Below are 525,128 nucleotides of genomic sequence, written 5' to 3' on the forward strand. Positions count from 1 at the left end.
CCTTTACACTTCTTGTCCAGGCAGGCTTTTCCCCAGCTGTGTATGGATAGGAGCAGACGTGGCCGTCCAAAGAGCCAAAGGGGATGGCACTCACCCATCACTGTAGGGACAGACACCGGTGCTTCAGCAGTTGACAATATGTTTGTAACAGATCACTGGGCAATTTTCCAGTCTGATACTTTCACTCTGTCTGTGTCCTCCAAAGCACAAGGTATCCAGCAAGTTGGCAGGCCAGTGTGATGAAGGCTTTGGAACAGAGGCCCCTGCTGCCAGCCACATGCTGGAATGGGTCCAACACACAACGCACCACTGGATTCATTTGCAAGTCTCTTAGTCCCAGGTTAATTGTGCCAAACAATGGCCCTGACCTATCTGTGTAAAAAGAAGGATGGCAGGTGTGCATTCATTTGCTCATTCAGTCTACCCATCCAGATCTGTAGATACCCTTCACATTTGCCTCTTGTGCTGGCAATGAATGTATGTGTACACAGGCAGTCTTTTCCACATACACATGCATGCATAACTATATATATATATGTAATGTTCATATATGGATAGACAGATAAACAAATATATATTATTGTACCCAGGTCAGACATTCTACTGATCCCACTCCTAAAAAAAGCCCAATGGGACCTTTCTCTTTCAGTTTATCCCCAGATTTACAACTCTGTCCTTCAAAGACTCAAAGAAAGAAAAATGTTGGGTACTAGAGTCAAGAGAGTTCATATTTTTCTCCTCAGCATAGCCTTGATACTTTTCTCTGAAAGCCAGATAAGTTGTATTCTAAGCCAGGGAACAGAAGGTCTCGTCAGCTCAGCCCAGCCATCTGACCTGTGTCCAAGCACCATGGGTAACTGGATGAGTCATTCTTCCTCTAAAGGAAAGGGACAGAGCTTAGTCTCTTAACTTTTCTAGCCCTGCCAGCATCCCTCCCTACCCAATCTCCATTGGCTTGGTTTTTGTAAGCCTGGGCACTGACCCCATTCCATGGTTGTGCCATAGTCCAGTTCCATATCACCTCCTGCCACTCCTGATCCAGGCCCAGACTGGCAGTACCTGCACAGATGGGCTTGCTGATGTTGCCAAATGTCTACTTAGCACACACCTGAGATCTCACACTCTGTAGTGGGTCACTTCAAGTTTGAGTCAGTGCCTGGGGGCTTCAGGAAAGCTCAGGGACCTGGATCCCTTACAAAGCTGGCCTACGTTTCCTGCTGCAATTCAGCAACATGAGAAGTTCCCACTGGGAGCTAAGGAATTCAATTCTGCTCATCTGAAGGAGGTTTGATGACTTACTTGTGATTGCCTTGTGTGCTTAGGACAGGCAGGAGCTTGTGTAAATATTTACGCATGAAACACAGGGTAGTTTTATATTTAAAGTGTATTCTCGTCTCCTCTGTTGACTTGTAATCAGTCTCAGAAGAAACTTCAAAATGAGTAACTAACCTGTACACCTAAGTCTCAGGACATTCTAGTTGAGAGTTTAAAAGATCACAGAATCCTCGATTTAGAGCTGGAAGAGACCATGGCAGAGTCATCGAGTTGAAGTCCTCATTTTACAGATGAGGAAATCGGTCCAGAAGAGGCAAGTTACATATTTATGTCACAAATATGTAATAGTAGCCAATCAAGGGTAAGAACCCACATCTTCTTGTTTGAGACCAAAAACTCTTTCCATAGACATACGCTGTCTCTAGGTTTTCACCAGAATTATACCATCTAGTAATATGGAGAGCAGCAAGCCTTTATTTTGGTCCACTTGAGCTCACATAAGGGAACATCAGAGGTCCATAGGTCCAGAGTTGAAAGGAACTTACGAGAGTCTCTAGTTCAATCCAGTTATTTTACATAAGAAGTTGCAAGCCCCAAAATGAGGTGTCTAAGAGCCAAGGAATGGGAAAATTTGCCAAGAGAAGAGGGGAATCAAGCAAAGGAAAAAAACAAGTCTCAGTCACTTCAGGATGAGTGAGAATTTGGGGTTTTGTTTTTGTTTTTGTTGTGATTTTTTTGATGGGGGGAGAAAGTATTGCAGGAATTTTGAATGTGATAGTCTTCAGGCTAAAGGGAGGAAAATGGATGGAAGTCAGTGACAGTCTTTCAGAGAAACTGCCCTTGGTCTTGGCATACTCCAACAAGCTCTCTGCCTCCCTCTTTAGTCGATGTATGGCATGCCTAGATCCTTTATCTCTCCCACATCAAGGCACCTTGATGACGTAGGTAAGGATCATGACTTTTAAAAAGGGGTGAGTTCACAACTATACCCATTTATTTGGTTTCCCACTTTTTTGTGTGTGTTCTTATTTATTTATTTTTAATATTTTTTTATTATTTTATTTGTTTTCAGTGTTCTACAATCACTTCCATATATCTTAGATTTTTCTCCTCCCTCCCCCACTTTACCTCTCCACTCCTTCCCTGAGACTCCATACAGTTTTATATAGGTTCTACACATACATTCCTATTAAATACATTTTCACCTTAGTCATGTTGCATAGAAGAATTAAAATGAATGAGAGAAATCATAAAACAAATCAAAACATAATACACAAGAAAATGATCTGCTTCATTCTCTGATCGAATTTCATAGTTCTTTCCCTAGATGTGGAAGACATTTTGCCTTAAGAGACCACTGGGAATTATTTAAGTCCTTGCATTGCAATGAAGTACTAAGTCTACCAGAAAAATTCCTTGCACTGTGGTTGTTGCTGTGCACCAAGTTCTCCTAGTTCTGTTCCTTTCATTCAGCATCAGTTCATATAAGTCTTTCTAGGCCTTTCTGAAGTCTTCCTGCTCATCATTTCTTATAGCACAATGGTATTCCATTACATTCATATACCACAATTTATTCAGCCATTCCCCAACTGATGGGAATCTGTTTAATTTTCAGTTTTTGGCTACCACAAAAAGTGCTGTTAAAAATATTTTTGTACATGTGGGACCCTTCCCCATTTTTATGATCTCTTGGGTATATAGTCCTAGAAGCAATATTGCTGGGTCAAAGGGTATGTACATTTTTGTAGCCCTTTGGACATAGTTTCAAATTGCTCTCCAGAGTGGTTGGATCAGTTCTCTGCTCCACCAACAATGAATTAGTGTTCCAACTCTCCCACACCTTCTCCAACATTTATCATCTTCTGTTTTGTCATGTTAGCCAATCTGATAGGTGTGATGTGGTATCTCTGAGTTGTTATGATTTGCATCTCTCTAATCAATAGTGATTTAGAGCATTTTTTCATATGACTATAGATAACTTTAATTTTTTCCTCTGAAAACTACCTGTTCATATCCTTTGACCATTGGGGACTTTGGGAAATTGGGGAATTCTTCTACATCTGACTTGTTTGGTTTTCCACTTTTGATGTCAAGCCAGGGAGAAGCTAAGGACAAGCGGGTGCTTCAAATAGGGAAAACATGGAACATGATTGTAGTATTAGTTAGTTCCTCGAGTCAGGAAAATCTAGATTCAGATCCCTCTTCTGATAGGTTGTGAGACTTTTTGTGTATCCTTTTCCCCCTTCCCTCAAGATGACTCTTTAAGACTGTAAATTGCAGAGATGGTGCTGATTCACGTGGTTAGGGAAAATTCTTCACTGGTAGCTCCCTACATCAAATCAATCACAGACCTGATTTTTTAAAAAAAGCCATTCAGAGAAAGAACCATAGAGTCTGAATGAAGAGCAAAGCAAACTGTTTTGTTTTGTTTTGTTTCTTTCTCATGGTTCCTCCCATTCATTCTAATTCTTTTATACAACAGGACTAATGTTAGAATATGTTTAATAGGAATGTATATCTAGAGCCTATATCAGATTGCATGCTGTCTTGGGGAAGGGAGAGGGAAGGGAGGAGAAGAAAATTTAAAACATGGAAGTGAATATTGAAAACTAAAATTAAACAAATTAACCTTAAAAAAGAGCATGAGGTATGGAATACACAGAAAAGATAAAAAAGAAAGGTGATTTTCATAAAATAGGCAGCCTATCATAAGTAATCCTCATAGGTCACTGAGGTAGTCTCCCGCTCACCACCCCCAAGACAAAAACCCCAAGACACCAAAGAGGTTTCTTGGATTTTCACAATACATCTCTGTAGACACTACATTTTGCCAAATGAAGCATCATAGGAATTTCATGACAGGAGTCACTGATAGTTCAAATCTACCTACAGTTTTATGAACACAATGCAGGAATAATCTCCCTAGTGTCATTAATTGATTCTGTAAAAACATGACATTAGGTGAAACATCTTCACAGGGGGCAGTTAGTTCCATAAAATTTATGTCACAAATGGAATGGAATAAATTATATTTCAGTAACATCAAAGATCTATAATTTTGTCAGCATGAGTACCCAATTCCTTGACTGGCAGAGGTTACAGTCGTTCTGTTATTTAATAGTACTAATGATAAATGGCCTTTATATAGTGTTTTAAAGTTTTCAAAGTACTTTACAAATATTATATCATTTGACCTTGTACTGATTTTGGGGGATGAGTACTACATTAATCCCATTTACAAATAAGGAAGCTGGAAGAGACAGAAATATTCCAGGGTCACACAACTAAGAAAAACCTGAAGAAATATTTGAACTCAGATTTCTCCTGACTATGTGAAGCTCTCTAATCACTACCCAACCTAGCTACCTCTTTGTTATCTCATTTGATCCTTACAGCATCCCTGGGAAGTAGGTTCTTTTATTATCCCCATTTCATAGATGAAGAAACTGTGGCAGATAGAAATTAAGTGACTTGGGGTCACATGGCTAATAAGTGTCTGAAGCCTCTTTTGAATTCAGGTCTTCCTGACTCTGTGCCCAGTGGTCTATCCACTGCATCACCTAAATACCTCTATGATCTCTGAGAATTCCTGTGGCCAAAGTATTCAGCACCCTTTGTCCAATATATAGGACCTTAGAATTTGTGAACTTTATGAGACCTCTTGATCCCTTCTAAGCTTAACTATACTGGTGCTCAGATGACAGACATGTATAGTAGAGCACCATATTATTGAGTACCATACTTGAAGTCTTTCCAGAGTGAGACGACCTGCCAGAACTTGTGTGCCATTGGTGTACCCTTCCACAATGTAAGATTACCTGTGTGTTATGATGGGAGAGTAGAAGGGAAATTTAGGGAAAAATTATCAAATGTATCTTATTATATAAAAATTAAAAGCTTTTATATCACAACAAAGACATGAATATAAATAAACACTGAAGAAAAGTTGTTGGGGAAATTCTTTTCAGTAACTATATCTGATTTAAAAAATAAAAACCTGACATGCAAAATCGATGAAGCATTGACACAAAATTTAGAAGAATAATATCCGTTCCCCAGCAAATAAATGATCAAAATCAACATATTCAACAAACACTTATTAAGCACTATCTGCATGAGAATCATATGCAAATAGGAAGAAATAGCATAAATATGAGATGTTACTTTGTAACCAATGAATTGCCAAAGATAGTGTAAAATGATAATATTCAGTGATGGTGGTATTGTGGAGAGACTGCATACTTTTCCACTGAGCTTTGAACATGTACAATCTTTTGAGAAAGCAATATTCTGTGAAACAGAAAAATCTACAAAACTATTCATACTTTTTGATCCTACTCATCTTACTAATAATATTGGGGTTCTTAACCTTTTGTGTATCATGGACCCCTTTGGCACAATAGTGAAGTTCATGAACTCATTCTCAGAATAATGTTTTTAAATGGATAATATAAAATTCATAGAATTGCAAAAGAAACCCATTAAATTGAACTATAGTTATCAATTCTTTTTAGAAAATAAGTTCATAGACCCTTGGTTAAGAATCTCCATGTACAAATGCAAAGATAATACTAAAAAGGAAGAAATGATCTGTTATTCATAAAGAGCCCCCCAAGAAAACTAGGAACAACCTACATATCTAGTAATTTGGGTGATGGATAAACAAAGTGGTATTGAAAGTAACAGAATTTTATTGTGCCATACATTAACTCCATTCTGGAATCTGGGATGCTATCAACTGTATATTCCATTCATTGTTACATGTCACAACTCATCTATACCTTTGCATCCTGTGTTATACTTATTCATGTTTTTCCATAAGTTCTCCATAAGGGATGCATTCATATCTTGTCAAATGACGATCTCACCTCCTCTTCCAATCATATATTTCCTTGATCATCTCTTTTGCCACATCTTATACATAGGTCACCACTAATAATTCATTGTAGTCTATATGGGATTATTATGCACCTCTCCATTGACTAATGGGTATTCCACCATTTGGAGATTGTGGGGTTCCAAGGTTCCCAATCATATGTCATTATGGAGAAAACATTTGTTTTTTAAAGATCAGTTTTTGTAACAAGAGGAATGATGCAGATAATAATATGGGAATACAGAATAATGATAAAGAATGAAGAAATCAGAATGAAAAAAAGAATAAATATACTGATTATGTCTGTGCAAAATTATAACAAAACCAGAAAGCAAATGCATATGGTCAGAAACAAAAAACTCAGAAGAGATCATGAAAAAAATAAGATGTTTTTGAAATTTTTTGTTAAAATGAGTATACATATTTTGCCAGTTATAAATAACTTGGAATATGTGATTTCATGAAATTTTTAACTTTTTTAACCAAACCTGTAACTTTTTTAGTGTGGGGAGTTCTTGGTGAGGAACATTCTCTGCAAAGGAATTTCAGCACCACCATGGCAATTTATAGTTTTAAAGAGTTGCCTGGGGTACTGAGACACTAGGTGATACCCAGGCTCTCACAAATATGGGAGAGGCAGGTCTTAAACCAAGGTCTTCTTGATTCTAAAGACATCTCTCTACACAGTACACCACATAGCTTCTCATGCTCCTTCAATTTATTTAGGTGTTAATTTTGGTCACTGATTTTTTATTTTGGAATTTAATAGCATTTTAATTTAAAGTGGGCGATGTATCAAAAGGCCTTAAAATCAGGATATTATAGTTGGGAGGGAGCTTGTTTATAATTTAGGAACACCATTTTTGCAGATGATCATAGGATGTTGGTCAAGACAAGACTAAATGGGGTATTCCTATAGATAAAATACTGAAAAGCTGCATGTAAGTTGAATTGCACTTTTCACCTAACACTTTATAATTTGAGAAATATGCCATCTTCATCATGACTTTTTATTTGCTGAGATTTATTACTTCCATAGTTTCTCTACCCTCCAATTCTTCCATCAAGGTGCTTGCCATCTATGATGATAATTTTTAAAAAAATTGTAATAGGGGGTGGAGCCAAGATGGTGGAGTAGAAAGATGCATATACACTAGCTCTTCCCCCACAGCCCATAAAATACCTGTAAAGAAAGACTCTCAACAAATTCTAGAGCAGCAGAAGCCACAGAAAGATGGAGTGGAAGAGATTTCCAGCCCAGGGTGACCTGAAAGACTTATGGGAAAGGTCTGTCACACAGAATGGAGCAGAGTGCATCCCAACCTTGGCCAAGTGCAGGGAGGAGCAGGGCCAGAGCAGGCCTCGGGGCTGAATCCCCCAGAGCAGCAAAGGTTTGCAGATTCCTTGACCCACAGACAATGAAGACACTTCAAAGGTCGGTGAGTAGACTTTTTCACCTCCATGACAAGGGAGCAGGGTTCTCCCCTAGCCCCGGCCCCGGGCAGTGACTGTGGTGGCAGCAGCAGTGGGCATCAGCTTCTGAGGAGGTGGTCATGGAAGGCAGCAGCCAGATTCCATTTTTGGAGCCTCAGCTTAAAGCTCTTCGGGGAATTGAGAAGCTGATCTGATCTCAGCCGTGAGCCCAGTCAGTGAGTAAATTCCTTTCCCTTGATTGTGCCAACTTGGAGGAACTGAGATCTTACAGATCCCCAGAGTATACCCTACTCATGACAAAGGACCCAAAAGTCAAGCAACTGGTTGGGAAAATGCCCAGAAAAGGGAAAAAAATAAGCTATAGAAGGTTACTTTCTTAGTGAACAGGTATTCTCTCCCATCCTTTCAGAAGAGGAAGAACAATGTTCACCATCAGAGGAAGACATTAAAGTCAAGGCTTCTGCATCCAAAACCCCTAAAATAGATATACAATGGTCCCAGGTCATGGAAGAGCTCAAAAAAGATTTTGAAAATCAAGTAAGAGAGGTGGAAAAAAAATTGAGAAGAGAAATGAGAGAGATGCAAGAAAATCATGAAAAGTGAGTCAACAGCTTGTGAAAGGAGACCCAAAGAAATGCTAAAGAAAATAACACCTTTAAAAATAGTCTTACTCAACTGGCAAAAGAGGTCCAAAAAGCCAATGAGGAGAAGAATGCTTTAAAAAAGCAGAATTAGCCAAATGGAAAAGGATATTCAAAATCCCACTGAGGAAAATAGTTCTTTAAAAATTAGAATGAAACACATGGAAGCTAATGACTTTATGACAAACCAAGAAATTACAAAACAAAACCAAAAGAATGAAGAAGTGGAAGATAATGTGACATATCTCACTGGAAAAACAACTGACCTGGAAAATAGATCCAGGAGAAAAAAACTTTAAAATCATGGTACTACCTGAAAGCCATGATCAAAAAAAGAGCCTAGACATCATCTTTCATGAAATTATCAAAGAAAAATGCCTTAATATTCTAGAACCAGAGGGCAAAATAAATATTAAAAGAATCCTCCAATCACTTCCTGAAAGAGATCCAAAAAGAGAAACTCTCAGGAATATTGTAGCCAAATTCCAAAGTTCCCAGGTCAAGGAGAAAATATTGCAAGGAGTTAGAAAGAAACAATTTGAGTATTGTGGAAATACAATCAGGATGACACAAGATCTAGCAGCTTCTACATTAAGGGATCAAAGGCCTTGGAATATGATATTCCAGAAGTCAAAGGAACTAGGATTAAAACCAAGAATCACTTTCCCAGCAAAACTGAGTATAATACTTCAGGGGGAAAAATGGTCATTCAATGAAATAGAGGACTTTCAAGCATTCTTGATGAAAAGACCAGAGCTGACAAGAAAATTTGCCTTTCAAACACAAGAATCAAAAGAAGCATGAAAAGGTAAACAGCAAAATCATAAGGGACTTAATGAAGTTGAACTGTTTACATTCCTACATAGAAAGATAATATTTGTAACTCTTGAAACTTTTCTCAGTATCTGGGTAGTTGGGAGGATTATGGACACACACACACACACAGACACATTAGAGAAAGTGAGAGAGACAGACAGAGACAGAGAGACAGAGAGAACAGGATGTGTTGAATAGGAAGGGAACATATCTAAAAAAATAAAATTAAGGGATGAGAAAGGAATATATTGGGAGGAGAAAGGGAGAAATGGAATGGGGCAAATTATCCCTCATAGAAGGTGCAAGAAAAAGCTTTTCCAATGGAGGGGAAAAGGGGAGAGGTGAGAGGGAAAAAGTGAAGCTTACTCTCATCACATTTGGCTCAAGGAACGAATAACATGCACACTCTATTTGGTATAAAAATCTATCTTACACTACAGGAAAGTAGGGGAGAAGGGGATAAGCAGGGTTGGGGGGGATGATGGAAGGGAGGGCAAATAGGAGGAGGGAGCACTTAGAAGTAAACACTCTTGGGGAGGGACAAGGTCAAAAGAGAGAATAGGGTAAATGCGGGGGATAGGATGGAGGGAAATACAGTTACTCTTACACAACATGACTATTATGGAAGTCATTTGCAAAACTCCACGTATATAACCTATATTGAATTGTTTGCCTTCTCAGTGGGGATGGGTGGGGAGAGAAGAAGGAAGAGAAGTTGGAACTCAAAGTTTTAGGAACAAATGTTGAGAATTGTTTTTGCATACAACTGGGAAATAAGAAATACAGGTAATGGGGTATAGAAATTTATCTTGCCCTACAGGACAAGAGAAAAGATAGGGATGAGGAAAGAGAGAGGTGTTAGAAGGGAGGGCACATTGGTTGAAGGGACAATCCGAATGCAAGAAGTTTTGGGGGGAGAGAGATGGGGAGAAAGTTTGGAACTCAAACCTATTATAGACAAGGGCCTCATATTGTATTTTTGGGTAGCCTCCAGTCCAAGACACAAAATAATGTTTTAAAATTAGTTCAAGGTGATTTAAAAATAAATTGTCCTTAATCTAGATGAGATGAAATGAGAGATAAATCATGGTGCTGCTAATATTTGAAGAAGAAAAAGTTGAAGTGTGAGGTCTTTGAAAATCTTTACACAATGAAAACTGTAGACGTTACCTAATAATGAACCATAGCAAAATCGCTCTAAGAGTTCAAACAATTTTATAAAGGAGATGGGCACACTTACACAGGAATTCTATAAGGCTTTTCTGGAGTTTTGTCATATGAATTTTATTAGTGGTCCAATTATACAAAAACAAAAATTAAAAAAATGTTATGTGTTAGAAGGATCTTCAATGATTGCATTCTCTTAAAGTATTTGACAGTTCTTGCACAGCACACTATAAGTAGCCAATAAGTGTTGTGCTTCAGGTACCTCTAAATGTGCAAATCCTATATAACTGAGTCCTGCGTAGCCAGACAGATGCAGACAGGTTTCCCATGCCCCAAACATCTTATGTGGTCAAGTGGAAGGAGAGAGATAAGTCAGCTCTTGTCTTGCCCTCTTATCCTAAGATCCTGTGGTGTAGCAAACTGCAACAACTCTTACAAGCCACACTACCTTCAAACTTGTGTACTGTGTTGTGTAAATAACACTTTTCACAAGGGACTCAAGCTGTCCCTGTGAAATGGCACATTTGAAGTATCATGAATAAATGAAAGAATTATTACAGAAACAGTTCAGGAGGAAAACAATCACTATTTGTATACCCTCCCCAGGTCTACCCCCCTAATTTTCACTTGTATAATCAGCTTGGCTTAATATTCTAGGGCAACCTTAAGAGGATAATTTTCTAGAACTGTTGTCCAGTGTGTGTCCAATTAACATTAATCAGCCAGATTTAAATCAGTTTTTTAAAAATATTTTCTGAGTAGTTATAGCAATTAGTAAAAACTTTCTACCACCACTCTCACCCAGAAGCGTGCCACTCACATGTGCCGGACACTGTGCTGACTGCTTTGCAAATATTAACTCATTTCATCCTCACAACAACCTTGGGAAGTAGGTGCTTCTTCCTATTTTACAGCTGAGGAAACTGAGGCAGACAGAGGTTAAGTGACTTGCAGCTAGTAAATGTCTGAGGTCATATTTGAACTCAGGTGTTTCTGATCCCCAGGCCAGTGCTCAACCAACTGAGCCATCTAGCTACCTAGTGAGTAAGGCATTTTGGTATAATGGTATGGTAAAATGAAAATAAGCCCTAGAATAGGAATCAGAAAATTTGAGTTCTAGTCAAGTTCAGTTACATACTACATGTGTGATTGTGAGCAAACCATTTAATTACTATTAGATGTAATAATACATCAATTCTCTCATCTGAAAAATGGTAATCATAGTAATTCTTGTCCTGTATACTTCACAAGATTAATCTGAGGATCAAGTAAGATAATGATTTTTTTAAAACTATAAAATATTATGAAAATTAAGAGAGGAAGAGGAGAAAGAGGAAGAGAAGGAAGAGGAAAGAGAGTAATTAGCTCATGTGTCAGGTGGCTACAGAGACAGTAAGTCGATTTTAAGGTCATCAAAGTAAGGGAACAGTGAATGAGAGCCTTGGATTCAGACAGACTTGGATTCGAATCCCATCACAGACACTAACTGGTCATGTGACCTGGGTTGTCTCTTAATCTCTCTAAGCTTCATTTTCACCATCTGAAAAGTTAGAATAGGATTAGGATCTACCTCTCAGAATAACTACAAACATCAAATGAGATTATTTATATAAAGTGTTTTATAAATGTTAAAGTGTCTTTTAACCACCAATTATTATCTTACATGTTACCTAGTACAGTATTGGATATATACAAAGCAATAAATCAGTTAGTCAATGAACATTTACCTAGTGCCCACTATATGCCAGTCACTGTACTAAGCACACAATGCTATTTGATTAACTGTAAGCAGACTAGTACATAGGGTAGGAGACATTTTCCTTCTGGATGCCTCCATGTTGTCCATGCTCGTCTTTCATGGGTCCCCTTTGCGCAGTTGTACAAGGTTCCAACTTGGAAAGAGACAGTAGGAATTGTGTGGTGGCATCCAGTTCATTGGCTGGCCATGCAGGCATGCCAAATTATACATCAGGCAGGCATCAGGACACCTGTTTTGAACAAAGGATGCCTATTCAGGGATTTAAAGAGTGACTAACGCCAGAAGAAAGTAAGAGAGGGCTGAATTTCAGTGGTGACTACCTGTCCAATACTGTTTGGTATCATGCCCACCACTGAGACAGTATAGATTAGAGGAATAATTAATCACAGCAAATACTTTGCATTTATCCATAGGATTATAGGAATTAGAGTTGGAAGGGATATTGGGGTCATTTAATACAATCAACTCATATTATGGATGAAGAAAAGTCAGACTCAAAGTAGAGTAGCAAAGTATCCAAGGTCACACAGCTAATATACAGAAGAGCTGGTGGTCAAACCCACAGCTTCTGACTCCATATTCAATGCCTTTTATGTTCTGCCTATCTCCTCTAAATTGCATCCACTCTTAATATAACTTCATGCCTCTACTTTTTCCCCTCAAATCCAACCTGCACACCACTGCCAAACTCTCTTTACATATATATTTTTGTCCCTATCCGTCCTCTGCCCAAAAGTCTACACTGACTTCTTACTGTCTAGTAAATATTTATTTTGAATTCCTTTATCTGACATTCAAGGTATCGCTCAACTTGGCACTCTCCTAGTTTTCCGCGCTGGTTGCTAAGAGCCCTGCTTCTTCTGCAATATTAAGATCCACTCAAACTGGAACATTCACCATTCTTCACACTGACTCCAGAATGTCATCTCTCCCTTGGTTTTCTTATGTTATTCTTTAATTACTGAATATCCTCCATGCTCTCTAGCTATTCAATTTTACTCATCCTCACAGAATGGGACATCAAAAGTGATCCAGTTCAATCTGAACCTGAGCAGGAGTGCCCTCTATAACATTCTTGATAAGTGGTCATTCAGTCCTACCTGATGACATCTAGTAATAGAAAAACCACTCCTTTCAGAGGCAGACAATCTATTTTTTTATAAGGTTTGTTTCCCTCTTATGTCAAGTTAACTGATAAGCCATTATTAAGCATCTACTATGTGTCAGGTACTGTGCTATATACTAGGGACAGAAAAATAGGCAAAAGACATCCTCTGTCCTCAAAGAGTTTACAATCTAATGAATCGCAATATCAAGTCAAAATTGACTTCTCTACAATATCCATTCCTTGATCCTAGCTCTGCCCTTTGAGGTCAAGCAGAAGAAATCCAATACAATTTCCAAATTATGATCTTTCCAATGCTTGAAGATACCTGTGTGCACCCCAGCTCAAATTTTCTCTGAATTATACATTTCTAGTCCTTTAAACTTATTTTTATAAAGTGTGTTTTCCAGTCATCTCACCTTCCTGGTCTCCTTCCTCCAAATTTCCTCTAGCATAACAATAGTCTTCTTAAAATACATGACCCAGAATTGAACATAGTACTCCAGATGTAGTCTAACCAAACATACATGCATAATACATTCATGATAAGTGCACATACACATACATACATAAATACATACAATTTTACTCATTCTTAACACTTTATATATATGCATGTGTATATGTATATATACATACATACATATATATACACATAGACATACAGTTACATAAAGATTATATGAACTTTTTTGACTACTATGTCTTCTGTCAAATCTTCTTGAATGTGCAGTCTTCTAAAACTCTCAGATATTTTTGACATGGTTTTTGCCAGCTATAATTTCTCTAGACTGTTACAATCCATCTTTCCAACACAAATGCAGGATGGAGGGCAGAGCCAAGATGGTGGAGTAGAAAGATGCATATACTCTAGCGCTTCCCCCACGGCCCACAAAATACCTGTAAAAAATGACTCTCAACAAATTCTAGACCAACAGAAGCCACAGTATGACAGAGTGAAAGAGATTTCCAGCCAAAGGTAACCTGGAAGGCCAACAGAAAAGGTCTATCCCATGGGATGCTGAGTGGAGCAGAGCCCAGCCCTGGCCACGCTGCACAGGGAGGAATAGGAAATACAATCAGGATAACACAGGATCTGGTAGCTTCTACATTAAGGGATCGAAGGGCTTGGAATATGATGTTCCAGAAGTCAAAGGAACCAGGATTAAAACCAAGAATCACCTACTCAGCAAAACTGAGTATAATACTTCAGGGGAAAAAATAGTCATTCAGTAATATAGAGGACTTTCAAGCATTCATGTTGAAAAGACCAGAACTGAATAGAAAATTTGACTTTCAAACACAAGAATCAAGAGAAGCATGAAAAGATAAACAGGAAAGAGTTATCATAAAGGACTTTCTAAAGCTGAACTGTTTACATTCCTACATGGAAAGATAATATTTGTAACTCTTGAGACTTTTGTCAATATTTGGGTAGGTGGAGGTATTACACACACACACACACACACACACACACACAAACATACACATATAGAAAGAGAGTACAGGTTGAGTTGAATCAGAAAAGATGATATCCATAAAAAAATAAAATAAAATTAAGGGGTGAGAGAGGAAAATATTGGGAGGAGAAAGGAAGAAATAGAATGGGGCAGACTATGACTCATAAAAGAGATAAGAAAAATCTTTTTCAATGGAGAAGAAAAGGGAGGAGGTGAGAGGGAAAAGTGAAGCATACTCTCTTCACATATGGCTGAAGGAGAGAATAACATGCTCACTAAATTTGGTATGAAAATCTATCTTACACTATAGGAAAGTAGGGGAGAAGGGGACAAATGGGGTGAGGGGGATGATAGAAGGGAGGGCAAATGGCAGAAGGGAGTAACTAGAAGTAAACACTTTTGGGAAAGGATATAGTCAAATGAGAAAACAGAAAAAAAAGGTGGAAAGGGTAGGATGGAGGGCAATATAGTTAGTCTTACACAACATGAGTATTATGGAAGTCTTTTGCAAAATGTCACATATGTAGTCTGTATTGAATTGCTTGCCTTCTTAGTGGGGAGGGAGGGAGGGAGAGAAGTTGGAATTCAAACTACTAGAAACAAATGTTGAGACTTCTTATTGCATATAACTGGGAAATGAGAAATACAGGTAATGGGGTATAGAAATTTATCTTGCCCTACAAGAAAAGAGAGAAGATGGGGATAAGGGAAGGGTGCGGTGTGATATAAGGGAAGGCACATTGAGGGAAGGGGTAATCAGAATGCAAGATGTTATGGGTTGGGAGAAGGGGAGAGATGGGGAGAAAAATTGGAACTCAAAATTTTGTGAAAATAAATGTTGAAATCTAAAAATAAATAAATAAATAAAACTATTAAAAAAAACAAATGCAGGACTTCACACATATCCCTATTAAATTTCACATTAGGTTTACTTATAGAATGAGCCTGTTGAGATCTTCGTGGATTCTGATTCAGCTGGTCAATGCCACCTAATATTTATTATGCCATCTGCCAACTTGATAGACTTGCCCATTACCCCTCCACCAACTCATCAATAAAATGATTTAACAGTACATAGATAAGGATAGTTGCCTCCTTCCCCATAAAACCTATGGGTTGGTATAGATCCAGTAATCATTGTCTTTCAGTTTGTTCGTTAACCAGCTGGAAATCTACCCAGTTGCAATTATTTGCATCTTTCTATCTTAACTATGAGAATCTTAGTAGAGAATTAGTTAAATATTTTGCTGAAATCCTATGTCTATGGCATTCTCTTGATATAGTAACTTAGTAGCCCTAGTAGAAAATGAAATGACATAAGTCTGGCACCATTTACTCTTGTTGAAGGCATTTTGGCTCATGTTGATCTTTTTTTTTCCTTAAATGATCACAAACCATTCTGTCTATAACTTTTTCCAGAAATCAAAGTTTTTAGCCCTACCAACATATTGTCTGAGGATGTCAATTCCCCCCTTTTTTTATAAATCAGGAAATTTACCCCTTTCCTCTATGACCTCTCCCATTTTCCTTAATTTCTGAACTGCTCTACCATCACATTTGCCAGTTCTTATAGTATACTGAGATATAGTGCTTTTCCCCTCCACATATATGCATGTTTCTTTTTCATGATAAAATATAAGCTTCTTGAAAACAGGAACTGGGCTTTTTTTTCCAGTTTTTTGCCTTGTATTCTATATATCTATCATAGTGCCTAGTCTACAGTATGCTCATAATAAGTATTGCTAATTGATTGATTGATCATACAATCCAAGCTGAGGTATAGTTTTGTCCTTACTTTGTTCTTTCTTTTACTCCTTTATATATCTTTCAAAAGAAGCTAAAAAAGTCACTTAATTGTTTATAATCAACTGCCAGTCTCAAATTTTGCAGAAATTTTTAGCACTTTGATAGTATTCTTTCTCATAGGATCATGTTACTCATTTTCATTTTCAGTTACCTGCCCTGGTAACTTTTTTCTGTATATGTCTAAAAAAACCCATTCTCTTCATACTACCCCCTTTCTTCTGTCTCTTTAGAATTGTTTTTGTGCTTTCAGAATTTTATTCATGAGAAAAATCCATCTTTCTTGAGATAATTTACCCTATATAATATTGGGTCATGTGATCCTATCCATATAGTCTCTAAATTCTAAAATTCACTCTTCCTAAATCTAGGCTGTATCTCAGACATGTTCACCTATCCTTTCCTTATCAGTTGCCCACTCTAAGATGATATCATCTCTTCCTCTCAAAGTACCCATCACTTCCTTTTTCAAAGAATCATATACTTTATAGTAATAATCAGATAGAGAATAGAAACATCCTCTATCACTTCCTCAATATTTTAAATAATGAAGTTAGTGTTAAGGCAAGCAGTTCATGGAAAAGTACAAATCAGTGATGAAAAATACTGGAAATTATGTTTGTTCAACTGACAGAAATATTATCAACTTTTTCTCAATGCAAACTAAGTTTAGATCAAAGTCAACAAAAGCAAGATTAAAATAGCTAATTCATTATAACAGTGACTGTATCACAGAAATTATTTAATACAACATATGCAAATAAGGTCAAGTATGAGTCAATGCATGCCAAATCTTGACATAGGTATAACCTACCACTCTTGCCACAAGTTGACAGAGGCCATCACAGATGAATTTTTGTTCTTACTTCCTTTGGACATGAAATTCCTAAACTTGAAGGTAAATAGTGTCTCTTTGAAAGTTAAAAGTGCCATGATGTCTGTTATATTTCTTAAAATCATTCATTTTAGTAAAGAAAATGCACTAAACTGACCTCCCAAAATATCATGATCTTATTTTTAATGAAATAACTTGAGAATAGCTGTAGAGAAGCATTTGAGATTCTTAACAATAAAATTTAAATATAAAAATTATAAATTTTATTGGTTATAATTTTAAGTAAGGTTCTAACTCTACATGATTGATAAGTATATAATATGTTTTCATTTCTGAGTCTATGAGCAGCCATTTTCCTGATATAATTGCTGCTGCTATTGCTGCTTCAGGATCCAAACCAGATTTAAAAAAAAAAAAAAACCATGTCCAAGGGAAGCTAAGTCTGATCAATTAACTGGGAAACTAAAAATTTCCTATTTTACATTTCAAATGTATGAAGCAACGAATGTAGTTAGAGATGCTCGTTTGGTTGCACATGTATGAAAAGTTTTGAAAACTGATGTTACAAAAGATTTGTTACTTTGTAAATTTACTAATGGCAATGTCATATCATGAAATATTTTCAATATGTTTCAATATATTCAATGGAATTTTTAAGGAAACTAGCATAACAGGGGGGATGCATTACCCTCTACGATGTTGATATTTATTTGAAGCCAGAAAGAAACAAACACGAATTTAAAATATATTGTTTCATGAAAATTGCAAATATTGCATACTTCCAAGAGAATAATTTTCATCAAGAAATCTGAGTGAAGAGCTATCTACATTTTAAAAAATTTTTATAATGGTAATAAACTTTTATTAGCAGTCTATTCAAAGAAAGGGGTTTTTGTTTTTTTTTTTTCATTTATTTTTGCAAAATTGAGTGAGGATACTAGAGCAGTGCATAGAAAAATTCTATGTTATTGTGAAATACATTGGTCTTTTATTTTTCATGTCAAAGCACCTCAAAGAGTTTTTGAACTGAAAGAAGAAATTGCCTGTGATAACAATAAAGTTAATTTTGTAATAAAAAATATCTTCATTAAATTTATTTTAGGGGACTTTAAGAAAAGGACTCTAAATCAGAATAAAATGATTCACATTCTCATCTAGAAAGATAAATTTAAAGAATAAAGTATCCATAATATGTGGATACAAATTTCCAATCAATATTTGAATATTTTTCCCATTTGAAAACCCTAATTTAAAAATGAAATAAAATATAGTTTTTTAATCACTTGACTGGTTTAGAAAAGTTGTTTTCATTTTATTTAAAGGTCTATATATTTTCAATAAGAATAGAGGAGAAATCCAATTGCCATGAACAAACATGCTATTTTTGATCATACTCCAACTGAATAAGAATGATTGATAGATTTGATTTTTATACTTGCCTTGTGATAGTATATTTAAACAAGCATTTGCATCTAGAATTGTTTTGTTCTGGTGACAGGTGAAGAAATACTTGTTAGTGAAACAAAGTCACACAAACTTTCCTGCCATTTGTAATTTTTGTTTGTTTGTTTGGAAAGCAATATTCCGGTATGTTGATTATAAAGACAAAAATAACTTTCATGATTAGTGGGTGAGAAAGAACTATGAGTACAATGTCATAAATGACTGTGTTTTAAGAAACTTTGTGCCAAAAAATGAGTCTACCCATCCATCATATTGACAATATTATTGTTATTATTTATGGTATAAAAATAAAACTTATAAAAGATTGTATCAATGAATAAATACCTATATGCCAAGTTGTTTTCATTTTATGTTTAAGATTGCTTTGTTAATAGTAGTAGTAGTAGTAGTAGTAGTAGTAGTAGTAGTAGTAGTAATAGTAGTAGTAGTAGTAGTAGTAGTAGTAGCAGTAGTAGTAGTAGTAGTAGTAGTAATAGTAGTAGTAGTAGTAGCAGCAGGAGTAGTAGCAGTGGTAGTAAAAACTAACATTTATATAGTTCTTGCTATGCATCAGGTATCATGTTAAGAGTTCTATAGGTGTCATTTCATTTCATTCTCACACCATCCCTCATAAGCAGGTACTATTATTATCCCCATTCTAGACATAAAACTAAGACAAACAGACTTACCCGAGGCCATGTGGATAATGTGTCAGAGGCCAAATTTGAACTCAGTTCCTCCTGACTTCAGGTCCAGTGCACTATCCAGGGTAACAACCAGTTATCTCCCATATTGTTATAAGAATTATAACAAATTTTTAACTTGTTTGAATAGAATACAAATGAAGAAAACTATAGGTGTAGGTGGTTTTATGAAAGGTGTTCAAGATGACAATGTGCTATTTTGTTTTGTTTTAAAAGTAAGACTTTGCTATGTAAAGTTTGGAAATGACTGCTTTAAAGCATGGGGTAAGTATACATGACTCACTCAAAACCACTTAGTCATTTAAGGGATATTTTGTTAATGTCTACTTTGCCTAAGGTTTAGTGCCAGGCACTATAGTAAGGGGGATATAGAGATAATGGCAATGACAAATAATTGTCAGATATACTTCAAGATTTGCAAAGACACTTTCTTTACATTACTGCACTTGATCCTCATAAAAATACTTGTAAAATACGTATTCTGAGTATTTTTATACTCATGATGCTAACAAGGAACTAAGGTTCAGAGAAGCTGAATGATGGCTCCAAGAGCACTCTTCTGTTCATGAACTCAAAGATTTAATTGCTCTTCTGATGTCCAGTGCAAGGTTCTTTTCATTAGACTACACTGAATAAATGATTTCATGGAGGAAGCAGCATTGGACCAGACCAAGAAGAAGAAGAAGGAGTAGACTTTCAAAAAGCAGAGTTGGAGTGTGAAAGGATTTCACAAAGAAGGAATGACACATGCAAAGGCATAAGGGAAGGAGAACAAGAAGGATCTCCAGAGATTAGCTAATGGTCTCGTTGGACCCTAGAGTAGGCAGCCTGTGCTAGGCACTTAGGAACTAAAAATACCACTCTCTACCACTCTCTAAGACGAAAAACCGCAGAGAAGGCATTAACCTATATAGGCAAAGGAAGGTTCCTCAATGGGAATATGCATACACTAATTAAAACACAGGTCCAGCCTGTATCCTTATCCTTATAGTGCCTTGAAGAAGCCTACAATCTAATTGTGAGTGAGTTAGTCTGAGATTCTGAGATTATATCTTTCCTTTTATCAAAATATTTCAATGCTTCTGTGTTGCCTAATTCATAAAGTCTACGTTCCTTAGCCTTGCAATCATGGTGCTCTCCATTTGGTTCCAAACTAGGTTTTCCACTTCATTTCCTGATAGTCTTTCATGTAGTCTATACTCTCATATCCAATTCAATTGCAAGTTATGTCATCTTCTTGATGTCATGGTACTCTTCAAGATCGAAGGCAGAACCACAACAACTCCCTAGTAAGCTAAATTGTTGTCTGCAATCCAGTAATGCCAGCCTCTTTGTGGTTCCTCAAACAATTGACTCTTCCCTGCTCCTGGCATTTTCCCTGGCTGTCCCCTATGCCTAGATATCTTTCCTTCTTTATCTCTGCCTCCTCACTTTCCTACTTTCCTTCAAGTCCCAGCTAAAGACTTAACTTTTACCAGAAGGTTTTCCCAACCCTTTGGAATACTAGTGCCTTTCCTGCATTGATTATTTCTAATGTGTCCTGTACATATGTTATTTCTACATAGTAGCTTGCATGTTGTTTCCACCATGTGTGAGTTTTTTGAGAGTAAGGATTGTCTTTTTTCTTTCTTTCTTTATATCCCCAATACTTAGCCCAGTACCTAGCACATAGAAGGAATTTAATAAACGCCTGTTGACTGACTGGTCTTCAAACTCGTCATCAGTTATTGCTTTTATCTTTGCTCATGCCATTTCCTGTAGATGGAAGATGCTCTTGTCAAATTCTCAATCTCGTTGAGACTGAAATCCTTCTGTACACTGTTCAGGGCCATCACCTCTATGAATCTTTTTTAATCCTCCTCATATTCTTGAATCTTTCACAGCACACCTTTATTGTTGTATTTTTATGTGAAACTAACGTATTCTAATTGTACTGAAGTTATCTGTGTGTATATCTTCTCTCCATCATGAAACTGTAATACCCTGGAGGGCAGGAACTGTCTAATAAGTCACTACTGTAGGATCTGTGGAACCTAACACAAACATAGTATGGAATCAATAAATGTTCGCAGAATTGAATTTAATGAGGAACTTGAGGGTCTTTGAACTGGTAAACACATACACACATATGCAATATTATCTTATTCCTATTTGGTCAATGCATAACATTTTCATGTTTACAAAAGTAAATTTTATGTAAGTGAAACCTTAATGGATTCTCAGTTAAAATACTTTAGTATAGCGGTAATGTTATCAATGTAAGTATTGTCTCTGTGAATATCTGTGAATACCAATTGCAATTCATTCACTCCTGTCTATACAGGATGAACCTGTTCTATGTCCTCCCATATTTTTCCCACAGACATCCACCCAACATACTGGTTCTGTTCCTCATGTTTTCTTGCTATCACAAAGCTATTAATGGAATTCATAAGCTAGCAATCATCCCTCATTCTCACTACATGATTTCTTTTTGACCATACATGTCTTACATGGTGTCCTTTTCAATGATTCTCTATTATACCAACACTGATCTGAGGATACAAGTCCTTAGTCCAGAGGAGGAATGAGGGAAAGAATGTGAATGAATCAGCACAAGTTCAACACTACCTTAAGTAAAACAATGCAAATGCTCCTACTGTATGCCCTATTGATTGGGAGGGCAGTCATAACTGTGTGTGTATATATGATTTCTGAAAAGAAATAAGTGAAGGGGGCAAGAGAGGAAGAGAAGGATGAAGAGAGAGAGAGAGAGAAAGAGAGAGAGAGAGAGAGAGAGTGTGTGTGTGTGTGTGTGTGTGTGTGCGTGTGTGCCCCATCACTAGAGATATTTAAATGGATAGGCACTTTGAGGAGGGGGAGGGGAGTATCATAGAACAGATTCCTATTCAGAAATGGGTTGGGGTATATTGTCCCTAAGGTCCTTCAGATATGCTATGAACTGAGATAAAAATAGATATATAGGTACACATATGCATGCTTACATATGCTATATGCATACATATAATATATAACTAACGTATATATATATACACATACATATATATAGAATGCTATTTCCTTTGAAGAATTAAAATTGAGCATCACCCAAGGAGCACTGGAGAAGTACATGGTGGGTGTGAGCAAGATGCAACCTATTACAATCATGCAATTACAAGAGAGAAACAGAGCAAGGGATGTCACCAAAGAAATATTTGTGAAAAATAAGGGCTCAATCACATGGCAAGTGTGAGGCATACACAAGCAGTGGACAGACCATGTGCTCCATTGATATACACACAATATAAAGCTGCATTGCAAGAGGTCCACAGTACTTTGAATGGATTCCCTGTTGCAAGCTTATGGAACACCACAGACAAGGATCACACAAGATGGATATGAATGACTGGGTTGTGATTGGTGGAACTGGCAGGAATCCCTATATCAACTGATCACAAATTCACTGGGATGCTGTACTGTGTGCCTATATGCATGCATATTTATGTGTGTTATCTCTATACATCAATATACCCAATAATACAAAGGATTTTTCTTTTCTTTTCTTTTTAGTGTTTTGAATAAATACAAAACCATCTGATCCTCTTTCTTTCTCAAGTAAATACCACTCTAAGCAAAGCTAAGAAGGAGAAACAGTTTTTTTTTCTTCCTTTACAACCTCTCCACTAACTACCCTTGGAACCAAGTATACAACGATCTTATCTGTATCTTTTACTTCCTTCTCTTTCCCAGGAAGACAAAGGTAATGTGTGTCATGGAAATAAGTGCTGTAGTCTACCCACAAAAGGAGAGCATTTCATTGCTGCATAAAGAGCAATTTTTCAAGTGCAGGACTGAAGAGACTGTGTTCATCTAGCTCTTTCTAATTTTGAAGTGGAAGAGAACAGAGGTGATTGGTAAAGTGATTGATATCTGATAAGTGATTGTAACTAAATGATTTAAGCCTTATGATTCCATAAATGTGACACAGAACCAGAATGCTATGAGGATGAATGGCACTGGGAGCTAGGAATCCTGTGCTCTAGTTCTCGCTCTAACTAGTTGTGCGCATGACCTTGGCCAAGTCAATTGACTTCCTGCGCTTCAGTTCATCGGTGAAATAAAGTAGTTACACCAAGTGATTTCTAAAGGCCCTTCTAGCTTTAACATTCTCATCATTCTAATGCTTTTTGAATCACACTAGTCCATCATCTAATCTACCGACTTGATGGAGAAAGAATTAGAGAGGGGTGATAGAGAAAGAGGAAGGAAAAGTAAAGTTGAAGGTGACAGTGGGCACTGAATTCTCTGCAAGCCTTTTCATAGGATGCAGTACAAATAGATATCTGAGCCGGAATAAAAGATTGCATATTTTAATAAATAAAAAAGGCCACATGTTGAAGGTGAATTGTGTCTTCCTTCCTCCACCCCCCCTTTTATGCATGCAAATGAACTGAAAGCTTATTAACAAGATGAGAGGCTGGAGTCTAATTAGCAACAAGACTGGGGAAGCTTATATTAGCTGATTCAGCATACTCACTAGATAATTACTGTAGCTGGACTTTGGCAGCTTCTAGGAAACCTTATTAATTGAACTCTCAAAAAGTGCTACCATTACAGCTCCCCCATCTCAGAGCTCAATCCAGACTAGGCACAGCTTACAGTCATTCTGCACAAAGAACTGTGCTCTTCCATCAAGTAGTCTCATTTGGGAAAGCCTGCAACGGAAAGCATCTTCTGCTGGACTGGAAAAATAATGCTCCATTAACAGGGTGACCGGGGAGGGGAGAGGGCTGCTGCTGACCCAGCCTCTTCTTGAGCCAGGTCTCTGGGCTCTGGTGTGGAGAAGGGCACCCATGGGTACTTATCACCTCTAGTATTTATTCAGCTTAAGTGGGTTTGCTGGCTCCATCCAGAAACAATTAAAGGGAAAGGCACAAAGCTAAGGCACAAAAAACCAGAATATTGCTGAATGTTTTTATAAATGTTAAGTACTTTGAGTGGTTTTCCCTCTCCTATTCTGTATCTATGTATGTGTTCATACATTTGAGTAGGCTGGAAATGAAAACCATTCTTCACCAATATCACAGAATCACAGAAATTTAAAATTGGAATGGATTTCATCATCTTTAGAGTCCAACCCACACCTGAAAGGAATACTACTGTATAACACATCCCACTACAATAGGCAGTCAATCAGTAAACATTTAAGTGCTTACTATGTGTGAGGGCAGCTAGATGGTGTAGTGGGCAGGGCACTGGGATGGGAACCAGAAGGATTCTTCTTCATGAGTTCAAATCTAGCCTCAGACATTTGCTAGCTGTGTGACCCTGGGGAAGTCACTTAACCCTGTTTGCCTCAATTCCCTCAGCTATAGAATGAGGTGGAGAGCAAATGGCAAACCCCTCTAGTATCTCTGCCAAGAAAACCCCAAATGAGATCAAGGAGAGTTGGACATGGCTGAAAAAAATGACTAAAATTGTAAATACTCTTTGTTAAGCACTAGAGACACAAAGAAATGTAAAATACAGTCCCTGCTCTCAAAGATTCACAGTCTAATGGGAGAGACAACATGCCAAAAAACTGAACAAACAAACCTACAAACAAGGTGCTTATGGATTAAGTTGGAAACAATCATTCTGGTCTTGGCTTGAAGCCCTTCAATGAAGGGAGCTAAGTACTTCCCAGGACTGTTCATTACATATATATGTATAAATATATGCACTTGTATAAACATGCATGTAAATGTATACTAGAAACATGTATGTGCATACCAACATATACATAACACTTCACAATCATGTTGGTAGCTGTGTGACTCTGGACAAGTCACCTAACCCTGGTTGTCTCAACCAATAAAAAAATCATGCAAGGCTATAAGGGTAAAGTAAAACAAATTATAAGGGCTAGATGATATTGATTCAACCTGTACTGGGAGCCTTGACCTGTTTTTTGGGTATTTTTTTTTTTGGCCAGTCATAACTCCCCCTCTACGTTGGGAGATGAAGTATCTCTTTCTAGGCCTTGATTCCTTCATCTGCAAAATGGGAATCATAATACCTCATTCCCTAACTCCCTGGAAGCACTTTATTAAAGGCAAAGTATTGTAGGAAGAGTAGCCACCATTTCTCCACATATAAATGAAGAGGTTAGACTCCGAGTTCTCAGAGGTCACTTCCAGTCTAATATTCAATATTATGACTTTACATCCTAAACCTCTCTGCTTGCCTCCATAGCATGAGCCCCACTCCACTTAGCCAGCTTTCCTGCTCCCCATTGGTAGCCCTCTCCGCCTTGATCAGCCTTTCTCCTCGATGCCTCATCAGTGCTATTCACCTCCTGGTCTCAATCAGGTTGTTCCCCGATTTGAACTTCTTTTTCATGTCCATTATATTTATCAAGTCTGTAATTCAAAATCTACCTACCTCTTTTAAGAAGCCTTCCCCAATGCAATCCAATTCTCCAGCCCAGTGCAGTCTAATAGTCATTTATCAAGTATCTAACCTGTGCAAAACAAGATTTTGGGGATAAAAAAAGTGACAAATTGATCCCACATTAAAGGAGTTTATACCCTACTGAGTGAATAAAACGTGTAAACAGGCAAATACCTGGTAACGTGAGTAGCAGAGAAAATATCAGGGAAGGTTCCCCATAGTTGGTGACCACTGAGCTGAGCCTTGAAGGAAATTAGGGATGGTAAGAAAGAAAGATGAAGAGGGAACATAATCCAGGCTTAAGGGACAGGACATTCTATTACTCTGGCTCTGCTAAAGCTTCACTGATTTCACCCACCCTTTAGCACTTCATTCTATGTTCTCCTTTGTTATGACCACAACTGGAACACAAAGTAGGAATCGAATTCTAGTTCCTAGGAATTAGAGGTACAAAGTAGTAAAAACAGTTCACCAGAAGTTAAATTAATTCACCAGAGGTGGATCCAAGTATCAGGAAGAAGACTGTCTTGGGTTCAAAGGATTTTGGAAATCAAAACCTTTTACAAAATCAGTTCTTCCAAATAACTACTGAACCTCACATTTTACCTAACAGAAACAGTTGAAAGTGCTCGATTCATTTACAGAATAACTGGGATTGTTCCCCCATTGAATATGGGAAGAATGAGACAACCATGTGCTCATGTGGCGCTGATGGGCTTAGACACTTTGGAAAGATGAAATAATCTCCTATTGGTCCCTTTGCTCTGTGATGGGATGAGATGGGCAACATAAATTCAAACAGCAGAGAGAGTCTGGCTTTCTCTCTTCCTTCAACTCCTCAGCTAATCTGAGGGTTGGAAAAAAGTCAGTCAGCTCTTCTTCACCCTACTACCTTCCACATGGCTGCAAAAATAGGGAGTTCAGCTAAATGAATTTGAGCCTGAGTTTTTGGATCCCCTCTTTTGCTTTGTATTTCTTTGGTGATTTTAAGTGACCAAACAGCACTCTCCAGATAGATGCGTACAACCTTGGAGACAACCTAATGAGTCTGAAAGACCCAGACTTCCTAGGTTTCTTGTTTGGAGCTGACTGGTAGCAAGGGGAACATCTCCATCAGAGAAGCTGACTCTTAATGGAGTAGGAGCTTACCTCTTGGCCTGTCTTCCCAGAACAGCCAGAGAGGGTTTTTGGCTAGTACAAAGCTGAGGTGAAATATAAATTCCTATTCAGCAGTCTCACAGACTGTTTTACATTCAGATATTTAAGGCTTATTCTCTTGGGGGAGTATAACAGTAGTTAAATGCTACTGTATCTTGTTTTCAGTCTTTGTTAATGCTTGCTTGCCAGAGTCTTTTGTGTTTACCATTGAGTTTATATGGAAGAAATAAATCCTGGGCATATATCTGATTCCTATTGTACGGCGAGCACATTTCTACCCCTTTTAGAGGGAGAACCTAGATATGAACCAAATGTAAACTTTTAGCAATTTTCCCAGGGATGCAAGGTGAGGGTTTGAAGAGACAGAATGTGTTGTAACCAGGTCCAACTGAAGCTAGAGAGAACCTATTGTTAAATTCTCTGTGTAAGCAATTACACAGGATACTAGCAAATGTTATAAATCCAGGCTTGATTTTTTTAATTGTCTAGACTTAAGAAAGTGATGCAGAAAATGTTAAAAATACAGATTAAACTTAAAAGTGTGTCGGGGTGCATTTTTAAAACATTTACCCATATGCCCCTGCAAATAGCCAGGGAGACAAAAGAGTCTGGCACAACATTTAGGTGATCAAGTTCTGCCAAGCTGAAACCTTGGCACCATGAGGATGGGTCCAGTGCAAAGGTTCCCTCAGAGGAAAGGAAAAGAACATAGTGCCACAGTTGCTTGGCTCCAGCAGCAACTGCCCTTTAATACAAATACTTCTTGAATGCCCACTTTTGCTAAACGCTATACAAGGCTCCATCGAGGATACCAAAAACTCAGAATTCTGAAATAGTCTTTTCCTTTAAAGAGCTTACAATCTAAATGGGGAGACAAAAAGAAAAATTCACATGAAACAAGTACAGGACTTTTGCATGTCAGTTATTTAATAAGTAACAGTTGAATTAAATGTCAAATGGAAATGTTCGATCCATAAATTTCAACAAGACGTCAATGAATTTCTGCAGCAGAGACACGTTTCATTTTTAAAGTAGACTCATGAGCCCTTCATCTAAGGACCCCAAAAAGACCTTGAAGAAGACAGTTTCTGCCTTTGTCAATATATAACCTTGCTGTAGTTACTTCATTTTGATCCTGCATGTTACCTCTGAGAGAAATGGGTGCGATTATTTTGAGTCCCAAGGAGCTTTGAGGAAGACACTCGCTAAGCATTTCCAGTTCATTGGAACAAAGTTCCCATTAGAAAGCTAGACCGTGGATTCCTTTGTTCATTGTTACAATACACGTTTATTCATTTTTTCAGATACTTGTGCTACCTACTCTACACCAGTCAGATTGATCAACAAAACACCAGTAATTCTTGTGCTGATTACTAGAACAACAGTTTAATAGGAGCCTCCTAATACCATGACTTTCAATTATTCCAAAATTACTTTCTTTTTAATATCAATTATATTATTATTTCAATTAAGCTCAATTTATTTTCTCTCCCCTCCTAACTAATCCAGTTCCCCACTCTGGAAAAAACAAAAACAAACAAAAAACACCTTTGTAACAAATATGCATTTTAAAAGAATATTCACTGTCAGCCACATTCAAAATTATGCCTCATTCTCCACCCAGAATCCACCGCTTCTCTGTTGGGAGGTGAGTAGCATGAATTGTTAGGGCCACTAGAATTGTGATTCATCTTTGCATTGATCAAAGTTCTTACAGCTTTCAGAATTGTTTGTCTTCATAACATTATTGCTGTATACATTGTTCCCCTGGTTCTGCTTACTTCACTCTGCTTTATTTCATAGAAGTCTTTTAGGTTTCTCGGAAACTGTCCTTTTCATCCAATAGTATTACAATACATTTATATGTCATAATTCGCTCAGCCCCTTCCCAAACAATACTCCCTTAGGTTCCAAGTCTTTGCCATTACAAAAGAGCTGCTATTTCCTCGTGTTTCTATTTCTTTGGGGCTTAGACTTAGGAGTGGTATTGTTCCTCAAAAAGAATGTATACTTTAGTAATTGGTTGGGGCAGGGGAGGGAGGCTGTTCCTAATTGTTTTCAAGAATGACCAGCATTGCTGTCTAGGTGGTTGGAGGGTAATGAGGTGGTCACTGTGAATTTAGGGTAGAGCTTGCTTTTCAAAGGGTCTTATTTTACCTTTAACCCCCAGGGAGATCGGAAGAACAGACTATGAATAAACTAGCTACAGAAAGGCAATTATTGTTGGATCACTTTAATATGATCTAATTGTCTCATCTTTGCTCTTTACTACTCGTGTGACCTTAGACAGATGAACTCTGTGACTTCTTTTAGCTCCAATTCTATGATCCTAGACCCAAAATACTGCAAAAAAATATAAGGTCAATTCATTCAGGACTTGTCTTTTCTTCTTCTGGGAATCTTGTCAAGAGGCATCTTCTCAGTGACTTTTTTCTTCTTCACTAGGGACTTCAAGCCAGACAACTGTTTCCTTCTGCTTCAGAACTGAGAAGGAGCTGCCATCATGTAATAAATCTTATTTAATTTCAGAGAAGAATATCACTCTAAGAGCATTTGTATAAAAAATAGGTCTTTGTTCCAAAAAGAGGCTTGATGGTCATTTCTAAAAGTGTACAATTTCCCAAAGGTAATTAATTTGTCTCATTTCCCTTCTTCTTATTCAGTTCTGAATCTAGTTCATTTTTATGGTCTATCCAAAGTCTATGTACTGTGGGTGAGCTCCAGGAGACCCTCCACCTACATATTACACTCTGGATGGACATCCACTTCTGTTTTTCCCATGTGGATAGTTAAATCAAACTCTTTTGTATGATTTTAGATGTCATTTAGGAGGGCTTTTGAATCTTCTGGAGCACGATGTCACTCCTTATTAGAACAAACTCCTTGAGGAAAGGGATGATATTTTTGTTTTTCATTGTAACCTCAGTCCTTAGAAGAAAGTCTGACACATAGCCTACTAAAGTATTAAATGTTGATTGATTGATTGCTGCACTTTCCAAAATGTCAACCATGAATGAAAGCACCTAGAGGATCTGTCCACATAGAAGAAAACTCTCTTTGACTTAGACTCTGTACTTAACATCCTCTGTGACAGTGGAAAATACTGCTGGTGAATCATCTTATTTTATACCTTGCTTGATACGAATGATTAAATGGTCAAAGAGATTCATTTCTATTATATCTTTCAAGGACTTTTATATGATTTTGACATTAGTGTGGAAGACAACTTATTGGAGGAGGACTTTTAAGGTATCTTGGAGTCATGAAATATAATAGTCTCTGAAGGATGAAAGCTGATCACAAAAAAGTGAAGAGATGTACAGGGGGATGTAGTGCACTGTTAAGTGGGAGGTTATTTGAAAGAAGTGGAATAAATCAGATAAACATATGATGAAATGTTAATGAGAGTTAAAGATGTCCCCCACACATTAATAGACCTCAAGTGGAACCCATTAAGAGAAACTTGATTAGAGTTTTGTTAATTTCTAATTTCTTTTGTTAATTTCTAATGAAGTACTGGGTTACAAGGTTGTGTCCTCCAGCACTGAAAAGTGTGTATGTACTCTGAGGTTAGGTTTTGCTTTGGGGTTTGCTCTTTGGTTGAAGGTTTGTGTGCCAGATGAGACTCTGGGTAGCCATTAAGGAGCCCCCTGGCTTTGAAAACACAGATGTTGGTGCTTCTCTCTCTGATAACTATGTATGTATGGCCAAACAGTTGGATCTGTCTGTTGATCTGTGATGTTTCTATTGCTTATGGTTAGACAGAAGCCCTGTCTGTTAGTTATTTCTCTGCTTGTATTTTCTCTGTTGATATACTTGATTAAAGAAGATTGTTGACCGTTTTTCCTTTTAGAAAAGCAGATCTGAGAACCTGTACTAGCAGGCCATCCTGGATGTGTCAGGGTGCTTGCTGTTACGTGTGACTACAGGAAAAAAGCAAAAGATGTATAGGTCAGTTAGAAAGGGTAAAGGACAACTGATGGCCCATTGGGTGTTCTGTTGGTATCCAGACAACATGGATAGAATCAAAAGAAGGCTCCCAGTATGTTTTGTACTCTCCCATCTCCATATATGCACACAAAGCAAATTTATAGTAAGATATGATTGGCAGAGAGATGTGTTGGGCGGGTAAAGGTGACTGCAGTAGGCACTATTGGAGGGAATAGTCAGTTATCAGACACCTACTGAGTACCTACTATGTGCCAAGCAGATAGAAAGAAAAGCAAAAGATAACCCCTGCCTTCAAGGAGCTCACAGACTGATTGGAGAGATATCATGTGAACACCTATGTAAAAAAGGAAATATACAGGATCAGCTGGAGACAATCAATGGAGGGAAGGCACTAGAATTAAGGAAAAGACTTCCTGTAGCAGGTTAAGATTTTAGCTACAACTTGAAGGAACCCAGGGAGGCTTGGAGGTAGAGATGAAAAGAGAGAACATTCTAGGCATGAGGAAGAGTCAGTGAAGATGCTCATTCAGGAGATGGAGTGTCTTATTTAAGGAACAGCAAAGAAGTCAGTGTTATTATATTATGGGGAGAGATGGGGAAGAAGAAGGCACAAGATGCCTGGGATGGTGGGAGTGATGCCACCTAGGTGGGATTAACACCTAAGAATTTTATGTTTAATTCTGGAGGTGACAGGGAGCCATTGAAGCTAATATCCACACCAATGAGATAATAGCTTCAATGGATAATTGGACTTTTCCAAAATACTGTCCTCATAAGACTGCTGTGAGATAATGCCCTGAAATCAAAATATATACATTCAAGTCTCACCTCTGAAAATTACGAGCTATGTGACTGTGGGCAGCTCACTTGACCTCCCTGCACCTCAGTTTCCTTGTTTGTTAAGATAAGAAGTTGAATTAGCTGGTCTTTGAGATCCTTTCCAGCTCTGTATCTATGATCCTTTAAGTATGATCCCTTTTTTTCTTTTTTACAGATGAAAAAAACAAAGCTCTGTAATTTGCCTATGGTCACATAATTAATACATAGGGATCACACAGAAGTAGCATTTGAACCAAGTTCTCTTGATGTCGAAGGTGGTACTCTCTCTCCTTCACCCTACTGCCTCCCTTCCTGCAAGCTGCAGTTCTTTCACTTCTCTCCTGGTCTTTATTATAGTAGGCCTTCATTCTTAGTTTCCAGGAAAGCTTATTAATGACTTGCTTGCCTTCATATTTCCCTTCTCCTTTGGAACTGGCTCCATTTCATGATAGCGACTGAGATCCAGGAGCAATTAAAAGTCTACATCTCTTAAACCCAATGGGTCCTAGAGGAGGCCAAATTCCAAACTCTTTACAAAAAATAAGTGTGGATGGGTCTGTGCCTTTCTGGTTAGACTTATGCCATCAATTCATAGAAGCTTTTTTCAAAAAGATTTATATGTTTGTATTGGGTTAGAAATTGACCCAAGCTTGGTTATCTTGTGACTCATCAAATACACAATAAGCCGTATTTCACTGACCACATTGTACTGATCATGAGATTCTTGAGTGACTGGCTAGAGAAGTGGAAAAGAATCCTTGGAACTTGTGCTACTGGTAGCATGAGAGGAAATGCAACTTAAATTCATCTGCAGATGAATATGACTGCAGACAGTCAGAGTGACTTAGGTTGTGTCTAGGTCAAGAGTTAAGAGAGAATGAATTAAGTGATTTCTCTCTTTCTTTTTCCACTGCATGATGATGGCCAAGTTTTGTCAGTTTCTGTGTCTCCACTTTTTCATACATATAATAATCTGTATGAAGAACAGAATATAAGTTCCTCAAGAAGAGGAGTATTTCCTTTTCCGTCTGTGTATTCTCAGTGTTTGGAACACTGCTTTGAACTGATTAGATATGTCATCGAGGTTTGTTGGTTAATTGATTGAAGATTTGTTACTTTTGGATTTATTGAACAGAAAAATGTCAGAGCTGCAAACGACTTCTGAGATCATCTGGTCCAACACTATCATTTTACAGAGGAGGAAACTGAAGACTCAGATAAAGAAAATGGCTTGCCTCAAATTGCATAGCTGGTTCACAGAAGATTCAAGTTTTGGGATCATTTGTTCTGACTCTCAGTCCAGTGGTGGTTTCAGGGTACCAGGCTAACTTCTATCTCACAAGGAGTTGGGGAATTTATTAGATAATTCTTTCACTCATCTGAGCTACCATAGTCCTTTATTACATTCCTGGTACTCTTTAGAGTTCTACCTTGGCTTAGAGTTGACAAAAGTCATGTAATTTTTAAAATTTCTTATTCCTTTTGTAATTTTATTTTATTCTGAACTTAAGAAATAAAACAAGTATTTCTATAACATAGTAGAATAGAAAAAAAAAGATGATTGCTCATGCAACTTCAAATCTATTATGTATAATTTACTATTTTGTTTAAATATATATTTATTATTACAATATTATAATTATATAATTACACACATAATTATAACATTACATAAATTAATTATTTAATTATATATCTAATATAATAATATTATATAAATATAATAAATATTCTTTTTGCCCCCTTTTTTCTTTCTTCCTCCTTGCCCTGGAGATGGCTACCGTTAGACCCATATATCTTTGTGTCTATATGTGTGTGTATGTGTGTATGTGTTTGTGTGTGTGTGTGTGTGTCCTATTTATCAACTCTCTGAGTGAAGATAATATCTTCCTTTGCAGTTCCTTTGTAGTTAATCTGGGTATTTTATAATTGTCAAAATGACTTAGTCACTCAAAGGTATTCTTAAAACAATATTGCTGTTACCGTATGCAATGTTCTCTTGGTTCTTCTCATTTCATTCTCAATTATTTCATGCAAGTCTATCCATTTTTTTAAGATCATCAAGCTCAGCATTTCTTATAGTACAGTAATATTCCATTTCAATCACATACCACAACTAGTTTAGCTATTCCCCAATTGATGGGCATCCCCACAATTTCCAGGTCTTTGCTACCAAAAATAGAACTGCTATAAATATCTTAGAACATATGGATTCTTTTTATTTATCCTCTAATCATCTTTGTAAATAGACCTAGTAGTGGCAATTGCTGGGTTAAAGGGTATAGGCAGTTTAATAACTCTTTGGACATAATTCCAGATTGCTCTCCAAAATGGTTGGATAAGTTAACAATTCCACCAACAGTGAATTCATGTCTCAATTTTTCCACATCCCCTGCAACATTTGTCACTTACTCCTTCAAACATTTTAACCAATCTGATAGATGCAAAATATCTCAAGATTGCTCTAATTTGCATTTCTCTAGTCGATAATGATTTAGAGCATTTTTTCATATGACTTCCATTCTCCCTCTTCAGCCCTCCCTCTTTCTTTAGAGTAAACTCAGCTGATATAGTTCAAAGAGTTGGTGACAGACTAGATGTGGCTTCACAGAGCTTCCTCATTGCTTGCCTACCCCATTCTGACAAACAACGAACACAAGGATGGCATCAGCCCAAACTGACAGATACCCATGAAAACCCCCCCTTCTGAGTGGGAGAAACTGCAAGATGGACCTCAATTCTTGCCTCCCCTTCATCTACACTATGTCATCAAATAATGACCAGTCTCTATCAGCCACCACATCACACATACATCACAATCACCTTAGCACTCAACAGTCATTTATGGAGCATCTACTGTATGCCCCTGGCTATGCCCTCCGCTGGGGACAAGAAAGCCAAAGGGAAAGAATCACTACTTTTAGGGAGCTTACTTTCTCTCTGAAGAGACAGAATATCTCTTTGCATAAACAAATTAAATGTATGGTAATGGTAGGGGATGCCCTAGTAGATGGGGGAATCAGGAAAGATCTCATACAGCATGTGTCTCTGAGCTAATCTTTCAAGGAAACTGGGGATTGTAGATGAGGAGAGAATACATTCTGTACAGAAGACATCCATAACTACTCAGCACCCCTAAAGATTTTAGCAGAAAACCTAGTGTAATCAGTTGTTCCACATTTTGGCTGATCCCATGTGAAGAACTTTGGACAGAATTCTTCTCTGGTATCAGGCACACTGCATTTATTTTCCCCCTTCTTGCCTTGTGGCACCAATTGTCCAAATTGTAATAATTTATTTTGGTACATGTCAAAGGGTCACTGAGTTTGAGATTTATCAGGGACATCAGCAGCCAATCAATCCAATCCCTACACAAAGTAATCCCCATGACAACATCCAACAAGTGGTTATCCACAACTGCTTGAAGACTTGTCCTAGACTGCTTGTTAGACCATAAAAGCTTCTCAGAGGCAGGGACCGTGTCATTTATCTTGGTCATCCATATGGCATATTCTAGAGAACCATGACTATTTACAAAAGCCTAGTAGTTAACTACTTAGTAAATGGATATTCACAAATATCCAACAGATTTACTGACCATCAACATTTTAAGCATCTATTCTGGAATCTTTCCAGGCTACTCAGAATGCATCTTTTGCTTAGATTTGAGGTTTGCTTCCTGTATATTTTCCTTAGGTACAGAGCAAAGTTGGAGGAGGGGGAGGATAAGGAACTACTTTACTTGAATAAAAAAGGGCCACCCTAATCCTACCACATTCTTGCTTCTGATCATTCCTGTTCCACAACATGCCTGCCAACACCAAAAAGAAATCAAAAGCAAGCAATCCAAGATGCTTCTGGGTATTAAAAAATGATAAGATACATTTGCATCCTAAAGCAAGCAATGAAAATGACAGGTTCTTTCATCTCTTCCTCCTTCCATCCAATATATTCTCTACTTCAACAGTCTTGTTAAAAAAAAAATCATAGCAGTCCATTCCCCCTTCCAGGAGGGGTACTTTCAACCTGGGCTCAACTGACTGTAGATTTCAGGGAAGGGGTCTGTGAACTTCAATGGGAAAAATATTTATATCTTTATTTCCACCAAGTTCTAATTGAAATTTAGCATTTTCCTCAACCATTTTAAAGCATTATTTTGAGGAAAGCACACCCTTCATGAGATTGTCAAAGGAATCCATGACATGCAAAAAAGTGAAGGAACCCTGCACTAGGGTAAGGTTGTTGAGACTGATTGACAGGTGGATAATCCTTCATTACTCATGCTGTCTAGTCTTTTCATTAGTTTTTCTTAAGGGATGCCCCTTATCAGATATGGCTTAAAGAGTTAGTATATGGACATTGTGGTTGGAGGAATAGGGGACAGCATTGGGGGAGATAAAGGAAAAATAGCTAAAAGAGATCACAGAGTTCAGTGGAAATCAGTAATATATAATTTGATGAAATGATTCTCACCTTTAAGTGAGAAAAAAATGTGCCACTGTTTAGGGGAGATACAGGCCAGATTTGAAGATCAAAGGGGTTCCAGGGAGGAGAGGTTTGAAATGAATTCTTCAAAGAATTATTCAGTAGCAAACTTAATAGCCTCAGGCTTGATCTAATAAAAACTCATGAATAAAAAATGTACAGTCCTTAACAATGGTCATTGAAAAATTATCAGTAAGATGCCTACTCCAAAATCATGATTTTCTTCATTCCACGCACTGTGGCTAAGTCAGTTTGTGCATTTCATTGAGGAAGAAAGAGTGAATGATGTAGATGTCCCCAGGATAATGGTAGAAGAGTTCAGTAAGAAGGATCCCATGCTCTTTGGAACATGTGATTGTCTTTGTCCTGGACAAAGCTAAAAGGTAATAGTAGCAAATGACAGTGTATTAAAATGTAAAGCAGAAAACCCAAACAAACAACCTAGCTATTCATTATGTATACATCTGACATAAATGGTAGAAATGGCATCTGGATGCAGGAGAGAGGCTCGCCAGCTTATACCCTGGAGCATCACCAGGAAGCAGGGTATTAGCTTAGCCCATAACTGAACAAACCAGGCATTGCAAGAAACCACAGACCTCCTTCTCAGCACTGTAGATAGTGAGTCCTCCACAGTGGGGTGTGAGCATCCAGATTCTTGGATGCTCATCAAGACCAGATTGAGTCTTTGGGGTTTTACCCATCACCAAGCAGAAGGATGTTTTGTTATTTATTCCAGTCATGCAAGTCACTGAAGATTAAGATCTCCTAGTCAAAGTCTCACCCCTAGGTAATTGTTTGGGAGAACACTTTGTCTATTGATGCAGAAGAGTGGATTAGATTGAGGACTGCACCAAATTTCCTCTTCTAAGACTAGCTAACAATTCATGTGCTTCCTATTTTGTTGGGTCTCAGCACTTGCTGAAAATACAGCAGCCTCTGAAGAGTCCTGTAAGGTTTCATAACCTTCTCTGCGTCACTGGCCTCTATCTATGGAAATCTGGCAAAGCCTGTGGACTCTTCTCAGAATAATCGTTTCAAATACATAAAATAAGATATATAGGAGGACCAAGGAAGTCAATTATATTGGGAAAACAATTATCAAATTTTTAAAAATAAGTTCATGGAGTCCCCGTTAATAATCCAGATAATATTCTTCAACCTTAACTTCTTGATCAATATCCTTGCCTAAGTGAAGCTATAAAGGCAGATAGGTGGCACAGAGGATGCTGAGTCTGGAGTCAGCAAGGCTCATTTTCATTGAGCTTAAATCTGGCCTCAGACACTTAAAAGCTGTGTGACCCTGGATAAGTCACTTAACCCTATTTGCCTCAATTTCCTTATCAAATGAGCTGGAGAAGGAAATGGCAAACAATTCCAGAATCTTTGCCAAGAAAACCTCAAATGGGGTCACAAAGAATCAGATATGACTGAAAAACAACTGAACATGAGGCTATATACACACTAGCATTATGACCCTGATCAGGTCACTCACCCATTCACACTCATTTCCATCACCTGTAAAATGGAGATATTAATAATTATCCTACTTACTCAAATGAGACAATCTAAGTAAATGCTTCACAAAGCTTGATGACCCAAGGTTGTGCTGGAGCATACCTTGGAAACACAGTCACTACAAACTGGGACTTAATGTATGGTTTTGTTGGTGGTCTTGACTTAAGAAAGCGATGGACAAAATATTAACAATGCAGATTAAACTTAATGCTGTCATGGGTACTTTTAATGGAGAGCAGGTTGTTAAGCATTTACTAGCATACCCCTTCTTGAATCATTATATAAACATCAGGGCTTAGATACGCATAGATAAGTGGTCAAAAGATGCTGAGCTAGAGGGGATCCATAAAGTCACATAATCCAACTATCTCATTTTACAGATAGTGAAACTGAGACCCAGAGAGAGAACATGACTAAGGCCATGTCTGTAAGTGGCAATATTAATTGAGGAGTACCAAGAAAAATATAAGGATGGAAAGTCATTACCACAAGGGTGAATTAGGACAGGTTTCACAGAAGACATGCCATTTGAGTTGGTCTTTAAAGCATGAATAATAACTCAACATGCAAAGACAGAAAAAGGGAAGATATTCCAGAAAGAGGAGGGGAATTTTAGCAAAAGCACAGAAGTAGAAAAGTAGATGGAATGTCAGGGGGACAGAACATAAGCCAGTTTAGCTAGAGAATAGAATATGGGTGGGAGAAAGCAATATGAAAAAAAGTCTGGAAAGCTAGAGAAACAATAATGATCTTGGAGAGTACCAGTATGGGATAATAATAACAAACAATTAATATTTACATGGTACTTAGAATAGACTCCAGGCACTATGTTAAGCACTCTACAAATATTATCTTATTTGATCCTCACAATAACCCTGGGAGGTAGTTGGTACTATTATTATCCCCATTTTACAGATGAGGAAATTAAGGCAGAGTTTAAGTGACTTGTCCAGGGTCACACAGTTAGTAAGCGTCCGTGACCAAATTTGAATTCAAGTCTTCCTGACTCCAAGCCCAGTGCTCTATCTGCTGCACCACATTGCAACTGCTATCAAACTGTTTATCTGGAGGCTTTGTTATACAGGAGACTGGTTAGCTTTCCAATTGGTATCTGGGTGATGTAGTGGGTTGGGTTCTGAATTCAAATATGACCTGAATCATTTCGGAGTTGTGTGACTCTGGGACATTCACTTAACCTCTGTCTGCTTCAGTTTCCTTGACAATAAAATGGGGATAATAACAGCACCTACCTCACAGGGCTGTGGTAAGGATCAAATTAAATATCTGAGAAGTACTTACAACAGTGCCTGGCACATAGCAGGCATTTAATGACTTCTTTATCCTCTTTTCTGTTTGTATTCTCAATGCTTAGAACAGTACCTGACACGTATTAGGTACCTGATAAATACTTGGTCCTTCCTTCCTCCTCTTCTTGTACAAGAAAGTTCATTGCTTTGGGAGGTGGGAAGGGGGTAAGTTCTGAATGATCTTCTAATCCAACTTCTGTGTTTTACAGATAAGGAAACTGAGACCCACAGAGGAGTGACTAACCCAGTCACTGACCTAGACTGGGTTTTCTCAGTCCAAGCTCCCAATTCCATGCTTTTCAACAGAGATTCATTGTCTCTCAAAAAAAATTAATTATAATAACCCTATAAGATACGTGGGGTATAAATTACAATTCTGATTTTACAGATGAGGAAACCAAGGTACAGAAAGAGTAAATTACTTGCCCAGGATCATATAGTTTATAAGTAAATAATAGGGATTCAAATTCATATCTTTTAGTTCATGTTCAGCGTGTGTGTGTATATTCTTCCTTCGTTGCCGAAGAAGACCATGCCATCAGAGAAATGATGACATGACTTGCACTTGACTTTGTTTTGAGTGAGGGAGGGCTGTGCAGGTCACTAGCCTCACTTCTCCTCCAGAGCTATCTGAATCCAGTGACCAGATAGTCATCAGGATGACTGGAGATGATTCAGGATGAGGCAGCAATTGGGGTTATGTGACTTGCCCAAGGTCACACAGCTAGTGAGTGTCAAGTGTCTGAGGTGAGAGTTGAACTCAGGCCCTCCTGATTCCTGCACTGGTGCTGTATTCACTGCACCATCTAGCTGCCCCTAATTTATGAGTTTATGAGTGGCTTGACTTCAAAGAAAGTAACTCTCTTTAAAAAATGTAATATTTTATTTTTCCTCAATTGCATGTTCAGTATGCCTGTTCCCATACCATCAATGTACTCCTACAGTGTGAATTTCCAGGCTTGGATTTTAGGAGACCTGGATTCAAATCTTGTTTCTTCTGCTAATTAGCCATGGGCCTTGGGGAAAATCATTTATTCTCACTGGGCTTTGTTTCCTCTGCCATAAAAGGAAGAAGTTGAATAAGATGACCTTCAAGATCCTTCCAGCTCTAAGATTCTTTAATTCTATACTATGATTGGCATTGTTTTGGATGGGTTGCCAATAAGGGATCTCATATGGAAACTGTGAATCAATGCCAGGGAATGAAAGTGCTGTATAGACATCATTTTTGACATACAATATTGCAAGAGACCAGGCCAAGAACCATCTGGAGGGCCCTTAATGGTCCACCAACCACAGCCAGAGAACTATTGTATCCACGTCTTGCCCCCCTCCCCACCCCATTCTCACCCACTTCCCTTCCCAATTAACACTGAAAAAGGCTCCAGCAAGGAGGAGTTAGCTGTCTTGTTGTAATGCCTCACAAGACAGTTTTAGAGACCCAGCCACTATTCACCATCACCACATGGGGTAGGGAAGACCAAAGATGAGTTTGCCCATCATCAGAAAACAGATGGTTCTTGGGGCCTTGGCAAAAACGACAAGGAGTAATTGCCCACTAACGACTGTTAAAGTACTTTCAGTGTAATATAACAAGAATAAGGAGACTATGGATGCCAGAGGTGGCAGAGTTAATTGGACGACAGAGCTGGTAACCATTTTATCCCCCTCCCACTCTCGCCCCTTACCCAGCCTGTGGGAGGCAGCTAGGAAATTCATCTTGAAACCAAAGGCAGCTCCTCTGCCAACGAGTCCCTGGTAATTTGTGCCTTTGGAAAGATCGAACAGGACTTATGACTTGAGGTTTCATTCTTAATTTGCATTTTTAATTAGATGGGATCTCAAAGGGTCTTGAAGTCTCTTTTTTTCCTTTTTCCTCCTTTGCTTTGCCTTTTTTGGAGATGGTTTGTTGCTCTGCAATTAGAACATAGAAGGAATGGGTTGCCAAGAAGTAAATGTCAACTCTGAGGTAAAATATTGTCACCCCTGAAGAACTGAGCTGAGATCTGACCATTAATTTTCAAATGAAAGCACTTTCCAGAGGATAGCAAACTCCTCTGAAAAACTACTCCTATGAAGTAGTTGGACTGCAATAAGGAATGCTCATATCAAAAAAGTCTCTCTGAAAAGATGGGATTTTCTCTCCCTGGCATACATATCTATAGACTCTCTTGTTAAAGTTGTCCTATACACAGAGGTTCTTAACCTAGGGTCTGGGAAAAAAATCTATATTTATGTGTGTTATGTGTATTCATACACACACGCACATATATTTCCATGCAACTTATTTCCTTTGTAATCTAACATATCATTTTATGCATTTAAAAATTATTCTGATAAGAGGAACATAGGCTTCACCAAGTTTCCAAAGGGGTCAAGAACACACAGAAAAAATTTATAAATACCTGCCATAGATGTTTGCCTTTATATCTGTGCAAATTGTACCCCTAACATACTTAGCCTTCACTTTAAGGAAGGTTTAATTTTCACTTCAGTTTTTAATTGGAATTCCTACATGATTCAAAGACCAGTTCCCCAGCTTATAAAAAGAATCAAATGACTTCTTCAAAGATCTCTATAGGCCAGTAGTTCCTATGTAGCCAAATAGTTTATGCTCCTGCCATTATTTTCCTACACCAGAGGTGGGGAACCTGCAGCCTCAAGAACACTGCACTTGAGGACCTAGAGGGTCATGTGGCCTCAAGGCTGCAGGTTCCCCATCTCTATCCTAAACAATGGTTAAGAAGGAAGCTGTAACTTAAAACTGGCCTTGTGTCAGGAACACAGGGGTTCAGCCTTTCCTTTGATACATCCTGAGAGAACCTGGGCAAGTATCTTAACCTCCCAACATCCTTAGGAAAGCACGTGAAAGTCTGCAATGGAAAAGTTCCTTATACCAGTGAAATTACAAGACAAGCAGCCCTGCAAAACTGTAGGAAAATGACTAGTTGCAAGAGCATCTCTGTCCTCCTTCAAAGCACAATTCAGGTGCCATCTCCTATAGAAGGCATTTTAGAATTCTCCCCTGGTGAATTTACTCTCTTCTGGAAATTTTTTCTCTTTGTTGACCAGAAGGAATTTGGATTCCTGAGAACCAGGGCTTTCATTTTTTGCCTCTGGGAGCCTAATAGAGATGCTTCATAAGCATTAGTTAAATGGAAATTGGAGAATAAATTACTTGGTCAGTTCCCAGGAGAGGGCTTTAAGGAGTCATAAAGAAGTTATCTGGGACTTGCCTATAGGTAAGACCACCCCAAAGAGGCGAAAGCAGATAAGAAACTATGCTGTTTTTAAAGGTCCCTTGAGAAAGGGAGGTTTTACTCCTAGTTAAAGCTCCCTTCTTTTAGGGATCAACTGCACCTTTCAGGGAACTTCATCCTCATCTGTAACCCTACTTTCAACACAGTCTCTGGGTCTGTCTTTAGCTGAGATGGAGAACAGCTGGTCACCATTCTGTAGAGGTGAGCTTTTTATAGACTCCAAGAAGGTGCCTGTCTTCCATCTTCTTGTGACAGGAAAGAAACTAGGGCTGCCAACTAAGATAACAATAATAATTTTCACTTAGAGATGGAATTGTTATTGCCATAGTTACGGGTAGGGTGTTTTTTTTCCAAAGGAAAAAATCACCATTTATTCAGCACTCTTCTTCCAAGGAGAACAAAGTACTCATAAAAACCCTCCCTGGCTAGACTGCTCAAAAGTATCAAATGGAAACTGGTCAAATCATTCTGCTTTCCAACTGAACTCTAGGAGTTTGATGAAACCCAGTCCTTCCTTAAATTATTGAGCTGGAAATATTCAAGGATTGAGTCCAAGCTTTAAGCAGAGAGAATGATACAGGGTCTCAAATTTGAGTAATTCTTATCCTGGGCTCTGGAGAGTAAAGGATGGGAGGCTATAATTTAAAAAGCAGCCTTCTACTGTAATTTGAGGAAGAGAGAGATAATATTCTTTTTAACCCTATCAGAGTTAGGGTATATCTGGCTTTGAGGACAGAAAAACACCTGTGTGAGCTCTTCAAGGATATAGACTATATGTCTTTTGCCACTCTTTGTATTCTCACTGGTTAGCACAGGACCTGGCACACAGTGGGTGATTAATCAATGATTATTGTATGACTCATATGATTTTAAGGATTCTAGCAGACCCTCCTTATCCAAAGGTGTCTCTCCCACTGCCCTGGCAGTTCTAGGAAACTTCACTCCCCCAATTAGGCCTGAAACATTTAGACATTGAAGACCAGAGTTAAGTACAAGATGAGATAAGAAGATAAAATGCTTAGCCATTAGTAATCATTTACAGGCTAGCTTAAATTTCCTTATCAGACCAACTTCAGTTTTCTTTTCTGTAAAATGGAATTAGTAATAATTGCTATGCTTGCCTCTTGGGGTTGTGAGAATCGAACCAAGACAATTTATGTAAAATGCTTGATTAATGTAAAGTACTATATTTAAATCTGTTCAACCAGGGAAGGGCTAGCATAGTAGGCTGGATAACCAGGGGAACTCAGAGTCATGGAAAATCTGGGTTCAAATCTTGCCACTGATATATCCTAGATATGTGATAATGGGCAAGTTAGTCAAGCTGAGTCTTGGTTTCCTCCTCTGTAAAGTGGGGAGAATAGTTCAGTGGAAAGAGCAATGGATTTTGGATTCACAAAATATGAGTTCAAATCTCACTTCTGATGTTTAGTATCTTAGCACTTGCATGACTCTGGGCAAGTCATTTATTCACCCCTAAGCCTCTTTCTTCATCATTAAAAGGAGGGAGTTAGTATCAAATGGTTTGAGATCTTATCAATCTTCACAACCAAGACCTGTTGCTATAAGGTTCATGGACACAATGTTCTCTCTGTCTCTCTGCCACGATGAGGCTCCAGGGCAGAAATATAGTGGGGCATTATTATCCCAAATGCTAGCTGCTGCTATTAGTATCATTAGCCCAATCAGAGGTCTGACAGAATGGGCACAGGATCATTAAATTTTACTGGGGAGCAGGAAAGAAAGTAAAAAACATGGGGTACATCTTGACTGATAGACACTATTAAAGAGTAACCTGAAAACCCTGGGTGCCTTAAGGGAGGGCCTCACCACATGAAGAAGACACAGAAAGGAAGTTGTAGGGAGAATTGAAAACACCCTCTGCCTACTTCATGATTTTGCCCAGGGCTGTTCTTGAATATTAAGTTTTAAATGTACTCCTAAAAAGTGCTGGATAAATAGTTTTTGGTAACTTGCATTGTATAGAATTTGAAATGCATGTGAGGACCTCATTATTTAAGGGAATCTCAGTGGTAAATCTTTTGCCTTGTGAAAGATCAAGCTCAGACTTCTTTGGTTTGTAAGTCCAGGTCTTTTTTTGACACCTCTATAGCATTTTTAGAGGATAATATAGCTAAGATTCTCTCACATAAAAATTACATACAGAATAGTCATCTCACATCTTTATTGTAACCAGATATCGCTACTGGTTCTGCATGTTCATGAAGCTTCCATTGTCCCCTTTGCTCCTTCACAGCCATTATTAACATGTAGCGAATGCTGCCCAACACCATATGGTGCTATAGGTACCATCCACAACCATACTGTTCCTCTTATACATAGTACCAGGTTACAATCTATCTAGGTCTTTGAATTTTGGTGTTTCCACCAATCATATCATTAGGCTTGACCCCTCCCTGCTACCTACTCATCCATTCTCATTCACCCCTTTCATTGCCTCATTGAATCACCACAAACAGGGTCTTAACTTTTGAGAATATATGATCAAAGTTAAAAACAAACATATGCAACTTTTGGGTCAGGTAACCAATGAGATAGATGGCTAAACATTTTTTTTCCAATCCTCATGACCGCTGTAGCTACTCTAAAATAAGAATTATGCTCAAGAAGTGAAGCAATTTTAGTTATCTTCATGGAATGGGACATCAACAACCCAAACAAGGTAAAAGTCTGATGAACTAAGAGTGAAGAAGACTAACTCCAAAGGTACTTACTCAGAAACCCTTTCCCCACAGCCCACCATTTGGATAGGGCTGCCCAAGCTGACATGAGAATTTTCAATGGATCTCAAGGACTCCTGACTTCTCCTAACTCCTGGTAAAATGAAAAGGCAGAAGTTTGCCCTGGCTGTGACAGTAGCATGGAAGCACTCTGTGTTGCAACAGAGCTCAGCAAGAAAAAGGAGGATCAGAGAGCAATGAGAAAGGATTCCATCATGTGCGACTGTGTGGCACTTCAATAATACCTGAAGGGATGAGTCTAGCATCTGCTTGGGATCAATTTTGTCCCCATTAAAAGTCACTCAGAAGTAAAGAGTGAGACCAGAGAAATATGATTTTTCCAGGTGGGGAAGAGGTTAAGTTAACTTTCAGAGTCAAACATTAGAAACTTGCCATCAAAGAGGAAGGAGTCAGACTGTGAACAATAATGGAAAATTAAGGTATGAAGGCTAAAACTACCAAAGATTTTAAGAAGAAGAAAATTCAGGTAACAACCTAGAACATAAGTAGAAAAACCAGCAAGGAAGATATTAATAACAGGAAAAATGTCACTATGATACTATGAATTAGTATTATAGGAAAAAATAAAATGAATCAATACCTGATTAGGCAAGAAAACCTTGTGGATTCCCAAGAAAGCATGGAAACACACTGTGAGGTTCTTAAAAGAGAAATAAAGTTTGTGAAAGTAGAATTTATGACCTGTGCAATAGAGACAAGTGGCAGAATAGGAAAAAAAAAACCATCTTGAATCTATTGTCACAAAGTACACCAAAGAAACAAAAGAAAATCAATTCTGATTCAGAAATGCAAATAGAAGTAAGTGGAGGACAATCTGGAAGAAGAGAAATAAAAAAAGCAACAATTAAAAAAACACAATCTCTGCCCAAAGAAAACATAATGATTTTGAAGACAGAATGCATAGTTAAGGATTAAAGGTCTCCAAGAAACACATGACAATCCATAATATAAGAAACTTAAATTTCTGGAACCCTTCCCCCAAAAGATTACTATTTGAAAGAATCTACCTTTAAAAATCACCTTTAAAAAAAAACTCCTACAAACTCCCAGGCACATAATGGTTAAATCTGACAGTTTCCATGACAAACATCAAATTCCGCAGATGCCTAAGAAAAAGACCTTAAAGTACAAAGGGGAAAAAAAAAAAACCAATTCAAATACATAAGACTACTCATAAACCATAGGAGGAATAATGCAGTTCAAAGAGCAAAGGATCTCATCCCAAGGTTATTTATATCCTGCAAACATGAGTCCAACCTTTAATGAAAAATGATAACATTCAATAAAAACGGGCATTTGAAATATTCTTAGAAAGAATAAAATGACTAAACATGTTATTTACTTCTCAAAATACCCCAGATACCAAAAATACAAGATAAACAGATAAAGCAATCAAGAATAACAAACCATTTATTATGCAAGACAAAGGGGAAAGCAGGAATCAAACAGAAGTGATGACAGAGAACTAGATCTGTAATATTATAGACTTCACCTCACAATACCCACTTAAAGAAGAATTGATGATTTTATAGATTAAATTACAAAAATAAAAGGTATATATAAAAGATAAGAAAGAAGAAAAAAGATAGAGGAAAATATGTGAGGCACCTTAATCAAGTCAAAGCTTAACAATGAAGAAAAAATAATTCTTGAAATCTTGGAATAAGAAAATCTACAAGAGAATGAAAAAGGAAGCAAAAAAATGAGGAATTTAAAACAGTCAAATTAACAAGCATTTATTAAGTGCCTACTATGTGCCAGGCACCCTATGGAGGAGTTCACAGTTTGATAGGGAAGACCACATGAAAACAGGAACAAGCTATAGACATAAAAAATCAGAGGTAATCATAGAGAAAAATCACTAGAATTAAGAAGAGCCAGAGATGGTTTTCTATAGAAGGTGGTATTTTTGCTGGATATTAAAGTTAACCAGGGGATCTAAAAGATAGAGATGAGAAGGCAGAGAATTCCAGGCTTTGGGGTTAGCCAGTAAAAGTATCTGGAGTCAGGAGATGGAGTGTCTTGTTCAAAGAATGAGACTGGTATCACTGGATTGAAGTGTACATTGTGAAGGATAAGGTATAAGAAGACTGGAAAGTTAGAAGGGCAGGAAAATAATTTTGACAGCTTAGTGGAAGGTAGACAGTAGTGGGGACAGATTTGTATCAATGAGAGCAACCAAAAGGCTATTGCATTAGCCAAGACAAGAAGTGATGAGGGCTTGCACTAGAGGGGTGGCAATGTCAGAGGAGAGTGGGGTATAGGCTAGATATATTACACAAGTAAAATCAATAGAGCTAGAAAGGAGTCAGACATGGTGGGAAGGGGTGTGGTGAGTAAGAGTCAAAAGTTATGGGTGACAATTAAGTTTTGGATCTGGGTTACTAGGAGGATGGTAACAGGAAAATAAGGAATGGTTGGGGACAAGGGGATAATGAGTTGTTTTGAATATGTCAGGTTTAAGATGTCTATGGTGTATCCAGTTTGAGATGTCTAATAGACAGTTGGAGATGTAAACAAAGAGGCTGGATAAGTAGATTTAAGAATCATTGACATAGTGACAATTGAATCCATGGGAACTATGAGATCAACACATGAGTCGAAGAAGAGAGAGAGAGAGAGAGAGAGAGAGAGAGAGAGAGAGAGAGAGAGAGAAAGAGAGAGGGAGAGAGGTAGAAAAATTAATTTAACAGTGGGAGGAGGGACCACTGATGGATGGTCTCACAAAGGAAGAAAAATAATAAAGGGAGATGAGGGCCTTAAAATGGGTGTAATCTGTAGGGATTTGGTACATAAGAGACCATTCATCCTCCTGTAGGAAAAGTGAAATCAGAGATCCAGGGAAACAACTTATATTCAGAATAGGAGGACATGGACCAAGGGAGATTACATGTCAAATAGTGAAAAGAGTGACCATGAATAGGGTAAATATTAATAATGAATTGCACAGTCACAGGCATAAGAAAATACCTACCATGAGTAGTATCCTCTTTATTCCCTGCAGGATCTGGTATTTTTAAGAGTAAGGCACAAAAGAAAAAAAAAGATAGGAGACAAAAATCTAAAAGGCAATATTTTGGAAACTTGGGTACCTTAACAGAGGTGTCAATTTTGCAGCTGAACCCAAGTAAAACATAATTGGGAAATATATAACTAAATAAAAATACAACACAGATAATGGTTTTCTAAGTCAATTTGTGGCCAACCGAGATCTATTTCCATTTGAGCTTGCCATCCCTCACTTAGGAGCTTTAATTCCATGAGGCGTTTGAAGACAACAAAATAAATAAATAAATATAAATTAATATTCATTCAAAGAATGAATATCTAGAATGGATGAAAAGGAAAGATAAAGTGAAGAAGGAGAAAGTGATTTTTATGAAAGTACCAGAAAATGAAATATTTAAAAACTAATGAACAAAAAAGGAAGGGGGATTTTATATGATGAAGAGGGGGGAAACATATAATACATTAACTAATCTTATGAAAGAAAGAAAGGAAAAGAAATAGTATGTTAAGCAAAACAAAGGAAATGGTTAAGAGACAGGCAGTGGAAACGGCAAGGGAAAGAGAGGTGGTGGAAACAAGGTTGCATTAAGATAGATTAAGCTAAAATAATTGAAGCCAAAATATTGTGTTGGCAGAGGATGGGGGGGAATCCTTATTTGGAAAAAATAATAGCAATAAATGGAAGAAAGTATAAACTTCACTTTCATAGCCTAAATGTGAATGGTTTAGATAATCCAACAAAATGGAAAAGATCAAGGAAGCAAAACCCCACAAATGGTTGCTAGATAGATAGATAGATAGATGGATAGATAGATAGACAGATAGATAGACAGACAGATAGATATGGTATGGTATGCAAAGAATAAAAATAAGAGGCTGAAAAAGTTTACTAAGCACTGGTAGGTTGGTTTCCTGCCAAGAGACTGGGTAGTTATTTGTCTTCTCAGGGATCTAAAGGTAGCCCTGAAGTGTTGGAGCTGATTTCCTACAACTAAAACCCCTAGGCCTTCACTGGTATGCTTCCCCTATTGGCAATCAGATGACATCAATTTGCAAACCAGAATTAATTAAACTGTTAAAACCAATATTTACTATGGTGATATATTAAGGACAATTTGCACAAACATCCTCCCCGCCAACTTCTCCCACAAGTACCTACAGTCAAAGGAAAGTAAGTGCCCTCAAGCTTTGAAAACCTGTATTCAAAAAGAGACAAATCATAGCTTGTGAGGGCCAGAAGTTTTTTTTTTTCCTTTTGTAGGATTCCCCATGAAATTCCATTTAGGTCTGGTACTTGTTTCTCCTGAGCCCCTTATACTGCCTTTCCACTGTGTGTCCAATTTCTCCTTGGTTCTTGATGCCAATGCTATAGTCAGTCATTGCTGTCCCAGGTACACTACTAGGATGCCAATGGAGAATCCAAAGTCTTTCAACATTTTGAAGTTTTAAAGTTTGTCCTCTGTTCAAAGTAGGAGTGGGGGGGAAGGCAGAAAATTGTGGACATTGTTGACTATTGGAAAGAGCAGAGATTTGCAATTTAACTGATTTAGGTTGATATTTTAACTATAATAACTCTTACTGGCCATATTATAAGAAGCAAATCACATCACCTCCTTCGTATTCACTGACCGTTCCCCAGGGTTGGAAATGCTCCAATCTCTACTTTCTACCTCTTAGAAACAGAAATTGTTCTCTGCCTACTAAACCCTGTCCAGTGATTCCCTCCTGGGTGGTTGCCTGGACTGCTCTCTCCTTTAGGTTGATCTACCACTTGGATTCCCAGTTTTCATATTGCATTTTTCTTTCCTACAATCCCCTTAGGGCATGACTAAGTTTCCTCAACTAATGTCAATACATTTCCTGTGTAGCACCATTTAATTTCATCCAATGACTTTCACTCCACCTAAATTGATTAATAATTTTCATATTTAGTTTAATGTCCATGATGGATTGATACAAGAGTAATATCCTTTCTTGATTGAGGTAGTTAGTTTAAGTGCAGTGTGTTGATTGATTGATTCAATTGTCCCTCACCATTCCAATCCTAATGCCTATCCCTGGGTGACTATGCTGTCAATTAGTATCAGTTTAGCCAGCACAATATAGCAACCAATGAAAACTGTGGTTGGTTAGCCCGATCCTAATTGATCGCTCATCCTGCTAGTGACATATATTGAAAGAGAAAGAGAAATGTCATTTCCTTCCATTTTTATTCTTTCTTTTAGCTCTTCTGGACCTGTAATTTTATCACATGGAGAATACACATGGGAATTTCCTTCACTCTTGCAGATCACAAACTTGTATGTAATTTTGGTCTTAGAGAATTGCTTGGGAGGCACTGAGATTTAAGGGATTTGCATTAAGTGACTTACTCAGGGTCATACAGTATTTACATACTTATACATTATATACTTATATTTATATATACAGTATATTTATAAATAGTATAGTATTTGTCAGTGACAGGACTTGAACTCAGGTCTTCTTGACACTGGTAGAATCTAAAGCTCAGGGGTAGCAAAGTAGCTCCATAGTTCATAGAGCACCCAGTCTGGAGTCAGAAGGATATGAGTTCAAATCTGGCCTCAGATACTTAATAACCATGTGACCCTGGGCAAGTCATTTAACTCTGATCACCTCCAAAACAAAACAAAAAACAAAACTACACATACACACACACATAAGCCATACACACATATGTATGCACATATATGTATGTATATACGTGTGCATGCATATATGTATTCGATACACACACACACACACACATATATATATATATATATATATGTATATATATATATATATATATATACGTACATATACACATATATACACGTGGGGGGGCAAGAAGCATTTTCATTTATGTGTCTGAATCCCCAGTGTCTCAAATAGGGTGTAACACATAGTAGGCATTTTACAAATTCTTGCTATATTGAATTGAAAGGCTAGTCCTCTACATACTGTGCAATGCTGACTCTGTTGACGTCATCTAAATATCCTCTGTTTTTGTTTCTTTTTTCTCCAGTGGAAATAGATTGTCTTGTTCCTACCCAGAAAACAAGAACCATGAACTATGGACATTGTTGACTATTGGAAAAGAGCAGAGGTTTGCAATTCAGCTGATCTAGGTAAAATTTTGGCTCTAAATTTTGACATAAATTACTGGCTGTGTTATGAAAAGCAAATCACATCTCTTCCTTTGCATTCACCGACCCTTCCCTAAGACCTGAAATGCTCCAACCTCTACCTTCCACTTCTTGGTTTCATTTCCTTCAAGACTCAGCTCAAAGACCCCTCTCTATAGCAAGCCTTTCTGAATCTGCCCAGCTCCCAACACTTCCTCTTCCAGTTTACTTTCCATCTGCTCTTTACCATGTACCTAGATACTCACATGGTCTCATCTCCCCTAATTACTGTGCATGTTCTTGGAGATCAGAGATTGGTTCTTTGTTTGATTTCCCTTTCTTTTTATCTTCGATCCTTATTACAGTGTTTGGCACTTACTATGCTTCCTAGTGTTGGTTGACTGGCTATAGAAAGGTTAATTATTTCACCTTCTAGTACATCCTCCCTCCAAAACAAAAATTACTTTGGATTTAGCATGCATATATTTTGTATACATATTTCTCTGAGAAAATGGAAGTTCTCAGAGGGCAGAGACATTTCATTTTTGTCTTGATATTCTTATTAGCTAACAGTTCTTGACACGTAGTAAGCTCTTAATAGATGTTTTTCAGTTGTTGATTAAAAGAGAATTCCTGGAAGGATAATTTACATTTTAAGAAATTGCTTTATTCCTATAAATTAACCTGTACACAAATACCTTTTTTTCCTCCAGAGGAAAAAACCAGAGGCTTGTGCAGTGGCCTCAGAGTTCAATTGTAACCTAACCAGAAGCACAAAAGGGAATGTCCAAAGGGAATTACAGGAAGGTTAGAACAGAGATGGTGGGAGGGGTCAAGTTCTTTGGAGGGAATGCAGTATTTTCTTAATGTCAGTTCCATTGCCTGCAAACTGCCAGCAATAAAAAGGAAGAAGACACCAGCTCACCTTGGGACGTGTAGATACATCTGAATTTATGATAAAGGACATCTGTGGAGCATAAAAAAATACATTAAAAGACAGGCTGTGGGATCTGTTGTAGGTGCACTCTGGACTGCACATTGACACTTCAGCTAACTCACTACAGAATCAAGAGGCTCATGTTGCTGTTTCCAAGTTCTTCATCCTCCCCTCAGCCTCCAAAATCTGCCCCCACATCTTCAATTATAATCTTCAAAACTGGAAAGGGGAGGAAAGGGTTCAACTAGATGATTTCCCAAACCCCTTCCAGCTATGATCCTATCGTCATTGTTACATTCCTAGAACACAAGAGTTGGAAAGGATTTGAGATATTATCTACTTCAGTGCTCTAATTTCATAAGTGAGGAAACTGAAACCCAAAAGATGTGTGAACTCCCCAAGTTCATACAGCTTGTTAGTAATGGATCCAAGCCTAGAACATAGTTGTTCTAGCACCAAGTTCAAGGCTCTCCCTGCTAGGCCATGTGACCTACCCATGTGTCAATCACTTACATTATTGCTAGCCTGCTTCTTATACTGCTAGGAGAAGAAAAGGTGACTAATCTAAGAATCAGGAGATCTGAATCTTGGTTTTGTAACTAACCAGCTAAGAAGTAGTTAACCTCCAAGGTCCCTCCCAATTCTCTCATTCTCTTAATGTGAAAGTCCCTTCTCTTTTCATCCACCTATATTTCTCAGTAATTTCAAGATATTTCCACTAAAATGTTCTTCTAGAGCCTACAATTCATCGTGAAGAAGTTGGTATATCTCCTGCAAATCCTGTTCTCTTCATACTTTCATCATGTTGGCAATACCAACCTCTTCTTGGTACCCCAATCTAATCATCTGTTAGGCCCTTTTCAATGTAAACTACTATATTTTAAAATTACAATTTACAATTAAATTTATAGTAATAAAAATAAATGACAAACGTTTATATAGTGTTTTAATTTTGGTAACTAAATCTTGTAGCTCCCACCACGTAGCACTGCATCAGTTTGAACTTTCCTCTGTTCCAATTTGCAAATCCCAATCCAAACAAAGATGTCTTTTTATTACTGACTGCCATTCCTTCCATGGTATCCACTGCCACTGTAGCAAAGACCATGCTGTCTGAAAATCATTACTGGAATGTCTGGAATTTTTAGAAAGAAAGAAGTCAAGAATCTTGGAGTCTTGAAGGAAGCATTTAAGGGGAGATGTGATAATTCAAAATCTACCTTGTGAGAAAATCCCACATACTGAATTGACTTCTTATTGAGATGTCACAGGATGACTAGACTAAAGCAATGGTGTCAATCTCAAATAGAAATAAAGCCATTCATCCATATACAAAGATCCTATTGACTTAGTTTTAAAATGTAATATTATCTATGTTTTATTGTATTTTTATTTTAAATTTAAATAAAATTAAATTTTTATTTAAAAATATTTATTAAAATTAATTATAATTATAATAATTAAGTTAAATTAGAGAAAAATTAAAGTTAATTAAAATTTAAAAAATAAAATATTAAAAAAGAATAATTAATTTGTTAAAAATTTAAAACTAAAATAAAAATTTTAAAATAAAATTAAATTTAAAAATAAAATTATATAAATTTAAATAAAATTTCATTTTAATCTGGTTCAATCGCACTCTGGAGTGTTGCAGTGATACCTCCCAACTAGAGCATTCAGCAACATTTGCGTTTCTTTTTCCTCTTCCTTGGTTCTTTTCAAGGAGTCAACATTAACTGTGATCTTAAGGTATGAATTTTTGTACTAAGCAGATAAAAGTCCCTCTTCCCTGGTCAGATCACCTCTGAAGTGTTGCTTTCTGTTCTGGGCACTGACTTTTGGAAAGAATACTAATGAAATGGGAATTTCCAGAGGAAGTTAAGCAGAATAGCGAAAAACCTTGAGTGAAGTATCTGCCTCAGACATTTACTTAGCTATTTGACCCTAAGCAAATTGTTCAATCTCTGTCTCCTCACTTTCCTTGTTTGTAAAATCAGAAATAACAATAACACCCTTCTCACAGGGTTGTTGTGAACTTCACATTGAACAATATGTGAAGTACTTTGCAAACTGTAAAACATTATGTGAATCTTAGCTATTTTTTTGTCTCCCCAATTAAAACATTGGCTCTGTGAGAGCAGGAATTGATTTTATTTTCTGTAGTATCACTGGCCTGTTGCAAAGGGCCTAGTTGTGACTAACAGAAATACATGTCATATAAAGATTTTTTTGAAAGAACTAGGATATTTTTGTCCAGAAAGAAGACCCACAGAGAAACACGATGAACGTCTTCAAGTGTTCAACAGGCTGTTATTTTGAAGAAGTGCTAGAATTGTTCTTTTGGGCCCCAGTAAACCAAGAACAGTGCCTGAAAGTTGCAAAGAGGCCAATTTAGACTTGATAGTTAGGGAAAAAATATTCTAAAAATTAGAAGTCTAAAGTAGAACTGACTGGCTCATGGGATCATGGATTCCCCCTTCTTGGAGGAATATAACATTCTTCCCCTCTTCCTGAGATTTCTTCTCAGAGCCTGCTTCCTGTCCTCTCTGCTTATGCCAGGAAGCTCACCGGTTTTATTAAAATCCCAGAAGGTATGACCAAGTTCCTTGGCCAATCCAAATAGATGTCTCATAAAAGGAGGTGTCTGGGTCTTGTTCACAACAGTTGAGCTATTGCTGTGTGCTCTCACTTGAAGGGATGACATATTATCATTAACTTGACAGAGGGTGGAATAATTGTCTATTCTGACTCCCACTTTTAAAACTGATAGCTCGTTGTTTGATTTTTATTTTGTTCCTTTTTTCTCTACCAAAGAGAATGACTTTTGGACTGGGGAAAAACATAACAAAAATGGGTAATAGAGACTTAATACTCCAGATTAGTATGAAGACAATCAAAGAATACCCAACTGCTCTTGATGAGTTCATGTCACCTAGCAACAAATGTGAGATCATGTTAAATCATAGAAATCTCTTCACTCAGAAACCTCACTCTACCCCTGGATTATTTCTCACATTGGAAGAACCCTCCTCCTCCTGTTCTCATTCTTTCTCTCTCTCCCTCATTGATTGATTCCTCCAAGTATCTTATCTTAAGGAAGAACCCCAGGCCAACCATATTCCTCAGGCTGTGGCTGACTCATCTCCCAGAAGAATTTCTCTCCTATCTTCCCTTACTAACCCTACTTCCCTTTTCTGCCTAGTCCTCCCCCATTAGAATGTAAGCTCCTTGAGGGTAAGGATTTTCCTTTTTTCTGCCTGCATAGTATTCCCAACTTAGCATAATGCCTAATAGTGAACATTTAATAAAGGTTTGTTGACTTGATTCCAATATTCCTTCACCTAAGACAAGAAAAATACACATAATAGGGACAAAATCAATAGCAGGGACCTGTACTCATGACTTCATGATAACTCAGATGGAGAGAGTAGACCAATGACACTCTTCTCACCTGGAGATATACAGCAATTATTGCCTCCTCATTTGAAGCCAGGAGAGAAAGAGAACTTCAGTTCAGCATCAAATCAAAATGGCACAAAGTAATCAGATCAGAAATAATCAGAAGATTATCATGCATGCTCCAAAATCCAATTTTGGGATTGCATCACACCAGATATGCTACAAGTGCTTATAAGGGCTTGACTTTCATGGGCCAATCCCAGTTATCTTTCTTACCTATTAAACTTCATCTAAATAGATTCAGCCCAGAGTTCTAGCCTGTCAAGATCTTTTTTTAATTGTCCGTTGTATTAGGTATTCCTACCTGCTTGATATTATTGACAAATTTGGTAAACATTCCATCTATGAATATATCTACTATCCTCCAGTGAATGGAAGTGAATGTTTAGAAATAGTCTAAAAATTGCAGGATTCTTACCATTTTTTCTCTCCCTTTCCATTATTCTGCCATGGTTGTTTAAGGAGAAGGGAGCCCCAAGCTAAAGGACCTTTAGGTCTCTTCCTTGTTTCATAGCACATTATGACCAAAGAGTAATAATAGTATATCTAATAATAACTATCACTTATATGAAACTTAGAGGTTTGTAAGACACTTTGCAAATCTTATTCCATTTTATCGTCACAACAAACCTGGCATATCTAAGATCAGGGTGAAAACTTGGTTTCAACCAGCTTAAACCAGCCAGAGAGCTAGTTACTAATTTTCAGTGTGAGCATTTATACCCTGGAAATTGCCAAATTTTGTAAATTAAGGCTTGGTTTATTGTTTTATTGATTGCTTACACTTAAGTGGTAGAAAATGTTGATAACGAAGTATAAATAAGTAATCAGTTTAAAAGTGTGCCATGGGTGCTTTATCCCCAGAGAACCAGTTTTTAAATATTAATCAGCACACCCCTCGTTCTCGGTCAAATACCAAGCTCTCAGCTCCTATTCCCATGCCTCAGATTGTACAAGATGTTATGAGGAAAACAAGAAAAGAGCAGCCATAATCTCTAGCCTCATGACTGAGTTTCTCTTATCATGGTTGTGTTCTGGTATGTAAGAGGATTCTACACATTTTCTTTCCATGATCTGGGTCTCAGTTTCTACATCTATAGAATGGACAGAATGGCATTTGCCTCCTCCTTATAAAGATGCTGTGAAAATGCCCTAAAATGTCCCATCGCAGATCCTTAAGTCCCTTGAAGAAAACATGTAGTGTCGATGCTTCAAAATCCATTGCCTTCCTCCTTTTTCTCTTTCCTTTCCATAAGACTTCATGTCATGCCTTCCCAAGCCCTATAGAGCACAGGAGGGCTCATCAATTTCTACCTAAAGCTATTAAAATGTTACTTTGTTAGCAACAATTAAAATGTGCAGCCAGAACTCCTTGTAGATCACACTTTGAATCAGGGTCATTTTTTTTTCTCCTATAGCACCTCAGATGTCTTAAATATTCAGATAGGGAAGGAAAGAGAGGGAAGGGGGGTAAAAGGAAGAGGAGCGGGGAGGGGGAAAGGGAAAGAGGGGGAGATAGAAGTGAGGGGGGAAGACAGATAGGGAAAGACACAGGCAGAGTGAGCCTAAGTAATGGAGATGGAGAGAAGAAGTAGAGAAAGAGGGAGGGGGAAGGGAGAAAGAAAGGGGAAAGGAGGGACAGAGGGACAGAGAACAGAGAAGCAGAGAGAGAACATCAGGGGCTGGGGAAAGGACAGAAAGGTGACAGATAAATGCTAAAGAAAGGGAGAAAAAAAAGAAAAGCAAAATGAGCCTTGACCAAGAAACAAATCACCAATAAAAGTTAATCAATTTCCTTCCTGTTGGATTTGAACTTCTTGGAATTTCTGGGAGGGAAAAACGTTAAGGTCTGCCAGTAGGATTTTTTTAAAACTTTCTGAAATGCCTCTCCCAATGTGGTTGATAATATAGCTAAGAGTGTATGAACTATATAATCCAGCAGAGGGAAATGTCATTGTAATGTCCCCTATGCCATTTTCACTCTGAATTTTTTTCTCAAAGTGTAGACAAAGCTCCATAAAAACCCATCAGACTCTCTCTCATTGCTTCTTCTTCTTCAGTCCCCCTAAATCACTTCACCCAGCCATGATTCCCAAGGAATTTCCCCCAGAGGAAAACTCTTTGATGTAAAACTTTGAAACCTGCAGCATAGATATAACAGATCCCAATATGATAGGATTTGTGTCCATATGAAAATGTGACATATAAACAGAAAGAACTGGGACTTTTAAATATAACTAGACCCGTATGTCCGGTGTAAGAATATTTCATAGATCAGCAAGTTTGCTTTTCCTATTTGCTGTCAGAGTCCAACAGCTGTCTGGGGTACAAGATGCTTGGTGGGTATGAAAAGGATCAGCTAGTATTGTTTGCCTGAGCCCCATCCTCTCCTGAAGATTGCCGCCCTCTCCTGAAGATTGCCGCCCTCTCCCAGCTCCTTCCATTAAACATTACTTTCTTTCTGGTCAGCTCCCATAGCATCTTCACTGAGGGAATGGTTTCCCTTTCAAACATGCCTCAGGAAGAATAATGGGAATGGGAGGCACCTGCTGTGATTATCTCAGAAAGTCTAGATTGCTTACAAATCTCAACCTATCGGAAACTTTTTGCTCATTTTATTTCGAGGATGAATTCACTTCTTTTTTCTCTTCTTTTGAAAAGCTATAGCCAATATCAATTAATAATATTCTTATGCATAGCTTAAACCCCCAGCTTGGAAAGTCCCAGCAATAAAAAAAAAAATGATGATCTGACAAATATACATTTATGTTATCTATATATGCAACTCAAATCCCAAAGTCCATTGGTATAGGACTCTCTCCTCACTAATGTAGAGTCATACCTGAATCTGTGGGAGGGGCAATATGGAGTTGGTAAGAGCATAAGAGTGGAGAACTTGGCTCCTTTCAAATCTTTTTCAAGGCTATTCATGCTCATGGGGCTCTGCAATATCCTCTGGCTTCCAGGTTTGAGAGAGAAGATAGTCACTGCCAATCCTACTTCATGCAGCTAGATGGTACAGTGAATAGCGTGTTAGGTTTGGAGTCAGAAAGACCCGAGTTCAAATCTGGCCCCAGCTACTAAAAGCTGTGTGTCCCTGGGCAAGGTGCTTAATCCTGTTTGCCTCAGTTTCCTCATCTATAAAAAGAGAAGGAGAAGAAAATGGCAACCTTCTCTAGTATCTCTGCCAAGAAAACCCTAAATGGAATCATGAAGAGGTGAACACAATTGAAAAATGATTAAACTACAACATACTTTTTCTGATTTCCCTTTTGCTAGTGACTTACCTAAATGGGCCTCTTTGCTTTTTCCTATGTGTTTTCATCGTGGAACTAATATTTGGTTGGAAGGGAGTCAAGTCTTGGGTATAAAGTTTGGGTCCTCCTTGCCCCATTTAAGAAATAGTGATTAGAAGTTTAGCTTAAACCTGAAAACTACATTCCCTAGACTAAGAGGATTTAAGGGGGTAGATAAATATAATTCTAGCCCCTCTTGGAGGAGAACAAAGTTGCCAAGACTCTGATCCCAGCCCCCTGCCTCACCTTCTGACAGGATTTAAAGCCTCCTTGGAGAAAGGTGGCACTAGAGATGTCTATTCTGCCTTTCTTAAGCCACATAATAACCTCCCTTCCATGCTACAAATAGGAGGCAAGCTCACTACAAATTATATATAGATATACACATATATTCATATTTATATATACATGTATATTCATATATATACATGTATATATCTACATATTCATAATATACATATTGATATATAATTATATGTTCATACATATACATGTATGTGTGTGTGTACATATGTGCATACATACTTAAAATCAACATCTTTCTCTTGTGTGCATTTTCAGCTGTGACCTGTCCCTTAGCTTTACTGGAATAATAAAAAACATAGATCAATGATACAAAGGCCATTTACATTTTATCTTAGATAAAGCAATTTTAAAAGAAGAATGAAGCAGAAAACAAACTCTTAAGAAATCAACTGAGGGGAAAAGGAAGAGAGAGACAGACAGACAAATAGAAACAGAAATGGCAGCAGAGACAGAGACAGACCCAAACAAAAGATGAGAAAGTTGAGATTTTAAGTTCTGTTCTCGGCAGCATAAACAGTTCTACTAATTCTGCATATTTCATGTGGCTTCTGTATGTCATTATCTGTGTATCAGTATTCTCACTGATTTGCCCACAATGGTGGCAGCATTGCTTTTGCTGGACCACCCCTTTTCCTGCTGGGTTACCCTGCAGCCACAGCAGCCCTGGCTTCCCAGATTCATTATGCTGTCTCTTATCTTTCTTGCATGTTATGAGCTTTCACTTATGAGTATTTCCCTCTTCCTCCTCCTCTTTCTCACCTAGGAATGGGAGAAACAGTGTTATAGGGGCACAGTAGATAACCATTAGTGAATTCCTCTCCATCAGTGAACATAGGTCTGCATCAATGTCTGGTTATAATCAAATCAAAGAATTATAAATGGAAGGGATTTTAGAAGTCACCTGGGACAACTCTTTAATTTTACTAACAAAGAGAGCCCAGAAACACAGTGTCTTCCTCAAGTCACACTTTTAAGAAGTGGCAAGGTACGGCCATTTTTTATTTCCACTATGACAGAGTATCTATCCAATGAGATCTCACAGTAGCTGCTAAAGAGCCTTCAGGGATGTCTAACTATTGTCCATATTACCCTCTTCCAGACCCCATCATCATCACTACCATCACTGTCTGTTACCCTCCCAACCAGCTAACAAGGCATAGTCCTAACCCCCAATCCTGAATACCTTGGGAGTTCCATTCCATCTATCAAACATGTCTATGTGCTTAGCAGAGCTCTGTACCAGGACCCAGGGGAGACACAAGGACCGATGAGACTTAGTTCCTGCTTTCATGGAGCTTATAATCTAATTATACCAGGTGTAATTTACTAAATGCTAGCAAAATCCCTGAGAAACTACCATTTGGATCTTTCTCTTGCCAAAATCTCATTGCTTTTTTTCTCATTAATTCCTTCTTTCTTTTATCCCTTCCTTCCACCTTGCTCCTCTCACCCCCAAACACACAGAGACACTCTCTTCCCCTTGTTTCAGTTCCTTGTATTACCCCTCGCAATTCTGAGATCTGAAGGACACTCCCTGAATAAAGTGCTAAGTTTCTTTGGAGAGCACTTCATATACTTCCAGGAAAAGGCCCTGGAGAAGTCACATCCATAAATAACACTGCTGTGCATTGATCCAAGAGTCTTTCCAAATCCAAGGGGCCCTTTTACGATAACCAAGCATCGGGCCTGACCCCTGTGCTGGGCTGTTGGGGAGCCCCAAAACAGCAAAGTTGGTACCACTGGTCTTTAGGCTTTTGCCTGAAACCTGGTACCAAGAAAAGGGAAAATGGAGAGGGAAGGAGGAAGGAGAGGGAGGCCCCCCACCCCCACAACTGAGGCAAACATAGACAGAAGCGAGCACAGTAAAATATTTTACTACAAAACAGAATTACTCCAAAGACTGATGGACTCACTCGTGAGACCCACTCACATTTATGAAGGTCATAAGTTATAGGCTCTGGGCACACTCACAGGAGCACAGCGATCACCTTTTATGGGTGAAACTTCCTGCGATATATTAAACTCTCCAGAAAACAGACAAGGGGTTTATGGCAAACGATAACTTTAATGCCTGGAAACCATTCGGTGATTTTGGGAGGATTATTAGCAACAGGGGCAAGATGCCGAGTGGTTCCCAAGCACCTGGTTCTTTGCTGAGCACTCAAAAACCAATACTGCTTCTCTCCCTCCCTCCACTATTCTGTTGTAGTCATCCACCTGCAGCTACAGTCGCCGAACTTGGAGCCTGGCTGGAGGAGGAAGATGGCGGCTTGTGGAAGGGGCTTAAAGATGGGAGGATCATCCTGTCCCAGTAACTAGTGATTAAGGTCCAAGCAGAGACCACGCTCCTGGCAAGCACCTTTTAGGCTGCAGTAGTCAGTCTCAGGCAACACCGAAGGAACGAAAACTCTAGAGCAGTGGTTATTAATATTTGTGTGTGTGTGTGTCATGGACCCCTAGCAGCCAGGTAACACAGTGAATAGAGAGTACTGGATCTGGAATTAGATAGACCTGAGTTCAAACCCAGCCTCAGATATTTACTAGCTGTGTGACTGAGCTTTTCACCTAATCTCTATCTGCCTCAATTTCCTCAACTGTAAAAGGGAGAAAATAATAGCACCTACCATCCAGGGCTGTTGTTAGGATCAAATGAGATAGTATTTATAGAGAGCTTAGCATAGTAACTGGGACATAGTAGGGATTTAATAAATGCTGATTTCCTTCCCTTCTTTCCCTCCTTCCTTTCTTCCACAGTCAGATGAAGCCTAATATTACTTTGGTTCATTACCTACATTCATAACTGAAGGAAATACTAAATTTCAGTTAGATTAGTAAAAATAAAGATCTTTTCCAAGTTCACAGGCTCCCTGATCATTATTTGCAGTAGTCTCAAGGAGGAGAGCACTTCTATGATGGAACTGGTTTGCCCTGGATCACACAGCTCTTAAGTTACAGAAGCAGGACTCCATTTAACTAACATAGGGCTTTGACTCCTGGTGTCTCCAGGTTAAGAATGCCTGCCACAAAGTTATCTATTACCTCCTCAAACTTATACAAGCAAAAAGAGGCTGACCTTTTGGGATAGTTCTTTTCTACCCCTATTCTTTAAGGGAGTAAAAACAGCAACTCAGTCACATGGTCAAGATCATTTTTGGAAATGCTTTGCCCACACGATTTATAAGAAACCCTGGAGTGCTTCCAACTAGCATCTAATCATATCACCAGAAATGGAGTTCTTCTTATGGGTTCTTTCCTATCCCAGAGACTAAGCCATTCCCAGAAATGTGTAAGCAGCCTGGTAATCCAGGGCTGGCTTCTGATATTTATAGACTTCCAAGGAGAGGGTATAGGTGCTTTGTGGGTAAATATTTAACAAATGGCTCTCTGGGGCAAAAATATCCACACACCACACTGTTATAATTATCATTATTAACATTTTTTCCATTACTTTCTTAAGTTTAGACAATCAATAAAGCATAAATCAAGCCCTGAATTGCACTGTTTTTGCTGATTTCTGAGGTATAAATGCTCACAGTGAAAATTTAACAATTGTAAATTGAGGAGAGTTCTGGCTGTCTCTAGCACATCCCTGAAAGGGGTTCAGGGGAGCTTAGATGGAAGTGAAAGACTGTCATTTGACATCATTAAAACTCTCTGACACAGGTATTACAGCATCAGGGGATGTTTGGCTACAGGGTCTTACCTCAACGAGCTGCCTATGCACATAGGTACCTAGCCCATCAAGGTCATACAGGACAAATCTAGTCATGTGGCCAAGAGGTAATTTCAGGTAAAGTAAGATAAAGAAACAAAAGGGACCAGGGTCTTTGTCCCCTCTGCTACTAACAAACTGTGTATAACCCTTGTCCCAAAGGCCATTGACATGGGACTCTCTCCTTATTGGAGTAGATGAATGTGCTACCCTGTGAGAAGGGCTAGTTGCAAACTGAAGCCTCATGGTTCACCAAATATCACACAGAAAAGAGCCCCATACCAATGGCCTTTGGGACAGGGGTTACATGCGTAACCAGCAGAATTTGGGATCTAGAATAAACCTTAACAATCATCCAGTTAACTACTTATGTTGCAAATGAGGAAATTGGGCCTAAGAGAGATTAAACAACTTGCTGAGAATTACATAGTGAGGGCAGCTATGTGGTGCTAGAGAGAGCCCTGGCCTCAAATCAGGAAAATCTGAGTTCAAATCCAGCCTCAGACATTTACAAGCTATACAGCCTGTGTCTACCTCAGTTAACAAATGAGGATAATAATAGCACCTACATCCAAGATTGTTGTAAGGATAAACTGAAATAATAATTATAAAGGGCTTAGTATAATACATGGTACAAAGTAAATGCTATATAAGTATTATTAATGACTAGAACTGAATTTTCTTAACTACTAGGCCAGGACTCATTCTATTATGCCATGAGCGCCCACCCTTGGACAATTCACGAACTCTGGCCATGTCTTATAGACCTCAACTGGACAGTGAGGTAATTAGAGTAGAAGACTTCTAGTCATTTCCAATCTTACGTCTTGATCCTATGACATTAATAGTATCACCAATATCTCCTGTGAGGCAAGGTGACTTGCTTGTAATCTTGTAGCCAGTCTAGCACTAGCTATTCAAAGTCCTATCTACAACCTCTCTCAAATCATATTTGCTGGTTTAGTTATTTGTGTCCTTAAGCCTCTGAATTCCTTCAAAGTGGGGATTGACATCTTCAGTTTTCTCTTGGACAATCTATCCTTTGTCTTCCTTCAAAACTTATACTTGGCCTCTTCTCATAGAATATTAGCTCCTTCAGGGAGAGAATATTTCATTTTTATCTGCATTCCCAGTGCCTAATGTGGTGCTTGGGACATAACTAGTACCTAATAAATGTATGCTTGTTGAATGATTGATTGATGGAAGAATGGGCTCCCAGTTTCCATACGACCTTCTACAAAGATATCTAAATTTTTGGTTGCTTCCAAAGAATTCCACACATTATAGGACGAACATTTGGTTGTTGAATGCATTTTAAATATTATTATTGTTTTGTTGGTCCTTCATTCTCAAAGAGGACCATGATGTCAGGGAGGTGATGTCATGACATGCAAGTGAATTGGATTTAAGTGAGGGAGGGCTATGCAAAGTCTCACTTTCTCCTCTAAAGCCATCCAGGTCCAGTGGTGAGATATAGAAGAGGAAGAGTAGAGATGGCCCTGGATGCAGTGGGAGACCTTGACCTTCTCAAGCTAAAATCTTTAACAGTTCTCAGTTTGACTGAGGTAAAGTCCATTCAGTGATTAAGGGTAGGTAAGAAAATGAGGCATTCTTTACCTAGTCAAAAAAAAAATCAGTCTGGGAGGAGAAGACCTTTAGGATTTCTGGCCAGAATGGAACAATTACTATTTCACTTCACTTTAGTCAATCATTGCCCAAACAAGGACCAAGTAGGACTTGTCCTGGGACCTATTGTTGGCCAATCAATGAGAGTTAAAGTGATTTGAGTTTACAAAAGGTTTCAGTGCTCAAATTTACATACCCTTTGGGCAGAACACTCACAAGTAAGGATATTATATCCTATATAGACAGAGGGAAGGGAAAGAAAGAAGTATGTTACCCAACAGGCCAGTTCCAGTTGGGGCAGCTCTCTAACAGGGGTTACTGTTTGTCCTTGATTCTCAAAGAGTACCATGACTTTTAATGTATTCCAAATAAAATCACCTCATTTCTACACTCTGACTTTCCAGAATATCAGGTACCTACAACCTTTGCTGATCCCTCCAGGAATGAGTAGGCTTCAGTTTCTGCCTTGCTTGTATCAGCCTTTCTCAGCCAAATAGTCTGAGCAAGCCCCAGAACATTACTTTGAAGTCCCACAGATCCAGGATCATTGGCCTCAGGAGGGACTGGTTCCATCTCCCAGCAGTCACTTAAGTACAGGGTAGCAGTTACCTCCTCTCCCTACCCCCTTCTACCCCCCACCCCCCAGGGAGATCCTGTCTCAGCTTTGAACTTCCTTAGACTACTGCCATCATTAACCCCAGTGACTGAATCCTTTCACTATCTCTGATGTCCCAGTTCTTTAATTTAGACCACAAGGTCCTTCATTCTGTGTCACTTGAAACAGCTCATCTTTAAGTCCCAATGTACTTTATACTGTTATTTTATCACAAGGTACCCCCAAATAGTAAGTGACTTTGATCTCCTTGACTCCAATTTACCTTGAATTGTGGCTTCTTATTTTCCAGGTCTTGTGACCAGTTTTTTTCCAGTCCTGGAAGCTCACCTACATTTTCTACCAGGCAAGGATCTCTGAGGTGGTATGTGGACTGTCCTTTGAAAGAAAGTCAAGATTCCAAAAGGGTGAAGAGAAGACTAAGTGAAAGGTAACTTCATTTAGTCTTCAAAAGCACCGAGTTGGGAGATTGAATATATAATTTTTCATGGAAAACAGCTAGTTGGCCATTGTGAATAGAACACAGGCCAAGTAAAGGGGAGTAACTTTAAATAAGAATGAAAAGACAGGAGGGATCCAGATTGTGTGGAGCTTTAAAAACAAGACTGACAATCAGAGATCATTCATTTTGTTTGTTGTTTTGTTGCTTATTTTTGAAAACCCAAATTAAGAGAGAAGATAGTAATGGGAGAATAAATCCACCCAGCTCTAGACACGATTGTTTCACAAGAGTTCTTAGTTCTAGATGGCTACAAGTAAGTCTGTCATGAAATCATAAAATCTTAGAGTTAGAAATGCAATCTCTCTTTAAATAATGAGCTTGATATAACATTTCTAACAAGTGGTCATCCATTCTCTACTTGATAGTCTTTAATAAGGAAATTGCTACATTGGAAACACTGGGATGGGGGGCCCATTTATTTTGTATAACACTAAATGTTAGGGTACCCTTTCTTCTATTGAGCAGAAATCTGCCTGCCTATAAATCTTACCCGCTCAACTTAGTTCTGCTTCTGAGGATAATAAGAGTGTCTGGTACTTCATTCACAAGGATGTCCAGCTGAAAACAACTGTAATGTTTGCCTCAAGCCTTCTTTTCTTCAGTCTAATGTTGGAGAACAAGCAAGAGGAATGAGACCTCTTGGGAGAAGCATATTGGTCATCAAGAGTTCTATGACTCTGGATCAAAGACAAACTGAAAACAAAGAAATTTATTAGTGTGCTAAGGAATATAGCTCTCACTGTTAGCAGCTTCATCTTCCTAGGGTACAAATTTTGCTTTCATAACTCTTCAAACACACTTATAGTCAATTAGTTACATTCTATATCAATTTAGGATTGATAAGTAGAGTATTTCACAGGAGAGGGAGGGGTAGAGAAAGAGGCAGATCAACCAAGGAGAGAATGAGAGTATTTTGAATGCATTTGACAGAATGTATTGTTTTAAAATTACAAAAAATCAACCAACGCATCCACTGCATCTTATGGTACATGTCATATTCCACACTCATAGTCCCCCACCTCTGCAGGGAAAGAAAAAAAATACATTTTTTTCAACTCTTTTTTGACCCAAGCTTGGTCATAATTTTTTTTATCTTTTTGTTCATTACATTGACTTTGTCGTATTCATGGTGTGTATTGTTTGCCTGATTCTGCTCTCTTCACTTTGCAAAGGGTCATTTAGGTCAATCAATCAATTAACATAGATTAAGTTACTACCATGTGCCAGGTCTCCCCATTTTTCTCTGAATTTTCTGTATTTGTGATTTGCTACAGTGGAAATATTCATTACATACATTCATTTTATGTTCATTATATATATTATATATATTCATTATATTACATTCATCAAAGGTACCTTAAATAAATGTCACTATGTAATATTTAATTTTTCTGCAGTTGAGGCACAATCTTAGTTTTTGTGGGGGGGGGGGTTTATACCATGAAAAGTGCCACAATGAATATTTTTGGTACATATTGGATCTTTCTGTCTTTGTCTTCCTTGTGGGTATAAAGCCTATATGGTCATCCCATATACATATTTAAATCTTATAAAATTTCTCAAAATATTCAACAATGGAGTGAACTTTAATCAATGACCTTCTGATTATTTATAACAAGAAAACTATCAAACAGGGAGATATATTCTGCCAAAAGTATTCGGCACTATCAGGAAAGGTGTCCAGCACAGACAAATGTGGGAAGCATGCCCTTTAGAGGGGAAGGTGTTTCACATGCTCCTGTTTACGGATGACCTTGTGCTGATTTCATCAAGACCACATTGCTGAGTCTCCTAAAAAAGATTTATAATCACTCAAACAAGTTCAGCATAACTATCGACACATAAAAATGCAAGTGAAAGATAGATGTTGATTGTTCAGATTACAATTTGCAGTTAGATGGACAAGCACAAAATTTGGTCTATCAAGACATCCATCTTGGAGAGACAGAGCAGAGGGACAATGAGCTAGCCCAAAAATTGAATAGGAGGATGAGAGCAAGCTGAACTGCATTTGGAAAATTGCATCATGTTTTTAATGACCTAAAGCTTCTCACTGAAATAAAGGCCAATCTTTTAAACATGAGCTCTGGCAATGCTGGAAAGTATGCAATACTACAGTATCAAAAGAATTAAAATCAAAAGTCATCCAAAGGTCAATGACATAAAACCCATGGTTTTATTACTACCGCAGAAGAATTGTACAAGGGAAACAGTAGAAAAATATTAACAAGGAAATGCTTGATTTTGAAAGAGGCATGAAGGTCATATAGCAAGGGCAAGGAGGAAATGACCAATGGGTAGTGTTTGTTCTTTTAGAATCTATATAATATCAGGAGATCTAGAGGAAGGTCCACAGAATGTTAGGTGGACCTTTCTATGGAGGGTTTATGTGAGAACATGAATAATAGTTGCACAGAATGAGCAAGGATAGATGAGCTGTGATACATCAGAAGGAATATCCAGATTGATTATATCACAGAACTAACGAACTATTGAAGTTGGTTAATTCAGTAACTTAATCAATTACTGAGTGAATATGGAGTTCATTGAGGAATCAATGCATAGAACATGATGTCATTTATTAATCTCAAACACACCTCAACAGTGTCCATCTTATCATTGAAAGCCGCCCAGTACTAAGCTATATGTTGACTTAGTTTGGAGTATCTGGTCATGTTCTGCATGAAATTTCTCTACTTTTTTATCTTCGATAGTAGATGTTGGTCCATAGGTAGTATCTGTCATCATGGTGGTCACTTTGCACATGCTAGCTAAGCATATCAAAAAAATGGTATTCCTTTGGGCACACGGTAAAAATAGCATTGAACTTGGAGTCAGGAAAAATCTTGGTTTGAATCACACTTCAGATGCTTAGAGTTTCCACATTGGTAAAATGAGAAGGATGTGGGTAGACTAAATCTTTCAGATCTCTTCCAGATCTAAAGCTAGGGGCAGCTAGGTGGTGCAGTGGGTAGAACACCAGTGCAGGAGTCAGGAGGACCTGAGTTCAAATCTCACCTCAGACACTTGACACTCACTAGCTGTGTGACCTTGGGCAAGTCACTTAACCCCAATTGCCTCATCCTGGGTCATCTCCAGTCATTCTGATGACTATCTGGTCACTGGATTCAGATGGTTCTGGAGAAGAAGTGAGGCTGGTGACCTGCACAGCCTTCCCTCACTCAAAACAAAGTCAAGTGCAAAGTCATGTCATTATTTCTCTGACGGCATGGTCTTCTTTGTCAATGAAGGATGAACACACACACACACACACACACACACACACACACACACACATATGCACACACACAGATCTAAAGCTATGATCCAATGAACTTTTTTATTTGCTTCTCCAAGGATGATCTCTAAGGCATTTTATATTTAGGTAAAGCTTTAGTATGTCTTCTGGTTTCAACACTATGTAAAAACTCATTGGTCATTGAACAGAAATACTGCATCAAATGACAACAGTGAAATTGGTGTTCAGAAATGAGCTAATTGGAATCCATGGCTCAAAACTCTCCGTTCTCTAATACATAGACAAATTGATAACACTAAAGCACAGGTTTTATGACAAACTCCTGCTCAAGGAAATCTAATGGATCCCTCCTGTCCTTGGAGAAAACAAATTAAAACAAAAACTTCCCTACTTTGATATATAAATTATGTTCATAAATTGCATCAAACTGACTTTTACAAGTTTATTGAATGTCATTCATTTATTACATAGTCTACGATCTAGCCAAACTTACCTGCTTAGTCTTTTCCATACCTCATAGGTTTTGGCCAGACCTATACCCTAACAATGATGATGGTTTTATATATAGAATTTATATCAAACTTTAAGGTTTGAAAAATTCTTTACATGTCATCTAATTTCCCCCTCACAATTTTCCTCTTTTCTAACTAAAGGACATATCAACAGAAGTGTTTCATATCAAATGGAAAAACATGGAAAAATTTTACTTTGACTTATTTTTTGTGATTCTCCATGTTCTTCTTTCAGCACCTTGGTCATACCCACTTCATTGCTGTTAATTTAAGATTATGCTTTTCCTGTGTGAAGGCTCTCCTTTTCCCATGGGTGTTGTTTTTCGAGAATAGAAGCAAAAGAACTCTTAGATATATACTCCCAGGCATAAATTTAACCAATGAAATCTGAGCTGATGCTTCATCCACATCTTTTTCCTCCCTTACTCATCTCAGGATCTAAAGTTGATTCTCAGATTCTTTGTCCAAAGAAAAACATAGAAGAGATTCCTTCCCTAAGGTTCTCTGTTCTCCCTAGAATACTGATAGAATAAGCTTCTCTTAATTAGAATCTGACAGAGTGGAAGATCAGTGAGATACACCAAGTCACAACTCAGAAAGTAGGAATCAAATCATGAGACCAAAGATGGTGAGAAAAAAAAAATCTTTCTAAGATCCATGACTTTGCTCAAGTTTCATGCCTGTCATTTGCACAGTGATGCTTCCCATGTCTTTCCAAGGCAAGAAAATCAACATATTAGTAGGGCCAAGACTGTACTCACCACTGACTTTAACGTGCTTTTTGTTAATAGCTATGTTTTGTGTTTTATGCATCCCTGATACCTGGAATGGAATCTCTCCCTGTCACTATCTATTGAGTCCAACTCTTCCTTCAAGCCATAGTTCAGGTGCCATCTTCTTATTCATTCCCCAGCACCTCTCTTCTTCTACAGATAAAAGTGATCTTTCTCTTCAAATTTCCCATAGCACTTATCTGTGTATTTAATTCATTCAAAAATCATAGTTATACATGGATATGAATGAGCAGACAATCCACTGGTATTTATTTTCTAAAAACAACTCATATGGACATACACATGCATATGTGTGTACAAATATATGTGTGTACACATGTGTGTATCTATACATGTATGTGTTATTTGTGTGTGTGCAAATGTGTGTATGCTTCAATATTTCTAAAGTATTTTACTATCTGATTTGAGCATTACAACCCAAGTGAAGTACTTAATACAAGTATTCATGTCCCCATTTTACAGATGAGAAAACTGAATCTCAGAGAAGTTAAGTGACTTACACAGCTAATAAAAGTTAAACTCATTGAAAGAGATCTAAATCCATGTATGACTGACTGCAAGTCCAGGGCTATGTGCATTATTTCATGCAGAAGTTTTGTACCTTAAGCAGGTCCCACAAAGCAATGCCCAGGCAAATAGCACCATAGGCACCCTCAGTAGGGAAATGAAGGATGTCATTCCTTGGAAGAAAATGGAAATGCAAGAACCTTAAGTCTGAAAAGGTAACGCCTACCACCACTCCTACTCAGAGAAAGTGGGTAATTTCATAGCTTGCGATTTCAAGTAATTATTCTTGAAAACTAGATGATAAGATTGTTTCTTCACATTTGGCGTAAAAGAAGCCTCATTTAAGGTACACAAGGAATGAATTATAACAGTTACAGCAAATACATAGATTCTTTGGGTACAGAAGATCAAAGCGGTTTTTAAGACAACCACTACTAAATCCTCAAAATATCAATATTTAGAGTTGAAAGAGACCTTAGGAATCATCCACTCCATTTTATGGTGTAAGAAACTGTGGCCCCAAATAGAAGTGAGTTTTCTAGGATCATAGAAAAAGATTCATTCAATTCTGACTGCAATAAAGGCTGAATGAGTTTGAGTCAAATGAAGCCCAAATCTCAAAGACTAAGAGACTAATAGAATCAGAAGGGGGCTCCATTTCCTCTTCTGAAAAATAAAGGATTATATAAAGAAACAAGAACCCAAGGTTGAAATCAGAGCATGGACTGGAGTCCAGGTCTCCTCAGCCCTAGTCCAGAACCTTTTCAAACAGGCTGTTGAAATTTGGCTTCCCTTGGAGGTAATTGGGTACTAAACCTTCTAGAAGAATGGTTCTTATTCTCATGACTTGGGACAAGCAGATGTGTAGGGAGGATTCTTTCAGGTATGCTTTGATTCCAAAAAGCAAAGTCTGATTACTCTCTCTCTTCTTGGACAGAGCTCTGCAAGTTCTTGGTCAGGATTTAGGTGTGAGCAACACATCTATGGGGTTGCCCTGGTTGGAATTCCAGTGGACTGTTGCTGGACTTAGCCACAATCAACCATCTGGCAAGTTTTGTTGGTTCAGATTGACAGGACTATAGATTCCTATTTGGTATCTAGATTCATTCACTGACTATTCTACTACAGGCTTCAGACTGGGTTGGGTGATGGAACTGAGACCCCACTCAGATCCTAGGGAAAGTTCGTGATTGCGTCTGACTTTTCACTTCATTTAGTACCTTTCTTAGAGTCTGTGACTGCTCCCCACCCCTGGATATAGATCTGTATCCAATCTGCTTTAGATCTGTGTAACAGCAGGAAGGCCTGCTGTACAGATCTTAGATCTGCTTTTCTAAAAGGAAAGCAACTTTTGAAGAGTCAACAATCTACTTTAATTACATTCACCCACAGAGAAAATACAAGCAGAGAAATAAAGACCAATAGATAGGGCTTCTAACTGTCTGACCATAAGCAATACATATATCACAGATAAATAGACAGATCCAACTGTCTGACCATTACATACATACATAGTTACCAGAGAGAGAAGCACCAACATCTGGGTTTTCAAAGGGGGGGGGGAGGGCGTTCTTCGTAATGGCTACCCAGAGTCTCATCTGGCACATGAACCTTCTTCCAAAGAGTAAGCCCCAAAGTAAAACCTCACCTCAGAGTAAAAATACACTTTTCAGAGCTCCTGATTCAGTGCCTCATTTGACAAAAGGTGTGGGCCTTCCTGCAAAAACAAGCCTCCCCCAATCAAACTTCCCTTAAAGGACTCCATCTGAGTCTATTAATGGGTAGAGAAGATCTTTCATTAACATTACAATCTGAGACTCAGAACTTAAGAATGAGTGATAGAATTCCCATTTGGCACCTATTTCTTCAGCTTGAAGAAGATGGTCTGAAATTTTGGTTGGTCCTTGTGTTTATTAGACCCTAAGTCTCTCAAAGATGCTTGCTTTGACTTTGTGCTGTGGTGCACATGCAGACTTCATGTGAATGTTTCTAGCTACATCCCACTCCCAAACTCCAATTCTTTCTGACTCTCTATGATGTCCAGGGATGGAAAACTGACTCATGATTTTTACTTGAATTGCCTAATTAGAATTCAGTTTGGCTCATTTTTTAATGTCCTGTAAGGGAATGAGGAGTTGTGGGCAAGAGCTAGGCTGCAATTACTCCTGTTACAATGCCATCTTGGCTCTGCTTCATCCTGTCCAATTCTGATAAAAGCTCACTGTCTAACCTTGTTTCTTGTCCAAGTAACATGGATAGCTAAGTCAGAACAATAACTAGGGTATGGTTGTAGAATTTTGCCCTGGGGTAGGATATTTAAAGGACACATGACAGTGCTTGAATTCACCTAAGAAAAAAGTTTGTTTGTGTGTGGGAAGTCATTGGGAACAGGATGCTAAAAATATGGGTAGGCATAGTCTTTTGAAACAGGAATAGTTCAATTGTCTCTTAAGTTTCCTCAGGTAATGGTAGGAAGTAAGCAAGGAGGAGGGTGAGTAGAGAGAAGTTGTAGTTGGAGAAACCCAAGCTCTGATTGAGAGAAGGGGTGGAAAGAGAAGCTGGTTCTGTTCAGTCTAGCTGTTACCATTAGTGTCCAGTGTTGTAGTGCTGCAGATCACTTCTCACAACATATTTTGATGTTTGGAAAAGGAGGTAGCACAGATGCCCAGCTGCATAAGGGCCAGAAGCAGCTATAAAATGCCTCTCCTCCCAAATCCCTAACCATGATCCAACCATGGAGAGGAGAAAACTGAAGTGGAGTAAGTTGGGGGAAGAAAAACAGTACCTTAGCATGCTAATAACCATGTTGCAGATAACCATAATTTCCTGGGTATGTCCTTACCTCCCATTTCAACAGCAACCAAAACAAGGAGATAAAGGAAGAGAACAACTTTCTCTTTTGAAGTTTTGTTCTCCCAAGTTACTCAAACTTTTCAAAAAACAGAGCACTACAGAGAAAGGAATCAACATTTCTTTAATACTTATTGTGGGCCAGGAACAAAAGGACTAGACATTAAATACAAAACAAAAATGAACCAGTCCTTGCCCACAAGGAGTTTATTTTACTAGGAAGGAAGAAGGGAACCTATTTTCATTTTAGCCTAAACCAAACACTTATTGACTAATTGATAATGTCTGGTATTATTATCTTAACAGGGAAGTTAAGGAACAAACATTTTTTCATTGTCAAGCAACTAACTTGAGGGAAGATTTGAACCCAGATCTTCCTACTCCAAGCCCAAAATTCTACCCACTAATCCACCTTGTCTGTCCAACTTGTCCAACCTTATTTCATAGATGAAGAAACTGAGGCTCTGAGGGTTTAAGTGAACTGTTCAAGGTCTCATAAGTAGCTTATAGATTGCATCCTGGGCCATCTCCAGTCATCTTGATGAATATCTGACCGCTGCACCCAGATGGCTCAGAAGGAGAAAGTGAGGTTGTTAACCTTGCACAGTCTTCCCTCACTCAAATCAAAGTCAACTGCAAGTCATGTCATCATCTCCCTGATGTCATGGTCCTCTTCAAAAAGGAGCAAATACCAGCAAACCAAATGTGATTTATAAAGAAGAAAATCTTGAGTATTGAGAAAACAGTAAAATATAAAGCTCCTCCTCTCCAAAAAAAGGAATTATCTACTTTTTAATTTTTTTTTAATTTCAATAAAATTATCATACAATTGTACACCTCCATTAGCAAAGATGATAAAAAACTGACTTTATTAAAAATGATTTTCTGTAACAGACCACCAACATCAACTGCCTTCCCTGAGCATTTGTCTTTTGTAGATGTTCATTATTTGAATTGAAGAATCATCTGCAAGGTATCTTAACCACAGAGTGCCCTTCACCTTCAAGGCTAGGTCCTATACTTCTGCCATCTCCTCTGAGAGCCTGTGTATTTCATCCTCAGGTTCTGCAGCACTCGTTCCCAAAGCACCTGGACTGGTAAGATAACTCTCACCACAGGAAGCTCCCGATAATTCAGCTGGCAGAAATGAGAGGCTCAGAGGCTCCCTCCACAAATCTCTAAATCAACTGGCCATGCAGATGCAGGAGCAGCAGCAGCTGTTTGCAGTAGCAAAGGACATTCATCTTCTGGTTTTTATTTACTTGTTTCTGGGGAATGTAGTCAAACAAACACATCAAACCCAAATCTTCTCTTACTAGTTCTCTGACAAAGGCATCTCCAGGAATTTGGACCACGAGAAGTCTCTCAGTAAAAGTCATGCCATAATGAGCACAGTCTTCTTGGATAGAGGGGAAGGTGGAGAGGTGTAATACCTTTTTATAATAATAAAAAAAAGTGTTGATATTCTGTTACAAAAGCTGATGGAATTCCAGGTACCCTGTAGAATGTTATTCCCTTTTCTTTTTTTTGACCAGAATGCTGCAAGGAGTTCCCCTCAGGGAGCTTATTTTCTCATGCAAGTCAACACGATCTCTACCACCAAGAGTCTTAGAGAGATGCTGGAGACCTTGGAAAATTCAGTGAGTTGCCCAGGATGACACATATTGAAATATGTGGCAAAGTCAGGACTTGAACTTGGGTCTTCCTGATTTGGAGATATTTTGCAGATGAGGTAACTGAGTTCTATGATCACACAACTATAATGTGACTAAGGCATAATTTGCACTCATTTCCCCAGATTTAGAATTCAGAACTATATCGTATGGTACCTCTCCAAAATATAACACTAATGAATTAAAAATAATTCTCAGCATTGTCCTATGGCATTAGTTCTGGAAAATAGATACTGCAGGTATTATCATCTCTATCACATAGAAAAGAAAACTGAGGCTGAGAAGACTGAGGAATGATCTAACCAATAAGTGTTAGAGAGAAGAACCCATGTCCCTCCTGACACCAATCCCACACCCTGCCTCTTTTGCATCTCAGATGTCCATGTCACTTATTAAGTGTAAATTCCAAAAGAAAGAAAAGTGCGACCCCACATGTATATAATGCTGGAAATGTAACCCAAGGGAGGGAGGTGGTCTTCGGCTATCCCTAGGCCCTGGAACCCCCTGAAATCATGTACGCAAACACAAAGACTGAAGAGCTGCCAGTGAGAAGGCAGTGGGCCAGTGTGCTGGGTGCTGGGGCACTCCTTCATCTAGCAAGCCAGCTGCAGCAACATTCCTGCTAAGTACAGCAGTCTTGCCATCAGAGGTCCTCAGCACTTCATGAACTAAAGGCTCAGGGAAGAACGCACAGAATGGAAACAAACTTGGCTGTGGGGAGAGCATTAAAGTGCTGTTAAGGAGAGTTGAGCCACTCTCTTCACTTCCCTCTCCTCTTGCCTCCTCCCCTAACCTCTCTGCCCCTCTCCTTTTCTCTCCTGTGCCCTGTTCTGGGCTCCCTCCCTCTTCATACGTAGATATGAGAACAAGACATAGAGATAGAAATAAATGTGTGTGTATGTATCTGTGTGGATACACACACACACACACACACACACACACATATGTATTCCCCTATCTCTCTCTCCCTGTCTTTTTCTGTCTCTGTATCTCTAGACGTATAGGTACATATGTATGTATAAATACACACATATATATACATACAAGTGTGTGTGTTTTTGTGTGTGTGTGTGTGTGTGTGTGTGTGTGTAGCTAGGTGGCAGAGTGGCTAGAGTTCCAGGCCTGGAGTCAGGAAGATTTGTCTTCCTGAGTTCGAATCTGGCCTCAGATACTTACCAGATGTGTAACCCTGGGCAAGTCACTTAACTCTAGGCAAACTCTGTTTGCCTTAGTTTCCTTATCTGTCAAATGAGCTAGAGAAGGAAATGGCAAACTACTCTAGTGTCTTTGCCAAGAAAATCCCAAATTGGGTTACAGAGAGTAAGACATGAATGAAATGACAGAGCATACACACATACACACACACGTGTGTGTGTATATATATGTAAGTGTATGTATATGTGTGTGTATGTGTATATATATAACATATACACACTATATGTGTATATACACACAGTACATATATTATATAGATACATACATACTATACATACACACACACAATAATCTTTACACACACATATGTATACATACCCACACAAATGTGTGTGTATATTCCCTTCTCTCTCCCTGTCATCTCTTCATCTTTATTTATCTGTGTCTTTGTCTGTCTGTTATCTCTTTGTGTGTCTCTGTCTCTGCCTCCATCTCTCTCTATTTCCTCCCCTCCCATCTGTGTATTTCTACTCTCACCCCCTCCCCCTGCACAACATCAAAATGAATTATTCTAAAAACCTACAATAGAGCAAAGAGCAGTCAACAAACATCAATTACCAGGTGCCAGGAAACCCTGCTTTCTCGCATCAGCAAAGTCAAATCTTATACAATAATTGCTAAACCTAAGCTGAATTTGTGGTAGCAGAAAGGCCGCATGTCTGTCTTTTTAGTACCAACTAATCTGAATCCAGCCCAGGTCAGGAATGGAGTAGCAAATGTTGCTGTGTGATGTTTGCTCGCTGAAAACGGTTTAATTCAAGCCTCTGTTGAGTACCTACAGCATCATCCAAGCAGTCAGCACCAATTCAATTCAATTTAATTTAACTCATCGTGCTGAAGGTGTCCCAAAAGTCTTATTGCAGTTCTAAGCTTTATGCTTCAGTGACTCAAAGTTGACTGTTAGCTATGTGTGAGGCATGTATGCATAGAATTCAACTCTCCAACTCTATCGGACCCCTAAAACTTCAAATAGGCCCTGTGCATATATTTAAGTACCATGGGAAATGGGAAAGAATAAAACCTAAAAAAAATCCCCCAAAACTCTGGGCCTATGAGGTGAAAAAAAGGATAGATTAAACTGTCTATGTCTCTCCTATGGCAGGAACAGGGCAGCTGATGGCCCAGTGAACTGGAATCAGGAAGATCTGAGTTTAAATTTGGCCTCTGACCCTTATTAACTGTCTGATTTGGAGCAAGAAGTTACTTAACCTCTGTTATCCAATTTCATCAACCATAAGATAAGGGGGATAGTAGCCCCCACCTTTCAAGGTTATTGTCAGGACAGAATGAGACAACATTGTCAAGAATGCTTGGCACAGTGCTTGCCATATAGTAGGTCCTATATAAATGCTTATTACTTTCTCCCAAGGGGGAGAATGAGTTTTTCTAGCAACAGGAGAAGAAGTAGATCTGGAGAATTGTTTCATTTCTATTCTCCCTACGTCTAAATTTTCCAGTACTTAATGAGAAGGAGCTCCATTATTTGGTTCTCAGAATCACAGAGAGTTAAAGTTGGACCTTAGACATGATTGAGGCCAACCCTGTTATTTTAATAGATGAGGAAACTATGAGTCTGAGAGATTGTGACTTAAGGTGACATAGATAGTAAGTATCAGGGATAGGATTTGAACCCTAGCCCTTGGCACCAAATTCATGAATAACTCTTACTACCTCCATAACAGTTCCTTCTGCTTTGCCTTGACAGATAATTAAGTGCTCACTAATTAATGAGTATACTTTTCAAAGGATCACAGATAAGAAAATATAACGAGGATTAAATAGATAAACCTGAATTTTCACTTTTGGGTCCTGAATAAACTGGCATTGAACTCTCCCAGTACAACATTTAGAGGCTAAGTAGGGGAAGGAGGAAGGAGGGGAGGAAGACAGAAATTAAAAAGTCTCCCAAGTTCTCCTGAATAGCAAATAATTCTTAGGAAAGAATTCTGTGACAAGTTAAATGCAAATGAACCAGAAACATAGAGACTGAATTCCTCTTGAAATACCCCTGGGTAGGAAAATTAAGAGGAAAGCAACCAGCAAAATGTCTCTGGATTTGCCAGTCCTGAAACTGCTCTGCCTCACTGGCTGCTATTTCCCAGCTCCCAGGGGAAGCTCTCCAGGTCTCAGCTCAGCCCCAGGGGTAACCCTCCAGATAAGGGGTGTTTCTCTATCCAGGGTGGGACTGTGATTGAAAGAGCAAACTCACACCCTGAGTGATATGCCTGCAGAGCATGGGAGCTAATCTCCAGGGACCTTACCCTGGCAACTCTTAGCCTTGTTAAATTCACTTAAAATAAAAGGAGGCAACGTACACCAGGCAAATGACAAGGGAACAGACATTATGGGATGAGAGTGCGAACTGACTGACAGGACACATTCTGCTAAACACTCAGCTGCCAGCTGGATTCCTGAATTGGTGCAGAATTGCTCCTCCAAATGCATTCCCCAGTAAATGCTTGACAAATATGCTGCATCGAATTCTCTTAAGTGTATCCTGGCTCTTCTGCTCACAGAAGCCCCAACCAGTACTTTCTTGGCCCCATGCTCTTGCACCTCCCATAGCTATTTCTTGTCCTGGAACCAAGCGAAGTAGCCACATTGAATAAGGATGGACCATTTGGTGTTTGAAGGGGGGAGGCAGGGAAAGGAGGGACATCTTTTCCCTTTCCAAGAGGGGGAAAATATCAAATAAACCATATAAGAATTCTATGGGAGGAATGGATTCAAAGGAGACTATATTTGGTCTTGTTGAGCAGGATATAATGTATTAAAAATTAGAAATTTTACACCACAAAAACTGAATAAAAGACATCACCAGAGGACTATATAACTAGAAGAAGGGGGAAAAAAAGATGGGCCAGTTACACACAGAGAAGGAAAGACAATCCCTGGACCACTTAGATGCTCCACTGGGATTTACTTGATTTTAAGTGATCTAGATAAGGAGCCCCAGAACAATGATTCATAGGATCATTGATTTAGAGATTGAAGGGTCCTTAATGGTCCCCAAGTCCAACATCATCAATTTAAAGACAAAGAAACTGAGGCACACAGAGGATAAATGACTTTGCCAAGCTCAGCTAATATCTATAGTGGGAGATGAACTCAGGTCTTTATTCTAAATCCAGTGCCTTAACCACTTTACCATGATGCCCTAAAAAGACATGGACAAACACTAGACAGGATAAAAAAGCAGGGATGGGTTGTGACCTACACTCATATATATCTCAAAGACTCACCAAATATTGAAGTATATATAACTCTTTAGTTAGGAGAGATGAGATAAATTATCAGTTGACTAGTTATCAAATCAGCTAGAACATATCTCATATAGATAGTGTAAATGAATAGAATGCTGGGCTTGGACTCAAGAAGACCTCATTTCAAAACTGCTTTGTGATACTAACTCACTGTACAACTCTGTTCAAGTCACTAAGCCTACAGCCTGGTTTCCTCATATATAAAATGGTAATAATATTACTAGTGCCTAACTCACAGACTCAGATGAGATAAATAAAGGATATAACATACGCTACAAATTTCAAAGGGATCTATAGATATTAAATATTAAAGGGATATAATTTTCCCAGTATTTATGGACTGTAATAAGAGTGGGATTTTAAGGCACACAAGGCCATGAGCCCTCAAGTCATAAGGCACTAGAAGTCATCATCAACCCAGGTAACTGACAATTCCCTACTTGATGACTCTGCCTTATTCCCAGACAAATGACACCATCAAAATTCATGATTGCTATGGACGACAGCGGCTAAAAATGACCAGAATTCAGTAAACATTCCTTTAACCAAATGGTTGGATGATGGGGCATTCTCATGAATTGAATATTCTGATTGAGTGTTATCACATAGGATATACAAATTAGAAGCTTTTCAAAGAAGTACCATATATCTTGGATTGTTTTGTTTTCTTTTTGTTGGGTAAGATGTTGTTCAGATCTATGATTCAATTGGTGCAAGGAGTTTCCAAAGTGGAAAACACTCTCCACCAATTCAGATTGGTAACCCATCATCAAACTGTTGCCTTAGAGAATGACACAGAGTATTAAAAATTTAGAGTGATTTGCCTATGATCACACAATTAAAACAAATTTCTGAATTCTTTTGAAATAAGATTAAAAAAAACCACACCAACAACATAATTTCAAACTGCATGGGTATCAGAAATATACTGTTCTCAAACTTTCCCATGATTTACTTGGCCAGCACCTCTCACTTTCAGTGCCTTGTTTATTTTGAGGCATCTTCTTTCATTTTCTGAATTTTATTCTCACTTTTGGCCAACTTCTCTCCCCAGTTTGTAGGTACCTTTTAAACTTTGGATTATGGCTATGGAAGGATAGTTCTGCAGCTCCTCTATGTGGTTCACCCTTAATCTTGGTCTTGTCTCCCTCAGGATTGGCTCCTAAAGGCCAGAGGCAAGATTTTGAATGCAGAGCTTCCCAGGCTGTTCAAGCTGCTCCCTTCCTCCATGCTACCTTTTAACATTCAGATTAAACTGAAGACAATGTAGTATTTCTTCAGTAATCCTAAATATACTTCCAGTACTTCAGGTCACTGGACCGAAAATCAATTCTTAGAGTACAGTATTATAGCTATAGAAGATAGAGTTGAACTATACCAGTATTGATTCAGGAATGTCAAGAAATGATGTACAGTACTCTGGGAAAGGCAATAAGCGTTTATATGCCATCTACTGGGTGCCAGGTACTGTGCTAAGCACTTCTATTTATAATTTATCTCCTTTGATCCTTACAACTGTGTGAAGCAGTTGCTATTATCATCCCCATTTTTCTCTTGAGGGCAAAAAGAGATTAAGTGACTCACCCAGGGTCACACAGCTAATAAGTATCTGAGACTGAATTTGAACTCTGCTCTTACTGACTGCAGGCCCAGAGCTCTATGGACTGTACCAGCAGCTGTCTAATAGCTGCTTTGCTGAATAACCCCCTAAAGTTTTGTTGTTCATTTTTCAGTCATGTCCAATTCTTCATGATCCCATATGGGATTTTCTTGGCAAAGATACTGGAGTAGTTTGCCATTTCCTTCTCACTTTGCAGATGGGGAAACTGAGGCAACCAGAGGTAAATAATTTGTCCAGGGTCACATAGCTACTAAGCGTCTGAGATCAGATTTGAACTCGGAAAGACAAATATTCCTGACTCTAGGCCCAGCGTTCTATCCACTGTACCACCAAATTGCCATTTGGCATCTGCGGAAAGATTTTCCATACCAGCAGCTCCCTTCCTCAATGAAACCACAGCTCTGGACCCCAAAACATTCAGGAAATGAGAGAAGTGTTGATACTTAACCGCTATGCAAGAGACATATGGGGGTGGGGGGAGAGAGAATGGATATATCTTTTCTTTAATCAAACCAAATTTTAATTGGACTAAGTTCACTGTGTAAATGACCCATTCACCAAGTCTCCTGTAAATAATTATTTTGTACAGTGGATAATTAGTACTTATTTACTCATTTATTAAATCAAGAGTTTCCCATATCGGGGCCTCTTGAATTATTTTTCAGCTGTTGTGTCGATAGGAAAGGGAAATAATTCAATTTTTAACAAAAAAGCCCAAGAGAGTGATAACACAATTCCCCTTGAGTTTCCAATATCAGGCTCTCCCCTCCACAAAATTTCTTACCCTTTGAATAATCTCTTCTTTTGCAAATACCAGTTTATTATTGGGATGGAAACCTCAGTTTTCAAAGCAAAAGACTGGGTTTAGCAAAGGAAGGCCTACCAAGGGATAAAATAGAGCTGCTAATGTCACTTGGCAACACTTCCCTGGAGAATAATTTGCCCCTTGTGTCCTATTCTCTGCCACAACGTGTCAATCTTCCTCTCCTGTCACTCTTTCTTACTTAGCAATGTTGACAGAAATTCCATCTTTATTTCTAAAGGGTTTGCCAACATGGACCCTCTCTCTTCTCCATGGCCCCTCACTCCTTTCCTCTGTTCCTTCTCTCTACCTGAAGACGTTGTCCTTGGTCTACGAGATGAGGGAAGTGGAATAAGTGATCTCTAAGAGAGCACTGGGAGAGAAAGAACGTGCATTTATTAAGTCCCTAATGAGTGCCAGGCGCTTGGCAACTATTAACGAAGTTCCCTTCTAGTTTTAAAGTCTTAAGATCCGGCAATAGGAGATATCTCAGGGGAAAGCTTACCAGTGAACTTTTGGAGCAACGGCATTTGTAGATAACACATTTCAAACCTGATGGTGTTTGTACCACTTGGACAAATGGATTGAACACTGTGCACAGTATGATGTATGTGTGGAATGAAGGGATCACAAGGAATGACCTTTGAAGGAAAAGTCAAACACCAAGATCATCTCAGTGGTATAGGAAATAAAATGTCGAACTTAGACCTAGAAGACCCAAGTTAGAATTCTACCTCAAACATTTGCTGACTGTGTGGTCTTAGGCAAAGCACTTAAACTCTTAGCCTCAGTTTCCTCATCTGTCAGTGGGGGATCAGGTGGGCTAATAATTTGCTGACTGTGTGGTCTTGGGCAAAGCACTTAAACTCTTAGCCTCAGTTTCCTCATCTGCCAGTGGGGGATCAGGTGGGCTAATAATACTACCTTCCTCATAGGGTTTGAGCTCAGGAGATTATATATGTGCATATTTATATGGAGGACAGCTATGTGGCTCAGTGGATAGAATCCGGAAGAATAATTTTCCTAAGTTCAAATCTGTCCTCAGATACCAGCTGTGTGACCCTGGGCAAGTCACTTAACCCTGTTAGCCTAAGTTTCTTCATCTGTAAAATGAGCTGGAGAAAGAACAGCAAACCACTCCAATATCTTTGCCAAGAAAACCCTAAATGGGGTCATAAAGTAACATGACTGAAAACAATTAAGTAATCTATGTACATATATGTATGTATGTATGTATGTATGTATGTATGTATGTATGTATGTATATGACGTGGACGGTTTTAAAACATTATATAAATGTGAACCATTGTTATTATCTCTGCCTATCTAGGGTCATGAAACATTAATATTTCATCAGAGATTTTGATTCAATCATGTTTTTGGTGAAGGAGGCAAGAAGAGCCCCAGTGAACTTTCAACAAGCTATTTCATCTCTTCTGACCTTTCTACACCTGTAAAATACCAGGACGGGGCTGGATGAGCCTGATGGTCCCTCTAGTTTTAGTTATCGAGCTCTAGCAAAAGAGACTTCCCTCCTGCCCTGTGCTGAGTCAGGTAATTCCATTCAGCAATCATGAATTTAAGTCCTACTGGTCAGAAAACCCTTTTGGACACTAGAGGAAATACTAAATTTGGAAAAGATATTGCCTTCCTTGAATTTGGCAACTACATACGCACCACACACATATACTAACACACACACACATTCTGGTTACAGAAGCATTCTGATTAAAAAAAGAATATATAGATGAAGATGGATATGGAGAAAGGGAGAAAAAGAGAAATTGAAAACATTTCTAATGCAGGGCCTGGCAACAGCCTGTGTGTCCATCATCTGAGGCCTAGATGAGCTAAGTTTAGAAAGGTGCATCATCAAAATGTCAATTTTGGGGGCCCAGAAGTTCTGAAGACTATCTCCCAAGCCCCAGATGCCTGCAGTCTGCATTGATAGAAGAAGTCCAACTCAGTCAGAAATCTTTGAAATCATGGTGCTATGAAAAAGACATTGCCACTGGAGTCAAAAGACTTGGGTTCAGATCCTGCCTTTGAGATCTGTGATTGTCATGATTCTGGGCAAGGCACAGCATCCACTCCTTCCTTTTTTTTCATCTATAAAATGAGAGTTCTGCTGAATTGCTTCCAAGGTCCCTTCCCAGCTCTGCATCTTTTATGCTCTGATCCCAAATTTGAAGTGAAGCTAATTTGGGAACTGGATTCACTATTCAAGGGTATCTTCAGATCATCATTCTAGATATGAGCTATTGTCACTGATGTTTAGGAGACAGTTACTAGAAAGGTGCATTTGATATAATGGTGAGTGATATAACTGGATTGCCTGATACTGGCACCATGTATAGAGAACTGGCCTTGGTGTGAGGAAGACCTCTCCTCATGACTTCAAATTCAACTTCAGACACTTTCTAGCCATGTGACCCTGGGCAAGTCACTTACCCTGTTGGCCTCAGTTTCCTCATCTGTAAAATGAATTGGAGAAGGAAATGACAAACAATCCCAGTACCCTTGCTAAGAAAACACCAAATGGGGTTACGAAGTGTCAGACATGAGTGGAATGATTGAACAAAAATAATGAAAGGCTGTTTGCTAAGCTTCTCTATCCTTCTAGCCGTGCTTCAGCATGTTTCAGGATCATGAGTAGTTTCATTAATGTAAATCCCTCCACCAATATAAATAGCACTCTCTGCATCCTTTTAGAAAAAGCTCCTGCTGAATTACTGTGGTTGGAAAAGAAGAAAAAGGTCCCCTGGGAACCAACCTTCTGGTGACCCAAAGCTGTCCAAAATTTGCCAGGTTGGGCCTCACACACATATGACTATTTCCAAGCCTGTACTGTCTTTCCTTCCTGGAAAGCTCATACTCACTTGATAGAATAGTAGTTAAACCACCTTTCGTCTCTACGTCTGTCTATAGAAACATACGTACTTATGTCTGAGCTCCTAGCAAGATGGGCATTACATAAATCCACAACTCTATTCCTGCGATTATTTCTATTATTTGTAAAACAAGGTGCCCCATTGAGATGTTATAAAGAATAAGGAAATAAAGTACTGCACAACCCACACACTGAAAGGCACAGGATAAATAGTAAAAAGATGAAGCTGGCCTCATCCTTCCCCTCCACCCACTGGCCTTTTCATTGCTCTGCTCTATAGGTCTGACCATTTATCCCACAGTCATGAATATAAGGCTGACTGCTGCTTCTGTTCTGGATACAATGCTCCTTGTTTCACAAAGGCCCCTGGGATGGGGGAATCAAATATAGAATTTGCTGAACAGTACAAAATATCATCGGTATTCAAGCATCCAAATTCAACCTAACGATGCTGGGCTAAATCTGGGATGTCAAAGAGACCATTCACCCTTGATGGCAGCTGCTATAGCTATTTTCTCCATCCCTGCTCTTTGCAAAGGAATGGGGTGGGTGTGGGGACTTTTCCTGGGGTCCATTCTTCTAGACAGGAGAGAATATTAGTGACTTCTATTTTAGGAAGTATGGTCTAACAGAAAGAATAATGGTGCTGGGTTCAAATCTCAGTTCTACTTATCACTTTCTGTGTAGTCTACAAAGACACTTGGAATCTGAAAGGAACCCCTATAAACTCTACAGATAGATTGGATATTAGAGGTTGGTTTTTTTTTTTGGTCATGTCTGACTCTTCATAGCCCCGTTGGGTCTCTCCTTTCCCCTCTCTCTCCATTTTCTAAATCCTCTGATCTTCTGACCATGGTTCAGGTTCTGGATATCAATTATCTAGTTGTGTGACCTTGAACAAGTTGCTTCACTTCCTCATCTATTAACTATGGATAGTAACTATACTTCTTACTCCCACAGAGCTGTGAGGGAAATATTTTGTAAACTTTAAAACACTTTGTAAGTGTGAGTTTGAGTTATCATCACCATTGCAGTGCTTACACTACCCAAGGGCCCATATGTTTCGTATCCTTGCTACTACTGATAGGATCATTAAAAACTAGGGATTTTCATTTGTTCAGCAGGTAGAGGATTGGACCTGGAGTCTGGAAGAGCCAAGTTCAAATTCTCTCTCAAACATTTCTAGCTAGGTCTGCATCTGTAAAATGAGGTAGTTGAACTTGATGTCTTCCAAGAGCCTTTTCAGCTTTAAATTTATGATGTCACCATCTACTTAGCAGCTTAGTTGCTATGCTTGTCAATCATGATTAAAGAAAACTTTGGTCTTGATGAGGTTTCCCCCTTTCCCACCCTTGCCCATGGACTGCTGGTTGGTATTTTCTTTTGTGTCATTTTTAATTACAATAATGGAGCCAATGAGCAGAAGTCAATTTTTTTCCCTATTCTTTCCATGTGTAGAGAAACACAACTGTCTCAAGTTTTTATAATAGTCCAGGCAGGTGGTGATGAAAGATTGAAGGAGTGTGGTGGCTGGGAGAACAGAGACAAAAGGGTGGATTATAGAGTCAGCATTGATGGAACTTGACAACTGATTGGACATGGGGTGGGGGAGTGAAGGAGAGGGAAAGTAAAAGATAATAGTACCAAGGTTTCAAAAGTGAGTGATTGAGTGAATAGTGGTACCACTGACAAAAATAAGGAACTCAAAGGGGGCAGCTGATTTGAGGGGAAATCAAAGCTCCCATTTCTTTAATGTCTCCAAATTTCTAAAAAGGTTTCCCCTCAATAATCCTGTGGTGTCATTTCCACTTTACAGATGAGTGAACTGAGGCAGAGGGAGTTTAAAATAAATGACACAGGGTCATAAATGTAGATACAAAAAGGGAAACTGAGGCATGATGCATTTAAGTGACTTGCCCAGGGTCACAAAGGTAGACATAAAGTGGCAGATCCAGAATTCAGATGCAGGTCTTCAGACTTGAAAATCAATATACTTTCCATGAGATCACATTTCATTTTCTTAGTAAAGTTTATTAAGCTCAGTATCTAGAAGAAGCTGTACTAGCTGAGGAGCTGGAGTTGATGAGAAAAGTTGGAAAGTAGATATGCTGGTTTTATAAGCTAGGTGCTCAGTGGAGAGACAGATGAACCTTAAGTTAGTAAGGCCTAACTTCAAATTTAACCCCAGATACTTACTAACCATGAGATCCTGGGCAAGTCACTTTACCTGTCTGCCTCAGTTTCCTCAACTATAAAATGGAGATAATCTCTCTCCAAAGGTTGTTGTGAGAATCAAATGAGATGATATATTTAAAGCATTTAACAAATCTTAAAGCTTTATACAAATACTATTATTATCTTCATTACTGTTATTTTAGTGTTAAAGTTTAAATATTTAAAATTATGTTAAATAATAATTTTCTTTATTATTTTGCAAAGAGCAGGGATGGAGAAAATAGCATAGTGAATCCATAAAGGAATCTGAGATTGTCAAGGGAGAAAGAAATAGAATAAATCCAAAATCTTTGAAAATATCAGTATTCCTGAGTCAAGAAGAGAAAGAGGTACCTGAGCTTATCTGGAGTACGGAGTCTAATTGATTTTATGAAGGTCATTGACCAAGAGAAGAATATCTAAAGGATGATAAGAGGACTAGAAACCACATTTTCCAATGACCATTGGAAGAGTCCAGAATTTTTAGCTTAGAGAAAAAGACTTGGAGCGGGGAAGGAGATAAGTCACGACATTTATGTTTAATTATTTGACACTTGTGGAAGAAGGAGTAGATTTATTCAACATGATGGAACCAAAAACAATGGACTGATGTCACAGAAAAGTAGATTGTAGCTCATAATGTTAGGAGAAAGTATGGAAGACCTCCAGCATGGGGGCTCAAGGAACTTTTCATAGGACATAGACATGACTTCACAGAATGAGCAGGCATGGAAAGAGTTATGATCTGCATCATTAGAGGGAATGTCCAATTAATGAGATCACGGAACTATTTACATGTGTGTAAAGAAAAGCTTCCCAAAGATCAGATCTTTCCAAAAGTGCAAAGAATCAACTCAAGATGTTGCCATTTCCCCACATCTAGAAGTATTCACAGGTAGGCTGGATGACTACTTGTCAGGGAGGTTGTAAAAGGAATTTCTGTTCATATATGACCTGGATGAAATGATCATAGAATCATATTATCTTAGAACTGGTAGGAATCTCAGAGACCTTAAGAGATTCTTAATTTTTTCTCTGTCCTTTAGTGGTCTGGTAAAGCCTAGAAATCCCTTTACAAAATGATCCTTTTTAATGTATAAAAATAAAATATATAGGATTACAAAGGAAATCAGTTAAATTGAAATAAAAATTACTCTTTTGCCATTCAAGTTCATAGACCCCCTGAAATCTGCCCATGGAATCTTTGGGAGTCTGTAGTTCCCAGGTAAGAAAACTTTGCTTATTCAACCTGCATATAACCCCTGAGTTCCTTCCAAAACAGAAATTCTCTAAGTATTAGAATAAGAGTTTCATCTTATATAAGTTATCCACACTTGAAAATAAGTTTCATCACTTAGCCCACATTTTCTGAACCATGACACCGCCTGCTGACAGTTACCTTATGCCTAAGAGGAATGAACCTAGTCTCTAGGGTGTGTCCCTTGCAGTTTTTAATCTTATTTTAGTGATGGCAAATGTCCAAAGGAGAGACTTACCTTTTTGTTGTTGGATGGCAAAAAAGGAAAGAATTAATACTCCCCCCTTTTTCATGATTCTTTAGCCTTTCTGGAAATATAACTAACTCTTCGCCTAACTTGGGTAGGGCTAAGCAACTCTAAGATTCTGTGCTTCTTTTGTAACTTTGGGGCATTTTTGTTTCTAAACTTCATTTGACTCATATTGACTGCTGGAGACATCTTAAAGAGTAAATTGTGGTGATGTTTACAGGACAATATCTTATCATGCTGGGTGAATTATAATACAACAATAGATATGTGTTAAGTGTCTGTTGTATGTGGGGCACTCAGATAAGCTAATTAGAGGAGATACAAAGTTGACATAAAACATCATCCCTGCCCTCATGGATCTTACATGCTAATAAAGGATAAACAGAAATCACTAAAACAAAATATTGCTTGATGCATTCATTACAGAAGTGCTAGACAGCCCAATACTACACAAACCACAAGCACCATCACTGGTCCACATGATCTTCCTTTATTGATATACAGCTCCCACACAGTACCTTTTTATATCATAGATATTCAGTGCTTTTGGATGCCAATGATGATCCAATATCATGTATGTCAAGTATTTTATAAGAAGATGGTGATGATATCATTACCTTATCATAATTTCCACAGAAGAATCTCCCCCAAAACAACAAGTTCAGAGTTCTCCCCTTCCTACCTCATACTCTATTGGGTGAGTGGGTGGGGAGTTTTTAACAAATATGCCTTGCCAAGCAAAAGAAATTTCTCATTGGCTGTTAAAAATATATGTCATGTGCCACTTCCTAAATCAATGACTTCTCTGTAATGGATAGCAAATGTTTCAAGCTCCATACTCGGAACTCTTGAATAGTCATCTTACTGAGCATAATTCCAACAGTTTTCAAAGCTGTTTGTGTGTTTGTTTTGTTTTTTAAATAGTGCTGTTGGACAGCTCCTGGCTGCTTCGTTGCATTTATCAGTCTTTAAAACTGGTCATTTTTACAATATTGATGTAATAATATAAATTACTTCTCCATTCTGCTTACCTCACTCTGTATAAGTTCAAATAAGTCTTTCTAGGTCTCCTTGATATCATTTATTTGCTCATTTCTTTCTGCACAGTGGTAGTATTCCATTGTGTTTATTTACCAGAAAGTTTTTTTTTTGTTAATTATCTCAATGTGGATCTGGTTCACCCTGATCACTTAGCTCCCCAGTTTCAAAGGCTCCCTCTTGCCTTTAGGATAAAATGCAAACTCCTATTTAGAACCCTTCAAATCTTTCTGCTGCCCACCTTTCCTGCTTTATTATACCTCACTCTCCTTTCTAAAACTCCATGACCAGACACACCAGCCTCCTTTCTGTTCCCTAAAGTTAACCTTTCTGTGTCCTTGAGCAGGTTGTCACTCATGACTGTAATAGATTCCCTCCTCACCAACCCCTCTTAGAATCCTTGATTTCCTTCAAAGCTCACTCAGTTCAACAGTTACCTTCTGAGTGAGACCCATGTCCTCATCTCCCAATGGCTAGTGGCCTCCTCTCCTCCTTCCTTAACTTCCTCTGAATTTGTGTTGTATTTACTTACTGTGGATGTGTTGTTTCCTCCAAGTAGAATGAACCTCTCATTTTTAGCCTTCCTATCCCCAATGCCTAGAAAAGGGCCTGGTATCTGCTTAATAAATGCTTGCTATTCGATTAATTCCTAACTAAATAACGAATCTCTACTATAAGCCATGGTGGTGCCTTAGAAAGTACATCAGATCTGAAATGAGATAACCTGAGTCTTAATTATGGTTACTGGGAACTTCAATCAAGTCACTTACCTCCTTTGAACTTCAGTTTCCTCATTTGTAGACCAAAGATTTGAACAAGGTCAATTTACAACAAAGTTGTGAGCATTCCTTAGCACTCAGACTTTCCAAGGACTTGATATATGTATTATTTTCTCATTTGATCTTCACAGCAACCTTTGGAGGAAGGTATTGTCTCCATTTTGCAGATGAAGAAATTGACTGATAAAGGTTAAGTGACTTGCCCAGGGTCACACAGCTAGGAAGTGTCTGAGGCAAGATTTTGAATAAGATCTTGCTGACTTCAAATACAGCCTTCAGTCTACTGTGTATCAGCCACTTTACTGATGACAGGAATACAAAGACAAAAAATAATTAGTACCTGCTCTCAAAGAACTACCATTCTATCAAGGAAGATAATATTTGCATAGATAAGCACGTACAAAATAAATACAAGGTCATTTTTGGAAGGAAGCACCAATACCTGGGACATCAAAAATGAACTCCTGGAAAAGGTAGTGCTTGATTTGAATGAATCTCTAAGGAAACTAATAATTCTAAAAAGAAAAAAAAGAGAGGTGAGAGTCCATTCTAGGTATGGAGATTAAAGAGGGAGTGTTATGAGTAGGGAAGTACTACATGAAGGCCAACGTGCCCACATCTTAAACAAGGAAATAGAAATGGGATGGTTGTGGAATATTGTCACCCAATGGCCTTCAATCCATGTGTTTGATATCTCTGTCCTAGAGTATATATCAGAAAATAACGTATAATAAAGAGTGGAAATATACGTTAATAAAAGGGTGTGAAAAACTTTAGTGGTCTCAAGGTAACAAGGAGCCTCTAGAGGTTAGTGATCCTGGGAGTGACATGGTTGGACTGGCAGCAGTAGTGAGGAAGAGAGATGATCTCTCAAAACATCCCCAACAACTCTAAATCTGTGATTGCATGAACCTCCCCTTTACAACATACAGTGTTTACTTAAACACCCTATAATGAAGATGAACCCTCTACATCTCCCACTCCATGCCCCCAGTATGGCCTGCCCCACCTTTGGACAGTTCCAATTGCCAATATATTTTCCCTTATGTTAAACCAAAATCTACTTCCCTACAAATTATCGATTGATTCTAGTCTTCTGAGGCAAAGCAGGACAAATTAGACACACAAACACACACACACACACACACACACACACACACACACACACACACATACACATACATCCTACCCTAGAAGATCAAATATTCTGAGATAGTGCCTTTGTACGTAGTCAATGCTCAATAAAGATATGTCCATTGATAAGACGGGAGGGGGGGAGACATGGTCATGAAGTGACAGCAGATGAAAATATTAATATTCACATCAATATTAAGTACCCTTCTTCCCCAGCCATCCCTGCTGCAGCTTGAGTGACCAGGCTGGCTCTTACCATGATGCAAATAAGCCTGCATGCCAGTCAGTGGTTTCCACACATGTACAAGAATCAAAATAAAGGAAAACAAGAACATTTGCATAAGCAGAATCTGTTCAGATGTCAGCAAACACAAACCAGCAGCAAATTCAAGGACAAGGTGGCGAATGGGGAAGTGAGGAAGGAGGGAGAGAGACCAAGCCCCACTGCTTGCCCCCACCCACCCATGGTGGCCTCCCCAGCCAACAATGTGAGCTGCTGGGAAGCTTGTCCTGTCAGATAAGCCCCAGCCAGACAAACGTTGTCATTTGACTTCAGCTGTATCACTCTGATACAGATCAGCTCCAGGTCCAAGTGTGACACGGAATCATTAGTGGGATTTGGTTTGACATGTACCTGGCTGGGAAAGCCAAGGTCTCTCCCTACCAGCCAACCCCCCCAATCCCTCCCCTCCTGACACAGCCTCACATGTCAGAATGTGACATCCCAGGTGCCAACTGTAACATCCTGTGTATGGGGAGGGAGAGAGATTGGCACTGACAGCAGAGGTCGGCCCTGCCCCTGTGGCATGCTCCCTCACAATCTGGGTGAGATTTCTAGCAGCCAGTCCACCTTTATACATAAGGCAGAAGGGATGGCTGCCTATGGGGTGGGGAGACTCGAGGGGAACCAGGATTGGAAAACTCTTCCCCCTCCCCAATACAGGGGCTATAATGTCTGATATTCCACCACTCAAGATAACTTATGACCTCCTGATGGAGGGATGCATCAGTTCAATGATACCTCATTGTGAACCTCTTTGCTAATCCTCCTGGTTGAAAGGGGGCCCCCATAATGGCAAGAGAGCTTGGGGAGAAAGCATAGACTAGTAAGCTAAGACTGTATACAGTTTTACAGAGGATAGCTCCAGAGGGAATAGAGGTATCTACATTATGTAATGTAGGTTACAATATATGACATTATAAAATTACACATTACATTATTCATATTACAATAGATAGCATCTTAAGGTTTACAAACATGCATTATCTTCCCAACAGCCTTGGGAAGTAAGTACTATTATTAATCCTGTTTTACAGATGAGAAAACTGAGACTGAGAGTCAGCATTCATGGAAGAACCAAGCTTACCAACTCTTTGAAGGGAGGAAGAAGTTTTCTATTCACCAGCCCCCATTCCACATATTTGTGAGAACTCCTTAGTGTAAGAGAAGTTGAAAGAACAAAAACACACTCTAGGCAGACACATAGAAATAATCACTTGAGGGAGAAAGCAGCTTCAAGACGAGTACCATCTGGCAGCATAGAAGAGAACTGCCTGTGGAAAGCAGGAAACAGAGAAGTACTAACAAAAATACTATAAATACTACTACTACCAATAGTAATAACTAGTATTTATCTATCTCTTTAAGTTTGACAGAGCATTCTAGGTACTTTTCATTATTTGATCTTTACAATAATCTCTGTTAGTTATTTTATCACTCTCTCACACACACATTTTACAGATGAGGAAACTGAGGCAAACAGTGAAAAAGTGGCTTGTATCTGAGGCAGGACTTGAACTCAAGTCTTCCTGTCTCTAGGTCCAAAATTCTATCCACTTTACTATTTAGCTAAGCAACCTACCTAGCAAAGATGCTGGCTCAAAGGGCCATAAGAACTCTATGAAGACAGAAGGGACTTCCAGTTACCACAGAACCATGGGGGGTAAGTTGCTTTTGCCACAAGTGTATCCTATATGTGTGCCTAACTGTCACTGTGCTATAAGTTTGAGGCCACCCTTCCCATATGCATTGTGTATATTTGTGGGACAGTGTACCTTAAGTTTATGAGGGGAATATTTTATATATGCTCTTTGTATTATGCTATCATAAATAAGTGCCTTTATTTAGAGATATTTATGTCTAATGCCTATGTGTTAATGGGAAATACGATACTGATAGAGACCCATGAGCCATAGTGTTAGGAGTAAAAACTCATAGAATTACTCCTAGAATCTAGGGAAGCCACCTTTCTTGCTCCCCCCATGCTCTGTGACCTAACCTGTGAATTGGAAAACAAGTTAGAGAAATAGGTTAAAGGGGTTATTATTCTCGTATAGGTCATTTTCTTATACTACAATCACATTTCAAATACATTTCTGTGCCATAGATTGGTTGGCCATCAGCCAATCAATGGACATCCACTTTGTTTCTAAATTTGTTTGGTTTTAGTTATTTCCATAGAAAGTGAAACATATTGGTGCATAAAGGACCTTTCTTTTCGTCTTTGATTTCCTTGGGGCATATGCCTACAGTGGAAACACTGGGTGAAAGGGAATTAAAAACTTAGTGGTTTTCCCCACATAATTCCAAATTTTAGCCCCTTTGTTTTATGGATGAAGAAAGTCTAGGATTTACAGAACTTGTCCACAGGTAACTAATAGGTGGCAGAACCAGGCTCAAGCCCAGGACTCTTGACTCTGGGTTAGCTCTCCTTCCACTATATCACAATGCCTTCTCTTCCAAGATTGAAACTTAGGCCCCATAGTTGGCCTTATTCCTAATCTCTGTATGCTCTGCCCTCAGACCTGCCTTCACACTGTCACATTCCCCATTGGTCCAAATCAACTTTTTTGGTATCCGGATTTAGAGAGGATAAATAAGGAGTTGCTTAAGGATGGAGGGAGGCAGGACAATTTTTATGGGAGAGGGGAGAGAGAATAATATATTAAATAGGAAAATCTGATCCCCCCTCATTTATTTCTGCCTTGCCATTTCTTCCATCGGCTTCATCCATCTATGCAAAGACCTTTACTGGAGGGGCCTGACACTCCTAGAATTTGTGTAAGTGAGCATGCCAATGGCTTCCTTCCAGCCTGCTTTCCCCTACATGGGGAGAGATTGATAAGTTGGATACATGAGGCCAAAGACAGTTTGGGCATGAGACACATTCTCTGACATCTAAATAATAATTTATAAAGAGACACAGTCCAATGGCACCAAGGATGGGGCTGGATCAAGGTGCTCCAGAGACACCTGTTCTCACTGAACAGCCAACCCCAGCCTGTCCCTGTCCCATCCTCACTGAGCCTGGACCAGAGCCAACCACTTTTATGAAGATCACATTCCCAGACAGTTCCATAAGCAACAAGCAGTTCTAGGAGGAGATCAACCATGTAATGAGAGGGAGGATTTGGATGCATGAAAAGGAAGCTCAGATAAAGTCCATAATAGAAAAAAAGTATGCAGGAATCATCAAATTTATAACCTCTCATATTAATACAACACTTCTAAGGTGTATAAGAGTGCTTTCCTCACAACAACCCAGTGAGGTACAAGTATAGTTATTCCTATTTTAAAGGAAACTGAAGCTAAGAAAACTTAAGTAATTGTCCAACGACCTGTAACTCATGTGTCAGAGTCAAAATTTCTATCCACCATCCAATCAAGTTTTAAGTGCCTACTACATGCCAGGCACTGTACTGAGTAATGGTGATGCAATGGATTAAAAAAAAAGCACCTGCCCTGAAGGAGCTGATAATCTAATGAGTGGAAACAACACACAAATGGAGGTAGGAAAATGGTGGGAAAAGGTGGGGGAGGTTATAACAGGGGGTACATGGAGTGGGGACATCTTCTACTGTTGAGTTGAAACCAGACAGAGGAGTTGGTTGCTGTCCTTCATCTTCAAAGAGGACCCAAATGACATCACTATGATAAAGTGAAATTTCAGTGTGTCCAACTGTGGCTGATCAGACAAGCTCTACCACAGGTTGGGCACAGATAGTCTATGTGAGTTGTTAAGAACCCAGTTTCTGCCCCCTATAAAGGCAGGGGTTTGGGAGGAATTTGGTCCTCCAGCCTCCAATGAGAGGAGAGAGAAGGTTGAGACAGGTGGTATCAATTAAGACTTGAGTTAGCAACATGGTGATGGGATTAGAAGTGATGGGCCCCTTTTGAAAACTGGTAGAGCAGCAGATGAGAGGTTGGCCTCAGTCTCTGCTTCTCACTAAGTGAAAAAAAATGGGTTTGTTTCCTGGGCTTGAGCTAGGGGCAAGTCACTAACCCTCATTGAGTCTCAGTTTTCCATCTGTTAAAAAATTGGCATAATCATGCTTACAGTACCTACAGGATTATTATAAGAAAAGCTTTTTGCAAGTCTTCTAGCCTTATGCAAATGAGTTTCCATTATTACTCAGAACCACAAGGTGAGAAAACAAGCATAGTTGAAAGCCAGCTGGATTTGGTGTCAGAGAACCTGTGTTTGAATCTCAGCTCTGAACAGTTACTACCTTAAGGACCTTGGATAATTCCCCTGAGAGCTGAGCCTCAGTCTTCATCAGTAAAATTATAGGGTTGATCCAATAATAGTTAACTAGCACTTACATATCACTTTAAGGTTTTCAATGAACTTTTTGACCTTACAATAATTCTGGGAGGTAGGTGCTGTTGATGTCCCCATTTTATAAATGAGGAAAAGGAGGCAGGCAGAGGTGAAATGATTTGTCTAGGACCTCCCAGCTAACAAGTGTCTGAGGTAAAATTTGAATTCAGGTCTTCCCTACTTCAAGTTCAATGTTCTCTCTTATTGTTGGTCAGCTGTGTCTAGTACTTCATCACCCCATATTGGTTTGTTGTTGTTTTTTAGTTTTGGGTTTGTTTCCTTTTCTGGTTTGCCATTTCTATTTCCAGACCATTTTATAGAAGAAGAGCGGAGGCAAATAGGGTTAAGTGACTTGCCCAGGGTCATACAGCCAGTAAGTAGCTGAGGCCAGATTTGAACTCAGGAAAAGGACTCTGCCTGACTTCAGGCAGTGTGCCATCTACCTACTCCAATGTTTTATGTACTGGGTAACTAAATAACCTCTAATATCCACTAAATAGCATCTAAGCCTCCTTCCAGCTGAAAATCTATTCCCCTTCAGAAATGTAGCCTTTCCAAGCTATTACCCTAACTGTCTAGACATTCTCAGCCACATCTCCTCTTCTCCCTGGAAGCTCACTCTACCCTGGATTTCTTGTATCAGAAGTACCCCACTCCCAGCCTCTTTCTCTGATTGGCTGGTTCCTTTCAGAACCTCCATTTTAAGGAGAAAGCCCAGGCCAGGCTTGTCTTCATTCCACCCCAGTTTCCAATCCTAAATCTCAAGACTGTCTCTGGCCTGAGCAGGTTCCTCCCAACCTCACCCCTCAATTTTTTGGCTTTCTTTTGTGTGATATTTCCCCCATTAAAATGTAAGCCCAGTGAGGGTGGGGATTGTCTTTCTTTTTTGCTTGTATTTCTATTCTCAGTGTTTAGCATAGTGCCTAGCACTTAATCAGGGTATTCTAATGCCTTCATTTTATTGAAGAGGGAACAGAGGCCAGTGGAAAGGAAATGACTTGCCCAGGACCAAAGAAAAGAAAGCAGAAGAGCTCAGACTCAAACCTAAGCCCCTTGATACCTAATCAGGTAGTCCCGCTCTCTCCCTCACCACAACACCATGGGAGAAGATGCCAAAGTCATATTTGCCACTTCCAGCAATACCTGGAAATGTTCATTAAGTAGCCCACAGGTCGGGAGCTGGAGTGGGAGACTGTATTACAAAGCAGGTCTGAATAGTCTTAAAGCTGCCAATATCAGGTATCCCAGCTGCTCTTTTAAGGTCATGTTCAAACCACTTAACTGAGGAGGCAGAAGGCAGGTTTAGAAGATCCTCTCTGATTTGGGAGTCCCTCCTTTTATTATTTACACATGTTAACTAGAACCTTTCAAACAAAACCCAGCAAGTTATTGCCTTTTCCAAAGGACCGAGATATTTTCCATACAAGCCATTGTAATTAAAATGACATCCCACGAGACATCCGAAAAGCAATAAAATGAAATAATAATACTAAAAAGAACGGAATTCTCCCAGCGCATCCCAAACTGCCAGTCCTGGTTCCCTCCCCTCCCGGCGTCCCCAGAGAGCTTCCCAGGGAAGAAATGACTTTTAAAACCCCGCAGGTCTCAACAGCAAATCTGCTGACGAGGCAGGAGTGAAATTTAATAGGAGCCTCTCCGTGCTTGATCACCTTCCTGCCAGTGGGGACACCTACGGTGGGAAAGAATGACAGGCAGTGTAAGAAGAGAAGCTAACAGCCTGCGGGGTGAGCAGCGGCGGGGGCAGCCAGCGACCTGGGGAGAAATGGAACGTTGGACAGCGAGCGGCGGCGGCCGTGGCCGTGAACTTGAGGCTGGCCTGGCCCGGCTGCGGCGAAGCGGAACCATTGCACCCCTCACGGGAAAGGGACTCTGAGAGCTAGGTCACAGAGGAAACGTGGGCTGTAGGCTTTCCAAGAGATGTGAATCAGGGTGAGTTATGGCACGGTGGAGCGGAGGACAGACCCAGGGTACAGGACATGAGGCTAAGCTTTGGGCCCCCGAGGCCAGTCGGTGGGGTGTATTCTGGCCTTGGGGTCTGGAGAGATCTGCACACCATGCAGGCGCTGATGTTTACTAGCTGTGTGACCCTAGGCAAGTCACTTTTGCCTGCCATAAGCCCTTCTGCTGAAAATGGAGGGGACAATAATAAGGATAAAAATAATACTAATAAACGAGGTCATAAATGCATACGCATATGGAAACAGATGAGAGATAGAGACATGCAGAAGTAGAGGAGACAAGAGAAGAGATACAGAGAGGAGGAGAGACAAAAAGAAAATAGGGGAAAAGGAAAGAGGAAGAGAGGGTGGAGAGAAGGAAGAGGGAGTGAGAGGGGGAAGAGGAAGAGAGAGAGACAGAGACAGAGACAGAAACAGGCAGGCTGTGGTCTTTAAAGTTTTCAAATCCTTTACATTTGTCAGCTATGTGGCACAGTGGATAGGGCCCTGGGCCTGGAAGACTCAGCTTTATGAGTTCAAATATGACCTCAGACTCAGGTCCTCCTGACTCCAGCACTGGTGCTCTATCTACTGCACCACCTCAGACTCTTGACACTCACTAGTTGTGTGACCTTGGGCAAGTCATTTAACCCTAATTGCCTCATCCTGGGTCATCTCCACTCATCCTGATGAATACCTGGTCACTGGATTCAGATGGCTCTGGAGGAAAAGTGAGGCTGGTGACCTGCACAGCCTTCCCTCACTCAAAACAAAGTCAAGTGCAAGTCATGTCATTAGTTCTCTGAGGGCATGGTCTTCTTCAGCAACAAAGAACGAACGCAAACACATGACCTCAGATACTTACTAGCTGTGTGACCCTAGACAAGTCACTTAATCCTATTCTCCTCAGCAACTCATCTGTAAAATGAGCTGAAGAAGGAAATGGCAAACGATTACAGTGATTGAAAAAAAAACAACAAAAATAACAACAATCTTTTATGTACATTTGACAATAATTTTTGCCCCACCTACCTCAATGGATTATTGTTTTTTTAAGCACTCTGAAAACTTAGAAGTGCCTTATAAATGAGTCATTTTTACTCAAAAAATACCCAGATTGAGCTATGAACTCATCAATTAATCATTCAATTAAGAAGTGCTTTTTAAAAATAAATTGAACTGGGGAAAGATTTACTTAGTGTCTCCTCAGGCCATGGATCTTCAGGCTGTATCCCTGTCTTAAGTCCAAGCATCTCACTATCTGCCTGAGAGTACAGTCCACACTCCTAGAAATAGAATATCCCAGTCAGCTGAGGCTGAGAACTGGGAAGGCTGCAACCAAATTTTGTCCCTGCTTGATAGTTCCAAGATAGTTTTGTCTTCTAAAGTCAGCTCAGGGTGTCTCAATGGATATAACACTAGACCTAGAATCAGGAAGATCTGAATTCAAATTCAGCTTCAGACACTTACTTGGTATGTTCCCTGAGCAAAGTCACTTAACTGCTTCAGTTTCCTGGTTACACAAAGACTGTGGCCTTAAAAAAAAAAAACCCAAAAAACTGCTGCTATTCTATTACATGACTATTAATTTGATGACCTGGGACATTGTGGGCTCAGAGAGCTATATTCATGAGCTACCTCTAACACTGAAGCTACATTTTAATGATACATTTTGTTGTCAGAAGGCTTGCTAACAGGCGTAGGAATAACAGAATTAAAGAAATTAATTTAGAGATATTAAAGATGAATACACTTTTGTTTGCTTTTAAATTTATTTTTAGCATTCATGTTTTTAAATTTTGAGTTCCAAATTCTTTCCCTCCTACTCCTCCCTCAGTCATTGAAAAGGCAAGCAATATTATATTAAGTATACATATGAAGTCATGCAAAACATATTTCCATATTAGCCATGTTGAAAGAAAAAAAAACCCAAAGAGCAAGAAACAAAGAAAGTGAAAAAAATATACTTGAATTTTCACTCAGAAGTCATCAGTTCTCTCTGTGGAAGTGGACAGAATTTTTCATTATGGGTCTTTTGGAATTGTCTTGGATCAGAGTAGCTAAGTCTTTCTCATTTGCTCATTCTTATAATATTTTTGTTATTGTGTGCAGTATTCTCCTGGTTCTGCTCATTTGACTGCATCAGTTCATGTCTTCCCAAGTTTTTCTGAAATCATCTTCCTCAACATTTAACACAAGAACATCATAATCTTATATCATAACTTGTTCAGTCCTTTCCCAATTGATGAGCATCTCCTCAATTTCCAATTCTTTACCACCACAAAAAGAGATGCTATAAATATTATTGTACACATAGGTTCTTTTCCTTTTTTCTTTGATCTCTTTTGAATACAGTTCAAGTAGTGTTATTGCTGGGTCAAAGGGTATGCACAGTTTTAAAGACCTTTGGGTGTAGTTCCAATTGTTCTCCAGAATGGTTGGACCAATTCACAACTCCACCAAGAATGCGTTAATGTCCTTATTTTTCCTCATTCCTTCCAGCATTTGTCACTTTCCTTTGCTGTCATTGTAGTCAATTTGATAGGTGGTACCTCAAAGTTGTTTTAATTTGCATTTTTCTAATAATGATTTAGAACATTTTTTATGGGTCTATTGATAGCTTTGATTTCTTCTCCTGAAAACAGCCTGATCATATCTTTTGACCATTTATCAGTTGGGAAATGGCTTATATTTTTTATAAATTCGGCTCAATTCCCTTTATAGTGGAGAAATGAGGCCTTTATCAGAGAAACTTGCTGTAAAATATTTTTCCCAGTTAAGGATGAATACATTTTCAAGTTATAGATTAGAGAATAAAAATCTCATGACAAGCCTAGACTTTCATTCCTTAATCCATACCTTTGAAATGTATTCATCCTTGATATCTCTATAACGTGAACATTTTATAGTTTGTTCACATTCTGGCACTCGTTCTAGGCACTTATTAGCTACTTCTTTATCTGCCTTTCCTACCTTCCCTAGATACTCAGCTGAAGTCTCAGCTTCTCTAAGAATCTTTTCCTGATGCTCCTTAAGGCTAGAGCCTTCTTTCTGTTGATTACTCCCAATATATCCTGTCTATACCTTGTTTATGTATAGTTTGCATGAGACACCATTACGGAAGGGATGGTCTCTTGCCTTTCTCAAAATTTCCAATGCTCAGCACAGTGCCTGGCACATAATACAAACCTAATTAATACCAGCTGAATGACTGATTGAGTGACCACTACCAACTAACTTAATCTTTTCTTCCTCTTCTGTAAAATGAAACTAACAATATTTGTACTATTTCCCACAGAGGGTTGTGATAAAGAAATCACCTTGATATATATAACTGTGTATTATTGTTTGCTATTATTATTATTAATATGATTATTCATATCATCAATGGTATATTAAACTTAGTTGGTACATTTTAAGCTCCTAGTGTTCAGGGATTGTATCTGTCTAGCTACTAGACAGATGATTAGCACCTAACCCACCAACTTGCAATTAGATTCCAAATGTTTTGATGATCATGGTGATGAAAATTGATGGTGAAGATGACAACTTAAAGGCAGGCAGAATACATTTTAATCGAAGGGTGAGACTTTTCGCCAAGATGACTGCCTCAACAGGTGACAGACAACCAAATTTCCATATACCTACTCCAGCAAAACCCTGAAGTTCACATGAGACCAAATAATTACAAAGCGATCCAATGAGAAACTCACATAAGTGACTGCTTCCACCCCAGGATCACAGAAAAAGTCAGTTAGAAGCCCATGGGCAATAAAATAACAGAACCATTATCAAAACCAGTGCTGTTTCAGAGTCACCACCAAGCTGGACCATCAAGAGGACATGTGTAGCCTAAGCTTGATCCCCCTGTCCCCTGTAATCTATACGTACTCATGGGAAAGTATGTCACAGACTTTGGGGGGTTATTGGCACCAACTATTCTTACTCTACCACTTGAGTTAAATGGCCCTTGCAAAAAATCAGCCAAGTCTGACTGACTAATTGATATCACTGATAATCACTGTAGGAAGTACACCCAGTGTGGACTGGTTAACTGTAGCATTAGAAATCCAACCCACAATCCCTTAAGGCTAGTCCTAGAGGCCTGAGGACCTGACTCATTAATTCATGTGGGAGTTGGAATGGTACTTCTAGGGCTTACATATGCTTCACAAGGAAAAACCCAATACTTCAATGGGTCCTGAAAATGAAATCAGCTGTGTGCTTTGATCCTTACTGTGCTCAAACAGATCCTAGTTAACCATCTATTAGAGATACTCTAGATCAGTGATGTCATACCCAAATACACAGAGAACCCTACAGGCTGCATATTACCTTAGAAAAAGAGACATTAACATTATCTGTGATATAGTGTATTTTCATTTTTTTGCCTTTATTTACTTATTTTAAGTTTTCAACATTCATTTTCACAAAATTTTAAGTTCCAAATTTTCTCCCCATCTCTCCCCTCCCCCATCCAAAAACACCTTGCATTCTGATTGCCCCTTCCACCAATGTGCCCTCTCTTTTAACATCCCTCCCTTCTCTTATCCTCATCTTCTCTTTTGTCCTGTAGAGCAAGATAAATTTCTATACCCCATTATCTGTATTTCTTATTTCCCAGTTGTACGCAAAAACAATGTTCAACATTTGTTCCTAAAACTTTGAGTTCCAACTTCTCTTCCTTCCTCCCTCCCCGCCCATCCCCTCTGAGAAGGCAAGCAATTCAATATAGGCTATATACGTGGAGTTTTGCAAATGACTTCCATAATAATCATGTTGCATAAGACTAACTGTATTTCCCTCCATCCTATCCTGCCCTCCATTTATTCTATTCTCTCTTCTGACCTTGTCCCTCCCCACAAGTGTTTATTTCTAACTGCTCTCTCCTCCCATTTGCCCTCCCTTCCATCATCCCTCCCACCCTGCTTATCCCCTTCTCCCCTACTTTTATGTAGTGTAAGACAGATTTTCATACCAAATTGAGTGTGCATGTTATTTGTTCCTTGAGCCAAATGTGATGAGAGTAAGCTTCACTTTTTTTCTCTTACCTCTCCCCCTTTCCCCTCCATTGGAAAAGCTTTTTCTTGCCTCTTCTATGAGAGATAATTTGTCCCATTCCATTTCTCCCTTTCTCCTCCTAATATATTCTTCTCTCACCCCTTAATTTTATTTTTTTAGATACGATCCCTTCCTATTAAACTCACCCTGTGCTCTCTGTCTCTCTCTGTGTCTCTCTCTCTCTCCATATATATGTATATATATATATATGTATCTATATATATATATACACACACGTGTGTGTGTGTGTGTGTGTGTATAATTCTTCCAGCTACCCAGATACTGAGAAAAGTTTCAAGAGTTACAGATATTATCTTTCCATGTAGGAATGTAAACAGTTTGACTTTAGCAAGTCCCTTGTGACTTCTCTTTCCTGTTTACCTTTTCATGCTTCTCTTGGTTCTTGTATTTGAAAGTCAAATTTTCTTTTCAGCTATGGTCTTTTCATCAAGAATGCTTGAAAGTCCTTTATTTCACCGAATGACCATTTTTTCCCCTGAAGTATTATACTCAGTTTTATTGGGTAGGTGATTCTTGGCTTTAATTCTAGTTCCTTTGACTTCTGGAATATCATATTCCATGCCCTTCAATCCCTCAATGTAGAAGCTGCCAGATCCTGTGTTATCCTGATTGTATTTCCATAATACTCAAATTGTTTCTAGCTGCTTCCAATATTTTCTCCTTGACCTGGGAACTTTGGGATTTGGCTACAATATTCTTAGGAATTTCTCTTTTTGGATCTCTTTCAGGAGGTGATTGGTGGATTCTTTCAATATTCATTTTGCCCTCTTGTTCTAGAATAGAATATCAGGGCAGCTTTCCTTGATAATTTCATGAAAGACAATGTCTATGCTCTTGTTTTGATCATGGCTTTCAGGTAGCCCCATAATTTTTAAATTGTCTCTCCTGGATCTATTTTCCAGATTAGTTGTTTTTACAATGAGATATTTTACATTATCTTCCATTTTTTCATTCTTTTGGTTTTGTTTTGTGATTTCTTGGTTTCTCATAAAGTCATTAGCTTCCATCTGTTCCATTCTAATTTTTAAAGAACTATTTTCTTCAGTGAGCTTTTGAACTTCCTTTTCCATTTGGCTAATTCTGCTTTTAAAAGCATTCTTCTCCTCATTGACTTTTTGGACCTCTTTTGCCAATTGAGTTAGCTTATTTTTAAAGGTGTTATTTTCTTGAGCATTTTTTTTGGGTCCCCTTTTGCAAGATGTTGACTCACTTTTCATGATTTTCTTGCATCACTCTCATTTCTCTTCACAATTTTTCATCTATATCTCTTACTTGATTTTCAAAATCCTTTTTGAGCTCTTCCATGGCCTGGGACCATTGCACATTTATTTTGGAGGTTTTAGATGCAGAAGCCTTGACTTTTATGTTTTCTCCTGATGGTAAACATTGTTCTTCCTCATCTGAAAGGATGAGAGAGAATACCTGTTCACCAAGAAAGTAACCTTCTATAATCTTATTTCTTTTCCCTTTTGGGGGCATTTTCCCAACCAGTTACTTGACTTTTGGGTCTTTTGTCAAGAGTAGGATATACTCTGGGGACCTGTAAGGTCTCAGTTCCTCCAAGGTGGCACAATCAAGGGAGAGGGGTTTACTCCCTGACCTGGCTCATGACTGAGATTCAGATCAATTCCTCCAGGGGCTTTAAGTAGAGGCTTCAACAATGGAACCTGACTGCTGCCTTCAATGACCACCGTCACTGCAACCCCCACTGCCTCCGGCTGCTGCTGCCATTGCCACCTGGGACCAGGTCTAGGGGAGGACCCTGCTCCCTTGTCACAGAGGTGAAAAAGCTCTCTCACTGACCTTTGAAGTGTCTTTGATGCCTGTGGTTTGAGGGATCTGAGAACATCTGCTGCTGCTGGGAATTCTGCCCCCAAGGCTTGCTCCAGCCCTGCTCCTCCTGGTGCTGTGCAGCCAATGCTGGGTTGTGCTCTGCTCCACATCTGGTGCAACAGACTTTCCTGTCAGCCTTTCAGGTCACCCTGGGCTGGAAATTTCCACCACTCCATCTTTCTGTGGCTTCTGCTGCCCTAGAATTTGTTGAGAGTTATTCTTTACAGGTATTTTATGGGCTTTGGGGGAAGAGCTAGAGTATGTGCATCTTTCTACTCTGCCATCTTCTATTTTCATTTATATTTTAAGAATTTCACATTCTTCTTTAATCTGGTCCTGCAGCAGTAGGGATGGCCAACAGTCATAGTTTGACAACTATTCCAGATAGATGTTTCTTCTCTGAATGGGTGGTTGGTGTAGATGTACTCAACAGTACCTCACAATTTTAAAAGTCTATATGATATTTTTACTTGGGCTGGGTTTATATGTTCCTTGTAAATCCAACTGAGACCATGACATTTAGTCAACTCAGCTGGGTTTGTCAAACCTTATCTGTTGGGCAGCATCTCCATCACATTGGGTTTTGGGAATCAATGGATTGTTAATATAAAAATGCAAGACAGGACATAGAGAACCCAAACAAAGGCTGACACTGGAATATAGAACTATATCTAGAGGGTGATCTATACCAAGAAGTATGCAAAAACAGGAGGTCAGGACATAGTGATGAATCACAGGTAAGTAATGAGTTAATACCAGGTAAGTAGTCACCAATAAAATATTATTTAAGAAGCAGGAGCCAAGACAAGGCAAAGGGTCTAAGGTAGGTACTCAGACAGGAAACCAAAACCAGACAACATGAGAAGTTAAGGAAACTTTGAAACTGAAGTAAATGCTATCTCAGACTTCCTGTCTTTTACAGTCTTCCTTGTGAAACAGAATCCAGTGACTGACATCTCAAGGAGTAAATAGAACATGGCCAGGAGGCTTAGACTGGGATAGTTCAGAAGCTCACCACACCACAGATTCTGACAGTCACAATGTACTAGATAATCCAGAATGTGTGTACTAGACAACCCAACCTTACAAGACATTAAAGAACAACTACAGTTTCTCTAATGGCACCAATCAACTATTCAATCAACATTTAATGGCATGTAGAAATAGATTGAGCTTACCAATAAAGAGCTTTGCCCACTGATGAGTCAATAAACAAAAGAAGACCACATGGAATTCTAGAATAGTGATCTACACTGATTCACTTGTCCCTATCAAACTATTTATTTTTACTCTACTGTGCTCTGGCAGCTGCTGGATACCATATCTCTACTGGGCATTCTTCCCTGACATCAATTACTGGGTGCATCTCTCTAGGACCACCAAAGCCTCCTCAACACAAGTTTGCTAAAGTAGAGTGGTTAGAAGATCTCCCAGGTTATGGCAGGCTGACAATTCTTTAACAATAGCCACTCCATCCAATTAACAAAATCTGGACAGAGTACTTTTCTATTACAAAAGTTAGGCTAGACCTTCTTAAGCTCTTCTCTTCTTAAAATATTCTAATGTTGAGCTAGATATTCCCAAGATCTTAAGAAATAAAAAAGAGGTAATTCTGAGTGACACGATCTTTGGTCTTCATCTACCTAGCACAGTGCCCAGTACATAGTAACATGTTAATAAAAGTTAATAAGTGCTTATCTCCTTCCTTTTTTCTTAGTCTGCCCTTCTTCCTTTATTATACTTATATTTCAGAAGGATAATCTTGTATGCGTTGTTTGGGTGCTGTTTCTTCAGCAGTGAAAATATCAATTTTCCTACAAGACTATCAGTTATCTTGGTTTCTGATGGCTCAGAGTGAGTATAAATACCAATAATTTCTGGTTTGGCCAAAAACCCCAAGGATCTTTCCCTCCCAGATGGATTTTAATGTTTTGACCAGTTGAAAAAGGCCGTCCTTTGCCCTATTTTTAACCTAGCCTGAATCACTGAATGGGCATTGCCTTAGCCAGACAGACCTAGGAAAGACCTTAGCTCAAAAAGCCAAGGCCTTTCACTGCATCCAGGGCCTTCTATATCTTGCCACTGGACTCAGATGGTTCCAGAGCAGACAGTGAGGCTGGTGACCTTGCACAGCCCTGACTCACTTAAATCCAATTCCCTCACAAATCATGGCATCCCTCCCAGATGCCATGGTCCTCTTCAAGAACAAAGGGCAAACAAGTGATTGAGGCTTAATTTGAACTCAGATCTTCCTAACTCAAGCTCAACTCTCTATCCACTGGGCCACCTAGTTATCTCTAACTGGTGCCTTGGAGAGTCTTTCATAAACTATAAAATACTCTTAAAATGTAATTCATTATTTTAGAATTGCATTTTGAATTTCTTCATTTCGTTTTCTGATGTTTTCCCAAGGCAAACTGATCATCATGGTATGGACATAACTTCTTTGTTTCTAGGCTGTCCAGTGGCACAAGTCTCACAACAGTCAGACAAGGATCTTACCTGTACAATGTCACTGAAATTCTCCTCCACCTTTGAAATCACTGGAACTTTAATGACACCCAGAGGATCCCATCTCTCTCCTATTCTCCCCCATATTTCCAGGATGAATCATTTTTAAAATGTTGCATCATGTCTAGAATTTCCCAGGATTTTGAATTCTCTGCATGAAACTAGGTGATAAAAAGTTAGGAAAGGTGTAAGGAATGGATTTTTTACGAGAAAAACAAAGGTAATTTGAGATGAGAAGCTTTATTACTTACTAAGAGCACCTCTCTCCCAGGGTTGGTGTGAGAAACAAATGAGATATTGCTAAAAACAAAACAAAACAAAACAAAACACAGTGTCTGGCACATAGTATGCACTATATAAATGCTTATCTCCTTACCTTCCCCTCTGGTTACTTACTAGATGAGACTAAAAACAGTAACAATTTGCATAAATCAATCAAATTTCCCTACATTTGCTTCATTAATTACCAGAGGCTAGAAACTCTTTTTTTTTTCTGGTGCCTGTCCAATAATGGATGACAAAAATGGAGCTGGTCCCCAGGTAACTCCAGTCAATGTAGGGGCCTATATTTGTAAAGTCTGTTCTCCTGCTTCCCTCATTGTTTTAAGGTGGAAAGAAAGACACACATACACAGGGAGGAAGGAAGGAACAGAGGGAGGAAGGAAGGAAGGGAGGGAGGGAGGCATGTAGGAAAGAAGAAAAAAGAGAAGAAAGAGAAAGGAAGAAAGAGAGGAAGTAATGGGGAAGTTAAAGCAAAAGAGCGAGAAAGGAAGAGAGAAGAGAAGGGAGAAAGGTAGGGAGAAAGTCTTCCCTTATTTGGTTTAAACATCACCAGTTCCTTCAACCCATCCCTTGAAGATGGGTTAAAGGTCATTCCTCAGTTCAGTCATCTGCTAGCTATGAACTATTTCTGGAACCAATGAGTTAGTCTTCTACAACTGTGGCAAGTGGTATGTGGAATGACTGTGTCTTGACCAGTACAGTTTATGATGCTCCCTTGTGAGCTTCAAGTTAGCAGTGCTCTATACCACTCATTTGTCCCTTTTGCTATGCTTGTTGTCTTCCCTAACAAGGTCATGTTATAAGATAAGTATTTAAATCAAGTTGTGGCCATGCCACCACATTTTTTTGAGTAATATTCTTATTTTATTTTACTTAATTGCCCATAAAAAATTTTAACATTCATCTTTTTAAAAAAACAAATTCTGAGTTCCAAATTCTCTCTCTCCATCACCTGCTTCCCCCTTGAGAAGGCAAGAAATTTGATGTAGATTATTTATGTGAAGTCATGCAAAACATATTTCTCTATTAGCCATGTTGTGAAAGAAAATAGAACAAAAAAAAAACCTAAGAAAAATAAAGAAAGTGAAAAATTATGTGCTTTGATCTGCATTCAGACTCCAGTTCTTTCTCTGGAGGAGGATGGCATTTTTCATCATAAGTCATTCAGAATTGTCTTAGATCATTGTATTGCTGAGAAGAGCTAAATCACTCACAGTTGATCATTAAACTACAATATTGCTGTTACTGTGTACAATATTCTACTGGTTCTATTCACTTTTATATTTTATCAGTCTTTCTGGGTTTTTCTGAAAGCATCCTGCTCACCAATTTTTATAGTGCAGTAGTATTCTATCACAATTATATACCACCAGTTGTTCAGTCATTTCCCAAATAATGATCATCTCCTAAATTTCTAATTCTTTGCCACCACAAAAAGAACGGCTATCAATATTTTTTTTCTTTATCTTTGGTCTCTTTGGTGTAGCAATACTACTGTACTGTTGGATCAAAGAATATACGTGATTTTATAGCTCTTTGGGAATAGTTCCAAAGAGTTCTCCAAAATGGTTAGATCAGTTCACAATTCCACCAACAGTGTATTAGTGTTCCAATTTGTCCACATTCCCTCTAATATCTGTCATTTTTGTCATATTAGCTAATCTCAACAATTACTTCTTCTCAGATCCTGGTGGAGACACCCTGGAAGACTGAGCCTAAGAGCCCTGGGAAGAAGAGTGCCCCTCAAACCATCGGTCATGCTTCCAATCTAGCTCCCACAGTGATCATCCCAAGAAGCAACATTTTTGGAGATGTATTCTATCAACTAACTCAGCAGGTGCTGGCAACTCTACCCTCTAAACAGCACCAGCTACTGAAGACAAATAAGAGAAAATTCTCACCACCAAAGTCTTTGGTTCTGTCAACATCCAAAGCAAATATGGTTTTATTGATGGAAATGACATTGAGGAAGACACATTAACATCTGCTCTACTTCTATACTCCAAGGACCACAGGACCCTACTATGTGACTTTTAGCTGAAACTTCCTATCTATGTAATCATAATATATTAGAATGTGAGTTCTTTGGAAGCATGAAATATTATGCTTAGCACAAGACTCTGCATATGGCAAATAGTAAATTTTTTTCTTTCATTTATACATTTATACATGTGTCACATATTCCTTTATATTATGCTTGTTTATATTTGAAATTCTCATCCAGACTTTAAGCTCGAGTACACTATCTTTTGTAACATTTGTGTTTTAAGTGACATATAGGATACTGCTATTTGCATGGAGTAGTAACCTTCTCAGAACAGGAATCATTTCTAATGCATCTTTTACCCCTTCTCTCCACTTTCCTGTCCCAATAGTACTGGACACATAGGAACTCCATAAATACTACCTCAAAGGATCATAGATTTCTAGCTGAGAGGGAACCTAAAGGATATCTAGATCTAACCCTTGATTTTCCAGATGAGGAAACTGAGGTGCTAAGAGTCACATGATTTGCCTACTGTCTTTCATGCAGGTAGAAAAATGAGGATTTGAATTCAGCTTCTGACTCAGAATCTAGTATGCTTTTGCCACAAAATCATCTTCAGGAGGTTCCTGACTGCATCGGGGCTAGACTGCCATACAAATAACATGGTTGATGACAAGAGAGAGAGAATTAGAAATTGCTTTTATGCTTTTCAGTTCTTATAATTTTTTGATCAAGAATGCAAACCTCATTTCAGCTCCCGATTTTTATCTCCTCCCCCAATCAAACCATCCAGCATAGCTATGACTACCTCCAACAAAGCTGACTAATTCCAGTTTTTATTTTCTGAGACTACTCCATAAAAAAGGATCTGATGAGTAGCTAAAGGGTCCAGTAGGAAAATGAAAAAAAAAAAACAGAGGGACTATATGATACACCCAATGAATAATCAATCACTGAATAATTGAGAGTTGACTGTAATTCGTTTTCATTTGAATGCTGTCAAGCAAAGATGTCCTATTCTGAAAAATAAGGAAAGAGAAGACTATGGTTAAAAAATACAAAACAAAATACATCATACTTGAGGAGGGAGCGAATCGAAGTTCTTGCACAGATGTGTCAGAAATTTCTTAGAAAAAGAAGACAAAAGGGTTAATGATGGAAATTCTGTACTGCAGTCCTGTCATGGGGCAATGAGGGGTGAGAGACTATATTTTTCAGATTGTCTTGCCTTTCAGGGAAGCATATATATATAGCCCAGCCTTAATAAAAAGCAATTTTCAGAGAAATTACTTTTTCAAATGTTAATAATGGTGTCTCAGATTTATTTAGCACTTGTCTCTGAGAAGCTCAGGGGGCTGTCAGGACATGACTCCTCATCATACCCTCAGTCACAGAGGAAGGAGAAGGAGTGATAACTGTCCCCATTTGATATTTAGGGAATGTGAGAGAACCCATGACTAAGAGAATTGGGTTTCTTCACTCCCAGTCTCATGTATTTGCCAAATTTAGCTTAGCCTGGCAAATGACATTTTATTACTCAATAAAAATACATTTGTTGAGTACCTACTATGTGCCAGCCCCTGAACTGGGTACAATAAAAACATCCATATGACCAGTGAGGGACAACCTCTACCTTTCAGGATGAGTTTATTCCATGATTCCAGGTTGCAGAATATTTTCTAGGAGGACATGGTTAATGGAGAATTAGACCCTTGCAACATCCTGTAATTAATGTCACAGGAGGGTTGGCAAAAGGACGAAGAATAAAATGAATGTGAAACTTGAGAGCAAAACACTGTTGCCCTAGGATAACTCCTTAATGGAGGCGGCTTGTTGTTCTGTTTGTCCATCGTTGCTGAAGAAGACCATGCCATCAGAGAACTAATGACATGACTTGCACTTGACTTTGTTTTGAGTGAGGGAGGGCTGTGCAGGTCACCAGCCTCACTTCTCCTCCAGAGCCATCTGAATCCAGTGACCAGATATTCATCAGGATGACTGAAGATGACCCAGGATGCTCTGGGAGACCTTGGCCCCTTTAGGGCAAGGTCTATGCAGTTATTCACTTAGGATGAGATAACGCCCATTCATTGAATAGGCCTGTTTAAGAAGTAGCCAGGGCATGGCCCCTTTAATGAGGCAAAGAAAAGAAAGACTTCAGGCTGGGAGGGTAACAGCAACAGTTACTATTGATAATCACTCTCAAGCTAGGAGGGTCCAGAAGAGAACCTTTAGGTAGAGGACCTTGGTGTCTGAGCTTCACAGTTCAGTAGTCTCAGTGCTCGGGGAAGGGAAGGGAAAGGAACAGAAAGGAAGGGAAGGGAAGGGAGATTAGCCAGTAAAACCCAAGTCAACTGGGCATCCTTCCTTTGGAGAGGAGAAGGAACGGGAGGGGGAGACAGACAGAAGAGGAGGAGCTGAGTCTACTCACAGGGTTGCATCAAAACCTACATGACCAATGGAGGCAGCAGGATGCAACGGAAAAATCATTGACTAAAGTGGGTTCCCATCCCCTCCCCATGCTTACTATGATCATTGCCCAGTTACCCAGGCTCTCTGAACCTCAGTTCCCCTCTCTGAGAGATTGGACTAAATGTTCCCTAAGTTCTTTTCCAGGTTTGAATCTTTGATTGTGTTCCCTTGCACATATACTTTTGAATACTAAAAGTGTGTGGGAGACTTGTGTTTTCAGCCTAGCATTCTTTACTTGGTTTCTTCCTTTTCCCCCCTAGTTATTCAAGGAAATCTCCCAGGAGATTTCTTTATCCCGAAAGATTTTAAGTTCACTAAACATTCCCAGTTTGTTTAACCTACCAACACTAATCAAATAGTAATCAAAGGGAGCTATGATCTCACTGATTTGGGAATATTGAACAACAGCAGACCCAATATGTGGTTACCCATCCTGTGTGACTCTTGGACATTCCTCTCATAAGTTGCGATAGGGAATCCACCCAACATATTGAAAACTTTCTTCCATTTCTCATGACATTGAGAGGCTAGCAGTGGACCACTGACTCATGTGTCACCCAGCATCCTCACTGTGAGCAGCCTATTTTCTCTTCCTATCATACATTTCCTTTATTAAATCTTTCACAACTAAGACTTCAGATGCACAAAGGGCCTCATTTGATCCTGAAAGTAACCCTGTGTGATGGATGCTGTATTATCATCCCCACTTTACAGATGTGAGGTAACTGAAGCCCTGATTTGCCTATGGTAAGACAGTTGTGAAAAGCAGTCAGGATTCTAAATGAGGTCCTCTCTCCAAGTCCAGGGCCCTTTCTGTTATCTTCCCACTGCCTCTAAGAGGTAGAAATGCTACTTATATCTCATTCCCTTGATCTCTGGCCTTTTTTTTTAAATAGACAAAAATATATGGATTTATTTCCATTTATTAACAACTGGCAGGCTTGTAAAATTAGCAAGTGTGAATTGCTGGTAACCACAGGTTTAATGATAGCTCTGTACAGGAGAAAGGGGAAGCCTATTATAATATTAGTGGCAATGAGGACAAGAGATAAATCCTTATCACAGGCTTGCTATATTAGATACTGAGGGAGATTATAAAATAATGGAAATTCAAAATCATAAAATCTCAAAGTTTTAAGGAACTTCAGAGGTCAGCTAGTGCAACCCATACCTGAAACATCAATCCCTGCTGTAGCACCAGAGACAAGAGGTCGATGAACCTTTGCTCAAGCTCCTCTAGGAAAAAAAGACTGAATATGTTATAAGGTAGCCCACATAGTAAGTGCCCAATAAATGCTATTTTCAATCAATTATTCAGTAGGAAGCTCTTTCTTTTATTGAACTCAAATCTGTCTGCCTTTGATGTTCACCTCATTGTACCCTCTCTGGCCGAGAATAATAAATGCATTCCTCCTTCCTTATGACAACCTTTCAAATCACTGAGGAGCTTAAGCAGGTCTTCCTTGAGTCTTTTTTCCCTTGAGTTAAACAACCCCAGGTCCTGGCATTGATCGTCGGGTGACATGGTTTGAGTTCCATCACCAATCTTGTCTGCTGGTAACAAGATGCACAATACATCTGTTACATTTAGATGATTTGATTTATCCTTCATTATAAGCCAGCTCATCCTATAGTGAGGTATTTAAATAAGATTTTAATATTTTTATCTTCTCTAAGGTAGATCATATATGGCAGGCACTGCACTGGAAGAGAGGGAGCCAGTGCCTTGGTAGGCCATAATATTTGAGGTACATCAGCATCCAGTACGGAAAGAGGTATAAGTATGCATATATGTATAGAAATGTATGTGCATAGGTGTATGTGTATACACATATATAGGTACATATAGATATATGAGTAGAAGAATATATATACTCATGTGCATACATGTGTACATCTACACACGAATATTATATATTGTAGATACCTATAATTATTATTCCCAGTGAACTCATAGAAGGTTCAACAAACAGGAGACACTGTTTTCAAATCTGGAAAACTAGAGTTCAATGGAGTCCATTCATCTCTGTGCCAGGGAGCTGTTAAGTTTAGGGTCCACAGAATGAGTAAAGCCCACCAGAAAGTCCTAGGTTCATCTCAGCAGGCCCAAGGAGGCAGCTTTCTAAATATTCCTACTATCAGATTCCACTGAGAGAGATGTCATATCTAGTTTGGGCCTGGTGACTTTTTTCCCTTTTCCAAATTGTCCTTATGAGGAGTGTAACAATAGCTAATTTAATTAGCCAGTCCAAATAGCAACTAGTTTGAGCTAATTGAGTTTGGAAGTTAGGGTGCTGATGGAATACAGCGTTCCCTCAAGTCAGAGTTGGGGGAGACATCCTGAGTTGTGAGGAGCCCTGCAAAGTTATTTCCATGTGCCTTGGGATCTGCCATATGGCCAGAGACAGGCCAGTGTTTCCTAGTCCCCTGGAATCTGTCAAAAGTTGCTGATGAAATGAAACAGTCAACTAAGAAATTTCAAAGGTGGTTAGCTAGAATGTGAACACTTGGCAAAACTTCACCCTACACTGGAAAGAATGTTAAGGAGTCAAGAAATCAGGACTCTTTCTCTTATTCTGACATGGACACATGGCAACTGTGTGACCTTTTATGGAGTCATTTATTCTCTTTTGACCTCAGTTTTCTCATCTGAGAATGGACCTACTCGTTGGACAGTCGCAATGATCAAGTGAAATGTCAATGTAAAATTCTTTGAAAAAAGATAAAACTCTATCAATTTAATAATTATTAGATTAGTTTAAAGTGCTGAGCACTTTTATGAAAAGAGCAAAAAATTTAGAGTTTGGAAGACCTATGTTCAAATCCCAGCTCTGATAAACCCAAGATCTCTGTGACTTTTAGCAAGCCATATCATCTTTCTGGGCCTCAGTTTCCTCACCTGTAAAATAAGGAAATTAAATTAAAGATTTCCTAAGCATCCTTTTCAGTCTAAATCCCACAATCCTATAAAGCTGGGTTTAGAGCAAAACTGAGGGCTGGGTTTCCCCTTTCTGTTTGCCCTCCATTCTGTTCTCCTCACCCTTCCAGAAAGGACACAAGAAAGATTGACAATCATCCTCCCCATTCCTCCATGCACCCTTTTTATATTTTTTAAAATGATGGTGATTGTAATAAGCAAACAAAAAATAGAATTTCAGAGAAACATGAAACTATTAATCTTATTCCTCCTTAAGTGGCACCAGGTTTGACCTTGACTATTCTCCTGCCAGAGGTTGCAGCTCAGGTCAAGGTGACTTGAAGCCTTTTTGGGGTTTGTTTCCAAATTTTCTTGGTGCTGTAGTCCAAAGAAGCTCCAATATGCTTTGCATGAATGTTTAGACTCTATGGGGCTGAGCTAAGTCTTTACTATTCATTTGGAATAAACAGAGCATGTTTGAAACGGGCAAATTTGAAGAAGTTTGGAACAGGAAAGATCTATAAGGCAATCTCGTTCATCCCCAGGGTCCGGTGGATGGCTGCTCCTGACAATATATCTTTCACATTTGGTCCAGACTCCTTTTAACCATTACAAATGCTGATGTTCCCTCCATTTGCACAGGCATGAAACTGTACCATTTCATGGTCCAAGGATGGAGGAAGCCAGAGACCCTGAAGCTAAGACTGTGTATGTCTTGTGACTAAAGCAATTCAGAACTACAGATTCTGATTGCGATTATCTAGTCAGGGGTCCATCTAAATTCTGGTACAGTGAGAGAGACTAGCGCTGCCATGTAAAGTATAAAACATGACTGTTTACACTGACTGTGGCTGATAAATTTGACCCACATTTGCAAATAACTGAGCCACTAGGTAAGTATACTCAATCTCCCCCTGTTTCAAAGCTTAAAACAACTTAGTTACTAGATGGACACCAACATGAATGTCTCTGCCTCTGTTCCATCCTTGATGCTTCTCATCTGCATCCAAAATTTTCTAATATACATCAGTGGTACACTAATAAATGTTTCACAATCAGCTCTCAGGGTGGGAGGATGTATGTACAACATACTTTTTAAGTTTAATCCTCATTGTTAACATTTTTTTCTCAACTGTCTTAAGTTCAATCAATCAACAGGAAAATAAACTAAGCCCTGATCTGTAGCATCTGTCAGCTTCTGAGGCATAAAGGCTCAAACTGCAAATTTAACATTCAGCTCTCTAGCTGGTAAGGTTTGTCTCCAGCACAATACTACCCACCTTCCATGCCTGCTCCCATTTAAGAGTTCTGTGTGCCTCTGTTTCAAATTTTCATTTATCATAAAGCTGAGTACTCAGCAGGGGACTAAATCTCCTAATTATTAAACTTATAGGACAAAAGATTTAAAGCTTCAATCAATAAACAAACTGCTCTGTACTATACTGAGCTAGATGTCGGGCTACACAAACAGGAAATAGTTTCTGCCCTCAAGGAGCTCGCATACTACATAAGGGGACAACATGGGTCCATGTGGATCTACTATAGACACAACCACTTCACTGGGATTCACAGGTCTCATGTCCTAAACTGCTGTGTCTGGTTCATTGCTAGAGAAGGCTGACCTTTAGTAAGGGTGATTAGAATTCCTATTCTCACATTTATTGACTCAGGAACAAATTTGTGCCCCAGTATCCTAAGGACCACGCTAATTATAGTTTGAGAGACTCCTATTTGAGTATCTTTAAAGACAAAAGTAAAAAAGGAGCCAGATGCTCAATATAAATCAGGTATGGGACTGATAACTAATTCCTATTTGCAAAACAGGCATGGTAAGCATAAGAGAATCATAGCATGTATTGAAAGAATGATTGCATTTAGAATAGCATTTGGTAACACCTAGGTGGTACAGTGGATAGTTCACTATACTTGGAATCAGGAAGACTCCTTTTCATGAATTCAAATCTGGCCTCAGACACTTACTAGCTGCGTGACCTTAGGCATGTCACTTCACCCTGTTTGTCTCAGTTCTCCATCTGTAAAATGAACTGGAGAAGGAAACCACTCCACTATCTTTGTCAAGAAAATACTAACTGCAATCACAAAGAGTCAGACATGATTCAAATGATTCAGCAACAACACAAGGTGGTGCCTAAATAGCACACAGGGTGTAGAATTCGATGTGAGTTCAAGTACAGACTCAAAACCGTGCTAGCTATGTGACCCGAGGCAAGTCATTTCACCTGTCTGCCTTAGTTTCTTCACCTCAAGTATTGGGATAATAATAGTACATATCAAACACGGTTATTGTAAAATGAAATAAGATAATATTTGTAAAGCACATTGCCAACATTCAAAAATTGTGTAAATGGTAATTATCAGAAGCAGCATGACCGTTTCAAGTCAAATCAACAATTAAGCATCTACTATGCGTCAGGAGTTGTGTTAAAGTGTTGAGAATATAAAAAGGGGGCCAAAATGGCCCCTGCCCTCAAGGATCTCACATCTAAGAGGTGTAATAACATGCAAACATATATACAAGATGTATTCAGACTAAAATCAAGATAATTAATAGAAGGAAAGTTTTTGTCTCTTTCTCCTAAACTGATCAGAAAAAGAAGTCAGCTGAGGAGTTTGGTTTCAATGGGTATTGGTTAATGAATGTCTTGGTAAAATTCTGTCATCACCATTTTACAGATGTGGAAACTGAGGCTATGAGATAAAGTTACTTTCCCAGTGTTAGAGGCAGGATTTAAAACCTAGGCATTCCTGTCTCCGGTGCTCTACACGCTACCTTCTGGGGATAAAATGGCACTTGCCATGACTTCTACACCCTCTCAAAACCTGACTTTCAGGGTGCTATTCCCAGGCTTTTGAAACCTATAGTCTGGCTTCTTGATTTGTAAGGGAAATTTTAGAAAGTACTTTCTTCCCTAAAAGAATTAACATCTATAAAGTAAAAATTTTAAGTGGTATATAAATGTTATTATTATTAATCATTATTATTGCTTTCCCATACTCCTTGAAATGAGATTAGTTACAAATATTCCAGCTATCACTAAATGACTCTCATTATCTTCATTGTTGGTATCTGTTTACAGACTCAATGGTAGTGCCCCCTTTTCACAGATGGGCAGGTAGCTGTTTGGTCAGAAGACATCCTGATGGCCAGCAGTTTTCTTTGGATTTCTTAAAATGTGTGTATCTTCCATACGTGAGAGCTGCTTAGGTCAAGCACAGAATATTGCAGAATACATTGGTCTCACATCAGGAAAGAAAATTAGTGAGACTATTATTTCCATGTACTATGACAAGTCCATAAGCAACTCCAAAGAGATCTGGACATTTATAGTTTCCAAACCACATAAAATAACCATATGTCATTTGCTGCTGGCTTTCATCCCTAGATCTCTTTCAATATGACTGCGCTTTCCAGGTTTCTTATTCCAATCGAATATTTATGTACTGTGGGTACTCATGCTTCCCTTGATACATAAGACCACAGTCTCTTCTGTGCTATTGTGGTTGACCATCACCCATCTGTGAGAGTCAATGATCTAGTGACTGTGGTTTCTTCCCTGTGGTGACTAAGGAGATACAGCCCCTGATTCCTGTCTCCATCTAGAAAAAAAAGTGACTAGAGAGAAGATTTTGATACATTATATACCCCAAAGGTCTCAGGAAAAACTGAACCAGAGTCCAGAGATGTGTACCTGTTGATTGAGAGCAAAAGTTTTTCCAAGTTATGAATGGAGTTTTCTTTACCATTGGACCCAAATCCAAACAGGTGACAACTCTATGTCCCCAAGCTCTGGTGCTAGATTGCTGCAGTCTTCCTGTGTCTTTATCATGATTCAGCCAGTTTGTGATTGGGAAGAAAATGCTGCTGTCCCTGCTGATCTGAATTAATCTTGTGGATAGGACTTTGTGCAACTGAATCAGCCAACTTATTAAAATCTAAAAATCTGTCATCACCAATAACCTCATCACTCACTAATTCTGCTGTTCCTTCGAAAGGCAATCCGCTGTGGCTGGCACAATTTTTTGCTTTATAGACCCATGCACTTCCTTATCTTTGACATTCTCACCCTTCAGGGCAGAGCTCTGGGCTGAGCTGGATATACAACAATATTAATAATGGAGAGGCAGCCTAGCTTAGTGGATAGAGTGCTGCATCTGGAGCCAGGCAAACCCGGATTCTAATCCTGCTTCAGGCACCTATAGGAACCTGGCAACTTCTTCGAGTCTCAGTTTCTTCATCTATAAAATGGAGGTCAGTAGCACCTAAAGCGTAACCTGGATACAGGGATGAAATGAAATTTTGTATGTCAAGGGCCTGGCCAACCTTAGCCCCTTATTAATGTATTAATTATCATTTTGTTGTTGTAGTCGCATCTAACTCTTTGTGACCCCATTTGGGAGTTTTCTTGGCAAAGATACTGGAGTGCTTTGCCATTTTCTTGTCCAATTCATTTTTCAGATGAGGAAACTGAAGTAGAAAGGGAGGTGAGGAGAAAGGTGAGGGAAGGAAATAAGCATTTATTAAGTATCTACTATATGCTAGATACTATGCTAATTACTTTACAAATATAATCTCTTTTAATCCTGATTTGACAACAACTGTAGGATGTTTTATGTCTCATTAGAGTCCCCATTTCACAGTACAAGAAACAGAAGCAGATGAGTTAAATGACTCGTCCAGGATCATAATTTAAACTCGAGTATTCCTGACTCCAGGTCCAGCTCTATCCACTATAGCACCTGGTTGGGAGGAAGATAAAGGAGGAAGGTGGATATGAAAGGGAATGGATAGACCAGGAGACCATGTTACTCCTTTCCTGAGGGCTGAAATCCATGCCATACCATTTTAGCAGTCCTGATGACCCCAGCATGTTGGTTAGTTGTTTTTCAGTCATGTCTGATTGTCCATGATCTCATTTGGGGTTTTCTTGACAGAGATACTAGAGTGGTTTGCCATTTCATTCTCCAACTCATTTTAAAGATGAGGAAACTGAGGCAAACAAGATTAAGTGACTTGCCCAGGGCCACACAGCTAGTAAGTAAGTAAGGCCAGATTTGAATTCACGAACATGAGTTTTCCTAATTCCAGGATGGGCACTCTATCTAATGAGCCACCTAGTTCTATTGACAATACCATAAGATTAAGGTTGGAAAGGACCTTAGGAATCATGGAATTCAACCATATCACTTTGCAGTTAGGCGAACTGAGGCCCAGCGAGCTGATGTATCTTGCTCAAGATCTCATAGCTTCTTAGTATAACTGGCATTTGAACTACAAATTCACAGTCAGCCATGTTGCAATAGGTCACAATGTGACAAGGTGTATCATGGAAGTGCTGTCTGGCTCTGAATCAGCGGGTGAGACTTTCTTTGGTCCCCTTAGCACATGCTCCTTCCTTCCTTTCATCCCAAACCAATGATGCCCTGGGTAAAAATAAAATAAAAATCCAATCACACTGCACTATTGGTGTTCTCTCCCCTTATTAGAAAGCTTTGGAGGCAAAAACTGCTTCATTTTCTTATCAGCGGTTCTGAACCCAGTGCTTTGATTTCTATACTCCTGTACTTCCTTATCTTTCACTCTCTCACCTTTCAGCATACAGCTACGGACTGAACTGTTAAGTATTTTTTTTTATTTAGTATTTAGTGTAAATACTAAATAGTAACTGTTTCTCTTTTACTGAGGAATCCTGAGATAGTGCCCTTCCAGTGTGATTTTTTTTTTAATTAAAGAGGCCATCCCCTCAGTAACTAAAGCCTACTCATTTCTTTTGCTCATTAAAGGGGCCATTCCCTAATTACTTCTTAAACAGGCCTATTCACTGAATGGGCGTTACCTCACTCTAAGTGAGTACCTGAATAGGCCAAGGTCTCCCATTATAAAGTGAAGCTGGTGACCTTGCACATCCCTCTCTCACTCAAAACAAAGTCAAGTGCAAGTCGTGTCATCATTTCCCTGATGTTGTGGTCTTCTCTGAAAATGAAGGACAAGCACAGACAGTATCTCGCTCAAAATGAAATCTGAAAAGACCTTACCCTGAAAGGGGCAGGGTCTGCCACTGCATCTTGGGCCATCTCCACTCATGCTAATGAATATCAGGTCACTGGACTCAGATGGCTCTGGAGGAGAAAGTGAGGCTGGTGAGCTTACACAGCCCTCCCTCACTCAAATCAAAGTCAACTTCAAGTCATGTCATCATCTTGATATCATGGTCCTCTTCAAGAACGAAGGACAAACGCAATGGGCTGAATTGGATGAAGTAGTGTAGCTTAGTGAATGAAGTACTCACTAGGGACATTAGGCTTCCTGATCCTCAGAAAATGATGTGACAAATTGGCTTGAAGTCTGTCTGACTTTTCAGAAATAGATGCTTTTAGGGAATCTTTCAAAGTGATTTCTAAGAGGGAGCTAGTCTTTTTCCCCAAATATTTTTCCTTTATATTAGAGACAAAGTAAATGTTATAGTTGCATTCTAAGACTACTTAGCATAAGCCAAAGCCATTTCCCATTGGCAGTCACTGCCTCTAGTAACATGACCCATTCTGGTCAGTTTCTCATATTTTCTCTACAAGCCACAAATGGACAGGCACTAGTGGTCTCTCTTCTTCACACTCAGATGTAAGGGTAACAGTCTCCCAGGAAGAAAAAATATGAGACATTGAATCAAAGCCTGAGGCTCTTACCAATACCTCAACTCATGCAAAGCAACAACTGGGGAAAGGAATTCCAAATCCTTAGGGGAAGAATTCCTAAATGCTGTTTAGCACACTCACTATAGAATAACATAGATCTTCCACTCTTCAGTAAACTTCCCCAAAAGGCTGGAAAAGGAAGCTGAGGAGAACACTAGTGTCATGGCCTTGGCTGATACTAGCTAACATAGACGTTGCCTAACTGCTCTGATGCAGGAGTAATGACTGATGAGAAATGTGGGTCCAAGGGGGCTCTGTGAGAGGCTGTCTTCTGCCTTCTGTTTCCAGCTTCAGGGACCAGAACTTTGAATAGCTGCTAACTTAAGGTATGGTAGGGTTGGTTCATATCATAATTTGGAGCTCCAGGACATCCTGTTATGGCGCTGCTTCTGTTGTCAGGTATATCAGTCCTAAGGCGCTGAGAACTGTCAGTGAGGTGTAATAGGAAAGGCACTATGGTTGAAACTAGAAGACTAAAATTGGGATCCTCCCTCTACCTCTCTCTGCTTGTGTCTACTTACTGTGTCCAATTCTGTGCTAGGTGGTAGGGATACAAAGACAAAAGGGAAAGTTATTGCTCTCTCAGTCAAAAAGAGCTAGATTTAGAGTCACAAAGACCTGGGTTCAAATCCCATCTCAGATATTTGCCATCTGTGACTCACCTGGTCAAGTCACCCAACTTTGATGTTCTTCAGTTTCCTCATCTATACAATGAACAGGTTGTACTTGATGGATTGTAAGGTCCCAGTGGATAGAGTACTGGATTTGGAGTCAGGAAGTTCTGTGACCTTGGGCAAGTTATTTGCATTTGCTTCACTTTTCAAATTTATAAAATGGGGTGAGTAACAGCACCTACATTTCAAGATTGTTGTTCAAATCAAATGAGATGATATTTGTAAAGAGTTTAGTACAGTGCCTGGCACATAGTAGGTACTAATTGCTTCCTTATTTCCTGTAAGTCTATGATCCTCAAAGAAACAATGTGTACAATGTTATGTTGTCTCTCTCTCTCTCTCTGTCTCTCTCTCTGTGTATGTAAAATACATACAATTTATACAAGTTTGTACAAAATATACAAAGTGAAGAGAAATTTGGGGGATAGGACACTAGCATCTGGGAGATTTTGTGTTTTTCTTTTAAGAGTTGGTTCTTGAAGTGAGGTCTGACAGAAGCTAGGGATTCTGAGAGAGAGAGATAAAGTGATATTACCTTCTGGATTAGGAGGAGTTCAGTGCAAAGTCAGAAGGACCTGAATAGACTAATGTGCACCACAAAGAGCTACAAAAAACAGTATGTACTACAGTATATAAAGAGGGGTAATGGGCTAAGGTAGTTTGTGTTGTTGTTGTGTTTGTCTTTCATTTTTGAATAGGATCATTACATCAAGATGATCACATGACTTGCAGTTGACTTGAATTTCAGTGAGGGAGGACTGTGCAAGGTCACCAGCCTCACCTTCTCCTCTAGAGCCATATGGTCCAGTGACCTGATATTTATCAGCATAAGTAGAGATGGCCCAAGATGCAATGGCTGACCCTGACCCTTCTAGGGTAAGGTCTTTTCAGATTTTCACTTTGAGTGAGGTAACGCCCATTCAGTGAACAGAACTCTTTAAGAAGTGAATGAAAGGATAGCCCCTTTAATTAAAAAAAATAGTGGCACAGGAAGACACCTTCCTGAGTTCAAATCTGGCCTCAGATACTTACTCTCTGTGTGACCCTGGGCAAGTCCCTTAACTTCTCTTTGTCTTAATCTATTGGAGAAGAAAATGGCAAACCACTCTAGTATCTTTGCCAAGAAAATTTCACAGACAATATTGGTGTGCTATGGTCCACAGGGTCACAATGAGTCAGAGACAAGTGAACAACAAAAACAGCCTCTAACTCCTACTGACTATATGATGATGGGCAAGTCCCTTAACTTTCAATGTTTCCTTATATTTTAAGTGGCAGAGAAGGGGATGATCTATATTAGTATAAGAAGTCACTCATAAGGAGTTCCCTTTACTGAAGATATCACAGACACAATCCATTTATCATTTACATCATATTTGCACAGTTAGAAAGTCAGTTCACCCTTCTGGATCTCAGTTTCCTCATCTATAAAATGAAGGGATTAGACTAAATGACTCCCCAAGTCCCTTCTAGTTCTAAATCTATGACCCTACAGACATAGAGTTGTATATGGCTCCTTGGTTCACCAACAGCAGTATCTAGTCCCATGCTTACATTCTGTCCCACAGAGGAGGGAGGAGAGCATGGTCTTACTAGAGAGGCATGAGTTGTAAAATGGAAGAGACAGTGTGGTTATCGAGCTTTTGAATACAAAACTCATTTATCTTCACAAGTATTGCTGCACCATCCATTTAAATGACATGGGAGTCAACCCGTTCATCAAGAGCAGGAGACTACTATATCATTATGATTATTTAACATTTACATAATACTATATTTGCAAAGTGCTTAATAATAAATTATTTATTACTTCCTCTAACTACTCACTAATGGAATATCTAAAGGGCTGTCCTGAGCTCAGTGACCTCCACCCTGGAGACACCTCAGGACACTTTCAGTTGCTTCCCCAAGGACCAGTCTTTAAATATTCTGATGAAAAACAGTTCGGGTTTTTTTGTCTTCTCTAGCACACATCATGTGTCTACACAACCTTCCTTTTTACATCACAAATAATAAATGAGTATTAATATCACTATATGACCAAAATAATAATGTTGACATACTTCTTTCTGATAAATATTTAGTATCAACCTAGAATCTTTGACCCCGTTCATGTGGTTTTTGTCACTAAGTCCTAAGAAGACCAAATTGTAAAGAAATCTCAGGGAAAAAAGATGTCTAATAGTATGTATTCAAAAAATATTATTATAAAAAAGGCTCTAATGTATTGAATGCATCAATTATCAAGTATCCATTAGCACCCTGTGAGCCAGGAACTGTTCTAAGAACCATGGATACAAAGAAAGTCAAAAACAGTCCCTACTAGTGTATGAAGAAAGGTAAGTAGGACAGCTGAGAGAGGCCTAAACTATGTAGGATCACATATTTAGGGTTGATGGAGATCTTTGAGATTTTCTAGTCCAACAAACTGAAGGTTTAGACAAAAAACAGACTCCTTCATGAATTACTAAAGTAAACTAGACTATTTTTGAGATTCAGCTTAACCTTTAAGACTGATATCAAGGAGGATAATTGGGCCCTTCTATAACAGGCCTTTATCATTAGTTGGATGTCAATAAGCATAAAACTGGGCTGGATGAAATATGGATATAATTTCTCTAAGACCTAGGAGGGATTTGATTCCAGACCCAACACTGGACCTCCTAGTTGTTTCCATGGGCAACTAGAGGGTGCAGTGAATAGAGTGCTGCGCCTGGAGTGAGGAATTCTTGAGATCAAATCCAGCCTTGGAGTAGCTGTGTGACCCTGGGAAAGTCACTTAACCCTGTTTGCCTCAATTTCTTTATCCTTAAAATGATCTGGAGAAGCAAATGGTAAACCATTCCAGTATCTTTGCCAAGAAAACCCAAAATGGTGTTATAAAGAGTCAGAACCAATTAAACCACAAAGCTGATTCTATATAAAGCTAGTGACCTAATCTGCTCTGACCTTTCTGTCTATATGAGCATTGACAGTAGCAGCAGGGATAAGAGTATACAGTAGCTCACAACAAAACAATCACAAAATTCAGGATCGGAAAAGACCTCCATGACCATCTCATCTAACCTATTCACAAAATGAATCACCACTTTTAACATCCCAAAGAGGGAATCATTCAGTCTTAGTTTGAAGTCTTTCAGGAAGGAAGAACCCTCCACAAACCCATTCATCCCACTTGTGGCCAGCTTGAATTGTTCAGAAGTTTTTCCCTACATTAAGACCAAATTTGTCTCCTTAAGACTTCCTCCTATTGCTCTCAATACCGCCTTCCAAGGTCAAGGAGAACATATGGCAGCTCTTCAAATACCTGCACACAGCTATCATGTGCCCCTTAATTTGTCTTTTTCATGTTGAACATGCTCAGTGCCTTCAATCCATTCTTATATGACATGGACTCAAAGTCCTTCACCATACTGGTTATCTTCTATACGCTCACCAACTTACCAATTCAAACCCTCTAAAATTGAAAGAGTCAGAGCTATATGCACCATGCAGGTGAAGTATGGTAAAGATAGAGCTGGTGGAATGATTGCTTGCCTATGCCTGTAAACCCTACCTCTTAAAATACAAGCTAAGGTCATGGCAGCTTTTTTGACCATATCATACTGATGACTAATATTAAGCCAGCAGCTCTGTTTGCTTTGGACTCCAGGGAACATCATGCCCTGAGGAATAAGTCAGTCACCTGAAATCTCCTCATTATGGTAATTGGCTCTTTGGATAATCAACATCTCCTTGGTCTCCTCCTCCCTCTGATTGGAAGCTTGGGGATGGAGCACCAAACTCCATCTAAAGCTTTCCTTTTTAGAGGGCTGGTATCTGGACTTTCCAGCTGACTCTCCACTTTCCATTGGTAGCTTTACTTGGTTTGAATCCATTGAATGTCATGTCCCTGCATCAGGTACTGTCTGGTTCTACTCATCCGCCATGTTTTCTAGCTGCTTTTTGTGTTTTGCCTTCTCCTGTTAGATTGTAAGTTCCTTGAGGGCAGGGACTGTTTTTCTATTTCTTATTTGTATCCCCAGTTCTTGGCATGGTGCCTGACACTCAGTAAGTGCTTAATAAATGTTTATTCAATTGAATCATCTATTACAAAAACTCTTTTTTTTTCAAAACAACTTTGTTGGACTCACTCTTCCCCCTATTTTATTCTTAAGTCAACTCTTTTTTTTTGTAGCTAAATGTAAAGCTTTATCTCTAATGAATTTCTTCTTATTAGATTCAGCTCAGTTTTATACTCTATCAAGATCTTTTTGGATTCTGACTGCCATCTAGTGTGTTGGCCATTCCTCCCAGCTTTAGGTCATCTCTAACTCTGATGAGCACACCATCCATTCTTTTATTGGGTCATCTCTAACTCTGATGAGCATACCATCCATTGTTTTATCCAATTCATTGATAAGAATGTTAAATGGCCTAAGGCCAAGTACAGATCTTTGAGGTACTCCATGGAAGATCATGTTGACAATTGACAATGAACAATTATAACTCCTTTCTGATATTAGTACTAGGATTATATCTCAATGAGATCAAAGAAAGGTAAAGGGTTCAGGTGAACAAAAACATCTCTAGTAGTTATTTTTGTAGTGGCGAAGAACTAAAAATGAAGGTGTCCACCATTTGAGAGTAGCTAAACAAACTATGATATGAAATTTACATCAGACATGTATTTGATTGAACACTTTTAGGCTATAAGAAGTGAAGGGGATGATTTTATGCAAACCTGAGAAGACTTGTACGAACTGATGTAGAATGAAATGAGCAGAACCAGGAGAACAACTTTTAGAGAAATGGCATTGTAAAGGCAAATAAAATTGAAAGACTTAAGAATTCTGATCAATGCAATGACAAAGCATAACTCCAGAGCACTTATGATGAAATAAATATGTTAACCATGAGAGAGGTGATAGAGTCAGGGCACAGATTGCGACATTTTATTTTAAACAGGCCAATGCAAATATAACCTTTGCTAAGGGTACTCCATTTCTGGCCAGGAATTATCATCCCTATATTTTAAGCCATGGTTCTGAAATCCAAATCTCTTTTTCGGATGCCTCCTTCTTTATTAACTGCTCAATTCATAAATCAGTTCTTGTCTTCTACATCCCTTGGGAAAACTTAATCAGTATCCCCATGTCTTCAATTTTCTGCCCCAGACTTTATAAGTTTTAGTAATACAATAAAATCAAGTTTTTGTAACCTACTTTTGTAGAATCCTTCTTTTAGCCATTTTTGCCCACATGAATTAACAGAAGTGGATCATTGCCACCCATTTTGATAAATTGTCTGTAATATCTAGGATACATGCCATTGAAGACAATATGCCCCCTCTGTATTATTATTATTATCAATCAACAGATATCCCTGAACAGGGAATCCCCAGCTACAATTGTGAATGAAGGAAAGACTCTTCCATTCTTCTTCTGATCCTTCCTGTATGACCTCTCACCTAATACCTCTTGTAGTTCTACTATATCACTCTTAGGGAGCAAGCAACATCATCTTCTTCCACTGATCATCCATCGCTCTACTCTTCAAGAAGAGTCTTAAATCTGCTTTTACACTCTGATTATGCAGCTCTCCTTTTCTTTTCTTTTCTCATCTGTGTAACACTCTTCCACTCCAACAGGCTGGCAAAGGGAAGGTCTCTTCCTCCATTCCAGAACTCTTTTTCTCTCATTGCATTTTGACTTTTGTTTTCTATAAGAGTACCTCATTGTCCCTAATAATTTGAAACATGGTGAGTGAGTCTAACAACAAAAACCTTAAATAATGCTTTAAGGTTTGCAAAGTACTTCATAAATACTATCACTCTCCTCAATGAGAGAAAGAGGTAGAGACTATTACTCTCATTTTACAGAAGAAGAAACTCAGAGATATAGAGGTTAAATGACTTTCCCAAGAAAGTTAAACATTTTTCGTTAAGACACCAGTTGGGGCATTTCAGCAATACCAACTGAAGGGGCCCCATGTTGGAAACTCAACAACAAGGTTCTCTCTTACTAGAAATGGGACATGTAGTTTGTAAATGTCAGAAGCAGAATTAGAATTTAAGTCTTCCTGACTCTAGGCCTAGATATCTATCCACTGTGTGACACAGATGCCTCCACTTGAAACACAAATAACAGTCACTCAGCGGCAGCAGATATACAAATATCATATACTTAATCCAAATTACTACACAATTTCCCCTATTCTCCTAAATTTTCAGTCATTTTTTAAAAAGTTACTTCTAAGTATTTACACCTCCATCCTAAATAACTGGTTAAAACATTTACAGCCAATTATCATCTCTTAAAAATTTGACATTCCTATTCAAATTCCTTTTCTTAGCTTCAACAACTCCATGACCACAACCCATTCCCCTCTTCCACCTCAAATCAGCCTCCTGTAGTTTCAGGAATTTGCTCATCTTGCCAATCTATTTTGTCAATTTGCTTCACCTTCAAATTCTTCCATTCACCTTTTCTTATTTATCTTGCCTTGGTTTACCAAAGACTTTTTAGTTCTTGAGTCTTCCTTCAGTTGTTATTCCCTACTGATACATGTTCCTCTTTAATCTCTTTAATATCCTCCCTAACTAATCTTGATCCTGTTCTTCTTTCAACCTCAAAGTAGAATCTAGATTAGAATTAAGGTTTGGAAATTGTTCTTCTAGTTTCCTTCAGTTTCTCTCAAGTTTCTCTTCCTCAAATTCAACCTCTAACCTATGTCACTAGTCCAAAGCTTTCAGAAGAAAGAACACTTACTTCCACCACGTTGTTCTTCCATGGAAGCTGGAACTACCTAAATCTAGAAAAATTGTATTCCCCAGCATTCTTCTCATCCACTAGCTTAGTATTACCAAATATAGTAAGGGGTATAATAATTCTTCATATTACTCTGAGAAATCTGTCCTGATGGTCCTTAATTTACCTAGTCCAAATTGATCCTTCCACATAGGAGGAAACTGAAGCCAAGTGACTTACGCATGGTTACATAGGTAGCAAGCTCCAGGGTGTTTAAATGTTGGAGTTAGGATCCAAAAACACATTGACAGGCTAAGACTTTGAGCTTGGAAAAAAAGATGATATTTAATATGGTTAGAATTAAAGTTCTACCATTGATTCAACAAATCAGTCTCTCAAGTACAAGACAGGGGAAAAGTAGCTAAACACAAGTTGGTATGTGCTAAAACATTGGGGGAGTGGGTTGGTTAGTCAATGAGATCAGTACAAATCAAGAGAGTGATAAGCCAGTTGTAAAAGCTAATTTGATATTAGGCTGAATTAAAAGGAGGGAATGTCTTGGTCTATGGAGGCAATAGTTTCACCAAACATTGTCTTAGTCTGACCCATTCAGTGGTATCATCTTCAGACCTGGGCACTACACTTTAGGAATGATATTGATCATCATGAAGACATCCAGAGGAAGAAAACCAGGATAAACAAGGATCTCAAAATCATGTCATATGAGGATCAGTTGAAGGAATTGTGAATATTTTGCCTAAAGAAAAGGAGACTTAGAGGGAGCACGATAATTACTTTTTAGGTGTTTGAGATCCTGTGATTCTGTGAAATCCTTAGGGATAATGTCCCAGCTTGTCTGAAGAGAGTTCACTGAAGTACCAGAGCACCATTTTGAGTCATCAGTGCTTTCTCAGAGATGACCTTATACAGAGAATCATCTCCAGATGTTAGTCTGCCTTGAAATGTCTGCATTCACCTGAGTGTCTGCATGTGGGCCCAAGGTCAGATCCTGTGCTCCTCCAGAACCCGAAGAGAACACATCAGATACAGTATTAGAACAGTGGTGCTACATGTCATAGGTTTAGATTAAGGCTACACAAATGATCCTCCCAATAGTAAATTCAATATCCTATCTTTGTAAGATGCATGGTAGTGGCCTTTTAGGGACAGGATACAGGTTGGCCAAGACATCATATGTCCCCCAACCTGTTCCTATTCATCAACTCAAATAAGCCTTGAAAAATAAATAGGAATCTTGCTGCTCCTTTGAATGAGACCCTAATGAGTTGATTTATTTTAATCTATGTCAGAAGCACATCTGTTGACCTTTGTACTTATAAAACATCAGCCAATGGACTATCTGGACTATCCTTATTCAACATTAGTGTCCCCCCAGAGCACAGTTTGAAACATTATTATCTTAGTAGATGAAGAATCATTTACTTATCTGTTTGTTGAAACGGGTTCTACCAATCTCATTCATACCACATGCCACACCCACTGTTGACTGACATGGATGATGGTCTTCTATTTCCAGCCTAGGTCCATTCATCCCTTTTTTAGACACCATGGTCCTCCCTTCTCTTACCTTGCCAAAGGCTCACTAATTGGTGCTGACAATGGAAGCGCTAGCCGATAGCCTTCCTACATATCAGAACTCCCAAACTCAATCAATCTGCCAGTCTAAGACTCCACCTCCCTAGTACCAGGAATTATATGCATTCAGGGACAATTAAAGACAATAATTCAAGTAATCACAATATTCATGGTTCAATGGAAAAAAGTATTTGGAGCCAGAGGCCCCACATTCAAGTTCTAGCTTTACCACTTAACACCTGTGTGACTTTAGGCAAATTATGTAATCTCTCCTTGCCTAGTTTCCTTATCTATAAAATGAAGGGATTGGATCAGATGACTTCTTAGATATTTTAATCCCTAAAGCTGTGATTTAAGTCCAATGAAAATCTTCATCCTAGAACCATTTCTTCAGGTTAACAAAAGGTTGTCACTTGCTTTATCAAGGGCTTCATGAGATTACTCCAAGGATCAAAGATATTTTCAGACATCAAGGCTGAATAGGTGATGTCTCCAACTGAGATTCACTTGGTTAGTGCTAAAGACACCCATTGAGTTATGCAATGGCCACACCGGGCAAACAGACATTAATGGAAAGCTAATTATTATCTCTGAGGCTCTGTGTACCCAACCATTTATTCTCAATTATTGGTGAATGCTCACAAAGACAGATGGGACATAGGTCACAGAAATTCCATCAATGTTTGTGCCAAAAAATCCAGCACCCCCTTAGCAAAAATGTCATAAAATTTCCATCCCTTCCTTAATTCTTCAACACCAATCAACCTGTGTTAATGGCAAAGAAATATGACTCGAGGGAAAAGAGGGAACCCAAATTCTAGGTTCTGCTGCCACAGGGGTGTTTAGGGGCTATTGATTGATTGACTGATTGGGAGTTGATGAGGAAAATTCTCTAACCAAATTGATGTGTTTATAAGGTGACACCTAATCCCTTGGTGGACTCTAAAAGACCATCCCAAAGAACGGACACTTGGTGGTATCACATCTCAATCTCCAAGATATATGGAGCAGAAGGGAGGGCTGAACACAGGGAGCCAGAGCTGGCTCTCCAATGACATCAACAAGATGACTCTGACCAAAGGGGAACTGTCAGTTGTTTTCACAAACTGGCATTTTCCATGAATGAAAATCTAAAGCTAGCTGGGGGTCTTTCTTTTTACTTCCTTTTTTCCCCTTTCTTTTTGCCACACAAAAGGCATGGGGCCCACCTGAGACCTAACATTTGTCTGTTTTGAGAATAGATGAGTATTTATTAGAATTAAACAGCTGGGAGCTCTGTGATATTTAGATGGGTATTAGGAGGAAAGTATGGAAGGAAGATAATGCTGGATGTTTTTTGTTTTTTTTCCTCCAAACCAGCCTGGGCTCAGTTACTGAAGGGATTTCGTGGGTCTCCTGTGAGAGCCAGATACAGTTAATTTCCTGCAAAAGCTGCAGGCTGGGCCAGGCTGATATTGCAGTGTTATTTAGAATAGAAAGGTCAAGCTTGAGATTGAATAGTCATTGACAAGAAATCCATGGGGGATATGAGGCAGTCAGTGAGCAGTGACTGAAAGGAATGGGGTCTGGCTTTTTTTCTTCTTCTTCTGGGTGCCTGGTTCTTTGGTTTATAATTTTTCTCTGAAATGTTTAATGAAACCTCTGAGATAAGGGGAAAGGAGAGGGGAAGAGAAATGGGTGTGTGTAGAAGAAGAGGGAGAGATTTTAGGTCTGCTCTGGAGTTTGTATGTCAAGTCAGAAGACCTGAATTTAAATCCTGACTCCACCATACATATATTCTATATACTCTCAGGTAGATGACTTCCTTGTTTGGGGCCTCAATTTCTTCATCTGCAAAGGACATGAGGTAAACTAAAGGACATCTACAGTCCCTTCTAACTCCAAAGCCTATGTCACATTCAAGCCTATAAATTTTATAAGCCTACTACTGAGCTATTCACTCATCGCACACCAAGATTTAGTTACCTTCCCATCTGAGTTTTCAAACAGTTATGGTTTTTCCATCAGGACTTCAAGCAATTCTTCTATACCTACCTTGTAAATTCTCTCTGAATCCACAGAATACGATATATTAGTGGCAGATCCGATTAATCCCATTTTGTAGATTAAAACAATAAAGCACACGCAGGGGAGAGGTTTTGCCTTGAAAATGATAGAATGTAGGCTAGCTCTTCCCTACAATAGAGGTCTTTACTTGAGGTTTCCTTTTTTCCATATACCACACTTGGTGGCTTATTGGAAATCAATGACCCACAATGGATCCATATGACAATCGTAACACCAGTTGCTTTTGCACATGATTCAAGATGGCTCAGCTTAAAACTCTACTGAAAGATGGAGGCATGAGCCAGTCAGTAATAAGTGGGCTATTTCTCAGGCCTCAGATTCCATATATTTTTAAATTGGATTCCATTTCTATGAATTTGGTCATGAAATGATTGTCTAAGGTAAGGGAAAAATACACAGGAATTTGATATGACCTGAAACAATGTTATTATCATTTACAGTAATGCTTATGTACCACAGAGCCTAAAATTTCATCAGTTGGAGCTCTCCCTCTGCGATTGCGGATTGTAATCATTCCTTGCTTCCCCCAATTATTGCATAGGTTGCTATGAACAGAAATATTCTTCGCCTTCTAGAGATGAGTCAATAGAAATTTGTGTAGAACAGTGCTCTGGTGACGATCCAAGCTCTGACTCCAAGCCTTTCCAGCTAGGTTCTATCTCTCAGACCCTTTACTCCATTGGAAGAACTTCTAAAGAATCTAGGATTGTCTCTAAGTCACCATGAGGTGTTTGAGAATTAATTATAAATAATCAACAAATCATCCACTAACTTACCTATAGAGTAGCTTGAATTAGGGTTAATTAGGATGACAATCAGGTTTAAGGTCAGGGTCAGGGCTACAGCTAAGGATCCCATTTCCCAAAGCAGGTTGTCAGGCATGTGAACTTTGGACCATGGCTTGACAGCTGCTGCCCTTTCACTGTGACTGAAGCTGCCATATTTCAGGCACCTGATTTTCCTGCCCATATCCCTTCATGGATACAGGTCAATAAGTAGGACAGCTATGAAGGACATCTGCTCTACTGCTGCACTCACAAAATACCTTTCTGCTTAGGGAATGATAATCAAATCTGTTTTACCACTACTACCAGGAAAGGCATGACAATCTACTGCTCTACAGTCAGTCAACTTTCTCTTCTACTTAAAATTCCTATGATTGAGTCATAAAAAACCTGGGCAGATATTCTCCTTCCATGATACTGTTACCTGTGTCATCATAGCCATCCATGTCTGCTCTACCCTTCCAATAACCATATTCCTATTCTACCCTCAGTCTTTAATTTTGCCCTAGAGAAACCCCATTCTATTGGTAACAAACTGCCCTCATATTAGAACTTGCATTCTCATTCTCCTTCTACCTTCTTACAGTCATGGAAACAAAGTTCTCTCTAGAAGCATCACATCTCTGGTCACTGTCTCTAGAACTGGATATGGCTTTTTTCATGACTGTAGGTCTATTGGACTAAGATGAGGAATACACATTTTTCTTTCTCATTTCCAGTCCCATACATGCATCCTCCTACTCTCCCTCAGCAATTTATTCTTCTTAGAAGGTCATTCTATTCAGATATATCTAGATCCTTGTGCCAGTCATTTACCAGCCTCTATGTCATTCTCCCTTTTTTTCCCAAGAAGATTCATACCTGGCTTGTTGTTTTTGTCTCCAACCTACCAGCCTTAATACTTTGGTGCTTCAGTTAACATGTTGATATCCCTTCAAATTCCCTTAATCCTTGTTCATAAACCATCTCAACACCGATGGTCTTCACTTTTCCTCCCATTCAGTCACACACAGGAAGCACTTTACTCTTGATCTCATCATCAAAGTAGGTCATCTTTTGCTTTAATTCTTACTTACTTTTAATTATTAAATTGGTATTATTGTCTCAGACAAACTGAGATCTGGGAAAGACCTTAGCTTAAAAGGGCTATGGCCTCCCACTGCATCTGGGGCCATCGCCAGTCATCTTGCCATTATGTCTTGCTCCTGGGATCAAATGACTCTCAAGGAGAGAGCGCGACTGATAACTTTGCACAACCCTGCCTCACTTAAATCCAATTCACTTGAAAGTCAAGACATGACCCTTCTTATGTCATTGGAACTCTTTGACAATGAAGGACAAATAATACATAATCACCCACAAGTGTAATACTTCCACAATACATAATGTTGCCAATTTCTCTATGGAATCATAATCTCTTGTTTTTTTTCATTTTTCCTTGCATTCCACCACTCCTAAATTGATTTTCCATTTTAGGTATTCTATTATTTCCAGGATTTATTCTTTGATCCAATCAACACTTAGGTCAAAGGACTGACTCAAAGTAACATATCTATTTACCAGATACTAGTTAGACAACATTTATATCTTTTTCATTTACTCATATTTCCTTTATTTTTTTATTATTTTGTTTTTGTTTTTGTTTGTTGCATTGTGGTAGGCAAAAGGCATCTACAACTAGGTAGTACAATGTATAGAGCACCCAGACTGAACTCACGAAGACTTTTGTTCAAATCTATCTCCTGACACTAGCTGCGTGAGCCTGGGCAAGTCCCTCAATCCTGTTTGCCTCAGTTTCCTTATCTGGAAAATGAACTGGAGAAAGAAATGGCAAACCACTCCAGTACCTTTACCAAGAAAACCCCAAATGGGGTCACAGAGAGCTGGACATGACTAATTGACTAAACAACAACCTGGACAAGAAAGACTCAGCAACTTTCAATGACCATAGTTCTGCGTTCTAGTCATTTGGGTCACCATTTGCAAACTATTGTCTACAAAATCACTTAATAGATGAGGAAAATGAGATCTAGGGAGGAAAAGTGATTTACTCAAGGTCAAATTGTTAGTAGGAAACCTGGAATTTGAACCCAGATCCTATTGTAAAGAACAGTGGGTTTAATGTCAGAGGATCTGGGCCTAATCCAACCTGCATCATTTACTATCCAGATGACCTTGGACAATTCAACTAATCTATTTGTGCCTCAATTTCCTTATATGTCAAAAGAGTGGATGGGACTAAATGGCCTCTGTGGTACCTACTAATTCCCTACCTTTAATTCCATGACTGAATTTATCATTATTTCCACTCCATCATGCTACCCTTCTGCTATGCCATGTGCCTCTCTCAATTTACCTCCAAGGGTCACTGACCCACATGGTCACTGCCACTGTGGAGGTCCACTGAATGTGAAGCAACAATTTAAGCAAGAGAGGCTCCCTGGGCACCATCTGGTGCCCTTTTTACCTTTGATTTATCAACCCAGTTCTCTCCCTGGGCAGTAACATAAAGGCCCATCGTGTGACATTTTTACTATCATACTGCATGCAGAGCAGTATCCAGTTTATATGCATAGCAATGAGACACACAGAATCAGTCACTATTGACTCCAAGGCAGACTTTTTCCCAACGTGGAAGACAAGCCTAGCCAGTGTGGCCTTTCTCCTTAGCTCTAGTAGGGGGTGAGCCACATGGGTGCTAAACTTCCACCCTCCCAAAATAAAGTCAAGGTACGTGGGTCTGAGGGGGGTTTAGGTTCCATCCAAAATTTGCTTTCTAATCAGCTGATCCTGCTCACTTCTAGCTGTGTGTCAGTATCAATGTTTATAGGTATCATTACCCATGAAAAATCTGTTCCATCTGAGAATGGCCAGGGTAGGGGATGGGTGGCAGATTGCCGTTTAATGATCAGATTAAAATATGCTAAAGCAAACAAATAAATAAATAAACCCCCCAGCAGCCGGGGAGCCCTACAACTCATTCCATGGACATCAGAGACTTGGACTCCAGGGACTAACTCATAATTCACAGCACTGGCAGGTTTAGTGGCCTGTTACTGTGTGACCACAAGGAGAAACAGTGCTCTGCAGTAGATTTACACTGAATGGGGGGAGGAGAGAGGAGAAGGGAAGGGAGGAAGGAGGAGAAGGAATGTGAAAGCAGGCAGTATCAAGGAGCTGCTACTCTCTCTAAACAAGGTACTCGAGGCATTCACCTAGCTCACCAACAGAGCAACCTAGACTTGCAGTTGTCCTCCAAGAACAATGATCTCCTCTCTTTGGGGTATAATGTAATCCAATTCAATTTAGCAAACATTAATTAAGCACCCACTGTGTACCAGGCACTATTAGGTGCTGGGGATATTTTTGTTGTTTAGTTATTTCAATCATGTCTGACTCTTCTTAATCCCATTTGAGGGGTTTTCTATGTGTTTATTTTGCAAAAATACTGGAGTAGTTTGCCATTTCCCTCTCCAGCTTGTTTTACAGATGAGGAAACTGAGGCAAACAGGGCTAGCTACTAACTTACCCAGGGTCACTCAGCTAGTAAGTGTCTGAGACCTGATTTGAACTCAGAAAGATGAGTCTTCCTGATTCTAAGCCCAGTGCTCTACCCATTGCTCCATGATGACAAATAAAAAAATTGAGAAATTCACGTTGTAGTGGAAGGCAAACATATGCACAGATAAATAGATAATGAAATAAATGCAAAATACACACAAGGTAACTTTAAATGGGAGGAATGGGACAATGTGAGATGTAGGAAGGTCCTCTGGTAGGAGGTGGGATCTATGGATTCCAAGAAGTGAGAAGGTGGAGCATCCCTGGTATGGAGGACAACCTATGTAAAAGCCTGGAGATGGGAGGTGGAATATCAATATTCATCAACCAACAAATATTTATGGGATATCTGGTACATGCAAGATATGACTAACATTGGGTCCTTCCTCTCAGTTCAATTCAAATCCTCTTTTTAAAACAAAGTGTCCAGCTAGAGTGGAAAGAGCACAATATCTGTGGTCAGAGAACGCTGGCTTCATGGGACACCTCTGATGTTTATGGCAATTTGGGAAGTCTTGTTTTCTCATATTTCAGTGAAGGGACTTCACTCCATGGCATCTGAAATCTCTTGCAATGCTGCAGTTAGGATTTTGCCATCTCACTCTATAACACATACTATGTGGTCCTCAGTAGGTCACATAAGCAAATATCACCCTGCCTCCAGTGAGTTCAAAGTGTAGTAGGGGAGATAAAATGTACATTTCTCTATTGAAACACAGAAGAGAAAAATATCTATAAATGAGAGTATCCCCAACAAAGTCATATGAGAGGTTACTCCCTGTGGGAAGGCTTCATGAAGAAGCAGATTTGAGGTGGTCCTTAAAGAAAGTGGAGACTTCCCCAATTGATCAATGGTCAAAGGATATGAACAGGCAATTTTCAGAGGAAGAAATTAAAGTTATCTATAATCATATGAAAAAATGCTCTAAATCACTTTTGATTAGAGAGATGCAAATCAAAACAACTCTGAGGTACCACATCACACCTATTAGATTGGCAAACATTACAGAACAGGAAGATGATAAATGTTGGAGAGGATGTGGGAGAGTTGGAACACTAATTCATTGTTGGTGGAGCTGTGAGCTGATCCAACCATTCTGGAGAGTGGTTTGGAACTATGCCCAAAGGGCTACAAAAATGTGCATACCCTTTGACCCAGCAATATCACTTCTAGGACTGTATCCCCAAAAGATCACAAAAATGGGAAAGGGTCCCACATGTACAAAAATATTTATAGCAGCACTCTTTGTAGTTGCCAAAAACTGCAAATCAAGAGGATGCCCATCAATTGGGGAATGGCTGAATAAATTATGGTATATGAATGTAATGGAGTACTATTTTGCCATAAGAAATGATGAACAAGAAGACTTCAGAGAGGCCCGGAAGGTCTTATATGATCTGATACTGAGTGAAAGGAGCAGAACCAGGAGAACTTTGTGCACAGCAACAACCACAGTGTGCGAGAGTTTTTTTCTGGTAGACTTGAAACTTCGTAACAATGCAAGAACTTAAAAAAAAAAAATTCCCAATGATCTTCTAAGGCAAAATGCCTTCCACATTCAGAGAAAGAACTATGGAATTCAATCGCAGAATGTAGCAGATCATTTTTGCGTGTGTGTGTATGTGTATTATGTTTTGATTTGCTATATGATTTCTTCCATTTATTTTAGTCCATCGACACAGCATGACTATAGTGAAAATGTATTCAATAGGAAAGTATGTGCAGAACCTATATAGAATTGTATACTGTCTTGGGGAGGGAGGGAGGTTATATGAGGGTAGGTAGGGGGGAAAAAAATCTAAGTTTTATGGTAATGATTGTAGAACATTAAAAATAAAATAAAATTAAAAAAAAAGTGGAGACTGTGAGTGGGCAGTGATGATGGCAGAAGGAAGGATATCAGCCATGAAGAAAGAGCAAACTCACATGGGTGGGAAAGAGTAGAGATGCTAATGGAGACTATGAAGAGTCATAATACATTAGATACAGGAGGGAAAGTTGAGATCATCTCATGGGACTCCCTCATTTTACAGATAGAGAAACGGCAGCTCAGAGAAATGGTTTGCCCAATAACACAGTGGCTTCTATTAGCTTTCGCAGCTTCTGAGTGGCACTGGAAATGCCACCTTCTATCCCTAAGTTCAGTACTGCTCCTACTAAGCCAGAGCTGAAGGCATCAGCCTGAGCACCTCACCCTAAGCAACCCTATATTACCCCCTCTATTTACAGGCCCTACCCCTGAACTGTGTGTGAAACAGAAAATGAAAGACCAAGGCATCTCTCAGCTAGAGCCCAGCGTGGCTACAGGGAGCAGAATCTGAGGTGGGGGGAAAGGTGAAGGGATCTGAGCTAATCATTCATTTTTCCCCCTCAGGGGAAACTTTTTTTCCACATTCAGCAAATGATGCTCTTGTACCTCTAACAAATGTCAAATCCTCTGTGTGGGACTTGGGGGAAGACAGAGCATTAGCAAAGAAGGAGCATTTTCAGTGGGAAGGACAGAATTGCCATTTAGGTACCAAAAAGCCAAGTAACAAATGTCACCAAGAAACTCTGGGGAGTTAGCCGTGCATCCACAACCACCAGTGTAGGGGGGAAAAATAAACAAATCCCAGAATCCCTTTAATCTTTTTGTTCTTTGTGGTTCCTGGCTTCTTTCAAGGGACCTATCATTCTCTTTGAAATGGCCCTTGTCACTATAGCATTCAAAGAGATCTTTTGTGCCCAGGCTGACTGCTAAGAAACCATGCCAGGGAGGCTACCACTCCAGGGAGGAATACAGGCTCCTCCCACCTGGGTCAGGTCACCCCAACCGCTTCTGGGGATTGTTGGCTGCTCAGTGGACTGTGCTAGTGCTTCTGGACATCCTCCAATTAGCTTTCTTCCATGTAGCTAGCAGGTGTATGCATATACATGCTTAACTCATGCCTAACAGTATTGGGATCTACTAAGCAAAAGTAACCCTCATTTAAGGACTTGACCAAAAAAACTAAGAAGAATCTAAACACTAAATTATGACGTAAGTGGCATTTTTCTTTGAGGATGGCCACCTCTACTTTCTACGACCTATACCCTATGTTTAGTGCCCTCCACTTTGCTCCTCCATCTGTGTGTACCAGATTTAATTTAACTAAGAAAACTTAATAAGTTATTAATATATTAAGTAACTACAATGTATTGTCTCCTAGGAACATTTCTTTCTTTCATTCATTCCTTCCTTCATCCATCTGTCCATTTTTCCCCAGTCTTTCAACATACATTTATTAGGCTTAGCATTGTTTTAGCCCCTACAAGAAGCCACAATGAAGATAAATAGAAAACTTATAAAATATTGTGAATCATTTACTATACACCAGCCACTGTGCTAGGAAAATAAATACAAATAAGCAAGATGGTAAGTCCCTCAAGGAGTTTGCATTCTAAAGGGATGTTAATAATGGTAGTTTAGGTAGCATATTGTATCATAATGTAAAAGACACTGGAGTTGGAGGACCTGGGTTAAAATACATATAGGCAGTATGACCCTAACAAGTCATTAACTTCTCTTAACCTCAGTTTCTTCCATTTAAAAAATGCCTCAGTTACCTCTAAGTTCCCTGAAATTCCTGGATCTATCTTCTTTTAAAATATTTTTATGATATCTTTTTATGTTTCATATTTTCCAATGTATCTCCACCCAAAGACCCGTCCTTTATAAGATAGGAGAGAGAGAGAGAGAGAGAGAAAGAGAGAGAAAGAAAGAAAGGAGAGAGAGAAACAGATCAAACAAATCTGACATCCATACTGTTCCACACTCATAGTCCCTCACCTCTACAAAGTCAGAAAAGTAGATGATTTTCATACTCTTTCTTTGAGGCCAAGCTTAATCACTATCATTTTCACAGAATTCAGTTTCAGTTTTTGTGTTGTTGTTGGTCTTATCATGAACACTATTGTAGTCATTCTATAGATTGTTTTCCTGGTTCTGCTTGCTTTATGTTGCATCAGTTCATATAAGTCTCCCCATGATTCCCTGTATTCATCATACTCAAATCTCTTATGGTCCTCTATATTCACGTACCACAACTTGTTTAGTTATTTTCCAAAAGAAAGGTATCTTAGGATGGATACTATAACAGCAGGATTGCCAGATAGGCTAGAGCAGGGGTAGGAAACCTGAAGCCTTGAGGCCAAATGTGACCCTCTAGGTTCTCAAGTAGAGGCCCTTTGAATTCAAACTTCACAGAACACATCCTTCTATTAAAGGGCTACACTTGAGGCATCTGTCTTTGAGGCAACAAGTTCCCCACTCCTGGGCTAGAAGATGGAAAACCTGGAAGTAAGGTGAGTAGGAAGGAATCTATCATAACAAACTAAACATAACACAAAAAAACCAGAAGAAGGATGAGAGCTGTAGGAAAAGAGAGGACTGGGCTTCAAGTGAGATCTGGTTTCAAATTCTGTTTTACTACTCATTAATCAGTGTAGCCCTGAGCAAATCATTTAATTTATTTCGATCTAAGTTTCTTTGCATATCATATGATAGCTTTGGGCCATATATCTGAGACCCTATCCAGCTCCAAGTCTAAAGATCCTATATAGGAATAAAAAGAAAAATGTAACTTTTCGAGGTACATAAAAGGGAGAACTGATGATACTTGATTGTCAATTGCACATGGTGCAGCGAAGACAAAGAGGTAAATGATGACTCATGTTTCAACAATGGATATCATATAAATGTTGTACCTTGGATTTAATAGGAACTCAATCAATACTTGTCACTATTGTTGATCATTTTAAGAGGGAATCAGCACAGCTGAGTTAAATACCTAGTGCTTTGGGCATCTAAAGGCTTTGGACCAAATCTCCCCTTTATTATTTACTCCCTTTGAGATCTTGGGAGCTGTAGAGGTCTAAGAACTAACAGAGCACAGAACCTTGAGAAAAAGATCTATAATTAAGGGATGAAAGGATAAAGAGGAGTTGGCAATGAGTGATAGCAAAGGCAATGTCATGAAGCCAAGGGAAGAGATTTCATGAAGAAAGTGGTCAATCATGTCAAATAATGCAGAAAGGTCAAGGAAAATGAGGCGATTGGATTTGGTGATTAGATCATTGGGTGACTTTGGAGAGAGTTGTAGACTCAACACCGGTAGTAAAAGAAATGAAATTGCATTAAGGAGTGAATGAGTGGTGAGGAAATAGAGATAATTGGCTTAGTCATTTAGTTTGAGAAGAGTAATCCTGAAGGGAAAGAGAGAAATAATGAATCATTAGACGAATCAGTTGAGTTAGAGGGCAAGAGACAGGGTAGACCTGTGTACATTTGGGGGTTGAAGGGAAGAAACTGCTTTTAAAGGAATTATGGGAAAGGGAAGAAAAGGAATGATTCTTTAATGATAGACTTTCAGATGCCACTGAACCTGGATGGAGTAAATATTGAGGAGTAACAATATCTTCCAGGTTTCACTCAAATCACACCACAGGTCTGATAACCTCTTCTGCCATTACATAGGATTTTGCTTGAAAGGCATCTAATGAATCCCATAGTCCGTAGAAGTGATCATAGAGGAAATTGGTCTGTCAATCAAATGACAAATCAACCAAGAAACATTTAATATGCACCTCCTATATTCCAGGCACTGTGCTAATTTCTGGGAATGAAAAAAGAGGCAAAATAAAGTCCTTGCCCTCAAACAGCCTGTCTCCTCATCATCCATTTTATAATGAATATCTGAAGAGCCTGAGGATAAAAAAAGGTATAGTTAATTAAATCAAATCAGAGGAATTTTAGGGAACAGGGTAGCATCTAGGACAATCTTAGGAGGTAGTTTGGCCTGCTTGCTTTAGTCCAGATTCTCCCTGCCTCCTTGGGCATCTTTAACCAGAGAAGGACCTTTAATATCTGTTTAGAGAGAATTTGACCAGAACAGTATAAATTAAACCAAGTCAAACTATGCCTCTTTCTTAGTGGGCCTCTAGCTAACTCAAATGTCCTACTCATGAACTAGCCTTAAAAAATCAACTTGTCATTTTGTTCAGTTTCAGAAATAAATGGGAAACTTCAATGAAGAAGTTGTGACAGTTATATATGATCAGGGGTTCTTAACCTGAGATATATGAATTTTTCCTTTTAACTTTGGTAACTTTAATCAATTCCATTGGTTCCCTTTGTGGCTTTCTGTGTATTATTTTTAACACATTTAAGATTATTATTTTTAGGAGATCCACAGGGCTCTGTCCATGGTGCTGCCCCCGTTCAACATTTTAATAACTTATATGAAGGCAGAGAGGTTTGCAAAACAAATTTGAACATGTTGACCATGAAAGAAAGCTTGAAGGAGATCTAATTTTAAGGGATCTCTAATTTTAAGAGATCACAACAGTTGGAGACTATGGACTGAAAGTAACAAGATGACATTTAATAAAGTTTAATTCAAAACTCTTCATTTAGATCTGAAAAAGTCAACTGGGTGAGTATTGGATAAAGACGCCCGGCTTTTTCTTGTGAAAACAAAAATAAAAGACCAAAGGCTCAACCATGTGGTGATGTGGCTACTAAAAAAAGGAACTAAAATTTTATGTTTCATTAAGATAAATATTTTGGTGATCATTTCACCATCTGCTCTTGTCAGATCACCTCTAGAACATTATGTTCATTTCTGGGTGCTACAACTCAGCAGAAACACTGTCAATCTAGAGGGCACCCAAAATATAATGACCAAGTTGGTAATAGTCTGCCACATAGAGAGAGATGACATACTACCACTTCCACCACCCCGATCACCACTTCTCCTCAGACCTTGATGGAGACAGCCCAGGATCCTAAGCCCAAGATCCCTTGGAAAAGCAGTGCCCTCCCTGCCCCTAAACCACCAGCCATGCTCCTAGCCTGGATCTCAAAGCCATCACTCAGGGGACCAACTACTAATGACAGGAAAGGACCTGTCATCCCCACCAACTGCCAACCAACTATGATCAACAGAGCAGGCAAGCCAGTATATCTGAAGCAACAAGACACCCTGAAGGAGATATAAGAGGTAGCATGTGCCAGGCAAATCAAGCAACTTTTATATCATCTCCCCTCAGGCCCACATGGAGACAGATCAGGACCCTGAGCACTGGCAATAGCAACATCACCCAGAACACTAGCCTTCTTCAGCCCAGTCCCTGAAGCCATCATCCAGGAAAGTAACCTTTGTGGAGATGCAAACTGGCAACTCCTGCTGCGGGGGATGCAGCCCCCACCTTCTCATCAACCACAACTACTGATGAAAAGGAAAAGAAAGCTTATGCCAACCAAGTCCTTGTCTCTGTCAAACATTAGAAATGGACATGGTTTTATCAGTGAATATAACATTAAAGAAGATGCTTTACCATCTTTTCTGTGACTGTGCTATAAAGACCATCAGGACTTTCCCATCTGACTTACAGTTGAAACCTATTTGAAATTTCTCTCCTCATTAGAATGTGAGCTCTTTGAGAGCAGGGAATTGTGTTGATTTTCTTTTTAGTGCTTAGCATAGTGCTTTGTACACATAGTAAACTCCTTAATAGATATTCTTTCATTCATTAATTCAAATATCTGAAAGGCTGTTCTTCAAAAATAGGATTAGATTTATTTTATGTAACTCCAGAGAGAATTATAAGTTAAAACTCTAGGAGGAGTCAAATTTTGGCTTAAGATAAGGAAAAAAAGTCCAAATAATTTAATGTGAATGAAAACTGAATCAGTTGCTTTGTGAGAGAGTGAGAGAGCCTTATCTCCGTAAGTATTCAAGCAGAAGCTCTATTACCATTTATCTGTGATAGATACTATGCTATCATGAAATACCATATTTGACATGAGTTAGGACATTCAATTCTACCACTCTAGTGCCTTTCTTTATATCTATGCTTGTTATAGGTTGTTCACTCGTTAATTCATTCAATAATATTTATTTAACACCTACTGTGTGAAGAATGTTTGACTAGGCTCAAGGAAAGATATAAGCTTAGAAAATATATGATCTAATCTTCACCCCAGAGATCAAATGGTGAAAAACATTTCTGTCTTCTTGGTAGCAAGGTGGGGGGAACTATAGATTTGGAACTTTGCTTGTGTTGTCAAACCTGGTTTACTGTCAGGTGATTTTACTTAACTGTTTTTCATTGTTAGAAGAGAGGATTCTATTGATGTTGATGGTGAGAGATGTATAGGAACTGACTGTGGTGTTAGATGGCAAGTATTTAACAAGACTTGGCACCATATTGTATCTAGGAGAAGGATAAAGTTAGAAGAGTCAAGGATGACACCTAGACTGGTGTCTGGCTGATTGGATGACCAGTGCCACCCTCCACAGTGATAGAGAAGTTAGGACATTGGAAGGAAAGATAATGAGTTCAGTTTTAGACATGTTGAGTTTAAGATGTCTGTTGGACATCCTGTTTGAGATGTACAATAGGCAGTTAGAGATGTGACTCTGAAGGTCAACAGAGAGCTCAGAGCTGGATAAATAGATTTGTGAATCATCAGCATAATCATGATAATTGAATCCATGGGAGGTAATAAGATCAAGGAGTGAAATAGTATAAAGCAAGAAGTGAAGAGGGTCCAGGACAGAGCCTGGGAAGTTACCCATGGTTAGTGAGTATAAGCTTGATGAAGACCTAGCAAAGGATGCTGTGAAGGCAGCAGAAAACTAGGAGAAAGTAGTTTCACAAAAACCTAGAGAAATGAAAGTATCAAGAAGAACCGGGTGATTGATGGCTGCAGAGGTCAAGAAGGATGAGGACAGAAAGGCCACTGGATTTGGCTGATTATTTATAACTATGGACCCATCAGTTTTGGTTGAATGATGAAACCGGATTGTAGAGAATCAAAAAAGAGAATGAGAAGAAAGGAAGTAGAGGCAGCAATTGTAGATAGTTTTCTCAAAGTGTTTAGTCACAAGAGGGAGGAGAGATGAGGGGCAAAAGCTAGCAGGGATGGTAGATCAAATAAAGGTTTTAAAGATGGGGGAGACATGGGCATATAAGGAAAGACTGAAGATTGAGAGAGTGAGATTGAGAGGGGGGGCAACTACTGGAGAAAATGGAATGGAATGACATCACTTGTACATATAAAGGGATTTGTCTTGGCAAGGAGAAAGGTCACTTCATTACATGAAACAGAGGTAAAGGCAGAGATAGTGGCAAAAGGCACCTAAAAGATGTGAGTTAAGGTGGCATGGAGATTAGAAATCTCTTAGTGAATTGCCTTGATTTTTCAATGAAATATAAGGAAAGGTTCCTCTTCCCCTCACCTCTAAACATGAGAAAGTAGGGGAAGGGGAATCTATGGGAAATATGAGGAGGTCTAAGAGGATTGCCTTGTAGCAGTGAGGGCCTAGCTGAGAATAAGTAATATAAATTTACAGGAGATACAGTCTGCCTGGTTTCATGATTTTTTCTACCTTCATTTCATAGCACCTGAGGAGAAAAGGGAGCATATGGCAGAAACAATGCAGAAATGGGGTTTGGCAGGGCAAGATTGGTGATATGTAAGGGAGCAAATGATTCAAGAGAAGAGAACAACTTAGAGTTAAACTAGTTCACTAGGGGGTCAAGATGGGGAAGGAAGGAGATTGTAGTCAATGCAAGGGTGATGAGCTGGAGAAGACTAATGGATTGAGCAACTAAAGGTCAAAGTGGAGACAAAGAACATGGTGTGGGATTGCCAGGCAGGAGGAGAGATGAGAGACAACAGATTGTGATCAGATGAGGCAATTTCAGAGTTCATAAACATGAAAGTTGAGTATTTGTGGATGATAGTAATACTAAGAGTATAATGATCTGTTTGTAGCTGAGGTGAGGTAGAAAAATAGGTCATGGAAAATGGATAAGTTGAGGAACTGAGGTAATGGTGCTTGAGGGAAGATCAAAATGTGTTGAAGTCCTCTAGTTAGAGACCAAGACTTGGGGAGAGAAAAGGTGATGAACTCACTGAGAAAAGAAGGGAAAGTGTACTGGAAGTTAGTAGATAAGAGCTATCAGAATTTAGATTGGGTGGTAAGGTATGGATTAAATGACTCAAAGGAGGTGAGGTTACTTAGTGATAGAGGCAGAGGGAAAGCCTAGAAATGGCAATGGGGAACAAGGAATATTCCAACTCTCCCACATTAACCAGTGGGCTGGGGGAATGAGGGAAGTACAAGCACTGCTGGAGAGGCTGGCCAGGGAGGCTGTGGCATCAAGAAATAGTCAGGTCTTGGTGAGAGCCAGAAGATGAAAGGAGTGGGGAAGGAAAAGATTTAAGATGAAAGTAAGTGTGCTACTTATGGAGCAAGCATTCCAGAAAGCACAATAGAAGGAGTGGGTGGGTGTAGCTTTAGATGATGACATTAGGGAAGTTGAGGGGGAATAAGAAAGTGGGCAGTGGAGGATAGAGAACAGGAGTTCTGAATTGCTGGGATTATGGGGTCGGGGGAGTATGACCAGATGAGAATTTGTTAATAATTTTCAAATGATTTCAAGAAACTTATTAATATGAGTAGGATTTTGGTCTTAGAGTAGAGTTCTCTCAGGGTGTTAGGCAGCTCAGGTGAAAGGAATAGTGAGGGGAAACTGATGAAATCTCATTTCTTTCTTATCTATGTAGTCAGGCCAGGCCATAGAATAGACCTACAGAGCAGCAAGGAATTGCATGTCTTTGTTTCCTGCAGGTAGGAAGGATTCCTAGTTAGTGGGAAGAGGCTAGCCTTGAGGACAGCTTACTGATGGAATGATGTTTCTCTCTGATCCCCTTTTGGCAGGAAGAGATTGGATGAGAATAGTATATAATAGAAAGGCATATGAACTTAAAAATATCCTCAGATGGTATGAAATTGAGATTTTGCCCATTTTCAAAGCTAATCTAATAGAGTGGATGCTATCTAACTCAAATGAACTGACAATCTCATTTATGTATTAAGACTTTTCTTTACTTCTTTCTTCAGCAAACTTTTCTTTAATTGTAATAGAATTATGAGTAGAAAGGGTCCTAAGAAGCCATCTCATTCACTCTCCTCATTTTACAACGTCAAGGACAGTCAAGAGAAGTAGTGACAAACCTAATTCCATAAAGACAGCAAGAGGCATGTTTATTGGAGTGAAATGGCACAAAAAAGAACAGTGGTCAACTTGGCTGCTCCTTAGTTCCTCTGGGGAAGAGTTTGTTGGGGAAAATGTGGAAACTCATAGACAAAGGAGATTTGGGATAATCCGTTAATTTCATTTATTTGAGCTCTCTCTGGTGACTGTGGCTGAAGAACACAGAGCACAGATCACATTTTGAGGAACAGAATGAGCCCACACCTGGAGCAGAATGCTTGATTCTTGAACTTTCATATCATATAAGTTGAAATGGAACTGCAAAAGACTTGGGAAAATCCACATATGAAGATGGAGCCAAGAGAGCCTGGTAAAGGCAGGGACTAGCCCAAGCTCTCCCAAATTCCTCTCCAAAAATGTTAAAATAATGCCTCAAAGACAAACATGCACACATACAATATAGTTACATAGTCTTGTGCAATAAAATGCAGGCTTCTTTAGGACAAGGGGCTACTTTATTTTTGTGTTTGTATCTCCAGAGCTTTGGTCAGAACACTTAATACATTCTTGTGAATAATTGATCCTGCCTAGAATTGATATGGCCAAGGACACATAGAAGTAGTTTCAGATGAAACTATATGGATTCCTACTGTGGAGGATAAAATGAAGAATCTCATTGATTACCACTATCCAAAGGGAGGTTGGTCTTGAAAATTTCCCTGTCACTGTTGGTGCCAACCTGAGCAAGAAGACAGATAGTAAAACTGCTGCTTTCTGGTCACTTGGTCTGCTACTAGCTATAGTGAGAGGGAGATGATTTATGACTCCATTGATAAAGAATGCCCAATTGTGGAAGCACGTTCTACCAATGCAGGTTGACTCCTCTACAATATATAGTTGTAATTCTCATAACGGGGAAATTCTCTGCAATCTATAGTTTATTGTTAACTGACATGTTAAGTGATTTGCCTAGGGTCAGACAGATAATACGTATTAGAATCTGGATTTGAACCCAGTCCTTGGCTTTGAGGGTAATTCTCTATACCCCATATCACACTGAATCTCATTACTAGTTACATGACTTTTAAACTGTGTACCCACCAACTACTACTGAATTAAACCCCAACATACTAGACACTTGGACAGAGGATTACTGTCTATTTAGCAGGAATCAGTTCCTTTAAGTAAGTTGGCAATGAGTCCTTGAGAGACAATATGAAAAGTACAGTGGACTGGGAAGAAGGAGACTGAGTCCTAGCTCTAGCTACTCTGTCATGAGCTCTATGACTGGTAAAATTATGTCCTTTCTCTGGGCTTCAGTTACTATGCCTGCCAAAGAAGGGGACTGTAACACCTGATTTCAAAGGCTTCTTCCAGGCTTAATGTTATAGGATTCAATGATGTTGTCTTGACAGAGGTGATAGTGATGGAGTGAAGAAAGGTCCAGAATGGGTAAAATAGCAAAGCTGAGCCATAATAGCTAGGAAGGAGAGGAGTGGAAGAACTAGGGGGCTAGGAGCAGAGAAGTATCAGTTACAGTAAAACTAAATGTGTATTGAGACATTTGAGTGGGGCAAGTGGGTCATTAAAGAAGGATATAAAATCAAGGCATGTTGTAAGACTAGCCTGAGGCCACATAAATGTCCCAGTATCTTTGGGATATGCCTGGTTTCTCTTTTGAGGGGTATCTACTTTTAGGCATTGGTTCCTTAAGTAGAGATCTCCAGAGAGGGAATTTCTGCTCAGGCAGAAACTTTAGCACTTGGTTAAGTTTAATGGGCTAGATAGGAGATAATAGGCTCAAGGTCAGGAAAACAGAGGTTCAAATCCTGTTTCTGACACGTTCCAGCTTTGTAACCCTGGATAAATCCCAGCCAATCAGTGGCCCAGGCTACTCTGTAAGACTTAGGAAGCAGTTGTTGATCATCATTAACAGGCAGAGTTTCCTTACTAAAAGGTGCTTACATCAATAAAATCAAAACTCCTCTCATGCCCATCCTCCCTTTCAACTCTGATTCTGTAATTCTACCAAACGTGATCCATGTTGGATCTTCAGGAGGGTGAGCAGAAGCACAGAGGTTCCAGAAAGGCAGATCTGAAGACTGAAGCCATGAGCTCAACCCACTGAACTTACAGAATGGGACCAGACAGAAAGGAATGGCCAATATGCTTTAGCCTGGAGACCAGGGAGGAGATAATATTCTCTTGAAAGCCTGTCAAAAGCCATCGAAAGGAAAGAAATGGAAAGGGAAGTTCCTTTAAGGATATGAAGAAGGCCTAAAACAATTATTTTGATCTAGGACTGTACGGGGGAGAGAGGTTATAGTTGGATGGACTGGCTAAAATGAATGTAGTCCCAAATTGCAGGTTCTATCATAGAAAAGGACTGGTAAGGGCATCATGTTCAACCTGAAATAGTCTTTAAACCTCCCTTTAAACTTTAAACCTCCCCTATTATATGCTAGATATAGAACTTTAATATTGTTCAAAACTAATGAAATAAGATAATGTTTACTTGGAACATGCCACACTTAGCTTAGTTTCTTTTTCCTCCATCCTGTAATTTTCCCAAATTGTAGCAAAATTGAGTTAATCATCTAAATTGTTTCTGTGTGCTGGACTACAAATGGACATAGTCTGGAGGGAAAGCTAACTTGAAAAAAGTGAGCTTGGGGACAAATCTCCAATTGATTGATCTCTCATAGTAGTGATTTGTGTCTAAACACTGCTTTAGAGTTTAAAGACTATTTTGCTTGTAACAATGCTGCGAAAACATGGTATTACAAATATGAGACCCATTTTCCAATGAAGAAACTGATGCCTACAGAGTGACTTGCCAAGGTGTGAAGATAAGTGCCAGAGATAGGACTGGTACACCAAGCTCCATGTCTTGTCCTACTTCTACTTGAGATTGTAAAGTCTGGGAAGGCAGATGCCATACTTTAGTAATCATCTCTGTATGTGCCTCGGGCTTAGCACATTGTCCTGCATGTGGGAAGTACTCAGTAATTGTTTGTTAGATGGAACATAGAATCTTAGTTTTAGAACCTGAAGGAATCTTAAAGATCCCCTAATGCAACAATAACCCTTAAATTTCAAATGAGAATCCCAAGCCCTAAAGATAGTAAGTAGCTTGCCAAATGACACTCAAGTGTTAAGTACTAGGGTTGAGATTCCAACCCAGCTCCTCCAATTTCCATATTCAATGCTCTTTCCAGAAATGAATACATCTTTCCCCCTATAACTCAAAAATAGTGATAGCAAAGAAATCCAGCAGCCAACTAGCAGATGAAATAAGTGCATCACAATATTTGGAGCAGTACGGGAACTTAGAGGTAATGTGGTTTAACCTCACTTTTCAGATAAGGAAACCGAGGCTCCTAGACGTTAAGTGATTTGTCTAAGATCACATAGATAGGAAGTGGCAGAGCTGGGGTGTGAACCCATACCTTCTGTATCCAGAACCATGGATATGGTGGTAAGCTCTGTTTGATAATAGGTTCAGTGACTTATTTACCCAAGGGAAAATGTCATCAGATTACTATTATCCTTCTTGCAAATGAAAAGCAGGGACAGTCAGTGTCAGTCACTGGGATTGGGGGGGAGTGGGAAGGGGCTTTTGATCCCAGGGAGTAGTCCACAGACAGACGAGTTTGAGAAAGGCAGCCAGAATATCGGAGGACTTTTGGGTAGGGGAAGGGAAGAAATTGACAAGAACAACAAGGTGGTTGGTTGGGTTTTTTTTGCAACAAAAGAAACTATTTATTTGGAATATGCATTACCAGTACAAATTAGGAGACTGTAAAACCTACACCTTGTTAGTATCATTAGAGAACACAGAAGTTTCAGTTGGAAAGGACAGAGGCCTGTGCTCTCACAGAAGCAGAAAAGCTTAAACTTTCAAAATCAAAACCAAGCTGAGCTTTGCAGGTTTCATACTCTGAATTATAAGAAAAGGAGGCTTGGGGATGGGGGGAGGGGTGGGAAGAACAAAAACCAACAGCCAAAAGAATGCATTTCAAAACAACTTGAAAACTTTTATAAGGGAAAGGCAATAAAAGGGGTAGCAAGAGAGATAGGGAGGGGTTATTTCATTTATTTTAATAATAAGGGGTGGGAGAAGGCTTATGAAAACCAAAAGACTCCAGAAAGCTTTGAGCTAGAAATTGAAATTGAATGGTGATGTGAAAAGTTGGTCATTTTCTATAATCTAAAACCAGCAATACAAGTGTTTGGCCGGGGTGGTTTCCTGAAGGGTTGCTCTCGGAGTATACACTTTCTTCATGCTCTCCTTACTTGGGTTTCAAGGACTTCAGGAGCCCTTGGTCTGATATAGTTCCTTTCCAATCAATTTACTTCCATTACTTTTATCCACCAGTGAATAAAAATATTCCAATTCAGTCAGCCTTGCAAATAACTACGATTTACCAGCCCACTTTTATTGGCATTTTAGCCAACCTGCTTTATCCTACTGAGATATACAGGTAGTCAATCAAATTGAAGTCAAAACATCAACAAAAACTCACCAGGTATTAACTGATAGCCCCAGAGGAGCTGCTTTTATTTCTTAGGGCAGGCCAATGGTTAAGGGTTATGGGGGAAGAGAAAGGGGGACAAAAACGAGCAGATTCCAATTCTACCATGGCTAAACATGGAATCTCAAATTGAGTGAGATATATGTGCCCAATCTAATGCTCTTCAAGCCTTGCAGACCATGTCTACATTTGAGCTTTGGCTAAATAATACAATTATTGCCCTCTTTCACATCAAACTAACTCAAGTGAGCATTCAGGCTCAAATTTTCACATTTTGGCTGTTTTCTCTCTTCAAGTCAAACCAAAAGAACTAGATGGTTAAGATGGAAGCTACACCAAATTGCTCAATTTTAGCCCAATAATGCTTCCAACTATGCAGTCAGCCCCCAATTGTAGTAAATTGCACAGAAAGGGCAAGGTTAGGTAGCTAAGAGAAACTGTGGAATGTTATTATTAATCAGGTGGACAGGATAGAAAGTAAACCTTTATGGCATTCAGTATCAACCCAGGCAAAGACTATGTCCATAGCACCAAAAATATTTCATGGCTTCATCCCTGCCATTTTCCCATAGCCAACTGAAGAGCTCAGGTCATTAATTTTTCCCCAGCTACAAGCACCACATACTTTAAAAAATGTAGGTGAGCAAAGCAACATCTTTGATATATTTGTCTTAGCTTTTTGGGAATTCTGAAGTGCAGGAGAAAACCCAAAAAACAAACTAACAAATAAAACTAGTCTACTGATTTCATCTTTTCACATCACCTGGTATATATATATATATATTTAAAGTAATAAAAAAGGCAAGGTCATAGTCTGGACAATTAAAAAAAACACAATAACCAAATAGCCCCCAAAATAAGCAAACCAAAAATAACACAAACAAAAACCAAAAAAAAGGTAATGATTTTTTTTTGTATTTTTTAAGGAATAGGAAAATAAAAGAAAAGAATTTACTTCTGGGTCTCAAAGTTAATAAACATAATGTGTTAGGATGTACCTATTATGCTCACTATTCCAACTTCTCTTTTTAGTTTACAAAATGAATTACTGTCACTTTTAAACATTGTGAAACAGGAAATGGATGTGCACAACTCGACACTTTTCTAGCATTCTTGAACTAATTCACAAATGCAAGAAAATAAAAGAAAAATGGGGGAAATGATGAATGTAGGTAGTTCGGTGTTAGAAACAAATGCAGGAATGATGTGCATTGTCACAGAAAGAAGAGGGGCAATTCCCCAGCCTGTTTTGCGTGCTATGAGGGTCATTTTTAAAATTTTTATTATAAACACTATTAAATTCAGACCGCTTTTTTGGTTTTTTTCTTTATCTGAATATACAAGAACATTCATTATCAAATGTTCATAATCAATACTACAAAGAACGAGACACAAGTCGCAAGAAACAATGGAAAATGTTAATAAAGCTGAAAGAATCATCGAGAATTTTTTAAAGTTTTTTTAAGCTTTTTTTTTTAATTTGAGTTTCTGCAGTTTTTTTCTTTTTTGGTATCGAAGTCAGGTTTTTCTGGGCAGAAAAAGAAAAAAGCAGAAGCAAAAAAAAATAAGAGGGATGGGTGTGAGAAAAGGCAAGTAGGAAAGAATGATCATCATAGCCAAAAGAAAAAGCAAATTAAAAGATGTAAGTTGGCAAAAATACTTCAAGGGAGTCAATAACTACACAAGGGAAGGAAAAGGGAAATGAAAGGAGGACATTATGAACAGGGTAAGTAAACCAAAGCTCTGGAAAATCATGTTTCAGGGATAGTTTGCTGCCAGGAAAAATTAAGGGCACCTACTTTCCCTAGAAAATGAAGAATCTAGGGACAGAAATGGTGCCTGAGTGGCTATCTGACTATGGATTGGATGAGTGTTCCATTTCAGGAGGCACTGCCAAGCCCAAACCTATCCTTTTGCTGAGCTCCTACTTGACCCAACAGTGAAAGAGCTCTCTTGGCTGCCATGATGGTGGCATAGTGGTGTGTTGGTGGACTTGAAATCTTTCCAAAGGAGTGGGGCAGAGAGATGAGGAATTAGGTGAAGAGTGGAATATGGGAGATGCCTTGAGAATGAAACAAAGTACAAATGAAAGGTGTGGGAGAAATAGTATATGGGAATGAGGCTCTGCTCTGAGTTTTCCTTCCTATGTGCTTATGATCATCTTGTATCTGGGCTTGAAGGTCTAGGATGGATTGGGATCTTATTGTCCTCAAGAGATAGGAATCCTTTTGGTAGTAACCATAGCTTTTTATTCTGCCCAAAGCATAGACTTTGACTCTGATGTTCTTAAATTGGGTAGGGGTGGGGTGCTATTGCTGCTAAAATAGAACACCTCCCCCCATTGATCCTAACAACAAGAGTACTGTCCAAGAGAAGCCCCTCTCAGGACTATGACACAGTACAGGGAATCATGCTTCTACAGAGCTATTGAGTATCTTCCACCACAAATTTGAATCTTAAGATTCATCAGATTAATTTCTCTTCCCATTTCATTAAAACACTTCTATTGGTCCTCAAGGCATAACTCTACCTGCTAGCAAGTTCATTTTAAATTTTCTTAAAATTTAGATATTCTGAGTTTCTTATTTATGTAGTGGGAGGAAGGAGGGCATGAAATTCCCCCCTGGAGAGAAGAGATTTCATTCATTTTCACAGTGCCATAGTATGGTGATGACCAGATGCATTCTGAAAATGCATGTCCTTGCCCCAAGAACTTTGGCATCCAAATGGAAAGTGTCAGAACAAGAAGGTACTGGGTGTGGTGGGTGACTGTGGGCAGGCTATTTCCAAAAGTACTTAACAATGTCTTATACTGGACTTACGTTCAAGGCAGTAGAATCAGGCACACCCCATCAGTTAACTTAGAAAGAGTAGCTCAAGCTAGAAAATGGCCTTTCTTTCTAAATTACAATGATAGTAAGAATTAGAGCAATAAAGCCATGTATTTCACCTACACAGGATAGGCTAGTTCATGCCAAGAAACCATCACTTTACACATATAGCAAGATAGCAAGTAGAGACAACCAGAGGGCAAACAAGACTCAGTAGACCCAAGAGTTGCTTTGATCCAAGGATCTCAAAACTCTGTTCTAAAAATATGTATGTATATACATTGAAGTCTTGCAAAGTTCTTGGCAAGGTAGGCATAACTTTCCCATTTTCAGATAAAGAAGTTGAGGCACTAAGAGATTTAGCCACCTTTCAATTTGTCAGGGACAGAGTTGCAGCTTTATTGCTTGCATAGTTGGCTATGAAAATTATTAATGCCTGACTACTTAGGGGATGTTGGAGAATACCCTGCTAGGAACAAATACTTCTCTCTTAGATGTGCCCAGGGGATAGAAACTACTGTGATGAACTCAATAAGAAATTCCTACTCCTCCTTCCAGAATGTCCTCAGGTTTATAGTTCAAACTAGGCCAATGATTAGCAATGTGCTATGTTTTCTGTTCTCTTCTATAGCAAAAGGTTCAGTCAAGCATTGAGTGTTCTGTGAAACTTGGCAATTGGTATGATATGCCTAAAATAAAAGACAAGTCCACTACAGACATTGTAGGTACTGCATATGGCTTTCTGAGAACCCTAGTGGTGATGGGAATGGAAATAATCTCCACTAGAAATACTACCTCTTTTAATTGTTATTTCCCACTCATCCCATCAACTATGTGCCTGGTAGTCCTGACTCCCTACCCGTTGTCGCCTATTCCTTCTAACAGTGACCCTGCCTCAGAGCTCATGATTCTTCTCTCTTTGTCTCACCACATGCATAGTGTTAGGGTTACTTATGTTAAGTATCTCAATGTGATGTGTAAGCAGGTTTGGGGAGTGGGTGAATGGAGGAGGGGCTGGCTGGAGACCTTCTGGGCAAGGACCTTCTAGTTCCTACCCTTTTCCTTGCCTAACCTAGAGCTAGACATGCAGTGAGCAACTAATGAATACTTATGGATTCTTGAATGCTCTCCATGAACCGTGCCTCAGAAATCAAGAGCTGTTGTAGGGGGGAGAGAAGGCACACAGGAATTCTGTCTCTTCCCACTCTCTGCCTCCCCTACCCTGCTGCCCAATTCCCTAGTGTTTGGGCAGGCAGCACTGGGAATCTACCTGTCAGAATGGTAACTGGAAATAAGGGAGCATTATAAACCCATGTATGGTGGTTGGCCCAAGAGTCACTGGGATAGGGGAGAACAAAGGGGAAGCTGTTCTGATTCAGAACTGCTCCCAGAAATGGAAGACCAAGGGCAGTGGGCGGAGGGGCATGTGGAATGGGGAGGGCAATGTGGCGTCTTCCTGCTAAGAGGTAGTGTGAGTACAAGAAACACTGAAAGAGAAGGGTTGCCTGTTAGTCTAGGAGTGAGGTAAATTTGGCTCCTCAAACCACCAGCATGAAAATGTACAAACACGTTTATTAATGTTTTTTTTTTTGTAATTTGTCTTTTTTTTCTCCTCTTTAAATTCCTCTAACTGTTGAAAATATCCTTCAGTGATGTAGCAGAGGCCGTGGGGCGAGGGAAAGGTGCAGGGAGGATGGAGGAAACAGGGCTGACAGCTGGAGGCAGGGGGAAGGGGTGGCTTCTACCCAGAAAAGAAAGGGAAAAGAGTAGAAAGAAGTGTCCAGATTGGCTGAAATAGCATCCCGAAGAAGAGAAGAGAAGGAGACTCTTATTGTGTTTGCTGATTGCTTCGACCTCCAGTCTGACTGCTTCAGCGTTGGGGAGAGAAACCCTCCCTCCTGCCCCCACCCCCCATTTGGGGCAGGAGGTCAGTCAGGGATGCAATTGCTGGGAGATCAGTTGGAGGTATCAGAGTGAACACTGCCAGGGCCTTCTGTAGGGGAGGTCACTGATGAAGGGGTAGTAGCATCCTGCCAACCTCCATTAGCCTGGAAAAAAAGAATAAAAACAAGTCAGCCCTTCTGTGATTTGGGGTCTCCTTTTATCACCTCACCAATGGTTCAGCCATTAAGGCATCTTTCCCCCCTCTCCCAATCACTGTTCTTTCCTCTTAGATAAAATGTGAATTTTAACCCCCCAGAGTTTAGTCTTTGTATACAATCATAACAGCCTTCACTAAATGTGCTTTTCAAAGTGCTTCCACATATACGATCTCATTTTATCTTCCTATCAAGTTTGAGGTAGGTGGGTCAGAGACAATCTTCCTAAAGATGAGGCCTAAACAGGCAGTGCTCCTGCACAAGAAGCTTTCATGGCTCCCAAATCTAAGCAACAGAACTTCAGGGGGCTTTGTCAAACATTTTTTCATACTGCTCCCTGTCACAAACTTTGCATTCCTATCATACTTATCTATTTTTTGTTGCCCAAACTTGGCATTCCTTTTCTCATCTCCCATGCACAAAATGCACCTATTTAGAATCACTAGCTTTCTTCCTAGCTCAGCTCAGATGTCCACTCTTAGGAAAAGAAAGCCTTTGCTAACCCAGTCAGTTCTTAACAGATCAGCTTGTATTTAGAATATAAGGGATTTCTTCATCTTTATATCCTTAGTACCTAGGAGAGTGCCTGGTACAGAGCTGGTATTTAATAACTGCTTGCAGACTTACTGATTTATTTCTCTACACAAGATCACATATTTATAAGGGAAAAGGACCCTGGAGACTAAGTCCAAATCCTTCATTTTATAAATGAGGAAATTAATACCCAGACAAGTTAAGTGAATTATTCACTTAATAGGTGGCAGAATCGACCAGATCTTCTGCCTGAATCATACTGAATTCTCCCAGGACAATGTAAGATACCTAGGTGGGAACAGGAATTGTTCATTTTTGTATCCCCAGGACCTATCAAGATATCCTGTCCATAATTGGTCCCCACTAAATGAGTGTTAGATTGGATTCTATAGTAAAGAAAATGAGCTATGTATTAATTTCAGTAAGAAAAATGATATTTGCCTAAAAGACTTTCTCCTTTCCAACAACCTAAGTCAGCTGTCTCTAGAGCAACACACACTCAAACAACGGTCTACGAATAAGATCCTTTCCTTTAAAAGTCTAGTTTCAAGCCACAGTGAGGTAGGTGACTATGACAACTTTTAGTTGAGTACAGATCATAAGTAGCCAATGCAGGGATTCAATTGAAAGCAATTAGAAGAAGCATTTTTTGATTCTTTCAATGGAAAATGTAAAGATAAAATAATCAGGAAATATCATAAACACTGCCCCCCCATCACAATAATACATTCCAGAAATAGCTCTGAATCCCATGCCAATTCTGGACACTGTTGTCTGAAGCACTTCCTCCCAGTAAAGTGCTTTTAATACTAGGAAATATTGCCCAGTTCTCTTCTCTGGGGGTCTTTTAAAAGGAGTTAGATGCCTACATGTCACTGTTGATAAAAGCCCCACAAGATCACAAACCCCAAGAAAAAACGAGTTAACTAGATTTCTTATAAATCACAGAGGTTGTACTGGCTGTATCATCCCAGCTTTCATGTTAAGACTTGCAGATGATGCACAGTCTTGGGAAACAGCTGACCTTGCTTGCTGCCATGTTAACCCTAGGGAGCGATTCCTTTCCTTTTCCTGGACTGTGGGTGAATATTAAGTGGGGAGCTCAGCCTTTGTGCATTTATTTATCTTTGAATGCAATAGGAGCCAGAGATACTCCAGTGAACAATGGCATGGCGGGGGTTAGGAGTGCGGGGGGGAGAAGGGTCTAGGGTTTTTATTTTTTCTTCTCTACTCTGACCCCCTCACAACACCCACATTATTTTCAGATGCAAATCACACCCTCCCCCAGGGACATGAGAAGTTTTTAAAATGCTTGTGCCAAACACTACTTGGAGGGTGAGGAAAAGAGTTTGAAAGCTAATGTGCAGCCCAAGATGTGTCCAGTGTATCTTTCACATGATTCCCAAGGGGGAGTCACAACGCTTTTGGATTAAATTTGGTGATTCTGCCAGGGAAGAATGAATAGAAGCAGCTTGTACAGTAGTGGATAGTGTACTGGACCTGAAGCCACAAAGACATGAGTTCAAATCCAGCCTCAAACACAGTGTGACCCTGGGAAGTCACTTCAACTCTGCCTGCCTCAGTTTCCTCAGCTGTAAAATGATGGCGATAATAGCACCTACCTTCCAGGTACATTGTGAGGATCAAATGAGATGATATTTGTAAAAGCATTTAGCACAGCGCTTGGCATATAGTGCGTGCTTAACGAACATTTATCCCTCCTTCTCACATTAGGCCTTAGCAAACCTGTAGTTTAGATCAGTAGGTACAATGTGAAAGACATACATTGAGTGAAGGTAGAGAAAAATGAGGATAGAGTAGAGAGAAAACCCTGGGATTTAGAATCAGGAGACGTGGGTTGAAATCTTGTCTTGGGGGCTTAAACCACCTTTGGGACTTTAAAAGGTTCTTTAGCTTTCTGGGCCTCTGTTTCCTCATCTGGGAAAGGGAGAGATTGGATGACATGAGATCTTTAGATGAGAAGTCTTTTAATGATAAAATGCAACAATAATCGGGCATATGGAAGTTCTGGCTTACGAAAAAATATATGGATGACTCATCTGTCAGGCATTGAAAACTCCCAGGGTCTGTCTTCAACCTCTCCTCCCCAGCTAATTTCACCTTATGTCCTCTCACCCCTCAGCTACCCAACGTTCCAGTCAAACTGGCCTAGTAAAATCTGCTATCTCCTGCCTATGTGTCTTGTACAGGCTGTTTTCTATACCTAACATATTCTCTCCCTCCTCACCTTTGCCTTTGGGATTCTATAACTCCCTTCAACCTGTAAAACATGCAAAAGGCCTTTCCAGGTTCCCTAACCTTAGCACACTCCTTTGAGCTACCCACATTATTTCATTTTTGTATTGATTAATCTGTATCTATGTTGTTTCCCCTCATGGAGTTCTGTGTAGGCAGGGGCTGTTTTGTGTTTTTTTTTTGTCCTTTTGGTACCCCCAGTACCTTACACAGTTCTTGAATGCAATCGGCACTTAATAAATGCTTACTTAATTGAATTTACTTCATAAAGTAGTTATTTTTTAAATACTCATTATACCTATAAATAACAGGGTCTTTGATTATATTTAAAATATTAATTCATTTATATCCAACTTTAATCTATATAAAATACTTCTCAACTACTATAAGAATGGATCTGTCTGTGTTCGTCCTTGATTTTCAAAGAAGACCATGCCGTCAGAGAAATGATGACATGACTTGCACTTGACTTTGTTTTGAGAGAGGGAGGGCTGTGCAGATCACCAGCCTCACTTCTCCTCCAGAACCATCTGGATCCAGTGACCAGATATTCATCAGGATGACTGGAGATGACCCAGGATGCACTGGGAGACCTTGGGCCCTTTAGGCCAAGGTCTTTGCAGGTACTCACTTAGGGTGAGGTAACACCCATTCATTGAATAGGCCTGTTTAAGAAGTAGGCAGGCATGGCACCTTTAATGAGGCCAAGACAAGAAAGATATCAGGCTGGGAGGGAAACAGCAATGTGAAGGTAGGAGGGTCCAGAAGAGCCCTTGGGCAGGGGCCCATTGGTGTGTCAGCTTCACAGTGCAGTAGATTTAAGGTTTTGGGAGAGGGGAGGGGAAGAGAGGGGAGAGGAAGGAAGAGGAAGGGGAAGGGAGAGGAGAGAGAGGGAGGGGAGGGGAGGAGAAGGAACTAGCCAGCATCCTGGGTCATCTCCAGTCATCCTGATGAATATCTGGTCACTGGATCCAGATGGCTCTGGAGGAGAAGTGAGGCTGGTGACCTGCACAGCCATTCTTCACTCAAAACAAAGTCAAGTGCAAGTCATGTCATCATTTCTCTGACCACATGATCTTCTTCAGCAATGAAGAACAAACACAATCCTGTAGGTAGATGAAGCGGGCTAAATGGGGACCCAGCTACCTGGGTAACTCGGCTCTGCCTCTCCTATCTGCCTCCCCCTCCCCTTCTTTCTCCTCTCCAAAGGAAGGTAAATTTGGATGGCCAAAAGATGCCCAGTTGACTTAGAGTGAGGTAATGCCCATTCAGTGAATAGGCCTCTTTAAGAAGTAAACAGGGAATGGACTCTTTAATTAGCAAAAGGAAAAAAATAAGTAAATCCAGTTAAGAGGGAAAAAGCAACAGTTACTATTGATGATTCCTGTGAAGCCAGGAGTGTCCTGAAAACAGCCATCCAATGGAGTTTGTGCAGGGACCTATTGTGCAATGTAAGAGCTTCAAGGTGCATTGGGTTTAAGATTTTGGCAAAGACAAAGAAGGAAGGAAGGGAGGGAGGGAAAGAGGAAGGAAGGAATCTGACCCATAAACCCCAAGTTAACTGAGTGTCCTCTGGTCATCCAAATTTACTTTCCTTTGGAGAGGGGAAGGAAGTGGGGCGGGGGGACAAGCCTTCTCCAGTCACAAGAATGGATGACATAGAAGAAAAGACAAAGAAGTAAGGAAACTTGGCTGATTTCCTGAGCATAGTCTAGGCCCTTATCAACTCCTCCCTGAACTATTGTTAAGAGCCCGCTGATTGGTTGCCTGGTTTCAACTCATTTTTCTCAATTCTATCCCAATAGTCTTCCTTCATAAGGCTCAGACCCATCTGACCACGTGACTTGCTCACAAGACTTCAGTGCTTCCCTATTTCCAATAGTATAATATATGATTTCTGTTGTTGTTGAGACATTTTTCATTCATGTCCAACTCTACACATGACCCTATTTGTTTTTTTGTTTGTCTTTGGTTAGGGTACTAGAGTAATTCACCATTTCCTTTTCCAGCTCATTATACAGATGAGAAAACTGAGGCAAATAAGGTGAAGTAACTTGCCCAGGGTTGCAAGCGTCTAAGGCTGGATTTGAACCCACAAAGAGAAGTCTTCCTGACTCCAGGTCAGCACTCTATCCATTGTTCCTTAGCCTGGCACTTAATGTTCCTCTTTATCTGGCTTCGATCTCCTTTCCTACCTTTATTTGATATTAGTCTCTTTTGAATATCCAATATTCCAGCCCAGATTGGGCCGTCAGCTGTTCTCTGAATTCAACATGTTATCTCTTGCTTCCATGTTTTTCTGAAGACTGTTTCCTGATGCTTAGCAAGCACTCTCTCCTTATTTCTGACTTTAAAGTTCTTTCTCTCCCTTTAAAATTTAGCTCAGGAGTCAACTCTACCAGGAAGCCTTCCTTATATAGTTTCCCTCTCATCCCCCCCAAACTTAGAGTTTTTCTCAGTGTGCTACATATTTCTTAGAATGCTTTGTCTCTATTTTCTTCTGTCTTTTATTATATTTGTCAATGTACATGTCAAGATCCTCTTTCACACCCTCTCCCCATAATACAGTATAATCTTGAGGGCAAAGACACTGTTATTTCATAAATCTTTGTATCCCCATTGCTCAGTATAGGAGCTAGTAGGCATTTAAATATTTTGTTGAATTGGAGTGAATTGGCCCAATGCACAAGAGTTTTGTGGGTTTGGAAGACCACCATGTTCCCCTGGTCATTTTTTTCTTGAAAGAAGCAGGTGTTACTTGTTGAAACTTCCCTCTGAAGTTGATCCAAAACTGCTTCAATTTAATCTTGTACACTAAATAGGATTGGTTGAGGTTGAGATCTGTTAGTCGTCTCCTCCTCCCTTTCCCACTCTTCTCCTGTGCTTACCTTAGCAGCACACCGTTGATGCAGAGAATCCATCACTGGATGTGACAGCCTATGCTAGCCTGGCACTAAGAAGCTCTCATTTGCAACCCAGAAAGACGCTGAGGTGCCACAAACAGGCTGATGTCAGCACCAACTCAAGCTAGATCTGCATATGGGCCAGATGCCATTACCAGAGATGCCTTTGGTATGAATGAGGGGGTGTACATGCTCTAGGGCCCTAAATCACCCAGGTAATGGTGGGGCTGGTAAAAAATAATAACAACAGAAACACACTGAGTCGTTTGACAATGGGAGAGGCATCAGCAAAAATAGACAGGAAAGTGGAAAAAGAGTCCCAGAATCCATTTTTTTTCCAGCTTGGGGGAGATTTCAGTTCTGACACTCTTAAGACCTTTCTCTTTTGTGATACCCACTTCTTTTAGTAGTGCTTGCCCAGGACCTTTGTAAGACAAAGAATGTGGTTATTCCCCCTCTCCTCTGCCACCCTCCCCTACCCCAATAATGTTAAAGATTCTATAAAAGAAAGAAAAGTGGCAAAAAAAAAAATCAGTACTAAAGCATGAAAGCAAATCTGGAACATAGTCTGCCATGATGTGGGGCCACCAGTTTGAAGAGTATTATATGCACTAAGTAGGGAAAAAAGACAATACCCTAGTGCTATGGATGGGCTTCTAGGAGTCAACTGTAAGTGGCTTTTTGGTTTGGCCACCTGACTTTTCTCTCATTCCAAGAGTCATCAATGGAACCTGTCAATCTAGAGATTAGTTCACCTAAGTATGTACCATGTCTTTAGAGTGAAAATCACCAAAGATCATGTCAACACACCAGTTTTGGCCAGAGTAGTCCTGCTGAGATCCCTGTCCTGATAGGTTTTCATCTCCTTCAGTCCAATAGACTGAAGAGAAAAAAAAATTATCTGTTCCATGTCCCCAAGCAGTATTTATCCTTCCCTCTAATAAATGAATCAATCAGTGATAATGGGGCACATGAGAAAGTATTTTGCAATTGGAGTCAGGAGGCCAAGGTTTGAGTCCTGGTTCTGACATTTACTGGACGTGTGACCTTGGGGAAGTCACTTAGTTTTTCAAAATTCCTTTGATTTTCCTGGTAAAACTGTGATTAAAATCCTTGCACTACCTACCTAACTAATGGGAGCTGTTGAGAATCACCCCTAGAGTAAAGGACAGGGAAACAAGGGCCATAAATAGGCTATAGGGTGTTATCTAGGAGCACAAATAATATTTGCAAAGAGATATAGGAGCAGAGAAGGAGATGAGAGCAAATGATGAAGAGCTCACATAATGTACTGGAAACCACAAGATGTCTGAGTTAATTGGACCGAGAGTCAGGAAGACTGGAATTTAAATCCTGACTCATATACTTATTAGCTCCATGACCCCAGGTGAAAGTCTCACTCTCTCTCAGTCTCAGTTTTCTCATCTGTAAAATGGGAATCATAGCACCTACCTCACAGGGTTGTTAAAATGAACAAATGAAATAACATGTAAAGCACTCTGTAAACGTAAAGCATTGTATAAATGCTAGCTATCATTATTATTCTTATTTTGTATCTCAAGTCTTAAATGTAATAGGTGCTTAATAAATGTTTGTTGAATTGAACTGACCTAGAGGAAGCCCTCTAGCATATTTAGGGAATGGATACCTCTCTCCCTCCTTTGAAACATCTACAGGGGCGGAGCCAAGATGGCTAAGTAGAAAGACGCAGGTACACATAGCTCCGAACCCACAAACCACAGAACGGCAGAGGGGACCAACCCAGGGCGAATTCTGCACCCAGAGACCACAGAATATTGGAGCGAGGGAGATTTCTGTTCCGGAGAGACCTGCAAACCTCTCGCGGGGGGTCCTTCGCGCCATGGACTGGGCGCCAGGACAGGGAGCAGAGGGCAGCCCTGCCGCGGCCACGACACCATGAGGAAAAGATCCAAGAGGGCTACGGGGACAGGATCTCCAGTGGCCACGCGGGTCCCCCCACCCACAGAGGGACCAGCAAACCTCTCGCAAAAGGTCCGTCGCGCTGCAGACGCGGTGCCCAGCCCGGACCTGCGGCAGCGGCGGCCGCGGCTCCGAGAGGTACAGATCTGAGAAGGCTCCAGAGACGGGATCTCCAGCGGTGTTACAAGCCCCCCCACCAACAGGGGACTGACGGGGGTAGGTGAGAGAGTCTCTTTGGCGGGTTGAGAGGGGAGTGGGGTGCCCCCGTGGCTCGGGCCCCCCCAGGAGATAGAAGCTGAGAGGCAGCTACAGACAGGGGCTCCCCAAACGGGAGGGAGCCTGGATCCATTGTGGAAGGTTTGTGCATAAACCCCCAGAGGGAACTGAGCCAGAGAGGCAGCCCTGCCCCTGACCACCTGATCTTAATTCTCACACTGAAAAGCAGCCCTGCCCCCACCAAAAACCCTAAGGCGGGAAGCAGCATTTGAATCTCAGTCCCCAAACGCGGGCTGGGAGGACCAGGAGGCGAGGTGGGTGTGAGGAGAACATTCAGAGGTCAGGTCACTGGTTGGCGAAAATGCCAAGAAAAGGGAAAAGAAGTAAAACTATTGAAGGATATTTTCTCGGAGAAAAAACACTTCCTCCCTTCCTTTCTGACGGGGAGGAACAATGCTTGCCATCAGGCAAAGACATAGAAATCAAGGATTCTGTGTCCCAGCCCACCCAATGGGCTTGGGCTTTGGAAGAGCTCAAGAGGAATTTTGAAAATCAAGTTAGAGAGGTGGAGGAAAGACTGGGAAGGGAAATGAGAGGGATGAGGGAGAAGCATGAAAAGCAGATCAGCTCCCTGCTAAAGGAGAACCAAAAAATCTTGAAGAAATTGGCACCTTGAGAACTAGCCTAACTCAGTTGGCAAGGGAGGTGCAAGGGGCCAATGAGGAGAAGAATGCTTTCAAAAGCAGAATCAACCAAATGGAAAAGGAGATTCAAAAGCTCACTGAAGAAAATAGATCTTTCAAAACTGGAATGGTACAGATGGACGCTAAGGACTTTATGAGAAAGACAGATATCTCAGAACATACCACGCAGATTCGAAAAATGGAAGATAATGTGAAATATCTTATTGGAAAAACAACTGACCTGGAAAATAGACTCAGGAGAGACAATGTAAAAATTCTGGGACTACCTGAAAACCATGATCAAAAGAAGAGCCTAGACATCATCTTCCATGAAATTATCAAGGAAAACTGCCCTGAGATTCTAGAACCAGAAGGCAAAATAAACATTCAAGGAATCCGCAGAACACCGCATGAAAGAGATCCAAAAAGAGAAACTCCTAGGAGCATTGTGGCCAAATTCCAGAATTCCCAGGTGAAAGACAAAATATTGCAAGCAGCTAGAAAGAAACAATTCAAGTATTGTGGAAATACAATCAGGATAGTACAAGATCTGGCACCCTCTACACTGAGAGATAGAAGGGAATGGAATAGGATATTCCAGAAGTCAAAGGAACTAGGACTGAAGCCAAGAATCACCTACCCAGCAAAACTGAGTATAATACTTCAGGAGAAAAAATGGTCTTTCAATGAAATAGAGGACTTTCAAATTTTCCTGATGAAAAGACCAGAGCTGGAAAGAAAATTTGACTTTCTAACACAAGAATGAAGAGAACCATGAAAAGGCGAACAGCAAAGAGAAGTCATAAGGGACTTACTAAAGTTGAACTGTTTACATTCCTACATGGAAAGACAATATTTGTAACTCTTGAAACATTTCAGTATCTGGGTACTGGGTGGGAGTACACACACACACACATGCACACACGCACACATACATAGAGACAGAGTGCACAGAGTGAATTGAAGAGGATGGGATCATATCTTAAAAAAAAAATGAAATCAAGCAGTGAGAGAGAAATATTGGGAGGAGAAAGGGAGAAGGTATATGGGGCAAATTATCTCTCATAAAAGAGGCAAGCAAAAGACTTATTAGTGGTGGGATAAAGAGGGGAGGCAAGAGAAAAACATGAGGTCTACTCTCATCACATTCCATTAAAGGAAAGAATATAATGCACACTCATTTTGATAGGAAAACCTATCTCATAATACAGGAGAGTGGGGGACAGGGGCACAAGCAGGATGGGGGGGAGGATAGAGGGGAGGATATGGGGAGGAGAATGCAATACGAGGTCGACACTCATGGGGAGGGAAAGGACCATAAGAAAATAGAAGTAATGGGGGACAGGATAGGATGGAGGGAAATATAGTTAGTCCTATACAACACAACTAGTATGGAAATCATTTGCAAAACTAAACAGATATGGCCTATATTGAACTGCCTGTCTTCCAAGGGGAAGGGGTGGAGAGGGAGGGAGCTAAAGAAGTTGGAACTCAAAGTGTTAGGACCAAATGTAATGATCTTACCACTGGGTAACAAGAAATACAGGTTAAGGGGTCAAGAAAGCTATCCGGCCCTACAGGACAAAAGAGAAGACGGAGACAAGGGCAGGGAGGGAGGATAGAGGAGAGAGCAGATAGGTCACAGGGGCAATTAGAAAGCTTGGGTCTGGGGGGAGAGGGGATAAAAGGGGAGAAAATTTGTAACCCAAAATTGTGTGAAAATAAATGTTAAAAGTTAAATAAAAAAAAAAAGAAACATCTACAAGATATGGACAAGAGTGACATAGGATGACTTTCAATCTACACTACTGGAAGGAATGCCGACATTTACAAGATCACAGACCCTTGAAGTACAATGAAATACGTAAGACACTGGATAGTACAATGCTATATCAGACACTGTCTTGATCTTCACAAGGACTTACTATCTACTAAGCTAAATTGGAGTAGACTACCACAGCTGCTTGGGTTACTGTAGTTCAGGCTGCTACAGAGGAAGACTAGAAAAATCTGCTAAAGTCTGAATATGATAGAATTTGCAAATGAATGAATCCTCTGATAAGGCCTCCTGGGCTATATCCTCTGCTTACTAATAGCCTAGTTATTTATATCAATCAATTCCACCACAGATCCATATGTCTCTCCTATATATGGGTCACACAGGTTATCTCCTCGCTCTGAATAAACCCTAAATGCCCAAGTTCAAGTCCATTTGGAAATGACATCCTTGATTTTGAAGTAGTATAAATGAAGCACGTAAATACTGTATGCTTTTATTTAGTGTGTTGTGCCCTTAGTATTAAAAATGGGAACCAGGACTTCCTAATTTCTCTTTGACTGGTTTCACACACAGTCTCTAATGTTCATAACAAGTTAACAATAAGCATTTGTTAAGCATCTATGTTCCAGGCACTGAGCTAAGTGCCAGGGTTACCAAGAAAGGCAAAAAAGAACTGGTTCTCAAGGAGCTTACAATCTAATAAGGGGAAAAAACATACACATAAATGCAATTTTAAGAAATATCTAAGGTAAATTGGAGGTAATAGCAAAATCCTAAAACCTATTTTTAAAGTTTTATTTTTAAACATGTTTACATTCCCTAGGGTTTCCTATGTTTACCTAACTTAAGTTTTAATTTTCTATCTAATAAGAGCTAGCATTTATATAACACTTTAAGGTTGGTAGAGTGCTTTAAAAATATGATCTTATTTGATCCTTGCAACAATATTGGGAGATAGGGGCTATTACTTTCCCCAATTTTGCAAATGAAGAAACTGAGACAGAGATTGTGACTGAGGTTGAATATGAACTCAGTTGTACAGAGCTGCATCCACTATGCAACATAGCTGATGAAACTGATCTAAGCTTCAGTATCTTCAAGACTAGACTACAACACCTGATCTGGGATGGGGAGCCTGGATTAGCTGAGGTCCCTCACCTAGCCAACACTGAAAGCTCAATTCAAAGCATACTTTCTCCATGAAATCTCCCCTTATTCTCATCATTAGCCACCTTTCTACTTGGCCCATCACACAGCATTTTTGCACCTGCTTAATATACTTATCTTTAAATATATATGATCGTATATCAACACTTTGAGCATAGGGGCTATTCCTTGTTTTTGTATCTTCAATATATTGCATGGTGTCGGACACCCTTATGAACTGGACTAAAATGAAAAAAAAATCTGTAAGCCCATGAAACATTCTCCAATAGTAGGGGCTGATTATATAAAATTAAATCATATTAGCACTAACATAATCAATGTATGTATGCATCCGTGTGTGTGTGTATATATATGCATATATACATATATATGTCTATATGTATTTAATGTTGCTGGTCTGTAGCTAGAAATGATTTGCTGATGTTGTGATAGAGACATGCTGTCAACCTAGTGTCTATATAGAGCTTGGCCATTCAAAGTTTTATGGAAATGATCATCAAACATTTGAGGGCTCTCAGGATTGCATTTCTGCACCAAGATTGATGTCCTTAAATTTACCTCCAGAATATCGTTAAATGGGATGCACAATAGCAAGCCATGAACCTCAGATCTGACCACACTTTGGGGAACCTGCTACCTTACATTCATAAGACATAACCTGACCCAAAGGATGCCAAGCTCATGTAGGATGCTATCCCATTTGTGTTCTGTTCCTGAAGCTGATGTCTCATTTGAGGTCATCTTAATCCTTTCTGTGTGTTACCTCTATATATGGCATTGTTGGTGAAACTGGTCAGCTTATCAATTTGGAATCCACCCTCCTTGTTTCATGGTCATGTACTAAAGTCAGGAGCCTGATCCTCATTTATCTTGCTACTGAACTCATCCTGTAGCATTAAGAGCCAGTAAGATAAACTTTTCTTGGAATGTACCTACCTGTGTTTTTATCGCATGCAGGTTGTTCAATCAAGATATCTCAATTGCATCAGATAAAATATCATGAGATGATGCCAAGGTCATTCTTTCACATCACAGAAGAAAAGTCATCCATGAGAACTCCATTAAAGATACTTGGGGTATGGACAGTCCAATTCAAGGTGGACAGTGGGAAATTCATTTTTCATGGGACACAGGCTAAAGGATGTTTACATTCTTGTCTGGGGGACAGCATTAATTTCTTTTTCCCATTAAAGGTATAAACAGGGCAGCTGCATCTAATGTTTTTACTTCCCATAGTTATATGCTGGTACATGGGTCAAACACTGTTAGTGGAGGTCATTCTAAAAATGTCTCTATGTTTATCTGATGTACCCAGGCTGTCCTGTTCTCCTGACTTAGTTAACTAAAGCTAAAGCTAGAACTATACTGATGTGTACCTAAATACATATACTCTATGGCTATCACTACTCCAAACCCAAACCCAAATGTAGATCTCGTGGGACTTGAGAATATATTAAAGCTGTGACTTCATTATTCTGGGAATGTGGTCCCTTCTAGAATTTAGTGTCTTAGACATTTGCTGAAACCTCAGACAGGTTAAGTGATTGGCCCATGATCACATTACTAGCGTCAGAGAGAAACTTTCAGTTCAGCAATTCTTGATTCCAAATCCATCACCTTCCTCTCATTCACGCCATGGTGCCTCTTATTAGAATACATAGTAACAATGAGCTAATTAATATATAGATTGAGAATGCAACTCACTATTTATTTATAGAGGGAGAAGATGTGTGCTTATATATACCTATCCACACCCATTCCTACAGTTTGTGCTGATATATACTGTCTGTTTCTATACAACACAAGGCCTCTAAAGGAGAGGAAAGAATCTGGATTCCTATGTGATTACATCCTGACAATTCAGAAAAAAAGATACTTTTCTTGAGTGAAAATGATCTGACTAGCTATGAATATACAGCCCCAATTTAATTTCTTATGACATTTGACTTTTCTTTGGCTATATTAACCAAGAAATCATATATGTAAAAAGCACCCACAAAGGTGATACACATGCCTAGCTTATAAACAAACAGATAAAAAATGAATACACAGAGATCTCTCCTAGCAAGAGTTCATGGACAAATTCCAACCCGTGCAATACTCCATGTAAGCAAGCTCCCTCCACACATAGCTTTGTATTCTTTATTATTACATGGGAAGACATATACGCTAACGCATTTCTGACCATCCAAGAGACAGCAATTAGCACAGATTATCAGACCAACAATGACATGCCATGTAAAGAGAGACACTGAGCCAACTCCACATCCCAGAGACTGGCATATTCAAGTACACTTAGGACATTAATAGCAATTTATGTGCCATCACTGAGACAAAGCCACAAAGGCTCCGTTGGCAGCCTCTTATTTTGTGGGAGTTACAAGCTATAATCACAACAGAAACTTTCAAAACCCTTCTTTTCCGTGACGCACCAAATCTATTTCAGAGCTATAATCGCTATGTCACCAGAGAGCTACAGCTTAATGCACTCAGTGCCGTTTGGTGTTTGTAGGGTCATTACAGCTAACGGAAGCAGGAGGAGGGAAAGGGGGAAGATGAAGGTGGTGAGGAAAAAGGGTGAGCGGGAATAGGGAAGGAAGATGCTCATCGGGGGAGGGGAGAGCAGGCAAACGGCTTTGAAAAAGTGGGCCCTGGTCGCTATTGTGCCTAACTTATTTTTAGAGGAATGCTGTTCAAAAAAAATTCTATGTACAGAAGAAATGAAAGTGAGAGCAAGGGGGAAAATCCTTTGTACTCAAGAGCACAATGTTGATTTGCCACACCCTATAGCTCTTTCTTAAATACTGGGGGACACTTTAATTCTGGGCTCATCATTCAAGGCACTATATACTCAGAGCGGAAGAAAAAAAGAATTGATTTTGCATGTTAATTGCCTCCAGCAACCCCCAGCAGAGGGATTTTTCCAGCTGTGTAGTGGGTGGGGGAATTTGCCTTGATTTTATTGTACATCTGTTTGTTGGGGGAAGGAGCAGTGGACTTGTGCAGCATCCTAGAAGTTTAAAACTGTTCTAGGATATGCCACCACCATACTGGCTTAACTCAGGACAGATCCCTGTTCTTTAGAGGTATAAAAGTTTCCACAGCATTGCAAAATGTGAATAAAAAAACCACTGATCCCTCGAAGGCCCAACTTCTCATCCCAAAATGGCTCTGGCTTACATTAGTAATTAACAATACTAATATCTTTCTACAGAACTTCAAAAGTTTGAAAAGTGCAAGTGGCCTTGCAGGATAAAGGATATAAGTGAAATCAGCTACATATTGTAGATATGAGATGTTGTGGATGAGACACGTTAGGGAGCCTACCTAAGGGCACACAGGGCAGAGCCAAGATATGAAACCACATCTCCTGACTTGACGTACATTTCTCATAAATACACTCTCTACCATGCTGCAATCTTCAATTTAATAATTTAGCTTATTCTGTATGCATATATACATAGACATGCATTTATGCATGTATATACACAGACATGCATTTATGCATGTATATACACATGTATAGTGCATATGTACACATATACACATGTATATACATATAGTACGTATTTATATGTGTATGTATGTGTAGTACTATATGTGTGTACATGTATATATGTGTGATTTGTACCCCAAGCTAGCCTGCAGGCCACTTGAAGGCAGAGGTTTTGTCTTTAATTTGTTAGTTACTCTACCCCCTTCCTATCTAACCATCCAAGAGTGATTCAGCAAGTCCTCAATATAATGGTAACTGACCTTTGGTTCTTTGGGACTACCTTTTAAAAATTATCCTGCTGTCTCTGAGTTTTGTTTTTTAATTCTGTTTGGTCCTGACCTGAGATTTTATTAGTGTGTATAATTTCTAGTCTGGAAACTCCCTTCTGCCTATGGAGATTGATAACTGGTCTGTAACATACTGTTTTAGAGCATTATCTCAGGGCACTCAAAAGTTAAGTGACTTATTCATGTCTACAACAGTGAAATGTTGTCACAGACTGCGCCTGAACACAGCTCTTCTTGATTCCAAGGAGGGCCATCTATCCACTACATTATACTGCCTCCTGAGCTGTTCGTACAAAGTGTTGAATGATCAGATTGTTAGGGGGTTAAAAAACTTTCTTAGATAAAGACTAACATTATTTCTATTGTACAGAATACAGACTGAAGTCTTCCTGTGATGACTCATCATAGCATGGAGATGGCCCTGAGGTCTTCAAGGCTTTGCTCATGAAAATATAAGCTCTAGCAAGTTCTGCAAGCCCTAAAGCTTTTGAATATCCTAGTGGTGCACTATGTATCTTTTGTCTGAAAGCCAGCCTAGACAAGTTTGAAAAGGCTCATTACTAGCACAAAGTATGCTATTCCTTTAAGGCCTTTTGCATATGGAACATTTTAGTTAATGGAAAGGGCAAAAAAAAAAGTATTTTTACGTAAAGGAAAAGACATCAAATGTCAAAGGATATAAGGCATTGTTTCTGTTATGGGTAAACATTTTGATACTAAAAATGTAGGAAAATAATTTTGTTTTAATAAAACATGCTACTATATGTGTATGAAGAAAGAGAGATTTGAAATGGTATTTGAACAGTTTGGGTAAAAAAATAAGCTGTGGTGTAAATACAAAGACACATCAATCACATTGAGTATGATGGAGAATGATGCCTCACTTATGTGTGAAGTTTGATGTTTTAAATAAGTAGGAGAAAGGATTTTTATATATTAAAAACTAGATTAATATGAGGGTAAAGAAACAATTTCAAAGACACCCAAAGATAGTGTTAAAGACTTTAGAATTCTAGACTATTAAAATACCATAACTCATTTGCATAGTATGACTAAAGAGGGCAATGTTTTTTTAAATTAGAAATCATGAATAGAGCACCAGCTTTGGAGTCAGGAGGACCTGAGTTCAAATCTAACCTCAGACATTTGACACTTAACAGCTGTGTGATCTTGGGGAAGTCACTTAACCCCAATTGCCATGCCTTCCTCCCTCAAAAAAAAAAATTAGAAATCATACAAACATCTGAAAACTGAGGTATGAATGAAAGAGGAATATCAATTTAATACGGGAAATTTGAGGTACTGTGACTTTTTAAGTGAAAAACAAGTCACTGAAAGTCAAGAATCTCTCATTTAGACCTTTGAAGGCATAGGAACTACGGAAAGGAACTGGGTATAGGAAACATATAAAAACCTTAGGAGCAGAACTGAAAACAGGGGAAGGAGGCAGAAACTGATGTCAGAACTATGACATTTAGCAGCAGTCAGCAGACAGAAAGCTTCATTTGAGTGATCCCTGACTACATTGGCCAACAGCTTCACTGACAGCTATTTTCCTCCATTCTTATATAGAGTTAGAGACAGAAGAAACTTTTCAAAATGGTCTACATCTTCCAACTGAAGCATCTGGATGGGGAAGGAAAAATAGGAAGCTTTGAAATTGCTTTGGTAGCTTAGGGAACAAGCTAGGTTTGTTTGCCCGGTTTAAAAAAGTCAGTCTGAACTGTGATTCTGGGATTTCCATTCTGACTGAACAATGACCACCCATGTAAGTGAGTAACCGAATAAACTGATCGGTAGAGCCAAAGGAAAGCCAGTTTGATGGTCTTTGTAGTTTTCTGGCTTATGGAGAACTGCTATTACCTTTACAAAACAAAACAAAACACTTTGTAAGCATCCTGTTAAAGGTGATTGTAAATGGAAAGGGCTTCTAATTTTTATATTTATGTAGAAGAGGAAGATTTGCCCAGTTTAAGAGTGGTAAGGACTGACTATTAAGTAATGAGCAAAGTAACCATTTCTTTTGGTTCGTATGTTCCTGAATGGACCATAACATCAATTTCTGCAGTGCAGATTTTTGAGGTACCATAATAAGCACACAGACTTTCCTTCTTTGTGTGTTTCTCTGCTAGTTTCCTTTTTTTGAATGTATACTCCAACACAGATATTGAGTGCACTGGGAAAAGAGTAGGATCCAGATTTATACATGGATAGTGATGTATTTTATTATTAATGAATTTGCTTTGATATATCAGTATTCATGATGCCTTGTTTTTTGTTGGGTAGTTATGTTTAAGACTTAAAAGCATATTATTGTAAGAGGCAAATTAGGTAAATGTCATGCATTGTGTGCATGCATTACATTGTGAATAACTTGGTTGTGTGGATAGAAAATTCATCATATGGGAGCTAAATAGCTAGAGTGGCAATTAGAGGAAGTCCATTACTCCCTAGGATGCCAAGAGAGTTTGAACTTAACAGTGTGGTGTAATCTATCTGAGAACCTAGATGTGCTAATATGAAAGTAGAATAGAGCAAGTGAGTCAATTCAGGGAAGAGTGGGTGACAACAAACCCTGTTCTATATGTGATACATATAAAGGATTATATGTACGTATGTGTATGTACATATATAATATTCCATATGACATATTACTGCTGATATTATGGTTGCAACTTTGTTGGTCAGAAATTTTGCTGAAATTTTCATGCACTAACTTTTGAAGACCATCTCCTAAGTAAGTCAAAAAGGTGTCTGTGGCAATGGAGAGAGTATCCATATGTATAAAATGACAAATTCTTAAAGGACTAAAGTGTATATCAAGTTAGAGGGTATTTTGCTTAGAATTCTCTATGATGAGAATCCAATTCCATCTAGGGAGGATTTTTCTACATGTATGCATACAATAAAGCAACAGCTACATGAACAGTCACATTCATAAACAAAAACTTTGAAGATGGTGAGTATATAAACCTATCTGAGAAGTTACCTATCAGGCCTCCTGTTACAGTGTCTATTTATGGTTTCTGTTTTAAAAGATTGTGGATAAGAAGGGAGGACAATTAAAATCAAAATATTAAAAATAGGTCTTCTGAGGAATGAGTTTCAAAAGTTGGACCTGTTTAGCTTAGAGAAAATTAGTGAATGACTTAATAAAGCATCAAAGATTTGGCAATTCTCTGGCTATAATGATTTAATTGTTTATTGCTTCCCCATCTCCACAAAGGACCAATGAAGAAAAAAAATGAATCCCAACACAGAAAGATCAGAAATTCTTAACCTGGGGTCCATGGATTTTTTTTTTTAATTCTGATGACTGTATTTCAACAGAATTGATTTCCTTTCTTATCATTATTCTATCCATTAAAAAATACTATTTTGAGGAGTCTATAAGTCCATTACACACACACACACACACACACACACACACACACACACACACACACACACACACGCAATTTGATAAGCCTCTTACTTAGACCAAAGGAAAGATACATTGACTATAACAGTGAACAAACAATGGAACACCCCAACAAGGAAGATGGTGGATGAAACGTCAGGGTTGGCCAGTAAACATCTTCTCCAAAGAGGAATGAAGGGGAGGAGGAGGAGATAGTGTAATACACAGTCACTGAAAGAGGCTTGTTGGTAAAAAATGTGGTGGGAAAAAAAGAATATAGTTTCTTGCCCATATTAGGCACTTAATAAATTACTGATAAATTGGTTGGCTGAACTGAACAAGTAGACAAATGTTGGTTATAAATTAAGTTTATGTTTTCTTCACAAAAGGGGAAAGAGAGAGAATAGAGACTTTGGAGACATCATTAATGCCCAGACATTTAAGTCTGTACAAGACTTAGGAAATGAACTGAATGGAAATAAAATATACCAAGAAAAGAAAATGGAGAAATACAAATTAGAAGTGAAAAGATGAAATCTGTGTTCATGGCATGTGACAAAGCCACTCTGTTTTTCACTTTAGAAATCTTGCTATGTTCTGTTGAAATGCGTTTGAAGCTCTATGTGCTGGAAAAGATACATGCCGGCTGACTCTACATTAAAAACCAAGCTTTCAAACTACTGCTCCAAAAGGGCAGTGGTTAATGAATAATCTTAATTATTCAATGCAAATTAGCTTTTCTTCCAGCTCCAAGCTTTAGTAGAAAGCTGAGAAGGAAAATCCGAAAAGGTTTCCCTTGGAAAGAAACACCATCCACGTTGTGGACATGCACACGCAATAACCACAATTTACTCTTTACTTCCCTCGCTTTTTGTTTTTGTTATGAGAAAAAAGGAGATAAAAGAAAAGCAAAAGGAACCCCCTCCAGAATGTTAAGATGGGAAATTAATAGCCCTCTTTTAAAGTGCTAGTTAGGTATTAAAATTTCATCCTTATAGAAAGAGGAAAGTCTAATGAACCGAAGCATCTGGCCAAGGTTTCTGAGATGAATTTCATGAAGTCTGCTATTGTTAGTCACGATCGTTATGTATAAATCTTGAAAAAAAACCTTAAAATTCAAAAAAGATGGTTCATGACAAGTTAGATACTATGTTTTTCTATAGTGAAGATAAGCCAAGATTATAGACTAAATTGTGATGAGAGACTCAAAGATTAGTGAGAAAGATACCAAATTGTACCTAGGTGCTTTTATGTCATTAAATCTTGCTCTTGTACCATCCTTTTAAAATAGGAGAACCATATTTATGTATACTTAGCTGTTTTAAGAAAGAAAGAACACATACTTCTTTTTGAGAATAAAACTTGAATAAAAAATAATGCCAATCTGTTTCTCAATTAGCTATAGCTATGCAAAACTTAGCTGTTTGGACTACAAGACATAATTGAACACTGCGGGACACATACTTGAATGCATACTGAATTCCCTAGAAAGAAACAGTCTCTGAGATATTCACCTTGCAAATCTATAAAGTGTAAACAACTGTTTTTTCTTTATAGACTGTGTATGTGCTTAATTTGGTGTTCTTGGAAACAGCTTTTTAGGGGATGAGTAGTTATAAAATAATTTTAAATAGGTACATGATTAAAAAAAAAAAAGAGCCTTCACAACTTGTGGGATATCTAAAAAGAAGTTAGCCAACCATCTGCATTGGAATTCTAAGGCTTTTTACCTTGATGGAGGCAAGGAGGCTATACTAGATGACCTTCATGTCCTTATTAAGTCAGAGAAATTGGGATGACTTAAAGGGGGAGAGATTTCCCATAAACTAAGCTGTGGCTAGGACTTCAAGGGCAAACATCTAGAAGACTGTACAAGAAAAATGTGCTCAGCTGTGGGACTTTGAGCAACGTGGGCTTGTCCAGTTACCAAGCAAGAGACGAGAGAGGTCATCTCCAGAAATCAATGGAATTGCTTCCAACGTTTTGATTCAATTAATATTTATTGAATTCCTAGAGGGGCTACCATCACTGTATCAGGGACAAGGCTCTACTTGGGTTTTTGAAGCTTTGGCAGTGTTTATGGGAGCAAAGGGTAAAGCTAAGGTAACATAACACACTGGCCCCCAGAGCACAAACAACATCTCAGCCTGAGGACAGTAGGATTGAAGAGCCAAATTGTGGCTCATCTGGGAAGGACACTGCAAAATACTAATTGCATATGCAAAGGGTACTGCATATATTTGTGTTCATAAATGGGAAGTCCCTATGCCTTAGCTTTTCCAAACGCACAGAAATAAAACTGTCTCCTTTTATTTGTGGCCTTGAATTCTATCCGCTTTTCTTCATGCATTTCCTCAGAAGTGGCAAACTACCAGCTTTGCAGACTCAAGAGGATGCTGAAGCTGGAAGGGACCTGGGAGAGAATTGAGACCAACCCCCTCATTTTGCAGATGAATAAATAGATCTAAAGAGTTGAAATGACTTGCCGGAGCTTGGACAGGTGGCAAAGCCAGGACCAGAACGCTGCTCTCCTGCTTTCCAGCTCACTGCTTTTTTTATTGTGTCACATTCCTCTGGCTTGGGCTGATTCTCTAGCTTCCCACAGAGGAGGATGGAAGGCCTTCAGCCCTAGAGTTAAGTGCACAAAGTTGTGGGGAGGAGAGCCAGAAAGAGACTCCCTTAGGAGTCAACAGAGAAATGTGGCTACCAGGTTTGACATAGCCTAGGACCCAGAAAAAAATCCTTCTTGGTTTCTTATACATGAATGCATATATACATTAGACATATGATTCTGTTTAGTAACCACATCACCAGGACCAAGGCCAGCAAAACTTGCTGTGGCTAATGCTAGTGCCACGAAGAGCAAAGAAGGCTCCAGGATGCGATGCTTATTATTATTATAAACGCCTGGCATGTTTGTTTGGTTTCGTGGTGGTTGGTTTTTCAAACTATCGGCGGTTGATCTCAGAATCCTTTCTTCTGCTCTATTATTTCAACCTTGCCCCCTGGGATCTGAAGTTGGCAGGCTCCCCAGCCTCTATCTTGCAAAAAAAAAAAAAAAAAGGAAAAATAATCTCAGATAGAGTTTCAAACTAGTCCAGAGGTGAAAGAACTTCATGAGGCATATCTGTGATCTCCATTGGACTCACAGACAGTGTGCTTGGAACTTGACCTGCATACATAAAGCCAGGGAGCCACCTTCTCCATTTGCTAGAAGGTAATGACAAGAAGGTGATGATGGAACCAAAAGTATTGGCTGCCTTTCTTGTCCCTTAAAAAGCTTTCATGCTGTCCTTATCAGCCAGATTAGTAAGGTGAGAAATCGAAGAAATCAGAAGGTATAGTCAAGGAGATGCCTATACCCATTCACAAGTTCACGAAGGAATGAAAATGCCTTTTGGCTTTAAATTTTCAGTTGAAGAAGGCTTTAAAGTTCATTGTCCTAAACACTTGTGGGGGGAAAATAGACTTTAATACGTTTACTCTTTTAAATCTCCTGATGGTTTTCAAGGAAGAATTTCTAAAATTAGATCATAAACCTCTTGGAAGCATGAACCATTAGACTGCAAGCTGTCTCTTTGTATCCCCAGAGCTCAGCGTAGTGCCTGGCACATAGCAGGTGCCTACTAAATGTTCACTGATTGAACCACAAGTTCAATATAAGCACCAGCTCCAACACATAGTGTTGAATAGGTCCAATCTTGTTCAATGTCCTGTTAATCGATGTGGAGATTGGCTGAGCCCTTTCCTTTTTCACTTCCCCATTCAGGTATTTTGCTTTTCGACTATGTTAACTTTTCATAAACAGCAGCACTAGAAAGGAGACAGGATAAGATACGGAAGTAAAAATCAAACCAGCCCCTTTTGTCATTCTACTTTGATTAAGATATTAATGAGAAGAGTGACTTAATGTCCTATATTTTAGGAAGTAGACGCTGACAAGCTGAGGGATATCCAGATAAGTGTGGCTATGATATAGAGACGATTCAAAACCTTGTTATGTGAGAGAAGAGCCTAAAGGAATTAGGAATGTTTAGTCTGGAAAAGGAAAAAAAATAAGAGCTGAACCATAAGGTGATTTTAAAAAGTAATCATGTCATCAAATCTGGGATATGTGGTTCATCTGGTTGGGTGGAATGATGCTGCAATTCTCGACCCAGTCCTGACTTTGTCTGTTTAGGTAAGTAGATGCTTTCAAGTGGAAATGAACTATTCAGACTGAGGTTTTGTTTTTATTTTGTTTTTTCATTTGTTTGTTTAAAAGAGATGAACCACTTAATGGAGATAGAAAAGAAAGGAAGCTTTTTCTTTTCTTGAGTCTTATCCGTCATGAAGCCATACATAGGCCCTAATATGAGCAGCTCTAGGATCCATACATAACACACTCATCCAACCAGAAAGACTTCACAACTCTTTGTTCAAAGAATAAGAAAGGTGTTGAGTGGCCCACACTCCTCTTTGTTATTGAATTAAACTGAATAATTTAAAAAATATTGTTCCCTTATTGACCAGGCATGAACACCAATAATAATTCATTCTCTGATTTAAGTGCATGTCTTGACTATACAAAAATGATGTTCAAACTTAAAAGTCCTGCTACATAAGTTACAACAGCATAATTTTATTCAGTAAAAGAAGAACTTCCTAACAGAACTGTAAGAAAAAAAGAATAGGTTACCTAAACAGATAGGTAGTGAGTTCACTGTCACTGGAGACATTTAACCAAAAGCTAAATGATGATTTGCTGTGAATGGCATACACAACGTACTATGTGAACAGGTTGGACTAGATGATTGCTAAAGTCACCTCCAATTCTAAGGTTGAAATATTGGATACAATTGGGGTTGGAGGACTACCTGAAGCTTTACTTATTAATATCCTTATTTCTCAATACCCTACAAAGCCGAGAGCTGTAAGGTATAGAAATAGGCCAATTGGCTAAAACTGGCTTTCTGATATCAAAGCAACAAGAAAAAAGAGGAAGCTGTCAAGTTGTTTGGGGGGGGGGGGGCGCGTGTGTTTGAATCCATGGAAATTCTAAAATGGTCACAAATAATAAAATGTCTAAGTGACTAATCTGAATTTATTTGGAGTGAAAATTTCTATTGAATTACTAAAAAACAATCAACTCAAGTATAGGTTATTGACAAATGAAACGTAGCATAAGTAACATTTGAAATGAGATAATGTACAGGAAATGAGAAGAGGTCTCATTGGAGCTGGGTTTTAGAGCATGGGCAGGAATTCAGAGGCAGAAAGTTGTGAGGAGGGAGGTGGCAGAGGAAGAGAACCCAGGCCTTTAGGGTTTTCATTACTTCTAACAGTCACCCCTGCTTATTGTCATTAGTGAAAGGGAAATAGATGAAAAGATATAAAACCAAAGAAAGAGGTGTTTAGGCTGGGACTCTGCAGGTAGCCCACAGGTATGAATTTAAATGAGGGAGGAGAGAGGGGAGAACCTTTACTTTAATCAATCCTCACCATAAAACACTGACGAGTTCCGAAAAACCCAATCAGACAAAAGTCAACATGTAGAAATTCAATCCAATTTCATAGCAGCTCATCCTTCATCTTTGGGCTTTTATAGCTGTTTTCCATTGGGCTCTCACAACTATATCATGTGATGTAAAAGGGATTAAGCATGTATAAGGTACTTCATTACTGCTGATAGACTGACAAAAAAGAAAATAGTCCTTGTCCTTAAAGAGGATGTAGCCTGCTGGGAATTAGATTCTACCCAGTGAGGCCAAGATGAGGTGAGGTGAGGCTCAAATTGAGTGAGTGTGTGAGTGCGTGTGCATGCGTGTGTGTGCGTGTATACACATGTAGACATGATATACTGCCTGGAGATATATGTGTACACACCCCCACACACTAACATAAATAGACAGACAGGTAGATAGGTGTATTTATTGTTGCTGCCAATGATGCTGAGTTATTTTCAGTCATGTCTGACTCTTTGTGACCCCATTTTGGGGTTTCCTTGGCAAAGATACAGGAGTGGTTTGCCACTTCTTTCTCCATCTCATTTTATAGAAGAGGAAACTGAGGCAAACATGGCTAAGTGATTTCACCAGGGTCATGTAGTCTGTAAGTGACTGAAGTCATATTTGAACTTAGGTTTTCTTGACTCCAGGCCTGGCTTTCTATACTCTATGCCACCTAGCATATAAACCCATACATCCGTACACACACATATATGTAGATCTATCTATAAATGTAGATAGATATATGTATATACATCTACCCATACCTCTCTCATATATATGTATGTGTGTATAAACATATATATATGTACACATGAGAGAGACAGAGGGAGACGGAGAGAGAGAGAGGGAGAGAGAAAGAGAAAGAGAGAGAGAGACAGAGAGAGAGAGAGCAATTAAAACTAAATTAACATGTTGGAGACATTCTGCATATGTAATACACACATTATGTGTATGTTACGTATCTCTGTATGCCTACGTGAATATACATGTATTTATGTACATTTTTGTATGTGGTTTTTTAAACGGTAAGTTTTCTAAAAAGAAATGGTGACTCTTCCTATTTTTGCAAAAGGACTTGTTATCCCCATTTTGTAGCTAAGAAGTTGTATCTGTTGCCTGTATCTAAGTATCTAATACTTGGGGGACAGAAACTGGGTGTTCTGACTTCTCGGGAGTCATCAGGATGAAACCCATCCCACTCTGTCTTAGTCATAGACAGGGCTTTTCAGGAAGTCCTGTGTGGAGACTAGATGGATAGAAGGGGGTGAAGCCCCAATAAGAGACTGGGAGAAAGCCCACCTGGAAAGACTATCTAGCAAATTCCACTCTCAGAGCACTGTGGTATTGTCTGGGCTTGGCAGGTTTCCACAGTTGTGTGTAGTTTAGGGATTTGTTTATTTTTCATTTCTTGGCTTCAAACTTTTCATTCCTGTTTCTGTCTCTTTCAGTCTCTGCTCATTTTTTTTCCCTTCTTCTCTTGGCAGTAATACTCTAACTCCCCTACATACACATTTCCTTCCCTAAAACACACACACATACACTCCTCAGCTTAACACAAAATACCACTTTATAAAAATGTATCTCCTTATAATAAGTTTAAGACTCTTGGATGGGGTGGAGGGGGTGAGACCATTTAAATTGATACCCAAGTATCATATCTTATCATGATCAGACTTTGACTCATTTATTCTGTATATTAAAAAGCTAGAAATGGAGTAAATACAGCTCACAGAAAAATTAATGGAATATGATAGACTCTTTCAAATGACATTTCCAAGCCCAGTTTTTGCAGCAGCCTTATGTAATCAGACATAATTGTCTGCACATGTTCAGTTACATTACTTCAGAAATGATTCCCAGCTCCGCCAGATGACGTCAGGGGTCAACGTTGACCCTGAGATCCTGAATGTTGCTCTCCTTCTGCTACACAGTTAGGAAGGAAAGACTCCAAAGAGGAGAGTGGTTAGCCACATTCCCTTCCAAGTCAATGTCCTTTCTGTAGCTCCCTTTTTTGGGTGTGCCCATGTTCTTGTCTCTCTATGTTTTGATTTCTTTGTGAGTCCCTCCTATATGCCAAAATGCAAAGCTCCCCATCTACAAAGACAGGCATGTGTGCTTGGGTGTGTGCATAGACATATTTTGCAATTCTGTGGCTGTTCATCATTCCAAATTCCCTTATTCCTAGCTCAACTGGCAGATGACAACCTCTCCTCCACACAAGGCCTTCCTTTTCCAGATATCTTGCCTTGACTTTTAAAGAAACAGCCATTCATGGAACCCTTGAAAAGACAGAGGAAACCCAAAGGCTGGCTCTTTTCCTACCTCACCTCTTGATACCCTTCCATGGAAAGGACTTGACTGTCCAATGGGAATGCTCAATAGAGTCAACCTTGCTCTCTGATCATCACAACCAGAAAAAAGGTCTTGATTTAGAATCTGGGCAGGAGGCAGAGGATAACCTACTAAGGAAGATAGCAAGCAACCTATCTCTAATCCTCTCTCCCAAAGATTTTATCTTCATTACTCTCCAATTTGCAGTTATCCCAACAGCAACGATAATAAAACAAATACCACTCCAAATCTTTCAAGTTTTGAGCCACCCTTCTTCCTGAGTCTCCAGTGACCTCTAAAAGCCCAGAAAACAACCCCCCAATCCAGAGAACAACCTCCTTTTCCAGGCTGCCCCCTTGTCCCAGCTTGCTGTCACCGCTGCTGAGATGGCGGACGATTGATCTGAGAAATGAAGTTGGATTGCTGTCCCAAATCTACACTCAGTTCTCCTTGTGTCTGTCTGATCGATTTCACTCTGTGCGATATAGCTTGTCGCTATGAATTTTCATGCTCTCCGGGAGCCGCCAGCGCACCCAAGAACAAGTAGAAGATGGTTCGTCTGTCTTCCCCTCCACCCCCTTCATCCCACCCCCTTACCATTTTAAATTTTTTTTTTTTTTTGCACAGGCTGACTAGAGCAAGGTTTATTTTTAGACAGTGGTCCTGGTTGCAATAGATTCTGGCTACTGGCTCTCTTGCCAGGGTTCCCAGGCCTCAGTCTGTGGTGACATTTTCTACCACTGTTATACTAGGTGTCACCTGTTTAGCAGTTCCTCTCAGCTGAATGCATGTGGCCGCAGGTGCTATGCAAACACTGATTGTGTCTGACAGCCTTAGACGCCAGCTGCCTGCATGAAGCCTGCCCGATCCCCACTTTTTTTGTGGGTAGAATGCTGCCGTTGGCATGACCGATACAGAAGCAATAAACTAGGTGACCGTAAAACTGAGACAAGTCCTACTAAGTGGCATTCTGAGCCCTATGGCTTTGAAATAATTGGTAGTGAAAGAATGAAAAAGGAAGGGAGGAAAAAGGGAAAAAAAACCCTATTTTTCTTACACTGATGCCCTGCGGACTGTACATCTGACTGGCTGCAAGTCCGTCACTGTATCCTCCTGTCTGGCTGATAACATGGCGAAGGGTATCCACCTAAACAGATGAAGAACAACAAAGAAGAAAATTAGCAAAACAGAAAGAGAAAGTCATCGTCATCATCATCATCATCAGGCAGGATATATTTTGGACATGCCAAGCCCAATGTCATCATTTTGAGGGGTGCCCTTCGTGAACACAGGATTCAGTGGAGGGAAATGCCAGCAGTCACTTCATCATCATCTTTGAATACAATTCTCAAGTCAGTAAAGAGGCCACAAAGAGTGAGATGAAAAGCAGCTTACCTCACTAGGAGGGAAGCAGATTCACTAAGAAAGCACATGAAGATTTGAACAGGGAAAAAGAGTAGTGAAGCATTTACCCATTTCCCTTTGCTGTAGGTTAGCCTACATAGCTTTTTGGTTCCCCAACGTTCTTTAGAGCCAGATCTCTGATTGGAGGGGGCTTGGGAAGTCATTTCAGAAGATAGCCAAGTTTTTGGTCATTTGGCCAGAGTCTATTCCAAACATATTTCCAGGGCAATGTTTCCCAAGCCAGCAGCTAGATCACCCACAGGCTGGCCAACCTCAGATAATGATACTTCCTGATCTGCATCCAGAGTGGGAACTGGATTCATCTGGATCAGAAATTCCCAGAAATTCTCCACCCCTTTAAGAGAGCATCATGACTGGAGAAAATAAAGACTTCCTGTTTACTGAGGAGCACTGAGTACCTAAAACACCTTTGTTTCCAAACATGCATGTGCATTTGTCAAAAGAAACTGAAGTCCCTCCTCTCCAAACGTGATCAAGGAAAAATGTCTATTGTGCTAGATTGGGTGGTTTTTTGGTTAAGAATGAAAACACAACATACTCATATATTTGCCCATTTATTATTTTTTCCTCCTTTTAAGCAGACCTTGAGCTCTGGTGTCCAACGTAAGTGAAGGAAACCTGGAAATTCAAGAGAACGCTTTGAACTCCTCATTCCTTTCCTTTAGTGAAAAAGAACACACAGGTTGGTTCCACTTGCCAGGTGTGCATTGGAATACCTTGACTGTTTTCCTTGCAGCTCCTCTCCTGCCTTCCTAGTATAACTGTCAAGCCAGAGCCAAATGCATTCACAAAGTGTGGACGAGATTCCCCAAGACAATGGTTGTTGTTGCTTTTTATTTTATTTTTATTTTGGTTTTGGTTTGGTGGTGAGGTAGGTTGGTTGGTTGGTTTGATTTTTTTATCTTTCTCTCTGTACAGGTGTGGGAAATTGCCAATACCATGGAGGGCTCGCATTCGCTTGGCAGTACATTGGCTGGGTCCCTACCTGTGACTGCACGTTGGCTCCAACCTGGGCCCCTTGGTAAGAATCCCCATTGAGTGACTGCACGCTCATGAACAAATCTCCAGAGTTTGACATGTTAAAAGAACTGGAAGAACCTGAAAAGGAAAGAGTGAGGCACCTGAATCATAGAAAGGAAAAGGATCAATCCCCGCAACTCTCAGCCAAGAGGAAGGACATCATGCAAAGCAACCCCCCGATGAAAATGAAAATTAAAAACAACCACAACAAAAACACAGTTTGGTTAGTAGTATGAGGAACAGAGCAAGCAATCAAAGGTGCCAACTGTTGAGGTTATGCAAAGCCCCAAGGTATGCCATACTGCCAGCAAGACTGTATCCTTTTGGTGGCTTCCAAGCTGGGAAAGGGGAAGTGGTTCATTCACCTCATCTCAGTCTTCCTGCAAAATGGAGGTGGCCTCCAATGCAATTTGCAACTTCTACCTCACTCAGTCTTATGACTATCCACAGAACTAGCCAACTCTAGAGATCTGGGGCACAGAGAATGCCAGTCAAGCCACCCATGAGAACAAGGTGACCTTTTCAATCTTGTGATGAATGTGCTGCTTCCATAACAATGTTTTACTATCCATGGAGTAGCACCACATGGAGGTCATCTATAAAGGCAATGAGTGGTATGCCTAAGAATCTGTCTTTTGTTCAGAGTTTCTTATCATTCTTTATTTCCAGGAAGGTAAACCCATAAAGGCCTTAAGGGCATTAAGAGAATGACAAATTTAACCCTTCCATGCCATCTACCTAGAGAGATGAAAGAAAGGAGAAAATCATGGACCAAGGATCCTCCCTAATTTTAGTATGGCTAATAACATAGGTCTTTAGAATGGGATAGAAAACTAACTTTTCCAAAGATTTCCAGCTATCTGGAATGGAGTCCTAGCTCGCCACCACTACTTTATTAAAACTATTCTCCTCTTCCTTGCCTTCTCCATCCTGATAGAGCATAACTTGAATGCATGAAGGAAAAAAAAAGGCTCAGAATTATTCTGGAAATTATCGTGCAGCTCAGCGCATTAAGAGAGAAAGCTCAACGTGCAAGGTTTGGTTATAAACATGACATTAGCCTTGAAAGGGAGAGACTTCAGGGGCCCAGGTCAGCTCCACTATACTACTTCCAAGCCCATACTGCTCAAATTTGCTCCCTTCCCACACATCTTGACAGCCATCATCTGTGTGGAATCAGCCAGCAATGATTCATGCCTAGGCTCTGACACTTGATTTCTGGTTTCTTTACAAAGACAGGAATTTGAGCTCTTCTAAAATGACCTTCCTGACATATTAGAGGAGTTGGGGCTAAAAGAATGATATCTCTTGACACTGAAAAAAAAAAGTATTGCTTAACCATTACTGGTACTCAACTTGTACACAACCACTAACCAAATGAACCTATGTTGCTCAATGCTCATGTCTTCAGAGCATTCTGGTATTGTTAACAACGATTAGGTAATAGAAGTTTGTAATACATAGAATTGAGGTGGAGAGAATACCCAAGTCCAGAATTGGGTTTTTGCCCTTTTTTTCCCTGGATAATATCCTTGCCAACCACCCAAAGTCTACAAAGAATGAGCTAACAATTTCACTAGTTAGGACCTGCCCCCCCCATGAGGCAAAGACAAAAGACTTACTTACATCTTCTCTTACAGTCAAATGACTGTTAAGCACTACCAGTTCATTTTTTATAAATAAAAACATTTGGAATTTTTTTTTTAACTCAGGACTTTAGGAAATTATTTAAAGAGAAGCCCAAGTCCATAAGAAATAAATGTTTCTAAAAGGTACTTGTTTGCCAGGTCAGAATCTTCATTTCAGACCTAGCTCTACTTGAGACTTTTCCCTTCTACCCTGGGAGCTCTCTCACCCGGATGTTACCTCCTCCCTTGTGACTCTCTCCTCTGATTTCACAGTGAGTTCCTGGTCTGCACCACTATTGCTTGGTGCCATCGTGCCATCCATCTCTGCTCACATCACCCCAAATTCCACTCTTGATTCTCCAGATTTTTTCCACTTTCAAGTTCCCTTCTGTATCTTCCTCCCCATTAGGAAGTAAGATCCTTGAGGGTAGGAATTGTATTTTTCACTTTTTTTTTCTTTTGTATTCCTAGCATTTAGCACAACTCTTGACACATAGTAAGCTCTTAATAAATGCTCTGGCTAGCTAGTTAACTATCATCTATTGAGAGTAATATAGACCTAGACTCAAAGCCAAGACCTGGGTACCTTCCCCACTTCTGACACATATAAGCTACAACCCTGGACAAATCAAGTAATTTCTCAGTACTTTAGGTAACTCTTCAAGATTATAAGTTACCAGAAAGCTACCAATCATTGGTAGAAAGATTCTTCACCTGGGATTTCCCTATATTAAATGAAATCACAAAAACAGGCCATAACCTCCATATGGCTTAACTTAGAAGAGATAGAAAGACTTTGTGGAAACAAGTCAGTCTTTGTCAGATCTGATGTGGTCTACTACCCTGACAATATTGAGAGCATTTAATCTGGTTGCCTCTCTTTCTGCTTTGGTACAGAAAAAAAAAACAAAACCATTCTGATAAAGGTGTTTGTATACATAGCAAAAGTAATACTGCCTGGGGTTAGGAAACATTGTATGCCAATGACTTAATGGCCAACATTTGGGATTCCCATCCCAGATCTTTTGGTTCTCCTAGTGTTTATTTATTACCAACAGTTTCTCTTCTAGAAGTGTACCTTAAAAAAACTTAACCCAAGATCCCACTGGAGTCATTTTGAAGGCCTCTGCTTAAACGTCATGTTATACTGGCTATTTTCAGGTCACTGGACAAGCACAGAATGGGCAGGCTTGGGTGGATTGTGGTCTGTGTTGCTAGGAGTGCCCACATTAGTGAGATCACAGTTCCAAGGGCTTCATTAGAGCCTGCAATGTGGCAACTTTTATCTCTCCCCCTTCAAAACTTGCCTAAAACACTCACATGTTAGACAATCGGCGCAGAGATTATTAGAAATTACCACCCAAGCTGGAGTGGGGGAGCCCTTCCAAAGAGCCCAAATTCATCCCGACTAACAAGGCAGAAGCTGGGGAAGTAGGTAAGATGCCATTTATAAGATATATACTGCAATTGACACAGATTATTTCAAAAAATATATGTGCATAGATAAATTATAAATATGTCTGGCTGCTTAATGTACACGGAGATAAATATGCGCATACCAATGTTCTTCATGTACAAATGCATTTGTATCACAGCAGTAATTGCAGAGAGAGTCCCTTCTGCTCTTGGCAATGCTGTCTCAGCACTTTGTTATCTCTATACACCCATGTAGGAACATGGCCATGGCCTCTGACTCTCTGATAAGAATCTGGGGGCTGGGAGTGTCCTGACAGCAGAGTAGGACACGATTAAACCCACAACCTGGCAGACAGAAGTCCTTCCTGATGATCTAAGAAACGCAGGAGCTGAAGGCAGCATGGGAACCTACAAAGATATGATTCGCAAAGCTGATAACCTCCTGAAAGGCACCCAATTTACAGTCAAATCTTGAATGAACCCTCCTGAGGTCTTTAAAGAGCTGAAGAAAATCGCCTGGCTTGCTGAGAAGGTCATTCCAGGACCTTGCCTGCAGGTTGTTGTGAAAGGATGGCCAATTACTGAAAGTACTTTTTAAGATACAACTTCCCTTCACTTAATTTTTCTCCTTTACTTACAAAGCTTCATACTCCCCTCCTCTTCCATCCACAGTCATCCAATCTGTACAGATTTTCCAGGAACTTGACTTCTACCGTCATACTGGACTTCCTGTTTGATTCTTCCCTCTCTACCAATCTCTCTTATATCTCTGCTCTTGGGGGACCTCTTAAGTGCAAGTATACTATGTGTAAGGGCAGCTAGGTGACAAAGTGGATAAAGAACCTAGCCTGGAGTTCAGAAGGCTCATCTTCCTGAGTTCAAACCTGGCCTCAGACACTTACTAGCTGTGTGACCCTGGGCAAGTCACTTAACCCTGTTTGCCTCTGTGTCCCCATCTGTTAAATGAGCTGGAGAAGGAAATGGCAAACCACTCCAGTATCTCTGTCAAGAAAACCCCAAATGGGGTCACAGAGAGTCAGAAACAACTGAAAAACCACTGCACAGCAACACTGTGCTTAGTACTGGGGATTAAAAAGAGAAAATAACAGCTCAATCCTGCCCTCAAGACGTTTACATTCCATTAGTGCTTCCTGGAATGAAGTCTATCCATTGGGCCACTCACCTACATTTCTGAGTAATGAAAGAAAACACAGCAGGCTATATGGTATCAACGGTGAGAGACAAAAAAATCACCACTTGATCAATTTACTGAAAGTCACTTAAAAAGCAGCCCTAAATGCAAATATATGAATACATTCTGCATCAGAGTAGGAGTGCAGGGGAGGGGATGGTTACATTGTAATAAAATCCCTAAGTTTAAAATATGTTTTAGAATATGCACCAAAGCTTTGGTATTTTTTTAAATTTTTAATTAAATAACAATTTAATTAAAATAATTGAATTAATTTAATTTAAAAATTTTAAATTTCTTTTAGTGTATTTAAGTGACTTCACTCACTACAGAGATTACACATTCGCAACGGTAGAGGGAAAAACACAATAACTTGCAGTTTGCTACTATCAACTGAAGATAAGTCAGCAAGAGCTGGGTTTATGTCTCTCTTCAAATACTAGCAGTGTGACCTTAGAAAAGTCACTTAGCCTCTCTCAGCCTCAGTTACCTCATCTGTAAAAATGGAGATAATGGTGGCACTTCACAACCTCACAGGGTTCTGCAACTAAAATGTTAGCCTCTGATAGGTGTTAACCTATAAGTGCTGGACCTGGATGGAGCCAGGAAGACCCAAGTTCAAATCCAGCCTCAGACACTTCCTAGCTGTGTGGCCCTGGGCAAGTCACTTAACCTTTGTCTGACTCAGTTTCTTCATCTATAAAATGAACACAATAATATCACCTACCTCCTAGGGTTGTTGCGAGGATAAAACGGGATATTTGTAAAAGGGCTTTCCAAACCTTACAGTGCTATTAGAAGTGGTAGTATCATTGTTATTTATGTGATGATGACGATCACAATGAGGATACTCTCCATCCCTAATATCAGTAATGTTCACTTTGGAAGTCAAAAGTTCCCACAGTTGACTTGGACAAGGAAACGAAGGTCTCATAGAAATATCGCCCAGATGTATTTGTGGAATGTATGATGTTCAACTGTACTTGTCTGGATCACAGAATATTTAACCTCTCTAAATTTCCAAGCATTTACCAAGCAACTAGATGGGTACATGTAGATGAGAATGCAGATGTGATGAAAGAAATGCACTACGCCGAATTAGACTTCCAATGGCTAAAACAATAAAAACAACCTGTCTTTATGATGTCGTTTTAAAAGCCTCTATTTCGAAGATTTCAGGTTTTGCAGTTTTAAAAAAGGCACAAAATAAACAAACAACAATCAAGGTCTTTCTACAACAATAAGGGTAAATTAGTTTTTAACTTTGTATTTTAATCAGTTTTAATTTAATTTATTAAATTTTTATTAAAAGAGAATTTAAGGGCTCTCTCTGTATGTAATTATGTATACACACACAACCTGAGGCAATTTCAATGGAAAAATATCATGCCCATTTCCTTAAGTGAGTCACTGAGGCACAGAATGATGACTTTAACTATGTGGTCAGGTTACATTCCCAGACCAGTCACAGGTACATAGAGGAGGACCTAGAACGCCTATGTTTCGTTACCCTTCACTTAATCTCAGCCTACGACTCTCTTGCTATTTATGCCTTAAAACTGTTTTTCTATTTTTCCCATTTTTTTTTGCATCTGACCTTGAAGAATTATTCCTGCTTCCTATAATAAAGAAAAGCTTGGCTTTAATTCTGTACAGGCTGAATAGAAGGGTGGTCTTGTGGAATATGCCATTTCCCAGAATGTGTGTGTAAGTTAGGGTTTTAAGGTTTCACACTTTGAAGACAGGAATGCCATGGTTGGCTCTCCACATTCCATTCAGAGATGGGGAAAAGAGGGAGTGAAAGAGGGAAGGAGAGAGAGAGAAAAGGAGAGAGAGAAAAAAGGAGGGAGAGAGGGAAGGGAAGGGAGAGAGGGAAGGAGAGAGAAAGAGAAGAAAGACAGAGAGGAGAGAGAGACAGACAGAGAGAGAGAGAGAGAGAGACAGAGACAGAGAGAGAGACAGACAGGAGAGAGAGAAAAGAGACAGAAAGGAGAGAGGGAGAGAGGCAGAGACAGAGAAAGAAACACTGACAGGAGGAATTCTTTCCCTTGGTCTTAAAGAGAAAATAAAAAGGTCCCCTGAGGACTTATTAGACGAGTCACAGATCCCTATTACACTGCCAGCTTCTCTGGATACTTCACCTCCTACATAGCTTTGTATATGGTACAAATATTTTTAAGGAAGCTGAGCTGTGGGGACAAAATCCAGATGAACTCCACTTGTATCACTCTGAAAGTCACCAAGCTTCCCAGCAGTGAGTATCATATGAAGACTGTCATTGGCCCTTCAATGTCACTCCTTCCCAGGGGTGGAGAGAGTGGCCCCATGGGAAGATGAACTTGCCACCATCTCAGACCCTCCAAGAGTTACACAAAATGAGGGAATTCTAGGCTTCCCGGCCTCCACACCCCTGGATGTATTTAGCCAACCTGAATATTTCAAGGTTTTATTTGGGGACTGAGACACTTTGAGACTCAATACAGCACCGAACTGATCTGGCTAATTCAACAAGGCTTTTTCAAAACCCACAGATGGAAGGATTATTCAAGACCAGTTAGTACCACCTCTTCATTTTACAAGTGAGCAAATTAAGGTCCAAAGAGGCTGAGACTCTGAGCTTGTGGACAGTAGAATTTGTTCCACTTTTCATTTTACATGGCTTAGTTCATTTCTTGACACATAGTAAACACAATAAATGTGGTGTGTGTTTTTTTCATTCAGTGTTAAGGCTATGGTCACACAGATGACAAGTTCTGATAGAAGAACTGAAATCTGGACTTGAGTCTTTTGACTCCACATTCAGCATACTACACTGCCTCTGAGAGAGGAAAGTCTCCTTTTAAGAAACAATAATGAAGCTTCTTATGTTCCCTGTCCAAAACCAAAACAAAACCATTGGAATGGCATTCCTTATGTCACTGCAAAGGAACTACGAAAACCATAACAATTGGTGATTGGGAAGAATACGTAGGGACATTTACTTGGGCTTTCTTCCCATCAAAAACAGTGTCCAAATTTGTTATTTTTGCATTTTCTTCTTTCAAAGATATTTTCCTCTTCTCTCATTCTCCATCCTTTGTTCTCTTAGCCTTGCCACATGCTGGTATCCCAAATGAGATAACGCATGCAAGGTTCTTTGCAAACTTTCTCACACCATTTAAACTGCCAGCTATTGTTGTGACAAAAAACCTAGGTGTTCCACCATCACCCAGTAAATCTGACCGCTGGCCAACCCCTGAAGGGTGAAATGCATTTTTCTACAGTGTGTTCAAGGTGATGGGTGACATGCTCTTTTCACATAACAAAAGTACCTTTCCTGCACAAGGTTTCAGAAGAAATTCCCTGGTGAGGCCCAGAAAATAACCTTAACCACTACACTCTGAAGAGTTCCCAGGTCACCTGACCCTTGAACAACTTCTCATTCATCAACATCATTTTAACACTCATCCATCTGTCGGTTTTCAAATTACTTCCAACTTCAATTAAAATGTTTCCCTTTGAAATCACTGATTATCTATTTGGATCATCAAGGCAAGCATCTCATTTGCAGTTTGAGCACTTGTAAGTTCTTGACTTATCTGTGTAATGATCTTGTGTTTGTTTTAGGGGCAAAGTACAGAAAAGCCTATTTAAGCTTTTTTTTCCCCTCTAGAAGATGTTTATCTTTTGATGTTTCAAGCTACTAGAAAGAGTGAATACTTTCTTCACTTTGTCTTCTTTTCAGAAAAATGCTACAAAGAAATTCCTCCATCTGTAACTTCCAACAACACAGGCACAAATTAGAACTTTTGGCTCAGAAGTCACAGGAGGAAATCCTTAGAAAGTTGAAATTACAAGCTCTTCTGGAATATATCACATGATTACAGGGCTAGATTTTAGCTGGACAGAGTCTTAGAAAACATGGAGCCCAACTGCTGCATTTTATAAATGACAAAAGTAGTGAAGGCTGGAGAACGTGACTTGTTCAAAGCCATGCAGCTATCAGTGACAGGATCAATTTGAATCCAGGCCCCAGGACTTCTAATTCTTGAACTCTTTGCACCACCATATACATAAAATCAAAATGAAACAACTCTCTAAGGCTGGAGAAATTTGGGGGTCTGGTTAGTATTAAAATACTGACTTTTTTTCCTCTTTAGGAAAGATTAAGAAAGTCCACAGTTCCTATACTTCTATGGACCAGTCATAAATCAAAAGCCATTCATGATTCAGATACTCTGTGCCAGAGATAGAAAGAACTATTTTGGAAACTAAAACTAGATTATAATCATGATCAGTATAGCGCTAGGGACATGATAGGTGTTTAATAAATGCTGGCTAAATTGGATAGATCCTTTTTTTTCAAAGGCATTCAGAACATTTTCACCAATCCAAACATTACTGAACTACTTGTAAAAGAAATTCTTCCAACAGGACACATCCAATATGGTAGCCACCAGCCTGTCCAAGAAGTGACCAGTTGACAAAGGACACATTTGATCTGCTAGACATTTACGTACATCCCATATCTACTATGCCATACCGTGAGAAGCATAATCTTTACCAAGCGGACCACCATAGGGTTAGGAAGACAGAAGCTGTACTGACTTTCACATTTTTTCAAACAACCTGGTTTACAAACCCCCTACTCTTATTTACACATACTTTTACTTAAACAAACAAAAACCAAAAATAATTATGCAACTCTCTAGTTTGATGCAGCCTCCAATCAGAGATAAGTACGTATGTCGGGTTTAGCACTCAAGAGTCCACATGGTAACAAGGTTGGCATGTTATCAATAACAAGTCAGCTTGAGGAAAGGAGAAAACTTCAGCAAAGGAACAAACTGTTTTAAAAGTCCCAGTTGTATCATAAATATGAGTTTTAATTATTCTATGAACTGGTTGGTGTTGAGTCATGACTCTTCTCATAGAGACATGTCCACCAGCCCAAGGTCTACCACAGCTCAAGCATTAGGAAAGCAGTATCATAATCAAAGCTCAAACTTACTTAATGGAGTAAGTTGCTTTTTTAAAAAAAACAAATACTTCTTTCACAAAAGAAAAAAGAGCACCAAACACTTTTTCTTTCTTTCCATAGTACAGAACAATCAAGACAGCATTTCATTGACTTAAGTCGAGGTTCTATACATCCTGGACATTCACTCTTGGCACAAGGTTCCATAAGAGGGAAAGACAAGAACAACCCAGTATAATGATCAACTTGGACATGAATGATATGAACACATATCCACAAAAATGAAAGCCGGTACACATATCATATGTGCGCCCACACACACATACAGAATGATGCTGTGACAGGAGACCAGCAATCTGAGAAAGATGAATTAATCACTGTGAAATTTCCTTTGAAGTTAATGGAATGAAAAACAACCAAATATAAATAGGAACTTTAAAAAAAATTAGGTTTATAAATAACTCTAGTCTTGTTTGTAGACCAGAGCATTCTAATGAGATGTTTGTGAAAGAAATGGAAAACCCACGTGGAATGCAGACTCGCAGGTGATCTAAACATTATGAGAGATGCAGCAAATGAAGAGTGGTTTTTAAGCTTCTTCTGTGACATGAACCCCTCTGTCAGTCAGGTGAGGTCTATGAACCCCTCTCAGAAAAATGCTTTAAATGAATAAAAGAAAATGAATTGGTTCACAAAGGAAATGAATTACATTTAAATACAGTTGCATATACGTGTGTGTATGTGTATATATATATATATATATATATATACACATATAAAATGTATATTTAAAAAAAACAAATTCACAGCTACGAACTAAGAACACATGAGATAGAACATCACAGGAATCAACGACGCTGCCCTTCCCATCATCTCCAATCCCCCCACCCCCACCCCACTCCAATAGCATAATAACGGACGGCTGTAAGAGAGGTCCTGTTTATTAGGTTACTCAGGTGAGAACAGGGAGGCCTCCTCCTTAAACCAACCAAATGTTCAAAGAGGACCCTTATGCAAAAATGGTTCAATTGGAACTTGTCCATGCAAAATCCCGGCAAGTTCCCTTCTTGCCAATAGCATGAATAGGTTGTTGTTTAGAAATGGGACAAAACCCCAAAACAATAACAAAAAAAATAAGGGATCAATAAAACACACGAAAATATAACCCATCAAAAATCTGAACGATGAAAAAAAAAGAAAAAACCCAATGGGATAAAAAACAAATGTAAGAAACAAACAAGAACAATTCGAACGAAACAAAACAAAAAAACTAACCAGCTGAATTGGGAGTTGAGGGTGAGTTAGCTTGGCTTCCATGGGCTGACACATTGGTAGCCGTGACAGCCGTTTTGGCAGCATAAATATTGGCTTCCTCTTGAAATTTACCTATGTTCTTCTTGTACCGGATTCGCTTATTTCCAAACCAGTTTGACACCTAGAGCAAGTTCAAGAGAAGATAAGAAAGTTAACATTGTATCTTTCACTAATTTTTGGCAGAGGGAAGGGGGATGGATGAGAAAACAAAGGCAGTTGATTAGGATCTAACTAGTATCTAATTAGTATCATAATTTTCTAAAAGTCTTTGATTTAAATGAGTTTTCCTTCCTTCTTTCTACCTCCTCTCTCTCCTTCCTTCCTTCTTTTACCTCCAAGGTAGCATATTGGGAAAAACATCAGGGTCAGAAGAATTAGTCTTAGATCTTGGGACTCTACGTATGACCTCAATCAAGTTCGTTCATCTCTCTGCATCTCAGTTTTTTCCTATATAATGAAGAACCTGGACTAGATGATTTCTAAGGTCCCTTTCACGTGCAAAATAATATAGCCCCATGGGATTCCATATGATTATAACTATGTCTCTAATTCTAGTTTGGTGGAGACATTATAAAAAGAAAAACCACATGGGATATTTCACTTAAACTAGAATCCTTTTAATTTAGTGTGTTCAATTCAAATTTGGCTGTCTGGTATTTACCTGTAGTTAGAAAAAGCTACGTGGCAAAAAGACATGAGCCAGTGGACCTGGGCAAGGAGTGAAATAATGGACCAGTGAGAAAGGTATACCTTAAATGGTCTTTATAAATATGTAGGAATCTAGTGACAGGTAATCTTAACTTTAACTAGAGTTTGATATTTTTCTATAACAAAAACATATCATAAGATCATAGATTTACAGATGGAAGAAACAATCACCTTATCTTACAGATGAGGAAATATGGCTCAGATAAGTTTTATGATTTATCCAAGGTCAATAAAGTGATCAGTGACCAAGGGAGGATTCATGCTCAGGTCCAACGAATTCAATTCTAGCACATTTTCCACTGTTCTTTGGTGCCTCCCATATAGGTAGGTTTGAATGCTAAATTTTGACATATATACAAATATAAATATTACATTTCTTATATGCATCTATATATGACCTCTGTACAAATAAAAATAAAGGAAACCACCATGGTCCTCCTGATTGCCCCTCTGAATTCAAGGCTTTACTTATGAAAACTAATGAACAAATTCAACTGAATTCACTTGGCTAATTTACTTCCTGTGTGTTGCTCAAGCAGCTGCTCCTGGTCGCTTTTCTTTCTGCAACAACTGAGAACTTGTAGGCCTAAGTGAGGAAGTTGTTAAAGTCAAATTTGAATACTTGATTCTTTCTTTCAGGAATAAGCATCACCTCTGTGATGCCTGTGACCCCATGTTAACACATTTCTGATTTTATTGACCCCAGTTTTGCTATCATGTTAGCCAACAGGGCTATCTTTGAAGAACTGTACGGGAATAAAATGCCGTAAACTGAATCACAACATAAAGGCATTGGGCCATCATTTGAGTTATTTGATGAAGTGAAAAATCTTTATGTGAATAGTCACTGGTTAAATAAATGTTTAAACAGATACATTTCTATATGGTTTTGCTTTTCTCTTACAACAACAATCTTCTCTATTGGATTTCCTCTGTGTTAATTATATGTCCCCTCAAAATGGCAAGCCTTGGTCACTCTGTTTTGAGGTTTTGCCTCTCAGGAACATAATCAATTACTTGACTTACCTAGACTAAGATGCCTAACTCTTGTGGCATTAACTAATACCAACAGTACAAGGCTGGCTTTCAGAAACTTAACTGTAAATTACTTGTGGATGGAACATAGAACACCCTTCCCCACGGGAACAAACATAAATGTATAGTTGCTTTCTCAGGCTGGCCCACAAAATCTTATTTAAGCCATATTTTCATTGAAATACTGTATTTTGTAATGGGAAATAGTAGGAATAGTAAAAAAAAAAAAAGAGTAGTAATTAAAACAGAAAAAACAATAAAATCAAATAAGAAATAGGAGTTGTTTCGAAAATTCATCTTGAATTCTGGTGCTTGAAGAACAGAAGGTTTACTTAGAGGAGTCTGAGGGAGTAGAAGGAGATTTCAGTAGAAATTCTGAAGGGGCCTTCTAGATACTTCCTGAGAACCCAAGAGCACGAGTTCTTTGTTATATCCAATTTCACCTCAAACCTTGTGATTTTCCTTTTCCTTGAAAAAAAGGAACTCTTACACTTATCAGCCATGATTAGTGTAATTTTCTTGCTTATTAATGGAATGAAGAGAGGGAGATGGAGAATAAGAAAAAAGAAGGGAAAGATGATTTATCCTTAAGTAACTGAGATGGTGGGAAGAAAGGAAGGAATGTTATAGAAGATGTAAGAGTATGTGGGGGGGCACATGAGGGCATGAGGAAAGGAAAGATAATGCCCGAGATAGAAATAATTAAGTTTTAAGCAGAAAAGAAAGAACTATGCTGAGTGTAGGATTCCCAAGAGGGGAAAAAAGGAATTGGTGGGCAAGAGATATTAATCAATACATTTTTTTCAATGGCCACCAGGTGGCACTCTCTTCTTTAGAAAACTTTCAAAATCTTAAGACTGAGTTTGAAGTGGCTTCCTACTCAAATTTTATGTTTGTTTCACATTTACATTAATTTTCTTTTTTACTCCTTGAATAGATAAATTTTTATATATTTTCACAAAGACTTTTTGATACTATTATGTATTTGTCTGAGCAAGAGAAAAGGGGCTATAGGATATATGATGGGGAGCTGTAGCAGTTCATGGATTTGAAATTCCTGGCCCAATCCATTCCCAACAACAGGAAACTGGAATCCACAAGTGAAATTGAGGGCTACCCTCTGAACTTCTTGAACTGGACATCTCAGACTGATACACAGCCACCCCTCTTCCCCCAAAAACTGAGTATCTCTTCTAAAAATAATCTCTTCTTTCCAATTTCTTCATTGCTTCCAAGGGCAACCTCACCCCCACTTCTTAGCTTCTATGGTTTCCTTCAAGACTTAGTTCAAATCCTATCATTTTCAGCAAACTTTTCATGTTCCTGCTAGTGCTTTCACTTTGAGATTACCTTCCATATGTCTTTTACATACACAGTTATTTGCTCTCTTATTAAAATGCCAGCTCCTTAAGGACAGGGGTAAGTTTTTGCTTTCCTTAGTACCCTCTAGTCCTCAGCACAGTGCATTATGCATCAAACACTCGTTGACTGACTGGAACCCAAATGTTATGCCTCCAATCCAAGGCTCTTTACATTACACTATGCTGCATCCTCAAAAGAAATTGCTACCAGTAGATTACAGTAGCATGATTATCGTTGTGAGCAAGTAGAATGCTGGTGAGAGAGGAGGAGCACAATGGTTTAGAGGTACACATGGCAGGGATGAGTAAGTTGTAAATTACTCATTTGTGCAGCTAATGCCAAAGGCAATGCTATTGCCCTTCCCTGTTCCATAAGGTTACTTAGTTTTCAGGTCACTTCAAAGAATATGGATCTGACAAGGACAAAATCAAACTTGATTTCCCTTGAGATCGACCACAGAGGTTTCGCCTACTAAGAGGTTGTTCAGCTTAGAAATGACCTTTGTCAAAGTCAAATTTCCTAATGCAGCTCTAGATTCAAATGGATTCGATTCAGTGGCACTTTCCTCATGTGATGTTCCCATTCATAAAGTTCTGAATCCTGACTAGACTCAATTTTGCTGAGAAAATGCAGGCTATTCTGAATCCCAACGTCTAATATGCTCCAAGGTGCTTTACAGACAAACTGAACAGTGTTGGGGGGTAATCTTTCCAAGAGTAAGTCTCTCTTTCCTTTTCTCCTTTTTCCTCATTTTTTATGGTACGTTGCTGTTATTTTACATAAGGAATCAGCCATTATAGATTTCTCTCTTGGATTTCAACATTACCATTCCTTATCTCAACTGAAGGCCAGGGACAATTCAAGGAGAGGGTCTGGGGAGCAGGGAGGAATTATTCAGCAAAATAAGAAGAGAAAGAGACAGAGCGATAGAGACTGAGAGAATGAGAGATAGAGACAAAAAGAAAAAGACAAAGAAAGATAGAGACAAAGAGAGAGTCTTTCCAAGTGTTCTCAAAGGTGAGGTTCTGATTATGTAGGATGTATGAATGGAAATCTTTTAATGATCAAAAATATGTATATAAATATAGAATTTTAATAGGTAATATGTAGTATATAAATAACATGTCATATATCACATATAGTATATCCTATATAATATAGTAAGCCAGAGATTACATAAATATAGAATATATATTTTTATTTTTCTCTCCCTCTCTCTATATATTTATCCCACATATCCTATATATCTCCCTATATATAAATATATTTATCTCTCCATATATATATGTATATATATATGTGATACAGATATATAGCTCAACATCTATTTCTAGCTAGAATATATATGTAGGTAGATATCAGATAGGGACATAGCTATTTACCTTTATCTACATATCTCTATCTCTAATCACTAGCTTACTATTATATCAGAAGGAAATGTTATCTCCATTATTACAACAGCCGTAAATAGGTTTCATCTCTAAAGTCAATGTGAAGGAAATGTGCAGCTGTTTTACTGTCCTAGGATACAATTCTATCCTGCCTCCTGATTAAGAGACTCAGAGAGGGAGAGTAAAAATATTTAGGTCTCCATCCTCTCAGATGATTTTCTATGCTACTGTTGTGTGTCCTCATTAATTCAAGAAGGTCTTGAACTTTTCAGAAGTAGAGGGTGTGCTTCTGTTTTCTACATATACACCAAAATGAACTGGCTTTCATGGGCAGACATCTAAATTTTTGTTCACTTGAAATGAAGGTCTACTCACTAGAAGGGAGTGGAGAAGATTCTAGAATAGTGTTACAAGCACAAAGATGGCCAATGTAGAAGCTGTCAGGGAGCAAACTACAAGTCTCCAAGATAACTTTTCACTGTTACTCAGTCTCTGCCAAGTCATCTCTTGCTCTCACTAGTCAAAAGGAGACCTGGCACTTACCTACAGAGCCCCCCAGACTTCTTAGGCACTTACCCTGCTATTCCAGACTTGTCTGATATGTGTGCTCTAGAAAGCAAAAGGTTCCACTACCCTGCCATGGAGCTCTTCCGTGGCGAGGCTTCAGCCTGAACCCTTTGGGTGTCCCCTTACCTGTGAGACCGTGATGCCACATTTCTTGGCTAGTTCCTCTTTGGCTTCCTCACTGGGGTAAGGGTTGCTGAGATGGGAATAGAAATACTCATTCAGGATTTCTGTGGCTTGCTTGTTGAAATTTCGTCTCTTCCGCCTTGACAAAGGAAATAAAATAAATCAATATGTGTCACCCAAATTAAAAAAAACAACAACACTAGCACATTAGTATAGCATCTCAAGGGCAGAAGATCGGTTCTGTCTGGAGTGTCGGGTGAACCTGACAACACTCAGGGAGAGGGATTCAGTCGAAACGTCTTCAAAAGGCTTTTGTTACACTCGTGTATCATTTCAAGCCCTGAACGGAGACAACACAGCTATCAGTTAAATACAAGTTATTTTCTCTAACTCTACTGAAATGCCAAATGATCATGACTTCTTTTTTAAGGCATCTGGGAAGAGGGAGTCATACACTGACCGAAATTAAAACCCTAACTGCTGTCCCCTTGTCAAAAGGAGACGGGCACACCTCTTCAAAGGAAACAGCTGCTAAGTGGCAAAACAAATAAACCTCTAGAAATCTTTTGTAACATGTAGGTCACTAGAAAGAGAGAAAAAACCCATTATGAGTAAAGGCACTTTCTTCTTTCCTTTTTTTAAGTGCTAATTGAACTAATTTAAAGTGAGAATCACTTTACTGCTTCTTCATAGCAAAGACCATTGGATCACTGGTAGGGCTGTTGAGGGCGTGGAGGCTCTTAGCAGGCCCTGAGTGTCTTTCTTTGAGAGTGTGAGCTACCATCTTTAAATTAGCTCATTTAGCACTTTCCTCCTTTATTGCTTTTATCAAAAGGTTCTCCTTACAGATGTGAAAAGATTTCCAGCCAATCTCTGGTGGGACCGGTGAACAGATTTTCCCAATTTTACCAAGAGAAAGCACTGGATCTTGGTGCTCTGTTAATATTCACTGGAAATTCAGCTAATATTGTATTTTCAATGTCCCTCCTGGGTTAATTAACACAATAAAGTGCCTGATTTTACCGGATGAATACCATCTGTCCACAGGTATTAGCCACATCTGTCCAGATTATGCCAAGCTCAATCCTCTCTCTAAAACCATGCTGAGTTTCTGGGTCACTCAGCATCCAAAAGCAGACAGATTGGATTTTTTTTTAAACTTGGCTTAAAAGTGGGCATATGATAAAGGTCTCTTCCTGTACGTTGGTCATGATGGGAGGAACAGGACGAAGTCGCTCATCTTGTACTTTGCTGATTTAGGCACAAACTTTGATGTCTTCTTATAGACCTCCTGTAGAAAGTTATGTTGAGCAAGGGGAAGCCAGTCCCTGGCATTCATTCACCTGGCAGCCCCTTTGTAAATCTATTGTGTATGGGCTGCGATTCTTCCAGATGACCTTACGGAAAATCTCTCCTAAACAGGAGGGGTTGGGACATTTCGAGGTTGCTTTTGATGAGCAGACTTGGACAGGAGTAAGCAGAGAGTATCATAGAATATCTCAAAATTTTTAAGTTTCTCTTTCTTGCTACCCTCCTCTTTGTCATTCCATTACTTATGAGGACCTCTACTAAGGGAATGTATAGGAGGGAGGTTTAGAAATTAAATTCAAAATAGCCATTTTTGTCTTTTGTAAGAATCTTTGGTAAAAGGTTTGGTAGAGGAGGTAAAAAATGGTACACTGCAAAGAAGACTGAATTTAGATTTATGAGGAGCCAAGTTCAGATTCTGGCCGTGCCACTTATGACTGGTGTGACCCTGTTCCTCAACTCACCTCTCTGGGCTTCAGTTTTATAATTCATAAAATGAAGGGGCTGGGCACAGTGCACCTCTAAGATCCTTTCCAATGCCAAATCTAAGATCCTATGATTAAAATTAATTTGGAAACATAGTTATCTTTCCCTTACCTACAATATCCTTCTCTCCAATAATGTATGATCCTGAACACAACCATCCCTATATCTGAAGCCCTTACATCTAGGTTTATATTTTCTGGAATAACTGGTCAGGCCAGTGCATGAGGCCAAGAGGGAGGATTCCACTTAACTAGCACAGATCTGAGCCAAGCACTCAGTAGAGAAATGATACACCTCTATGGGCAATTATCAGATCTTGTACTGTAAATCTATCAAATTGCTAAAACTAATCCCATTACTGAATCAGGCCTCCCATGTATATTATTTATTTCCACAGCAACGTGTCTTGAAAAGTGCCCTTTCGTGAGCGATACGTGTTGTGGCAGAATTTCTATGGCGGCAGCAGCAAGATTTTCAGGAATGTCTCTTTTTTGACTTGGTGCCTGTTCAGATAGCTCGTCCAATTATACCTCATGATATGGAAGAAACTGTGTGGCATCTCTAGACTGGAGAGGGCAGAGTTCAAAAGTATACTTATACAGCTGGGAAGGTTTCTCAACCCTTCCATGGCTGGAGTTTGAGATTACTTTCTTTTGCTAGCATTACATTTTTCCCAAAACATTAAAACTAAAGTGATGATCATCATCAATAATGGATGAAAATAATAACAATTATAAACATCTTACAGAAAGTCTGCCAGTAGGGCAATCAAGAAACAATTTCGAAGGCATTTTGCCTCTTTGTTCTGGTATTAAAGGGACTTTCCATGCAAAATTTAAAACTTCAGCTAAAAAATCCACAGTCTTAACAAAGACTAGTGGAAGAAAAATGGGATGTCCATAAAACTCTGCAATGATTTCTTGGCAAGTACCATTTTCTTGGCTACCTTGGATGCAGAAAAAATAAAAATAAAATAATCAGATGAGACGATGAGCCTAGGCCTTCCTTCCTCTCAACATCTCACTTCAAATGATTCCAGGCTGTGTCCAATTTTTTTTTCTAAGTCTGCTGATGTAAATACCAACTCTAGCATTTTAACTAGGGAAGTTGCCATGGGAATGTAAGCATGCCCTGGCTGCTGTTCTATCTGGGCTCAAGGAAAAGGAATGATAAGGCCAGTAGGCACTAGTACTTGGCACCCCCAGGACATGGAATGCCTAGACTGCCTTAGGTCTTAGGCATACAGAGTGAGGGGGAAGAGGGCAGGATCACCTGTTGATAAAAAGTCTACTAAGAAGTGACCAGTCTCACAATTCCACCATTATATCCAACATGGAAAATGTCTTTCTGGGTGTATACTCCAGACTGAATAGTAAGGGAAAAAAAGCAAGGCTGGCTTTTCATAGAATGCTTTCCTGAATTACTCTTATTTTACAGGGTGGCAGGACCTATTGATTCTCACTTCTTTCCTAGGTTCTATATGACCCAAAGACCTCACTCACTGTTAGCAATTTTGGAAAGGACTTCCCAGAAGCCCCTTAGTACTGAGAGATTACCACAAAATGAATGAATTATGGGTTATGGAGGTGAACAAGACAACACCTAGGGTAGGTGTTCCCCACCTGTCCACTGCAGACTCCCTGAGGAAGTCACTGCAAGTGGTCTGTGACTCTGTATGAGCTAGGTGCTCAGGAAAACAACCATGTTAACATAGGTTCTATAGACTGATTAAGTAATGTCTTATATACATATGCATTACTATTTTTCAAATGCATCTAGAAGTTGCTACAATTAATAAAACATAACTTAAATTGTTGAATTAAGAGAAGCCCCATGACACAATGGGAATAGCACTAGATCTTCAATCAGAAGACCTGGGTTCAAATCCTACTGCTAATATTCACTGCTTGTATGTCCTTGATTGAATCACTTCACTCCCTGGGTCTCAGTTTCCTCACCTGCAAAATGAGAGGGTTGTTTAAGATGGCCTCTGGGGTCCCTTACATCTTAAAGAACCTATTCGCATTGACATTCTTTCATCATCCCTTTTCTAAATCACTGGATCCTAATATTGTAACTGTTCTACAATGAGAGCCTGTGAGATTTTTCTTTTTTTGGATGTAAAGAAGGCATTGGGAGGTTAAGAAACTTGCCTAAAATTACAGAGAGAGAGGATAAGGAGTAAATCAGAATTCAAGCTCAGGTCCTCTGATCTCAAATCAGAGGTCCTTCTTCTACTCATCTCAATGCAACTTTTCTTTTCTTCTTGGAGAAAGCACCAATGAGGGGCTTCCAATAAGCCCTGCCATAGAAGGCTTCAGGTACCCATACATTTGTTCTCCCTGTTGTATGTGGTCGCTATGGGATCCTTCCCACTTATCCAGTGTGAGTGCTTCCAGAGGAGGAAGGTGTCATGTTTAGAAAAAACAGGCACCTGCTGTGTGCATCTTGTAATTACCACTGGGTCATGAAACTACTTAGCTTTTCTCCTATTATGCAAAAATATTATTTCAAAAGAAAAATCACTCATATTTCTCTGATCCTCTAGTAAATCACTGAACTCTCTATCTAGCCTGGGAAGTTTTTTGTTTATTTATTTTTCACCTGACCAATCCTGAAAACCAGGTAAAGCTATCTTTTCTTCTGAGTGATTTGGAGTTATCCATTCAATGTTATTATTACATGTTACAAAGATCTGATCCATCTGAGAAATGGATCAATACATTACAACATACCCTGGTCAATTAGTGAGAGAGGTTTTGTTTCTTTCTTTTCGTTTTTTTCTCTTTTTCAAGATCCAGAATGGTAAGGAAAGAGACTCACCTTGCATCCAAAAACCGCGAACGTAGAATCATGACCGCTTCACATGTGCTCTGCTTGAGCTGCATCTGGATGGAACTGAATTTGCGATGGATGATGCTCACCATTCTTTCAATTTCCTTTGGTGAGATAGGCCTGGTCCGGCTCTGCTCACGAAGCAGGTTCATCACGTGTGTAGTGAACTCGTTACATGCCTGAAACAGCAGAAAAATGAAAGAAACTCCAAGGAATGGAGGGTCATTGAAGAGAACACTGGTGGTCCATCTTAGTGACCTGAATTCAGGATGGGTGGCCAACTGGAGAATGTTATGACTAGATGGATACTAGATGGTTCTAGGTGAGCCTGTATGACATTTAAATCCCCTGGTGGCTTGATTCTAACCTACCTTGCTAACTTTATTTAATAACATTATTCCCCTTCATATACTCAACAACACAGGCAAGATGGACGTCCTGCTGTCCTTCGTATGTGACACCACCTCTCAATTCTGTTGACTAGAGGCAACTAAGTAGAGCCACAGTGCATGTTGTACTGGACCTGGAGTTGGGAAGACCTGAATTCAAATCCAGCTTCAAACACTTATAAGCTATATAACTCTGGGCAAGTTACTTAAACATTATCTGCCTCAGTTTCCTCAATTGTAAAATGAAGATAATAATTGTATCTCTATCCTAGGGTTGTGGTGAGGATAAAATTGGATAATATTAAAAGTGTTTAACACAGTACCTAGCACATAGCAAGTGCTTAATAAATACCTGTACTTCATGCATGGAAAGCATTCTGTCTTCACCTTGTCCTCTTAGAATCCCTCAATTACATCAGGGCTTAGCTCAAGTACTACCTTCTGCATGTGGCCTTGCCTGCTTCCATTAGTTTGTACCAGTTCTCATCACCAAAAGAATGATCTTGTATTTATGTTTCATTTATTTGTGCACATGTTGTAACTCCTTGAGAAGCTGCTTCATTTTGGTCTCTGTAACCCCACACCAAGCACAGTGTCTATTAGGCAAATGGCAGAACTTTAATTAATGCTTACCGCTTGATTGACACTAGATAGGTTTATTCCCTTCCTAGTTTAGGACTATAACATGATTCTGACATGTCAGAAAACATACAATAAGTTGATGTCATGGGATGTCCTTTCTTGGTCAATTGAAGGGTAAAATGGGAGACTTCCTTCCTTCCTTCCTTCCTTCTTTCCTTCCTTCCTTCTTTCCTTCCTTCCTTCCTTCCTTCCTTCCTTCCTTCCTTCCTTCCTTCCTTCCTTCCTTCCTTCCTTCCTTCCTTCCTTCCTTCTTATGACCTCCTTTTCCATGACCTCCTTAAGTGAGAGATAGAATGTCGACCTCTTAGAAGTACCTTTTGGTCTAACTATTCACAGAGAGATAAATCGCCCTACCCCTATCCCCTCCAAAAATGTTGAAAAGGCCAACTTTTTACCAAATTGTTACCAAAGGTGAAAGATAAGAATGCCAACCCTGCCGTAAACTTTTTTTCCCTGTTATTAAGTCCTGAGAAGTCTCACCATTGATAAAACAAAGGGATTCTTAGGTGAGATGTAATGTGGAACAGTTGTCCTTCTCATGTCCACTTCCCAGGCACAGGGATCATCTTTTGAAACCACAGAGTAAATCATTTATTTCTCTTTCCTCCTTTATCAAACCAATGGCCTATTTAGCATTGGTAACATTTCTCCAGTCACCTGACTGTGATCACTTTCCACAAATGGGCAAAGATATCCTTCCTTCTACTAACTTAAGAGGTGACTACTCAATTTAATATTCTAGCTTTCAAAAATCAGAGCCCATTGTCAATGGATAAGCATATGACTGCATTCTGATTTGAGCCTTGTCCTAGAAGTAATGGTTCTGAGGATGGATTAAAGACTTTTAGTGAGTAAGTGAGTTAAAATGGGACTGATAACCTTTTCTGACAGAAATCCACCTTGGCCCATTTTCTCTTTTCTATTTCTAAGATAAGCATATTCTCCTAGGGCCTTATTCCCAGAATCAACATCCTCAGAGACCTTCCATATCATCGTGGTCCTTTCTATATGATTAAAAAGCTTTCTCAAGAGATGACAAAGTCCTCAGATTATATTGTGGGCTAAGAATTCTCTTTTCCATTTTTGAAATTTGCTTCTTTTAAAACTATTATTAGACAGTCAGGAATAGAATAGAACAGATGGAAGAAGGCATGTCATTCAGACCCTTCATTTAATATCATAGATAAGCTGACTTGACCAAGGTCACATAGTGACTGCTTGGCAGAACTGAGGAAACCAAAGTTTCCTAACTCCTAGCCAAGTGATCTTCCCACTGCACCATAGGATGAGCATCACTCCTTGCTGTTTGAACATCCGTGATGCAGTTTATCTATTTGTCCATTTAATGTAATGTATAATGATTGCAGCTGGTGGAAGGGTCATATTTATGGAATAGGATATATGCCATCAGATATTGTTGATGCTTTTATTATGTTTGCCGAACCTGGGATTTTTTAAAATGATTATTACAAGGGATACTTATGGGGCAGGTAGAAAAGTGATAGATTTGGGAAAGAAATTGATGTCAGAAAAGCAGTTATCAATAAAAATGCATAAAGAGTGGAGACCATCCAGTTAGAAATGTACTTTGAGACCTTTAGATCCACTGAATTTTGAGTAATAATAGCACGGCAGTTATTATTCCTTTTAAAAATCATTATTCTCCATCCACTAAGCTCTTTCTACCTGTCAATGAATGACCTTTTACATCCTTGCTGTTCACCCTGTTTCATGCTGACACCCTAACAAGCCATGTTAACAAGTAGAAAATAACCAGATTAAGAGAGCAAAATGAGCCCATTGGCTCACACCCCAACAAAAGAGGCAGCAGGCCTGATTCTGAATTCTTCCTTCGGGTCTATCTTGGATCCCTGAAAGGTAACTTCATTCCTCAGTTTCTCACTTTCTCCATCTATAAAATGGGGGATAATAGTTCTTACCCCATCAGCAGGGAGGGTAATACCAGTGGCCCCTGGGGATGAAGTGAAGGCCACTTAAAGAAAAATCTATGTGAAAGCACTTTGATCACCTCATAAAAAGACTCTTTCAAAATCTTTACTGCTTCCCACTACCACGCTAATCCATCCATCCACCTTGGGGATACTTCGCTAGGGCTCGGTTTTCTTCTTGGCAAAGTGGTGGCAATAATAATTGCCTCCTCCCTACTTTGCTAGGATATTGTGAAGATGAATGAGATCATGTCTACACAGCACTTTGATCTCCTTAGAGAAAAGTGCCATATAAATATAAGGTATTATTATTAGCTTCTCCCCGCTCCCCTCCTCCGCCCAAATAACACAAAAAAGCGGAAATGAAACCTGGCAGTAACTTGGCTAAGATTCTATAAGGCCAGGGCGGTGGGGATCAAGGGGAGGGTAGGCACACAGTGGGCATCCCAACCCCCTTTTCTGGGGAAATGCTGCAACATGCTGGGCAGCAGCTTCCCCACCTCGTAGGGGCTCAATGGGAGGAGGGGCTGTGTGTGAGGCGATATTGTAGACTGCACCAGCTCTCAGCTGGGAAGCCCCAGTTCTTGGCTAATAATAATGTACTTCATTACAGTGAATAAAAATACTCAATATCTGATGTTTATGCTGGGCTTTGCAGTGCTGAACCTTCCCGTCCGCAGACAGAGGAGTCATTTCCCCCACTGCTGAGGTGAACCGCAACAGCTGCTTAACAGCTGCTTAGGAATACACAGCAGAAAGCAGCAAAGAGTCCCGTGTCCACTTTGGATGGACAGAACATAATGACCCAGATTTTCCCAGGACCTAAACCACACCCTGGCGGCAGATTTAGAAGCTGTAGTGGCCGCTGGATTCCTTAGGGCCACAGTAACTTAACTATTTATTGTGGAAATTATTAATGAAATTTGAGTGGCCATGCATCCCGATTGTGCCTGGGCCAGTTTCCCAAAATGTGTCACAAACAACTCTGAAGTCTTTCTTATTCCACATTTATATACTGTTTAAAGCTTGCTTGTCTGACAACAGCCCTTGGAGATAAGAAGTACAATTATCCCCATTTTAGAGACGAGAAAGCTGTGGTTATGAAACCTTACACGACTTCTTCATTGTCACACAAAGCTAACGATATCTGAGGAAGGATTTAAATTCCTGGCTTCTGAAATTTAATCTAATATTTTATTCAAGAGTGAGTATGTGTGCATGTATGGTTAGAAATGGATACACATATGTATGTATATATATTGATATATATAAAAATACTGTATATGAAATACACATATGTATGTATAAATACATCTCTACATACAAATATGTATTATACAGTAAGTATATGTATGTACATACGCATCTGTATATATAAAATATATTACATATTAAATGTACATATGTACGTAGATATACAAAAGTTTATACACACATACATACTATATATTAAACAGATGCATGTGTATATATTTGTATACGTACAAATATATATTGTATATTAAATGCATCTTTATGTATGTATATATGTGTATATATACACATATACTGTATATTAAACAGATGTATGTATGTATCTGTATATGTACAAACAGATATTGTGTATTAAATACATGGATATGTGTGTATATATGAATCTGTACATATGTAAATGTATAGTATATGTGTATAATCTATACATATTTCTGATTTCAATAGCTAGCATTTATACAGCATCTGAAGGTCTGTGAAGGCTTTATAGAGTGTTTTAAGGATTACAAAAAGGATCAATACTCACAACTGCTTGGTTATTACTGTCCCCATTTTACGGATGAAGGAACTAAAGCAGGCAGTGATAAAGTGACTTGCCCTGAGTCACCTACCTAGTAATACGTGGGGCTGAATTCAAACTCAGATATTTCAAGGCTCCAGTTACTGTATCCCATAGGTTATATCAAAAATACTTATCCTATAAATAATTTTGTATTGCCTTTTGAATGGTAAGAGACTAAATTTTCTCTGTTTCCTCCCCATTTACCTTTATCATGAATTCAAAAACAAGCATTCAGTAAATATCTATGTAGAAGGCATTGTTAGGCTATGGACACAAAAATGGAACAGGCTGACCTCAAGGAGCTTACAACCCATTGAAAGGAAAGACATGTAAGAGTGTGTGTGTGTGTGTGTGTGTGTGTGTGTGTGTGTGTTAAATACCATGTAGTTTTTTTTTGTGGGGGCTCCTAACCCCTATGAGATCAAGATAGCTGGTGGTAGCACCCAGGCCTCGTGCAATGAACAAAATATCCTTCTTTCTAATGAAAGTCTTCAGATACCTCCTTTGCACCATAACCCCAGATTCAAGGTTTGGTTCCCACTCTCCTCCAAAGCAGTAATAGTAATAGCTATGGGACAGTCTCACTATCCAATCAATCTGCCACTTGGGAGTGGGGATGAGGGGGTAGAGAATCAACCATGGAACTGCCCATTTGGTCTTTTCATACAGACATGGCCAAAATATAGGGTCATATTTTTGCTCTGACAGTACTTCCTACAAGAAAACAGGATCCTATGAAAAATTGTTGAGAAATAAAGAAGAAACAGGCAGGCATGCCATTCCCCAAGTAGATACTTAACAGCATAACTCCCCTACATTACTGAGTTTCTCGCTTTTTAGTTGTTATTTTGGTGCAATGGATACCTGACCTCAGACACTTACTAGCTGTGTGACCCTGGCCAAGTCACTTACCACTGCTTGCCTCAGTTTCCTCATCTGTAAAATGAACTGGAAAAGGAAATGGCAAACCACTCTAGTATTTTTGCCAAAAAAAATCTCAAATGGAATCACAAAGAGTGAGACACGTCTGAAAATGACTGAACAACAGTAAAATCTCGGAATGTGCTCCCCTGTCTGCATCTCTCTACATCAAGCCTTGAAAGCATGTCTTCATCTCTATCCATTCTCCTCCTTCAAGGCTCAGCTTAGCTGTCACCTCCTCCATCAAGCTTTCTCTGATTCCCCCAGATGAAAGTCTTCTTTCCATCTTCAGACTGTCTTACCATACCTGGTCTTGACCTGTCTTTTGAAACTATTATATTCTACCTTGTATTAAGTGATTTGTGTGCATGTCCTACACTGTTTCCCATTGCTGTACTCACTATAAGTTACCTGAAGGAAGAAATCATAACATTTCTCATCTCTCTATGCCCAACGTCTAACAAATACAAATCGAACAAGTATTAAGAGCTTGCAAATAGAAGGAACCGTGTGTAGTATTTGCTTACAAATAGTAAGCATTTAGTAAATATTTGTTGGACTGAATAATGTGAACTTTAAAATGTAGAGAGCGCTAACCAAGTCCAAGGAACTTGGTTCAGATTCCATCTCTGGTCCTTAATACGTCTGGTGACTGTAGCCTGGTCATTTCAGTTCTCTGGGTCTCTGGGGCAGCAGAGTATGAATGAAGTACTGGGTCAGGAGTAGGAAGATCTGGCACGTAGTAAGTACCATACAACAAACATTAGCATTTACTGTTATCTGTAAACTGAGGCAGAAAGAATAAGTTGCTTTGCAGCTTAAAATTTGTGATTCATCAATCCCAGTTCGCCTCTATACTTCTCAATCTGAAGATCATTTATTTGGTAGGTAACAAGGAAGCAAACGAAGAAATGAGAGGCTTTTTTCAACTGCTATTTCTCTTTCATCTCTTAGGCTCTTCTCACTCTTGGCAAGCGGCAGCCCCAGCACTTCCTTGTTCTTCTTGCTCTCATCATAGTTAAAAAAAATGTCCTTTTTTAATGTTGCTTTTTTTGTTGTTGCAGCGAATCCTTAGCACTCATCACAAGCTCAGCTCATTCTGGGTTTTATCACTTCATGGAGGACCATCTCTCTCTTCCCTATCCTTTTTCAGATATGTCTTTTCTTTGATCTTGAGGATGCCTCTTGCAAATTAGTCAGCAAACTCCTCATACAACCATATTAATCTCTTTAGACTCCTCTCTACCGTCGTGTTTAAGTTCCTGGATAGGTGTGAGTGAGGAGGAGGGGGTGGTTTAGTCCTATAATGAGCTAACAGAGATTGGAGACAGGATTTTTTTCTGAGGGGAAAAGGTGATAAGAAATTAGTTACGTTGGGAGCCAGTATTTTGGGCAGGGTTCTAGGCTCTGGTCATCACATATTTCTCAGAAGGAAGTAGATTGAAACCCTTGAGAAATCAAAGGCACTAGAATTTGGGGGTTGGTCCTTTAGGGGCTGAATAGTGGGAGCTCCAGGACACCAGGGATTAATTTCTAGGTCCAGGCTCCCTGCCACAAACTCTTTCCCAAATTGTTTCTCATTTATCTTCTGCTTTTCATCTATGTCCTCAAAATGCAGTTACATAAAGCATCCCTTCCTTCTCAGGCTGATTTCTGCTGTCAAAATTTAGGCAAAGGACCCCACAAATACTTTCAGGTCTTGGAATCACTCTCCCCAAAAGTCAGAGCGCACATCAGACAACATCCAAATTTCCCCTTCTTACTTGTCATGAATTTCAAGAGGAAATACTTATTTCTTCCTCCAAGTTCCCATTACTTCAGCCTTGGCAAACAATTCCTTCTTATGATTAAAATGAAGAAGGAAATAGTATTCTTATTTGTGTATTCTTCCACTTTTTGAAGAATTAAATTATCATCAAGGCAAGTTAAGGATTGATCTATCGCTCTGGTTTTTGCAACACTCGAACAAGTCCAAATGGCTATATTCTCCATTGCTACTACATTGTGCCTCAACACCAGTTTTTATGAACTGCTCCTAGAATTCATCTATGTCTTCCTTCTGGCTGGGCAATCTGTAGTATACTCTTAAAGAAATGGTTTTTTTTTTCTTCCATTTTTGATTCATGATGGGAAAAAGAATGTCTCCCTGGCACTGAGAATGCCAAAGAAGTGTCTCTACCTTCCACTCAAAATTACTCAGTCAGCTGAGGAGTGCTACTACGACTGATGTCAGAAAATCATAACTTACTTTATCCCCAAGCATTCCTTGGCTCTGAGGAAAAAGAAGTGAAAAACTTCTGTACTTATTTTCTCTCTTTTCATATCCTGGGAGAAAATGCTCCTCTTTGCAATGGAAAATTACAGGGACTTTCTTCAAATTCAACTGATTTTTTTTTTGTACATATGCAAGAAGGATATTTTCAGGAAATCCATTTCAGGTTTAGATGAGAGAGAAATAAAGGTACTTTATTCATTTTAAATTTTAAAACATCTATTTCTATTTTAAATTTTAAAATTCCTATTAAGTTGTCTTTCATCCTAAAAAGAGATTGGCATATTCTGGATGGCAGAAGATCTTTTACCTTCTCATTTCCTTACCACCTTTTGTCTTAAAGGCAAACAATCTCAACATGATAATTAAAAACAACGAAGAAAAATAATAGGGGAACTTATGACAATGTTATATTTTATGGCATCATAGATTTATAACTTAAGAGCCTAACAGGCCATTTAATTCAATCCCTTTGTTTTACAGATATTGAACCTGAGGTTCAAGGATTACAACTAGTCATAGGACACAAAGGTAGTGTGTATGAGAGCTAGGATTTGAATCCAAATTCTAAGTCATTTACATTATACCACTGATGTGTTTGCACATGTCACAAAACAGGCATCTGAAAGACTATATAGTTAATGTTCTCCCAGAACATCAGTTCTGCTTATACTCCTTAGAGTATTTCTGTAGTCAGTAAGTAAATTCATTAGGCCAGTAGAATCTTGATAAAATTCTGAAGTCAGCAGATAAAGATGATACCCAGAGTTTAGGTTTTGCTAATAATCATGGAAGAGATTCATAATACAACTTTACATATGAGACAAAGGACTTCTAAACAGAACTGGAAAGAGCTATATATAGAGACCATGTAGTTCAACTCCATTTTATAGATAAGGAAACTGAGGCTAGTATATAGGAAATGGCTTGTCCAGGGTCAGAGGAATTGAACAAGTCTAGAATTTGTTCCCAGATCCTTTGACTCTAAATATTACCATACCAAGTTAGCTCTACATGAGTTAGCCCTCAGTAGTAATAGCTACAATAGCCTGGTGTGATGATGTCAAAAGCCTGTCCTTGCCACTCCTGGGAAGGCTGAGACTGGTGGATCACTTGGGTTTGGGAGTTATGAGCTGTGGTAGGGCAAAAGCCAATCAAGTATTTGTACTCAAACCAGCCCAATACGACAAGCCTCTAGGTGCAGGAAATAGGCGGAAAAATGGAACCAGGAGGGGTGAACTGATCCAGATCACAAACAGAGCAGGTTAAATCTCCCATGCCAATCAATCAGTAGTGGTATGAGACTTGTGAGTAGCTCCTACATGTCTAGCTTGGGCAAGGTACCACAACAACAATAACTGTTTGCTTTTTTACAACTTAAGATGTGATTTCCTCACAACCTCTTCTCCAGAGAGGTACGAGATTCAACGATAATCATCATATTAAAGATGAGGCAAAGTTAAGTGACTTACCCATAGTTCTACAGTCCTAGCTCTAACACCAGGTGCAATGTACTTTCCCTAACCTGTCACCATTTACACAGGCACATAAATAGATTTGCAATATGGAAGAATATTTTAGATTAAGACTTTCATTGTTCCTTGAATTAGAATTTTCTTCACTACATACAAAATTCTGAGATATTAGAGGGGAGGGGCTCAGAGGAAATATGAATTGCCCTGAATTAAAACAAATATATTCTTCCAAATCAGATAAAATGGAAAATTATGGACCATAGGCTTAAATCTGGAAGAGACCTCATAGGTCACGTAGTCCAATCCCCTTATTTTACAGATGAGGAAATTGAGGATCTTGGAGGTCAGATAACCTGTTCAATGTCACCCAGGTAACATCAAGATATTGAAGGTGAATTTTGTTCCCAAATCCTCTGGTTCCACTACTGGTGTAACTTTCACTACACCATGGGACCTTAATTCACAAATGTTAAGTATGTCGAAATGAAAACAAACAAACACATTTATTTTGATGGAGGGCTGGGGGAATCTATTATTAACTGTATCTTGAATCGATCACATTGAACACATTTTGAACAGCACTACTCTAACCTAGTATTTATTCTATTATCTGCAGAAGACAGGTTAGTCTTGTGATCCCTCTTTCTCAGAGGTGTGAGGTATAGTATAAGGAGGAAAGTGAGCAGAGCAGGTGTTCTGAGCACTGTTTTCTAGCTGGGGGAGTGGGACCCTGAACCTCCATACTTAAGCCATGATATCACAGATTCTCAGAGTTGGAAAGGACTTCAGGTCATCTGGCCTGATTGGTACCTGAGCAGAAACTCTCTACAACATGACGGGGGAAGTGTTATATTATGGAAAGGGCCCTGGACATGGGGTCACAGGAGCTGGGGCTGGTTTCTGACACCGACTAACGCAGCGTCTGGCACACAGTAAGAACTTAATAAATACTCACGTTAATCCTCAGCCTCAGTGTGAAGGCCCTCAGTATAAACCAAGGATTTTTTATCCTCTAAAGGATACGCACTGTACTGAAGGGGTCACTTTTATTGGTAGGATATTTTTCTTTATATGGAGTCAAGACTTGCCTTCGGCAACTTCTCCCCATTGTTCCTAGCTCCCCAATGAAGAGAGTTCCTGCTCCCTCTGTCTTCTATGAACTGGCCTCGGTTTTTGCCCTTTGCCTCTTACCCTTCTCTAAACATACCAGGGAGAGATGTGAGTGCTTGAGGTTACCTGTTCATATTTCTCCAGTTCTGTGTGGTAGATCTGTCGGATTTGTGAGAGTTTGGCTCTGTAGTCAGAATGCTCGACTGAGTTGTCTGAGCCAGCTCCCCCAGATGCTGCTGCTGCCGCTGCTGCTGCTGCAGATCCCCCACCTTTCTCTGGCCCTGCTACCCCCTCTGCCAATAGCATGTTGTCCAATCGCATCAGCTGGGGGTCTGTCGGCTCCTCTTCCTGGGCTCCTCTGATACTCAACACTGTGAGAAAAGACAAACACAAACGCAAAAGATTAATAAGCGGATGGTGGTGAGGTCCAGCAGTGGAGAAAACCTTGAGTTAGGAAGCTTGAGCCTAAGCAAGACATCAGTCTCTGTTAACCTCAGTTTCCTGATCTGTAGCACATACCTCACAGGGACATTATAAGAATGAGGCAACATGTGTACAGCATTTCTCAAACCAGAAAGAGCTTCATGTAAATTGTGGCTACTATGAATAGTTAGCTCTTATTAATAGTAATTCAAGGAAAAGGTCAATGTCATTATACATATGACTAAATAAATTCCTAGACCAGCTGCAGTACAGCATTTTAAAAATGGCCAAAGAACAAAGAAATCAGCCTGAGTCCACGTCCTCATTTTCCCTCCCTATCAATTCCTCTACTATCTGAATGTTGTGCAATGTTTACTTAAAGAAATAGTATTTCCACTCAGATAAGTCTGTTTGCCTCAGTTTTCTCATCTGTAAAATGGGGATAATGCTAGCACCTACTTCTCAGGGTTACGAGGATCAAATGAGATAATTATTCTAAAATACTTAGCCCAGTGCCTGGCACATAGTAAGCAGCACATTAGTGTTAGCTTTATTATGATTATGATTTATTTAAATTTTCTGCTAAATTTTAATTTCATCTATGAACAAGAAGCAATATAGTAAATCCTTAATGAATGCTTGCTGCCTTGCCACAAGACATCAAAAAAGGAGGGGGATCGGTCAGGGAGTAAGAGCAAGAAATAAAAAAAGACAGCCTGGGGGGTGAACCTTTTTACCCTGAAATAGGAAATGGCATAGAAAGCCTTCAGCCCATTGGGAGAAGCTGTCCTCAAGAGAACCTTTGCTATGACCAGATCACAAATTGCAAACGCATGGGAAGGTGCCATGGCTTGGGTCACAATCCTTACTGATGGAGGGCACGCCCATATCAAAGATGTCATTTATTTCACATTTACTAAGGTTCTTTGTAATATTATAAAATATACATTGACCACTCAACAATGATCGAGATGGAGTCACTTAGATGATACACAAGGACCTAACCAGCATGGAGAAATCTCAGTCTGCCCCACATCCTGATGGTGGAGGCAAAATCTCCTTGTGCAAGCCTCTTTTCACAACAACAGTCCAGATAAAAACCAGAGCTATGGGATGGAAGGGAAACTGGGAAGTGCAAAAGATTCATGATCTTATGCTCTATGGTCCTAATAGGGCTTCCTATGTTTCTCGAAACTCTTCATATTTATGATTTCTTGTGGCACAACAAAATTCCATTACATTCACATATCACAATTTGTTTAGACATTCCCCAAGTTTAAAAGAAAAACTTTTTTTCTAGTTTTCTTTTACTTCTATAAAAGTGTTGCCATAAATACAGCAGTATCTACACCTTTCCCTTTATTTATACGCAACTTGCATACAATATGCCTTAAATCATTATTTTCGTGTAATAGCCAAGACCTTATTAAGGGGGTACATAGGTCAAATTATAATATGAAAAAATGAGGGTTATTTCATTTATTTATTTGTTTGAATAGGAGAAACAGAGACAGGTAAAAGGCCAGCTTTTAAGTTTCTATGAGGTGGTGTTTAGAATCCAGTTACCCAGTGTATTCTGGGATAATTAGCTTAAAATTAGATGATAGGGTAGCTGCTATTTCCAGGTCATGTTGGAAAAACTATAAAAGTAGTTGAAGGTAGAATACATGTGGTGAGCCCTGAAAGTTTCTTCCTAATTCTACATGTCTCTGAAGCTTACAAAGGTCATCTCCCCAAGGTTGTCCTGGGGAAAGTAGATGTGAACCCAATGAGAAGAGAAACTGTGTTTTTCCAGGCATTATATCACTTATAGGACCTGACTATAATTCCCTGCTTATAATGGAAAAGTCTTCTTGGAGAAGAGCGTGGGAAATCTTTCTCTTTCTCTTATTTTAAAGGAAAAGAGAACAGTGATCTTATCCATCTGGAAGGGAAGGAGGCGAGATTCAGACAATAATCCTCAACTGACAAAGAACCACGAAAAAGAGAAACATGCACAATTCCACCTATATACATGGGGCTCAAGGGTGCACAAGAGACCCCCCCACACACACACACTTCAGTACTAGTTCCCTCGTAACTTTTTCATCTGGACATGTATTCAAGAGAAAAGGAAAGAATGATTATATTTCTGACAGAGAGTCCTTAGGGTTTCTTTTCTATTTGTGTGTTCAAAAAATAAAAAAGGAAAGGAACACACAAAAAAGCCCAGATAACATTTTTTTTGTGTGTAGGAGTGAAGGAAGAATGTATGGTCTGAACAGAGAGTCATAGGATCATAAATCTACCACTGGAAGGGGTCTCTGAGGTCATCTACTCGAGCCATCTCCTTTTATCTACAAGGAAACTGAGGGACAGAAAGATCACGTGTCTGGCCCAAGGTCACACAGAAAGTAAGTGACAAAAAAAAGCTGGCAGAGGTAGGCTTTCAGCTCAGTCCTGTGACTGGCACTCTGTTAAACCATGTTGCTCCAATCAAAGAGAGGAGCAGTCAATCCCCATGTCCCACTGGTATCCACACAATGTCCAAAGGATGCAAGAAAGGGATTCTTGCCTTTCCTGTTGGGTAGACCCCATATGGAGAATTTTATGGAAAGATGATATTAATAGTCACAAAGGATAGGCTGCCATGAATGGTTTATAATCTGCATTGTTTCAGGGACTAAGAAAACATTAAACCATGTATCCATTGGTCCAAGACTGAACATGGCACCTTTCAACAATATTTTGCCTTTATATTCTATTTCACTGTATTTATTCATTAGAATTTCTAAAGTCCTATGGAGAATTAATGGTTAACAAATATTTTATTTAAAAAAATAACAACTGAATATCATTCACCATTTGTTTCAGAGGTAAGGAGGAAAAAAAGCTGAATCTAGCCCAAATACTTGAAATCAGAGCCCATCAATCCCTTGTCACTCTATACTATGATGTGTTCAAAGACAGGGACTTTGTTTACATGGCTTATGGGTATTTCTTTTTACTCAGTAAATGTTAATTGCTTTAACAATGAAAAATCTCTGCTGTACAGTCAGTAGCATTAATAAGAAGTTTTCCAAGATCATACTAAATATTCCCTTAAATTCAAGTGTGAGTGGCACAAAATAAACATAGAAATAAGGATGTAACAATGCCTGGGGATAGCCTTCACAGAAACATATTGTATTTCCACAAAATTCTCAGGGCTGCCATAGCTTTTAAAGGTTTATTCTGTACTGACTCAATTTCATTGTTCAGGATTGAAACTATATGTTTGGTTGGGAAAAGCAAACCTGTGTGAGCCGGACAAAATATCAAACAGTTTTGAAATGATCATTTTAGGGATCATGCAAGCGAACACTAAAGAAGAAACTCGGGCTCACTGGGTTATATCTCTTTTATGATTGGCCAATAAGAACTTGGCATCCTAGAATCTTAATGTCCTGTAACATAACTTGTCTGCATTTGTATTTGAAATCCAAAATGAGCAAATGACAAAAACCAGAGATTGAAATGGGACACAAAGAAAGGAGAAGAACAGAAAGGAGAAAATCAAAAGAAATGAACAAAAACAGCCTATGTATCTACCAAATAAAACAAATTCTAATGAAAAGAAAAACAAGGAATGAATACAGAAATATCGGATTTTTTTTAAAGGTTAAGGACAATCTAAGCAAAAGGAGATTTTTTTTCTTTAATTTTAGAAAGAATCACTTGGCTCTGATGGGTCTAGGATAGAGGTTGGTGTCTTTAATGGCTGCATAAAAGGTATTACATGCACGAAAGTACCTAAAGAATGAACTGAAACATAGCAAGAAAAAAGTGGGTACTGGGCTTCCTTGACACTGAATCAGTTTAGCTAGTCAGCTAAAAAACATTCTCCCTACATTAAATAAATAAATGAAAAGGGTGATGTGTCTAAGCAGATTTGATATCACCTATTTATCGTGGGAAGCTTACACTCTAGCGAAGAGGAGACAAAATGATTATTTAAAAGTTCCTTTTTATCTCCACAGCACCATGCAAGACTCAAATGAACCTTTCGCCAGGACACCAGATATGTTAACATTCATCCTCCAAGATCCAATTTCAACCAGTGGAGCAGTTACCTAATCCAGAAACCATCACATATGATCAGCACCCAGCACCCTTGATGAGCCCCCAGGCACCTCCCTCTTCGCCCTCCCCCCTGAGTGCATCCCCTGGTGCAACAGCTTGGCCTGAAACAAGGTTGTTAAAGGAACAAGTCATCTGTTTGTGCAGCACCTATGGGCTTTCTGATGCACAGCCACCTACATGTCCATTCTAACTCTAGTAAATTCAACGTTCATATAGAATAACCCATGAAATCATTTACTCAGCTGAACAATGGTCCCATAGAGGAACCCACTGTCCTTAAGACCATCCTGGGGTACTACAGCATCACCTCATAGGACAGCCTTTGTCAAGACAAGTGTGCAATTTAAACCAAAATATTGCTGGCCCTTTGGAGAGCAGCTATTTATTGCAAAAGCCTGGGTCCCGATGCCAACCCTCGATTTAATTCTTCTGTAGGACTTGTAAGAGAAAGGGAATGCCATGGCCATGAGAGCCAGGTCTTGCAACTGAGGAGCTGCTGCTTTTTTCACAGAAGGAGAAAAACAAACCAGACCCAAAGGCACATTCAGACTTCCAGAGAGAGGGGTTTGGTGTAGGTTTTGTCCTTGCCTGCTCTAGAGAGGTGAAACATCCAGCTGATCTCCACTAGAGGGAACTGTTTCTTCACAAAGGCCCACCTGTGCTAAGGGCGTGAGAGATGCTCTGTGGGGGGAGGGGGGGCGAGGGGAGGGGAGGGGTAGGGAGTCTCCTTATATGCACTATTTTACATGTCTGTTCCTCACCCCTGAACTTCCACAGGTAGGACACGTGTTCGGAGAAGGTTAGTTTTCAGTCCTCATGAGATCACCAATATGGCCAAGTGGGAGAGGTTGTATCTCCCACTCTCCCACCCCTAATGTTGCACATCTGAGTACCTGGGAAGATGCATACATGCATATACTCATGTTCTCTGGATCTCTTTGATATTTAAGACAGAAAAAGGCTGGAATGTTGGTAAGCCTTATGGGCTTCTAAAGGATAAAATAAGCTCTGTCCTGACCTCTGTCTTCACATGCTTCGGATACAGGTAAGGTGTCTTTGGGAACTGAAAGGACTCTTGGTGATACGATACAGTAATGTCCGGAAAGTCAGTCAGTGTCTGTATCTGTCTGTCTGTCTGTCTGTCTGTCTCTCTCTCTCTCTCTCCCTTCCTTCCTTCCCCTGCCATGACCTTCTCTTTTGATCTCCTCCCAAACCCCTTGTTCACATAAAGTTTGGCATATGTAGATATTATTGAATGAAAGGCACCCTCTGCTTTCCCAGGAATATGTGTAACCAGACATCTTTTTCAGGAGGGATGGTACTAGTTAATGACTCTATTTTGTCAAACTCTTTACACCTTATGCCCAGCATTTTACCAGACACTGACCAAATTCCTGGGGACCAGAAAGAGCACTATTGGAATTAGGGAGTAGATGATCTCCCAGTTCAGGTATGAAATCTCAGTCATCTTTGGCTTCTTGCTCTCTCTTGTGCTGACATCCAATCGGCTCTCAATTTCTGTGAATTTTCCCTTCACAGTGTTTCTACCATATGGGCCTTCCTTCCCATTCTCAAAGCTACAACTTTATTCCAGATCCCTCATTACCTTTTGTCTTGACAATATTTTACTAACTGATCTCTTTCGCCTCCAGTCTCTCCTCTCGTTTGTCCCAAACAGTGTCACTGGATTTGTCTTCCTAAAATACCATTTTGATCCCTTCACTCCATCACTCAAAATCCTTCAATAGCCACTTATTGCCTCTAGGATAAAATTCTAAATTCTTTAGCTCAGCATTCAAAGCCTTCTACTATCTGGTTCCAACCTATCTTCCAGTCTTATTGACCACTACTTTCCTATAGTACCTATGAAGTACTTCCTCTGAATATGTCTTGAATGCCTCTACATCTGAATTTTTATTCATCCCTTTCCCTGTATCTAGAATGATTTTTCCCATCCCACTTCCACCTAACAAAAACCTACCTAACTCTTTACCCTGAGGTTAACATCCTTCTCTATGAAATGTTCTTTAATTATTCCATGAGGACCTCCAAGGACCCTAGTAGGAAGAGACATCTCCAACTTCTGCAGCCCTATAGCATTTATCTATGCCACTCATATGGTACATGGCCTTGTACTCAAACCCTTATAAAAATCAAACCTCTGATAACCTATAGTTTATGGGACCCTAGCTAGGCAAGTCAATAAGTCACTTACACTTCTCAGTGCTCTGAGCAATTCTCAAAGATTGTAAGTTATTAAGAAAGCACTATGGGAGAGAAAATTTCCTCAGTTCTGAGTTCCCCATATCAATGAAATCACAGGACCAATTGTTGCGCTCCTACCACATACAAAGCACTGTTCTAGGTGCTAGAAAAGAAAGAAAAACTGAAAAACAGGCCTTTTCCTGGGGGAGCCTTCTTCTTGGGAGAAGCAACATGTAAATAGCTAAGTATATGCCGGATAATGGGAGGAGACGGTGGCATCCATGTATTCAGAAGCAAGAAAAGTCCTAGGATGAGGCTCCTACATGAGAGTTGACTGTAACTACATGGAAATGTACCTTGAATTCCTTCTCACAAAGATGAGTGTTTTGACTCCTCTTGCCCTTGTCTCACTCATTTTCTTTTACGTCTTGCATTGTTACTTCCATTCCCAAATAAGAATTTCTTCACTCCAGAGCCGAGAGGATTTGAATCTTTAGAACTAAAGGGTTCAGGTCAATGGTGAAATCTAACACTTCACATACCCTGAACCACAGTTTCATAATCATTTATAGTCACAGTAACTCAGCCAGGTGTTTTTCAGTAAACATATTTTATTCTCTGCCTTTCTCAATGGTGAGAAACATTTACCCTCTTTCAATCATCTCTTTTCCATTTCTGTCAAATCAGATAGATCAAAGTCTATCTTCCCTATGAGGTTGGGGACTTTAGCCAACCAAGAATAAAGTTTTGAAATTCCACATTGAGATTTTTATGTGAATAACCTAAGGGATATTTTGCTACTGTTTATTTTTAAATGAGTCTCATTCTGATTCTTCTGATTTGGTTATGATGCTGTCTAGATATAATGACCCACTTACATTTCCCACTTTTCCTCCTTGACTGTCTCAAGGGATGTATGGGCGTGGATCCCATTCACACGTTTCCCTGCTTGGCACACTATGTGTCCCTTGGCCAGCTGGCATAGAGAATGCTAATGCGCTAGGCAACTGGCTGATTCCTCTCTGGATAAATGCCCATGTGCTAGGCAAAACAGGGGACTCTGGTCCTCACTAGTTTAGACCTGTATTTTCTTGATCATTCACTTCAAAATTTCTGGGATGGAGCCCTCAAGGTTGGTTGCTTCCTGTCACATATATTCAGGGAAGAAAGGGGGAAGTCCTATGACTTTCTTGATTATCCTGTGTTAAGTTTCATTCTGTCTTCTCCAAATCAAGACATGAAGCAATCACACAGGAATGATGATTCCTTCATGAGACTATGGCTCCATCAATCAAAAGGGACTTACTAAGTGTCCATGTCAAATGTGGCTTTATACTAGGATACAGATCCTGGATCCCTGCTTAAAAAGAAAGTCACTGAGTAGAAATGTGTCTGGTTAGGGAAGGGTCTACGGGGAAAGTGGATTTTAGACCTTGGAAATCACATCTGGGTTTTCCAAATGACATGCTGAAAGTTTGGGATTTAAAAATAATTTATCTGCGCAATGGTATGCAGGAAGAACCACAGTGAAGGTAGGGAGAAGAGAAAATTGTATTCCTATGTGTTCAAGATCATGCTGGTTAGATCGAGTTTTAAAAGGTTTACACTAAATTCCAGAATAATAAAGGAGAGAATGTACACATATATCATCAACAGATCCTATTTTTTTAAAAAATGGCCCCAGAAATAGATCTCAGAGTTTCTCCTTTCTCCCCACTCCCTTCTCTCTTCTTGTCTCCTCATTTTCCCCTCTTGCTCTTAATCATACAGAAGAATGCTGAATCTGAAATCTGAAATCTCTCTCATTCAGACCATGTACACAGCTTGTGGCAACCCCCACTCCAGTCCTGCTGAGCTGGGAAGATTCACAGTTCTCCCTGCCCATCAGTGATTGCACAGAAGGGCCAGAGTCCTTCTGGAAATCTGAAAAGCCCTTCTGGGAACTACTTAACTCTGCTGAAATCTCACCTCATGTCAGACAAGCCAGCCTGGGAGTGATTTTTAATGATTGCTTTCAACTCTCGATAAAAAGCGAAGAAGTCAAAAGTAGGAAAGGGCCTCTCTTTATGTTCAAGGTTGATATTGAGGGGAAGGTCATTCTAAGGCATCAGATTCCACAGTTATCTGGGGAGACCCTTGGGATTTTCTCCACCTGTTTCAGACATCCCTTTGGGTTTTCCTTGTGGTCAATATAAAGTCTATTCTGGGCTTAGCCCTTTGTTAATGTCTGGAAAGACTGCAACAAACGACAAAAACACTTGCATTTTGATGAGTTTATATAATGGGCTTTCATGTCCTGTAAGACAATTCCTGTTCTTACTACCTGTACACCATTGCTGCTACGAGCACAGTAGTTATTGTCTTCTAATTTATGGTTGTTACTGGTGTTTTCTGTAGTTTTATTTCTAATGTATGATTACTTGGGTTGTTTTGCTGGCTTGATTGTCAATGCTTTTATGGCTACCAATATATTATCTGCATTTAAGAAGGGTACCTACATTCACAGAGTGCTGGGCCTGGAGTCAGAAAGAGCTGAATTCAAATCTGACCTCAGATACTTCCTAGTAGCATGACCCTGGACAAGTCACTCAACTCTGTTTGCCTCAGTTTCCTCATTTGTAAAATGGAGAAGGAAATGGCAAACCACTCCAGTATCCTTGCTAAGAAAGTCCCAAAAGGGATCACAAATAGTAGGACACAACTGAAAAGTGACTGAACAACACACTGACAGTACAGGTGGTGAGTTACAATGGAAAGAGGGCCAACCTTAAAGCCAGGAAGGCTTCAGTTTGAGTCATTTAATGCTCCAATGTTCTAAGCAACTCTAAGACCACAGGAGGCAGAGAATATGCCAACATGCATTGATAGAGGGAGTCTCCTCACACAGGTGTCTTAACCTTTTCTGCATTATATACACCTTGGCAATTCTCTTTTCCTCAAAATAATGCTTTAAATGCATAAATTAATTCATAGGAAAAAACCAAACAATTTTATAGGGTATTCCAAAAGTCTCAGTGCACTTTTACACTTTGGTAACTTAAAAGTCCACTAAGATTTTTGGAACACTGGGTTGAATTACAGTTTTCTTTGTGTTTTTTTTTCAACTTCACAGACCCTACGTTAAGAATCCCTGTCTGAGACTAATGAAATCAGGTCCAATTCCTCTCCCTCTCCCCACATTCACACACACAAAAACACCAGACTATATTTTCTCTCATTTTCCGAACAATTTTATCCTTCAAGATTGAAACAGGGAATCTTTCTGGGTTGTTGGAATCCAGTTCATCAACTATTCCTTTTCTCAAAACATGAATGCTCCCTTCTCCCTTCCTCTACCACTCAATCAATACAGAAGTTCCCACTGTTCCCACAATTTCTCCAAAATCTTACCTGGAACCTTCTCCCCATTCTCGTCACTCAGGCTATCACTGCTCTAGTTCAAGATCTGAACTGGGGCTTAATATAGCCTCCTCACTGATGTCTTTGCTTCCAGTCGCTGTCTTCTCCATTCCATCCATTATCCATTTCCCAAAATAACTCTCTTCATGTGTAGATCCAAACACAACAACCCACTTGTTCAAAACCTTTCAGTAACCTCATCTCAAATACAATTAATTTCCTCAGCTTAGCATTGAAGCCTTCTCCCCCATAATATAACTGTAACTCTCCTTTCCAGTTGTTGGATTATAGGTTCACACAGGTAGGAAAGCTGGATAGGACCTCATAGAGTGAGAAACGGAGAGAAACAAAGAAAGGCACAGAGAGATGAGAGAGAGAGAGAGAAAGAGAGACAGAGACAGAGACAGCGACAGAGACAGAGACAGAGACAGAGACAGAGAGAAAGTCTGAGATGGCTGCCTGGAAGTACAAAGAAAGTTTGATGAACCTGGAAGGAAAGATCCTGATGAATGGGATAAGTTGAGTCAAGGCAAATTAATGAATGAGAATGTGTACCTTTAACCTCCCCACCTGAGTATCAATTGTATCCTGTTATTTCCTCTAATTGCAACATGAAGTCAGTTTTACACCCTGTGTTTTGCTGTTGAAGTCAGTATTGTAGAGAAGGGCAGTGAAGGGAGACTGAAGTTACTGACAGAAGTACAGGGGAAAGGTTGACTTCCTAAAGGGAGGAGGCAGCACCCCTATTTGGCATTGGGGGTTGGGGAAACAGGGTAGAAGCAGGAAGTCAACAATGGCAGGATACTGCTGAGCCTCCTGGTTCCACTTCACTCCACATAGAATAATTAATTCTCCCCTTGCCTCAAACACCTTAAAAATGCAGGTGAGACTATATGGATCAGCTCTGCTACAACCCCACTGGAAAAACCAATGCAAAGCACATGGCCCAGTGGGAAGGGAGTCAGTAGTGTCCTCTTTGCATGTACAAAACAATGAGAAAGAAGGGAAAACTTGCTTTTCAGAACCTTCCGAGTAGACTTCCAAAAGCATCAAGCCCATTACTGAAAAGCCTAACAATCCAGAGAAGTAACAGACTAACAGCTAGAGAGAATCATCCTGATGTTGAGAGTCTGGGAAAGATGTACAGAATCATAAAAAAAAGAAAAAAAGGAAAAAAAAACAATCCTTTAGCAGAAAGACCGATACAACTAAGTTACTAGCATAAAAATGTCAATTCCACATTGAGAGACACCTCTCTAACAGTTAGATCTCTGAAAAGGCAGAGATATCTCCACAAAGGGAACAAGGTAAGGTTTTTGGCTTAATATAATGGGGAAAAAGATGTGAAAACTTGCCTTCCAGACCAGAATGGCAAGTACTCAACTGTGGCCTCCCCATGTCCCCATTCTTGTCCCCTCTGTCAAGAAATGAAACCTAATGGGCTTCTCTAATCAACTTGATTGTTCCCCCCACCTGCTCTACCCCCTCCCCACCTACAGCCCCAAATGAGTCCAAGAGGCTGGAATCTTGAACAAATAAACACCTGGTACTCGAGGAGGTTTACTTTTCATGATCTTCAGTGCAAGCATTCAAATTCTATCCTGAGCAAAGCTTCTCAACTGCCGATTTGAGTTTCCAGGGGGACATTTTAAAGGAGAAGTAGATTTCAAGTAAATGATTGCAACTTATCGAAAATAATGTGCTACTTAGCGTCTGTGGCAAACATCCTGGCAAGAAGCAAAGGGAAGCAGCACTCGAGCAGATGGGAGCGATTAGGCTCTGATTTTCAGATGGGCTTTTTTTTTTTTTTTTTTTTTTTGTCGTTGCCTCCACTGTGTTTAAGAAATACTGGTGAAATCCTGGAGGAAGAGAGAGGGGCTCTCTCAGCCATAGCCTCTTCCATTGCACAGGGTATTGGACCTCTTCAAAAGGTCTCTGAAGACAAGGGTCTCAAGATTCCTAGAAATGTACTTGGATCGCCATCATCACCATCCACAGAAAACAACTATGTAATGCTACGAGGCGTTAGCAAATTGGAACAAGAGTTGGTGGATGAAGACATGGTCTCATTTTCTTTTAAAGACAGAGACAAAGAGGAAAGAAAGAAAGAAAGAAAAGAGACAGAGACAGAGAAAAAAGAGAGGAAGAGAGAGAAAGATAGAGGGTAAAAGGAGACAGACAGAAAAGAGACAGACAGAGAGAAAGAAAAGATGGTCAAAAAGAGACAGAGAAAGAAAGAAGAGACAGAGATAGAGAAATACAGACAGAAACAGAGAGACAGAGAAAAGACAGAGAGAAAGAATATGTGGTCCCCTGATGTTAGACGTCACACTGTACTCTTTAACCAGTTTTACCTGAAGAGATAATTTCTCCTCTACTCTATGAAATGATATCTCTCCATAATTTCTGTTCTGACACTTTTGATGGCCCAGAAATGATTCTATTTTCAAGTGGCTAATGTCATACTCCCTTTCAAAACTTAGCTCTTTTCCCAAGTCAGGAAGGACACTACATGCTTACATATAGTGTGGCTGGGATGGTGACTTCCATTACTGCTGGTTGAAATTGTTGTAGCATTAAGCCCAACACTCAGTATACCATCATCAGTAGCCTAAGGAATTCTTGACATTTTGTGGCCAGAGAATCTAGGTGGTACAGTGGAAGAGTCAGCTAGCATAGGTCCAAGTCTGAATTCTGCCTAACCATCAGGAATCCCCATAAACTGTATGACTTTGGACAAAACACTCTTTTACCGAACTGTTAAATGATGAGATCAGACTATGTCATCTTTAAGGTCTTTAACTTTCCATATTCTACAAATCATCTAATGCATGAATTGCTTTTAAACAAAAAGACCAAATGCAAGAAGTATAATTGAACTATCCAATAAGCCCCAAATCATTCATTTTGGGTATTTCTTAGATCCAACCTCTCATTGTGTCAAGCAATAGTGACACTGAATACAAATGGAATTAACACAACCCTAGATTTAGTTTTCAAAGAAGTGTGTGTGTGTGTGTTTGTTGGAGGTAACTGACCGATACTGTCATCATCTCTGACCAGTAGGGGAAACTGTTGCAAAGATCAAATAAACGCCCATGGCAAAAATAAGAAAAGGAAGGTAAGTGCCCTTTCTGGAATTCTAGTGTCCTTTCCATGAGATCATGCTGAGTCTTGGTAACAGATACAACAATGCTAAAAGCCTAATTTACTTTTCCCTGTTGATGCTGCCCATGTGCCATCTGCACTCGGCCTGCCTTTATTTACAACAGACTGGCCATTTTCACTTATGTTTAGTGGCAGTTTTACAGATCAGGGTTTTTTTTTTAATTTCTTGGCCTGCAAAAAGTGTTACCAGCCTGAAAAATTTCCACTAATACCACTATTTTTGACAAGTGTTCATTTTCAATAGCCTATAGAAGTACTTAGACCATTACACTAGACAGTTAATTAAAATTCTTACTTGTCCCAATGTAATATCTCACCCACTTTTTTTTCTGAAAAAGACCAAAGCTCAGGATCTAGTAGCTAAGGGCAATATTGAATATACTCGCTGCTGCTTTGATTAATCTCATTTTTTTTGTTCTCCTGTAAAAGCTAAAGCTTATAAAACCACCAGCTTCCAAACAAACAGAAAACGTAGACCATTTGAAATAAAACATAGCCCATCTTAATTTAATACAATCCTCCAACAAATTTACTTCTACAATATAAGAAAATGGCATGAGATTTGAGTAAGGATATTCTTTTGGGGAAGGGAAATCCTAAGAATCCCTTTTGGATGGAAGATCTTGGTAGTGAAACTAAAATAACTTTGTTTTTGCTTTAACTGGTACTGCATTAAAGAAGACAAAGGGCCTTGTATACCATTATATATACACCCTATTTTTAGCCTAAAATACACACACATGTATATAGATATAGATAGAATGAAGAAAATTGAATAGAAAATGTTTAGAGCCAAGAAGGAGAAGAAGAAAGAAGAAGAAGAGGAAAAGGAAGAAAGGAAGGAAGGAAGGAAGGAAGGAAGGAAGGAAGGAAGGAAGGAAGGAAGGAAGGAAGGAAGGAAGGAAGGAAGGAAGGAAGGAAGGAAAGGGGCATCTCTTACAGACATTCTTAACCAAGAGTAATTTCATATAAGTGGTTTCTTTTGCAATCCCATATATTTTATTTTATGTGTTTAAAAATATTATTCTCAGTCTCCATAGGCTTTTCCAGCGACCATGGGTCTAGTGCACAAAAAAAGTTAAGAACCCCTTTATCAGCACATTCATTCATTCACTCATTCATCTTTCATTGGGCAGGTGGTGGTGTAATGGATAGTGAGCTGGGACCAGCAATCACGAAGACCTGAATCAAATCTGACCTCAGATACTTACCAGTTTTGTGACCCTTAACCTCTCCATTTGCCTTGGTTTCTCCAATTGTAAAATGGCATTAATAATAACATTATCTCTCTGGGTTGTTATAAGAATCAAATGATATAATGTTTGTAAAAATTGCTTGGTACAGTGCCAGGGATACAGCAGGTACTATATAAATGCTTATTCCTTTCTTGTTCCCCTTCATTCAACAACCATTTATAATTTCAAAGCATTACCCAACCCTAACTGAGGTGTCACCTTCTCCATGATGCCTTTGGTGACCATCTCCAATTAAAAATATTTTTTCCTCACTCAGATAGACAAAGCCTTTTTTGTTAGTATCTCTCCTTTATCAGAGAAATGGACAGAATGAAAATTTAACAATCATTAGTTTAGATATGATTGACTTTTAGCAACCTGTATCTGTAAGTCTGACTTTTGATGTTCACTTGTTTTCAGCAATGTCTAATTCTTCCTGATTCCATTTGGGGTTTTCTTGGCAAAGATGCTGGAGTGATTCACTATTTCCTTCTCCAGCTCATTTAACAGATGAGGAAACTGAGTCAAACAAGGTTAAGTGACTTGCCCAGAGTGGCATAGCTAGTAAGTGTCTTTAGCCAGATTTGAATTCAGCAAGATAAACCTTCCTAACTCCAAGCCCAGCACTCTATTCGTTGTACCACATAGCTGCCCTTGGCTTCCTTACTAGAAACGTATAAGGACTGTGAGACCAAGGACCATGTCATCCATTCATCTTTGTTTCTTGCTTACTGCTCATCCCAATGTGCTATCACACCCACATTATACTTGGCACTGGTTGAATTGAATTCCACTGAATTCTGAAAGACAGAAAAATCAAGATGATGGTAGAATCCAAAGTTTATGGAGGAGTTATCACAACTTAAATAACACCTTCCAATTTCATTGCCTGCCTCATCAATTTCCACAATGATGAATTGGACCCACTTCTCTCTTTCCTCTTACAATACTTGACCTTATACAAGGATAAGGAAGAGCTGCATTGGATATTCTTAGATGGGAAAGGAATTTTTGAAATTTGGAGTTCTTCCTTCTTTGGCACACATCGGTAACATTGCTAAGTGTTTCCAAGGAAAGAGACACTTGAGAAATCATCCTAATACCTCACTCATGCTCAGAAACTATCACAAGCAGGTAGTGTAACCCTGGCTACTTTACAGGACAAACTTGCTAATAAGGTCTAGACCTCTGAAATCCAATGTGGGTTTTATTTAGACAGTTTATTTCCTTTCTCTAGATAAAACCTCCAAGAAATTAACTTTCATTAATTCAAGGACTCTTCACTTCCCCCCGATTTTTTTTCTTCTTGACATTTGCCAAAGGCTTTTCCAATCAGTTATTAGTTATAACAGAACCATGGATCTTCTGAATGTTAATGAAAACCACCAGGCACGTTGTCCGTGCTGTAAAGATAATGAAGAGAAACAGCATTACAGGAGGGAGATGAGTTTGATGGGGAAAAGAATGTTCCATGTTCTTGTTTAAAAAAACAAAACCAACACAAGCAGAGTAAATGCCTCAAAGCCCAAGATGGGAGTAACAAGTGAGATCAGCAGTCCACATGGGTCTAATGGGACCGGGAGATAAAAGATAAATATGACAATGGGTTGAACAAAAATTGGAATCTCCTTATTCCTTTGGTTCCATAGTTCTTCCTGTTCCCAAGTTATTCCAAGCACAGTCTTGAGGTTTTGGGGACCTTGAGATGCCCCAAACAAGACCATAATCCCTTGATGTCCACGCTAACTTTCCCATCACAGGATGGTCAAAGAATTGAACTCATTGGTCAGTGTTTTTAAGTGGTACACTTACTGCTTTCTTGTTCACCTCTCCTTCCCTTAACCCTTTCAGGGTCTCAGACCCTCCCCCCAAGGGAGAAAATCTCAAAAAGGTATGTTTTACTGTAGACAACAGTCCTTTAGATCCTAACCCATAAGCCTAAGAGCCAAGTGTGCCCAGGTTTGACTTCCATCCTTTAAGAGGCAGAAAAAAGGAAAGGCATGCATGGAAACAAGTGCATTAACTGCATTCAAATATACAAATATCCAATTTCACACATGACAATTAAATGTTGGCATTCATAAACGTGTATCATGACAAGTACATATCCTCTTAAAATAGACACCCACCAGCATCGTGGTAAAGGATGATAAGTTTACCTTTACGTTATTTAAAAATGCCTTGCCACTAATGTTGGATGAGTCCCTTTCTAATTATTTTTTCAAAGCAATAGTCAACCTCATCTCCCCCATTCTTGAGATTCCTTTGGTAAATTCTTCACGAATTACCACCCAAGCCCAGATGAGAGAATTATCCAGACATTGTGACTCAGTCTCCTGGAGGCTTTGTTGGCCTGAAGAAACTAGCGCTTTCTCAGAATAATAAAGATAAAAGGGAAATGAAAAGAGGGATGAAAAGGGAAAATGAGTAACTAGAATATACATAAAGGGAAAACAGGAGAGGGAAATGGAGGGGAAAAGAGTGCTAGGATAACCTCTCAAGATCCCTATGGATGAAGAGTCTCATGAATTTGATGTATTTAGGACCAACTATTTCAGGAGTAAGGACATGATTAGGCACAGCTATCATTCTTGACCTTGAGTTTTCTCTCTTGAGGGAGGGGCACTGCCTCATATGCAGAAGTTTTAAGAACCCAAAACGTGCCATTGGTCTGAAATGTCACAATGAATCACATGCAGGTTGTCGGTCACTCTTCTAGCCCATCAAGGGTCTGTACATACTGAAACAGGGGGACAGGTTGAAACATATGTTCAGACAGACAGTAAGACTGTCAAAACCAGGTGCTCCAACACAGGGCTACAAGTACCAAAGGGTTCACCTAATCCTCAAGGCTTAAACAGCTAAATACTAAGTCTATTGAACTGTAAGCCCCATGAAGACAGAGATTATCTTTTTAAAAAAATCTTTATATCCCTAGCACCTTCCACTCAGTACCTTGCACTTAGTAGGTGTTTAATAGATGTCTGAGTTGAATTTAATAAGCTCTTCTCTTCCCTTGGGAACAAGCCACACTCTCCATCACCAACCAAAGGTTTGTCCTTGAGAAATTGTTGGGAATCCCTCATGAGCAGGCAGTGGAAATCATGCCAACTGACATTCCCAGCCAGGGGTGATAAATGCACGTCCTTCCTCAATGAGGAATAAAGGTTTGTAGACTTCAACAAAGCCACAAGCTGCAAACCTGACCAGAGATCAGCTGGGTGGGAGAGTCAGTGGTGGTTTCAGGGCTTTTGTGGCTTTGAAATGAGACATCTCTGAAGATGAGAAAGCATTCAAATGGTCTCTGTGGACACCCTTGCCCCCATGCCTAGATCCTTTGTTGTCTGTGGACAGAAACAGCAACCAGCTGCTGATCTTACCACACACTTGACTTGGTCCTAGCAAATCTCTTTCTAATTGCACCTCAAAACAACATACCTAGTAGCAGACTTCCTTAGATCTAAACTGTCAGAATTTACAACTCTTTATCAGGTTATTTCCTTTGCAAGAAGGAAAAATAAATATTTAACCACATTCCTAGAGGTGGGGGTAGGTGGGAGGGCAGCAGCTGTAGTCAAGACTCTATTTTCCTACTTCACCTAGTCTGCTCCCTTGCTTCCACCCACCCCCAGTCCCTCAAGATGTTGGGTCAAGTCTAGCCCTGCTGATTTCTCAGCAAGTTGAGTCAATACAGTGAAGTGCTAACCCCAAAGGGCTGTAATTCCACATATAAACAAGTCTTACTAGGCATGAAGCACACACCAGACTAATCAGCTTATCTAATAGAGCAGGCCTCTTTCTCTAACCCAGAGGAGGATTAGCAGGCTTGAATTACAGTCGTGAAGTGTAATCAAGCCTTCATCTACACTGGCAAAGGATACTGTATATTCCAGCTGGGCCATAGTTTCTTGGCTTGGTGAATTGTACCTAAAGGAAACCAATAGGCGATGCTTAAGATGGTAATTACACTGTGATGAAGGAATGGGAGGGGGTGGTAAGGAGGAAGAGTGTGTTATAGGAAGGGGAATTAAGTTACAGAAGATTCTCATCTCTAGTTCTGCCCAACCTCAAAAGACCTTGAAATTGCTGCTTCTAACAGACTGACTAGTCTGGTTAAACGTACTGACTAGTCCATTAAAACACACCATCTCTCAAGCAATAAAATGTCTAAGATGTCCTTGCCTGGCCAGAGGGAGCCTCTCCCACACACACTGTATGGCACAGAGCCAGGTGACTTGAAACACTGGATCAGTCCACCAGCTTAGTGTACTGTAGCTTGGCTAAGCTCAGTGCTATCAAAATATGGGCCCCACTGGAGAGAGGAGCAAAGGCTGATGGGGGTGGGGTGGGGGGAGGAGTCCTCTATTAGGCCTCTGTGGACCAGAGTTAATTCTTTTAAGGGCAAGAACCCAATGGAATTTTATAATCCTAGAGCTGGAAGAAACCTCAAGGGGTTGGGGGATCTTACCTTCAGGCAAGAACATATCCAATCTGGAGCCATCCCAGCCAGGTGGCTCCTTTTCCTGCTCTTAAAGACCTCCCAGGGTGTTGATTTCTCATCTTTCCTTAATAGCTTGCTCCAATTTTTAATTATATATACTGTCATGTAGTTCCTCCTTTAGATTATAAACTCAACTAAATGAGGATATGCTACCTCCTACCTGATTTGTAATTCAGTGGGAATGTGGCAGATGGAATTTATGATTTGGACATACATTGAAATAGATAGTTTTCGAAGTCCCTTCTTATGATTCCAAAGTTCTTTGATTTCCATAGTTTCCATATTCACTATGCTGCCAACCCCTTTTCTTTTGTTCTGTCATTTATATGTAGAAGAGGAGAATTTTTTTCAGCTTTCTCTTGGTATCAGCCCAGTATCTGAAGGCAGTCATGAAATCTTCCCCCAGCTTTCCAAACTGTGGAATAAACATACCACAGCCCTTTAAATGTTTGCCTTTGTTTCCACTGCCAATCCCTTCCATAAAGAACTTAATTTATTTTAGTTTCCTATTCACGTTAGCAATACCAGTACACTGCTGACTCACATTGAACATGTTCATCCATGGGCCTCTCCAGGTCTTCTGCTGTACTTGTCTATCTGACCTTTTCCCATCTTAACAGTGGTTGGCTTGGGGCTCTTTCATGTGTGCTTGCCATAATGAACCTGGTCCCATTTATGACACTTTAGACACAGGGAAAGACTTCATTAGTCCCTGGGTTAATGCAGTCCCGTTGGCTGACCGTAAGGAAGGAAAGTGTCACTAAATAAGATAACATCAGGGCCTAGAGTGACAAAGAGATACTATGCAAACCAAAGCCAGGACCCACCGAGGAGAGGCTATCTTGGTGAACTGACCAAAACAACATCTTTCTTTGCTTAGGAACTAGTGAAGACTGATATGTACTTGTCCTGGTGATCTGTCTTTGCCTAAGGACCTCTCAATCAATCAACAAGTATTTATGGTGTCCCTACTATGTGCCCAGTACTATGCTAGATGCTGTGGACCCCTCAAAAGGAAATAATCGCTTCTCTCCAGCTTACATTCTACTGGAGGAGCAAATACCCTCCAGTTTGGTTTATCAGGCAACTAAACGCCAACCTTAAGTTACTATCTAAAGGGAAAAAACTGCATTTAATTACTTAACAAATACTTTCTCTAATGAAAGGTGTGTTCCATATGGCAGCCACTGACTGCCAGTATGTAGGCTCAAGGCGTCATTGTGGTTCTCCAAACCAACTTTGCCCCCATGTCTAGAAAGCACTTGAGAACTGAGGGTATTAGGACAAGCCTGGAGGCAGTTGCCTCTTGAGCTGATATCCTGAATCTAACACTTCCTAGTCATGTGGCCCTGGACAATTCACTTTACCCACTGGAGCTCCAGTTTTGGTATCTGGTAAATGGGGAAAGCACTACCCCACTGAAGTGTTATGAGGACAGTATAAAATGCTACATACATGTGGATATTTGTTATATTATATAATCGATTAAACATGAATTATTTTATATATTTCATATTTACATTTATAATTTTTATGGATTATATTATATATAATTTATTGTATTATGAATTGTGATAGGAACATCGGATTGTCTAGGCGCCAGCACATCACTCATGGATTTCAGTTCAGTTCAAGGAACATCTTGAAAGCACCTGCTCTGGGCAGGGTGTTATGGTAGATGCTTGAGATAGGGGTCTAGACCTGACATTCATTGATATAGTGATCTCCCAGGTGGGGAAGCTCTCCTGAGTGACACAAATCTGTATATTCTCTGTTAGGGGATGAGGTGGGCAGCACACAGGGACTGGGGATCAAGAAAACTTTACTCCAGACACTTATTAGCTGTGCGAACTTGGGCAAGTCAGTGGACTCCTGTCTGCCTTAGCGTCCTCATCTGTAGAAATAAGGATAAGAACACATTTATCTCCCAAGGTTGTTGTGTGGATCACAACTAAGATAATATTCATAAAGTGCTTTAAATGCTACCTATCATCATCATTATTGTTATCACTTTACCTTATAAAGTTGTCTAGAGCAGAGCTTTCAAACTGAAGTACTCAAAACTCTTCAGTGCAAAATAAATAGAAATACAGTGCAGCACAGACAATGTTAACTTGTGGTTTTCCAAATCAATAGGCAGTTGGAAAGGATCTGTTTCTATTTGAGTTTGACATCACTGGCCTAGAATGCTGAAAGATGATTTGCCTGGAATTGAATGTTCGCAGTGTGTTAAGGGCTAGGACTAGAAGTCAAGTCTTTCTGGCTTCAAGTCGGGCTCTCTATCTACTATACCACCCAAAGACAACCATGAAACCGTCCCTGCTCTCAATGACTTTACATTCTACTAGAAGGAGAGAAAGGATAATAAGATAAATACAAGCAAGTAAATACAAAGTCTATGTTTTTTAAAAAGTGCCAGGAGAAGAACATGCTGATAACTGGGGAGATTGGGAAGGGTCTTGTTTCTAGTTGGAGTTTTCTCTGCCTGGCTTGACCAACAAGCCTGGTAACCAACAAGGCTACCTCCTTCTCTGTACCTCGACTGACCCCATCTTGTTAAGGCATGTCATGAGCCTAATGGAGAAAGTATCAATAAAACCTCCGAGATCCTGGAAATTCCTTTCTAGCTGTCATGACCACCCCCCGTAGGGTGGCCTGTTAGAGTGGACAAATTGTGCCAAAAACTTGGCTAGGATTAAGAAAGCTCTGAAAGGGTTTTAAATCATCTTAAACATTTTTTTAAATATGGATTTTTTTAATTGCATTGCTGAACCCTAAGGCTTACTGGCAAAGGGTGCCACTGTAGTAAATCTGTTATGAATTATATGTGGTGGAGGAAAGCATTATATAAATACAAGGTGTTATGAACCTTTCAACAAGTTCAGACTCAGAGTACTTTGGAGGGCCTTCTTAGGGAGATCCAAGAAGCTACAATACAGGTGTGCAAATAGGGGCCATCTGCCTCCCCTTTACTGGAGGACCAAAAGGAGCACATCCTGCTCTGTCGATTTCTACTGGCCATTTTTTCTGTTTGTAAGATGGAGCTAGAAAAAGGAATCCCCCTACTCAGGTCATCCAACATGGTGGTCTCTTTTTCTATTTTTCCTTGGTCCTCAGTTCCTCACTACCATTCAAGTACTGATGCCCCAAAAGGTACACAGGTCCAGGAGTCTGGCCTGGGGAAGATGGGTAATTTTTTTTTTTTTTTTTGCTTTCAATTTTTAATGGCTGCTATTAACATTAAGTTGCCCTGCCCTGGTAATGGCTGGCTTTCAGCTTTTTCTCTGATTGCCTATGAGTAACACTATGTCACATGGGCTGTGTTTAACAGAGGTGTAATAAATGCCAAAGAAGAAATATTGCCCAAAATAAAAAATTGTGTGTCCCAGTGTGGGTAAGATTTCATGACTCACAACAATGTTCATTTTAGTTGCTAGTGCAATTTCCATTTGCATTTGCGGTTGTGGTTGTTGCTTTTTTTTAAAGGGTCTCTGGGGGCTTTAAAAATGCTTTTTAAGAGAAAAGGCAGAAAAACTGTAGCGATTGTCAAGCACAGATTTCTGTGTTCTGGGTCTGATAGCCTGACAGACGGACAACACAGGAGATGTACCAGGAGAAGGAGCTAGGTGGAAATTGGAGGTTGGGGAGGGGTGAGTGGGATGAAAGCTAATTGTTCTATGCCTGCCCTCTGTGAAAAGGCAGTCTTCCTCCATTTGGAATGTCAGCCTAGCTACGGAAAAGAGAAGCCAGAAAGGGAAATCTGAACCCCCCTCAAGGGGCAAGGGAGATATCAAGTTCTCATTTAGTTGTAAAGGAAACTCCCCTCTCCCCTTGATAATAACCAAAAAATACTTCTGCGTTCTCAAATAGTAGCCAGGATGAGTAGTTTCAGGCCCAGAGTAAAAGCAATAAACATAGAAGTCCCCTGGCGGCCCCCATGCTCAGGCAGGAAGTATTCCAGATCTAGGCGGTTTTCATGGAGCTCTGAAGGGGAGGGAGGGAGGCATTGACAAGGGTCCCTGCTGCTCATCCTTCTTTCTTTTCCTCCTTTCTTCTCTCACTGCCCATGGGTCCCTTTCCATATGAGCCACAAGATTGGAAACTTGATTTGGGTAAAGGAAGAGAATTATTTAAACTTTGTATCACCCCCAAAAGACAGCGTAGCACTCTCTGCACTAGGCAATTTGTTAAAAAAAAAAAAAAAATGTTTGCACATGAATTGCTCCAAGAAGGAAAAGTCTCTGAATCAAAGGAAGCTCTCCACTGAAAAGTTGGAGAGAGAGCAGAGGGATGAATGGGATTCCCATTTATCACTTGGAGGTACCTAACTCCATCTCTCACCTCCAAAGATTACCTCCTGTCTCCCCACCTTTAAAATTCATTGCACCCCTCCCAACTTCTCCAACTTTACTCCTTGGATATAACGAAAGACTTCTCTGTGATACATAAAGCATTGTAGCTGACAAAAATCTTATTGGGGGTGAATATCGGAGGGGCATTAACAACCAGTACTACTGGGGAGAAGCGTTGCATCTTTCTGAAAAGCCCCAGAGACTACACACATCTTAGGCAAAGGAGAGAAGACTTCAGCAAAGTCTAAGCCATAGTTAGTGCTGGAGGACAAATGTCAGACTGGCTGATCTCTTTTCTTCTTTTTTCTTAGTTTTTGTCAGAGTATTATGTAGGGGGTGGCACAGTGGATAAAGTACAGGGCCTGGAGTCAGGAAGACTCGTTTTCCAGAGTTCAAATCTGGCTTCAGACACTTATTAGCGGTGTGTCCCTGGTCAAATTACTTCACCTTGTTTGCCTCAGTTTCCTCATCTGGAAAATGAGCTGGAGAAGGAAATGACAAACTTCTCCAGTATCTTTGACAAGAAGACTCAAAAAGGAATGATGAAGAGTCAGACATGACTAAAACCGACTAAGCAACATAAATGCAGGAGAGTGTAGGAGTAAATAGGTAAAGCTTCAGAGAGTCTGCTGCTCATCTCTGATGTTCCTTTCCACCTCCCACTTTGTTCTGTGGGGCCTTGACTAGTGACCCTCTTAAAAGAGCCAAGAGCTCATGACTCACATCTGTGTTCCCCTGGTGTCTGTTTATAGGTCCATAGTTATGTCCTGGAGTCTAAATGGAGAATAAATCATAGACGGGATCCTTGCAATGACGACATGTCCAGAAGATCGAGTCAACAGTCACAGATTTGATCCTCTGGGATCAAGTTCAATGCCACAAATCAGGGGGACTAAAAAGTGAATATCCCAACATGGCAGAACCCACCTTTAGGACTCTAGAATAGGATGGTGCATGGGATGGATCAACATGGTAATGGAAGGGTGGCCAGGACCTCTATGGGGGTCACTGAAGAATTCTAACAGAGAACAGTATTTAGCTTATGGCTTGGTTGATGAGAGAGACACGTCAATGCCAAAGGAGATCAGACTATGATCAAATGGCATGCTGGACTAGACATGACTATCAATACAGAGTTGAATGATTTTGGACAATTCACTTCATTTCTTGGGGGCCTCTGATTTCTCATCTTAAGTTAGGGATAGACTAGATCATGGGTTCATAACTTGATGTCCACAGACTCCCAAGGCAATCCCATATATGTATGTGGAGGGAGAGAGAAGAGAAGCAGGAGAAACAGAAGAAAGAGAGGAGAGAGGGAGAAGGAGAGAGGGAAATGTGGAGGTGGAGAAAGGAGAGAGAGAGAGACAGAGAGACAGAAAGAGAGAGAGACGGAGAGGGAGAGAGAGAGAGAGAAAGGGGGAGGGAGGGAAGGGAGGGAGGGAGGGAGGGAGGGAGGGAGGGAGAGGGAGGGAGGGAGAGGGAGGGAGGGAGAGAGAGAGAGAGAGGGAGAGAGAGAGAGAGAGAGAAAGAGAGAGAGAGAGAGAGAGAGAGAGAGAGAGAGAGAGAGAGAGAGAGAGAGAGAGAGAGAGAGAGAGAGAGAGAGAGAATGAATATAAATAGGAGGTAATCTCAGAGGGAAGACACCTGGGGTGCCGGGGGAGGGAAGAGGAAGCAGGAAAGGCCTCTTACAAAAGGTTAAATCTGAGCTAAGTCTTCAAGGAAGCCAGGGATGCTTTTAGGCCAAAGTTCAGGCAGTTTGCTGATCCACCCTTGTAGGGAGGTAAGTGGGTTTCCTCACTAGGAGTCATTCCGTTTCCGTACCAGTGAAACCGCACATCACTCCAGCCCCACTCTACCTCCCAAATGTTTATGATAATCTTTTCAATCTCTACCTTACAGTGGTTTTGATGAAAATGCTTCACAAATAGGGTGAAATCTTTCTGAGGGAATGACGTATTGGAGCAGGGATTCCTGCAGAGATAGGAGGTTGGGTTCAGTGAACTTGGAGGCCCCTTGACCTCCAGCTCCTAAAACCCTGTGATCTCAGTGATTCCACCCCAAAATGCTAAGAGTGCTAGAGTCCTAAGGTTGCATGGCCATTAGCCTGCTAAATTTCTCAGTTTCCTTGCTGTAAAACAAAGTGTTTTCTTAAACAGTGTTTTGCTGTGGTCAGGAAAAAGAATGCCATGCAAAATGGAGATTAAAAAAAGAAACAAAAAAATCCCCTAAAACATGGAGTTAGATCATAGTCTGGGCTTACAAAACCTAAGTCAGCATATGAGCTTTTCATGTGAAATCTTGTCACACTGAAAAACCTGCGGTTCTAGCTACAATTTCATGTTTGACTTAATTGTCCAGAGTGGCAGATGTGATGTCTGTGTAAGTTTTTTATCCCATCTGTTTATTTTTTTTTAAAGGCAGACATATACTTTGAAAATAGTTTGTGTTTAAACATGATTAAAGGCAGATCCTGAGTAAAGAATAACTGGCTAAGAGATGGCCTAGACATATGAATGGGTGATGAACAAGCCTGTCTCTGGAGATCTCCACCCTTATTGGGAGATTTTTTTTTTTGTCCCAGTTCAGAACACCCAGGGCATGGCTGGTCTAACAGACAAATATAGAGTTAACCCTTTATAGGTTCCCAGGTGCAGTGACTGCAGTCATCTCTCCCCTTTGCTTTCCTTCTTCCACCCAAGAGTCTGCCAATAAATTTCTGGAGCCCTAACTGACACATGGGCTGTCACAGATCAAAATAGGAAAGGCAATGGGTTTACAGGAGTCAACAGACCTGGATTTAATTTCTGCCTCTGACAGTTAATACTTCTGGTACCTTGAACAACTCACTTTAGCCCAGTAGGTTTCAGCTCCCTCCCCTATAAAATGACCTCCGAGGTCCATCCATGTCTATGATCTTATATAGGGGCTGGACTTAATGAAAGAAGAGGTGGGGGACGTTTATTAAAAATCACTGATTACCTAATACTAATTAATATGTGTTTATTAACAAACTACTGTGTGGAGGCCACTGTACCAAGCACTAGGGCAGATATAAGATTTACATATGCTATGATCCTGCCTTCCTGAATAGGGGACTAACTGTAATACCCAATACAGTATTCCATGACAAGTGGATTAGATGGTAACAAAATCCAGTTTTCTGAGAGACCAGAGAAAGGATGTAGCCCAACATGGGTGGTGCAGGGCGGATTAAGGAGGTCTGGCCTTTGCAGATTAGCCATAGATTCTATATATTGTTTAGAATTTCTCCATGGGGCAATACTATAGATTCAAGGCAGAGGAAGATGCATATTCCAACTAAGGCAAGTGTAAGATCAGTGTCCAAGTAGTTCCTGGTTACAATTAAATAAAGTAGATTAGTCATAGAAGAGTAAGAGAATCCTAATCCATATTCCCAAATGTACATGACTTCAGAGGTTTGGGACAGTCTCTCACAAAAGGAATGGATGGATCCATAATTGAATCAACCTCAAGAATGAACTGCTAAAACAGATGGTAAAAGGAAAGCCAAGAGAAAGGAAAAAAAATGAAAACACTGGCCTTGAGAATTCAAATCTGAGTAAAAAGAGCAGTGGCAGCTGGGAGCCAGGGTCACCTTCTGCCTCTAATGCTCAAAACTTGTGTGATGTGGGGCAAGGCACAACTGTCTTCCTCTTTATAATAAAGTAGCTTGAATAGACATCCTTGGAAGTCCCTTCCATTTCTACATATATGCTCCCAAGTTCCTAAATAATTATCTTAAATCTAAAGTACATTTAAAGAGGCAGCTGGGCCTGGAGCAAGAAAGACCTGAGTTTAAATCCAGCCTGAGGCACTTACTAGCTATGTGACCCTGACCTAGTCACTTAACCTCTATCTGCCTCAATTTCCACAATTGTAACAGGGTTGCTGTGAGGATCAAATAAGATAATATCTGCAAATTGTTTAACACAGTGCCTACATGTATGACTACAAACTTTGAAATGAAATACATATACATAAATACGTACATATATATGTTCAGTTTGCTAATATCATTACTTGATCCATGGAGAATAGCTGTTATTCTTAAGTTTTTTCAATCATGCCCAACTCTTTATGACCCCATTTGGGATTTTCTTGGCAAAGATACTGGAGTGTTTAGCCATTTCTTTCTCCAGCTCATTTTACAGATGAGGACCTGAGGTAAACAGGGGTAAGTGACTTGACATAAGTAGTGTCTGATTTTAACTCGGGAAGATGAGTCTTCCTGAGTTCAGACTTGGCACTCTATCCACTATACCACCTCGCTGCCCCAAGGACAGTAGACAGAACATCAATAAAGTCACGTAATTAAGCATTTCATAAATGGCAGTGAAAACTGTCCTGTACCTTATTACAATTCATATTTTAGCTTTGTAATTTACAGTTAACCTATGGGATTCCAGGGAATTCCGCTGAAGGACTATCCAGATGCATCTACCCTGAGTTCTCAACAGCCAAGTCATCAAAACTCATAATAATCTGGAAGTATGGGCCCAGCAAGTGACTAGCAGAACTGAGCTAGGTTTAATGAGGCCAGTCGCTAAGACTGACCACCAGGTAAAGAATTTGTCATAGACACACCTAGATGATCTACTGAGGCATGGAGGAGAACACTGCCTCTGATAGTGACAAGGATCCTCAAATAACAGATCCTTGAAGTACTGTAAGTGCATACTTACAAAGAGAAATTAAGTGTATAGTTATTTTCAAAATCACCAGTGAAAAGATACTTGATTTTTACTTTTTTTAAAAAAATTGTATCATATGTTTTAGGCCAGACCTGTAATTTCACTGCTTTTAGGAATTCCTTTTGAGGAAATCTTATCTAAAAATGCAAATTGGCACCATCACTATGTTTTAAAAGAGTCTGCCTGAACCATTAAGGGGTTAAGTCACTCGTACAGGCACACATAGCTAGAAATTCTAGTAATTGCAGAGGTGGATCTTGAACCCAGGATTTCCTGATTCTAAGGTTGGCTCTCCACTCACTAGTTCATAATGCATCTCTCAAATATACATATATATGAATGTATGCATAACATATTTTATGCACAACACAATTTTATAAATTAAAATAAAATATTTTATAAATATAAAAAGCAATAAAAACATTTTATTATATATTATGTTATATATAATATAGTATATAGTATGCTTATTATTTATGTACTCTTTGTTATATATGATATTTATATTATGTGTGTGTGTGTATTAACCAAAGATGGGGGAAAAAATCTCTTGAAAGACAAATTAGGAGACTAAACATCTGCGAGTTAAATAAAATATGTTTTAGTGCGAGACTAGCATTATACACTCCTGAGTAATGTGGCCACCCTCACATTACTGCAACAGAAAGATTACAGCAAGCCACAATGTCAAATATTTTGTATGGGTTTATGGCCCAAGGAGATTCCTATTAAGAGCCCAGAGTGATATATACTGTGAAGTAGTGTACATAGATGCACAAATACATACATTAAGTTTCCCGTGCTAAAAAGACAGCTAAGGTATTTTACAATGAAGCTTTGTGAGAGAACCCTTCAACATTGATTTCAAGAATATTATCTCAGTGACTTAAATAATAGGTGAGATGAAAGAGAACCCAAACATACTTAGTATTGAACACACTTGGGGAATTTGACTTAAATTAATTAAATAAATAACTTGGTGCCAGTACCACCATCTTTGATCTTTCCTCCAGAAACTATATTACAGAGTAATATAGATGATACAGCTTCTCGCTCCTTTCACCACCCCAGTCATCCAAAGAAGAAGCAGGATGGTAAGATGACTAGAAGCCACACAACAATAAATCAGTTAAGGGAATTAGAGATTTTTATTTTGGAGACAGCAAGGAACAGAGATCAGGGTGTTTTAGCATTGTCAAATATCTTAAGATCTTTCATATGGAAGAATGATGAGATGGATTCTGCTTGGCCACAAAAAGACCAGGCAGTAGGTAGAAATCATAGAAAGGCACATTTAGGTTTGATTCAAGAGAAAATTTCCCCTTAATCAGAGCCATCAGAAAATGGAATGGACCAACCACATCAGGAGGCAATGGGTTCCCCTTCACTGAAAGCTTTTGCCAAAAGATAAATGCCTTGTTAGTAGTGGTATGGAAGAGAGAGTCTTACTCAGGCTTAGAGTGAGAGATCTAAGACTGGTGACCACAAATAGGAGGGGCAATGGAGAGTTATAATTAAAGAAATATGGCCCCACTGGAATAATATGTTCTTTCTGTTTCAGTGGAAAGTGAAAGGAAGGAACATGTGACTGCAACAGACAAACACACAGAACATGGTGGGAAGGTGTCCAAATCAACCCCTGATAATTTATTTTTACTGCTCTCAGTGTACTCTTGCCTGGTTTTCCTGTGTAGACTCTCCTCCCTGCCAAACCTTAGCATAATTAAAAATAGGCAATTTTTGTTTTTGCTGTTACTCTAAAATAATACATCCCTTCATCTCTTACATGTACCTTCACAGTTACACTTCATTATATTCTGTTCAGTTCAGTTATTGCTCATTTTCTTGCTAGGGGATAGTTGAGGAGCATTATGTATGGTATATTTCAAAGAGAACTGGATTTGGAGTCTAAAGAGCTGGGTTTAAATCCTGGTTCTGCCATTTACTAACCATAGATAAGTCACTTAACCTCTGAGCCTCAGTTTCCTTAACGATAAAATGATGAAATTGGACTATAGGACCAAAAAAGTTCCTTTCACATTTAAATCAATGGAGAGAATCTCAGGCTGAGTGTGGGAGTGGGGGAACAGAACTGAGTTTGAATCCTGCCTCAGACACTTCTTAGTGTATGACCCTGGGTAAGTCACTTGCCTGCTCTGGGTCTCAGTTTCCTCATCTGCAAAATGGTGATAATAATAGTATCTACCTCCCAGAGTTGTTGTGATGATCAAATAAGTTAATATATGTAAAGGGCTTTGGAAATCTTAACCCTTAATAGAAAGTTCAGCAATGACGAAGATGATGATGATGATGAGGGTGATGACACTCTAACTTTGATTCATAGCTGTACTGTAAACTACATATGGGACTCTGGGTAGTTCACTTAAACCTTCGAGTCTCAATTTCTTCATCTATCAATAAGGTTGGACAGAGTGGAATAGTGGGTAGAATTTGGGGTTGGAACCAGAAGATCTGGGTTCACATCTTTCCTCAAACTAGTTGTTTGACAATGAGAAAATGTATTTGTTCCTTAACTTTTCTGTAAAGATAATAATATCATAGCCAATAAGTCAGTAAGTATTTAGGTTATACTAGACCTACTATGTTCTACGCACTGTGCTAAGCTGGGGATACAAAAAAAGATAAAAGTCCTCACTCTCAAGGAGTTCATGGCGTAAACTGCTGTGACGATTAAATGAGATCACATGCATAATCCTCCCCCTCCTCCAATAAAATGTAAGTTCCATGATGACAGGCGATGTTTTCCTTTTTGTCTCTGTATGCTCAGCACCTAACCCAACCTTGCACACAGTAGACTTGTTGAATAAAATCCCCTTTTAGCCTTAAATTTATAAGGCTAAAATTGGTGGAGCTTGACCATGATTGGTGTCCTTTCTCCCAAAGTAGCTGTGGACAGCAAGAGCTCCAACCACGGCTATAACTGAGATGTCCAAGTGCCCCATTCTGGGATGTTATTACATCTATGTATAATATAGATATAATATAATATAGATGTGGCTCACTAATCTTCCACTATTATGTTGGACACCCATGGTGGAATGGAAGTTAAGAATCAATATAAAATAGGTGACTGGCTCAGGCCAAAGGGATATATCATGAAGGAAAACAATGTTGATGTTATTTTAGCTCCATTTCAAACTCCCAGGGGGAAAAAGTATCAGGATATTATCGTCAAATAATAAAAATGTCTAATTACTATAAAGTGAACCCAGGAAATGAACTGCACCCAAATCTTCAAAGAGTATTATTATACTGCCTTTAGAGGTGCTTTCATAGCTAGGTGGGTAGGTTCCTGTCAAGCTGGAATGAAGAAAACTGGAGGAAATACTGGGTTGGTCAATTACCAGTGAAAGGTAATGTAGTATGGTGGATGGAGAGAAAGTCCTGGAGTCAGGTAAAATCTAAGTTCAAATAGGATTCCTTTTACTTACAGAGCCGGGAATCAGGAAGACAAGTTCAAACCAAACCTCAGGCAAGTTATGTGACCTCCAGCAGTATACTTAACCTCTGCCTCAGTTTCCTCAATTGTAAGATAGAGATAATAATAATAGCACCTACCTCCAAGAGCTGTGAGGAGAAAATGAGATATTTTTAAAGTACTCTGCAAAGCTTTAGAGCGCTATAGAACTTTGGGCTGTTATTAGCAGTTATTATTACTAGCTGCGTGTCCCATTACTAATTATGGAGCTCATTGGAGCCACAGTTTCCTTAGCTGTAAAAGGAGATGGATACTAATAACTGCATAACTTATCTCACAAATGGTTATGAGGATCAAATGAGATAACAGATGGGTTTTGCAAACTTAAAAGCACTAAATAAATGCTGGTGATCATTAATACTACTGGCTCTTAAGGTCCGCTTTCCCACAGTAGGAACAGAAGTAAAGCAGTGAAAGAACTGACACGATGCCCTATGAGACCAGACGTCAGACTAGCTGCAAGAGATCCTGTTATCATTTGGCTGTTGCCAATTACTAGTAATTCCTGCATCCAAATAGGTAATTCTCTTTCTGGGATTATTTTCTTGATCATTTTGGCTCATAGAAGAAATGAAAAACCTGCATCTCTAGCTAACGTTATGACCTGAGACACTTCCTTAGGCTAGCCATCTCATAATTGCAGATGTGAACCTGTAGGAATCTAGTTTCCTCCAGCAGGGAAAACCCAAATGAAACAGGAAGTGATCTCACAAGAATGGACACTTATAGGAGGCCCTAACTAAGCTGCACAAATAAGGCAAACAAAGCCTCTGTTGGTTGGACTCACTGATCAATGCCTTTTCTGGGAAATTACTGGGGTGGTATCTGAATTAGTCTGAGCATTATACTAACTCTCAGAATATGTATCTTGAACATTGTATCTTTGCAAAGCACATAGTAATCACTGTTAAAGTTGGAATTAAAAGGGAAATTCTCATACTGCTGTGCAAGTAGTAGCCCAAGGTAAACAGCACATTTTGCCAGTTAGGAAAACACTCATAAAATCATACCCCGTTGACAGAACACGTAATATGTTTATCTGCCAGCCTTCCCCAAACACACCCCCACTGAATTTGGGTATATATACAAATTCAGAACACCACAGTTAACTAACAACTATGACTTATCTATATGTTGTCTAGATTTATTCTGTAGACCACATGTCTGTATGTTTCTATATGAAGAACGTCCCTTTTCATATGCTTCCTGACAACTAAGCAGTTAGACCTAGATGAAAAGCAGTCTTAAGGGCAAGGAGAAGAAAAGCGGTTTACTTGAGCCATTGAAATAAATCATTTAGTCACCTCAGAGAAGTGAATGAGAAAGAGAATCCCTTAAAAGGGGGAGGAGAGAAGGGGAGAGAGAGAAAGAGGGAATGGAGAGGAGAAAGAAAAAGAGAACAGGAAAAAGGGAGAGAGAATCAGAAAATAGGAGTGAGGGAGAAAGCAGAGGAAGAGAATGAAAGGGGGAAGAGAAAAATAGAAGAAATGGGGAAATAGAGAACACATCAATGGAGAGGAGGGGATGAGGCATAGAGAGGTAGAGAAGAAGAGGAGAGACAGAGGAAAAGAGGGGAAATAAAGAGAGAAGAGGGAGTGAGGAGAGACATGGAAAACAGGTAGAAAAAAGAGATGAGGGTAAAGGAAAAGAGAGGAGAGAAGAGAAAAGAAAAAGGAGAGATAAGGAAGGTGAGGCCATAACAACTTAAGAATCTCAAGTTCAAGAGAGGGAAAGAAAAGTGTGCAAAAATAATGATATATTTGGTTCCAAATCTAAATGCAAAAGGGTCACCATGATGGCAGATCTAATGGGGAAGGAAGTGCACTATCCTAGGCAGGAGAGACAGAGAGGCAGTTTGAGGAATTCCTACCCATCAAGCTTGATTGTGTTATTTCAACTAAGCAGAGACAAAAAGACAAATCTAAGCTCCCTACTTTCATTTATAATTGAATCGAGTCCAGAAGGATGGAGCAAGTACCATCTGTAACACATAGAGCATTAGCAGCCGGGAGAATGAAATATTCAAATTACTCTAGGCTACCTCGCATAATGACAGGGTTACAAAAAACTGACTTGTAACCAGGGATGGGAGATAAAGAAAAAAAAAGTTTTTTTTTTCTTTTTTGTTTCATTTCTTTTCTTTTGCTTTTTCTTCCTTTTTTTTTTTTTTTAGTGCAAGTATTAATGTGACAAAATATTATTCTTGGAAAAATAAATCAACCAACCAGCCAACTCAGGGAACAAAACAGAATATTTGCATTTGTCATCTCATATACACCCAAATGCAGTTACTGGGGAAGGTGGGGGGTGAATTCAGGGAACTTGCCTAATTTAGAAAGGGGGAGAGAGTAAGGGGGGGAGAAGGGGGGGGAAAAGAGAGAAGAGGTAGGAAGAGAGGGAGAGAGAGATGGAGAAAGGAAGGGGAGCTGGAAAAGAAAGGAAAAGGGAAAGAATTCAAGAAAGAGAGAAAAAAAGGGAGGAAGGGAGAGGAAGAAAAAGATGGGGAGAGGAAGGGAGAAAAAAGGGAGAAGGAAAACCCAAACTTCCTAAATTTTTAAACAGTTTTCCTTTGGATTTGGGGTTCTACTACTCGGATACTATTTGCATATGTAAATAAGGGGGTACTATGGAGGGGTGGAGTCGAACCTGCTCATTTTGATCCTATTAATCAGGGCTGTTGAAATGTGTGACATGGTAAGTGGCTCTAGCCCCTAGCAGTAGTCAAGATGGAGTGACAGGCTCCATTTAAGATGTCACAGCACATAATAAAGTGTAAAACTATACTTAAAATAAACGAGATAGAAACAATAAACTTGACTCAGTGCTTGAACTTTTGCAGAGACACAGAGACAGAGAGAATGTGTAGATGTGTGAACAACGCCCGTGCTAGAACACCCCTGTGCCTGCAGCCCATGCAGGTAGGTCTCCGTGCTTTTAGAACACAGATCACATCCAAGGTGAGTGTTAAGTAGCAGTGGCTCATACTCTGAACTGGACATCAGATTCCATCAGTGCCTGTAAACCCTGGGGAGTCACTCTGACCTTTCTGGGACCGGGCCTGGGGTTAATGGTCTTCTCAGAGGTATCCTCTGCTAACTATGAATTGCCTGGCTCAGGAAACCTCACCCTAATGTAGGCTGTTATGCCCCTTGATTGTCCACCTGTGCCACACTTGATCCATTACGGTTTGGCTGCATTTTTTTCCAAGGGTTTAAAGCAACATTGTCAAGGCTGGTTGGCCCCAAATTGGAGTGCTCCTTTCTTTTCCCCCTCTAGGCCCTGTAATTACTGCTACATGTGGGGGTGGATTCAGTGTCAAAGCAAATGCTTTCCTTATGTTTCTTTCTTATTTAAAAAAAAATCATAAATGGGAGCCAGCAGCATGAGTTCCTGACATCGCACACTCTTGGTGACTAGTGTTCCCTTCTTTCAACAGCAACAGGGGCACTGGTGCCTCACCTGGCACACCACCCGGGAGCTTTTGCAAATATCATATGCTATGGCAGAGTACAAAAGAAAAGGAAACACATATTTGGCTCCAAAAACAGAGGGTGTTGGCACTAAGAGGCTGCAAGGGAGGGAAGCAAACCATAACTCAATAAAATCTTGATGTCCTGTCTTCCACTAATTTCTGAAATGCTACCATCTCCTGGTCTTTTCTTACTTCCCTAATGGCTCTCTCTGCTTTACCTCATTGGCTTCTCATCTTCCTGTCCCTGAAACGAGGGTGTCCCCGTGGATTGGCTTTGATCTTTTTTTCTTTTTCTTTCACTCCCTGAGTGACTTCATCTGTTCGTGTCTTCCCTTATCCATCCTATCTATGTGACTCCCAAATCTTTATCCTTAGCCCCAATCTCTATCCAGAGACTTAGTCCTTTATTTCCCACTGCCTGCTGACTATCTCTCTATCTGGACATCTTGCCAACACCTCCAACTCAACATGCACAAAACGAAACTCATTATCATTCTCACTAAACCTTTCTTCTAAATTCTCTATTTCTCTGTTAATGGCACAAAGTCTCGCAGATACCCAGGCTCAAAACCTAAGTTACTTTTCACTTCCCTCTCCTTTATCCTTAAATCTACCTTATCAGTTTCCAAATTTTATAAACTCCAATGCTGCCATTTTGTCTCACTCCCATCCTCTTTTTACTTCCATTCTAGTTCATGCCCTTTCTGCCTGGACAAAAGTCATCACCTCCCAATTGGTCTTTCAGTCACCAGCCTTTTTCTCTTTTCCAATCTATCCTCCAAGGTGGAAGCCAACTTACCCTTATAATCACTAGTACTGTAACTGAATCTACGCCAAAACCTCTTGTGGTTCTTTACTGCCTACCAGGCTTAGGGAGTGGACCTAGGATTTCACCAGATGAGAAAATTCCCTCCACCACTGCAGGTCTGCGCCTTATCTTAGCAACAGCCCAGAACCTAGGTGTCAGACACAAAGGCTGCACACGGACCACAATACTCCTAAGTGTGACCCAAACTAGATTAAAATGTAATTCTTATCTGATTTCAATGAATTCATGTATTGACAGAGAAAGAAATAGACAAATGTGTGGTCAATATGACACCTACATGGGTCCTAACATATAGGTCTGAGGCCCCTATTTTTATTTGAGTTTGACATCACTGGCCTAGACCACCTGGGGATTCAGTGACTTGTCTACCACCAGTATGTGCCATAGATGAAACCTGAACCCAGACCTTTCTAGTTCCATTGCCAGGAATGCCTCTGTCTACCATACCATGCTACCTCTCTTACTACCTACTGAATAAAGTGAAACATCTTTATCTAGACCATGGCACAGTGGCAAGAGTGTTAGGATTGCCTTCAGCAGAGGCCTGGGTCCTAAGTCAACTCTGACATTTACAAGCTCTGTGATCCTAGGTAGGCCATTTGAATTTTCCCAGCCTCAGTTATGTCATCTGTAAAATGGAGGGCCATGTGACACAAGGTTGTCATGAGCGATCATGTACATCAAAGTGCTCTGCAAACTTGAAAGTACTATATCAATCTCGGCTACCATCATTACTATTCTCTTTCATATACCCTATGCTCAAAGCAAATGAAAGTACTCGAAAGTCTCCCCTGTCAGCTGCCCCTCTCCAGTCTCTGGGTTTGGGCACACTGCTGTCCTTCTTCTCTCATACACATGGGACAGATTGACTATCACTCCCCACCTCCGTTTCTGTCTGTTAAAACCTCTCCCTACTTCATATTCTACATCAAGTGCAACCATCACCCCCTTTCATGAAGCCCTCCCTGGACTTGCCAGATGAAACAGACTTGATCTTCCTCAAATTTCTCATAGTTTTTTGTCTTTACTTTCAATTTGTAATAACTATTTGTGTACACATCCTCCCCTTGCTAACCTGCCTCCATTTAAACCACAGGCTTCTTGAGAATGAAGTTATTTTTTTTTTTCATCTTTATATCCCAAGTAGCTTTTAAATATTAGATACTTATTGACAATAATAAATAATTAACAATATTGATATTATCAGGTCTTTGTTGAATCAAGCTCAATACACTGGAAGAACTAGACTGTTGCATATTTGGCTGGTTCAAAGGAAGTTGCAGTTATGACCATGGTAGGGAGGAACTAGGACCCTAGGGCCCTCTACTGATCCTCTCATCCTCTGGCAGGACCATTAGACAATGGCCTTCCTCTCTAATGTCAAGTAATCTGGGAGAAGCAATCAGTCCCCAGGATCAGGAGCAAACTCCAAATGTTCCTCTCCAGCATCAGCCTGCAGCTCCCCATGTCACTGGCCTCCATGCCAGGCAGCAGTCACTCAGAGTGGGAATTTTATTAGCCATAAGCCACGATGCTGTGCATTGATATATTTAAGTAATAATAAACACGAAACAGAGGGATCTGTGTCTGAGGCCACTGGCTGCAAGGGTAAGGAGAAAGAAAAAACACAATTGAGGATGTTTGGCAAAAATGGGAGGCAGCTCTTGTAAATTTCACAACTGTGCCGTTCATGGTTGGACAAAAATTTAAAGCGACAACTCCCAAAACCTAGCACATGTTGTGCAGATTAAGGGAAATAACAGAAAAGTATATGGAAATGCAAGAAGGAAGGAGGCAACGGAGGGTGTGTGGGTGGCTCTGGGCAGATTATATTTACAACCAACCATATGAGAGCCCATGAAAATAATCTGGAATTTGAAACAAATCTACCCTAAACCTCAACCCTAAATAGAGATACAATGTCCACTTTGAGAGAAAATAGGGAAAATATTTTATTAATATTTATTAACTGCACACAAACATACATTTACAGGGCATATCAAAAGTCTCAGCACAGTTTTAAGCTACTAAAGCTTAGTAGAGCAGATTAAATGAAATAATAGAAAAAACTGTACAAAGACTTTTGGGACACCCTATGCATGTGAATGAGAGGCAGTTTAGCATAATGGAGGGGGAGGTTGTTCTTTGAGTCAGGAAGAAATGAGTTGAAATCATGTCTAACACAGACTAACCAGGTCACTTAACTGCTCAGAGCACTTATATGTGCATGTATATGTACGTTCACCCATATGTATATGTGTGTATGTATGTACACATATATGTGTATGGATCATTACTCTTACAGTTTTCGAAGTTATTTGTCTTGGTAGTGTTGTATAAATGGTTATCATGCTTGTATAGCCACAACTGCACCCCGAGGAGCCTGGGGCACATTAACCTAAGGGGATAGCCCAGCATCCCATGTTTGTAAAATTAGACTAGCTAAATAAAGCAAGCATGCCTTTCATTAACAAGGACACTGAGTACTTTCCATAGTCTTGCTTGCAGCACCTCCCCTCTTCTGAAGGGTGCTCCCCAGGGCATGACCAGTTCTGTGATTCTGGCTAATAATATCCTATTCTCTGTTTCTACCAGGCCAGCTCCAACACTCCTCAGTACCTCCCTTTAGTACCTAGACTTCCTCTGATCACACTTAGGTCTTACCCATCACCCCCTGTGGCACACACCACAGACTAAATTCCCACATGTTCAGGAAATAAGAGCTCCCCAACAATTTCAAATGAGGACACTGGACTATTCAATGACCTTTCTCTAATCTAGTCTTTGAATGCCACCATAAAAATAAATGCAAAGCTGTAAACTCTTTCTTTTTCCACAATCATAGTTTTCACATGGGTTAGATTTTCAATAACAGTGGTCATGATGAGTAAACACAAATACACCACAATTTATCATACAGCAAGAACTGTCAAATATTGGATTAGGCTGGTCCTTAAAATATGAAATTTCTCTTTAAAGCACTCCTCTGTTCTTGGAAACCCTTGAAACAAAATCTCTACGGTAGTGTTCTCAAAGGTCAAGTACATTTAACACAAGACATTCCTAGCTATGGGGCTACTTGGGTTCCAATCCAGATACCCCCTTTTCTACCTGTATGACTTTGGATAAGTCACAGTCTTTTGGGGCCTCAGTTTACTCAGTTTCAAAATGAAGAGACTAGGCAAGCCAACTTCGAAGATGCCTGCCAGCTCTAGATCTATTAAATTTTGATGTAAGGTCACTTACTTCAGCTACACATGGTAATATCCCATCCTGTGACACTTGCCCTGAGGCAATACTCATCTGAATCATTACTAATCAAGTTGTATTCATTATGAAGAACGCAGCCTTACAAGGCAAGGAAGAAATGTCTATTCTTGGGGAAGACATTGCTGGTTCAGTAAATGCATGTTTCTGTTGTTAATATTCATTTAACATTTAGAGTCCATAACACCTTAGCTCAAAGAACATAGGTCCCACTTTTTGTATCATGCAAATACTAATTTTCTAATAAACTCTCTTTTATATAGTAATCACCAGGCACCAATCAACTAATCATTAGGTAGCATTTAAATCTGTCCATTACAATACACCATTTTAAGTATTTCTTTTGAAAGAATTTCCTTGACACCTGACATTTTAGAAATGTCTTTTAGCACCATGGTTGGAGGGTGCACAACCAAAGGATTATATAAAATGAAACCTCAAAGAGCTTTTCAGGATTAAGACTGGAAAACTTCACAATGACAACATATGTATTTATGAATGTGCATATGCATAGATATACATGAAGGGTAAATAGAAATATTTGTATATTGATATGTATACATATAGTATATATGAAGATATATGTAGACACAGATACATATGAAGGCCATGTAGAAATATTTATATATGTGTATGTATATGCAACGTACATATATACATTATATATGTGTGTATACACACACACACAAATAAAGATATACATAAAGGTTGTGTAGAAATATTTTGTAAATAGTAGCTATAAATATAAAACGGAACTCTCAGCTCTGCCATTAGCTGCCTAGGTGACTCTGAATAAGTCACTTCACATTTTTATGCACAGTTAGGTGGTACAGTGGATACAGTGCCTGGCCTAAACACAACAAAAACCGAAAAAAAAGTATACCTGCTCACTATAGTATCCCAATGCAAGAAATGGCCCCCAAGTTGGAGGCATATTTGCTAACCCCTACAAAAAAACGCTCTAAACTTGTCTGCCAAGCCCAGAATGGAAGCAAAGGAGACCTTTCTGAATTGGGTTTTGCTATGAATGCTGTATGACACTAGAAGGCTGCCCAGGGCCCCTAGGGCCTTCTTAAAACACTGGCAAGCTTCCAGGGGAGCTCCAACTTTGTGGTCCAGAGAGGGCCATGTTGGCAGCATGTCAAGAACCAGCGAGTTAGTTACATGGCACCCTGGGGTCATAATATTTCCCAGAACACTCAAGCTAATAGTCCCATGATAGGTGGCTCAGGGCAGGTTATGGTATAATATTCCCCAGTGAGTCAGGGGGGAAAGTCTTCTCTGCCTCTGAACTTGCTCTTCCTGGAACCAAATTTTACTTTTCTGACCTTAAGGGCAGGGACCAACAGGCATATCCTTGGTTTCACTTTTCTGAAATGCCAGTGGGTGTTAATGTTAAAGCTAAGTCTAGCTCCTCATTATTTTCACACTTCACATTTCTTTTCTTTTAAAAAAAAAAAATATGTTGTACATACAGCCAGAGGCATTTTGGCAATGAATACATTTTTATACCTTCCTAAAAATAAATAAATAATTTGCATTTAATTTACATAAATGAATCAAGAAATTTACATGGCTGAATGCAATGGCTCTTTTCCACACTAATCTCTCTCTCTCTCTCCCTCTCTCTCTCCTCTTCTCTCTTTCCTTCTCTCCCTTCTTCTCTCCTCCCTCCCCCCTCATTTGGAATTGCTCATTGTTTTTCATTCAGTAGTGACAGAACCTAGAAATTGATAATGGTTTTGTTCTCTCTCCAAAGGGCCATGGAAAGATTAGGTGCGTTGTAGGACTTTTTTTTTCTGGAGCCTTATTAACACACTTCTTATAGCAGCTTAAGGTTTACAAAAGAAACAAGCAATGAGTATTTATTAAGGAAATATTAAAAGCTATGTATGTAGCATACAAACACAAAGTGAAACAGCTCCTGTTCTCAAGGAGCTGATAGTCTATCCAGGGAAATGTCAAAATGTTCCTGTAGTAGCACATTAGCATATATACACACACATACACATACATATATACATATATACATACACATATGTGTGTGTATAGTGATTGGTTAATAAGGGCACCAGTAGTTAGGAGGAATGGGATCAGTAAAGATTTCCTGTAGAAGGTTAACATGAGCTGAGCTTTGAAGAAAGGCTGGGATTCTAAGAAGTAGAGGTAAGGGACAAGGAATTCCCATAGGTGGAAGAGCAAGAAGGCAGCTTGACTAACCTGGAAAGTGTGGGAAAGGGAAATGATGCGTATTAAACCTGGAAAGGCAGACTTGGAACTAAGGGCTTTAAATGCCAAACTCAGGCAAAAGTGAGTGGCTGGAACTCTGAACAAAAAGTCCTGTGGAACTGTTTTCAAGAATATCACTTTAGCAGCAATGAGGAGGAGAAATTGGAATGGAGAGAGACTTGAGACAGGGAATATTACAACAGACCTGGTGAGTAGCAATGAGGACCTGAACTAAGGTGGTAGTTATCTGAGTAGAGAGGATGTGAGTCATGTGAGTCATGAGCCCAAGTATTCTGACCATTTTGCAGATGAAGACACTGGCTACAAGCAAGTAGCTCATAAGTGCACCTAGGTCGTAAGTCCTGGCACTGAGATTCAAACCCAAGTTTCCTGTCTCCAAATTTCACAGGCTTCCTATTATATTAAGTTGACTTCTTTAGACAACATACAAGAAGATTTTGCATTTCACAAATTGTAATTCATATTACATAGCTGTTCTGAGACTTTCCCAATTACCTCCTTGGTTGGGATCATCATTACAGTCAGAGATTTAGAGCTGAAATTGAAAGATCATATATTTTAACATTCTCATCTTAGAGATCGAGAAACTAAGTCCAAGGAGGTTAATCATTTAACCATTTAATGATTTAACAATTTATTTAATCATTTCCAGGGTCATTCAGGTAGGTGAGATTTGAACTCAGATATTCTTACTACAAATTAAAGGCTGCCTCCAATTAAAAGTATATGATAGAGAACAAGTATTCCAATCTCTAAGTTTTCGGACAATGTGATTCGCTCTCCCCCTCATTTGCTGGTTAAGTTTTATGAACTAACTCAATGACTGTGGGTGCCTCCATGAGCACTTGTATTTACCATATTAAAAAATGGCTTAGATTGTTCACGTCTTCCGCCTGATTTCAATGCTCCTGATCGGTACAAAGATTGCAGAAACATGCACACACCCCTATCTCTTTTATTTCATAAATCTAATTTAGCTGCTTTGTTGAAAAGTAGGGTAGGTATTTCATTTCATACAAGGCTCTTTTGGAGGCCCTGAAATTGCAGCTGCACTGGAAACCCACATATAGGTTGATGCCAGTTTTACGTGTTGAAACAAACCAGTCACTCTTTCTCCCGCTAAGCAGTTAAATTAGAGAGTATTCAATTAATAACAGCTGAATATTCTGTCACATTTAGGAAGATGTATGGTAAGACAAGCGAGTTGTGATGTATCTGACAGAAATGATAAAAGTTCTCCCGACACAGTCTGGCAGATACTTGGCTCCTACTGCCGTTCTCTCTCATGTTCTAAAACGTCAGCAGCACAGACACAAGATACAGCCCTGACTTCAAGAAGAAAGACTCCAGAAGTGTAAGGGAAAAATAGAAGAAGGGAAAAAAAACAAGTAAAAAAATTTAAAGGGATGAGAGTCTGCCCATTTCTCTTATGAGCCCTCGTCTGAGCCCACATGGACATGGGATCACAATAACAGTTATTATTAATAATATTTAGTGCTAAAATTATTAATAATAAGCATTTATTCAGAGCTTCAAGATTTCTCAAGTGTTTTATATGCTATCTCATTTGGTCCTCACAACAACGCTGTGTGGTAGGTGTTGTTATTATCTGGCATTTTATAGATGAGAAAACTGTTGAGCTCACAGAGGTTAAAAGACTTGCCCACAGTTACAAAGTTATTAAATGTACAAGGCAGGGTTTGAATTGAGGTCTTCTTAACTCAAAGTCCAGCTTTGGGTCTACTGTATAACCTAGTGCCATATAAATAGCAGAAAACACAGGCAGGTTCTGTAGTTACTCCATACCCAGGTACAATATATAAATTCCTAGGCATACCCACTAATAATATAATACTATATTATAACATAACATAACATAACATAACATAACATAATAGCCTCATCCCACTATCTCCTAATTCCTCTTTTCCATTATGTTTCCCTCTGAATGGCTAAAGGGAGCCTCAGTTTTTCCCCCAAATATTTAGTATCTACCATTTTGAGAGCACAACACCTTCTCTTCTCAGGTAACTTCCAGGCTTCTCAGAATTTCTAATCTGATGCCAATGTCTCTTCTTTAACTATGTTACTCCTCCTGCACCCAATGCTGAGAGCATTTATCCACATTCCTTTAGGAAACTGCTCAAGTCCAAATTGAAAAGGAAAAAAAAAGACCATGGCAAAATTGCTAACATACGGGACATAATGGAGCGATCCATGACATAGTTACATTACACTTTCCCCCAAGCACAAACAGACAGAGCCATGGTGGCTAAGAAGAGGGAAGATCACCTCCCATTTTCTAAGATCCAAAGGGAATGCAGTGAAATGGGAAGGAACCAAAACAAAACAAAACAAAGGTTGTATCATACCCAAATGAGTTTTGGCAAACTTCATAAGAGCAGAAATGTTCTTGTAGATTGCATTTGGAAATTCCATTGAACTCATTTGCTAAAGATTGAAACCTTCTCCTGCAGGCATGGAAACCTGCGCAGCAACACGATGCTAGGATACAGAGACAGGATTAACTGTAACACAGTGAAATGGAAGAGCCTGACTTCAAGATACCAGTGGGCATAGAGAATGAAATGCACACGAGATTGACAAGGAAGGAAAATAAATTTCAAATAAATTTGGACATCAAAGGGAAGAAAAAAGTCACCTCAGACCTAGTAGCATTCACATTAAGAAAATAGAACTTGAAAACAACTGATTTCTTTCATGTAGTCTGTTTGACATTCAAAGCTCTTTATAACCTAACCCTTTCCTACTTTTCCAGGTGCACTTCTTACACCTTATTCCCTATCTCATACTCTGCAATCCAGGGACACTGACCTCCTCACTCTTCAAACATGGTACTCCATCACCTGACTTTGGGCATTCTTACTGTCCCTCATGCTTGGAATTCTCTTTCTTCTTATCTCTGCCTCCTGGCTTCCTTGGAGTCCCAACTAAAATCCCTCCTTTTACAAGAAGCCTTTCCCTATGCTCCTGAATGCTTCCATCTTCCCTCTGTTGATTATCTTCCAACCGCTTATACATAGCTGACTACGAGGTTCTTGAGAGCAGGTATTACTTTTGACTTTTTTGTGTCCCAACAGTTTATTTAAAACAGTATCTGACACAGTAGGTGCTTAATAAATGCTTATGGACTGACTATCTGAAAGCATCAGGAAATCATCACACATACTAGACACTCCTTATGATTCTTTTTCAACACTCCCCTTCCCCCATCTCTTTTCTCTAGATCTTTGAAGAATGGTAGAGAAGAAATTCCAGTGAGGAATTTTTTTTCTTTTCACAAAGGAGTATATGATGCCCTTACTAAGTATAGAACTTCTAAAAAAGTTGACAAAGACTAACCTAGTTTATGACCCTGGTTTCACTACTAAGAAGCCAAACTGATATTCAGAATCCTTTCAAGTTGTAAGCCTCTTAATAATTTCCTTACACTCAATCAATCAGTTATAAGAGAGGCTCACTCTTTGCTCCATAGGGGGTAAAAATATCAACCCAGGTCTTAATGGTTTGACAGTGATGGCAAATTGGTACAGACACCACGAGATGTCTCAGTGTCTAGTCAGAACCCAGGATGACCAAGCGCCTTCACCGGATCCATCCACCTACCGAAGGAGGCCAGAGTGTAGGAGTTACCTACTGGTCACATCAGCTGATTAGCTGGACTCCTATCTTGATCTAAATTGCCATTTCAATTCTTCCACATGCACTAAAATGATTATTATTGCTGATTTTTCCCATCTACTTTATTAGCAAATGCCTTGGGTTAATAAAGCCCTCATGGTGTTTATGAGCACAAGATAACTTTATTCCCTTAGAGTACCCAATGCCACCATGGGGCAACAGGGCCTACCACTTAATTAGATTATATAACTGTCAGGAGTGGGTGAGGTTTTGAATTTATATGTCAATTAATATTTAATAGTGTTTAATTAACAATTCCCCTTCTCCTTTCTCCACCTCTTGCTTTCTCCCTTATGTCTTCCTTCTCCTGTTATTGCTTACTGGCAGACCAGCTCACTGGGACTAGACAGAGTAGCACCTACTCACTTAGAGGCTATTTTCTTTATATCTCTGGGAAGAAAAGCTCATCATCATTATGCTTGGGTTTTACTGGTTTGGAGATCTTTGGATCATAGGTACAGAGTTGGAAGAGTCCTCTGAGGGTCATCTAGTTTTATAGATAAGGAAACTGAGAGAGATAGAGAAAGAGAGAGAGAGAGAGAGAGAGAGAGAGAGAGAGAGAGAGAGAGAGACAGAGACAGAGACAGAGACAGAGACAGAGAGACAGAGAGAGACAGAGACAGAGAGAGAGAGACAGAGAGAGACAGAGAGACAGAGAGAGACAGAGACAGAGAGACAGGAAGACTGAGAGAGAGAGACAGAGGAGAAAAAGGAGAAGAAGAAGAAAAGGAGAGAGACTGTGATAGATATTAAATCAGATAATAAAACAAAAAGACTGCAGGATTGATTCTGCTAAACCTATTATATACCTTCTTTCAAGGTTTGCTTATAAAGGAAGGATCTGTCCTTGGTCATCCACCTCAAATCCTGGCAATGCTTCACAAAATGAAAGATTGTGATTCTTTGGAGCATGTTAAAGCATCTTGCATATATAATCGTCTTATTTTTCACAATATCTCTGCAAGGCAGATTAAATTCACTTCTTTCACAAAGCAGTTGACCCATAGACAAATTTGGTCAAAGTCATAAAATAAGTCCATAGCAAAGATATCAAGACTGAACACAAATTTCTGTATTCTTAAGGTCACTTTTTTCTCTTTCTTTCCTTTTTCCCCACAGAAGGCTACCTCCCTTGGAAGTCTGATATGAAGTGAAGAAAGGACCTTTGCCATCGTTTTCCAAGCTGCCTACCATTCTATTCCTACCTACCCTGCCTTGAGAAAAAGCTGAACACAAGCTTCCTTGAGCTAGCAGGCTCAACATGGATCCATAGGATAACTTAAAGGAAGAGCGCATCATATTAAGATAGAGCACATGTAGCCCAACGAAAGTATCTTGCCTCCAAATCGACTGTAGGTGTTTTTTTTTTAATTCCTTTGTTGGTCCTTTTCTCTTTGAACGTTCTTATTGAGAATACATTTTAGTTGCTAAGAAACTAGTTTCTTATTGTTGACTCAGTCAGAAAAAAGATAAAGCAACTGTCAAAATAACATGCTATTTTGACAGTAGCCACATCATAACCATAAAAGATATAGTTTATCTGTACTTTTTTACCCTCACTAATAGGGTCTAAATACTATATTCTCAGATAGTTTACATATACAAACAGATACATACACACATATTGTTAATAAGAGAGGGTACGTCACAGTTACCAGTGAATGAACTATAAGGCAACACCCAGGCACATAAGCATGAACACACACACACACACACATACACATACACACACACACACACACATACCTAACAGAGAGTAATGTGGAGAATTAATGATCATTATCTTTTTTAAAGCTATAAATTTTTCCAACCCTTCACCAAATTCCATCCTTTCATTCTTACTCTGATTTTCTATGCATTGAGGCAGTTAAGATATTCTTAATCCAAATTCTTTCTTATCCCTAACATTCTCCATTTGTTTTTGATCCCTAGGCCAACTGTAACCAAACACTGACATCTCCTTCTTGTGGTTTATGAAACACTCTACATATGTTCAATTTGAATGAAATTCATCACATGGAACCTTGAAAATATTAGGGAAGAGAGAGTGCATATGATCGTTAAGTCCTAAGCACTCTCTCCCAGATCCTTGGTTATGGTGGTTTGCAGCTGACAGTCCTGTGCCCTGACCCATCCTGTCTCAGGATGACCTTGATAAGTCTTAACCCAGAAGTAATTGGAGGTAGCATTCTTTCTACTTCTATTCACTATCCTAAGTCCTCTCACCAAAACTCCTGTTCATGAAGCTTTTGGTGAGGTCAAAAGGGTACCAAACTCTTGGCAACAATAAATATATATGAAAGTGTATATATCTACCAAAATTTCTAGACTCAGAACTGAGTACCATGCAAGTGATTTCAATTCTTTCCAAGGAAAGAGTTTGAACACACTCTGAAAGCTTCAGACTCAAGTAGAAGAATCGAAATGGGATGCCCCCCTTAGAAAACCTTCCTCATCACTCAGCACTGAATCTAATTAAATTTCTTCCCACCTATAAACAGCACTCATCCCAACTCTGAGCTGACTAAAGAGAGTGATTCAGCTAGGAAAGGGGTCTACCCAACAAGCATTTTAAGTTTTTATCTTTTTCTTTTATCTCTCTGGAGGCAGTAAATGCCAATGCAGGGAACTTCTACTACCTACCTCACAGGATTGTTATAAGGAACAATAAATTGGATAATGTAATAATATGAAGAGAATGCTATATGCTACCTTAGACTTTACCAGCCATGTGAACTTGGGCAAGCCATTTAAGTTCTAAGGGTTTCCTCATCTTTACCATGAGGTTGTTGGATCTGATAACCTTTAAGGTTCCTTTCAGATCTAAATCTATGATGCTGTAACTGCCTAAGCGTGAATATTTGTACAACCATACACTTTTACAAGTACTACACCTGTGATAAACTGTATAAATCACATACAAACACACATATGTATATGTTTGTACAGATGATATTAGGCATGTATTGTGCATATAAATATATATAATATATATAGATATATACATACATATGTTATTTTTGTTGCACAATTATTCAGGCACATGTCTGAATCTTTGTAACCCTGTATAAGGTTTTCTTGGCAAAGAATAGTGGTTTGTCATTTCTTTCTCTAGTGGATTAAGGCAAACAGAGGTTAAATGACTTACCCAAGGTCACACAGTTAGAGAGCATCTGAGGCTGGGTTTAAATTAAGGTATTCCTGACTCGAGGCCCAGCCTTCTATTCGCTGAGCCACCTAGCATATACACGCACATTCATACTTGATACATCTTATATATGCGCATGTACTATATGTAAGTATTTCACGTATTCACAAATATACACCATGGTGAATTAATGTGTACACATATACAACTATCTACTCATGCAAAATTGCACACAATACCAATCTGTCTGTTTATGTTATGTTATGTATCACATTTTATGTAATATGTTTTATAGATACAATTACTGTCCATTTGATATATATGCATGTGTGTCTGCTTATATATGTATATATATGTGTGTATGTATGTGTATATATGTATGAATGTGGGTATATGTTCATGCATATACCACATGGGTACTGAAAATCAAGTGAGTTTTTGTCCTTCTGCTAATATTGAGAATCAGCTTGGTGGAGTGGAAAGACAGCTCATATCAGGGTTGGGAAGAGTTATGTTTGACTCCAACTTCTGACCAATACTGTCAGCATGTCCCTAGGTAAGTCACTTAACCTCTTGGTGCCTCCAGAAGTAAAAGAAGTTTCTTAACAGGAGCTCTCCTACAACAGTGAAACTATGGGTCAGGTTTAAAAAAAGTCACATCTAAAAATATATTACACATATTCACATGCAAATGTCACTGCTAGTCCATACATACACAAGTAAAATGTTATCAATGCAATACTCTCAACAGCATGAATTTACTAACCAAATCATGATCATCTATTTAAATCAATACATAACTTAGATCTGGAAATGAAAAATCATAAGAACTGGAAAAGAGTAGATCATCTTTCTAACAAAAACATGAAAAGGAAATCTTGCTCTATCCCATAATAAATCTTTCTAAAATAATAAAGTCTTTGAAGTTTGCTAGTCACTCTTGCCTATTAATCCCATGCTATGAGACTCAGAAGTAATGTATTTTACTCTGTGCTAATTATACAGGCTGCTATGAGCCTTCAGGCAGAATGTAACTGTGAGATAGCAAGATGCCAAACAAAGAAAAAAATACTTTAAAAATGACTCAAGGATATTATTTTCCCATAATTTAACCCTTTCCTTATAGAAAACTTTGTTCATACCTCCCTATAAAACCACTTTGTGGGTGTGAGTTTTCCTTTGGTCAGAAGGGAACTGCCAATTAATATTTTGGTTTTAGGTATTTGTGAAGTCCACTTTGCTTACCTGTCATGTTCTATTATAAAAAGCTCTGGGGAATTGGCCAGGTAATGTCAAGAGCCATGAACTGCTTAAGTGTGGTTGTTAGCCTTGATATTTATGATGCATGAAAACTTCTAATGGGGAGGATCCCTTATAACAACTTGATTAAGTAATGAAACTCAGGTAGCATTTGAAAGTAAAGACAGTGAATAGAAACAGCAATGAAGCACCTGCAGAAATCAGCTACATTAGGACATAGTTCCTTAACACATATACCTGAGCCAAATTCTTTAGCATTTTTTCAAAGGCTCAAGTTTCCTCTTCAACTTTTATCACATACTAAAAACATCGACTTCCTTATTAAATAGATTTCGTGACATGAAGCAAGTTCTCATTGGCAGGAAATACTTGGAAACTTGGACTGTGGTGCCAGCTTTTGGATTAGATTTATTACTAATGATTACATCACAGGTGAGTTGACATTAAGTCTTGGACTTGGGGTCAGGAGCACCGTGTGTCAAATCTGGACTCATACTTGGTTGTATAGGGATCCTGGGCAAGTCATTTAACATTGCAGTGCCTCAGGCAGCTTCCCAATGCTTATTCATTAAGCCAAAGGGGGTGGGATTGGAATTTGGAGAGGGAGATGCTGAGACTTGAGATTCCTCACAGTGACCAAATCACAGATCCTTGATGAATTGGGTCTCATCCTTATTACCACTATTGCCAATATAAAATGCTTTAAATTTGTATACCTGCGATTCAAAGATCCCAGATCATTTTATAATGATTACCATATTTACAAGTAGTTGGGTTTATTGTCTCATTTACAGAGTTAAAAATATATTACTAATATTAACTTATTCATTTTTGCAAATCGTTGATGAAGCAACATTATCATTTCCCACATTTTTTTTTTCTGAAATAAAAACCTACAGGCTAGGCTTACTGGCTACAAAAATACCCAAGTGTATATCTCAGAAGAATGAATTTTTGATTTCTAGGACAATTAACAAAGCCAACCTTACCACCAAAAATGCATTATAAAGAGACAATGGGTAGAAGATGGTTTCCAGATCCAGTATATAAAGGTCGAGGAAATGGACACTTATTGTTCCAGGGATAGTAGCTATAGAGGTTCCTATGAAGGGCTTGGGGATGAGTTGGAGAGTATAATAAGAGATTATCCTCATGATAACAAGACAAGGCCAAGAATGAAGTGTGAACTCTCTGGATCTGCAAGCATTCCACTGAAAATTTTAACTTTTCTGATTTTACATTTTTCTCTGTTTCATTGTTAATGCACACAGCTTGTTCCTTTCAAGTATTAATAAATGATTTAGTAGTTGGCCTTGATATTTATGATTCACAAAAGAGGCTAAAACAAAGGATCTCTGTTCTTAAAGAAACAAGCAGGAATTATTATCATTTTTAAAATTTTATTTTAGACTCAAATGCTAGAACACAAATACAGGATAGAAAAATAAAAGAACCAAAAACATGGGTCATAAACTTAAATATTGGGCCTTAAATTCAAAGTTAAAAAGAAAAAAAGCATGTTGTGCCCATAGCAGAACATGAGAGAGGATTAAATTATGTAACAATAAATATTCATTTCAAGAAAACCTGTATGATAAACAATAACTTATGTTGAAAATTGTCCATCTTTTCTTTGCTCCCTCCTAAGCTCTTCTCTGCTGTGCATTTTTTATTTTGTTCTTTTTTCCCTGCCTCCCCAACCCCCAAAGAAGCTACAATAAAGTTTAGATGTGTTTCTCTATAGCGATAGATATATACATACATATATAGACACATATTCTACTCCTGATCTTTGTTTTTTATGTTTGAGCCTATCTCTTGCTTCCTATCCCTCTTGCCTCCTCTACTTAACTTCCACCCACTACCTTGCCCTCCTATTACTTGGCTACCCCCCTCCAAGGATCTGTGCTCCCCCTGTGCTCCCATTCCCATGAATCTAAATGCCTTTCTATACTCACCTTTCGCCTATTCCTTTCCCCTCCCCTCTAAAGAACCCTCCCTTGTCCTTTCCCCCTCCCTATGTCCCTTATCATTTTGTTTCTTCTGAATTTAGAAGACTTTTATACTCTTCTAAAAATATATGTATTGTTCCCTCTCAAACCCATTCCCAATGAAAGTAGATTACCAGAACTTACCAACCCTCCTCCTCTATCTGATATTGATTCTTCCTCTTGCCCCTTATTTGCATAAGATGATTACTCTTTTTAGCTATTCTTAAATGGTTTTACTTTTAAAATTCATATACTATTCAGGTTTTCCCCAATCTTAGTTAGGAGCTATCCAATTATTAATAAGAATCTTAGACATACATTATATATATACATACATACACACACACATATATATCTGTATACACACACACACACATATAGTAAATAGTCTGTCCCTATGAATCCCTTATAATCAATCTGGTATGTACCGTATCTTTCTCTTGTTCTCATATATCAAATCTTCTATTAAGTTCAGGACTTTTTTAAACAAAGTCTTGAAAGTCTGAGAGTATATCAAATGTCCATTTTTTTTCATTCAGGATATGATATTTTGCAGGGTATGATATTTTCAGCCACAGACCCAGTTTTTTTTGCTCTTCAATATATTATATTCCAAGACCTTTGATGTCTCTGCTGCTAGGTCTTGTATGAGTCTAATTGTGATACCACCATATTTAAATTGTTTTAATTGATGCTTTTAATATTTTACCCTTGAGCTGGGAGTGTTAGGACTTGACTATGATATTCCTATGAGTTTTCCTCATAGGATCTCTTTTAAGTGGTGATGGATGAATTTGTTTTCTATTTCTACCCCCCCCCCCTTGTTCTAATGCTTCAGGACAGTTTTCTTTAATTATTTCTTGTATTATTGTATCAAGACTCTTTATTTGATCATAACTTTTAGTTAGTCTGATTATTTTCTATATTTTCTCTTCTTGATCTATTCTCCAAATCTGTTGTTTTTCTTATAAGATGTTTCACTTTCTCTTCTATTTTTTCATTATTCATATTTGGGTTAAATATTTCTTGATCTCTTATAATTTCACTGGCTTCACTTTGTCCAACTCTAATTTTCAAGGTGTCATTTTCTTCCTTAAGATTCTGGATTTCCTTTTCTAATTGGTTGACTTTCTTTTCATAACCTTCTTGTTTTTCTTGGATTATTCCTATTTTTTCTTTAGTTTTTCCTCCATCTCTGTCATTTGGTTTTTAAACTCTTTTTTAAGATCTTCAAAGAATTCTTTTTGGGCAAGTGACCATTTGACATTACTCTCTGGGGGTTTCTTTACTTCAATATCCTCCTCTGAAGATGAACCCCAGTCATCTCAATTCCCATAATAGCTTTCTATGGTTGGATTCTTTCCCCTTTGCCCGTGCATTTTTTGTGGTAATAGCTTAATTTTTGCAATCATCTCTAGCCCTGGGGGTATGGAAAATGGTGCCTTTTGCCCCAGATCTTCAGTTCTCCCCTCCTACCTGGAACCAAAGACAAATCTCTCATAAGTGCCTGCAGCCAGGAGCATTCAGTCCCACTGCTTCTGCACTCACCCTCCCCCCTCCTCCCCTCCAGCCACCCTTGGATCCTTCTTGCCCCCTCTACTCTTTGCTATATAACTGGGTGACTGGGGCCAAGGCAGCCTCTCAAACCTACTAACACTAGAACTTCCCACTTGTTAAAGTGGACCCTAACCTGGAGGTGTTTACTCTTCAAAGGGACCAAACCTAGTCCTGGGATTTTTCTTCTCTACTTCTCAAATTGTCCCAGGAAGACCCCAGTGTACCCCTATTCTTATTTATCTCCACCCATACTTTGTTTGCCCTAAGATGATATTTTAACTCTTTTGTGGGAGAAAATCTTGAGAGCTTGGAATTTTAGGACCTACTCAGCCATCTTTCCAGAATCCTCTTCCCAGAAATAATTTCAATGAGATAAAAACAAGAAATTTATGTGGATGCATGAAGAACTCATCAATAAGTTCATATTTTTAGAACATATATAAAAAAAACCTGAAGCAAGAACACATAATGAAAATGAACATGAGTGGCATGAATTCTTCCCCAAATCATTCACCCAAAAAGTTGTTTCTTATTTGCTCCTCTATTTTGTTTATTATGTGAGCTTTCATATCTAACCTTTTACGCCTCATCTGTATCTTTTATATCTAAGTCATGTATCATTTGGAGCTTACCTTGTTATATGGTATAACATGATGGTCTAAACCTAATTTCTGCCAGATGGTTTTAGTTATCCCAGCAGATTTTACTGATAACAAAGAAGGTTACCCATCCCCTGACACAGAGGTGATGAACTCAATATGCAGAAAAAGACATACATTTTTGTATATAGCTAATGTGGGAATTTGTTTGTAAAGACTGTGTGTATGTATATTTACAAGGGTTTTTTGCTGTTGTTATTTTTCCTTTTCTAATGGGTTGACCTCTTTTTTTCAGAAGAAGAAGAATAGGGAGGGAAAATAAATTATTCTTAATTAAAAAAATAACAATTTTAAAATTTTGGAGTAGGCTTTCTGAATTTTTTTGGGGGGGGAGGAAGAGAATAGGGGACTGAGAGCTTAGTCATTCAAACATGCACAATCTCTTTTGCGACACATGGGTACTTGAAGCACCCCTTTCTTCTTGTGTACTCAACTGTCTCTTCCTAAATCCAAAGCTGTTTCTTGGAAACCTCTCAGCAAACTAGGACTCATGCCTCTCTAGACATATGGCTTCATAAGGCTATCCAAGGCTATCCTTCAGGTAGTCCCATCCCATAATCCCACTTTGGGAGGGAGTATTGGGGGGAAGGGAGAAAGAGAGAGGGACAGAGACAGAGAGACAGAGATGTTTTATTTACATTAAAGGTGAAACCAAGTAGCGCAGAAATACTGCTCACTACAGATGGAATGATGACAACAGTTAAGGGTAAGAAGGTCTAAGTCAAAGTTGGGGAGCCTGTGGCCTCAAGTTCACATATGGCCATCTAGGTCCTCAAGTTCAGTCCTCTGACCGAATCTAAACTTCACAGAACAAATCCCCTTAATAAAAGGATTTGTTCTGTAAAACTTGCTTAGTCTCTAAGCATTCAACTCTTATTTTTCCTTCTAAGGAAAACTGTCTTTGGAGGGGGAATTATGAGATAAAAACAGCAGAGATTGGAAACCCAAGATAATTGATAGGACTCTCAAACTATATTTAGCTTCCCTTAGTTAATACTTGTGTGAATATACAATATTTCAAGAAATATCTATATTTGGGCAATAGTAATTCTTAATTTGTTGCAATACAATGATCCAAGATAGTTCCAAAAGACTCATTATGGAAAATGCTAATCACATCCAGAGAAAGAACTATGGAGTCTGAATGCTGACCCAAGCAAACTATTATTTTCCCTTTTTTTGTTTCTTTGGGGTTTTTGGGGGGGGGCCTTTTCCCTTTGCTATTTCTTCTTTCACAATATGATTAATGTGAAAATATGCTTACATGATTGCACATGTATAACCTATATTAGATTGCCTTCTATCTTGCAGAGGGGGGATGGGAGGGAGAAAGAAAAAATTTGAAACTCAAAATTTTAATAAAAAGTGAATATTGAAAGCTATCCACACATGTAGTTGGATAAAGTAAAATACTATTTACAAAAAAACCAATTTCATTCTTTTTTCACAACTTTTTCCCCCTTCTGTTCTTTTTCCTTTCTTTCTTTTTTTATCGTCCATTTCATAGTTAAAGCTTTACCTGTTTCCACCCCCAGGTGATAGTACTCTCTCCATACTCAATTGTTTTTAGATTATAATTTTTGTCTACATGTTATATCCCCTAAATAAAAAATAAGCTTCCTGAGGTAAGAAATTATTTCCTTATTGTCCTTGTACCCCAGTGCCTAGTAGCACAGTGTCTTAAATATAGAAGGTGCTTAATTAAGGTTTATGGAATTGGACAGAAAGTAAATGAGAAAACTGTAGATGGTTTCTAGGTGGCACTGGACACAAACTACTTCCAATTGCACAGTAGATAGAAATAATCCTTTAAGGAAGAAAGAAAAAGCTGTATAACAATGAAGAGTGCTAGATTCTTATGAACTCAGAGGATTTTCTCCTGAAAACAAGGAACAATTCAGGAAGACAGATTTCACTGAGGCTTTGAGGGGATGAACAGAAATGAGCAAAACAGATCAATAGCATGCTTATCCATTTTGTTATCATAGCAGTGGATACTGCTATTATCAAGACCGTAGTATTATATTATTATTGATTACTTCTTTGGATGAGAGAAATGTTAAGCAAAAATATATATTCAAATGATGCTAAATGGACTCAGAGGGTTTGAGGCCTTTAGCCTATCATTTTCATTGGATGCTGGGTCCCTTTTCACAGGTTCACATCACCAGTCTGCGGGAGTTGTGCAAAAGATCATCCTGGACCTTCTTATCTGAACTTCACTCAGTTGCCCTGTTCCTTTTTCTAGTGACTAGGATGTAAGCCCAACACATCTCAGTTCTGTTATAAAGCTATTCATTAAACTTTCACATTTATCAATGTCAATTTCTATAGTCACTTTCAGAGCCATGACTTCAGCATTTTTAAGGGGCAGGAAGAGCAGAACTGTACGGTACTTTGAAAATGAAGATACAGAAGCATGGATTTTAATCCATGAATCTCCATGTGCTCTAAATCAGGCAGGTAGAAAGTAGGTAGTATGGTTTCCATTTTTAAAATGTTAAAACTTACACTAAACTATGTTTCATGTATTTTTAAAATGGATCCAAGTCATAGAGTCACCCAGGAACAAAACTGAAAATTAGAACACGTAGCTCTAAAAGATATATGCAAGGAAGAGCTTTCATAGGGGAGGAGAAAATGGGGGTGGAGGGTAAGAGGCAATAGAGGGGGAAAAAGCATGTGTGTATGTATATAGGTCTATATGTATATGTATATACATATATACAAATATACATTTATATATATACACAGTTTGGTATAGAGATCTACCTTACCTAATAGGGAATAGGAGGGGAAAGGGATGAGAGGTTGGCAGAGGAGGCTAATGATTAAAGGTATGACAGGTAGATTAAAGGAGGCAGTGGTCAGAAGAAAAACAGAATTTTAAGAAGGGGAGGGAGGAAAGGATGGAGGGAGGAAAGGAGGGAGAGAAAAAGAAAGAGAGAGAGATAGAGAGGGACAGAGAAAGAGACAGAGAGAGAAAAGGGATGGAAGTAAATACATAACTGTGAATGTGAATGGGATGAGCTTACTCATAAAATAGAAGCCCATAGCAGAATGAATTAGAAATGAGAATCCAGCAATATATTGTTTACAAGAGACATGCTTGAAAAAGCAAAACACATACACAGAGTTAAAATAAAGGGCAGGAGCATAATCTATTCTGTTTCAGCTGGAGGAAAAAATGGCAGGAGACAAAGCAAAGCAAAACCAGACCTTATTAAAAGAGATAATCAGAGAAACTCCATTTTCTTAAAAGGTACTATAGACAGTGAAATAATTTCCTAAAAAAAAATTACAGATTTCTCTGATAGAGACCTCACTTCTCAAATATATAAGAAACTGAGTCAAATTTATAAAAATAAGAGTCATTCCCTAGACGATTGCTGGTTAATGAACAAGCTGTTTTCAGAAGAAGTAATCAAAGCTATATTCATGTGAAAAATGCTCTGACTTCCTTATTAGAGAAATTCAAAGTAAAACAACTTTAAGGTACCAACTCCTATCTATCAGAAATGACAAAAGGTGAAGGAGATGAGGGAAAATAGGTACACTAATAAATTGTTGGTGGAGTTGTGAACTGATCTAATCATTCTGGAGAAAAATTTGGAACTGTACCCAAAGGTCTATAAAACTGTGCATTCCCTTTCACTACTAGGTCTGTACCCCAAAGAGCTTAGAGAAAAAGAAAAAGAAGGTATATGTGTAATATTTACGGCAGCTCTTTTTGCATTCTCAAAGAATTGGAAATTGAGGGGACGCCCTCAATTGAAGAATGTTTGAACAAGTAGTAACATTTATTATTTATTATTATGCTGTAAGAAATGATGAGAGGGATGGTTTCAGGAAAAAAAGACATGGCAAGACATATATGAACTGATGCAAGATGATGTGAGAACCGACAATGTTGTCATGATGATCACCTGTGAAATATTTGGTTACTTCGATCGATACAATGATCTGAGACAATTCCAAAGGACTCATGTGAATAAATACTATCCACCTCCAGAGAGATAACTAATAAGCTTTGAGTGCAATTTGAAGTATAATTTTCTTGCTTTTTTTATTTTTTGCCTTTTTGTGATAGAACTAACATGGAAATATGTTTTGCATGATTTCACATGTATAATTGATATCATTATGCTTGTCTTTTCAGTGGATAGAGGAGAGGGAGGGAGGAAATAATAGAATTTGGAACTCAAAAAGAATGTAAAAAATTAAAAAATAATACATAGCTCTAGCTCCGTCACTTGTGATTCTGAAATGAAATACTCTAAGCCAATGCTGCCACCCTTGGCCTCACTCTTTCAGGTTATAAGTCTTTCTTTTTGACACATTATAGATTGATTTTTCATTGAGAACTTTTCTCTCTGACCACAGATACAGTATTCATAGATTTCCTATCTCATTATGTACGGAGATAGTATCCTATGGGAAAATTCAATTGGAAGGCCCATGTGGTCAGATAACCTGACACTTCTCTGTGTCTCTCACTTCATTTAATACAGTGCCATGTACACATTAGAGTCTTCATCCAGATTTGTGGAATGAATGAAGTTACACTTTTAAAGCCTGAATGAAAGATGCCACTCAGCCATATTTGTGCCCACAAATTTGTATTGCTTTTCAAAGGAAGGTTAAAGAAATTTCCACTTTCAAAGAATAAACCACTGGCTGTTAGCCCCGGGTTTACAAGTCCCTCTTGGAATTGATGGTGACATTTTTTCGCTGTTAATGCAGGTGATTCTCTCCCAAGTACTTCACTGTGGCATCAGTGGTTCATAAATCAAAGACACGCACACACACACACACACACACACACACACACACACACACATTTCACCTTCTAGAACAGTAGCATCACATAGAGTTTTGTTTTTAATCTTGAAAACATAATCAAAGTGGTGGCCAAGAGAATTATGTAAATAACTACAAAGTTGACAGACTTCCATAGTAAAAGGGGGTTGAAGGAGGTTGTCAATCAACATCCTTCCAAGGAAACCAACAAGGGCCCACAGTCAATCTTTGTTGCAAGTTGACTGCATCAATTTTATGTTCAGAATATAAAGGTGCAGAAGTCCCTGGCCCAGAATCATATTCTTTTCTTTACTCATTTGGACAAAACTCCATTAACACCCTACTCCAATCTCTTATCAATGAGTTAAAGTTACCCAGTATTCTCATAGGCTATGACAGTGGGTTCTAAGTTCTGGCAGTCCTACCAGGTCACAAATCAAGGATTCTTAACTTGAGGTCCATGGATTTTTTAAAATACTTTGACCACTATTTTTCAATATAATTGAAAAGTGAATTTTCAATGCATTTGATTCACACATTTAAAAAGAGTATTTTGAGAAGGTGTCCATGGGCTTTAGCTTTTACTACACTGTCAAAGGGGGTACATGACACAAAAGAACCCTTATATCAAAGCTTCAGGTAAACGCCTGGTAACAGGTCACAGTACATGAATTTGTCCTGGCTTAATTAAGAGACTCATCACCAGGTTAGCCTCAGGCTAATGAGTTTTTCAATCATACCTACTCACCCTCTTCTGAGACAACCCATTCCATTCATGGAGAGTTCTAATGGTTTGGGATATTCTTACATCCTTTGTTTCCTCACCCCCAATAATCAAGTCTAAAGTTGGCTACTTGTAGCCTTTATCCCTTGTCCCTGGTTCTCTTTTCTAGGGCCATATGGAAGAAATTTAATCCTTTCGTCCACATCATTCTCTTCTGAACACCCTTCACCTTAAACAACATCCCGCTTAAACTGAAGTGCCCAGGACTGAACACAACATTGAGGGCAGTCAGACACTGCCAGGGCAGTCAGACCACTGTCATATCAAGAACTGGGACACAAATTAGAAGGGAAAGAGTGATAAGCAAATTACTAGACTGGATTCACCAGCATGCCTGACAGTATGGCAAACTTTAGTAAAGCTCAGAACTTGAATGGGAGATGCTTATAGGGGTTACATTAGCAGGATTTGAGAAGGTCAGCAAGAACTGTTCCCGATTTTATTCCTAGAAGCTATATCTCTCATTACAACCCAAGACCACATGAGATTTTTTAGCTACCACTTCTGATTCATATTGGGCTTGTAGTCTACTAAAACCCCCAGATCTTTTTCATGCAAACTGCAAATCAGGAGCAACAAACAAAAGTAAAGGAGGTGAAAAATTTCAGGGTATACTAAGGGGACAAAGGTCTAAACAGTCCTGCTTACCCCTCCAGGTGAATGCCACAGTGATTCCATATGTTTCTCCTTGAAGAACATATGGCATCAGTTTCACCTAAATACACATATAACCATGTGAGACACATGTAATAGAAAATGCCCTTTATCCAATTTGCACCCTCTCCCACACTATCTACAGTTCTATTTCATGAACTTTGTGAAACTGACAGGAATGCTGCACAATATAACTCTAAGAGGGTATACAGGGATGGTGAGTGTCAGACTCATGGAACCCTGGACTCTAGAGTTTCCATGTTAATCTCATTTTTTCAGTGCATAGTTCAGTAGTAATCTACTGCCTCATTGGGATGGGATGGAAATGAATAACATCCTCTAAAGAAAGGAACACACACACACACACACACACACACACACACACACACACACACACAAGAACTATATCAGAAGGCTGTGCTCAACCCCAGGAAAAGAGACGCCACTATGTTGCTTAAATGAAAAGGAAGAAAAAGGCAAGAGGGGGAAAAAGTATAATCATCTAAACTTTTAAAGACAGCCATTTGAGCAAATTACCAGATCTGCTTTTAGAAATGAGAGGGGAAGAAACAAACTCATTTCTTTTGAGGTGAAATTGAGCAGGTCGATGGCTGTGACAATTCTCTCAATAACCACTAACAAAAGACCAGTTTGGGTGGTTAGGGAAGCCGCTCAATAGCAGGTATCATTGAATCTCAGAATAATTTCACTTACCACAAGCTGTGAGAGAGAACCAAGCACTGGGTAGAATATAGCCTTCTAGGTAACACATCAGCAGCTGAGGTGGAAAACTAAAACCTACAACCAAATATTTCTTGAGCTTTATTGCATGATTATTTACTCAAAGGTTGGGAGCTGGATGTGTAGCCCATTTAAAGATATATCAGCAGGCAGGACAAGTCCATTATAAAGAATATTGTGTGTGTGTGTGTGTGTGTGTGTGTGTGTGTGTGTGTGTGTGAGAGAGAAAGAGAGAGAGAGAGAGAGAGAGAGAGAGAGAGAGAGAGAGAGAGAGAGAGAGAGAGAGAGAGAAAGAATGCGTGTGAACCCACATGTAATTTTTAGGATAGGAAAGTCACCTGATATTTCAGATATTTTCCCTTAAAATATATAGTATATTAGTGTTTTGCATAAAGAGAGGCTTTTGTAGACTATTTTATTCATTTTGTTTAAGCCATTATTGGTTATTTACTATCCATATGAATTAGAAACAATTGATCTGGGTCAGAGTTTCCTCTTCTCTAATGTGAGAAAAAAAATACTCCTACTACTAAATCACAAATTTGTCAAAAAAGTAGAATAAAAAATATACATAAAGGGGCTGTATAAAATAATCTTCGGATTCTGAATCTTATGGGCCTACAATCTGTTCAAAATGATGACGTTACATATAAGTATGCCCGCCTACTCTATTTCCCAAGAAAGCTGTGTACTCTTCTGTGGTCTCATTATTTTGTTCCCAGGACAGAAAGTGGACATATATACAAAAGATTTGATCCTTTCCACCAAATTTATTAAATAGTTTTAAGAACCAAGCTATACCAAATAATATGCCAGTAAGAAACAACAGAAAGAAAAGAAAAGAAAAGAAAGCATCAATGTACTACAAACTACCCAGCAGAAGACAATCGATGTTGGGCTTTGACATCATGACAACTGAGGAGTTTTAATTCTGAGAAGAGCAGACTTGGGGTGGGGAGAGGGAGGAGTAAGTAACAGAGAGGAGGACAAGATAACTGTCTTACAGTATCTCTGAAAAGCTTACTGTGGAAGAGGGATTAACATTGTCCTGCTGGGCCCCAGAGGCTCAAACCAGTAGAGGTAGCTAAAAAAAAATGCACAGAGGCAAATTTAAGCTTGATATAAGGAAAATGTTGATGATGATTAAAACTGTGCTGAAGTAAAATAGACTGCCGCTGTAGGAAGTGGTTTCTCCCTCACTGGAAATATTCTTGGGAAGCCTGATGACCACTCCCTGGGATAGTGTTTGATCAGGCCTGTGGTGCCCTCTGCCTTTAAGAATACCTGGCTTCCTTCATTGCTTGGCTCATATGCAGTCCTAGCTAGAAATGCTACCAATAGATCTTTTAAGGCAAAATGCTTTCCACATCCAGAGAAAGAACTATGGAATTCAATCGCAGATTCCAGCAGATCATTTTCTTTTGTATTACGTTTTGTTTTCTTATATGATTTCTCCCATTCATTTTAATTCTTCTATACAACATGACTATGGTGAAAATGTATTTAATAGGAATGTATGCGTAGAACCTATGTAAAATTGTATGCTGTTTTGGGGAGGGAGGATGTGGGGGGAGAGAGGGAGAGGGAGGGAAAGAAAAAATCTAGGTTGCATGGTGGTGATTGTGGAACACTGAAATAAATAAATAAAACACAAAAAAAGAAAAAGAAAAAATCCTATTAAAAAAAGAAATGCTACCAATTATTAATATTCTCTCCAAAATTATCATTCACATGCATTCCTGTTTGCATTTCGTACCATCCTATCTCAATTGAATGTAACATCCTGGAGTACTTGCTTGTTTTTTTTTTTCTTTCCCTAACCCTGTACCTGCCTTTGATATTACCTCAGGTGCCTACGAAAGGATCTTCAGGGGACCTAAATCTAGATTTGAAACAATTCTTGCTGACCTACTTGAGTCCCACTGAAGTTGTGGGTTTGACTCAACATAACGCACCATCAACGATGTCAATGAATTGAGCTAGTGCAGAAATTTTCTTTTCCCTCTTTCCCTCTAACCTATGTCCCAGGTCTTTTTTTTTTTTTTTTGGCTGTTGTAACCTTTCCTTGACTCTCCTTGTGTGTCTCTCCATCTTCCTCCTCACGATCCCAAGCTCTCTTGTCTCACTTTCCAGTCTGTCTGTCTTTGGTTCCACTGTCATTCCTTCCTGACTTTGAGCTCATTTCCTAGCTTGGGCCATTGTTACCATCCGCGGATTTCCTGGAGGATAACGCATGTCATTGCTCCCCATGGACCTCTCTTTTCTTCCCATTTCCCTTTTCTTTATTCTGCGACCAGAGAACTGGATTTCTCTCACAGAAAAGAAGGAATATGAAAGGAAGTACTAGACTGAGATGAGAGAGCGTGGAACGAGAGAGGAAGGTGTCAATTAAAAAAATGAAGCCCACCGCATCCCCCTGCTGACAGGTGGGGTGAGTGGAGCTGACAGCCATCGCATTAGCGGGCTTTGGTGGATCCCTCATGTCTTGTGGTCCCCAGAGCTCGGAAGCAGTGATTCCAGGGCAGGCGGACACACTCACACTTTTTGCTTGGTGTACCCATGCCTCCCCCGCAGCTATTTCTAATAATGGTAATTATAATGATTTGAGGCTTAAGCAGGGCAATTCGGGCCTGAAGGCAGATTGTAATGAAGCAGTCAGGGCCAAGGGAGGAGGGAGGGACAGCAGTGGGCAAGCAAGGGGGGAAGGGGCACGCTAAGACCTCCTCTTAATGGAGGCCTTTGTGGAGTGCACCCAGGGCTATGTTCTCCCTCCAGCAGGAAGTTCTTATCCTTCAGGATATTCGGAAGTCTTTTTCTCTTGGGGAAAGGGGATCCCTTGCATGTACCAATGGTCCATTTGGATTCCAGGAGCTCCGGAGAAGACCCTGACCTGGGGTTGCCTGGCTGGATGATGCTTGTGGATGCTACTCCCTCAGTCACCTTACTCTTTACCTAGTTTTGCTAGGTTGTTCCCCCTGCAGAAGAGAGCCATGAGGAGCTATACGACGAGGAGCAAATCTCTCCTCCCTCCTCAGCTTTAGCTTTCTCATCTCTACGAAAGAAAATAAAAAACAGAGCTGGCATGGTTCTTTCACCAGGGTCAGGAGGAGGCAAACAACTCTGTAAACCTGAAAGCCCTCTGAAACTGTACTTAACTGAGTTATCATTATCATGGTCCTACAGCTGAATGCTTATACCCAGGGCTTAGGCCACAATCCAATTACAGCTGATGTACATCTTCACATAGGCTACAAACAGCTCTTTCTAGAGTCGAAAGATACACCCTGACTGCTGAAGACTGGTCCTGATTGCAGTGTGGATGGTCATGTGGCCCACGTCCCTGATAGAATGGCCTTAGGGGGAGCACTGATGGGTCTCTCAAGTCATCAGGGCTACCCCACCTCTCCTCACTGTCCTTATTAAAGCCATTCATTCTGAAAGCTAAATGAATATGTTTCATCTTCAAAAGCTGGAAAACAATAGAAGGCAGCCAGAGATGTGTCTAAAACAATGCCAAGTTAATCACTACTATTCTTTCCTCTCTCTCTCTCTCTCTGTCTCTCTCTCTCTCTCTGTCTCTGTCTCTCTCTCTCTCTTTGTCCCTAAGAGCTATCAAATGATGACTCTTTTTCTCCCATTCTGTTCGTATCTATAACAGTCACTTAGGCACACACATAAAAGACACACAAAATGACATGACATACCCTAGAAAGATCTTTATAAGCATATTACACATCTGTATGATTCCAGCTGATATTAAATTAGTGTGTACAATAAGCACTTTGTACATGTGTGTACTTGTATGTACATGTGTCATACTGTTCTATCCAGGCAGAATGCTTTTACATAGTAATCCTCAACCTGCATGTTGGAGATCCCAAAAGATTGTAAGGCTACTGCAAAGAGTCCAAAATTCCAAACACACACCATTTTGATCTTTATTTAGTTACAAGAAAATATGTAGCATAATTCAGTATAAGGAAGAGGCAAACATAACTTTTGTAGTCTGAATAAATAATATCTCATACATGTATATATCTTTGTGAATGTGGATGATGATGATTAACTCTGAGTCTTTGAGTCTAGTCATTTGATCAGTTCTTAATCAATCTAATAGTATTACTGTTCAATCCATATCTTTCCATCCTCCCCAAGTTGATGTCAACTCATTAATCAAACCACTAAACTTGGGGTCTAGCTAAAGATCTGAACAAAATCCACCTAATTTTACTAATATTTATCCTACATTTGATGAAGATCCTGTCAAATGCTTTGTTAAAATCCAGGTAAACTGTATTTACAAAATTCCCCTGGGCTAGTATCCCTGTCATCTATGTCACTGGTGTCAAACTTAAGTAGAAATGGATCCTTGGGGACCATTTATTGACTTAAAAATCCACAAATTAACATTATCTATGTTATATTACACTTTTATTTATTTTGTTAAACATTTCCCAATTGCATTTTAATCTGATTCAGACCCCACCATTTTGCCATAGTTTGTTGCCTGCTGGCTTTGAGTTTGACAATTTTAATATACATACTCAATTTCCTGAGAAAGTTGCATATAGTTCTGTACTTGCATGTAGTCATATCAACAGATGGCATTCATATTATAATTGGAATCTAGGTCTTAATGATTATAACAAGTAACAATCCACAATCTGCTGCCAAGCTACCTCTCCAGTCTGGTTTTTTATCTCTCCCTTTCACCTACTCTGCTTCTCTATGTCAACCTGAACTCTCCCATTTCTGTGTATTCCTACAGGTCAGCCTCAGGTGGCACCATTTCCTCATCACTACTTATTGAAATCCTCTTTCTTCAATGTTCAGCTTAAAGGCCACCTCGTCCATCAATTCTTATCCTAATCTCTTACCCTTCCATCCCCATGCCCAAAGGAAAATGATCTCTCTCTTTTCAAATTTTCCCAGAGCACTTTGCTAGAACCTGTTCTTAGTGCTTCTCACACTATACACATGCTTTGAAATGTCTGTCTCTTGTAAATTCTTTGAGAGGAGGTAATTAGTCATTGTGCATATCTGTATCCCTATATCTGGTACAGGGCTTGACCCACAGGCGTTATTTCATAAGTGTTTGTGAAGTGGAATGTGGGCAGTATACAATATAATGGGATTATTTATATCATATAGGTTAAGTATAGAGAGTCCTTTAATCAGATTTTATAAATGACATAGGCCCAGATCTTGACATTCTCATTTTCCCCTTTGCCCTCCTTTGATCATTTAGCTTCGGCCCAGCAATTCACCTTGTCCCACATTTAGCTCCTTACTAGCCAGTATTTGTCTTATGTCTCCACGCAGAGAAAAAAGAATTAGATCTTCTGGTGTTTCTGGCCTCAGCAGCAGTATCATAATTCCTGACATTTAGAGTGTCTTGAGGTTCGCACAGTGGGTGACACGCATACTCTCATTTGAGGCTCATTAACAACCCTTTGAGGTATCTATTCCAGGTATTAACATCAATTGAGCAAATTGAGCCTTAGAATGGCTAAATGATACGCCCATGGACACACAGAGATTAAGTGTCAGGGAAACTCAGGTCTCCTTGACTCTGGGTCATCGGATCGTAAGCTCCTGGCAGGCAGGACCTTTTTTTTTTTTTTTTTTTTTGCCTTACTTTGTATCTCTACCACTTACCATAGAAACTGGCACAGAGAAGGTATGTAATACATTATCACTGACTTGACTCCAAGTCTAATCCTCCAACCACCATGTTATTCAGTCTCTCACTATACCATCAGGTCTAAAGCACGCATTTATTGTTCTAGTGCCCTGACTTAATATGTTATGCTGGTCAAAACTGGCTTTTAAACATTAACTAGGAGGAGAATCGTCCCAAGCCCCACTTGCTTGGTACTTCCAAGCCTACGTTAATTGTGCCTAATTAATTTATCAACATTAAAATTTTCTACTAAAGATAATTCAGCACAATAAATGCAAAGTAAAAGAGCTTCCTTGAAACCTAGATCTGCTCACCTTAAGGCATGTTTCAACAATTTTAAAATGTTGCTTCTCTCTCATCAAGCCACTGCTTGATATAATATCATCTACTGGAAGTGTAGAGCGCACCATCTGGGCCACACACGAAATTATTGATAATGCTGCAGTTCTTATGCAGAATGTTTAGTCCCAATCTGTATTACTGTGGGATGTCTAAGCCCATTTGCAGCAATATTTATTAGAACAAAGTTCCAATGTAACAGAAGAATTCAGATCAGTTTTAGTAGTTCCGTCTAATAATAATAACAACTCATATTCATATAGTGCTTTTGGCACAGGATCTTATGTGCATTATTTCATTTGAGTTCAACCATAATCCTATGAAGCTTTCTTCAGACTAGAATCATAATGGGATTTGAATTGGATATGCCTGAATGCAAGAAAAATATATTCATCATACTTTAGACATATACATATAGGCCCACATAAAATAGATAACTTACCTATAATCGGGAAATGCTAGTTTTGACAAGCGGTCCCTCCCCTTACCTTCTAAATTGTGAGTTTCTAGTAATGGAAGAGGTATATACATGCAGATACTCCTACACATATATACACACATCTGCAGTACATATGGAACATAAGTCTAAATACATATGATAATGTTTACGTGTAAAAATTGGTCCATTTGCAATTAAGCCAGCCCAGATGAAAACTAGTAGACAAAATCTACTCAACTATATATATGGGGGTGGAAAGGAATGATGAAATGCTAGATTCTTGACTTTTAAAAAAATAACAACCCTAACCCCCAACACTGCAGGTTTATTTTTTTTAAATCTCTTAAGTTGTGTTAAAAAAAAATGGGTTCACTAAAATCTCTGCTTTTATTCAATTAAAAAAGTTAAAAATTCAAATAATTTTAAACTCCACTTTCAAGAAGCACACAAAAATGCCCTCTTCTGAACACACAAAACAGTGTGTTCAATTTTTTTAAAAAAATTATATTTAGATTAGTTTAATCATCTTTTAAGCCCTGTATCAAAGTTCCTTTTATATTGAAGACCGTTTGAACTCTGTCTTTATACTATATTATTGATTTGGACTGCTTTCCTTCTTCAAAGATTGTGACCTTCATTCATGTTAGTTCCAGTGGTTATCTCCCATTTGTCTTTTACATATCTTGTTTTACATAGTTGTCTGCATGTTATCTCTCCCATTAGACTATGAGGTCCTTCAGAGCAGGGACCATCTTTTTTGCCTTTCTTTGTATCCCCATTGCTTAGCACAGTGACTGACATATAACAGGCCCTTTAAAGGTCTCTGCCAATGTGAAGCCAGGTCAGCTTCATTGGAAACAGGTAGGTTTATGCATATTGGAGGCTTTATAAATAGAAGAGGAATATTATACCGAGTGCCGATGTTCTGTTTTACCTAATAATAAATCCAATTGAACTGGACAGAGAAGGTGGGCCGAGGGAGAGAATCCTTCTTTGTATCTCACTTAGGTTCATCATTAAGGTCAGACTAATGGAAAATTTATTGAATGACTCCCAAAGCCTGCACAGCTTCTAGAGAAAATATGTTCCTCTGACACTTTAATAAGTACACTAGGAATTGTTTGGGCTGGTACAGAGGGCTTTTAGATGCTTCCTTGGAAAATGCCCAGGAATGTATAATTGTCAGTCTCATCCCTGCCCTGCCCCCAAATAGATTTTGAAAGTCCTGGTTAACGGTCATAAGTATCATGGAATTTCAAGGACCCTAGAGGTCATCTAGTCTAACCCCCTCATCTTACAGATTGGAAAACTGAGGTCTGATTGGCAAAGATCAAACAGGAATAAATGGCCATCTTGGAATTTGAATTCAGGTCCTCTGATTCCAGTTACAAAGTTTTTTCATTGTATGACTGCTCCTAGTTTGTCTCCTACTTATTCCTGCTATCTAGTTGATTAGAAATAGCTTCTATGTTTTTGCTCCGATACCCAGGAGTGAATAGCTCTTCCACCTTGGCACAGATATCAGTATGGCTTTTCAATGACTCACAAAATCACTGACGTAGTAACCTTAAAATAAATACTGACTCCTGCATTTGCTATGGGAGGGTGATGCTGCTTTAGGAATCTCTTCCAAGATCATCGGGCTCCTCCAGTCACAGCACTCTACCAACTCTACCAGCAATCTCACAAGGTAACCAAGGACCTGACAGTTGCCTTCCTTAGCAAGGCAAAGGTGCTGACCTTCCCTTTGCCCCCTAGCCCTTCGGTGACACTTGGTGATCCAGAAAGGTCAGGCCATGTGGAGACTAATCTGGTACAGTAGCATCAGCAGCAGCGGCCGAACCCAGGCCACCACGGAGAGACCTGTGGTGCTCAGGCAGGCCCCAGTGCCTATGCTCACTTATGTGGCAGACTTCATAAGGCTCCGCTCTTTGACTGGCGTTGAGTTTATGTGAAAGTAATTAACAGTAATTAATCCTTAATTACAGTAATTAGCCAAGTCGCAGTAAATTAAACCACATCTGGAGCAGATGAGGGCTTCCGAATGGGAGGCAAAGAGAGGCGACAATCGGGGAGACGCTGAATTCATCTGACAGCATCTGATTAAGTCTACCTGTTGACGGCAGCCTCATTTGCATGTTGTTTTTGTTTGTGTTTCCCAGTAACCCTTTCAACGGTATTCATAGCCTGGACCTCTCTGTCCCCCTCTAAATACCAGTTAGGCAGACCTGCTGCTAAGAAATGAGGGGGTCCCTCCATAACCAGCAGGGACCTTGGGTTTCATCTGTATGGGTGTGTTTCCCCCACCCTCACCTAACAGACAAAAATATCAATAGGAGAACTTCAGCAAAAAGCAATGCAGAAGAAGAGATGAGAGATGAGCTTTGGAATCTGTCTATGGTCTGTGTGTATATGTGTGTGTGCTCGCTAGCCTACTGGTCATAAGGGAAAAGGTATAAGTGATCACTATATCAGCTTGAGAAGAGAAGGAGAGAAGGGTTTGGTAAGATAATCTTCTGAAGGTATGCAAGAGAATCTTGTCTTAGCAGCAGAACACCCTAGACAAGCCAGAGATAGGGATTCCAGCCTTTAAAGACCCGTCATACAGATTCTTTGTCCCCCCTGCCTTCTGTCTGTCTCTGTCACATACATACACATATACACACAGAGAGAGAAGCATATTTATAGACTGACTGAAAACAAAACATGAATTATTTTGTTTTATTTTTCTAGAAGTGATGATGGAATTGCCCTTGTTCAGCCTTACTGATTCCCCGTTACCATTGTGGCATATAATCTGTAGAGATGGGATACATGGATATTGTCACAGCACAGAGCAAAATGAATTGTCTTCTGCAGGACCAGTTCCTAGAACCTTTGAAAGGCAAGTAGTCTAACCAACAAAACGTCACGTCACATTCTTAACCTCCATTCCCTAACTTTTTTTTTCTGCTCATTACTTCAAAAATCCAAGAGTTCCCCTATGTGAATACCTTCCCAGGGATGCGGATCTCTCTCCAGTTTAGTAAAGGATCTTCATGAGCTGTTCTGTAAAAAATTATCCATCACCTTTTGAGCAACCTTTTGATCATAAGAATCATTTAAATGAATTAGGTTGGTCTACAGTTCACAGACTACACAACCCATAGATGAACCCATATTCTCTTCCGTCCTCAACTAAATAGAGGCTTGTCTCTAAAGTTTGCCATCCAACCACAAATCCCACCTTCTGCAGGTCTTTCTAAGTCTCCTAGCAGCTAGTGCCTTCCCCTCTGAGATGACCTTCCATCGGTGGTGTCTATGCCTCCTAAATATCTAGTTATTTACGTATTGTCTCTCCATTAGGTTGTAAGCTACTTGAGGCTAGAGATTATTGTTGCCCTTCTTTATATATCTAGTGTGTAGCCCAATGCCTAGCACAGAATAAATGCTTCGTAAAAAAGTCTACTGACTGATTCACAATGACAAAAACAACACAAGTGAGAGTAATATCAGAGGCACTGTGCCATAGTGAAAAGAATGTCTTAGAGTTAGAAGATGTGGCTATAATTGTATTTGCAGCCCACTTCCTACTGTACTAAGATGCTGGGCTGTAAACCTCAAAATGAGATTTAAATATGAGATGTTATATCACCTAAGGCTCACGTAGGACTTCATGCTTACAAAGAGTTTTCATGTACTATAAACGATCTCTTGCAAGCTCTCTAGTCTCCCTGTGAGGTCGACAGGAACTGCAAGTATTATTGTTTCCACTTAACTTTTGAAAATACTCAGCTCTAAGAAACTGAGTGATTCACCCAAGGTCACCCTGTTCATAAGTGACGAAGGAAAGATTCAAGACCCAGGCCTTCTGACTCCCAAGTTTCTGCCTCTTCCCACCAAAGCACACTGCTTTCTTACACCTGTAACTCTTGGAAGTACCCCACGACTACATCCAATTGGTTTATGCCAATGTGAATGTCTTGGTGATTCTATTTATCCACATCTCTGTTGTCCCTTCAGTGATCTGCACGGATCACTCTCTGTCTCTTTTGCTGTGTCACGTTGGTGGCAGTTATTTCCAGAGAACAGATATTGTTTCTAACTGATTTTGTACACAATTCACCCAAGAGCAAACACCGGACTTTCTAACTATGACATAGTTCTCACTGATGACAATATTCCACAGGGTTAGTGGATAAAGGGATAGATTTAGAGTAAGGAAAATCCGAGTTCAAATCTTACTTTTGATTCTGTTTTATGAGTCCATAAAAAATTAACTTCTTTCTGTGCTCAATGGTCTCATCCGTAAAATGGGGATAATATATAAGCCCTTATCCCAGAGGACCACTGTATGAATTAAACAAAATAAAAATATGTCTAAAGTGCTGGTAAAATGCAAAGTGCGGTATAAATGTCAATTGTTCTAATCTTGGTGTTGATAAATATGACAGGAGGGATGAAGGATACTGACCCAGACAAATGTAGGTATGAAAGTAAACACACAGCCTGAGTGGTGGAAAGTGAATACAGCGAGTCAGATGCTAACACTTTCGTAGGGAGTGTACTGTTCTGTTTCAGAGATATATCAACCCTTTGATTCACTGGAGTGTCATTTTAGAAACGACCTCTTCTCTCGCAATAAAACCTTCCCCAATGGGCAGAAACAGACTGTTCAGATTTATTTCCTACCCAGAGAAAGAATCCAGCTTTATATTTTTATTCTTTCTGTTTTAAACATCCAAAGTCAGTCCTAGGGGGACACAGCACCGAAGACCATCTTGACAGTTCTGTCTTGATATGCCTATCACCAAAATACCTGGTTTTTCCCCTTTGTTCCCAGCTTGCATCAAAGAGATTAAAGGGCAAAGTGGGCATTATCTAGTGAACGAAGACCAATCTAGATGCCTAATGCAACAAAATCACCAGCAATAGTCCGTGTTAGAAGTTGGCTGGAGTGATGCAAACCTTCACTTCCTTGGGATCCTCCTAAACGTATCCAATTCAATATGCCTGATATAGTAGCTCTCTCCCATACAGTAAAAACGATTTTGTGTCAGAAGGAAAGAAATCATCAAGAATGTGAAAGGAATCATTAAAAACATACTTCAATGGATAATAAAGTAACATAATAACTACTGCTCCCATTTGTACAGTGATTTTCTGTTTACAAAGTACTTTCAAATTCGCTGTCCATTTAAGCCTCCTGTCTCAGAAAGTAGGTAGGGTACTGTCCCCATTTTACAGATATGGAAACAGAGGTTCAGAGAAGGTTAGCCTTTAAATGGAAATGGCTCAAATCCAGGTTTATGACTCGAAGTTCATCCTCTTTATGCTAGACAATGCAGGACACAGAGATTCATGTATGGCACATGTAAAAGAACATGTTTTTCAAATTTTGTGGTAGCATAATAATTTGGATTGTAAGGGTAAATTATCAAGCCCCCAAAACAAGAGTAGAAAGAGGCATTTAGATTTGTAAAATAAAAGCCCTTCGAATGAGAAGGGTCTCTTTCATAATGTGGGGAGAGGGGCAATTCATACATAATAGTTTTATTCATACTTTATCTCATTCAGATAAAACCATTCACTCATTCCTTGTTTACCTTAGTTCTGTTACACTGCTTAATAAAGAACTGCAAAGATATGGTGACACTGAATAATTCAGTTTGGCTTAAACTGATAAATAACTATCAGTTGGTTACCTGCACACAAGGCAATGTGTTCTAACCTGGAGAGACTGTTTTAAAACCAATACTATCCCTCACCTCAAGAAAATTCTAGTCTAGTTAGGGGTATTGTAACAATAACTACCTTTTATATATACTGGCTTCAGTTTTATCAGTGTTATCTCATTTGATCCTGATACTGTTATATGCTCATTTTACAGATGAGAAAACTGAAGCCCAGGGAGGTAAAGTGACTTGCCCAAGGTAACTCACCTAGCAAATGTCTGAAGCAAGGTTTGAACTCGGGTCTTCCTGACTGTAAGCCCAGAGCTCTAACCCATTTTACCACATATAACTATGACACAAGGTAGCATACAATAAAGCTAAAGGAGAGATCCAGACAGATTATTCTCAGAAATATGCAGAGGAAAAGATGTTGAGTGATGGGGAAAGAATCAGGGAAGGCTTAGTGAAGGATGGAACATCTAAGCTGGGCCTTGAAAGTAAAGAAAGATTACGACAGGTAGAGATATACTCTGCATGTGTCAATACAAAACACAGTACAAGAAAAAGACAGACAGGTTTCAAAAACAAAAATGGTTCTCGTGGCTCAAACACAGAAATTATGAAAGGAGATAATGTAGAATTCTGCCCCAGTTGTAGACTGCAGCTAGACTGTTGTGTTTCAAAGAGATTTTCATCTTTTTTTGGAAACCAAGTAAAATTAGATGAATACCAAGGGTTTAGATTCTTGACATTTTGGGGACTCCTAGGGGACTTCTAAAATGAGGAAGGGTACCTCAGATATGCCACCTACTTCACATGATTTACAAGAGTATGGTTCTTATCAGTGTCACTGCTGAGCAAAACTGGAACAAACACTCAAGAAAGTGCTGATGTCATTGTAAAAACGTATTATTTTAAGAGAAAAGCTCATTCCCCCCAGGACTAGGGTTGGCAGTCTTTTAACAGTGGTGTGCCAAGGCCCCGGGCCCTTCTGGAGTGTACCAAAGGACAGAGTATTGGACTCAACGTCTACTGACTTCAAAGGAGGAGTGGACGTGGGAATGATTTTGGGAAGGAGGAAGTCAAATGGAACTTGCTTCTTATTTCAAAGAAGAAATGTAGTAAACAGTAACCACCAATTGGAAATATGGAAGGTAAGATACAGCAAGAGAAACTAAGTCACATTCTAAGGAAAACGATTCCATTCCTCTTTTTAATGTGACTTGGTCATTGATGGCACTTTGGCCATGACTGGGTTGGGAGACCTTATCAGAACACAAGTGACAAGCCATATTTTGAGGACTCTACTTTGAGGGGGGACCTCAAACACCATCTAGCCCAATCACTCATTTTACAGATAAGGAGCTGAGATTCAAAGAGATTAAGTAGTTAGCTCTAGGTCACATAGGTATTAAGTGGCAGAGGAAGAATGATCACTAAGCTCCTCTGACTCCAAATCCAGACTCCAAATGGACTACCTGCTTCCCACAGGTAGTTAGGAGAGGAGTAACCACATGCCAAGAAAGTGAAAAAAGAGCAAATTATGTTCCAGCATAACCAAAGAGCCTGTAACAAAGTGAATCCCAATCTCCAACTCTCTCTAGGGTGACAGAGGATAAAGCAAGCTGGCCGTTGCAAGCTGTTTTGGAGAGAAAAAATAATGTCCCTTTTTTAATCCCACTGATGGAAGAGAGGTACAAGTCATTAAAAAAAATCTAATAGTCCCTTAGATAATTAAAATACAAGCAAAAAATATTAACCTAACTCTGTCTTTGTTCCTGATGAAATATGCAACTTTTTAATGGCATCTGGGGCACAGTTAGCCAGTCTCCCTTGAAAGCAATTCTGTCAATTGTATTTTTTTTTGACTTGTGTGCCCATGACTATATGTGTACACATTCTTGAGCTTATCTGATCTCAGAATATTTCATGCTTCTCTTATGCATTTTAGTTTGTATGGCCCATACCTATATACATACCTTGGGATCACAGACTTATAGTTAGAAGTAAACTTAGAAGCCATCTAATATAGTCCCTTCATTTTAAAGATACAAAAACTGGGCCTAGGGAGGTTAAGTGACTTGTTCAAAGCTACTCAGTACTTAAGTGGAAATGGTAGGATTTGAACCTATATCCTCTGGACTCTAAATCCAGCATTCTTTTCATTATAGTATACTTTTGTCATTGTTCAGTTATGTCCAACTCTTTGTGAGCCCAAGCCCTTCTGTCCTTCACTGTCTCCCAAAGTCTCTTATTTGCTGTGTCTGTGATACTGTCCATGCTTCCCTACGTATCTCTCTGAGAGCTTGGTACACACCATAGTAGATATTTTAATGAGTTGTTCTATCCCTCAATTATCACCCAGAGGCCAGTCTTCTAGAGATGAGTTTCTCCACATTTTGTTAAGTTAGCGCTCAGATGACTGACATCTACTACAAAGACTGTACTTAAATCCCTTATTAGTTGGTAGGACCTGCTAGAGCTTATGTTCCTGAAAAATAGCTTTAGAAAACAAAGGGTCACCTCCATTCCATGACGAGGTGTAGGAGGAAGCATTCCACCCAATAAAGAAAATCTTCCCAGCAAACAGTTATCCAAAAGTTGAATGGGCAGACTCAGGATATAGTGCTTTCCATCACTGAAGCTGTCCAGAAGAAACTAGATGCCCTAGTCTTCCGTGGTTTGCAAAAGGACTCCTAGTCAGGTACAAGATGGACTAGATGACATCTGAGGCACCTTCCAACGCTGAGGTTCTGTGCTTCTTTGGAATAAGAATTCAATGGAAATAGTGTGCATCTGTATACGTCTGTATATTTGTGCATGTGTGTGTGCACATATAGACATACAGAATTAAAAAAATAATAATAAATCAGAAATATTTTTATCTCAACACAAACCCATGAAACATAAAGATTAAGTTTGAGGGCAGTCTCCCTCTAAGTAGTTCAAATTTTTAACAAAACCTTAATTTATTGCATGTGTATTTGCTTACTTACTAACTTCTTTGTTAAGCCCAAGGCAGGGTACTATAAGGTGCTGAGCTGGGAACAAAAGAGAACAAGGAGCCTCCAAATCTATAACTCTTAATCACTTACTTTATAACCCACATGAAGGAAAAGGATTTGAAATTGCCTGTGTGATTGGATATGACAGGTCTGTTAGAAAGGACAACCCCTTCTCTTAATTGTGGGAAACATTAAGTTGATTGTATCTGTCCCTATTTAGTAGGAAAGCTCTAATTGACCTTGTAAAATACCCTCTGATTAGGCTACCCTAAATAAGAGCTGGATTCATTCTAATTATCACCAAAAATATTTATCAAATATGGGCTGTAATGCTCACTCATTTGGAGTCAAAGTGAGCTAAACAGACCTTGCCTTCCAGGAACTTACAATCGAAGACAATCATTAAAATATTTTAAGATATTAAGACAGAGATAGTAAGAACATGCATTAAACAAACGCATACATTAAATAAGTTAACTATTTAATTCCATTATGTGCAAGCAAAGGGATAAATACATTTACTCATCCAGGGCCTGCTAAAGAATCAAAATATTTATCCCTAGAGTCTCGTAACTTAATGAAATGTAAGTTCAGTGTGGAGCTTTGGCAAGATGATATCCCATTGCCCTGCTGAGGCATCTATCCAAATATTAAATAAATGGAGCAAGGTGGGCAACTGGTATTAAAAAATCATCAATAGGAAAAAAGGACTTTCTGCAGCCATGAATCCAAAGAGCATGAAAGGACTTTGGAAAGTCATGTCTTTAGAATCAGGATGGGATTTTAAACCACATCTTTGGTTCCGTTGTGTGGGATGGGCAGGTGTCTTCACCTCCCCGCCCCCCACCCCGGCCTTTGCGTCCCAGAGTTTAACACAATGCCTGGCATGCAGTAGGTGATTAATAAATGTATAATGATTGATTGTATCCTCCCACATAAAATGAATACTACTGTCCACCTTCAGAGACTCAAAAAGATTCAAGCTCTCTCTTTAAAATCGGAATGTTACATTAATAATCAAGTGACACACTGACTTTCAAGGATTATTTGCTTATTGCTATACATTTTGTGTCTTTTAATCGCAGATTGTCCAGATCTGGAAGGGATTCTATCCTCTACCATCAAGCCAACCTCTACCTCAACATAGCTGACATATGATCACCTAGCCTCCATTTGCTACAGTCAAGAGGAAACTTCTACTTCCTGGGCCAGTCCATTCTACTTTTAGAAAGTTTGGTTTTCTAGAAGTTTTTCCTCATATCAAGCCAAACTTTGTTTCTCAGCAACTTAGAAACCAAACTCTCCCCCATTTTATACCCATTGAGCTGTTGGCATGTTGCAAATTCAGCAGATGTACGGAATTTTAATAAACACTTATTAGGGAGACTTGATTTAACAAACTATTGTTGGCATTGGAGGAAATAAAAAGAAAAATGTAACGTGATAAAATCCTCACAGTCCCATTGTTGGGGTTAAGAACATTGCACTGGCCATTTTATAGTGGATTCAATTATTCCAACCACATTATTGACTAATTACCAAATAATTTATTTGATCAACTATGTGGTGATCCAAGTAAGCCACTTGGAACATGATCAAAATCACTTAAGCACTTATATCATGGTTTAGTTCCTCTGGCTATATTCAAATGACTTTGGTGTCCCACTTTTCCCCTCTTCCCTACTACTAGCACATTCCATCGCCTATTAAATTATGAGGATTTTGGAATAAAGAATTCTTTAATTTAGTCTCACAAGGTAGAAGGAGGCATAGTGGATAGAAGCTGCTAAGAGGAAGACTTTGGTTTGAGTTAGTATGCTTCAAGGTGTCTATGAATTCCCCACCTCTCTTGTATATTCAAGTGGAGCCTGAATGATCATGTGTCAGTGAATATATAAAAGTGATTTCTACGTAGAGATAAGCTGGAATGGATGACTTCTGAGAGCCACCCCCCCCAACTCCGAAATTCTGTGATGCTCTGATGCCGTGAAACCTGTGACAGTATTGTGTATGCATGTCCACCTTAAAGATCCTGATTTCTATGGGGATCACTGAGAACTGATCAAAGTAATGAAAGCTGACCACTTCTAAATAATTAAATGAGTCATTAACCCTTATATGAGATTAGTATTTACAAGGCACCACGGAAAGGTAATCTAGTAGTCTATCTCCCTATCTCCCAACAAATCATCCAGGTGGGATTCAAGCATTTACTGTTTTTAGTGACATCCAAGGAATGAAATTCAAGAAGGAGCTTTGGTAACTCATTTCAGATTCTACTAGGTCTTTCAGGTTCTGAGGTAGCTGAGATAATAACTTTTTGTACCTACTAAAGAAAGGCAGGGTTAATCCAATCACAGTGCCAGTCATCTTGGGCAAGTCACTTCATTTTTCTGTCTTGGCTGGGCTGCCAAGAAATGATAGATCACTTCTTTGCCGTGAGGCCATGAGGATTTTCTCATGTAAGCAAAGAGCTTTGAAGATAGGAAGCCAGACATATTACAGGTCCATTATTTTTGCTCTGAAATGTTCGTGTGATGGGCTGGGTATAAGATGTTCCTGATTTCTGCATCAGACTGAGAATGCAAGATTTGCAGTAGTTGAAGGATTGCCAGCAGGTAAAGTATACGCATCAAGAGTATATTGGTAGACTGGTAATCAGCCAATCTGACAGGACAGTGAGTGAATGAAAGGTTGCCTATGGACGAAAGGATAAAGGCACTGGAGAAGTCGATGCAAATGCAAGATGAGGAAAAGGGAGAAGGCGAGATGCTATAGCTTGACAGGGAGTTAAGAAGTGGGACAAATTTGTTGGTTTTTTGTTGTTACTGTTGCATACTACAAGCACTGCCCTCTACTGATCCCCAGGAGCCAAGGCAGCTTCAAACATCTGGTATATGGACCAGTTTGCAGGCTTTTGTTGGAAATAAGGGAATGATCCATCCTAGGGACAGCTAAGTCTTTTGATGGCTACAACGAGGCCACATTTCAACCCAAACCTTGTGGGGCTCATGCATCATTAGTCTGTATCATGGCTCCCAGTCATTTGTTCCCTTAGAACAAGGGCTCTGAGTAGTCTGACAAAGAGGAATGGACAAATAAAGAATTCTTCTTCTGCCTTCCCATTCACTGCCTGCATGGGGTGAGGTGAATGCCAAGCTTGTGGGGCCATAAACACCAGAGGGAATATTAAAATGAAAGCATAGCCCCCAAATTACAGTTTACCATGAAGTCACAATATTTGTCATTCAAAATTCAAGGGCTTAGCCTGTTCAAACATCTCTAGAGGCATAATAAGGAGATTTGCCAAATGCATCAAGGGCATATGAAATGGAACCAGGAAGTTAAACTAGACACATTCCTGGTACTTCTCCACTCTAATCCCTTCTTCAAATAAAGGCAGAGTAGACCAGCCACCCATATGAGAACCTCTTACTAACCCTCCCTCCCCCACTAATTCCTCTGAAGGAAGCAAAAATAAATACCATGAATGCAGGGGTACCCTTGGCTGTTAAATGTGCTTCCATGAAAGGAACAGAAATCCTAGAAATCAGGGTTAGGCCAAGATCTCCACTAAATCACTTGATATAAATTTAACAAGGCATTGTTGTCCTTTCATATCGTGTTGTCACTACAAAATAAAGCTTAAAAATGTTCTCTTTTATCTAGAATGATGCTTGGAAGGAACCTTAGAAATGATATAATCCAACTTCCTACTCAATTTGTAAGGCCTGTCCTTAACCTAAAGACCTCTAGAAACATAGGGGACTCATTTCGCCCAAATCAGCCATTCCATTTTTTGACAGCTCTGATTTCTAGAATGTTGGACTTCAATCTGTTTCCTTGTAGCTTTTGCATGCAAGAAATATGTGAGGGGGGGGGAGGTTTGAGGGGGAGAAAATAAACATGGACAGCATAATGAACATTATCAGGAAGAGGAAGAGAAGGGAAGAAATCTATACTAACTGCTCACTGTGTACCAGGCACTCTGCTACACCCTTTATAAGGGCTTATATGATAAGCCCTCATTTAATCCTCACATTAACCCTGAGAGGTAGGTGTTATTAATATTCACATTTCACAGTTGAGAAAACTAAGGCAGAGGTTAAGTGACTTACCCAGAGCCAAGGTCTAAGACTAGATTAGAACTCATGCCTTTCTGATTCCAGGTCCAGCACTCAAGGTGCTACAATTCCACCTAGTGGCCATTAACAGTGTACCTTTATTCATATGCACATATTTGTATGTGAGGAATCAATGGACTTGGACCCTTCTCAGTATTTTTCCTCCTAAGCATCTGATAATAGTGAAATCCCCTTTTCCTGGATCCTCCCTCCTCCCTGGGTTTTCTCTGGTTCTCCAATGGATCTCTCTCCATCTCTTCAGCTAATCAACCAGCATTTATGAAGTACTTGCTATGCCTCTATCCTGGGTTTCTTTCATGGAATCTCTTCTTTTCTCCTTACTCTACCTCTTAGTGATCTCATCAGCTTCCACTGGTTCAACCATCCCCTCTATGCAAATGGCTTCCATAACTGTATTCAACCTAAGTCTCTCTTTCAATGTCTGGTTACACACCAAATGCTTTTTGGGCATTTCCACCTAGATAACCAATAAGGATTTAAAACTCAATATGTCTAAGATAAAATTTGTCATATCCCCTCCCCCCCAAGCCCCCGCTCCACTACCTCTTCCTCCCAATCCTTCTTGTACAATCATCTCTAGAAAAATAACATGGCCTAAGTTCCTCATTTCTGTGGAAGGCACCACCATCCTTCTAGCTTTCCAAAATTACAACCTTAAGAGTCATCCTTGACTTCTCATTCTCCTCCAACTCTACCACCATTACATTCAGTCACTTTTCAAGTCTTGCCCAGTCTTCACATCTCCCCCATCTGTCCCCTTTTATCCACTTGCAACTACCACTCCTTGGTCACTGCAAGAGTCAGCTAAGTGGTCTCCTTGCTGCGAGGCTTTCTCCTCTCTAATCCATTCTCCACATGACATGAAAATTTGTATTCCTCAAACATTAAGTCTGACCAAGTCACCCCCTCTGCTCAAGCAACTCCAGGGTGGCCTTTTGACTCTTCGATAAAATATGAATTCAATGCTGGACATTTATAGCTCCTTCCACTCTCTCTCTAGCCTTCCTTTCCAGGTACCTCTTCTTCACATACTCTATGCCAAAGGTTCTTAACCATTACTGAGTGTGTTTCATGTTTCTCTTTCTCAGTTTAGTGATATATAAAGAGTCCTTTGGAAGAAAATGTTTGGAAATGTTCAAAATACATAGAATTACAAAGAAAATTACAAAAAAATGAAATAATCCCATACTACAGCTATGTGTACATGTATATATTTATGTATATATGTATACATATGTATATATGTATAAGCATAAGTTCACAGATCTCATGTTAAGAATTTCTGCTCTGTGATCTAGACAAACTGGCTTCCTTGCAGTTTCCCATAAACAATATCATTTCTCATCTCCACACCTTTGCACAAACTGTTCTTAATGCCTGGAAGAAGGCATTCTCTTCTGGCCACAGCCTCATGCTTCCTTCAAGGTTCAGCCCAAAGGTCATCTCCTACATTAGGCTTATCCTTTCATCCTGATCCTTCCCAATAACTGGTGCCTACCATATTTTCTCTCCTCCCCTCCCCATCCACTATCCATTACTCAAATTCTACTTATTATTTCCCACCAAAAGTGAGTAAGCACCCAGAGAGCAAGGACTATTTTATTTTCATCCTTGAATTCCCAATGCCTAGCACAGTGTCTGGTCCACATTAGTCCCTTAATAAAGATTTCTTGAATTGAACAGAGCACCTTAAAATGTGATTATTGATTCAGATCTCACTGAACTATAGGGAGACTTATAGATCTTGCCTCTCTGCATGGTACTGAGAATGGGACAAATCAAGGCAACCCAGGCATTTCTACTGTAGAGGCCAGGGAGAGGAAACAAAAACAACCAAGTGTTTTTGAAGCTTCCATGTCTGGGGCAGAGAAAGGAAAGACACCATTTTTTCTTCAACACAGTCACATAACTCTCCATTCCCCAACGTGGCTTTGAATCGTGTTTTCGGTAGTGGCCACAGACAGTAAACACATCTCCAGCATACTTCAGCTCCTTCTAGGCTGTGGGCTCAGGCCCCTCTTCTCATCTGCACAGTTCAAATTAATTATACACTTTAATTTCATGAATTATTAATTTGATTCTGACTCGGCAGCTTATGATTATCCAGCGCTACAGACTATACAATTCCAGCTTCATTAAAACATCACCAGCTGCCTGAGAGACAGACATTAAATAGGGGAGAGCAGTAATAAAATTAAGCTTCCGGCGCATAGCAACAGAGTTCTCCACAGCCGCCCGCGTGCAGCGAGGGGTCTGCTGCTGGCCTGGCCCAAGCATAAAGGAGAAACTCCTTTTTAAACAAGTCTATTGCCTTTCTCAGCAGTTTGTTTCTGGGGCTGCCACTGCACAGACACAGTCTCAGCTGGCATGGGTGAGCATTCTTCTGACCATCGCCTTCTCTCCATTGACCCATCGCCCACGTGGCCTCCAGCTTTGAACTCCAAGATAACCATCTATGTTCTGAGTACAATCTGGTTGGAACCCTAACTAGTGTTCTACTGTGCTGGCTCCAGAGAAACATCTACGAGTGCTGGGGGCCCACCGGGGCTGCCAAGGAGTTAAATCTCTTCCTCCTCCCTCTATCTTACTGGTCGCCCTTAAAAACAGAATGCAAAACTTCAGGAGCTTGTATTTGCATGGTACCAACTGAAATCAAAATAGGATTACTCCCTTCCAGCCAGTCTTTCCATGCATACTGTTTAATGGAGAGTACTCAAAACTTGGGGAGATCTACCCCAAGAACATATTCGGCAGTGGTCAGCTAAAAAGAGGAGTCCCTGATTTGTTTTTGTGGCTTGTCTTGTTTTCTGATTTCTCCTCTTTTTCTCTATCAGTACATCCAGAAAAAAAAAAAATCTAAGGATAATATTATTAACATATGCACATGACCTGAAAATAAAATGATAAAGTGGGCATGTGGTATAAGGTAGAAGTATGCCAAAGAGATAAAAGAGGAGATGGGATGGGAGAATGGGGAGCAGGAGACAAAAGATGGATACACAGGAACACCTTTTTCGTCTGTCTCCTGTACAAAAGCCCAGTTAAGAATGCAGAGTCCTCTGTGGATTAATATACTACCCAAATAAATAAAACCAGCCCTCTGCCTCCCAGCAACTTGGTGGCAAAACAATTTATAGAAGGAAAATGTTAGAATTTAGACATTCCATTTAGCTGCTTCAGAAATCTAAGGACCCTGAACCTTGTGGGACTTAAAATCGATGGAATTAATTAAGGGAGATGTCCAGTGCTCTCCACTAAGTAATCAGCAGGTACAGTAGACCTGAAATTCTATAAAGAAAAATGGAAAGGGATGACATTGAGGGAGGCAGTGGGGATTAAAAAATGAGCATCCGAGTGGGAAAGGCGCACACCCATTGATCGCTGCATTAGGGATTAAGGCTTCCATGAGCAGCGAGAAGATTCTGTAACAGAAAATGGTTACAGAGGATGAGCATGAGCACAGCAGATATATATAACCTCTGACAGCCAGGCACAACCAAGGCAGAGGAGAGCTCACCAGTGAACCTTGGAGCTAAAAGTTGGGGGTTTCTTGGGGGGACCAAGGGGAGATGAAGGTGCAACATAGCTTCTGGAAGCTGTTTTTCTTCCTCTCTTGAATGATCATAACCCCTTTTCCCTCCCTTTCTTCCCCTCTCTGCCCCCTCCTGCCAGTTTCCTTGAGGGTAGCCTAGGGGACACAGACAGAATGGGGGTAGGGGGCAGAGTATAAAGGAGGGAACCATTAGGTAGACTCCTGGTGAGAGACTCAACAAACTGTAGATGTCAACAACAAAAAAAGAAACTCAAGAGAGCCTTTGGAAGCTCATTCTCTCACAGCATTCTAAGATCTGCAAGTGACTCTGAGAGGGAAGGAAGGTAGGGAATTTACAAGGATATTTAACCATGTGAAATAATAACCCTCTATAACTGCTAAGTATTATGCTCCAAAAACTACAATACCCTCTTCCAAGCCATTAGTCTCCTCCATTATGAGACCTGCACTTGAAAAAGAAGGGTCAGAAACCAGCAGCTAATTTTATAGAATGGATAACTGAGGTATATGGAACACTGAAATCTTTTGCCCATGGTTCTGTGCATATGTACATTGTATGTATATGTATGTGTGTGCATGTATGCTTATATGCATATTATGTCTATATACACATACATGTACATAAACTGATATAGGTAGACAGACAGACAGACAGACAGACAGACAGATAGATAGATAGATAGATAGATAGATTGATTGATTCTGAAAATCAAACTAGGGCCCCCTGATTTCAAAACTGGGAGACTACTCAGTCAACAATAAACTGCCTATTAAAAAACAGGTCATGAGTGTAAAATCCCTCAGTTGTGCTCCCCACCACAGCAATAAATGGCCCTGGATGACATTGCAAAGCACAGAGGTAGGCCTAGAAACGGGGTTCATCAGTTTACTTACTCCATTTTGGCTCAGATATGAAACTTCTACCATTACTGTCTTCCCTTGGAGATGTCATTCTATCAACACTGCATATATCTTGTATGTAAATAGCTATCTTTATGCTGTCTCTCCCATTAAAGCAAGAGTTCTTAAAGAAAAGAAAATATTTTGACAACTGTATTTCTATATGACTGATTTCTTTTGTAATCCTGAGTATTTAATTTTATACATTTCAAAACATTATTTTTGAGAAAGCATCCCTAGGTGACCAAAGGAACCGATGACCAAAAAAAAGGTAAATAATACCTGGGTTAAAGTTGTAACTCCTTGAGTTGCAAGAATGTGGATTTTGCCTATACATATATATATATATATATATATGTATATATAGTGGGTGTGTGTATGTATGTATGTGTGAATGTATAGAAACCGTTAAGGTGTGTATTGTGTATACACACAGACACACCAACACTAAGTATAGTGCCTGGCACACAGTATGTGATTAATAAATAGTTATTGACTGGTTGATATTAAAGCAACTGGTATAAAAAGAAAGAATTAGATACTCCAAGAAAATAATTCTAATATTCTCTGGGAAATACTCCTCCCCACGAGGCAATATTCTACAGTCTTCCATCCCTAGCACCCCGCTGCTGTGTTTAGAACAGCTCAAGGAGGAAATCACTACCCCTCTGTAGCCTTGTTCAGCCCTGATGCAGCTAAAATTCCTCTCCCCAACCAGAGGTCACAAAGCTATGGCTTGCTGGCAATTCAGCACTGTGATACCTGTGCATACAGTGATACATATCTTCAGTAAGATGTATCTCATGCCCCTCTGAAACATACCTCAACACTAACCTCCACTTTCTATCACTGGGAGCAAAATGTCATTTTGAATCTAGCTTCCAAGTCCTTGGAATGATGTCCTTGTTTCTAGGACACCAAGTGGACACCTCATTATTTAATACCACAAATGCAGCTCCAAGAAGCAATAGAACCTTCTACTTATCTTTTTTCTCTCTCCAGGGTAGGTCAGAAGATGCTGAAGACCCAAGACATCCTAAACTACATCCTAAACTGTTAGAGGGAGTGTATGGAGGTGCCAGTTGGATCTGAAGGTTGATAATGTTTCAATCTGCCAAAATATGGGCTACTAAGAGTGCCTAGGCACCTTGAAACGTTGCAAACCCTTGCTTTGGATTTCACTGGAGGCCAAGAGATGACACAGGGTAATGAAAGCATGAGGGATTCTGAGTCAAAGGACTTGGGTTTGAGTCCCAGCTCTCGCATTTACTCACATAGTTTCAATAAAGTCACATAATCAGTCTAGACCTCAGTTTTTGCATCTATAAAATGAGGAAATTGAGCCCCTCTAACCGTATTAATGACCCCACAGAAAAGGCCTCAGGTACATGACGAGCTATTCATATCCTCCCTCCCCAACAATGGAACAAAATGTTGACTTATTCTGGAGAAGTGAGTTGGTCATTCACCTGTCACCATTCCTTCAGGGGCCTCCACAAAGGGAAAAAGTGCTCTAGGGAACCACATGCAAAACAGAACACCCAAGGTCTGTCTTTAAGGAGTTCACAGTCCAGTGAGGGATTGGTAACCCCTTATCTGAGATCACTAACCCCAAGAGAAGACTATAGAAACAGAAGTATTGTGAAAAACGAAGCAATCATCTTTAGAAAAATACAGAATTGATAGTACAATTTCATAGACTTTATAGTTTTATAGAACACAACTTTGTTCTCCCCCAGCATCCCCTAAACTGATAGTTGACAAACAATTTCAGGACAGCCTAAATATTGGAACTTTTCCACCTCCACTGAGGGGGATCCCATTGCATTGGATATAAGCTGGTCCCTCAGAATCAAAACTAACAGTCCTATAAATGCAAGAAAGTATATCCCCATGGGGCAAGCATTTGTGGTAAAACTGGAAATGTTCAGCTTGATTATAATGCTTTAGGAAAAGGTCATCATGGGAATTTCAGAACTTTACCTTGAGGACGTTGACTCTGTTTTCAGGATGAACTGGGAAGAGTCAGATTGCCCAAGCATACCGTGTCCACATTGCTCTGATCCTGTGTCACAGGCCAGCAGCCGACTATGTTTCAGAAAACAAATGAATGCACACGTGCACATGTGCGCACACACACATAACCAAACATACGAACAGACAATCCATTTAAGATTGAAAATGTATCCTAAGAAGATAAGAGGGACATCATGCAATCTCTGGTGGAACTCTTTTTATTTTTTTTCTTTAATGTGTCATCTAATTGTATTTTTCTTTCTTTATACCATAAACCTTAGCTAAGTCTGTGGGTCAGTTAACATTTTTGAAGTGCCCACTACTGTTTGAGAGACACTGTGCTAAGGACTAAGGTTATAACGAAATGTAAGAAACCATCCCCGCTCTCAAAGAGCTCATAATCTTATGTGGTGACAACATACACAAAGCTATGGACAAACAAGCTACAGACAGGATAAATTGGGGGAAGTCTTAAAGAGAAAGACTGGAAAAGACTTCTTGAAGAAAGCAGAACTTTACCTGAAACATGAAGGAAGCTGGGAGACAGAGAGGACGAGGACGGAGGAGAGAGTTCTAGGCATGGGGGAAAGCCAGTGAAAACATTTGGAATTGGAAAACAAGATAGAGCATCTTTCTGGAGAAAGAGCAAAGAGACCTGTGTCACTGTAAAGTAGAGGCAGAGTAGCCAAGTGTAAGAAGATGGAGAGGCTCTAATCCAGGGGCAAGGAACCTGCGGCTTCTAGGACACATGTGGCCTTCTAGGTCCTCAAGTGTGACCCTGTTGACTGAATCCAAACTTTGGATTTGTTCTGTAAAGTTTGGATTCAGTCAAAGGGCCCGCAGTTGGGGACCTAGAGGGCCACATGTGACCTCAAGGCTATATGTTCCTCACCCCTACAAGTCTAATCAATCTAATTTAATTCAATACCTTCAAAGGCTGTTTAGATCAAGTGAAAATTGGCACCATGTCTTAATGGAGTAGTTGCTGTTTCTACATTTCCTATTATCTTAGCTCCTCCAAAAGCAGGACTCCAGAATCATAGGATTATAGCCACAGATCAAGAAAGAATCTACACTTGAACTAGGACAGCCCCTTTAGCCTCAAAAGGACCGCTCTGAACAGGGTTCAACAAAGGATCACAGATTAGAGCTGAAAAGAACCTTAGAGTGCACCTAGTCCAAACCCTTAATGTTACCAATGAGTAAGGAAGTGGGTAAATAACCAGTTTCTCATTCATTGCATTTAATTCCCAATGACATCATAATGTCTGACACATAGTAGGTGTTTAATAAACGCTTCTCCTTGGAGCAAGAGGAAAGCCACTCGCTCCTAGGATGCTATAACAGTTTCCTTTCATAGACCAGGACTTCATTGAAGGTTTTCTTATACAACTTCTAGTAACACCCTGTAACACTAGCCTGCTCCACTTAGTGAAGTTGACGGGATCACTGCCCAGGGTACATGGCTGGGTGACATTCTATAACACTTTCATTCTCATCTAAAAACTGTCATTTGGCCAGATCCCCTAGGGTTAGCCCCTCCTCTTACAATAAATCCAAGCGTGATACAGGCTTTATTTATTTATTATTTATTTATTTAATTCCCCAACAGTCTTATATAACCTGGAAAATCCCTCCAACTCTAAGATTCTATGACAATCTCAGCTTAAGAAAGCAAAAGCCATGAGCCCAAAACCATGCCTACTCCAAAGTCAAAACAGTTTACTTTCTTTTCAGTTTGAGAGTTTACGACAGATTTCTGCATCTTCAAAACCAGATCCTGCTACAGGGGTAGGATTTCCTAGCATTTCTGCCATCTTGGCACATAGACTAGGTAGTGAAATACATCCCAAATAAACCCCAAACACCTTCTGTCTTACCAACTCCATGATCATTCCTATCAGCCTGGGTGAGTCACAAGCACTGTTCATTTGTCCCTAAATCAGTGGTATTCTAATTACTATCCCTAATCCCAACACATACTGTGTGATGATAAAGAGGGTAAGGCTGTGTAGTACTGTCCTGTGGATGACACATGATGACCCATTCCTGACATCTAACAGGGGACTGGTTGAATGTTAGAACTAGGCCACGCATCAGAGTTAATGAAAAATATTATCGGAGAAACTCCAACCAAAGATTACACTGGTGCTCAAGCCAAGTTGCCATTCTCCTTTGTCAATGACTTTAGTATGTTTTATCAGGCTACGCTGTAAGACACTGTAAAGTAGCTGGTGTTTTCTGTCCCAGAGATCACTTCATTTCCATTGCTGCTTTTGTGAAAGATAAACTAAATTCTTTGTGATTACTTTGCCCAAGCAAAGATGCTAAAGTCTAGCAAGATCCTATTACATTTCCATGTTTATGGCCACAACTAGAGTCACGGAAGGGAAATGAATGACACAACAGACAAGCATGCAGTAACAAATTTAACCAGTTAGTGGTATAATGGTGGCCTTAATGTTTCTTTTGCAACTAAGATCCTTCTTCTTTTGAAGTTCCTTTTCCTGTACCATGTTAGCCATTGGGTTGAAGTCATTGCTGAATCACCTATAAAATCAGACTCCCCCTAGTGGAGACCGATTTGCACATTTATTTTTTGAGTTGGGGTACCTCTGAATCATTCAGCCAAAGCACACTTGTTTCTAGGAAAGGCTGGATGAAATAAATACTTCATTTTGTTTCTCTGTCAGAAATGAGGCCCTGGCCCGTGTTGGGGATGTGTCAAGAGTGTGTTTGTTCTAACTTTGTGGAGCTAACACACACCTGCCCAAGGAGCTGGGACGCTATATTCCTACAGTCTCAGAGCTACTCAAAAGAACTCCCAGCTGCTGCAGAAAGTATTTTTAGCTACATTATTTATATGAACACCTGCCCAAAATTCCTAAGCAGAGAATAACCTAAGAAGGGAGGGTCTACGCTGGAAAGTTGAAGCATTACTTTTTTCCTTGCTGGGTCTATGAGTCTACACCTGGATAGTTGTGGAAAAGGGTCTCATTTCATAGACTCAGATTCAGAGCTGGAAGGGACTCTAGAGGATCTCTAGTCAAATCCCTTCAATTGACAGCTGAGGAAACTGAGGCCAGGAGAAATTAAGTGACTCCCCCAAAGTCAAAGAGGTAGTAAGTGTTAATCGGCACTTTTTCATCAAATCTGTTTCTACCACAAATGAAACTGTTGCCCAAGTACAGGACAGTATACCCCTGCCCAGTATAACTCTGTAAAGAGGCCCTATGAGTAAAATAAATAGTGCCAATAAACAGACTGATGACATTTTTGATCAGTCTTTAGCACCAGACTCATTCTCAAGAAACTCAAGATCCATAATGATCAATTGTCCTACTTGAGCTAGAAGGGGCTTCCGAGGCCATTTTACAGATAAAGAAAATGAAGTTGAGGGAAATTCAGTCACTGTCTCAGGATCACATAGGTTGTAAAGCATTGGAAGAAGGGACAGAACCCGAGTCTTCTGACTCCAGAGGCAGTGATCAATCTACTGTATTACCATGCTCTGCCATGTTTTACTCCCGGAATTGCTCCTCTAGCATGACAAGGAACTGTGTCCTGTAAGAAAAGGATTCTTCTCTGTGAATCATGGTGGGGTGACATATATTTGAATTATCCTCATATTGGAGGTGATAGAAACAGCAGCAATAGCGCACATTTTCATACTGAGTTAAGGTTTACAAAGTGACAGCCTAGTTAGATCCGGACCCCACAATCTGGAACAAGGAGTAAAAAAAGGGAAGGGAAGGAATTAAGTCTTGAGTGACACAGATTACTGAACCGAAAGAGCAAAGAAGTGCCCTCTTCTCACTAGGTACTTAAAAATGTAGAATTAAATTGAATCGAACTGATTCAGAGTCAGAGGCCAAGGAGGCTGAGTAGGCCTGGGTCTGGAATTGGAATTTAAACGATAGTGAAGGTCTAGAAAATAGTCAAGATGAAAGTGCTTGGGCCAAAAGTAAAAGTCCTCTCAGTTCAATCAAAGGGGTTAGAATCTTCTAGAAAATCTATGGCCATATACTTCACCTTAATATATTTTACAAAAGGGAAAACTGGAGCACAGGAACATACTGGGAACATTAATTGCCCATTCCCATTTCAATCCAATTAAATTAAAATGAACCTACTTCCCTTCTCCCATTGAATTCCTTGTTGGGTATGCCCATTGTTTTCCCTTCCAATGATCCAAATTCTACCATTCTTCAGAAGCAAGCTCAGCTATCGTCTTTTCCAAGTTTTCCTCCTGTGTGACTGCTCCTTCTCAGTCTGCTTCTTTTACTGGTTTTTTTATCTACATCACCACCTCTAATGTGGTTGGTTCTCCAGTGATCTCTCTGGGACTCTTGTCTCTCTCTATAATCTCAGTTACTGTATCAGCTTGCAAGGGTTCAGTTATCTGTGCACACAGATATTTCGAGTGTCTCTTCTGAATTTTAGTCCTTTATCATTTGTCTAATAAAATTTCAAACTGGATGTCCAGAGAAATTTTGAACTCAACATGCACAAAACAGGACTCATCTTTGCCTTCAAACTCACCTGACCTAACCAAACTTCCCTACAGAAGGCGCCCCTATACTTCCAGTCACTCTGTTTTCACAGTTTCATCTTCAACTATTCACTCTCCCTCACTCTTCATATCCAATCAGTTCTCCAATCTTGCTATTTCTATTAATATAACACTTCTCCCATTCAACTCCTTTTTGCTCAGAATCACTGTTTTAGCTCAGACCCTTATCATCTCATACTTGGACTATTGCAGTACTTCCTCCACCACCACCCACACCCACCAGCATTAGTCTCCCTATCTCAATCTCTCTTTGGTCCCAATCACCCTCCAAATAGCTGCCAAAATGATTTTACCATGTGCACAAGTGACTAGGTCAGTCCCCTACTCAATGAAATGCAGTGTTGTCTCTAGGATAGAAGAGAAACTCCTCTGTTTGACTTTTAGAACCCTTCAAAATCTAACCTTGACTTATCTTCCAAGCCTCCGTCTAATAACACCTTTTCCTATGGATTTAATCCTATCAAACTGACTTTCTCTCTGTTCCTTCACACACTGCTTTCTATCTCCACTCTCTGTGCCTTTAAAGAGGGTATCCCATAGACCTGGGATGTCATCTCTTTTCAATTCTGTCTCCTGGAATTCCTCAAATTATTTCAGGTGAAGCTTTAACACCTCCGTTTGTGCTGAGCTTTCCTGATTCCCTCAACTACCAGTGCCTTCCTCCCTAAGTATCCTGCATTTATTTTGAATTTGTCCCAGCCATATTTATTCTCTATATACTTATGCACATACACATTTTCTCCCCTGAGAATTGAATATAAACACTATGAGACTCAGGACTGTTTCTTTTTTATCTTTCTATCCCCAGGATCTATCAGAGCATGGCACATAGTAGGTTCTTAATAAATGCTTTCTGATTGATGGCTTGATTGACACATCAGTCTTGACTCGTAGGTTCTATTTTAAGGCCATCAAAGAGAGGTGTTCTGCTTTTTACTTATTCTATATCCCCCACAGTACTTAACAACGTAGAGCAGGTGTTCAATAAATGTTTGTTAATTGATTGACAGGTTTTAGCGGGTAGATCATGGAGACTCACAAAATCAATGTTGATAAGCTGAAATGCCTGAGGCCACTGACCAACTTAAAGCTAAGTAATGCTTCACTCCGTATCAGGGGTTCTTGAGTTAAGGTTTGTGAATTTAAATATATATGTACATCTATTTATATGTGTATAAATATATATGTGTACATGTGTGTGTGCTTTCATGCATTTATAGCTGTATTTCAATAAAATTATTTTTATTTGTAATCGCACCTATTTTACTTGATACATCTCAAAATAGTATTCTGAACAGTGGTCCATAGACTTTACTAGCATGCCAAAGGGACCCATAACAAAAATATAGATAAGAAGCCCATTTGATATGGTATGTCATTGGCTAAACTCTATCCTTTCTGTGTTTTGAGACTTCCTCATCTGTGAAACACAAGATTGTGTACTATATACTTCACTCACAGGAATCAGGGTCTTTGAGATCCAAGAATAAAAGACGTTCTCTTGAATACAAAGTGCCATTAGATTACATAGTTCAGTGGGTGATGTTCACAGACACACGCATAAAAACCCTACTTGGCAGTCACTACGCACACCATTTTTCACAAGATCTTAAAGCATCTTGCTAACATAATTCATAAGCAGAATGTCTTCATTTTTAATGAACCAAATATGCCAGTCACGTGCCTCTGAAGATCATGCATCTCAATTAAAATTACAATTTTGTTATTTAGAACAACTCCTCCCTGCTGAGATTCTGACCCCTCTATATTGCCACTCTGATATGCCCAAGAAGACAATAGGCTTTCACTGGCTATAATCTCAAGGGAGAAATGGACAGAAAGGGAGGGAAATGGAGGGAGGAGGGAAAACGGAGGAAGAAGGGAGGAGAAAGAATATAAATGGCACTAAGTGAATGACCCAAAGATCAAAACACTCTGATTTCATCAGACCACTGAGGCCTAAGCTTTGAGGAGTTGAATTTTGAGGCAGATGAATACATATTGGAATCTCCCGGTCACAGAATCAGAAATAGGAAAGTGCTTTAGAGGACATTTAGTCCAATCTCCCATATAAACAACACAAGGTTAATCTTCTACATATGACCAAGTCCTTTTTTTCCCCTTTCTCTCTCCAGCGTCATTTACTTTAATTCCTTAGATTAACTGAATTCCTTCACCAGTCTATGATCACCATCCCCACTGGAGTGATCACCAGTCAGTCTTGGCAGACTGTTTCCTTGGAATATCCCAGGAGGTCTTTAAGTTCTAAAGCTTTAACAAAATCAGGATGATAAACCATACTCAGGGATATCCAGATACTATGACCCACATGAGTCTCATAACTATCAACAGATTCCCTGGACACTGCTATTGAGGACCCAAAGGCTCACAGATCCAGAATGGGGAGGCATCACAGAGGCCACTCCTCCCATCCATTTTTTCAGTATTAGTTTTCAGTGAGTTTGTTGAGCTAATTGAGGCATTCAACCCAAAGCACACTGTCCAGTCCTAGTGAGAGAGATGGAGAGTATGCTCCACCAATGGCTGTACCTTGCAAAGTATCTCATTGCTAACAAAAAAAGAAGCCAGACTCTATAGAGCAATCCAAGACAGTCTTCCAAAGAGAAATCTCTGGCAAGGCAAAAAATTAACTCCCCTTTCTTAGGATCAATTTGACCCCATTGGTTCCTGCTACAGTTAATAAAAATAAAGTCAGCCAGAGGAGACAGCATGGAATGATAAGAAGCATACTGGAAGGGTCAAACCAGTGATCTGGTTTGACATAGTTTTGACACTTACTAAGTTTGTGACCATAGGCAAGTCATTTAACCTTTTCTAAGTCTTTGATTTTTGTTGGCTTGCTTTAATCTAAATAATGGAGATGTGATATTCCCAGTGCCTCTCTCACGGGTGGTTGTAGGGATGATGCTTTGTAAAGCAAACAGTTGTATTATAAATGTGATTTTCCATTACTATCTCAAGTCATTTAAAGATCTTCCCAGAGATATAGATAATTCTTCATGAACAACTGGCTTTGATCCTTCACTGCTAGCAGGAAGAAAAAAAAGAATCATTACCTTCACTACAAAGGGACAGCATTGCTAAACTGAAAGGATCCCCGAACTACTTACCATGAACTTTCCCAGGAAGCAAGTCAGGAGAACAATAAAAGACAGTCCTTGTTCTCAAGCTCCGTGAGCTCCTGTGATCTCATAGTATAATGAGACAGACAATGTTCAAATAACTACGTGTAAACAAACATTTTTTTTTGTTATTATTGAGTTGCTTCAGTTGTATCCAACTTTTTGTGTTCCCACTTGGGATTTTCTTGGCAAGATAATGAGTAGTTTGCTACTTCTTCCTCTGACACATTTTACAGATAAGGAAACTGAGGCAAGTAGGTTAAGTGACTTACCCAGGGGTCCCACAGATATTAAGTGTCTGAGGCTGGATCTGAATTCAGGTCTTCCTGACTCCAGGCCCAGCACTCCATCCACCTAGCTGCCTCTAAATAAGAGATATATAGGATAAATTGGAGATAATCAATAAAGGGAAGGTATTAGCTTTATGAGAGATCAAGAAAGCCTTCTTATAGAAGAGGGAATTTTTGCCAGGATTTGAAGAAATCAAGAGGAAACCAAGAAACCAAAAAGGAACAAAGAAGAAAGAAACCAGGTAAAGAAACCAAGATGAAGAGGGAGAACATTCTAGGTATCAGGAATAGCCAGTAAATATCCAAAGTTTGGAGATGGAGAAAGAAACACAACAGAGAAGAAAACAGAATATATGTGTTGGAATAAGGTCTAAGTAGACTAGAATACAAACACAAACACACACACACATACACACACACACACACACACACACACACACACACACACACACACGGAATGAATAAATGAAAAGAATAGAAGTTTGACCAATTATATAGCCTGACCAAAATGTATACTTAAACTGGGTCTATTTTAAATGGGCCACTCAATCATCTTTGTAATTTTTTTTTAAATCCAGACTTATGACACTAGAAGTTTGGAGAATTCCTAGCGAATAATATCCTGATCAGGCTTTTGGGAAGCCAAAATATGTTGTTATCTTGCATTATCTATTTCTTCCATAGAGATATACTTTCCAATGCCTCTCATAAAAATAGGCGGTCTATTTTCTTTCAATTCTACAGTAACTTCAATGGAATCCAGTAGGTAAATGTGAGTTTGTGAGAATGTTTACTGCCACATGTGTGTGGCAGTGAGCTCATATATGTACACATATGCCAAAGAACCACCATGCCAACTGGGGGATAATGTGAAGGAGGAGAGTGCCCTCTGTCATCATAAAAGAGTCATAAACTTTCTCTGGACCTTGGTTCCTTCATCTGAAGAAAGAGGAGATTATCAAGCAGATCACTTCTCTACCTCTAAAATTCTACATTTCTAATTTAGCCATTCTCTAACTTTCTGGTTACTCTTCTATTGAGAAAAGTAATGAATTTCAAAAAACTTATGATCACGTGCCCAAATGCCTCCAATGAAGGCTCATCCATTCCCAGTGTCATTTGGTCAACTCAAGACATCATGTAGCTGAGAGAAAAAGAGAGATTTAACTTTGGGGCCTTTCTGACTGCTTATGGCCTTGTAATCATATAATTCCTCTTCACTGTGCCTAGGATAAATGTCTTTGCTAACTTTAAAAGACTTAAGAACTTTGATCAACGCAATATCCAACTACAATTGTGGATGACTGATGAAGAATGGTACCCACTTCCTGACAGAGAGGTTTAGGGAGTCAAGGTCAGAATGAGACATGCAATTTTGGACACGGCCTATGGGGACAGATGAGAGGAAGAGAAACAAATGCTTATTAGTTGAAAAATAACATTTATAAAGAAAGTTTATACTATATGGCAGTAGTGATTTACTGATACTTTAGTTTATATTAGTAAAGACTTAAAGTGACCAGCCTGCCATCTGATCATGAAAAACAAGTTCAAGTGTGTTGGTTGGAACCCTAAAGTTTTTGTTTTTTTTTTTAAAAGAAAACAATTTATAATGAGGGAGATTAGATAACATCTAAGTTCCTTCCCATCTTTAAGACTCTAGAAATTTCATGACTTGAATTTAAAATAACAAAATATTTTATTAACACTAAATTAAAAAGTTAATACAATTTTTCCTGAGTTAATCAACTTAGTTGAAAAAAATACTTTTGAACAGAAAAGGGCTTCCTATATTAATTTTGTTGTTTTCAAGTCTTCCTTAGGATTTTCCCTAAGTTTAGTCTGCTAAAATGCCAGTAGGCCAGCCAGTCTGCACTGGGGCAGCAATTTTTATTTGGACCATAATCTACTGTATATGTAGATCAGAATGATAAAATGTTGATTTTAAATCTCTCTGTTTACATTTCATTTTCTCCTTTTCTGATTCAATACATCATTCCTCACTTTTTTTTTTTTTTTTGGTCCTAGGGGCACAGGTGGTTTTTATTTCAGGCACTCTGAGTGGTTCTGCTATTCAAAGATTAATGAATAAAGGAGGCCTTGTAAATAGATTAGCATGATAATGGCAATAATGTTTTTTGCTGCCTTCTGTGCCTCCTTCAATCTGTGTGGACCCGGGAAGTACATTACTTCTCCCTCCCCTCCCCACTCATCAGTCTCCTTTCCCCTCTCTCCCTCACCACCTGATTCTACTTCTCTTTCAGTCTTAGAGAGACAAAAGTGATTCACCATTTAAGCAGCTGCAAAGAATATGGGTACTGTGTGTGGGTGGGATAGAATGCCCTCTCCTCAAGTGCTTAAAGATAAGAAAGGTTTGAAATTAGAATTAGAACATTAGCTCATCTGGGTGAGGGTCAGAATGATCTGTTTAGCACAAATGCCATCCATACACTTCCAATGCAGTTTCCCAACTCTTTTTATAAATTTACCATCTCTAAGATCTTAGGCCCATATCTACACTACTGTCCATGTTCAGAACTCATTATCTATCAGTTCAGATTTTTCTGGGATCTTGTTTCTCTTTTCTCCTCTTTAAGCCCTCATCACATCAATATGATGCTGATAGTTTCTTAGTGAGCACATACCAGAATTTGGCTATGTATGCCCATTTTGCCTCTTAATAAGCAAGTGGTTTTGGTCAAGTCATTTAATATCTATAAGTCTCAGTTACCTCACTTGTAAATTAATGATTATAAAACTTTAAATATCTACTTCACAGGGTTAATGCAATAAATAATCAAATGAGACAGATAAACAGACAGAGGTATACACAAGTATTTACACACACACATATACATACAATACACATATACATATATAGCACTTTGTACATCCTAATTTGCTATATATTAACATAAGCTAATAAAAACAATCTTATTCAACTAAAAAAAAGTCATTTAATCCATTTGCACAATAGTCTACAGAACATTAAATGTAAAATAACAAGATTGCGATTTGTCCTCAGACCAGTTCTATCTGAAACCCATGGACATGTGAGAATGAAATGAATGGAAAGATACTAATAAACCTTGAAATACTTTCTGGGTCCCTGACTTGGCTACTGAATTTGATTATAGGGGTACAATCCCCATACCAAAGAGCTTTTCTTTAAAACTCTTCCAAGACACACGGCATTCTCAGACAATATACCACATTGCTTTAGAGAGGCAACATCAATTATTGGAGTATGCTACTGGTGAAGAAGAATTCCATCTTTCAAGAAAGTTCAGTCTTTTTTTTCATCAAAAACTAGAGTCCAAACAATATTATCCAGCCACTTACTAACGAAAGAACACCATAAGTCTACTTTCCACCAGTGCCCAGCCTTCCCCAAAGACCTACTCTGATATCTCATCATAGTGCACAGGCAATCTTGGATTCTAAAAGACTCTGGCAATGGAACTTATGTTCTGGAAGATTCTACCTTACTGTAAATACTTTGAATAAAGTCCCAGAAGCAGCCTCTGACCAGAGTAGCTAAGTAGGGAGATGATCATCACCAGTACATTTGGTCACTTGGTAGTGACTTTGTTATTTCATTTGGCCAAGAAACCCATGAGACAAAGAAAAAACAGCAGAAGATCCTCCTGCTTCTTTTCCTTCTTCAGAGATTATGGACGTGGTAGAGAGAGGAAGAAAGTGTTCAGAAAAGATGCAGTGACCTTAAAGCCCCTTAAAGATAAATGGACTGCTTTTTCCCCACTCCAACTTTTGTCTATCAATAAGAGCATATGAAACTCAGTGGGTGAGGTCTGAGTAGGAAATATAGTCCATGGTGGGTGAAACAATACTGTATAAATCATAAAGTATGCGAGGCAAAGGGGAGATAGGAAGCTGAAAAAGGCCCTAAGTAGGGAAATAGTAGGTGTAAAAGACATGAATCTGGGGGTCCAAGAATTTATTTCTTTGTAGTGCTTTGATAACTACATAGCAGTATAATTATTTTCTCTTATAATATTATATTTTATTTTCTAAATTTAAAAACATTATTCTGAGAAGTAGTTTAGACGACCAAATCAATCCATGACAAAATAAGGTTAAGAACCCTCCAGTAAGACAGCTAGGTCTGCTCGTCGCTTCCTTCAAAACACCAGGACCCATGGCTGTCTGGGTGGGAACTGCAACAGAAGGTGAGATACTGAGTAGAATGGGCAATTGGGCCCACATGCTGAAAATGTCTAGGGGAGGCAGTGCCTTCCCTTCCCTTCCTTTGTCTCGTAAGACCTAGTCGATATGCTTTTTCCTCATTTGGAGTGAGGCTAGAGCCTGGAAGCCACACTGACCCTTTGCCTCTTCTGTTGATTAACCCCCCTTGCTCATCCTGACCCCCACCCAAGCACACATACCCACCCACCCAGCCTCCTTCCTCAGCTCCTCCTGATAGCTGCCAGGGAAAAAGAAATCTAAAAATAAAGGCCGGGCCAGAGTGTGTACCACTCGATTGGGCTCCTGTGCTCACAGATCTGGTTATTTTGGCCTATCTCTCCCCAGCGATAAGGCTGCTAACAGCCTGTTATCAGCCAGTTGGTGAAAATGTGCTCCAGCCTGATTAGGCCTTAGTCTTTGCCAAGGTTATAAACAGCCGTTATCGTTTCCCTGAACAGAATAATCCGGACAGTATCAGCTCAGAAACATATGGGCCACACAGAGAAGATAGCCGCTGACGGACACTTCATTTTAATTGTAACGAGTGGGTAGCAGCAGCCTGCACACAGCAGACATGGAGCTGCTCGATTGGCAGCCGCTCTTCTAGATTTTTTTTGCCTAATTCTTCTTTCCCCTTCTCTTTCCTTTGCAGATTTCCAAAGCTTAAGGTACTTTGCAATTCTGGGTGATATAATGAACAAGGCCCTAACCCAGATGTTACCAGTCACGGAGCACGACCCTTTCCCTGAGAGGCAGATGGGACCCTTCTGACTGACTCTCTCATGGAAAAATGTCCAAAGGGATGAGAAAGGCAACCAATCCATCCCACTTCAATCTACAGCCCTAAATTTAGTTTAAACAACTCATGTCCCCACTAAGAAAACCAACAACCTGAGAAAGATATTTATTCCTTCACATTTTTATAAATATCACACAGGATCAGATTCACAGCCTACAATGCAAGCCTATGCATGTCAGGGGACTTTGGGTGCTGAAATCAATTTCCCCTAATAAATCCAGTTCCCTGCCATGTGAAATTTTCCACAAACCAGTTTCTCAAGCTCACTTATATCAAAGCAATTTAGTATATGGGGGAAAAATAGAGGTATTGAGAAAAGTCTAAGTCTCCTTTTTCTTCCCACAGAGAGTAAGACTGCTGGAGGTCAGGGACATGGGATTTAGCATGTAGCCTACATCTACTCGGTTCCTTTGCTGATAGTGAAAATTCTCCTGAAATCCTGCCAGGAAAGGTATGGGAGGTACGCAGAAGATGGGGGAGAAGAAAGGAAGATGGAGTAAAGACTTCTAAAGGTGTGAATGGCATATGGAAATATAGTTTATCAATAGCAAATTCAAGAACCTCATTATATGTGAAACTTGCCAGACAGTTATTTTTGCAGAAAAATGTTGTTCATATGGGTCTGAAATGCACTGGTGATTTAAAGGAGCCGAACTTTGGGTAAATATGGCAAGAACTGTCTCACACCTCTCTCTTTTTTGACCTTTCTCTCTCTCTCCCTTCTTCATGCCATCTTTCTCATGTGTGTGTATGCGTATATGCATACACACACATACACATATATATTTATATCCACAAGGAATATGGCAGTATACCAAGATTTACATACTATCGATAGACAGACAGACAGATAGATAGATAGATAGATAGAAGCTAATAAGGCAGAAAATACAATGTTATTCTTTTCAGCCACGCTGTTTCTCTCGCAGGGGATCCCTTTCTTCTCCTTCTGGATTCCATGCTTAATGGTTCCTCATCTAACTGTATCTCCTTCCATTTCTCATTTGCTTTGTCCAGAACCATCCTATCATCTTCTCTTCTGTCTTTGTGATCATTCTTCCTATACTTATAAATGACCTTCTCCCTTTTCAAATCTCTCCTGAAAAGTTGCCAATTTTGAGAGGCTCCTCATATGCACCCTGTCCCAGAAGTCTTCTTATTAAAGAAGAATGGGAAGAGCTAGACAGAAGATGGCAAAACAAAACAAAATCAATTCTCTATTGAGAATTGGTTAAGTGTTTTTGTCTCAGGATTTGTTTAATCATTACTTTTCATTCTACTGAGAAAGGACTATTGGGTTCATACCCCCATGTACACAAGTATCTATGCTCCCTCAAGCTTTTTCCCCTGAAAAAATACCAATGAGTGTGACCAGTCACACCTTTGTTGGGTTTTACTATGCATTCACAATTTTACAGGTAAGAAATTGAGGTGCAAAGTATAGTACAACCATGGGATGGACCTTATAGAAAAAGATTCCCCCAAATATATAAAATAACCAGACCTCTCTACCACTTCCCCTAGTCATAATAATGTCTTACTTTACATTGGTGAAATGCTCTATGTATATTTTTTTAAAGGTACTTTAAACATCATCTCATTTGACCACACAAAAGGTCACTGAACCTTGTCCAGAGAGCCAGAAAAATTCAGCAGTGGAGCTCTTGGTCTGGAAAGAAAAGGACTGAGAGGCAGTAAAACTGAATCTTTTTCTTACCATGTTTGCCAACCTGACTGAAAGGAGGTGATTATCTTTTAAACAAAGATAATTATCAAATCAATCAATCAACAAGCATTATTAAAAACTATGTGCCAATCGCAGTGCTGGAGATAAAGGCAAAACTGAAAACCCTGCCAAAGGAATTTATATTCTAATGGTAGAGACAATCTGTATAGTATATACCCTATATACAAATTGGATACAAGGTATTTTGGAAAGGGAGGGCATCAGCAATTGAGGAGATCAGAAAACACAGAGAAGTGAGTGACTAAGGATATGGAAAGCACTATACTTGGTTGGATGGAGTCACCATATTGATTGGTTTTGCTTAATTATTTTCTTTTCTATAAGGGAGGGCTCCTGGGTGAATGTGATAAATAGGCAAATTGAGGTCTAATGTCAGAAAAAATCTTCACAATTAGAGCTACCAAAAAGAGGACTAGGCTGGGTTGGTAGGTGATAGGGTCCCTCCTATTCCAAGTCTTCAAGCAGAGACTGGATTACCACTTGCCTGACAGATAACACTGAGGCTTTCCTTTAATATGGGATGGATCAGAAGGGAAACAATTCTAAAATTCTGTGTGATTCTATGCTTTGATGGTAAGAAGTAGTATATCTGAATATGACTAGGATAGAAAAACGAGCCACACTAGTAAAATGCTTAAAATATTCAAATGTAAGTATTCATGAAGTGTGAGTAAATGCTGTCTTTTTCAACAAGTCACAGAATTCAAGGAGAAATCCAATGAGAAAAGTTTGGTAATAAAAAAAGGGTTTTTTACTTTACCCAATAGATAACAAACTTAAAACACTTGTTATGGGAGTAAGTACAGGATAATTTTTTTTAATAGATTGCTGAAAAGTTTAGATTAATTCACAGCTGACAGATCCATAACAGTTGTTGAGGAAAGCTAGAGATCCTCAGAAACATTCCTAACCTTTTGTGTTTAATATCAAGGAGGGTACATGACCTTTCCTGACACATGCTGGGATGCCTTTTTGGGTAATAGAGATTATAGGTTGACCAAGAACTGAAAATTCTTAGGGTTATAGATGTATAACTGTAAGAGACTGCAGAGGTCATCCAGCTTACCCTTGATATTTTTCTACAGGTGAGGAAACTGAGGCACAGAGAAACAACTCACCTACGTGACATAAGTAGGAGAGTTGGTATTTACCCAGATCTTCTGACTCCAAATTCAGTGAACTTCCTACTGCCCTGCTCTATGGCCACACCTTGCAAGTTCTTCCTTAAGTAATTAACACAGTGGGAGGCAGCATTCTTTAGTGGAAAAGATTAATAATTCACCTATCACTTTCAATTTTGCAAAACACTTTACACCATCTCATTTGAGTTTCACACAATGGAGTGTTTCAAATATTATTATCCCCATTTCACAGATGATAAAATAGAGGTTGAAAGTTTTTAGTAACTTGTCCAGGCTCACAAAGCTAGGAAGTACCTAAGGTAAGATTTGAACCCATTTTATTGACTCAATTGGGCAGTTGATATGCTGCAAAAGTGTAGTACAACAATGGAGTGGAGCTTATAGAAAAAATTCCCCAAATATATAAAATAACCAGACTTCTCTACCACTTCCCCTACTTTACATTGGTGAAATTCTCCATGTGTTTTTTTTTAAACAAGGTACTGGCAAGATTGTTCACCTCTAAATTGGGAGGGTGGGACTAAATGGTCTCTAAGTCTTTTCTACTTTTGAATCTTCTGTTGTTTTTCCAATTCCATTTTGGGAGGGGAAGAAAACATGTAAATAATGGGAATAAGAGACAATTCATGTTCTCACTCCTTTCTGGCAGGAAAGAGAACAAAGAAGGAAAAAACAAAAAATCTATACAGAATTATAGAATGTGACAACTGGAAAGTACCTTGGATAGCGTCATCGAGTCTAAGACCTTCATTTTGTAGACAAGGAAAATGATGCCTAGGGGGCTGGTTGACTTGCCCCAAAGCACACCCTGGTGAGCAGCAGAATAAGTCCTCAAGATCAAGTCAGTCAAACTGAAGTCCAATATTCTTTCCTCTGGGGGTGGGGGGTGGGGGGGGGAAGAGGGACATCCCTACTTCTCAGCCTCTGACCTCTACAGATTCCAGACTGATTCCCAACTTCTTTTTCACTTTGCAATGTCCCATCAGCCATAGAGGAACCTGCTTTAGAAATGCTTGCCTCACTAGAACTATGACAAAGGTAAGCCATAGTCACTTCTTGAGCTACTTGGAGACTCACTGGGGAAGAGTAAACCCAGAAAGGGAAGTGAGAAGGAGCAAAAAGAGGAGGAAGAACCTCAAGCCTGAAAAACTCTTGGTATGACCAACATGGGTTGGGGGGGGGGGGAGGAGAAATGGGGAAAGGTGGCTAATGAGCGAAAAATCAGGTCCATGATAATATTTTAGCTATAATATCAGATTCAAAAGTATAAGGGATACAAATTCACAGGCTGCTGGAATAAGCCTGAAGCAAATGTTTATTTTTATGCCCCAGTTCATGGCTTTTCAACACCTGGCTTCCCTCCTCCATCAGAACACCCTAACATGGCTTAGGCTGTTTCTCAGTGTTATCAAGGGAATGACCCTCTGCTGGAGTTGGAATATCCTTCAGTGGGTGGTCTCTGTGCAAAGTCCCGATAGTCTCAAGCTCTGGTCCCCACAGACTTTGTCTCCTGATTCTAACGGCCCTTTACTAATTACCTTCAGATGCCTTAAACTTTCTGGAAATAAGAAACCTCCTCTGATCCCGTGAGCTGGCCTTCCATCGGCCAGTCCCGTTTAATTTGGTTATAATTCCAATGGATCTCACTCTGCTCTGCCACATTTCCTAAAGATCCAGCCTGACTCCTGAAGCAAACAGCTGGACTCACCTTCCACAACAGTTGTTTTCCCATGGCCTTGCTCCCTATTCTGCAGAAGGACCTTCTGCCCAAGGTCCCCTTATCAACTTCCTCTTTACTCAAGACAGAAACTTGAGTCAATGCCACAACCTCTCTCAAAAGCGGTCCTTTAAAAATTGGAGTCAAACAGGAGCTTTGGTGGGGGATGGCAAAGCTACCTCCTACACAAGACTTTCACTGACCACAGGGCAGTATCTCCCCCCCATGTTTCTGTTCCTTGCGGCCTCACTTTCTGACACATTACCTAGTGCTAGGTAGCCAATATGAATTCAAATCCTGCCTCAGACACTACAAAAGTTGTGAATCCCTTGGTGATTCACTTAACCTCTCTGTGCCTCAGTGTCTTCACCTATAACATGGGCATAATAATAGCATTGATCTCCAAGGGTTGTCATGAAGGTACAAAGAAAAAATATATGTAAAATGCTTTGCAAACTTTGAAATGCTATATACATACTGACAATGATTAGCATTATTATCTGTTCTTGTGCTATTTTTCCCCTGTAAAATATCATTTCCTCCAAAGGTTGAGGTGTTTGTATACTCAGCACCCAGGACATTGTTGTTTTTTGGTCCTTCAGTCATTTTCAACTCTTCATGACCTCATAAGGGGGTTTTCTTGGCAAAGACATTGGAGTGCTTTGCCATTTCCTTCTCCAGTAGATTAGGCAAATAGAAGTTAAGTGACTTGCCCAGGGTCACACAGCTAATAAATATCTGAGGCAGAATTTGAATTTTCTGACTCGAGAACTGAGCTGTCTAGCTGCCTCATTTGGAATGTAGTAGGTGATTAATAAATGCTTATTGAATAAATGAACAAATCCATATGCCATACTTGTACATATGTTGTACCTCCTATTGAGGTAAGTGTACAGATGTGCTGGTAAATGTTTAACAACCGGCTTTCTGCAAAGCTCCACACACTTTGAAGTTTAATTTGTATTATTAACATTTTCTTCATCCTTTTCTTAAGTCTAGACCAGAGGTGTCAAAGAGGCGAGCACCTACTGGCCCCATGCAGCATCACTATTGCCAGAATCAGATTTAAATTTAATTAGGAACTATTTAAGAAAATAAACAAAAATACCATAAAATGCAGACAACATTAAATTATGAAATAGAAATATGTGGCCCTCAGGGATCCATATATATGGCTAGCGACCTCATTTCTATTTCAGTTTGACACCATTGGACTACACAATCAAAAAAGCTATGGATCAAGCCCTGGTTGGTATACTTCTGAGATACAAATGCTCATGAAGAAAATTTAACATTCAGCTCTTGGGAGCCAAATATAAGCTTACTCCAGCATACCTCTAGAAGAGGGTCAATGTGATCATCTGCTTCCTTACAAAGGAGTGCCTGGGACTGATCTAGAGCGTTCCTTTGACTCTCACTTCTGGCCTATCCTAGACCCATGCTTACCCTGACAGTCAATCCCTTCCTAGGGTGTGGCAGTGTAGTGACAACAGGTGCTGTTTGGGGGGAAGAAGGGATAACATCTAGGTGGTAGGGTCACTTAGTTTGAGGTAGCACTGGCTGTAAGTGAGAATACAGAAGCCATAGCATCTGAGAGAGGGGTAAGGTAGCGACTGAAGTGGATCATAATGGATGTGGGCCTGAAGGATTTATAGTGAGGAAAGAATGTCTCAGATAGGAATGGTATCCATTCCATTCTGGGTTCCCAGGGGAAGGCCAAGGCATGCAGCAGAAATTCTCAGTTCCTTCTTCACTTTTGTGGTGGTGGAGGCTGAGGACCTCAACAATGACTATGAAAGACAGGTAAAGCTTAGGGTGGGTAAGCCCCAACATTCTGTGTGTGTGTGCAAATTACCTGTTTTTATGGGTGGGTGGGGGGTATGAGATATGTGAGGCAGAGAGAGAGGGAGAACAATATGACTAGAAAAAGAACGTCAGATTCTTAGTAGCCAATAAATACATACTTGTTGACTTTAAGTAATAGAATCTTTGGATCTGGACAAGAAGGGTTTTTGCATCACGTGAAAACCTCTAAAGAAGAAAGTCTGTTTTTCTAAGAAGTTAACTTTTGAGACAACAACACCCTTGCTGGCACTGTTATTCTCACCATAAATCTGTTATCAATATGCTCCCAATACAAAAAGGTTTAAAAAAATAACTGATCAATGAATGAGAATCTGACAAAAGAGGGCCAAGCCCTCATTAATATCTGTGTCTCTTTTTTTCCCACAACAAGCAGACACACCCTTCTCCCCATTACTTGAGTCACATCCACACCAATTAGCATTATTCCCTTACACAGCCACCATGCTGACCAGCTGTGACCACTAAGTAGCAAAGAAGCATGGCCTAACAGAAAGAATTCTATTAGGCTGGGAGTTGGATAACAGGTTTGAATCCCAGTTTGGCTGTTAATTTGCCCTATGACTCTTGATAAGTCATTTATGCCCATAGGTTGGAACTCTTGGTAAGTCACATTTAGCCCCATGGGCTGGGAACGTACGCCCTACATTTCTTCCTCTACTCGTTTTCTCTCCATCTTTTAAAACCTAGCTCAGAGGCTACCTTACGTAAGCAGCTTTCCTTGATTTTCCAGCAGGTAATATTTTCTCCCTCCAGACCTCACATAGAACTCAATTCTATGTATTTCTATTTCATTTATCATCTATTACAGTTATCTTTGATTGTGTCTTTTCCCCCCATTCAAATTTCAAACTGATAAGAGGACAGAGACTATACAAAATTTTCAAAATTTTACACTTTTCATCACATAGTAGGACCATCAATAAATGTATCTTTCATTTCCAGGCATGAAATAAGTATAATGCCTGTCCTGCCCTATGCCTGGGGCAGTTGTGATATCACATGAGATGAAGATAATGTTAAAACTAAAGCACAAGGAGTTAATATGACTGCCAAGTGTTCGACTAACAAACCATCTGGTTCTGGGAGGTCTGGTCTGCTCTCCTCTCTACAATCTTCCTTTCAGTCTTCAGCTCCCTGGGGTTCCCACCAACATTGATCCTTGGCATAAAGATGCCAAACAAAACAAAACCAGAGCCTTCATGAGGCAAACTGACCTCCTGGGGATTTCTGTGTAGTCCAAATGCACCCACAGTCAGAGTTAAGGCCACCATAGCTCTCTGCCCACTCAGTCCTCCTCCCCCACCGATTCTATTTCAGCCGTATACATGGTTTCTCCCCTCTTGGGAGCAGCAGAGATCCTCATTCCACATTCCCTCGGTGTCCTGCCCATGTCACACTTTTTTTTTCCTTCCTCTCTTCCCCAAAAGGGGCAGCTTAGTTTGAAGATTCTTAAATGCATTTGCATTCCCAAGACACGCTTAGGCATAAACTCATCTTCGGGTAGGAGTCTTCTTATTTTCTGCCACATCCTCACTCAGAATCTGCAATGAATTCACAAGCATCTCCAGGGGTCCTCATCCCGGGGCCCTCTGTGGCCTGGGATTACAAGGGATTCAGGGGCTTTCCCTTTCTTTCCCTTCCACTGTGGGTATGTGTGGCTTCCTTCTTTTGTTGCTAAAACACATACATACAAAGATAATGGCATTAGTCCCATTAGCCAGAGTGATGTTCTCTCTACTTCCATCCCCAGGCACATCCGTCCCTGGTCAAGGCAGTGCCCTCCTTCCTGGCCTCCCTGCGGGGAAGGCGCTAGATAAAATAACAAAATATTCATATGGTGAGGCAAGTTAAAACCTTGGGAAGATTTAAGCCCAGGCTTCATGTCACAGGCGCTCCCTCACATAATCTGTATTCCAATCTCAGTGTCAGCGGAGCTGTGATCAGAATATCCAAGGTCTCATAAAAGATTCAGGGCGTATTGACTTCTTCACAGTCACCACCCGCCACTCCAACTGAATGTCGCCCTGTACACATGCTGGCTCCCAATAGTTCCTTTCCAGCCTCCAAAAGGTACATAAGGCCGAGCAACTTATCCTTGGAAACAGCAAACTTGGGGAGATTTTAAAGGAGTCCTGGAAAACAGTTAGGGTGGGGAAGGCAGGAAAGTGGTTGGTGCTGGGGTCCTTGGGATCTCATTGGATTCCTTTCCTTCCAGTTCTGCTTTTTGTAGCCTTGGGGCTTGCTGATGGAAATCTCATCCATGCAATCCCGTCCATGATTCCTGGGAATCAGAGAGATATATCTACAAGGCTAAAGAGTTCCTTATAAAAATCTCCCCTCCATGGCTCTGGTGTGTTCTGGTTTTCTGAGTGAAGAGGTAGGAGGGGCTGACTGGGAGTTTTTGTATCTTTCCAGTTCTCACCATTATTTCAACCTGAAGCTATGAAGTGTTGGGGTAAAGTGAAGAGAAGGTAATACACCAAATAGTGGTTGAATGTCACACTACAGCATGGCTTCAGATCGGGAGGGGATGCACCTGTATGTTCAAAGGAAGGTTTCTATGCTTGCTTCTACACCGAATCTCAAGCTAGGTGCACCTCATTGCAAGAGAACAGTCACCAAATAATCCTGATTTAGCAAACAGACATGTGGGTGGGTGGTTGTTCCACATGACTACAGCATATCCTACTTATAACCACAAATCCTAGTTCTTTATAGAGAATGCCAAGGTGCAAATTAAAATGACAGTATCATTGGCTTAAAACAGTAATTCTAGTGAATGAAGAATGATGACCTGAAGAATGTTGATTTTGTATAGGGAGATTCAAGTCATGTTCTGTCTCTGAATATTACTAGCTATGTGACCCTGAAAAAAAACCCCACTTCACCATTCAGAGTCTGCCTCTTTATGATAAAAATGACACTTGGTCTACATATCTCCTAAGATTATTGTAATAAAAGCTCCTTATAAACCTGAAAGCACCATACAAATGAGGGTTATCCTAATTTATTTTCATATTTATCATATAATATGTATATCATCCTCATAGTTTCCTCACAAGACTTCCGTTAAAGAACTGATCACACCCAGGAAACCTAAAACAAGAATTGGTTTATTACAAGTTTATTTACTTACAGTTTTCAAGGAGTAGAGACTAAAAAGTCTCTAAAGGACCTGCCAACTCTAAATTTTAGTGATGATGGCTTTCGATGATGATGATGATGGCATTAATAACTGGCATTTATATATTGCCTATTATGTGTCAAACAATAAGCTAAGCACTTTTTATAAATATCTCACTTAATCCTCACAACAACCCTGAGGGGTGGATAGCCACATTTTACAGTTGAAGAAACTGAGGCAAAAAGAGGTTAACATACCCAAGGTCACAGCTAGTAGATGTCTAAGACCAAATCTGAATTCAAGTCTTCCTGACTCCAGGTCCAGTCCTCCATCTATACACTGTTATCACCTAGCTGCCTCTAAGGAATTTAGTATATAAACTGAGGCATGTCAGTATCTTCTAAAGTGATCACAATAGCCTAGGAAACCTCTTATTCCCAGCAACTCTAACAAGGAAATCCACAGTAATGTATTCATTGGGATATATGGAAATGATGATCCCAGGCAAAGAGAGATAATCCCATAGCTATGCCCAATAATATGATTTCTTAGTCATGGAAATCTCTGACATTCCTAGAGAAAAATGTCATCAAAACTCCATTCTTCTCCTTTCCCTGTATTCCTACAGACACAGATTTTTAGACGGAAGACTATTTTGCCTGGGAGCAATTATCCGGAATGAACCTCATGCGTAGAATTTTGAAAGAAAGGCAAATATATTCTAAATACTTACTAGAATTTAAATAATTTTAAAACCACACTGCTGTAATTGTTTCCACAAGTAACTGGGTTATTAATGACACTGACCTCAAAATCATAGGTCTAATTTCCCACCATCCACACGTGCTTTAATCATCCAGGGTAATATATGTATAAACACATGAAGTTTAAAAAAAATTTAAAAAAACCTTTTAGGAAATTTCTCAAAGTTGCAGTTTCTGAAAACTTCTTAGGACACAAATGGAAAATTACATACATGGATAATACTTCAAAATTGTATATATTATACATAAAACATTGAAATGAGAAATTCCCAAAGTACTTAACATTCACTTTATATAAAATGCACCATGTACTTTTACGTAGGAGCGAACGAAAATCAAATTGACAAATATTCACTGAGCACATGATATTTTCAAGGCACTGTGCAAGATGGATTTATAAAAATATACAACTGAGTAGCGTAAAAAAAAATACGACCAATTGTCATATGGGTAAATTATACTCAGTATGGTATACCTCACTATAAAACTGAAAAGTCACATATAAATATAATTTTTGTAGGTGAAGTCATATTTTTAAATCCTTGGGGGAGACCACCATTTAAAAGCCTCTCATAGTGAATTATTTTATTTTATTTTTATAAAGTAAATAGCTTTACTGTGGTTTATTTCTTTGGAAATTCTGAATTTTCTGATTTGTGTTTGCTTTAATTTGGGGCACACCTGTAGAATGACCTTGTTCATTATCTAAACAACCCCCATATTCACATAAAAATAATTTCTACTTCTCCTGTAACTGGGGGGGGGAGGGGCTATGTTCTATTGCACAGAATCCCATAAGCATTACAACATATCTTACAACTCCCCTCGGAATGCTTGCCCCTGCCCAAAGCAAACTTCATGTGAAAAGTGAACCCACATAAAAGATAAAATCTTTGCATGCATTTCATATGGACACGCCTATTAGAAAAAGAACTGTGCTTTCAAGATGTCATAGAATTATGGAAGTTTTGAGTTGGAAGGTCCCTCAGAGACAATCTAATCCATCCCCCTCCCTCCTTTGCAGCCTGCTACAGATGTTCTCAGGAGACGCCAAACTGACGCATGATGTGAATATTCGCCCAAACATCCATGGAAATGCATCACCTGTAAATGCAGGATGTCTGCGGTGTAGAGTAGGCCAGCGTTTTGTAGTCAAGCATCACAGGGAACTCAGCAGGATGCATTAACATTACCCAGCTGCTGAAGTAAACAGCACACAGTCTCTTCATCAGGCAGACACAGGAGACCAATCAATACCCATCCAAAAGAGTCCACGTACATACATGTGAACAGACGCCTTCATGCATGCGCATGCAAATACAGAACTATAAGAATGCAGAAAACTCACATCACCCTAAGCCATCCTTTGGAGAACAGAGGCATATCTTGCTTAATTGAGATAAAAATCAACATTTGGATAAGAGATACCAAATAGAAACTTTGGAGGGGCCAGGCTATGGCTCCACATGCTCATGCAGAGAGTTGCACACATGTGTATCTATCCACGGACACACACACACACACACACACACACACTTTCCTATAGCATCAGAGTGCAGACTTTCAGTCATATCATAATATTATTTTTGAGATCAGTTAAGGTATAAAATGTGTGCGCACTCAGTCTTTAATATTAATAAGTCTTGTAACTAGCAGTTTCTCGTAGCTCCGAATTCTTGAGCACAACTAGAAAGGGCACTTATCCTGAAAAATCTAATAAATTTACAGTTTTATATACTTCCTTCAATTGTAAAAGTCTTGTTCAATAAACTTTAAAATGCCACTATAGAGCAATAACACAGACAGTATAAACCCAGCCCTGGGAAAGCTGTGCAACTAGAAATTGTTCCCCTTTCTGCTACTGCAATAAAGTTTTATATGTTTGAACTGACTGTAAAAAGGTTTGAATGTTGGCAACTGGGGAATAATCTGTCTTCTTTATAGTTATTATCATATTTCCCACAAGACCCCTTGGTCTGTGTCAATCCTTCTTGTATATGACACCTTTGTACTGTCAGCGAAAGCAAAGCTCCTTTCCTTTCCTTTTTTTTTTTTTTTTTTTACTATAGGACTTGTATCTGTTTTCCTTCAGATTACAGCTAACAGGAATAAATTATTTCTGACAAGCATCTATTGCAGCATTTTACCAAATAAAGCTGGTTGTGAGCTGCCTTTCCAAGGGGAAAAAAAAATAAGCCCTTCTTCAGTTTATTTTTCTTTCTAAGCTCTGGACTAATTCAAATGCAATTCAAGGATAGTTAAATTTGCAGGAAATGCTAATAAAAAGAGTTGGAAAAAGTGTCTCCAAATGCCACACCCCAAAGTATCTTTATGGGTGATACTGAGTGAGTCAGGAAGAGTTCTGGGAAAAGGAAGAAGCCTGGGGTCCCCGGCTCTGGATTACCCTTATTCAGAAAACAGCCGGGGTTCCTATTCATAATCGTTAACCAGATTCCAGACTTTGGATATGGCTAAAATTTTCCTTACTCTAAACAGGTCAGTACTTCAGCCCTGTAGGAGTCAGGTGAAGCCCCATTTGTGAACAGTAGGGGCATCCACAGAGTTAGTACTTGGGGACTCTCAGGTCCTGCCTAAATGGTCAGCTGAACTAAAATAAGTCCAGGCTTCTGGAAGCCAGCCAAAGAGTCTGTTTGTGTGCCTGTGTGTGTACGGAGCTTTTCCAAGGGATGCTTGCTAAACAGACTTGGTTAGGTTCAGGTCTTGGGGATCTATTTCCTTCTCTGCTAACTTTCCTCATGAACCACCACCCTGCCTTGAAGATTTTAAATGACAAGGTGGGAAATGTCAGAGGGGGAAAAATGGATACTTCCAGGCAACAGGTTTTAAAAATCAAGGTGCTGCTGTGGAAGCCTGGTGTCAAAAGGAATTTGGCAGAATGCGTTAATTTTCCACACCTGCTGAAGCAGCCTGACAATCTGTCCATCAGTTTTACCAGGTAATCAAAACCATCCATATGAGCCCATGTGCATGAATGCATGTGCACATACATGATCACAAGCACATATAGCCAACACACAATTTGTCAAACAGAGAGTATATCAAATACAAAAAAGGGACTAAAGTGTTAATGTCAAAAAATATCTGAAAATGTCTGTCCCACACCATACCACATTTATCAAGCCATGTGTTTGATGTGATATGTAAATTTAAAAATGTTTGATATATGTAAATTATATGATATACATGCACTCTTTTCAGCAAGTTGCTCAAAAAGCAAAACTTCAAGATTAGAAGAGTGCTTTTATGTTCTTTATCTCTTCTTGAACTTTTTAAAAATAGTGTTATTTTCTTCTCACTTCCCTATCTTCACTTCCATTAAGTCAATAAGCCCCCCAGTGTAAGGTTCCTTCACTACTTCCCAGAATACCAGGACTTCTGATTTGTTAGGAACCTCAGACTCCTCAGACAAACAGGCAAAAATCCCCTACAATGTCCCTAATGAGCCAGGTAGGTGGTGCAGTGGATAGAGCACTAGGTCCGGAGTCAGGAGGACCTGAGTTCAAATTCAGCCTCAGACACTTACTAGCTGGGTGACCTTGAACAAGCCACTTAAACCTGCTTGCCTCACCTCCTCATCAGTAAAACGAACCGGAGCAGGAAATGGCAAACCACTCCAGTATCTCTGCTAAGAAAACCCTGAATGAGATCACAGTCAGACATGACTGCAACAGCTCAACAGCAACAATGAACCATCATGATCCAAATCAAGACCAAAACCCTCCCAAGATACAGCATGCCAATTTGGGACAGATCAAGCTTCAAATACTACTGTATTCACCCAGTAGAGACTGCATCTAAATTGAGTGCAATGGATTTTCATTGAATAACTCCTATGTACAAGGCACTGTTTCATTAGCTCACTGCTCACAGATTTAAGATAAACCAAAGAGCATGGATTGTTTTGATGGGAGTGACTACCAAATTTTATAGAGTGTTTTTTTGTATTGTCATATTACTATATATTGTTGTAACATTCTCCTCATAGACTGAAGAACAAAGTTCTAAAAGACATGTGCATGTTTTTTAAACATTCCCATCTTTTCCCACACTAGCCTTTTGACATCTCCTGGGGAAAATTTGCCCACTTGGTATCTAGGTAGCCATAATTCCATTCCATCCATGACTCTCTTTGTGAATTTCAAAGCTATAACTTTGGGATTAAAAAGAATGAAATGCCTTGGGATGGAAAAATGTTTCTGGGTCTTCCACCATAATGAGACTAAGAAGAGTATGAATACTAAGAAAGAAAATAATCGATGTCAATGACTAGGTTTCCAGGGTAGCAACCACCACCTTCAGTGGGAGAGAGAAGAGAAAACCTTACTTAATACAGCTATTGACAATGCAACTCAATCTAGTCCAGTTCAACTCAATTCAATTTAACAAACACTTCTATTAACTATGACTATGCAATTCTGAGAGACAGGAGAGAGTCGGTTTACAGTAAAGAAGAACTGGATTCTAGACCTGCTTCTGACACCTTCTAGACTTGTCATTCTGGACAAATCATTTAATCTCCCTGTGTCTGAAGGGATCTGTCAGAGCAGGTGTTTATCTGCACTGATAGAATGATATTCCACACTAGGAACTCCCTATGACAATGACAGTTTGGCTTTAAAGATCTATCTATCTATCGATCTATCTATAAATCATGCAAGGAAATGAGCATACAAAGATCATAATCAATCTCTTCCCTCAGGGAGCTTACCTTCTAATGAATGGGGAGACAACATGAAAAGAACTAGGTAGATAAAGATAAATGCAGAGGAGATGGAACAGGCTTTAGAAAAAATAAAAGACCACAAGAACAATATGCTTTATTCCCACTTATACTTTTCCTCTATTCATTGTGTTTCAATACAACTATCTTCAAATAAGATTAAAAAAAATACTTTGGACACTGAGAAATGACTTCCTAAAAAGAGCAAAGTCTTCTCTCTTCCTATCTTCAATCCTCCCTTTGGATCTTGGATTCCCCTACGTTTCAAGAAAATAAGTAGGGCCTAACCATGGCAGGATCTGGATATATAAACTCCAACATTAAAAAACATGACTTTAAAAAGTAAAACTAGTGCTCTCTCTCACTATCACTCTCATCACCACCACCACCACCATCACCACCCTGGAGATCTACCTCAAAACAACATACATGTATGTATGTATACACATATATGAATATGTGTGTATACATATGAATATATACACACATAGATATATACACATATGTTTCCCATATATAGATATAGGTTTCATATATCAATGTGTATGCATGTATATATGTATATATACACATATGTGTATATATACATAGACATATACACGTTTCCTATAGCTATATATCTGTGTGTATATGTGTATGTATACATACATATACGTTTCCCATATATAGATATATATTTCATGTATCTATGTGTATGTGTGTGTGTATATGTGTGCAATGTTGTAAATGAAGGTACCGAAGGCATGCTTGTTACATCTGTCAATGAAATGAACCTGAGAAGGAAAGCTAAAATGTTGGATGACAAAGTCAGGAATCAACAACATCCTGACAGGTGTTACAAAGAAATTCAGTAGAGACGATTATAGTCTTACACCTGGGTTCTAAAACTCTGCTTCAAAACTAAAAGATGATGGAGGTGAGACTAGAAGACAAGTCATCTGAAAAAGACTGGGAGGTCTCAGTGGACTACAAAATCAGCATGTGTTAATAAAATAAGTAATAACATGGTAATCCGAAAGGCTAATGATAAATAGCCTGAACTGCACTGAAAGGCACCGAGTGTCCCAAGATGGCACTAAGAGTTTGGGGATACTTTATACGTATCCAAAACAAAGGCAGTAACCAATAGTTCCACAGTACACTGCCCTGGCAACTGGAGGGACTGCTATGTTTACCACTGGGTTCCGCACTTTAGGATAGGCACAGGCAGGCTGGAACATCTCCAGAGGATCTGCCCCTCACCAATTAGTTGAAAGAACTAGCAAAATAGCCTGGAGGAGAAAAGAGGTAAGGCCTGTATAATGACTGCCTTCAAGCATATGAAAGGTTATCATAAGGGAAAAAAAGGATTACACCAATTCTGTTCTGCCTCCATAGGCAAAAGTAGTGCTGTTGGAGAGATGTTGTTAAAAAGCTAATTTAGGCTAGCTAGATCTGTAAATGGATGAATGGATAGAAAGAGAGAAAGAAAAAGAAAGGAAGGAAGGAAAAGAAGGAAAGAAGGAACAAGGAAGGAAGGAAGGAAGGAAGGAAGGAAGGAAGGAAGGAAGGAAGGAAGGAAGGAAGGAAGGAAGGAAAGAAGGAAGGAAATAGGTAGATAAATAGACAGACAGACAGACAGACAGACAGATAGACAGATAGATAGATAGAGATATAATCCTTAACAATTAAAACTATTCAAAAGTAGAATAGACTGATGGTACTCAGCGAATTCTCCTTCACTGAAGGCCTTTGAACAGAGGCTAGATGCCCATTTGTTCAGGATACTGTAGAGAAAACTCCCATTCAATTGAGGGATTGAACTTTTGGACCTTTGAGTCCTGTTGACCTGGTAAATGTTTAATAACCAACCTTCCAAAAATGTATGCAGAACACACTTTGAAGTTTCACCTGCATCAAATTTTCTCCATCACTTTCTTAAGTCTATATAATCAACAAAGCAATAAGTCAAGCCTTGATTTGCAGCATTTACCAATTTCCTACCAAATTTAACCAGCAACTAACTACAGTATATTTCTGCCTTCAAGATCACTTCTCATTCTGAGGTTGTCATTTTGTGACTTGTCTGTCGTCCTGATCCTCTTAGGTGCCGGGGCCTCTCCCCCAAATTACCTTGTATTTATTTTGGCTACAGTTCATGTATACTTATCGGTACACATGTCCTTCCTACAGAATACGAACTCGCTGAGATGCAGTCATCATGTTATTTTTTGTCATTGCATCCCTAGCGAGCTGCACAGTGCCTGGAAGATACTAGATGTTTAATGAAATGCTGGTTCGTTAAATGATTGATTAATATCACCACAGGGGTACAGTAGAGAATTTCATTCAAGGGCTAGGCTACCTAGCTCCAAAGGCCTGGCTACATTTCTGGTCACTGTGTCATAGCTCATCTTGCTGACCATTCTACTTATCTCAAATCTGGAGGATACAACACAGTATCCACTGTGTTCTGGTCCCATTGGGTACATCATCTCATCAGTGGTGTAACTAATCCCGCCCCATTCTGACCACTAGTACCAGAGTGGTCTCCCAACAAAGCAGTTGCAGTGATAAAGTATTCCCTATTTGAAGTATTAAGTACCTTAGGATTCATGAGGGTCTGTTATAAGTTCTCCCTAGCTAAAGCACCTGCGTTAAGTCTTCTACTGAGATATCAAATTCCCTTCACTCACTCTCACATCAACCACTTCTCCCTAACCCAGAGATTAAAGCAAGCTGCTGGCCTCACACAGTCACCAGGACATCTCACAGCCGAGGAGCTGCCTGGGTTTTCGAATGCACAGATTGTAAATGCAGTATTACTAAGGCAGATTTCTCTCTATCTCCCTTACCCCCCACCATGCCCACTTCATTGTCCAAAGGGAAGCCGCACACGTACGCCTAGAGTGGACCAGAGCTAAACATTCCTGGATCATGCAAAGGGAAATCAGCATCCCAAGGGTTAAACAAGCCCTGTAATAAGCATCTCTGTTCCGGCATGTTGCGAAAGCCCATTACCTCCCGCCACATTACCTCATTCATTTCTTATATGCGGATGGTTTATTTTCCCATGAGCACCCTGGCTCTCAGTATTAAGTCCCCTCCTTCTCCTCTATTTCTCTATCCATCACATTTAACACTCTGACAGTAACAGTCTATAATGTTTCTATTCTACAAAACCGCTCTGTCAACTCTGGGCTTCCAGAGCAGCAACTGAGGAAAATAAATAACATCGAAGGCAGGGACGACAGCATCACAGCTCCCTTTCTGCTGGGCTTTTTTTTTTATTTTATTTTATATTATTCTACAAAGAGAGAGAAAAAATAAAGGAGGGGTGAGGGGGAAAGAGAGAAGAATTTTCCTTCTTACCAGACGTTTGACAGACCTAAAGAGATATTCACAGTATTTCCCTTTCAGACAAAGAAGCAACTGATCCCACCGCTCTACTCTTTCTCGCTTCCTCTGACCCCCTTCCCTTTAGTTTTTCATTTTCATGGTGGCTTAGAAAAGTAATGACATTTCCTGTACCACACTCCCTCTACCTGCCACCTCATGAAGCAAAACAACACAGAGGCAAATATGTACGGTACACTTCCTTTCATGGCACAGGGTCATTCATAAATTACAATTACCTTTCCAGGAACAAGAGACCAGGAAGCAGCTGTCAAGTGGTTTTTGTGGGAGCGTAACCTTTATTCTAGGGAAGGGGAGTGATGAAAAACAATGGGGAAGGTTAAAAAGGTGAAGTCACAAAGAACCAAAAACCTAAGGGATCCAGAGGTCAGCTCTTTGGATCTATCAAGACACGGGCATTCCGGATAGCTGAAATTTCCAGAGAGCTAGCCATTTTACTCTCCTAAGCATTCAACCTTTATTATTGTTATTGTTAATAACACTTTATAGAAGAGCTATTCTATTACCCTTAGTCATATTTGCCAGTGATTTTGTTTTAAGTGTCTCGATTTCTCTATCTTACTATGATACAAAGTGAAATAGAAAGTATTTGCTTTTACTCAGTCATTTTCAAAAGTGTCTGATGCTTAGTGTTCCCATATGGGCTCTTCTTGGCAGATACTGGAATGGTTTGCTATTTCCTTTTCCATCTCATTTTACAAAAGAGGAAACTGAGGCAAACAGGGTTAAGTGACATGCCCAGGGTTAACCACTGTTAGTTAGTGTTTGAGGCTCCATTTGAACTCAGGAAGATGAGTCTCCAAGCCTGGCACTCTACCCACTGTGCCTCCTGAATGCTGCAGAAAGTATACCTTGCCCTCATTCAATAACTAATTGGAGGATCCCTGGGGACCTGGCCAATACTTCTCCCCAGTAATTTCCAAGTTGCGCTAGTTGACCTGAGGCAATGACAAGAAATTCTGTTCATCCTCTCAGTTATTTGATCATTCATTTTCTGCTAGCCTACCTAACACATTCTCATCTAAAAAGGGGGAGGTCATTCATTAGCATTTAGTTAACCTCCAAATTGAAGGTGGGTTGTGTGAAGAACAAAAGGATGTAGGCAGAACATACATATGTAGAGTCCCATTCTAGAATTCTAAAATATCAAAGTCTCATAATATGGAAATGCCAAAGAAAACCCACCCAGCAATCTGAATCAGCTTCATCTTCCTAATTTTTTTCTTTGTACACAATACCATCATTTCCCCAGTTTACCTAGTCTTTGAATCTTGCAGCCTGGAACCAAGCAATGCTAAACTTTTGAAGTAACCTTGGAAGTTACTTAGCTCACCTTCTCTTCCATCCAATGAAATGATTCTCCTCTAAGAAGACACTGAGAGATGGGCATCTAGGTCTCACAGAAAGATTTTCAGGGACAAAGAAATCACAGTTTTGTTTTGGAGCCCATCCTATCCTTCAGATTTCTTCCTTTGGGTCTTGATTCCCAGCCCCAACAAATCTCAACTCCTCTGCCTGGTTTTCAGTGTTTCCCTTAAAGTGGCTCCATTATCCCTAGCTAACTGCAGTCACCATTATTCTCTAACACACACACACACACACACACACACACACACACACTCTCTCTCTCTCTCTCTCTCTCTCTCTCTCTCCCTCCCCCTCCCTCTCTCTCTCCCTCTCCCTCCCTCTCTCTCTCCCTCTCCCTCTCCCTCTCCCTCTCCCTCTCCCTCTCCCTCTCCCTCTCTCTCTCTCTCTCTGTCACCAAGGTGCTCCTGTCACTCTCCCATGATCAAGCTATTATGTTTCTTGTCCAGGTACCAATATAGGTATTATCCATTTTACCTGGAATGCACTACCATTATCCCTCCACCTCTCCTATTCTAGTCATACTTTGGGGTTTAACTTAAGTCTCATTTACATGAAGTCTTTCCTAACCACAGTCCTCCCTATGAAACTGCTAGATTACTTAGCCCCTGCCACACAATTTAGCTCTTAATTATATATATATATATTATATGTATATATATAATATATATTTACAAAGATACACACACATTTATGTGTATATAATATATATACTTAATTATATATATTTATATATATATACATACACACATATACACGTATATATATGCACATTTAATTACATATAGCCTTTCATTGTCTTTCAGAATAGACTGTAAGCATCTTGATGGTTGGCATTATATCTTCACAGACTGGCAGAATCACATAGTTGGAAGAGACCCCAGTAACCAGCTAACCCAACCTTTCTCTGAAGAAGACTTTTCTCCCTCCCCTTTTAGGGAGATGCCGCACACACATAACTCATTCATCTCGCCTTTGCCCGAAGTTCAGGAGGAACCTACTGCCCCTCCAGGCTGCCCCACTCCACCTCCAAACAGCTTGAAGTTTTAGGAAGCTTTTCTTTCCATCAAGCAAAAATCTGCCTCTCTGCAACTTTCCCCTTTTGTTCCTACTCCTCCCCTATGGAGCCAAACGGAGTAAGTTGAATCTCTCTTGCGCATGACAGCCTTTCAAATGCTTAGAAGCTGGCCATCACATCTCCCTAGGTCTTCTCTACTCCACATTACACTTCCCCGATTCTTTCAGCCAATACTCAGATGCCTTGAACTAAAGGCACTTCATCATTCTGAGCATTCAACACCTTATCAAAGTGGTCTTAAGGGTGATATCCAAAAGTGGACAGGAGACTCCATTTGCGGTATGACCAAAACAGAGCCCCTTCCTTGTCTTAAACACTAATTCTTTTTTTTTTTAATGAGCCCAAACATCACATATGCTTTATTGCCTAACTTTTGGGTCCTGCAGAGCCTCTACTTTCCCCAAGTACCGAAATCCTTTTCACATAACTCTACTTTAAAAATTCTTGGTTAGCCCAAGTTTCAGACTACACAATTGATCCCTATTAAATTCCATCTTCTTAAATTCAGTTCAGTGATCTAGGTTACTAAGATCTTTGCTGATCCTGATTCCATACTCCAGTGTGTGACATGGCTTTGGCACACCTGCACATTTGCTAAGCACATTCATAGTCTCACAGATCTAGGGTTGGAAAGGTCCCTGGACATAATATAGCCCAAACTCCTTATTTTGCAGGCCAGGAAACTGAACTCACTCACCCAAAAGCCCACAGGTTTGAAGGAGCAGAGCTCAAGTTTGAAGTAATCCTTTGACTCCCCACCACTGCCATCTAAACCTTTGTCCAAGTCATTGATAAAAATATTGAACAACATGAGACCAAACACACAGACCAGCAGGGCATTCCAGTAGCAGCATTAACTTACTTTCTGGGCATGGACATTTGACCAGTTCTGAAGTCATACCCATTTCCCCACCCCACCCCCCTCAATTTGTGAGATACGGTCTTTCCAGGTTTCGGTGCCCTTGTCATCCATACCCCTACAAATAGGATAATTAACAAGGTGTTCTAGACCAGATTTGTTGTTTTGTGTCGCTGTATGTCACTTGATCTTGCCTCCATTTCCTCATTTGTCAAATATGGTTAATATGTATACCAGTTACTTTACTTGACTGTGAGAATTACATATATTCTGCACACTAAAGTGCTCAAATCAGCCGATAAACATTTATTAAGGCCCTGCTATGCGCCTACCTCTGTGCTAAACACTGGTGATACAAATAAAGGCAAAAGAGGAGCCCTGATCTCAAAGAGCTCAGTCTAAGGGACCAAGACAAAAATATAAGCTAGTATATATAAAATAAGACGTACGTATATAATAAATTAAAAATAATTATCCAAGGGAAATCACTTGAATCAAGGTGGGTTATAAAAGGCTTTCTGTAAAACGTAGAATTTTAGTTGGAATTTAAAGGTAATAAATATTATATATTATTATTATCATAGCAATATGAGTCCTCGATTCATCAAGAGAATTGTAGAGGGATGATACAGGGGGAAGAGGATCCATTGCAAACATAATAACAAGAGAGAAGCTATCTTACTTCTTTCTCCAAAAAAAGGAATATTTAACAGCAGGTTAAACTGCACTGAAGCAGCAGTTCAAGAACCATCTCTGCTTAGCACAGTGTCTGGCACATAGTAGGCACATAAGAAATGCTTCTTAACTTGATTTGCTTGCCTTCTCCTGTCCCTTGGCCAACCTCTTTTCTTTTGGAAATTACTAAAGGCTAGGGTTCTATCACTAGACAGCAACAGAGAGAAGCTATTTCCTTGAATGCAATCTATTCTATCCCATTAGAGTCCTCAGGATATATGTCAGAAAATATCCTCAGATAACATCTATGTACCTGTCCTTAGTGATTATGAAGGGCTTCCAGTAGGATAGAGGAGAGGATGGGTGGGTTTACACCTATCACCTCCACTGATCTCTTACCTTCCACAAAGCAAGCTTTCTTTCTTTAGAATCACAGAATAGCAAAAATTAGAAGGGTTCACATTTTAATCTAGTCTGGCTCTTCCTACATGAAGTGGCCATCCCACATACATGGATAGTTTCTTCTTCCAAACTCCTATAACACATACAGTCTGTCTTACACATGTTGACACAACCATTTACTGCCTCATAATTTCAACAATAGTATGAATGTTTCTCCTTTCCACCTGTAGGTAATGACCATTTTAAAAGTTGTTTTCATATCCTTCACAGTACCCTGAACATGGTAGGGAGGTACCCAATGAGCATTTTATATACATCTACTGAAATACTGGCAAGGTGGTGATACTGGCCAGGGTCACAGGAAAGAACAGACTTGACAACTAACCCAACTTATCTTGAGGAAGTGTCTCCTGTACCATATTCTGGATATATTTAGCTCCTTTCTTTCTTCTTCTACCTTAAGGTAGGCTTTGGCCTAAAAGATTATATTAGCCTCAGCTCTTAATGTCCAACTGGAATGATGAGAATAGAAGGTACCAAAAAGTAAGGAGGAAATGTCATAGAATGCATATTGCTGAATACAGGATTTTACTTATCAAAAGAAAATGTGTATCCATCCAACACTTTTTACTTTGTACCTCTTATATTCAACTTGCTACATACACACCTCCTTCAAAGTTGTTTTTTGCTGTTGTTGTTTTTTTTTTTTTTACAATCTTAACACCAAGTCAGAAGCCTCAGTCCTAGTTCTGGCTTTACTATTTCTAAGTGGTATGACCATGGGCAAGTCACACTCTCTGCTTCAGTTTCCTCATCTGTAAAATGAGAACCAGAGTATCACAGAGTTAGAGCTGAAAGGAACCTTGAAAACTCCAACACCCTCATTTTATAGACAGGAGAAACTAGATTGAGAGGGGATAAATGACTTGTTCAAGGTCACAGAGCTGGTGACTGTCAGAGGAAGAATTTTAATTCAGGTCTTACTAACTCCAAATCCAGTGTCCAGTAGACCAGAGGATAAAAAATTCCTACCTACCTACCTTAGGATAATTTTGAGGACCTGATGAGTAATACATGGGAAAGCATTTTGAAAAATATAAAACATTATACTGACATAAAACTATTTCATTATTATTCAAATTATTATAATCATTTCTCCACCAAGAAGAGGATTATAGTCCTCAATGAATTATTTTAAGAGTAAAGTCCTACAAACCACAGGTAACACCTCTAGTCACATCCAGACTTTTTTTCTTGAGCTTCTGGACCATCTCCAATCCAGAGGGATCCCTCTGAAATGCCCTCCCACCAGACACAGCAAGTACCTCCAAAAAAATGAATTTTTAAGTGCTAATATAGAACCAAAACACACTCCCAATGTGAGCTCTCTCTGCCCGTCACCCACCAATCATTTGTATCTGTCAGTCTCTCTCCGTGTATGCCTTCTTTCTCAGAGTCCCACACCCCTCCCTCAGTCACCCAGCGCCCACATCCGGTGTGGAAGAAATGATAACCGATAATGAAAACCCGCGGCCTGCAGACAACTGGGGAGCAGCGGTAAGGAGGCCGAGCAGCAGGTCAGGATGCATGTAATCAGAAGGGTTATCTAATGCTAGTTTCACTCTAATTGAGTCAGTACCATATGTCACCCTGCAATAACACCACGAGCAGCATGCAACTGAATACATATTTAATTCACATAATGGGTACAACAGTAGAAGTAATCAAGGCAGTTTGCCATAAGCCATAAAGAAATGTAGCTTGTTCCTATCAAGAAACATTTGGCACTTAGGGAGAGAACTGTATCACCAGAGAGGGAAGAAATGCATTACTGTAGGAGCAAAAACGGGAGATTTGAGGAGGGAAAAGAAATGAAAGAAAGTGTATGTGTGTGTGGCGGGGGGATCCAAACAGATTAAAGCCATAACATCGATTCTCTTCGAATGAAAATCAATGAAAGAATATTGTTAGTGGATCGTTAGCCATTCCAATATAATTAACAGTAATGAATTTATTGGCAGAAGCTTAGTGATTTCATGTTAAATACTGTCTCGGAATTTCCTTTGCACTCCTTCTTGATGATGAGGGTCCCACTCAATTCCTCCAATTTGACCTCCTCCACAAGAAACAGAGGGAGCACTTGGAGGGTTTATAACACACACACACACACACACACACACACACACACACACACACACACGCCCTAAACCCCACATCCTTTCGTCTAGATTGGCATCTGACAGAAACCTGCTCACCCATTCCCTTCATTTCCTCCCTCAAGCAGATGATTAATATGGTTGGGCAATGCTCATCAATATCTTTGGACAGATCAACTGGAGTTTTCATTAAACCCATATTAATGTCCTAGATACACAGCTGTGGACAGGTTATGCTTAAAAAAAAAAAATCACAACCCCCCCACCTCCACCCCAGCATCACCTCCGTTAACTGTTGGCCCAGAATTAACAGAGAGCTCAGCCCTTTCCCTCATTAGAGCCTCTTCCACCAACATGTTTTGATGTATATTTCATGAGGATAAACAAACATTCATTTCACTTTGGGAAGGTGTTTGCTGTAATGTATTGTCAGCATAGCCAGCAATGAGGGGACATTAATTTCAATTCTGGTGTTTAAACACTTTGGCGAGTCCCAATTACTCATTCCCTGGCTCAATATCAGGCACCCCAGAGGAAGGACTCTGCCTCTTGAGGTGGGCCTGCACCACCAAGGAAAGGGCAGGCCTCCAGACACAAACCTGGCACAACGCAAGCTGGAGGTCTGCTCATTCTGTATGGGAAGAATGGGGTGGGGGCGGGAGCTGGGAACTGCTATCTTCCCCAGCCAAACCTCAGCTGGGCAATGTAGCAAGGCCTTAACGGGGGAATTCCAGAAGCCCTCTTTGGGATTGCGTGTCTTTCCACAGTATTTCTGGAAAGTTGTAGGGTAATGATATTTCTGTAAATTAAACTCTATTTCCTCATTTATTTATATTCAAAGTCCTCAACCTTTATGAAGGAATGAGATGTTTTATGTCTGTCCAAAGCCTTGAGGTCATAGTAAGGGAAGAAGAGTAGAAATATGAAAGTGGGCAGAAGGAACACTGAAAATGGGGGGCGGGGATGAAAGGGCTCCTGGGATATGATAGTGGAATGTACCAGTTCCTACTGAAAATGCCCAGAGAATGTGGAATTCCTCCTCCTATGCCATCTACTGGGCCAGGCTTTGACCCTCTTTGCCTCATGAGTCTTTGCCATAAGCATTATTTTTAACTGGTTAATGATCTGAAAATAAATATATAAATACAGTAGAAAATCACTCTGGCATCTCTATTGTTGTATAAAATATTATATACCTAAGTTAGGTTCACTTTTATTGCACAAAATATTTCTATTATTATACAAATACAATAGGGATGCATCCCTATTGTATTTTATATAATGCATACCCGTTGAATATAAATAGCAATTGTTTCTGTTTTGGCCAGAAACTCTGAGAGTCTTCCCCTCCCAGAATGATTTTCCGTTTTGGGCAGGTAAAAGAAGTCATTCTTTGCCTCATTTCTTCCTAGCCTTAATTACTAAATGGGCATTGACTCAGTAAAACTGAGATCTGGGAAACCTTAGCTTAAAAAAGCCAAGGTCTCCTACTACATTAGGGCCATCTCCAGTCATCCTAATCTATATCTTGCCACTGAATCCAGATGTCTCAGGAGGAGAAAGTGAGGCTAGTGATTTTTCATAGCCCTGCCTCACTTAAATCCAATTCATTTGCAAGTCATGGCATGACCTTCCTGGTGTCATGGTCCTCTTTCAAGAAGGAAAGACAAGAAACAACATTCTATTACAACTATAGGGACCTGGTAACAAATCCTTTGATAAATCAACAAATATTCCAAAAGCCAACCTTTAACTAATCTCTCTCTAAGTTCAGTTTTATAAATATTGAATCTTCTGAAAGCAGAGACACCTATATCCTTTGCAGAGGTTTCTGAGGTGAAGACATGGGAAAAAAAAGTAGGAGATACTACAGAAACAAAAGAAGTTGCCCCTCAAAAAGTATGCCATAGTCAAAAGAGAAGATCCAGGCTTTATGACGAAAGACAGAGAACCAGGGAAGGTAAAGAATTCCAAAAGCAAAGGCTTATGGAACAAAGACTTTGCTCAAGGGAGGAACAATCTAAGGCAGAAAACTAGAAGACCAAGTATGTGCAAACAAAAGGTTAAATCTCTCTACTTAAACCTTGCACAGTCTAGCAAGAAGCTTGCATATATCTATTTTGTGTATATCCTATATTTATTTGTGAATATATTATACTCCTACTCTCGCCTCCAATAAAAAGGAAGTTTCAAGGGACCAAGGTCTATGTCTCACTTTTGTACTCGTATCTCTAGCCCCTAGAAAGTGCCTTACCCCTAAAAAGCCTTTAATAAATGATTATTGATTCATTGTACACATGGTTCTCTGTTGTTGCTGGGTTATTTCAGTCATATTCAATACTCTGTGGCACCATTATGGGGTTTTCTTGGCAAAGACACTGGAGTGGTTTGCCATTTCCTTCTCTAGCTCATTTTTACAGAGGAGAAAACTGAAACAAACAGAGTTAAGTGACTAGTCCAGGGTTACAAATCTAAGTGTCTGAGGACACATTTGAACCCAAGATGAGTCTTCCTGATATGAGTCTTCCCAATGCTCTATGCACTAGGCTAACTGCCTTTCTACTCAGTCAAGTTAGGTCTAATCTACCCTTTTAAATGGCAACTGCTATGTCTTTGTTATCTTTTGGGGGACTCAAAAATTTCATCCAGTAATATGTGTTTTTCTTAAAAATGTTTTTACAAATCTAAACTAAGAAAGCTGGCTAATTACCTGGAAAAGCATAAAAACCCCCTTGTAAGGAGGAGAGCAAAAACACCCGATTTCTACAAAATTTTTTTACCAACCTGACTCTCCATTTTAGTCCCATTATTTCTCATGGCATCTTTTTGGAGATGAAAAAGCACTACCTGGGTGAAAGTCAAGAACCCTGAGTTCTCATTCTGGATTGACTGGATGATACAGGGAACATCATTCCCCTTGTCTAGACTCTTATGCCCTCATTTTTTATGTTAATTGAAGGGGTTGAACCAAATGACCTTAGAGGCCTTTTCCAACTCTGACGTTTCAGAATTGGATAATTTTAAGTTTTCAAAAAAGAGTTGGAACATAGCATAAGTACCCATTATTGTCACCAAGGGGACTGGGACAGGTTGATATTATTACATTTTAATGATGTAGAAGGGTCCTAAAAATCCTTTCTGAAGCACTGACTCGACAGTGTATGATTTACTAATGAATCTTCATGATTTCCCCAAAGAGTTCTTAATGTGTAAGAGGAAACCTGCACGCACTAAACAGGTAGGGCCAATGGGTTGTGAGGGCTAATCTGCCCAGGCTAGTCACTCCTCTCCACTTAGGGAAAGCAAATACAGCTGCCTAGGTTCTTGGCCACTTTTCCTCCCCTTTATCTCTACATCTGCCCATCTCCCCAGCCACTCCATGGGAGCAGAGTAGAGTTCTTGTGGCACTTGGCAAGCCTAATCATCCTTGACGCTGTCTCCGCAGGCTCTGCTTCTCACCCCAACCAGATTCCTGTCAGAGAGGGGCAAGGGAGGGGGGAACCTTCGGGGTGGAGGGGGAGCCAAGCGAGATACAAACTGACAAGTCTGGCAATAGTATAGTGTTACACTATAACACCATAGCTTAGTACAAACTCTTGATCTCTGATACAGGCAGAGGACAGGATAATGGTAAACAAGTTCAACAAAGATCAAAGAAATAGCTGTGTGCAATGCATAGCATTTACTTGATTCCAGGTGTCCCTGACCCCCACACTTGCAGGTGAACAGCCTTTGTCAACATCTCTCCTTAGTACCTGGGCAATTTTGAGGTTCTCTTCCTCTCTGCACTCTCATTCTACTCATCTGTGAAATGCAAAGGTTGTAATTGAAGACCTCTAAAGTCCCTCTGGGTTCTCAATCTACAATCCTGTGGACTATGGGTGACCCAAAAAGTCATTCACAGTTGGGATGAGCATCGTACTGGGAGTCAGGAAGACCTATACTCGAATCTTGCCTCATTAAGTGTTTGACCAGGGCAAGTCTTTAGCCTATCTCAGCCTCAGGTTGCTCAGCTATAAAACAGGGATAATATTCCCTCACAAGGTTGGGGTAAATAAAATGAGAGAATGTTTCTAAAACATCTTGCACACCTTCAAAAGCTCTATATAAATTCAATTCAATGAGAATTTATTAAGGGTATGTTACTTGCCAGGGACTATGTATGGAGCAGGTGCTAGGACTAGAAAGACAAAAATGAAGACATCCTTGCCTTAGGTACCATTGTTATTAGGATTACCTCCTAATAAACACTTTTCCTTTCTGAAACTCTCTGTACACTCACCTACAAAATAAAGAGTAGTGCAACACTGTCTCTAAGGTCCACTCAGGATCAAAACCCCTGATATTATAAGTTCTTCACTTAACCCAAACAAAGAGTTGGAAAAGACCTTGGAAATCATCTAACCCCAAATTCTGATTTTCAAGATGAGGAGCCCAGTCCTCAGAGAGGTAAGGTAACTTGTCCAAGGTCCTACAGGTTGTAAGTATCCCAGCTGGGACTCCAATCCAAGGCTTCTGATGCCAGAGCTAGTGTTGAATCTGATACACCTTTTATACCATCAGAGATGAGTCTATCATAGTTCTCTGGTTTCCCTGGGAAGGAGGAGCCACATTATCATAGTAATAAAGGAGCAGCTCAGTTCATCTAAGAGACTAATAAAGGATTGGAATGGCAGGAAGGAGGTCAAAGTGGAGCAGGGATCTGGAATAGGGTAAAGGTTTTCTATGGCTTTATCACCATCCATGGAAAGGAGATCATTTCCAATCCCCTCCACCCAAGGAAGTACTAGGGGTGATTCCAATTTGTAAGGTGCAGAGATTTTTATACCTACAGAGATAAGGCCTCTCTATTTCTGGCAGTGTCTGATAAGCAGCAGCTGTGGTACCTGATGGGGCTCAAACAGCATTTACCCTGAAATTAGAACACCACCAATAACAATAATGCAGGAAGATAGGAAAATGGCATTTCCTGTCTCCGAGGAATCAGTGTGCCAGCAGGAACCCCAGAAAAAACAGAACTAGAGGATTTCCTTGATGCTTTGGGCCTGTCAGAAAATCTCAGCACACTGCCAGAAAGGTAATATGTGTTTGTGTTATTTTCTGTGTGTGAGAGAGATAGTCTTTCATTTCTAAAAACATGAAAAAGAAAAGCCTTTTGTATGACTGGCCATGAAAGAGGGCTTTATAATTAATTATCAAGGGCAAAGATTTATTTTGCCATTTCAAGAGGCCATGAGAGGAACATGCCAGGAGGCTTTGGGCAAACTAAAAAAGGACCCTTTTTTGCCATTTCATAAGTGTCAGAGAAACACCTTCCCTGCCTCCACCTTCCCCCATCATCATGCTTCACTATCAAGAAGGATCCTGGCCACTGGGAGACCTCTGGTGTATATGGACCACTTTGGAGCAACCTGACCCATTATAAGAAAAGATACTCTCCTATTTCCCCTGCTCCTCACAAACACCATGGAAGGAAGTTGCTTAAGGAAAGCTGTCTTTCAAACTGAAGACAAAGTACTGATTTCTGCGGGTTTTTCTCTCCTCTTTTCAATGTGTTTTGAATGTTATTTTTAAAAAGGTGAGCTCAGAGATCAGAGTGAAGATAGCTCTTGTGTTCCCACAATATCCTTACAAAACAGTGAGAAAGGGGCAATGCATTATGATTATATGATCTGCCTGGCACTTTTATATATATGCTTACAAACAAAAACAGCCCCAAATAAAAAGCAATCAGTAGGTGTGAGCCTGAGGAAGTCACAAGAATATTTTCTTATGTCTAGCTTCTAGATACTTCCCACTTACACAACTGGAAAGAAATCTGAATAAATGTAAAAAGAATTTCAAACAGGCCTGCATGGTAAGTTTATAAGAAAATAGATTTAAAGCTGAAAGGGACCTTGAAGACCGGGTCCAATCTCCACGTTTTAAAGATGAGGGAAGAAAGGCTGGGAGGGGGTGATTCAGCCAGAGACACACAGCTAGTAAGTGTCTGAGGAGGGATTTGAGACTAAGTCTTCCTAACTCAAAGTCACTAAGATCTAAGTCTGGATGGGCCAGGAGGACCTGTATAACTTTGACCAAGTCATCTCACTATCTTGATCTGTTTTGTTATATGTAAAATGAGCTGGTTGGATTTTATGTCTGGGTTTCCTGTAAATTGAAAGATAAAAATAAAAACAACTGTCAATATGAGATTTTTTTTAAACCATATCCTACTGATTTTTGAGTACCATCCAGGAGTTAAGTCCCTGGCTTACAAGTCTTTAACCACTTGATTCTCAAACATGCCAAAACTAGTTAGAGAGTTCGTTTCCCAAGTCTCCTGGGTTAGTTTTCTTTCTCTTTATCTCCCAGGCTTGTACTTTTGGTTACTATGTTACATGTTTTCACATGTATCTGTGGCTGAGATGCTACCTAGACCATAGCCTATCCCCAAGTCTTGAATATGAGCAAAACTGACACATTCTGGAGTAGATGAATGAAAGAACGTGAGCATCACCATCAGTGGCACTGGCCACTCTGGGAAGCTGTCATCCCTAATCTATCAATTTTAGAAGACAGGGAAAATCTGAGGTGAATTGTAGCTACTGACTCTTGGATTGTGGATATACTCTTCAAGAAGAGTACTTCTAACTATTTAAATTGAATGGAAAGTCAATGACCAGCCTAGCTGGACTATCCCAACCAAGCTCAATTTCCACTGGGACATTAAAGTCCTGATATGACCAGAGGGATAGGACTGGATCTGGTAAACTCTTTGTTCTATAAAACATTCCAAGTAGTGGCCATGTGTGGGTGGGTAATGCTAAGAATGCTTTATTGAACAATGTCAAGAGACTGGGAGCAAAGGATGTCACAGAATTTAGGACTGTTGGCTACTTGAGGGGACCTTAATTACTGAGGGATCTCAATCCTTTTATTGTAAAATGAGAGTTTGGGAAAGATGATCTCTAAGTAATGATAGAGCCCTGGAAGAAACCTTAGAAATCATCCTGGCTAATTCATTATTTACCTATCATGTGTCCACACCTATAAGAATCCTGTCAAGGGGCTACGGAGAATACTTAGTAAACAGTTGTAGTGTCCTATTGAAAGGGTCAAGAGTGTTAGTGGAAAAAAAAGTTATATGAACTTTATTTTATGAAAAAGTAAACAATTTCTCTTATTTTCTTCATGCGCATAATAAATTCTAGAATTTATCTCCTTTTATACTGAATAGGGGGCACAGGAAAGTCTATTGAAAGCCAAAGGGTACAGGGACTAAAAAGGGATAGGGAACCTAAGTCTAGAGTTTGGAAGGGACCTTAGACATTATCCAATCCAATCATCTCATTTTAAAGCTGAGAAACTTAAGGCCCAGAGAGTTCAATGACTTGCCTAAGGTGACACAGCCAGGACTCAGATACTCTAGGGGCAGCTAGTGGTGCAGTGGATAGCACACCAGTGCAGGAGTCAGGAGGACGTGAGTTCAAATCTCACCTCAGATACTTGACACTCACTAGCTGTGTGACCTTGGGCAAGTCATTAAACCGTAATTGCCTCATCCTGCATCATCTCCAGTCATCCTGAGGAATATCTGGTCACTGGATTCAGATGGCTCTGGAGAAGAAGTGAGGCTGGTGACCTGAACAGCCCTCCCTCACTCAAAACAACGTCAAGTGCAAGTCATGTCATTATTTCTCCGATGGCATAGTCTTCTTTGGCAAGAAAGGACAAATACACACCAGTCTCCTACTATCATATGCAGGGTTCTTTCTACTATATAACATTACCTCCCACAATAGGAGTTCAGGAAATATTTGTTGAATGAATTCATTTGTTGAATGAATATGTTTATACTATCAATCCACTTAGCAAATCCTACGCTTGTGGATAAATTTCTTTATGTGTAAACTTCAGTCTAGCTCAACAGTCTAAGACTAAATGAGTAAGAGTGAACATGGTTTTATTGCAATTTAAATTTCATTTATTTTATACATATTGTCCTGGAATAACAAGGGTAGTCTGGATTTACTCCACTTTGTCCCTTCCTCACGAACAATCAGCTATACCGTCTCTGAATGTTTCCAGGAGGCAGCTAGTATTAACCCTACCTTGACATCGATTTAAATCATCAAAAGTTTTTTTTTCCTTTAAAACACCTAATTAGTTTTTCAACCCTGTGGCTGTCTATTTGCTTTCTGCCTTTTGTTCTCTGGGGTTAATAAAACAATCCTTCCAATTTTTAGTACCTGAGCACCAGGAGGAGTAGGTTAGGCTATGTAGAGAGTCACTGATCAGTTTGTACTCAGCTTCCTGTTAGCATTCACAGAACCAAAGCGTGGCAAAGCTGGAAGGGTCCTTTACATTCATCTAATCCATTCCCTCACTCAAGAAAGAAAACTGAAGCTCTGAGGATAAAATGACTTAAGTCATGGGACACAGAAGAGGCAGAGCCAGGATTGGAGCTCAGAGGTTTTTTTGCATTTTTTTTATTCCAAGTCCAATGTTCTTCCTATACAGCCTCCAATATTCTCTTTTAGTATCTAATTCACTTGGCAGGAGAAAATTTAGATGGAAAGAAATCAACACTTCTGTCATTGACATCATATGGAGATGAGCACAAGCAAAAGAACCTGCAATTGTTTAGACTGGGGAAGAAGAGACCTAAAGGATCCATGATAGTTTAACAGTTTTTTTCAATTACTTGAAGATCAACAATGTAGAAAAGGAGGTAGGCTCCTTAAAGATAAGCACTGCTGTTTTGTTTTTTGTCTTGACTTTATATTTCTTAGATCAAAATACTTTGCAAATAGTTGCCCTTAGTATAATCTTGATGAATGAATGAATGAATGAATGAATGAGCCAACATAAGAAAGAACTTCCTGACCCTCTCAGTTGCCTAAGGGTGAAAAGTTTGGTCTCTACCAATAGTGAGCTCTCCAATATTGAAGGTACTGAAGTAGAAGCTGGATGATCATGCCAGGGATTTTATAGAAGAGACACCTACATTCTCTGAGAGGTTGACCTGCGCAACTATTAAAATATCTTTCAATCAGAAGATGAAGATACTACGACTTTCAAATTGTCAATAGTATGGTTTTAGAAGACTTACTTTCCATTTGGTCTTTTTACAGTGCAGAATCCAAGAAGTCTACTTTGTAAGAATTTTGAGTTCATTACTGTATGCCAGCATCCCTTTTCCAAAGTACCCCCAAATGGAGGAGGGCATCCAAGTTATTCATTACAAAGACCGTTCATGTTAAGCTCAGGCTAGTGGATCATGATCTCAACTAGTCATGTGACTTAGGGCAATAGCTTTGCTAATCAAAAATGTAATTTTTCAAATGAGAGGGGCAAAAGAGCAAAACTATTTTCTTTCACTGCCAAAGGAATTGGTCTTGGTTATCAGAGAGCATTATAGCTTCTAGGAGGCCAGATTACAAACAAGAATCTTTTTTGTGCATATGTACTATTTATGAACTCCATAAGTACACAAGTTGCTTTGTGTTTTATTTTATCCAAAATAATGAAAAACTGCACAACCGTTCTTGAAAGTAACTTGGAATTAAGTGAATAAGGTAACTAAAATGCCTACAGTCTTTGACCCCAAAATTTCACCGCTAGACATACACCTCAGAGTTATATGCCTAAAATCTGACCAAAAAAAGGTTCTATAGAGCCAAAATATTTATAGCAATGCTTTTTTTAAGTAGCAAAGAACTAGAAACCAAGTAGATGCCTGTCAATTGAGGAATAACCAAAGTATGATACCTAAATGAAATATGAATGTGCTATAAGAAATGATGAATATGATGAATTCAGAGAACCAGGGAAAGGCTTATATGAATTGATGCAAAGTGAAATAAGAAATTCCAGGAAAACAACAAATACACTGATGAAAGCAATGAAAATGGAAAGAACAAAATTGTGAAATGATAAAGAACAAAGCTTGACTTCAAACAGGACATCTCCCCATATTCCTTTACAAAAATGAGGGTCCACAAATGTGGGGCATTGCAAATTAAAATGTAACTGGGAAACATTTAACAAAGTAAGTAAAAATACAATACAGCACATTGTATTTTGTGACTTTCTATATCAATATGCGGCAGTAGGGATCTTTTTTCTATTTGAGTTTGACACCACTAAACTCAATGATACCGAAGGTTCCTTGCAGTCCTAAAGAGATTTGATTCTAAATGTCCTACATTTGAGAGATATGTTTGTAGTCTGGACCTGTGAGTTCATCTATATAGAGAACTCTCATTGTGGAAACTTCTTTAACCAATGCAGCTATGCAACTTGTAATCTTAGAGTGTGGTCTGGGGGCACCAAGTGGTTAAATGATTTGGTTCATGCTCACATATCCAGTATGTGTCCATATATTCCTGACTCAAAGGCTACTTACTATAGCTTATAAATTGTGAGTGATTTCATTCTCCTCCATCAGAACAGAGATGGAGAGTTACAGGCACAGAATGCTGCATATGCTATCCAATATGACTATGGTGTAAAAAATCATCACTAAAAATGTTTTAAAAGAAATTATTAATGACATGTGTAGAAATATTGTTTCTATATGGTCTATAAGCCTTTTTAACCTCTCTTATTTCTTAATAGTTAATCATGTTTTCTGGCATATTTTGTCATACTTCTTAAGCCCTCTTTTAAGACACTAAGTATTAAAATGTTTATTGCTTTTCTGAAAGTAAGTGATTTAAATCCTTAAATCTAAGGGACTGGATGGGAAAAGGTAGATGGGAGAAAATGAGACTCCATGAGGCTGAAAGTTGAAGTTGTTTAGTTTGGCAAGCCATCAGGTGTTCTACTGGTTTCCCTGTGGCTAGTTTGAGTCTTTGCAGGAATGACAGTACTGTGGAACCTTACAATGCTGTAAATGATGCTTATGGCTTGAATTAAAAAGTGTATGCATGCATTTGTGTGTGTTTATGTGTGGGTGTGGGTGTGTGTATGAGACAGAGAGAGAGAGAGACAGACAGATAGAAGAGAGAAAGAGACAGAAGAGAGAGAAGAGAGAAACAGAATTTTCTTACTTGAATACATGTTGAATCCTCCCCTTTCCCATTAGAATATGAGCTCTTTGAGGGCAGGAATTGTTTCATTTTTGTCTTCTTAGCAAGGTCTGACAAATGACCCAGACCTGTGCTTTAATAATTGTGCGGAACTTCCAGTATGATCCCATCATGGACGTAGGTGATATAGACAATTCATTTACAATAGCCACAGAGAGTTACCCAGGGCGCCAAGAGGTTAAGTGATTTGTCCCTGGTGACAGAGCTAGTACCCTTCAAAGGTAAAATTTGAACTCAGGTCCTCTTTATACACTTTTTCCCACAAAGTAGATACTTAACAAATTTATTGTAGATACTTATACATAGCAGGTACTTAATAATTTGATGACAACATCAATGGTTTTAAACCTCAGACTCTTGTTTTCAATTCTGACTTCTACTCCAGCTACTCTTCAACCTGATGCCAGCTAAGGAGTCTGTTGCAGAGCCCCAGGACCTGTCCCATTCAGTCAGTAACCTCCAGTATGATGTCATTAGAACCAAATGCAAATTAGCTCTAGCTTCTCAAAGAAAAGAAATGTCAGTTTCATTTTTATTACATACACATGCACACCTGTATTTAAGTCTTCACTTTGCCATTAAGATAAATACAATTGTAGCTTTCAGGTCAAGAAAAATAGGGGGAATAAAAAAGGAGAACATAAAAGATAACTTAAAAAATTTTTCTTGGTGTTTCTTTGAAGTAGCTGCATTTTCACCAGCTGAAATCCTAACAGACAAATTTAGAGCAGCTAAGATCACTCTCTCATTAAGAGCATGCATGTAAATCCATGTGTGCATTTGTGCACATGTGGATATATACAATGCAGATCATATGTACATTTTTATGATGTAAGTCCTTTTCTAAAAACATAATTAAGATGATATAGGGGGTTACCCACTAATGGAAGTGTAAGAAGAAAAGGGGGTAAAAAATACTATGGAAAGCATTAATACTCAGAGAACCTCTAAGACTCAACCTGAATGCAGATCTGTAAGCTCTCAGCTTTGCCATTAAAGCAGAGGCCTAAATTATTGATCTCTTGCCTTTATCAGCATAACAGTCACGTCCCAGTATCGAGATCTAAGTACACTGCAGTCCCTCTGCTGCAGCCACTGAAATAATTAGGAGAAATTCTCATTAAAGGAGAGTGAAAGGTTCAGAGAGAGAGGCAGAGGAAAGGGTCTGGGATGGTGTTTAATGTCTTCCACAGGGTCGAGAGATCACTGTGATCAAATCCCCATGCAGTGTCCACAGATGACAGCTCATCAAAAGAAAAAAGTACAAACAATACACAGAGATGCACCACACGTGGGTGGTTAGTCGGGGTCTCGGGGTCTCTCTCTCTCTCTCTCTCTCTCTCTCTCTCTCTCTCTCCAAAATATACACATGCTATAGATTCTCCCCCATTCACAATGGGTGTATCCCCATGGGTCTATAGATGGAGGCATATACCCTTGTCAAAGAAAGAAAAAAGAGAAGAAAGGGGAAAAAACAACAACGGTAAGAAAAATGCATGAAAAATAAATAAAAAGAAACAAATTAATAATGGAAAATCCACTGTGGACTCTCCCCAGACTAATTTATTCATTCTTTGGAAGTACACAGGGGTCTAGGGAAGAAAGGAAAGGTAAGGCATATGGGCCAGCCAACATTTTCTGATGAGATCCCAGTTGGGTTGGCAAAAATAGTAGGATAAAAGATATGATCAAATCAGATCCAGTAGAAAATACACACACACACACACACACACACACACACACACACACTCAAAGTTTGCCCATATTTAATGTCAACGGGCTGTAATTTAAAAGAAAAATTCCATCTCACAAGGCTAATCAGAATTGTTAGAGAGACCATTACCACAAACACTGGGAACATCTGAAATTGATTATTTTTACTTCATTCAGTTAATGAAATCCTCCAGCAACCAAGAATTTGCACTGGACAGATTTCTACATGGGAAAGACAAAAAGAAGATTTACTCCACTAAATTAAAAAAAATAAAGTAAAAGAAAAAGGAATACATACCTATATTTAATTACTTTTTTGTTCATTTCTTTCTAGAGGTGAGAAATGATTTGAGACCAGCTGAAAGCTGTTCCCACCATTTTGTGAAAGTGGAGATATTTAGCATGGACATCACATCCCCTAAGGAGCACCACATCATTAAATGTCTTGGGCTGGTGCATAGGGAAGAGAAATGCGGGATGTCACTGTCTGATAGGGAAAAAGACTTGATGTTATTTATTAGGGAACACTTACCAGAAACTGCATTTTCTCCATTTGCATTAGCTATAGCACTGCTGTCTTTGCAAAAGGAACAGAGTGCATGCACTAGGGAAAGGGAATGCTCTTTTTAAACACCTCCCCCCACCACCCTTTGTTCATTTTCCCTTCAACCCTTCCCTGCCCCCAACCATTCATTCTCTGATTTACCTGCCACCCTGACATCTCACTTTCTTAGATGTACCCCATGCTACCCTCTAAGTCACTACAGACTCCTAAACGCCCTATTCCCCAACCCCACTGACCTGATATTGCCCCAGAAGCCCTTGGCCCCATTTTGCTCCACTTTCTTCAATACCCTCTACTTAGGATTCCTGCCCCCATTCTCATTTTCTTATCATCCCCAGAAACCATTTTTGTTTTGTAGTTTTACACATTCACTGAGTTATTGAAATGTTAAAATGTCGAAAAGGAAAGGTCATTACATCAAGCCTTAAGTAGGGCTTTCCCCAAACTTCATAAATCACAAGACAAACACTGGGAGGCATGAAGAAGGGGAACTGACTTGCTTGAATGTATACACACAAACATCCATGTGGATACATACACACACATATATATATGTATATGCATATGTATGTAAATACACTTGTGAATTGGGGGAAACTGACTCAAGTTTCCAGTGAAAGAGCGTGTAAGCGTGTGTGCGTGTGTGTGTGTGTGTGTGTGTGTGTGTGTGTGTGTAGAAGTATGCTCACATGCATGCATGTATAGATGGGAGTTGGGGAGAAACCAACTCAGATTCCCAGGGGAAGTGGTGAAATTTCCCAAGGGACTTACATTGAAAAGGGTATGTATGTGTGTATAGGATAAGTACTAAACCCAGATCCCCCAAAATATTTTTTATAGTCTCTCCTCTGCCTGGCAATCAAGACAATGAGGAAATCTGCTTTAAAGATGGAGGTCTTAAGGCCTCTTAAGATTCTTGTGGGGAGTCTTTAGGAAATGCTCCATGAACCTCCCTGAGGGTGTTATTAAGCAAGGAAAAATAACCACAAATGCATTTTCAACTCCTGCAGCAGGGGAGGTTACATCAAAGGACCAGGTGAGTCAATGCTCACACATTCACAAGAAGCTAAAGGGAGGTTAGACTGTTCCATGGCCACACCTCTGAATTCCACACTGTAGAATATGGGGATGATGGCAGAAGCCCAGCATGCGTGTGTACAGACCAGCAACACGGAGCTGCCTGGAAGGGATCTGACTGGCTATAGACAGGGGGAAGCACCTGTGGTAGCCCAGCACATTAGTGGGGACAAGAGGAGACATGGAAAAGACATACACGTAGCAAAGACCATTGTCACAGGCAGGGAGCCCTTATTAGGAGGCTGAGTAAAGTAGGAGGGTCAGGGATTCGCTGCCCTTAAGAGCCAACAAGAGGAAGAGAGCAGAAGAATGGGTTTAGAGAGAGTAGACAGACCCTGGTGCACATTCTAAAGCACCAGCCTTCAGGATCTGAGGAAGGTTTACTTTACAGAATACACAGGACCATACACTCAGACTCAGGGCTGGAAGGCCCCTTTGAGGACCATTCATTGTGTAGATGAGGAAGTGGGGCCCAGAAATGTTAAGTGAACTGCCCAAGGTCCCAAAGTAATCAGCAGCACCCAGGTGAGAATCCATCACCACACTAGGTCACAGCCAATGAACTCCAGTCAAAAGATCTGTATGTAAATCCTGTCCCTATTATATTATTCCTGTGATCTGAGACAAGCAAATAAACTTCTTCAAAGTCTCAACTTTCTCATCGAGAAAATGGGTATAATTATAGCCCTTGAACAAGCTACTCTGTAGGGTCATTGCAGGGGGGCAGACACCAAACCTCCTAGCACCACCTATGGTGCTATGGGAGCTTTTATGATTCTAACTACTCTTCATTTGGGGGTGGAAACTATCTTCAAAGCAGGATGTATATAATGGAAGGAGGGGGCAGGACAGAGGCAACTATGGGAGGAGGGACACACACATAAAAGTGTTGGCAACTGCTAGAAAAACGTGCCCCTTGGTAGAATGCAAACGCTTGGTGAGTATGCCCTCCCCCAGCCCCAGCCTCTCCCCACCTTACGAAAGTGGTCCAGTGTAATTACGCAGAAAGCAGCGCCACTGGAGTTCTATCAATAAGACAGACGTCTGTTGTATCATTCTCTCTCGGTAAGGCATTTCTTCTCCCCAATTGCTCATATAGAATCATAGCCTAATAGCATCCCATTAACATAATTGCCAACACAACTAGTGTTCCGTGTCTCAGAACCATTTACTTACTTTACCATAAAGAATACCAAAACAGCCCTAAAATCACAGAGTGGGGGGAGACGAGGAGTGGGATGGGGGGAGGCGGAAGGAGATCTTCACCCCCTGTCTATATGGTTTGCTATCTGGAGTGGGGCTCCAAGATGATAAAACACAGGAGTGCCAGCCTCATCTGTGGGAATCGTAATGTGGAGCTTTCCTACCAGACTCCCAAGCAGACGTGTGCTAAAACCTAAACGGATTCTGCCAGGCAAAATGAAATTCCCATTATTTTTAATTAATCCTTAATTAAAATATATTACTCCGCAGATTCCGCAAATCTCTCTTAATATGCAAATGCGGCCCATTCAAGGATATTTACATATCATTAATTAAAACGGCACATTCTTTCAGTCTAACAAGCTGAGGGGCTGTGGCTGCTGCCACATTGGCACATTGGCGCCAGGGAGCCTGTCCTGGCAGTGCCACGCTCATCTGATAAAAAGATGTCAAGTAGTAGCCATGCTCTGGGAAGGTAGGACAGAAACAGAAAAGGAAAGAGCATACTGGACTCTACTACCCCTTCCAGAATGAACTGGGGTTCAAATCCCATTCTAGAACAGCGGTAAAATAGATTTGACAGGCCTTGGTCCATCCCTGTTGGTATACACATGTCTCAAGACAAACTGATGATTGAGGATGGTGAGATATCAGCTACTTTTATGGGATATACCACAGTTAGGAGATGGGAGAGAAAGTATGAGGATAAGAAGGGAGAAGTACCCAATTCTTATTTCCAAATATAACCTTCTTCTCTGTGTTAAAGTCAAGCCCCAGTTTCAAACCAAGAAATAATCAGATTGGGTTGAAGACTAATTGAAATAAAAAATCTGGTTCATCTTGGCACAGTACGGGGTACTTAATAAATGCTTACTGATTAATTGATTGATCTCTTAAGAAACATTCCTGGAACTCCTTTTTGGCCTAAAGAAGGGCATCTCAGAATAAAGAGGAAAACTTGGATTGCTCTAAATTCTTTGAATGAACTCAGGAAGACAAAATTCCAGACAGAACTATGTTTCATTATTGTTCATTATGTCCCCTCTCTCTCCTTCCCCCTCCCTCTGCCTTTCCCTCTATGTATCCATCCCCCTATCTCACCCTCCCTCCATCATCTCTCTCTCTCTCCATCCCTCCATCCATTCCTCCCTCCCTCCCTCCCTGTCTATGCCCCATATATGTTCATTATTAATGGATGACACTGATGATGATGACATAGGTAGTGACCAAAATGAAGAGAAGGGAATTGTTTAGGAAAATCAGACAGGAATACTGGATATAAATCATTGTATTTCCATAGATGGTCCTTATCAATCATGGGAACCTTGTAAAAAGACTCCACCTACTCTCAAAGGGTGAGTAACCATTTATGTCAGGTGAATAATCACGTATGCAGGTTTCATATATTCAACTATTTGGGTCTCCTGAGGTTTGAGCAGACATTTAAAATTGTATAGAGATGGCAAACTGCATGTCCTTAATTGCAGAGCTGCAAAGGAGTGGTGTCTGCATGGTGTCTCTCACTTGCTGTGATTTCCCAGGGGTTCTGATATGGCTCTCCCTGGCCATGGGTCCCATATGCCTGCCTTTCACCTGCAAATGTTCAGCTCCCCTTTCTAATAGGGGGACCTGGAAAAGGAGGCAATTATGATTCTGAATAATTTTACGTATTTTGTTTTGTTTTGTTTTTTTCCTTTTTATGCAAAAAGCTTCCAGGAGGCAGGGGCCAATATGTTCCATTTCCATTGTCTGATGCTTTGCTACAAGAACCACATAAGAAGAAAAAATGATAAAGGACACAGGTGATGGATTCAGAAAGAGAAAGCAAAGGAAGCAGTGATGGGAAGGAGAGATGAGACCAGTGGTCAAGGAGATCTGTATGATCACATCATAGGACTCAGAGAGATCCACAGAGAGAAAGATTTTGGTCTTATTGAGGGAGCTAGGAGAATAACTGATGGAAAAATGGATAAAACACTGGGTCCGAAGTCAGGAGAATCGAAGTTGAAAACTAGCTTCAGACATTTACTGGCTATGTGATCTTGAGCAATTCACTTAACCCTGTTTGCCTCAGTTTCCTCATCTGTAAAATGAGTTGGCGATGGAATGCCAAACCATTTCAGTATCTCTGTCAAGAAAGCCCCAAATGGGATCACAAAGAATTGCACACGACTAAAACAACTGAACAGCAAGAGAACAGATACATTAGCTAAGGGCAAAGGCCTCTAAGTGCAATAGAAAAAAGAAAGTCAAAAATTTTCATGGAATTTGAGTTGGGACTGAAGCTGAACTTTGAAGGATGGACAGGATTTGGATTGACAGAAGAGAGTAGGAAAGGCATTCCGAACACAACAGCAGGAACAATGGGATGGTCTCTGGACCACTGGACTTTGTCATCCACCCTGACAATGAACCTTCAAGAAAACCAGGTCTTGCCAGTCACCCTGATGTTGTCCCCTAAAGATCTCCAAGTCTTGTCAGACACCATAAGATGCATCCACCTGTCCCATGTATGATTTCTTCCTATTAGAAACCTTCTTGAGAGCAGGGACCATCTTGCACTGCACTGGAACTTCTAGTACTTAGCACATAGTAAACATTTAATAAATGCTTTTTCTTTCATTTATTCAGGAGCAAAGGCACAAAAGTAGGAATGAACAAGAAAACATCAACAGTAACCCTCGAAGTCAACACAAATGTGTGTTCTCTTACTCTCACACTCTCTGTCTTGCTCTCTCTTTGATCCTTTAAGCACTACTTTGAAAAAAAAGAAAAATGAGAGAAATATTAAGAATCATTAACATGTTCCTGTTGAAAATACTCAGCTTTGATGGATTTGGTTTTGTCTGAAATGGTTTCCCCAACACTTTGCAACCCTTAGATCGCATCTCTCTTACCCCTCCCCCAGAGTTGAATTATTCCCATTCTCAGCACTCTACTTACTAAGTGGGGAGGCAAGATAATATCGAAGATCCCTCACAACTTCTGCATTCCAGGAGACATGAGTTTATGGTGATATCTTGCCATCACATAATTCAAATGGTACAGCTATTTGATACAGGATGGGTAGAGATGTTGACTTCCTTTATCATGGGTCCTATAAGAAGTTGCTGTTTGGAGACAGCATTGGGAGAAAGGATTTTAATGCCACTTCCCAAATCTCTCCAGGTATGTCAGGTAATTAGTGAGGACCATATAACTAAAGGGGAAGAGGTCAGGAAAATAGAGAGTTTCCTTTAGAAAAGCAGAGCAGAATATACCAGCCATCCTGATAAGCCAAGTCCAGAAAAATTGGAATCAGGTGGCAGCTGGGGGAAAGGGGAAGATCAGAAATGTGATAATACATGTAAAAGCATCTCAAAGATTAAAGGGCTATATGAATGCCAACTATCATTGTTTTTTTTCAAATTTCTCAGGTTAATCTAGTGTACCATAGGATTACTAAAATTCAATATGCAACATACATACACTCCCAAATGTTACCCAAGCCAGATTAAAATGGAATTGGAAAATATTTATCAAAATAAATAAAAATATTATTATTACATTTTAAAACTAAATCAACATATGGTCTAAATTGATCCTTACCCTACAGATCAACAGCCCTTGTATCTATTTGGGTTTGAAACCACTGGGATGACTTCTAAGATCCTTTAAATCTAAAGATTCTATGGTTCTAGGTAATTTTGCATTTATAATAATATTTTAATGTTTGCCAAAAATTTTGAAAACAATTCTGCAATGTAGGTAGTGTCGATATTACCATCATTTTACAGATGAGGACGCTGAGGCTGCAAGAGATTTAAGAACATGGCCAAAGTCATGAGTAGGACAAATCTCAGCCAGAAATTGAACCCAAGTCTACTGATTCCAAGTCTATTCTTTCCACCATACCACACTGCCCATCAGAGCTTTTGTCACTCCGCAGCCTCCCTGTCCTCACAACAAGCACGGTCACTGGCTTTCTTTACAATTCCCATTCGCCACATTTATTTCAGCTACTCTCCTAGACCCTCATGCATTATTTACTAATCTTCACTGAAAATGTTCTTGGGATATTTCCGTTCAGTTCTCTTGAGCTTATCAGACAGAAGAAGCAGATCGAGCCTCTTGGCTAGAATCTGACTATCGGCTACCGTGGTTCTATGCCAATAATCTCACAGTTATTGTCATCATTTCATTTTTTCTTTTTCATGGCAATTTACAAAGTAAGAACAATTACACAGTCTAATACTGAGAGCCAAATCCACCATCAGAATTTTAGATTTATTCATATATATATAGATAGATATAGATATAGATATAGCTACAAAAATCAAATTAGTCAAGAGGTTATTCTTTTTAAATACTAAATAATCAGAGAGATAAGGTAATATGGGGAGGTGGGGAAGACCAATACCCCGAGAGTCAGAAAGTTTGGACTCTAATCCTTCCACTACCACTAAATAAGTGTAGGACTATGGGCAAGTTGGATACAGCTGGATGGCTCAATAGATAGAGCACCAGGCCTGAAGTCAGAAAGACTCATTTTCCTGAGTTCAAATCTAGCCTCAGACACTTACTAGTTGTGTGACCCTGGGCAAGTCACTGCACCTTGTTTGCCTCAGTTTCCTTATCTGTAAAATGAACTAGAGAAATAGCAAACCACTCCAGTTTCTCTGCCAAGGAAAAATCCAGAATGGTGTCACAAGGAGTTTTGGACGTGACTGGAAAACAACTGAAACATTGTGGGCAAATTATTTTATTTCCCTGCTCTCAGTTTCTTCAACTGTAAAGCAACATGGGATAGCTCTATGATAATAACTAGCAGAATAAGCCCTGACATTTATGCAGTGCTTAAAGTTTGGCAAAGCATTTGACGTATCTCATTTGATCCTCACAACAAACCTTTTTATTAGGTGCTATTATTATCACCCCCATTTTTAACTAAGAAAATCAAGGCATGCAGTGATCAAGTAACTTAGCCAGGATCATATGGCCAATAAGTTTCTGGGGTTAAATTTGAACTCAGGTCTTCCTGAGTCCAAGTCTAATGACTTATTCATTGTGCTACCTAGCTGCTTCCAGGTTAGATTGGACTGGAATAATATTAAAATTAAAGGTAGTTAGCTGGCACAGTAAATAGAGCCTGGTCCTGGAGTCAGAAAGATCAGTATTTAAATCGACCTGAGATACTTATTGGCTGTGCGATGCTAGGCAAGTCATTTAACTTCTCCTGCCTCAGTGTTCTCAACTGAAAAGTGGGGATGATAACAGCACCAACCTCCCAGAGGTTCTGTGAGGATAAAGTGAGATCATATTTTTAAAGTGTTTTGCAAAACTTCAAGAGCTGTGATGATTTTCATTCTATTTCATTAGCTACAATTATTAAAATCTTTAAATTATCATCATAACAATAATAATGATGAACTTGACTGAGTCTTGTCTTGGCATTAGCAACATGTCTCCATGATACATCACAGAACAGTCTCAATCCTTTCTCTTGGTGTGTGTAGGGTTTGGGGGATGGGGTGGGGGGTTCTAATCTTAGCTTGTCAAGTGACTCCAGACCCATCAAGCCACCCATCAAGGCTTGAGTTTCCTTAATTCCATTCTAAAGCATTAACTAAGCACCTCTTACGTGCAAGACTTGGTTCTAGGAAGACAAACTCAAAAACAGAGAATGTTTGTACCACAAGGAGTTTATGTTTTGCTGAAAATGAAGAGATTGAACCAGATGGGTTCCAAGATCCCTTCCTGGTCTCACATTCTACAAGGGCATAAGACAATCATCCAAAGAGAAGTTTGTAAAACTAATAAAAATTATTTGAGGCTGTTCAGAATTCAGGCAGGATCTTTATAACAGACCCTTTTTTAATAATAGACCAATTTACCCTTATTTCTAGAGGCTTGAAAGTGTCTGAAGAATTAATTCATTCATCCTAGCAACACAGGCTATATAGGAGATGCCCTGGAGGAAGAAGGAGAGAAGGGAAGTTGTCACACAATGCCTGGGCAATGGTGGCCATTTAACTTACAGGCCCAGCATCATCCAACTTGCCTCTACCAAAGAGTCAATAAAATGACCACCAATGAATTATGATGGGTAGAATAGTACAGGAGAGTAGTGCATAGGAAAACTCTCAAAAGTATCTGTGATGATCTCAGAAATGTTTTAATTTTGATGACAGACAGGTGCAACCATCTCATTAAATGTGAGTATCTTTGATATAGCTTTGATTTAAGAGAATACACACTGTGTTGATGATTGGTATCTTTATTTCACGTGCTTAGATCCAGTTAATGATATGCAGGGACCCAACCTAAATATTCAATGGTTTGAATACTACTTCCCTAAAGAGAGAGGGGTATACATGCTTTTGGAATGCCAAGATGAAAGGTAACATCCTTAGATCATTCTTTGGATTAACACACATTTCATAGAATCACAGGATTCTTAAGATGGAAAAGGACCTTCGAAGCTGCCTATTCCAAACCCTTGCTCAATGACCAAATCTCTAACAAGTGGCCAGACAGCCCCTAACTGAACATTTCTTACATCAAGCAGTACCAGATTACCTACTGAGATCCACCCATTTCATTTAAGATCATGGTTTCTCTCTCTCTCACCCACTAGACAAGATACGTTTGTCTGAACTGAACTGAGGTTAGAAAGGACCTCAACATTTTAGGAATTAGAGTTGCTGCTACTGCCGTTGTTGTAAGCTTTTAAAATTGGGACATCTGAATTAAAGTTAATAGTCATAAGGCAAAAAGAAACATTTTGAGGCCAGAAATTAAGGTACCAAACTACCACCTGAAAGAAGTGGGTATTGTAACAACTACATAGCCAATTCCTGGCCTTTAACGCTAATAGTCACAAGCAGCATAATGGGTCTAAGTAAGGAGGGAGCTCCCCTAACAAAGGAACTATGCTAGTGAGTAAAGGTTATTCATTTAAGACTTATCTCTAGCTCAGGGGCAGCTAGGTGGTGCAGTGGATAGAGCACCAGTGCAGAAGTCAGGAGGACCTGAGTTTAAATCTTACCTCAGTCACTTGACACTCACTGGCTGTGTGACCTTGGGCAAGTCACTTAACCCCAATTGCCTCATCCTGGGTCATCTTCAGTCATCCTGAGGAATACCTGGTCACTGGATTCAGATGGCTCTGGAGGAGAAGTGAGGCCGGTGACCTGCACAGCCCTCCCTCACTCAAAACAAAGTCAAGTGCAAGTCATGTCATTACTTCTCTGAGGGCATGGTCTTCTTTGGCAACGAAGGACTAACATACACCTGTATCTCAGAGTGGTTACAGGCAAATTTGAAACTTTTTTGAATTAAACTGATGAAATCCCCTCTAACCTCTAACCACCATAGTCCCTTATCATCATAAATGAAATTTTTATGAGACTTGAAAGTTTAGAAAGATCTTAAGTTTACAAAGCCTCACAGAAACTTTGGAAGGAAGGTGCTATAGGTTATTATTATCCTCATTTTACAGATATGTAGGTTTGCAAACTAGCCCATGATCATAAGTATCAAAGGCAAGATTTAAATCCAGGGATTCCTAGCTACTAGAACCCAAGCCTCAGTAGTCTCATTTAATCCTCTATATGACACTACCTCTCATTAGGTATTCCATTTCTTGATCAAATAACCTAGTAGTGCAATAAGGTGGGCACATTGGGGGTCCCCTAGGAATTCCCAGGCATATTTTAGCCTTCTATAGGTTCACATTAATATTGCTATCCCCAGGCTACTGAAGGATCAATATGCATGAGACTAGAAGTATCCCCTTAAACATACCCCTTGATATGGGTAAGAGAGTTAAATTTCTTTACACCTCTATATTTCAATGCACCATAGCCAAAGGCAGGGAAAGACTGGGCCCTCTCCATAGGAGGGACATTTTGGAATCCAGAGGAAGGATCTTTAGACATTTTTCAGTTTGTGATTATCATTGGTATGCAAAAGATCCCACTGAGCTACTGCAACCTGCTCTGCCTTGCTCTCTACTGATAAATTCATAAAACAGATCAAATATAAGAAAACAGGCACTGCTTTGGGTTAAAATCCAGTGAAGTTATATCCAATTTTTTTTATTTGATACCATTAAGTAGGTGATTAATGTCAGAAACAGAAGTACAGTCACTGTGATCACATAAATGTTACAGCTACAAGAGACAGCCTCCAAGTAAAAGTGTTAGTGGTCCCAGGGGCATGTGGGAAAACACTGATCCAAGAGCCTTCTTTTTAGGATGCAGGACAGGGAGTTCTTATGCCCTGACCCTCACTACCATTATGCAATTGCCTTTCTACTTTTTCTGGATCCAGTTGGCTCCTGAGCCCTGGGGGAAATCTGTGCCAGGACCCCTGGAGCCCTCAAAATGTTTGCCCTCCTTCCTGACCACCTCGAATGCTCCAAGAGGATGAGGGGGAAGAATGAATCGGATAAGAGCACAATGGAGAAAAGCTTCCCTACTCCTGGCTACTTCCAACCTGTGTTTACTTAAATAAGGCAAGCAGGAAAAGCAACAAGCGGTCAGATTGTGTTTGTCTGCAAATGTGTTCAGCTGTTTTAATGCAGCAATTATCTGGCTGCCCTCCCCAGGCAGACTCACAGAGCACATATTAATCAAGGCACATGGCCCTGCAGGTAAGGACTGGTAACTCCAGTGCTGAGCAGAATTTGTGGGGAGGAGTATATAAATCCTAGAAAGGGAATTAGAAATATCAACAGTGGTTGCATTACTTATTCAGAGGCACAGACCACAATCTGTATTATTAGCACTGAAATGAAATACTGAATTAAAAAAAAAAGAAACTAAGCTTGCACTGGATTTTCTGAGTACAGCTACCATCAAGATAGCTGGGGCAGCAGCAGCCTAGGCAGCATGGAGAAAGGTAGCAGTAATGTCAGGAACCAGGCACAAACAGCAGCAGGGGTCACGACAACCACGAAGTGTGACCTCCAGACAAAACCACTTCCTTCTTCTTTTGCTGACTCAGCTTACATGACTTTGGTTCAATCAATCAAGGTCTTTCTCTGCTACAACAAAAGGAATCTAAGTCATTAGAAATGTGCTCCACTGAAAGGTCATTAGGATCCTTAGTACCCAGTACCTACGTTTCATCACAAGGGGGAGAGCCTAAAGCATTCTTTCCCTGCTTTAAACCCACACTCGAGTACATTGAGAAGTCTTCCTTTCAGTCTACCTGCCCCTCAGACTTGGGAGAGGTTGCTACATGTCTGTTCCATGCAGGAGGCAGCTTTCCAAAGAAAGGTTCAGTTCAAACCCAGACTGGTCCTTCAGGTTTGGGCGAGATTCCCTAAAGCATTCAGGGTTTATGTTCCAAAGCCAAGAGTGGTTCTTCAATTTGCTGAATCTGCACTTTCTAGGAGAAAGGCTGGGTTCACTTATTGTAGGCTCTTTTCATTTCCTTTGGGGGCAAAGCTTTCCAGGAGGCCAGCTCTTTTCTCTGCCTGAAACTCTGCTAAGAATTCTCAGAGATTCTTACTTATGAATCTAAAGGAAGTACTTCAAGGTCAATCCACTAAAAAAGGAAGATCCAAAGAAAGAATTTTCAACCAAAATTATTAGCTTGGATTTTAAACATCTCCCTACATACTATGCAGTATAAGTGTTTGACAGATGTTTTTTAATGTATAATGAAAATAGCTAGCATAACACCTAGTATTTATCTGTATTTTAATATTTCCAAAGTCCTCTCTCCTTCTTTTTCTCTCTCACTTAACAGATATATATGTGGGTGTGTATATGTATATATATATCTATATACATATATTTATGTGTGCATATAGATATCTATATGTATGTATATAATATGCATATATTTATATGTATTTACATGTATATATATTCATGTGTATATATATATATATATATATAATATTAGTATGTGAATGAATATAATCTCATATGGGTCTAACAACAACCCTGTGAGGTCGGTGCTATTGTTATCCCCATTTTATCAATGATGAAGCTGAGGCAAATAGAGGTTAATGACTTACCTAGGCTCATGAAACTAGTAAGGATTTGATGCAGGATCTGCACTCACATCTTCAGGACTCCAAGTCCTATGCTCTATACACAGCCCCTGCCCTCAATGTGTAGAGACTTATGGAAGTAAATTGGATTTCCACTAAAGAAATGGTGAGGAAAATATGATTATCATTGTACCACAACAGGAAAATGTATTGACATCTGTAGACTTTCTCAACCCATGTAAGGATCAACACAGGGGCACTGGCTGCCCACAGTAGAACCATAAAGAGAGGATGAGGTGTTGACAGGGCATGGACCTCAGCTCTTCTTGAAGTGGGGTGATCTGAACTGATGCACACTACCCAATAGAGGCACATTGCCAGGGGAGTTCCTTAGGCACCTGGTGGCTGAAGCACTGGACTGTATGTTGGAGATTTATTTCCCAAATCCAGCCTCCTACCTTCCCTTTCCATGCCCAGTCTTTCCAAAGATGTGCCGGTACAAGTTTAACATCCTTGCAAAGGACGCATGCTTTGCTTATAGAGGGTCTCAGATATGCTCAGTTGAAGGCTACCTTATGGGGAGAAATTGTAGCCTTTCTGTTTTTGATGCCAAAGAAGTACCTTGTTACCTATAAGAACACACCTCATAGGGAAGCCAAAGGGAGAGAATAGCTACAGAAAACTCCCAGAGGGATGGATGACCAAAGAAAAATAATTTTCCATGGCCAAATCCACACTTCTATATAAAAGACTCATTAAAAGTAAAAAAAACAGAAAGTTGCCATGTTAATGACATTGGCTTTGGGGATCCATTCTACTGAAAAGATACTGGTTGTAGAACTGGGGGCCAGTTAGTACTAGAATAGGACTGGGATATTTTTTGTGCTTTTTTGTTTGTTTGTTTTTAAGTTTCTTCTTTAAGGAAATAACCTACTTGTGAATTCAGTCATGAATTAGGCATGGACCCAGTGGCTAGCAGGGTTCAGCACCCATAGTCTGTGGCATTTCTTCAGCCTCTCCATCCTTCACTCCCCTCTTTTTTCTCCTCCCCCCAGTCCATAAAGCCTCCCTACCTGCCCTAGAAGGCTCTTGACAGCAAGGAAGTTGGCTCACATGCTGCAGCCATGACACCAGTGCTTCTGTGAGGCGCATGTAGGAGTCTCTTTAGCAGGAGGGCTTCCAGAAAGCCACCGGAATGACGGGATGACAAGGCATGGAGTGGCAGCAGCTCGAGGAGTTTGCTTAACTCTGGGACTGTCTGTCCATCACCTTTCTTTCCCTCACAGCATGCAAGGTCGGACAGGCTTAGACCATAGTGGTCGATAAAGTCACAGAACAAGGAAAATTACTGAAAGGCAGTAAAGACAGAAACTCTTCCGAAGGTAAGGAAAATACTCTTTTTCTTCTTTCAACCGTCATATCAAAGTAAAAGTCAGATAGATCCTTGTCTGCTTATGCAGATGGGGTAAAACAGACCAACTAACACTTAGATTTCTTCCTGATGTAACTCAACTACCTCCTTTGGAAGGCTCAGTGTTTAGCACAGGTATCTAACACAGAGTCAACGGCTTTAAGCACTTACTAACTGACTAACAGATCCCTTAGTTGTTAGCATTGTTTTTATTCAAATTATATTTTATTTAATTGTATGGAGTAAATTGTATTTTATACACTTATCTATTATATGTACTTATATGGAGTATATTGTATTTACTTATATAGAGTAAATGTTATATCCTTCCAGGGGAATGTAAGATCCTTGATAGCAGGGACTCTTTTTGTTTTATCTCTGCATCCCCAGCACTGATGTCATGGCTGTTAAAGGCATGCTAGATGGTATAGTAGATAGGGCTCTGGGCCCAGAGTAAGAAAGACATAAGTTTAGATTTAGCCTCAGATTTTTTACTAGCTGTGTGAGTCTGGGTAAATTACATAACCTCTTTCTGCCTCAGTTAGCTCAGCTGTAAAATGGGGGAAGCTAGGTGGCACAGTGGATAGAGTGCTGGGCTTGGAGTCAGGAAGACTTATCTTCCTTTTCAAATCTGGCCTCATACGCTTACTAGCTCTTGACCCTCGGCAAGTCATTTAACCCTGTTTACCTCAGTTTCCTCATCTGTAAAATGAGCTGGAGAAGGAAATGACAAATCATTCCATTATTTTTGCCAAGAAAACCCCAAATGAAATCACAAAGAATCAGATACAACTGAAACAAATGAACCAACAAGAAAACAACAAAAACGGGGAATAACGATGGTGCCGACCTCCCAGGGTGGTTGGGAAGGTCAAATGAAATAATACTTATAAAAGCACTTAGTACATCCTTGTTCTCACAAGGCAAGCCCATCTTCTTTTTCACTCATACATTTCTTTAATGACACCCTTTACTCTGCTCTGCTTTATAATTCCTCCAGCCTACTCACACCCACCTCACCCCTTCTCTTTGCCCTCTGCGTGACACTCATTTCAATTCTTCAGAGACTAGAGCGTTCCCAGTCTCACGGGATACCACCATGCCTTATCAGCATAAAAGTAAGCAATTGTTTCTGTTGTTTCCATAAATCTGATCTTAAGATCCTATGTACAGGCATTCATTTCTTTTGATTTTCATTGCAATTAATCTAGTTTTAATACATTAAAATCACATGGGTGTTAGTCAAGCAATCATTACCATCTACCATTCAAATCAACAGCTTTTCAGTAATGACAGGAATGTAGAAGTCATCTTCTGCACTGATGCAAATCTACAAGAAATCTCTAGGGTCTTCAAGTCTTTCCCTGGATGGGTAGAACCACCCCCCACTCACTGAAATTATGCTGAACTTTACTTCAATATCCTTCTATTTCCACCTCCAGCATCTTAGATATTGGAAACATTTCTGCTGTTCAGTCATTTTAGTCATGACCCCATCTGGGGTTCTCTTGGCAGAGATATCACTAGAGTGGTTTGCCATTTACTCCTCCAGCTCATTTGACAGATGAGGAAACTGAGGCAAATAGGGTGAAGTGACCAGACTAGGATTACACAGTTAGTAAGTGTCCAAGGTTGGATTTGCACTCATGAAGATGAGTCTTCCTGACTCCAGGCCCAATGCTCTATCCACTGCACCACCCAGCTGCCCCACTGGTAACATAATGCAATGAGAAGTGCATGACATTTAAGATTGGAAGACTGACCTGGGTACTTACTAGCCCCTCAACTTTAAGTCTAGCATTCTAGCCAAAATGGTACCTTGTCCATCAAATCTCTCATGGCTTTCTTTTCATGGTGGAAAGTCCTATTGGCAAATCATAAAATTTAGAACTGACAAGCACCTTAGAGTTCTGTTATTCCAATTCTCATTCCACAAAAACAGAAATAGATCCAGGGTAGCTTAATGAATTGCCTAATCAGGGTGTGCTAGTAAATTTAACAACTGATTTTTTTTGTGGGTGGAGGAAGGAGGGAGGGAGGAATACACCCATAACACACTTTTAAGTTGAATCTTTATTATTAACATTTTTGCCATTGCTTTCTTAAGCCCATATAACCAACAAATCAAGCCCTGATTTATTTATAAGTAAATTACACATAAATAATTACTTTACATACAAGTAATCAACAAAGTGCATTTGCCAATTTCCAAGACATAAATGCGCACCATGAAATTTAACACTTAGCTAGGTTACTAGCTGGCACCACCATATGTCTGAAGGGAACACAGAGTGAACAAGGGAGGTGCTCAATTACAAGTCCATCTACTCTACCAAACTGGATCACCTGAATATCATCTGATATTTTCATCTGATAATATCAACTATCATCTGGTTATATGGCCAATTCTCTGATTTCTTAATTATTGCCAAAACCACAATTGTTCTGTAAAATTACTAACAAATTTGCACGTAAAACCACCCCCTAGTTAATACTGAATGATGATGATCTGTGGTTTCTACATTAGCTTCATCTATTGTGCCAGAGCTTTAGAAATATTTCTTCTAACCTAGGCTTTTATGATATTTCTACTAAATGGGAAACTATATTCATAAATTATGCTGTTTAATTAATTCTATCAAAAAGTAGATTTTCTTGTTAGTGAAGAGATGTTATTCTATCTTTATAGCTTGATCCCTGGACATCACAGAACAGTTACTTTTCAAAGTGATCTTAGGTCATCATAATAGAACTGTTCATCCCTTATCACACAGAAGAAAATATAAAATGAACTCATTTTAGAATTATAGGGCATAGTCCTGTCACCAGCTCCATAACCTTGGAGAAAGTTAACCAATTTTTGTGATCAATAGCAGTTTGCTGTGGTTCTTTGGTCATTTTTTCAGTTATATCTGGCTCTTTGTGACCTCATTTGGGATTTCTTGGCAAAGATACTGGAATGGTTTGCCACTCCTGCTCCAGCTCATTTTACAGATGAAGAAACTGAGGCAAACAGGAGTAAGGTCACACAGCTAGTAAGTGTCTGAAGCCAGATTTAACTCAAGATGATGAGTCTTCCTGACTCACAGCCTAGCACCCTATCCACTATGCAACGTAGATGTGCCAGTTCCCATAAATTGAGTGTCCATAACAAACAACTTACCTTATTTCATCAGTACAAAGACTCAAAAGCAATCTTAGTTGAGGTGATGGGGTTTTTGATGTTCTGACTTCTGACTGTACTACTGACTTGTTTTACATCTTTGTTTTTATAGTTTTTTAAATGGTATTGGTATTGTCACTGTAATATTTACTCTTTTTTCCCCCCATACTTATAAATGAAAAAGTTGAGGTATTATGAGAACCTGCCAGTCACAAAATTAGACTTGGAAGGCCATATCTGACTTGGAATCCCTCTGATAGCCTTAAGCCTTAGCGTGAAGTCCTCCCCAGGAAGTCCCTTCTCTTTTTGGACAGTGGTGATTATGGGGAGGTTTTTTCCTTATATCAAGCCTAAATTTGTCTCTTGGCAACTGCCACCCATCATCCACAGGTATACGCTAGGAAGCCAATAGAACAAACCCAATCCCTCTTCCACATTGCTAGCCCTTCAAATACTTGAAGACAACTCTCCTGTCCCCCTCTATCTTCTCCCTAATTCCTACAACAGATCTTTATCTAGTATGACATTGAAGGCTTTCACCATCCTGCTGGCTTTCTTCTGGACACTTCTCAATGCCCTTCCTAAAATGTGGCTCCTAGACCTGAACTAATACAAAGTCACACTCTCCCTACAATTGTACTTTGTAAGTTGGCTTTTGAATCTCAGTAACAAACAAGTGGACGCTAAAGTGTTGCCCATCCACTGGGAAATCATTGAACAAATTATGGTAATATGACTATAATGGAACAGTATAGTGCCTTGAGAGATGACAAAAAGGTCAGTTTCATATGCACAAAAGACGCCTATGAAGTGAGGCAGAATGAAATGAATGGAACCCAGAGAACAATAAATAAAATATGGCAATGTCATAAAGACAAACAACTAAAACATAAGAACTCTGACCAATAGAATGACCAACCATGATTCTAGAGTACCAGTGCCAAGCCACATTACCCATCTCCCGACAATTCAGAATGCAGAAGTGCACATTTGGAGAAATAGCCAATGGACTTAGCTAGACTGCCTATTTTACAAAAAAAAATGTGTTGCTTGTTTGTTTTCAGTCACAGGGGTGAGTTGGGGAAAAGGAAAAGATTAGCTAAATGCAAAAAAAGAAAGAAAAGTAAGAAAAGAGAATCACTGAAGCAATTTTTAAAAATACCCAAAAGAGAACAGAGGGAAGGTCAATAGGAAACAAAGAAAGCAGACTTGAAAATGCTGAATATATTATATACTTGGAGGAAGATGCCAGCAGTCCTGGGAGGGAATTCATGGCCACATCGGACAATCCTTTTTTTTGGTCTATGGAAATACTTATCTTATTTGGTGTTTGTCAAGTGCAGAATTAAAGGAATTTGAAAATGTAGGGGACAACAGCAAAAAGTCAAAAAGAGAAGAGCCCAGGAAAAGAAAATTCAATCAGAACTAGTTTCAATTAGTCCAGGAAAAAGAACTAGGACATACACTGAGAGATATTTTGAAGGTAAAATTGACAGCACTTGACAACTGATTGGATGTCAGGGGTAAGAGAGGAGGAGAAGTCAAAGATAACATCGCGATTTTGAGCCTGAGTGATTGGTGCGGTGTGACCAGCAGAAATAAAGAAGTCAAAAGGAGGAGAGGGTTTTACAGGAAAGATAAGTTGTGCTTCAGGCACACTAAGTTGACAGTGGAAAATTCAAGTGGTGATGTCCAGCAGGCAATTTGAAAGATGAGTCTGAAGTTTGGGAGGAAAAGAGATGGCCTCCTCTGTCTCTCTCCTCCCACTCTCTCCTTCTCTGTCTTTATCTCTGTCTCTGTCTCTCTCTCTTCCTCCCTCCCTCCCTCTGTTTCTCTGTGTCTTTTCTGTGTGTGTGTGTCTGTCTGTCTGTCTCTCTCTCTCTCTTCCTCCCTCCCTCCCTGTTTCTGTGTATTTCCTCTTTGTGTCTCTCTCTCCTCTTCCCACCTCCCTCTTATCTCTCTTCTCTGTATGTGTCTGTCTGTCTGTCTGTCTCTCTCTCTCTCTCTCTCTCACACACACACACATATATACACACACACACACACACACACACACACACAGAAAGAGGAAGAAGGAAAGAAGCACATTAAATGTAGCACCTAGTTCAGTGCCTTGCCCAAAATAGGCCTCTAGTAAATATTTGCTGTTTGATTTCTGTTGGTTGAGTCTGACATGTCATACCATATCACTAACTAGGACTGAGGTCTTCAGTTATTAATTCCTCTTCAACATGTCTTCAGCTGCCCTTTATCTTTAAAGATTCAGAAATTATGCTTTAAATAAACAGGCCACTAGAAAGAAAATTATTCTCCAGTCCACTGTGACTGTGACCAGGACAATCTTATTCTAGACTTATAGAACCTCAAGGTGAGAACTAGATATGGCCCACGGCATAAAGATTTCCCAATTCTGCTCTGCTGGTTCTGGCCTGGTTTTAGGCACTGTCTCACTACAGGAAATGCACTTGACATTGCATTCTTAGCATAAGGATGGATGTTCCTTTAGCTGTAGTGGATAGCTATGGGGTAGGGTAGAGATAGGGGACAGGCTTCAAACTACTATTCACTTCACAAGTTTCCCTGAGGCTGGATGTGAACGCAGGTTTCCTTGTCTTCAAGTCCGACATGTGTACTACCTCAGGTACCAAGTTTAAAAATATACACAACTACTTTGACCTAAGGCAGACCACAGCCCTAGAAATCAGAGGTCCCTGAGTTTGCTGGTCCCTTCGTAGACTTGGTGAACTACAAAATTTCTGGATAATCTTGAGGTATGATATTAAAAATGCTGCCATGAAACTGCCTCCAGTGATAAAATGAGAAGCCTATAAATTGACTACAACTTACTTCTCACTCACAACTTCTATACCAGTGATTTCCAACTCAAGTCTTATGAACATCCCAACCCATCTCCAATTATTCTGGGATGAGGTCAATGATAATTCATGTTAAATCAATTCCATTTTGAAATCAACAGGCAGCACAGACTATGGATAGAATATGGGACCTGGTGGAGTCAAAGTTCAAATCCCACTTCTAACACTTCTAGTCATGTGACCATGGGCAACTCAATTAAACTTTTTGAGTTTCAGGTTACTATAAGACTGACAAACAGGTTATGTTCAATGGAAGGAGTTCCTATACCCAATGATGTCTTAAGTCTTTGATGTGCTGACATGTTCATTTTTAAATTATATATATATCATAAGGCAATTAAACATCGAGGTACTGTGACATCAAAAAGGTTGATATGATTTAGAGCTAAAAGAGAAATTAGATACCATCTAGCACAACCCTTTATTTTACGGATGGGAAAATGGGTTGGTAATCCCTAGCCCATTGCAATTTTTAAAATCTAGCTAAGGTTCAGAGGTGACACTGTTCCAAAGTCCCGAATGGTAAAAGAAGAAAATTATGCCAATATGATTTCAAAGACCTGATCATGGGTCAAAGGTTACACTGTGTAGCAATGGCTCTTTAAAGGGAGAGAGGAAAATGGGATAACAAAGAAGATGAGCAGAGGAGTTACTGTAAAAGGCAACATAAATTACTCGAGGGCACAATTTGCAAATGAGAAATTCCTACCCAATGTGAGGCATTGCTAATCATAATTACTAATTATGATTGTTACTTTTGTTCAGGATGGGGAAGAAAAAAAGGGAATATTTAGGGAGATTTGTCAGATATCCAAGATATTTCCATTCAAGGAAAGGTATATACTTCAACTTGTTTGATTTAACAAACATCTATTAAGCACCTACTATAACAGAGATAAAATAAGCAAGGTGCACGGCAAAGCTTAAAGTGCTATATGTGTTACCTATTACAATTATAACTATGTGTTATGTGGCAGAGGCACCCCCAGAACAAAAACACTTCATGAACAGGGTCTTGTTTTCCATTTTGTCTCTATATACCAGGTACTTTGCCCAAAGCAGACACTTAATTAATGCTTGTAGGCTTAGGTTAGATTCCAAAGCACCAAGAGTGCTTACTGCCAAGGTTACAAAGAGAAAAACCACAATGACGCTCCCCAATATACTGCCTCTTCCAGGACACATCTCTAGAAATACTTCCATACACACTCCCAGATTAATTTACAAATACTTGAAACACCTCCCCTCCTTATCCAAGGATATCCACTTTCTTATACAAATTTTGGGCACAAGTTCCTCTGGCCATCCAAGGTACATTATTGTCTAGTGAAGATGTTCTCCCATCCCCTGTGACTCATCAGACCCAGTCTTTCCATGGCACTGATCTGCATGAGACCTTCAAAACCTAACTCTGACATCACCCAACTTTCAAGTGCAGTGCTAGATTCAGATCTGGCTTTGAATCTTGGTTATGTCACTTCTAAAGGTGTAACCTCAAGCAAGTAACTTTTCCCCTTCTCTGGGTCTGTTTCCTCATCCATTAAATGAGTGGTAATGAATGATCCTCTTTCCCTGCCTCCACCCTGGAAAACCATCTCCTTCCCCACTGGTAAGATCTTTTTTGGTACCTGAGAATAGTTCTTTTCTCTTCTGTAAGACGTGCTTAGCCCTTACTTGTCACCTTACTGGCAATTCTTCCTTGAATTTCAGAGGTTTTGGGTTTTCTTTTGTTTTATTTGAGGGTGGGAGGCAGGGAGGTTGATATAGACCTGGGATTTCAACGTAAGAAACTCTCAGTGTGGTCGAAACTCTACACATTGATATACAACTCACAGGCAATTTACAGTATCAGAGAGCCACCTCTGTGATGCTGAGGTGTTGACTTGCCCAGGGTCACAAGGCTAGTGTTTCAGAGGAATACCATGAATACAAGTGTTCCTAACTCCTTCAAGGTCAGAAATAAGGCTGCCTCTTATTTAGAGAGCTACAGGGAGATGATTAAATACTGTCTATAAGGTCCCTCTCTCTTCTGCACAAACCTAGAGAAAAGCTATATTGCAATAATCACTATCAATTTAGGATCAGAAAAGGGCGGATCATCCAAAAAATGTTGAATAGCATACATTCCCGTCCCGAGTTCTAACCAGATCAGAGTTCTAGCACCTTGAGGCAAAGTATGGCCACTAGATTTTTTTTTCCTCCATCTGAAAATTACATTGGTAAACAAGCCTACTAGCCACCTAATGTTCTCTCTTGTAAGTTGAAAATCTTTGGTTATCAAAACGGCAGAACCATGCATACAACAGATTCCTTTAAAGTTTTAATGATGGTTTTCTCTTTTCCCTCTTTCGAAAGCCTGATTCCAGTAGCTGATTTAGAACTCCTCAACTAGAAATTGGTTTTTTTGGTCTCACTTTTCCTTACCCCCCAAAAGGGGGCCCACTCCCCAAACCTTTAGCCCAATAAGCTGTGTCTCTCCCTCCTTCCCCAAGCCTTTGAAAGGTACCTGCTCTGCATAAAACCATGAAGATAAATCAACCCCACAAGGAGAGAAGGTGGCAAAGCATCAGTGGCCAGCTGGTTGGCCCCTGCCTCTCAAAGGTTAAAGCGGGTCCTGGCTTTGGGGGATTCCCTTCCCTCTCTCCCTTTGGTCACCCCTTTTTTATAGCTCCTTCCCCCACCCCCTTCCCTTTTTTGGTTTATACTCTCCAAGCCTCTCTCTCTCTCCTTTCTAGGCTGGGTTTAATTTGACACCTTGAGCTCCCGTAACGAGGTAGGGAGCGAGCAGCCACAGCGGAATTCATTAGGCTCAGCACTGCAGGGCCCGCTCTCTGTGCGTTAATGACATCGGAGGATAGGGAAACGAGACAGCTACCACGCGAGATGAAATAAACATGAGGGCTGTCAGCAGTGACAGCCTAAGCAAAGGGGACAAAATGAGTCAGGTAGAGACCTTTCCCCGTCCGCACAATGCAAACCGACAGCTTGCAATTTCTCCCCTCCCCGCCCCCCCCAGCAGCCCCAACACACACACTCCCCGTCCCCTTACTGTCCCCCAACTCATTTGCGAAGGGAGAGAAAGAGGGAGAGGTAGGTAGATATGGAGGTGCAGATGGGAACCAAGGAAAGAAAATACAATTAAATTATCATTGTTTTAACATACAAATTCCATTTATCAGTTTAATGTTGGTGGAAACTAAATTGATCACTCTCCTTCAGAGACATGGTGCATGTAAGAAGATGGGGAAATGGGCTTGAGAGAGGGAGGTTGTGCTGGACTCCCAGCATTTTCTTTCTCTCCTTTTCCCTTTGATAACAGGGATGAAATGTGTGATTTTGTTTGGTTCCCCTCCCCCTCAAAAAGCATCACTCCTAAGCTTGCTTTAGAAAAGGCAGAAGGCAGGAGGAAACACAGGTGTAGGTATCATGAAAAGAGGTGGGAGGGGATGGGTGGAAAGAGAAACATAGGAGCACCTTACCCGGTGGGAAAAGCTTCCCCTCTGAGCACAGGGCACAGCCATCTCAAATCCTCTAGTCTGTGTGACTCAAGCTGGCACTGGGTGTCTGTGCCTAGCTGAGCTTACTGTGCAGCTGCGTTCACACTTTGGTGCCTATACCTGGTGCTAAGAATGTGCAGGTGAATTCCTTGAAGATCTGAACTGGTAGAAGAACATATCTAATTTCCCTTCTCTCTGGCCCACTTCAAGGATAAGGAAAGGAAATAATAAGACTTTGAAATCCCACTGACAACTGGCCCCTCAAGTAAGTGCTACTATAACAACCAATTAATATAACAACCAGGGCCTTAAGGCTGGCGTAGCATTTTACATGTAACTTCAAATTCTCACCATCAGGTCTCTCTATGTATTTACTACCCTCATTTTATTTTTTATTATTACTATCATTATCCTCATTTTTACCAGTGAGGAAACTGAGGCTCAGAAATTCAGGGAGACGACCTGATATGGTGGAAGGGCCAATCTCTGCAGCAGGAAAACCTGGTTTCAGTTCCTGACACTAGGGGTCAGGTAGGGGGTGCAGTGGAAAACACACTGCACCTGGAATCAGGAAGACTTCAGACACTTAGTAGGTGTGGAAAACCAGGCAAGTCATTTTAACCTCTGTTTGCCAAAGTTTCTTCATCTGTAAAATGGGGATAATAATAGCTATTATTATCCAGTGGTGTTGTGAGGATTCAATGAGATCTTAACTGTAAAGTGCTTAGCATAGTACCTGGCATATAGTAAGTGCTATACAAATATTAGTTATTATAATTATTATGTGACTTTAGGGAAGTCAATTACTCTCTAGGCCACAGTTTCTTCATCTATTAAGTGGGTGGGCTAAACTAGATGACCTCTAAGGGTCTTCCTAGTTCTGGTCATATGACCTAGCAAGTGTCTGAGGTACAATTCAAACTCAGGTCTTAGTGACTCCAAATTCAGCATTTGATCCAAGAGAAGTAGAAAATGACTAATAAGTTTAAAGAAGTAGGGAGGAGAAACATTCTCTCTCTCTCTCTCTCTCTTACACACACACACACACACACACACACACACACACACACACACACACACACACACACATCTGGGAAGAAAAAAAGTAGGTTCCCATCACAAGAAGAAGGGACCTTATAAGAGGTTTAATTTTCAAATCCATCCACCCTGATACAGTTTTTGTAAAGTGCTTAACTTACTTTTTCATACAGTTAGGAAAAGGATTTTATCCACTCCTCTTCCCCAAATCCAGCCTTTGGCTGTTTTCTCAGCCTCAAAGTTAAGCTGTCCCAGGCCTTTGGCAATCCATACATGCCAAAAGCTAAAAGTCAACTTAGCTTTCCTTTGTGGGACATGGGTTTTCCTAGTCAGGTTTTAAAAGCACCTCTGACGGCAGCGCCAGGTTAATGGGGAAGGGAAGAAAAGCCAGCAGACTTTTATTAACTAGCATTAAAGGGAGTTCTTGAGAGAGGATTTGAGAGCTGGATTAAAGCCAAACCTCAAAGTGAGAAACTGATCCAGTGTAGTATGGCCTTTGGAGTCTCATTCTAATGAGCTTGGCCTATCAGGTCACTCGAAAGGGGGAATATTCAAGTATTTCTTCTGCAGAAGATGAATTGGTGGATTTCCAGAATGTGCTGCTGTTATGATTTATATCACGGAGTTGGGGCGAGGGGATGGGAGAATGGATGAATGACCTGCTCTCGTCTGTTCTCCTGTACTGATGACCAAATAAGGTTGCAAAGGAAAATTTGTTTAATAATGTGAGAAAAGCTAAGAGATGTCATTCCTGTACCAAACCATCTCACATGCAAGAGGATCATGAATTGAGTCAAGTCAAATCAACCACCTACTACGTGCCAAGGACTGTGCTAAGCACAGGAGATAGAAAGAAAAGCAACTCGTATCCTCAAAGACTAACTCTCTATAATGAGGGAAGCTACATGAAAAAACTGCTTATGAATAAGATCCATACAAGATAAAGGGGGATGATCAATAGAAGGGAAGCATTTGGGAAATAAGGAAAGACCTTTTGCAGAAGATGGGATTTCAGTTGAGACTTAGAGGAAGCCCAGAGGCAGAGGCAAGGTGGAAGACAATTTCAGACATCGGAAAAAAACAATGAAAATGCATGGAGTTTGAGAAATAGAGTTCTATGTGAGGACAAGGAGGCAAGCATCACTAACTAGATTTTCATCCTGGTTCTCCCAGGTAGGAGTACACAGGTGCAGTATATCCAATCTATTCTCCAGTTTCCCCATCAGTCACCACCTTCCTGAGGAAGATGCTATGAAAATGAATGAGATGGCAGTTAACAATCTACTTTGAGGGTCCTGGGGAAAAGTTTTCATAAATATGAAATATTTTACACTAAAAAAAATAAAGTTTTATTTTTTTTAAATCTGCAGTGGGAAAGATTATTATAATATACTTTATCAAAGAAAGTGGCTACACCTAGTAAATTCTGGATGATGGACTTCTCATCTTTTCTGTGTTCTACCCATCTATGAGTCAAATGAGTCAAGGTAGCCTAAGAATGAATGTGGGAAGGAGAAGCTCAAGCTTCAAACTTTTCCACCTCCAACCTACTAAAAGGTCTTGGCTTGGAAGGCTTCCTTCATGAGAGCCTCCACGTTTGCTGTTTTAACTGTGCTATGCTCATCTGTTTAACAGCAAAAATCCTCAATAAGGATAGCATCCAATGGCTTAACCAGAAAGGGGACATGCTCAAAAGCCAAGATATGCTTTGAACAAAAATAATCCTTCAGCTGCCCTTGAAGATAGACAACACCACTACACAGTTCCACCCAAGGGACAGAATTATTACTGAGCCAAGTCATGGCACCAAAATAGAGCACCAAATAGAGAAAGTCAGAAGGCAGGGTCGGCATAATTATCTTCATTTTACAAACAATGAGATACGAATTCAGAGTTCTAAGGATAACAACTATAGAACTCTAAGTGACCTTAGAGGTCATTGAGTCCAAGACTGTCATTTTACAGAAGAGGAAACTGAGGTCCAAGAAATGGCCCAAAGCCACATAGCTAGTTAGTGGTGAAGCCATCAGATTATTATTTTTTTGGTGGGGGGGGTGGGAGGGAAGGGGGTGTTAAGACACTTTGGTGACTATATCACTACACAAGGGTTGCTACTAATCAGTCACTTCCATTTAAAAACCTCTTAGAGCCCACATTCCTTAAGCCCTGCAAATTTTTCATCATACCTCCCGTGGAGGACCTTCACTTCTTTACTACAACATCTTTAAAAATGAATCAACAGATGGATCAAAGAGAAGCCAAGTGGTTTGTATGAGATCATGAAATCAGTCCTGGGATTCATTTCCACCTGAAGATATTCTTCCCTTTGTGTTCTTGTTTTAAAAATGGTTTTGCAATATCCTTTTTCCCCCTCTACAAAAAGTCCCAGGCTACAAAATGTCCAATTCTTTCCTTCGTTTCCTTACACAATAGGAAGGTACTATACTACTGGATGGTAATGAACATCAATGGGGCCATGATAAGAATCACGGAGCTTGAACCTAACTTAGTAGTATAGTGATTCTAGGACAGGCACATACTCTCTGAATTAGTTTCTTCATGAATATGGGAAGGGGGAAGAATGAGAATACTAGTACAACTTCCCCACCACACAAGGTAACTGTTATAAGGAAAGCACTTTATCAACATTACAAAAGCAATGTAGGAATATGAGCTACTTCACATAGTAGTGAAGTAAAGCACTGTTCTATGGCTGGTGCCTAACACAGAGCAGGTACTTAATAAATTCATGTTGACTGTTTTGATTGATGGCAAAAGAGAACAAAAATAACTTAGATTCTGTAGGCTCTCCATATCACAAAGATGCAACATAGAGGATCACAGACACAGAGATTGAAGGGACCTTAGAGGTTATATGGTCAAACCTCCACCCTGAAGGGTTAAGTGATTTGCCAGAGATCACATAGGTTATAAGTGACAAAAGCAGGATCCACACCCAGGTCCTTCGAATGCAAATCCAAAGATCTTGAGGTAACCATCTTTAACAGGGGACACTGAATCTGAAATTTATCAGTGTGTTTCATAGGACTATAGGTTTAGAGCTTAATGGACCACCGAGACCACCTAATCTAATGTCATTTTGTAAAAGAGGAAACCAAGGCCCAGAGAAATTAAGTGACTTGCCTAGGGTCACATGGGTAGTAAGTGACTGAGGCAAGATCGTATGTGAAAAATGAATGACATAAGTAAGTCATTAATCACTGCAAGGACACTCATCAAACCGTAGGTTTTGTTTTGTTTTTAATACAGTATCCCACACTGTTAATTTTTAAAATGACCTTAGAAGTTAATTCCTGGCCTTAATTTCAATTTCGTCCTTTCTCTAGGTACCCTAGCCTCTTTCTCCCTAACCCTCCATCCCATGACATGGCTCAAGGTTTTTGTTGTAGGAAGGTTCTTCACAAAGTGCCTTGCACACAGTAGGTACGTAATAAATGTTTATTGACCATCATCATCATCATTATTATTATATTTATTACTCTAAACTGTTCCAAACATGGTAGCTGTTATAGAGTTGTTGTAGGTCAGCAGAAAAATTAAGCATTAATTTCCACAAAGACTGTTCATTAAGGGCTATACCTAACAAGTAGACTTAAAAGACCAAAGCAGCCTTGGAAATTAATCCCATATCCTCTTCTCTATTTTACATATAAGGGCCATCTCCAGTCATCCTGATGAATATCTGGTCACCGGATTCAGATGACTCCGGAGGAGAAGTGAGGCTGGTGACCTGCACAGCCCTCCCTCACTCAAAACAAAGTCAAGTGCAAGTCATGTCATCATTTCTCTGATGACATGGTCTTCTTCAACAACAAAGGACGAACACCATCACAACAAAATATAAGGAAACTGAGACCCAGAGAGAGGAAGGGTCTTTGCAAAGGCCTCATGCCTATTTAGTGTCAAAGCCAAGACAAGACCTAATCCTTGACTAAGTCCATTGCTTTTTCTAAAAAATACAGAAATTTAAGAACAAATACTGAATTATGCAGGGTTGCCAAAAGCTAAAAAGGAATAATTTCCCTGCCCCCTTCATCTTCCCTGATACTTTCTAACCCCCCTACCCCTCAGAAGAAGTGAGTTGGTGAGGGTTCCCATCTTTACCCAAGTCGCCTCTTAGAAGAACTGACTTGTCTTTGGCATGATGGGAAACAGTGGGGTCTATAAAACACTCTCCAAAAAACTCGTATAGTTTGAATCCTTTTATAGAGCTAATAATGCCCAGGATTCCATTGTGGTTGAAAAAATCTGCTTCTTAGACACTCTGCTCCTGGGGTTATATGAACTAAAGACATTGGATGGATGGATCATTTTTGATATCTTGGTACTTTCAACATACAGATAGGGCCTACGAAGAGCTGCAAACAATGTCTCAGTTGGGGACCTCCTGGGTATTCTTTACCTCCCCCTTTGTCCTGCCTCTCCCACTGAATTGTCACTGCCAAAGGGAAAGAACTGGCTGAAAAGGAGATTCTGGAGTGCCAGATTTGGAAACAAAATCCGAGGTGGCATCTACTGTACTCTCCTGAAATAAGCCAGCTTTCGTGCTAATGCTCTACTCCAGCACGGCTTGCCCCCTTCCTAACAGGGTAATATTATCAAAGCACAATCAGACGCTCCCCTGCTCCCCAATATTTCTGCTGCCCCTCATCTCTGTAATTTGTGCTTGTGAATAATGGACTACAGACTATTTTCAAAGCAGCCCCTAATAAACAAGAAACATTTCAAACCCAAATCCTTCTACTGTCATTATATTTTCATCTCTTGCTTGCCCCTAACTTCTTCTCTGTCCAACTCCACTAAACCTTCCAACTTCATACTACCCCCCTCCCCTTCTCTCTGCCTTAAAATCAAGCAGCCATAGAGTTTGTAAGGGCTCTCTATTCATCAAGGAAATGAATTCCAAATGCATAATTCATTTATTTTGTGAACTTTTTTCCCCCTACAGGGAGTTAATGCCCCCCCAGTGCATTAGAAACAGAGGCGCGGTGACAGAAGGAGGAAAGCAAGGGGTACAGAACTATTTCTCCTGCCTAGGTAGATAGGGGCCAAAAGGTCCAACCTCTGCTGCCCAATACCTTGGGTTCATGATTTCATCTTGCCAAAAGGACAAGGGACTTGAACTGTTATTAGAAGACCATGGGGCCCTGCCTGAGATCTGGTAGTCCAAAGGCCTTTCACTTCCTGTGACCTTACCAAACCCAATGGTAAGGAGAGGCAATGCCTCTCATGATGAGATACCTCCCACTCATTTATTTCTTTTCTTGTATTAAAAACAAAGAAAGATATCCAGCACCCAATGCACCATGATTAACAACTGTTGCATTTGCAGAAAAAGGAGCCTTAAGTCCACCCCAAATCCTGAGTCAAATTTGAAAAACTGCTTTATTAAGTGAAAGATTTACTCTCAACTTTCCTAGAATAGGAAGTGGAGAAAAAGCTTAGAAAGACAGATTTGCTTGGCAGGAAGAGATGCCCAGCTGATTCCAGCGACCAATGTTACTGTTTGGGTGAGATACTGACCCAATGCAATTCCCTGGAAGTTATAGGCGTTAAGCCGTTAGACCTTTCAATGAAGTCCTGACTCTGAAAAGGTCCAGAACTGGTTTAAGCAGAATAGGCAGAAGAGAGTTAGCAATGGAACAAGTGAGATATTTCATATACAGGGCTTTTAAAACCTTCAAACATTATAAATATCTATCAATCAATCAATATGTTAAGACCTCCTATGTGCCAGGCATTGTACTAAGTGCTAGACTATCATTGTAATTTCTTTTTCTATCTGTTAGAAGTCCGATAGAAACAGTCCTGGGACCCCAACTCTTCAGTTATTCTTTTGTGTTCCTATTTGGCAGACTCCTACACAGGTGGATAAAATATTTGGCCTGATTTTGTTGTTTTGTCATTGTATGAAAGCACTGGGACGTAGGCTTGTCTCCTGCAGACTATTAGAAAGCCTCTTTGGCAAAAATTTCAAGAGCAGCAGTGGACTGGACAATGAGGATAGCATGTACTTCCACATTCTTTTCTTTTTTTAGCTAGATCTGCATTTCAGCAGCTTTTCAATCTATAAAATTTGGAGTTTTTGAGGATTTGGTAGGACACGATCCATCGAAGTGTTATTTTTGTAGATCTATATTATGCCTTACTTTTATTATTGATGATGCTCTTATTATAAAGAGTCTCAATTAAGGTTTAATAGTAGAATAGGGAATTTCAGTTTCATTTCACTTCAGAAAATTAATGTTTCAACATTTTAAATAAATGTAGAAATTGATTCTTCTTCCCCCTCCCCTTCCCTGAAGTCACCACCCTGTCTTACCCCCAGACTCAGTCACGGTTGGTACACTACAGAACATGAAGATAGACCCTTCAGAAATTCAGTATATTTGAAGGTTCAACTACATTGGAGGAACACTGACTTGGGATTAATTCAGACTTGAAGGAAACCACTTGCCTCGTTAAGTCCAAGAATGCTATTTGCTAGTTTGGTAACAAAGAGAGTACATTTACAATTTGCTTTGCCTTCAGTATTGTCTGGCTTGGGTAGCATGTGGATCTGGAGAGGCCAATGGTGCTTGGCACAGTGCCTGGCACAAAGTAGCCCCTTAATAAATGCTTGTTGACTTAACTTGATAGGAAACAAAAATGGACCAGTAGATAATCTGAAAAACAAGAATGTTTCCATGATTATTTTATTTTGACTTGGGATCAAATTATAAGGATAGAAAGTGTGACCCATCCCGCTACAGAAGACACAATGGCTTTGTGCTTGGATATATAAAAAGCAAAACAGTTCAGTGTTTTACCATGTAGCAAGAAATACAATGTATACAGTAAACTGCTAAGGGAGAGATGGACCAATTAAACCTGCCAAAATCTGAGCCTGTTCCACCTGTGGCTTCCTGGACTATGAATGTCACATAAAGTTAACAAACATTTGTTATGCACTGCCTCTGCACAAGACTCTGGGCTATATGCTATAATGGATACAAGATAATAGCAAACACGGTGCCTATCCTCCCTGTCCTCAAGGTAGAAGACACTCCTTCCTGATCGCCACCTTTTAGAATCCCTATTTTCCTTCAAGGGTCATCTTGGTTGCTACCTCCACTTCCAGTGTCCCCCATCCCCAATTATTAACATCAACTCTCTCTTGAAATTACTTTGAATTTACATACAGGGACACATCCTACGTTATGTTTCCCTTAGCAGCATGTAAGTTCCATGAGGACATAGACTTTCATTTTTTTCATCATAATCAGATTATGGTGCTCGCCATACAGTAGGTACATAATAAATGTTTGTTGAATGGAAGGAAATGTGTAGAATATTAAAAATATATATAGGAGCGATTTTGTACTAACATGCAATCAATCAACAAGTTTCTATTCTGCACCAACTATGTGCCAAGGACTGGGGTTAGGAAGACAAGACTAAGCAATCCTTGCTCTCAAGGAGCTTGTATTCTCAGGAAATGAAAACAAAATGCAAACATGAACAAAATAAACACAAGGAAATGAGGAAGGAGGTGCTAAAATCTTGGGAAATCAGAAAGGGCTTTACATATACAAAGAGAGAGAGCAGTTGATTTAATCTTTGAGGAAAACCAGAGATTCTATAAGACAGTAGTGAGGAGGGAATACATTTCAGGCATGGGGGACAGCCCACAAAGTCAGAGAGATAGAAGGTAGAGTGCCATTTATAAGGAACAACAAGAAAAGCAATTTTGTTGGACCAGAGTGCATGAAGGGGACTAATGTTTAAGATAAAGTGGTGCACATCAACTAGAGAAGGTGGAACAAACTGTGGTATATGAACATCACAATAAGAAACAACAAATATGAAAAATTTGAAAAAACCTAGGAAGAATTATATAAACTGAGAACACAATAAGCAAAATTAAATAATTTACATGATGATCCCAGTAATGCATAGTAGCACAACAGTGAAAGACTTTAGAACACTGATCAATGAACGGAGTGACCAAATGAGACTTCAGAGGATGAACAATGAAATTTACCTCCCATCTCTTGGCAAAGAGATTGTGGAGTACAGGTGTAGAATCAGGTATATAGCTTGACACAAGGCTGACATGTTGATTTGTTTTTACTTACCTAGAATTTTTTGTTACAGGAGAATTCTTGGTGGGGGAGAGGGGAAGTGTGAGGAAGAGTCATTAGGAAGTTTGTTGAATTGAATTGGTATTAGAGAGAGATGTAGAAAGGCACATGGCAGAGGGAAGACAGGATAACAGGAGAGGAAGAAAAGGAAAAGTGGAAGGGAGGGAGAAAAGGGGAAGGTTGGATGGGGAAGAAAGAGGAGGAAGAGAAGGAGAGGAGGAAGGGAAGGGATAGTAGAGGGAGAAATTATAAAAGAAGTGCCAAAGGTGTATAACCATGAGCTAAGTCCCTTAGCCTTGCTGGGTCAGGCTCTTCATCTATAATATGAGGAAACAGACAACAGGGTCCAAAAGTTTCTTTCTAGTTTTAAAATCCTACAATCTGATGAAAGTTAAACCAAGGACAAATCACAACAGTGACCTAGAATCATAGACTATTGGTGGGAAGGGTCTTTGGAAAGCAAATCCCAGACAGTTGACCTGTTCAAAGTCATATATTTTTGTATATTCTATACCTTTCTTTCCATAATAAATAAAAAATAAACACTTATTATGTACTTACTGTAAACCAAAGGTCAAAAGTCAAAGGTATAATTTTAATTTCAGCTCAAGTTTTCCAAGTTCTATGCCCTTTCCATTAAAACACCCTCTCCCTGATGCTTTCACCCTTACCAGGAATCTTTGTTTAGATCCAACGTAATTGAAAAGGTCTGGGAGTCAAGAGCTGCTCATTAACCCAATCAAAAACAGAACAATGCAGCGATATTGCCATCTTTATGATGTACTTCTGTCTGAGGATCACAAAACGTTTGGAGGTCACACTCTGGTACTAGCAGCTAAGAACAAATCCCTTCCATGTTCTGATTTTTCTTTTCTAACACCTCTTATGGACTGGCTGTAAAGCAAGCAAGAGAGGCAGAAGAGAAGGGAAAGCCTGGTCATAGTTCTCTGTATTCCACTCTGCTGTATGTCCTCCCTCCCCCTACCAAGTCTTTCTCCTGATTTCTCAGTTACAAAGAGCCTCTAAGTATAGTCTGTCACACACCCCGAAACTGAGTCAGCATTTGTATGACTTCCTGTACTAAATTTGGACAGTTAGTGGCATCACCCTGTCATGGGGGTACAGTGAGAGCTCGCAACGCCCCATTTAACTTCTCTCTACTCCTTCCTATCTGTGGGCTTCATTAGCATATTTCAGCAGGACCGTGATGGATGAAGATAGATGGGAGAACATCATCCTTGGTGAAATCGCTGTTTTATCAAGGTTAAACCATCCTCGAGTTTTGCCACCTCCTTTTGTTTGGCTAGGTCTCTAATAACAAAATTAACAGCAGAATTAATACCCAAGTGGCTCCTGGTGAAAAATACTGATGAAATGAAGTCACATCTTGGACCTCCCAGTTATCATCTGTAATCCATCAATCAGTTGTCCACAGTTTAATCTTAAAAATAATAATCACTACAGAAAAAACTCACTCTCCAACCCTAACCTCTAGGAGAGCAAGGTCAGAGACAAAGAAAAGATGTTGCCTTCCAATTTAGTACTGTCACCTTCCAAGCTCAGTGACAACTTCCCTTGAGAATCCATAGAGATCACATGACCCTCTCCAGCATTCAATGCCTGTGGTTATACCTTGGTATTAAATGGTCGAATGAGCCTACTCTGGCAGACAGAGAAGTCCAGCAGTACTGTGAGACAGCAGTCATGTCTTATATTCCTTCTGAATCATCTACAAGGCCAAACTTTTCTGGGGCGCATGGCAAATGGTCAATAAATCCTTGCTGATTTGAAACGAATGTAGTTCCTGCGGTCACAATAAAACCAAATCAACAAATATTTATCGAGCATCTGTTAAGCACAATGGGCCTCATACAGCAAGGTTAACAATGCTTAGGGTCCAACTTGCCCTATTATTCACTTGAGCAAATGAAAAGCCTTGCCCATTCCTTGGCACTTCTGAAAGAGAATTTTAATCACCTGTTATGTTACATTTGCGTTATTCTCCCTTTCAAAGGGGAGAAATGTTCACTAGGGTCTACAACAAGCATAAGCAGAGATAGTTGGCTCATGGACAAAGCCTATCACTGAGAGTCCAAGAGCTCAAAAGCTACACCTAACACAGACACCTATTAACTCTGTCCCATGGCCAGCTCACTTAACCTTACTGTGCTCATAAAAACATAGATTTAGAGCTGACAAGGCCATTAAAGGTCACTGAGTCCAATCACTTCAATTTACAGATATGGAAACTGAGGTCTATGGAAGTTATTTGCTTGAGGTTATAAGTGTTTATTTGTCCACTTATAGGGTGATACTATACTCACTGCCAGTAAGATAACATTTACCTACCCTTGCCTTCCTCATAGAGATGGGAAGAAAATGAGAAACAAGGGAAAATATCCTAAGTTCTGAAGCAAGGCACCAGACAGATGATATGAGTGGCTATTGTTATATTAATAATGAAATATAGAGATATAATCATGTTAACCAAGGAATAAGTTCAAATACTTCTAGATAAAATGGCAAAGAAAAATGCTAGAGCACAATTTTATATATGTACATATATCTTACATATACATATACACATTTTTATATACACATGCATATATGTATTGTATTCTGTACACACAAACACACATCAGTCAAGTTACTTCATTGCAACAGACCTCAGCTATTTTCCAGGTTTTTATTTCATTTCATTTTACAGTGGCTTTTCTGATTGTTTCTTGTTTTTGAGAATTAAAGACCACAATTGTTCTCACTCCCTTTGGAGAAGGCCGTAGATGAATAACAAAAGCTACCATAATTACACAAAATCAACATCAAGGTGTAAAATTTTTCAGGCAACGCTAAAGTTCATTGGCTCGCCCCACTTTTGGGGCGGTTTCAGCTCAGTGCTGTAGTTAAAAACCCTTTCTTGCAGAGATCTCACATACTAAAGAGGGAAGGAAATTCTTGGGACTTCTGGGGGAGAGCACTGGTAAGCGAAATGACCCACATCTATCGAGAGGTCTTCAATGTGTCCTACTTTCCTCCCTCTTTCTTCTCATATTTCTCCTCTCTCTATTTCTATAGCTGAGGTAATACTGTTTAGCAACCATGTGCTAAACAAAACTCACAATCTTAACTGAGGTGCCTAACAGGACTCATGGCAGGAGAGAAATGGAAAACAGGCAGAGGAAGGAAAGCCTTTTTTGAAATATATGTTAAGGTGGCCTGAGGTCACAAAGAGCTGGAACGGACCTTAGAAGTCTTCTAGTCCAATCCCCTTTATTTTATACATGAGAAAATTGATGCCTAGAGATTCAGTGCCATACTCAAGGTGAATTACGTGAGAATGAGGCTGAGGAACTCTATGTCCCGAAATGTCCTGAATCACTACAGTACCAAACCTTTTTTATGGGCTTAGTCTTAAAAATCAAAGTAACAGCTGCTAGGAGTTCTCTTAGATGCCTTCTCAGCCTGCAATATCCCTGTCCCCTCCTCCCTTTGGGGGCCTCTTTGGGGAGAGGCCCAGATAGGTCATGCTTTACACTGCTGCAGGTTGTGCTAACTCTACTTTCATCTTTCATTATCCCTCCTCACATCAGTGAGTTTCTTTTGGGACCCCTATTTTGGGAGACAATAGTCTATTCCTCTCCAAGAGGATTCTAGATGTTAAGGACTTTGCCACCTTAGGTCTCTCACCCCTTTCCAGCTCCCTTTTATGCATTGGCTACTCCTATTAGAATATAAACTCCTTGAAGGCAAGGAATCTGTTTGTATTTGTATCTTTGATGCTTAGCACAGTAGCCAGCACAGAGTAAGAACTTAACAAATGCTTGTTATCTACAATACCTTATTGCAACGCAGCTGACTTCCTTACCATTGGAACTCATCCTGCTCTCTATTCAACTTTGAAAAAGTACCCTCTAGCAGAAAGAAGGCAAAGATCACTATGAATTCCTAACCTTACTCTCTGGAAGTATCCAACCTCAGAGGCCACCTCCCCTTCATAATACTCTCCTACATTAGCCCCAAATAGCCAAATATTCCCATGCTTCCTGTCTTCTTCCCCCTTACTCAACCCTTCCATATATTCTGTGATTAATGCCACTGGACACCTAGCTATTCCTCACAAATGATATTCCATATCCCACCTTTGGCCATTTTCACAGGCTGTCTGTCCCCGATGACTGGGACTCTCTCCCTCCTCACTGCCATCTCCTGGCTTCCCTGACTTCCTTCAAGTCTCACCTAAAGACCTATTTTCTACAGGAAATCTTTCCCAGTTCTCTTTAATCATAGGGCTTTCACTCTGAGATTATGTCCAATTTATCCTATATGTATGTGTATGTGTACATGCATATGTATTATGTGTGTATATATGTGTGTATGTATTTATATGTGTATATGTGTGTATGTATACATTTAATATATTATATATAATGCATACATATATGTACATCTATATCTATAACTATCTACCTATATGCTGTATGTATGTTTTCTCTTCCATTATACTGTGAGCTCCTTGAGATCAGGGACTATCTTTTGCCTTTCTTTGTAGCCTCAGGACTTAGCACAGTGCCTGCCTGGCACATAGTAGGTGCTTAACAAAGGTTTGTTGACTCACTACCTTTTCTCATATGTTAATTTGCATCTCTTCTCTGTACCAACACTTAGTCCCAGGCAACTTACTTTATTAATGTTTCTGGGTCCTCTCATCTATAAAAATGAACAGAATGATCCCACAACCCTTTCCACCAGAGTTATAAGAGGAAACACTAAAAATTAATGACTGCCAGGCACTGTGTAGAAGTTGTCATACTTCAAAAAGAAAGAAGCCTCTTTAACCCTAGTGGAAGAAAGAGTCTATGGCTAAGATGATAAATAAATGAGGACTGAGCAAGTGCCGTATGTGGAAAGTTACCCACAATCCTCCTCTATCCTGTTTCTCAGAGTCTCTTTCATTTTCATGACTGGAGAAGGAGACAAGAAGAAAGCAGAAATATCCCCCATTTGGACATCACAGAAGACCAGCTGAATGTAAATGGCCACCGATTTCCTTTCTTCTTCCCAATGGGAAAAGTGGCAAGCAGACATTACCCAGTGCTACATCTCCAAAGGACTCAAGACTGACACACACTCTCTCTCTCTCTCTCTCTCTCTCTCTCTCTCTCTCTCTCTCTCTCTCTCTCTCTCTCTCTCTCTCCTCCCTCACAACCCACCCCAATTTCTTGTACCATCCACAACAACCATTCCAGCCTCACTCTAATTCCCTCCATACATGCACATCTGCCAAGATGGTCCAGGCCAGCCTGATACACTGTGATATTCTGAAGGGCTCTGCCAAACGAGCTGCTTTGGAAAACGCAAGCAGGTGACCTCATTGAGAAGTGTCATGTGTGAGGAGTGATAGCCAGAGCTCTGAGAAAGGGCAAGCCAGCAGGGTTTGGTTGCATTTATCTCTCCCGCCTGCTTTGTTCCTCTGGCCCCGATGAACAATCAGGAGTCACACTCTGCTCCTTTTCTTTCTCAGTGGGTCCCTCATTCTCTCTGTGTGTTTCTCTCTCACTCTTCCTATCAGAAAACCTGCCTACTTTCTATTCACGCATGCAGGAAAAAGACTTGTCAGGTTCAGCCCAGGCTGTACCCAAGGAATCTTGTACTTTCATAAGTCCTCTGCTCTGGCTTAAAAGTCACCCTGGCTCTGTGCAATGGTCTTAAATAAATAAGAAAACCAATTCATGCAATGGAGAATTAGATCCCCTGCCCTATACAACTGAGAAAGTCAAACACTTTCCAAGGTGCCTCTGCATTTATCTACCATGCGCATAATTATTCTCCCCCAACAGTTGTGGTCAAGGCAGACAGTGATTCACAGAAGCCATCTGTATTTTCCAACAGGAAAAAAAACCGGAAGAGGTGCAGAAACAGGCGCAAGTGACCACGCCACCGCTGTTGCTAGGTAACATGATTATGTCCATTCCCTGCTACTTGGCAACCACCAGTCTTTCCCATCACACACACACACACACACACACACACACACACACACACACACACACACACACACACACACACACACCCATAGCAGCAACACAAGTGCCCTTGACTTCTATCTTGAAGCTTTCTCTGGAAAAAGATGAATTTCAAAGGAAACACTAAATATTAATGGACACCCTCCCTGCATCCCACTGAGAGTCAGATGGCCCTACTTAGTCACGAAGTGCCACTTTAACTACACCTGGGGCCACACCTGACGGATGCAGAAGCCTACATCTTTTTCTTCTGTCAAACAGGACAATGCCAAAGAGGATGATCAGAAGCTTGGAGGCTTAAGAAATTCTCTTGTGGAAAGACTGTTCCTTTTTTGTGCATCATCTAAATAACTTTGTGAATGCTCAGTTGGCTTTTCATCTATGAACAGAGTTCCAGATATGGACTAGATTCTGGACAAGAACTAGTTGTTCACAGACCCTCACAGGTAACACTTAAAGATACAATCCTTTACTCAAAGTCAACAATTGAGCTTAGTAGACTTTACAAAATGGAGGACATGGATACAATAATCCAAATCTTATTAGTCATTACTATGTTTGAGTTTAAGTTAAATTTATCACATGCAGTATCTACTTATAGTGGCTCTCCTTTGGATAAGTTTCTAAATTTTACAGATAAAGAAAGAGGTGTCCAAGACTAGTGTCACAGCTAGTATTTGAACTTAGAAATCTTTGCAGACAGTGGTTTCAGCCACCATACCATCAGTTCTTTTGCTTGTTACAGTATAGGCTTTTCTTTATCTTTTCAATGTCCCTTTGGCTTTACACCATTTAGTAAACACATGCCTTTCTAGACATGACCAAATATCTACTGTGTCCATCTTGGGCATGGCCTCCAACGATATCAATAAAATACTTTTCTTTCTAGATTCCTTCATTGAATTGTAAAGAAAATGCCTTATTTACCACCTTAAACACGTATCAGGAGTGCAGAGAAGACAGAACTTACAATATCTATTTTTGTTCCATAAAAGTCCAATCAAAATGAGATATCATTCTGACTCCTTTCTATGCATCAAATAAGGCCTTCCAGAATTCACTTAATTTTTTTCTCATTTTATTCTCAGCCCCAGCTGGAGAATTTTTCCCATCATTAAAATTAATGAGGTCAGCCTTCAAAGCTCAAGCATGCTCCAGAGCCACTCCTGTTGTGGAGTTTTGTTTTTTCAATTGAGCTACAGTCCTATAAGTGCAAAGTTATACTAAGCGTCATTTACTTTACTGCTGAGTAATAAGAAACTTAAATGAAAGCATCAAGCTCTCCTTCTAACACATCATAAACTCCAGTGGCCACATGCACAGATGGGCACAATAACACACCTCTCAGTTCTGCCCATGTTTTCAGTGCCCCCTGGTCTTCTAAAGACCTCCATTCCAGTCTGGAAAGGTCAGGTTAAAAAATGCCAGGGCTTTCTGGCACCTAGGTGGCTCACTATGAGTAAAAATGCATGTCTCTCTAGAGATTTGACCAATCACAAGTTTCTAACAAAAGCCATTCATTAAGCACCCACCACATGCAAGAGATGATGTTGGTGCTAGGGATGCAGAGACAGTAACAAAAGAGGTAACACAAACTAGAAGAGGAAAAGGACAAACGGGAAGATGGTGATTTCAATTTGCTAGTCCTCATCTGTAGAAGGAAGGGTTGTAGATTCAAAACTTCCAAGGCCAAATGACTCGTACAAATATGGAACGAGCGCCTTGAAACATGAACAGACAGCAGATGAGACAACCTTCTTCTGTACTTATCAGATACCTGGTCTCAGTCTGTTTTTCTTTACCACCAAATATGACCACTCTGGATCACCAAAAAAACCCAAGTAACACAATAAATCAAGGTGACTGTTCCCTATGCACTTGTAATTTCTTGAAGGCAAGAAGAGGAAGGAAGAGACAACATAAAACTGACAAGTCTCACTCCACTACAGAAAACAACATAATCTCCCTACCCCACTCCACCCAAATAAGCTTTCAAAATGGACAATTTCCCTGGAATTTTCTGAGGAAGTACAAGTACTTAAGATACCCTAAACCTATAGGTCTACATAGGTGCCTACTCCATTTAGAAAAGAGTTCTAATATATAGCCCCACCTTTTTATAAAACTAAAATAAAGTGATTTGGGAAGGTTGTGGTCTCAATGAGCCCAAGTTTCCATGACACAGGTTTCTCTGTTTTCATATCACCCCACGCTCTTTTCTCAACCCTCCTGGTCTGATACTTCTGATACTTTTGACATTTTATTTTTGCAAGCAGTCTGGAGAAATTATTCCACTTTCTCTATAACAGAAAAATAAATAAATAGCCTCAAGAACCCAAGTGATTGGAACACAAAAGACACAGAAATAAGGAAGAAGGTTGGAAGGCTAGAGGGAAGTGCTAAAAAAGAGATATTCCAATAGCTCTGGGCCACATGATTCTAAAAGGTTCATTTACCCCACACTAAGAATGCATGGAAGACAGAACTTGTAATATTCATTTTTGTTCCATAAAGGTTCAATCAAATGAGCATTGGGAGCAGGGAGAGGAAATGTGGTCAGTCCCATGTGACCCAACACAGAGAGTAAAGTCTTCAGAAAATAAGCTGAGTGCTCCTGAGCAAGGTAATGGCGAGGAGAGAGAGAGAGAGAGAGAGAGAGAGAGAGAGAGAGAGAGAGAGAGAGAGAGAGAGAGAGAATATTTGAAGCCGCATTCTAACGAACCTTAATAAGTTAATGCACAAATCCTCCCAAGGAGTCTGGCTATAGGAGACACTGGTCTCCACTGAATCAAAATCTGTTATGTTGTAATATAATAGATGTAAATTAAAACAGAAAATCTATCATGCCTCTAATGTACCCTGATAGCTGAGCGTGTGGATCCGTACTAGGAGCGGCACAACGAGGAAGGGTGATATATGGCGAAGCTGGATGGAGGGTGAAAAGCGTGGCGAGATGAGCGGGAGAATGGTGCAGCCCGCGTGCGCTCCTCAGACCCAAGGGCAAGAGACGAATAAATGTTGATTAGTGTTGATTTTGTCCGACAAACGCCTGTCGAGTGACAGTTGGGCTAAGCCGCACTGAAAGGGAACCATTAATCTTGGTCTGGTTTAAGTAGAGTATATTAATTTGTGTCATTTTTACTAAGTCGTACTGAGAAAGGCCTCTTACTGCTTTGCATTTGACTGCTTTGGTGGTTTAGCCTAGTTTCCCTCCCTCCCTTGCCTGTTATCACCCCCCACCCCCTTAAAACAGATACCATGGTGGCAGCAGCATATTCAAATGACACAGCAGGGAAGCAGGGGACTGAGCTCTCCTCTCTTGGATTAAGAAAATAAACTCCCAGGGTGTTGGCATAGCAACAGCATTTCAGATGAACTACTATATATTCAGTGATTAATAAATTAACATTTTTTACAGTTGTTCCTCCTTTTCTCCCCCATCTCCTCCGACCCCCTTCTTCTCTCCCCACCCCCCACCCCCTTCACCATCTCCAAGCTTCAGCTCCTCCTTCCTCCTAGGCTCAGAAGGGAAGAATTCTCCAAGATCTCTAAGCCCTAGATAGAGATCTTACTTGGGAGTCCTCATCTCTAAGGACAGAGCCAATAATCTCTGCATCACCCTGAGGGGCCACCCATAGGGTATAGAGGTTAACTCTCAGGTATGAACTAACACACAGTTCAGCTCTCCATCCCAAGATGCCAAATTTATTTCCACAAATTTAGAAGAAGCAGGGAACTCATCTCAAAGGCTTCAACCTGAATCCCACTTTCCCAGATTAAAGCCAGGGCCCAAGGAGCAACAAAGAGGCAAGATACATCCCCCCCCTCGGAAACAAAGATGTGTCACCACACAGGCTCTTCTCCATGGTCTTGGGTATCCCTAAATCTATAGAGAAAAGGGGAGAAATTTTTGGCCTTGTGATGACACATGTGAAATGCTATTAACGGCCCCTTCCTTTCCCCATCAAAATCAATCAACAAGCATTTTTAAATATTTATTAAATGCCAGGTACTGTGCTAAACACTGGGAATACAAAGAAAGACAAAACCCTCAAGGAGTTTATAGTCTAAGGCTAAGAAAACATATAAATAAAATTACTGTTGTATTTCTTCAGTTGTTTCAGACTCTTCATGACCCCATTTAGAATTTTCTCAGCAAAGACACTGGAGTGGTTTGCTATTTCCTTCCCTAGCTCATTTTATAGATAAGTCAAGCAAGGTAAATAGGGTTAAGTAACTTGCCCAGGGTCACACCTAGGAAGTGTCTGAGGCCAGATTTGAACTCAGGTCTTCCTGACTTCAGGCCTGATGCTTTAGCTACTGTGCCACCTAGCTGCCTCTGTACATAAATAGTCACATGCAAGATATAAAGACAGCAGATGGAATGTAACTTTAGAAGAAAAGACTCCAGACATATGCTGGAAGAGGATAGTAAGCACGGCACAAAGTTAACACTTAATAAATGCTTGTTGATTGATCCATGGATGAGGTTGAATCCATATACAGATGAAGAGGCTGGACAAGATGATTTTGAAGGTTTCTCCCAGCTCCAAGAATATATGATTCAACCACTGATGGAGACAGAAGGAAGGTAAAGAGGCTGCCTGGCCCACACTGTATTCTTATTAAGTAATCCATACTCATGTTGAAGCATATTACATGATTTAAATGGAAAATACTTGTACTGGGAAATGCTTATTTCTTCAATGCCTACTACATGTGAAACACTATGCTAAGGAATTCAATGGGTACCCCAAACCCCCAACAACCACAACATTTATACCTCTCACAAAGCTTCACACAACGGACACTCTTAGGGGAGGTTATTATAAGATAAATAAAAATACTGAGGAAGTAAATGGAGTTCCAAATAAAATAAAGTGAAATTTACATGAATATTGCTACTACACGCAAAGCACAATGAATCATACAAATGCCATTCAAGTTCCTCTCGATGAGCTCATCGGCCACCATTTTAGGCCCCATGCTCTATTGCTAAAATCAGCCTTCCTCCGTCAAAAAGGATGTGATGAGAAGGAATGAGTTAATGCTGCCCGAGTTCTAGATCATAAGCACAATATGTGTCTGCAATCACCACGTTCCCAGTTGATCTTTAAGTCATTTTAAATTTTTGGTTACATGTGTCTTGGGGAAGTTGATGGAACACAACAGATTGAGCACTAGACCTTAAGCCTCGATGGGCTTGTATAGTGCCAAACCTACTGTGGGCTTTCAATATGTTCCATTATAATAATGCATCTAGAAATCATGGAAGTATTTGTATGTTGTGGAGACAAGAAAATCAAGGTCATGGTTTTAACCTTCCCTTCCCAATGTCAGTAAAGTGAGATACTCGATAAACTTTAAAATAGTTTTAATCTGCCTTCCAATTAGAATCACAGTAATGTATAAAGGTCATTTCAATTCCTCGGAAGGATAAGCAGTACAACACAAAGGACAGTAGAAACACTGAATGGTACACTTCCTTTGTCTTTGTAACTTCAGCTATAATACACCTATGCCCTTAGGGCTCAGCACAGGCTATTTACCGTCTCAAAGGTTGCAAAGTCCGAAGGATGTCCCAATGGAAGGGTACTAGGTCATCACCAAAGTTAATAATGATGGAATATAAGTATTAGTTCTGGGATGGGGGGAGGGGCAGGTAGTAAAGGAAATCAAATTAAGTCCAAGAGGACCAGGATGAAATGATGCTGTGGCTCAGACTTAAGTTAACAACAGCTTGTGATTTGTAGCTTATGTCATTGCTCTAATTTGCCTCTATACGGATGATGGCCCATGAAGGTGAGTGGTGTTATTCAGCATTGCCCAGGCTAGACTACTGGAACACTAACCCACAGGCCAATACCTGACACTCTTAGCTGAAGGTGAAACAAAACTGTTTTTCCTGGGTTCTTCAATATGGAAATAACCAAATCAGAGCCAAATCTGTATCTAATTCTTAAATCTGTATTATTACTATTGCTAATTACAAAAGCCATCTTTCTCTTACTAATTTAATATCCATTTTAATTGTTTACTGGTGTTTGTTTAAAGTGTATCTGGATGCATGTGTCTGTTTGTGAAAATATGTCTTGTTTATATGTTATCTATTGTAGATTGTAAAGAGTAATGGCAGGGACTGTCTTTTTTATATCATACTTGTAAACGTGCCCAGAGGCTAAGCAACGATGAGCTTCTCCAATAAGTAAAATAATTAATTAAATAAGTGGACTTGGTGGTATCTACGTGGTTTGTTTCCTTTGTGTGCTCCTCCCTGGGTAAAACAGTGAATCAATTTCTCTTTCCCTTTCTGCCCAATTTTCATTTGGGGATGGCTTTCTTTTGGTTTCTCTTCCTTCTTCTTCTTCCCCTCCTGGTTCCCTGATTTAAAAAAGGTCTATGTTTCTAGACTTCTGTCACTGTTGACATTCAAAGAATATCAGGTTTGCCCAGAAATCACTTTGAAGGCTATATGAAAATTTTCCCCCAATACTGGGTTTACAAAACTGTTTTGCTCTAACTAGAACTTTCATCCGGAACCCAAGCTATTTCAGTGTCTTTTTCAAAAAATAAAAGAAAGATGATAGCTATGTACCCTATTCAGCCTACAAAGAAATAAGCATGTCAGCATGTGGGTAAGTTTGATTTACTGTTCCTTCCTCTCCCACCACAACTTTTTCAGGTCCCTGAGACTAATTCAAGAATTCCATCTGGTTTCCCCAAATCTACTTTGTCAATGATATCATAAAAATTAGAAATCAGAGTTAAGAACTAAACTAACTCAGTCTTATTTATTCTTAAACTGTTGTGCATAAGAGTGTGTCCAATTCTTAATGTTCTGATTTTACTGTGGGGTTTGTGAATAAAATAATTAGATACCTAATCAAAGAAATGAGCTGAGCACCTGATACTGAGAAAATACAACAGTCAAGTTAAAATGATCAAGACGTTGACTAGTAAATGGATTAATTGATGAGAAATTACAGGTAGTAGACTGGCAGTCTGTACCCAACAATACCATAGGCTGTCCTAAGTCCATATCTCCTTGGGGAGCTTAGTAAATGAAGAAGGAAAAGCTAGATTATGGTAAAGTTCATGTGGAACAACTTAACACTAAGCCTTAAAGGCAACAGGGCAAACAAAACAACAGAGTCCTCTCCAATGGCAACGAAAAACTGTGTTTCACAGTTTCTCTTCTGCCTACTATAGAAGAAAGGTCCCAGGTCTGAAATATATATGTTTAAGAAAACCTATTAATGAGTCACATGATAATCCATAAGCACTCAGTGTACCCAGAATGAGACTTTAGCCTGATCCACTGGCTTTGCTAATCAAACACAGTATGCCATTAAGAAAATATTCACAATTTTTTATGTACTAGTAGTACTCATTTTGCTGAATCTGCTTTTATTGATGGCATTTCTCATATTGTGTGTGTGTATGTGTGTGTGTGTGTGTGTGTCTGTGTCTGTGTGTGTTTTGGTATTTCCATACAGGCTGTCTTTCAAAAAAATTCGTCAAAATATTGCCCACATCTACTATAAAAACACAAAATTGCATACACAACACAAATATGGTAAGTCATAATAACTAGGTACAGACAATCCTACCTTTCATTCAACATCTGATGGACAGATAGGTCTACTACCCTGGAAAACAAGAACTGAGGGTTAGTGGTAAGGGTCCCAGCCTTACTAACTTACTAAATCCAGGAAAAATCCTAGTTACCTCCCTACACAAGGATTCAGGGACAATATTATAGTAAAACAGAAATTTTTCAAGGAATCATCAACTTAAACTACTTGAAAAAGAAAATATGCTAGAAGGGGAAATTAAATTTATCAACCTATAGAAGGAAACCTAAAAATTTCAACGTGAACTACAAGACAACTTTTATAAGACACTCTTATTGTTGTCCTGTTGTTTCCAGTTGTTTCCGACTCTTTGTGACCCCATTTGGGGTTTTCTTGGCAAAGACACTGGAGTGGTTTGCCATTTCCCAATATTTATAAGACAAACACAGTGCTAAAATCTAAACCAGGGAAAGACAAAGCAAAGAAATGGTTCGATGATCCAATATAATTCATGAATACTGATTTTTTTAAATTAAATGAAAACCTCATAAAAGGAAAACTTTTGATATGTTTGTGGGGAGAATTCTGAAGACAAGTTAGTATTGTCAGATTTTTTGTTGTATTTTCAATAAGATTGCCACATTTAATGGATACCAGTATCGGTAGAGAATGGCACTGTATTCAAAGTACTTAGCAATGACGTATCTATCAGTTACTAGATTTTAGATGTGAGATTCTTGCCTTTCCTGTAGGACAGAACTATGGGTACATACAAAGAATTATTAAGGTGGAGGCAGCAACCAGGCAGTTTGATAAACAGGACTTAACACAACAATTAAAGAAAAATGCCACAAGTGTCCAGGCCAGGGGCCCAGTCACTCTTGACTTTTTAAGGTCAGACTATCTACGCAGATTCCATCAAAGTGTCTCTCACATGAGGATGTAACTGAGCTCCACCCACAGCAACGATATAACTGTTACCATGGCAACTAAGGTACTTGAGAGGGACAAGAGCAAAGGGAGACTTAAAAAGAAAAAGACAATATGTGGCCTAAACAAAAATATGTGATGGTGTAAGGGGGGCTATAAAGTCTTTATTGCCACTTGTTAAGGAAGACCTGTATAGCTCACTCGTGAGTAATAAGGCGGTCAACCCAAACTAAGGCACTAAAATTTTTATAGTGCCCCACACATCATGTGTGTATGTATATAAACACATATCTATATAGCTATACAGATATAGGTGTAGAAAGATAGAAAGATGGAGAGAGGTGTATAAAGAGAGATAGATGGATAGAGACAAAGAGAAAGATAGAGATAGATGTATGAAGAGAGAGACAGAGGTATAAAGAGAGATAGATGGCTAGATGTATAAAGAAAGAGATGAATGAATAGAGAGAGATAGATGATTGTGGTATAAAGAGATAGATGGATACAGATAATAGATAGATGATAGATAGGGATATAAAGAGGGACAAAGGTATAAAGAGAGAGAAAGACAGAGGCATAAAGACAGATAGAGATAGATGTAGAAGTATAAAGATAGGTAGATGATAGAGATAGAAAGAGATAGACAAACAGAGGTAGAGAGACAGGTGGAGATAAAGAGATTAGAGAGAGAGGAAGAAAGAGAGAAAGAGAGAGAGACAGAGAGAGAGAGAGACAGAGAGATGCCCACACATATGTCTACCCACTCATACTTACATATATGGGATTTATTTTTAAATGATTACATTTGATTAATGAAGAAGATACCTTTCAGAATTCTTTCTGAAATTGACTTTACCTGACAATCTTTAAGAAATCAAATACATTGAGATCAATCAATCAATAAACATTTATTAAGCACCTACTGTCAGGCACTGTATGCTAGGTGCTGGTGATAGAAAGACATGAATCAAAAAAGCATAGCCTTCAAAGAACTTCCATTCTATCAGGGAAACACAACAGTTACACATATAAGTATACACACACACACACACATATATATACACACATATAAATTATCTATACAACAAAATTTAAGATCAGAGGCACTGGACAGTTCTCATGTAGAAAGTGGTGTCTGACCTGCCTTTTGAAGGAAGCTAGGGATTCTATGAGGCTAAGGGGAGAAGGGAATGCTAAACATGAGAGACAGTCTAGTGTTTCAGGGGAGGGAGGCAAAGTATAGAAATGGGCAAACTTGGTTCCAAGGTTTCTAGTAGCAATTCTATCCCCAATCTACTATTAATTAAAAACAGGAAATACCACTACCCCGAGGCATGTTCCTAACTATCCATGGGAAAGAGAGAACACTGTCACATTTTACAAATATACCTCACTTTACCCAATAGATGTGTGTCAGTAACATTGAGAGGAAATCAAATTATACTCTTAAATGCACCATTACAGTTACCTATTTAGTGGAAACCTGCTGTGATTCCTTTTTTTAAGATGAAGGTGCTCTTGTTAATATTAATAATCACCCTTTAATGTATCATCCTTTGCAAGTTTGGATTTTTATACAATGACGTTCCTTCAAGCAGGGCATGTGTATACTAATGATCCCAATGGATCTTCGGCTAAGAATAGTATAGCCAAAAAGGCAAGATATGCATTTGTCTCAGACACCTGAGCCTAAACAAAGAGCAGACGTACACTCTCTTGGGGGGGGGGGGGGGGGAGGAGGTCTAAGCTCTGCTGACTGAGGTTACCCTGCTAAGTCCAACTGCCAACTTCACACTTATGGTCACAGCAGGCAGCCCAGCAACGGTGATTTTTGAGACCTTACATTACACATGACAAACTACTTCTTAGTGATGTTGTAAGAATAAATGAGATAATAGGTGTGAAAATTCTCCCAGGTCTTTGAAGAAAAAGCATTACAGAGATACAGGATAGACAGGTGGGCACGATTTGCATTTGGTCATTATGGAAGCATGGGTGATGCTGTATGTCTGTGTATGAAAGGTCAAAGAAGGCTAATGCCTCCATCAGAGTCAATGAAGTTCCATTCAAAAAGTATCTATTGAGTGTCAGTCAATGAGTTGGGGATACAAAGACAAAAATGAAACAATCAATCCATCAACAAGCAATTATTAAATATCTACTGTCTGTGCTAATGATGGAGATACTAAGTCAAAAAGAAACAGTTCTTGGCATCAAGGAGTTTACATTCTACTGGATAATGTGCACTGTAGCATTAAGACTATCCCAAAGACAGAGACCCAGCCAAATACCCTTCATCTTTTAAGAGTCTCATGAAATAAAATATTTCTTTCCACTTTGTGTTGTGATGTTGAAGTTTGTGTCACAGAGGGATTGTTCCTAGAAGTGCAAAAGGTGACCACCTTCTACCATGAACAAGGTGGCTCATGACTGTAAAAGCAAATCTTATCATCAAGCCTTTGTCAATAATGCAAAAGGAGATACTTGCCAGACTGAAAACCCAGAGGATATAAGCAACACAAACAGACCAGCAAGAGGCCAGTAACATACTAATATCAATGAATACTTGACCAACAGAGTATTTATAATAATGGAACACCAATGGTTTCCATTTTGTGATAAGCTAAGTGTGCTAGTGGACTAGGTTAAAGCCCCAGGCTCTAAGCTCTACTTGCTTTTTTTTTTTTTTTAAATCACCAAATGGTTCATTTTCTTTAAGTTTAAAAAAAAAAGGACTTTTTAATTAGGTGATGGAAGGACAAATGTTCCAAGTGCATTTTGCTGAAGTTAGAAGTGCTTTGGAAACCCTTCCTGTCAAAGCATTTAGTAACACAAGATTTAAGATGCCCAATTAATTTTTTCCAGCAACCAGCCAAAAGTAGATGCAGGAGAAGGTTAAAAGCTAAGTGTTTAATTAATATTAAATTTATATGATTCTCTATCACTGAAAGCATTGTAAAATTGAAAAAGCAGTTAATTTTACGGTTGCTGTGTATTCCTCAGCTTTGATCTTTGATCTATGATATAAAATCACCAACTGTAAAGATTTTCCTGCTTTATTATAACTAGTTAATGGTGGGGAGGAAAGAGGAGAGGGGGGACCTGTGGAGATCATGACTGGGAGCCTAGAACCAGTTAGTGATACTGCTCTGAGAACCAAGATCCAAGAAAAAGATGTCTGGGGAATGATCTCCAACTGAGTCTTTGCCCATGAACAATGTTAGGTGAAACACCTAAATGCCAATGGAAAAAATACAGGTGTAGACATCACAAGAGTTAGGTTTTTGTCCTACCACCTCCACTGGCTGGCTTAAAGTAACTGCCTTAAGCAAATTACTACCTCTCTGAGCCTGTTTCTACCCTGCCAAAACAGGAAATAATAATTACTTGCCATGTCTACCTCATGGACTTGTTGTGTGCCCAAGCAAAATAAGAGATGTGAAGGGTTAGGGGTATGGACGGGACCTCTGATGTCACTGGTAAAGGGAACTGTTGGATAAGGGGGTTTCCTTTACTAATGTATGTCAGTCCCTTCTCTGCAACTTGAGTCTTTGAGAGATGCCTATAGTCAACCAGTGTTGCACAGTCAGTATATATGGCATCAGGGACAACAGACTGGCAAGTTTTTTGAAAACTGTAAATCATGATGCATATGAAGCATAGTCCTGTCCTTGTATCCATCTACCCTCTCCAATCAGTCAGTCAATAAGCAAGTCTAAGCTGAATAATGACCCTTGGAAAGGAATCAAATGAAGGGGAGGTGGGAATATATTTATCAACCCAAGCAATGTTTTCCCAAGGTTCCATATCCTACTATTCCACACCAATCAAGGCAGTTACAGGTCCACCCCACTAGGTCCCAATAAAAAGTCACAGGTCCTCTGAATCCCCTCCCCCCAAAAAAGATAAAAAATGTAAATGAAAAATAGTGAAATGTAAAAACCACATCTACACCAAATACAGGGAAGGAAGGAAGGAAGGAAGGAAGGAAGGAAGGAAGGAAGGAAGGAAGGAAGGAAGGAAGGAAGGAAGGAAGGAAGGAAGGAAGGAAGGATAGAGAATGACAGGAAGAAAGAGAGAGAAAAAAAGAGAAAGAAAGAAAGCACACTGTGGCCTCCCAGAACTTTGTAGCCTATTTGCTCAACAGAACAATAGGGGCTTTTCAGATTCCAGCCCTCCTCCATTCCTATCTGCAAGCCAGAGACAAAGACCTATTATGCAGAATAGATTTTACTGAAAGGGAAAAGGAGGGTGAGTGGGAAATGGGATAATTCATGTGAGGTGTTTTTTTTTAATCCCATCAGGGACCTCATTATAATTTCATTATTAGCAGAAAAACCAAATAAGTGGTAAGAAAAGAATTTCAACTCAATATTCACACACACACACACACACACACACACACACACACACACACACACACACACACACACACACAAAGATGAAAAGTCTTTTGAGCATCAAAGAGGCTGCTAATTTTCCTAGCTTCAAACAACTCAGTGAAAAAGGCGCTGATGAGGAATGTGCTTTTCCCCCTGGCTCCCCTGTACACTTTTTCCTCTCTCCCCTTCCCTCCCCAAAATGAAGCTTCTCATTTAAAGTAGGAAAAAAACATAAAAATCAGTAAGAAAATCAAGATCTTTCCACCTTTACTGCCAAGCACCAGAAAGAAGGGGGAAGAGAAAGCAAACCAAGGAGGTTTCCATTTAGAAAGACACTCGGACACTAAATGGGTTTTTGAAACATTATCTAAAGATGAATTTATGAAATTCCACTACAGGAAAAAGTAAAAATCAAGAGAGAATGTATCCCAGGATGAGAGAGGATGGAAAAGGTAGAGATAGAGAGTTGGGTATAAGAAGTGGAGGGAGAAAAGATACACACACACACATACACATGCACACATAGATGTGTATGTATAGGGGTGTGTATGTTCATAGGTATATGGGTATATATGCATGTATGTGTAAGGACGTGTGTATTGTGTACACATATACATAAATATCCATGTTTGTGTGTCCTATGCCTACAGAAGCTGATTGACAGATGGAACAACCAACACCCCAAAGCTCCCATATTCAAAATGACAGTTGCAGCAGCCAGTTAAAACAATAGTTCTCAGTTCAGTCAACACTGGACACAAGCCTGTTGAACATTATAACACCTTTTCCTGTTATGTATGTGTGTATACGTACATGTATGTACATACATATATATGTGTGTGTCTAACTATAGATATGATGTTGCGATTTCTGAGTATATATAGTCATTTCTAATATACGTATACACACAAATAAATATATATAACAGGAGAAGGTGGTTGGTCAGCCAAACATATCACAATGACAGCATCTCTACAATGCTTTAAGGCTTGTAAAACATTACACATATTATTTCATTTGATCCTTATAACAACTCTGGTAGGTACAAGCTATCATTATTTCCATTTTACAGATAAAGAAATTGATGCAGACAGAAGTCAAGGGACTTGCCAAAGGTTACCTCACTAGTAAGTATCTAAGTTTGAATTTGAACTCAAGTCTTCTGGACTAGTGGTATGTGCTTTGTTAGTTAGTATCCACAGAATGGTAAGAGATCTGGGGAAAGTCTTACAACATATAATGGATCCCTACTCCTCCTAATAGAGAATTTTAAAGTAAGAAATGGACTCAAGTTGCTCAAGATGAGAAGGCATAAATAAGCTGCCCACTACATGGAGGGACTCAGATCACAGATGCATGGAAGCATGTATAGAAGTCGATGCTTAAGTAAAATAGTTTTCATTTATGTAACACAGTGCTTTATTGATATTTCCTCATCTGATGCTTACAACAGGCTTAGCAGATTTTATCGTTATCTCCATTTTAAAGATGAGAAAACTGAGCCTGGGTGTATGTGTGTGTCTGTGTGTGTGTGTGTGTGTGTGTGTGTGTGTGTGTGTGTTTTCACATATATGGTGAGAAGGAAGCAAAGAATCATTTTTATAAGCTGCTCGTTGCTTAGACTGGCCGGCTACGTGGCGCAGTGCATAGAGCACTGGGCCTGGAGTCCGTAAGACCTGACTTGAAATCTGGCCTCAGATATTTACTGGCCATGTGACCCTGACCTCAGTTTCCTCAACTGTAAAATGAGCTGGAGAAGGAAATGGCAAAGCACTCCAGGATCTTTGCCAAGAAAAGCTCAAATGGGGTCATGAAGAGTTGGACACGACCCAAAAACAGCTAAATAACAAACAATACTGCCCAGTTGACACTTTATCCATTTTGCTCTCAGGTCATCTGTCTACCTTTATCTGTTTCACTTAAAGAAATTCCTGAACTTCCATGAAATTTCTATTGGAGAAGTCAGAAAAATTTGAGCTCAAATACAGCCTTGGGTATTTATTACCTCTGTGACCCTGAAGAAGTCACTAATATATCTGCCTCATTTTCCTCATCTGCAACAGTCGTTGTGAGGATAAAATGAGATATTTATAAAATGTTAAATAAATGCTTGCTGATTATTATTATTCCTCAAACAACATACAAGAAGGCCTAAGTATCCTTTACTAATTAATTTAAATACCACCAGGTGTTCAACTATCCTTTGATTGGCAAGACGGGCATACCATCATCAAACTTTCAGCCACAGAATCACAGATATCAGCTTTATCCTGCTGTTCCTTTCTGGTTGCCCTGTCACACACACAATCAGGTCCAAGACCAGGGATCTCCCACAATCCCTCACCAAAGACTTATGCTCATATTTCATCAAGGCATGAGAGTGACACTGGGTTCTCAAAGGTTGTGCTGGTAAAGCATCATCCCAGGAAGGTCCTTCCAAAGGGAAAAGGCTTCACATCTGTGTTTGATGATGGCTGCATGTATGTCACTGTCTGGCTAAGCTAAGAGAGATTCATTATTGAAAGGTGAGGAGCAGAAAAATTATAATTTATGTAAGAGGAAGAAGTATTCTCTATGACCTTATATTACCAAAAAGTATCAAGAATATAAGTAAACTACTAACTATCCTTTTGGAACAAGAAACCTCAAACTGAAGATAGTGTCAGGCTACAGTATAACTTGTGTTAGTGACACCTATTGATGAAGTTTGGTATTACTAACCCAGCTCTATTAGACATTTTAAATACTCAGGACAAAAAAAGTAGGGTGGAGATTGTTAATGTTCTGAGACTGAAAGAATTCATCACCTTAATTCTTTTTCATGAAAAGTTTTCATTTGAGTCTTGGGAGTTCCCCCACAACCCACCCATATCAATGTATTACCAACTTTATACTTGAATCCAGTGGAAAAATAGGTCAAGTTAAGGAAATTTGCTTTAAAAGCAACTTTATCAAACAAAATCTCTTGTAGAAGATAAAGGTAACCCTGTTTAAAATTCTGCAAGATGCCTAGTTAAGGAGGTATTAGAGGAAGAAAGCACCATAGAGCAAACACACCAAGGTTTTCAACACAGAAATAAAATGATTGTCTAGTGACTGACTGATTTTATAGAACTATTCTGCCATCGCAAGGATGGCTTTGACCCGAGAGCACAAAAATTTAGAGGGGCACTGATAATATGTCTAGCCCTTTGGTAGCATATAAATAACCAAGCTTAACATTTAGCTGGCAATAGTCATTAGCCATAATGAGAAGCTACCAAGTGGCAGCTTCCCTTTTCCCCTACCATCATTCCCCCGCTAACACCATGGCCACACTCCAGCTAAGGTTTTTGCCATCTTCCCTGCTTTCACCCTTCCCCTAGAATCAGCCTTCTGAAATTTGAGGGTGTCCATGACTCCAACTACAAACTACAAATTAAGTAAGGACATATGTACAGTGCTGCTCATCCTGGGCACAAAATTGATAGTTAGAGGTCTACTGTATCAGTGTACATTAATGCCCTGTTTGGCTCCCATCAAAGGGAACAAAATACTGAGGAGGGGTGGTATAGTCATGTGTCCCAGTTGACTTGATTGCTCTCGATTATTAATTTATTTAAAAAGGTAACTTTGATACAAGGATTCATCTGCTGTGTGCATGCCACCAACTATAAACAGCTACATACAAAGAATTTATGATGGTATAAGAGAAACATTACATGTATATTATCACACTATCTCCTCAGGCTATATTTTTTATAATCTAATGGCAACAGTAGCAGTTGCTTAAATTGGAGAGTTCCAAGAATCCATCAGAGATATTTATTTGACTTTAAGGTCATCAAAAGGAGAGGACTCCAAATGCCATGTTATCTGAAAAGTTGACCCATACACAAGTGGAATTTGTGTTTAGCCCCTTGCGTGCCTGCTCCCAACTCCAAACATACATACACCTCCTTCCTCTATCTCCCTGTTGGATTTCCATTCATCCATTCTCAGCTCTTGTTTGTCTGAGGCCACATGGAACTGGATTTGTCAAGCCCCCTTTTAACAACTTGTTGTCACAGTCCATTACCAAATTGCATATAGTTATATATTCCACTAATTAGGCTTCTAAAATATCATTAACATGTCTCTTGATCATTAGCATAACGTATGAGGCGTCCTCGTTAGGCACGACTCGAGTTTGTTAACGTGGTAATGAAAGGCACGAGGCTGGCTGGCTCTGCAGGAGCTAAGCGCAGAGAGGAAGGAGGTAGATGAAGCCACTGAGACCGAGCCACAGAGACAGATGCAGAGACACACAGGGAGAGACCACAGAGGAAAGTCCAAAGAAAGAGAAATGGGGTCGGGGCATTGGGGGATAGCAGGTGGAAGGGCAGGTTTGACAAGAAGGTGAAACTTGATGCTTCACCCCCAGCTCTGGAGAAGAGGAAACCTGGCACATCCCTCAGCTTGCCAGCTGTGAGCCTTGCCAATACAGAAAAATCTAATGTTTCCCAGCAGAGAAGAAAATAAAGCAAGGAAATCTTGCTAATGTCACTTTCCACTGTCCTGACACAGGGTTGGTGAGCCCCCTGGCTCTGCTCTACACCCACCCCCTCCCCTTGGGTGATCATAAGCAAATCATGACTATAGAAAGCAGCAGGCAGCCACCACAGCAGATGATTTGAACTACCTGAGGGTGACATTTTTCTATTCCTCACCAGGTCCTTTATTAACACACTGCTAGATGTCTCTATCTATCTGCACCCACTGGGTTGGTGACGATCATCTTGTGTGCAATGGGGCAGGTCTCACCTCCAGAGATTACCAGCATGCTACTGGGAGAAGAAAGAGAAAAGAAGGGGAAGAGATGGCAGTGCCAAAAAAGGCAACAGATTGGCCACCTTGAGTGTATGTGTTGTGAGAGTGTGTGTGTGTGTATGTGTATGTGCGTGTGTGTGTGTGTGTGTGTTGACTTCAAACAGCTTGTTTTGCCCTTAGCTAAAGGGTGACCTTTCTACATAAGAAAATGTATCTGAATGTTGCTCTGCAGAAACACAGTAACATATAAACATCTATAACGTAACAAATCCAACACACATCAATAATACTTTTTTTTTCAATAACATGAGCTACTTGGTTCTTTGGAAGCCGCAAGTACAGAATAGATTATCATTCTGATTTCCACTTTCTTTGGGGGAGAATAGTCATTAGGAGGAGTGGGAGAGCAGAATTAGGAGGGCTGATCAAGGAGCACAGGGAAGGCAGAGGTTTCATAATGGAGAAAGGTTGATCCAAAAGATGCACCTCTACTATAGGTCAGAGAGCCAAGGAGATTAGAAAGCATTTCAGGAAAGACAGCAGAGGGAAAACATTAGCTAATGACTAGCACACAGAGGTAAGTCAAGGCCTTGGGGCTCCGGATTTTTCCCCAAAGCACAACATAACTTATTGTGAGGATTATGGTATCAAAGGATCATAAATTTAGAGTTGGAAGGCACTTTAGGGGTGACCTAGTCCAACCCACTCAATTTGCAGGTGAAGAGACAGAGATTGAAATGGCAAGGCCAAGACTCAAATTCAGGTCCTCTGATTCCAAGTGCATTACCATTTTCACTGCACCCTGGGCTCTTCTCAGGGAGATTGTTGGATGCCTCTGGGGCTGGGATGCTGGAGAGGTCAACAGAAAGCATCACCACATTTTAGGTCCACCTCATACCTATAATCACAATTATCTTTCCAAAGCATTTTCAAGGTCAGGCACAGTGAGGGGTGTATGCCATGGAATGAGCGAAGAGCAGAGGATCTTGGGAGCAAAAAGCAAGATGCCTGATGACCCTTGGCTTTAAACCAACAACTCACAATAATCTATTTTTTTCCCATTTAGTAATCTTAACTACTTGGGCCTTTGTTAACACATATCTATTCAGACTTCACAGCTGTTAACAGGTCAGTGCTACAGTGGAAGGCAGATAAGTTTAGAGGATACAGCCAGCTATCTTTCTAGGCTGGGTTATCCCAACTTGACACCTGAATTAACTGATCACCCTGTTGCATCACTAATTATGGAACTTAGTGACAATAGCACTTGTGGTCATGTCACCAAATCAATGCCAGCTTGTGTTAAGATAGAGCCCTAGGACCTATCTGAGTTAGGAAATGGTAGGGGATGTTAATCCTCGAGTCTTCTATCTGAAGTGCTTAAATCCAAGGTCAAGTTGAACAAAGCGCTGGTGAAGCCCTCAAATCTTGAGTCAGACCACTGTAGTTAGAAGGTGATGGAATCTTATAGGTTAAAGGAACATCAGCAAGATTTCCACCCTCCCACACATGCTTGTAATGGTCTCCTCCCTCTTCTCCATCTTCAAGGTTCAGGGTGGCCTTTCCTCAGTCATCCCCTATCCCAACAACAAAGTGACTATAGATATATGTCTTTACTTTGTAAATATTTGATATTTGCTCATCTGTGCACATGACATAACCTCCTGAAGGCAAGAACTGTTTGATTTTTTTTTTTCTTCCCAGATTCTATGCTCATTCAGTTGAATTGAACCTTCCATTTATTCAGGAATCTCTTTGAAAGCATCCTTAACGGGTCTCCATATTGTATTCTCATCAAGCATCCATCTACACTCTCCTACACCCCTCCAGATAGCTTGGGAGGGGTGGGTTTAAAGAAGAGAAGATGGAATCAGTTCCTACAACCACAACTTTCTTCAACACAGGGATATGGGGGCCATGTGCTTCCGGCCTTCAAGACACTAGGAACACTCCCCTGCTCCTAGATTTATGAACAAGTAGATAAAGATTCTTCTATTCAAACAGAGCAATCAACATGTCCTTCTAATCATATACAATTCCTGAGTGTGAACACCAGATACTTTTCCTTAGAATAAAGGGACTGAACATGTGATGAGAGATGGTCAAGTATTATTATGAGTGAGCATAAGAATGATATTAACAAAGGGACTGAGCCCTGTTGTCAAGTGATTAAAAACAAACACACACACAAAAACCCCACTAGCTCTAGAGTCAAAGGACTCTCAGACACTTACTCTACCTGATTGACCTTGGATAAATCTCTTCATCCCCCTGGGCCTCATTTTCCTTATCTATAAAACGAGATGGTTGACCTACATGGCTTTCAGCTCTAGACCTAATATTCCTATGATCTCCAGTAGTCTAAGAAAAGACACTGAGTTAGAAATTTGAGTGAGGCAGCCTAAAGTTCATTGTCTAGTCCTAAGGGAATTCTACTTAGCAACTTTTCAGAACCTTTTTCCCATGGTTCTTATCTGCTGGGCAAATATTAGCAAGTTGGCACTCTCCTACTGCTGGATCCAAGCACTGCTTACATGATGAGGATTCAGGCAGTGGGGGTGGGGTGTAGGAAGGACAAGAGAAGAAGAAAAGGGAGAAAGTATAGTAAGGATGAGAAATACCTAGAGCTTGTTCCCAAGATACAGTAAAAGTTCACTAATTCAAACTAAACTGGAGAGAAGCCAGGTAGAACTAGTGAAAATTTTAAGTAGATTTCTAAATGCAAATGGAATTTTTTTGTTTTGTTTTGTTTCACTATTCCTGACATACAGTAATTAGAATTAATAAAGTATTGCCCAGTAAGGGAGTCTTAGGGAACCTGTTTTAATTGCAGGAAAATTTATTTTAATTAGCACATATGATGGTTAAATATAAATGGGTATTTCTACCTTATAGAAAAATGGTTCATTATCTTAAGTAGGTTCATGGATCACAGACATGAAGTTGGAAAGAATTTTAGAGATCATTCAGTCAAACCCTCTCATTTTCCCAAGGAAACTGCTTAAGAAATTGGGGCCTGGAAGGTCAGGTGACTTAGTGAAAGGGACTTAGGTAGAATTTGAAGCCAGACTTTCTCATTCCAAATCCAAGACTAAGAATTCCCCCAATGCTATACTTTTATTTTTGTTCATTATTCATCATTCTTTCTTAGGGGTGATAAACTAGCCAAGTCCTTCCTTGCCCAATGATTAGCAAATTAGCAAAGTGTCAATTAATAGCATCATAACGGGGTAGGTACCTAAAGAAAGAAAGGCTGTCCTCCTGTTCCCTTTTGTCTGCTTTCTACACAGATAAGATTTGCAGAACAGAAAGGAATTGCTTCTCTGAATAAGATCAGCTTTTATGATCAACTACTTTGTTGGCCCTATTAAGTGGTGGTCATCACGAACGGCTTCAACACCTCCATTCGAGCAGCTGCCCATGTATCTAAAGTAAGGATATGGAGGGCAGAGAAAGAGGTCAGAATGGCACCCTACAATGAGTAGGAGAGAGCCAAAATAATGATAATGGTTGACCATCCTGTGCTGTTTTACCTATGATTTCAACTGGCTTTCAAAATGGTATTGGCCTTAGGTTATAACAATAATAACTGATGTTTACATAACATTTTAAAGTTAATGAATCACTTCAAAATCACTGTCATTCCTGACAATGGTGTACTTAAATGTATAACAACCGGTATTATCCTTATTTAGAGATGAGGTAACTAAAGCTCAGAGAGGTTGCCCAGCGAGGAAGTAGACTTGAAGACAGGTTTATTTTGATTCCATTTCTACCTCTTTTTCCTCGAATAGGTAATGTTGAAACAAGGTAAATTGGGTAGCTGTTGTTGATGATACTTTTTCAGTCATGTCCAATGCTTCGTAATCCCATTTGAGGTTTTCTTGACAAAGACACTGGAGTGGCTTTGTCATTTCCATCTCCAACTCATTCTACAAATGAGGAAACTGAGGCAAACAGGGTTAAGAATTTTAGGAACCAGTAAATTTCATCTTAGGATTTGACAGAGATAATTACCATCATCATTTGGGCAGGGAAGGGGTGGATCAGAAAAAAATTTGGGACCAAATCTGTGATTTCATCAGTATAAGGAATTCTCAGTGAGGAAACTACCTCTACCAATGCAGATTACATCTACTCAGGCATTTATAGTCTTAGAAAAAAGTGTTTTAGACACCAAGAATTTAACTGACTTAACCAAGGTCACACAGCCAGTAGGAATCAGAGGACAAATTTGAATTCTAGTCTTCCTGACAATAAGGCCAACTGTGTTATCTATTATGCCAAGCTGCCGCCATAATATTCACAACAGTAATACTGAATGGGATATTAATGAAGTAGTGAAGAACCTGGGAGAAAACAGGAAGTTCTCTATTGCTACCAAGAGATACAGGGAGAAAAGGGAGGAATAATTAGTCAACAAACATAAAATCCCCACATATAATTGGAAAAGATGTGGGGTAATCAAATGGCAGAAATCAGAAGATTTGCAAATGCATATAAATCATATCCCCTTTAATAAAAAGAGCTCCTCGTATTTCTCTAAGTACTTCAGAGTTTATAAAAGTTTCACTCACAACAGTAAGACCAGATTGCAATGATTTTTACAGATAGGAAAAATAGGTTCAGAGACTTTCCTAAGGTCACATATGTAGATTTTGTAGGCCAGGCCTCAAACTCATTGTTCTCTCCATTACACCTTAAACTGGGGGTGGGGAACCTGCAGCCTGGAGGCCACATGTAGTCATCTAGGTCCTCAAGTGTGGCCCTTAGCCTGAATTCAAACTAGAGGGCCTCATGTGGCCTTGAGGCTGCAGGTTCCCCACTCCTGATGTAGGCAGTGTCTTCTATAGAGACACCTGCATGTGTGCTCATTAAGAGTTAAGATCCTGAATTTTTAAAAGCAGACAAAGTCTTCTTCCAAGCATTTAGTCTATCAAGTCGTTTCCCACCCCCTTGCCACTCCCTGCCTCCTCCCCATCCCCCCCTTCCACCCTTTAGTGAATAACCCAATAAGTCACTGCTTGAAAGATATTGTAAATAGTTCCAGCAGAGTGCAGTTTGGGGCAGCTTCCAATTAGCCTTCACTTAACGGTCTTCCTTTCCCTGCCAAGTTTGTGCAGTGTGTTCCCAATCCCCTGCCCTCTGCTTGGCTCAGGCTTTGGGGGCTGGGAGGGAGGGAATGCTTGATCAGGCTGGTGAACACTCTGGTACCCTAGTAAATTTCAGCTTGTCAATATCCTCAGGGAGCCGAGGACAGCGAATGAGAGGAAACACACTCATGGGATCATGGAATCTCAGAGGTAGAAAAGATTTTAAAGGCTCATCTGATCCCATCCCATGCTTGATGTATGAATCACCTCCACAGCATCTCTGATAAGTTCTTATCTGGCTTCTGCTTGCATACCTCCAGGAAAGGGAACACTCCCTCATAAAGTGATCCCTTCCATTTTGGGACACCTCTCTTACTAACGACTTTATCCTAAACTGAAAATCTCCCTGCCTTGTAATTGCTGCTTGTGGCTTTAAATTCTGCCCTCTCTAGTCACATAGAAGCTGTCTGTATTTTATACCCTGCAAATAGCTGAAAATAGCACCAACCTCTCTACTAAGACAAGATGCTCCTAAATTGAGGGAGTAATTTATATATCAGAGAATGATAGATAGTTCCAATTTCTCTCATTTGGTCATCACATAACTTATTGCTGTTGCTACTGCCATTTTTAAAAATTAACTTTTATGTAACATTTTAAAGTTTACATAATACCTTCAACACCTTATCTCATTTGATTTTTTCCAGAAACCTTTGCGGTAAGTTGAAACTAAAGACATTATTGCCATGTTACAAGCGAGGAAACTGAGGTTCAAAGGGGTTAAGTGACTTATTTACCCATGGTCACACAGGTAGTTTGGAACTCAGTGGAGACTTGACTACAGTGGAAAATCTGCTACTTCCCCCTCTGCTAACTGGCTGATCTCCAGTTTCTCTTCTCTCTCTATTACTCTTGAGTTTTGGCACTAAATACTTCAAGTTAAAACTTAAAATTTACTAAAGATTATGGAGAGAGACAGAGAGACATGGATATTCAGATGGACATAGATAGATAGATAGATAGATAGATAGATAGATAGATAGATAGATAGATAGATAGATAGATAGGAGATAGCAAAATAGGGCTATCTAGATAGACAAACAGATAGCTAGATAGGTATACATAGATGATATAGGGCTAGAGATATGGACATATAACACAGACAGATCTAGAGAGAGAACAGATGAGAATGAGAGAGAGATACAAATGCAGATCATCAGACCAGTAAAGAATGTATTGCTCGCTATGGGCTGGATACTGTCAGAGAATCTGGGGATACAAATGTAAGGAAACAAGAGAGTGCACCTCCTCTAGATTCTTACATTCTGATGGAAGAAGACAACACATAACATAGACTTGGAAAGTCAGAGTCAAGGAGAGGGGGGAGGGGAAAAACCCACTGAATTATATAGAGTTTTGGGTTGGTAGAAGAACAAGGTCAGTTCATTCTTGGGAGCAAACAAACACCTATACTTCGCAACCTATGTGAAATGAAAGCCTACTGGCCTGAATGCTCTGGAATTAATGGCTTCCTCAGTGGCAGGCCAAGCTCTCCACTACTTCAGGAATACTGGAGATGGCAAAGCCCAGGGAGTTCCTAATGTGTTTATTTCCCTGTGATGAATCCCTCAGGCACGTGATAGGATTACTGATGCAGAGACTGGTAAAAACCCTTACCATGCTGGCTCCTCTCCTATTCCACAGAAGAGCAGGGTCTGAACAGTATTAGAGAAAAGAGGATAAAAATCATTAATGTGGAGCTAATAATCCTTTAAAAAGGCAAATCTGATTCCTCTTCTTTCCCTCTCTCCTCTAACGACCTTAAAAACTTTCAGTTCCTGGAATATCCACCAAAACAGCACAAACCTAACTTGAGATGTAGAATGAAGGAATATATCTCCTTAGTGACTGAATGCACTGAATGCAGGGACACTTCAGCCCTCCTCAGGTTAAACCACCATGGAATTTATCTCAAAACAGGCATGGGGCTGGATCACACAATTTCTCTTTGGCTACATTCCCCTTCTTCTAAATTTCCTTCGTAAAAAGTCTTCAAAATTTACAAAGTGCTCCAAAAAACATTTCCATTAATTAGGCAAGTTGCATGTTAAGAAACTATTATTTTTATTTATTTGATCTCTCCAGTAATGGAAAAAGTTGTGCCACTTTGCACATTATAAGGCAGCTGGCCAAAAGGAATGTAACTAGCGATCGAGAAAGCCCTTGCTTGAAGACACTAGAATTTAGAAATTTACAGTTCCCAGGCAAATATTCTGTCCACTGGGAGGCAGCATAGACTGTTGGAAAAAACAGGGTTGGAGTTAGGTGATCTGGGTTCTAGTCTCTGCTCTGCTATTTACTTACTGTGTGACCTCTGACAAGTTATACAACCTCTCTGTGTCTCCTTTCTCTCCATCTGTAAAGCACACAATATATGTTTCTATCCAATTAAAGAAATGACATGGAAATAAAATAAGCTTCAGAAAATAAATACAAAATACAAAAATTAAAAATAAGCTTCCAAAGTCTAAGTAGAGTCAAAATTACAGAAATGCTCAGTGTGGAAACTAATCCTCTTAGTAACTGTGTTCTCCCTGATTGGAAGGGCACTACCTCTGGCCCACTCCTGGGTAGAGGGCTTGTGGTGGTAGTTGCTGCCGCTGCTGCTGCTTTTGTTGCCGTTTTAAGAATGGATCAAAGTCTTTCTCCCAAGACCCATCATGTCAAGAAGGTGAGCCTGGAAAACTATGCCCAGCAGAGTCAAAGTACTACTAAGCTGAGAAAGCTTCAAAAATGGGTGTAGTTATGGACCTCAGATCTGTTTTCAGAGGACTAGCAGGACCAAGTTCAGAGAGGCCCTTCACCAGGTTAGCCATAGGATGATGACGTTTTTGGTCACAATCTCTCTCTCAAAGACCATTTACTAAGATGTATATGGGTTTGTTATATGTGTTCTTCATCTGTAAAATGGAGAGAATAGTAACCCATACCTCAAATGGTTGTTGAGAAAATCAAATAAGTTGACACATTAGCTGCAAATTTTAAAGCGCGATGTTAACATTATGATTATTGTTAGGTATATTTCATAATGATGGTAATATGGATCCTTGAAATACTAGCAGAGTAAGTATCTTGTTTTGTAAACGTTACTGTAGGTATTTTTCTAGTTGAAAATGGGTTAGTGATTTGACTAAAATTCAGAGATAGCCAGTAAAGACATCAGGCTTAATTAAAGCCAGGTTTCTGGGCTCTGATGCAAGGTTTCCACATCATTGTGCTTCTCAGTCCCAGGCTTATTACAGCCTGTCACATAGTAGGTGTTTCACAGATGCTTGTTGACTTGACTGGGAGTGATGGATCTGCTTCCTCCATACTCCCTTACTCTGTCTCTCTTGTGACCAGCCGTGTGCATTTGTGAGACAGCTGGATGGGGTTAAGGGTGAAGTCTGTGGCAGGAGAACACAGGCAGAGTTAGCTGACTCATATGGGGGTTGAACCAGTGACCTTGGCCTCATTAACTCTAAACAACTGAGCTAACTAGCCACAGACACCAGGCTCGGTTAAAAACTCTTAGTGAAATAAACAATTAGGAGTCACCTATACTCAGCCAATAACCTTTAGCTTAAAAGCTTGGGAGGGAAGATTCCATCTTATCCTGATGGGAAACTAACTGAAATCTGTTGCCTATATTGTAATATTTAAAGGAGCAGGCAATCCCTGGGTTATTATTATCTCTACCCCAAAGAAAACACAGACATACAATTTAGGAATTTTTGTAGTATTATTTTCTTCTTATATTTGTGACTTGTACTGAGTATTACTGAAGATGGTCTAAATGATCAATTCTCAATTTTCCTTAAATTTCCTCTTAAGACAATTGCTCAAAGTATAATTTTAGAATATTGCTATAAGTATACATTGTTAGGGAAAGCATAATTCAGCTAACTGAAAGTCACTCTATACTCATATTTTTCTAAATATCTCAGTTCCATTAGGTAAGATATACCCATTGCCATGTAATAAGAAGTTATCACTCAACTTAGATCATAACTTTTCCTTTTCACATGCCATACATCAAAATTACCCTAAGGTTGTGAGGAGATCGAGCTGTTGGCAGATTTGTGAAAGCCAGTTCAACTCCTTTCTCTCAGGGAGAAAAAAAAAAGCCCTTACAGGGCCCTGTATCTCACTAAGAAGGACCTTGTTCATGCATGCCTAAGCTTATTCCACGTTATAACCCCAAGTAAAAAGTTCAAGCCAAAGTCTAAAGCATTAAAAAAAAAAAAAATGGGCTTTTAGTAACAACAGAAACCAGGCCATTTGCTACCACAACTCAACCTCTGCCCTAGGAACAAAACCTCTATAACTCTTCTGCATTTTCTCTAACTCTTTACCCTCAATTTCCTAATTACCTAAGTAGGGAACACTAAATAGTCCCCTTGACCTTGTATTTAGAGGCACAGAGCAGGTCAAGAGGCCAGACCAGGGAGATTTCTTCCATGTCCTTCTCCATGGTTCACATGGCCATATGCCCCATGAACATACTTGAGGCTTATCCTAAGAGGCCCCAGGAAAAGGGATTTCCATGGTGACCACCTGGAAGGCACCTCAGTTAAAGGGCATGGTAATCCTCAGCCTCCCTATAGGTCCTTGGCTCTTAACCTTTGTGGTGACCCTTCTGGCTACATCCGGGCTGAGGAAACCAAATCCCAAAGTCAATAGGGTGTGGTGGTCATTCACAAAGAAGCTTTCCCTCCCCCTCACTGCCCTCCCCCTCAACTTTACTCCACCCCTCTTGTGACAGGCCATTTGTAACTGTCATTTGGTTTTAGTTAGCTGTGGTGGGACACAAATTAAATGCTGGTCTACTAATTGAAAGAAGCAGTGCCCCTAACAGAAATAATCGGACTGTGCAAAAATCAGTCCAGTTGTTCTGGCAACCTTGAAGGGTGTTTCGGAGCTTTAGACAGATAGATAGGGTTCCAAAAGTCTTAAGGCAGTTTTAAGCTTCACTTGCAGGGAGGGGAATTGATCACAGTTTAGTGGGGGGAAGAGGGGAATTGATCACAAAAAAAGGTCAGTTCAGCTCCATCATTTCAGAAATTTGGAATTTCACCTCCCATTATCTCCATGTCACAGTTATGAATAATATGTCAGAAAAAAAGTCCTTCAGACATAGGTGACTCTCAGAGTCTAAAGTTGTATGAGCTCAGGCTCATAAATAGTCATTGGCCCCAAATAAGAAATTTTTACACCTAGAGGGCACTAAGGGTAAATTATTTTGTAGTCTTCTATTTCTGTTACCAGTGGAGAAAGACAGACTGGGGGGGGGGGGCAGGGGGAGGGGGAGAGGAGAGAGAAACGAAGAGAAAAAAGCAAAGGAAGAAATAGCCAACTTGTAAACATATCTCATGGCTATTTACATGGGTGTTTTCGTTTCAAGTGAAACTAAAACAAACTGAGGAAGCAACAAGGAACAGACTGCCTTTCACAGAGCAGTGAGTTCCCCATCATTTTGTTTTTCAGTCATGTCTGACTTGTCTTGAACCCCTTTTGGGGTTTTTCTGGCAGAGATATTGGAACGGTTTGCCTTTCCTTCCCCAGATCATTTTATAGATGAGGAAACTGAGGCCAACAGGGTTAAGTGACCTGCCCAGGGTCACACAGCTAACTCAGATCTTCCTGACTCTCCCTCCCCTCTTCTCTCTCGGGGCACCATAACTGCAGATATTCAAAGACCTAATGACTGCTTCTTGAGAATCTTATATAGTAGGAATTCATCCATCAGTCAAGGAGGTTCAAACAGATAACCTTTAAGGCACTTTCTGATTCTCCCATTCTTTTGACCAATCTGGCCTATAAATAATAAATGATTAAAAGTAATGTGAATTTCATATCATCTCAGGACATGGAAATTTATTTTGTATCCACTAACTGAGGCCTACTCTTCCCCCAATGCTGAGGATAGGCTCTACTTTTTTTTTTAAAGCCCTAATTCTGAGGATAAAGATTTAAGGATTATTTATTTATTCAATGAAAGATGAAACCAGTCTTTATTTACCCTATTTACCTTTCTTTTTCAACTCTACCATGTCTGTTGGTCATTGCGACCAGATGAATGTCATTTATCTCCAAAATAAGTAGAAATAATTTTTAATAAAGTCCTTACATATTCATAGGAATATGTTATGTAAGGAGCATGCATTGTGAGGTTGGAGTGAAAAATCACACTGGGAGTATGGAGACCTGATTTCTAATCCTGATTATGACACTACCTGTCTGTAACTTCCTCCAATCTTGACTTCCTCATCTATAAAATGATGACTGGAAGATCTCAAAAGTTCTTTCTACTCCAACAATCTATGAGTCAACACTCAGGGTCATACATGTCAGCCAGTGACATTACCTTTGAGAGATGAAATCTGGGTCCAAAAAACTGGGAGGAAACACTCTAAAAGATTCAACTAAAGTCAATGGAATTACAAAGCTAGTTAACAAGAATAACTTCAATTTGAGGGGAATATGGTGGTTAGGGGAGTGAGCATGAGGAAATAAAGTTTTTACTAAAGCTAAGAGAAGTCTTCACAACTATCCCCATGGACTTGTATTTGAAATTAAAGTTGGCTGTGTCTTTATACAGAAATACAAGTTTTTTGGTGTCCAGTTTTTTGAACCAGTTTTTGGGGATGTCTTGCTTTGTTCAATAGAATATCCTGCAATAAAACCTTATAAAGATTATTTCAGCTATCTCATTATGAGTTCAAGAGGGATGTTCCTTCTTTGCTCTACCAGGAACCAAGTGTGCACTTTAAAATCTTCCTAGAAATCCCAGTTACACATCAAGTGAGACTTCTCCCAGGCTTAAGAGTAGACAGGGAGCAAGTCTGGGCAGTGCCCATCACATATAACACCAAGGAAACCAAACCCCATATTAGAGAGATGGAGGTAATGGAGAGATGGATGGATTAGGTAATCACATCGACCTAAAATTTCGGTAGAAAACGTCAGTTTGATGCTATGTTGCCTGCTTCCCAAGACAAAAGTTAGTCATCTCCAGGAAGGCCATGGGGGAAGGGAGCATGTTTATCTACCATAATACCTTTCTTCCCATAGCATTCTCTCAGTGCAACCCTTCGCAATTATGTGAAGTGAGGGAGGCAGGGATGAGTATCCCCATTTTTCAGAAGCATTAACTGAGCCTCAACTTAAGGGGAAGATTCTCTGCCAATGCCACACAGATACTAGATGAGGCACAGTCAGTAGCCTGCACCCATGTCTTGTCGCATTTTCCCCACTATGCTATACTGTTTTTCTCTTATGCATACTCGAGAGTTTGGAGCTTTCTTCAAGAAGCTTATGAAAGCATAGGGAAAATAACTATCTCTGGAGTAGGTATTAAATAGGAAATCGTGGTTTAAAACTGATTTGTCAAGGATAGGGCAGAAAATGAAGCACCCAGAAGCTCAAAGCAGCCCTTGGTAGAAATATCAAAGTTGGCTTTATAGGCAAAGGGCCTGTAGGCAACTTCGCAGTTTCTTGCAAGTCTATTCTACTGCTGTCCCACTGGCCCAGACAGAGTTGGACAAGAAGGAGACACAGAAGTGGAAGAGACATGAGTGACGAAAGGACTAAGTAGACCAGGCAAAGTCATACAGTGTCTCCTGAAGCTCAGGTGGTTGCCAGGCTCTTCCAAGGAGCTATGGCAAGAGATAAACCTTTGGCAGACAGGCATTAAACATAAAATAGCACGGGAACCAGGGGAGAGAGAACTAACAAAGAGAAACAAAGCCTCCTTTTGCTTTGACGCAGCCCAGAGAGGCTAGCTGAGGGTTCCCAGGTAAAACCTGGGATGATTCAGGGGAGGGGGGTGAAAGTTGGGCCCATCACCATCAAAGACTCAGACATTACCAACTCCCCAACACAGCCCCACCACTCTACCTTCGTCTCTAACCAGAAGCCCATAAATGATGCCCTGCCATGGTTCATTTAAGCAAAAAATCAACCAGAATTCTGTTGACCTGGGGCAAAAAATTCCCTCATTGCAATCCTGAAAAATAACATTACATCATGTTGCCCATGTCAAGTTTATAAATGGGCAAGGGGGGAGGTGAGGGTGTAACTTGACACTATCAAAACACTGGCCCTCTGAGAAGAAAAAGGGCCATTGTTGTGGGTTGTCAGCTCTCCTTCTTGCTGGAGGTAAAGTGAGATTTGAGAAAATGTTAGTGGGAGGCCAGGCCCAGAACAAGCCCCTGTTTCCTCTGCCTCCCAAGCAATCAGGCTCTCTCCCTCCAAAAAAGTACCTTTCCCTTTTCTGTAGAGCATCTAAGAACTAAACAATGCTCACCAAGGGTCAACACACACACACACACACACACACACACACACACACACACACACACTGCCTTAGAGAGAGCCTAAGAAAAAGTTTGGCAACTCCTTGGATATCCATATTCACAAGGCTCTCTCCTCCTCTGAGCTGGTCCAAACTGTCTCAAGACGAGAGACAGAGACAGAGACAGAGAGAGAGAGAGAGAGAAAGAGAGAGAGAGAGAGAGAGAGAGAGAGAGAGAGAGAGAGAGAGAGAGAGAGAGAGAGAGAGAACCATGTCATTCTGATTAGGTGTTCACATGGTTAACAATTTTTATGAAAGGTGATAGAAGTGGTACAAAACTAGAGAGAAAAGCAGGCCTAGGAAGTAGAACCTAAAACCTAAGATCCAAGGCCAACAAAGCAGAAAAAACCAAAACCAAAAAACCAAACAAATCAAAACTCCAGGCTTTCAAAATGGAGCATGGGGCAGGACACAACTTAAGGCAAGAGAAAGGGGAAAACAAAGAACCCTGCCTAGAAGAGGCTCATGGAGCCAGGCTGCCAAGACACAAGCAGCCTAGAGACAAGAGTGTTGTTGGCACACTGGCTAAAGACATTTTAATAGGTAAAGGGAAAAGGAAAGGGGAAAAGGATTTATGGTGAGAGAAAATTCAGAAAATAAAGAGGAATGAATGGAAGCCAGCTTGGCTGGGAACAGGATTCATTCTTTTTGTCAAATATCTCATCCTGTGCTCTCCTTCTCTTGACCTCTGAGACAGATATGGGTGCTGCTCAAATGGGAAGGCTCAGATTAAATCAGTACTAGGGCATTTCACAGGGAAGTTAGTTCTACCAGCCCAAACCTGGACTGGGGCCAGAGAGTGTCTCATCACCCTATTATCTATGGCAAGAGGCCACTGGTAAACACACTTACTGGTCAAACTACAGAGTATAGGGCGGAATGAAGTATAGAATTGACCTCACCTGATTTCCCCCCTCTTTTGTTTGTCTGTTCCTATGATCTTATGGTGAAACCCATCACTTATCCCAGAGTCTCTGTATTCGGGCCCTACCAGTTCTCTCATCCCTTCCAGGCCCAATTCATCAAGAGTTAACAGAACACAGACAACACACTAGGCCAGAGAAGGCAAACCGTGTGCTTTTGTATTACGGCCACCACATGGGTTTATGAGCATAATCAACCAGAAATTCCCTCCACTAAAACGAAATGTTGCCCTATGGCCTTGGCGTCTATTTCACCAAGAGTTTTCCCACACTGTCCTGGAGCCAGCCCCCTCTATGTTGCAGAGGACCAAAGGGGAGGGACTTGAGACCACCCTCTAAGCTCTGTGTTTGCATTAGCCTACAACCTTAGTCCCATGGAGTGTCTTTGTAGCAGGGAAACTGTTACCTAGCACCAGACTGAGCTGCAATATGTGCGATGATTCTATGAAGTGAACCACTGTCCACTGGGAGAACAGTGGTAGAGACAGGATGAGATTTGTGATGAGGAAGTCCCAAAGGAAAGAAAAACATATCTGAAGTCACATACCACTGACCAATGCAAAACAGAAAACAAGGAAGAGTGAAGAAGATGGGTCCTTCACCAGAGGTTATTTGTGAATTCACATATATCCTTAGTGGCCTGATCCCATTTGATACCGCTAACCTTTACGTCACCTTCTCCCACCTACAGACATATCTCACCTTTACCTCCCTCCTATTACATCATAGAAACACAGAGATTCACGGAGTTCAGTGGAAAACTGTCATTCAACAAGTGCTATGGCCATCCACCAAGGATAATTCAGAAGAGGCTCATGGAGTCAAGCCACCAAGACACAAACAGCCTGAAGACAAGAGTGTTGTTGGCACACTGACTAAAGACATTTTAATAAGTAAAGGGAAAAGGAAAGGGGAAAAGGATTTATGGTGAGAGAAAATTCAGAAAATAAAGAGGAATGAATGGAAAATAAAGTAAATTCCTTTATAAAAGGAATGTCCATGGTCAAACCATGTGTTTGAATTATCAACGTCAAGAATTTGATCACCATGTCAGTAAAGGAAAGCAACCTGGCTCCTGCCCATCCGGGTCATTTTCTGGTCAAACAGAAGGGGAAATGTCCCCAGTCCTTGATAGGATAGACTGAAGGGAAAGACAAGGATGTGGAGGTGGTGATTTTAGACAAAGCACAATTCAATCAGAGAATTATGGAATGTTAGAATTGGAACAGACCCTAGAGACAATCTAGGTTTAACCCTCTCATTTTTACTGAAGAGCACACTGATGTCTGAGGATTTGTCCCAAAGTCACTGAGTTAACAGAGAAATGCCTTGAACTCAGTTATTCTTATCACAAATTCAGTGGTCTTTCTACTACTCTATGTCAGCATATTGCTTTCAGTTTTAGCAATTTGTCAACTTTTAATTTTGTTTTGTTTTCTTTTTTAAGTATGTACTTCAAAGGTGGTTGTCCACCTTGGTGCTCATGTGGCCATACATCAACAAAGGAGAACTAGTTAAAGGGTCAGTTTCCCTGGCAATCCCAACCCACTAGGCTCCTGGTATGACAGGTATGGGGTATCTCTGACCACCACATTGCTTTGTGATCCCAAACAAAGTTAGTGAAGCCTCTCCTCTGAACAAAATCTCTCCCAAAAGTCAGGGGCAAGAAAAAGCTGCCTGGGCAGCCTGACACCCTTTGTTCTAAATTTATTTTCTCATTAACGTGCAAAGGGGGATTTATTGTTTGAAACAATGTCTGTTTCCTATCAAGTCTTTCCCCCACCTCTTTTCTCCCCCTAGACAGTGCAGCCCTAACTGTTCCAGACCAGATGTTTTCTATTCCAGAAGAGAACATTCTAAATCACCCCCACTCCCCTATGGCCCACTTCTCCCCCCCTCCATCACAATTCCCCCAAATTCCTAAAATTCCTTAAGTTAATAGAAAATTAACTAGAGAAAAAGAACTGTGATTCTGCACTGACCAAAAAGTATCTTGATTGTCTCATTTTTTTCACTTCTTCCTGCATACCTTCAGCACCTAAGGTGCCTGTCTGTTTGGGTTCTAGAAAGTCACCCAACAATGAAACACAGACTTGTTTAGCATGGCAGTGAAAATATCCTACTGAGAATAATCATAAACTCACGAGAAGCTATACGGTGTGGGACATCATTTTCCTGCCATGCCAAATATGGATCTGTGATCCTGGGGAAAGCATGGAGGACTGGCAGCTAAAAGACCTAAGCTCTACTTACAGCTTTAGGACCTCAGGCAAGTCACTAATGGTCTGTACCTCAGTTTCCTCATCTGCTCATGAGAGAGTTGGTCTCAGAACCAGGACCACTTGGATTCCAATTCCACCTCTAACACTGGATATGTGACCCCAGTTCTAATAAACTCTCTAAAGTGATGGAGAGTTGTGAGTAGAGTGCTGACCTGCATTGGAAAGCACACTATACCAACTAAATCATAGATCCAGACTCTATCCCCTATCCTCATGGAATTAGTATAAAATCAAATGGAATGAAAAAGACTAAATTAAGAAAAAAAACTCACTTCTTGGTCTCTCAAGGCTAAGACCAAGTATATATTTCACATGTTATATGAAATTCTGTTAAGCTATTGTCTAGCATACATACAAACCACACAACGATTACTGATTTTCAGAAAGACATGAGTTAGACTATTCAAGATGATGAAAGGACATCTGAGTCCTGCAGGAAGTAAAACAAAACAAAACAACAAATGATGTCTCTTTTGGCATAAGCTTAACTATAATGACATGATCAGCAATAGTACTAGAAAGAGTGGTACAGTGGATAGAGAACTGAGACTAAAGTCAGAAAGAATCATTTTCCTGAGTTCAAATCTGACCTCAGACACTTACCAGCTGTTTGACCTGAGGCAAGTTCCTTAACCCCGGTTTACCTCAGTTTCCTCATCAGTAGAATGAGCTGGGGAAGGAAATGGCAAACCCCTCCAGTATCTTTGACAAGAAAATTCTAAAAAGAGTATGAAGAGTAAGATAATGACTGAAAAATGACTCAAGAAGAGCAACTAGATAGATACAGAATATGAAAGTTGGAGGTAACTTCAGCAGTGATCTTATCAAACCCATAGGCAAAAGACTGCCCATCAAAAAACAGGTAAGAAGTAGTCATCTGGTTTCTGCTTAAAGACCTCCAAAGAGGGGAAACTAACCAACTCTAAAGGTAACTCATTCCTTTTTTGGACAGTTCTAATTAATACTGTTATCAAAAAAAAGAAAAACCAAGCAGTAATATCTCCAGTCAAATCTTACTAAGGTGGAGTAATTCACAAAGAAGCAGCCCAGTACCAATGGAAAGAATCTGCTGTAAGAACACATGAGTTCAAATACCACTCCTGCCATTTGCTTTCTCTATGCCTCTGGGCAACACACAACCTCTCTAAGCTCTGGGTTTTTAATTTGTAAAATAAAGGGGTTGACCTAGATTCCAACTCTAAATCAACATCCTATGATGTTATAATCCTCTGAATCAGTCAAAAGATGCAAAACTTTTGTGATGGAAAAATGTCCTTTCAGAGCGCTCAGAACACTAATTATTAATTGTTCACAGAAAGAAGTCCTATCAGACCTACTTTAACAAATAGCTGCAAATTGTGATTAACACATTGATTGTAAATTTTCAGATATTAAAGTTGTATAAACTGTGGAAAATTTTGTTTCAGGTACTGGACCACTTGTTCTCTATTCCAAATCAAATTAGTAGTGTTACCCTGGGCAAGTCATTTCATCTTTCTGGTCCTTGGTCTCTTCATTTATAAAATGAAAAGGTGAGACCAAATGATCTCTATGGTGTCCTCCAATCCTAACTGTTTATGATTTCATGATTCTAATTTAAATTTCAAATAGTACCTTCCACCCAAAAGGTGCTCTACAATGTTTGTTGACAGATTAAATACTAGTCATTTACTCATCAATCCCCTTTCTTATAGACAGAACAAGGGCAAACATCAACTCCTTTGATAACTAGTTTATTACAAATTTTAGTTAGTAGTTCAAATTAGTGAGATTTCATGTATTTGAATTAGAATAGGGGTTCTAGAACCTGAGATCCATGACTTATTAAAAATATTTTTTAAATCGTATTTCAATATAACTGATTGCCTTCATAATTCTAATTATCTTGTTTTATTCACTTAGAAACACTATTCTGAGAAAGTATCCATAGCCTTCACCAAGTTACCAATGTAATCCATTACACAAAAAATGTTAAGAACTTTTGCTCTAGAAGGAGAAGAGGAAGCTCTATTATAGAACAGCAGTTATCTGTTGGATTTGCCCCCAGACAAGTCAACTACACAGAGAATGTGCCTTTTGTATTGTCAAAATAATATAGCACCACACATAAATAAATAAAAAATGAAATGCACATTGGGTTGGTAGACAGCCCATTAAAATACTGGGCCTTTTCCTTACTACCTAAGTTAACTTGGGGAAAATTCCTAACCTTTTTGGGCCTAGGTGTCTTTATGTATAAAATGGGGAATTGGATTAGATGATCAATCAACTAGCAAGCAGTGGAGATCTGTTCTAGCTCCAGCCTCATATCTCAGGTCTTTCTGACACATCTCAATCTCTCTTGGGGAAGCCAAGCAGGTCCAAGTCAGCCATTGTTAACATTTGCTCTAGAATGTTCTAGAGTGACTTAAATATAGAACATTTTGGGTTGAATTCCCACCTCTCTCAAAATACATACACTTTTTGTTGTAGGGGGAAAAAAACCAGAAACAAAGATGTTTGTGTCCAAATGGACAAAAAAAAAAGATGGTGTATGAATGTGAAGATGAAGAGTCAGACATGACTGAACAAAAACAAGTATGAATGTGATAAGCTATTACTGTGCATTAGGTAACAATGAAAGGAATTCAGAAAGTACTGGAAGATTTATATGAAGTAATATAAAGTGAAGAAATTAAAGAGAGAAATATGAAATATATAGATATGCATATATGCATGTGTATACCTATAAGTTATATATAATTTGCATATGTGTACATATATGTGTATGTGTATACACATAGACATATAAACACATAATGAAGTAAATGAAAACCAGCTAAATAAATAAATAAAATGCAGATAAACTCAACATTAATTACAATAACTAAGATTCTTCCAGGGAGCAGATAGACATACACTTCCCTCCTCCTGGAAGGGAGGGTAGGAAAGGTTTAAAGGAGCAGAATATTGCCTTTGCTGACCCATGCAATCAGTCTGTGATTGGTTTAGTTTGACTTTTTCTTTTTATTATAAGGGAGAACTCAATGAGGTGGGGGATATATTGGGAAATTATTGTAGTATAAAAAATAAAAGGCATCATTAAAATTTTAACCATAACATAAAAACCCGATGTGTTTAGCTAAAGATGCATGCTACCCCAATTCTCCATAGTAACTTAATCACAATTCCAACAAAGTGTTTCCTGTGCATATGTTAGGATCAAACCAGATTCCTTAGTAGATGCAACAAGAGGTATCTTTGCCCTTCTATCCCCCAATTATCAAGTGATGCAGAAAACATGGTGACATCTGCTGGACAAAGGTGTTTGCGCCTACAGTGGGACGGCCTGAAGAAAGTTCAAATAGGAAGAACAATTTCTTATGTATGGTAAGATCATCCAGATGTTCCTGTGTGTAAATGACAGGAAACTGATTTCCTAAAGTCCCAGAATACTTCAGAGTCCTTCCAATGACATCAATAACCTTCCCCACTCCTGCCCCTCCCAAAAAGTTGAAGACATCCAGAGAAGATCAAACACATTTTAACTTGCCAAGGTCACAATGTTAGTGTCAGCACCAGGATGTGCACCTGAATTTCCTGATTATCCAAACCCAAATTCAAGTGTTTCCACTAGACTAGGTGGTACAATAGATAGAGTGTAGGGCCTGGAGTCAGGAAGACTCCTCTTCCTGAGTTCAAATCTAGCCTCAGACATTTACTGGTTGTGTCACCCTGAGCAAGTCAATTAATTTCTCAGGTTTTCTGGCCAATTCTCTTAAGGCTAATGGGATGATTTGCATGAGTAATGACAGTTTTCTCCTCCAGAAATTCCATATGTCCACAAAACCATAAACCTAATCCCTAGATCCAAGTTCATTTAAGAGCATTACTAAATTCATAGTATTCTATCATTATTTTTTTTCCTAATCAATAGATACTTTCTAAGCACACCTATTAATTATTGTGTGTGTTTGGTGGGGAACAAGGTCTATGATTTTTTTTAAACTTAAATTGCATACTCAGAGACGTTGGGAATCATTGTATTAATCCACAAAGGAAATTTACATGAGGCAACAAATGCAGCTCACAGAGCAGGAGAAAGAGAGTCTAGGGTCACACTGCAGAACCGGGTGCAGAATACTCTCCTGGACAACTTTCCTTCCCTCTACACCAGCCTCAGACACCGAACTCTGTACCACCTAAACTCCTCCCAACAAATGTCTCATCTCGTGTCTCCCAAGGCACCATTTCAAAAATATAAGAGTCAGCACTGGTAGAAAAAGGAATGAGGGAAAGCCTCAAAGGAATGACTCGGCTGTATTTCAGAATTCATTTTCTGCTTGGTACTAGACATTTTTCTTATTAATTATTAATCAAATCTTGAGCATTTCAATTTTTTCCCTGCCAATTTCTTTATGACTATTTAGATGCAATATTATCAAATAAATGATATTGTTCAAGGGGTTAGGGCAAAATGAGGCTTAAGGGGTAGAGAGGAAACGTTGATTCTGGCTTCTTATCACTTACAACCCTAAGGAACAATTTAGGGCAGGATCTCAAAGCACTAGGCAGATTGCAAATATGGGCTTTGCTGTATTTCTAGGAAGAGGGAGATCCTGGTGAAAAATTCATGTCATGGACAATTGGTCAATGAAAGCCTAGTCCTGGGAGGACACATGAGGGACCCTCGTAAATATTTGGAAAGCTTGCTTCTGGAAACTCATTATGACACAGAATGGAAGGGCCTGACTCTCAGTTTTCCACTTCAAAAGCACACACAGGTAATTCTATGACCTTGTTCTGCCCATTAACTGAATGGCAAAGAAAGACACTTTTGGTTGGCACCAGAACCGAGAGTACACAAAGGAAGAACTTCCTATTTTTCCTTTTTTGCTGGTCATAAGGTCTCAGCTCCTGATAGCTAGTGCCCTTGCCGCTCTCCCTCAGCTGACCCATGGGCTTATGGTCTCCCATGTGATGACATTGGGACTACTTCTTGTTTGGGTCACTTTCATTTGGTACATGGCCTTGTAAGATGGCAAAAACAAAGTTGGAAAAGCCATTTTCAAAAATCCAAACTCTGAGCCGAGAAAGAAGGCAGCCCTAATGAGTGTCCTTTGTTACTCAGCCCAATGTGGAATCTATCCAATAGCCAAAAAGCTGCGCCATGAAAGCTATCACCCATGCTGCATTTGGAAGTGAGTTTGATGGGGCAAATGTATTGTAGCAACCATTTTAAATCTGAGCCTACTCTCCCCATGGTCAGCATACTAGAGAGGAGAAAAGAAAGACACCCCAAATACAGGATGAAGGTATTTGCTTGCTTTTTCTAGATGTGGTCAATGAAGGACTTTGTTCTGCTTGACTATGCATATTCATTACAAGTGGTTTCAGAGTTGTTGTTTTCCCCCCAATTGGCGGAAGTAAGAGGGAGAGAAACTAGATGTTTGTTCATTGAAAAAAATAATAAGATGTAAATTAAAATGAAAGCTACCCCAACTCCTCAGAGGTAACCCTAGGATCCTAAGGAGGCAATGTGACTGTGCTCTGGGGTCCATCCTGCTGGTATTTGGATTGGAATTGGACTAAGGCCTCCTAAAGCCTCAGTGTTTTACAATCAGAGAATCTTAGAATTAGGAGAGAATTTCAATTTCAAATAGTAAACATGAGAAGAAGGATAGCTATATATACCAACGAAACTGTAGTGTGGGTGGTTCCTGAAAGACTGGAAGAACTACAATCTAAAATTAAAGGAACAAACCGAGGGGGAAAAAAGCAGATTGTACTAAAGGGTCAGCTCAAATACTGAGTTGACCAAATACCAGAGTTAAAGAAGGGGGTTCTAACCACTGCACCTGACTTTATAAGCTACAAGCTGAAATAGTCTTAAAGTTATGTGTCAATCAATTTCTGATCAACAAAATCATTTTAATATACTAGGAAATTTGCCCTGAAATTACTCCAGAGCCTATCCTGGTGCCTATCCAGCACATGGTAGGATTTGACTATATATTTCTTGAATTCAATCTTACAATGAAACTTTTTGGAAAAAAAGAGCTTTTTGTAAAATAAAACCTCTCCCTTCACATTTTTGCCAAATCCAGATGTCTTCCAAGGAGGTTTAATTAAAGTGAGAGAGGGTAGGGGGAGAGTCTACCTGTCCATTTCATTCCTAAGCTATACACAAAACCCTAAAAGGTCACAAGACATCCCCAAATTCAAGACTCATGAGGACAGAATTATAATTCTTTCACAGCTACAGGCCTCTAGCTATAAGCACCCTAGACCATGTAGCTCAAATTGTTCAAAGTCCCTCCCTATTTGCAAGCATCAGTTCTGACCATGGCTCAACAGGAAAGGAAGAAAATAAACAGAGAGCGAGAAAGGAAAACAAAGTAAAGTCTTTGCCTCACATAGAAAAAGAAAGATGTCTCCTTCTTAGCCTCATTATGTCACCCTACTCTTTGCTTATTATTTCCTTTTAGAAAACCCAGAGATCAAGGAAAGGAGGAAGAGACAGACAGAAAAAAATGAGGAGAGGTGATAGATGGGGGAAATATCAGACAGTGGAGGGAAAAAAGAGAAAAGAAAGGAAAAAAAGAAGAAAGTTGAAACCTGATAGTCTAGAATTTGGAACTCTGAGTCTGACTTGCTTAACCCAATGCACCAACCTCTGGAGGCACACTGGTTCCCATCACAGTCTTTTAAAATAACTTTTCATATACTATACTTCTAATTTATAAATTAGAAGCAAATACTCAACAAGGATCTTCCCAGAACTCAGGAAAAAGAACGAGGCCAAGAGGAGCTAGGTGATCGAGGAGACCCCATAAAGATTCTGTCACCTCCCCAGCATGACTTCTTGAACCAAGAAGATGAGACTAATGGAGAATGGTGAGTTAGGCATGCAGCTAAATAGGGGAGGGCATCTTCTTGTGCTGGGAGGGGTCAAACTTCTTTTTAATCCAGTCCAACATGAACCCAGGGAAAAACAGGACACAAAGGTGTATATATTGGCCCCAAGGGTGGATGCAGGAGAGTGACCAAGGGCAAGGAACTCTCACCACACATGGAGACCCTTCATTCAAATAACTTAAATAAAACCCACCGCCCTCCCCCCTCCCCCAGCTAAAACAATAATTAGGAGTCTCCTCGGCGGCTACTCCAGAAACCGAATTCAAAAGGATTTTCAGGGTAAGGGAGGCAACCCTGAAGTTCTGTCTCAAGTTCCTGAAACTAAAACCTGGATATTGGGGGGGGGGGGGGGGGGGGGAGGATGGAGGAGGGCAGGGGGAAGGAAGGATGGCTGCAGGGGGAGGGGGTGGGGTGACCAGAAGGAGCACTTTAGATATTAATTTCAGCAAAGCCAGTTCCTTCATCTGCTGCGCTTTGTTTGGTTTCAGCCCGTCCCATTCAAGCTGTGAGTATCCCAGGGTTTTAACCAAATGGGGCCTGGAAACTGGTTAAGCAGCTTTCAAAGCAGGAGGAAAGAAAAGGGAATCTTAACAAAACACCCACAGTCCTAGAAAGACACTGTTTTAACTCCCCAAGTTGTAACTACTTGGGCAAGGAGGAGAAGGGAAAGAGAGGGGCTAAACAGATTAACTTTTAACCAACAGATTTAACTAAAGAGATTACCATTTAGGATTAACTTCAGGGTTACACAAGAGCCAGAAAGCAACAGGAAAGTGGATGACTGAGGGGATGACCACAATTCAAATGTAGCCTCACTGTACTGAAATGTGTAGAAGCTGCTGCTGACAGGACACTGTTCTCTCAGTCTGAAGCGAGAGGAGGGTGACTTCCCAACCAGGCTCTCAAGTTTATTTCCATCCACAGTCTTCTAAGAATGGGTTCCTTCCACTTTCCCCAGGCCAAACACGCTCAACCTTCAGGATGTGTAAGGAACCGGAAGCCAAAAATTTTCCTTAGAGCCATTTAGGTCCATTTAATCTCCCCACAGGGCCAAAGTCACTATAGCAACTACTGGAAAAGCTCGATATTGTTGAGGGATGTGTAGGATGAGGCAGAACATTAAACCATTTACTCCTTTTTAGGAGGGCCTAAAAACCATCCAAAGCTACTTCTTAGCTGAATTTCATGTACACACACACACACACACACACGTTTCCATGTTCTAATAAAAATGATATACAAATTATTCCAGTTAAATTTTTCTTTTACTCTCAAACACTTAACCTGTTAGTTGTAAGGGCTGTACCAGAAAGTTACAAGTCTGTCAATGGGCAGTTCCTGGGTCAAAGTTCTATAGAAAGCACCACAAGAATAATATCAGCACGCCCTCTCTCTGTCCTCCTTTGTTTCAAGGGTACACCACTGAAAGCAACATAGTACCAGGGAAGGAACACTGAATTTGGAGTCAAATCCCAGAAATGAGCACTACCTGTGCAACCCTGAGCAAGTCATAACTCTCTAAGCCTCAGTTTTTCCATCTATAAAATGGGGCAAGTATGACCAGATAAACGTTAAGGTCTCTTCCTGTCCTACATCCATGATTCCTAGACATTAGGCTTTCTGCCAGACCTTCTGAAAGAAGACTTTTCCACTCCTTCTTAACATAGTACCTTCCTTTCTGAGATGACGACTTCAGTTTATCCTGTATTTATCTTCTTTGCACATGGTTATTTTCATGTTGCTTCTCCCCACTAGACGGTGAGTTCCTGGAGAGCAGGAATTATTTTTGCCTTTATTTGTAACCCTAGAGCTTAACACAGTGCCTGGCACATAGTAGGCAATTAATAAATACTTGTTGATTTCATTTGGCTATAGAAGCATTTGACTGACTAGGTAGGAGTAAAGGATGAATCTCCCTCCAGGAAACTTAATGACCTTAATGCTTCTGGTCAATTTGGGAGCCATCAGTAGAAAGAAAGTGATGATAATGCTGTTTTACATTTGTAAAAAGTCATTTTGTCATATTGATCATAACAATTACTACTACTAATAACTACCATTTACATAGTGGTCTAAGGTTTGTAAACACTTCATACATATCACATTTAAATTTCATAAAAGTCTAGTGAGATATAGGCTGTTTAATATCTCCATTTTATAGATAAGGAAAGTAAGTCTAAGAAAAGTGAAGAGTCATCCAACGAATAGGTGCCAGAAGCAGGGTTCAACCTCAGAGCTTCCTGATCTACCCCGTATTATCTCCATTGATCCTTACCCAAACATTTAGTAGGAAGGATAGTTTTTATCCCATTTGACCACTGGCTCAGAGGGATTTAGTGACTTATTCAAAGTGTCACACTTAGAAAAGAATGGTAATTAAGTCTTCTGTCTCTAGTTTTAGCAGTGCTTTTTCCAGACATTTATAACACAAATGTCTTCTCCCTCAGGTACCAACACGATTCTGCTAATCCACCAGCAGCGCATGTGCTCTGGGTTAGCACTGATGGTGGCAGATGCACACTAATCTACCTTCACCATCCCAACCCAACATCTCCATTATGTCTAGGGGCACCTGGCCTGAGAATGGCAGCCCAGATTTCGGGGATAAAGTCAATGACAAAGCAAGCTGGCCTGTAGGAAGATGAACACAGAGGGTCTTATCTTCTTTAGCACAGTGTTCCTAGCAAGTTAGCTAGGTTTCCTTCACTCAGCACTTCTATATAGGTCTCAACCTTGGGAGCAGTACTTTTCAGCACTGGACTGGTTTACTGCCTAGAGTTGCCCCAAACCAACAGCCATGAATTACAGCCTGCTTTGGGAGAATTTTTCATGAGGTCTGAGGTGCACGAATATTGGCTTTAACTTTCCATTGGCTTGTTTTAAGAGTACAGAAGGTTTTTTTAGACAAGAAATAAAGGAGCCTAGACAAAGTCTGTTCTTTACTTAGCAAACCAATGGGAGAAGGAAAATGGAGGGGAAAAAAATAGCAGGCCAAGAGATATTTCCAACCTTCCTCACTTCAGAAGTGGACTGTTAGAAGGACATGACCTAGTTAATTTTCAGCTTTACTGAACATTTCTCTTATATAATCAGGAGAAAGAAAGAGAGAGAGAAGGAAAGAGAGAGGGAGAAAGAAAGAGACAAAGAGAAGGGGAAGGGAGAGGGAGAGGGAGAGGGAGAGGGAGAGGGAGAGGGAGAGGGAGAGGGAGAGGGAGAGGGAGAGGGAGAGGGAGAGGGAGAGGGAGAGGGAGAGGGAGAGTCTTCACAATGATCAGCCTCTCTGTATTCAGTTTCCAAACTTTGAACTCTGCAGTTTCTCTTTTTGCAACCAGACCCATTTCTCTGCCTCACAGGCAGCACACAACAAACACCCCCAACACACACACACACACACACACACACACACACACAGACACACACACACACAGACATAGACACACACACAGACACACAGACACACAGACACACACACACAGAGACACACACACACACAGAGACACACACACACAGACACACACACACAGACACACACACACACAGACACACACACACAGACACAGACACACACAGACACACAGACAGACACACACACACACACACACACACACACACACACCCTCAGCCTTATCCTCTCCTGGATCCATGAGGAACAATCTCCCTCCAGGCAGCTTTTGTATGGCTCAACCCCCAAAAGAAAAATGATGGGTTTGAACTATTAACCCTTCTCCAGAACGGACTGAAATTAAAAAGAGCCCAGTGACAAAATATTCAGATGGGAATACTGTAAAAATAACCAGCTAAATGTTTGCCTAGCAGTTCCAGGCTCCTATGAAGAAAAGAGAAAGGAAACAAAAAAGGGGGGAGGGAAGAGCCTGGATCACTGTCTGTCAGGGAATGATGCCATAAAGAAAGAATTCCAAGACTCAGAAAGAAATGAAGCTCATGATGGATGTCAGAGGGGAGGCAGGCGGGAGTCGGGGGACGAGATGCAGTTGGGGATGAGTGAGGGGGAAGGGGAAGAAATGAAATCCTACACTTAGAGATAAGGCTTCTAGCAGTGACACCCTGCTTGGCTGAAAAGTCAGGAGAAAAAGAGAAAAAGACAGAAAATGGGCCCTAGAGTGAAGAAACGCCATGTTGTCTCTTCCACGCACTTAAAATGTTTTTTCCCCTGGAGAAATGGAAAGGAAGCTTGGCTTCTCTGTCTTCTGAGTTAGAAGCTTCCAGTGCTGTTTAATCTCTTCAGGTAGGTGGGTATCTATGATTCTCATCTGTCCATTTTCTTGCTAAGCTGAACAGGAGACACATAGTTTTTGCTTAAAAACAAAAACAAAAAACGTAAGCAAATAACTGTCCAGGTAGCCTTCTAAAATGTCAGGAAGAAGTGAAGGTGGGGAAGAGATATGTGGATGGTGAGGAAAAAGCAGTTTGCCACTATGAGAGGCAAGGAGCAGACCATCATGTGGTCATATTCTCCTTGTGCCGTAACTCACAGGATAGCATTATGGCATCCTAAAGGCTCCTGTGGCAGAAACACCAACATGCAACATCTCTAGAAGGAAAGGGTAGACTAGATCACGCCTAAGGTCCTGTTAGCTCCAAGTGTCTGTTTTCTCCCTCTTGACACATTAGGTTCCAAGTATTAGAGAGAATAGAAAAAAAAAAAAAAGAATAAGAGGTCTATCTACCATGTGTCTCTGTTATCACCAAACAACAGACCAGAACTCTGCAGCTCTGATTTTCACAGTTCCCCTAAAAACTCTGCTGAGAACTCAAGGAAGTAATGGCCAGACTTTCAGCATAGGAAACATATGCTTAGAATCCAGATAAATATCCAGAAACAATTCAGATCAGTTTTACCTGAGCCCAGAATTCTTTGTTCTCAAGATGAGGGTCATTGTAAATTTCCACCAAATATTCTCCCAAGAAACTAAAAATGCCAATATGATTTCAAAATCTCAAAAGAAAGCCTTTGACAAATCTATTCATATAGATTAAAATCTCTAACTTGATGGATAATGTTAAAAGAATCCCTCAAAGCTTAGTGTTGCAACAGACTTCCATATCAGGTCTCACTGATTTTAAGCCTCTGGTCTAGTCTCCAATGATCCAATCTCAAGGTTAATACAGTTTCATAATTCTCACAGGTGGGGGTAGGAGGTATTTGGAATAGTAAGACAGTAAGGAAGAAGTCCTGTGGGACTTCATGCTATTCACAATGTCATGAAGATCTGTGATGTTTCTCTCCTTTCTCTCAATATTTAACAATCACAAAAACAGCAATAACTATTAGGTGTTTGGGGCAGGTAGGTGACTTAGCTAGGCCACCTAGCAAGTAAGTGCCTGGTCTGGAGTCAGAAAGACTCATCTTCCTGAGTTCAAATCTTGCCTCAAACATTTAAGTGACCCTGGGCAAGTCATTTAACTCTGTTTGCCTCAGTTTCCTTATCTGTAAAATGAGCTGGAGAAGGAAAGGGCAAACCACTTCAGTATCTTTGCCCAGAAAACCCCAAAAAGGTCACAAAGAGTCAGACATGATTAAAAATGACTTAACAGCAACAGAAAATTCAAGACTGGGACATTTAGACATGGCTAGCTTTCATCCAAATTCTACCTCAATTCTTCACTGTAGCATCATACGCTATAGCAATAACTCTTGAAAACTACGCCAGCTGAAGCTCTTAGAAACTCTGGCAGATACTACCATGGTGAAAGGTAACAAAGCAGCAAGGTTTATTAAATACATGCTGTAGGTCAGGCACTCATAAGCACTAAGGTTACAAAAAGATAGTCAATGCCCCCAAGGATCTTGGATAATTGGGGAAAGACAAAACACAAAAAGGAGCTGGGGAGGAGGGCAGTGTGTGGAGAGTGTGGGGAATGAGAACAGTGTCCAAATCCAGAAAGTCAAAAGCAGAGACAGGAGATGAATGGGGCTGGCCTGGGCCCCTCTCAACTAAGTTGAATATAAAACTGTTCCTAGAAGAAAGGTCTCATATGATTGCTACTTGACGGGAGGAAAGGTGGTGATGCAGAAGGGGGCCGATGAAGAATGTAACTTTCCTCAATAATAGTATCCCTTGGTTACAAACCCATTGTAACAGTTGGGTTTCTGGATTCACAGGAGGGCAATGGAAACTCAAGCTCAAAGCATTTACCCAGTTGTAATTTATCGATATAAAAACAAAGGCTAGAGTGAGGATACATATGCCCTTCTGCAAATGTAACCACTTTGGCATCCCAGCTCATTCTGTTCCAGGGCGACACTTGCTGCACACATTCGACCACGACCCGGCCAATTCTTCTAGGACAACCAACTGACCCTTAGCAGCCCACCATCTTTCCAATTGACCTTCAACTCTCAGGTACATTCCTTTAAACTCAAGAGAAAATAAGCTATCCAGGTATGTTTCTGTTAATACATCAATTCATAAATTAAGGAAAATCCATGAAGCTAAGAATACATGAATTAATAGCAATAATATTTTTAATAACAATTTAAAGTAAACCAGATAAAATATAAACCTGGGGCTGGCACACTCTTTTTCTTATATACCTATGCATTCACTCATCACTCTTGTCACTGTCCACGCATTCCTCCCACTCTTTGTGGGGTAAGAGGCCAAGTCTGACTAGACAGCCCCATCCATTTATCCTCAGAGCTGAATCCTGAGATACTTGAACACATATATGGAACAGTTCTGGTTCCTCAGCAAAGTATTACAGGATTATAATGTGGAGAACAATTTGTAGAATCACTGATCAGTTGCTCAATACACAATGAGGAGAGAGAGATTTGAGTGCAGGCTAATGATACCACATCCCAAATGGAAGAAGGCAAAGCAAGGTGATCAGGGTTGGTATGTATGGAGGCAAGGGGAGGTCCTTAGCACTATATTTAATCCCATGTGGTAGGAGAAGAGGGATCCAAGGACATGGTTATGCAATTCTCTGCAGCACTCATACCTAGGGAGCAGACAATGGAAATGACAGGTCCCTAAGGTCTCTTTCTTTTCTAAACTTATGCTCCTATTATCCTATGATCTCTTGGGAGCTGATGACATAGTGGATAGAGCACTGGTGCTGGGGTCAAGAACAGCTGAGTTCAAATTCAGCCTCAGACAATTATTAGCTATGTGACCCTGGGCAACTGATAACTTCTGCTTGCCTCAGTTTTCTACTTCGTAAAATGGGCATAAAAACATCATCTACCTTGCAGGGTTGCTATGAGGATCGAATATTTCTAAAAAGCAAACATAGTTCAGTGATATATAAATGCTTATTCCCTTTCCTTCCTTCTTGGTATCTTCCTGTGAAAGCCTAGAGAGGAGTGAAAGTTCATGAAGCAAGACGCAAGACATCATAGGGAGAAAAAAAGTCTGTAATGTTTTACCAGTGCTTTTCCAACAAAGATACTTTTCATCAGTTGGGCAAGTAGACTAAAAACAACAATTAAATGAAAAACAAAAATTAAAATAAAAATCCCATCATTTGCATTCAAATTTAATTTAAAAAATTTGTTATTGGCTTTCAACATTCTCTCCTTGCCTTTCTACACTTACAATAAAGAATTCTTCTTACTGTAGTGACTCTAAAGAAATAATAAAGAATGCTAGTTTACATTTACAATTCTTTAAAAAGTTGCAAAGCATTTAATGTCTATTATTTCATTTAATACCTAAGAATCCTGAGAGGTTAAAAAGTGGACACATTGCTCCATTTTATCAACAATAAAAAGCTTGTGGAGAGTAGAGGGTGCTAATTTTGACCTCTAATCCCAGATGTGATCACAGACAATTCATTTGATCTTTCTGAGTCTCAGTTTCCCCATCTGTACAATGAAGAGCCTAACGCATGTATTATCTACCTCAGTACGGTGCTGTGAGGCTCAAATGGGATAATTTATGCCAATGCACAAAACAAACCATAAAACCTCACATAAATGCCAGTTATTATGGCTGCTGTTATGTGACTGAGCCAGGCCTAGAACCTAGGTCTTCTGTCTTGAAGTTCAATGCTGTTTCTACTATACTAGGCTAATTCTTTAAATATAAGAATCAGTTATATGAGTCAGAGTCTCAATTTTTACTAAATTTTTTTCTTGTCACATACACAAAATATTTTAGGCATAACTATTAAAAGATGGCATGACTGTTACCTAGCTCTGTCCTGATTTATATTATCCTATCTGACTACTAGCCCTTTACAGCTGTTTGAACAGTATTCTGTTATAGATCTGGTCCCCAAATGGTTGATGCGACTGAGGGAGAATAGTGTAGGACCTTGTTGATTCAATGACATATGATCTAAGTAGTCATGTGCACTGGATTGAGGAGGCAGCCTTAGGGGAAGATGCATAGGTGAATTCACAGTAGACCTTTCAAGAGAGGGACGCATTATTCTTCGAGGTAGACACCAAGTAAATCTTGGGGTTCTTATGTGAAGAGACATGGCTAGTCTTGATTATCCTGACTTCTAACTCCGTGCCAGCAGAATTCTCACCTTGGAGATGCCTCTGCCCCTTGGTTCCCTCTGCTGATTGGTAAATACCTGCCTAGAACTAACATTTCAAGAAGTACCTAGGCTACCCATGCTCACTTCTCTTCCAATTCTGCTCCCTACTCTCCACTTTTCCCTCTTAATTCATGGAGAGATTTTCTCCAACTCCCTCTTCCCAAGTCTCTGTTATGTGTTATCTTCCTCCATTAAAATATAAGCTTCTTGAGGGTAGGAACTGTCTTTTTTTCCCTTAGATCTTTATTCCTAGTGCTTTAGCACAGTACGTAGCACTAGTAAATTCTTTAAAAAGTTTTATGTATTTATTTGTCTAGCTATCAGACCTAGTTTAACTTTAAGCTGTAGGCATGGTTTCTACCATTTTAGTCTTGACCTTACTTTCTCTCTGTTCCTCCCCTTCCCTGCTGCCTGGTAACAAAGCACTTCCTTCTGACTGTTGCTCCTACCCCTTCCCACTCCCTTTTCAGAAAGAAGTATCATCTTGGCTTTGCTTCCAACATACTGAGCAGGGCTGCAAAGACCTCCCACTTTTCTCCCCCTTCCATTCCCAAAGGGTGAGGAGAGTATATATAGGAGGCTTGACCACAGTCTTTTCATGTTGTTCACTTTGTCCCTTCCTCTCTGCTGAGGAAATCCATGCAGATTTGTATCACTACCATCTAGCCAAAGAAACAGATTAACTTATTAATAATTGCCTGCCATGTATTTTCAGTCCAATTGTTAAGGATTCTAGTTCATTCAATAAGAGTCATGTTTCATTCTCTGTTATGATTGCTACTGGGCAAAGAATTCCCTTATAGTAAGTAGATATGTTGGTGATTCCCACTAAATACTTCTCACTCCAGTGCAAAGTTGTGGAGCTCAATGAGTGTGTAGGTGACAATTTAGGTTTACAGCTTTTACAGGTATTATATGACCCAAACCTTAAATGACTCCAGGAATTCTGCCCCTCAACAACCTGGCGGACACAGGAGACACAACAGCTGGCATAAGAAGTCAGGGGGTTTCTACTCATTCAGCCAATATGGTAACATAAACTAATTCATTTCAGTCCTCAAACCCATGATGATAAGGTACAATAAATGTATCCATCGTTAATCATCTTATATGAGGAATTCAATGTGCTTTAGTCCTATGCACTAATAGTATCCAGACTTCATTTTTATGTCGTCCTAGCCTTCCTCTCAAACTCAACCCCTAATACAAAGTCAGGAGTGAGAGATAACAGTCTAATGTACAACAGTCTAAATAGCATTGAATTTGAAACACTGAATCTGAATTCAAATCCTTACTCTGCTACTTCCTATCTTTGTGAACTTGAACAAATTACTGAATTTCTTGGCGGGAGGTGTCTCAGTTTACTCAAATGTTAAAAAGGGGGGGGGATTGAATTACATGATACCTAAGCTCCCTTTTAGCTATAAATCTGTCAATATGACCCCCCCTGACACTGACACACACACACACACACACTCACACACACATACATACACACACACACGCATGGACACCATTTCATTCCATAAACAGTTCTCAAAGTGGGACCCAGAGATCCACCTTTTGGAGGATCCATAAGCTCAAAACCATTTTCATAATTACACTAAGGCATTTTAATTTCTAATATTAATATTTGTAACCCACAAAAGAAAAGCTTTGGGGGGTCCTCAATAATTTTTAAAAGGGTAAAAGGGCCTGGGTTTGAGAAGCACTCCTGTGGTTAGTAAATTAATATTGTGCTCAAGCAACACTTGTGCTTCGAGATTCTCATTCAGATTTCAGTTTCTTACTCACTGAACATCAGTCCCCCAATCTTCCCAACCCCAAACTACAGGTTCTGGGCAAAGATTGCTTCAGATATGAGCAGAATCCAAAAACAGAACTATAAGAGATGAAGATTCTTACCCATTGGACCCAGTGGTTCAGAATTCCTCAGACTACAAACTGAACCAGCCTTCTGATTCTTTCTTATACCCAAATACAGCATAGCCTATGGAACTCCAAGGAATGATCTGGGAATAAGTATATGCCTTTCTTAAATACATGCTTTCTCTTCATCATAAGTCATTGTAAGTCAATCACTCAGATTCTCTGGGCTTTACTTTCCCCGTCTATAGAAAAGAGGTACTTACTAGCTGCTCTTAAAGGTGGCTTCCAGCTACACATCTATTATTAGATGATCCCCTTCTCTCCCTCCATCATTCAATACACAAATTCTATCATCTATTGGTTTAATAAATCAAGAACTAAACTTTAAAAATAAATAAATAATAGAAGGGATTACCAAAGCATGAAGAGTCATTTGTCTAATGCCCTCAAGTGAGCAGGAGCCACCAAAATCCAACTCCCTCATACTAAAGTCTCAACGATTTCCACGAGGGTTTTCTTATAGGTCATAGGGAGGCATTGGAAACAGTGAGAAGGGTCAGCCATGCATTTGATCTGCAGAGTCTTAATTTTCATGCACCTACATGGGGATGCAATCTACTATTAGGCAGTTTCTCAAATTATAATCTTATTTCTACCTCAAAGATGGAGGAGAGATTGAGGTTCTTCTCAGCTTCTCATCAACTCTCATCTTCCATGTCAGAAAAATAAAAAAATGGGGATAATGATACATATACTATCCACAATCTAGAACTCTACCTGGTATACAGTAGGCACTTAATAAAAGTCTGTTGATTGATATCCCACAGAATTGTGAGGAAAGCATTCTGCAAATACTTAATGCACCACGTAAATGTAAGTTAGTAATATAGATTTACAAGAAGGAGGGAAAGAAATAATGAACGCTACCAGAAACCATCAATGGGCTAAGAACATCCTACTTACCCCATCCAAGAAAAAGACTGAGGTAAATTCACAATATCCACAAAGTCACATATGAAAACTGATGATTTAAACAAACACTTTATTTTGCTATCACAGTGAGAACAGCCAACTCTCCCCCTACTACACAAAAATATCCATCTGACCTTGAAGATTTCAAAGCCAGGAGTATAAATTATCCTTGAGAGGGTATGATGGCTGAACTTCTTAAGAGAGCAGGAGGACCCATAACAATTGTGCAGTGTCAGGGGAGAGACCAAAATAATATAACAGCAATTAAGTGTTTTCAATGTAAAAGGCACCTTTGTCCCAAGAGCATAAAAATGCTTTGCAGACTTACCTTGTTTCATTCTCTCATCATACAGGCCTTCGAGGTTAAAAAATAAAAAACAAAACCCTGACTGAAAACACTCTTCCTTCAGGGAACATAGAACATAGAGACTGAAAAAAATCAGACTATAGGGAAAGTGGTATTAAGTGAAAAGTAAAGCAGCATCATGGATCAAATCTCATCTCTAAGTTTTCCTAGCTAAGTGAAAGAAGCCAGATGATTTACTCTGTATACAGGTATCCCCCTAATAGAATATAAGATACTTGAGGGACTGTTTCCCTTTTGTCTTTGTAAATATGCAGCACTTAGCACCGTGTTACTACTAAGCATTTAGCACATAGTAGGTGTTTTGTAAGTCTTTGTGAGTTGAATCTCGCAGCTTCAGTTTCATCATGTGAACAATGAAAATAACCCTACCTTTCCGACCTATAAACCTGTATTAAACTATTGTGAAGAAAGGAACCCCGGAAAGGCGAATGGCCTTAGGGCACTAACTTTTCTCTGTACAAGTTGAGACTGAAGCCTGGGGGGTCCACCCAAAGTTAATAAACCAGATGTGCTTTTAGGAATTGCTGTCTAAACAGATTACTTTTGACCCAAAACTTATATTATGTAGTAGCTAACTCAATAGATATAGTCTATAAAATTTCGTGTTCATCCTTCGTTGCCAAAGAAGACCATGCCATCAGAGAAATGATGACATGGCTTGCAATTGACTTTGTTTTGAGTGAGGGAGGGCTGTTCAGATCACTAGCCTCACTTCTCCAGAGCCATGCCAATCCAGTGACCAGATATTCCTCAGGATGATTGGAGATGGCCCAGGATGCACTGGGAGACCTTGGGCCCTTTAGAGGCCAAGGTCTTTGCAGGTACTCACTTAAGGTGAGGCAACTCCCATTCATTGAATAGGCCTTTAAAAGCCAAGGTTCTTAAAGTCCGTATGTTATGAGTGTTGTTCCCAGTGGATGTGGGGTCATCCTCCAAACAGGAATACTCATGGGGAAAACCCCAGGTGGTAGTTTCCATGGCAGGGAAGAAAACAGTAGGTAGGTAGTGAAATGAATTGTGGCAGCAAGCAGTGGTGATGTCTTCAAAAGGAATTAGTGGTGGGAAGGGGTGCCTCCATTTGTGAAAACACCAAATTGGGGAGGGGGAATAATTACGCCACCTAATGGTCAAAATGGCCATGTAAATGCATGTACCACCAGCATCTCAGCAAGGGAATTCCTCTCCTTGCCTGCCCCCCACCATCCTTGAAAACATATGGCCTTCCACCCTGAAGCTTTCATCATCTTCTCTCACTTCCTATCCAAAATTATCAGAAAGAATTATCAGGTAAAAACAACAACAACAGCCTATATTTATCAACCTCAATCAATAAAACATCAGCTCTTCAGATCCTCTAGAATTGAATGACCAGGTTAGGATTGTGTGAGATTTTCTGATGATCTACTGTCCTAGGAAATGCTGCACACAGGCAGCCTCATGCAATGGACTTGGATTCAGGGAAGTCCTGGGTTCAAATAATACCTTTTATATTACTTTATCTCTCTGAATCTCAGTTTACTCATAGATAAAATGGGGATAGCATTGCTATGAGTTTCTAATGAGACAATATAAATAGAGTGCTTTGTCAACCATCAGCCATATATAAACGCCAGTATTATTTCAGGAAGCCAAGAGAGCCCTAATAAAATGAGACAAATTTAAAATTTTCATTGTTTCGTGAATTACTACATTTTAAAGACATGGACAATTTACAAATTAACTGAAAGTGCTTGTTCATCAGGAACATATATACACACATATTATATATATAAATATACTGATATATGTGTACATATATACTTATATATACATATACTTACATATGCACATACGTATGTACATACACATGTACGCATGTGTATACCTGTAGATATCTGGGATAGATAATATAGCTTCTTTCAAGTCTCAGCTCAGATTCTATCTTCCAAAAGAAGCCTTTCCCAGTCCCTCTTAATTCTAATGCCTTCCTTTTTTTAATTACTTCTGATTCATCCTGTATATAGCCTGTTTGTACATATTCATCTGCTGATCATCTCCCTCAGTAGAATGTGAGATCCTCCCAGACTGGGGTTAAGGACTGTCTTTTGCCTTTCTTTGCTTCCCTAGCACTTAGCATAGTGTCTGATGTACATAGTAGGTACTTAAAAACTGTTCATTAACTGACTACTCACAATTCGACTTTGAGCAAGTCACTTACATTTCCCAGACCTCACCTGATAACTGAGGTGTGTGTGTAAGGGAGGGGGAAATTGGACTTCATAGGCCTTTGATGTTCCTTCCAGCCATAGAGCTATGACTCTGGGATCGTATGAGTTAGGCCAAGAATTCAGTAAGAGGCAAAGAACTACTTCATTCACTTCAGAAAAGTGTAAAGCTCCCCCTATTAACCCTAAACTTCTCTGAGGAACAAAGGTCCATCTTTCAATAAAAATATCTGATTAGTATTGTGGGGCTCTGGAGCAGGGAATATAGTCTCTGAACTGAAAATAAGTATCATACAGTGACTAATGGAGAAGCCCATGGTGAAAGTGAGTAGAATGCAGCAGAAAACCAATGAGAAATCCCAAATGGGAAGAAATGGGTATGAAATGGAAAAGAAGATGGACTTATCAGTTCACAACGAGACAGTACTTTCATGATGGCCAGAGAAAGTAAGGAAGGCCTCCAAGAGCCTATGGATCTCCAATCCCTCCCCACACTACTATGGCAATCTGTGGTCCATCATGGGCAAGAATCATATAAAATTGTCTGGCATGGATGGGTTGCAACCTGCATCCTAGGAGGAACCATCAAAACGGAAGAGATCTGAAATCTCTCCAATAACTAGACCTTTGAAACTTGCCTATAGCTTCAAATTCTGGACTCTTTTCCTATAGTCCTGGGTTGACCTGAAAAAAAAAATGACTCCTCTAAGCCTTGGGCTTAGACACAGGGGTAAGAGAAATCCTTAAGATAGGATTCTCTAGCTTTTTCGCCAAAATGGAACCAACTGGATAACTGAGTGAAGAAGGGAGAGAAACCTCTCTTATGTTCCTTCCTAATCCACATGAGACATCTAGCCAAGTCCTGCACCCTGGCCCACAATGAAATAGAGGTGCTTCCTTCTAGCTATTCATAGATAGCATATATTCAACAATAATACCTGTCATCTTGCCAAAAATGCAAGCAAGAAAGAATGCTGTGCACCCAGACCATGCCTGACTACAAACAATACAGCACCCCAACTGACAAAGGGTCTGGCTTTCCAAATGACTTTCCTAAGCTCGTAGCTCAATATAAGAAGGACTTCACAGCCAACTGAAATTCATGGAGTAGCAAGTGCCTTATCACTACATTACTACAGATCTAAAGTGAGTTATGTCATAGCTCTTTTTTTTCTACTTGAAGAATGGGGAAAGTAGTACTTCAGATAAGAAGGATAACTCAAAATATAGTAGATTCTCACTAAGAGGTTAGAAGGGCCACTCCATCACTTTCAATTACATATAACAATCTGAATCATTGCGTGGCCATGGCAGAGTCTAACACACTTACTTTTCAGTAAATAAGTAAGGAAGACTACATGCAAATTATGCTATTAAGGCTGTGAAGTTTCTTCTCTAAGGCAGGACTTATATTCCCCATTAAACCTGCTTGTACTTCAAATGTACTTAACAAGTCACTTAGCAAACTTTAGCCTCTCCTACAGCAAAATCATTACAGGCTCAAAACTTACCAGAGAGCAAATGAATTAAGTTTTATTGCAAAACACTTTAAGGAAAGTCATGGTATAGGACTGTCTTATTTCTCTATCACATAGGAGCAAAAATCCATAAAATTTCGAAACACAGTATAACTACCTCCTATGATTTCAAATCAGGTCACAGATTTTTTTTAATGCTTTTGAGAAATATAGTTGTATAATGGCTATAGCATGGATCATGAGGTGAGGAGGCTTGGATGCTATTTCTGGTTGTAGGATCAACTAACTGTGTCACCTTGGTAAAGTCACTTCCAACCTCAATGAGTCTCAACTTCTTCAACTATAAAAAGGCAGAGTTGAACTAAATAATCTGTAAGGTCCTTCCTGCTATCAATTTTTATGATTCCTTCATAATCGACTTTAAGGAACCACTGTGCTCACCCTTTTCTAGATAAGTTCAGGGAAGAGAGTCATAGACCCCTTCTTATAAGCTAAAGATATCTTTCCTATGCTCCATCCCTTAGAACTGAAAGCAAGGGAATCTCATGACTTAGGGTGCTAGATGTAGAACTCAAAGAGACTTTAGAGATTGTCTAATCCAATCTCTTCATTCTACAGATGAGGAAACTGAGATGCAGAGAGTTCATGAGATTTACTAAAGGCCACACAGGTCATACTAACATTCATATAGAGTATCCCAAAAGTCTTAGTGCAGTTTAAATACTAAAAAAATAACCTTAGAATTTCACTAAGACTTTTGAGACAGCCTGCACAGCACTTTTAAATTTTACAATATTTTTTACGTTATCTCATTTGATCCTCACAGCAACCCTGTAAGCTAAATGCTATCATTATTATGATCCCCATTTTCAGATGAGAACACTGAGTCTGAGAGAGATGAAGTGATTTCTCCAAGGTGAAGCTTTGTCAACCTAGTGAGTGTCTGAGGTGGGATTTGAATCCAGGTCTTCCTAATAAGACCATAACCCTATTCACTATGTTATGCCCTCTCTTCCTTCTTCTTAGTAAGTGGTAGAACCAAAATTTGAAATCTGACTTCAAATGTCCCCTTCATTTTTCACCACACTGTGATTAAGGCCTTCCTCTTGCTCTAACTTAGACCTGACTGCTATTTATCCATCCACGGCATAGCTGCAAGTCATGGGACCCTAGACTTGGAAGAACTGAAACTGCCCATCACACCAAAAAGGCAACAAAAGAGGCAGCCCAAGGTGGGTGTGAGGAGGCTGCCATATGTTAGAAATCAGCAAGTAAGAAGGAGAATTGAAACAAAGGATGTCATCAAGCACACATACTCACACACACATGCATATATACACACATACATACGTATCTATCTATATATGAATGAATGAAAAAGATGGTGGGCTACCCACCTGGTCAAAATGAGGCGTGATGGATAGCCCAAATGATCCAGTGCTCACATTTCAATGTGAAGACAAGTTAAACAAGGCTCCCTGAGGCATTAGAAGGAATCCTCATGGTGAATTTGGGGAAGGCACAGACAAGACACCGCAGCTGGGCAAGGTTTCCATGGACATTGTTCAGGAAATATTCACCTTAATGAGATCAGTGATTCATCTGAGTATTTCAGTGCTCACCCTGCCATGTACATTCTCATTTCCCTACCCTAGCACCTTAGGTCCTCCCATGATTTGAAGGAAAGAGAGGAAGGGGATGTTGGGTAAGAGAAGGAAAGCAACCATCCAGAAAAATAAAAGAAGTTGTCAGACACTCCAGTCATGAATCCAGGGCAATCACCAAACCATCTTCCCCTTCTCCAATTAAGGCAGTCAAGCATTTCTCTTTTAATCATCCTTTTAATATGAATCTTCCAGGGGGAAGTAAGTGATGACTTTCTTCTTGCTTAGAAAGGGGCAATGGGGCTGAGAAGGGAGTGGAACAGAGAAAGTGGTGGTCTCTGATTCACTTGCACCATGGGTTCACCCTAAAATCCTGGGCAAGTCTCATCATCTCCCTAAGCTAATGGAATTCATTCCAGCTCAACAGGAGTCCAAATCCAACCTGTTAGTTTCCCACATATTCCCTTCTCCCTAAATACCTCACAGGGATGTGTGAGGATGAATGAGATACCAGTGCAGACAATAAACTCCTCTCTGCCAGTAAACTGCTCACCTTTTGGAGGTAAACGGGCTGTTCTCGGGGCACCAAGGGATCACTTAGCACTATGGAAGAAGTCATTTGCTAAATGGTACTCCAGTGCCCTGGAAAAAGTAATCCAAGTCTGAAAGGTGAGGCCCTTAACTCTTAGAAAATTTGTTTTCTTACTCCAGGAGCAAAATGCTTGGAGTGGCTGGAGAGAAAGTCTGCCACAGGATATAAACAGAAGAGATCATTTTCTCCTCCTCTTCTCTCATCTCCCATTCTTTACCAAGTCCCTTACAGATTCAACATCCCATGCACTCATCCCTTCCAACAGAAACCAGCTGAAGCCAGTCTGCAAACCACTTGGAAGTGTGTGGGCCTCCTTAGCTGTGGCCTTCTTCCTCCTCCTCCTCCTGTTCCTTCCCCCTCACCTCCCCACTCCCTGTGCTTCTTAAGTAGTGTGGGGAGTTAATGGGAACTTTCCCCCTCCTCCTCTTCTCTCCCCTCCCCCTGGTCTGCCTTCCCTCCCCTGACCAGCTACCCCTCCTCTCCTGGCTGGGTCCTCAGCATTTGATTCCTGTCTGTCACTGAGTGATGAGGACAAAGGGTGAGGAGTCAGGAAAAGGTCTGCGCCACTTTGTTCAGAGTCTGGATGCGAACTTTGGATGAACTCCTGGTCGGGGAGGGGGCTGGGGGAAGAGAGGGGAGGCCAGGAGAGAGCAGTAGGCCCTCTCTGCTCACTCTTAAAAAAAAAAGTCCTCTCTAAACAACAGAAAGGAGGGAGAGAGAGAGAGAGAGAGAGAGAGAGAGAGAGAGAGAGAGAGAGAGAGAGAGAGAGAGAGAGAGAGAAAGAGAGAGAGCGCCAGCCTTCCTCACACTGCCCAGAAGCAGAGGACTGGGGAGGGGGGGACTATGCTTAATAAAACAGGAGGCCAAGGCAACCCCTCTCAACCAAATCTGGCAGCCTAAGTCTGATGGGTCAAATGCTAGATTCTTGGGGGTGGGGGGTATTTCTTCCCTCTCTCCCCTCCAATCCCCATTTCCTTCCCCCTCCCTAAACCATAGGGAATTCCTAATAAAGCCATAGCCAGGCTTGTTAAAAAAAGGGGGGGGGGGAGGAGAAAGGGATGAGGGAGAAGGAGAACCAAGCCAAAGCTTTCCAAATATTAAAATAAAACACTTAGGGATGAGAGAAATGTCAGAGCATTTCAGAAGTTGCAGGCTGTGAGTTCTGTGTGGGGACTTCATACAAGGCACTGGGCAGGAGGAAAAATCAGCTACCCGTTGACCAGCTTTTTTAAAGCTTGTACTGTACTTTTCACAAAGGAACTATTAATATGCACAAGAACTGCTGGCAAGGCTGCCTTATTTTATCTGTGCTCAATAAAAGCCCAGCTCAGACTCCCTTTCACCTCCATTTCCTATTGATTTTTCTAGAGTACTGTGTAGGTGTGCGTGTATCTCACTCATCGGACTGTCTCCATCTGCGAACCTCTCTAACCACATCTGGACGTGAGGTTTCCCAACACACAGAGATGGGTGTTGGCCTCATTCAATCATTTTCTGCTTGCATGTGAGCACATATACGATCACTTTTGGTTTGGCCTCTGTCCCTGGGTCCTTGTGGTTTGGGATGTTTCTGGCTCAGTCTATCAGTTCAAGAGAACCAGGTAAGTTTCCCATCAGGAAGACATAGGTGAGAGATGGCATTGGATCCAGGCATGGCCACAGGAAGGGTACTGGCATTTCTCTTTCATCCTCCATTAGTGTATATAAGATTGGTTAAAAGTTTTGTGTGAGAGAGAATGACACTCTGTAGATAAAGAAGCAGATTTTGTCGCCTCAAATGCCAGTCAGTCTTCTCTCACTTTCTGGGGGAATACTATGTGTAAGTTTATCTGCTTCCCTAAGACCATGTATGCCACCTTGCCTGTGTGTTTGACACATGAAGGAAAAAGGCACATGAGAAGTCAATAGGTAAAGGAAAATGTTTCCCTGATATCCAATACGTGGATGACTTCAGATTTTGTTCATTCTGTGGGACATCAGGGTGGGGATGAGGCCAAAGGAAGAAAAGCTGTGTCTTTTCTTTGTTTTGCATTTCTATATGTAGAACAGACCACTTTCTATATTATAGCATGGCTATGGGTAGATATTCCAAACTTGAAAGACACATAAATTATATGGACCAATCAGCTAAATTGAAAAAAAAAGGATTTTAACTTAAAAAAAAGGATTCACTGAAAGTTTACTTTAATATAGAACCTGCAGTGTATGGAAATATATGACACATAAAAATTTAATTTACATGTAACTTTTCATCCTTTTTATGAATAAATCAATGCATGAGCAAACTCAGGAATATACACCTACTGCTTGAGGGGAGACACACTAACATTCACCTGTGGAACTTTTTCATCCCATAGGTATATATGGGTATACTAAATAGAAATGAAAAACATATTCATGGGCATACACAAATAAACACGGTTTGTCCCAAAAGTCTTAGTGAAGTTTTAAGCCTTAATAGCTTATTAAATCTTTAGTAACTATTATAATTTAATAGCTATTATTAGATGAACCTTAATAACTATTAAAGCTTAAAACTGCATTGACTTGGGACAGCCTGTATTTATGTGCTTTTCAAGATCAGAGAACACACCTTACATTGTTATTAATTATATAATTGACATAATTGCTATTAATAATAGTAATAATAATACACCTCTAAAATATATAAAGGGACCTGAAGATTTCAACTGCCTAGGACATAGTTCATAAGAAAGCTTTCTCCTTTCCAGAAAATATCTATTAAATGGTTATCTATAGTTCTTTACCTCCCTGTTCCAACTACATTCCAGATTCCCAAGATCTAACACTGTTATTTCTCTAGTCTCTGTCCCTATAGGTTCACATTCCTTGGAAGGGCCATCTTTGAATACATGTCACAACTCTGTGATCAGTGGGAGTTCTCAGTTGTCCTTCCAACTAACCATCCACATCCCTCTACGTCTATGCCTCCTTTCTCTTGTTTAGGCGAAATTCACTAAAATTCTATTTTTCCATTCTCTTTTCCAAGCAGGATCACAGAGTCATAGATTCAGAGCTCAATGTGTCCGCAGAATCCAGGCAGTCAATTTTACAGAAGAGGAACAGAGTCCTAGATAAGTGAAATAACTTACTACTCAAGGTTATACAACGTATAAATAGTATAAATTAAAGAAAAAGAAGATGAACGTCCTCAGTTCAATGAGTATCAAGCCCTACATTAGGTTCTTGTTCTGACAATACACCTCTAAAGAGAAAGTTCTTCTACCCAAAGATGGGCTTCTCTAAGTATACTTTGTAGATAATCTGGCTCCAATTGATCTTTCCAGGCTGATACATATTATTCTCCTTCCCCCAGGCTACGTTCCATTCAAGCTGGGTTACATGATGTTCCGCTTACAGGACATATACTACATACAGTCTGTGGATCTTTGCACAGGCTGTGACCCATTCCAAGAATGTTCTCTCTCATCACCCGTAGACCACAGAACCACCAGCTCCCTTTGAAGGTCAGCCTAAGCATCACCTCCTGTAAAAGACCTTTCCGATCCACCCTTTTGTTAGTGCTTCCCATCAACTGAAATATCTTTGTATTTATTCGGTATGTACTTCATGCTTATTTGTATACGTATGATTTCCTCTGGGGTAAATATTCTTTGGGAGAAAGGCAGGAATTGTTTCATTTTTCTTTTTGTGTTTCCCCACAACAAGCACAGTGCATGGCACATGGTAGGTGCTCCAGAAATACCTGTTACATTTTAAACCAGAATGGCACTTAGTTATTCTAAATACCCTCTCTGTCTAAACACAAAGGACCAGATCGCTGTCCCAACACACACTCTCAGGAATTCAAGTATGATTAAAGTCACAGGCAAGGAACTATAGGGACATGATCTCATATTGAGTCTGGCATGAAGATTTGTTGGGATGGCTCAGGTTGAAGGTCACTTATATTTAGAATTTCATAGAAGCTTCAAGGTTGAAGGGAGCTTGGGAGATGCATAGATCATTCTAGTTCAGCTGAGAATCAGAACATAAGCTCACCTAGAAAGAGGGAAGCTGGGGCTTGAACCCAAGCCTTCTGACTTCCAATCCAATGCTTTCTCACTCTTCCTCTCTGATTCTCATTCTGACTCTTTTAGAAAAGTCTTGATTTCAAAGAGTGTTTGCAGAAAAAAACCCATCTCTGTATACATGGGAGATATACTGCCAATTTTCTATTTTGCTTTCTCTCTTTAAAAAGCGAAACAAAAACTTGGTACCCTACTAAAAATAATTTTAATAACAAGTCAAGGAATATTGAAAAGGAATGAAAATAGAATCAGAGAATTTAGCAGTCATTTTAAAATTTTTTTCCCTCCTTAGAAGAATGAGATGAGAATATATAACTCTGAGATTTTTAGAGTGCAAAGCAAAAAAATCAAAACCGAACAAGTTATTAGCTCTTCAAGAGAACAGGCAGTGTTACAGGATGGGGCCAATATGCCAAGACTTGAGAAAGATAGAAAACTGAAGATTTAGAGTATTAGAGAGGCCTAGGCCATGAGGCTTAAACAAAATCCAGTCTGCTACAGAAATTCTCACTTGTGGGGAGTGCTACGGGGGAGGAATGAAGGAGTCACTGCAGTTGGTCAGCAAATGGCTGGTCCCAGGATAAACCCTTGAGAAAAATGAAAGGGAACCCCTCAGCACCTCCATGGTGGGCAGGATCCTTTTATTTAAATGTTCTCCCCTCCACTACCCAACAAAGTTTCTTTTGATGTTCCATGCTTATGGCCCCAAGTGGACAACAAAGTCTTTAACCCAGCCACATATGGACTTCAAATGGGGCTACTCTGGAGGCCTGGGGAGCCCAGGTCTTCCCCACTCTCTATGCAGAAAATGTGTGCTTAGCTGGGAGTTGGAGGAGGGGTGTCCCCAGGGGACGACCCTGAAAAGTGACAGGACTATTTGAGATATCACAGATTCTATCTGGCTCGGAATTTTCACTGAGGAGGGGAGGAGGGGAGAAAGGTAGGGAGGAAGGGAAGGTGGGCATTTTGTCTTTCCTCCCCTCAAGGGAAAGGTTTCAATTACACATGGCCATGGGGGAGGGGGAGGGAAAAGCCCAAATACATGTTTCCTTCTCTTCAGTCCTGGCTATTTGTCCAATAATGTGTCCTCTTCCCTATCACAAATGCCTAGGTCGTTACCATTCTCAAGATTTTAAAAGAGATGCCTTTTAAAGCTTTTAATTGGGGGAACCCACCCACTATTTCTACTGATCAGGTGAAAAGGAGTAAGGGAACAAACATTTATTAAGCACCTACTATGTGCCAGGCATTGCACAAAGCACTTTAAAACTATCAACGAATAGACAATTTACTCAACATTTGGGAAAGAGAAAGAAAGAAAGAAGATTTGAAAATGATTTTTAAAAAAGCAACCAATTTGAGGACTTTTTTAAAAAAAGGCATAACTTTAGAAACTGAAAATTCAAATCACACATTTATTAAGCACCTACTGTATGCATGTGCTCTGTGTATTTGCTAATGCAAAGACAAAAATGCCCTCCAGAAGTTAACATTCTGCTAGGGGATGGGAAAGACATTACACAGAGAAGTACAACAAGGAGAGAGATGAGGAGAGAAGGAATATTAACAACTCAGGTAGGAGGGAAAAGGGCATTAGGGAGGATCTGATCCCTAGAGGACTCAATTGAGAAGGTCCAAATACATAGGGCTAGCTGTAAATGAGAACTTGATGGGTGAAAGAAACATGCTATGCTTCTCATTGATCCCCCTCTCCCATGTGAGAATTTGTCCAACCAACCTTCTTCCTAAATCTGATTTCCAGTTTTCATTACTTAAGTGCTCTTGAGTTCTGCTTTGTACCCATGTCTCATTCTCCTTCTCTCCCATGATTCTCCCTCAAGACCTCCAGAACCACAGACTCCAAGACAATTGTACCAGGAGTCAGTTCAAGGTACTTTCTCCACCCCTGCTCAAGAATGGAATGCATTGGAGCAGCCCAGGATCACAGAAAAGGAACACTGATGGTGAAGTCAGAAGATCAGAATTCATGTTTTAGTCCTGACATTTGCTACCTCAGCCAATCAACTAACCTCTCAGCCTCAGATTTGTTATCTGAAAAATGGGAATAACACTATTTACATAGCTTCAGGCCATACAGGGTTGTGGTGAGGAAAGTATGGTGTGTGTGTGTGTGTGTGTGTGTGTGTGTGTGTGTGTGTGTGTGTCACAGAACAGAAATGAGATTTATTAATTATGATCACACAGAGCCAAGAAAGAGCAGCCCACAACTGTAGTGAGCATCCCTTTTTTCTATAATGAACAATTAGCTCATGATACCTAGTCTTCTATACACTACACAGCATTTCTGGCAAAAATGTATCATCACAACCCCCACAGAATTTTAATTGTAAATCCTAAGCATAATACGATCTCTTCCACATAGCAATCTCGCTCTATGCTGCTGTCGAAAAACCAGAATGACTGGCCTGATGAACAACAGGTCTGAGCCAACAGAGCAATCTTTATGTTGCTGCATGGGGCCACGGTGTGGGTCAACAATAGGAGTGGGGCCACAATGGGATAATTTGGGGGCTGCATACAGAAAATTCACAGGGCAAATAATCCACAGGAAGATAAATGGAAGTTGGCTTCATAGCAATACAATTAACTTTCATGATGGTGGGAAGGAAAGGCATTGATAAATGAAATCAACAGTGAAGACCTACATTCTCCTATTTTGTTTTGTTGTGGGGCATTTTTGGGTTTTGGCATGTTTTTTTTCAAATCAAAATTGGTACAATTTACTGCCTTTATTTTCTTATTCTTTTATTTTTTTGATGACCTTGTCCCATATCAGGGTTAATGAGGAGTAAAATAGTTAAAATAATAGAGAAGCCCAAAGGAGAATAGAAAAGAACCCATTTCTCTTTCTCCCATACCTGGGAATCAGAAAAGTCTAGGGGAAATAGATTTGTGGTCCCTCCTCCTAATCAAGACCTTAGAAAAGCCTGCTAACAAATCCCAAATAAGCAGAACAACAAATCTTCCCAAGTTTACGGCTGCCTGCTGTAATAAGATGGAAATAACATTCAATTTGGAGTAATATGATACTTATAAATATTATTTACGATAAATTATAATATTAATTATATATTATATAATATTATATGCATAATATAGTCTACATATTATGTATATTAATTATATAATTACATATTATAATTATATCATAACATTCCAGTATTATATATAATATATTACACATATGTATTTATACACTTACATGTGTATACACACACATACAGAGAACAACTGTGCTACTTACAAGTTTGTGATTATAGATGAGCCACTTAACTTCACCATTGGATCCGAGGATCAAAGATCTAGAGCTGAGAGGGAGCTCATAAATCCAATGCCCTCATTTTATAGATGAGGAAACTGAGGTCCAGGAGGATTTCACCTGCCCAAGGTCTCACAGCTGTGCCTCACTATCCTTAACTGTAAAATGTGCCTAATACCTATAGAACCTCCCTCAGAGGATTGTTATCTGTGAGGAGTAAATGAAAAAGAAATTATATAAACTGTTTTGCAAACCACAATTTATAAGTGGCAGCTAGAATGATACTAGTCATCATATTTTTTAGCTTTCTGTTGTTTCTTGGACCTATATTTCAAGGCAGGGAAGGATATATGTTTGGGACTGTTTCTCAAGTAGTCTCCCTCTCACATTCACAAAAGACAAAGGACTGGGGTGATGAGGGGGAAGGGAATTCTAATGAGAGCCAACTAAACATGAGGTTTTTTTTGTTTTGGGTTTTTTTTTTTTTTAGTGACATTTACACAGTTGTATTTCCCATGGAGATTCAGTCCTTGGCACATCAGTGATCTTGCCAAGGTAGAAATACCCTAAGGCACATTTCACATACAACCGTATAAGCAAACTCGTCTCCTCTCAATACCATAGTTCTCTCACCCTTCCCCATTGTCTGGATTAAAAGTTGACAGTGACAAGTAAAGAAATCTTCAACAACTTGATGTAAAAGAAGTATCTTGGTGACCCACCAAATTATCCTGTAGTGGTTGGAAAATATGAAATATGACGACTGGGAAGGATGAGAAGATGATGGCCCCAGCAGCCAGACAGTCGAGAGACACCTGAGTTGCCATCCCCCCACTCCTGACAACAGACCTACTTTCACTCATCTCATATATGCTGCTTTCTGTCTTGGAGCAGCTCCTGGTGATTTAGAATGGTCTTAAGGTTACCTTCAGATCCACACATGTTTTCCTGATCTACCCAAATTCTACCAGCTCTTTCAAGTTGCAGAGCTCAGATACCTTAACAGGGACCACAGGAGGATCAGGTTAGAGACCTATCAGCGCTTTAGACACAGGGATGTCACGTGACCAAACAGCATTAACTGAAAGCTCCCACTTCAGTCAGAGTTTATTTGGAGAATAATAAAGAGAGCACTGAACTTGGGGGAGTCAGGAAAACATGGGTCCCTAGCCTACAACAGACATTTAAAAGCTGTGTGACCTCCAGCAAGCCACTTACCCACTCTGGACATCAGTTTCTTCATCTGTAAGAAAGAGATAATAATAGTACCCACCTCACAGCGCTGTTGTAAGGGTCAAAATAAGATCATTCACTAGGTAATGCATTTTGCAAAAATTAAAGCATGATACACAGTGTCCTGAAAGCCTTACTTCAGTTTTTTATATTAATAGTTCCAAACCCCACTATTCTGAGGACAACCCTCTGGCCTAATTATATGACTGTTATCATTACTGCATTTTAATTTTTTTTACATATGCCCCAGAACAATTTCTTTTAGCTTAATTCCTTCAGGCACTTGTGTCCATTGGAGTCTCCAGGATTTACTAAGGTAGCTAAAGCAAGGTAGCCAAGTGCATATGGGAGAGTATGTATGAGTGGGCTTGAAGGGGGTCACTGTTCATGGAAATAAATAAGGAGTAATGGCTCTTTCCTAGAAGCAGATGAAAAATCTACTAATATCTTAAATGTATACAACATATTTAACCTCTCTAAGCAATAATAATCACAATAAAGATCCTATTTTATCCCCACAACAGAGAATCAATGCTCACTTTCCCCAAATCATAGAGCTAGTTAAGTGGCAAAAGCAAGGCTAGAATCCAGGTGATCAAGTCTCCAGCTCTATACTCTTTCTTCAAGACGATCGTTCTCTCAAAAAAGTTTTCTCCTTCCCTCCCTTTTCATTTCGATTAGTGGTTTTTCCCAATTTCTTCTATCTGTGACCTCCCAAGTCTCCTTTCACTTTCCTCCTTAAAAAGTCCAGGAGAGTTATTTACTAAGCCTACATGAGAAGGATCCCTGCTTCTCCCCTGATGCCTCACCACGAATGTGGGGAAATTGATTCCATTAAAGTCCTAAGGTATATGTGGGAATAGCCATAGAAAACAAACTCAAACCACAAGTTTTAGAAAGCTTATACTACATTGGAGGGATGAGATAGAGTGAACAAAAGAATGAATGAATGAATGAGTAAATCAATCAATCAACGATATTTTTTAGAGTAAGGGCTTTAAGGTTTGAAAAACACTTTATCTCACTTGATTCTCACAATAACACAATCTCCATTTTATGAATGAAAAAGCTAAGCCTCTGGGAGTTTAAGTCCTCCTCCAAGTCACCCAGAGAATAAGTATCTAAAGCAGGATTTGAACCTTGTTCTTTGGGATTCCACGTCTCAAGACACTTATAACTCATTTCAACAAAGCTCTATTATGCATGGTAGCAGTGAATGAGCATACTGGTTTTGGATGGAGTTAGACAGACCTGTCTAAATCCAGCCTCTTCTCACTTCTGTGACTCTAGGAAACTTTTCCCACCTCAGTTTTCTCATCTGCAAAATGGGGATAATGCTAACTAACAATACAATATTGATACTAATATTATTATATTAATGCTACTAATAATATTATAATCATTACCCCACAGGGTTTTTGTGAGGCTCAAATGAGACAAAGTATGTAAAGCACTGGGGAAATCTCAAAGGGCAATAAATAAATGCTGGCTATTATTACATACAAGGCCCCAGGCAAGGTGGTTTTTTTGTATCACTAAACACAGAGTCTGACACATAGTAGGTGTTTAATATATGCTTGTTGACTAAAGATACAAAAACAAAGAAGTTGAGGGAAAAGGACCTACACAGAGCAGGCAAAAATACAATGTAATTTGAGGATAGATAAGCTGTAACACTTCGGAGATGGGGAATGGGGAGAAGGATCAGTCTCCCCTTACGACCTGGGACTTGAACTGAGCCTTGAAGGAAATATAGACAGGCATGAGGCATGACAAGAGACAGAATGCAAAATTTGAGGAATAACAAAAAGTCCAGATTCAAATTAATTCAATGCAACGTGCATTTAGAATGCATTAAAAGGGGAGGTGGTACAGTGGATAAAGGCTGGACCTGCAGTCAGGAAGGCACATCTTCCTGAGTTCAAATCTGGCCTGAGACACTTACTAGCTGTGTGACCTTGGGCAAGTCACTTTAACCCTCTGACTTATTTCCTCATCTGTAAAATGAGCTGGAAAAGGAAATGCAAACCACTCCAATATGTGCCAAGAAAAGCCTAAATGGTGTCACAGACACAACTGAAACAACTAAGCAACAACAAGGAAAGGAATTATGGAATAAATCTGAAAAGGCAATTTGGAAATAGACTACAGGCAGGCTTCAAATGCCAGGCAGAGGAATTTATATTTTATCTTAGGTAATAAGGATCCATGTCAGATCTTATAGGGAAGAAAAATGTACACAAATGCCTATACTAAAAAGGAGAATTAAATTATTTCTCTTATACATAAGTGGAATCTGGCCACCCACCTTGGGGTTTTACTTAGCATCTATCTTCCTGTTTGGAAGACATATACTTCCCTCCTCAATGCAAAGAGCACTAATCCAAAAGGGACCTACCTCGATGACAGAAAGAGAAAATTAAAAGTTGTGTGATTCACAAGAAGAAGGAAGGTACTAATGGAGAGATGACAGAAAGAGAAGCCGAAGAAAACAAGGCAAGAAAAACATTCTTTAACATCCTTGACTCTTTCTGAAAACCGTAAAGCCATAGTAAATAAAAAACACATTAAGCATGTCTCAGAAAAAGTGGCGGTTGTCTTTAATCTGCCTGTCAATATAAGCACATGGCTTACAGGTGAAAGAAATCAGGTAAATAAGAAGGAAAACAGATAAGGGGCATAATGCCAATCAAGTATGGCTATTCAAGCCCCCCTTCCCCTCATCCATGAGGCATCTTAGTCCTACCTATCTGTCCACCAGCATTGAGAACTGGAAGAGAGGTGTGGGATTAGCTGCCAGGGGATGCAGGACATAGCCAAAGTCCATTTTTTAGACAGAAGAAAATTTCTGAGACAATAAATGATTTTTTTAAATAGAATAACTACAGTCTTAAAACCCAATACTCAATGTCAATGAACAGAAACACATCTGCACTTCCTAGTACTTCCTGAAGGGAACTTGTCTACTTTGGAAAGCAGAACTCCCAACTCTGGGCTCCATGCCGTAGAATCAAGGAAATATCTGCTGCTTTGCTACTCCTGGTTCTGTTTTCAGTCCCAGACAACTCACAGTCACCCTTTTCCCCAGCTCCGGGGCTTCTAGCACCCTTTTATTTACATCAATGAAACAGGACAAATACATGTATAGAGTCACACCTTACCCATCCACTGCCTGCTCCCCTTCCTTGGCTGACAACTAGGACAGACAGACTGGGAATCTGTGTGTTCCAGTAGCCATTGGCCCTATGGGCCTGCCTGTCCCAGTAACTGGACTGCACGAACCCCTAAGCTGGTTTGATCCAAAGAGACAGGCAGCTATTTCCTTACCAGCAAAGGGGCTGGGGAAGACTCAAGGAGAAAGCTTTGTTCGCACCATCATCCAGAGTATCATAAACCTAAAGGAGACAGGCAGTCTAATTACACAAGGCCTCAAAAGGCATTAACTCAAGCCAGCTCCTACCAGCAGGAAAAGAAGAAAAAGAGGAGGGGAGTGCATGAGAAAGAGGATGCTCACCATGAAAACTTAATTTGTTACAATAATGACTATAGAATGACACAGAATTCAAAAATTGTCCACATTCATTTATGACATTTCATATACATATGCACACACATATTCAAGCGATGATGAAAATTAATTCTGCCTTGTAGAAACTATCACTGTTTGCTTCCTTACCCGCAAGAGCCCTGGAGCATAGAGGTAAATTTCACCCTTCCCTTTACTATTCTTCCAGCCCAGACAACACAGCTTAAGCCGCCCAGGTGAGCAAATGTCACAGAATGCCTACTCAGCAGGTGGTAAATTCCAGCTATCCTGGGAAATGCCAACTGGTCCCAGGTCCCTGGTTTGGTAAATAGCAAAGTGGACGAAAGGGGGGTAGGGGTGGGGAGGATGCCTTCGGAAGGAGGAGGCCCCGAACAGGGGCGAAGGAAGGAATGTAACAGGAAGGAAATGAACAAGCGAGACACAAGCGTTTCCCAGGCTGACTAGACAAGAAGTTGGAGAACACCCTGCACCAACCAAAACCTGTTTCTGCATGTAATCACCCAGTGTGAAAACGAAATGTTAGCTCAGAATGAGGGTGACCTTTAAAGCCACCCTCTACCTCCAGAAGCTGAATAACAATGTCGCTTAAGAGGCAGAGTAGGCCACAGGAAATATTCTACACTCATCTGGTTTCTTCTCCCTACCTCCTACATAGCTTTACTTCCAGGCCCTATTTCTGTGCTCTGTGACTCTCGCTATCATGAAATTAAAAAACTAGCATTAAGTAGTGTTTTTCATAGAAGTTCCAAGTTGATTCACGTAATCAGGTCAAGCTAGTCCGGCATCTTCTATGTTTGATAATGGGAAATTCTTCTTCTCTTGTCCAACAACTTTCAATGTCCCCTTACTGCCTATACTCAGAATTCCAAGCCTACCTTCTTTCACAGTTAGACACCAACTTTAACTTTCACAGGATCCAAGATATAAAGCTACAAAGAACCTTAGAATCAACTGAGTCAGATTCCTTACTCACAAAGGTGGAAACTGATGTAATGACCTCAATTCGTTGGCCTTAGGATCAAAGATTGGTACAAATCAATTTGGTGTTATAACTAGGTTATAAAAGAAGTACATGGTATAGGCTGGATTAAAACCAAGGCCTTTTGTCCCTGAATCCAGCACCTTTTCCACTGCAATATGTTGATTCTCCCATTTTCAAATTCTTCACATAAACTCAATGCTTCAGCCAAACTGTACTATTTACCCATTCTCAAAGGCATCATACTTCTCCCAACTTCCTCTGTTCTCTGGCTAAAATGACCTTTCCAAGCTCCTACTCATTCTTCAAGGACTAATGTATATGACATCTCCAAGAAGCCATGCTTAATGCTTCTTCTTCCTTCCTCATCTAAACCATATGCACATTACATTTATACAATCACCCACTGAAAGGTATTATAACAATTTGGGTTTGTGACTTAACCATTCTACTTGATTATAAGTCTGAGACTTTATTTCAAACTCTCTTGAGCTCAAATCTAGCCTCAGAACCTACTAGCTGTGTGACTCTGGGCAAGTCACTTTAAACTGTCAGTTTCCTCATCTGTAAAATGAGCTAGAGAAGGAAATGGCAAATCACTAGTTATCTTCACCAAGAAAACCCCAAATGGGGTCACGAAAAGTAGCACACGACTGAAAACGACAACACACTTGTTTGGAAGGTTTTCCTTTTATCAGGCTCAAATCTGCCACCCTGTAACTTCTACTCAATATACCTAGTTTTGCCCTCAAGGATAACAAAGAATCCAACTAAATACACATCTTTGTGACTTCTTTAGATATCCAAAGATAATCATAATGCTTGGCTTTTTGGTAAATATCCCAAGCTCCTTCACCTAGTTGTTCCTCATATCACATGACTGAGTTCTCTCTCCATCCTGGTTGCCCTGATGCAACAAGCACATAGAGCTAAAAATACAATAACATATCAGGTATAGCAAGAGCAGCACAGAATGTGAGGAAATTAGAACATCCTTTTTAGGGACACTGTACTTCTGTTAATTCTGCCTAAGATGACATTAGCTTTCTCGGCTGCTCTATGACAATGCTGAGTCACACTGAGTTTGCAGTCAGTTCAAACTCCTAGACTTTTCCCCCTGCGCTCTTGTTAAGCCAGGTTTCCCCTCTTTGGTGTTTATTCTGATTTTTTTTCAACTTAAATTTATAATCTTCTATTCATTTCTATTGCATTTAGTTTTGCTAAATAGCTGGTCTATCATTATTTTGGATCATGACTGCCGTTCAGTGAATCAGCTACACCTCCCAGCTCTGTCATCCACAAATTTTCAGTGTGCCATCTATGTCTTCACCCAGATCTTTCACAAAATGCTAAGCAGAACAGGATCAAGAACAAAGCCCTGTGGTACATCTCCCTGTTGACCAAAATTTTTTTTTAACTTTTTTCTGTTATCAACCCCTTTGGCAACTTGGTAAAGCCTATAGACTATTTCATTCTCAGAATAATATTTTTAAATGCATAAAATACAATTACAAAGGAAACCAATTATATGGGAACATAGTTACCAAAATATTGTGAAACTAATTCAAAGGTCCTAGTTGAAGAATCTAAGTTGTAAACTAACAATAAGCCATTAAACAATAGTATTTTAGTACAAAGATAGTTACTGAATCAGTTTTGAATCCACCAAATCACCAATCATCCAGTCATGAGAGTGTGAGAAATGGTGCCAAATACTTTGCTAAAATTTTGCTAAATAAATACTCAGTGGTATTCATCCTGTTCTATCTAGTAACCCTGTTCAAAATCCAAACAAACAAAAAACAAAATTTAAGGTTAGACCCACAAGGCTTCCTCTTATTTAAGCCAAAATGGTAGAAATTTCCAGTAATCATAGTTTCCCTTTCAAAGTGCTCACAAAACATCTATTTAGTAATCCATTCTAGAATTTTAGCAGTGGTATCCGTCAAACTGCACTGATTTAAAGTTTCTATCTTCCCCAGGATAACACTGGTCTGTCTCCAGTATCCTGGCACTTCCTCTATATTCTCTAGTTCCTGCAAGATCATAGGATCATGGGAGATAACTTACCTGGGTACATAAATCACCTCCTAAAGTGGCTTATCAGACATTTTTTCAAATAATAACAGAGCAATAAAGGAACAGAACCACTTTACAATTCCCATCAGCTGAGTGTCCCCCAGAGGTTTAACATATAAACCCAACAAGGACTGGCAGCTTTGAGTCCTTTGGTTGTTTTTAATTTTGCCATTTAATTCATGGGCTATACGAGTTGCTTAACAGAGAACTATAGCATATGATGTTTAGAAACATTGTAGCAACCATCGAAAAAATATTAGTTTCAACTATTATCATCTACAAAGGTACAAGGTTCAAAAAAAGGAAGGAAAGGAAAGTCAAGAACTGTCTATATACTGGGGAGGCAGATTGAATGGCCCACATGGAAGGCACTAAGCAGATTTTCTCTGTTAGCAAGGGCAAACTTATTGGACCTTCAAACCAAGCTACACCCAATTCAATCAAACTAACCAATTCAACTCAAGAATTTCTTAAGGGTCTACTACGTGCAAAGCGCTGTATTAGAAATACAAAATAAAATGAAAAGAGTCCCTGAATTCAAAGAGTCTAGAGTCTGTTCTTATCTCCAGTAAAAAAAAAAAAAAATCAGTTCTAAATACTTAGAAGATAATACTCAATAAGGGATTAAAGTAGGTAAGAGGATTTACCAACATGGGAAAACAGGAAGATCATTTTCTCTAAGATTATTTATCATTGTTATTACTTTATTATTACTACTATTCTATATTAGGAAAAATAACTATAATAGCAATAATGTCATGCCCACTCTTAGAATCATAAGATCTTATCTTTAAAACCAGAAGGAACCTTTGAGGTCATCTATTCTAATCCTCCACATTTTACAGATAAAGAAACTGAGGCCCTAAGAACTTAAGTGCATTGCCAAGACGAAAAAGGCAGTCAGCATCGGATCTGGGATTGGAACCCAGATCTTCTAATTACAAATTAGAACTCTTTCCATCTACTTAATAACCCTCTAGTGTTCTTCTAGGGACATTAGAGATGAGAAAATGATGTCAGAATGAATGATTTCAGTTGTTCAGCTTTAGGGTCAAAGCCTGGGACTGCACAAATCTATAGAGGGAAAGCCTTCAATTCAGATATGTATACATATGTGGTGATGGCAGTAGTTAGCTTCCCTGACCCTCATCCTCTCCATAACAACCACAGTAATAATAATTAGCACTTATAGATATTATTTTATGCTCACAACAACCCTATGAAGCAGATGTGATCATTATCCCCATTTTTATCTGCAAAATAACCATATAATTCTCTCTCAGAGTTACGGGAGGTGAGAAACTGATCCAGAATTATTCATGATCTCAATTCTTTGGCCTTGGGATCAAAGACTGGTGCAAATCTGCACAGGGGAAGCCCTCAATATGGATGCATGTATGTTTGTGTATGTGTATATATATACATATGTATGTATGTATGTACGGTGATGGCAATAGTCAGTTTTTTTGACCCTCAACCTCATAATAATAATAATGATGATAACTAGCATTTATAAATATTTTATCTTTCCAACAATCCTATGAGGTAGATGTTATTATTATTCCCATTTTACAGATAAAGGAACTGAGGCAGACAGAGGTAAAGTGACTTTCCCTGGGTCTCACAGCTAATTAGTGTCTGAAGTGAGATTTGAACTTGGTTCTTCCTGACTCCAGGTCTAGGGCACCATCCACTATGATATTTAACATCCAGCCAATGGGAAAGTTTACAAAAAGTACAATGCTGTACCCCATCCACCAGCCCTGTGAAGTAACAATGAAACACAATTATACATACACACACACACACACACACATATATGTTAGTAGCAGCAGCAAAAGCAATAGTAGTAGAAATTAATGATAATAATACAAATCAGGGCCACAGTTTCCAGTGTAGGTTTGCAAGTAAAAAAACAAATAAAGCAATATGGATTAGGTACAGTGGTCCCTTCCTGACTTGGCTCCAGCAAGTGGGGTAGAAGGAGACAAGAGCGATGGCTGAGGAATATTTTTTTAATGGTTCTCCATTCTCCCAAGACTTGTGAAAATAAGGCAGATGAGAGGCCCCTGTAGCTATTTCACTGAGACTGAGAAAGCGGCTTGTGGAAGAGCAGGGTTTGTTTGCAGAACTCAAACCTATTTCAAATGTTAAAGAAATCAGAGCAAGCTTAACAAAAACAAATGTCAGCGTTGTTTAAAGTAAGCCAAGGTTCTTTGGGTTAAAAAAATCTCTCCAGAGCAAAGATGACATGAAGGCTGCTGCTGCCGCTGCCGCCCTCTGTAGGAATGGAGCCAGGGGAAAGGGGTAAGGTTTCTCCAGGGACTCTGGATTAGAAAGTATTTGATTCATTTAATACAGAACCGCAAAGCCCAGGGAGAAGGACCCGGCAACAGCCACTCGCGTTCCGCCCGGTGGATTTCCTCCTGTACTAGAACAGCCAGCCCTCAGGTCGGCACCGCATGGGCCCTGGCATGCAGGGCAGGCAGCGCACGGCGGATCTGAGCCTGCGTCAGTCCCCGGAGAAGGACGGGCAGCAGCGGCTCCCATGCCGGCCGCAGACAGGCCGTGCTGGTCACCACCCAAGTCCATATTAGGAGGTTTTTAATAAAGGCACGATGGCTCCCGTGTGTTTTCTCTCAGGGGAATCTTCTCCCTTCACCACCCTCGGGGCAGAAAGAAGCTTCAAGGTGAGGGACAAGAGGGGTCAGCTGTGCCAGAGGAGTCTAATAAAGGATGGCGAAGGCAGAGGGAAGAAGTACCCAGGGGGCCAGAGGCACTAGTCTATGGCACGGTGCCCCCGGGCTCAGCAGGATCCCTCAGAAAGGAGACAGAGGCACCATCGATGAATGGGGAAGTTAGAAAAAAACACAACACAGAAAGGAAACTCTTATCCCGCGTCTGAGAAATTCTGCTGACAAAGAAGCCCGACTGGAGGATGAGAAGCGGGGAGTCGGACTGCCTGCCCGTACAGACGGTTGTCCGTGTGCCCTCTGCCCACACGCTGGTGGTCCTTGAGAATCTCTTCAATCCACTCTAATTTATGGAGCAATTCCTCTTACTTAAGTGGGAAGGGCCAGACAGGAGTGGGGGGAGCGGTGAGGGCTCTATGTGAGGAAGGGAGACCACGTTGGGGAGATATGGGGTGGTGGGGGACAAGAGGTGGGCTGTGCACTACTTTTATGTCATGTATGACATGTAAATCAGCCCCGCGGTTAAGTAAACAGATTGGATATGGGGGTTTCCGCCCTCCCTCCTCAGCCCCCACTTCTGAAAGGCTAATTGTACAGAGTGCACTGCGGGGGGACTAAGACGCCTGTCTGCCAAGGCCCAGCTCCCTGCCTTATTATCCTGTCTAAAAAGGAGGCCTCACTTATTAGTCCAAGGTCATGTGACTTACTACCATGTTCAGCCACTTACCTTCTTTTTTTTAACTTACCTAAGTTTCCACTTAGCAACAGGACCCCTTAACCCTTTCCATTCTGCTCCCCTATCCCTCTCCTACCCTAACTCTGAACCCTGACATTGCCCTTTCCTTTACCTCTTACTTTCTCCTTCCCTCCCTAATTGGCTTCATGACTAAAATGCTTACATTTATTCACCACACAATGTCCTGACATTTGCCAACCCCTGTAATTTATACCCCTCCACTGCCCACAGCACCCCACCACCCATCCTGATACTGCACTCAGCAAAAGGGCTGAAGGTTACAGATGTCGGAGGTAAGAAGGCCCTGTGCAAAGGGAGGCCGCAGTCCTGCTTCCTTGACCTCTCTTTTCAAATGACTATTGATATGGGTCCATGGCTCTTGACTAAAGGACTTCCAATGAAAAATTCTCAGAGGTCAACTAATACACAATCACACATGCAAACAAAAGTTGTTTCTCATACTAAACGTGGGCAGAAGTCATATTCGTGTGCAGGCTTTTCCTTGGGCTTGTCAATACAGTTTTTGGGAAGCTTTCCTTGTTTTCAAAAAAAGACAGAGGCATAGAGTTTCAAGTCAAGGAACAATGACAATTAAGGAGTGCATCTGTTGGAATAACAAACACTCCCAGACTCAAATTGGCTAATAAAAAAAATTGGAGAAAAACCCTGAGCTACAGAGAAAAATAAACCAGCACAATTATCCTCCTCTGCCCTAAGCAATACAGGGCCACCAGGTAAACATATTCCTTCCTACCCCAGCTCAAAGCATGAGATAAACTCGATCTTTCTAAGCTCATCTACTGACTACTATATGTTAAGGAAGCCAAGTCAATAGAATGTTATAGCTGGAAGAGACCTCAAGTTCTAAGGCAATGTTTCAAAAGTTGTCCAAGGACTCACTCACACACGCACGCGCACACACACACACACACACACACACACACACACACACACAGATCTAGGACCTTCTGATGTAACTACAACACCAAATTCTGCACAAGCTTCATATCAGGCATGTGGGGGACAAGTATTATTTCCATTTTACAGTTGAGTGAATTAGATAGAAGACAGCAGAATAACTTAGCAAAGGAAACCCACCAAATATGCATTGCAAAAACCAAGCCCAAATCTTCTAACCCCCAATGGTAGGCCCCATTTCTCAACCAATAAGAGTTCTATCTTGCATCCATCCATCTATTAATCTATCTAACCATCTATCCATTCACCTCTCATCTATCTGTCTACCTATCCACCCATCCATCAACTTATCTATCTAGTAAGGCCCAATGTTTCACAAACCTGCTACTATACCTCAATTTTCAAATGTGATCTCCAGCCTAGAAGTGGGTAGACATGAAACACAGATGAGAAAACATTATGTTTCTTTGAATCATAGAATCAACTAAATGAAATGGAATGCGTGGGGCACACCTAAGAACAGACTTGGAAGTCTGATGAACAATGCATCTCACAGTTTCCATAGGACTTTCACATGACAATCTAGAGAAAAAACAAGAGAATAGTAAAAAGAAGGAGGAGAAAGAGAAGGAGGAAGAGGAGGAGGAGGAAAAGAAGAAGGAGAAAAAAGAGAAGAAGAAGAAACTAAGAATTAAAAAGTATATTTCAGAAGTTCCCCAACCTGGATCCCCTCTCACCTAAGCCAAGGACTTAGAGTCCACTGTTTGCTTCCGGGCGCTTTTATTGTAATAAGCAGGATGGCAGCACCTGAATAAGTCACCCTCTTTTAGGAACTCCCCCAGGTTTCATTAAGGACAGGAAAACAACGCATGAGGAAGAAGGGTCAGGAATTGAAAGCAGAAAAATAGAGAAAGGGAGAAAGAAGGGTTAGACATCCACAATACCCACCTCAAAACATGTTTGTGCAGTTTTGCTGCAGAACATAGTAAAAATGACCAGGAAATAATATCAGATGTTTCTATTACTCTGAAAATTTTAACCACCCCTGACTCTTAGACCAAATTTTTGTTTTGGGAAAGGGAAGGCTGGGGAGAAGGGAGGCTCCCACAGCAGGACTGCTTTGTCCTAGTTTAAAGAGCCAGCCAGAGTGCAAGGGTAAATTGGGGGCCTAATTGATGCCAAATTGAGGATTGGCCCATTTTGAAACCAGTCTGGTGTTCTTTTCTTTGAGTTCCAAGGACTTTCCCAGCAAAGCTGCTGTTGAGGATCTTTATTTTTTTCTTTCCTCATGCTGACAAACTTTTAGAGACATGGGTATGGCCCAGCAGAACTCAGGTAAAGTGGGAAGTTAGGGAGATAAAGTCGATGAACCTCAAGTTGCCACCTTAAACAGCAATCCACAAAGTAGAGACATGCCCAGAAGGCCTTCTAATATGCGTACTGCCCTTCACCATCACCACTCCACTCCAGAAAAAAGAAAATCCCTATTTTCTTTTAGTAGAAATTCTGCTAATTAAAGACTTATTTCTTTGTAATAAGACTTTGTTCCTATTAAAATGTAAATATACCACCCAAGAGGCAGCATATTAAAACTTATCATTCATTTACAGTTCAGTGTAAATAAATTTGCCAGATTTTGAAAGCAAGTTTTGTTGGGGAAATGCAGAAAAGAGAGAAAAGAGACCCAGCATGAGTGCACTAGATCCATAAGGGGGGAAAAGAGAGAGAAAGGATGTTACTGAAAGATTCAGAGTTCAAAGCAAAGGGTAGCTGAGGGTCCCAAAGATCAACATTTCCTCTACGTTACAATTCTGCTTAGCACCGCCCCCCCCCCCCCCCCACCTGTGTCCAGTGCTTTTTGCTTAGGCTCGGAATAACATTTTTCCTAAATTAAGGGACACAAGACAAGAGATCCAAGTGACTATCCTATGTCAGCTCACTAAATGTATGATTCCTGTTTTCAACAACCATGGTTTCTCACTCTCAAAGACAGTGCTTTCAACCTTGCTTCATACACAATTCCTGAGTGGGTCTCCAGAGCTAAAGAAAAAATGCCATTGGCAATATATTCAGCTCTAGATTTTCAAAGCGTATTGCCCCATTTGAGGAATGTGCAAGACCTCTGTTATTCTTCCTGGTTGCCCTTTCCTATTTTCTCTCTCAAGTGCCTTCTACCTTCCCAGACAGGTCTACACACTTCACATTAGCACCTCCAAGAGATAATGGATAAGAGAAATAAAAGGAAGTAAATCTCAAATCCAATATATTGCTTTTTGACATTTCTGATAAAAGATTCAACAAAAGATATGGTGCAAACCATGAATTAAAAAGCAGTTACTAAATAATCAATGTCCATTCCTATCTCTCATTACCATGGATAATTAAGAGGTAGCTACTGTTATAATCCAGAAGATGGGTTTCAGGACCTAATTACATTCTTCTCACCAATAAACAACAGAATCAATTTTCAGGATTTCAAGAGGCCAGCAACGATGGAGCAAAAGACTCAGATGCCGTGAAAACAAATATGGACCTACAGGAATCTTCTATGGAATAGATATAGAAATACATTTTTTTAACTTGTGAAATAACTGAAGTAAATTTGTGCATTCCTGCTAATTAAAAGGCACCCACCTGTTCCGAAAGAGTTAACCATCACAATGATATGTGAAACAGAATAGGTCATGTGCCCTGATATTACTACTTTCATACAACTATTACAGTATATTTTGTTTATATAGACCATATTACAGTATATTTTCTTTATACAGCTCTTTGCAAACATCTGATTAATTCTTTACCAGTTTTTATTTATCAATTGCTGTATTCATTAACTGTCACCATACCCCTCTTGGTAGGCTGAGGGGGAGAATGTCAGAGATAATTATCTTCACAGGACCTGTACTGAACGAAGGAGGTCAAACATGTGAGATGTCATGCCCAGGGTCACAGAACCACACATGAAATGGAACTGGCCGAGCCCAAGTCAGAACTCTGGCCTTTGGACTCTCAGACTGATACTTTAAAAAAAATACCAAAACAAAAATGGAAACACCAAAGCTGTAGGTTAGAGCCTGCCTGAGCAAGTTCTCAACACAGCAGAAACCATCTGAAAAAAGATGGAACCTAAAGGTAAGAACAAAATTTCCTAACAATGATTTTAAGACCCCAGAACTCTTAAAGAAACCAGTGCTATATTTTAAATACGGGAGAAAAATAAAACCTCCTTAATTTGAATGCTTTCTGAGTTTGGCTCTGTTTGTTTGTCTGGAAATTTCTTTTGAAACAAAAATAAAGTTCACCCTCTTCAACGAGGACAGAGACTACAGAGAGAGAAGCAGCTGTGGCCATACATGCCACAGCAGCAAACAGCAGTAGAAAGGGCCTGAGTACCAGCAGAGAGCTGTAATTATACAAGCAGGCAATGCCACCCTCAGCCCATCCAGAGCTCTAGCCCATATCCCTATCTCCTCAGCGAGAACAAGAAGAAACCCATAGTCATCCAGGGTAGTCCTGTGATTATATGTCCACCTCGGTGCCCCAGAGCGCAAGGGATACACAACAGTCAAACCAAAACCTCTTGGATAGTAATATTCCATCTTCACACACACACACACACACACACACACACACACACACACACACACACACACTTTACATATCCAATTCCACTTCCTTCATTTTGCCTTCAATCTCTTCTTCCTCAGTTCCACCCCAACTCCCCCAACACACATACATCCTATAGACTATGGTCAGGACATTTCTGACACGATGAACCTTCAGAGAGTTACCGATAACTAGAGTCACAATCCTTTTCTCTTCCTTTGCCTTGCTAAACCCATCTCTCAAAATGCATTATATAGACACCCTACCTGAAAGGTTTACTGAGAAATAGTCCATGATAAACTCATCTTATTCCATGTTCCCCAGTCTGTCCCACCACTATGGCTCTATTATTACAATTGATATTTCTAATAAATAATATACTCCCCAATCATTCTATCTCTCCAATAAAAACATTTTCTTGCATAAAGTATTAGAGTGAAACTTTGTTCTGATAACTTCCATTCTTTCTTCTCTAAAAAATAATAATATTTTTTTTATAAATCCACAGGATTTGACAGTGCCTCCTTAAGTGTTCTCATCAGAAGAGAAAAAAGCTAAGCTAGCATTTGCCTGCTAAAGACAAGTGTCTCAGAAAAGTCACTCCCGCCACCTTGACTCCCAGAAGGAATCTGATCAGAGAGCACTTTCGGAGTTATTTCTCTGTCCCCTGCCCAAGCCCAAAATCATAAGATACATTTCCTTTGCCATATACAGCTTCCTTCCACAATACCCCCAATGCACACACACACACACACACACACACACACACACACACACACACACACACACATAAGATATTCTCCAGTGCTTTAAAGAGGGGGGGAAGAAGAGAGAAACCCCATAATGTAATTGCCATATTAAAAAGAAAAGGCAGGCAGGAATAATAAGGGAGGGTGTCAGAAGTGAAATACGGTACTAGGCATTTTTAAAAAAAAAAAACTACAGTTCTCTGATGGGGGTGTTAATTGAACACAGAGAGAAAAAGAAAGAAAGAGAACAAAGGGGTGTTAAGGGAAAAAAATTTACCTCCTCCAATGATTTGATTTAACTTCGATGCAGATAATGCACAGAGGAAAAAGGGCTGCAAACTGCCAGATATAGCTATTATGTTCTAAAATTAAAAACTATTCACAACAATTGCAGCTATTCATTGCCAGCTATAAATATTCTGCTTAGTAAACTGCACCCAAAAAAAAAATTGAGTGTTTTTCCTACTTTTAAAGCCTCCACGATTTTGACAAAGACAAATAACAGGGGGTTCAGGAGAAAAAAAATTATTGAAGGTCTTTTTAAGAAATGGAATTTGTTTGACGCTTTCTCCTCCTTCCCCCTTTCTCCCTCCTACCTCTGATCCTACTGCTAATATGTCAGATGACAAGGAATAGTTCTTAAGACCAAAGCAAAGTCATATTAAATGGTCCCATAGCCTGTATTCCGTCTCTCTTATGGGTCTCCACAATGAGAAAGTAGTATAAAACGCATGCAAGCTGAAATATAGGCTGATACAGTTCTGCTTTGTTTTTTAACAGTTTGTCAGCCAAATGTTTTTGTTAGTGTGTTTTAATCCTTATTAAAGAGAAAACAAAAAGGGCACCATAAAAATTCACCCGTACCCTGAAGCAAAGAGCCTCACATAATTTTTTTTTTTAATATACCCACAGTGATTTCAGTCTTAAATACTGATCAATCAGTTGCCATTTAGACAATGCTGCCTGGTTGTTGTTTTTCAAAGTTGTAAAAGGCATCTAAGTCAATGTGAGTGAGTTTTCCTCTTTACCTCCCAAACCTCCAACAGAAAGAACTAAAAATAGCACAAAAGAATAAATCAGTAGCATGACTCCTGTGCTCTTCTCCGAGTTGTACATCTCCTAACAATAATCCAAGTTCAGGAATTTGGCCCAGGAAAAGGCAAATATAAAAACTTTAGATTGACAAAGAAAACCACCCCAACACCCAGACATTCTATAACCCACAAGATGGAAGCACCAAAATGTTCCCCAAAAGGGAAATGAGGGTAAAAGTAATGCCAATAAAGACTCCCCCCCGCCAAACAACGAAGGAATGAGTGCGCTAACAGAATCGCTTCGGCATCTCTGTGTCGAAAAGAACGCTTGGGCAACTTTACAGACATTTTATGTTTCTCCGACACATTAACCCCATGAAAGATAAGCCATCACGTCAGGGAGTCTACAGCAGCTCTTGAGTCACGTACTAATCATGTTCTGGAATTGGAAAGGTTCTTTTCAAGACATCATAGATAACTCCTACCTATTCACAGGAACATTCACTTATCACTGGGGTCTACCTATTTCCCACTGCTATGGCACCTCTACCTTCCCCATCCTGGTCCTTCAGAACACAAGTAAAAAAAATCAGAAGAAAAAGACTCAATTTTTAGCTTTGCCCAGAGCATTCCCTTATCCTGGAATCTGTCTTTACACTTACTTCCTCTTCAGTAATGCTAATTCACCGTGACCAATAGTTCTTACCTTTTACAACTCACATTCTTTCAGAAAGAGTTTTATTTTTATTTTAACCTGAAGAAAAAGATAAACCTTATTTTAAGTAGACCTCTTTTTTCTAACCTTAAATATGTTTACAAGGCATTTGTTTTTATTGATTCTAGCCCTAAATGATGTCTTGGGGAATTTTATTCTTATGAATACAGTGACTTCTTATCATGATATTAGTCAATATTAAAGGGACAGCAACCTAATCCATACCTGTAGTGGATCTTTAGCCACAGTAACTTTGATCTACTGTCTCAAACAGGCTTTAATTAGAAGACTAGAATTAAACACCTTCAGCACTATGTAAAGTTTAAGGATTCTGACTTGTATCCTGGCCCTGAAATGTAATGAAGTATCTTCAAAAACTATACTGTCTTCAGACAGCCTCATCACATACAACTTTAGGCGGCTGGTTTTTGGTTTTACGTCTTCAGAGAAAAAATCAACTGGGAGTAATATCCAGTTCTGATTTTCTTTTGAGGGAAATGAATATTATTGACTCAAATACTCAAAGCAAATATCATCAGGGCAGATATAGAGGAAAGAGGGGAAAAGAATGAAGAATTTAAAAAAAAAAGGAAGAAAAGCCAGCTACATATAAACTTAGGTATTTTTCTCTTGACTATCAGGAAATAAATTCAGGGGATGAGGATGTTAGCAGCCACTCGCCCCCCCCCCCCCCCAAAATAAAACAACACTGCTTTGAAATGTGTATACATAATCTATATAATCTATTACATAGTCTCTAGAGTCATGTAATTAACAACTTCCCAATAAGGTTAGACTTTGGCAATGCAACCTGAAGGACTTAAGCGGGTTGAATGTCACTGCTTTGTCTAGGTTACCAGCTGCACAAATAACATTCAACAAAGGGTTGTAGTCATTTTATATATACATCTAATCAGTTTCTCATACTTTGAAGCAGTTATTTATTTATTTAAGAAAGGACATGGGGATGCAGCGCTCAAAAGATAGCTTCCCTGGTGCCCTCCCTCTATTCTCGCTCCCCTCCCCCTTTTATGTGTAACTATCAATGTATATCAACCAGGCATGCAATCATATTTATTGTCACTTTCATTCATGTCATGCCCTTGCTTATATGGTTTAGATATGAATTATTGACTGTTATGCTCCTTCTTGTAAAAATATATAAATAAAGAAAATGTCAGGTACTTTGCACCGCACTAAAATGAGAGAGTCAGGTCGAAGAAGAGTCTCTTCTCCATACCTGACCCTACAGTAGCTCTCCGCCACCCCCCCATCCCCAGTTTTCCAGCTGCCTCCTTAATTCCTTGGTCCTCCAAGATAGGAATTTGCCCACCTTGGAAAACCAAAGAATTGAAATAAACAAACAATGGTATTTTGCTAAATGCCCTCCCCTAGCATCTGCTGTTTAAGAACACCTCTGATGGATGCCTGCATTTTTTTAATTGTTGCTTTTAAAATTTAAATGCCCTCCTGGGATGCACTATAAGTGCTGTTAGTCCAAGGTTTGAGGTCTAGAAAATAGGAAAACAACAGAACAAGTACTCTCATGTCATTATGCCCTTCTAAACCCAAGAATCTCCCTGCCATAAAAGGATACTACCCTAAAGTAACCAATCATCTAATCTGATATTAAGGTTTCTGCAGAGAGATTTGACAAGACACCCTGGGTTGACTTTCCCAGTAAGCAGCTGATTTGGGCCTTTTAATTAGGTGAAAGGAGTGAAAGGAAAACTTTAAAAAACACCCCATTCTTAATAAGATACATTTTACTATCAATCAAAACATGCTCTCCCCAGGAAATGGACTTTCACTTTCAGAATGTCTTTCTCCAAAAGACTCGCCGTTTTAATACGTTTCCCCCACACACTCATATTTTAGCCCCAATTTTAAGAAAGCCAGAGAAACTGGGGTGGTGGGGGGGCGGTGTGTGGAGAGAGAAAGAAGGTCTTCACAGTGAAAGCTACATGCTCACTTTCTATGCAAATTTGGTGGGGGTTTTTTTCCTAGAGGCAGTCCAGGAATATTCCTATACGTTGAAAAAATAGGGTTAATTTGGAAAATAACCATGCCCTATTCACATCCTTTATTGTGGAATTCTAATACTTAAATAAAAGCTGCTAGATCATTCTGATTCATTTTCTAAAAACTTTTTTTAAGAGAAAATAATATTGCCTCCATCAGAGGGCAAGAGGTTAGCGATGCCATTTGACCAAAGAAAGAAAGAAAATGCTTAAAAGGCTAGAAACCCATCCCTACCTGTTTTTTCTTTGATTTCACACAACACATTAAACAAGGCAGGCTTCATTCTGTGGCAGTTTAAAGCATGTTTCCTGTAAGAAAGAAACAACATTATAGAACGGCAGCTTTAGGTGAACTTTCAAGATCAAATTGCTGATAATGCACAGGGGGAAAGAAAAATTCCAAACGTTTAGCCAAAATTATATCCTAAGCATAACTCTGTGGCATGCTCCAATTGTTTTTATTACTTAATGTACAGAGTCCCACCACGGAAAAAGAAATCATGTTAATTAAGAGAGGGAAAGGAGGGGGCTTAACTACAGAACAGAATGAACCTAAATTATGCCTGTTTATGAATAGTTTTTAAAAAGCAGTTGCAGTAAAGTGGCCTTCCTAAACCAATACTTCTACCCAGGGCAATTAACACAGGCAAAGGCAAACGTATGGGTTAATAACCCTGCCCAAGCTCTACTTTTTCTTCAACATCCACAGCTTTAAGGTCTTTCTTTTTCTTTCCAAATTGAATTCATGCGTGTGTTCAAATTCATTCTGCAGACACCCCCTCCCCCCACATGCTCATAAACATAAGATGCTTGAAAGGTCTTCTGAGAAGAACTGTCAATTTATAAAATTTCAGTCCCCAAGTTAAAGACTATGGAAATGCATTGCCAGGGGCAAACATACACATATGGGGAATAAATTCATTTCTCTATGTTCACATTATACCTCTTGTGCACACACAGCTTATTTGCAGGTGTTGAAATTCAATTATTTACAATTAGGACCTTGCACACATTGGGGGAAGAAAAGAAACCAATTCTGCCTTGTGGATTGGTTCTTTGCTGGGCTGTTTTTATGCCCAGCATGAACTTGAGGATTAAAACAATACCTTTTCTCTCTATTTTTCTATGTAATTACTCATAGAAGAAGGATTTTTTTTCTTTTGGTGAAAACACAATACAACATAGACGGCCCATGAATTAAGAGACTTATGTTTACCAACCAAAATTAACACGTAAAGATTAATGTAAGCCTCTGGCACTCAAAACACATGCTATTTTTTTTAATCCCTTTGAAAGTTAAAAAATAGATATGCAATTAAATCAACTCTTTCCTTCTAGGGGAAAGAACCCCAGAAGCACGTTGTATATTCACTGTAAAGAAGTCCTACAGTCAGACCGTGAAAGTATCCAAATGAGCATATGCCTTTGTACCTAAAACATATACTACCTATTCGACCTATTTCATAAATAATAAATGCCCTTGCTCAAAGAATGAAAGAGAAAAAGGAAAAGTGGACACAATTTATACTATTTACTAAAGACACTCCTTATGCTTAGCAACCAAGGAGGAAGTGGTAAGGTGACAATTTCAACAACCTTTTCTTGGTAGGGGGTGAAGGGAAGGGAAAAAGTGAGTGTATTTTTCTGTAGGTATCAATGCCTTTTCATTTGTTTCTATCAATTTTTTTTTAATTCTACATGTATCTGAATACAAAAAAAAATAAATGCAGTTTTAAAGAGTTGGCATTTACATACCGTGCCTATTTGATTGGGGTGGGGGAGGGAGATGGGGAGAGGGATCTTTATATTCCATCCCAACAGCAGGTCTAATCTCTCTTGCACTATTTAAGTTTATTCAAAGTGGTGAACTCCAAGATGAGTTTTTCACTAGTTTTCCCCTAGTTACTTACATTCATACACACACACACACACACACACACACACACACACACATACATGATGTATATAGTATCCACTCATCTCCTTTCTTCCCCACCTCAAACTTAATAAAGTAGTTTATTGGTATGTGTGTTTTTCTGAAACAATGTAATGAAACAATTTGTCCCAGCTCAGAGTATAAATGCTAGTGAGAACTCTTGCCACCCCTATAATCTTTTCTTCAGATCATAAAATTATAAAAGGCATCAATGAATTCTAGAGAACTACAACCCCCCCACCCATCACTTCTTTTATATTTGGAAAAGGGTCCTTAAACCTTCCCAACTTTTCAACAGCCTCTTCATCCCCCCACTTCTGAGTTACGTGTTGCATGTGCTTCCACCTAAAATAATACAGTAATTCATTCAATCCATGCTTTTTGCTGATTTTTCTCCAGCTATCATTTCAAAATTCTCACTTTCTCAAAACATCATGTAATAAAGTCTCAAAATAACCAAGTCATTTGAGGTTCGCTCTTCTTCTTTATTTATTTTTAAAGAAAAATTCTTCAAAGGTTTCCAAAGTTTAAAAAAATTAATAATACTTCTGTGATTGATTCTGCTTTTCAAGGCTGGACAACCCCATAGACTTAAGTGGAAATTAGACTTCTTTATATTATGTTTTTCACCCCCAAGAGTTTGGGAAGGGAAAGCTTTTGGTCTGAGTTATTGGGCATTCTGTATTTTTATTTTGAAATCCACTTTCCTAAAATGCCAAAGTAAGAAATATTCATTCCTTGGCACTGGTTTAAGTTGAAAAACTGCACTTTTGTTCATTATATTTCCTCAAGGAACATCCTCAAGCTTCGTGGAGTCGACATAGAGATAAACCAACCACGGTCTCAGTTATGATTTCTAGCATCCTACCTTCAGGTGCTCCTGAAGGAGGAAAAGGCAAAAGCAATCTTTATTTCTGTGCCTATTTTTTTTTTTTTTTGAGGAACATACATAACTGATTTATGTCAGTGTAGTTTAGGAAACTGACCCAAATTAGAATTCAAAACCCAAGTGATTTTTTTCTTGAGTCTTAGAAAGCTGATCAACAGATCTACGAGCAAAATTCCATTTTTCTCCTTTCCACGGCCCATTTTTCCCCCTAAAGAGAGAGCATTAAGTATATGCAAAATATTCTCTGGATAGCTGACAACTACTGACAAAGAAATACCCTGTTCCACACACAGAAGGGAGGTCGTGGGGGGAAGGGAAGGAAAAGAGAACATGGAAATTAGAATTTTTTTTTCCTCCCTTGAGTCATTAAAGAAAATCGAAAAGATCTGAATTAGACAACTTATAATTCAGCAAATAAAAGTGTTCTTGGGACATGTTGTCCTGTAATGTGGGGGGGACCCCACAGGAAGATGGGGAATGCTGTTCCAAACTTGACAATTCTGCCTTCTGTGTGTGACTTTTTTTTTACGGCAGTAAAAAGTGCTGAGGGCCGTGGTGTGATCAGCTGGCAACATTATCTGCGTGCCTCGGTTTATGTGTTCATATACATACACACATATAATATGTATACAGACACATCACGGCATGGGCGATTACACTTCCAATAACAACGCTCCTGCAAATCTTACTCCTCCGCCATGTAGTTGCTCCACAAAACGAGAAAAGAAATAACCCGAAAAAGAATGCGCTGTAGTGATTCAAATCCCATTGTTCCCCACGCCCCCTCCCCGAAGAAAAAAAAATAAACAAACAAATAAAACCACCCAAGAAATGGAAAAGAAAAGCCTCAATCTCACCTGGCCTGCGCCTCGTCCAAACTCTGGTCTGTGATGGTCATAATTTGCTGTAAAATGTCTCCAATGTCCTGCTTTCTCCCTCCCTCCCCCTCGGTCCCTCCAGCCCCATCCTGCAAGTGTTGGGACAGGCCGGGGTGTCCTGCCATCCCCACCCCAGCATGGGAATGCATCAACCTGGGCTGATCATCCATCTCCAAAGGCAACAGCAGCCCCTGTTTCCTCCTCTTCTCCTCTGCTCGGCTCCTTGGAACTACCAAGGCTTTTTATCGTTCAAGCTGTCTCCAAATCCTTTTCAGAATAAAAGGGGGGGAGACCAAAAAAAAATCCCTTTGCCTCTTTTAGAGGATGGTGGGAGGATGGGGAGTGGGGAGAGGAAAGGGGGGGGCGTGAAAGGGTTGCAGGGTGAGGGTGGGGATGAGGGCTGATGAGGAAGGGTGTTGACTCCAAAAAGCAAGAAAAATAAACCACCTTCCCACTTGGTAAAAAGAAATCAGAGCTGAATTTTGGGTTGTTTTTAGTCCCGGCTCCTTTGCAAAGCAGAAATGGGCTCTCGGAGCTTAAATCTGTGGCTTAATCCTTTTGCAAATATGCATTGATCTGGAGAAAAAAGAGGAAGGCTGGGGGATTGCAATGCAAACTTTCCCCCCCACCCCCCGCCACCCCCCACCCCCACCCCCAGCCAGAGTGATCTCAAAGGGGGTGGGCTGTTGCAAAAGCCAGATCTCCCCCAGCAGCGGCAGCAGGCAAAGCAGAGAGAGCCTCCCTTCCTCTCCGTGTCTCTGCAAACTCCAACAGCCCCTTCTGCCTCCAGCTTTTGTTTAGCTCAGGCTCAGGACTCCTGAAACTGACACAGAAAACCACAGCCGGAGAGGAGGAGGAGGAGGAGAAGGAGGAGTGGGGGGGTGGAGGGAAAGCGGGGAGGGGGGGGGGGGAGGCGGGGAAGCTGGGAGGCTAGAGGAGGAGAGAAGGAGGGGAGGAGGGAGACTGGTTCCCCGCCCCCCGGCCCTGATTGGCCATCTGAGAAAAGACGAGCCCCTCCTCCTCCCTACTTTCCTCACATCACCTCCTTCTCGGCCTCCTTCTCCTCCTCCTCACCCAGCACTCTGTCAATCAGAGTTCAGAGGTGGGCTGTAAAGGAGGCCGAGCTTACAACCAAATCTCCGGTCCTTAAAGGTGCCACTCGTCTGATAGCTCCAATTCAATTAGGCAGTTTCCACTTATCCTCCTTCTAGAAGACGCAGGTTTTACCAGGTTCAGGTTACCCGTGGAAAGGACGTGCGTGACTTTTACTTAACTGCAAGCCGATCAAAGCAGAGTGAAAAGATTCTGGACTCTCTTAGGGAATGGTCCCCCACTCCCCCATCACCTCTCAGCCATACTGCTTTAAAACTCGCTTCTGCTACATCCTCGGAATCCGGAGGGATTCCTTAGGACGCTAGTGTGACAACACTGAACGAAGCAAAAAGAACGAATAGCCATTCTAAATAGCCAGATGGACAAAATCAAATTCACTGAGGATTGATTCACAATAACAAACAATAGGCTGGTTGCATCAGAAGTAAATTAAGCACAATAAAACTAAATAATGCTGAAGCAGCACAAATTTTAACAAGGAGAACTGTGTCAAGAAAAATTCAACTTTTTTACCCCATCCATACTTCCCTCCTCCCCACTACTGGAAAATTACTTCTTAGAGTTAGACTCTCATGGCACACATTTAAGTGGCACTTTGTATTGTAGGTTTACAAAGTACTTTCCTCAAAAAATCTCTGAGCGGAATAATGCAAACAGTATATTCATTTATGGCAGGGGAAAAAATGATAAAATAATTTTCCCCATGTGACCCAGCTGGTAAATACTGAAGCCAAGAATTGAATCAAAATCCTTTCACTCCCAACTACGGGACTTTATTCATTCCACCAAATGCTTAATAACTATTAGTAAGAAACAAAGAAATAAGTACTGAGAGTCTAGTCTTAAGTATTTTTAAATGTAGTCCTGAAAAACGTAACTATGGACTGGAAAGAGGAGGGCAGATTGAGTGGCTCTTTCCCTAAATGTCAGGGAGAATAACAGGAAAGTAATTTAGCCACCCAAAGTCTTAGTTTCCTTATCAGCAAAAGATAAGAATTGCTGCCAAGTAGCACTTGCTAGGTGCTTTGAGATCATCAGATGAAAAATGTTATTCTTAGCATCAACCCATTACCCAGTCTCCTTCCCACTCATTAGCACAAAACAAGTTTGGCAAGATAAGTGAAGTGGGTAATTATTAAGGCATTCCTGAGCAGCTTTTAACAGGCTGCTTGACAGGACAGGACAATGGCATAAGGGCATGAATATGATTTGTAATTACAAAGTCATATTATTAATGACTATTTTATTAACATGTATATACTGATTTATAAGTTCTTTTAAGAATCAAATCCTAGTGAAAAGCTAAACCATAATAATATACTTTCATATAATATAGTTATCATAGTGATAATATGCAGTCATGCAATTTAAAACAGACCCAAAGTCCAGCCCAAATAAATTAGCCTGAATCTAAAGAAAATAAGGTTAAGACTAAGAACTTCAAGTTATAATGGCACTTAAGCCTCACTATAATGTAATCATGCCATAATAGCTCCATTATATTCTTTAATCCTCACAGCAACCCTGAGAAGCAGGTGCTATTATTATCCCCATTGTAAGGATGAGGAAACTGAGGCAGACAAAGGTCAAGTGACTTGCCCAGGGACACAGAGCTACTAAGTATCTTAGAGTTGGATTTGAACTCAGGTCCTTCTTCCTCCAGACCCAGGATTGTATCCACTTTGCCAGCTACATGGTACCTGAGTTCCCCTACATGGATAACATCATAGATTCTTCTCATATTCAAGTAAAATAACTGTAACTCGAATAGAGATCATTTGTCTCCCAAACTACTTTTTTTCTACTATACCACTTGATTCCCTCTATTCAGCAAAATAATTGTGCCATTATTACTTAATTTATTTTTAAATAAAAATAATTTTGTTCAATTCTTTCTGACTCTTTATAACCCCATTTGGGGTTTTCTTGACAAAGATACTGGAATGGTTTGCCATTTCATTCTCCAGCTCATTTCACAGATGAGGAAACTGAGACAAAGAAAGTTAAGTGACTTGCCCAGGATCACACAACTAGTAAGTGTCAGAGGCAAGATTTGGACTCAGGAAGATGAGTCTTCCTGGTTCCAGCTCTGGCACACTATCCACAGTACCACCTATCTGCTGCATCATCATCATCATCATCATCATCATCATCATCATCATCATCATCATCATCATCCTGCAAAGAACTGTGCTTAGTGATGTGGAGGATACATAGCACCTTCATTTGAAGAGTTTATAATTCAAGGTAAGACATAAACTATGAACCATGCATGCAATTACCAAGCTTTGTGTACAATGTGCCATAGGGATAGTTCAAAATATAGGAATCTCTGGGGAAGTATAGGTGACAATACAAAGAGATGACTGCTTCCAGTTGGAAGGTCAATGAAACAGTCATTGGAGAGGTGGGATCTTGTAAGATGGGTGAATTGGGGGTAGGAAGAAACAACATTCCAGGCAGGGAGAATGAGCCACAAAAAGTCCAAGAGACTAGAAAGAATGCACCAGTGAGTAAAGCACAGAACTTGTGATGGAGAGTAGTTGATCATAAACCTGGAAAGAAACATTTGAACCAGATAATGAAGGTCTTTGAATACCTGACTGGTGAATTTCTATTGGGAATATTCATTTTCAGAAAGACCTAGGTTCAAATTCTAACTCAGATGTTTACTAGTTGTGTGACCTTGAACATGTTACTTCATATTTCTGATTGTCAGTTCCTTCATCTATAAAATAAAGGATTTGGACACAATTTCCTCCATGGTCCCTTCCATCTCTAAATCCATTAGATTTTGGTAGGTCTAAAAATATGGTCCCTTCCAACATGGTGCAGTGAAGACTGTGAGATATTTAGAATTAAAGGACCCAGACTTGAATCTGAACTCTACCATGTGGGAATTGCAGGAATTCCCATGAAGGGGAAGTCAACCAAGTTCTCTGATCTTTGGTTTCCTCATTGAACTGGTGATTGAAGGTTAATGATGGGTAGGAAAAAGAGTTAAAGATCTTTCTCAGCCATTAATAGGCCTCTATACCTTTTGTTAATTTCTATTGAGGCACTGGGTCAGAGGGTCCTGCCCTCCAGCTCTGAAAGGTATATAAATAGTCTGAGGTGAGGTTTTGTTTTGGGACTTACTCAATGAAAGTGTTTGTTTGGCCAGATGAGACTCTGGGTAGCTGCTAAGAAGCCACCTGGCTTTGAAAATCCAGATGTTGGTGCTTTTCTCTCTAGTAACTATGTATTTATGGTCAGACAGTTTGAGCTGTCTGTTGATCCGTGATGTACATATTGCTTATGATCAGACAGTTGGAAATCTTGTCTGTTGATTTTTGTTTCTCTGTATTCTCTGAAGTTCAGGGTGCTGACTTTTTCCAGTGAACTAAGTGAATAATATATGTGCTTGATTCAAGTAGATTGTTGACCTCTCAAAAGTTGCTTTCCTTTTAGAAAAGCAGATCTAAGAACCTGTACAGTAGGCCCTCCTGTGTATGCCAGCATCCTTGCTGTTATACTCATGCTAAACAAGGGACTTAGGTCTCTGAGATCTCACCTAACTAAAGTTATGATCATATTTAATAAAGGACATAGAGGGAAAAGAAGGAAGAGGAAGAGAGAAGGATAGAAGGAATGAAAGAAAAGAAGGAACAAATAAATGAAAAGGAGGAATGAAGAAAAGAGAGAAGAAGGAAGGAAGGGAGAGAGGAAGAAAAGAGATGGAAGGGAGGAAGGGAAGGAAGGGAAAAGAGGAGGAAGAGTGGAAGAGGGAGCAGCCAGGTAGAACAATGAGTAAAGCACCAGCCCTGGAGTCAGGAAGACCTGAGTTCTAATCCAACCTCAGACACTTGACACACTTACTAGCTGTGTGACCATGGACAAGTCACTTAACCCCAATCGCCTTGCTTTCCCCCCTCCAAAAAAAAAAAAAAACCAAAAACATAAGAATAGAGGTAAGGAAGAAAGGAGATAAGGAAAAAAGAGAGGAAGAAAGGACAGAAAGAAGGAAGAAAAGGAAGAAGGAATGGGGGAAGAAGGGAGGAAGGAAAGAAGGAAGGTGCTAAAAGAATGCTTGTTCCCTCCATACAGGGATGGTGATGGCCCCTGATTCTTTTTGTACCAAGAAACAATATGATCAAATAGGTACTTTGGGACAATTAATTTGGAAGTACCATGTGGAATGAACAAGACCAGAAAAAGTCCAAAGGTAAAAGAACTAGTTAGGAGGATATTACAACAGTCAAGGGAAAACGTAAGCAAGAGTAAAATGGAAAATAAGGGACGCACATGAGAAACAAGGAAGAAGAATAAGATAGAATAATTAATTAGCTGTAAGAAGGAATAAAAAATGATTGTGAACTTTCAAACCTGAGTGGAAGGAAGAATGACTGAACTTTTCAAGCCTGATGAAATGTGATCTCTGTCCTGACTCCAAAGAAATCATTACAATCAGAAAGTCTTAGATCAATTGGCCTAATCACAAAGGTTTTTATATAAGTTGGAGAGGTGCTAATTATGTCTACATAAGCTTTTCATAGATTCAAAAATTATTAGAGTGAGAGAAGATCTGAAAGAGAATATTTATTGTCTTTTCAAGTCATAATCCAGATGTGTGTAAATGTATGCTCCCGTTGTGATAGTAGTCTGGTGCATGTTCAGGGTATCTCTAATGTCAGGTCCATGTGTGGAGATGCTGCCAAGCCTCCTTCCTCCTTCCAGGAGAGTGGCAATCAAATGTCTGGTTCTGGTCAGCTAACTGTGGTGAAGGAGAAATCCTTTGATTGGTTGCAAAGACATTCAAAAAGGTCTGTCATCTTCAGTCACTTCCTCTTTTACTTCAGTGTTCTTGGTGGAGTTTGGTGATTCTCTTGGTCATGACATTATGAGTTTGAAATTTTTGAGGATGCCTTTTGCATCCTGGCATTCCAGACCAGGTTTGCACAGTGCAGTGTCAATGCCTCCAAGGCATGAAGTTATTAGAGCTTCCTTCAGTAACCTGGTATTCCAGAATTCAGGGTTTTTAGCAGAACAATAAAAGGCCTCAAGGAGTGACATTCAGAAGTGATCTTAGGAACTAGCTTTAATGCCGTTTTTGGACATGACCTTGTTGGGACTGATGGCATATAGGAACTGAGCTAAGTTGAGTCTACCCTCTGAAGACACTGAAGTTGTATAGATGAGATTATGTCATGTGGTATTAGAAAAGGGGAAAATATTTGTACTTGTTCTTGCTACATCTTCAAAGGAAATATTCTTTTGTAAAAGCTACTCAACATTAAGTGATTCAATGGCACTATGGTGCTAATTGCAAGCCCCTACCAATGGAGAAAGCATGGTTGATGAGGTCTGGAGCCTATGGTAGTAGAAAAGACACATCCCAACCCCTCAGGCTAAGTTACCACCCTGAAAAGGAGATATGGTCAGCATGGTTCTGAAAAGCCATCATTCAGAGCATACTTGATAAACTATAATCTTTAATAGTAACCCTACTCTTTCATTTTACAGATTAGCTTATGTAAGGTCATACAACTAGTCAGATCTAGGGCTTGGACTCAGGTATTCTGACTCCTAGTCCAGTGCTCTTTCTATTACAAACTCTATTGAATTTCAATGACTGCTGTTGTTACCATTATTCAGGAAGAAAATGAGAAAAGCAACTACCATGGAATCATTAGTTTCTATTGCTGGCAAATCAATCTATCCAATTCAAGGAGAAAAAATGTCCACTACATGTTGTGGAGACAGGAAAATTCCAGTATATTACATTTCTTTAGTACTTTATACTTTACAAAGGGCTTTCAAATTTTTTTTGAAATTTTTTCTCATTTGATCCTCACAAAAACCCCATATGTTAGACAAAATAGATATCTTTAATATCTTCCTATGTATTGACTCCTTTACCGCTGCCTACACTCATACCCAGGTCTCCCCCATCCTTAAGAAAAAAAGTTTACTTGATCCTAACTACCATCCTATATCCCCCTTCCCTTTCTGGGTTTTCATGACATTGCTTTCTCTTGGTTTTCCTTCTGCGTCTCTTACCAGTTCTTCCCAAGCTCCTTTGCTTGATCATTGTTCATGTCCTTCTGTACACTTTTGGTTGTACTCCAAAGAGGGGAGCACTGGTAGATATTTAGCAACTGGATCACTGAAAAAAACACTTTTAAATGCAGTCTGCATTATTAACACTTTCTCCATCGTATTCTTAAGTCTAGACAATTTTTAGTATTTTATTTTTTTCCAAATTGCATGTAAAAACAATTTTAAACATTCTTTAATAATAATGAGTTCCAGATTCTCTCCTTTCTTCCCTCTGTCCCTGAAACAGTAAGCACTTTAGTATAGGTTATACATGTGCAATCATGCAAAACATATCTTCCTATTAGTCATGTTGTGAAAGAAAACAGAGCCAAAAAGGAAATCACACAAAAATAAAGAATATGAAAAATAGATTTACAGTTCCTTGGAGTCAAGATGGCAGAGTGATCAGTAACTGCTATCTCCCTCCCCCTGTTGACCTTGACTAGCCCAGAGATTATTTCCCTGGAAAAAATCCTGGAATAGTGGGAGCAGTAGAAGGGGTAAACAGACTCTTAACACAGGAAGCTGTGGTAAAAAGTGTCCAGTGCAGGATCAGAGCTGTCCCAGACAGTCCCACCTCAACAAACCAGTTGAAGATCCTGAGCCCCAGGGAGGGGTGAAGCCAGCAACTGCCAGCACCAGGACTGTAGGTGTGCCTCAGCACCCCAGTGGAATCAGGAAGACACCGGCGAAGAAAGCTAACCTTGCCTATGCTCTAACTCAGCAGAGGAACCTATGGGGTCCAAATAACCCTTCCCCCACCCTTAATGAGCTACGTCCAGAGTAACTACAGGGAAAACCAAAAAGATCTCACCTGACCTCTGCTTTCAAACACCAGCCAGCTCAACATCAGGTAAGCTGCAGCATTTAATTTCTAGTTGAAAGAACCAGAGGGCACAACACATAGCCTCAAGTTTTAGGCACAAGAACTGTAGGACAGAGCTCCCTGTGCCTCAGATGCAGAGATCTACCTTAAAAGCCAGGAAAAGGGGTATTATCATGGGTAAAAAGCAAAGCAGAAAAGAAAAAACCATAGGATCCATGGGGACAAGGATCAAATACTAAAGGACACAAATACCAAAGAGGTCAGCATTGAGACTGTACTCTCATCTGAAACTTCAGAAGGGAATATGAACTGGTCAGAAGCACAGAGAGCCTTCTTGGAAGAGCTTTGGAAGCATTTTAAAACACAAATTAGAGAAAGAGAAGAAAAACTGACCAATAATTTTTAAAATATGAAAAAAGAATTTACTGAAGAGAACAGCTTCTTGAAAAGGAAAATTGGACAAATGGAAAAGCAAATACAAAACCCAACTGGTGAAAATAACTCCTTAAAAGGAACAATTGGTAGATGGAAAAGGAGATGCAAAAGTTAACTGAAGAAAACAATTTGATAAAAAATAGAATTGGGCAAATAGAAGCTAATGAATCTACAAGACATCAAGAATCAGTCAAATGAATCTAAAGAATGAAAAGATAGAAGAAAATGCAAAATATCTAATTGGAAAAACAACTGACCTGGAAAATAGATCCAGGAGAGAAAATCTAAGGATTATTCGTCTACCAGAAAGCCTGAAGAAAAAAAGAGCCTGGACAATATCATCCAAGAAATCATCAAGAAAAATTGCCCAGAAGTTCTAGATCCAGAGGGCAAAATAGTCATTGAAAGAATCCACTGCTCATCTCTTGAAAGGGACCACAAACTAAAGACACCAAGGAATATCGTTGCCAAATTCCAGAACAATAAAGTGAAGGAGAAAATACTGCAGGTAGCCAGAAAGAAACAACTCAAATATCGAGGAGCTATAGTCAGGATCACACAGGACCTTGAAGCTTCTACAGTAAAAGCCTGAAGGAATTGAAATATGATATTCTGTAAGGCAAAGGAGCTGGAACCACAACCAAGGATTAATTACCCAACAAAGTTGAACATAATATTTCAGGCAAGGAGGTGGACATTCAATGAAATAAGGGATTTCCAGACCCTCCTGATGAAAATGCCAGAACTCAACAGAAAATTTGATCTTCAAATGTAGATCTGAAGAGAGGCATAAAAAGGTAAACAGGGGAAAAAATTTGTTACAGAATATGGGCAAACTGTTTGCATCCCTATAAGGGAAGATGATACTTGTTAATCTTGAGAATTGTATATTTATTATGAAATGTAAAAGGGATATACATGGATAGAGGGAGTGGGTATAAATGAAATGATGTCATGATAACAAATGTAATTTAAGGGTGTGAAAGGATTGCAATGGGAGATGTGAAAAAGAGGAGGCAGGAAGAAATAAATTTCATAACAGGAAAGAGGCACAAAAATATATTACAGTAAAGGGAAAGAGGGGAGGGAGATGAGTATTGTTTGAGAGGTACTCTCATCTGATTGGATTCAAGGAGGGTACAACAAACTCAGTTAAATATAGAAATACAACTAGCTCTATAGGTAATAGGAGGAGAGGGAAAGAAAAGGGAGAGGAGGCTAAAAGGGAGGGAAGAAGTAGTAAGGGAAAAAATGATTAAAAGGCAGGGGGGCTGAAAGAAGGGAGAGAAGACTGAGGGAGGCAGTGGTCAAAAATTAAATCTCAGTTGTGGAGGGGAAGGGAGAAGGGAGAACTGAAAGCATAACCAAGGGGAAAGGGAATGGAGGGAAAGGCACAGATAGGAATCATAACTGTGAATGTGAATGGGATGAACTCTCCCATAAAATGGAGACCTATAGCAGAATGGATTAAAAACTATAATGCAGCAATATGTTGTTTACAAGAAACACATTTGAAATGGGGGCATAGACACAGGGTAAAGGTAAAAGGTTGGAGCAGAATTTATTGTGCTTCAGTGGATGCAAAAAAAGCAGGGGTAGCAATCCTAATCTCAGACAAAGCAAAAGCAGAAATAGATCAAATCAAAAGAGATAAGGAAGGAAACTATATCCTGCTAAAAGGAACTATATACAATGAAGCAATTTCATTACTAAACGTATATGCTCCAAGTGGTATAGCATCCAAATTCTTAAAGGAGAAGTTAAGGGAGTTACAAGAGGAAATAGACAGCAAAACTATACTAATGGGGGACTTCAACCTCTCCTTCTCTGAACTTGATAAATCTAACCACAAAATAAACAAGAAAGAAGTTAAGGAGGTGGATAGAACTTTGGATAAGGTAGATATGATAGATCTTCGGAGAAAATTGAGTGGGGATAGAAAGGAATATAACTTTTTCTCAGCAGTACCTAGAAAACTTGACCATGTACTAGGCCATAAAACTCTCACAATCCAGTGCAGAAAGGCAGAGGTAGTCAATGCATCCGTCTTGATCATAATGCAATAAAACTTATATGTAATCAAAGGCCATGGAAACAGAGACCAAAAAGTAATTGGAAACTAAACAATCTAATTCTAAAGAATGAGTAGGTTAAACAACAAATTATAGAAACAATCAACAACTTCATTCAAGATTATGACAATAATGAGACAACCTACCAAATTTTATGGGATACTGTAAAAGTAGTTCTTAGGGGAAATTTTATATCTTTGAGTGCCTACATGAATAAAATAGAGAAAGAGGAGATTAATAAATTGGGCATGCAGCTGAAAAAACTCAAAAAAGAATAAACTGAATGTCCCCAAGTAAATACCAAATTAGAAATACTGAAAACCAAAGGAGAGATTAATAAAATCGAAATTAAGAAAACTATTGAATTAATACATAAAACTAGGAGCTGGTTTTATGAAAAAACCAACAAAATTGATAAACCTTTGGTCAATTTGATTAAAAAAGAAAGAAGAAAACCAAATTACCAATATCAAAAATGAAAAGGGTGAACTCACCTCCAAATTAAAACAATAATAAGAAATTACTTTGCCCACCTATATGCCCATAAATTCGACAATCTAAATGACATGGATGATTATTTTAAAAGATGCAAATTGCCCACACTAACAGAAGAGTAAGTTCAATACTTAAATAGCCCCATTTCAGAAAAAGAAATTGAACATGCCATCAATGAACTCCCTAGGAAAAAATCTCCAGGGCCAGATGTATTCTATCAAACATTTAGAGAAGAGTTAATTCCAATACTATATAGACTATTTGGGAAAATTCAGGGAAAAGGAATCCTCCCAAATTCTTTTTATGATACAAATATGGTTTTGATACCTAAACCAGGAAGAGACAAAACAGAGAAAGAAAATTATAGACAAATTTCCCTAATGAATATAGATGCAAAAATTTTAAATAAGATTTTAGCAAAAAGAGTATAGAAACTTATCATGAGAATAATACATTGTGATCAGGTAAGATTTATACCAGGAATGCAGGACTGGTTCAATATTAGGAAAACTATTAGCATTATTGATCATATCAACAACAAAACTAACAGAAACCACATGATTATCTCAATAGATGAAGAAAAAGCTTTTGACAAAATACAACACCCATTCCTATTAAAAATACTGGAGAACATAGGAATAAAGGGAACTTTCCATAAAATAATAAGTAGTATCTACCTAAAACCATCAGCAAGTATTATATGCAATGGAGATAAGCTAGATGCATTTCCAATAAGATCAGGGGTGAAACAAGGATGTCCATTATCACCACTATTATTCAATATGGTACTAGAAATGTTAGCTGTAGCAATTAGACAAGATAAAGAAATTGAAGAAATAAGAATAGGCAAAGAAGAAACTAAGTTATCACCTTTGCAGATGATATGATGATATACTGAGAGAATCCCAGAGATTCAAGTAAAAAAATACTTGAAATAATAAAAAACTGTGGCAAAGTTACAGGTTACAAAATAAACCCACACAAATCTTCTACATTTCTATATATAACAAAGCCCACAGCAAGAGGTAGAAAGAGAAATCTCATTTAAAGTTATGGTAGGCACTATAAAATATTTGGGAGTCTACCTGCCAAAACAAACCCAGGGACTATATGAACACAATTACAAAACACTTTTTCATACAAATAAAGTTAGATCTAAGTAAGTGAACAAATATCAGTTGCTCGTGGCTGAGCTGAGCCAATATAATAAAAATGACAATTCTACCTAAATTAATTTACTTATTCAGTGCCATACCAATCAAACTATCAGATAAGTATTTTGTAGAGCTAGCAAAAAAATAATATCTAAATTCATCTGGAAGAACAAAAGGTCCAGAATATCAAGGGAACTAATGAAAAAAAGTGCTAGGGTGGGTGGCCTAGGGCTACCAGATCTCAAATTGTATTATAAAGCAGCAATTATCAAAACCAGTTGGTACTGACTAAGAAACAGAATAGTAAACCAGTGGAATATGTTAGGTACCCAAGACACAGTAGTCAATGAATATAGCAATCTACGGTTTGATAAACTCATGAACTCCAGCTTCTGGGATAAGAACTCACAGTTTGACGAAAGTTGCTGGGAAAACTGGATAACAAGTATGGCAGAAACTAGGCATAGACCAATGCCTGACACCATACACAGGAATAAAGTTCAAATGAGTACATGACCTAGGTATAAAGACTGATACTATAAACAAATTAGAGGATACTATAAACAAATTAGTGTATTTATCAGATTTATGCAGAAGGGAAGAATTTTTGACTAAACAAGAGATAGAAAACATTATAAAGTACAAAATGAATCATTTTGATTACATTAAATTGAAAAGTTTTTGTGCAAACAAACCCTATGCAACCAATATTAGGAGGAAAACAGAAAACTGGGAAAGAATTTTCCTACCTAGTGTCTGTGATAAAGGCCTCATTTCTAAAATATATAGAGAACTGAGTCAAATGTACAAGAATACAAGTCATTCCCCAATGAATAAATGGTCAAAGGATATGAACAGGCAGTTTTCAGAGGAAAAAATCAAAACTATCTATAGTCATATGAAAAAATGGTCTAAATCACTATTGATTAGAGAGATGTAAATCAAAACAACTCTGAGGTACCACATCACACCTATCAGATTCACTAACATGACAAAACAATATGATGATAAATGTTGGAGAAGATGTGAGTGAGTTGGAACACTAATTCATTGTTGGTGGAACTGTGAGCTGATCCAATTATTTTGGAGAACAATTTGGAACTATGCCCAAAGGGCTACAAAAATGTGCATACCCTTTGACCCAGCAATACCACTTCTATGACAGTATGACCAAGCAATCATTAAAATGGGAATGAGTTCCATATGTACAAAAATATTTTTGGGGGGAGGATATTATTTTCTTTATTATTATAATTGATAAAAGTAGATTACAATGAAAAACTGGTAATTAAAAAAATATTTAATGTATTTTTTTCCTGTTCAGTTTCATCTTTGATGCTCTTGAGATGATCTAGCTGGGGCTTAAAATAACTTTCTATAGACTGATTTTTTTTCATGTCTACTGCTTTTCATTTTTTTTGTGAAGCATCCTTATAATCTTGTACCATTCTCTTCTATATTGTTTTGCAAATGAGAATGCACTCGAAATCAGTGTCTGCCTTGGCTCTTTGTCAAAGAGAGCAAGTATTTCCTGAGCTGGGACAAAAATATTTATAGCAGTAGTCTTTGTGGTGACCAAACAACTGGAAATCAAGGGGATGCCCATCAACTGGGGAATGGCTGAACAAGTTGTGGTATATGAATGTAATGGAATGCTATTGTACTGTAAGAAATGATGAACAGGAAGACTTCAGAAAGGCCTGGAAAGACTTATATGAACTGATGCAAAAGGAGCAGAACCAGGAGAACTTTATACACAGCAACTACCATAGTGTGAGAGGATTGTTTCTGGTAGACTTAGAACTTCATTGCAAAGCACGGTCTTATAAATATTCCCAATGGTCTTTTAAGGCAAAATTCCTGCCGCATCCAAAGAAAGTACTATTGAATTCAATCACAGAATGTAGCAGATTATTTTCTTTTGTATTACATTTTGGTTTGTTTTATGATTTCTCCCACTCATTTTAATTTTTCTATGCAACATGACTAAGGTGAAAATGTATTTAATAGGAATGTATGTGTAGAATCTATATAAAATTGTATGCCAACTAAGGAAGGGAGTGGGGAGAGAGAGGGAAAATATCTGAGTTATATGGAAGTGATTGTAGAACACTGAAAGAAATAAAATAATAATAAAAAAGGAAAATAAAAGAAAAAAAAGAAAAATAAAAGAAAATGGAAAATAGTTCACTCAATCTATATTCAGACTCGATCAGTTCTTTCCCTGGAGATGGATAGCACTTTTCATCAAGAATCTTTGCAAATTTTCTTGAGTCATTGCATTGCTGAGACAAGCTAAGTTATTCAAAGTTGATACAAAATTGTTGTTACTGTGTACAGTGTTCTGGTTTTGCTTACTTCACTTCGAATCAGTTCATGTTAAGTTTAAGTCTAGTAGATAATCAACAAAATGATAGATCAAGTCCTAATTTGTAGCATTTACCAACTTTCAAGGTGTAAGTACTCACAATGAAAAAATGAACAACCTGCTCTTATGAGCTGATTCCAGCATACCACTGACTTCCAATCGTTTGTCTTAGACCCCTTTCTCTAGTGAGAAAAGCTCCGCTGTACTGATGATCTCATAACACCCATGGATTCAATTGTCATCTCTTTTGAGAATAGCTCCCATATCTATATATCAAGATATTCTGGGCTGGGTTTTGCTTAGATGTTCCCTACTGGAACAAAATGAAACATTCATAGTCCATCAGCAGTTAGCAAAAAGAGATTCATTTAGCCATAGCAGGAGAAAGAAATTCAGCAAGGATAGGCATTGAGTACACTTCAGGTTGATTCAGTGGAGGGAAGTACCTTTGCCCAAGTGGCTTATTATGGTCCACCAATCAAAATTCAGAAAGAATTCCTAAAGTTCTTTGTGTCTGCCTTGTACTCAGTTGACCAGAAAATGATGTCAACAGCCAGAATCTGCAGGACTCTGAGTCAATCAAATCTAAATGATGGTCTTAATACTTTTTAAGGAAAAAATATCCCCTGGGTTGCATAAAGGGAAGGTTAGCATGGGACTACACTAACCCTACCCAACTTTACTTCTTCTTTGTAAGGTTTTTAGATGACCTTCCACTTAGATGACTTTAGGACTGTTACTAGTCAACCTTGACCTCTGATATTCAAGAAGTCTGATACATAGACAACATTTCAGGAAGAATGAAGAAACTAAAACAGAAATATATCAAGAACAAAACAAGCAATCTAACAGCTTCCTGTGAAGGAATGACTGAATCTGGGAGAGTGTCCAGAAGGCTAGTCCCTTGTGGTGAGTGATGCCAAGATCTTTGCAGTTAGTAATGGGTCTATCAATATGAAAAGGTGAACAAAGCAAGAGCAGCTTAGGCAACCTCAGGACAAGAGCAAAGATGATGACTGGTCTTGTAGAGTCACTGATCATTATCACAAGTTAGGTAAAATTATCCTCTACGAAAACAAACTTAGTGTTTCCCACTAACCACAACACTTCCCTCCATGAGATTGGATTCTGCCACTGGTTTGTCACTTCTACTGGGAGCTGTCCCTGTATCCACAGTTGCAGGGACCCACATCTGTGCCTAAAGTCTGCTTGTGCATTCTGTAAGGGGTATGGTGGTGGTGGTGCTGCTACTGTTGGGGCCTGACTTTATCTTTCTGTTCTGTGAGAAGGACTAAATGCAACCCAATACGCATAAAATCCAGAGACTTGTCTAGACTAATACATTTACACCTCCTCTGTTTGAGATGTGCAAGCAGTAGCCAGGTCTTCTGCAGTTGAAGAAGAGTCCCTGGGGCCTGAGCTCAGCTCTGTGCTGGAGCCCTTTACTGGGGCTTGTGTGTGTGTGTGTGTGTGTGTGTGTGTGTGTGTGTGTGTGTGTGTGTGTGTGTGTAGGACAGAGACAGACAAAGAGAGTGAAACAGAGACACACAGAGAGGCACAGAGACACACAAATAAAGACAGAGACACAGAAAGTTAACAGTTTGAGGGTGTGTGGTATTCCCCATTCCATAAATATATCTGACTCTTGGCAAGAATGAAAGCATTGTGCTTTCAAGATTCTCCCCCAATGGACCGTTCTAAAGATTCACAATAAAAATCCATGTGGCAAAATTGTTATTGGCCACTCAAATTCCAAATTAAAAGAAGCAATTAAATAAACAAACAAACAAATGAATGAATGAATAGATAGATAAATTCAGCACAATTGTTAGATGATCCTAAAATTATAGAGATTTGCTTTGTTTTTTCTTTTCTTACTGTTGGGACCCCTCAATCCACCCTTCAGTGGCTGACTATGGAAAAGTACAGCTGGTTCCACAGAATTGTCATTTCCAAAAAGACATGCAAAACCAACTCATTCTTGCCGCATTCATACACAAATATGACTCTCTTGAAGCAGGGAGGGACTTTCTCACAGCAGGCCTCCCCACAGAGACTTATGTGGTGATGACCATTAGTAATACAAGGGTATCTATTTCCAGCAACAGCAAAAAACAACTAGTTCTCAAGAATGTGACCTTTTTCAGTGAGGGAAACATTCTTTTCTCCATCCCCCCAAATGAAATCCCTCCAGGCTGTTTTGAAGGTAAACAGAATTATGAAGGTATCCCTTAGTAGAACTTGAAGAAACTTAAATTACCAATCTAGAAGACCTAACGAAACTGAAGGGTGTAAAAGACAGTTTACTAAAATTATCTTCAAGGTACAGCTCTTTAGGACACAGAGCACACACATAATGCTTTTTCATTGTTGAATAGCCCCAAGCAGTTGACTCTCTGATCCACCTGGAGTTGGGAGTGACTCACAACAAACAAGTATCTTCCCTAAAGGCATCTTCCAAAGCACCATCAGGAGCATGAAGGCCAATTCATACTCACCTTCTTCTGCCCTGCCTACCCCCCACTTCAGTGAGGTCATTACCTTCTAGTCTTGCCAGAGTAGACCAATTGTTCTGGAATAAGAATTGGAGAACTCCTACAACTCTTAATCACGGCTTTCTACTCAGGGGACAAGGAAAGGATGTCAACAGTTTGAGTTCTTAGTTCCCTGATTCAATCAAGTCACTAGGATTACAAAGATTATCTTAATACCTTTTTGGGGAAAATAAAATGCTAACGTCCTTTTTTTACAGCACCATAATTTTGCTCATTGTCCTTCACTCCCTCCCAGAGAATCATACCATATAATAAATAGTACGTTTAAAGATTAAAAAAAAAAAAAGAAAAGAAAAGGAAAAGGAATCAGCAGAATTGTTCAATAGATTTAAAAGTCTGATCACGTATGTAATGCACAATGCTTGTGGACTTCTCACCTTTGTAAAAAGGTGGGGTAGAGGTGTCTTCTGGTACCTCTTCTTTCATGCCATAGTTTTCTATCCTTTTGTTTCCTTAGCAATTTTGCAACATTTACTGTTGATTTTTTTTGGTGGTCATTCTTTTCATTTATATTGTAGTAATTATGTGTTTTCTTTTCTTAACTATGTTTGCTTCATTCTGTGTGAGATAACATTTATGTAGCACCTTGCCATTTACAAAGCACTTTACTAATGTCCCATTTGTAACAACACGAGAGGTAGGTATTTTATTATAACTATATCATTACTATTATTATTTTACAGATGAGGGTCATACAACTCTAGATGAGGCTGGATTTGAATGAAGGTCTTCCTTACTCCAAGGCATATTCTACTGTATCACCCAGTTAACTTTCCATGACTCTTTTCATTTCTCACATTGATCCATTCTTTTAGCACAATAATATCCCATTATATTCCCATACTACCATTTGCTCAGTTACTTCCCAATTGATAGGTATGGGCTTTGTTTGTAATTCTGTGCTATCACAGAATTTTTTGTGCTTTTTTTTTTAATCTCTTTTGGCCTTCTTGGACACAAGCCTAGCAGCAGAATCCCTAGTAGATGTGTGAACATTTTAGTCACTTTATTTGCATAATTCCAAATCGCATTTCAAATCAGTCTTATTCACACATAGCTCCATCAACAATGTATTAGCATACTTATCTTCCCCCAAACCAGAGGTGAGCAACCTGCAGCCTCCAGGCCACATGAGGCTCTCTACGTCCTCAAGTGTAGCCTAGAGGGCCTCATGTTGCCTAGAAGCTGAAGGTTCCCCACCCCTGCCCCAATCCCTCCACAACATAGTATTTCCTTCTCTCTCCCTCTCCCTCTCTCTCCCTTTTTCCTTCTCTCTCTTTCCTCTTTCTCTCTCTCTCTTTCTCCATGTATTTACCTTGGATACCAAGTCTTTACTGGAAAAGTTTGAAAGAAAGATTTTTTTCCCCCAATAATCAAAATTATCTATTTTTTTTTTTAAAGAATTGCCTCTTTCTCTTGGTTAAGAATACATTTCCTACCCATAACTGTGAGAGGTATATGATCTATCTCCTCTTTTAGAGACAATGGAACAAGTACAAGTTACAGACTTATTAGAAACTACAATAAAATTTCATAAAAGTTTCAGTGATTTTGACAGTGCTACTTTTGAACAGAGCAAAGCAACCCACAAAAAGCAGTAATATATTAAAACATACACACAGGAAGATATCAGGCATCCAGATGTGCAAGAATCAGGCATATAAAAGAGTGATCTGTGGTTACTGTGACTGGGGCCTGCTTTAAAACTTGTAGTTTTGTGTTTACCATCTAATACTGTAGAAGTCTTCTGCTCATTCATTCCCCACAGGATTCACACAAGTGTGTACAGTTGTTTTTTTCAAAAAAATATTATGGAATGAAACAAGCATTTCCATAACATAGTAAAATAAAAAAGATGATTATACATGAAACTGCAAATCTAGTATGCATAACTGCTATTTTTTTTCAAATATACAATGAAATTATCATGTAAATTTCTTCTATCATTTGACACAAATAGGTATATATATGTAAAATTATTCTGTACATATTTCTATTTATCAATTCCTTCTCTGGATGCAGATAGCATCTTTCTTCACATGTCTTTTATAGTTAATTTGGATATTTATAATAGCCCAAATAACTTATTTGCTCCAAGTGGTTCTTAAAACAATATTGCTGATGCAATATATAATGTTCTCTTGATTTTGCTTATTTTACATTTCATCGTTTCTTGATCTTAACATGTTGAAATGACAACAAAATTTGTCCTCTTCAAAGTCCACATTAAGACAAAAAAATTAAAATTTACCACATTAGTGAATCTAAAGTAGGTTATTAATGGTAGGTAATTCTCATTGATCAGACCCATTAGTGGAAAACAGGCAATACCTGGAATCAAAGCTGAAGGCAAGGGATTGTTTCATTATTAAAATACCAACATGAAAGACCTAGTGAATGAAACTAGAGTGTCAATCTTAATATGCCATTGATGGAAGGTTAAGTCAAGATACAATAACAGGCTAAATCCACCAGCACCATGACGTTGAACTGAGACTGGAAACATGAGTTCTGGACTTGTTCCTTTCAGTCTCATAATGTTCAAATACATAGGAAGAAAAAGAAAAGTGTGTTAAAAGAGGGGAGTATGAGTGAATTGATGCATCTGACCCCATAATTTAAAGCAAATTACCAAATTTCAAATGAAGATATTTAATACTGAAGCTAAACTACATGAGCTTAACCACTGGACACCAAAAAGGCAATGACCATTCAATTTAATTTGTCATAATCTCCAAGGATTTTCAACTGATGGAGAACCCAACCCCATGAACACTGACCTGATACAAAGTATCCTTGTATCCATCATCTTCCAAAGAGTCCCTGAAGTACGGGTGGCTAAGGTAGAGGAAGAGTTAGGTCTTCATAAAAGCTAATGAGGTCAAAAGAATTTCTCCACTGCTAGTAAACTACATTAGTCAAGTATCTGAAGCAGCATTGAATTTACAGATAGAAGTTAGCAGACAAGTTTTAAATCTATACTTTTTAAAAACTGGCAGTTACTCAACATGACAAAACCACTGGAAGATATAGAAATATAAGATATATGTATATATATATATATATGTATATGTATAATGCTGATCAATATGTAGAATGTTGACTCCTTACAAAACCTAAGATTTCCATTTAAAAATAACTATATTATGCCATGATGAAACATGACTGCTAAAAAAAAAGTAGTTTGAGATCTGTCCATGATTCTTCCCAAAGCTAGTGGATTAAGTGGTAGAAATTATTACTAAAAAGAAAAAAAAGAATTTGTTATCACTAAACAATGACTTCTTAAGTTTTGATTTACTAATTTAGAAAACACATGCGGTAAAATTGGTAAAGTTAAAAATAAAAATTCTCATTCTAAAATGGTTATTCTATACAGAGTATTTCATGAGGGTAGAATGGAATAGACAGTCAATACAGTATCTTATTTGCTAAGTGGAGGAAACCAACCCAACACAGATTATAATTTCAGTTCACAGTAATTACATTAAAAAAAAAAAAACTAGTTAAGTCAGTGCAGGTTTATTTTTCCTTTGCATTTGTCTGTTCTTCATTCCTCAACTCTCCTTTTACTTTTTTTTAAATTAAATTTATTTATTTAACTTTTAACATTCATTTTCACAAAATTTTGGGTTACAAATTTTCTCCCCTTTTATCCCCTCCCCCCCCAAACACCAAGCATTCTAATTGCCCCTATGACCCATCTGCTCTCTCTTCTATCATCCCTCTCTGCCCTTGTCTCCGTCTTCTCTTTTGTCCTGTAGGGCCAGATAGCTTTCTATACCCCTTTACCTATATTTCTTATTTCCTAGGGGCAAGAACATTACTCGACAGTTGAACCTAACACTTTGAGTTCCAACTTCTTTACCTCCCTCCCTCTCCACCCCTTCCCTTTGGAAGGCAAGCAATTCAATATAGGCCAAATCTGTGTAGTTTTGCAAATGACTTCCATAATAGTTGTGTTGTATAGGACTAACTATATTTCCCTCCATCCTATCCTGTCCCCCATTACTTCTATTCTCTTTTGATCCTATCCCTCCCCATGAGTGTCGACCTCGAATTGCACTCTCCTCCCATTCCCTCCCTTCTATCATCCCCCCTACCCTGCTTGTCCCCTTATCCCTCACTTTCCTGTATTGTGAGATAGGTTTTCATGCCAAAATGAGTGTGCATTTTATTCTTTCCTTTAGTGGAATGTGATGAGAGTAGACTTCATGTTTTTCTCTCACCTCCCCTCTTTATCCCTCCACTAATGAGTCTTTTGCTTGCCTCTTTTATGAGAGATAATTTGCCCCATTCAATTTCTCCCTTTCTCCTCCCAATATATTTCTCTCTCACTGCTTGATTTCATTTTTTTTTTTAAGATATGATCCCATCCTCTTCAATTCACTCTGTGCACTCTGTCTCTATGTATGTGTGCGTGTGTGCATGTGTGTGTGTGTAATCCCACCCAGTACCCAGATACTGAAATATTTCAAGAGTTACAAATATTGTCTTTCCATGTAGGAATGTAAACAGTTCAACTTTAGTAAGTCCCTTATGACTTCTCTTTGCTGTTCACCTTTTCATGGTTCTCTTCATTCTTGTGTTTGAAAGTCAAATTTTCTTTTCAGCTCTGGTCTTTTCATCAAGAATGCTTGAAAATCCTCTATTTCATTGAAAGACCAATTTTTTTCCTGAAGTATTATACTCAGTTTTGCTGGGTAGGTGATTCTTGGTTTTAGTCCTAGTTCCTTTGACTTCTGGAATATCCTATTCCATGCCCTTCGATCCCTTAATGTAGAGGCTGCTAGATCTTGTGTTATCCTGATTGTATTTCCGCAATACTTGAATTGTTTCTTTCTAGCTGCTTGTAATATTTTCTCCTTGACCTGGGAACTCTGGAATTTGGCCACAATGTTCCTAGGAGTTTCTCTTTTTGGATCTCTTTCATGCGGTGTTCTGTGGATTCTTTGAATATTTATTTTGCCCTCTGGTTCTAGAATCTCAGGGCAGTTTTCCTTGATAATTTCATGAAAGATGATGTCTAGGCTCTTCTTTTGATCATGGCTTTCAGGTAGTCCCATAATTTTTAAATTGTCTCTCCTGGATCTATTTTCCAGGTCAGTTGTTTTTCCAATGAGATATTTCACATTATCTTCCATTTTTCCATTCTTCTCGCTTTGTTCTGTGATTTCTTGCTTTCTCATAAAGTCCTTAGCCTCCATCTGTGCCATTCTAATTTTGAAAGAACTATTTTCTTCAGTGAGCTTTTGAATCTCCTTTTCCATTTGGCTTATTCTGCTTTTGAAAGCATTCTTCTCCTCATTGGTTTTTTGAACCTCTTTTGCCAATTGAGTTAGGCTAGTTTTCAAGGTGTTATTTTCTTCAACATTTTTTTGGGTCTCCTTTAGCAGGGAGCTGATCTGCTGTTCATGGTTTGACTTCATGTCTCTCATTTCTCTTCCCAGCTTTTCCTCTACCTCTCTAACTTGATTTTCAAAATTCTTTTTGAGCTCTTCCATGGCCTGAGCCCATTGGGTGGGCTGGGACACAGAAGCCTTGATTTCTGTGTCTTTGCCTGATGGTAAGCATTGTTCTTCCTCATCAGAAAGGAAGGGAGGAAATGCCTGTTCACCAAGAAAGTAACCTTCTATAGTCTTATTTCTTTTCCCTTTTCTGGGCATTTTCTCTGCCAGTGACTTGACCTCTGAATATTCTCCTCACACCCACCTCGCCTCCTAATCCTCCCAGCCAGCGTTTGGGGTCTGAGATTCAAATGCTGCTTCCAGCCTTAGGGCTTTTGGAGGGGGCAGGGCTGCTATTCAGTGTGAGATTAAGATCAGGTGCTGAGGTTGGGGCAGGGATGCCTCTCAGGCTCAGTTCCCTCAGGGGGTTAATGCACAGACCTTCCACAATGGATCCAGGCTCCTGCCCCCTTGGGGAGCCCCGGTCTGCAGCCGCCTCTCAGCTTCTACCTCCTGGGGGGGCCTGAGTTATGGGGGCACCCCACTCCCCTCTTGACCCGCCAAAGAGACTCTCTCACCTACCCCCGTCACCTGTGGGGGGAGGGACTTGTGTGGCCGCTGGAGATCCTGTCCCTGAAGCCTGCTGGGATCTGTTTCTCTTGGTGCCGCGGCTGGGGCCGCAGCAGGTCTGGGCTGGGCTCCGCGTCTGTAGCGCGACGGACCTTTTGCGAGAGGTTTGCAGGTCCCTCTGTGGGTGGAGGGACCCGCATGGCCGCTGGAGATCCCGTCCCTGAAGCCCGCTCGGATCTTTTCCTCTTGGTGCCGTGGCCGCGGCAGGGCTGCACTCAGCTACCAGTCCCGGCGCCCAGTCCGCAGCGCGAAGGACCCCCCGTGAGAGGTTTGCAGGTCTCTCTGGAACAGAAATCTCCCTCGCTCCAATGTTCCGTGGCCTCTGGGTGCAGAATTCGCCGTGAGTTACTTCCCTGTAGCCGTTCTATGGGTTGTGAGTTCGGAGCTATGTGTATGTGTGTCTTTCTACTCCGCCATCTTGCCAACTGTCCTTTTACTGTACCATTTCCACAACTGAAATCATACTGGTTTGGAAACCTGGCATAGGTTTGATCATAAGTCTCAGATAAAGTCTGTAGGACTTTGGTAAAGGTATTTCCAAATGGCATAGTAATGTGGTGTTGCTGCTGGAATTACAAAAGGTGCCAGATGGCATAAAGGAATGGAATGATGCCATCACTTTTGAAGAACAGAACTCCTAAGCAATAAGCCTCCCAAGGCAAGTTCTTACAGCCCATCAGTGTTACTTTCTCTTTAGTTTTTAATGTGGCAGGAGGAAGACATACCTTCAGTACAAACTGCATTATTTCTATGTGTTCATGAGGCTATACATGAGTTGACTAAAGGTATAATAAGTATGAGTTTCCTGATCATGCTGCAATATTGATGTTGTTACCAAAGTAGGAGAAAATTCCATTGTTAAATAGGAAAAGAGCTCAACCTTTTATACTTTTCACAGCAGAGAAATACATACATGATTCCTCCAGCTGTCACAAGCCAGATAAATGGTAGTCATGGTGGTCATGCCAGCTATCCAAGTTTATGGAGAGTTAACCATGCTGTATAGCAGGCTTCAATGAAGAAACAGATCACCATTCTTTTGCAATATGAAAACAATATTCCATTGTCCTGAAGTGACTCTTTTTCTATGAAACGATATGAAACAGTCACAAGGGTAAAGAAGGCACGTAGACCCATTCCATAAATCCATGCTGTGATCTCTTCCCAACAGTCATCTGATAATTGATAGAGAATAGCACTGTCCATGATAGCAGGAGCAATGGGTGCACGTGTAACAGTTAGCTGTATGTTCATAGCAAGTAGGTTTAGCATGACTGTTGGCTGAGGCCCAATGGTTCATGAACCACTGGAATTGACTCTTGAACCACATGGATTCTCTGAACCTCTTGGGAGCTCTACCTCAGCTCCCAGCTTGGCTGATCCTGTGGAGTGAGGGCTCTCATCTCTCAGGATCAGGCTTAGGCTGCTTTGAACACTGATCACTTGGCCACTTATCCCTACTGGAGAACACTCTGCAGGCTGGTGTTCAACATACAGGGCTGAAAGGAGGGCAATGGGGGCCCAGGCTAGGCCATATGTTTCTCTTCTACTTTGTTTTATAGTATGATCTTTTATGGTAAGGTCATTTAGAATATATTGAGGTAATAGGTATTGATCTAAGTCTAATTTCAGCCAGACTGCTTTCCAGTTTCCCCAGCATTAAAACCAAACCAAACCAAATAAACAGTTCTTTCCTAAGCAATTTATGTATTCTACTTTATCAAACATTGGGTTATTAAGTCCTATTGTTTCTGAATTTCTCTTGTCCAGTCTATTCCATTGATCTTTCTCTCCATTCTTTAACCAAAACCAGATGGTTTTGATGACTTCTGGTTTATAATATAGTTCAAGGTCTGGAAGCGTTATTCCTTCATCCTTCCTTTTTAAAATAATTTCCCTTGATACTTTAGATCTTTTGTTTTTTCAAATGAATTTTAAGTTCTATAAAGTAGCACCTTGGTGACTTTATTGTTATAGCATTAAAAGTATAATTTTTTTAGTATTGTTATTTCTATCATATTGGCACAGCCTAGCCATGTACATTGAACATTTCTCTAGCTATTTAAGTAACTCTTTATTTTTTTAAGGAACATTTTATAATGCAATACATATGTCTTTTGTGCACTTAGGGAGGTTGGTCCCTAGATATTTTTACATATTTTGTAGTCATTCAGATTGGGATTTCCTTTCCTTTTAGTGATTTTCATGTTTTGTTATTTTTATATAAAAAACTGTTCATTTCAAAATTGAATATTTCCATCGTTTATCATCTTTGCCAGTTTGCAGGGTATGACATAAGATCTCAGGGTTGTATTGATTTGAGTTTCTTTTATTCTTAGTGACTTGAAAAATTTTACCATGGTTTTCAATAATTTACAAAAATTTTGTGAGAATTTTTTATTCATAATATTTGACTACTTATCTATTAGGGAATGATTTAGATAGCTCATTGGACAGACCACTGGGCCTGGAGTCAGAAAGACCTGAGTTTAAATACAGCCTCAGACACTCACTAGCTATGTGACCCTGCACAAGTCATTTAACTTTTGTTTGCTCTAATCCACTGGAGAAGAAAATAGCAAATCGCTCCAGTATCTTTGCCAAGAAAGCCTCATGGACAGTGTGATCCATGGGGTGCCAAAGAGTTGAACAGAAATAAGACTAAAGGAGGTGTTAGTCCTAAACAAAACTACAAACTTATTTCTAGCATTTTTGAGGTGGCGAAGATAGGAAATCTGAGGGGATACCCATAAATTGAGGAATGACTGAGCAAGTTGTGGTAGACAAAAATTAGGAATGCTATTGTAGTATATTAGAAATGATGAAGGAGATGGAGAAGCCTAGAAAGACGTATAAATTAATACATAAATGAATGAGGTGAACAGAACCAGGGAACAATTTATGCAATGACAATAATACAGTAAAGGTAAGTGACCCTGAAAGAATTAGGAATTCTGATCAGGATGTCTGATTAAGGATATTGATTAGAATAAGGATCAATCACAATTCCAAAGAACTAATAATGAAACATATTACTTTCTGATAGAGAGGTGAAGGACTCAGAGTTCAGAAGAAGACATATCTACATACATGTAGATATGTATATTTGTGTGTATACACATATACATATATTTATGTGTGCAGGTGTATATACATTTGGACATAGTCAATGCAGAAATTTATTTTACTGGAATATATGTGTTTGAAATAATGTTCTCCACCCCCATTGTCACTGGGGTAGAAGGTGGGAGAGGAGGTAAATTTTTGGTGATTGAAAAAATAAAATATAATTAAAAAAGAAAAGCAGTTAGTTTTCTGAGGGTTTATTTTGTAGACAGCAGCCATGCTGAAGCTAATGTATCAATTAAGATCTTTGCTGACAGCCAGGTAGTATGGCAGATAGAGTTCTAGGTCTGCAATTAGAAAGACCTGAATTCAAAGTCAGCCTCAGATACTTACTTAGCTGGGTGACCCCAAGCATGTCACTAAACTTCTATCTGCTTCAGTTTCTCAACTTCAAAATGGGGATAATATCTTATTTCAAAGGACTGCCATGAAGATCAAATGAGAGAACATTTGTAAAAATGACTCAATCTGGCACATAGTAAGTGCTTAGTAAAAGTTCACTTCATTTCTTTCCCCTTCCCTAGGATTTTTTAAGCAAGCCATCATACCTTCACCAAATGGGGATAGTTTTATTTCCTCTTTACTTATCTTTGTGCCTTTAAACATCTTTTTTTCCTCTTGCCATATTGCTATTGCTAAAATTTCCAGAATTCTATCAACTGGTAATGAGCATCTTTGCCTTATTCCCGGATTTTTTGGGTAAGCTTCTAGAATTTCCATTGCATATGATGCTTACTTTTGATTGTAAATAATTTTTTTGTGATATTAAACAAATTCCGCTATGCCTATGCTTTGTAGGGGTTTCTGTTTGTTTTTATCATAAATTTGTGTTATACTTTGTCAAAGAGTTTCTCCATCTATTGAAATAATCTCAAAACCTTTTAAGGAAAGAAAAAAGAGTCTTACTTGCATAGAGCAAGGAGTTTGGTTATTACACTTACCACATCAGCCCTAGTATCTCTCCTGAGCCCCAGTCATATGTCATCAAGATATTCTCAAATAGCTCTTCCATAGGCAATTCAACATCCACATGATGGAACTCTAACATCCAGCTCGAACTTATCTCAAACCTCTTCCTAAGCTCTCCTCTTTCTGTTGAGGATACTACCATATTTTAGGGGTAGCTAGATGGTACAGTGGATACAGCACCAGTGCAGGAGTCAGGAGGACCTGAGTTCAAATCTCACCTCAGACACTTGACACTCACTAGCTGTGTGACCTTGGTCAAGTCACTTAACCCCAATTGCCTCATCCTGTATCGTCTCCAGTCATCCTGATGACTATCTGGTCACTGGATTCAGATGGCTCTGGAGGAGAAGTGAGGCTGGTGACCTGTACAGCTCTCCCTCACTCAAAAACAAAGTCAAGTGCAAGTCATGTCATTATTTCTCTGATGGCATGGTCTTCTTTGGCAACGAAGGATGAACACACACCATCATATTTTAGTCACCAAAGTTTGCAGGCTTGGTCCAAAGTTTCTCTTCATTTTCTCTTATTCAATATTTCTAACTGGCTATCAGATTTTACCAGTTTCATCCTTACAATATATCACAACTTTCTTTTTCTCTCTACTTACCCCATAACATGTGGTTCAGGTCTTTATCACCTCTTAAAAAGGGCTATTACAATACTCTCCTAATTGGTCTCTCATTCCCAGCATTTTTTCCCTCTGCAACCTAATTTTTATACAGCTGCCAAATTTATATGCACAAATAATGGTTCTGTTATCTTTGCTCAGAACTCTTTGATGTTTCTTTATTGTCTCTTGGATAAAATTCCAACTCTTCTATTTGGCATTTAAAGCTCCCTGCAATATGGATCTCTTCTGTCTTTCTATACTTATTACACATTAGCTGTCATCACACACTATAATTCTAGCCCATCCGAACCAGACTGATGTTTTCCCTTACACAAGACTCCATACCTGTGCTTTTGCACAAACTATCCCCTATGCCTTCAGTTCGTTCTTTGGTCACATTCTCCTTTTAGATTACCCAGCTCTTTACAAGTCTTCCACAACCTACCTGAGATCTTTCCTGAACTCCCCCACCTACTGGTATACCCTCAAATTACTTTCTATATTATAAGCATGTGCCCTTTCTAGACTTCAGCAGATTTTCAGATTGTAAAAGGTAAGTTACAGAGACAAAGAGACATAAAGGCATGTCCTGCCCAGACCTCATTCATTCCTAGCAGAGAATGAGGCTCCTTCTCTTATGACTCAATCATTCTACACCTCATCAAGGAAGGCTGACTTGGACAAGCACTTAATTTGCTACAAAAAAGTTAGCAGAGACAATGAACAGGATCTCTCATGAGAGTATAGATTGTATTCATACCTTTTCCTCAGCCACTCATTTGTCTAGGCCAATAGGAGAAACTTAAAATTTAAAAATGCTGGGGAAAAATGAATTCCAATTAATTATTGGTCTATTGATTAGGCATGATCTATTTTTCAGAGATGAATATTTAAAAAAAATATAAAATGGTCACCACAAGTTAGGGTGAGGTCTCTCCCTGAGGGTTGCAGCCCTGAACTAGAAAAAGTGGTTAAGAAAGGAAGGAAGGAAGGAGGGAAGGAAGGAAGGAAGAAAGAAAGATAGGCTATATCTTTGTTCTCCTATGTCATGGCTATTCATTCCTGACATTCATTTGGTTGATCTCTTTAAAAAGTATCTGACAATGTTAATCATTAAGAGACAGACTTTGGCAGTTGCTAAATACCTCTTACTCTTCCAAGTTCATCCAGTTCCTTAAGTAACTCTTACATGGATGATAAGAGTATTGCATAAAAAGTAAGTGGTGCTATTTCTTACTTTTTTTCAAGTACCAGTATCTATCATAGTGAATGCCAAACATTTTCGATTGAGTATTCCTATCACTGATATGAGACTGTGCCCTTTTAAACACAGGAAAGCTTTAGTTCAGAAAGGGAAAAATCAGAAACACTGGAATTTAAAGGGGAAGTCCTTTCAAATGTAAGGGAAACTTTCCATACCTTAGAAAAGATTTGGATTTTTCTGTATGTGAAAATGTCAGCAAAGATAATGAATTTTCCCTTCGGCAGAGAATGCCTCCACATCTTTGGACCCAGTCTCTCACCCGCCTCAGTCTCCCATAGGAATCTGAGAAGTGTAACTGGCTCGTCATCCTGTGCATTACTGTAGGATCTCTCAGTGAGGGAACTTGCTCCGAACCAGAAATGATTGCCCAACAGCAGAACTGAGACCTCTCCCATCTCTTGCCCAGAAGTGAAACACCTGAGAATAGGGAGAGGCTCTGACAATTCTAGGGCAAGTGCCATTGCCCTTGCTTAAAAAGTACTATAGCATTCCAATCAATCAATCAGCATTTGTTAAGTGCCTTCTATGTGCCAGGCATCATGCTAAGCACTAGAAAAAAAAACACACACACAATAACACTAGATGAAGAGAATTACATAACACCTGGACTAGCCAGAGGCTGAAGTTGGTGGAGACTAAAGCTATCCAGTGGAGAACAAACCCCAAGAAGTCCAGATCAACTTGTACACCAAAGACCCTGCACTGGATGATGAGCACAATGGCTCAGTAATCTGCCAGGTCCAGCCTACAGCTGTTACCTGGCAGGGCAATCTATCTAACGTAGTCTTACCTCAGCTGAGCCTAAGGAGGGAATGGTTCTGAAGCCAAGAAATCTTCTTGACCAAGCCTAGCAGTAGATCAACCCATCCAACTTAGATGTCATGTCCTCCACGGAGCCAACTCACTGGAGTAGCAAAACAAGTCCTCCACCACTGACACAATGCCTCCCAGCAAACTTGGTGAGGATTCTCCAGACAAACAAAAGAAACTGAGGTCTCGTTGATCTAATAGAGGGAGGTGCTTTAGCAACGTGTGTTCCCTGCCCAATGCATCACTAATGTATTTTAAGTCCATGCCTACCCTTTGCCCCACAGATTCTGTGTGTATTTGTGGAAGTCTGTCAAAGGTTTGGGGAGAAATGCTTTTGCTATGCCATTTGAGTCAATGACATTTTTTATTTCCTAAAAAGCTAATTAAACTATTGACTGATTGTGAAAGGGAAGGACACCAATTAAGACTCACCAGTTAAAGATTGTCACCTAACAGAATTACTAGTAGAACCCTGAAAAAAGAATAGCAGTAACCCTTTGGGGATACAACCTGCCAGTGCCATAGAGGGATATTACCTTCATTTATGTTATATACATGTACTACTGCATTAATAATTATTCACATAAAATATAAAAATAGAAATTCAAAAGGAGGAGATAAAGGTGAAATAACATTTGTTCCTAGAATAAAATTGAAAGCTACTTCAGTTGGTTGAGTAGGGGAGTGAGAGGTCAGATCTATAATTTGGGAAAATCACTTTGGCAGTAATTGTGGCGAGTGGAATAGAAAGTAGAGGCCAAGGAGACAAGGGCCTGAGCTGAAAGGGGAGGCTATCTTAGGAGAAAGAAAGGGACAGGTGTGAGATGTAGAAACAGAAACAACATGATTTGGCAACTCATTTACATATGTGGGGTGAAGGAATGTTAGGACTGGAGTCACCACCATCACAGATGACAGTGTGATTGTGAGCAGAAGCATGGTGGTGCCCTTGACAGTAATTGGAAAGCTTGGAAGAGGGGTGGTTTGGGGTGGAAAGATAATATCATGATATCTGCAATACAAACCACTACCTATCCTTGTTTGCTTTTCAGAATGCCTGACTCTGCCTTACCCAAAATAAAGGGAAGAAGGCAGGATTTTTAATCACATCTCATTGCTTCCCAGGAAAGATCACCCCTATGAGGGGCACAAGGCAAAACTGGGAGGTGATCTGGGGGATAGGAATTGAGGGCAGATTTTCTCAATGGCCCTTGAATGACAGCTACTATGGGTGCCTGGGAGCTCTGAGGGGCTGACAGCAGCTCAGAAAGCACAACAAAGTTTGTACAACAGATTTAGGAGTGGGGGAGAAGATAGAATGGTCTAATGTTGGAGGATAAGGGTAGGTTGTGCTAGAGATGAGCTCTGCAGCTTGCTATCCCTAAGGAAAGATTTTAATGTGATTTTCTTGAGGGTAGGAACCATGATTTTTTCCCCCTTTAATATTATTTGTATTCCTGTCCCTTAGCAGAATGCCTGAGCCATAGAAAGTGCTTAATGACTGATAGGTGTGGGTGGGATGCAACCAGGTGTGTGCTGGTGCTAGTTCTTACCAGCTCATGAAAGCTGATTGCTAAGTTTTCAGTTTGAGCATTTACTCCTTGGATACTGGCAAACTATAGGTCAGGTGTTGATTTATTGTTGCATTGATTGTCTAAATATTTAAGAAAGTAATGGAAAATTTTAATAATGCAGATTTAACTCGATAGTCTGTCCAACAGTATGCCCTGGGATGCAGTTTGTCTCTCCACCTGCTGACCTCTTTCTGTCTCTGTCTCTCTGTCAGTCTCTCTCCCTCACAAACACACACACACACACACACACACACACACACACACGTCCCTTGGTATTAAATCTGTTGCTTCCTGATACAAGGCCATAGCCCACCCCTCCCCTAGGGAAAACCCAGCCTTCGTTTTGGAAACTGCTGATCTAATTCATCCAAATTAATAGATGTGTTTTGAGCACTTACTATGGGGTTAAAAGCCCTACTGGAATAAACAACCAAAATGATCAAAATGTCCTGAATTTATATGGTACCCCATGCTTTGCAATGTGCTTTTCATTTCTATCTGGTCAGCTAATTCCCACAACCCTCTGAGGTTGGTAGGGTAAAGTATTACTATTCTCACTTTACAACAAGCTAGACTATCATATTGATCCAGTTTCACTGAATCTATATCATGACATGCTTGAAATTTTGGCATAAGCAGATTCAATAAACGCAATAAACGTTAACATTGTGTTTGAAATCTCTGCAATGAATTTCCAGGCTTCATTTAGAGGGGAGTATAATAAATGGAACAATTGGTTATGACTATTTTTAAACAATTAATCTCTGCTAATGTTGTTTGATGTGTGTTCGTTAGAAAAATGATGATGAAGTAGAGTAATGAGTTTATGTTTTAATGAAAAAAATAAAGACTAATGCTAAAGGTAGCTGTGCTACCAAAATGGAGATACCGAAACAGTAGCTTTCCCAGAAATACAAACACACACACATACATATATACACTCACATATATACATGTATGTTCATATATGTATACGTATATATCCATGTATATGTATATAGGTGTATATGTATATATACACGTATGCATGTATATATAGATGTGTGTATATATACACATATATGTATGCATATGTATATATACATAATATGCATGTATATGTGTGTGTGTATATGTATATATGTGTAGTTTCGTCTAGTTTAGCAGATTAAGACCCTGAGGCCCAGATATATCATAATTCCAAGGTTACCTCAGTAGCCCCTTGTAGAATTAGGGTTTGAATCCAGGGCCATTGACTCTCCATTGAGAGTGCTTTCTGCTATTGCACACTGCTCCTAAATAACGTAGCTGACTACACTAAAACTGGATTTGCGAAAGCCAAAGATACAAATTTCGGCTTAGGTCATATGAAGATTTTCCTGCAGAAATCACTAGTTCAACCAAAGGGAAAATTCTTCAGAACATTAGAAATCTGCTTTTTAATGCTCTTAGAATGTTGGACACACATCAATAAGGTTGAAAGTCCACATAAATGCCCTTACTCTTACTTTTCCCTCTTTTTCATTTTCTCCTCCCCCTCCCCTAATCTTCAGTTTTAAACCTTGCTTCCACATTTAACCAACAGAGGAACATATTAGTCTCCATGACTGATTTAAACAATTAGGAGAAAGTGCAAAAAAAAATAAGTTACCTAACTTTGAGAGATACTATTGGCTGGGTTATTTGAAGCTCAGGTCAGATCTGCCAATTCTGCCAACACCATATTTAACAAAACCTAAGGTAAGCAGATCAAATCATATGATCTTTCTTAAGAGTTTGGTGAGTTAAGTGAATTCCTGTAATTTTGTAAAAGATATTTTTGAGCAAGGGACCATTGATGTTCCAAGCTCTGGGAAAAAAGAAAGGAAGGAAGGAAGTTAGTTAAGAAGGGATGAAAGACAAAAGTTAAGATAGAATGAAGGAAGGGAGGGAGGAAAGAAGGAAGAAGAAAAGGGAGGGAGGAGTGAAGGGAGAGAGGGAGGAAGGAAGAATAAAAGAAAAAGAAAATAAAAAGAAAGGAAGAAAGAGAAACAAAAACATAAAGAAAAGGAAAGAAGGAAAGAAAAGAAGGAAGAAAAAATATTTAAAAGTATGAGATAAAATTCAAATAATATTTGATCCTAGATTAGAGATTCTTGACCTTTTCTGTGTAACTGGCCCCTTTGGCAGTCTGGTGAAGCTTATAGATATCTTCTTGTAATATTGTTTTTAAATGCATAAAATAAAGCGCAATAGGATTGCAAAGGAAACAAATTATATTGAAAAACAGTTTCTCAAAATACTAAAGAAAATATGTTTTTGGATTTCAATTTAAGAATTCTTATAGAAAAAAATAGGAAGCCTCTGTTATTTCCTAAATAGAAAGATAGCCTGGTTAGGCCTGTTCTTTAGGAAAATCATTTTAGCAAAGGAAGGATTGGAAAGGGAAGAGATTTTAGGTAAGGAAAACAATTAGGGCTCCTACCTCTTCCCACCTTCATCTTGCCCATCACTCCTAGTACAATGAGATAGTGGGGATGGTGGCAGAAACTTTAGGTTACCCAGAGTGCTGGTTATTCAACTTATTTCCTATGTTCAAGTTTTTCCCCATCAGTAAATTCTTTGGTGATGACATGGTGGTATAAAGGTAATTTTTCAGCCCCACCTCCACAGCTACCTAGCTATGTGACCTTGGAGGAATCATTTAGTTGCTCTAGTCATTGGTTCAAGCTAATCTTTTCTGTAATCCAGCTCAGTGCCTGTTTATCTGGCTTGTTCCTGGCTTATCCTTGCTCCTTTCCTTCCCCTCTCAGTGAAAGAGGACAGGGGAGGAGATACAATGAAGAGACACTATCCACTGGTGATGAATATATGTCAAAAATCTTACTCCCATGTAAACCTATCCCTGAGCGCCATAATGATGGGGCCCTGAGTTTGGTGGTTCAGGACTGAATGAAGGAGAGAGATCATCTCTGTCTCTGTCTCTCTCTGTCTCTGTCTCTCTGTCTCTCTCTCTGTCTCTCTGTCTCTCTGTCTCTCTCTCTGTCTCTCTCTCTCTCTCTCTCTCTCTCTCTCTCTCTCTCTCTCTCTCTCTCTCTCTCTCTCTCTCTTTCTCTCTCTCTCCTGGTCAAGGACCATGGGGTATGAAGTTCTTCCCTTTGACTGTTGCCACATTTCTTTTCCTCTTTAATTTTGTTGTTCATAGATTTCTTTTCTCTAGAACTGATTCATTGTGAATGCTAGAGCTGTAACTGGAAATTTTTTCACCTCAGGGGAAAATATTGGGATGAGGGAGAACAAAGTGGCAAAGGAAGCAGAACCCAGAGGCTGGTCTGGAGATAAAGGGGTAAGGGGTGATGGTGATTCTATAGAGAACAGTTCATTGACAGAGGCAGTGGTAGCTCAGAGGACAGTCTGCTGGAGGCACAATGCCACTAGGAAATGGCAACCTGAATAACAGAGGGTAGTCTATGTCCCCACAGAGATTGGGGGAAACTGAGATGTGTGAAGGGTTCTGTTGGTGATGCTGCTGATAAATGTTTTATAATGAGCTCTCTGCTTCCCATCACACACTTTTAAGTTTTATCTGCATTATTAACAATTTATCCATTACTTTTTTAAGTCTGGGCAATAAACAAAACAATAAATTAAGGCTTGATTTGTAGCATCTGCTGATTTCCAAGTAAAATTGGGTGGTTGCTGCAGATGTTGCTAGATAGTACCTTGGATATAGAGCACTGGACCAGGAGTCAGGAAGACATGAATTCAAATTCGACTTCCAGTAGTTATCAGCTGTGTGCCCCTTGGACTGTCACTTAACCACTGTTGGCCTCCATTTCCTCATCTGTAAAATGGGGATAATAGCATCCACTTCCAAGATTGGTGCAAAAATAAAACGCGATATTTATAAAGAAATTTGCATATATAAATATGACCTATTTTTATAAGTGGTTCAGAGTGTATAGAGTGGTAGGCCTGGACTCAGGAAGACCCGAGTTCAAATGTGACCTGAACTTGATCATAATTCGCATGACCCTAGAGTCAGTGCTCTTTCCATTACAGCATCTAGGTGTCCTAATAGAGTTTGGCTGATTCACCTGTAAAAAGAGGTACATTCTTTCCAGTATACTCCACTAATCCACCACATAGAGAAGTAAGAACAGACATTGAACAGGGAAAGCAGTTTAGACCAAAGCTCCTTTCCCTGGTCACCTCCCTCCAAATAAGATATATTCCCTATTGGAATATTAATTCCTTCAGGGCACGGTCTTGCTTCCTTTTTTTATTTGTTTCCCCAGAATTTCACTTACCCCTTAGGACAATACCTGGCATGTAATAAGAATTTAGTATGGGTCAGTGAGGTGGCACAGTGCCAGGCATGGAGTCAGGAGGACTTTTCTTTCTGAGATCAGTTCCAGCCTCTGATACATACTAGCTATGTGACCTTGGGCAAGTCACTTAACCCCATTTGCCTCAGTTTACTCATATGTAAAGTAAGCTGGAGAAGGAAATGGCAAACCATTTCAGTATCTTTGCCCAGAAAAGGGAGGTGGTGGCAGTGATGATAAACCATTTGGAAATGACTGAACAACAACAAAAGAATTTAATAACACAGCTGATTAATTGAGTGGCTGGTTAATTAAACAAAAATTTGAACCCAGACCCCCAAACTCCAGAATTTGGACTCTTTTCATTTGTGCTATGTTTACTACTCTCAGTGCTGATACACGAAGGTATTGCTAAGTCTCTGGATAGTTTTCATTTTTCTGGGAGAAAGATTTTGGCTGGTGTAAGTGATGTTGATACTGTGTCTATTTTTTCCATTTTCCAGGGGGCTCAAGATCCAAATTGGAGTTTACATTACTCTAAATACCTTAGTAACTGTAGAGCCAAAATGATTGAACTTTGTATCCATGTTTGACTCTATAAGGTAGCAGTCATTAATTAGGGGAAGTAGAATTCAGGAACCTACAAAAGGAATGTATTGTTTAAGTGAAACACTTAAAGTTCAGAGTCTAATGCACACAGTAAGTATCTCCTGATGGAAAGAGATGGGCAGGAGAGCCATCATGCTAATCAGACAGGTGGGTTTTGACCAACTTGTCTTGACAAGTTCCTTTTCAGTCTAAAAATTCTTCCCAGGGTTTCCATGGAATCTTAGGCTAAAGGTGGAGGTGGGGTTCCTGAACCCACACTACATAGATTATGTCAACTTTGAACCAACATGTACATTTAAAAAAAACCCACACCAAAAAGCGTACTACTTCTGCTGTGTACAAAAGGGTAAGAGCCACATCAAACATGCTTGTTCTTAGTCAAAAGGCTGCTTTTTGATGGCTAATGGTGTTACAAAGATGATGGAGTAGGTGTGAAGGAAAAGCTAGGGGGTTGGCATGTTTAGAAATTGTCATGTCACTCCCAGAAGAATCGTATCATGTCATGTGGTCAGTTGGGATGCTAAAAGGAAAAGGTTCGAAGGACACACTTGTTGATTTTCTTTTACAGTGAGCCTTGGCACATGCCTATTTGAGGGTCTGAAACTCTAGTTCAACCTAAACAAAGCTTCGAGTTCCCTGGAAACCCACCTGAAGACCGAACTTCAGGAGATGAGGATTAAAGGAGATCCAGGAAGCCTGCAGTCTTCTCAGAGGATACAATCCAGGCATCAGTGAAGCCCATGGGTCACATTCAGTCCATCTCAAGGCTCTGAGTAACAATAAAAAATGTTTTGCTAGAGGTATATTCCAGACTATTCTAGATCCCCTGAGACGACTGCAGAGAGTTTGGGTTCTCCTGATGTAACTGACTTCTTGCTCTATGGCAACCCTTCTTAGGGGTGTGTGTGTATGTGTGTGTGTTTATTGGGTCCCTTTGGCATTCTGGTTAAGCCTATTAATGCCTCAGAATGGTCCTTGTAAGTTCCTAAAATAAGACACAGCTAGGATTACAGAAGGAGGGCTCAGTGCTTAGCACAATGCCTGACACATAGTAGGTATTAAATAAATGTAAACTGATTGATTGCAACATAATTATCAAAATAATATTTCAAAAAAATTCACAAAGGATAGACAGAGACAGATGGAGACAGAGACAGAGACACACAGTGACAGAGACACACACTTATACACACACACACAAAGAGAAGGAGATAGAGAAGAGAAAAGGAAAAAGAGGAGAGAGAGAGAGAGAGAGAGAGAGAGAGAGAGAGAGAGAGAGAGAGAGAGAGAGAGAGAGAGACTGTGTGGCAGCAGTAGCTAGTATAGCTGCCATGTGTGCACATTCCAGGGCAGCCTCAATAGTCTTGTCTTTCATAAAGTGAGTCACTGTCCTATTTGAGGCAGAGGGGTGATGACCCAAAAGGCAGTGTGGAAGGGATCCCTTGGAAAAACTCAGTTTGACCTTTCAAGTTTCCTCTTCAGGTTTTCTATGAACCCTTGTTTCAAAGCTGAGAAGAATCCTCAGTAAGAACCATTGCCAATTGCTTTATGCCTGAGAAAGGAGCCGAAATACCTCCCTGTACTTAAGATTTTTTTTCCTTTCCAGTTAATTGTTCTTCCTAAATTGAATGAACTATTTTTGGAACTAACAGAGATGCAATGTGGAGAGAAAGGACTGACAAAGCCCAAGGCAGAAAAAAAAGGTGAATAGCAGAATGGTGGGATGAAAGGGGTACATATGACATAATGTCCAATTTCTTAAGTACAAAGAAATTTGCCTACAAGGTCATCACCTCTTTTTGGCAACTGGGTGGGTAGGATATAAGAGTTAGGGATGGGAATCTGGGTAGGAAAAGCCACCAGTAAAACAAAAAAGGAATCCAGATTAGCCATGCCAAAAGACTTAGGGGTGAAGAGATTATCAGACTGGATCTAACAGTGGATACTATAGGCAGCAATCATTTCTATAGAAGTAGAAAATATAAACCACCGAATATTTGCTATATTCCCCAAGGTTGCAGGAGCTTATTACTATTAGAAACACAGCCCTGTGGATTTATCTTATATGAATGGCTTGTGAATGATTTCATGTTCTTCTACATATTTAAGGCTTTCAGATTAAAAAAAAAGTCTCTCTGTAGGACAGGTATAGAGAGTCATGCAAATATGTGCAGGTACCATGGCTAAGATTAGAAATGCAGATAATGTGAACATGAGCCTATTTTGTTGGCTAATATCAAAAGTATATGATGCATTTTGCATTCAGCTGCTTTTGTTGATATTAGCCTCTTGTATTAACCCCAGGGAATTATGATCTATAGATACTCTTTCAGAATGAATACCTTATTGGGACATTTAAGATGAGCACACATAGTCATTTCTGCCTGTTTTCAGGTATATCAATAGCAGATATACCTCTCTGTCTCTCTGTCTCGGTCTCGGTCTCGGTCTCTGTCTCTCTCTCTCTCAGTAGATAGATATGGAAATTTAAAATTTTTCTTTTGTGCTTTCAAATATTGCAGGAAAAATATATAAAAAATTATCTTCCCCCGAAATATGTAATTTTGGCTTATAATGTTGACTCCTGACTAGTTAGAAAAGAATTAGATCTACCTTAAGTGGCATAAGACAAAGACTTTTCAAATGTCCTTAAGATCATACACACACGCGCACACACACACACGCGCACACACACACACACACACACACACACACACACACACACACACACACAACCATTTGTTTTCTTCCTACCTGCCCTCAACTGAGGAAGAAAAAAAGAAAGAAAATCAAAAGTATGCAGCAGCCAAAACAAATTCTCATATAAACCATGACCCAAAGTGTGTCTCATTCTGCAAATTTAGTCCATCCCTTACTTGTTTGTTTGAAGGTGGGTAGCAGGATTCATCATCAGCACTCTAAAATTAAGGTAGGTCATTGTATTGATCAGTGTTTTAAATCTTCTAAAGTTGTTGGTCTTAATGTTGCCGTTAATGTAGAAATCATTCTCTTGATTCTCACTTCACTCTGCATCAGTTCATACATATATTCTCAGGATTCTCTGAAGTTCCTCCATTGATCTTGTCATCCTATTCACCCCCTTGCTGGTTATTTTAATAATGCTTTTAGCTACTTCTGAAATGAATGCAATTTGTTTTCGAAGAAAGGAGACACACACTGCAAAACTTTGGAACATTTTCTTCTTACCCATTAATGACAGAATATAAATTTATAGGTAGCCCATGGCATCACTGGCCCATTGTCCTTCCTTTCATGTTCAAGCTATAGAATATTTAGATAATTACTCATCTACAGCGTGTCTTGATTCTCTTCCCTTGAAAATATTTGATTTCTACTTAGAAGGACAAAGGAGCCAGACTTTTTAGATGAGGGGAACCCTAGAGCTGGATAATATCAATCAAGGGGGTATGAAAAATGTTCTTCCTCTCAGGTTACTAGCCAGAATTTTCAGTGGTAGAATACTTCTCAACCTTTCATTTGGTTAAGATAGCAAACTACAAACCAATTACTTAATCTTTCTGGTCCTCATTGTCCTCGTCTGTAGAATGAGGGAATTGAGGTATCTAAAATCTTTTTTGGTCTTCTAAAATTCAATAGACTTTATTACATCAGGCATTTTTTAGATGGGGAATATCAGTGGAAGAGTCACTTTATGGATACGAGAGGCAAAAGAAAGGTAGAAGGAGGTGTGTCTTCACTTTCCCAGTTCTCCTACTGGTACTCTGACACATCAGACCCTTGAGTGTCACTTCCATGAAACCCCTCAATGTATATTCATTTGGGTCTCTTGGGGACTGCCCAAGGAGTATTGTCATAAGGCTAGAGACATATATAAGGTATTCAAATCTTGAAAACATCCTTTCTACTTTCTGACAGAGGTGTGATAGACTCAAGATGCAGAATTAGACACACAGGTTTTGGCCATTGTAAATGCATGGATTTATTTTGTTTGACTCTTTTTTTCTTATAAGGGTTGGGTTTCCCCCCTCCCCCTGCTTTATTTGAGAGAGATAATTTTAGAGACAGGCAAGTTAGTGACAGGGTTGCCATAAAGAAAAAAAAGAAAGAAGTGAGAATCACTGGATTCTCATTCTGTTTATTTAAATGCAAAGCAGAGTATGAAAGGAAGTTTAAAAAGAAGCACAGATAAACTGGGCAATTTTGAAAATAACATGTTGAATTTATCATATACTGTTTCTTTAAAAAAAGCAAAATGTATATAATACAGATTTGAATTTTCACATATGACATTTGCTCTTCTGCTCTGTATGGGGAATGATCTTTTTGTTGGTGTTCATTAAAAAAAAATGGTGTTTGACTGGGGTGAAGTCAAGATGGTGGAGTAGAAAGACACACATATGCAGGATTTCCCCACACAGCCCATAAAATACCTGTGAAGAGGGACTCTCAACAAATTTTGGAGCAGCAGAAGTGAAGAATAACATAGTGGAGGAGATTTTCAGCCCAGAATGACCTGAAAGGCCCATGGGAAACGTCAG

At 39.6% G+C, this 525,128-nt stretch overlaps 1 protein-coding gene and 1 pseudogene across 3 annotated transcripts; both read right to left on the reverse strand.

Annotated features, from left to right (window-relative positions):
* Positions 1-157,348: 157,348 nt before the first annotated feature.
* PBX1 (PBX homeobox 1) lies at positions 157,349-485,015 on the reverse strand. 3 transcript variants are annotated; one of them, XM_072648766.1, is made up of 10 exons: positions 484,635-484,726; positions 484,167-484,454; positions 480,720-480,793; positions 217,843-218,087; positions 207,134-207,324; positions 202,520-202,655; positions 197,292-197,451; positions 186,789-186,901; positions 185,436-185,525; positions 157,349-157,844 (listed from the first exon to the last, which is right to left on the reverse strand). In XM_072648766.1, the coding sequence occupies exons 2-10, from the start codon at positions 484,355-484,357 to the stop codon at positions 157,752-157,754; spliced, it is 1,293 nt and encodes a 430-aa protein (XP_072504867.1). In that variant the 5' UTR covers positions 484,358-484,454; positions 484,635-484,726; the 3' UTR covers positions 157,349-157,751. The 3 variants fall into 3 exon arrangements, with proteins under 3 accessions (XP_072504867.1, XP_072504868.1, XP_072504869.1); XM_072648767.1 differs by lacking the exon at positions 186,789-186,901 and having other exon boundaries at positions 484,167-485,015; XM_072648768.1 differs by lacking the exons at positions 480,720-480,793; positions 484,167-484,454; positions 484,635-484,726 and adding an exon at positions 401,589-401,641.
* A 22,846-nt stretch (positions 485,016-507,861) lies between these two features.
* LOC140524199 (monocyte to macrophage differentiation factor-like) lies at positions 507,862-508,690 on the reverse strand (annotated as a pseudogene).
* Between the last annotated feature and the right edge of the window lie 16,438 nt (positions 508,691-525,128).

The sequence above is a fragment of the Notamacropus eugenii genome, chromosome 2 (assembly GCF_028372415.1).
Source record: "Notamacropus eugenii isolate mMacEug1 chromosome 2, mMacEug1.pri_v2, whole genome shotgun sequence".
In the NCBI taxonomy this organism is placed as follows: domain Eukaryota; kingdom Metazoa; phylum Chordata; class Mammalia; order Diprotodontia; family Macropodidae; genus Notamacropus; species Notamacropus eugenii.

Bases quoted from the DNA above. Each gene is read 5' to 3' on its own strand.
- PBX1 (XM_072648766.1), bottom strand. From the start codon at position 484,357: ATGGATGATCAGCCCAGGTTGATGCATTCCCATGCTGGGGTGGGGATG. The intron at 202,656-207,133 runs GTGAGTCTCTTT...TCCTTTGTCAAG, and splicing joins TCGCGGTTTTTGGATGCAAG to GCGGAAGAGACGAAATTTCA. The intron at 157,845-185,435 runs GTAAGAAAAATA...CTTTTTTTCCAG, and splicing joins ACAGTCCGCAGGGCATCAGT to GCTAATGGAGGTTGGCAGGA.